The sequence below is a fragment of the Triturus cristatus genome, chromosome 2_1 (assembly GCF_964204655.1).
Source record: "Triturus cristatus chromosome 2_1, aTriCri1.1, whole genome shotgun sequence".
Lineage (NCBI taxonomy): Eukaryota > Metazoa > Chordata > Amphibia > Caudata > Salamandridae > Triturus > Triturus cristatus.
Window position 1 is genome coordinate 287,211,230 of NC_140581.1, and position 576,716 is coordinate 287,787,945.

A 576,716-nucleotide genomic window follows, 5' to 3' on the forward strand; every position below is an offset into this window, starting at 1 on the left:
CATTCTGTCTTGTCAGGTGACATGGTGAGCGCAAATCTCTTTGTAGCTCTCTCCATTAGATTATGGAACCCCCGATGTCTTCCCTTCCGGAGGAGAATCGACAGGTTTCGGTGAAGGAGATGAAGGCGTCGGAATGAGATAATCGTCCCATTCTTTACTAGGGTCTGTTATCTCTCCCTCTTCCTGTTCCTCATCAGAGGTCTCTGGATCTGGTTGTGGTAGTGGTGATATAGGCAAGGACTCTTGTAAAACCTCTTGCCGTCGTACTGGCGTACATGGAATAGAGCGTGGCTGCGGTTTTCTTTGAGAAGTTTGAGGTAAAGGATGCCTCCTTTTTATAATCATCCAACATAAACTGTAAATCCGTTAGCGGTGAAGATGGAACGTTCACCATTTCTTCCTGATAGTGTTGCTGGGGACGATCTTGAAACCCCCCATATTTATCTTCCCAGTCATCTTCTTGGCATTTTACATGCAATTGCGAGGGGTTACTGGCGTAGCCAAAAGGTCCATCATTATCTTCCTCCTGTGACTCTTCCTCCTCTAACAGGTGGGATGGTACTAGAGGTGTCACCTTGCTTGGGGATGTAAGATCTGGGGTAATTCTCCTCTTCCTGGCAAAATCCTGTTTTTCTGGGGTTTTTTGTCTCGTCGACGAGCCCGTCGACGAGATTGCCGTCGAAATCGCCGACGAAACTGTCGTCGCCGATGCTGCCGTCGATGCTGCCGTTACTGTCATTGTTGTGTCGCCATCGACGATCCTGTTGTTACTGTCGACGTAATCGTGGTCGTCATCGTCGAAGCTCTCGTCGCCGACACTGCCATTGATGGCGCCATCGTTGACGAAGGTATAGGTTTAATAGTAATTTTTACCTCACTTTTCTTCGTGAACGACGCTACTTTCTTCGTCGACGGTCCCGTCGACGACGTAGATTTCTCCAATTTCTCTTCAGGATGTGTAGAGGCTGGCTTCTTAAGAGAATGTTTAACCTTAAGGGGTGATTTTGAGGGCTCTGAGCTCGTCCTCTTAGTATGTTTTACCCCTGAAGCATGACCCTTGCTCTCCTTTTCCACACTTAGAGGAGATTTTGAGGGACTGCACTCTGAAGACCCAATAGTGGTCTTTTTAAGAGCCTTCTCAGGTCTTTCCCCTGAGGTATGAGCCTGAGGAGATCTACTTCTTTTCCGAGATCTCCTGGAAGTTGTTGACGCCTCATCACTGTCACTAGACACAACGTCTTGCCTGCTCTTAAGTTTTTGAAGCCATAGTAAAAGCCTTCCTTCACGATCCCTCAACGTTTTATTAGAAAAGGTACGACATACCTTACATTCCTTTGCCTGATGGTGTGGGTAAAGGCAGTATATGCAATCCTTATGAGGGTCGTCTGTATATAACCTTTTCTTTGAACAGGTGGCGCAGGCTCTAAATAAACCTTTCTTGTCCTTGTCAGCCATTCTCCAGAAGTTGTTGAGGAAAAAAGCAGTTGAATAAATTCTTCAATCTAGAACCAAACTGTAGAATTTGAGCAGAGCTCAAAGGAGACTCCCTAGCACAACGTGCGGTAGAAAATCCGAGGGGCAGAAGGTTCTCTCAGGAGTGTTCTAGAGGGTGAGAGGCTCTGATTGGTTCAGAGACAAGTTTAGTCCTTTTTTACATAACAAAGGTTAGGGGTTGCAAAAGTGAAATGAACCTAGGCCTTTTATGAGTTTGCTATACTACTAAGCAATGCTTTTTTATGTACCGGAGACTCCCGTCTCGACGACGGGGAATAATTCAGGCATGTGAATCTATGAAAGCTCCAATACTGGAGTAAGTTGAATAATTTGAAAATATCTTACTTCTACTGTCACAGAATAGTATCTGTGACTTCCTGGTATTGCCGTAGACTGTATTATTAATCATTGCTGGAAACATCACTGTCTTCTGCAAAGGTTCCAACTATAAGGGCTTATTAACAGAAGAAAATGCCACTTATTTATTAGCAGAAATTAGGTACAGCATACATTACTGTGGGGTTTGTAGGGTTAAATATTTGTTAATAATCCAATTAAGTCATAAACATTGGTTTAACGTTGCTTATTCTTTAGAAACACTCGTTGGGGCACTAGATGAACCAAGGCAGAATACAATAGCAAAGACTGCCCATTAATTAAAGAGCTGCATCAATTAAGGAAATTAGGTGATATTTACTTGGTGCCACCTAATTTCCCTTTTATGGATCATAGTTATTACGATAGTCTTCCAGGTAGCCAAATTGCTGCCCGTCTCAATCACAATATTGAATATTTTCTAAAGAAAAGCCTCTTCCTCCTCTAGGAGAGGATCTGAAGAATGGTCCCTAGAACTTTATCATTTTTCCCTTTGCATACTAAGGTCTTTTTACCGTTGTTCATATAAAAATTATCAATCTCCATTAATTTGTATATTAATTGTAATTGTAATTGCTGAGGACTCAAGGTTATTTCGAGTTAACATGGTATTATCAAAATAAAGCTCAGTGAAATCTCTAACCCAAGTTGTTGGTGGTATAACTAACTCCATTCTTGCAGAAGAAATACTTCTTTCAAATTATACAATTCACAAAAAAGCTTGTATCTCTGTACTAAATATACAAGATAGGAGTGCCGGGCTTATCAGATACACAGGTACTCTCCAATAGTCACCAAACACTAACAAGCCATGTGGCATCTACATCATACAGCACATGTCGTAACTTTAATATTCAAAGGCAAATCAACATCCTTGATCAGAAGAAGATCCTAGCATCCTTTCATTCAAAACATAATTTCATGACTCAAAACTTACATGTAAAGGTACTTAAAAAAGAAAGGAAGGAGAAGGTATGTTACGACCTGTCATAAATCACTATCCATACTTCTGGATTGGGTCTGCCAGTGTGTCTTCATGTGTGTCGTACCATATGTTACAAGAAAGTACTTTACATGTGGAATATAATGTAGGTTAGCTTGTAGAAGCAGAACGTAATAAGATAATGTTGCAGTAAGGCAGCAGCAAGAGTGTTCTGAAATTCAGTTGTTGTCTGGTTGGAGAATGCTGGTGAACTACATCTTTGCTCGGGTCGAAGGCTGCTATTAAAGTTACATGCCCCCTCACTTCTGCATGGTGAAGCTGTTGTACCGTACAACAAAATATGGTATCCAGTTAGAGAATGCTGGTGGCCTACATCTGTGCACAAGATTAAAACTGTTGTAAAAACTACATTTTTCTTCACATCTGCACAGTGAAGCTGTGCAATGTGGGAGGTGTCATAACTAAATGAACTGACCCTCAAATTAACTCCTGATAACTCTGTCTCTAAATTGTCAACAGCACTGGTGTTGCCACCTTATGTGAAAAGAGAGATTATTCAGGGTCCTGTTTATGTTACTGCACCCAAACTCCAAACTTAAAATTGTGCAAGGTGCTTAATTGTTCACAACTTTATTTTTAAAAATGGGGTCTGTCATGAGATTAAAAATAAATTGTATAAAGAAAACCTCTTCAGCAAAAGTTTCAATCTGTTTCAACACTTACAATGGTTTCAAGTGGTTTGAATCCCATCAATGGATTAGAAACAGGCAAAGATAAATTAGTTGCAACCTTTCCACTACTTCTAATTTCACAAGGGCAATTTGATATTGTGGGGCCATTTTTTAGAACTCCAACAAAGTCAGAGGTTACAAGCATTAGTTGTTTACCACTCGTGTCCTTTGACCCCGGTACTGGTACACTGCTACTAGATGACCATGTTCACCATGTAGCACTCAACTCTCTCCACGTAGTGGGCCGGGCTGTCCGGGTTTAATTCAACCAATAACATGCACCAACTTTAATGCATCGAGAATTCTTATCTGTCTAAACAAAATTACTTTATATCCAGGAAAGTAAATTGTTGACACTGAAAGTTAGATAGGCAGCAACAAATCTAGCACGTTCTTAGTTAGAGTACCAGCCACAAATGGTTTCAACGCTCCCTAGCCCAAGACACTATTCTTGTAGTTTACACTGGACCCTATGGCCAATGTTAACCAATGGCAGATGGTTTGTTTGTGCTCAGAGTTTATAGCTCCTGCATCTTTAATTCTTCAAATAAATGTTATGATGCAGATCAAAGATCAAAACTAACAGTAGTGTCACTTTGATATGCAAGAGATAGTATTTTGATTCTGACCTTGAAATGTGCCTGTGCACCCAACATTCAACACAAAAACATGCCCAAAGGACCCGCAACCAAAATAATTGAAGAACCTACCCTTCTGGTAAGCTAATATTTCCTTTTAGGGTTCTCCTGTGGTGTCCAAGAATGGGCACCCCTGTGTATGATCCCCAATGCACTGGGCCGATGGGAATTCAAAACCAAACTCCGTGGCCTCTGGGGCTACCTGTTGGGGACAGTGCTTGGCTAGGATGCAGGCTCTAGCTAGGTTCTGATAAGATGGTAGGTGTATAATGCGCTCTAGCAAGACGATCATTTTCATGGAAGCCCCCAACACTTTGCAGACTTTGCCTCAGGCTTTCGAGGCTGCCATGCAATTACAAGAATCAGGGAAACTGCATTTTGTTCCCCATGATTGATAACAGGATAAAAGCGTTCAGATAGGACTTTATTGGCCTTGGGTGTCATTTTTTATGAGGGTACATTTGATGTTTTAAAACCCTGAATGCAAATACCACAAGGTGTCTATATTCCACGTTGTAAGGGATGCGGGGGAACACATGAAAGTACAAGGGACAATGTACAAAAGAAATACTATCAGAGCTTGCTGCCGTGGTTGTGTAGTCCGTCACTGATTAACATGATCGGTGGGGTTAATGTGTCCCCTCTTTCTGTCTCCGCTCTGTTTTGTATGCCCCTGCTACTTGCTGAAGACATCACTGACCCTAAAGTGAACATGGAGTAAATCCATGTTTCTTTTCTTATTTTATAAATAGTTTAGTAATCTAGAATAGTTTACCCTCCCACTTCAGCTTATTAGAGTAACATGACATGTGCACTGTTGCACCAGACACCTCTGTCTTGGTAGGGCTGAGGGCACCGCGTTGGCTCTGACAGGAGATTCAGAGAATTGTCTATCTTCGGTGTATCTAGGCTCCATTCGCGTGCCAGCAGATGAAGGAAGCATCGCTTCATTTTCCAGGGTGCCTGACTCTATGATGGAAGGCTTTTGGACAGAAGTTTGTCATGGAGGCTCGTGTTCAAAACACTGCCCTCTCCTACCGCGGTTTAAAGGTATGTCAATGGCTCTTCATTACAGAAAATCCTCTTCCTATTTCTAATTCTGCTCAGTGGCGTCACTAGGGAGGTGCGGGGGGTGCGGACCGCACCGGGTGACACCCTCACGGGGGTTACACCAAAGGTCCGGTCGGTGTGTCACTCTGTCTGTGGTGCGTGCACTGCAACCGTCCGTGGCGTGCACAATGTTATTGGAACCACCAGCAGTCCAAACGCAACGACGACGTTCGACGCGCGCAACCTAACCTTGTTCTATTGGTGCCTGTGCGCAGCGCGCACTGTCTCCTCCTCCGCCGCGTCGTCACTAGAGGGGTTCCCGCATGCGCATTGCCCCCCCCCCCCCCAAAGTGCGCGTGACTTGGCATCATCACGACGAGGGACGAGGAGGTGAGGAGGTGAGGAGGTCTCAGGTCGCCGTCGGCCCGTCGTCAGCCCCCACTGCCACTATAATTTAATTTTAAAGCAAGGCTGACCGAGGTAGTCCCCCCCGCCCCCCCTGTCTGCAACTCAGCAAGTGAGTGGCCAGTACTACTATTGCCTGCAAGAGACAACTGATAAGCCTGGTGCGATGCTTCTTCTGTCTGGTTTCTGGAAACATAGTGACAGGTAAGAAACTCTACTCCTGCCACCTGCAGTATTGAGGGTAAATATGGACTGACAATGGGGTAACTGTTAGGATCGCGCACAAATTACTTGGCGGGGGGCACCAGGGAAGGTGTCAACAAGGGCCAAAAAGATACCACAGATCGAGATTCATCGATGTCAGGGGTGTGTTAGCGCAGAGATCAAGGGTGTCAGCTGGCACGCGGGGCAAGAGATAGTGCAAGGATAGAAAATGCAATGAGTCCAGTGAAGTTAGTAGATAATGCTGCATTGACCTGCCTTGTACTGTAGGTGCTTTGGAAGTAGGTATTTGATTAATTGATGGTGAAAGAGGATGGGCGATGTGCTGCAGTTTTTGCACCATTTCTGTGTTTTCTACCTTACTGAATAGTGCTTTAGTCTTTCTGCACTATGAGGTCAGTTCCTCCAAGTGATTCCCTCAAAGAGTTCATTCCACACACACATTACCACACATTATTTGGGTTAATGTGTGAGTAAGGGGGCCTAATTTAACACTGATCCAGGTCACTTCTTGACAGAACAGCCATGCTTTGCTTTTTAAGTCTGTCCACCTGTCATTTCAATATTTAGCCTCAGAAAGTAAGACAGAGTGGTAGCAAACTGGCCAGATTGATTTTATTCACACCCAAACACATTAGCGCCACTTTTACAGTTTGCCAGTGAAGCGCTATTTTTGTTGTCTTGGCTTTGTTTTCCCTGGGCTTGGATCTAGTGCACCAATCCTGGAGGTACTGCAATGTGAGGATTAAAAAACAAAATTTGTACTGCTGCTCTGTATCTAGGGATGTTGTCTTTTTTTTACCATACTGCTTTCGTTTTGTAAGGATATAAGCAATGGCCATTGAAATAGGTCCATTCAGGGCCCTGTTGTCATGTCCTTAACTCTTCAGGCAAAAGCACTCACTGATTTCTGAACAGTGAGTGTAAAAGCGTTAAGGTAACCATGTTGTTCCTGCTTACATTTCACATGGTTTGCAAAATTTTGTATTCCCTATGATTGTTTGCTTTTTCCAGGATGCTGTCACTTTTTTTTGTAGGCCACATATTGCTCTTGCCCAGTGCGTAATTTAAATTGAGCCGCATCCAGGTGTTTATTGCTGGCAACAATTGGGTTGTAGTTGAAGGCAGTCTGAGTTTTTCTCAGTGGGGCAGTATGGTGTTCAGTGGGGGAGAGGATGTGGCACTATGGCCAGAGCTGCTGAATTTGGAACTGGGGACCCAGGTTCAGCCTTAATAACCAGTCCACCAGACCACTCTCCTGAGAGAGCACTATCTCATGCTAGACCTTAGAAGGCTTCGCAAGACATTAGAATCCCTGGTGTCGTAGCACCAGCAGGTGGACCCTAGCATGACAAGTGTAGGTTAATCTACAAGGCTTGTCCACCACTATTCATACTGAAGTTCACCTCCAGTCTTGTGAGCAGGCCTATGAAGCAGTACACCCTAGAACAACAGTGACCTTGTCATTGAGATCACAGGACCCTTGAGAAGGGTCAGCTCTAGGGCGGTGCAACCGGTGTGACCACACCAGGCGCTGACTTTAGGTTGAGGCAGCATTTTTGCAAGTATATTATGGTTTTAAAAGCGCTTGCTGCCTCCTTCCTGGCCTCCAGTAATTTACGGTAACAATAAAAATGTCATGATGACTGGTGATTAATGTTCTTCCTATAGAGAGATCGGAATATTGTCTAATGGTAGATTTGACTCATGGAAAGGTAGCTCAGTGGGTTAATGTACCTGCTGCAAAGAACATGTACCATGCAGATCACAAAGTGCACATAATGTAAATAGGCCAGTGGGCTACTTCTTTTGTCAGAGAGACCCTATTGTTACTTGCAATTTATAAGTTAAAATCCTAACATAGAACAGTGAGCTATTAACTGTCATCTACTCCGCAGCAACACAAGTCACATTTTTTATTAACTTTTGATACGTTTGAGCTACAAACAATGTATTAGTTTAAATGGTCAGATCATGCTGCAGATCTTGCATTATGAGGCAAATATGGCAGAGCCATTATTATTTAGAAAACATTTGCAAACTAGGATTTTTAGCCATTCATGTTTGAACTGCTGTTTTGGAAAAGGGAGAAGTGCTGATGACAGAAACTCCATGGCTCGGAGACAAATGGCTTGGGCTTCCACATTTTATCGTATTTGGGGACATTCTGTGATTAGAAGCATATCCCAATTTGTGAATACATTTTACTGTCAATAACTCATTATAACCTTAAATAATCATGTGTATCCATTGGTTGATAAAACTAGGCAGTGAAACCAAACAAATACAAAAAATTGGGATGTTTGCGCATTCTGGCCACGCCTCTGGCTCTGCCCACTGATCCAATCCTTGGGTTATTCCCGCCCTCTGATTCTTCGCCCAAAGTTCCCCTACTTTTTTTCCCCACTTCGACCACTGATATAGTGTGTTTCTGGATAGTGGGAACACCACACCAGTAAAAAGTACCATACCTATGATATTATATAAATTCCAATAAACTGTTGACTAGCAGGTAGCCCACTGTACAACCTGATTAATCAGTCATTATCACACTGTAGTTAACAGGCACATTTTGTAAATATAGGACCTACATTTACAAACGTTACGAAGGATTCTGTATAGTCCCGTTATTTGCCAACTATGTCCACTGGCGGACTCGGAGCGGAGGAGGTCCATGCGGTAAGTCGTGAGGGGGTGACACCATGAGTTACCCGCACCGGGTGACACCAACCCTAGTGACGCCACTGATTCTGCTGTACCAATAATGAAAGTAGAACTTGGCAGAAGACTCCATTATAGTAAAGGAACGAAGTAATAACTACATTCTTTCCGAGGAGATAAAAGAGCCTGTTTTAGCAGAACACATGGGGTTCTTGTTTATAAAAGTGAGTGTTGCCAAAGCATATCCCTCGCCCACTTTTTCATGCTGTTGGGTCTTTATGTGGACTCCGCTTTAGTATTGGTTTAACAATAAGTTATTGTACGAAATATCCCAGGCATCCTTTACAACCTCTGTGATAGTGATATGTAGTCACGTAAATTCTTATGTTACAATATTGTTTCAACGCTGACCTTGCTGTTACATCTCCAAGGGCCTGGAGCACCAGCAGAGCCAGGCTCACTCAATCATACTGAAGCGCATCAGCGATTTATGGTCATTTATTTTTTAATGTTTTGATGGATTAATGTTAAGGACTGAATGATATCACTCACAGTGTGCCCAACATAATATATAGTTCAGTCGTTCCTTTAATAACAAAAAACTAGGGTGAGGTAATAGGGCATCATAATTTCCCAAATCGAAAGGTTAAACGTAATAGTAGACTTAAAATATAGCCCCTTTTTGGCCACACGTTTAAAAATGCTCTTTAGTGTTTTCCCGAAAATCATTACTATGCAAAACTGATAATATATGGAATATGTGATTGATAAGGAACTGGGCACATACACAGCGTCATAAACAGTAATTAAGGAACATATAGCACATAAATAGGCTAAGCCTGAATGATAATCAAAGGGTTTTATAATGGAGTCATCCTTTTATCAAATTACTCCTTCCAAATAGGTGTAAATATGACCTATTTAAGTTTTGCAGGTTGGCAGTAGTTTACAGGTGGTTAGTAATTCACTCTGAGCAAACACAGAAACCTCTTGCATTGGTCAGAAACTGGTGTTATTTAATAACATCTTGTTGGCATAACTGGAATTTGGCCCATGCCCAATTAAACTCTTTAAAGCTTTATCTCTGTTACTTGGTTTTGGACTGTCTAGCATTAGTTTGGCAGCAAAAATCCACTGACTAGGCACCAGAAAGCGCATAAGAAGGCTTGTGATTACTTTCAGCGGGGCTATGTCCTAGCAGTTCAGTTCAGTATTAACTTTATTTCTGTCAGTTTGACCTTAAAAGTACATCTAAAATTGCATATAATTCATTTACTGTAAAAAGATATATTTAAAGCTAAGAGCAAGATTGGGTACATACAATAAAACGATTAAAAGTGCATTGTGCAAGTTAAAAGGAATAAATAACAGGTCAATTTTTCAAAACGTAATCATAGTTGCTAAAAACTGATCTTGGGTACAACTAGCCTATATAAAGTGGATCCAAAATATAGGTAAGGTGCGCAATACAGATATTCTCAATAAAACAGTAATAATAAAGGACCCTTGAAACTACCCCATTCCATTTGTGCAGAACTATGGGCCCTACTTATTAAGGTGATTTTAAGAGTGCTCTATGGGTACACCACATAGAGAATAAAAAGCCTGCTACAGAGTATACTATCGGGATACTAGTATCATGTTTAAGTATCCTAAAAGCCTCGCAGCAGTGACTGGTACCAAGGTTTCTACAGATCTGTGCCAACCATCGTTTTCTTGCTTTATGATAACAAGGGCAACTAAAAAACACATGGAGGGCTGATTCTGTCGGGCAATAGCATGCCGGGCACCTTAGAATTTGCGGCCCCCCCCACGTGTGTGTAAATGAACGAAGTGGCAAGACCCCGTGTCTAAATTGCAAATAAAGCTTTCTTGCAGCTGCTGGCTTGATGTCGTCCAGTGCCGGCTCAAGGCTGTACCTATCCTTGGTTTCTAAAAAGGCTGCAGTCAGCTTACCTGTTAAGGGGTTGCTTTGGAGTTGGGCTAGTTTATACTCCCCATAACAATCCCTTAATGATTTCCTAGAGATTGAGGCACAGGCAACCTCTGAGTCACCCCAGAGTTCGCCCCGTCCCAAACTAGCTGACATGTGTCAGATATACGAGAGCCACGGTAGTTTGCCCGCCCCTGGTAGACTCATCACCTCTCTTAATTCCTCCCTATATTCTACAAGTTCTGGAGTAACCCACAGGCGCCGCCAGTAGAGCGAGGTCTGAGGTTAGATTAGTCGGCAATAGCCCTTACACCCAGGTCTAATCGGAGCAGCGTGAGAGGGGTACTCCGAGGGATGTCAAACAGTGGCCTGAGGAAGCTGTTTTCTGTCTGCGTAAGGCTCTCAGAGTTACGATGTCCCCATAGTTCTGCACCGTACAACGCCCCTCCCCTGGCTTGGACCTTGTATATTTCATTGGCAGGACTCGCAGATTTGTGGCTAGATTTTCGGAAGACCTTCATTGGCCCCCCTGAGGATTGTGCCAATTTCAGGGTTGATTTTTTGATTTGGGCCCTCCAGTCCATGGACTCTGTAATGGTGAAGCCGAGATAGTCGAAAGAGGATACTCTCTCTAGGGGTTTACCATTTAAAGATGGATTTGGTCGGGTACTTTTGGTGGTGTTGAATGCCATGTATTTGGTTTTTTGGAGATTAATTTAGAGTCCTCTTTCCCTACAGAACGGATCAAATCTATTTAGTACCCTCTGTATCCCCATGGGTGATTTAGATACTAGTAGGGTATCATCGGCAAACATCATTGCTGGAATTTTGCGTGATGCCAACTTGGGAACATTTAGGTCTTTTTCTATAAGTAGAAAGTCAACTAAGCCATTTATATAGAGGCTAAAGAGGGTGGGAGCAAGCATGCATCCCTGTCGGACACCTCTGTTTACAGGGATGGGGGCCGTAAGATTTCCTTCCTTGCCGTGTCTAATTTAGGTATAAATTTCCTCATGCAACCGCTCTATAACTTGGCATAGGTACGTTGGAACCCCCATCTCGTGGAGGACTGCCCACAGCTTTTCCCTTGGGACCAGATCGAATGCTGACCTCAGGTCTACAAATATTAGGTAGAGGCTGCCACCCTCCAAACACACGATCTTCCAATGTAATATTTGTAGCCTGAGGATTTTGTCCAATGTGGAAATTTTTTCTCTGAACCCTACCTGTAGGGGAGTGAGTATCTGGTGTTCCTCTATCCAGCTGTGCAGCCGGAACAGCAGCACACAAGCACATTTTTCCTGCGTAATATCTATGAGGCTAATCGGCCTGTAATTTGTTGGCAATAACGGTGAGCCCTTTTTATAAATGGGGATTATTTCGGCTCCAGCCCAACTAGCAGGGATCTTCATACCTTGGAGTATGGCATTAAATAATACCCAAAGGTATGGCGTCCAAACAGTCGGTTCACTGCTAAATAAATCTCCAGGGATCTTATCTTGTCCGGGGGCTTTGCCTGGGGCTATTTTAGAGAGAGCACCAGTTATCTCGTTTAGGGTTATGGTGGGGGTGTTGTCTACGGTTCCATTAGTGTGATGGGTACAATCAAATGGTCTGTCCCCGCAGAACAGCCCTTAGCGGCCGAGTTATCCGGTGTCTCCCCCCTTGACTAGAGGGACTCAAAGTGGTCCCGCCAGACGTCTGCCTCCAAGTTTGGCTCTATCGATGTTTTGACCTCAGAACTGCCTGAGTTGACGACTTTCCAGAAAGTCCTCATGTCACGGGCACCCAGGAAGCTTCGTAGAGTGTCCCACTTATCAGTTTCCCACCCTTTTTTTGCCTCGGTGACAGAGGCCTTGTATCTAGATGTTTTAATTAAGGGGCGGTCATTGGTCTTAATAGATGTTATCAGAATTGTTTTCGCTTTGCGGCAGTGGTCATTATACCAAGGGTGGGGGGGCTTCCAATTTGGCCTGATAGTTTTTGTAGGAAAGAAGAAATCTATTGTGACTTCCGTTAGCTTATTATTTTTCTGGGTGACCATCTGGGGATGGATTCTGGCACCATTGATAGGTACAGAATTGATTGCAGTCAGAAGCACCAGGATGACGGCTTCGTACAGGGAACCTAGTCTATCTTGGGACTGGTTTATATCTGACCATCGCACTCTTCTTCTACAGTTTGAAAGAGTCAGCCTGTCATCAATGGGGGAGTGTATACCTGTGGTACTCCCGGGATAAAACTCCTTAAGTTCTAGTGCAAGGGCGTTGTGGTCACTATCGTGTTGTGGTATGACTTTAAAATCAATTATCCTGTGCCAGGATTTGGAGTCAATTAAAATATAGTCCAATAAGGATCCTCGCCTGCTTCTAGTAAAGGTGTAATTACTGGATGTATCAGACTGTGTTCTACTATTGCAAGCCCTTAAAGAGTGTTTTAGGACAAGGCAGTTCATCTGCATCACCAGGGGGGACCATGTTTTGACTGGTGGGCACCTGGTCTCCGGGATGGCCCAATATTTGTCTTCTTCACAAAGGCTGTCCTGGAGCATGCCATCCAGTGGCTCAAACTGGCAGTTAAAGTCCCCTCCTATAATCACCATGTGATTGTCTGCAATGGTGGCTAGACATGTCATTAGGTCCTCAAGTGTTTTTGACTCCTTTCCCTGGCTGACTGGTCTGGAGTACACGTTTAGAAGGGCAATGGAGGTCTTTGGGGAGAAGTGCAAAAGGCTGCACAATATATCATTAGACGCTGTGTCAATCTGTTTAGCTTTACAGCCTAGAGGAACTCCCACCCATGTGCCTAGTCCTCCCGATGGTCTCCCTTTCCCCCCTGATATTGCAGGAATATTAAACGTGGCAAAGCCCAATTTCGAAACATCCCCTCTTGCCCACATCTCCTGGAACAGGCAGATCTCGTGTTTGTCTATGAAATTGCCCCATTCGGGGTCATCTGTCTTACTGTTCAGGCCTGCTATGTTCCATAATAGGACCCGAGTTCTTGGGTGATCGGGCAGTTGGGTTTGTTAGCCGCTGAGGGGATTAATTGTGGTAAGGCCTCGTAGAGTCCAGAATCTGCATTTGTGCAGGTCCCACTATTCAGTACAATATGTTGACTGCTGGTCAGGGCCTTATTAGGGTCATCTTGAGTGTTTCCTGGGGAGCTGCTCATGCTCCCACAGGATTCTCCTTCCCCGAGTGGCGTGCAGGGGCCTGTATCATTCACACAAATCTTGATTTTATTCAAGGGGGAGCCCAATTGCACATTAGGGTTAGGGGCCTGGACCTAAAGTCAATCTATTCCTTCTAGACTGCTAAATCTGTTTGCTGTAGGAATATTGAAAATGGGTTGCCTGGTCCAGTAATGATCCGAGGCAGCTGTATTATGGTGATTATTATCATGTCTCCAACCCCACCCATGATGCCTTGTGTCTTGGTGGGCCCTATTATGAGGGTAGAAATAGCCCAGTAGGAGAGCTTGGGTAGTACTCGTTTGTCTCCTATCCTCTCTGCTTAAAATTTCTTGGGCAACCCAGGGGTTTCTAAAATTGATCACTATGCAATCTCCTTGCAGGTCCTTGGGCCTCCACCCTATCCATACCACTCTACGTGTGGTTAAAATCTCTCCTGCGTTGTCATACCTGTAGTGCCTATGATTAGCAAGCCATTGTATACATTTGTGTTTAAGTTCCTGATGTGGTTCATGTTGGCCCCTTCCTAGTTCAGGAATGCTCACGAGAATTAAGACGTATGGGGTTGAGGCCGATGGAAGGTTTATAACTGGGGGGGAGAAGTTGTCTGTAATAACTCCAGTGCATGTGAAAGAATCTACCCCTGTCTATTGTTTATTTGGCTGCCATTGTCTACTGGGTAGTTGAAGAAGAGGGGGTCTACTAAGTCGGTTAGTTGGGGCGGTAGGTGGCCTCTCATTATTGTCTCTAGTGGAGACTGTTGGTTGCTGTCTCTCTGCATTTGGGGCTTGGGTTGGGGGGCAGTCGTTGGGTTTGGGGTCTGAGGTAGCCCTTGTGGTATTCACAGTAGCCTGGTCTCGTGTACTGGTTTCAGAGCCAACGTTTCCGTGTGCAGCCCCCCTAATGCTTGTCCAGTCATTAAAAATTAAGGCCAGCTTATCAACCCTTTCTATAAGTGATTTGAGTTCGTCCTTAACTATATCCCTCACTTGGATCTGTAGGTCCACCAATAGCTTAGTGACCCACACTGGCTGTTCACTGATTGTTCCTATGCTATTTGTTGAGTCTCCCATCCCAGGGTTCCTATTGATTATATTCTCTCCTGTGGGTTTCTTCCTTCTTGTCACCGTTTTGGCTTTTGGTTTGGGTTTCTCTTTTTTGCCAGATTGAATAGGTGGATCTGCCCTGGTTTGATCGAGGTTGATTACTTCAGCTATTGGGGTTTGAGCCCTTGGTGAGTCGTTTATCGAAACTCCTGGGGTTTGTTATGTGTTGGGATCTGTCATGGGAATTTCCAAATTTGGGGTCAGAGATAATCGTCTCTCTGTCCGCTCGATTTCAGTGGACACTGCTCCTAGAGCCTTTTACAACATCCTATCTATAGAAGTCGGTTTGGTAATGGGTTTGGGCATGGGGGGGCCAGTTGTTTCTTTTCTATGCAGACACGTCTCCCCATTCTACTGTAGCTCTAGGTAATTTAGTTAGGGCACTGATGATTGTCGTGAACTCGGTTAAAAAATTAGACTGATTGGGGATAACTGGAATGAAAGGCAGGGTGTATCAGTGCTCAGATCTCAAACACAGTATACAAATGTAATGTACCAGGCATGAGAAACATTAGTGCGAATGTGAGAGTACATGCAAATGTTGCCCCACTATGCGTGGAATACGCAGTGCTACCAAATAAGGGTGCCCGTAGTAAAAAATTCTATCTGCAACCTAGGCAGTGGGGGCACCCAGCTGGTATAGACAGATTAATTCAAGTCCAGTATAAAGAACCAATGATGTAAAGATAAAGTCCAACGGAGTGTTAGGTGATTAAAAAGAAGCTAAAACGTATGCAGTCCAATACTTGATCGGTAGCTCCAACTAAGGGGTCGATTCCGATCCTGTATTTTGTTTTTCCGTAGGACTCGTATCCGTAATTTTTCCCGTACGAATCGTACAAGTCCCGTCCCACCCGTGAAGTACGATTCGTACTGGAAAAATACATACGGATCGGCCCGATCCGTACGAATTGGATCGGGAAAAGTTGTACAAGACAGACCCGGACACTTTTCCGTACGAATCCTAAAAATACAGTCCGACCATACAAGTACGATCCGGACCGGCTTTCCGATTTAGGATTCGTACGGAAAACGTCCCGTACACGGGGAATGACTTTACCCGCTACAAAGCAAACTTTGTACAACTCGTATCCCGGGAAAAGTAGTTCCCGGGGTGCGAGTTGTACCAGTGTACGAGTCGGACAGCCCCCCCATGCATATGTACGCACCTTACAACAGCATCGCGTATGTACGGTGCGTACCCAAACATCGCATATGTACGCACCTTACAACAACATCGCGTATGTACGCACTTTACAACAACATCGCGCATGTACGGTGCTACGCCAACATCGTGTATGTACGCACCTTACAACAACATCGCGCATGTACGGTGCATCTGCCAACATCGCGTATGTACGGTGCGTACCCCAACATCGCGCATGTACTGTGCGTACCCCAACATCGCGTATGTACGCACCTTACAACAACATCATCTCGTATGTACCTTGCGTACCCCAACATTGCGTATGTACGCACCTCACAACAACATCGCGTATGTACGCACCGTACATAGGCAATGTAAAACAGCACAAGAAGGGTCTATTCGACTCGCACAACACCACAAAACACGTCTACAGTGCACAAAACATGGAAATGACTGACCTGGCCACATCCAAACAGGCAAACAGCGGGCCAAACTCACAACCACCCCTTATAACACACCCACCAACAATTCAAACTGAGGCCCACCCACAAATGGACCAATAAAAAGGGCCCACACACACAAACCATGAGCCTTTGTAACAGACTCACTGCAGCTAGAGAGCACACACCAACAACTGCACCCATCCACCTTGACATATACACCTTCACACAACCTCCTTCACACATACCCCCTCTTCACATTCAGACCCACAACTTCACATTCAGACCCACACACCCACAACCATCCACACCCTCACCCCACACCATGCCCACAGACAAGAATCCAAAGTTCACAAGGGAGGAGCTGGAGATCCTTGTCAATGAAGTCATCAGAGCCGAGCCACAGCTGTTTGGAGCATTGGTCAGACAGACCAGCATAGCCGAAAAATCACACCTGTGGCAGAGGATTGTCGATAGGATGAATGCTGTTGCACCCATCAGAAGTCCCAGGACTGAATGCCAAGCCAGGTGGTACGATCTGCGGAGGGCAGTCAAGCGAAAAATGAATGACGACTACGCCCAGAGCAACATCACTGGAGGTGGTGGGCCCCGCAGACCAGTACATTTCCATCCCTGGGAGGAGAAGGTGATGGCCCTGCTTCCGCTGGTGGGAGTACATGGACTTCAAGGAGTTCCAGAGCCTGGTGAGTACACAAACAACGTATGTAACATGGGGGTAATGGCATCCACACCCCAACTACACAAAATGCACGCAACTACCCCCAAACACTCACTGGCCAGAACCATAGTCAAGAACAACGCTAATGCCACTAACATGTGTATGCCCCATTGAGAAAGCAAGGCCATGCTATGTCCCATGCTACACGAAGCACTAACCCAAGAATGGATGGGAATGCTGCTGGGAGGGTGGGTGTCACAAAACGCATTGTTGAACTCCAAATCAGACACAATTGCCCTCATCCCATATGGCCCAGATACATACCCATGCACCATGCTCAATGCACAGGGACTGTGAAAGTACTGACAAGATAGCTGACACTGGGCCCTGGTGTAGGCAGCACAAGGCCCTCCTGTGACCAGTGCAAACACAAACACCAAGACAACAAGGTCAGAGATCTAGGACAGGAACTCACACTCACTGTCATGGCAGCATGCTCCATGGGGGGACAGCTACATCACCTGGGAGCCCCAGTGCCAAATCACACTACACCCACCAGCATGCCCTGTCACACACACCCCTTACACAAGCAGACACCCCCGGGACAGGCAATGGATTTACCCACTGTCACAATGGACATATAACACAACAACACCAATACATAGCCGAAGAAGCATCCAAGCCAAAAATCAACAAGTCAAAGACTCAGGAACACATATCAATCTGTCCCCCGCAACATACCCATCCACAAGTGAACATTGAGGAGAATGCTAGGCACATACAACTACCTAGAGGAACAGTGCCAACTAGAATGTGTATGAAACATGGATGTTGCATGAAACAGCATTAAGATTGTCTGTCTCTCACACACAGGGCAACGTTATGAATCTCCCCCCAACAATGGGGGGGAAGAATCACAGTCCCAGGCTTGGGAGGAACCTGATCCTACCGGGAGCGACGCCTCTCAACACTTCGCGGATGACCCCGACCGACCTGGACCCTCTGGTGTCCAAGCCCCTGCAGCACCTGGTTCAGGAACATCTGTGCCAAACACCACCCCCATTCCTGCCACATCCCAGGAGACACCGAGGAGCCCTGCCCGCAGTGAACAACTGAGCCAGTCTGACCAGGAGGGACAAGGTTCGCCGGGCAACCAGGAGGAGGCAGACAACACCACCACTGCCATCCCTCAGGGGTCCCGTAGACCCGATCTGCCCTCAACGGCAGCCCAGGCTCGTGTGGGCAGGGGTGGTGGGAGTGGAGGTAGGCGGAGGCGAGAACCTGACCAGCCAACTGAAGAGACCAGTATGTCACACATACACAACATCATGGAGGCATACCAGCGTGACACCAGGGAGATCAGCCAGGTAGTTGGGACACTCACAGAGATAAAGGGGACCATCACAGAGATGAAGAACCAGCAGGCCAAGCAACATGCCAGTCAACAAGAACACCAAGGACGGATGGAGGCAAGACTGGCTGAGCTCCTGGCGGTGCAAAGGGACATAAGTCATTCACTCTGTCGGATCGCAGACAACATGGGCAACCCTCCCTGTGCCACCAGGCGAAGACCACCACCAGCCACAGGGAGGGAGGAGGAGGAGGATTTGTCCGATGGAGCGTCCCAAGCATCGTCAAGGCCTGCATCTGAGGGTCCCCCGAGGAAGGTGGGTCGTCCACGGAAAAGACTGTGAGAGGCAGCAGCCAATCCACATCTCCTAGGTCACCTGGCCTGGCACCTGGCCTTCATGTGCAACAGCATCACCTCATTGACTGACATTCTCTGCCACATGGATATGCTTTTCACAGTCTGACCAATGATGCAAAACACTGTGGTCTGGACTCTGCTGCTTTCAAATGCCAAGGATCCCATCTCCCCCGGGAACCTTGGATTCTATGGTCCCTGTATTGCACCTTTTTCTTGCACAAATCACGCCCCAGACCTATAAAAAAAAAAAAATTTGATGTTGCAGTCATTTCGCATGAGTCCACAACATAAGTGTGGGGATATGTCAAAGTATGCCTGAGTGTGGAACTAACTCCAGCCATCCATACACTGGGATCTGAGTCCGGTCGAGGACACACATGGGTCACAATGTATCATCAAATACAGACATGGAGCCCAATACTCACCCGTGATGGCCTCAAGCTGCTGAGGGGGGGCTTGCAATACTGCTCGGACAGACCAATTTGGAAGAGTATCATGAAGGCGTAGAGGTCATGGGTCATGTGGAGGTGCCCGGGGAGGGAGTCCCAGGTCTGTTTGGCGAGGTGGGAGAACTATCTCCTTCATGCAGTAGTTCTGTGGATGTGATGAATGGTGGCCAGGGCAGGGTTGTCTGCACGGAGTTGGGCCAACGGGGTGTTGGATGACAGATGTCCAAGGTCGGTTTTGGGTCTGGGGTTGTGGACTGCCTCCTGAGTGTAGGTGAGGAGACTGAAGGTGATCCTGCAGCAGACAGTGAGCCATTGTAGCTATCTCAGGTGGACGGCGATGTGGCTGGGGCGGGGGATTTTGAAGATGAGGTGTGCGGATGCACCCTGGATGTGGACAAGATCTCCTGCAGTTTTGCTTTTGTCCCTCCGTAGAGGGCGTTCCTGTAGTTGACCCGGCTGGTGTCGTGGACCTGGGGGACGGTCTGTCTTGCCTTGGAGTGGATCTATCTGTGGATCATTTGCAGCATGCGGAGGGTGTTGCAGCATGAGGTACAGATGGTGTTGAGTTGCATGGTAATTGTGAGCGATGAGTCCATGATGAACATCAGCTTGCGTACGTGGCCACTTGGTGCTTGTGCGGTGCCCAGGCCGGTGGGACACAAGGAGTTGACCCAGCCATAAGGGGACAATCCTCAGATGATGACCTCAGTCCTGTCCAAGTCCAGCCTCAGGTGGCTGATGTTCAGCCATTCGTCAACGGATCTCATGCCTTCTTGAAGGTTGGATCTGGCAATGGCTGGGTCTTTGGTGAGGGTGAGGAGCAGCTGGGTGTCAATGGCATACGAGATGATGATGAGGACCTGTGCGCATGTGATGGTGGAGAGGGGGGTCATGGAGACAATGAAGATCGTCACGTTGAGAGATGAGCCCTGGGGCATGGGCCAGATGACCCCAGTGTACCACATGCAGAAGGGTGGAGGCCGACTCCCTGGGCCTTGCTGGTGAGCTACTTGTTGATTTAATCCTGGGCCCTCCTCTGGATACCAGTGTTTGAGATGTGTGAGCTGACAGTGTGGTAGCACATGGTGTAGAATGCCGTTGAGAGGTCAAGGGGGGTGGTCTCAAAATTGTTGAGCAGGGCAAAGTTGTCATTGGTGGTGGCAATTATGACGGTTGCAGTGGTGTGATTACTGTGGAAGATGGTCTGGTGCCGGTTGCCTGGAGCTGTTTGCGTGGAGGAAGTTTGTCAGTTGCTCGTTGAGTGTCTTCCTGATGACATTTGCTGGGTAGGGAAGCAGGGTGATGTTCCAGGAGTTCCTGCGGTACTGCCGTCCGTTGTTTAAGAAGGGCCTGGGTCTCTGCATGCCTCCAGCTCCCATGGAATGTGGCAAACTCAAAGGAGACATTCATGATGTGCTGGACGTGGGCTTCAAGGATGGGGAATGATGTGGTTGAGATGTTGTGTGGGAAGGGGCCTGATGGAGAGCCAGAGTGGATGGTGCACATGAGCCAGGTGGTGTATTTGCTGTTGACGGGAGTCCAGAACCTGAGGGGGGTTTGTCCCGTGGATAATAGTGCTGTCTGCCTCTGTGTGCCAAGGCTGTCGTGTATGTCCATGAGCTTGCAGTGGTAGAAAGTTGCAATGGATTTGATCTGCCTTGCAAGGGTGGGGTGTCTTTTGGATGGAGAGCTGCTGTCAGTTCACTCACAATGCTGATGAGCTCCTTTATGTCGTGTGTTTTGGTGCCTCTGCCCTATCTGAAGGATCTCCACTTGTCCTTGCTGATGATATGGTGATGGCTGTGTGTGGCGTTTTCCAGGGCTGTAAGGTAACTGATGGTTCTTTGTGTTGCAAGGTTTGCACAAGAGTCCGGCTAGATCTGTATGAGTCCAGTAGGTCTGCCTTGTCCCAGGTGGCTTAACTGTTGTTGTGCTGCACAGGAAAGTCTGTCAATGTGGCAAGATTGTTGGATCAATTGCTGATCCAGTGTGTGAGGTTGCAGGGTGTGGCGGGGGTGTTGGTTCGAGTGTCCCACACAGCTTGTCTGTGGTGACTTACATCAAGCATCTTTGGGGGATCGGTAGCGGGGTGTTGGGCAGTGTGTTGCTTGTCGGAGACGTGGATGCAAATGTTGATGGACCAGTGATGGATGGTGGTGTCGTTCTCCTCCAGCAAGAAGTTACTGGCCCCCAGCCACATGTAGCCTGTGGAGGTGAAGGCGTGCATGCAGATGTACGTGTTGATGGCTTTGCAGATTTGTGGATGTAGGCTTGGAGATCTGTAGATGAGTGTTACTCTGAGGGTTGCCAGGGGGTTGGTGCGAAACCGGATTTGTGACTCTGAGGGTGTACTTGTGAATAAATTGCAAGTCATCCGCCAGGATTGTTGTTGCCGTCCCTGCGGGTGATCTTGTATCCGTCAGAGATGGCAATGAAGAAGTTGTGTGCTGAGGATGCTTTTATCCAGGTTACTGTCATGAAGGTGATGTGTGGGGCTGTTGTGTTGAGGAGGTAACAGAGTCCAATGGCGTGCTGGTGGACGGAGCGGGTGTGGAGTAGGAGGCACATGACCTATTTGTTCTGACAGGGTCTGGTAGGCGGGGCAGCACTGTGTAGGCAGTTGGAGTTGCACACTCAGCATGCAAAGGTGTTGTGTGTGCGCTTAGGGGTTGCCTGATAGCAGGTGGTTGCTTGTCTGGTGGACATTGCTTGGAGGGTAGCTGCAGCATGAGCCTGTTGTGTGACGTGGGTCATGCAAGGACCAGAGGGTCGTGCACTGTGCACGTTGCAGGCGCAGACGGTCCTGCCTTTGGCACGGCGTTGGCGCAACAGTGGCACAGACAGGCTGCTGGCTGCATTAAGAATGGGTGGAGGGGGGAAGGGAGAAGCATTTTGGAGCCGTGTGGGTTGCAGAATCAGGGCACTGGATGGGGCGGTGCCGCAGGTGAGGCTGCAGCAGGCGGAAGGGGTGAGAAACTAGGCAAAAAGTAGCAGAGGTCAGAAAGGCACAGTGCAACAGGTGTATGTAAAGGAAGGAGTGTCAGGTTACTCAAGGGTCACTCCGAGAAAATGTATGAAGAATCAACAAAAATGACGGCCACAGGATCAGGCAACAAAATGCGGAGCTGCGCACAGGAGACACACCATCAGCAGGCGTTGACGTCCCGTTGTGGGGAGCAACCTGCACAAATACATACACAACCAGGTACTTCATGCACAATAGAGATTATCAGCCATGAAGAACTGCATGCATGTTGCCGAAGTACACATACACTTATATGCTCAATCTTTGACAATTATGCCATAGATGACGCATGCAAACTGGCAAGAGATCTGCAGTGACAGAGATGAGGCACTTTGGATTGTGCTGAACACCTTTATTGCACAAACTCACACAAAGGGAAATGCATCCATATGAACAGACTCACAGGTCAGTTGACAGAACATGTGGGACATACGCTGGACCCCCCCTTCACAACACGGATGTTGTAAATCCCAATGAACTGGCACACAAGTTAAGGGGATGAGCCAAACACATCCTGCTGCACACGGAGAGGCTGCAATTCACCATAGAGCCTGTTGTTGTGATGTCCCACACTATGTCCACCCGGTTGGACCTGGCACTTTGGCGTGAGTCTCCCTTCCACTTTTTGTCGCTGTGCCTCATGTGTTTTGCTAGTGTTAGCTGCTCAGAGCACTATGCCACTGCCAACCAGTGCCACAGTGCAAGTGCTCCCTATTTAAAATGTATATGTTGGTTGGATTCCATGATTGGCTTATTTGGTTTACTGTCAGACCCCAGTAAAGTGCACCAGGAGTGCCCAGGGCTTGTAAATACAAATGCTGCTGGTGGGGTTGCAGCACTGGTAGTGCCAGCCACAGAAGCGGCCTGGTAAAATGTGTCTAAGGTCTGCCATTGCAGAACCTGCGTGCAGTCTGGTTCTGTCATGCTGACTGGGCAAGTGCACCCACTTCCCAGTCCCTAAACCTTCCCATAATTTCATATTAGTCACCCCTATGGTAGGCCTTAGGGCAGGGTGCATTGTAAGCATAAGGTAGGACAAGCCCTGATGTGTGTGGCATGTCCTAATAGTGAATTACAGCCATTTTTGTTTTTCACTATTGCAAGGCTACCTGTTCCCATAGGCCAGAATGGGATGTCAGAATTGTTACATCCTATGATCCTAACAGACCCAGGGAACATGGTAGAAATTCGAGTTTAGTATGCCTGAACTCAGAATAATAAAATAGATCTTTTAGTAAAGTTTATTTTAATATTCTGGGTTTGCAAATACCCCTTTTAGAAAGTTGGTATTTGCTTGCCTAACCATTTCAGCCCGCCTCTGCTATGATGTGTATCTGCCTGTGTGGTTTGTGTGAGTGACAGGGCTGGGGAAACCCAGAGGGGCAGGGCTAGGTAGCCTGGTGGTGAATAGAGAGATTGACATCCAGATGGGTGGGAGGAGTGCACCTGGACTCTGAATAGGGCTGTGCTCTGCCACCACAATGCTGGCTCCACCTCCTGTGGAACGACTGATGTCTCTGCCCTGCACCCTGAATAGAAAGTCAGAGTCATGTCAACAAAGTGCTCAGGAACTGGTTTGGACTGGGCAAAGGCCCCTCTACCCCAGAGGAACAAAGGAATTAGGGGTATAAATATTGGGACCCTGCTCCCAAGAAATTAGATCCTGCTTGACAAGAAGAACCTCTGCCTGAGGAGAAGGAACTGGGAAAGCTGTAAGGAGGAGTACTGTCCCTGACCTGGGGGATTGGCCTGCAGTGGTTGCCTTGCTGCTGAAGGAGAGGAGAAGGACTACAAAATACTTTATTTCAACTTGTGCTTAAAAAGATCTCCAAGGGCTTGGAATAGAGCTTGCCTCCTGCTGAAGTCTCAGGAACAACAGACTTCACCCCCCAGCTCCCCAGAGTTCTTTGGAAGTGCCTGCTGCTGTTGTTGGGCCTTCTGAGGGACTGCGTATCGCAAGGAGCTGGAAGCGCGACTCAAGGAGGAGAAGCGTGCCGCCGTCGGAGCTGCTGTCGTCGCATCTCGTAAAGTGTGTCTCCGCTGCAGCATCGCATCGAGCGGAAGCGTCTCGCATCATCCAAGACGTGTCTTGCAACGCCGAAGAAGCGTGTCGCCATCGCAGCCTTCGTAGCTGACTCATCGCACCGCAGCAAGAGAAGAGTCTCGCATCGAGGAAGAAGCGTGTTGCCATCGCAGCCATCGTAGCTGTCGCATTGCACCGCATCAAGAAAAGTGCCTCGCATCCACGGAGAAGCGTGCCGCCGTCGGAGCTGCTGTCATCGCATCGTGTAAAGGGGTGTCGCCGCTGCAACATCGCATCGAGCGGAAGCGTCTCGCAAACGTCGGAGAAGAGTGCCGCTGCCAAGGCCGCTGTCGTCGCATCGCGTAAAGGGTGACGCCGCTGTAGCTGACGCATCGAGTCGAGTCTTCTCGCAACATCGGAGAAGCGTAACGCATCTGGAAGATCTTCACGTCTTTATTTCTTTGCACCAAAAACTTCATCGCATCAACAACGTTGCAACACTTTCGTTGCCCTGCGTGTCGCATCTAAAAAGTACATTGACTTAATGATTCGCATTTAAGAACTTGAGAACTAAGCAACCTTCTACCATCTAAAGTAACAGTATTGTGTATTTTTGTCGTTTAAGGATCTTGTGGTAACTCTACATAAAGAATCCTTATTTGTAATATAAAACCTGTGTGGTGTCCATTTGTAGTGTTGTCACTTGGTTACTCTATGTGTTCACAAATGCTTAAACTATGATGCTCTGAGATAAGCCTTGTCTGCTTGCAGAGCTAGCACGACACCTGCGCCAAGCTACCTAGAGGGTGAGCAGGGGTTATTTTAGGAGTGTACCCCCTTACCCTGACTAGAGGAAAGGTTCCCTGCTTGACACAAGTACCTACCTGTGCCAGCCAGAGAACCCGGATTCTAACACACCCGTAGCATCCGCAATGTTTCAGAGGCAAGGTTTACGCACATTGATGCCTTCATCAGACTCCACACTCCGCTACAGATGACTGTCAAGAAGGGTGACTATCATGTCATGGGAATGATGCTACATGTTATATGCTCCATGGTGAGAAGACATGTATGCATGGTACCACAACATGCACAGAAGCAGTCCCCACACATTCCCAACCCGTACCACCACCAAAAAGCCTTGCTGCAATCCTTACCCAAACTGACATTTCCACATGTCCGTGCATGGAACGCTGATTCAGCACACGTTGCAATCCTCATGAGGAATAGCAGGAGGACAAAGATGACACGAGCATACAACAGGCTCAAAAACCTGGGAATGACAGACACACAAGAAGTCACCTAAAACAAATCTCGCCGCACACATGAACAATGTTGCACACATGCAAATTTCAAAGAAAGTCTCTCCGCAAAACTGTGTGGAATGACATCATCACTCGAGTGACACATCAGTACACACATCAAAGTCACTATGCATTCAGTCAGCTGGACACACACATTGCAACACATGCCACTCAATGCTACAAGCTTGCACACTCATACCCAGTGACTCACCATTATGAGAAGAAGTTGCGTATGAGCTGACTCCGGATATCATCCTCCTCCTCCTCATCACTTGCCTCGTGACCAAGCCCTGGATCCTCCACGGGTGGATGTTACTGCTCATCAGGATCAAGGATGAGTGGCACTGCCTTCTCAACGGCCATGTTGTGCAGCATGCAGCACACAATGAAGATTTTGCAGACCTTCTCCGGTGCATATGGGAGGGACCCGCCTGTCTTGTCAAGGCACCGGAATCGGCTCTTCAGGAGGCCAAACGTCCTCTCAATCACTCGCCTGGTCTGCCCGTGTGCATTGTTGTACAGGTGATCTGCAGCTGTTCTTGGGTTGCGGTGAGGTGTCATTAGCCATGGCATGTTGGGATATCCAGAGTCCCCTACATGGAAGCATCATGTAAATATGTGGGTCAGGAGATGCCGTAAGAGCCAAAGATACCGCAACACACAGGACAAACAGAGTATACCCACCAACAAGACATGCTCATTCGTTGTGCAGCCGCAGCATCATTTGTGGCATCCTGCTACGCCTCATGATGTAGGCAACGTGTGCTGATCCTGGACAACGTGCACAGACATGGGAAATCAGCATGTTAGCAAGACACACCACAAGGGAATTTATTGAGTGGTAATGTTTATGGTTGAGATGCTTGCTCCTGTGCCTGTGGTGGTACCAAAGCCACATGTGTCCCATCAATGGACCCAATGACATGGGGCATCCCTCCCAGGGCATAGAAATCCCCCTTGACATCTGTCAACTCCTCAGGAGTAGGAAATTTGATGAATTCATCAAGGTGCTCTAACATGGCTGCCAAAACATCACGCAGGACACGGCTGAACATTGTCTGTGACATCCCACCAACATCAGCTATGGTCAATTGAAACGTACCTGTGGCAAAATTTTTTAGGGCTGCCATCACCTTCATCTTGGGGGTCAGCGCAGTAGGATATCTGTGTCGCGGTTGGAGGTGTGGTGCCAGCTTGTCGGTCAAGTCCTCAATCAACTGTCGAGTGAATCTGTAACGTCGGATGCAGGCACGTTCCCTCATGGCAGCCAAGTCTGGCATTGGTCTTGGGACAGGCGGTGCCCTGCAAGACATTGTTAGAATAATGAAGATTGAGAGTCTGCCAACATCAATGTCAATGAACATAGCACATGCTAAACTGCTCCTAAACATCAGTTAACTATGGAGTCTGGTGTGTGCAATACATCCAGGACACATATGCCAGCTTGCTGGCACTCCTACGAAAGGCCAGATACACCTGTTGATTATCAAGTCTACATGACATGCCCTGAAATGAGCTGGGGGCAAGTCTGAGTGAACAGCCAGAGATATCACCGGAGTGACACACATCCACATAGCTGCATTGGAAGGATGTCATCTCATCCAGACAGTTGACTGCAAGGCACACACACAGGTCACATGGAATGTCAAATGTACATATGAAACACATTGCGATGAAGGGGTACACGTGACAACAAATAAACACAGCCATTGAGAAGACGCAGACATGTATGCCTGGGAAAACATGATGTCCAATACACAGACCCTACAGCCGTGGGAATCCACATGTGGCATGGTGTGCGTAGATGTGTGCCATGCCCATCTCCACACAGACCCATGTTGGATGCACCAACAGCAGATGCAGTTGACGGAACACTAACAGCAAGCTCATGGGAACACATGACACACACCTGACATAGTCACATAGGGGCACGCTGATCGTGACATGTCAGTTGATAGAGTGTCCCTGTCCCTAGCATCAGGAGACAGGTGCGGGTGGTGATGACTATGCCATCCCACTGCTGCTGTGCATGACACAGTTGGACTACAGACACACATGTGGCAAGCGTCAAGGTGATGTGTGCCACAAGGTGCCTCATCACACATGACATGTGTACACAGGTCATCACACATCAATTGTGCAACTAGATGAGATGACCTGTGCAATATCACTGGCTGACACACCTAGGGCCTGCACATGAAAGTATGCAATGACAAGTACTTGATGGACATCCTTGTGCGACTCATAGCCCTCCATTCCTGCATGTGTACACCTGTATTACCATTGTAAGTGTGTGAAATGCACTGTACACCCGCATTCATTGCGTGTGTACAGTCCGTATCACTATTCTACTGTTGCCGTAGGGGTACGTGTGAAATGCACCGTACCCACGCATTAATTGCGTGTGTACGGTCCGTATCACTATTGTACTGGTGCCGTACGGGTACGTGTGAAATGCACCGTACCCCCGCATTAATTGCGTGTGTACGGTCCGTATCACTATTCTACTGGTGCCGTACGGTACGTGTGAAATGCACCGTACATGTGTGTGGATTTCAAAATTACATAGGGGACACATAGGGGACAAGTTTTAGGCCCAAAATGCATTCTGGTTGTCATGGATACAGAGTTTTCATTTGCAATGTGTCCATCAGGTGTCCTGGAACAGTCCAAAAAATACAGTGTTGCAAAGTGGTTGTTGACTTGACATGATGCTCAAAATTTGAACAATGCGAATGCGTGTCATTGGTGTATGTTTAAAGGGATTGGAGTAAACATATGATGCGAATGAGTCTGACCAATCACTATGTACTCCTCTAAATGAATGCCCCTCAGCAAGACAGATATAAGGCAGCCAGAAACCATGAGAGGGCACTTGCCTGCACAACTTTCCAGTCGACCACACTGCTGCTGTCTCTGCTTCCTCTGGACCATGTCGCGTACTGTGGAGAGGACCCAGCAATTCACCCTAGAGGAGAATGAGGCGTTGCTGGGCTGCCTCTTCCCACAGTACCCCATGGGTGAGTGTCTATGTGAAGTGTTGCACCACAGCTGCATGGAGGAGGCAACAGCTCTACCCATCTGATGTGACAAGTAAGCCGTGCTGTGTGTCTGACTTGCAGAGCTAGCACGACACCTGTGACACCCCACAGGCAAGTGGCACATGTGCAGAGTGAGGGTTGTATCCGCTGTTGTCACTGACAGGCGAGTGATCTGTGCCTGGGTGTGTCTGTCTAGTCTTCTGAGGGTGCGTCAATGGAGTGGGACATGTGACTGCTTGGCACGTGCTGTCCATCAGCCTGCTGTTGCATGCGCTGCACAGTGTGTGCCATGATCAGTGAGTGTGTCGCACCCCTTATGCCATCTGTTGACTTTCAATGCCATGTAGTGCATTGGGGCTTGCACACAGGCCAATTTCTCATTGAGAATGATGCAATTCCTGTCAACATCCTATGCCCTGTTCAACATATCAAAGATGTTCAAATGTGTGTCGCTGGGACATGGAGCAGGTGTAGTGATGTTGTCTCACTTTGTCATCCTGACAGGTAACTGCCTACGAGAAGATGGTGATCTGGCAGGACATCGTCAGGGCCGTGAGATCGGCGGGGGATCAGAGTAGGCGCCTACCACAGGTCCGAAAACAGTGGCAGGACATCCGGTGCTGGACCCGGCGAATCGCCCGGGTCCAGCTGGGGCTCGACCCTCCTCGCCCCCACGGCGGGCGCCGACGCCTGACCTCCCACATGACCCGTGTCCTGGCGGTGGTCTTCCCTGACCTCGATAGGCAGTTACAGGAGAGACTGCAGCAAGGAGGGGGTAGGTACATGGCTGTTTGTTGTGTTATGTGTCACCAGCTTTTGGAAGTGCTCTGTAGCCTGGATACACTCCCAGAGTTTATATGTGCAGTGCATTTTCTGTTCCCCAATGTCACCTGGTGCTCTTTTTCATCCCTTCCCCTCCTTGACATGTGTCCCCTGGTCTGTGTGTAATCACATTTGCACATGGTCATCTAGGGTGCCAGGAAATCAAAGTGCACATTGCTTTCCGCATCATGTGGGAGGGTGGTTTGTGACATGTGTTGGTACCTTGCCTGTGCCATGACCTGTTCACTATGTTGGGGGTCCATATTTGTTGGCACTGATGAGGAGTCTCAATATAGGAGTGTGAGGTTTCAACTGGACACCCTTGCAGCATGCATGACCAAGGTTGTGGCCTCGAACATGATGTGCATGAGTGGGAGATATGCATAGTGCCATGACGGTTGAACATGGTACAGTCAGCTCATTCCAGGAACACGGAGCAGTGTGGCCACTACAATCCCCTGAGACACCCTGGCCTCCTAATCATGTGTGTCATCCAACACTGTGCACATTCTCTGTGGGTTCAGTATAGGTCTGCCTCTGTGGCATTGCTCCCTGGCCTAGTTTGTATTTTTACAAAGTGTGCTACATGTGTCCACTGGACAGGGATACACCATTTGGCTTGTGCATACTCACACTGGGCAGTGCCTGTGTGGCTATTCACAACAATCTGTTGATGGTTGTTTGTCACAAATATGTGTTGCCAGCGCCACGAGGTGATGTTGTGTCAATTTAGCAATTGTTGCTGCACAGTTTTTGAAACCCTGATTAAGAGGTGTCACTTCTTGATCTGTATCAATCACATTGACTCAGGTATGGGGGGGTTGTGCGGGAGAGGCCTACATGGGTACCCCTGATTTCTCCTTGCCAGGTCTGACCTGTGTGTGAGAATTGGCTGTACAAAGAATCACCGTGCAGTGCCCCTGTGATGGTGGCCAGTGCTTAATGTTCGTGCTTTGCAGCCTGAGTCATTTTTTTAAAAACATGATTACTGCTCATACATTTTTGGCACATGTGTTTGGTTCAGATGCAACGCAGTTTGGTCTTTGTGTGCTGACATCTGTGTGGACATTCTGGCTTGCCATGAGGGTGTCTCCACAGTACAGCTATGTTTTTTTACAACACAATTGCAGGCCCATTAGCTTATGCATTGTCCTGGGTTTGGACATGTGTGCCACTCTACATGACAGGCAGTGGGTCATATGTGTAGCCAACTGTGTCATCAGGTAACGGATGGCCATGTGACAACTGACATAATTCAAGTTGTTAGCAAAAATGTTTGTACCTTGGCACTCACAGCACTTGTCGACAGTTCTTCATGTTTTAAATGTGGTAATTTGATGATTTGTGTTAAGAACACTAATGTGCCTGCATGAAAGATGTCTCCCAAAGAAGTGCACACCAAACAACATTTCTACTTTCATGGTACACGCTGGCACCTTTTCAAAGAAGCCACTGTCTGAATTAAATGGTGTTGCAGATTCTCCGTATACATGTTCCAACAGTGGTCTTGATTTTGTGAAACTCCTTTGTTGTTGGTGATACAAACTAACGTGTGTCAAGACATCAAGACCTCCGTGGGCCCATGTATATGTACTTTCTGCAACACCATTTATTTCTAACAGTGGCTTCTTTGAAAAAGGTGCCAGCTTCTTCAATGACAGTGTAAATGTAGTTTTGTGTGCACTTCCTTGTGAGACATCTTTCATGCAGGCACATGAGTGTTCTTTTCACGAAATGGCGAATTGCCACATTCAATACATGTCGATTGTGTAAAGTATTGTGAGTCCCAAGGTAACAACATTTTTTCGTTTTGTGTTACAAAGTACTTACAGGTCTCTGAGTGTGGTGACACCTTGAGTAGTGAGGTGTGTTAGTTTACCTTGGGTGCACCACTACTGTTTCTTTCAGGGTAAACAAGAGGTGGCATGACTTCATTGTATTGCTGTGCAATACAATGAAGTCACAGATACTAGCTTCTCAGTGTATTTCTCATTCAAGTTGTGGCCTGGTGTGTTCTTTTTTTCCTTGTGTCCAAGTGGCATAGTGGGTCTACCAACTGGGTAGTACAGGGCTTACATATGTGCAGAGTAATCTAGCTGTTACTCATGATGCATTGCCTGATATGCACTGTGACCTATTGTTTTTGTGCTCATGTGTCAGATGTATACATGTGACTGATGCATTTCTGTTTCCTCTCCTTGCCCACAGCATCATCATCCGGACCTGGAGGAGGGACCCAGCGACAGTGCCACCATTGCTGGCGAGTCCGAGGTAGCCAGTGGCACGGAGGGCGAGGGGAGTCAGTCCGAGGACCTGTCTGGAGGCGATACCACCTACAACGCCGATGGGTCCGACGCTGACTTCCTCGAGGAGCCGGAGGCTGCTACACCACCTGGCAGCATCCCCACATCTGTCCCCGCCTCCTCCGTTACTATCTCCGCCCTCCCAGTTGCTCCCGTCCCTTCTGTCCGTGCAGAGGCCCACCATGTCTCCTTCGGCCCAGGCACCGCACCCCCTGTCACCCCTGCTGCCCTCAGTGAAGAGTCTGTGGACATACTGCGGTAGTTGCAGGTTGGGCAGGCATCGGTGCTGAATGTCCTCCATGGCCACACTAAACTGCTCACACAGATGGTGTCGTTCATGGAGGGCATGTCAGCAATGATGTGTGACCAACGCAAGATTTTGCGGTCCATGGACTCTTCCCTGACGGTAGCAGTTACTCTCCTGCAGCGCTCCGTCCCCCCCTACTCTGGACCCATCCACACTTCCCTCTCCCATACCTGTCCAATGCACACCCAGACAGTCACGATCTTGCACCCCACCAGACACAGGCAGCACACCCCCAAGTAAGGCAAAGCGCACACCTCCTGGCACGCACACCCAGGGGGATGTAAGCACACCCACAGGGTCTGGGGACAGCCGACATACACGCAGCCACAGTCGCAATCCGCAGTCCTCACAACCCTGTCCCTCCAAAACCACTCCCCTTGGCTCCCCTGCCAAACGCTTACCCAAGCAGCTCTGTCTGGGTGGGCTGGACCTCGCCCCTGCTGAGCCACCACCCCACAAGCGGGCGAGGAAGTCCCCGGGCACGGGAGTTGAGTCCCCCACCACATCAACCCCCTCCCCCAGGAGCGCTGCACCCCATCCCTCGCCCACCATACCCTCCCTTGACCCTGGGAAATCCTCAGGTGCAGGGGTTCGGATGGACGTACTGGCAGTGGGGTGCAGCGCCGAGCTCGCCTCCACCTTCGGCGCTGCCCCACCCCCTGTGGTGGAGACGTCCACCCCTGCACCCACCACACCTACCCTTCCCCCTCCTGTCCCTGCGGTGCCTGATACTGCCACAGATGATGCCCCACCCCCGTCCGACGAACCTGGAGGTTCATTTGTGCAGGCAAGCTAGGGGTAGACGCGGTCCCCTACGTCCCCCCTTGGACTTTACGTATGGACTGGCCATTGGCCTCTGTAAATAGTCTATTTTTTTATTTTGTTTTTGTGCTGAATAAAGCCTTTATTTTTACTTTCAACACTATTGCATTTCAGGTAGTTGATGTTGGTGATGAGGCTCCTGGAGTTGGTGTTCTGGTAATGTGCTAGGGTTCTGAGAAATGTTTTTGTATGATGGTCATGAGGTGGACCATGGTATCTGTGTGCCATCACAATGTCTCTGCAAAGAATCATTGGTAGTGTGTGTTCATTTTGTTTTGAGACATTTTCCCAAGGAGTGTTCTTTCCTCTGTGGCACCTGACATCTTCCCTGCAAACAGTTGCACAATTGTGCTGACCTGTGAGCATTGTATCTAGGGGAATTCCACACTATTCCTTCCATGAGAGACAACATATTGGTGGCTGAACCAGCACCTGGACATTCCTATCAGTCCTGGGATGTGCATGACAGTGTGTGTTCCCTTTGGCTATCTTAGTTTTGTAGGCAGTTACAGAACTATACAGTCTTTGGCATGATATCAGGGTGTGTTTTGTGCTGCATCCACCATGGGTGTGTATGCATGTGTTAGTTGTCCTCACACCCACATGTGGTGTGTCATGCAGTGGGTGAAAGACATCCATCCTCCTGGGAGTGGGACACTGCTGTCAGTGATGTATTGTTATAGCACTGTCATCATAGTCCAAAGTTAGGGATGCGTACATACCACCATGTAGGTGTGGTCATCTGATAATGATGTACACTCCCCCATATCTCTGTCCACTACTGGGAGTCCTCTGCACCCACCCCCATGTCTCTGTCCACTGCTGAGAGTCCTCTGCACCCACCCCCATGTCTCCGTCTACTGCTGGGAGTCCTCTGCACTCACCCCCATGTCTCTGTCCACTGCTGGGAGTCCTCTGCACCCACCCCCATGTCTCAGTCCACTGCTGGGAGTCCTATGCACTCACCCCCATGTCTCTGTCCACTGCTGGGAGTCCTCTGCACCCACCCCCATGTCTCTGTCCACTGCTGGGAGTCCTCTGCACCCACCCCTCATATTGCAGGCCACTGCTGGTAGTCATATGCACGCACCCCAATGTCTCTGTCCACTGCTGGGAGTCCTCTGCACCCACCCCCATATATCTGGACACTGCTGGGAGTCCTCTGCACCCACCCCTCATATTGCAAGCCACTGCTGGTAGTCATATGCACCCACCCCCATATCTCTGTCCACTGCTGGGAGTCCTCTGCACCCACCCCCATGTCTCTGTCCACTGCTGGGAGTCCTGTGCACCCACCCCCATATGTCTGGACACTGCTGGTATTCATCTGCACACACCCCTCATATTGCAGACCACTGCTGGTAGTCCTCTGCACCCACCCCCATATCTCTGTCCACTGCTGGGAGTCCTCTGCACCCACCTCCATGTCTCTGTCCACTGCTGGGAGTCCTCTGCACCCACCCCCATATGTCTGGACACTGCTGGTATTTATCTGCACCCACCCCTATATGTTTGTCCACTGCTGGTATTCATCTGCAGCCACCCCCATATGGCTGGACACTGCAGGTATTCATCTACAGCCACCCCTATATGGCTGACCACTGCTGGGAGTCCTCTGCACCCACCCCCATGTCTCTGTCCACTGCCGGGAGTCCTCTGCACCCACCCCCATGTCTCCTCTGTCCACTGCTGGGAGTCCTCTGCATCCACCCCTCATATTGCAGGCCACTGCTGGGAGTCCTCTGCACCCACCCCCATGTCTCTGTCCATTGCTGGGAGTCCTCTGCACCAACCCCATATGTCTGGACACTGCTGGTATTGATCTGCAGCCACCCCCATATGGCTGGCCACTGCTGGGAATCCTCTGCACCCACCCACCCACCCCCTTGGAGCAGTACACTGCTGGCCTGGACCTACACACACACCAATATGAAGGTAACATGCAGGGCCAGACCGTAACCCCACATTCGTGGCGTGTGTACGCCTCGTATCCCAAATGTACTGGTGCCGTAGGGGTACGGGTAAAACGCACCGTACCCCCGCATTCATTGCGTGTGTACGCATCGTATCACTATTGCACTGGTGTCCGTAGGGGTACGTGTGAAACGCACCGTACCCACGCATTCATTGCGTGTGTGCGGTCCGTATCACTATTCTACTGGTGCCGTAGGGGTACGTGTGAAATGCACCGTACCCAAGCATTCATTGCGTGTGTACGGTCCGTATCACTATTCTACTGGTGCCGTACGGGTACGTGTGAAACGCACCGTACCCACGCATTCATTGCGTGTGTACGGTCCGTATCACAGTTCTACTGGTGCCATTGGGGTACGTGTGAAACGTACCATACCCACACATTCATTGCGTGTGTACGGTCCGTATCACTATTCTACTGGTGCCATAGGGGTACGTGTGCAACGCACCGTACACGTCCACTTCCGTTGTTGCGGTACGCTGGGGTTGCTGGACACGCCCCCCCAAGTGACCAGACCCTGGTGGTAATGTATGGGCTCCATATTATGAGTTTGGATTTGGGTATGGGGTATGTTTCCTGCCCCTCACCCTGGCCCCTGGGTGTTGTTCTCACCTTCTGCGGCGTGTGCGTCGGGTCCAGTACACCAGGTCGTAGGCTAGGAGGACCGGGATGACACGTAAGATGGGGTTCTTGGTGTGTACGTCGCTTACCGGGGCTCCGTTACATAGCGGTTCGCGAAGGACTCTGCTTTTCCGGCTGTGTTTGGCTCCCGTAATAAAAGAGCCGTACGGAGTGACGTAGGGACGAATCGTACTTGTTGGGCCAGAAACCGCTGCTTGAATACGTCCAGACATCGCGTACAAGCTGTTCCGGATCAGAATCGTTGGTTTTTTTTACCCGTACGGTCTTTTGTACGAAACGTCTTCAGGCTAAACTCTAGAGGGCGTGTTAAGCCAGCTGTTTACCAACACATATACCCCTTGAACACCAAGTGAAAGGACACCACACAAGTTGTTATGAAAATAAAGGATATTTATTTATAACAAGACTACCCTGGCTCTTTGAGTCAGGGAGCTAAGCACAATACAAAACTCTTAGGAAAATACTTCTAGTCGCACAATTTACACAAATGCCCGAAGGGCACGGAACCATTTACACTGCAAGTGGAATGGGAGAGGTTAGAAAGTCTATAGTTACTGATTCCGGAGGAATCCGATCAGTTGGACTAAACGGGAAAGGAGCTGGACACTTGTAGAGTGAACCTACGAAGGAGCACCGAGATGCTCGAGTTACCTAGCCCAGAGGCTGCGGCTGTGTGGGGTTCAGCAAGATGTCGGGAGTCCTCGTTGTAGTCTCGGGAGCCTGAAAGAAGAAGTTGCTGGCAGGCGACCAGTGTCGATGTTCAGCGCGATCCAAGCCTGGATCGGTGATGAAGGAAACCTGAAAGCAGAGGGGACTCAGTTCTCAACCGCTAGCCAGCGATCTGGTGGGCACCAGGAAGGTACCGGATGAAGTCACCTCGACCAGGTGGGTGGATGACGTCGGACTCTGCTGTTCCTCGGACCAAGAGGCGCGGCGGCGACCAGGATGGAGGGCGAGCTGTCCCACGAAGGCGTCTGCTGTCGATGATGCTGGGCCCAGGAGTGGGGCAGCAGGTCTTGGCAGTGGCAAGCCCACGCGGAGGAGTCAAGATGGCGTCTGGAGTGGACCAGGAGGGTCCGAATTACTCCTCTGTTGAAGGGGAGCAAGAGCCAGTCTGGAGCGACCAGACCAGTGATGAAAAACTGTCGTGGTGCGTCGTGAAGAGGGCCACAAGCCGGTTGGCGAGTGGCCGGACAACGCGGTGAGCAGCAAGGAGCAGAAGGGCCCCCACGCAGATCCCGTGGATGCTGGGGAGGCAGGCTTCGGTGCTGGAGCCACTCGGGGTTAGGGCTTCTCAAACCCTATGTGCACTCACTCGAGGGTCCCTCGGTGGTCGTGCTAGATAAGCGTCGTGCAGGTTCTGAAGATGGCCGGCCCCGCAGGTCTCGTCGCACCTACGAATCTCAGCTGGGCTGACGATGTAAGTAGAGGTCAGAGATGGCAGGGAATCCGGGTCTCGTCGAGCTGGGCAGTCTTGTTCCGTAGGAGAGACGTACAGCAAACCGCAAGCGCTTAGGTGGTGCCTGCTGGTGCAGGGTGGCTACTCCTTAGCCACAAGGGAGAGTCTTCGGAAAAAGTCAAGAGTTCCTTTCGTGGAAAGTAGTTCAAGATTCAGAATTATCCAATTTGGGAAGGGGACCCGCTCCCACCTTTATTCTAGGAAAAGGGGCTGGCCCGTGACTAGGTCCTACCTATGGGTGGGACCAGGAGGGGGGTGGTTACACCCCTATCCTTTGTCCGGCTTCGCCCCAGCTCAGGGGCAGGGGTGCCCCCGAAACTGGTTTGAGCCGGGCTATGCACAGTGAGCACCGGGGGGCCACTTGCAATCACCTTCCTTTCAGCCCTGCCTACCTGGGATACACAAACCCTGTCTGGGATGGTGCTAACACCGCCCTCGACAGGAAACCCTTTGTCCAAGCTCCCCTCGCTGGAAGGTCTCTCAGCAGCAGGGGGTCAGACTTGTGTCTGGTGGCAGCATCCATTTTGTGATGCTGAGGCTTGAGTCAACTTTAACCGGGGTTCAAGGTTACTTCCATGTCGTGTCCCTCTAGAAGGGTGGAATGCTAACCCCGTCGCCAGAATTGGCGAGGGGTCCGTATTCCAATTCGTATGACACCTTACTCGACATGTGTGGGTGATGCGATGCGATGCGATGCGATGCCAGAGTTAGCAAATAACCGCGAGGATTATAATGCATTTTAAGGTAGTTGGCACGCGTCACCATGGAACGGCTATTAGGACTTGGTTCCGCAAGCCGTCGACGGGCTCAGCTCGCGCCAGAGCACCATCCCACATGATTCCCAGCACTCTGCCCTCAGGATTGATAAGGCCTGCCATAGGAGTGACCGATAGGAATCCATGCGTCCATTTTAGGGTTAGGTATAGGAATACTACACCTACAGCAACGGGTGATTACACCACCTTGCCCCAGCTGTCGTGCAGCCAGTTGTGTCAGATTTGAGTGGCCATCCAGGGGTGGCATAATACATGCTGCAGCCCCTGGTAGGCCCTGGGTACACCGATGCTCTGGATACCTGTGGTATGCTGATACAGGGACTGATAAGGTGGCCCAGTTCCAATTAGTGGATGCACCTAATGTACATGTGTTTTAATTTTAGAGAGAGAACAGCTAGGCTGTGGGTCTGATTGGCAGGCCCACAGCCAGGGAAAGTCGTAAACCAATGAAGCAAAAGCAAAACATCTGGGTGATCATAGGATTGCAGACCCTACTCTCCTACATGACCCCCCCCCAAACTTTGGGACAATAAGCTAACCTTGACCAGGTGAGTCTTCTTGCTCTAAGTGGAAATACCTGGAGAGCCCATCTGCATTGCCATGATCAGTGCCAGGTCTATGCTCCACCGTGAAGTCCATCCCCTGTAGGGAAATGGACCACCTAAGTAGTTTGGGGTTTTCACCCTTCATTTGATTTAGCCACAAGAGGGGCTTATGGTCGGTCTGAATCTTGAAGTGAGTGCCAAACAAGTATGGCCTCAACTTCTTCAGGGCCCAAACCACAGCAAAGGCCTCCCTCTCAATAGCTGACCAATTCTTCTCTCTGGGGGTCAGCCTCCTGCTAATAAAAGCTATGGGCTGGTCATGACCATCAAAATTCAGCTGAGATAGAACAGCTCCCACACCCAACTCCGAAGCGTCTGTTTGGACAATGAATGTTTTGGAGTAGTCTGGACTCTTTAGGATAGGTGCTGTGCACATGGCCTGCTTTAGGTCATCGAATGCCTTTTGACAGCTTGCTGTCCACTGAACTTTTTTTGGCATCTTTTTACTTGTCAGATCGTTTAGCGGGGTCACAATGGATCCATAATTTCTGACAAATTTCCGGTAATAACCAGTCAGGCCCAAGAAAGCTCGAACCTGAGTCTGGGTGGTTGGAGGAGCCCAGTCCTGGATGGCCTGTATCTTGCTCTCCAATGGCTGAACCTGGCCTCCACCTACAAGGTGGCCCAGGTATACAACCTGTGTCTGCCCTATCTGGCACTTAGTGGCCTTGATAGTGAGGCCTGCCTTTTGCAGAGCCTCCAACACTTTCCTCAGGTGGACCAGGTGATCCTCCCAGGTGGAGCTAAAGACAGCGATATCGTCCAGATACGCCGCACAGAAGTCGTCCAACCCAGTGAGAACTTGATTCACCAGCCTTTGGAAGGTGGCAGGTGCATTTTTCAAACCAAAGGGCATCACCACGAACTGATAATGCCCACCCGGGGTAGAAAATGCTGTTTTGGGCTTGGCCTCCTCAGCTAACCTGATTTGCCAATACCCAGCTGTCAGGTCAAATGTACTTAAGTAGTTGGCCGAAGCCAACCGGTCTATAAGTTCATCTGCTCTTGGTATCGGGTGGGCATCAGTCTTAGTGACTGCATTGAGGCCTCTGTAGTCTACGCAAAACCTCATCTCTTTCTTACCGCCCTGGGTGTGAGGTTTTGGCACGAGAACTACTGGACTAGCCCAGGGGCTGTCCGAGGGCTCAATGACTCCCAGCTCCAACATTTTCTGCACCTCTGTCTTGATGCAGTCTCTGACATGATCAGGCTGTCGATAGATTTTACTCTTTACGGGCAGACTGTCCCCAGTGTCGACCTCATGGGTACACCAATCGGTCTGACTGGGTGTCAGAGAGAACATATGTCGAAAGGATTGAAGAACCTGTTTACAATCCTGTTGTTGATGTCCAGAGAGGCTGCCACAAAAGACAACACCATCTACTGACCCATCGTCAGGGTTTTGAGAGAGCAGGTCCGGGAGAGGGTCACTCTCCTCCTCCTGTCCCTCATCTGTGGCCATGAGCAAGCCCATGCCTTCCCGGTCGACATATGCCTTGAGCCTGTTTACATGGAGCACCCGGTGGGGGCTCCGGGGAGTTCCCAGGTCTACCAAGTAGGTGACCTCTCCCTTTTGCTCAATGATCGTGTGGGGCCCAGACCATTTGTCTTTGAGTGCTGCCGGGGCCACTGGCTCCAGCACCCACACCTTCTGTCCAGGCTGATACACAGTCAGGACAGCCTTTTGGTCGTGCCAAGCTTTTTGTAATTCTTGGCTCGCCTCAAGGTTTTTAGATGCCTTTTCCATGTACTCAGCCATCCGCGAGCGGAGACCGAGCACATAGTCCACAATGTTTGATGCCGGCTTTTTGAGAGGTCTCTCCCATCCTTCCTTTACCAAACAAAGGGGTCCCCTTACAGGATGTCCGAACAGAAGCTCAAAAGGGCTGTAGCCAACCCCCTTCTGCGGGACCTCTCTGTAGGCGAACAAGAGGCAGGGTATCAGGACATCCCATCTCCGCCGAAGCTTTTCAGGTAGTCCATGAATCATCCCTTTTAGGGTCCTGTTGAATCTCTCAACAAGCCCATTGCATTGTGGGTGATAGGGTGTGGTGAACTTGTAGTTGACACCACACTCCTTCCACATAGCAGTCAGATATCCCGACATGAAGTTTGCACCTCTGTCAGAGATAACCTCCTTAGGGAAGCCCACGCTGGAGAACACTCCAACTAGGGCCCGTGCCACAACAGGTGCTGTAGTGGTCCTAAGGGGAATAGCTTCAGGATACCTGGTGGCGTGGTCCACCACCACCAGTATAAACTTGTGCCCTGATGCTGTCTGGGGTTCCATTGGTCCGACAATGTCGATCCCCACTCGTTCAAAGGGTATCCCCACCACCGGCAGTGGTATGAGGGGGGCCTTTGTCGTGCCACCTGACTTACCACTGGCTTGGCAAGTGACACAGGAGCGACAAAACTCCTTCGTATCTTCGGACATGTGGGGCCAGTGAAAGTGTGGAACAATTCTGTCCCAAGTCTTATTCTGGCCTAAGTGACCTGCAAGGGGAATCTCGTGGGCCAAGGTAAGAAGGAAACCTCTCAGAGACAAGGGAATGACCAGCCTCCTGGTCGCCCCAGGCTTGGGGTCTCTTGCCTCGGAGTACAGGAGTCCATCGTCCCAGTACACTTTGTGGGTACCTGTGGCGTTCCCTGCAGCCTCAGCAGCAGCCTGCTGTCTGAGGGGTTCAAGTGAGGGGCAGTCTAACTGTGCCTTCCCCAGGTCTTCCCTAGAGGGTCCCCCTGAGCCCAGGAACTCAACCTGACCAGGTTCAAGCTCTTTTGGCTCAGTTTCCCTCAGTTCTTTAAGGTCAGCCTCCTCAGAGACTTGATCCACGACCTGGGGCAAGGGGGAAGGCGAGGCCTTACCCTTACTGCTCCTTTTCTTGGATGGTGTCTGGTCCGTTCTTCCAGGATCCAGCACCTGTTCAGTGGGGCATCTTTTGGCCTGTGACCTGGTCACAGCAAGGACATGTGCTGGCAAGCCTAACATTTCCATGTGAGTCCTCTGATCCACTTCTGACCATTGTGACGTTTCCAAATCATTGCCCAACAGACATTCTACGGGGAGGTCTGAACTAACCACAACTTTCTTTGGGCCACTTACCCCTCCCCAGGAGAAATCAACAACTGCCATACTGTGATTGGTAGTGACATTGCTGGCATTGGTCACTAGGTAATCGGTACCTAGCATGATCTGTCCAGGGTCCACAAAGTTAGGTGTCACCATGGTGACACTGGCACAAGTGTCCCTGTAGGCCTGAGCCACTTTTCCATTGATCAAAGGCGTCTGTCTGTATTTGCCCAAAGTATTGGGACTGGCATCAGGGGACATATCCATATCCCCTGTACAGACAAGGACGGCCTGAGTGAGCGTGCCAACTAAGTCGTCACACCCCTCAGTTCCCAAGGTTAACCCAACTAATGCCTTGGGAGGCGCACTACCACTGCTGACTGTACTAGGGGGTGCAGGTGCCTTAGGGGCTGCAGTGGCAGGAGTTTGCCCTCCTTTCTTGGTGCACTCACTAAACCAGTGAGTCTTACTTTTACAGTATTGGCACCACCTTTTTGACTGGCCTTCTGGAGTCTTCTTTTTCTGATGTGAAGCCTGACCCCCACCCTCTTTGGTTTGTTGGGGGCCTGTCGAAGACTTCTGGTCATTTTGTTCGTTCTTGTTACTACCCTTTTGGTCTGCTTTCTTCTGACCACCCTGGTTCTGAGTCTGGTTCTGCTTGACCCTTGTTCTGACCCATCTGTCTGCCTTCTTTCCCAATTCTTGGGGAGAGGTCAGCTCCGAGTCGACAAGGTGCTGATGCAACAATTGGTTCTGACAGTTGTTTAAAATCTGTTCTCTCATGATAAGATTGTACAATCCTGTGTAATCAGTAACCTTGCTACCCAGCAACCAACCTTCCAAAGCCTTAGTGGCACAATCGACAAAGTCAGTCCAATCCTGAGACTGAATTTTCTGGGTGTCTCTGAACAGCACCCGGTACTGCTCAGTGGTTAAGCCGAACCCATCAATCAGTGTATTCTTCAAGACTTGGTAGTTGTTAGCATCCTCAGCTCTAGTAGTGAGGAGCTTGTCGCGCCCTTTACCTTCAAAGGAGAGCCACAGTATAGCTGCCCACTGACTTGGGGGGATGCACTGGACAGTGCAGGCCCTCTCCAAAGCAGTTATCCACTTGTGGATGTCGTCCCCTTGCTTAAAGGGGGGCACAATTTTACTCAGGTGTCTAGTGTCTATACCCCTGTCTTTCTCTCTAATGAGAATGCTGCCACCAGTGGGATCTAACCCACTCAATTTCTGCTCTCGGGCCAAGGCCAGTCTTTCTTTGGCGAGGGCAAGTTCTTCCCGCTCGATCCTCAGATTGACTTCCCTCATCTTCGCTTCATGCTCCCTTCTCTGAGGGGATGTCATTCCTCTCTGAGAGGATGCCTGAGAGACATGTGTTCGAACAGATCTGTTAGAGCCTCTCGAGAGAGACCTAGCTCGTCCGTTCCCAAGGTTAAGCCTGCTTGAGCGTGGGCCCGGGGCTCCCCCAGTTCCATTCTCATGCCTGCTTAAGTTGGCCCTTGTGAGCCTACTGACTACTACTGGACCTTTGTCTGCCTCGTCCCCGGCTAACTCCTCTTCCTCTTCCTCCTGGAGGTCAAGGTCAGGGTCACCAAGGGTTCCCTCTAAGGGAGGCATGTTCCCATCAGGATTAGGGGGGCCTGTGTTAGAGGACCTCCTAGCATCGTAAGTCTCTAAGAGACCTATCAGGAATGTGATGGTAGGGTTAGAACCCTGGTTTAGCTTCCTGGAGGCACACAGTTGTCTCATCTCCGTGAAGCTAAGAGCTGCATATCGTGACATGACCTGTGGAGGGTCAATGACCACTAAGGGAGTCTCTACAGACTCTCCGTGGACCGACATGCTTTCTAGTGAGGTGTAAGTGATGCACCTACCTACACTATGTGTTCACCTACTGATCCCTTGCTAAGAGTTGTAGTCAGGGTGTGCTAAGCCCTGTTGCACTACAACAGCTGGTTCAGTAGAACTCAGAGTATTCTAAGTTAAGTTATATGTACCTGGGTATTTATGTGATCTTCCAACTTGATATTCTTAGGATACGTGTGTGGTAAAACAACAGCAAGCTCAAATCCCAACCGCTGCTTACCAATGTGAGAAGTTGGATCGATATATAGTGCTCACTATTCTAGTGATCACTGTGTATCGTACCAAACGACCCTTATTGATGATTGGTTGTAAGTCAACCTTATAGACCAGCTATCCTAGTAGCGTGGACAAGAGCAGTCTTCAGGCTAAACTCTAGAGGGCGTGTTAAGCCAGCTGTTTACCAACACATATACCCCTTGAACACCAAGTGAAAGGACACCACACAAGTTGTTATGAAAATAAAGGATATTTATTTATAACAAGACTACCCTGGCTCTTTATGAGTCAGGGAGCTAAGCACAATACAAAACTCTTAGGAAAATACTTCTAGTCGCACAATTTACACAAATGCCCGAAGGGCACGGAACCATTTACACTGCAAGTGGAATGGGAGAGGTTAGAAAGTCTATAGTTACTGATTCCGGAGGAATCCGATCAGTTGGACTAAACGGGAAAGGAGCTGGACACTTGTAGAGTGAACCTACGAAGGAGCACCGAGATGCTCGAGTTACCTAGCCCAGAGGCTGCGGCTGTGTGGGGTTCAGCAAGATGTCGGGAGTCCTCGTTGTAGTCTCGGGAGCCTGAAAGAAGAAGTTGCTGGCAGGCGACCAGTGTCGATGTTCAGCGCGATCCAAGCCTGGATCGGTGATGAAGGAAACCTGAAAGCAGAGGGGACTCAGTTCTCAACCGCTAGCCAGCGATCGGGTGGGCACCAGGAAGGTACCGGATGAAGTCACCTCGACCAGGTGGGTGGATGACGTCGGACTCGGCTGTTCCTCGGACCAAGAGGCGCGGCGGCGACCAGGATGGAGGGCGAGCTGTCCCACGAAGGCGTCTGCTGTCGATGATGCTGGGCCCAGTAGTGGGGCAGCAGGTCTTGGCAGTGGCAAGCCCACGCGGAGGAGTCAAGATGGTGTCTGGAGTGGACCAGGAGGGTCCGAATTACTCCTCTGTTGAAGGGGAGCAAGAGCCAGTCTGGAGCAACCAGACCAGTGATGAAAAACTGTCGTGGTGCGTCGTGAAGAGGGCCACAAGCCGGTCGGCGAGTGGCCGGACAACGCGGTGAGCAGCAAGGAGCAGAAGGGCCCCCACGCAGATCTCGTGGATGCTGGGGAGGCAGGCTTCGGTGCTGGAGCCACTCGGGGTTAGGGCATCTCAAACCCTATGTGCACTCACTCGAGGGTCCCTCAGTGGTCGTGCTAGATAAGCGTCGTGCAGGTTCTGAAGATGGCCGGCCCCGCAGGTCTCGTCGCACCTACGAATCTCAGCTGGGCTGACGATGTAAGTAGAGGTCAGAGATGGCAGGGAATCCGGGTCTCGTCGAGCTGGGCAGTCTTGTTCCGTAGGAGAGACGTACAGCAAACCGCAAGCGCTTAGGTGGTGCCTGCTGGTGCAGGGTGGCTACTCCTTAGCCACAAGGGAGAGTCTTCGGAAAAAGTCAAGAGTTCCTTTCGTGGAAAGTAGTTCAAGATTCAGAATTATCCAATTTGGGAAGAGGACCCGCTCCCACCTTTATTCTAGGAAAAGGGGCTGGCCCGTGACTAGGTCCTACCTATGGGTGGGACCAGGAGGGGGGTGGTTACACCCCTATCCTTTGTCTGGCTTCGCCCCAGCTCAGGGGCAGGGGTGCCCCCGAAACTAGTTTGAGCCGGGCTATGCACAGTGAGCACCGGGGTGCACTTGCAATCACCTTCCTTTCAGCCCTGCCTACCTGGGATACACAAACCCTGTCTGGGATGGTGCTAACACCGCCCTCGACAGGAAACCCTTTGTCCAAGCTCCCCTCGCTGGAAGGTCTCCCAGCAGCAGGGGGTCAGGCTTGTGTCTGGTGGCAGCATCCATTTTGTGATGCTGAGGCTTGAGTCAACTTTAACCGGGGTTCAAGGTTACTTCCATGTCGTGTCCCTCTAGAAGGGTGGAATGCTAACCCCGTCGCCAGAATTGGCGAGGGGTTCGTATTCCAATTCGTATGACACCTTACTCGACATGTGTGGGTGATGCGATGCCAGAGTTAGCAAATAACCGCGAAGATTATAATGCATTTTAAGGTAGTTGGCACGCGTCACCATGGAACGGCTATTAGGACTTGGTTCCGCAAGCCGTCAACGGGCTCGGCTCGCGCCAGAGCACCATCCCACATGATTCCCAGCACTCTGCCCTCAGGATTGATAAGGCCTGCCATAGGAGTGACTGATAGGAATCCATGCGTCCATTTTAGGGTTAGGTATAGGAATACTACACCTACAGCAACGGGTGATTACACCACCTTGCCCCAGCTGTCGTGCAGCCAGTTGTGTCAGATTTGAGTGGCCATCCAGGGGTGGCATAATACATGCTGCAGCCCCTGGTAGGCCCTGGGTACACCGATGCCCTGGATACCTGTGGTATGCTGATACAGGGACTGATAAGGTGGCCCAGTTCCAATTAGTGGATGCACCTAATGAACATGTGTTTTAATTTTAGAGAGAGAACAGCTAGGCTGTGGGTCTGATTGGCAGGCCCACAGCCAGGGAAAGTCGTAAACCAATGAAGCAAAAGCAAAAATCTGGGTGATCATAGGATTGCAGACCCTACTCTCTTACAAGCCCTACAATGGGTTGCTCCCGTTGGTTAAACAGTCTGTTGGCTGTTGGCAGTTTAACGCAATTGCAGTGCCCCGAGGGGAGCGCGTAGGGTGCGGGAAAAAGGGGGTATAAGAAATAAGTCACACCGCTATGCCCTGGTAGGTGCTTGTGGAGTTGATTCCATTGCTTGGGACTGTGGAGCTTGGATCCCAATGAGGCAACCAAGGGGGGTGGCCCAGCCCAGTCTCCTCCTGTCTCTGACAGGCGCAGACAGGAAGTGGCCCTGGCACGCCCGTGTGCGTACCGCGCTGCGGGAAGCCGCCTCTGTTTTTATTGCACCTCCGGGCGCGGGAAGTAGCTGCAGGGGTGCCTGGGACTTGCAGTCCCCTTTTGCCCTGATTCTGCCGTTTTCCTCACGGCGCCGCGATTGGCTGGGCGTGCTGGTGAGTAAATGGAGGAAAAGCCATTCCCCTCACAGCGTCTCTGGTCCTTGGGCTTCCCGCGCTGCCGGAAGCCGCCGCTGTTTTTATCGCGCCTCCGGGCACGGGAAGTAGCTGCAGGGGTGCCTGGGACTTGCAGTCCCCTTTTGCGCGGATTCGGCCATTCCCCTCACGGCGCTGCGATCGGCTGGGCGTGCTGGTGAGTAAATGGAGGAAAAGCCGTTCCACAACTGATTTGCATATAGTTGTCTATCTGTTTCACAATAAGCTGGAAAATGGTGGTCTGTAATGTAGACCAGAGATACAGTTAAGTATTCTATCACTGACTTTTTGTTGTTCTTCTCAGCGTATTGTTAATGCACCTTCACATATGGACATGGATAGATCCAGTCAGGATTAAATTAGCAGTTGTTTTTCTCTTCTTAAGAATACTGCATTGGATCCGGGCACACTGACTAATTGCATCCTCATTCTACTAGATTTGGCTTTTCACCCACGGGTGCCTGGAATGAGTTCAGTGCACCAGAGCATGAAGAGGATGTCCAGGTTATTGTAGCCCTACACAACCCCACTGGGCATACCTGCCGGTGTGGTATCTGTGCTTTCTGGGTTACTAACAGTCCAGTAAAGGGGTCAGAAATGCAGTGGTAATTCAAAGCCAATTTTGTTCTTTAAAATAGCATACAGAAGTACTAAGAAAAGACACTATATATGTTTAAAACTTTATTTCAACAGTCTCATCTGGTTGCTAGTACATAAGTAATAACCTTAGGAAGCTGGCTCTATATATACTATTTCAAAAAGAGATATAGTGTGCACAGAGTCCAATAAGTCCCCAAAGGAATAGCAGAGGATAAAGTAGATAATACCTTACTTCCAATTTAGAGGTAGCTGGGCTGAGCAGTTAGGCATATCAGAGGGTAGTGTGAATGCATTTGTTGTACACACTCATTCAAGGCAGGAACACACACTCAATGACTAACTCCCGACCAATGTTTGCAAAAATATTACTTCAGTTACTTTTATTTTAGGAACCAAGTGGAATTCAGTTACAGGTAAGTAGCCTTTCAGAAATGTAATACTTTTTGTATGCAGTTGGCAAATGTTTTTATAAGCATTCAAAATACTTTACAGGTGCACACAATACTTTTGAATGTAAAAAGAGATATTTTGGATAGGTCTCTGAATCAACACAGTGCAATACAGAGAAAAAAAACCCAATGCAATCCTATGAGAGGAAATACAGGTAGGCAATTTTCAGGTAAGCACTCAACTTACAAGTTCTGTCTTCGGAGGGTTTGAGCAACACTAAGTAAGGGTCGGACCAAGGTAGGTACTGTACCAGCAGTGGCACTGGGGCGGGCAGGTGCAGAGGTCACCAGGCCCAATGTTAGCATATGGGAGCTCGAAGAGGCACTGGTTGCATGTAAGTACCTGCGGTTCAGGGACGCAGGCCGTAGGGGTTGAGGTCAGCACTGTAGGGGCCACCAAGAAGCGGCAAGGGTTCCACGGGGACGTTAGGTGCCCTGTAGAAATTAATGTAGATCCTCTGTCGGAGACAAAGGCTGCAGGCTCAGTCCAGAAGACTGGCTGAAGGAATCCAATGTCTGGATTGGTGAGTTGCATAGTGGGGGGATGCCAGTACACCATCTGTTGGATACTCTAAGGCCTGGGAGCTGCTGGTGCAGGGGTGTCTTTTGGCATCTGGTTGTCTCACCAGATCTGGTTGCGGTCAGGGGACCCTTCAGGTTGAGGCTGCAGGCATCGAGGGGGAGGTCAGAAGAGGTCGTCCAACAATGAATTCGTGGTAAGGATCACCAGGGAGACCTCATTGTGTCGTTACCACCTGGACACGGGCCATGGGTGCCAGGTACACAGTGGTGCAAGTGTCGTGGATCCACCTAGATCCGAAGGCTTGGAGTTGGGTTTTTTTGCTGGACAAATCCGATGTCCACAAGAGACAAGAGACAAGAGTCTTTATCTAAGACAGCACAGGTCCTCTGGGGTTCTTGGAGGTTGCTGGATGCGGACATGCCGGTTTCTGCAAACAGGGTCCCTGAAGCGGGAGACAGGCTGGTAGGGCTGGGCCCAAGTCAGTTGTCATCTTCCTCCTTCGCTGCTGCACGGCCTTTCGGTCCTTCTTCTTCTCAGGTCATCGAATCCTAGGAACAAGGTTCAGGGAAGCCCTTAAATACAACATGTAAGGGTGTTACTGAGGTCGGGGGCAGTAGCCGATGGCTACTGTCCCCTAGAGTGACTACACCCTTTGGGTGCCCCCTTTCTTTGGGGTGTGGGGCACATCCCTATTCCTATTGGGCCTAATTCTCTGAACCAAGATGGAGAATTATAAAGAGAGGGGTTCACCTCAGCTCCTGGTCACCCTATGCACGTGCCAGGCCAAGTTGTACACTCCTTCTCTGCTTACTAATTTTCTCACCTGTCCTGCTGCCAAACAATGGGGCGAGGACAGGGGGGTGGGCATCTCCACTAGTTGGAGCTGCCTAAATCAGCATAACACAAGTCTTTGAGGCTCATCGCTAAGTGCTGCTGTTCCTGCTAGGGGGAGTTGAAAAGCACCTCCACCAAGAGCAGACTTTGTTTTCGACCCACGAGAGCACAAAGGCTCTCAACCCATGAGGTCAGAAACCTGTCTGGGGCTGGCTGGCTGGCAGGGACTGGTCAGCCAATACTCTAGAAGTTGGTCGTTTTTCAGGAGGCATCTCTAAGATGCCCTCTAAGTACATTTTATAAAAAATCCATCACTGGCATCAATATGTTTTTTCATGCTGAGAAGTTTGATACCACACTTCTCAGTCTTCAGTAAAGCCATCATGGAGCTGGGGAGTTCGTGTTGACAAACTCCCAGCCCATGCACTTAAAATGGCTTCACTGCACTTACAGTGCTCAAGAAAGGACTCAGACACTGTAGGGGCATATTGCTCATGGAGCTATGCCCTCACCTGTGGCATAGTGCACCCTGCCTTAGGGTTGTAAGGTCTGCCAGAGGGGTGACTTACCTATGCCACAGGCAGTGGTGTGTTGGCATGGCACCCAGGAAGATGTGCCATGTCAACTCTTTTAGTTTAGCTACACCACAACACATAGCCTGCAATGACAGGTTGTATGTGTTTGGTGTGGGGTCCTTTAGGTTGGCACAATGCATGCTGCAGCCCTAAGGGAACCTCTCTGGTCACCAGACCCTTGGTACCACTGGCACCTCTTACAAGAGACTTATAAGTGGGTCAAATGTGTGCCAATTGTGGGAGCAATGGTACAGTTTTGGGAAAGATGACAGGCCCTGGGAACCAGATTGGCAGGCACCCAGAGAACACTGAGTCGAAGTGCATCAGAAAACAGGCAAAAAGTTAGGGGTGACCATGCAAACGGGAAACTATCCTTCAATAACCGAACAGAATATAATTATAACAGCACTAATACATGTTGCTAGCTGTGAGAATAGGATGAACAGTTCTAAAATGATTCGAATGTTCCTAGCAGCCTAACACCCTATAAACTACTTCTGTGCTACACTATGAAAGCATGGAGTAGTTAACTTGCCTCTAGAGTTTCTTGTGGCTCAGCGCACTGAATACCTTTTCATAGCAGATCAGCTGTGGTTATCAGACTTCAGCCGCAGAAGAATGTTCCCTCAGAATAAAATACACATCAGCTCAGCTAAGCTCTTTTCCTAGTCTCGGCTCTCAGCATAAGAAAGGATTCTGTGGCAGTCTGGCAGGACCTCTTGAGATAACCTGGGGAAAGACCTCTCTCCTACTGTGGTCAATTCCTGGGGCTTATATTGGGTTAATCACTGGAGACTTCCAATTATTTTGAGACATAACGGGGGTGAATCAGCATGATGAAAATATGTCAACTAGGACTGCATGTTTATTTTACACATCCAAAGTCAAACCTGAAAATGTAGAAATCATATAGATTGTAGAAGACTTATTTTACCATATGTGATGAACTTACACTTTCATGAGTTCTGCAAATGATAGTGACATGCTGAATGTGTGCCATAGGCAGATGGGCAACATAACATGCTTAAAATGGAGCCTGGCTTTGGCAGTATTTGACAGCCTTAGCAAGGACAAAACCATGTTCTTCATACACAGAATTTGGAATTGTATTATTCTGTCGCATGTGAATACCCCCTGCAAAGTGAAATCTCCTTGTGAGCAAATGTTCTCTTAGGGGCAGGTCTGTGGTGAGTCTAGCATGGGTTCGCCTTTAAAGATGGTGGACACCAACACATTTGTCAGTTTGTGGGTATTCACAAACTTTATGCAGTTAGTTTCCCCCTTTTGAAAAATGTTTATAGGTTTACTCTTGTCATGGGCAGGAGTATTGCAGTTTTCAGGGTGGGAATGGAGAGGGATATCACCAAACATTTGGGGATGTAGTGGAAACGGTTTCTCCAAGAAAAATGTGTTTCTCCATGGAGAAACAAAATAAGTTACAGCACATAAATGCACTTAAGCTTCAGGATTTGTAAGATACACATCTGCTGTCTTTTGTGTGTGAATCAATTTGCAGGAGTTGTCCTAGGAGTCTGCAGCAGTCGTTGCTTCCCTAGAGTGCTCCTGGAATTCTTTGATAATTCCTTGAGACCCTGAGTCAATTAGCTTGAAAAGTAGGAGCCCAGATTCTTAAGCGTCCAATGAAGGAGGTTTTGTTTTTGTAGCTAGTATTTGAACTGCTACGTTTCACTTAGATGCGAGCATCACTCTGACAATCTGGAGAAAATGTACTCCGAACCTAGTCTAAAATCTATGGGTCCTAATCACAAATGCATTTTAGAACTCATGTTGGCCCCAAAATATCAAATATGGGAATTAAATGGAAGAATTCAGAGCACATTTATATACAATTAGTACAAATAGAAAGAACTGTGCTCTCTTTGAACTTTTACTGATGGAGAGTTGGCTATTGTGGGCAGATTCACAAAGGCATGTAAGAATACATAAAGAGTACTTGAAGACATAAATAGTACTTCTACATAACTACTTCTAGGCATAAATGCTTTTGTGACTCAATTCCTATGAGAGTAAATTCCTGATTCTTACTAAGTTTTTGGAATCACGCCCAACATTGAATTCATTGTGTTTGCCTCAGAATGCTTGGGAGCTTTACCTAATCCATTTTAGCCGGCCAGCCAGTCAGCTGTGTTGACTGTGTTGCTAAATTCTCATTGCCACATTGCTTAGGTAAATAGTTCTCACAATAAGACAGAAAGCAGCTGCCAGCTATAAACAGTTAAAGCACAGAACGCACTGGTTGAGTCAACAAACACTTGCACACAGTGCAGAGAGCCTAGGTGATGTTTATATACATACTAATAACTCACCAGAGTTCCTGACAGGGGTGACCTGATTTATTCGTGATAACCATGATGTTTGAAGCAATGAGGGACAATCACGGAAAATCACTAAATCGATATCATGTGGCAAACCCAGCTTTTACTCTTAGTCCCTTAATTATCCCTGCATTGTTAGATAGCAGTCGGTGTTTTAAGGAGCTCGCAGCTCTTTGCCTATTCACTAATCCCAGCAGAATAGATGAAATCATATTTTAAGATTTGGTGGCCATTTTCTTGAATTATAAGCAGTCCTTTATGCTCAGTAAACCACAACGTTCAGTACATTGCGTACTGAGGTTTTTACTTTGAAGCGTCAGTGAAGTGTATACATGACTTCTGTAGTGCTGGTAACTGCACTGTGGGGAAAATACAGCCTGTACTTTTATACTTTTAAACTCTGTAGAAAAACTGTACTTGTCAGGTACTGTTTGTAACCCATTTTCCTTATTTTTTGTTTTTGCTTTTATTGACACACTATATATTACTTCAAATGCAAGAGTTCTTATCACTTTTATTTGCCTCATAAAAACAATGTATGATTCTGCATAAGCCACAAATGCATTATTGGTAACCTTGTCTTGCCAGGTTTTGCATGCACACGGGGCAAGTCAACGATCTGGTAGCTGAGTCTGTGTTCTGTGCAGCATTAGTGTCCATATCTGATCCCCAATGGATGCTTGCCAATACTTATCCATAAAACACGTGCACCGTTACCAATAAAAGAACAACTATCCACAACAAATACTTGCATGAGAATTCCCTTATAAAGATATCACCAGAAAATGTAAGCCCTGGTTAAAACTAGAGAGTTCATTCATTTTGAGTGCAAACTCGCATGTGTGCCCCTATATGGATTCAAAGCTGGTGGTATTTGCACATAAAACCAGGTGCGGCCGACACAGGTAAGAGCGGTGGGGAGGCGGGGTGGGGGTTTGGGGCTGGGTTAGGGGGAGTCGACAGATGACGTGATAGGTAAAACAAAAAATGATCAAATAAAACCACTTACCTTGCGCTCACCGCTTTACCGAGTCGGCGATGCCACAAGCGCAAGGTAAAGCAAGGTTTTATTTAATTTAGTTTTATTTAATTTTACCAATCCCATTATCTGTCAATTTAAGCCCTGCCCTGCATGCACCCACACCCCACCCCACCGCCCCTACATGTGGAGCCGCGCCTGCGCGGCTGGTGTCTCGTAGGCAGAGTGTGGGCTATGCAGTTTGTGTATGGACAAAGTGCAAACATGCATTATTAGCACATGGGCAAACTCTGCCCGGCTTGCGATCTCTTTTTGTGGATTTCAAAAACAAAATTAGCCTTATAGTTGTAACCGCGGCCATAAGATAATTAAACATATAGCTATTGTATAACAAAAAGGTCATTTCCATTATGTCCTAATCAGGGGCAAGCATATGATGAAGAATTTGTAGAATATTTTAAGGCCCATCTTTACGACCCCTGTGGCTGAGGAACTACTACACTGATGAGGCCCGAACATGAACAAAGCTATTTACACAACCTCTAATAGTGCATGTGAAAATAAAAAATAAAAAACAGCCAATATTAAGTGAAATAGCCAGGTGAAAACAGTTACATTTTGCACCAAAACATACCACCAGTAAAAGCGTTTGCAAACACGTGTTACAACAAAGCAATAGCCATGTTAAAATATGCAAAAAAGTACAGTACATCACAGCCGAAATATAAAACTAAATACATAAAACATAAAAAAGAAAAAAGTAAATTACAAGCAGCATACATATACACGCATACATATATACACACAACCACACACACACACACACACACACACACACACACACACACACACACACACACATCTTAGCTGAAACCACAAATACATGAAGAGCAATCAACACAATAACCAATAACACCAATCCATGAAAACTCCATGAAGACTGGAATGAGCAACACCTGAATCCAACAATCACACAGTTGGTTCTTATTAAACAAAAAGGCTAATAAATTTAGCCCTCAAAAACACTGACACATACTTGAAGCTACTATCATAGACAGAGCAATGATCCACCACCATATAACACGGTGGCAGATACCATTAAGAATCCTTTTTGTCCTGTTCCTGTAGCAACAGGAGCGTGCAACACAAGTGAGTAGGGTAAGACCAATCCAAAGTAAGAGAGAAGGGCACATATAGAAAGGACTCTGATAAATGCATGAAATAGGTCACTTGATCACATCCTGAAAACATATGACCTGGATGTTGACAGCATAAAGCACATCCTGTATCTCTTTGTAGATTACCTGAAGCCAAACAGTAGAGTTGGCAAGTTACTCCATGTCTTAGCTATTGGCCTAGGCCAACAGATAGTGAATGGTCTCAGTGAAAAGATTGTCAGACCCACTTTTATCAAGTTACTCAACTAAGTACTAAATGGCCTTTTCAGTGTAGTGAACCAGCAAATCATATTTACCACAGAGGCAGGGGCAGTATATGCCGTAAATAACAGGTTTTACATGACTGCATAATTTCCCAATATGCACCGGTCCGCTGGTTGCTGCTGCCAGGGAAGGGAGTAAGATGCAGCATACAAAGAATGGAATGTGTAGATGGCCTGTGGATGCAGCATACAAAGAATGGAATGTGTAGCTGGCCTGTGGATGCAGCATACAAAGCTGGCCTGTGGATGCAGCATACAAAGAATGGAATGTGTAGCTGTCCTGTGGATGCAGCATACAAAGCTGGCCTGTGGATGCAGCATACAAAGAATGGAATGTGTAGCTGGCCTGTTGATGCAGCATACAAATAATGGAATGTGTAGCTGGCCTATGGATGCTGCATACTAAGAATGGAATGTGTAGCTGGCCTGTGGATGCAGCATACAAAGCTGGCCTGTGAATGCAGCATACAAAGAATGGAATGTGTAGCTGGCCTGTTGATGCAGCATACAAAGAATGGAATGTGTAGATGGACTGTGGATGCAGCATACAAAGAATGGAATGTGTAGCTGGCCTGTGGATGCAGCATACAAAGCTGGCCTGTGAATGCAGCATACAAAGAATGGAATGTGTAGATGGACTGTGGATGCAGCATACAAAGAATGGAATGAGTAGATGGACTGTGGATGCAGCATACAAAGAATGGAATGTGTAGCTGGCCTGTGGATGCAGTATACAAAGCTGGCCTGTGAATGCAGCATACAAAGAATGGAATGTGTAGATGGACTGTGGATGCAGCATACAAAGAATGGAATGTGTAGCTGGCCTGTGGATGCAGCATACAAAGAATGGAATGTGTAGATGGACTGTGGATGCAGCATACAAAGAATGGAATGTGTAGCTGTCCCGTGGATGCAGCATACATAGCTGGCCTGTGGATGCAGCATACAAAGAATGGAATGTGTAGCTGGACTGTGGATGCGGCATACAAAGAATGGATTGTGTAGCTGGCCTGTGAATCAGACTTCTGCTTTACACACTGATGTGCAAGATTTCCTGGTTCCACCCAAGACTCCATAATTCTGATGAACAGCTAAATCATAGAAGACCAAGAACACACTGAACCTATTCATGACAATCCAAATATGTGCGTACTCCAAGACCACACCTCTTTAACTGTGTAATATGATGTATGCGATAGCCCAAGGCACAACATGGTTGTGCATCGGTTATACTTGAGCACCAGCATCAAAAAATCAAATATCATTTGCCCTGTAACAGCTACTCAGATGTGTCAATTGAATGCACATGAGCATGGTTGTGTGTGTCTTCAACATTTCGGTTCCCATAAACCCTTCTGTGCTTCCCGTGCGGAAGGTTCTGGACGAGCCCTCAAATGATGGTTTATGGTACCTCTACGAGGATCAGTGACTGCCCAAGAGCAGGCACACGATAGTGCCCTGCTGAGGGAAACTTGTCTTTTTTCACCTTATGCACAGGTCCCCCTCTTGGAATATCAGTTAGCTCTATTGACACAATGCTGCATTGCAGCAGCGCCTGCCCTGCCTTAGGTGGAACAGGGGACATATGCTACCAGTGGCGACGAGGCAGAAGTAGAGGGACATGTCCCAGACAACAGGGTGATGGTGCCACAGGCATCAGAAGACATAGTAGCAAATTATTTTGTCATATGCTTTTGCCACAGATGGCCAATTAAGAGCTGTTTTTGTTGTGCATTTGCTTATCGTCTCATTGTTTCTGAGGACACGCAAGTCATAATTCATTTTCAATCATTGATTACCTCAAGTTCATTTTATTTTATTATATAGCAATGTGTGCTACATTTGTCATATATTCTGATATTTTTTTAATATGTGATGCTTAGAGAAAGCCATAGTATTTTTTACGTGAATATGTAAGTGAATGTTTACTTTACTTCCCACCTTACATCATAAATCACAAGGTTACTTTTTCCCAAAATAAATGGCATAAATAATATATAATTGTTTGCAGCTCTCTCAACAAGAGAGTGTGGAATTCCAAACTCTGGGACGAGCAGAGCAGTTCTACAAGTTAATGTGCCAAGGCAATCATTAAATAACAAATCTGGCTACATACATATAATTCAGGATTGTCTTGGAAACAAGTTGAGCACTGGCAAATAAATGAAATTCAGGTACGTGCATGTGACAAAAATATCAAAATATGGAGCCCTCATAGAACAGCAGACTTTGATGCATACATGTCTATCAGTTATGGTTAGTTAAGTAGCAATCCTTTCAGTGTGCTATGTACTATGTTGGCTGCTTTCTTAATTTTTACATTCTGTAATTAATGTTTGCCATGGCCCGAAATTGCAATCATATTTTTACAGTTAGTGTGCACTAAAATCAGCTTTAAATAAAGCCGTGAATATTAAAGTGTGGATTTAATTTCTTGGTTTGGTGAAAAGGTGCCAATAAGTCACAACAATAAATGAAAATACCCGACAATAAGTTGCGGTTTTTCTTACATGCATAACGTGCTTCCATGACAGGTAAGTTGAGAGAAATGTGTCGGCCAACTTGCCCATTCTTACTGCTGAGGAAGGTAAATTGGCATGCCTGTGCTTGGTATAAGGCAAAGTGGGGTCTAACCGGGCGGAGGTCAGGAAAAGTTCCAGACAATTTCTGAACTGTCAAACATGTAAACAACTGATTTGCAAATAACACTTTGCACATTTTGCAAATAACACAAAAAGGCAAGTGCCAGGTATCGACATGCTGTAGTGAACACCCTCCACCCCTACCTAATAATACTCACCCTACCTTCGAATACACCATCGCATTTCTACTTCGATCTTTTAGCCTTCATAGGTCCAACTATCCCATCCTGTATCTACTATAATATACTACCCACCCAATCAACACCTGCCCCCCTCCATATTTACTATAATCTCCTACCCACTCTAACTTCAACCATTCCACCCCGTCTACAATAATCTATAACCGACCCTAACCCTGACGGTCCAGGTTTCCCTGAATCCTTGACAAAACTATATACAGTAGTCTATTTTTTCTTTTGTGCTAGTGGCTCACTTTGGGCCCCAAATTGTGCCAGCAGGCATGGATTGAGAGCCCTGGTGAGATTGAGAGGCTGATAAGGTAGAAGAGACAGATGCAAGAGGGGGCTGTCAGTGCTCATTGAGTAGGCAGTGGATGGCAGTGTCTAATTATTGCAGTGCAAGATTTGATCTGATAACAGGCAGCCACTTTAACACTTTGGGGCTGATTCCGATTGACGGAAGGACCGTCACCGCCAGCCATGCGGTGGCAGTCAGTTCGCCATTGGACCGCGATTTCCCCCTGTCAAATTAGGATGGCCGGGGGGATCCGATCATGACCGTGGCAGTCGCAAAGACCGTCTGCCACGGAATTGCCACAGGCAATCGATCTGATTGCCTGGCTGACGGTCAACATTGTGTAAAATGGTGGTGGTGCCTAGCAGGCACTGTCCGCCAAATTACAATGCGAACTTCAGCCATCCTTTCCATGGAGGGTAAACTGCCATTGAATGGCTGGCGGAGATCAGTTTTTGGGGCCCGTTGCGGGCCCCCCTTGTGTTGGGGGGAGGTGTGGGTGCACTGGGGGGGTACGATGTGGTGCCTGCCACGTAGTGTAGTGAAATGCACAACATGCACTTTCAGCAGCACCCGCCGCAATGTTAACATGCAAGATGCGACTGCCATGGTGGCGGACGCATCCTAATTTGGTGTGCGGAACCGCCGCATGTATTGCGAACGGTCCCGGTCACCATCAGGATGGCGGACGGACTCCAGTCTGTCCACCAAAGTAATTGGTCCCTATGTGATACTGTCCTTTGTCAAATGACAGTATTTATAGATGCCATCAGGCAGTTTAGAGTACTGGTCATGGCTCTGTGATGCTGACTCTTGCCTTGTCTATGACTCTGTCTCTAGCTTGTCTCCCTCCACAGATTGTTCCAAATGCGACTCATGGCGAATAGCAAAGCTTTGGAATTCCTGGAGATCCTTGGAAGAGAGGCCTGCTTACCTCCATGCTGGCCAAACCTATGGTGATGTTCTAGGAGTGTGGAGGCTGGCCTGATACAGCAGTACCTGCATCTGTGATGTTTTGGGGGGCAGTAGGTGCTGTAAGACTCACCATCAGAAGAGACCTTCAGTAGTGGGACACATTTTCCTGTCTCCACTTCCAGGTAGTGGAGGTACACAATAGGCCTTGGTAGTGAACTCAGCTCTGTTTGTGGGGTTTTACGCAATCAGCGCTCCACGGAGCACGTGTAGTGCTGAAAAACGTAACGCCCTCCGCCACTTACGGAACTCAGCGTAGTTGCAGATTTTTTTTGACACTTCACAGAGTTCTGCTAACTCCGCCCAGGCCTAGTACAAGCAGGTCGTATAGTATGATGTTCATCACCTCATCACAAGAGCAGCTGAGGAAGAGGGTCTGTGGGTGTCTACTATGCTTGTTGTTTGTGATGTAACTGTGGCAGGTGCAGGGAAGGGATCAGAAGCTGCAGCTGGTAGCATGCTTATGGCAGTTGCAAAGGAAGAAGCAGCACTTGATTCTAGTGATCTACCTGTAGCGGTTGTAGAGACGACTGGACCTACTGGTAGTGGCATAGCTCTGGTGGTAGCAGAGAAGGTAGCAGTGCTTGCTGGCGGTGAGTTGCTGTGGCAATAACAAAGGACGCATCGGATACCATAGAAAATAGTCTGGCTGAGGCGTTTGTAGATGAAGCAGATGTGGGTGGTAGTTCCTTTGTTAGCTGAGTTCTCAGAACTGTGGGGGACGTGTCCCACATTGTAAGAAATTAGGTTACTGGTTGAGAGGGGTGAAATCCTAATGAAGCAGAAATCGCAATCATTGTCAGGGTAAAGTCGCAAGCAAACTCTAAATTATCCTGTGCTCAACCCTCGGGTGGTCTGGTACACAGCAGCCAGGCTTAACTTAGAGGAAATGTGTAAACGTTTTGTGCATCCCTTCAGACAGTACCAACTACAGATATATGTTTGTACCGGATTGGGGTAAAGTCACAAATTCAGGCCGACTGCGATTGAGCGTGGGCAGATTACAGGGACCCACTTAAGCCCGCTGAACAAAGTACCTTAGGTCCTGGTTGCGGAGTGTTGCAAAGTTGTACGCTACGGATGCATCGCGCAGTGAGGGGATGCATCAGTTGCAGGATCCTGCAGAGTTGCGATGCTAGGTCCTGCATCATCATCAAGGATACCTTCAATGAGGGCTTGCGTTGCGAAGTCCGGTGTCAAAGATGTGTCGTGTAGTCGGCACGATGCGTCGGTTCTGAGGAGTTGTGAAGCTGTGATGTAAGAAGCTGCAGCGGCATAGAGGCTGCTATTGATGAGAGATGTGAGGGTCTGCATTGGGAAATTATTGCACAGCTGGTGGTTCTGATGCGGATGCAAAGTCAATGTAGTCTTCTTTTAGTTTGGAGAACCCTTGCAGCAGATGAGAATCCTCAGTTCTGCCAGGGGTTGACCTGCGGTGCAGAGGAGATGTGTCAGTTCTGCAAGTTCCACCAATGGAATGGCAGAGAACCTTCAGGCCAACTTCTGAGGGTCCAGGAATGGGGTGGCATCACTTAGCAGGGTTGGGCTCACAGATGGCAGAGTCCAGGAGCTGGGTTCAAGGTATTTGGAGCCTTCTGTCCCTGAGGCTCTAATCAGGAGGTCAGCCAACTAGCCCTTGGAGTCACCTGGGGATCCTGGATTCAACAGATGCTGGTCCAGTCCTTCTCACCCAGGCAATGTGGCAGCAGTCAACAGGTCAGCACGGCAGGGCAGCAGTTCCATTCAGATCTGCAGCCCAGTAGAGTGGCAGTCCTTTCAGCAGCACTGTTGTCTTTTTCCTGCCAGAGTATTCAGAGGTCTAGAAGTGCACTGAAGTGTTGGTGTCTGAAGTCTAATATTTATACCCGATGTGCTTCCTCTGGAAGGAGAGAGAAACTTTAAGAGGTTAACCTTTTAAGTCCCCAGGAATCCTGCCTTCCCTATCCTAGCTCCAGACTAACTACAGGGGGTATGCAGTCCTTTGTATGGAGGTAGGACAGACACAGCCTATTCTCGTATATGTATGGCTGTGCCTAGCTCAGCCCTCCAATCCTGCCAGTGATGGCCCATCCAGGCACGCCTAAGCTCTCTATTGTGTGTGGCTGTCTAGAAGGACTACACAAAGCCCAACTGTCGCTACACCCACTCATGTGACCCAGGGACAGGCTATAGCCAATAAATGGCTAAGGCAGAAAAATACCAACTTTCTAAAAGTGGCATTTTCAAAATTGTAATTTAAAATCTGACTTTACCATGAAAGAGAGTTTTTCATTACAATTCCAAAGACACCAAACACGACCCGATTACCTGCTCCCATTTGGGAATTATAGCTTATTAAATGTAATACTGTAACTCCAATGTTATCCTATGGGAGCGGTAGGCCTTACAATAATGAAAAATAAATTTAAGAGTTTTTCACAACCAGGACATGTAAAACTTAAAATTACATGTCCCACTTTTTAAATACATTGCACCCTGTGAGCTGTTTAAGGCCTACCCTAGGGGTGACTTATATGTATTAAAAAGGAAGGTTTGGGTCTGGCAAACGGTTTATTTTGCCTGTCCTAAATATTAATTTAAAACTTCACACACAGGCTGCAATGCCAGGCATGAGACTTTTTTGAAGGGCTACTTAAGTAGTTTGTACAATAAGTGCTGCAGGTCTTCCAGTTGCCTTACATTTACAGCTTCTGGGTACATGTAGGGCCACTTTACTAGTGACCTAGTAAATGTTTTAAGGAGAGACCACCTAAGCACTGATAGCAACACAATTCCTTAGCACACGTTAGTTCTTAATGTTGATTAACAAAGTACAATTGTACATGAACAGTTGAGACAAATTATAAATCAACAGCACAAAGTATGTATCATGGAATCTTCGATCTTTAATTCTTATGTTGATTCCTTTGGTTATTCAATCTTGTGACTGTTTGTGAGACCAAAGCCCACACGTGTTTCGTCGCTTCACGTTCAATTAACATGCGACTTTCTCAAGGCTAAATGAGAAATAGACCACAGTCACTTATTTAGGTAAAATTTAAGCGAAGTCACAAAAAACTCTATGACATTCCACCACCTGGCCTCCACCGTGACTCAGTGTGCATTAAGAAAACCGGTGTCGATTTCACTGGGAGAGCATAATTATGCCACAGAATAATATTTGTACATAGTTTTGCTCCACCGTGACTAGTTACGCACCTGTGGATAATGTGAGAACTTGAAATAACACATATTTCACAAAGGTCAGCGGTTTTCGACAAGTTTGTCAGACGTGCACGTTTTCATTGTAAAATGAAGCATTAATCAATGACGCGAATCAAACATTAATAAGGTGTGTTATGTGTCTGTTTAAGTCTAATATGTGACTATTCAACCGTAAGTATATTAATGACCCCATAGAACCAACATGTCCAAAGAGACAATAAGTGCACTATCACCCACATAAATCTAGACATATAGTATGAAGTAACACAGATCTTAATCTCTTTTCATAAGGCCACTATATGTAGTCATAAGGGAGGAGAGAGAATGGGAATTAGTATTCGCCCTATAGAAGCATCGTACAGATATTAGATTCACTCATAAGTATGGATGAATGAAGAAGTACCTACTTTCAGTGTGGTGTTAATTCTGACCCACACAAATCTCAGGCGTGGGTATAGATGGGCAAGCGAAATGCCAACAAATCAATTAGTTGGATCCAGAATCTTGCATCCAAGCTGAAATGAATGTAGGAGCAATCGCTAGTATTGATCCAAATAAGAGCTGACAGTACAAGTAATGAACTAGATTTATAATGCTATCTGGTCTCTCTAGTATCAGACTCAATTTATGGGCAAATATCAAGCCCCCTCAACCGGGCTAAGGCGCGTAAATAAGATGCATAATTATATATTAATCCAGCATATTGAATAAAATCCTCTAGAATTATCCCCGCATGAGTTTGTGTACTATGCGAGTATAGAGAGAGAGAGTTACTGACTAAGGTTGCCCCCTTATTTATCTTGAAAGTAGAATTGGAACTGTGTATTCCGGATGAAAAAGAACACGCTACATTTAAGCCTGCATAGCGAATTAGACAGCGTATGTCCGATCGATATGCCGTAGAGTTGATAGACTCTACTTGAGACAACGAATGAGCTTCCTAATGCAATGGATTTCTGTTGCGTAAAACGTAAATAGCGCATACTGTACTCACTGGAATAGTCAAACAAATCTAGTTAATGCCGCCCGTCACGCCGTCTTCCTCGAGTACGAGGTAGCCCAGAAGCCATTTCTGTAATCTTATACATCCACCATTGTCACGTGACCCCTAAAGGATCCAGCGTCACGCAAACTAAGTAAATCATGGGCGCCATCTTGTAAGTTCCTTGAATTCATGTTTCTCTATCAGTAATACGTGAAATTCTCGTACTGTGTCAAATGACAGTCAAAATTTGTAAGGAATTGCTAATAGTGTACCCTGCCCGTTTATTATTAAGAAAATCTTAAACATACATTGACTCTCAAAATGTATCTTGCTCGCAATGTCAAAGTACGTATTTAAGCTGCGAGTAAATTGAACAAGACGCGTAAGAAAAATAATTAATAGATGATCTGTATCCGTCCTCCCTAAATTAGTATGGTTATGAAAAGAAGTATAACCTGTATGTTCTGCCAAGACAATCTCCTATTACACGGTTGCCATTATCCATATAAAACATGAAAGTCAAAATCCTGAACAGATACATCAAGCCCTGCCTACCATTCTCAATCTAAGAACTAACCCCATAAGAGTTTTGAGTCTCACTGACGAAAATCTAAATTCTCCTTAATTAGTCAAGCCTGTAAACGCAAAATGTTATACCAACCATACAGGAACCTACCTATCACTATCCGTAATCACATCTGGTGAAATTATAGGTATGTGTACGTGCTAAGTCCAATTTTTATAGTAAACGCTAAGTCAGTCTAGTGTCCCCACTGTATATAGCATACGTATTTCATAGTATAAACAGTTTTGGCATAGAAAATTATAAACATTAATGTAATCCGTTACATTTGTTGCAGACCCCACATTCTTTATATATTTCCCAAGCCTCAAATGTATAGAACACTTTTTTAAGCTGCACGTGGTCACATTCTTAAGTCTGTTTCTCTTGATAGTTATGCAGAAAATTACTACAGTACACAGTAAACAGTACATAGTAAACGTGGGAAATTGCTTCACGCACCTGTATATCTGTATACAGTTGTGAGGGTTACATGTTACTATCTGAACCCAAGAAAATAATGTAGCTTCTGATCGATATTGAGACCCAACTCAGTTGTCCGCAATCTCAAGATCCAGGTTGCCTCATTTCTCCTCAGCGTAAGTTCTCGATTACCTCCCCGAGGGTGTCTAGGTGTTTCCTCAATTCCATAGAACTGGAAGTCCTTATTTCTACCCTGTGATTCGCATTGGCAGATGTCTGCAGCTATAGGGTATCTTCCGTTGCACTGTTTGACCACCCTGATGTGTTCCCCAATTCCTTCTCTAAGGGTGCGCATTGTACTGCCCACACATTTTCACTCACATCTGCACTCAATTATGTAAACAACATATTTACTGTTGCAGTTGATATTCGATCAAATATTGTACCGTTTATCACCAGGGCCCGCAAACTCCTTTTTGCCATTATATGCCCATTTACATGCTACACAATGCCCACATCCATAACATCCTACAGTCCTAGTAGTTAACCAATCACTTTGTTTTTTGGGGATGCGGTAACATGGACTCAATACATTTCTCAGACTGATGCCTCTTCTGTACGTAACTTCCGGTCTGTTTTTAATGCAGTCATTAAGACAAGTGTCTCCCTGCAGTATGTGCCAGTGTCGGTTGAGGCTTTTCACTAGTACTTTGGATAATGTATTGTGGTTGGTAACTAGTCATTGTGTCATTCTTGTTTTTTTCACGGTGGTTAGGACGTTCAGCTAGTGTGTCACATCTTTTAATTTTACTAATTCGTGCTCTAGCAGAGTCGAGAACTCGATTGTCATATCCTCTCCTTCTGAATCGTTTCACCATATTGTCTGCGCATTCTTCAAATTTAGAGTCCTGGCTACAATTACGCCTGGCTCTGATAATCTCTAAATATGGGATTGCTTTGATTTGATGTGAGGGGTGTGCGCTAGAAGCGTGCAATATGGAATTGCATGCAGTGGCCTTCCTGTAAAGCCGACTCTGTAGCTTGCCATCTTTGGTGTAAATTTCTATAGCTAGAAAGGAAATCTTAGGCCCGATTCACACAACTAACTTAAGACAAAATCCTAAACTTACTACCATTTTGGTATTCACAGAAGGCACTTACTCATTTTGGTATTCACAGAAGGCACTTACTCATTTCGGTATTCACAGAAGTTAGGAGTCCTAACTTTAGGACTCCTAAATGCCTTCTGTGTGAATACAGAAAGTCTTAAAATTAGGATTTTTCTCAGTTTAGTAGTAGTATAGTTAGGACTCCTAACTTTAGGACTCCTAAATGCCTTCTGTGAATACCGAAAGTCTTAAAATTAGGATTTTTCTCAATTTAGTAGTCCTAAGTTTAGGACTCCTAACTTTAGGACTCCTAAATGCCTTCTGTGAATACCGAAAGTCTTAAAATTAGGATTTTTCTCAATTTAGTAGTCCTAAATTTAGATTTAGGACTACTAAATTGAGAATCTCGCATAATGATTTCAGCACTCAGCACCTCATCCTCACAGTCAGTCAATGACATCAACAATCTAGTATACAAAATCTCTTGAATAGTAATCTCACTTATAGCTTGTTATTGAGGCCGTGTGGTAACTTATTCATGTCTTTACAAATCTCAAAGTGTTTTTTTGATTTTTATCCGTCTGATAAACTTAAACAAATCAATTTTCAAATCGCATACATCACCATCATTCTTTGGACAGAATCCTAGTCCCTTGGTTAACAGTGAGAGATCATTACTTGTCAGGTTCTTATTCGACACATTCAAAACATTTACATCATTTACATCCTCTGATTCCAGGAACGCGTTCTCATTCCTGGCCTGTCTTCTCCTGTTGCCCCCTCTTTTTCCCTTCCTTGTTTTCGACTGGAGAGACTACGTAGAAATGAGATGTCAAAATGGTGGGATGGGGCCATTCTGCGCCAATACATCAAGGTACAGAGAATCCCCAGAGGCCTATGCTCCCAAATAATACCCACATACGATGACTTGGATGTTGATTTATTAACTGCTTGGGGATTAGAATTAACCAACAATTCCAATAATTTAATGGGGATACTCATTGAGAATTGTGATCCTAAGGCAGGCAAATTTCAGACTGAAATAGAAGCTTTAGAAGCAGAAATCAAATCCCTGAACCTACCAGAGGCAACAGAGAAAAACTATGTAATTCTAAACGAAGTATTACAACGACATCTAGCAGAGATCAAACTAAGAAGAACTAAAAAACTGAAGAGGGATGAACTGGACTACCTTAATGGTAGAATCTTTACGTTTGCTAAAAAATATGATGAATTTGTCAATAAGGACACACTGATTAAACCCAAGGAAGGAGTGTCACTCAGCTCCAGCTCTACTTCCCTAGACACACCAGCAGCGAGTGGAGGGGAATCATATAGAGTGGAGGATTTGGCCAACAGTGAGAACCTTTTTTTACGGGAGGTACAGCGCATCAAACGGGGAAACAGAGAACAGTACAGGCGCCCGGCCGTAGGCCCAAAACAAGGAGGGGAAAAAGAGGGGGCAACATGAGAAGACAGGCCAGGAAGGAGAACGCACTCCTGGAATCAGAGGAAGTAAATGATGTAAATGTATTGAATCTGTCGAATAAGATCCTGACAAGTAATGATCTCTCACTGTTAACCAAGGGACTAGGATTCTGTCCAAAGAATGATGGTGATGTATGCGATTTGAAAATTGATTTCTTTAAGTTTATCAGACGGATAAAAATCAAAAAACACTTTGAGATTTGTAAAGACATGAATAAATGACCACACCGGCCTCAACGACAAGCTACAAGTAAGATTACTATTCAAGAGATTTTGGATACTAGATTGTTGATGTCATTGACTGAGTGTGAGGATAAGGTGGTGAGTGCCTAAATCGTTATGCGAGATTTGAATGTGATAAGTGACTTGCCTGTGCCCAGTGGCCTTAAGGACAAATCAAAATGGACACCCACCTTACAGATGGGTAATAACATTGACATCTTCCATAGATTGGTTCTAACAGAATTGGACAGATATGAAGAGAAAAATAGGCGACCTGGGAAGGGGGTATGATAATCTTTCCCCAGGGGAGAGGGAATCACTCAAATGTTTGATGAAAGATGAGAGTTTAACAATCAGAGAGGCAGACAAAGGAGGGAATATTGTGGTTATGAGGAGCGCTGACTACGATGCAGAGATTTTGTCACAACTAAATGATTCCACGTGCTATGAGTCACTTGCAGGGAATCCTATTTGGAAACTATCTGAACATATTAATTTATATCTGTGAAAATGGCATGGCATGGGATTACTAGAGGAGGATGAGATTGGTTACCTCAAGATAGATCGACCCAAATACCCGTGCATCTACACACTACCCAAGGTCTACAAAGAGCTTCCGTTCCCACTGGGGAGACCGATTATTTCTGGTAATGATGGACCTACGGAAAGACTGTCAGAATATGTTGACATTTTCTTAAAGCCCTTAGTGAATAATTTACCATCATTTATTAGAGATACCAAACACGTACTAGGCACATTATCTGATCTTTTGTGAGAGGACACCATGACATTGGTGACTTTGGACGTCACTGCTCTGTATACGAGCATTAAAAGAGAGGATGGACTTTGGGCCGTCAGGAAGATGCTTAGCGTTAGATCTGCTAGCACTTGGGAACACACGGAGATGATCATTAGTATGATCGAACTCATCCTTGACAACAATATTTTCATCTTTAAAGACGCATGGTACAGACAAAAACAAGGCGTTGCCATGGGCTCCAGGTTCTCACCTTCGTATGCGAACCTTTTCATGGGTTGGCTTGAGGAGGTGTGGATCTGGGGCAACATGGGCAACCGATGGAATGACTCTATTTTATACTGGGGCGGTACATTGATGATTGCCTAATGGTATGGACGGGTGACAACACTAAACTAGAGGAATTTGTCCTACACCTAAACAGCAACAACTTGAATATCAGATTTACTCGTGAGAAGAGTAAAGACAAGATTTCCTTTCTAGATACAGAAATTTACACCAAAGATGGCAAGCTACAGAGTCGGCTTTACAGGAAGGCCACTGCATGCAATTCCATATTGCAAGCTTCTAGCGCACACCCCTCACATCAAAGCAATACCATATGGAGAGCTTATCAGAGCCAGGTGTAATTGTAGCCAGGACTCTGAATTTGAAGAATGTGCAGACAATATGGTAAAACGATTCAGAAGGAGAGGATATGACAATCGAGTTCTCGACTCTGCTAGAGCACGAATTAGTAAAATTTAAAGATGTGACAAACTAGCTGAACGTTCTAACCAATGTGAAAAAAACAAAAATGACACAATAAGACTATTTACCAAACACAATACATTATGCAAAGTACTAGTAAAAAAAAGCCTCAACCGACACTGGCACATACTGAAGGGAGACACTTGTCTTAACGACTGTATTAAAAACAGACCAGAAGTTACGTACAGTGAGGCATCTGTCTGAGAAATGTTTGAGTCCAAGTTACCGCATCCCCAAAAAACAAAGTGATTGGTTAACTACTAGGACTGTAGGGTTTTATGGATGCGGGCACTGTGTAGCCTGTAAATGGGTATATAATGGCAAAAAGGAGTTTGTGGGCCCTGGTGATAAACGGTACAATATTCGGTTAAATATCAACTGCAATAGTAAATATGTTGTTTACATAATTGAGTGCAGATGTGAGAGAAAATATGTGGACAGTACAATACGCACCCTTGGAGGAAAAAATGGGGGAACACATCAGAGCGGTCAAACAGTGCGACTTAAGGTACCCTATAGCTGCTCACATCTGCCAATGCGAATCAACGGTAGAAATAAGGACTTCCAGTTCTATGGAATTGAAGAAACACTTAGACACCCTCGGGGAGGTAATCGAGAACTTACGCTGAGGAGAAATGAGGCAACCTGGATCTTGAGATTGCGGACTACTGAGTTGGGTCTCAATATCGATCAGGAGCTACATTATTTTCTAGGGTCCACATAGCAACATGTAACCTTCACAACTGTATACAGATATACAGGTGCGTGAAGCAATTTCCCACGTTTACTATGTACTGTTTACTGTGTACTGTAGTAATTTTCTGCATAAGTATCAAGAGAAACAGACTTAGGAATGTGACTACGTGCAGCTTAAAAAATTGTTGTATACATTTGAGGCTTGGGAAATATATCAAGAATGTGGGGTCTGCAACGAATGTAACGGACTACATTAATGTTTATAATTTTCTATGCCAAAACTGTTTATACTATGAAATACGTATGTTATATACAGTGGGGACACTAGACTGACTTAGTGTTTACTATAAAAATTGGACTTAGCACGTACACATACCTATAATTTCATCAGACGTGATTACGGATAGTGATAGGTAGGTTCTGTATGGTTGGTATGACATTTTTCTTTTACAGGTTTGAGTAATTAAAGAGAATTTGATGTATCTGTTCAGGATTTTGACATTCATGTTTTATATGGATAATGGCAACAGTATAATAGGAGATTATCTTGGCAGAACATACAGGTTATACTTCTTTTCATAACAATACTAATTTAGGGAGCACTGATATAGCTCATCTATTAATTACTTTTCTTACGCGTCTTGTTCAGTTTATTTGCAGCTTAAATACGTACTTGGACATTGTGAGCAAGATAAATTTGAGAGTTGATTTTTTTGGGAGATTTTCTTAATAATAAACGGGCAGGGTGCACTATTAGCAATACCTTACAAATTTTGACTGTCATTTGACACAGTACGAGAATTTCACGTATTACTGATAGAGAAACATGAATTCACGGAACTTACAAGATCACGCCCATGATTTACTTAGTTTGTGTGACGCTGGATCCTTCAGCGGTCATGTGACAATGGTGGATGTATAAGATTACCGAAATGGCTTCTGGGCTACCTCGTACTCGAGGAAGACGGCGTGACGGGGCGGCATTAACTAGACTTGTTTGACTATTCCGGTGAGTGCAGTATGCGCTATTTACGTTTTACGCAACAGAAATCCATTGCATTAGGAAGCTTATTCGTTGTCTCAAGTAGAGTCTATCAACTCTACGGCATATCGATCGAACATACTCTGTCTAATTCGCTATGCAGGCTTAAATGAAGCGTGTTCTTTTTAATCTGGACTACACAGTTCCAATTCCACTTTCAAGTTAAATAAGGGGGCAACCTTAGTCAGTAACTAACTCTCTCTATACTTGCATAGTACTCGAACTCATGTGGGGATAATTCTAGAGGATATTATTCAATAATGCTGGATTAATATATAATTATGCATTTTATTTACGCGCCTTAGCCTGGTGGAGGGGGCTTGATATTTGCCTATAAATTGAATCTGATACTAGAGAGACCAGATAGCATTATACATCTAGTTCATTACTTGTACTGTCAGCTCTTATTTGGATCAATACTAGCGATTGCTCCTATATTCATTTCAGCTTGGATGCACGATTCTGGATCCAACTAATTAATTTATTGGCATTTCGCTTGCCCACCTATACCCACGTCTGAGATTTGTTTGGGTCGGAATTAACATCACACTGAAAGTAGGTACTTCTTCATTCATCCATACTTATGAGTGAATCTAATAACTGTACGATGCTTCTATAGGGCTAATACTAATTCCCATTCTCTCTCCTCCCTTATAACTACATATAGCGGCCTTATGAAAAGAGATTAAGGTCTGTGTTACTTCATACTATATGTCTAGATTTATGTGGGTGACAGTGCACTTATTGTCTCTTTGGAGATGTTGGTTCTATGGGGTCATTAATATACTTACGGTTGAATAGTCACATATTAGACTTAAACAGACACATAACACACCTTATTAATGATTGATTTGGGTCATTGATTAATGCTTCATTTTACAATGAAAACGTGCCCGTCTGACAAACTTGTAGAAAGCCGATGACCTTTGTGAAATATGTTTTATTTCAAGTTCTCACATTATCCACAGGTTCGTAACTAGTCACGGTGGAGGCAAAACTATGTACAAATATTATTCTGTGGCACAATTATGCTCTCCCAATGAAATCGACACCGGTTTTCTCAATGGATTCTAAATCACGGTGGAGGCCAGGTGGTGGAATATCATAGAGTTTTTTGTGACTTCGCTTAAATTTTGCCCAAATAAGTGACTGTGGTCTATTTCTCATTAAGCCTTGAGAAAGTCTCATGTTAATTGAATGTGAAGCGATGAAACACGTGTTGGCTTTGGGCTCACAAACAGCCACAAGATTGAGTAACCAAAGGAATCAACTTAAGAATTAAAGATCGAAAATTCCAAGATACATACTTTGTGCTGTTGATTTATAATTTGTCTCAACTGTTCATGTACAATTGTACTTTGTAAATCAACATTAACAACTAACGTGTGCTAAGGAATTGTGTTGGTAACTGTTGCAGCCTAGGCTGCTGATTAGGAGTGGTGGGTGGTTTTCTCCTCCTTATAGCACCCTACTATTTGGTGAAATTCATAATAACTTAAGTGAATATTTCTAGCAGCGCCTCCCCTATTACCCATACCACTTATCTCCCTGTGTAACCACCTAAGCACTGGTTAGTAGTGATAAAGTGCACCGAGTCCTAAAGCTAACAGAAACCAATTGAACAAAAAATGGAATAGTAAAGGCAAAACATTTGAGGGTGACTGAATAGAGGACCAGGTCCAACTCACATGATAAAGTGGCAGTTAGCAGAGGTTCAGATTTGTGGTGCTCTGATAAAACATCTGCATTGGTATCCTTATGTGCAAAACCATCATCAAAGATAGGTCAGCATCACTCTATGGAACATCCCTACTCACCCTCACATATGAACACAATTGCCAATGTGGATTTACGACTACAAGGGACATGACTTCAATGTCCCATCATATTAATGTTCAGTGTAGACATCTATGTAACACTGACCATTTTCAGAAAGATATGATCAGAGATATTCATGTATGTTCCATTTTGAATTCACATGCACAGCCATTCTTTCATATGTTCTTGATTACACTCACATCCAAGTTCCTCACACCGCCTTAACACTCCCATGGTGGATCTACAGTGTCATGGCTGGTTATGGAATAACCTGGCAGTGCACCCCCTACAAATCTGCAGAAATGTCCAAACGTCATCATTTTGCCTTTGAATAGATTATTTCTCACAGCTCTCTTGTAGTTATTTATCTGGTGTGCAATTATGTATTTCCATATCGAATTTTTCATTTCACACCTGTGGTATCACATACCTGATTATGAAATGCCTCTGATATCGAGACCTCCTGCCGCACCTTTTGTTTCTGACATGTTTCTGACCTCCAGAAGTGTCTCCGATTGCTCGCAGCCGGTCCTCCTCTGGTGGCCTGGTCGTCACTGATGTACAATGGTCTGTCGTATCCCTTTGTGGTTGTTTTATTGCTTCCCTGATATCTTCTACATCAGGTGGGTAGATGAGTAAAACCTTCACTGTCTGTGACACAGACTTGCGTCCATCCTCGCAGGATCTTTATTATGAATCAGACACTTTCATTATCTCCTCACATAGGACTCCCAGTTCCCTGTGCATAAATTTCTTCTTTTGCAATCTGCCCCAGTCATTGCTGGTGGTGTATACATTATTTTTGGACCAGGGTTGCACACTGAGAGGGTGGATGACAGCGGGCTATAGTTCAAAAAGCAATGGTGTGTCAAAATGGGAGAACTAATGGTGTACTGTGCAGAACTCTCCAGAACATTATGAGCAGGAGGTGTGTCAGGACAAGATGAGATTAAAAATGGCTGTTATCAGCACTCCTTCATTCTTTGTGCCTGTGAAGATATCACATTAGAATGTAGCGAATGTGGTAATTGCGTATGTGCCAACTTCATATGTGAAAACTTCAATGGCGTTGGGCTCACGAATGCAAATAATCCCTTTTCAGACATGCTGGATGCAGAATAATTCTGGATTTGCTGGTAGCAGTGCCTGAAGCTGTGAGAGGAGGATAGAGGACTATTAACTGAACATTTAAATAAGACATTACATGGGAAATAATAAACCATGGATAGATAGCAAACACCCAATGTTGCTAAACGTACATTAGAGTGTTTATTGAAATTCCTGGAGCTAGGTCTCCATTTTATCACATTGATATAAATATAATTCTGCATCAAATATTATTTGAAGCTTTTAAGGATAGGAAACTTCTGTCTTACTTCCTGAACTGGATAAAAACGTAATGTGGCCCAGACAGGCATCTTTCATTCAAAAAGTTAGCTGTTAGAAATTGAGTTTCTGGTTGGCGGAGGTATGCACCCTTACCAGGCAGGAACCACAATCCTAGTCAGGGTAAGTCAGAAACACACTTCAGATTGACATCTGCTCATATTCTGGTAGCTTGTCACAGACCAGTCAGGCTTAACGTAAGAGGCAATGTGTAAAGTATATGTGCAACGCTTAAAACAGTAAAACAGTAAAACAGTGAAAACACCACACAAAAATAATCCACAACAGGTTAGAATCATAGAGCTTAATTTCATGAACCGAACGACAAAAATCCAATAAGTAGAACCGTAGTTATGAATTTAAGAAAGAATATCTGCAAATACAGTGCTTAAAAGCATAAAGCGCCAACGGGTGACATCTGGTCGCGCGTGACTGGGGAAAATCTGAAAGTTCAGGCTGACCACTATGGAGTGCGGGTCGGATACAGGGACCAACCTTGTGTCGCTGCAAAAGTTCCTTGGGTGGAGGAAATGCATCGACGTTAAAGACCAGATGCGTGGAGCAAGAGAGGTGATGCATTGCGTTGATCCCTTCGGATGCAGGCGAAGCGTGGGTTTCAATCTTTGCAATCAGAGATGTGTGGTCATCGAACTCCTCTCGATGAAGGTGATGTGTCGTCGTTAAGTTGCGCAGCCAGCGATGTTATGCCCTTGTCCACAGCAGCAGTGGCAGTGCGTTGGTGTAGAGGTGAGATGTGTCAGTTCCGACCGACGCAACACCGGTGATGCGTGGATTTGGAAGGAAATCCACCAGAAAACCCACTCCCAAGGACCATGGACTAGATTGGCACCACCTATTAGGACAGTACTCACAGCCGGCAGAGTCTAGAGGCTATAGTGGGCTTGTTGGAATTCTTTGATGTCCCTGAGACTTTAGAACAGGAGGCAAGCCAGAAAACCCTTGGAGTCACTTTAGTTACGGGATTTAGAAATGCCGGTCCAGTCATTCTCGCTCCCAGTCAAGGAGGGCAGCAGACAGCAGGGCAGGCACAGCAAAGTCCATCAGAGTCCAGCAGAGTGACATTCCTTTCAGCAGCACAGCAGTCCTTCTTCCTGGCAGAATGTCCTCAGGTCAAGAAAGTTGCTGAGTTGGTGGTGTCAGGGGTCAATTGCTTATACCCAATTGAGCCTTTGAAATGGCGGAGACTTCAAAGAGAGGCCTTTGAAGTGCCCAAGGTTCATGTCCTTCAAGCCCTGGCTTCAGACTCGCTACAGGGGGGCATGCAGCTCTTTGTGTGGGGACAGGCACATCCCTAGTCAGGTGCAAGCAGGTGTCAGCCTTCTGGCATCAGTTCCTGTCAGCAAGTGTCAGCTTCAGGTTCCTTCAGGTGTCAGCTCCTCCCTTCCATTCTGCCCAGGATGGCAGACAACCTGGTTTTGCCCCAACAGGTTCAGATGGCCCAACAGGCACACCTAAGCTCTCTTTGTGCTTGGCTGTCTAGAGGGAATGCACAAAGCCCAGCTGTCACCCACCCCAGACAAGTATTTAGAGACAGGCAGAGGCACAGAATGTTCAAAGTAAGAAAATTCCAGCTTTCTAAAAGTGGCATTTTCAGGTTTGCAGCTTTTATTTTTTGAATATTTCTTTATCATTTTAAGGAACAACACGTATGGTGACATAGAATATATTAATTAGGTGGAATAATACAGAGACATATCACTTGTCTACTGATGGAAATATGTTTCATACAATGTGCAAAATTCACATTCTACATCACTACACATGTGCGTGCAAGCCTTTATAGCAGTTTTTACACGTATCCCTAAGTGGCGTGACTTGGAGTGAGCTAAAAACTGTTAATAGTGTGGAAAAGTTGTTGAGTGACTAATATAAGTCGTAGAACAGTGCGAAATGCAGGACACAGGGAAGGGGGATGGTAATTGTTCAGTGAGAGTAATCTGCCCCATCATCTCCTCATTCCAGAGGGGAGAAGGGGCAGAAAGGCGTGAGCGCAACTTGTGCTGTGGGCGAGGCAGGATTAGGATTAGCATCTCACCGGGCCTGCATTGTGACTTGCGCCACGCACACATTCATGGGGAGGCTGTGCCGGGACTCCACCACCTCCAAGTGCCTCTGCCAGTTCAGTGAATGAGACGGTGGTGGACAGCCCACTCTCATAACATGTGTTGCTGTTTGTTCTTCCATAATGCAAGCGTGCTGGTCGGAAAGCCATAGTTTAATGGATGGGGGACAAAGACTTTCAGCACATTGTTATTCAGCACTTAGCCTGGACGAAAGCCAAGTCGAGAAATTTGTTGGTAGCTTTACACGTGGCTGAGTGCGAAGTTATCCCCAAGAGATAATGGAGAGCATCTATATGTGGTGTAGTGCCTACCGATTCAGAGAGTACCTCGGACACCGTGGCCCAGTAAGGAGTCAGTTGGGGGCATGACTTTCCCATGTGAATAAAGTCAGATTATCAGCGCGGGCAGTAGTCTGAGGATCCCCTATACATGCGCGCCAGTCTACTGGGTGTGAGATATGTAGTTCTAGCACGGGGGCACTCCGTTGGAGTAACCAGGCGCTTTACAAGCTAGCTAATAATATTAATAATAATAATAATATGTATAGTACAAGTAATTCAAATGGGTGTATTTAAGTCCAGTGTTCATAGATAAACAATTCGGGATCCCTTAACATGGTGACCATTGTTTGTTGGTAAGTTGGGTGGACATTGTCTAATCCCAGTAGGCACATAAGGCATCAAGGGGAGTGCCTCCATCCGCCCACAGGGAATTATATAGTAGTGTGATAGCAAGGCGACCAGTTTCATATGTGAGCATGACTTGGAGGGGTCTAGACGTATCTGGTTGTTATGTATTCTCCGCCATACCTTGTGTAATTGGTGGGTAAGTGAAGCATAAAGGAGAAGAGAACTCGGTGGGATACCGTAGTCGTCAACCAAGCTCTCGAATGTGCAAAGGATTTTGTCTGAGAAGAGATTCCCCCATGTCATAAGACCAAAGTTGATCCAGGCTATAGCCTCCGGTCTGGAGCCCAAATCTATGCAATCCGGCATTGCCTATAATGATAGTTCAGGGGAATACGTGTATGTGTTCAGCTTGCACGGGCTGTTCTCATGAGAATATTTCCGGCCCCTTTAGGGATCACTCTCTCTGATTCCAGCAGCCACGCCAGCACTGTAGGTGAGTGCATCCTGCCTGACCCGTACCCTATTTCGGACATATTTTGGCATGCCAGCCAGCGGGTGGGTCATTGATGATGGGCGGTCGAGTAATAACAGTTGTAGTTTGGTGCCCCTAAGCCTCCCTACGCGAGTGGGGCATAAAATGTATTAAGGGACACTTGCTTCCTGCAGTTACCCCACACCAGTGCAATCAGGAGTGCTCTCAAATCTTTGTAGATTTGTTGAGGTACTAGAATGGGAAGGGCCACAAAGAAATATAATAATCTGTGGAGCACCAGCATTTTATATGGCTATGTGGCCCATAGGAGAGAGCGGCAACGCTGTCCAGAATGAGAGAGATGATCTTGGTCTAGTGATGGCCGTACCCAGCTTGCCATCCAGCAAGTCCTGTACGAAATGATAAACCTGGATCCCCAGGTATTTAAAAGAATTGCAGGCCCAGGGGAGGAAGGTGACCGGAAGATCCCGCCATCGTTCCTGGGAGAGAGTCATCATTGGGAACAGCTGGGATTTATCCCAGTTCACCTTCAATCTGGAGGCGCCTCTGAACTGGTCCAACAATGGCATAATTTTCGAGAGGAATGCAGCATCTTCATGCAGGTATACCAAAGCAACATCTGCATACATAGAAATTATATGCCAATGATTGTCTACCTGTATCCCCCAGTCTGTGGCATGCTGCCGATGTGCACAGACCATTGGCTCCATCTCTAGCATGAAGATAATCGGGGAGAGGGGGCATCCCTGTTGGCTGCTGCGACCTATATTAAAGGAGTCAGAGATTGTGGTGTCTGTTTTAACACAGGTTAAAGGTGAATTGTGCAGGAGAGGGACCCATTTAAGAACTTAAGGACCCATCCAAATCTACCAAGCATGGCCATCAAATAATTCCACCCCATGGTGTCCAAAGTTTTCTCAATGTCTAGGGATGCAACCCAGGGGTGCATTTTCTTCTCCCAAGGCCAGTCCATCAATGTGAAGAGCAGACACCAGTTTAGGAAGGTATTCCTGCCAGGTATGAACCCGTTCTGGTCAGGATGTATTAACTGCTACACTATAGGGATCAATCGGTTTCCAAGAATCTTATAGCCTGAGTTTAATAGGGAGAGGGGGCGATATGACCCCAGGAGCAATGGATCCCAGTTGGGTTCGAGTAAAACTACCAATACTGCCTCCCTGACAGAAGGGGACAGTGGTCCCACTGTGTAAGCCTCTGTGTAAGACTTGAGCACCTGTGGAACAAGTTGCGTTTTATGAGTGGAGTAAAACTCCACTGACCAGCCATCCGTCCGTGTGTCTTTCCTCTAGCCAATTGTTTAAGCGCGTCATAAATCTCAGTGTCAGTGATTGGAGCCCCCAAGTCTGCTTGCTGTTTGTCTAGTATATGGGGGAGAGTAACTCCATCTAGGAAGGCCTGTGTCAATGCCGAGTCCTCCCCATGTGGGGCCGTGCATAAATTAGTGTAGTATGAGTGAAAAGGCTGATGATCGAATTTCTAGGGAAGTCTGAGCGGAGAAGCCACACCAGTAGTCTACCAATTTTATCACCTTCTGGATGCTTCTTGGCCAAGTGCTCCTTGCAGTCTAGGGCACCTAGGGACATATTCATAATGGAAGTGGCGGAGTAAGGCGTTAGCCTTCCTGGCTTAATGCCTCATTCTGCCACTTCAGAAACTCAGGGATGCACCATATTTAAAAGAATATGGTGCAGCCCTGCGTTTCTCCCTGCGCTGGTGCTACACTTAGCAGCCTAGTGCCAACGCAGGCACCCTTGTACCATAGTGCAAGGTTGTCTGTGTGCATGGGAAGATTGTTTATGTGCAGGAAGGTATCCTTCCAGCCATCTGTAATGTAACTAGTAATTCGGCAGTCACTAATGGGTAGTCCGTCAAGTTGGTTCTCTGCCTCCGATCTCATGGGTGAGAGGGCTGCTACACCCCACCCCACATCTGCCACCGCTTGTGCTTGCTCCTTGGCCACTTGTTCTTTGGTTGGACCAAGTGTGCCGCGCCTGTTACGGGACTTACGCTGCGTTTTAGTTTTCCATTTGGGGGGTAGATCCTTATTGGCCCCAGAAGGAGTTGTGATGCCTTAGTGTTCCAACCACGACCAGACATCATCGGGTGTTGCGCAAAAGAAAGTGATGCACTCATGTACAATGCGAAGCCTGGCAGGGAACTGCAAGGTGTATTTGATTCCGGAATCCCAGGGGCATTTCTTAACTGTCATGAAGGATGACCTACAATGTTGGACTTCCTAAGTGTAAGCCAGGTAAATATGCATTTGTGCATTCTTGACAGTCCAGGGGCCCCTGGCCCTTGTCACCTGCAGAATGTGATCTCTGTCTCTGTAATTGAAGAGGTGAGCAACCTCCCAGGACATTGTGGGCGCGTTCAATGGAAATAAAGGGGGATAGCTTTCCCTGCAGGATTTGCACACAAACCAGTCCTTCAAATAAAGCTCGATATTTGAGCCCTCTGCCCATTCTGAAAGGCCCACGATCCTCACATTATTCCGTCTTGATCTTCCCTCCTGGTCATTGACTACCCCCATAAATATTCTATTCCTCTTGCATGGCCAGGAGGCGCTTGTCAGAATCCGCTGCAGTAGGCCTAAAAGGGCAGCCAGTGACAATTCAGCATCTTCTACTCTATCTTTCAATTTCTTGTGGTCTTCACATTGGAGGCACAAATCTATGCACAAGGTTTCTAGTTTAGGCTCCAGAGTTGATTCAATGTCCAGCACTGCTGCCATCAGTTCATCGAAATGGCAAGAGTGATTTGATAGGTTGGTCGCTAGGGTCGTACCCCCTGCATCAGTAGTATTCATTACACATTTTCTAGGACTGCCCGCACTTGGGGGACTATTGGCTGGGGGTGACGGCTACCATGGCGACTGTGACGGAGAGGGAGATAGCCATGACACCAAGAGTTTGCTTGCTGCGTGGATTTCCGCACACTGCTAAGACCAAGGTCACCAGCAAGTTCATTGATCTGGGGTTAGTCCTGGCAAAGAGAGAGCTTACTACCCATTGAAAGGGAAGGCAGGGACCTGCTCTTGTGTGCTGGCAGCGGGAGCTTGTGAAGTGGGCGGAGAGTGAAGGGAACTACAGGCTGGGCATGGCTAGGCGTAATGGGAGATTGAAAAATCAATGGAAATGGCTCGGGCGTGGATGGCGCTGGTGGAACTGACTAAGCACCCCCCTGGCGATGAGGAAGGGGCTCTTGGTGAGATGGAGGGCGCACAGGCCACCTGAAGTGTCTGACTGCGAAGAGGTGTGACGCAGCGGCCAGGGCGACTGACGTTGGACGATGGGGATCACGGTTCGATTCCCGGCACCAGCGGCAGGTCAGCCCAGCACCATGTGACTCTGGGCAATAGCTCGCTTAATCTTCCCGAGGGCCCCCAGCGCCGGGATGCCTACGGGTAGCTGTACGCTTTACAAATACTGGATTTACAAATACTGGATTTTGACTCTTGATGACAGAGGGGCATGGTGAAGATGATGAGGAAAGGACTGTCCCCCGATGTCTCCGGTCTGCCTTAGATTGAGATCTGCGAGGCAAGGACTCTGGTGGGTGGTGCAGGAGAGCTGTGAGATTCCCTGAGTAGTTTTAGTGGCTAGCGGCATGCTTGAGGGGGTGGGTGGGGTGGGGGGGCTTAGTTGGGGTGCTTAAGGAATAGGGGGTGGGTTGGGTGTTGGGAGTTTTCTATTGGACTCAGCATTTTGGACTGTTGCAGACATGGAGATGAACAGAACTATATGTTAGGCTAACTATGGAGAAATGGATCCAGTAGTGTGCTCCTGGGGGACCCTGTCGAGACATTTTGTTTATAGCCAGCTGGGAAGGCAGCAGGAATGCTAATGGTTATAATTGTATTGCTTAGTGCCTCTCCAACTACTTCTCTATGATGCCCATGAGACTTTTTCAGAAAACCAATAAAAGTCTGTTTAAAAAAAAAAGAAATCAGTCGTATTCATATTCGTAGAAGGCAATTCAATCATTTGAAGCCCCATGTGGTCAGAGCTCCTCTTTGCAGTGTGATTTGCGGGGATCTAAGGGGCCACCAGTGTCCAGGGGCCTGCTCATGCCACAATGCGGGGCCCAAAGCCATAACGGCGAATATATCCGGGGCCCTGTCCGGTCCGCAGCTCTGATTTCTCCACTGCCACAGGGTCTGTCCAACTTGGCCTGCAGGTAGCACTACTGTGGTTGTCACCGGCATTCAAAATCTGTACCCCCAGACGGGGAGAGGAATCTTTGCTGTTTGGTCGTGCAGATTGCGCCAGAGTGAGAGAAAGTACACCTGCGGGGGGGGGGGAGGACAGGAGCACCAGTGGGACTATGGTAATGGGCCTCCTCCCACCGCTTGGGGGTCTGCAGTGCTGGGACCCGCAGACCCAATCCCTGCCACCGAGCTCACCTCTGGCAAGGCTGCGTGATCACTCTCGGCGGCCTTAGGAACAATACGCTCCTGGGACCGCAGGCCGTCAGTCGCCCCCGCCCTGAGGAAAGCAGACCCCAGCAGCTACGGCTGCCGCACCCCAGGCTTCCAGTATGGGCCGCGGCAGCCAAATCGTGTTTTGTCGGGCCCCTGATGTCCTCCGCAAACTGCAGGTAGGAGGTGAAGCACACGTCTTGCAGTGAGCATACATCTTGCAGTGGGCACATAGTTTATAGTGCCCGAAGCCTTTAACAGGAGCTGTCACCGCAGGCTCCACCTCACTTTTCTCAGGATATCGCTTCTCTGCCAGTGAAGCATTGTGGCGAGTGATACCTCCGAGTTGTGCTATGTGCCCAGATGGCTTCTCTGGTAAATGCGTTGAAGGAGTAACAAGAAAAATGCAGGATTTTGAACAGGCCAGGCACTAAGCTTTGTTCTACTCGTCTGTTGCAGCCGCCATCTTGATTACGCCTCCCCAGACTTGCAATTTATAATCCAACTTTACCATTAATTGAGATTTTAAATTGGGAGTCCAGAGACCAGAAACTCCAAGTATCTATATTTTCCCAACTGGAAATTATACTGGTAAAATGTAATAAGGTAATCCCAGAGTTAACCTATGGGAGAGAGGCCTTGCAGTAGAGAAAAATTAATTTAAGAGTTCCTCACTACCTGGGAACGTAAACTTTAAAAATAAAGTCCAACTTTTTAAATACACTGCACCCTGCCTTGGGGCTGTCCAGGGCCTTCCTTAAGGGTGACTTATATGCATTAAAAAGGAAGGCATGGACCTGGCAAGAGGGTTAACTTGCGAGGTTGAAATGGCAGTTTAAAACTGCACACAAAGGTTCTGCAATAGCAGGCTTGAGACAGGTTTAAAGGGCTACTTGAGTGGGTGGCATAATCAGTGATGCAGGCCCACTAGTAGCATTCAATGTACAGGCCATGGGTACATGTAGTGCACTTTACTCAGGACTTATAAGTAAATTAAATATGCCAATTGTTGATATGCCAATATTACCATGTTTTAGGGTACACGCATGTGCATTTTAACACTGGTCAGCAGCTGTAAAGTGCTCAGACTACCAAGGCCAGCACAAATGGAGGTCAGAAGGGAAAAAGTCTGGGGAAACCACGCCACAGATGTATTCTCCTTGGCAGGAACTGAAATGCTAAACATAAGAAGAATGTTTCTCCAGCGGGATAGTCATGATTAGCCATAGAATTGTGACTAGCTTAGAAATGCAAAGTTTTTGACACTTTTCATTGGCTATCCAGTAAGGTAGATTTGAAAAGCTGTGGTTTGGCTGTAGTTACCTTGGCGGTGAGTTAAGCTGCTACTTGACAGACCAATAATGATACTATCGCAGGTGATGATTTTTGGACTGTGGGTCCTATTGCTTCAAAAGTAGACACTTTATATTGAACTTTCGATTGCACTATTGTGAATGGTGCCTTGTGGTGTATGAAGGATCAGGTCAGGATGTTTCACTCAATGTTTGAATCAATGGATGAATTTGGGTTGTTTTTGGGTCTAAAAGTGAACTGGATAAAGGTGGAACTTTGACCTTTCCTGGGAGGTGCTCTTTGGGAGTAGGGAAATTAACACATCAGGGTGTTTGATAATAGTTTTCTAATTATTTAAGTATTTAAATATAGGACAATCATTTATTGATATATTATGAAAATATAGATAATGTTCAAATTAAATTGGCTACTGACATGAATATTGGGCTGTGATTCTTGTTGTCCCTAGTGCTAAGGGTGACATTATCAAAAATAATAATTCTTATTAGACTGCTATATTTAGGGGTGACAAAACAGTAGGTACCAATTAATCAAACGTGCAATTACCATATGAGAAGGGTAGTATTAATGTTGCACACATTGTGACATGACCAGGTGGCAACATGTCCTTTCTTAGTATGGTTAAGGCAAAATGGGTCAGATCAGAAAAGATCAGGGTAGTTACAGGCAGTGGCGTAGGAAGAGGGGTGCGGTGGGTGCAGGCCGCCTCAGGTGTCATCACTGAGGGGGGTGACAAAATGGCAAAAATGTTTTTGCCATTTTGTCAAGCCAGGGGTGACAAGAAATTTTCTGCACCGGGTGCCACCTGACCTTACTACGCCACTGGTTACAGGGCAGAAGAACCCACTTCATATACTGCAGTGGTGGACACACCTAAAAGCACTGTGCACTCTCCAGGGTGTTTAGCACAAGGCATCTAGTATGGTCAAGCTCAAAACAATACTTTCCCCCAGAATTTCCTAAAAGGCACACTAGCGCTTTCCCAGGCCTCACTGTGGCCAGACCACATGGTTCAAATAGGTCGTGGATATTAAAGAAAATAGCACAGCTGCATGTAAAAGGGTGGTTGACAGCTTGGTGGTAGAACAGGAGTTGGATGATCAGCTTTGTTGAATTTCACCACCATGGCTGCTCGGGTATATAGATCCTGGATGACTTGTATACTTCCATTGATCACATTTAGGGAGCTACATTTGTCTTTTTCTTCCAGCATTTAGACTACATGTATTTTATTGCTCTCTCCCTCGTCTTTTGCTTCCCCCTCTAATACCTCCCATGTGCTCTCTGTGTTGCTCCGACCTCCTGCAGCACCATCACTGCTCCCCCCACCCCTGCTTGCATTGATTTGCTCATTCAAAATGTGCTCTCTCTCTGCTTCAAACATTTCTGCTTTCCACCCAATCCGACGTCGACCCATCCCCGAAGAAGTCTGCCACTGCTACTCCCACCCCACCCCTCCGAACATGCTGAGTCCGTCAAACAAATCTTTTCCCATTTGTAGTGGGCATGGCAGCTGTCATTCCTTGCCGGGCTGCTCTTCATATTCAAAGCACATTTCCACACTTTTTTTATTTACTTCTCCAATACTGGTGCCCAACGTCTGGTAACGGTAAAAAAAAAAAAAGCCAGCTGCATCATGCTTTAAGCGTGCATTAATGTAGTGATTAATTTGTATGCATACGACGCCGCAACATCTTGATGTATAGGCATGCATGCATGATGACACACACGCGCATATATGTCATCCCGTTTCATTATTATTATTTTTTCTTGATGCTGCAGCATCGGCCAAATGCATTTCTATTTGCCAACGTTCAAGATCATTGGCAAAAAAATTGCCAACACCAATAGGTCGAAAGTTCGAGACCTCCTGACTCTTACATTGTGTAATTGGGGCTGGTGCTGCTGAAAGCAGAGATGTTATACATAGGAACATAGCAGGTCGGGATTGTGTGAAGCAGCAAGAGGAGGTGAGAGGGTCTCTGATAAACAAGCGCTTGGTTGTATGTTATACGTAATAACACGTATTTTCTGTCTGAACAATCTATCAGTTTAAGCTAATTTTTTTAAAGAATTACCTGTTAAATGGGCTTAACAAAAAAATAAAATGAGCGATGACTGCAATTAAAGGTAGGTAGGGGGCGATTTTAAGAGGATGCCATAACATGAAAATAAACTAAGCTCTGATTTGATACAAGAGCCCATCTGGGTCGGACTATGGTTGAATGTGCTGTAGCAGGTATAGGAGATACTGGGACGAGTCACTTCCTTAGTTATCTGCAGAAACATTTGCAATATTTACTGTTTCTTGGTTTCCCACCTAAATTAATAAAAATTATTTTTTAAGTGGTTTATGGAAGCAGAATTAACTCAAAACTGTAGTAGTTGTTGTCAAGGAGGAGGATTAATTCAGGGGTTTGGAAGACATTTGCCGGTTGTAAGATTCCAACGAAAATAGTTTGGCGCAACTGGAAGGCTGGCTTCATTTTTCTTGAAACGGAGTACTGGAGCCAGCCTATCACATGTGAAAGAATGTTGCACTGTTTTACTGGAAAGAAAATATCTCTGGGGAAATTTGGACTGAATTACCGGATTGCTCTGCTCCCAAAGATAAATAGCTGGATAATTTTTGTTGCTCATTTGCAACATATTTTATTTTGCTAAAGTGTTTCTTCTCACTTCCAGCACATTCATTCCTCCTTGCTCTTTTTACATCCATGTTTAGAGCCTCTGCATGATTATTGATTTCAATTGTTATCCACCACTAATCTTTGGTTATTGGTTATTATTTAGATTTCTGAACTCTAGTCGGAGTGGTGGCATTTTAATTCATTCATAAGGGGAAATACTTCATCAATGGCAATGGAGAATTAGTAAAAAAAAAATGGCAAATTACATGTATGTGAATCAGTAAGATGTCATACTCAATGCACATGTGCAAACATGTATTTTTTTACTTTTTAGAATCAATGCTAAATTGGTAAATTCACCTTCGAGTTTTTCACTGCATTCCTCAGATTTCCCTTTTTCTCTGCTTTTTAAATTTTCGGTCTTGTCCACATTTTCACGTAGATCTATTTTCCCTCTTTCACGTTTTCCATCTACCTTATGATTAGAGGCGTGTTCTGCAAATGCATAAGATGCAATGAAAAGAAGCCACTGATTAGAAGGCATGTGTTAATCACGGGTGCAAACAATGCACCGGCTTATTACTGATTCCAATTGGTGCGGAAATAAGCAGGCGCACAATTTAACCCCAAACCGGATTTCTAAACGGGGTCCCGGTGTTAGAAGACCTAAATGGAGTTTCTTTAGGAAAACATGGTGTAATAATTTCAGTGACGGCTCCTCGTCCCACTGCTTTTTGTAGTGTAAAAAAAGGAAAAATAAAATGATGATAACCGAAGGTTATCATCATTTTAGTTTTTCATCTTGCGGTTTCTTTGTGAAGTGGGGCTGCTCTCAATGCACTCCCTATGTGAGCATGACCGCTTGGCCGGCCCTCTCGGGTCCCCCAAAACAGTCATGCGCACATACTGTGTTCTCCATGCAGGCTGCATTACAGCCTGCGTGGAGAACATGCCCGCCCCTCCAGCCCCTGGCTGAGTGCCGTGCCACAGCGCTCAGACCAATCACAACACTGCATTGCAGCATTGTGATTGGCTGCAGGGAGCCTGGAAGCCCTGGTGCTTCCTGCCTCCCTAAGAGGCCAGGAAGAGATCGTAGGAGAGGCGGTGGTCGGCTAGCCGGGCGGCAAGTGTTTTTTTTTAGCTATTTCATCCCGCCCCTCCCCCCACCCTGCCTCACTGCTGCTAACAGGTAGCAGCCGCCGCTGCCTTCTGGTAGATGTAGGTTATAGTGTTTTGAATTGCTCTCAAGTAGAAGAGTGTTTGCCATATGTTTTGAAGGACTTGATTAATTTGCTAAATTGTGAACTTGTGTCTTCAAACTAAAGTTCCTCCTTCTGCTCCTTCCCCGTCTGTCAAGGATGATATTCAGAATTGAGGAGGAGGTACTGAAAATGGAGGGCCTGGGCTGCTGGGTTCAAAAGCCCCTATTTTCAGGAAGGTATAGGCCCCGAACCCCATTCTTCTGCACCAGAGTAAACTTGTGGCGCATGTGGTGGCCCCTGGTTCAGCCTATGGGTTACAATCAATGTTCCCTCTAATTTTTTCCCTTTGTGTGCGGCAGTGTAGGGTCTATGTGCGCTGCAGCCATGGCTATGTGTGCCAGGATCCAGACAGCGCGTGTGGGTGCAGTGCCACATATCTCTCCAAACTTATGTTTAAACAAGTGAATAGACTGTGCATTTCCACACATACAGCGCCACATTAAGAGTCTTAAGACAGGTTTGCAATTTAGATACACAAGCCATGACATGAAATGGTTACACAGGCAAGTGCACTTCGGGTTTAGAACAGCACAAGACTCCAATGCTGGTACCATCATAAGATTTTACTGCTGTAGGTGTAATGTTACTTGTTGTATTATATATCTGGATGCACAGACAGAAAAAAGCAACAAAATACCAGCCAGGCGGCACACTGGGCTAAGCAGGGAGATTTCTAACTGACCTGTTACCGAGAAGAAATGCAGCAAGTCCAAAAGAACGACGTGTGCTTTACACGTCGGGCTTTTGGACTTTGGGCAGCCAACTTCCACTCGGCACAGCCAGGGCCGCCTTTAACACTGGTGGCGGCCTGTGCGACAATGTTGGTTGGCGCCCTCCCAATGGCCACCTCTACCACGGATTCCCTCACTAGCATCGTCTAATAGCGGTCCTCAAGTCTCCAGAACCACTGTCTCTCTGATTCATTTAGTTTTATAGCACCACTCATAGCAGTGCAAGGTGTCAGAGCACTTTACACCACACACACACATTGAACAGAGACAACCATAGGTGTGTAAATCAGTGTATAGGAAGTGTTACATCAGACAGGACTACAAGGTGTAGTATAGGAGTAACATGTCATCGAAACTAGTAGGCAATATAGTTTAAGAGTGCTTATTCTGGAAAAGTACAAATTCAGAATTTAAAATGTAACACCATTGTTAGAGGTTCTCTTAAAAAAAACAAAAACATTGGTTTTTTTACCCAAATGAACCCTTTTGTCAAGATTAGGATAATGAAAGACAGGGCAAAAAATACATATTGCTCTAACATAATACTTGCAGTTAACACGCCGCTGTTTGGTGACAGTTAATAGCTCACTGCTCTATATTAGGATTTTGTCTTACAAACCACAAGTAACAAAATGAGCTCTCTTACAGAAGCAGTAACTCACTGACCTATGTACATTACATGCACTTTGTGATCTGCATGGTACACGTTCTTAGCAGCAGGCATTTTAACCCACTGCGCGACTTTTGGATGAGTCAAAACTTCCACTAGACTAACCTCTCTGTCTCTTTCCAGGAAGACGATTAGTCACCGAAGCTCTCTAGACATTTTAATTGATGCCTGAAAATTGCTGGAGGCCAGGAACACACAGGTGCTTTATAACTGTTAATATACTTGCAAAAATGACGCCTCCACCCCAAGTCAGTGCCCGGTGTGGTGGCACCGATCTGGAGCCGGCCCTGGGCACAGCTTTCAGCCAAAGGGTTTGCCTGCATAGAAAAACGTCTGCCATTCCCTGCATCCAGCTCTTCACACGCGGACAACACCCTCGTTATATGTATAGTCAGCTGCATGCAGCGGCCTTGGCCTATCCCCATGTACAGCTCACAATCTGGCAGAGACCTGTACCGCTGGTGAGGGGCTGGTGACATGATTAAGGTGGCGACAAAATAGAGGCGGGAGACGCGCGCCTATTCACGGCAAGATAGAGGCGGGAGACAACACCTATTCACGTCTTTTCTTTTGCACTTGCTGCATTGTTTTTTAATGGGCCGTGGCTGTGGGCTGTTGGTGGCCCTTTGTGAAAATATTTGTTAATTGAGCACCGTCATGCGCTGCAATTAACAAACTTAGGGGCATATCAACAAGGGCTTTATCTCTGCTTTTTTGGCTTTAAAAGCCAAAAAAGCAGAGATAAAACTAGCGCCCTATCAACAACAGGGTGCTAACACGCAAATTTGCATGTTAGCACCCTTTTACTCTACGCTTCCCCCTGCATCTCTAATGAGATGCAAAGGGGGCGTTCCAGAGTAAAATAATAGGGGAAATGTCGCTAAGCGACATTTCTCCTATTATCAAGAATGTCGCTAACCCTGTTAGAGACAAAAAAAGCAGCGCTAACCGCGGTTAACGCTGCTTTTTTACGTCTGCTAATTTTCAGACTTAGCCATGATATCCTATGGAAGGAGGATATCATGGCTAAGTTTGCCTGTCCCTATCAACAAGGTAACGTGAGATTATCGCTGGGTTTCCAGCGATAATCTCACGTTAGCCTGTTAGCGTGTAGATTTTCATCGCTATTGAGACAAGCGTTGCTAATAGCACGCTATCTCAGCGATAAAAATTCACGCTAGCCGGCGATAATTATCCAAGCGCTAAGTGCGCTTTGCGATGATTATTGCCGGTTGTTGTTGATATGCCCCTTATTTTCACAATGGCTCACAATCAGCGCCAGCCGTGCTCCATTAAGAGAAGAAATGCAGCAAGTCCAAAAGCACGACGTGTAAAGCACACATCGTGCTTTTGGACTTGCTGCATTTCTTCTCTTAATGGAGCGCGGCTGGTGCTGATTGTGAGCCATTGTGTAAATATGAGAACGAAGACTACCAGTAGTTCCTCAAGGAGAGGAAGGAAGTGGAGATGAATCAGTGAATGAAGCCTGGACGGACTACATGTGTACTATGTGTAAAGTGGGTAATCCTTTTGTTGGATTGTAATGCCCTCACACACCCTTTCAGGTGTCATGCTTCATCATCTGGGCTGCTCCTCGTCGGGCCGGCGGTGCAATGCCTAACGGGCTCCCTAAAAAGGGGCACTTTATCGGAGTTCTTTTAATCCAACAGCCGTCAGGTGAAGTGCGGGTGTGTGGGCCTAAGTGTTGTAGATATAAAAGTGAATTAAAACAGGGTCGAAAGTACCAGTGTGAACAAATTATTTATTTTACTGGTCTCCTTCCCTGGTTAAAAAGGTGTATGTAGCACTGACTAGAGTATAATGTCTCTAATTGTAGTGCATGGAATTGGTGGTCAACATGTTTCTCGCAGTGAGCACGTGCGCTCGCGATTCGTCAGGACCTATCAAAAATCTTATATATATATCTACGATGGTAATAGGGGACTATCTAAAGTATAGTGGTCTCCTAATCATGGTTGGTCAAGTGAACAACAAACTTAATCCTAAAATACCTGTTGAGGTCTGGTGCTACCTGCAGAAAAAACAGTACATTGGATTGGTCAGTGTGGGGACACAAAGCCACAGGTATCAGGGATTATAAAACAAACAAAAAGGCTTACAAAGTGATTCATTCTCCAACTTGGTTAAAAATGTAACAGTGGTGACTGCTGGTGATCGAGCGTCAGCAGCTGCTCATAAAAAGTGGTGTACCAACATGGTGAACTAAAGTGGTTAAACACCTATGTGGAACAAAATAAAAACAATCAAGGTTGCAGAAACCAAAGTTGAACTCACCCTAATCAGTAGGACTGCATGCCACAACAGTTCTGGGTGGACTCAGCGTGCGGCGAAGGACCTCTAAAAGTAGGTCTAAACTAAGGAGTAACAATGGCCTTACACAATGCAGAAATCACAGTTGGCACATGTGGGGACATTAAGCGCTTTAAAACTTTAGCAGAAAACAAGAATACGCTGATTGATTAGCCCCATGGATAAACTGCGTTCCCAAGTGATGTGCGGGGATGTCAGAGTGGAGGAAATAACATGATGCTTGAAACTAACTATTAATGAAGATGTTATAGCTACTAGAACAATGAGGTCCCACTTCTATAGCATTGCTGCTCCAGCGCTCATTTAAAGTGAATTGATAGTAAGTGAATATTGGATATTGGCCAGAGCCTAGTGGAAGCACCCGTTGTTGATAGCCAAGTGGCAGCGGTTAGGATAACAAGCTGGTGCGTGCCTCGCTATTCCAATGGAGCCGCTGACAGCCAGGGTAACAAGCTAGTGCGTGCCTCGCTAGTGTAATTGAAGCGCTTAGGGAACTGGACGAGTGGTTGCAAATTTAAAAAGAGGGAAAAGAAACACGGGTTTCGTGTGAGTACTTACATCTGCCCCGCATACGCTCTGCGCTATGACCTACCCGGTCCACCGAGTCTGGGAGGTGGAGACCTAAGCGCCCGCTATCGATTAAATACTTCCGGTCACGTCATGTGACGCGGTCACGTGATCGCGATTCGCGCGAGTGGCTAGAATTCTATAATAACGGACTGGGTAACCGTAAGAGCACTGTGTGTGTAAATATGCTTGTTAATTGCAGCGCATGACGGTGCTGCAATTAACAAATATTTTCACAAAGGGCCACCAACAGTCCACAGCCACGACCTATAAGGAAAGAAGTGCTGGATGTTTCCCCAAACAGAAAAATTACTGTTTTCGCGCCACTCGCGTCTTAAAAGCGGCGGCGCGAAAGCGTTAACAGGATGTGTGAGCGCTTCCCTCGGGACACTGCGCGCTCGGGGGTTAGTGAGCACCTTACAGGGAACACTGGTTACAATACAAGAATCAGCAAATTCTAGGCCCCTGGTTTCAGAGCAAGGATTGGCCCTACCTCCCTCTTACGCTGAATAAAGTGTGGTTGGCTAATTTGCTAAACTCCCCAAGGTCAGCTGTAAATCTAACGATGTGTTGGTGAACAAGATCAGGTATTGACTAATACACTCTAGGAACCATTCAAGTATTAAAATGGAGGGTACTGTGGGAGCTAGGAGTCTCTTCAATTGTGTTGAAGTACTGCTACTTGACCTCTGCGCACTGTATCTAGCATGCTTTTGCTAGCATGTATTCACTGTACATTCAATTTCAAAACTCGCTCTGTCAATATAACACTCTTATTTATACGCAGATCAAACACATTTTTGTCAACAAACCATTGCACTATAACATGAGCTTAATCTGTTATAATCACAGAAATCAAATTCTTCATATATACAAATGTGTAACAGCAATTCCAATTTATGCTTGAGACATATTCTTGCTCTTGCCCAATTCATTTAGGGCCCTACCATATCGCCATATCGCCTGGATCGCATGCTTTGGGGTTCGTAAAAGATTTAAGGATCTGGAATAAGGCTTTTGGGGCATTCCATGCCTGGGTTAACTGCTGAGCGATGGAGGCTTTCCGGGCTATTTTTATGTTTTTGTGATACTGGGCTGGTGAAGTCCTATATTTTTCTTTATCCCTTGTATTTTGGGTCCGTCTCCACCGCCTCTCCAAATGTTTGCAGAGCCCTTTCTCACTGCATAGGTCAGTGGTATACCAAGCTGCTTGAGCCTGCCTTGGCTTGCCCCTTGTAGTTTTTACCGGCACTAGTTGGTCGATTGCAGCTTTAGCCAAGGCATTAAAGTGGGCTAGTTTCTCCTCTACCTTTTCGTGTTTTCCCTCCCATGCCACTGGGAAGGTAGCTGAAAAAGCCTCTGGAGTGATGTTGTGCTACTGTCTAAATGAATGTTTGGAATCAAGGCCATTCTTGTCTCTAGGTGCCTGAATCTGAAAATTAACAAGTGTACAGTCAGACCAGCTCACTGGACGTGGGGTTTCACAATTGATATGGGGCGAATTCGAGAAAATAATATCTAACGTGTGGCCAGCTGTATGAGTTGGGCCTTCATTGATCTTGGTTATGTCTAATGCTGCGAGGTCGATCAGAAGTGCCGCTGTCTCTGTATTCTCCACACTCTCGCTGTGCACATTAAAATCTCCAAGTACGAGAGATCCGCCCTGGATTCCGGTAAATGTCTCCTCCTATTATCTAATTCTCAGCGCTGGATCTGGGTAAACCTTCTCGGTTAATTCTAGGGTTGTTTTTGCTAGTTCTGCTGAATTTTCTCCATCTAATTTACCTCCGGACCTCTTTTCTACCTCTCTGATGGAATTGTTTCTTTCCAAATCTTGGAATTCTGGTTCCGACTTTATGATTTGTACTGTTTCTTTCATTGGGGCACTTGGAGTTAATATTTCTGATTCTGGTCGGTATGGTGGTGGATTCTTATAGAACATATCATCAAGCACATCATCCTCTGATTCATTCATTCCATACCCTCTCGATTCCACATTATGCCTCTTTTCTACACATTTTCTTCCTTCATTCTCTCGTGCAGTTCTTATGGGAAACAAACCCTCAGTCATACTTGCATTCCACCACCTTCTCATTCGATCATCATGCGTCTCATGTCCGTACGATCTGCCAAACAAGTACCTATATCCTCTACCATTTCTCTGTCGTTCTTAGTCATGCATCTCGTCTTCCCACTCCGTCAATGCCTCAAATTGTGTTGGTCCAGGTCTTGGTTCTAAATTCATCATCATTTTCTCTCTCAAATTTCTCAAAACAGCCAAATTAAATGAACCTTGCCCTGGAAAAGCTAACACTCCGTCTTTCTCGGTATACTTAACCCAGTTATCTAACCAAATACAAGTGTGATAACCATATTTTGCAACCATATAGGATGCAGGGGTTTTCGTTGGAGGAAGTAACTGTCCTCTCCTAGTTACAATCGGCTTGTCCATCTTAAACCACTTCCTAATTCTACCAAACCATCACTTTTTCTCCTTTTCTGGTGGATCGTAATACATTTTCCCTTCTTTCGTGTCTCGCTAGTTTCTCTTACAACTGTACCGCTTCTCTGTCCAATCGCAGCGCGACTCACACTAACGCACCAATCCGGAGCGTCTACGTCACTGTCACAATTCTCAAATCCCAGCGCGACTCACACTAACGCACCAATAGGGAACGTTTACGTCACCCTGTATTTCCCAACTCCTAGCGCGGCACACACTAACGCACCAATCCGGAGCGTTTTACAGTTCTGACCGACTGTCCAATCCCAGCGCGGTCGTTCTGACATCAGCAGCCGCTGCGGCAGCTCCTGCTCCTGTCTACCCCTCCTTCACAAAATCCGCTCGGTAAGTTTTGTTTCGAAATTCTACAATTCTGTTAGTAACAACATAAAAACGCCACCATTGTCCGCTTCGCTAACCAAGAAATAGCAATAGACCTTTCTCACGAGAATTCCGTCTTTCCCGAGAGCAGCGCTTACCTCTGCCCTACTACGGAATCGTTACTTCCGTTGATAAAGTAGCACATCCCTCTACTTCACGCTTCTAACAAGCATTAGCTAACCGTTTCTCCAGAATTAAGACACATAGTTGGAGACCCAATGCTCCTGAGAAATAAAACTAGAGTTTCACAATTAACCCGAATGCCTTTACATTCACGCACTTTCACACATGAAAAAGTAGTACATTCACACAGAATCCTGTCTTTCCCGAGAACAGCGAATAGTCTGTCCTACTACAGAATTATGACATACGTTAACAAAGCAGCGCTTCCCTCTCCTTTGTCCTTCTAACAGGCTCAGAGAGTACCTATTACCTTTCCAGTGATAAGCGTTATCGGAATGTCATTTGGATCCCTGGTACCTAAGACCAGAATTTCACAGGTAACCTTTGCTATCATACACACTTCACTCACACAGAAAGTGTCTCTAATGGCAGCACACGGCAATGTCACCGAATCCAACCCAGACAATGCGTCGTGCAACTTCACTCGTCACACGTTTCTCCTGTGTACCTACAGGATAACAACAATTCCGTCTTTCCCGAGAACAGCGCTTACCTCTGCTCTACTACGGAACCGTTACAAACTTCCGACTTCCTACATCCCAGAAGCCGTGCAAACAACATAAAACTCAACACGACTCAACATAGAGTGTTAGTACGTAAACCGATATCAATAACCAATAATCAATAAGCTATTTACAAGCAATAATCACCAAACCAAACAATAAAAACCATCATCTTGCTACCAAAAAAACTGCTGCAGCGTGGAACATCAAATTCCCCCTTCGTCACAGACCAACTTTCTCAACATCAAATTCACTCATATACATTCATTGGTGGGGCCCATAACACCAAACTTACACTCCGTTGATCTGTTTTCCTAGGAAAATAAGCTTCCAAACGCTGACATGAAAGGAATACCTTTACCTTACCCTAAATACATTGACTTCAATTCTAAGATATCCATCTCATAAGGAGATGGATCATTTAGTTGTTATCTATGATTTTAGTGATTAAACTCATATATCCACACATTACTTCTTGTTTCATTATTCTCTTCTTCAAATAATCGACACAACACATTTGTCAATTAATCAAGTATTCTTTATCTAAGAAATATTGCAAGATTCGTTAGAAATCATCATCAGCATTTCAGAACATCATATTTACCTATTCTGGCTAAAGTCGTCCTCTAAGTCAGTCAGTCAAGGAAGAATTTTATTCAGCAATGTTAGGCCGCAATTCAGTCTCTCAAAGATTCAGAATAACAGCTGTCCAGCAGTGTCACCGTCCTCTCCATCAGCATAACGTCAGGAAATCGAGTTCATCAAAAAGAGCTAGCCATAGCGAATAGCAATTTGTTCAATTCCCTACCTACTTTTATAATGAAAATAATGTCAAAAAGTATCAAGATCTGGGTTTAGGAAGTCCTGATTGGTCGACTTGGGGTTAGGAAGTAAAGTTCTCAGGGAGTCCAAACGATGAACTCATCATACTTGCTGGTTCCGGTTTTTAAATCAAGCATTGTCTTTGGTATTGGCTAGGTTCCCGGAGCGTCCTTGAAGGGAACATGTTCTCCCGGGGTTAGGTCCAGGCCACTGCTGCTAGCAGTGACGCATGCGCACTTCACTCAGAACCTCGTGTTGTCGGGGCAGTCACGTTTAACGTCTCGTTCAGCCATCTTGTTTAGGCCGAGATGGTCAACTTAAGCAAAAGAAACACAAAAACATAGAAATGGCTAATAAAATGTTATCCCCTTGCTAATACCCATATGTGTGTGTATTTATCTAGCAGAAGAAACACTCCGAGCGGTTTATACTCACTGAATAAATCACAAATCACAAATACATCACCAAAGCAACATATAACACACAATTTTCTAATTTCCTACTATTAATATGCGTACTTAAATTAGTTTACAATTAGTAAAGCCATGCAAAGTGCAGTTCCCACATGTAATTCTTTTGTTAGTATGATTGGTAAATGCATCACTGCAAACCAATTAATACGATTTCTATTAGTTAATTATTCAAATTAATATAAACATGCAGAATGGGGGGGTATACAATCTTTTTGTACTACCCGCTCCATCAGTGTCATTTTGGAGTGCTTCCCAGGGGTGGCATAATATATGCTGCAGCCCCTGGTAGGCCTCTGAGGTACCTATGCCCTAGGTACATAGTATACCATATACTAGGGGCTTATAAGTCACTCCAGAATCCAATTAGTTATGTACCTAATGTACATGGAAACCATTTTAGAGAGGAAGCAGCTAGGCTGTGGTCCTGATTAGCAGGGCTACAGCCAGACTAAGGTCGTAAGACAGTGCAACACCAGCATAAAGTGGGGGTACCCATGTGAAGCAGATCCTACTCTCCTACAGGAGTCCCACTGGGTTCATCCCTGAGCCCCATCCTCTTTAACATCTACATGGCCCTCCTAACAGCCATCATCTGACAACACGGTCTCAACATCGTATCCTACGCCGACGACACCCAGCTCATTCTCTCCCTCACCAAAGACCCCACCACTGTCAAACTCAACTTCCAGAAAGGAATGCAAGACGTCGCAGTCTGGATGACCAACAGCTGCCTGAAGCTCAACGCCGAGAAGACAGAAGTCCTCGTCCTCTGTACCACCCCTTCTGCATGGAGCAGCACCTGGTGGTCAACCGTCCTCGGAAGCCCAACTACCCCCTCAGACCACGCCAAGAACCTCGGCATCATACTCGACTCATCACTCACCATGAGTCGACAGGTCAACGCCATCACCTCCATCTGCTTCAACACCCTCTGCATCCTCTGCAAGACATTCAAGTGGATCCCCCTGAGCCAAGGAAGACAGTCACCCACGCACTCGTCACCAGCAGAATGGACTATGGAAATGCAATCTACGCCGGCGTCAACAAGTCCCTACTCCGCAAACTCCAGACAATACAGAAGACCGTCGCCAGACTCGTCCTCGGCATCCCCCGATACGAACACATCAGCCAACATCTATAAAGTCTCCACTGGCTCCCCATGGAGAAAAGAGTCACTTTCAAAATCCTCACTCACGCCTCCAAATGCCTACACAACAATGGACACAAATACCTCAATGACAGAATCAACTTCCACGTACCCAAAAGAAACCTCCGATCTTCCAACCTCGCATTGGCCGAAACCCCAAGCATCCACAGAACCTGAGCAGGCGGAAGATCCTTCTCTCACATTGCAGCCAAGACCTGAACCAAGCCACTGGCAAACATCAGACGCGCTCCCTACCTGAACACTTTCAAGAAGACGCTTTGGGCAGCAGACCGGGGGCAGAGGACTCCATCTCCCAGGAGCCCCAGCGGTAGGAAGGGCTGCCAACACACCGCCATCGTGCCTGGAGGTGCATAAAAACAGCGGTGCACTCCCGCAGCGCGGGACGCTTTGGGCAGCACACCTAGGGCAGAGGACTCCATCTCGCAGGAGCCCCAGCGGCAGGAAGGGCAGCCAAAACACTGCCATTCCACCTGGAGGCACATAAAAACAGAGACTCACTCCCGCAGCGCGGGACGCGCGTAGGAGTGCCCGGGATGCACCTGGTGCTAAGCCCGGGCCAAGGGCGGGCCCATCTGCGCCCGTTAGAGACAGACAGAGGCAGGGCAGGGCCACCCCCCTTGGCAGCAACATAGAATTGCATCCACCACAAACTCACGCCTCATTAGAGTAAGAACTATTTCCATTCATCCACTTTTATGGAACTTTGTGAGCCGTGTATGATTTTATCCTCCAACTGACCCACCGGCTTAATTGTGATACTACTCCTCGAACTATAAATTCGGACTTAAGTTGCGCCCATATCAAACCTTTTAGAAGACCTCTTTTGCCTGCAGAACACCGTCTCTACTTTTATAAAGATTCATGTATATGCCTTACTTTGACTAGCATAAATAACTGAACATTTTTCCTCTCATCTATAGGCCTAAGGACGGCAAGGGATGCTGCGAACAATACTCATTAGCTGAATAGTGTACTTCTTCCCTGTTACAACTGACCTGTGGATACTGTGGATACTGTAAAAGCTTTATAGGAAAATGGGGAAAAGGAGGGCACTAGACTCAGTAACAGGCAGGGAGAAGATGGCAAAATTTTGCAAAACAGCGACCTCTGCAGCAGACAACTGCACTTTTGCAGCTATTAACGAGTTGATCGAGGAGATTTAAACTATGCTAGCAAATGGGGATGAAGCGGCACCTAAAGGCCCTAAGAAAATCTATACATACTTTAGCAAGCAAGGCAAAGCAATCTCCACAAAACAAATCTGAAAGCATAAAAGTCATCTAGTAGCTGTACATTGCGCCCCAGAGATCCCCTCAGCTACGCAAGTTATTTCCTCCCAAAAAGACTCCCGTAGATGAGTTACTACAGATTCAGAAGAGGACAGTGCCCCAACTAGGGACTTTATAAACTTAGAATGCTCTAATAGATACTTAATTTGAGCAGATGACCATGAAGACAATACTGAGGGCCAAGTGGAGATGATTGAGAGTATAACGCGGCTTGCAGCCGGCTCGAGAGAAGTAGGGACCCAAACAGAATTAGAGGACACTAATGAGGTACTGAGGGATCTTTGCCAAAAGCAGAACTCTACACAAGAGGAGATTGCAGGACTTAAGAGAATGCTTTTGGACTTGCTAAAGTATATAGCTCCCAAAGAAACAAGTAACTTGATAAATTGCTATTTGCACTCTGGTGAAATACCAGATCTGATCAACAGGGCAAGCAAGCGACCAATACATCCATCTGGTGCACCCACCAAAAATCTTGTAAAGGATCCAACAGACCAGAACATGCACCCAACTAGGACAGCTTCTCATTCATCAAGATCAAATGCACCTAGGACTCACTCGAATGAACCAACTGTGCCACGCAACCATTTGAATAAAGAGGGACACATTATAGCCCCCCGGGCGCCCCATAACATAGACAGGTTGAAATTATTAAGTCACTACGAGGCAGGTTCAAACTCAAACAAGCATTGGCATAGCCAATAGGTCTCGCTTTTGGGACCTTCTAAGTATTTAGTTATGCAGCACAATATCCTTGGTGCAACCACATCAACTGCTGCATGGCTAAACACTTATGAGGTCCCAAAGGCGAGACCTATTGGCTATGCCAATGCTTGGTGTGGTTGTGTGTGTGTGTGGTTGTGTGTGTGTGTGGTTGTGTGGTTGTGTGTGTGTGTGATTGTGTGTGTGGTTGTGTGTGTGTGGTTGTGTGTGTGGGTGTGTGTGTGGTTGTGTGTGGTTGTGTGTGTAGTTGTGTGTGTGGTTGTGTGTGTGGTTGTGTGTGGGTGTGGTCGTGGTTGTGTGTGTGGGTGTGGTTGTGGGTGTGGTTGTGGGTGTGGTTGTGGATGTGTGGTTGGGTATGGTTGTGAGGGTGGTTGTGTGTGTGGTTGTGTGTGTGTGGTTGTGTGTGTGTGTTTGTGGCTGTGTGTGTGGTTATATGTGTGTGGTTGTGTGTGAGGTTGTGTGTGTGTGTGTGTGTGTGGTTGTATGTGTGTGTGGTTGTGTGTGTGGTTGTGTGTAGTTGTGTGTAGTTGTGTGTGGTTGTGTGTGTGGTTGTGTGTGGTTGTTTGTGGTTGTGTGCGTGGTTGTGTGTGTGTGGTTGTGTGTGTGGTTGTGTGTGTGTGGTTGTGTGTGTGGTTGTGTGTGTGGTTGTGTGTGTGGTTGTGTGTGTGGTTGTGTGTGTGGTTTTGTGTGTGGCTGTGTGTGTAGTTGTGTGTTGTTTTGGTTGTGTATGTGGTTGTGGTTGTGTGTGTGTGTATGTGGTTGTGTGTGTGTGGTTGTGTGGTTGTGGTTGTGTGTGTTATGTGTGTGGTTGTGTGTGTGGTTGTGTGTGTGCAGTTGTGTGTGCTTGTGTGTGTGGTTGTGTGTGTGTGTGGTGTTGTGTGTGGTTGTGTGTGTGGTTGTGTGTGTGGTTGTGTGTGTGGTTGTGTGTGTGGTTGTGTGTGTGCAGTTGTGTGTGCTTGTGTGTGTGGTTGTGGTTGTGTGTGCGTGTGGTTGTGGGGGTGGGTGTGGTTGTGGGTGTGTGTGTGGATGTGTTGTGTGTGTGGTTGTGTGTGGTTGTGTGTGGTTGTGTGTGTGGTTGTGGTTGTGTGTGTGTGGTTGTGTGTGTGGTTGTGGGTGTGTGGGTGTGGTTGTGTGTGTGGGCGTGTGTGTGGTTGTGTGTCTATGTGGTTGTTTGTGTGTGTGGTTTGTGTGTGTGGTTTTGTGTGTGTGGTTGGGTGTGTGGTTGTATGTGCGATTGTGTGTGCAGTTGTGTGTGGTTGTGTGTGTGTGTGTGGTTGTGTGTGGTTGTTTGTGTGTGTGTGGTTTTGTGTGTGTGTGTGGTTGTGTGTGTGTGGTTGTGTGTGTGGTTGTGTGTGTGGTTGTGTGTGGTTGTGTGTGTGTGGGTGTGTGTGTGGGTGTGTGTGTGTGGTTGTGGGTGTGGTTGTGTGGTTGTGTGTGGGTGTGGTTGTGTGTGTGTGGTTGTGTGTGTGGTTGTGTGTGTGGTTGTTTTTGTGTGTGTGTGGTTGTGTGTGTGGTTGTGGTTGTGCATGTGTTTGTGTGGTTGTGTGTGGTTGTGTGTGTTGTTGTGGGTGTGTGTGTGATTGTGTGTGTGTGGTTGTGTGTGTGGTTGTGTGTGTGGTTGTGTGTGGTTGTGTGTGTGTGGTTGTGTGTGTGGTTGTGTGTGTGGTTGTGGTTGTGTGTGTGTGTGGTTGTATGTGTGGGTGTGGTTGTATGGTTGTGCATGTGGTCGTGTGTGTGGTTGTGGTTGTGTGTGTGGTTGTTTGTATGGTTGTGGTTGTGTGTGTGGTTGTGTGTGGGGTTGTGTGTGTGGTTGTGTGTGTGGTTGTGTGTGTGGTTGTGTGTGTGGTTGTGTGTGTGGTTGTGTGTGTGGTTATGTGTGTGGTTGTGGTTGTGTGTGTGGTTGTGTGTGTGGTTGTGTGTGGTTGTGTGTGTGTGGTTGTGTGGTTGTGTGTGTGGTTGTGTGTGTAGTTGTGTGTGTGGTTGTGTGTATGTGTGTGGTTGTGTGTGTGTGGTTGTGTGTGTGGTTGTGTGTGGGGTTTTGTGTGTGGTGTTGTGTGGTTGTTGTGTGTGTGGTTGTGTGTGTGGTTGTGTGTATGTGTGTGGTTGTGTGTATGTGGTTGTGTGTGTGGGTGTGGTTGTATGTGTGGTTGTGTGTGTGTGTGTGTTTGTGTGGTTGTGGTTGGGGTTGCGTGTGTGGTTGTGGTTGTGTGTGTGGTTGTGTATGTGGTTGTGGTTGTGTGTGTGACAGTAATACTAAAAGCATATCAAAATAAAGAGAAAGCACATTGTAAGTCAAACGGGCGCAGCAAAGCATTTACACAACAACATGTTCTTTGATGTTTGATGTTCTTTGAACCAGAACATCAAAGGGGCGCCGCAAAAGTGATCGCGGGCGAAAGTGAAAGTGATCGCGGGCGCTTAATGAGCATGATGAGGTTTGCCATATGGTGCCTGTGCTCCTAAGCGCGCGCCCACGCACATGTACTGTAGGTCTTGGCTGGCCATGGTAGCATTTTTTGAGCCCTCACTAAAAGTCTCGCCAGACCAGCGCATGCGCTGGGTCAGGAGAGACCTGAAAATGGCTGGCAGGGGGAGGGCCATCACCACCTACAGAACACCCATCCATCAACCGAGCACTCGACTAAGTATAAGCCCAACACATACAACGTCTTTTTGAAAAAAGTTCCAAGATTAAACCGGGGAGCCAGAGAAGACAAGGATTCTCTGATAAATAAAGCGATCTACTGGATCAGATATAAACGTCAGTGTCTCTCTGTAGTGAGATCTGCTATCGTAAGAGCTGAAAGGTTCCTGCAGAAAGGGGGGAGAATGGATGATATAAAGTTATCGTTCCATTCAAGGTTTATAGCACATAGCTTAATTGACATGAACCTCCGGTCACACACTCTTTGATTCATTGATTAACATCAAACAAAACATTCCTGAGCTAGCCATCTGTACCAACCCATACCAAGATACACAGGAGATAAAGAACTTAAGGCCAGATGTAGGTGGCTAAATACCGGTCGGTAACCCCGAAATTCGGTAAATTTCAGGGTTACCGACTGGTATTTAGCCATTCCTAATGTAGGTGATGATTTGGTAAATACCGAATATGTATTTACCGAATCGGTATTTATCGATTCGGTAAATGCAATGTAGAAAGCACATAAAAGAGTGCTTATGTGCTTTAAGAATTCGTTAATTACCACCAACTTCAAGTTGGTGGTAATTAACGAATTCCTTTAAAAATTCACTTTTGAATTTTCTTTTAAGTGCCATGTGCGCCACATGTGCATACAGGCACATTTCAGGGGTGCAACAGGGTGTCCTTTGGACACCCTGGCACCCTTGAAATACCTCCCGGTATTACCGATTCGGTAATACCGAATTGCTAATACAGAATGGCTTTAGATTCATTCCTATGGGCCTCCAAGCCCATAGGAATGAATGGGTAGGTATTCCTTATTATCGAATCGGCCGGTAAAAAGGAATATTAAGGAATCTGTATTTTTTACCGATTCATTACCGACATAAGAAATACCAATTTCTTAATACTGAATCGGTAAAATTCGGTATTAAGAATTTAGTATTTATGGATTACCTACATCTGGCCCTAAGAGACTGTAGATTGACTGGCAAGACTGCTGCTGGCTTCTCTCTAAAGTACCTTAAAAGTCGCTGGCACCGGGCCGAGCTGTCCGCACGTCATTACGGTTCTTTTTTTGCTTTTAATAATAACAAATCGATATCTGCCATAGATTGGGAATAAGAAGTTTTATAAACCTAGTACCTTTATATGAATTCTGGGGGGAACCTATTTTATATGAGTGTGATTCTGTTGAGCATTTTATTCTGTTACCTGCCACTGGGGTCTCTCCGGTCCACCACGGTCTTGCTCATGACCGATTGAGTGGAGAGAGATAACCCTTGACTAAGTGGGACACAGAGCGGGCGCCATCTTGGAGGGTTAACGCTCTAGTGATCCACCGCTGAGTAATTTAAAACCTCCTCACTTGTGGGCGCGCAGCAGACGAGCGCAACCGGCATGCCGAAGGCGCGCCTAATGCAAGCCCGTCTGCGCCCGTCCGCGCCAGAACGCTGCCAGCTGTCAAAAACCTCTGCCTGTTTCTGCACCCATCACAATGTTGCCCCTAACTTACTCAAGGGAGTCGCTGCTGGAGATGAGGACCAACAGATTTAGCCAGCAGTGTGATGGCAGGTTTTGCCTGGACTCCGGAGCCTTTACAAATTGTTGCCCCTGCTGTAACTTATTGGTCAGTCAGCCCCAAGGAGCAGTAGGCTCTTGGAATTTATATCCACCTTCTGGAAGTCAACCGCTGACTAACATGACCCCTAAGGAAGACCTAATCAAGGATAGGATGGCCAGTGGCATCCTTCAAGGGCTATATATCAATGCAAGGTCCATATCCAAGCATGCCATAGAAGTCTGGGACCTGTTGGATGATCACAAACCCGACATCTGTCTTTTCACGGAGACATGGCTACACACACATTCCTCTCCTTCTCCAGCTATTGCTTTTCCCCAGAGTACTCGGTAGTAAGGCTAGATAGAACGGGGAAAAGAGGCGGAGGGCTAGCCATAGCGACTCGTCCCACCTTAAATCCCAAAGTGTTGCACACAGTATCATCTCCCGGGCTGGAGTTGATGATTCTAGCCATAGAACCGGTCAAAGGCCATAAGGTAGTAGCAGCAGTTTTATATCACCCCCCAGGGGAAAATAAGAAGGCTTTTTGCGCCTCCTTATTAGAAATACTTGCCCCATTTGTTTTACAAACAAAAGATTTTTTCCTGGTAGGAGATTTTAATTTTTATTTTGACATGGAGGCCAATACGGACACTACTGACCTGCTAGCAGCAATGGAGTTGTTAGACTTGCTGCCTAAAGTTGTTTGTCCGCTGTCTCTAGGTCGTTCAAACAACAGTGGCCCCACAATTCTGCCCCATACAAGGCTGATGACACTACTTTAGCCTTGTAAATCTCAACTACTGGGGTGAGTGAACTCCTTGGAGAGGCCCTGAACTCCCTCATAAGGGCACCTCCCACTCTCCTATGGCTGAGGACCATTTTGTCAATATGACTAGCCCAAGACATCCTATCCGTAATCCGAATACCGAGGTAATCGAATTCGGCTACTTTCTCTAGGGGGATCGAGTTTAGAGTCGGTGGGCGGCCCAGTTTCTTAGGAGGATTTAGGACTAGATATTTTGTTTTATCCACATTTATTGTTAATCCTCTTACACCACAAAACTCCTGAAATCGTGTTAATAATTTCTGGAGACCTTGAGGGGTCTTCGAAATCAGGAGCGTGTCGTCTGCAAAAAGCAGGGTGGGGATACGGACTCCTCCGAGACAGGGGGCGTCGGCTGGTTCTTGTTGGAGATGTTTTACCACCCCATTCACATAAAGTGAAAAAAGGGTGGGTGCCAATACACAGCCCTGCCTTACGCCCCTAGAGACTGGAATCTTCTCGGTAAGTTCACCGTTTTTACCCCAACGAACCTGGGCAAAGGTATGGGCATGTAGGCTGATAAGAAGTGACAAGATGTAAGGGGGTAAGCCCAGCTCATGAAGTACCCTCCAAAGATCTTCTCGGGGGACTAGGTCAAAGGCAGTCTTCAGGTCTATAAAGGCCAGATAAAGACTGCCCTTGCCCAGTTCCACCACCTTCCACCCCAATAATACCAGCCTAAACACCTGCTCAATTGTCCCCATTCCTACCCGAAAACCTGCCTGAAAGTCTGAAAGAATTTTGTTCTCCTCCACCCAGTGGAGAATCCTACCAAGGATAGCTTTACCGGCTATCTTTTGAGTGGAGTCAATCAGACTTATGGGTCGGTAGTTCCCCGGTGTTTCCCTGCACCCTTTTTTATAAATCGGGACCACCACCGCCCCTTTCCAGGATTCTGGTACTGCCCCTCCCATCATGATGTCATTAAGTAGCGCTGATATGACCCGTGCCCATTCCGCTGGATATGCCCTCATGAGGTCCCCCGGGAGGCCATCGGGACCCGCAGCCTTGCGTGGGGCTACCCACCTTATAACCCCCTCAAGCTCTTGCGGAGTAAAGAGGTCGTAGGCATGAGGTTCAGTTATTCGAGTGAGATCCATCCCCACATTACAATCCCCATCTGGAGGGAGGTATAGGGTCCCGAAGTGCTTTACCCAGCTTTGTGGCGAGATGTTACAAGGTCTCAAAAGTGCATCAGGGTTTTTCCGTGCACTTATAAGTTGCCAAAATGCCCTTGGGTCCTTACTTTTACTGGCCTGGAGCAGGTCATCCCAATATTTGACTTCCCACTCCCTCCTGGCTAGTTTAAGGGAGTTATTGTAGGCCTTCCTTGCTTCCTGTATCCCCGGACGGGACTTAGCTTTGATCGCCTCAACTAACTTAGCCTTAAAAACCCTACATGATTGGGTATACCAGCCATCGATGGATTTTTTAGAGAGTTTATTACCCAATTTGTTATAGTGTAGAGTAAAGACATTAGTTAAGGCTTCTATCAGGGAGACAAAGAGCCCACTCACTCTACCCGCGCCTTCCGAGGATATTCCAAGGTTTAATACCGTGTGGTTTAGGTGAAATTGTATTTCTTCTACCTTCCCCTCTGATAAAACCAGTTTGGCCCATTTAATTCGCCTACCACAAGGGGAGACTTCCGAGACCTCTGGTGGTGCTGCTACCCGGTTTATAGAATCCTTACTTGAGTGACGCCACCACTGGGCCATACTTAAAGAAAGCAGGTTGTGGTCGCTTTCAAACGAGGGAACCACCTGCATGTCCTTTACATGGGGCCACAGACATACGTCTACTAAAAAATAATCTAACCTAGAGGTATGTCCAGGCCTATTGTACGTGTGGGCGCCCAGCCTATCCGAGGGTGTCCTCCCATTAGCAGCCCTTAGATTGAATTCGAGGCTCAGGGAGTATAACTGAAGCGCCACTTCTGACCACCTTTTAATCGGTGGGATTTCCAGAGTCGGAATCCCCCACCTGGTATCCTCCTCTTCTTGGTCGAGGGAAACGTCCGAGCCCAAGGGCTCGAACGTACAGTTCATATCACCTGCAACCAATATACGAGACTTATATGGGGTGTTGTTTAACAAAGTCTCGAGTAGAGATATTACAGGAGACTTTCTCCCGCCCACGGTTCCCCGGGCATAAACATTATAAACGTTTAAAACAACTCTCCCCCTTTGGTCTATTAGGGTGATGTTTTGTATGTCAGGAGAACCTGTGGGGAATTCCATAATTCTGCAATCAAGAGATGCCGCAACCCAAATAAGGAGGCCACCGGCTGGGCGCCCCCTCCCTGAAGGCGAAACATGCGCAGGGCAGAAGTAAGAGGAAAAACCCACCCTGTGGACCGGAACACAACTCCATGTCTCTTGGAAAAGGCACAGAGAGTGCTCGTCGACCGGAGCAATAAAGTCAGGCAGGGCCAGCTTTCCTGCAATCCCTGCGACATTCCAGCTGAAAACCTTAAGGTCAAGGTCCGTCACAGCTGGTGTGTCGCAGGGCGCCGGAATGCCCCCACCCGTAGAGCTCCTCGGAGGAGCATGAGGAGAGCGAGGGTCATGCAAGGTGGGTATAAGGTCACCTATCCCACTTGTAAGATTTCTTTTACTAAATGGTAATGTTTCCACTGAATCTACTCTATGCCCAACTTCCAGTCAAATGGGTCCTGTTGGCCACCAATGTTTCTCCCTGGTATCCCCTGAAACCCCATCCCGATTCTGGTCAAGAACAGGGGGACTTAAGCTTCCACCGGTAAAATCAACGATTTGCCTGGGGTAAAAGAAGGAAAGATCAACCACTTTAACCCCCGGAACCCCCATATTAGGAATAGGAGTGCAAATCGATGGTACCACTCTTGAATCTTGGAAATTTATAATTATACAGTCCCCCTCCTGTGTTTTTACCCCCTGTCCAACCCAGTCCACTCTACGGACACTCAGTATAATGCCATCCACACCTAGCGGGATTGGCTTATTTGCCTTTAGCCAGTGGATACACTTATTCTTAAGTGATTGATGATTTTCCAACTGGCCGTCCTTTAAAGGGGGCACATTAACCATGACTGCCGCAAAGGGTTGACAGTCTGGTGGAAGGTTTACTGGGGGGATCCGTCGTGCTTGCTTAGTAGAGGCCAGTGAAAAGGTAGATGTAGTGGTAGGATGGGGGACGGGCCTAGGGGTTTTCTCTAGGGCTAACCTGTTAGATTTGGTACATACCCCTTGCTTTTTGGGGATTTCTATTATGCCACACGCTTCCTGTGGCTGCTTTTGTTGGGGAGACTTGGACTTATTTTTATCGGGCTCTATATGGGTTAGGGAACCCTTTTGCTGAGGTCCTGCTTTGGAACTTGGGGTAGATGTGGAAGCTAAAGTAGATGGACTATTGGAATCTCCCTTCTCACAACATATTGGGTGCTTAGGGACTCGCTGAGATGAAGGCACGTTTCCACTTGCAACCAGGTTCTTAGCTTCGGTCACTCTACTTATTTGTTTAACTACTGCTTTAAGTGAGTGAAAGCCGTCGAGAGTTGATTGCTCGAGTTTGTCTATCCTTTCCCCAAGGCCTTTAACTTGAGTTAGCAACGGATTCAAGAGGCTATAGACCTTCTCAAAAATATTTTCTGCCGTTGCTAGGTCAGGAAGCTTTAAAAGTTTCCCACTATTTGCACCAAGGTATAGCTCCTCGGGAGGGTTCGCAACATCCCCAGCTATGTCCGGTTTACTCACTAAAGCTTTACCCCTTGTAGTTCTCGTACCTACTCCAAAAGGCTTTCTCAAACTTTGATAAAGAGCGGCCTGTCTAACTGGGCAGCCCTTTTTACGTTTGCGGGCCTTTTTGCTTAAGGGCCTAATCTCCTGCCTACTAATTGATGTTTGGGAGTTTTTGGGGGACCTAACTGTCTCTCCTTCTGGTAGTGCCAAGGGCGAAGTGGACAATGTTAAGGGCTCCAGATCACTGATGACTTCACTTGGAGTATTGAAGGATGATGAAACAATCAATTTACCAAGACCGTCAGGCTCCACGGTGACTATGGGGAAAAGAGCAGCCAAGCTTTCTAACCTACCTATATTTTGTTCAATACCAACCAACTGGGATGGGTCTTTGGAAGTACTAGACACACTAGGCGGGGTAGCGGGCTGAACCTGGGTACTGGCCGTTATGAACGATGATTGAGCGTCGACCCCCAGGGATGAACGTCTTGAGGGAAGGTAAACCTCTGACAGACGCCGCTCAGACATGGCAATCTCCTTTTCAATCACCGCCGCCACCCTGGTAATAAAGCGGTCCATGGTTCCAATAATGGGGCTTGCCGCATTTGGCCCCCTTGCGCTTTCAGTCCTTAACAACTTGCCGGAACGGGTAGACATAATTTACTGGATACAAAACCGGGATATGTACTCACAGTTCTTGCAAAGGAAAAGGACGTGGCCCAGCCCAGCCTCCTTCAGCCCCTGACGGCCACAGACGGCCCGCCCTCTGCCCGGGCTCAGCCCGGCGACGCCCGCGCGCGTCCCGCGACGCGGGGGATAGCCTCGCTTATGAAGCGCCTCCGGGCGATGATGGTTGGCCGAGAGCTTCCGCCCCAGGTGGTGATGGGAAATGTAGTCCCCCTCGTGACGCTGCCGCGAGAGCAGCGGACACGGCGCCGGGAGGGAGACAAGCAGGGCAGAGAAAGGTTGCTCAGGAGGCCTCAGGTGCAGCGACAATGGCGGTAAGATCCCCCGCTCCACCGGGGATAGCCTCGCTTATGAAGCGCCTCCGGGCGATGATGGTTGGCCGAGAGCTTCCGCCCCAGGTGGTGATGGGAAATGTAGTCCCCCTCGTGACGCTGCCGCGAGAGCAGCGGACACGGCGCCGGGAGGGAGACAAGCAGGGCAGAGAAAGGTTGCTCAGGAGGCCTCAGGTGCAGCGACAATGGCGGTAAGATCCCCCGCTCCACCGGGGATAGCCTCGCTTATGAAGCGCCTCCGGGCGATGATGGTTGGCCGAGAGCTTCCGCCCCAGGTGGTGATGGGAAATGTAGTCCCCCTCGTGACGCTGCCGCGAGAGCAGCGGACACGGCGCCGGGAGGGAGACAAGCAGGGCAGAGAAAGGTTGCTCAGGAGGCCTCAGGTGCAGCGACAATGGCGGTAAGATCCCCCGCTCCACCGGGGATAGCCTCGCTTATGAAGCGCCTCCGGGCGATGATGGTTGGCCGAGAGCTTCCGCCCCAGGTGGTGATGGGAAATGTAGTCCCCCTCGTGACGCTGCCGCGAGAGCAGCGGACACGGCGCCGGGAGGGAGACAAGCAGGGCAGAGAAAGGTTGCTCAGGAGGCCTCAGGTGCAGCGACAATGGCGGTAAGATCCAACCCATTTAGCAGGCCATACGCTGGATAATATTTTTACCAACATTTCCAGTTTGAGCGCAGAACCACCGCAAACAGTAAACTGGTCGGACCATATGGCCCTTAGTTTTTCTTTCTCGGCGCCTAAAGGCAGGGAAAAACCACGAGGGTGGAAAGTCACACGTAGGCAATGGAGGAAAATAACTCCCAAAACGTTTAGCACTGTCTTTTCACCTCCTATGGGTAATGACATCAATGTAGCCCTAGGAAAACTTGAGTCAGAGGTTACAATGGCTTTTGACAAGATCGCCCCTAGTAAAACAACTACAATCTATGAGAGATTGAGGCCGGCACCCTGGTACTCGGTCAGCTTAAAGCTGGAGAAAGCTGCTTGCAGGGTTAAGGAGCGAAAATGGAGAAAAACAAAAACCGAAGTAGACAGACTGACCTATAACTCAGCACATAGGTTGTACCTCAAAAACTGTAATACAGCGAGAAGAACTTTACTAGCCACACGTATCAAGGAGGCAAAGGGCTCATCGAAAGAACTTTTCAGGATTCTTAAGGAATTCACCACCCCCATAGTAGCAGCTCCCACTTGCCCCTCCTCACAGGAATTTTGCGATAATCTAGCCACGCATTTTAAAAATAAAATAGATAACATATATGACTCTTTTGAGCAGGGATCAGTCAACGGGGAAAGAATCTCTATGACAGTAAATCCCTCCATAGTAAAGCTGGAGACTTTCGCACTGACCACTAGGAAGCAGGTGCTACCACTTTTGACATGCGTCAAGTCAGGCTCACCGTCTGACATAGCTCCTTCATATGTGCTCTCGGAGTTAGCAATGGAACTAGCGGATCCCATTACGGAAATATGTAATCTATCCCTAACTACCTGCTCTTTTCCGGCTAGTTGGAAAAAGGCCTTCATTAAACCTCAGCCCAAGAAACCAACGGCAGACGGTGCCGATCTTCAGAACTATAGACCGATTTCGCTCCTCCCAGGCTGCTCTAAAATCATGGAAACTCTGTTTAATCGCCAACTGTCAGATCATTTGGAGCGGCATGACCTCCTGGATCCCTCGCAGACGGGTACAGCACAGAGTCCGCTCTGGTTGAGGTAACTGACACCATCAGAATGCTGCTTGACGAAGGGACCCCGGTGGTGCTGGTCCTTCTTGATCTGTCAGCAGCCTTTGACACACATCTCTCACAGAATTCTGTTGGATAGACTGCGAGAGATTGGTGTCACTGGAAGGGCATTAGAGTGGCTGCAGAGTTTCCTATCGGATAGATCGCAATGTGTTCAACTGGACTCATTTGTCTCGCAGACCTCGGCTGTGGATAATGGGGTTCCTCAGGGCTCTATTTTAAGCCCCACCCTGTTCAACATCTATGTGTCGTCTCTGGCCACCAATATAAAATCTTGTGGGTTCCAAACCATATCCTATGCGGATGACACTCAGGTGATCATTCCCATAGAGATGGACCCCATGGTGACCAGAGACAGATTTAAGAGCTGCATGATGAAAAAATCCACATGGATGAAAAACAACTATCTGCAGCTAAATTCCAACAAATCGGAGATCTTATTGTTTGGCAAAGCAGCAGAGACATGGACAGATGAGTGGTGGCCGGAGGAATTTGGATCGTCTCCCCTCCCCAAAAAAGGGGTAAAAAACCTAGGTATCTTAATGGATAACAATTTATCCATGGAAGAACAGATTAAAACCCTATCGGGTAAATGTTTTGGACTGATGCGTATGTTAAGGAAGGTCTTCCCGTGGGCTCTGATCCAGGCACTTCTGGTAAGTAGACTGGATTATGGGAATGCTCTCCTGGTGGGGTTGAGGGAAGACCTACTTTCTAGGCTACAAGTCGTGCAAAACACGGCCGCCCATTTAGCCTTAAACAAACCCCCGCGGACGGCATCCTTGCCACTACTAAAAGAGCTTCATTGGCTGCCCATTAGAAAAAGGGCACTTTTCAAACTTTTGTGCCTAGCTTTCAAGGCACTCCATGGACAGAGACCTAAATACCTCTTGGAAAAGTTGGAATGGTATATTCCATCGCGACTCTTAAGGTCTAGCAGCCGAAAGCTTCTCCTAGTGCCGAAAATTAAAAAAGTGAAGATAGGGGGCCGTGCCTTTTCCTATCTGGCTCCTAAACATTGGAATTCGCTGCCTCTAGAACTGCGCTGCTGCCCCTCGTTAACTATTTTTAAGAAGCACTTAAAAACCTGGCTATTCAACTGATACATTTTGCTGCAGAAGCCCGCCTCCCAGGCGCCGAGAGATCCCCTTGGGGATGATTCGTGCACCATATAAATAAAAATAATAATAATAAATAATAAAGACAAGACAGGGTGAACAAGATGGCAAAGGGAGCCTCCCTGAACAAGATACGAACCCCGTCAGCTCTATTCCTTGTTCTAGTCCCCAAATGTAAATTGATACTTGTATAGCGCACTACTGACCCGCAAGGGTCTCAAGGCGCTTGTACGAATACTGCTGTGGAACCCATCCTGGCTTTCCCTGTGAGGCGTCCACTCCTGGGCACCCCCAAGGTGGAGGCCAGGCATCCTTAGCGTTGTAGGGGCCGTTGTGGAGATTAAGCAAGCTATTGCCCAGCGTTGCAGAGTGGGACTCCATGATTGGAATGGCACCGAGGCAAGAATTATCAGGTCCGTGGAATTTTTGAGCCCAAGACCCGCCAAGGCGGGGAATTGAACCCTGGTCCCGGGCTAGACCTTTGCATCAGGGTCTGCCACTCTAATCATTGAGCCACACTTCTCCACCACTTCTCAACCAAGTTCTGATGTTATTTTTCATGCTTCACATCTTGAAACCAGGGAAGATAACATCTATCCAATAGGGGAGGGTAATACCCGTCTTGCACCTAGTGAAATGCCAACTACCCATACACTCCCGACCTCCAATTTGATAAAGATAATTTCTTGGAACATAGCTGGGCTCAAGCAAAAAATTAAGGAACAGGATTGGCAGAGCTATGTAGAGGACTTCGATCTTTGTCACTTCCAGGAGACATGGGCCAAGGAATCACAGCACAAACTAGGGTACAGAACCTATAGTATAGAGGTACTACAATCAAAAAAAGGGAGGGCATTGGGAGGGCTGATAATATGGGTAAAAATTAACCTAAATGGAGCTTGTAATGGTCGCTTCCCCTCAGATATTGCTTGTGCAAACACCTTCTCAAGATGAAACTCTAGGTCGAGAATAGATTATATACTTATCAGTACATCACATTGGGCATATGCACAGGATTTCAAAGTCGATAAGAGATCAGAGAGCGACCACTTCCTTCTATGTTTAGCTTTAGATGGGAAATACTTTCCAATCCATGCATCACTAGAATCTGACCCAAGAGTAGAACCAAGGTAGCCTCTGGTAACTAATAATCGAAGGTCAGTCAGATGGCCTGCTGTATTAGACCAAGTTGAACCCCTAACCAACATTTATAACATCTTTAGTGATCTTGTAGGCTTCTATCTGGAACAAGACCGTTAAATCAACAAGATAACAGACATCCACCAAAAACTGATACAGGAAATACAAGTTCACTTAACTAAACCACGTATAAAAATGGGTATTGCAAAGGCAGGGGCTCAGTCATGTAACCCTTGGTATGATGGGGAATGTAGGTTGGCCAAAACCCGGACTATTAGTGCCCTCAAAAATAAAAATGCACTCGAGATTAGAGTAGAAAGAACAATATACAAGAAAACACAAAAAGATAGCCCAAAGATATTGGGAAGATAGTATTTGGGAAGAGCTTATAGTAGCTGCAAACAATGGGGACCAAGCCATGTTTTGGAAATTAATGACCCGTGGAACCAAACATGACGGCCTCTGGCCATCACCTGGCAGAGGCATTTCACAAAGCTCTATGATATCACTGTTGATTTGGATTCAGCTAATCACGCCGCAACCAATTAATGGGTGCTCCTGACTACAAATTAAATACCACCTTTAAAGTTCAGCATGGAGGACACGGCGCTTGTTATAGCAGCCATTAAGCCATCAAAGGCACCAGGCCCTGATAGAATACAGGGAGATTTATTCAACCAGAGCCAGGAAGTGTGGGTCCCGTACATAAATGAACTAATGAATGCAATAGCTAGGGGGCAGCCGGTGCCAGCGTCCTGGAAGGGAGCTGAGATAGTCCCCAATTATAAAAAGGGCAGCAGGGAAGAGCCTGCAAACTATAGGCCTAAAAGCCTGATAGAGGTTCTACAGAAGGTCTATGCTAAACACATTTTAACTAGGCTCACTGATTGAATTAGAGCAGAGAATATACTATCACAGTGCCAGGCTGGCTTTAGACAGAAAACAAGCACAATAGACCAAGTGTTTAGACTCCTGATTTTAGGCTGGAAAATATACAAGATTAAGATCTAGCCATTTATATGTCGCCTTTATTGATTTAGAGGTGGCACTCGATTCCATCCCAAGGGCCCATTTGTGGGAAAACCTACACCAACAGGGTGTACTTGACAAGATGTTAATACAAATTATTAGGCTACATCAAGACAACTACGCTAAGGTACGAAGGGGGAAAGGTGGGGAGCTTACTGATGAGATCCCAGTCAAGAGGGGAGTGCGCCAGGGCTGTTTCCTGGCGCCGACTCTGTTCCTCTTGTATGTAAACGATCTGGTTGAACTTCTCCAAAATTGTGTCCATGACTCGCAAAAATTAGGGGGTAATTATATCTGCGCCTTAACATTTGCGGATGATACTATACAGCTGTCTCAAACACCTAGTGGTCTGAAAATCTGGCTCCACAGCCTTAATAAATATTGCAAAGCAAAAGGCCTCTAGGTGAACCCCACAAAAATAAAATACATGACTATTAGGCCACACAGCAGTTTTAAGAACAAAATATACTTGAATAGCACAGTATTGGAACGTGTATCAAACTTTGTATACTTAGAAGTTACCTTAGAATCTAAACTTTCTTGGGCCAGACAGACAGAGAAGTCGAAGGCTATTTTAATGCAAAACACTATGCTCATTGTAAAAAAACAAGCTGCAACATCCTCAAAAGTCATCACCCCAGCTCTGGAAGTCTACAAGGCCAGAGCCCAAACTGACGCTCTTTATGGTGCGGAGATTTGGGGAAGTGGCGCTCTCAATTCTCTAACCATCGCTGAAAACAAAATCCTGAGAATGCTTGTCGCCCTTCCTCAACATACTTCACTGATCCCCCTGACATATGACTTTGGCATTAAACGCTTGGAGCACCTAGCAATTTGGAGAACCCTGTCATTTTGAATCTGAACTTGGACAACACCGGAATTAGCAGTGTATAGAGAATCACTTATCGAACTGTTGGCACTCGACATCCAAGTTTCCTTTCCTTGGTCAATCCATATTAGAACATGGCTTTTTGATCTAGGTCTGAGCAGAGAATATACTGTAGTGGAGACAGGGTATCACCTGCATACATTGCTATGTTAGCATAAGCGTTTTAGATGTTAACGCCATTTTGCCACTTTGCTGCTTTTGCACACAACCCTACAGGTAGCTGTTATTATAAGTAAAACTGCTTGCTTGCTTTTTCTTCACATGAGAATGGTCTGTTTTTCACATCCCTAGACATGCACCGCGACCTTAGTCTGAACACTGTGGGCCTTATGTAGGTGGGCTTGCATTTACCACTTCATAAATACCGAATCATACCGAATCGGTATTTATGAAGTGGTAAATGCTATGTAGGTAATGAGTCGGTAATTAATACCGATTCGGTAAAATTCGGTAATTACCGAATCGGTATTTACCGATTTGGTAATGAGGCATACCTTCCCATTGATGGGAAGGTATGCCTCATTACCGAATCGGTAAATACCGATTCGGTAATGGGGGGGAACACATGCAAGGGTGGCAGGGTGTCACATTGACACCCTGTTGCACCCCTGAATCGGCCATGTGTGCACATGTGGCACACATACATGCCCTAAGGGCATGTATGTCTGCCACATTGCACACTTGTAGGCGCTATGAAATGCATTTCCACATCCATTCATTATTTACCACCAACTATTAGTTGGTGGTAAATACCGACTCATAACAACACCCACACACTCCCCCTACATCTAATTTCTGTATTCGGAATTTACCGAATCGGTAAAATTACCGATTCGGTAATTTTACCGATTCGGTAAATTCCGAATACAGAAATTGTCCCCCTACATACCAAAAGCCTAAATACCGGTCGGTAACGGTATAATTACCGAAAATCGGCCGTTACCGACCGGTATTTGGCTACCTACATGAGGCCCTTTGTGCAGAAACCGTCAAGGTCAAATAACAATGTATGCTGTTGAATTCAGGTTGATCGGCCCACACTCTAGACACAACAAGCACACATCTGCAAACATCTGAAACTCGGGTGCCTTTAATATTGCATTGCATGCATGATGCTGGCACTCTTGTAGAAAACCTTTCCAGACACAGAGAGCAGTGCTGATCCTGTGATGTGATTCACCTAAGCTGATCTTTGAGGTATGGGGTTCCTTATTCAAACCTAGAGACCTTCTATTATTATTATAAAGCTAGCTTATTAGCCAGGGGAGGGTGGTGCACAAGGTATTATAGGACCTGTTTCCACTATCATTATAATATGATTTCTCCCTTTGTTTTCTATGGAATTGTAACAATGCTGATGGTATTATTTCTAATCATTTGTTTGCTTATGTTAGCCAAAATACTGCATCTTAGAGCACGTAGTTAAAAATAAACATTTTAAACTTTTCCGTGTCTCTGATTACTCACGTTGTGAACTGATATGAGAATAACAACGAAAAGGTGTTCTTGATTCCCACCATTCCTGAGAGCATTCTAAGTCGCTTGTTCTGGGTTGTCTAATCATTGGTAGCTTCGATATAGTACTGAGAACGAATGAGACACTGATGCTAGTCGGATAGTGGTTCTAGGTACTGAGGTGAGTTTTTTGGTACACCACAATTCACTGAGGTCCTGGTTTCCTGCCCATAGTTCTGTGCATGAGCAGAATACCCGAAACAATGCAACTTTACATCGCGGTGTTTACACCGCGATACCTTTACAACGCAAGTCGTTACAAAGACTTGTGCTGGGGGGCGCTGGAGTTAGAAATAGTATGATTTACTATTCCAACTCCAGTCTACGTACAGTAGGAGGAAGCTGTTGGAATTGTAAATCATACTATTCCTTAGGTTAGAGCGCCATCCAGCGGAAGTCATTGTAATGACTTGCGTTGTAATACCCACGTTGTAAAGGTATTGAGGTGTAAACACCGCAATGTAACCGATGTTTCCCCTGAGCAGATACTGGTTGAATCTGAGTCTGCTGACTCCTGAATCAAAATGTGAGATTAAGCTGTTATTTTGGGATTTTATTAGAGATAAGGTGACCTCAAGCAGCACACAGGGCAGGCTCACCGTACAATTCCTCAAGTACAAAATGACTCCTTGTTTTGAGCCATTCTTAGATGAGATAGAAACACAATTGGCATAGTGTCTATACCTGAAATTCAGATACGGTATATTGCAAATAAACAGTTTTGTTACCAAATGGTCAATGTTACAACTTAAGGAGGGGGAGTCCCACTGTACCTTATGCCAGATGGGGGCTGATGAAGACATTCCACACGTCCTGTCTTTCTGCCCAGCATATAAATCAGTGAGAAGGAAGTGGATAAAACCGATAGGCAGGTGCTTTAGTGTCAGGAGAATGAATGATATGTTGAGAATATTAAAAACGGACAACTCTCGCCTAATAGTATTTGGAGTCAGCCGATTCCTATTGGCTATTAACTTTATAAGGAAAAAGAGAGGGCAAATATTGTAATTCTATAATCAGGTCGCCACTCCGAAGTGCCCATCTAGTGGTAATGGTGTACTACTCGGCAAGAGCAGTCATGTTTAAAATCCAAGGGGATTAGATACCTTAACCACACATCGTATTGACACTGAAATACTATTTAGCAAGAATACAACTTTTTATCCTTGAAAAAGGCTGACCTGAAAGGCTCTGAAGATGGTGCTGCAATTAATGGAGTGGGGTAGATATGCGGGGAAGATTATTGGCCAAGACTATATGGTATCGAAAGTGAAATAGCTACTCTTCTGTGTAAATACCAAATGTCTTTTAATTTCCATGTATTTTATAAGCTTTTATGTCTTGATGATCTTATGAACTGACAGTTCCAGTTTTACATAGGCATTTTATTGAACTTTTTTTATGAATATTTAAATCTTATTAGTTTTTGTATCATTCTGGACACAAATTAGTTCATGGTGATGTTCCAGCATAATGGTATATTGTAATAACTGTGCTATTGCACACCCACCGCACATGCACTTTTCCAGAAATCGATATTGGTACAGACCAAATAGTACTTTGCTGCTCATAAATTGCACAGGCACTTTACAGATGAACAAGATAATAGGTCAACCTCTAAATTGTCAAGACCACCTTTTGGGACTCATCCCAACTCAATACGAACTCCAACGAAACAGGTGTAAATTGATGCGATGAAGTGAACAATGGACGAGTGTATCTCAAAAGACCCTTTTATGTATGTACTGAATTTTACTGTTTTCTTACTTTTATGGCCTCATAGTCCGAAGTAAAGTATTTTGAATTGAATTGAATTCAGGAAGACCCTCAAGACCTGGCTTTTCGGCTAAACAGATCTCCGGACTCCCCCCGCTCAGCGCCTTGAGACCCTCACGGGTGAGTAGCGTGCTTACAATTCCCTGATTGATTGAACCATCACAAAAATTGTGTTTCACTATCAATTCACTCGAAAAAATACTGCATTTATCAAGGTTTACTCCGTTTCTTCTTTTCAGAAAATCACGAAGAATCCTTAAACGCTTACTTTGTCCTCTTCATTTGGTGTAAGAGTGCAATCCTCGACAACCCAAGGTACATTAATTTCCATAAATTGTGTATAAGCAGCCCGTTCAAGTAGGTGATGTTGTATTCATGTGGATCCATGTATACTCTTACTAAACTTAACATGGACCTCAATCCAAGTCCTTGTCAGTTTTCATGCCTTCAAGGTAAACTTATGATAATTTTGTTTGACTAAATAAACTAAAGATTGCTGACCATTTAGTTTATAAAACTCTGTCCCTGTACCCTTGCAGAACTCACCAAACCTTTGTCCTGAAGAGAACCCACAATAGACATCGTTCCAAACGCGTAGACCAGGACCACTGGGGGATCCCACCTCAACGAATACCAATATGGATGTTTAAAAATTAATATTTCCAAAAGCAACTTTATGCAAGCCCATATTAAATACATCTGGACCCTCTTAATGGCCTAGGACCAAGAGCGTTCCCTGTGAATATATTGCTCTGGTATCACAAGTTTCATATTGATGAAGACTGTATTTTAGCAAGTTTATGTATTTATTTTGAGTCTAAATATTGTTTGTTTTAGTACCTTTGAAAACACTTTACATATGCTTTTTTCACAAATTATTCACTGTATATCCATTGAATTGAATGTGGATTCTCTTTTCTTTCATCGTGATTTGATTTATAATTTATAATGCACCTGAATCACCCCCCCAAGGGGTATCTCCATGCTGAGGACCTGCTTTCGTCAGTCAGAGAAAGGAACAGATTAGAACAATGCAGTATTCAGAAGCCTACAGAACTGCAGGTGATTGGAGCACTCCTGCAGATGGATAGGTAGTTGGTTCCAATAGGTAGGGGCTAAATGGAAGAAAGCCTTACCAACCAGCCAAGATTTTTTACAACGTGGAACCACAAGTAGAGATTTGGTCCCAGAGTGTAACGCCCTGGGAGGCTGATATTTTGTAATTTTTCTGCCAGATAGCTGGGGCCTTTGCCATTTAGGGATTTGTGTACAATGCAACAGATCTTAAACCAATCAGCTTACGCACTGGGAGCCAATGCGATCTCTGCAAGAGGGGAAGGGAAGAGGTACGGGGAGGAGCATTGGCGACCAGCCGGGCTGCGTGTCAATTGATAAAGTTTGAAATGTTTTTTCAAATACTACGAAAGTAATTTGAGGCCATGTTTTTTGAGTAAGATGTTCCTCATGCATAAGTAAAGATGTATTTGAATTTCAAAACCACCTGACGTTGTATTGTGTTTACAGTTGTCTGAGGCCCAAGGTGGTTTTAGGTAAGGGCCAAACCCCCCAATTTAGACTGGCACTGGCACTGGATACCAGCATCACTCAATCTAAGTAATAGATGATCATGTGAGACAGTGTCAAAAGTAGGCAACAATCCTAGCAAAAACTGCGGTGAAAATAGCCCCGGTAAGCCAGCATTCACAGTTCATCCAAAATAGAGAACAAATCAGTCTATGTACAATGTGCAGAGTGGAAACCCGACTGAGCCTCATCTAAGATATTATTCTTGGCTATAAACTCCAATAGTTGTTAACTGATCTTTCTAGTAGTTTAACTGGACATGGCAGGAGAGATATACGCCTGTAATTGGCAGGGTCATGGGAAGGCTTCTTCAGTATTCAAAGTACTAATGCTTGCTTCTGTGCTAAAGGAAAAGGGAACTCCTGCAGGTATTGTTATGTCTGTGCAGGCACCGCCCTCATGGTAGGGATAGGGGTTTGACCGCCTCCTATGACAGGATCCTTGATCCTGTCGGAGGTGACGGTCTGTCTCCCGGACTGATGCTGTCCAACTGTCCGCATTGTGATGCAGTGGTCAGACTGATAGCCTGGATGTCGGTGGGTCCTAAGATTTGTTGCCATTCCAGAGGGCAAGGAACCTCATGTAGGGGGCGGGGGAACACTCTTTTTGAGACTTTTGTTAAAAAAGCATGTGTTTATCAACCTCCCAATAGGTCCGTTTTCAGCCATCCCTGAATATAAAGCAGCCACAAACAATCTTGGTAAATGTTTGGACCACAGGGTCAAAGAGCAGAACCTGTCTAGGGCCACTCAGTAGAAGGTGTTCATATTGGAAGATGGCTCAAACATGCAGATTTTTTATGACATGTCCGTTGCAGCTGCTGGCCGTAGAACATAATTTAAGGACATGATTGGCCTGTTTAAAGCAGCCAGAGCGCAAGCTATTTTTCATCAGTAGTCTAAACTAAACTTGCTTTGTAAGGATCACTTTTGGGTACTTTCCTCAGCCGCAGAAGCTAATGACGTGCTAAACCAAGTCACCTGAGGGGTTGATAAATGTAGGATGTATGATTTATGGCTAACATATTTGGGTTATATTTGATTTCTGACTTTACCTTTTTCCCCATTTTTTTCCTTTTGGAGGGTGAGGGTTGGTTGGAGTGACGTTCCAGTGGAGTCGATGGTGCCATTCTAGGGCACTCACCAAGTGGGGGGTGAAGGGCGCAAGAGGGAGTTGACCAGGGATCTGGAGGGTTTTGGGGGTGGGGGATGGTTTGGGGCAGGGTCATGGTGAGGGGTTGCATGCACTAGGGAGTATTTACATAAACATGGTGGTACCAGTGAGTTACAGTGTTTAGTCTTCATGATATTACAATGTGAAGTATTCTTTATACATACGGCACAAAGAAGCTATTTTTTTCATTTGTAATGGTATGGTGAGTTAATGTATTTACTTGCAATATAAATAGTCTGGGGAATCAACAAAAGCATTTGGCAAAAGTTAATTGGCTAAGATCATTCAATCCTAGTTTCATTTTTTGGCAGGAGACACATCTAAAGTCCAATAACCCTAGATTAATTATCCCCCTTGTTTATTCCATGCAATGTTTTCATCCACTAGGGTGGCATGCCACGGAGTAGCTATTTTTGTTTGAAAATCCCTCAGTTGGTGTTGGAAAGGCGTTCTCCGGGGGGCTTCGGAATATGTTCCTGACCAACCTTTGACCCACCTCTCCCAGAGTTAGGCCGAGCACGGGCGGGGAGGCCCTTCCTGAAAGGGTCTCGTACCTAGGATCGCACGCGCTGCGCTTGCACTATCTGACAGAGGGACACCACACAGTAGTTCTTCATAAGACAGTATACTTTATCGATGGTTTCAAGGGATCTTTATGATCCGAAATGCAGGTATTGAATCAGTGCCACAAGTGGCGGCGAACTCGTGATGGGGGTACGGGGGTAGCGGGACAGTCTTTGAGTTCAGTGTCTCTGCGGAGTATCCTTCGCACAGCTCTCAATCCTCGAGCTGGGGAATGTTGTTTCCCTCGGCACTCGCTGCCTATTCTCCTGGAGGGGAGTGCCGGGAGTCACTCAGCAGGCACAGGTGGTCTCGGAGTCAGGGAGCCGCGACAGCGTCAGCAGGGCTCAGATGGTTCGGAGTTTGGGGAGCCGCGACAGCGTCAGCAGGGCTCAGATGGTTCAGGGTTCGGGGAGCCACGACAGCGTCAGCAGGGCTCAGATGGTTCAGAGTTCGGGGAGCCGCGACAGCATCAGCAGGGCTCAGATGGTTCAGCGTTCGGGGAGCCGCGACAGCGTCAGCAGGGCTCAGATTGTTCAGAGTTCGGGTAGCGTTCTTCGGTTCAGGGGTCGATGGAGCCGCGACCAGGTCAGCAGGGCTCTCGTAGGTCCAGGTCTTCTCTGCCTCCCGTCCTTTCGGCACCCCTTGTTATACTCCCCCTCCTCTTTGAAGTCCGGAGTCCTCACCGAGAGGGGTCTTGGTGCCTGGGGGCGGTGTGTCGGGATTTCCTGTCGCTCGGCCCTTTGATCTGTTCAGGTGGGTCTGGGAGGGACTTCAGACGCCCAGCAGGCGAGGCGCCCGCTTACCGGGGGCCTGGTTGCCGATCGAAACCCTCCTCGGGGAGGAGACCAGAGGTGTGACAGGGACGGCGTCTCCTGGTCTGGCTTGGGGGTTTCTCGCTCTCTCGGCCGGGCATGCGTGGTAGGGTCTTGGGTGTTGCTGGGGCCCCGGCCGGCCATCGGGTTGTTGGGCCATGGTGGCCGGAAGTCTGTGACATCGGGGTTCAGGTGCGGTTGTAGGGTGGCTTACTGGTCGGGAGGGCCCAAGCCACGAGGCCGGTCTCACACGTGCCACCCCAGCTGAAAGGCGGGGAGAACTACCCATCCACTTGGGGGTTCGCCTCGCTGAAGCGGAAGAATCGGGACAGGCCATCCGCGTTGGCGTGGTCAGTCCCGGGGCGATGCTCCACAGTGAAGTCCATCCCCTGAAGGGAGATTGACCATCGTAGCAGCTTGGGGTTTTCTCCTCTCATTTGCATCAGCCACCGCAAGGGTCGATGATCCGTTTGAACTCGGAAGTGGGTTCCAAACAAGTAGGGCCGTAGCTTTTTGAGGACCCAGACTACTGCGAAGGTCTCTCTTTCAATGGTGCTCCACCGCTGTTCTCGAGGTAGCAACCTTCGGCTGATGAAGGCTATGGGCTGATCTATGCCTTTGTCGTTGAACTGGGAGAGAACTGCCCCGATGCCGTGTTCCGAGGCGTCGGTCTGGACCACAAACTCCTGAGAGTAGTCGGGGGCTTTGAGTACCGGAGCAGTGCATATAGCGGCTTTCAAGGCGTTGAACGCTTTTTGGCACGGGGGAGTCCATTGTATTTTCTTCGGGTGCTTTTTGGAGGTTAACTCTGTGAGGGGGCCTGCGATGCTGCCATAATTCTTAATAAACCTCCGGTAGTAACCGGTGAGGCCCAGGAAGGCCCCGAATTCCGTTTGGGTCGTTGGGGGTTCCCAGGACAAGACGGCGTCGATCTTCGGCTGAAGGGGGTGACCTGCCCGCTTCCCACCTGGTGCCCCAGATAGATCACTGAGCCTTGTCCAATTTGACATTTGCTGGCTTTGATGGTTAGGCCGGCCTGGCGCAGGGCCAGCAGTACTTGCCGGAGGTGCTAGAGGTGTTGGGTCCATTGGGAGCTGAATACTGCTATGTCGTCTAGGTACGCTGCACTGAACCCCTCTAGTCCGGCCAGGACCCTGTTCACCAGCCGCTGGAAGGTGGCCGGGGCATTCTTCATTCCAAACGGCATCACTCTAAAGCGGTAGTGCCCATCCGGGGTGGAGAAGGAGTAGCGCTCCTTGGCTCCCTCAGTGAGCGCAATCTGCCAGTATCTGCAGGTTAGGTCGAAGGTGCTGAGGTAGCGAGCGGCCCCGAGGCGGTCGATGAGCTCGTCTGCGCGGGGGATAGGGTGAGCGTCCGCTCGGGTGACCGCTTTGAGTCCCCGATAGTCCACACAGAATCTCAGCTCGGGGGCGGCACCAGGGGCGGCCGCTTTCGGGACCAGGACTACCGGGCTGGCCCAGGGGCTGTCGGAGGGTTCAATCACCCCGAGGGCCAACATCTTGGTTACTTCGGTCTGGATGCAGGTGCGGACCCGATCAGGGACCCGGTAGGCTCGGTGTCTCACTGGCGGGCTGTCGCCGGTGTCTACGTCGTGGACACACCAGTCGGTGACCGTAGGGGTTAGGGAGAAGAGGTCTGTGAATTGTGTTAGTAGCCGGCGACAGTCGTCGGACTGTTGGGGGGTGAGGGTGGTTGACAGTCTCACCCCCTCTACGGAGCCATCTGTCTCTTTAGCACACAGGGGGTCTGGAAGGGGCTCTGTGTCTTCTTCAGTCCCATCGTCGGTGGCCAGGAGCAAACTCAACTCCATCCTCACAAAGTGGGGTTTGAGGCGGTTCACGTGGAGGACCCGGAGGGGGTTCCGCGGGGACTGCACATAAACTAGATATGTGACTTGACTCTTCCGCTCGACCACCTTGAAGGGACCAGTCCATTTGTCTTGGAGGGCGCAGGGTTTCACCGGGGCCATGACCCAGACCTGTTGGCCCGGCTGAAACTCGACCAGCGTGGCATTCTGGTCATACCAGCGCCTCATCTCTTCTTGGCTAGCCTCGAGGTTCGCCTCGGCGAGTTCTGGGAATTTCCGGGTCTGGTTGCAAAGCGCCAGGATATAGTGGAACACGTCAGGAGGGGTCCCCCGGAGAGTCGTTTCCCAGCTCTCCTTGACCAGGCTCAGGGGCCCCCAGACGGGGTGTCCGTACAGTAATTCGAACGGGCTGAACCCCAGAGATTTTTGGGGAACCTCTCGGTAGGCGAACAGGAGGCAAGGGAGGAGGACGTTCCATCTCCGGCGTAGGGGTTCTTCGAGGCCCATGATCATCCCCTTCAGGGTCCTGTTAAATCGCTCGACTAGGCCATTCCCTTGGGGGTGGTATGGGGTGGTGAACTTGTATGATACCCCGCACTGCTGCCATAGGGACCTCATGTATTTGGAGATAAAGTTTGTGCCACGATCACTCACGACTTCGCGAGGGAACCCCACGCGGGAGAAGATCCCCATCAAGGCCCGGCCTACCACGGGGGCCGTCACGGTGCGGAGGGGAATGGCCTCGGGGTAGCGGGTGGCATGGTCCACCAGGACGAGGATGAATCGGTGGCCCTGGGCGGTCTTGGGATCCAGGGGCCCCACGATGTTGATTCCCACCCGCTCAAAAGGGGTACTGACAGCGGGGAAGGGTTGTAGCGGAGCCTTGCGCTTCCCCCCACTCTTTCCGCTGGCCTGGCACGTGAGGCATGACTTGCAGTGGGTCTCCACATTCGCTCGCATCTTGGGCCAATAGAAGTGGGTAACTAGTCGCTGGTAGGTCTTGTCTTGGCCTAAGTGTCCTGCCAGGGGTACATCATGGGCTTGGCCCAGGAGGAGACTTCGGAAGCGCAGGGGTACCACCAGTACTCGGGCCGATCCCAGCTCGGCCGACTTCTGTTCGCTGTACAGGAGGCCGTTTTCCCAATATATCCAGTGTGTTCCGGACTGGTCGCCTGCTGCCTGGGCTTCGACCTGCTGTCGGGGTCCAATGAGGGAAGGGCAGGTGGCTTGTTCCTGGCAGAATTCTTCTCGGGAGGGACCTCCGTCGCAGTGCCACTGGGCCATCTCGGGCAGGTCCCCGAGCTCGGTCAGGGGCTCGGGATCTAGATGCACTGACCCGTCATCGGGAACGGTTTCTTCTTCCGGAAGAGGGTCGTCGGGCTCGGGTAGCGCGTCCCGGACCTCGGGGACGGCGACTGTGTTCAGCGGCATGGCCTCAACTCCCTCGGAGGAAGGCAATCAGGCAGTCATGGAGCACGTGGTGGCGCATACCCATTCGGGTAGGCCCATCATCTCTAGATGGGCTCTTCGTTCCACTTGTCCCCACGGGGAACTCTTGAGGTTGTTGCCCAGGAGGCAGTCTACGGGTTGGGAGGTTCGGACTGCCACCTTCAATTTACCGGCGACTCCCCCCCATTCGAAGGGTACCAGGGCCATCCGGCATAGGCTCTCGGAATTGTCTGAAGATATGACTGGACAGAAGGCGTCGGGCAGGATCTGGTCTTCGGAGACCAGGTGGCAGTGGACCGCTGTGACACTCGCCCCGGTGTCGCGGAGGCCCTCGACGCGGTGACCATTGACCGTCACCTGCTGTCGGTACTTCTTCGTGTTGGCGGGTAGGGGTGTTCCGGGGACCATCTCTCGGTCCCCTAGGGAGACCAGGGCCATGGCGGCTGGTTCCCACTCTTCGGAGTCTTCCATCTCTTCTCCTAGGGCTACGGAGGCCATTTGTCGAGCCGGAGGGGTTGTCGTTGTGGGTCGTTGGTACATGGGACACTGGGGGTCACTGGCATAGTGTCTGGTCTGTTGGCAGCGGAAACAGGTGATCTTGACTCGGGGTCCCGACCTCCCCGGTGGCCCGGTGCTGGCTGGCAGTGGGGCTGGAAAGTGCGGAGGTTGGCCTCTGGTGGGACTGTGCTGGGAGCCCCCCGGGAATTCTCTCGGTCGGCCTTGGTTCCCTCCGCCCCTCTGGCGGGGGTGTCCCTGACTGTAGTGACCGTAGTCTCCCACAGGACCCCGGGAGGCCCGGGTGTTCACCCATCGGTCAGCTTCTAAGGCCAGTTTTCGCGGGTCAGTGAGCTTGCTGTCCAGGAGGTGCTGGCGTAACTCCACAAAGCAATTGGCGGACAAGTGTTCCCATGCGATCAGGTCGAACAGCTCCTCAAAGGTGGAGACCTTGCTGCCCTTGATCCACCCGTCCAAGGCCCGGCTGTAAAAGTTCACGTACTCTACCCATGTGGTACCGGGTATCTTCTTGCAGTCTCGAAACCGTTGCCGGTACATTTCGGAGGTGAGCCCATATCTGGCTACTAGGGCCTCTTTCATGTGACTGTAGGAGTTCAGCACCGTGGAGGGCAGGTCCAGCAGGGTATCTCTCCCCTCGCTCAGGAACCGGCCCCACAAACCAGCCCCCCAGTCTTTCTGCGGAACTCGGTGGGAGGTCATGGCAACTTCGTAGGCCTTGAACCATTGCTGGATGTCGTCGTTCTTGTAATATTCCTTCACCACATCCTTGGGGATGTGGACCTATGGTTCCACGGTAGAGGAGGGTGGTTGATTTCCCGAGGGTCTGGACTCCTCACTTTTAGCCTTGAGCTCGATCTCCTTCAGGCTGCGTTCGTATTCTAGTTGGAGTTTTCTTTCTTCGTGGTCTCTCTGGCGTTTCTTTTCCTCAAGTTCTCCTTGTAGGCGTAATTGTTCTACCGCCAACTTTTTCTCGGCCAGTTTTAGCTCTCCCTCGATTTTCAGTTTTGCTAGTTCTAGTTCGTGGTTGCGGCCCCTTTCTCGGTCCGCTAGCTCCTCTGGGGATAGGCCCCCTTCTGGGGCGCTGCTCCTTACCGGGATGCTTCGTGGTTCGTTTGGCGGCTCTCCTTCTGTTTGGGCCAGGGAAGCTCCTGCCTCGACCCAGGTCTTCAATGCTCCCTGGAAATCTTCTTTCGTGCTTAATCCGGTGGTAGCGATTCCAAGGTCTTTGCAGAATTGTTTTAATTCTCGGTGCGTATAATATTCCAACTGGTCCTCTCGGAATGTCGGGCTTGTGTTGGTACCTGCGGCACCTAGGGAGGTTTCTCCTTCTATCTCTTGTCGGTAGTGCGTCAGCCGTTTACTGCACGATCTCTAGGTGTCAGCTCGGATTCCGTCGTCTGCCACCAAATGTTGGAAAGGCGTTCTCCGGGGGGCTTCGGAATACGTTCCTGACAACCCTTTGACCCACCTCTCCCAGAGTTAGGCCGAGCACGGGCGGGGAGGCCCTTCCTGAAGGGGTCTCGTACCTAGGATCGCACGCGCTGCGCTTGCACTATCTAACAGAGTGACACCACACAGTAGTTCTTCATAAGACAGTATACTTTATCGATGGTTTCAAGGGATCTTTATGATCCGAAATGCAGGTATTGAATCAGTGCCACAAGCGGCGGCGAACTCGTGATGGGGGTACGGGGGTAGCGGGACAGTCTTTGAGTTCAGTGTCTCTGCGGAGTATCCTTCGCACAGCTCTCAATCCTCAAGCTGGGGGATGTTGTTTCTCTCGGCACTCGCTGCCTATTCTTCTGGAGGGGAGTGCCGGGAGTCACCCAGCAGGCACAGGTGGTCTCGGAGTCAGGGAGCCGCGACAGCGTCAGCAGGGCTCAGATGGTTCAGAGTTCAGGGAGCCGCGACAGCGTCAGCAGGGCTCAGATGGTTCAGAGTTCGGAGAGCCGCGACAGCGTCAGCAGGGCTCAAATGGTTCAGAGTTCGGGGAGCCGCAACAGCGTCAGCAGGGCTCAGATGGTTCAGAGTTCGGGTAGCGTTCTTCGGTTCAGGGGTCAATGGAGCCGCGACCAGGTCAGCAGGGCTCTCGTAGGTCCAGGTCTTCTCTGCCTCCCGTCCTTTCGGCACCCCTTGTTATACTCCCCCTCCTCTTTGAAGTCCGGAGTCCTCGCCGAGAGGGGTCTTGGTGCCTGGGGGCGGTGTGTCGGGATTTCTTGTCGCACGGCCCTTTGATCTGTTCAGGTGGGTCTGGGAGGGACTCCAAACGCCCAGCAGGCGAGGCGCCCGCTCACCGGGGGCCTAGTGGCCGATCAAAACCCTCCTTGGGGATGAGACCAGAGGTGCGACAGGGACGGCGTCTCCTGGTCTGGCTTGGGGGCTTCTCGCTCTCTCGGCCGGGCATGCGTGGTAGGGTCTTGGGTGTTACTGGGGCCCCGGCCGGCCATCGGGTTGTTGGGCCATGGTGGCCGGAAGTCTGTGACATCGGGGATCAGGTGTGGTTGTAGGGTGGCTTGCTGGTCGGGTGGGCCCACGCCACGAGGCCGGTCTCACAGTTGGGAAATAATGATTATGAAAAGAGATAACTGGGGCTATGGCTTTGGGTCGTTGCACGTTTGGATCATAGTTTCTTAACTTTATCAATAAACAAGGCCAAATAGAGGATGATATTTTATCTCTACAACAAATGTATACAGTTTTAATGTAGGCAAGGAGATTGATCATTATTGGGGGTTTAATTTGTTTCAGAGCCCTGCTACGGATGCCTCATGCAAAGAAATAGAGCAGTTAAAAAGTAAATCAGTGGCCTTGGTTGAGAGGATTAAGGAAGACTATGGGTTGCTGGATCCGTGTCCGGACTGCAAATCCCTTCTCCAGAGAGTTTACTTGCCATTGGAAGCGTTTTAAGTCAGCGTCGTGAATTGATTTAAAAAAAAAAAAAAATTCTTCACTTTCTGGGCTGGGTTCACCGATTATGTGAAATGGAGTTTCAGATCATTCTATAAGGAAAACAACCATTACAACGCAGTCTTAACCAAGCAATACATTAGCCACATAGTCTTTACCATGCATTAGTCTTCACCACGCATGTCACTACTACGCATACAAAATATTGACTTATACACTTAACACACAAGCCTTTACCATGCGCTATTGGGTAAGTATAGAGGTAAGTATATAGTTACATGGTATATTAATATGTAGATTAATAACATGTTTTTAATAGATTATCATTAATGCTAATAATTATTTATATATGATTTAGCAAGTGTATATATATATATATATATTTTACATTTATTCTTTTTTTTTAAAAAGCCTTTTGGTTCGGGATGTAAGGGATATAGAGGTATTTGATGGGGAAGTGTTTTAATACTGAGGTATCAATTTTAAGACCTGAGCATTAATGTTAAAATATTACAATGTATGTGATTTAAATATAATAATAATTTGCAGAGCTGTCACATAAACCTTTCGGGATGGGATCAAACGGATGTAGGGGTATTAGGTGGGGACGTGTTTTAATGCCCAGATATTAATTTTAATACCTGTAAATTAATGTTTAAAGATTACAATGTATGCTTTATAAATATATAACATTTTCTTTTTTAAACAATTGCTGATCTGTCATACAAACTTTTAGGGATGGGATGCATAGAGGTATTTGTGGAAAAGTGTATTAATATTCAGGTATTAAGTAAAACACCTGAGTATTAATGTTTGAAGACTAAAATGCATGATATTTAAATATATAATTAATTATTACATTATTTGCAGGACTCTAACACAAACCTTCAGCAATGGGATGGATGGGAAAAAGGAGTACTGGGTGAGGAAGTGTATTACTACTCAGGTATTAATTTTAAAACCTGAGTATTAATGTTCTGAGAAATAAAATTAATGTCATTTAAATATAAAATTAATTATTACATTTTTTGCAGGACTGGCACATAAACCTTTAGAGACAAGATGCAAGGATTACAGCGGTATTGGATGGGGATCTGTATTAATAATACTCAGGTATTGGTTTTAATACCTGAATATTAATGTTAAAATATTAAAATGTATGTAATTTGAATATAATAATTATTTATATTATTTGCAGAACGTTCACACAAACCCTTAGGGGTGGGATGCAATTGATAGATGGGTATTGGGTGGGCAAGTGTATTAATGCTCAGGTATTAATTTTAGTGCCTGGGCATTAATTATTAAAGATAATTCATTACATTTTAATTATGTTAAATATTCAAAACATAGTGAAATAAATGTGTATAATGCCATAATTATTTTTAAATCATAGAACAATATTTTAAATAATTTTTGGAGGAATAAGAACATTTTAAATATTTTGAATGTATGAAATAATCACACCATGTATATTTTGTGAGATGCTATTCTGAGGGTTTCCCGCTCCTGTGACTAATTACTCTGTGACTCCACTCGAGTTATAATATTCTGTGGGTCCAGCAGCACCATTGCTCCTTTCAGGGGGGTGAAACAGAAGCTCCAAGACTTGGGAGTGCAATATATGTTGCACTTCCTGGCGCGCCTGAATGTACTGTTTGGGGGCAAATCCTTGTTTTTCGAGACCCCGAGGCGGCCTGGTAGTGGGGTGAGGAGAGACCTCGAATAGACTGGGGAGATGCCACTTCTAGGGTGGAGGTACCCCTCAAATCAGGACGCTCCTCTGGAGAAAAGATCACTGCGGCCTCGCCACCAGCAGATGCGTTACAGGCGTGACTCCTGCTGCTTTCAGGCAAGGAACGCTCTGAATCACTGAGAGGGGGATGTGGCTGCTGGCCCCGCCTTCCCAGTCCCAGAATCCTATTCCGACTTGGGCCAGTCTGACTCTGTACATTTGACAATTTACATGTCTTCTTGATGTCGCCCGCTGTCGGGCATTGTTGACAGAGTGCTGGCTTTCTTTCTAGGTTGCTACAAAGGCATTTGGCCTAGCCACCTGAATTATGTGTAGAATACTCAGCAATGCATTATCGTTGCTTTCCTTAACAGTCATGTATGCTGGATGCGGGGTGTATACAGGGCGTTATCTGTGAACTACATTCTCACGCTCCATATGGCTGGGGTTTTAGTTGGATTCCGTTGAGTGCAACAGTCAGAGAGGGGTTCACCCTCTAATTCACCCAGTTGGTGACATCCTGACACTCATGCTTCAACAGGCATTTCCAGTTTTCGAAGTATGGGGGTGTAAAGATGGGGGCTTAGTTTGTTGAACTATGTTTTACCTTTAATATGTTTATTTTTCGTTTTGTCTCCTTTTTTTCTTTCATGTTTGGTATCCCTGCAGATACACACACCACTACCCACACTCTGAAGCTGCACTCACTTCCCAGGCCAGATGATGAGTTTCCTTGCTCTTTTCCATGGCAGCTGCCCTCTCTGTAGATGAAAGGCCCTGGTCCTTGCGACTGCTCACCTGGAGTGTTAATGGGCTACTCGACAAGATGATGCGAGGTGCTGTCTTGCGAGCCACTTGGAGGGCTGTCACTGATGTTCTGTGCAAAATCTTTATGGGGTCACAATTTAAAGGACACAGATTACTTTCACACCATTTCTGAAAGCTACCTCACAGCCAGGAATATAATTTTAATGTGGAAGGTCTAAGGGAATTTTGAATTGTATTCGCTAAATGAAGTGGAATGCCTTTCCAATGCAGCCTCTCCCTTTTAAGCTCCAAACCGAAATAAGTAGGTGCCTTGGAAGAGGTGGTAAGAATAGACTGGTCTGGGTAAGGAGTTAGGGTCAGGGTTTACTCAGAGGAAGACTACAAGAAGATCCCACTGCTAGGGATTGAATAACCAGAAACCATGTTCTCTTTGGTCACAATAGAACCACCACAATTACGTTCTAACTAATTTCCCTGATCTTCTCTGACAACCTGGGAATAAATAGGAAATCTATTGAGGCCACACTTATGATAAGGTATTTTTACTCCCCATGAACCGTGAACAAAAATTCTGAAGCTATGAGACCCAGTGCCCTAGTAAGAGTCCCCCTGATGGTTAATGTACATGACTGCTACTGTATTGTCTGATCTTACCAGAACATTTTTCCTCTCAATTATTGTCAGGACTTTTTCAGCATTCTGAAGACTGAAGACTACCCTTGGATGAATGTAGACTCCCTAAAAGAGACCATCTCCCTTGTGTTGACTGATTTGTCATTGTGGCCCACCCAAAATAACTTGTACATGTTATTTTGACCTAAGGGGTCTCTGGATGGAGAGAAATGCTTTTTCCAAATTGTTCACATCCAGCTACCACTTCAAGGACTGTTTCAATTAATTTTATAAAGGAGTCAAAGGTCTAAACTCCTGTGAAGCTGGAGACCAGAATTTGTAAATGTGAAGAACTAATGTGAAGATGTGAAGCAGAGTCCACAGGACCATGAAGAAACATGAGGCCATATGGCCTTGCAGACCCAGACCCATCCTTGTCAAGGTTTGTGATATATTCAACATATTCAAACCTAGATGATGAATGACAGCTATTCTATGCAATGAAGGAAAATCATATCCACATTTGTCCTGAACCTCACACCAGTGTGAAAGCTCTGGGCCGTTTCTTCCAATTTAATGCTGGCCAATAGACTGTGATAGCAGCCTGAGAGGAAAAGGGTTTAACGACAATTTAAATCATAAGGTACAGTGTGATAATTGGGACCACCCAATAAAAGTTTGAGTCAATAACTTGAACTTAAAAGGTTTATTACAAACTCAAAGCTAGACTGATATATATTAATCTCAAGAACATGGTATAGAAATACAAGATTACCAAACGAAGGCCAAAGCATCGTACAATATTGGTCCTCAATAGCAAAGAGCATATAAGGATCTCTTTGGCAGCAATACAGAAAATTGATTTGATGAATAGAGAAATTGTTTTGATTCTTCTCCCTGTACAAGGAAACGATTCACAACTTCTACTAAATCCTTCACTAAACTAAGGATAAGGAAACCCTTTTGAATCATGGAAGCAACAAAAGTGTAAGCATCAGAACCTCTGTAGAAGTTCTAAAAGTAAGGAGTCACTCGCCATTGAATCCGTCCCCAGGATCCGAAATACCAGAACCGGAGGAAGGTCGTTCTCCTACATCGTCGCCAAGACCTGGAACACTCTGCCCTTCCACCTCAGGCAATCCACATTGCAGACCCAATTCAGGAAGGACCGCAAGACCCTGCCCCAGCGCCTTGAGATCCTCACGGGTGAGTAGTCATGCTACACAAGACCGTGATTGATAGAGGCATAGCATGAAGCCACACAATCAAAGATGTCAAGAGAGTTCTGAACCTCTCCAAGTTTAAAGTGAATCTAACCAAACCCAAGGTGGGTTCACTAATTAAAATGCACAAAGAGCATTTGAGAAATACAACCTCATACAAATCACAGTACTTTTCCAGTTCTCAGAAATAAACCTGGTGCCTTGAACACTACTTCTATATTCCAGTCTCTGCATCCATAAAGTCCCTGGTTTCCTCCCTTCAACTGATAGTACCAACCGGTAACACTCCCTTTGTTCTTCATCAATTTTTTTTTACCTTGCCAGTTCTTCCTCACCTCACTATCTCTGAAATGCAATCTGCTTTTCACTAACTAATGAATGCCTTTGGTCTGCACCTGCAGAGCAGAAACCATGCAGAAAAACAACTTTCAAGTTAGCATTATATGTCCCAGCTGTAACCCCAGGGCCCACAATTATGCTAACTTAACAGTTTATTAGTTCTACAACCTACATATAAGCCAATAAATGAAATCTTTATTAAAGGAATTTAGTTATTTTATACTGTACTCTTATATTTGGCACAATAAACTAATACATGTTCTATTAAACCACAACAGGTAACGCGGAAATGGAAAGCACTGAACACACATATAACTTATTCTCACTAATCCCTGGTGAATGCACTGCACTGAATGCATTTTAGCCACCACCTTACAATCTACAACTATAGAAGAATAATATTAGCATTCCAGATGTTTCTGAAAAGGAAAAATGTTAATATGCACACATATATATGTCAAAAACACACAATAAATGCACATTCTATACTTTTGGTGCACCACATCTCACTAATATTATTACTTCACATGGTTATATAAGGCCAAATGTAAATATATATGTGGAATAGCCAAACGTTAAAATGATGGAGCCAAAATTATGCTAATCCACCAATGAATACTCTGCCTTTGAATAGTTCTGTCAGACAATTGCTTTTCGGTTAGTCCGGAATCCATGTGTTTACTTAGACAATCCTTACGTGCCTGTAGGCCTTTCTCACTTTGTAATTGTAACAGCATGAAGGAGCCAGTCGTCTAGATATGGATAGATCCCACATCCCTGAAGGTGAACCGGCTGCCAAAGAAACCACTCTTTTCATAAAAAAGTGTGGTGCCTATCTGAGTCTGAATGAAAGGATGTGAAACTAGAAGTGTTTGTTTAGAATACAAACCCTCAGGTATTTTTGATGCATCTCAGAAATAGGAATATAGCGGTATGCATCCATCAAGTACACAGACACCATAAAACTACTTGCTTGTATCAATGGAATATTTTTCTGAAGTGTCTATATTTTGAAGGGGATCTTCTGTGATTCAGAACCTTCAGGTATATCACAATCCTGAAGCCTCCCAAAACCTTGAGGAGCAAAAATATAATGGAATAGTTGCCTGTCCCTATCTCCTTTTCTGGGACTGGAATTACTGCTCTCTTCCATTGTAGGTTCTAAATGACCTGGTCATGAATGCGGACATCTACTCCACAATATTTGGCTAAAGTGTTATCTTAAGCCCTGAATTGGACGGGAGTAGATAGGAACTCTTGGGCCTTATTTATGAGGTTTTACTGTAGGGCAGCACACTAGGCCTTCCTGCGGCACTGCCCTACGGTAAAAGAAAAGGGCAGGAATGTGCTGAATCTACCAGATACGGCGCATTCCTGTCCTTTTCCCTTCGTGCCGGCGCACAATGGGCTGCTGTGCACCAACGCAGGCACCTTTGCACCATAGTGCAAACAATCAGAAGGGGCTTTTTCCTCTTGTCATGTGTGCTGCAGAAGCAGCACACATAGAAAGAGGAAAAACAAGGAGAAATAAAGAAATTTCTCCTCATTGTGCCTCCCTTACACCTCACCTGGGGAGGCGTAAGTTTTTGGTGCTGCCTTAGATTTATGATGTCTCGTAAATCTGGGGCAGTGTCAAAATGCTATGAATATTTCTGGGAATGCCCCGAGCAACACCCATTGCACACCCCTTTAAGGCAGAAAACTGTGTTAAAGGGAACAATATTTACAAGGCAGCATTAAGCCAAAAAACAGTGTCATAGTGCTGCCTCGTAAGTATTGAGCAGGCTCCTGCGCCACAGAACGTCACACAAAGTGTTGTTCCAATGGCGCAAGTGGCTTCATAAATGAGGCCCACTGCTTAGTAACAATCTTTGACCACGTGCAACACCCATGTGTCTAAGGTAGATTTTTCTCTGTTTTTCCTCACAAAAAAATGAATCCTTCTTCAAACCAGAAAAGTTGGTGGTTCCCAGCACAGTCAGAAGTGAGATCGCTCCGATGGAGAGTCATTAACCTTGGAATGGAAATCTTATCTTGGTCTTTCTACTCTCTTGACTATACATCCATTACATCAGGGAAGAGTGGAACATTCACCTGTGGAGACAGCTGGACTTGTCTTTATTAGGGTTTCCGTGGATGTACACGGGAGCTCTGAGGCTTGAAGCTCCATATTTTCACATACATGGTAAAGGATAAAGGGTAATACATCCTTTCATATATTTGCCTTTTTTTCCCTTTTGCAAGATCTCCTCTTTAGAAGTTTGAGAACTAGAAAACGTATCACCTCCTAGGTTTGTATATTCACCACGCTAACAGTCTTGCTTGGCTTCTTTCAGGTCTGGCCCAAGGGCAGCGCGCATGCGCTGCTTGCTCTAGGAGGCCTGCTGTATTAGGGTATGTTCTTGAAGTGTCTCCCACTCTTCACCCATATTTGTCATTGGCTTATGCCATAGCCCTTCATAAATGCTGGCTTCTGATTCTTAAGTAGGCTTGTTAGTCCCTCCTTGAAACCGCCTGGTCTCTGTTTGTTACCGCCCATAAGGAATGGACTTTTTACTTGGCTTGTCACACGGTCTGCGTTATCTAGTGGGTGAGCACTATTTTCTGGAATTGTCTTTACCTATTCAACCCACACAACACCACAGCCCGCTTTTACAGTTTGATTACGTTTTTGTTTGTAATTTGCAGTGCGGCCGCTTTAGCGGCCACGCTGCTTTATTTATTTAATTGGCAGCACCAGCCCGCTTTTACATTGTTATGTAATTTTCTGTAATTTTGCCCGCTTTCACTTTAGCGGCCATGCAGCTTTATTTATTTAATACCCACCGCAGTCCGCTTTCGCTTAGACGGCTGCGCTTCTTTATTTAATTAATTTACAGTGCGGTAACAGCCTTCTATCTAACGCTGTGGCTAGACCTATTGCATTGCAAATGCTTTTTTACAAACTTGATGGTAAACCTTCCTGCTACAACCTTTTCAATGTCATGTACTAGCACCCCTCTGCCCCCACCCCTTCCGCCGTACTACTTTAATGGGCTTATTACTAAGATCTCAGCTCTTTGCCTGGACGTAAAGTGGGCACCGTTGGGGCATGCTATCTGTATCATATGCTGGTGAGGCTGCCTCCGCGGCATACCTCCTAGCTCCTGTGGGCTATGCTTCTTTCTTCACATGTCCCAGGCTCCGATCCCCTTCCTCAGGCTCGTCGGTTTCTGTTTTAGTTCAGTGTTTGCATAGTGTGCTTGTACTGCCTGTGAGGTTTACGATCTCTTTTAGCTCCTCTAAGTGCTAAGTGCTGTTGTGGTGGTGCCACTTGTAATGTGTGGCGATTGTGAACTGCATTGAAATCTGCCACAGCTATCAGTTTATTTTATTTCAGGCTATGTTGGCTGTTAATAGGTTAAAGTACCTTAGCTTTGCAAGCGGCGTCCTCACTTCTATAAACAGAAAGCTTTAAACGTCCTAATGTTAAAGTAGTAGAGAAGGAGGCGACTCCCTGCAACAACATAGAATCTGGAGAATTCTAAACATGATAAAGGGAGGTGAGGCGGGGAATCCAGCACTTTTTCTTCTGCTTGTAGTACCAGCGACAGGCTGCTCAGCGGACTGTTTACATTTCAGAACAAGCTACAGCTCACGCAGAACTGAAGGACAATCATTTGCAATGCAAAAGGTCTCGCATTTACGCAAGTTTGAGCTATTGGCATTGTAAGTGTCACTTCCTTTCTCTCGCTGGGCTGGCCCTTTAATATATGCAAATCGAGCGGGGGCTGGGGGCCTGAGCAAAAGTGGCCTCACTTGTTTTCAGGTGTGTTTCAACAGTGTAAACTAATCTGTGCCTTTTTTTCACCCCCTACCCCCTTTATTAGAAATAAAATTTCGCCAAAGCAGAGATTTGCATAAAGGCAATATGCAAATGTGGGCCACTTTTTATAGCAGGCCCAGGCCGATTTTTAATCCCAATCCAACCCTGCTTTTATTTATGTTTAGGTTTTTAAAACATAAATAAAAGGCATTGTCATTTACAATGCCAATAGCTTAAACTCTCGTAAATGCTAGACCTATTACATTGCAAATGCTTATTTAAAGCAGCAATTGCTTCCACAATAAGTCTGAAGGTATCCTCTTCCTTCTCCCTTCTGTGTTTGGTTGCTAGTGTAGTCTTAAATTCTTGCCCACCATAACGGAATAATAATGCTATAAACTTTCAAGAACAGAACAAATACTGCAAATATGGCCCACCACCTCTCACTAAGCCACAGAGTGTCTCATGAAACTTACCTTCAATCTCTGATCTTTTTGCGTGAACGTGGAGCTGTGGTCCACAGAAACTGACACACAAATCGGTGTCCATGCTTGAACAGCAAACATTGCGTACAGCCTTCTGATGGTGCAAGATTTCTTGAAAAGGGTTGCGCTAAAAGGTAAGAAAAGCTTAATCGGGCAAGCTCCCATGTATTCTCTTCTTCCTCTCTCTTTCTCTCTACAAATCTAACTCTGGCAGATTCTCATGAGAAATATTTATTACTTGGCAAAACTCACATCCAAAACGTTTCCTGAGAAAAAATTGGTAAAAAAGGTTCAAATTTTTGCCTCAAGGCCACAAGAAGGCAAACGTAACAGTGAAAAAATGTTGTTGGAGGCTTTAGCCCAGGAGGAACCTCCAACATTTCCTATGTCCTTGTTCCTGTCGGAGGCAGGCAAAAAAATAAAAAAAAGGATTGCTGGGTTAGCCAAGTTCTGTATGGGGTCTAGAGAGGGAGATGGGTGATACTTGTTCTGCAGTATTTCCTGTTTTGTTTTCCTGCATTCGAGGTGGATTACTGTTGTAAGTAAAATAAATCCAGATAGTAGTAAGTTCCAAGAAGGTAGTTTATTAATCCAGTTACAGAAGATGTAGTTTGTAGATAAGATGGTAAGTAATATGGTAAATAGCCCCACCAGGAGCAGCCTCTCTGTTGCTCAGCCTGCATTCACCAACTGACAGTCAATCATAGCCCAGGCATCCAAGCATTCCAAGACATCAGCACACATTCCAACACTCATCCTGGCTGAGCACTAGGGAAGAAATGCACAAGAGAAAGGAGAGCCGATAATCAAGTTACAACAATGACCTCACAAGCAATGACTGGAACAAGGAGGTAAGATGTGGTGGTAACGAGAAGGCACTGCTTGCTGGAACGTCCCTCAAAGCGATCCACGAAGAAGGACCCTTGCAAGTGAAGCAGGTCTACCTCTTCCTTCACACGTTCCTCTGACAAGTAAGGCCATGATAACACAGCAGCCTTCTAAGTGTAAATATATCTTAATTAGGATCAGTTGACAATGGTGCCTAGATATTCCACTTGAGGAACCTGAACCCCACAATAGCAATGTTCCTTCAGTCCCAAGCTGAGGGGCATCGATGCAATGTCCCAAGGCTCTTGACCCAGTTGAGCATGAGTTTATCCTGGTGTTAATGAAGAAGGGCAGCATGTGTACAACCATTTTGCTTTGATCGCCACGTTCGGTTTCCACTGAGAGCACCCACTACTCCTCTTAAAAGGGAACAAAAGCAGGAAGAGACGTGCTCACTGTGGGAAATTTCTGTAATCTTCGGCTGAACTGCCTTTATAAATACAATAGCATCCGAATTATTTTTTCATATTTTTTAAATGTCACATTAATGCCTGTTCTGCTCTCTTTGTTTTGTTTTAATGGATTATTGACTTCTGCTAATGGCTGAAGAAGAGCACTAAAATATGTCCTAAATAAGAACACATCTTTAAATGTCACTTTTTCCCAAAACAGCGAAAGTATCCGTTATCAATGTGTACTTCTGTGATTCCATAAAGCTGGGATCCATACAGTACAGCCCAGGGTGCAGGCATGTGGAGTCTTCTATAGATCCATGTATAGGATTCGCACAGCGCAAACATCAAAGTGGGCCCTGGTTCAATAAGCCACAGAATAAATCAGGAAGAAACTATCATGAGATACATGTAAAAATCTATGCGCTAATGTGAGCGGTAAACTGTCCGCTGGCTGGAAGATCATTGCGGCCGCGCGGTTACTGTAAGGACCAGCGAGGCCACGAGATGCCCGGGCTGTCACTCTCCGCATCCGCAGCCAAGACGCCCGGCGGAGGATGCAATCACACGCGGTGATGCGGCGTTCTTATTCGCGGAGATAATTTCTAATTCATTTTAACCTTTCAGAATGATCATTATTTATGAAGACTGTGGGAGCAGCCAGGGCATAATTAGGTATCATTTATCCAGACTCTCCAGCTTCACAAGCTTACAGTAAGCGCCTTGGCCGTCTGAAGGGCTTGCGTTTCTCAAAGGGTCCTTCTGAGGGCACACTCGAACGCACCGAGCACTCTGGTGTATGCTAGCCTGCAATAATAACAACGCTTTATACAATTGTATTGGTGTTGGCAGTAAATTATACAATGAAGCGTCCCAAAACCCCTAAACAGCATGAATACACTCTAAATAACTTTCTTTCATTTGCTAATTGCACACGATGCTAAATGTGACTTGTCTTCCCCTGAGCAGTGTGTCTGGGACCCCAGCGCTCTTCTCTTCTGCAGTGTCTGTGGGTCCTGCCCACCATAGATATGAGCATAAACCGGAATCGGCTGCCATAAAATCAGGAGCGGTCAGAACAGCAAACCCAACAGAAAGATTGATGAACTTTAGAGGTTATGCAATAACCTTGAAAATGAATCAAATAATGACTCAGTGCCTGTCTTAAGGATCTCCCTGGCTGTGAGAAATGTGTTTGCCAGATCAGATGGAGAATTCCGAGATGCTGGGAATCCGAGGGGCGCAACAGCAAGTCACTGTCAAACAGAGCAAGAACCTTCAATGTAAACACAAATGTGAGACACTCAGAGGGTAAACACAAATGAACAGACCCTCACAGCCAGGGAATGACTGATAATTCCACGTTACTCTTCGACACAGAATTACCAATAATCTGTAACTCTTTGGGGCATATTTACAAGCTGGCGATAAAAATTATCGCCGCTTTTGAGACATTTCTCCTATCATCAAGCCCCACGCTATGAAGCAGAGCGGCAGGAAAAGTAGCGATAACCCCTGTTATCGCTACTTTCCTTATGCCTGCTTCAGGAATGACTTAGCCATGATATCCTATGAAAGGTGCATATCATGGCTAAGTTTGTGGGGCCCTATCAACAAGCTAACGCCACACTACGTGAGATTATCGCTGGGTTTCCATCGATAATCTCACCTTAGGCAGTTAGCGCTAGGATTTTTACCGCTTTTGAGATAAGCGTTGCTAATAGCACGCTATCTCAGCGATAAAAATCCAAGCTAGCCGGCGATAATTATCCTAGCGCTAAGTGCGCTTAGCGATAATTATCGCCGGTTGTTGCTGATATGCCCCGTTATTCGTGTCCTGTTGCATTTAGCTTTCATTCTTAGCGCTAAATATATCTTCACATCCATTTTGGGTGCAAGGGTGCATGTTGCGCTTAAGAAAATTGGGCTAAATCCCAGGAGTAAACTGGGGGCAACCCTACTCCAAGTGCTTATTTATTAAAAGTGGGTGGCCGCTTGCATTCGCTATTAATTTTCTCTTGCATTTAGCTCTATTTCTTAGAGCACAGTGCATCCTTGTATTCATTTTGGAGGCAAGGGAGCATATTTGCGCTAAAAAAATAGCGTTAAAAGCAGAATTACTCTTCTTGAATGATTCAGTGTAATCTCGCTGAATTTTTGGGTAATTCCACGTGATTATGCTACACAGAATTATACTGTCACCTAATGGTGAGAAGATGCTCTTAGGGAGCTTGAATGTGAGTCTCAGTCTTCAGAGAGTAGTGGAACTCATTCATACATCTGTCCTGACCAGGTCTGTCACCCTGTGTGGATGCATTCCTGTTTTCTTCAAGCAGGGGTTGCCCCAAGGCATTTTTATATGTGACAAAGGTCACAAAGGTTACCCTGAAAGATTACCATTACCTTATTTAACTTTAAAAACCCAAACACATGTCTAGAGCATGTTGCAAAATCCTCACCCTGTTGCTAGACCTAGGTACTGGGCACATGATGATATAGTTATTTATTGTGGATAACCCAAAATAGTCAAGGAGAGGCAGGAACTCATTTCTGGACCAAAAGTTTGCAATTTAAGGGCCGATTCACAAAAGATCCTGGCACTACTCACATGCCTCACCAGGATTGGTTAAGCCCAGCTGGACGTGACCTGACGTCAGCAGAAGACGACTGGAGCAAGGAGGACATGTCTCATGAAAAACATGGTAAGTACGTTTTATTTCTTTTGTATGCTCAATTGTAGTTATGTACTTTATGTGCTTTATTTTAATAAAAATTAAGCATACTTCAATATTTGATATTGCCACAGGCTCTCTTCTGCTTGCTTTTCGGCAGTGCATTTCTTGGCAACAGGGTGTGAAGTTCTGAGCTGCCGCATGAATGTTGCAAAATCCCAGAGAGTGTTTTCACCATTACACAAGACCTTGGTCTCAGCAAATAAAAATAAAAAATACCAGAGGCTGAAGGGAGCAATCGGTTTCAGATTAAGGAGAACAAATGTAGCACTAAAGACATTTTCTGACAACATGGAGAAATCATGAGAATTGCATCACTAAAGAACTTTCAGATGGTAAATATTTTTCAGTCAGGTCGACCTTGGCGTGTGCTGTTCACTGATCTTGAATGCTTTCCCATTCCTCTAATCAGCAGACTTTCCAGCCACCACTGGCTACCATAAGTGATTGCCAGTGGTTAAACAAATTGAAAGCATTCCTCCTATCATCTTTTGTGTGTTTGGTGTACCACTCTAAGTGGCAAAGGTATGCCCAAAATGTGTCCTGTGCTCACTGTACCACTGGAACCAAGCTACATCATATTGACGAGTGCCACTCGGGGGGGAAACCAGTCTTGGGTTGCTTGTGTTCTGGTTCAGAGAGGACCTGGTATGGTAGTTTGGCTTGGACTGTTCCTATTGGAGTAAGGTCAAGACTGACTGAAATATGGCTTGGTCCAAACTGAGGAGGTATGGTGGGCAAAAGAACGATGGGCTGGAATGCCACCCCAAGCGATTGCCAATCGTTAGACAAATTCCAAGAATTCCTTACATCACACAAAAGCCATAATTCCTAAGTTACTCAAGGGAGTGTCTTCTAGCCCTAAACTCTAAAGAAAAGGACATCGTATGCCCACGCATAACCTTTCAAGCAACTCACAGTAAAATGTCATCAACATGTCCCTGTTGTTACCATAGGTTTTCCCAGATCCTACTACACCCGATAAAACCACCAAAAGCAAAGGAAGAAGCAACAAAAAAGGGAGTAGTGGTTGACCCTCTGTGTTGTCTCCTGCTTAATGCCAGGTCCCTGGTTAAATACAGTACAGAATGTGCACTCCTCATTGAGGAACATAATATTAAAGTTGCATTTATTACCGAGTCCTGGTCAGATAAGGCGGCAGGGCCAGATCTGGCTGAGGCAACACCTCCAGGGTTTTTATGTTACACACAAGACCGACCCTTAAAGAGAGAGGGGGTTTGGCAGTCATATATCATAACTCCCTACAAGCCTCCTTCTTAATAGCTTCCAACCCAACTTGCAAAGCACTCTCCTTTAATTTTTACACCAGCTACCTCAAGTCTTTCAAGGGCATCCTCCTTTATTGTCCTCCAGGCCCCAGAAGTGCCTTTTTAACAGCAGTTGGGACTCTGTTAGAGGATGGGTTTTGTGCAGATTCCCACACGATCCTGGGGGATTTCTACTTCCATCTGGTAGCACTTTTGGATCCAGAAACAACTCGCTTGGGGGAGGTGATGAATGTAGGAGGGCTTAAACAACTCGTAGACCACTCCACGCATGTCGCAGGGCACACCCTAGATGGAATTTTCTCAAACAACCCACTACTATCTTATACCAAGGTGCTGCCCCTTGTTTGGTCAGATCATGCTGCTATCCATTTTGAACTGACTCCCCCCGACTCCACTCACGAGGAAGAAGGAGTCAAACAAAAGGTAGAAACAAGAGCATGGGGGAAAATTAAGCACCCAGCGTTAGAAGTGCTCCTTACGGCCACGACCCCGCCCTTCCTTTAGAAGTAGACGAGGCCACTGCCCGCTACACAGAATGGGTGGACATAGTTTGTCAGAAGCTAGCCCCGATAAAACTTTGGGCCCCTAAACGCTCTCAGCCTTCTGCCCCATGGTTTTCTGATGAACTTAGTAATCAAAAGCTTGCGTGTAAGCTCCTAGAACGCAGCTGGAGGAGAGGCTACAACCTCGTAGATAAAGAATTATATAATCAGAGCCTCATCCAATACAAAAAGCTGCTGTTCAACACCGAGAAGATCTATTTTACAGATCAAATTCTACAGGCAGAACTATCCCCCAAAGAACTCTTTAGTACAGTAGCCAAATTGGCTATCCCTTGCACTCCTCCCATTTAGAGCCACCCTGAACTTTGTGAGGAAATTGCCAAGATTTTTCTACAAAAGGTGGAAGCTATTTTCCTGGCTTTTAGCCTCCCCCAGATTGGCGCCTCAGGCGAATCAGCTTCACTGGCAACCATTACTACCGATTCTCGACCAACTTTTGACCTCGTTTGGCCACTAGAGAAGCTGGACACAATGAGACTCCTTGCTTCCACTACATCGGGATCTCCCTATGATCCCTGCCCAGTTTCAGTATTTAAACCTGCACCCGATATCATAGGGACAGCATTGACCCCCATATTTAACACTTTGTTTGAATCCGGGCAGTCTCCCGCTGCTAAAAAACCCAATCTTGACCCTAAGGACCCAAACAATTTTGACCAATTTCCCGTCTACCCTTGCCTGGAAAACGGGTAGAAAGAGCCATGAACATTCCTCCAAGCTAACAACTTACTAGACCCCACTCAATACGGATTCAGGGCAGGACACAGTACCAAGTCTGCCTTGATAAAAGCCACAGAAGAAAGAAGAGAGGCTTTAGGCCAGGGAGGCAAGACTGCACTAATTATGTTAGCTCTATCAGCGGCCTTTGACATGGTCCATCATGATGTTCTGATGGACCGTTTGTCAAAATATGGGGTCCGAGGAAAACACTTGGAATCTCCTGAAGTCCTTCCTAACAGAGAGAACTCACACAGTGGACCTTGATAAAGCCCAATTTAACCGTTTCTCCCTACCATGTGGAGTGCCACAGGGATCATCTCTTAGTCCTACCCTTTTTAATATTTATGTGGCACCACTGGCAGAGGTGATCAGATCCTTTGGATTTCAGTTGACATCATACGCGGATGACACCCAAATAGTAGTGTCACTACGCCCCGGACAGGAAGCAGAGAAAGGGATCAAGTCATGGATGATGACCAACTGTTTGAAGTTGAATTCCAGGAAAACAGCTCCTCATCTTTGGCAATAACACCAACTTTTGGACCCCAGACTGGTGGCCGGACGAACTAGGGTCTCTTCCAGAGCCAACCAGGAAAGCAAAAAATCTGGGTGTCATAGTTGACAATAAACTCACTCTGGTGGATCAGATAAACGCGGTAACCTCCACTAGTTTCCTTCTCCTTAGAATGATAAGGAAAATAAAATCATTCCTACCAGAGAAATGTCAAAGGATAGTGATATCAGTTCTGATAATGTCACATGTAGACTATTGCAATAGCCTCTACATCAATATCCAAAAGCAACACTTAAACAAGCTCCAATTAGGGCAGAACGCTGCAGCCAGACTGCTGACTGGGACACCTAAGTTTCTTTCAGTGAACAAAAAAAAAAAAGGCTACACTGGCTCCCAGTGAAACAACGAGTACATTTCAAATCCTTGTGCATGGTGTTCAAGGCCCTTCACGGAATCGGCCCAGATTACCTAAAGGGGCGTCTCAAATGGTACATCCCCAGCAGAGTCCTCTACTCCACTGAAGCAAAAAGAGTGGGTATACCCTCAGCAAATAAAGCTAGCTGGGGAGGCAGAAGTTTTGTCACATGCACCGCACAGGCATGGAATAAGCTTTCGTTCCATCTTGGGAACGCGACGGAGCTGCTGTCATTCAATCAATCAATCAATCAAACATTTGTGAAGCGCACTACTTACCAGTGAGGGTCTCAAGGTGCTGGGGGGGGGAGTGCTGCTGCTGCTCGAATAGCTAAGTCTTGTGGAGTCTTCTGAAGGTTAGCAGGTCCTTGGTCTGCCGTAGGAGGATGGGGAGGGTGTTCCAGGTCTTGGCGTCGAGGTGGGAGAATGATCTGTCACCGGAGGTCGCTCTTCGGATGCGGGGGACTGTGGCAAGGGGGAGGTCAGCAGAGCGTAGCGGGCGATTGGGGGTGTAGAAGCTGAGTCGTCTGTTGAGGTATGCCCTTCTGGGAGTTGTGGAGTCCCTTGTGTGCGTGAGGAGCTTGAAGGTGATCCTCTTGTTGACGGGGAGCCAGTGCAAGTCTCTCAGGTGGGGTGTGATGTGCCTGCAGAGAGGGATGTCGAGGATCAGGCGTGCAGAGGCCTTCTGGATGCGTTGAAGGCGTTTCAGGAGTTTGGCCGAGGCTCTTGCGTAGAGGGCGTTTCCATAGTCCAACCTGCTGCTGACGAGGGCCTTGGTGACTGTTCTTCTAGTTTCAATGGGGAGCCACCTGTAGATCTTGCGGAGCATGCGGAGGGTGTTGAAGCAGGAGGATGAGACGGCGTTGACCTGCTTTGTCATGGAGAGGTTGGAGTCGAGGATGAACCCTAGGTTTCGTGCATGGTCGGTGGGTGTTGGAGCTTTTCCCAGTGCGGTCGGCCACCAGGAGTCGTCCCAGGCCAAGGGGGTGGATCCGAGGAGGAGGACTTCCGTCTTGTCCGAGTTTAGCTTCAGTCGGCTGGTCTTCATCCACTCGGCTAGGGCTTTCATTCCTTCGTGGAGGTTGGTTTTGGCGGTGTGGGGGTCCTTGGTGAGGTAGACGGTCAGCTGGGTGTCGTCGGCGTAGGAGATGATGTTGAGGTCGTGCAGTAGGGCGACGTGGGCGAGTGGTGCCATGTAGATGTTGAACAGTGTTGGGCTGAGGGATGAGCCCTGGGATACGCCGCAGATGATCTCGGTGGCTTCAGAGCAGAAAGGGGGGAGGCGGACGATCTGGGTTCTGCCGGAGAGGAAGGAGGTGGTCCAGTCCAGGGTTTTCTCTTGGATCCCAGCTTCATGGAGGCGTGTGCGTAGGGTGCGGTGGCAGACTGTGTCGAAGGCGGCTGACAGGTCCAGGAGGATGAGGGCCGCGGTTTCCCCGTTCTCCATCAGGGCTTTGATGTAATCGGTGGCGGCGATGAGGGCAGTTTCGGTGCTGTGGTTGCTGCGGAACCCGGACTGGGACGGGTCCAGGATGCTGTTTTCCTCGAGGTAGCGGGTCAGTTGTCTGTTGACGGTCTTCTCGATGACCTTCGCCGGGAACGGGAGCAGGGAGATGGGCCGGAAATTCTTGAGGTCCTTGTGGTCAGCCTTGGGTTTTTTGAGTAAGGCGTTGATCTCGGCGTGTTTCCAGCTCTCCGGGAAGGTCGCTGTCTCGAAGGAGATGTTGATGGTTTTTCAGAGATAGGGAGCGATGGTGGTGCTGGCTTTGTTGAAGATGTGATGTGGGCAAGGGTCTGACAGAGATCCGGAGTGGATGGTGTTCATGATTTTGATGGTGTTTTCGTCGTTAATGTTGGTCCAGGAGAGCAGGCGGTCATTGCGGATGGTGGCCATGGGGGCGGAGGTCTCAGTGGTTGTCGGGGCGGTCGTGGTGTTGAAGCTGTCATGGATGTCTGCGATCTTGCAATGGAAGAAGGTGGCAAGTGAGTCGCAAAGGTCTTGCGAGGGTAGTATGTCGTTGGTGTTGGAGCTGGGGTTGGAGAGTTCCTTCACGATGTTGAACAGCTCTTTGCTGTTGTGTGCATTGTTGTCTAGGCGGTCTTTGAAGGAGGCCCTTTTGGCGGATCTGATGAGGTGATAGTGTCTGCGGGTGGCGTTCCTATGGGCTGCGTAGCTGACCGGTGTCCATTCACGGTGCCATTTCTTCTCAAGCTTTTGGCAGGTTTGCTTGGAGGCCTGGAGGTCTTCAGGAAAGGTCTAAAAATTTGAGGCCAGTTGCTGAAGGGAAGAGAAAGGAAAAGGAGAAGGAAAACTTTTTTCGACCTTGTCTGGCTGTTGTTCACCCGCAGCGCTGCCCCCACCACCAGGGAGACGGGATTGGAGTGAGCCACTGGAGTCACTGGAGTTGTTGAGGGATTATCGCATCCAGCACCACAAGCGTTGCATGTTGCAACGTCACCATCCTGCGCCTGGAGGTACCTGTTAGTGTCAGGAGGAGGCAGGGCAGGGCAGGGCTCCCTCTCATACAACTGACGCCACGAACAGGACGAAGGAGCGAGGACCTTTCTTGCCTGGTACCACAGTGCTATTATATCCTTTGTCATAGCTCGATGTTGTTTCCATCTGTGATGAGGTGGTATTGATCATCCTATTGATCCTCCTATTCCCTCGTACAATGAGTAAAGGCAAGGGGTCTGTGGGGGTGAAAGGGACACTGGATGCATTTATTATAAGGGCCGAATCACTGATCAGTCATGAAATTGAACTTACGGAAAGTAGACTATCTTTAGATCCCTCTTCCCTGCAGAGGTGCTCCTCTTTAGGTATTGCTGCTTCAACTACCCCTTTAGCCTGTTTGACAGCTACTCCGCAGGGGACATCCCAGGCTACATATATTTATGAACCACAGACCCCCACTATGGACACTTCCAACGAGCCAAGTATAGCCTTAAAGACCTTACAGTGAAGGGTAAACGGGGCAAAGGCAAGGACATACATAAGAGTAAAGTACAAAAGGATCCACAGCATATTTACCCTGCATTGATCCAAACAAACTCTATAAGCACACAGACCGATGATCTCTTGCCCCTAATATCCGGTATCCCTCTAAATGCGACTATCGAGGTTGGCAAGTCTGCTCTGGACAATGCTCTAAACCAGCTTACAGATCAGATTGACATTAATCTTGCCAAAAGGAACAAACGCCTAGAACATATAGACATGGTCTTGAATAACTTTAAGTTGAACGATCAAAAAGTGCTTCTTATATTGCTGATGCTAATGCTAAAGGGGAGGGTTTGGGTGTTGATAATTTATTTTCACTAGTTAAAGTTTCCATCGAGAAAATACTGGATAGGGTTTCTGCTATTGAGGATGTATTGAGAAGAGACTAAGGGGCACGTTCTGCGAATAATTCAAACACCATTGTAATACCTACTCCTATATCGGATAACGATAGGACAATTCTTGCCCCTCGTGAAGAGATTTCTCATGCCTTAGCAAGGGTACCTGAAGGGCATGAGAATATCATAAATATGAAATACACCGAAACCTCAATAAACAGTAACTCTAGCCGCTCCCAACCACTGCCTAGGCCTCATGTAGCCCACACGCATTGGGAGAATAAGGAAGGGGCGAGATTGCACTTGCCGCCAGAAGCCACACCATACATAATAGTACTGGCAAATGTACCTTCTCTTACTCCCCTAGCCAATGAAACCTGGGAGGCACTAAGGAACAAGGCGCTCTGTTGGCTTGGAACAAAGACTGGGCTAACAGAAGCTCTGTTTGCCGAGTTCAAAATGGTAAGAAGGGTGGGCTGGGTAGGGACAAGGGAGAAAACACTACCTGGCGATTGTGTAGTTCTCACACTTAGATCGCCCAGTTTAATACGGGAGATCTTGCGAAGACTTTGTAGTGTTCATGTGACAACTAGAAGCATAAAAGTAGTTCCTCTAGGGTTTTTCTACCCTCCAACAGTTCATGTCCAGCATCAAGTATTACAGCAGAGACTTACACCCTCAAATATTCATCTTCAATCTAATATCCCACTACACAATAGATTTGACATATTCTCTTCTCTGGAGGAGATAGATTGACTCAATCAGACACCTAGACATGTAGTGCAGAGTAAGCCCATTGTAAGCCACTCACACGAGCCAACTCCAACTTCGAGCTCCGCTCCTCCCAAGCAGATAGATGACCAAAAAACCTGCGATGTCATACAAGATGATGTAAATTTGTGCAGTGCTGGGCCATCGGCTGATATCCTTTTAGATGTGGAGGGTGAAGGTGATAGTAATGAACTCTGTTATAAAAAACACAGCTTACATCAGCTAAATATAATGATTCCCTGTGTACCTTTAATGACACCATATAATAACAGTCCTCCTCTCAATGCCTCTCCCCCCTGCAATAATTATGACGCTTCCAGCAAGAACTGTGAAGATCAGGGTGTCCACATGTGTAGTGCAGAAAAAATCATTCCCGGCAACTTGGCTCACAATACTATTGATCTATGTATGCCAACTGCAAATAATATTGTTGTTTCTGGTGATGACAATAGGACTTTGATAACATCACCAGGGAATAGCTTTAGTATTGTAAGTTGGAACGTGGTGGGGCTACGCAGTAAATGCAGTAATCCGGAATGGTTGGAGTTTATGACAGCCTTTGAGATCTTGATGGTGCAAGAAACCTGGGCTAATAACCCTATACATCTTAATGGGTATAAGACCTTTCACTCCAAAGCAACTCCATCCAGCCACGGAAGATCTTAGGGCAGCCTCTGTGTTTACGTATCTAATAAACTGGCCTCAACTAGTGCTATCATACACCCACCCAAGTTGTTTTATCAAACAGTCCAGGTCGTGTGTACAACCTCCATTTCTTTGATATTAGTTAATTTTTACAATAATACTCGTGACCCTGACATGATAGATTCTCTCTGCCAACTTGATGAGGATTTGGAATCTATTCTGGACAAGGGTCTTAATGAAAAAATCCTGCTTTGGGGGGGTGACTTCAACATTCAACCTTGCCAATCTGTCGCTAATAAAGTTTGTGGTATGATTTCTGGAAAGGGTGACCATGTCACCCACTTTTCTCATTCAGGGTACGGAGAGAAACTCAATGAGTTGCTTTTTAAATATGATCTAGGTTTTAGCAACGAATTTGGAGGCAGCCCGGTCATTGAAATGAAATGAAATGAAAAAGGATTTCTAAAGCGCATGGCTGCCCTCGAGCGTCCCAGTGCTAAACAATACACAAAGCCACTACCCCAGGACACCAAGAGGAACCTACAGAGGGAAAAGGTAAGTCTTCAATCCTTTACGGAATTTTGCCAAATTTGGTTCTTTACGCAGGGCCAGTGGTAAAGCATTCCATAATTGACCCACATTAATGGAAAACCGGCGGCCACCTGTTTTCACCTTTTTTGCCCTGGGTATCACTACCAAGTTCCCATCATCAGAGCGAAGGGCTCGCGCAGGTTTATAGGAGCGGACCAAATCTCTTAGACCTTGTACATTTGATGGCAGCCGAGGAAGGAGTGTCATTGATTTTCTTTTATTTTCCAATCGCTACTCAGCCCTAGTTTTTAACTTTATACTACATAACATGGCATTAAGTGATCACTTTCCACAGAGTTTCTCACTGGAGATCAGTTTTCAAGGTGAGCCTGGCATAGGGCAACCCACCCTTGCAGCGGAAAATTTAGCCCTCTCTCGTCTAAACGGCTTTGCCCTGTGCTGGTCAATGGTTGATCCATCTCGATTTCTACAGAAAATATGTACAAACCAGAGTAGGGCTTTTGAGGTCTGTTTGGACAAAACTGTGGATGCCAACGAGGTTGTGAAGGCCTTTGGTCAGATTAGGGAGGAAATTAGTGCAGGGTTGACTACTAACCAGATTAGTAGGGCCACGAAAAAGCACGGGTGGTTTGATTATGAGTGCACTCTTGCGCACAAGAAGTTAAACCGGGCCTTGAAGGAGGTACCTAGGAATATCTCCGTAGTACAGAACTGCAGGCGGGCTTATAAGCAAGCTTTAAATCATCGCAAAATGATTTTGAAAGAGGAGGCCTGGGATCATCTGCAGGAGGCAAGCCAGAACAAGGACTCTAAACTATTCTGGCGTGTGGTAAATTCACCATTTTTCTGTGACAATGATAAGGCTACTATAGAGGTAGCAATTACAGAACAAGAATGGATGGCCCACTTTGCGAAACTATATATGGGCCCAACTGAAGAAAGACAAGATAACTCTATCATAGGGATGAATGGTGTCCCTACTGGGCTTTTTTTTTCACGCCGATATTTTGATTTTAATTTCACACTGGAGGAGGTGATACGGGCCCTTAGAGCGAGCAAGGGAGGAAAGGCACCCGGCCCTGACGGGATTCTGATTGATATCTTTAAGGACAATATTGATCTCTGGGGTCCCCTTGTGACCCTGGATTTTAAGTCCTTTCGGGAAGTTGGTTTCCCAGCGTCATGGTCGGAATCACATATTGTACCAATATTCAAAAAGGGAGATCGAAACTGCCCTGCACACTACAGACCCATCTCCTTGTTGGATTCTTTGGTTAAGGTGGTGGGCCGTATTGTGTTAGACAGACTACAGGCGTAGGCAGACTGTAAAAATATCTTGACTGACTTCCAATATGGTTTCCGCCAGGGTGCTGGGACCATAGAGCAGGCCATTAACCTGAATCTGTTAGTGAGCAAATACACACAAATAAAAGGAGGTAATTTGTTCTTGCCGTTTGTGGACTTATCCTCCGCATTCGATTGTGTGGTCCATGATAAACTTTGGTCTATTATGACCTCCATGGGCGTTGACTGTGCCATCATTAACTTTCTTAGATATTTATATTCAATGAGTTCTGCCAAGATCAGATATGGTATGAATGGTGAATGTACAAGCCCAGTAGACATCAAAAAGGGGGTCCGCCAGGGGTGTCTGCTCGCACCTTTCTTATTTAATTTATATATCAATGGCCTGGTTGCTACCCTTGTGGTCTCATGTATGGACCTGCCTCAAATTGGCAACAGGCCAGTACCAGTATTACTGTATGCTGATGATGCAGTGCTTATGGCCCGTACACCTAATGCACTTCAATATCTTTTAGATAAATTTGTTAATTTTATGGAAAATCTGGGTCTTTTAACTAACATAGGTAAAACGTTTGTAATGAAAGCTAACGTAACATTTTAATAGGAAACGAGACTTTACCTCAAACACTAGCTTTTTCGTATCTATGAATAATGTTTGATAGTAATGGTAACTGGAAAAGTGCAGTAAAATTAAGAAGAATGCAGTTCCTCAGATCAATTACGGGTCTGAGTAACTTTTCCAGGAAACTGGGTCGTAAACTCCCTAGGGATATGTTGAGTATTTATAACGCAAAATGCCGGTCAATAGCTAAGTACGGTTCTGAATTGTGGGGACATGTAGATGTTGAGTCTCTACAGCTGGTAGAAAACGGGTTCCTTAAAAATCTGTTAGGGCTGCCTAAAAGCTGTTCTAAATTTGTCTGTCATGCAGAATTGGGTTTAACCTACCTGGAGGACCTGATTAGGGTGCAGCCAGTCCTCCTATGGCACAAGTTATGGACATCGGATCACACAAGTTGTAATAGAGCCATTTTACAGGATTGCTGTGGCGCTGATCATGAAATGAAAATAACATGGTTGAAATACGTAAAAAATTTCATGCATGATATTTGTCACCCTGAATACTATGCAAAGCCTGAATCTTTACTGCATATTTCCAGAGAATCATTAAAAAGAGTATGTCTGAACAACCAGGAGGAAAAAAGATTAACATTGGAACTTGTGAAGCCCACCGTACTACAAAATCAAATGATATTGACCTGTTATACGATACAACCATATTTAATCGGTGTTTTAAATGCCCAATATAGATTTGTTTTGACACGCTTCAGACTGGATATTTTTCATCACTTGACTAGTTTCCCTAATAGAAACAATTGGTCTTGTCGATTAATATGTTGTCCTTGCGACCAGATCTCCAGACAATCAACCATTCATGTATTGTTTTTTTGTAAATTTTATTCTGATTTAAGGACTATTTTTATCAAGCCTTTATTGAAATCCTTAAACTTCAGACAATGTAGACCGGCCTATATATTTTTACAACTGCTTACGGATTTGTTTACTTGTGTGGTAGTGGCAAGGTTTTTGAGGTCTTTGATTACCAGAAGGAAGTTTTTAACTGATGCATCTTAAATTTGTAAATGTATTTAATTGAATCGGTTTTTAATGATTTGAATAACTTTCTCTTTTTAAATTTGTATTGAACTGCAAACTTTTATGATTCTTTCTATTAATCGAATAAAGTTAAATTGATTGATTGAACAACAACACTAGGACAGGTAAGTCTCCAAAGGAACAGGGTGCAACAACAGAGGTTTTTCCCTTATGTAAAATTCCAAGGAAATGGACAAGTTACAGCGTACCTGCTACTACCTAGGGCACAGGAGCGGTACAACTTACTTTGGGATTTTCAATTTTGGAATTTCGCTGAAGAGTTACGTTGAGTGTGGAACATTTTAGATTTTATGTGGTTAATATTGCACTCTTTATGAACCACCACTTTTTTTTCCCGACTTCCTAGAGACTTTGGTCATCAAGAAATTGATTTTTAACCAGTTTCAAGTGTTTTTACCCTTCTTCATCTTTTGAACAACTAGCCATTTTGTTTCCCACGCGACCTTGGTAGGAATTTACCTCATTGTCAAGGCCAGGACTGCAGAGACATCCGCGAGATCCTTCTTGTTCATTGCTTTGTTGGGACGACGTGTACAGCGCGCTCCTCTTCGTAGCCACATGACGCTGGATTTCCTATCTCGAAGACGTGGCGACACGGTTGCCTAGACACGGGATCTCGCGGTGACACTGAAGGTGCAGGAAGACGTGAAGACGTTGTTCTTCTACCTTGCAAATGCGACTACGTCATCGCGCTACGTGGCATTTGACATACCTACGCAATTGCGTCACCTTTACGCTACGTGGCGCCATTTTGAATTTCTCCAGTCATTGTCGATGCGCATGACTGTGCACAAATTATTTGGAGAGAGTTTCCTTGTCAGCGCCGATGCGTACGACAGCGCATCAAAGTCATTTTGGCAATAATTACATTGATGCGCACGACATTTGGCAATACTTACAATATTTCAGATTTCAGTAATCTTACTCATGCACACCGCTGATTTCGGATTTCAGTAATATCACCCATGCGCACCACTGACCAAAGGTACTGATGACTTTATTATTATATTACGTTTTCACACCACACTGATGTGCACAGCTTCTCATAATTATTTAACAATTATTCCCTTGATATAGTGATTACAGTGACTATATAGTGCTCCTGTTGTATTGTTGTACTGTGTTTCCTGCACTTGCATAACTAGATTGTTAATATTCATATTTGAACATGCAGTTTTAAGCCCAATCCAAGTTCCTTCAATGTAAAGTGATCCTCCTATTCCTTGGTCCAGATGGAAGGAGGAGTTTTTAACTTATATGAAAGCTTTTGATGGGGATAGAATGGGGAATGAAAGAAAAACAAAATATTCTCCTTCATTGTTTAGGGTCGGAAGGTCAAGCCATTTTCAGACCTCTTCCAGTGGTGCAAGGTGAACTCAGTACTTTTGATGAAGCTCTATTACGTATGGAAACACGATTTAAGCCCACCACCAGCATAGCTTTAAATAGATATACATTTTATACCTGGTCACAAAGGGAAGAGGTGTGGCGCCGCGGCCAGGGCGACTGACTCTGGAATCTGGGGATCACGGTTCAATCCCTGGCGCTGGCGGCAGATTAGCCCAGCACCATGTGACTCTGGGCAATTGCTCGCTTAATCTTCATGACGGCCCCCTAGTGCCTAGAGACCCTTACGGGTGATTGTTCGCGCTTTACAAATGTGGATTATTATTATTTTGATGATTTTATGACAGCTCTTAGAACATTAGTACATTGTTGTAATTTTGGAGTTATAGCAGATGAAATGATTAGAGATCAGATAATTGTGAATGTTAAAAGCAAGAAAACACAAGAGCAATTGTGGGTTTTAGGGAATCCTAACTTACATGACACCATAGCCACTGCGAAATCGTTTGAATAATTCGTAAAATGGATGAAAACCATTGAGGATGTTAATGCTAAAGGTGATAAGAGCAACAAAAGTGTTAATGAAGTTTGTGCCATGAATAACTCTGGTAGTAATTCAGTTAAACATCCCCTGGTAGGAAAGAGCGGTGACAGGAGTGTAACATGTTATGGGTGTGGTAGTACCAACCATGTAGCTTCGTTTAAGTTTTTTCCCGCCATCGCTTAGGAATGCATAAAGTGTGGTAGGCTTGGACATTTTGCCAGAGCCTGTCGGGATGACAAGAAAAGAACCATTAACAAAAGTAGAAGTTTTTCCACTAAGAGTAGTGAAGTTTCCTGTGTAAGATGTACTCAGTCTGTTGATGAAGACCAGATTGTTGAGAGAGGTATTGTAGTTTCTTTACTGAATATATGTCCCCTCGAAGGGGAGAGTTTGAGTTCACCCAAATGTGTTGTTCAATTCTTAAAAGAAGACTTGGAACTTATGGCAGATTCTGGGTCACCTTGGTCGATTATTACAGAAAATGATTTCAATGATATCCACGAAGAGTCTGTGTCCTCCTGACATCGTAGCTCAAGGTTTTGATGGGTCCACTATTGACTTTATGGGGTACATTGCTTCTGACGTTAAGTTTAAGGAAAGATCTGCTTTCATTAAATTGTATGTGGCCAAGAAGATAGTTAAGGTATTGGGCTGTAGGGATCAATGGAGACTAGGGATCATTCTCAATCCCCGCAACAAAGAACCTGTCATGGTGGTAGAAGATAGTGTTGACCCTAGTGTCATTGAAAAAGAATTTCCAGAAGTATTTGCTGAAACCTTAGGAAAGGTAAAGGCTTTTACTCATTTAATTAAGCTTAAGCAAGGAGCGTCCCCTGTTAGACAGGAACTCAGGAATGTTCCTATTAATGTGAGGGAAGAGCTGGGGAAAACCTTAAAGGACATGTTAGATGAGGGAGTTACTGAAGAAGTTGAATCTTCTGAATGGGTTTCCCCGATTGTGTTGGCACGGAAACCTGACAGATCATTGAGGTTATGCATTGACCTCAGAACCTTAAATTCCAATATTCTGATTGATTGCCACCCATTGCCTAATATCAACGAGGTGTTAAGCATGCTTGGACGTGCCACAATATTCTCTACTTTGGACCTCAGGTCTGCATACCACCAAATTGAATTTGCTGAGGAGTTGTTGTATTCCGCTTTAGGTGTCCGTATATAGGTTTTCCTGAAACATGTCCTTATATAGGCACAATTCGCATTGCCCTTATATAGGCATAAGATCCCAATCCTTATTTAGGCATTAGCCATGCTATCCAAATACAGGCATGGTCACCTACATCCGTCCACCCTGTCACAATGAGTTCTTTGAAACCAGACCCTTAAGCTCTTGGGAGTTCCCCTAGCACAGGCTTATTGATTTCTCCAAGAACTCATTTATTATGCATGAACCGCTATTCCTTAAGGGTTCATTCCTGACGTCTTCCTCTGCCAGACTTTACGTCAATGCTAACATTCCAAGGCACCTACCAGGTATAAATATACCTTCCCTTGCCCAAGCAAGTAGGAGGAGACCTCGACTTTAGAGGAGCCTGTGTCCCAGCCTGACGCAATGACAAGCGACGCCGTCATCCCTGCTCGCAGAGAATCCAGCTTCCAGTGTTCTGACTCCCTTCGCGGGGTGTTAGAGATCGAGACCCGGAAAGAGATCCCACCTCTCTCATTCTCAAGGTATGGAGCTGACTAGAACCTAGAGGGACTCTTGGCATACCAGACTTGGCATACCAGACTTGGCATACCAGACTATAGCATACCATACTATAGCCTACCATACTATAGAATACATCACCTACTTCTTACATTGTGCTACACTTAGGTTAGGTACACTGGGGTAGAACTAGTTAGAGAAGCATCTCATGAGTGCTCGCATTTTTAGCTTATGTTATTTATGTATATGAATATATGTGTCATAGCTAAAAGATAATGCTAGCGTAGTATTATTTCTTTTCTACTGCTTACGCTGTACATAATATATCTCACATACTGTCTTATGATTGTAACAGCTCATATCTCTTAGATGAGAAACAAGACTGTTCAATATATCCTTTTATTGAAACGCCCGTCTATTCTTTCTGTGTAACTCTGAAGAAACTAAGCATGCACGATTAGCTGAGTGAAAATGTTATCTGTTGTTTCCACTATTCTGAGAGTGTTCCGATTCAAAAGGGAAACAAAGTTGTCATGTTTATGCGGTTGCCAGAAACTACTCCCTTCTTGTTTACACAGAGTTTCTAGGGGCCTCTGAGTTAGCTGGCTCAAAGTAATTATGTTTAATATACTCGATAGGGGCATACTGACCTCAGTTCTATGCGAAATCTATAGGGTATCTAATTCCAATGTGCAGAGCCTATTAGGGAAATAGGAACTACACTACAGAGTCACGTCATATGACTGCCTTCATCACACCCCAAGGTCTTTTCCAATTCAAAAGGATGCCGTATGGATTGGCATCAGCGGCCTCTGTGTTCCAGAGGTCCATCTGTCATCTTTTTAAGAACATGCACTTGTGTGTGAAGTGCTTCCAAGATGACATCCTTATTTATTCTCCGAACGTGAACACACACATGGAACATCTCAGGAATGTATGCGTTATCCTCAACGAACATGGATTAACTCTTAAGAAGAGTAAATGCAAACTGTTTCAAGAGTCTGTTGAATACCTTGGACATACGCTATCCAAAGAGGGGGTAGTTCCAAAAAAATCCCTTGTTGATGCTATTTTAAAGGCACCGGCTCCAGATTCTAAAGACAAACTTCTTTCTTTTTCAGGTCTCCGTGAATATTACAGCAAATTCATTATGAATTTTGCATCCAAAATGGAGCCCTTAAGAGAACTAATGAGGAACAATGCTAAATTTCTTTGGGGGGAAAGGCAACAGGAAGCTTTTGATAGCATCAACGCAGAAATGATAGCTGCTCCCACTCTGAAACCTTATTGTTTAGGGAAAACTTGTATACTCACTGTTGATGCCAACCTATATGGTATGGGGTGAGTATTATCTCAACGTGCAGGAAGAGATGAGTGGAATGTTGCATTTGCCTCTTGCACGCTTAACCTTACTGAGAGGCGTTACGCTGTAATTGAGAGAGAATTGTTTGCATGTGTCTGGGGTGTGGAACATTTTCGTAATTACATTTGGGGTGCGCAATTTGTTTTAAGGACAGATCACAAGCCTTTAGTTTCCATTCTGTTGGCTGGAGGGCGTCCTAACGCCACTACTCGCATAGTCAGGTTGATGTCCAAATTACAGTTCTGCAGTTTAGTATGTTCCAGGGAAAATTAATTTTACAGCAGACTGTTTATCTAGATTTCCCTACAATAGCAGTGATGTGTGTGGAGATGAAGAAGTTGTTGCTGACATTTCTGAGGTCAAATCCAGTAAATTTAATTCCCTTTCTGAGGAGATGTGGAAAAAAGCCATGAGTAAAGATGACCTTTTACGTGATGTTATTCATTGTACTAGAATAGGAGGGCCCTCGAAAAATGAAGTTTCAGTTGATCTTTTTTCCCTTTGGCAGGTCTCCAATGACTTAGTCATAGAAGGTGACCTGATTTTTAGAGAAGGTAAGTGCATCCCACCCTCGTCGCCAGTGTAAAATTCCAAGGAAATGAGATGCATAAATCCAGTAAAAGGTAGAAGCTGTTTATTAGACAGGGCACAGTACTGCTCAGTCAAAGTCCAGGAGCAGAATGAATGGGGATTTCAGTTCTAACTGAAATCACCACTAACTGCAAGGGCAGGTGCAAGGTTTAAAAGTATACAAGGAGATTAAAGGGGCAGGGACAGTAACACAAAGAGAATACAGTAATGTAGCTGGAAATGTAACACCTTACCTGAACGGAGACCAAGCCAGAGGTCACGCTGTTATGGATATCAACTGCAACAGACAGTGGACCAAATTTGAAATGGAACAAAAACCCAGAATGGAAAGAATAACCACAGTAAAGAATAGTAGTTGTTTATTTGATTATTAGCATGAATATATACATACAAATATATCACATGACATACATTTAATTGAAAATGAAAAAGAACAAGAAAAAGTAAACATGACATTATCTTTGTAATCCTGAACATCATTCGAGAGTAAGGTAATGGAATTATTATCTTATATAAGATGCGTTAACATTTTAAAAACCTAAAAAAGACATTAAAAATGCATCAGCATTGACAAGACAATTCATAACTATCATTATACACTAAAGTCCCTCTGAGTGGCAGTGGTGCATACATTTACAACGAATTCCAGACTCTTGCTCCGTGAAATTATTTTTCCATTTTAGACCTCTGCCACCAGGCATAGAGTAAATATCTTGATAGTGTGAACACAAGCCACCTTGTCATATCTGATCTGAATACACAGACAAGACAGTATGGAGACAAGGAGAAAATCAAGGCTAGCAATTATGAACAGGGTTTCAGAAATCACTGGAACTGGAATACTTTGGATCAAGAGGAGACTGTACCAAACAGGCACTGGGACAAGTAATTTCCTCTTGTTATAGGGAAACAGGAACTAGGATTCAGTGCACGGAATTCAAGAATGTAACACTGTCATGGGAACAAGTAATGCCCTGCTGCTATATGGAATAACACAGGAATTCAGAACAGGGTCAGAAGAGAAAATTAGAACAAGGAAGCAAAGGGAACCATTGCCAACTCAGCAAATACATGGTCAGAAGCTCAGTAGGGAAGACACAGAAATAAGAATAACGGGCTGGAAAGGATAGACAAAAAGAGAGGTGAGACTGAAACAAGGATAACACATAAAGTACAATGCTGCACAAGGCAGCCACAGGAACACAGGACACTGCAAAAAGTAATAGCCGGAATCAGGACTCCTCTCAGAAGTTCAAGGGTTCAACAGTGCAGGCAACTGGAGAGGAAAGCAGGAGCTCCCAGTAAAGGCAGTTGAAGCATACATTCTGAGTGTAGAGGCCAGTATTAAATCCCTCCTCCCAGCTCACAGCCCCACTGGGTGATTGGAACTTAGAATAGTTGTGAGCTAGCTGCAGCACAGTGCAGGTGAGAGCAGTTAAAGTCACTCCTCTAGCCCTCTGCATGAAGGAAGACACTGAAGTTCCATGAAGCAACCAATGAGGAGAATGAAGCTATGGAGTGGAACAAGCAGCAGATCTTCTTTCTGAACGTCGCAGCAATTGCTGCAAGGGATGACATGGGCATGCTGGAAACTGTAAGAGGCTCCTCTCCAGCTCTCACAAATGGGTAAGGCATACAAGTATCATAATGCTTTAGCGATTGATAAGTAAACCCCTGGAATGAAATCTGGAGCGGATCTGATTTCCAACAGGGTTTGTAAAGTCTGTCAATAAACATTGAAGTGCAGCACAAGTTCCAAACAAGTGTGCATGATAGAAGCAGGCTCACAGAGGTCTTGAAGTAGCGCCACCCAATGGCAATATCGAAGGATCCTGACAGTGACATGTTACATACTCCACTGCTGAATCTTCCTCTCTTCTTGAGTTCAGCAAAAAGCTGAAAGCCTGGCTCGTTGTATGAGTACCTTGTAGACCACAAACCTACACACATGCCCAAGCGCCTGGATATCCTCTTGGTTGATTAGTGTGCTATACAAATCAATATAACATAACACAGTAGAAGTAAATGTATTGTGACTTTAGATCCATCATGCTACCTCAATAGAAGGATGAATTTTCTGGGACAAATCATCCTTGCTTACAGGAATGGGAAACTCAGTTTATTAATTTGGCAGAGCCGGTATATGTAATGGATCAGCTACTTTCTGCAGATTAGTGATAAAGATACATAAGGAACCAACGCAGGGGCCGGGTTAGACGCATTGACTGGTTGCTGTGAGGAAATGCTGAAGTGCTGTCCTGATGACAGCTAAGGTATGCGGGGAAAATGTACATGGCTTGGCATGGTAGAGGCATAGTAAAACTAATGCAATCATATGAGTTGGATGGATGGCAACAAAGGGGACTTTGTCAGGGAATAGAATAAAAGGTTTGTGAAGCACCATGAATAAAGATTAAATGTGACTGGGATCTACCTAACATTCAACCTGTTGAGTTGGTTATAATTATAATCATTCTGATGCTCATGATTTGTAGACAAATACAGCAAAATAAATACTCATATGAAAGTAAAATGCCAACTGTGTCTACTGGTTTGCGGCGTGAGGAAATGGGGTGTATTAAATGGTGTGGTGCAACCTCACCGTGTAATACACTTACCAACTCCTTCAAGACCCTAAGGTTTCGTTTTGTCAAACTTTTAGCTCAACTGTGGGTAGCTGTACCTCTGAACAGCAAGGCTTGCACAATGGAACAAGTGTAAAGCATTTAAACAGCACCAAAACAATTGAAGACGAAATCAACAAACACAAATTTATAAAAATAGCCAGTATTTTATGTATTTTTAGACACCACAGTAAAAAAGATCTACCAGAGGGTTTTGGAGATATAGAATTTAAAAGTTATAGTAAATCGAGTTATTTCACTCAACCGTGAAAAAGCATTGGCAAATTAAATGAATTTGACACATTCCTTTTCACTAAAAAGTTTAGCTAGTTGGAATCCGGTCACTTCCATTGCAGGGCTTTCCTATTGAAGTGGTCCTCATACAAAGGATGAAGGATGCTGAAGATGCTAGAAATATGCTGTGAATGCAGAGCTGTCGACGGGGGTCTTACTGCTACTGCTCCTCAGTCCACAAAGGGGGTGAGGCAGTCCTGGTCAAAAGGCTGGCATCCCTTGAAGTCCTCTCAGTGCTGGCAGACAGCAGGTCACCCAGTATCTTAGTCTCAGGAAATCCTTCCTGGTTCTATAACTCTTCCTATGGGGGTCCCACCTGCACCTCGGTGACACTCCCGGGCTCAGCGAACTTGGATGCAACTTTGTGCCTTGGGTCCTGGTCCCTTGTGCACGGTTGTGGTTCACAGTGGTTTGAAGACTTTGGGCTACCAACTTGCCCCTGCAGGCTTTTCAGCTGTTGTGTCCCTGTGCTGTGAATAGGAGGCCAGCTCACTGACATTTGGAGTTTCTTGCTTTTGACTGGGCTCTGGATGTGGCCTCTCATCGAGCAGGACACAGCAGGCAAAGTCCCTCTCCTCTGCCACCACCAGGTTTAGCAGATGCAGTCCATGCCTGTGCAGCCTCTACTTGTTGGCCCTATGATGCTGCAGGACAGTCCTTCGAAGGTTGTTCTTCCAGTCTAGTCAAGATCTGAGTTCAAGGTGCCCTACTTATGCTCAGAAAGTGCCCTCAATGCAGGATGCAGGTGGCAGCAAATGGACTACCAGGTTCCTTCCGACCTGATGACCACTTCCTGCAGAGTGTGGCATCTGGGCATCCCAGGATGCACCGTTCTACCCACTCCCAATTTGGCAGAACCCCTTTTGTGGTGTAAGGAGCTCCCTAGACCAACCCAGAGGTGTGGCTACCAAGCGGGCTACCCGCCCCTGGAAAACTGGTTTGGCAAGTGGTTTACCCTCTCATGTTCAAAGTGCTAGCCTGTCTGCCCAAACAATGAATCCGCCCCTCTCCCAAGTGTTCCCTATTTGCCCTTCAAAGGCGGCTTCTCCTTTGAAGCTCACCTTTTGGGTCAACATTAATGTGGATTCCTGCAGGAGGGAGGTGACAACTCCTTCCAGAGCAGTCCCCGATTGTATCCTTTCCTGGAAGTCATTTGCATGTCGTCCCAAATGGGTAGAAAGCTGTCTCAGCGACAGGACCCTGTGTGCAATAAGTATGAGCACAAGGGACTGAAGGCAACAAACAGGCAACTAAAGCTAAAGTTGCACACTGCAACTTGTTACATTAATTTCGACCCTAGAATCAAGTCGGGCTTAATGTAACAAGCTAGTTGATACCCTGGATGATCCACTTTGTTCACACAGTTTAGCACAGGTGAGGGGTCAGCGTGTAACTCTGCACTTGCAAATATGGGTGACCAAGCTCTCCCATAGTAAAAATTACAATTTTACTATCAGAACACATAAAATACTTGTACTGCCCATGAGATATGTTGCACCATTCCCTAGGACTCGCGAGGCCTGCCAAAGGGGTGACTCACATATATACTGGGAGGAAGTCTGGCCAGCAGTTAAACTGCTGTTCCAGCCTGCAAATGGCAGGCTGGGAATCTCATTTTACTTGTGTCTCACCCAGGGTAGCACAACCAGTGTTGTGTCTAGCTTGCATGACCTGGGTACCATTTACTAGGAACGTACAGGTAAGCTAGCTCAGTCAATTGGGTAGAAGCCAATTCGACATATCAGTTAAAGGGTAAGGGCATAGGCACTGAGGTCTGGTTAAGAGGCCTCAGTGGACTCTAAGAGTCGAAAAACCAGCATCATCAGTCTAAAACCTTGGGGGTGGCAATACAAAAATAGGCATTTCTTTAAATGGGGTTAAAAGGCTCACTTCATTTAACATCACTTGCAGATAATATAATATTTAACAGATTTGTCTGACCCCTAACGCTTAACATCTAGTAAGTCAGTAGAGGAGGAGCGAGAGACACCTGCCAGTTCTCCTTTTTTTTTTTTTTTTTAAAGGGGGTTTTCCTTTGGGGCTAAGAGGATCTACCAGCTGTGAACCCAAAAAATCTGGGGTGAACATGACAGTGCTAGGGCACAACTATGCCAAAGTACACAAGTATGTCAGGAGACCATACTTTCGGGCTTCAAAGCCAGGATGACCTAAAAACATGGGACTACATATGCTACCTTGACAGTTAAGACATTAGAAGGTTCGATACACCCCGCATGGTGTCCATTCCATACCGTATTACTCTTGCTTTGCATCGAGGTTATGCAGACCAGAAGCCTAGAGAATGTGGGGAATAGGCCTGCCGCAGGTGGCCCACCGGAGACCATATGGCTGGAATTCTACGTCTGACCAAGATATTTCTAAAGGAGGGTGATCATATTAATCAGGGGGAGTGTTCTCTCTTTTTTTTTTTTTTTAATTATTTTTTATTGAGCAGAGCAAAAAAGGTACATACAGAATTTTCAAGAGCAACATTCAAAAACACCATAATTAAACCAACCGTAGATGTTGATTTGTTGGTGGGCTACTAGCTAAACAAGCTGCAAAAGTGCAAAGTGCAGTAAGTTATTCATATTTTTTTAGGCAGTCACATGAGAAAAAGAAAAAAAAAAGTGCAGATGCGAAGATATAACAACAAGTTGACTTATAACTCAGCTGAAACACAAGACAGACACAATATTAACTCGAGGCAGAGATTAAATTCCCGATTAAAGTGCCCAGTGCAATTAGCAGCCGGAGTCGACCTAGGTAAATACAGTACTCTTAGCATCACGAATAAAGTGCAAATGCAATAATTGAAACACCAAAATTAAACCCACCATTGACGTTGGTTTGTTGAAAGGCTACTTACAAAATGCTATGCATTTTCCTATTTAGTAAGCAGACAAATATCGTTCCGTTGTCCATAGACAAGTTGGCAAATAAAGTGCAAATGCAGAATATGACTACAAGTTAACATACAACACAACAAAGAAACTCATCTTGAATCACACAGGACAAGATTAAGAATCCAGGATGATATGCCCAGTGCAATAGCGACCGAAGTTAACCTTGACAAATACAGTACACTTGGCATCGAATAAAAATATAGACGCATAAAGTGCAAATGCAAAATAAAACTGCTGAATCCAATATAGCTCCACACATCCTAGAGCTCTAAGGACCTAATTGGGTTCTAAGTTAAAGTGAAAATGCAAAAACAACAAAAATCTGCCTATTAAAATACAATATTATTAACATTATTACAGTTTAAAGTGCAATTGTGCTAGCAGCAAGTTTTGTTGTGAAATACAAGATATCAGCGAACGGGGTAAAGTGCAATTTCAGATGACAGCCATTTAAAAGCTACTAAAAATCACCTAAGGAGGAGAGCGACATTAACAACATTGACCCCAAAAGATTGTACTTGTTAGATAGTGTAAAACTTATACAAGTAGGAAATCGTTGCCCTGGTCCATTTGGGGATCAATAGTTTATTAGTGATTGAAACTGTATTCCTCCTGACCAATTAGAGAATCCACGCCATCTCTAGGGCCTATCCTTGAGTAGAAGTAATTCTTCAAATTTATCCCAATTTTTCTTAAATTTCCTTATACCCCCTACTCTTCTGGCATATGCCTCTTCGAATTTCCAGATCCTTTTCATTTTATTAAACCAATTCAAATGATTAGGAATCTCGTTAGATCTCCAATTTTGAAGTATCAAGGATCGTGCCACCATACAAGATATGGCTATAAAAACCCTATCGGAGCTAGATAAATTGGCCTCATCCCTTGAGTATCCGAATAATGCAGTTTCAACCTGGGGAAAGACACTCATGCCTAAAACTGATCCCATATCATTGAAGATCCCCCCCCCAGAACTGTATCAGTTGCGGGCATGAAAAAAAAATGTGAAGCCATCCACCTTCCTCCTCCTGGTGACAGCGAAAACACCTATTGGGATGATCGGGATATCGTTTCTGAATCATTGATGGAGTCCAATATGCGAGCCATCTTGATAAAAAGGACATTCTTTTAAAATTAGCGGCACGTAGAGACCTATGCCCTAGAAGGCATATTTTTTCCCATTCCCTGAGACTAAATCTGGAGCCCGTATCCTTTGCTATTTTTTCGATATGGGAAACTATCCCCTTTGCGTGTTCATCCTTCCGCAATGCAGAATACCATTTCCCAAGTCCCGAGAGCTTAAGGTCATAAAGTTCTACCATGGTATAGTGTGGAGTATTCAAGATGCCCGCAGTATTGGAAATAAAATGAGCTATCCGCATATATTCAAGAAACGTGGGCTTTCTACAACCTTCTGCCCTACTCATTATTTCTTGCCAAGATATTATTTTATTATGAACAATGAAGTGTTTAAGTTGTGAGAACCCGCAATCACTCCAAATCTCAATATATCTTGGTTGTAAATGTAGGCCCAGACTATTGCATTCTCCCAGACCCAAAAATTGAAAGCCAGAGGAGCTATTTTTTTTAAAGACTGCTTGGAGCCTAAACTGGAATTCTCTTAGGGACTTGTAGCGGGTCCTCTTAGGTAATTTAGCAGTCTTCAAAAAGGCGGGTGTTTGCGTTCCCCCTTCAATTATCATTTTGTCGATAAAAAAACTGTCATAGATGCACTTATAGTAAATTAGATCAACCACTAAATTGAAAAGGGCAGCCTGATAATATGTTCGCATCTGCGGAAGTGCTAAACCTCCTTGATTTATGGGCAGCTGAACTGTGGTTAATTTTACTCTAGGAAACTTTTTTGCCCAAATAAATTCCCTAAACAAAGTATCTAGTTCGTTGAAATAGGTTTGATTAAGGCGAATAGGGACGTTTAAAAACAAAAAAATCAGTAAAGGAAGAATAGACATTTTGATCAAAGAAATTCTTCCTATAATTGTGAGGGGGAGTATGGACCATTGTTCGAAAAGGCAGGGGGAGTGTTCTCAATATACCTTTGTCTGGCAGGGCTTTATTGCTCTCAGCTTTTAGCTCATGTGAGGCTGTCAACTTGCTTTGTGGTCTTGAACCTTTGTTATTTTTCTTCCCTGCCTGGTCCATTTCTGTGTAGCTTGCCTGTCAGTTAGATTTCTTGCTGTTTTTCTCTTTCTTGGTGTGTTATTGTTTCACTCCATGGTAATGGCATATCAAGTCTCTGGGGTTCTCTTGGATTCCAAGCCTACATACTAGTGGGTGTTGAGCTCTTAACAGCATTACTCATCCAGAGGAGGATGAGTTATACTTTCCTGCTAAGTATTATAGTTCACCACCCTGTTTCTTTCCTAAATACTATCATTCTTGTTTTCTGTTTGTGTAAAGAAGGCTTCTCCAACAAATAGCTTGTGAGCTACTGGTAGCTCTCCAGCTAACTGTACGTAGCTCTCCGGGGTAAGCTTAGCCTACTAAATTAGAAGCTTTTTTAAATTGAGAGAGTTTATTCGAGACAAAAATGTGTATATTTTCAGAACTCATTAGCTGATGTGTGGAGAAAGACAGCTGAATTTCCAAATATATATCTTAAACTGATATTTGAGGGATAAATTGTATAATTTGTAAAGACCTATTACTAATATTATAACCTTTGTGCCAGGGGTAGGGCTATTATGAATTACATATGTAGAGGCCTTACACGTCCTCTGTTTTCTGCAGACTTCAGCACTGGACTGTTGCCGTTTCACTCCAAGTAGGATAACAGGACAGCGGGGACTCTCACACATACTAAGCACAGACATTTTTTATCCCATTTTGCTTACCAATCTCAGTCCCGAATTCAATTGTCCTGCTTAATATTTTTTTCTGTTTATGAGAACTTTGAGATCATTTTTATCATTATTCAGAACTTTAGATGGTAATAATGATTTAGTGAATTAAATGTCAAATTTAATTTCTGTAATCCAAACGGATACCCTTTATCAGAATTGAAGTAGAAACTGTTAACTAGGCAAGGCATCATTTGCAGTTTACTCATTTCTTTACTGGTTGATAACCCAAAGGACATAATTGTTCATAGAACTTAGTATTCCTGTCATATTTAGGATTTGTCTTTGAGCCCTTTTTGTGGCACCATTGATTATGGATTCATCAACCTTCAGAACCTCAGACATGACCACCATTTACGGCATACCTCTCAATTCAGCTGCTGTTGAGTAACACATGCTGTAAACCAAACAGTCTACACACAAAGGGGGATTTATTAACTTTTGATGCAATTCAACCCAGCAACCAAAGTTGCTGTGCTGTGTTGATCAAAGGGAAGGTGAAACATAGCTCCATATCCACTAAGATGGCACTGTTTTTCTCTCCCCCTGTGCTGTTGCCCTTTAGGCTACCATGCACATACCTCTGCACCATAGTGCAAGGGAGAGTATGTTCTGTTAAGCATAGGGTTTGTACTTAAAGGAGGGCCTTAAGTACAAAAATTATGCTTTAATACCTTTAATACTTTTCCCACTCTGTATGCATGCTGCAAAATGCAGCAGACATGCAAAGTTTGCAAAGTATGGAAAAGGTAAAGCATTTCTCCTCCTCTACGCCTGCCTTGAGGAAGTGTAAGGTATTGGTATAATTCCCTGTCTACAATTATTAATAGAGCAGGATTTGTGTCCAAGCCCATTGGTGGTTGCATGGCCTGCATGCTTGCTTCCGGTTCAGGTAAGACCTGGCTTGGCAGTTCGGGCTGGACTGTTCCCATGAGTCACAGAGTCAAGACTGATTTGCATATAGCTGGGTCTGAACTGAGGTGGTGAAGTGAGCTAAAGAACGATGATGGATTCAACCCAGATCTGTGACTGGGGGTGAGTGACTGAAAAGCTTCAGCACTCCGTCCATCATCTCCTTGTGTTTGCAATGCCCATGTACCACCCATGGACGCCCCCTTGATGCAAAGTTTCACAAAGTAGTGCATAGCATTACTTGGAATTACTTTTATTTTTAAATATCTGTTTTATTGGCATTTGTAAATTGAACATTGTTACAATTAATACAGTATCATATCTACAGCAAGGGTACCATCCTGAAGCATTAGCAAACAGCTACTTCTCTATCAAACTTGAAATTACTTTGATCAATTTTCCCAAAAAATCTTGATTTGTGTTGCAAAGTAAATACAACATGAAACTTTGCACCGAGTTTGCCGTACAAAAATAATGCAAACCCGACTCAAAGTGTTGGTAAATCTAGGCCTAGATTTCTTAAGACCACATTTATCATTCATATGTTGCACAATATCGCATTGTTTCTAGGAGTTGAAATAATAGGTATAATTACTTCTCAAATGTTATTAGTTTGTTCAAGCATTTAAAATCTGAATGAGAGCAACCTTTCTTTTTTATGATTTCAAAGATCATCTCTAATCGGAAATAAGATTAACCTAATTTTGCAAAAAGTGTTAATTTGGATAGAAATCAATTCTGATATTAAAGAGAACCCCCAACCATGGTTTTACGTTCTAAATTCTGAGTTTGTGCTTCCCCAGACCAATCACTATTAAACTATACTGCCTACTAGTATGCTTCTCATGTGAGTCCTACACCTTGTATTACTTTGTCTTATGTAAAATTTCCTAAACAGTGAATTACACATGTATGATTGATTGTCTCTGTGTAATGTGTGTGATGTAAAGTGCTCTGACACCGTACACTGGTTTGAGTGGCGCTGTAAACCAAATTAAATGCATCTGAGAGAGAGTGTGGTTATGGAGACTTGAGTGGCACTGTTAAATTGTGGTAGTGAGGGAATCCATGGCGGAGGTGGTCATTGGGTGCACTAACAAACATTGTTGCAAAGGGCGCCACAAGCGCTAAGGCTGACCCTGCACTTGAGGCCAGTCTGCCTCACTCACTGGTACCTCCACTGGCCTTGTTTCAGCAGTAGTAGCTGCAACTCACCAGGGATCGGCAATGCTGGATTTGCATGCACGCCAAACTTAGTTCACAAACTTCACAGTTTCTCTGCTTCATGCACGAGCACTTTTAACATGTGCTGCCTGCTTTGGGGCACTGGAATAATGCACCAATGGAGGACACAATTATGCTGCAGTGTTGACTAAATTATGCAGCAAAAAAAGGCTTCGGCGTAATGCAATATATTTTCTGATACTTTATTATTTTGACATATTTAAACATGCTAACAGTCTCTGCAAAGAGTTTGCCTTATTACTACCAGTGTAACATACAAATGCAGCAGTGCGAAAGGTGATCAGTCAACCTTTGCATTGGGGCCGTCCACTTTGCAGCAACACAAGTCAAATTTTTTAGTAACTTTCAATCTGTTTGAGCTACAAGCAATTTATTAGTTAAACTTGTCAGATTATTCAGCAGATGATGGATTATGTAGCAAATATGGCAGAGCCATAATTATATATAAAACACTTGCAAACTAGGATATTTTGCCATTCATGTTTGAACTGCTCTTGTGGAAAAATGGAGGAGAAGTGCTGATGACAGAAACTGCATGGTTCAGAGACAAATAGCTTGTGCTTCCACTTTTAAGCGTATTTGATACATTCTGTGATTGGAAACAAATCCCACTTTTGGAATGTATTTTAAAGTCAATAACTCATATTAAACCTTAAATTATCATGTGTATCTATTGGTTGAATTAAATAACATATTGAGCTATGACTTGCCAGTGAAATGTCAAACAAATACTAAAAATTGGGATGGTTTGCGCATTCTGGCCAACCCTCCGACTCCGCCCACTGATCAAATCCTCAGGTTATTCCCATCCTCTTATTCTCCGCCCACAGTTCCTCTACTTTTTTTTTACCTACTTCGACCACTGGGTAGATCCACATTCAAAGGTGTGTTCCAAACTGAGTCTGGGTGACTTCTCCCAAACGAGTCGGTGTCTGCCTTTGGCCATGGGTGGCATTCGCTCCACCCAGCAGCACCCACCTCGCTCATCATAAATGTTTAGTCTGGCTGCAACAGGTGCAGGCAGTGCTCGAGGGTGCTGGCTAGTTAATCTTGTGGTCGTCAGTGAGTGCGGTGGACCATCGCGAGCCGAAATAAGGAGACACGGCACAAGGGATTGCAGGAATCGCCCAGCTCACGTTGCCGGCATCTCGTTTATTTGTTCGAGCATTCGAGACCTCTTGTATATACTTTAGTATATACTTTAGTATATATACTTTAGTATATACTTTAGTATATACTTATATATGTATGTACTTTGCGAGCTCTGGAGATCAGCCCTAGGACTTGTCTGCTTCCGCTTAGGGACTTTTTTTCTGTTCTACTGCCTCTATTTAACTGTCTTGATAGAAAACGACCAGCAGAGGTCAGTAAAATACCAGAATTGTTTTCTGCTGAGGGACTTTCTTTTTTAAATTTTCTGGCAACTGCTTCTATTTAACTTTCTTGATAGAAAACGATCAGCAGAGGTAAGTAAAATACCAGAATCACTTTAGCATTCTTTAGATTCCTGTCCATAGAAATTGTCTTCCACGAGCACCCATAGACAATAATATTTTTTCAAATCTTGTATTTTCAGTGATATGACCACCGAAGGCCCTGCTTTTATATTAAAAACAGAGCTTTGGACTATACCTTTTCCAGCTGAAAGGCAATATTTCTCTCCATGTGTTCCCATACTGGCGTGTCACGCAGTTTGGTGCTTACTTTCCCTCCATGTAAAAGAGCAGTAGATGTTTCAGCACCCAGGCTAATGTGCTGCGTAGCTACATACATATAAGGTCCCAAAGGCGAGACCGATTGCATTGCAAATGCTTGTTTAGAATACCCCTGCTGACCCTGTGAGAGAGGAGAGGATGCGTGAGCGTGCGTGTAATCTCACCTCAGTCTAAACGGCTCTCCTACAAAGATATGTCTCAGATGTAAAGAGCCTTGTCAATTTTAAACAATGGCTTACACGAATAGAAAATGTTGGAGACATATATATTGCCAGGCAATGGCATGACTTTTGTGTTTAAGTGGTTTTTCATTCCCCATGAAATCTTTTCCAGCGCCCATGTAAACTACCCATCCTGACAGCTCCTTACATTGGCCACAAGGAGGCGCTGCTGTACCCATCTTGTCAGCGATCACTTACCATTGCTGTGGTAGCTTTACCACTTCTACAAACAAAATACACTTTAAAATATGTTCACATCTGTGCCAACGTCTAACTGGGATGTACTGAAAGTCACTGTTAGTATTTTTTAAAAGAAGGGCCTTTATTAACATTTTACAAACCGTCGGGTTTTACCCAGACGTTTGAAACTAAACAGATTTGTATGGGCGTACAATTTTAAATCCAGTAGAAAACAAGTATTATGTGAACGGCTTACCGTCGAATATTAAATGAGTCACTTGTATGTTTCTCCAACCACACGGCTGGCTTAGTTTACATCCGGATAACCATGACGGTTCCCAACAACCGAACATTCCATTGGTTTATAAACCTAACAGACAGTTCACAAAATATTTGTTCTGTTACTGAATACGTGTGTACCACAACGTACTTCGCTCAGTGACGGAAAAGCCATGCCTCCGATGCTGAACATTGCGAAAGACCGGGAACGTAAAGCACACCGGCATGAAAAGCAACCTAGAGGCCCTTACTACGAGTCTGTAAGGCTGTAAAATTCCGAGTCCTGTCCAAGCCCTTGTCTAAGCAGGGTTCACATAATATTGTATGCAGACTTTATTACACACGTCAATTACCGGGTGCATTCCCCGGAGTTAAATTTCACCAGGCCAAAACTGCTGGAATTTAAGATTGGAAACAACCCAGTTATTACTGGAACATGCACATTTTGGTGTGGGAAGCTCCAAAATCTGAATGTTATTCCTCGAAATCCTTCAATGAATGGCCTTTACTATAACTTTTGAATTCTGACACCTGCGGATTTTATCAGTTGCTATTAATATCGTACCACATACCAGGAACATCTTATTAAAGCCTTAAAAGAAAGATAAGATAAACCAAGAACTGAAGAAGGCTCATACGAAAATCATATTTTAACACAGTGTAGGTAACAAGTGGGTTATTGGTTGGCTCTATGTTGTTGAACACTATTGGCCTCATCCAGAAACATTTTTCAAAAACATATTTTGAACACGCGATAATTCAATTCTCAAAGGGAATATAAACACGCAAAACATTGTATGAATAGTCTTAGATTGACTTGCACACATGCCTCTTGCCTCTTTCATCTTTAGACGAATGGTTGGCCAAGAACTTGTAGCTATCATATTTTAGTGGATAGCTCATTCCCCAATGCCTGGGCTGGACAGGTGCTGGGCTGTCAATGGTCAAGTCAAAATGCACTCCAAAATGCACTCCATCGTCCATCGTCCCAGGAGGGGTGTACTGTGCGGGGTACTACCGAGGAGAGAGATCGCCTAACGGGACTCTGACTCCCAGCAGCCCGTGCGGCGCAACACCTGTGCCTCCCCCCGCCCACCTGCTGCAGCGACGGATTTAACGACTCGCGGAACCCGCTGGCGCGGGTCCCGCATCGCAGCCTAAATCACCGTGGACGCTGTCTGTTGCCTGTTGCTCCATCGTCCATCGTCCCAGGAGGGGTGTACTGTGTGGGGTACTACCGAGGAGAGAGATCGCCTAACGGGACTCTGACTCCCAGCAGCCCGTGCGGCGCAACACCTGTGCCTCCCCCCGCCCACCTGCTGCAGCGACGGATTTAACGACTCGCGGAACCCGCTGGCGCGGGTCCCGCATCGCAGCCTAAATCACCGTAGACGCTGTCTGTTGCCTGTTGCTCCATCGTCCATCGTCCCAGGAGGGGTGTACTGTGTGGGGTACTACCGAGGAGAGAGATCGCCTAACGGGACTCTGACTCCCAGCAGCCCGTGCGGCGCAACACCTGTGCCTCCCCCCGCCCACCTGCTGCAGCGACGGATTTAACGACTCGCGGAACCCGCTGGCGCGGGTCCCGCATCGCAGCCTAAATCACCGTGGACGCTGTCTGTTGCCTGTTGCTCCATCGTCCATCGTCCCAGGAGGGGTGTACTGTGTGGGGTACTACCGAGGAGAGAGATCGCCTAACGGGACTCTGACTCCCAGCAGCCCGTGCGGCGCAACACCTGTGCCTCCCCCCGCCCACCTGCTGCAGCGACGGATTTAACGACTCGCGGAACCCGCTGGCGCGGGTCCCGCATCGCAGCCTAAATCACCGTGGACGCTGTCTGTTGCCTGTTGCTCCATCGTCCATCGTCCCAGGAGGGGTGTACTGTGTGGGGTACTACCGAGGAGAGAGATCGCCTAACGGGACTCTGACTCCCAGCAGCCCGTGCGGCGCAACACCTGTGCCTCCCCCCGCCCACCTGCTGCAGCGACGGATTTAACGGCTCGCGGAACCCGCTGGCGCGGGTCCCGCATCGCAGCCTAAATCACCGTGGACGCTGTCTGTTGCCTGTTGCTCCATCGTCCATCGTCCCAGGAGGGGTGTACTGTGTGGGGTACTACCGAGGAGAGAGATCGCCTAACGGGACTCTGACTCCCAGCAGCCCGTGTGGCGCAACACCTGTGCCTCCCCCCGCCCACCTGCTGCAGCGACGGATTTAACGACTCGCGGAACCCGCTGGCGCGGGTCCCGCATCGCAGCCTAAATCACCGTGGACGCTGTCTGTTGCCTGTTGCTCCATCGTCCATCGTCCCAGGAGGGGTGTACTGTGTGGGGTACTACCGAGGAGAGAGATCGCCTAACGGGACTCTGACTCCCAGCAGCCCGTGCGGCGCAACACCTGTGCCTCCCCCCGCCCACCTGCTGCAGCGACGGATTTAACGACTCGCGGAACCCGCTGGCGCGGGTCCCGCATCGCAGCCTAAATCACCGTGGACGCTGTCTGTTGCCTGTTGCTCCATCGTCCATCGTCCCAGGAGGGGTGTACTGTGTGGGGTACTACCGAGGAGAGAGATCGCCTAACGGGACTCTGACTCCCAGCAGCCCGTGCGGCGCAACACCTGTGCCTCCCCCCGCCCACCTGCTGCAGCGACGGATTTAACGACTCGCGGAACCCGCTGGCGCGGGTCCCGCATCGCAGCCTAAATCACCGTGGACGCTGTCTGTTGCCTGTTGCTCCATCGTCCATCGTCCCAGGAGGGGTGTACTGTGTGGGGTACTACCGAGGAGAGAGATCGCCTAACGGGACTCTGACTCCCAGCAGCCCGTGCGGCGCAACACCTGTGCCTCCCCCCGCCCACCTGCTGCAGCGACGGATTTAACGACTCGCGGAACCCGCTGGCGCGGGTCCCGCATCGCAGCCTAAATCACCGTGGACGCTGTCTGTTGCCTGTTGCTCCATCGTCCATCGTCCCAGGAGGGGTGTACTGTGTGGGGTACTACCGAGGAGAGAGATCGCCTAACGGGACTCTGACTCCCAGCAGTCCGTGCGGCGCAACACCTGTGCCTCCCCCCGCCCACTCGCCTTATTAAAGTAGTGACGGCTACCGCTACGCGGAACGCGAGCGGGACGCGCCGGACGAAGCCCGGACAAAGGGCGGACCGTCTGAGGCCGTCAGAGGCAGAAAGAGGCTGGGCTGGGCCACGTCCTTTGCATCTGCAAGTCCTGTGAGTACTTATTTCGGTTTCGTACCCACTAAACTATGTCTACCCGTTCCGGTAAACTATTAAGGAACGAAGGTGTAAGGGGGCCAAATGTAGCAAGCCCCATTATTGGAACTATGGACCGTTTCATTACCAGGGTGGCGGCGGTGATTGATAAGGAGATTGCAATGTCTGAGAGGCGTTTATCTGAGGTCTACCTCCCTTCGAGACGTTCATCCCTGGGGGGCGATGCTCAATCATCACTTATAACTGCCAGCACCCAGTCCCAGGGCGATACTGCGCCTAGTGTTTTTGGTACTTCCTCAAACCCACCTCAGTTGGTTGAAATTGATCAAAATATAGGCAGACTAGAAAGTTTGGCTGCTCTTTTTCCAATAGTCCCCATGGAGCCTGATGGTCTTGGTAAACTGATTGTATCATCTTCTATCAATCTCCCAAGTGAAGCCACTAGTGTTGTGGAACCTTTATTTTCGTCCACCTTGCACTTGGGATTACCAGAAGGGGAGATAGTTAGGTCCCCCGATAATTCCCAAACAACCATCATTAGACAGAAGAATAGGCCCTTAAGCAAAAAGGTTCGTAAACGTAAAAGGGGCTGCCCAGTTAGACAGGCCGCGCTTTATCAAAATTCAAGATTGCCATTTGGAGTGGGTATGAGAACTACAAGGGCCAAAGCTATAGTGAATAAACTGGCCATACCTGGGGATGTTGTAATCTCTCCCGAGGAGCCACACTCTGGCCCAAATAGTGCGGAACTTTTAAATTTTACGGACTTAGCAACGGTAGAAAATATTCTTGAGAAGGTGTATAGTCTCTTGAGTCCGTTGCTAACTCAAGTTAAAGGCCTTGGGGATAGGATTGACAAACTTGAGCAATCAACCCTTGACGGATTTCACTCACTTAAAGTTGCAGTTAAACAAGCAAGTAGAGTGACCGAAGCTAAGAACCTGGTTGCAAGCGGGAACGTGCCTTCATCTCAGCGAGTTTCTAAGCACCCTCTATGTTGTGAGAAGGGAGCTTCTAATAGTCCATCTTCCCTAGCTTCCACATCTATTCCAAGTCCCAAAGCAGGACTTCAGCAAAAGGGTCCTCAAACCCAGTTAGAGCCCGTTAAAAATAAACCTAAGTCTCCCCGACAGAAGCAGCCACAGGTAGTGAGTGGCAAAATGGAAATTCCTAAGAAACAAGGGGCATGTACCACCTCTAGTAGGTTAGCTCTAGAGAAATCCCCTAGGTCCGTCCCCCATCCTACCACTAGTTCAACCCTTTCACTTGCCTCTACTAAACAGGTACGACAAACTCCCCCAGTAAACCTTCCACCAGACTGTCAACCCTTTGCGGCAGTCATGGTTAATGTGCCTCCTTTAAAGGACGGCCAGTTGGAAAACCATCAATCACTTAAGAATAAGTGTATCCACTGGCTAAAGGCAAATAAGCCAATCCCGCTAGGTGTGGATGGCATTATACTGAGTGTCCGTAGAGTGGATTGGGTTGGTTACGGGGAAAAAACACAGGAGGGGGACTGTATAATTGTAAATTTCCAAGATCCAAGAGTGGTACCATCGATTTGTACCCCTGTTCCTAATATGGGGGTCCCGGGGGTTAAAGTGGTAGACCTTTCCTTCTTCTACCCCAGGCTTATCATTGACTCTTCCGGTCGAAGCGTAAGTCCCCCTGTTCTTGACCAGAATAGGAATGGGGCTCCAGGGGACTCCAGGGAGAAACATTTGTGGCCAGCGGGACCCATCTGACTGGATGCTGGGCAGAGAATAGATTCAGTGGAAATATTATCACTTAGCAATAGTAATCCTACAAGTGGGATAGGTGACTTTATACCCTCCTCGCATGACCCTTGCTGTCCTCACGTTTTCCCGAGGAGCTCTACAGGCGGAGACATTCCGGTGCCCTGCAGCACTCCGGCTGTGACGGACCTTGCTTTTAAGGTTTTCAGCTGGAATGTCGCGGGGATTGCAGGAAAGCTGCCCCTGCCTGACTTTTCTACACAGGTTGACGAGCACTCTCTGTGCCTCTTTCAAGAGACATGGAGTTGTGTGCCGGTCCACAGGGTGGGTTTTTCCTCATATTTCTCCCCTGCGCTTGTCTCATCTTCAGGGAGGGGGCGCCCAGCCGGTGGCCTCCTCATCTGGGCGGCGGCATCTCTCGATTGCAGAATCTTGGACTTCCCCACAGGTTCTCCTGACATCCAAAATATAACCTTAGTAGACCAAAGGGGGAGAGTCGTTTTAAACGTTTATAATGTCTATGCCCGGGGAACCGTGGGCGGGAGAAAGTCGCCTGTAATATCTTTACTCGAGACTTTGTTAAACAACACCCCATACAAGTCTCGTACATTGGTTGCAGGTGATATGAATTGCACGTTCGAGCCTTTGGGTGCGGACGTCTCCCTCGACCAAGAGGAGGAGGATACTAGGTGGGGGATTCCGGCTCTGGAAATCCCACCGATCAAGAGGTGGTCAGAAGTGGCGCTTCAGTTATACTCCCTGAGCCTCGAATTCAATCTAAGGGCTGCTAATGGGAGGACACCCTCGGATAGGTGGGGCGCACACACATATAATAGGCCCGGACATACCTCTAGGTTAGATTATCTTTTAGTAGACGTGTGTCTTTGGCCCTATGTTAATGACATGCAGGTGGTCCCTTCGGTTGAAAGCGACCACAACCTGCTTTCTCTAAGTATGTCTCAGTGGTGGCGTCACTCAAGTAAGGACCCTATAAACCAGGTAGCAGTACCACCTGAGGTATCGGAAGTCTCCCCTTGTGGTAGGCGAATCAAATGGACCAAACTGGTTTTATCGGAGAGGAAGGTAGAAGAAATAAAATCTCTCCTAAATCATACAGTACTAAACCTTGGAACATCCTCGGAAGTTGTGGGCAGAGTGAGTGGGCTTTTTGTCTCCCTGACAGATGCCTTGACTAATGTCTTTACTCTTCACCACAATAAATTGAGTAATAAACCCTCTAAAAAAAACCCCGATGGTTGGTATTCCCAACCATGTAGGGCTCTAAAGGCTAAGTTAGTTGAGGCGATTAAAGCTAAGTCCCGTCTTGAGATACAGGATGCAAGGAGGGCCTACAATAACTCCCTTAAATTAGCCAGGAGGGAGTGGGAAGATAAATATTGGGATGACCTACTCCAGGCCAGCAAAAGTAGAGACCCAAGGGCTTTTTGGAAACTTATAAGTGCACGGAAAAACCCCGATGCACTTATGAGACCCTGTAACATCTCGCCACAAAGCTGGGTAAAGCACTTTGGGTCTTTATATCTCCCTCCAGATGGGGATTGTATTGCGGGGATGGCTCTTACGCATATAATTGAACCGCATGCCTACGATCTCTTTACCCCGCTAGAACTTGAGGGGGTTATAGGGTGGGTAGCCCCACTCAAGGCTGCGGGTCCCGATGGCCTCCCAGGAGACCTTATGAGGGCATACCCAGCGGAATGGGCACGAGTCATAGCAGCGCTGCTTAATGACATCATGATGGGAGGGGCAGTACCTGAATCCTGGAAGGGGGCGGTGGTGGTCCCAATTTACAAAAAAGGGTGCAGGGAAGCTCCAGGTAATTACCGACCCATAAGTCTGATCGACTCCACCCAAAAGATAGCAGGTAAAGCTATCCTTGGTAGGATTCTCCATTGGGTGGAGGAGAATAAAATTCTTTCAGACTTTCAGGCAGGTTTTCGGGCTGGAATGGGGACAATTGAGCAGGTTTTTAGGCTGGCACTATTGGGGTGGAAGGTGGTGGAACTGGGCAAGGGCAGCCTTTATCTGGCCTTTATAGACCTGAAGACTGCCTTTGACCTAGTCCCCCGAGAAGATCTTTGGAGGGTACTTCTTGAGTTGGGCTTACCCCCTTACATCTTGTCACTTCTTATCAGCCTTCACGCCCATACCTTTGCCCAGGTCCGTTGGGGTAAAAACGGTGAACTTACTGAGAAAATCCCAGTTTCTAGGGGCGTAAGGCAGGGCTGCGTCTTGGCTCCAACCCTATTTTCACTTTATGTGAATGGGGTGGTAAAACATCTCCAGCAAGAACCAGCCGACGCCCCCTGTCTCGGTGGAGTCCGGATCCCCACCCTGTTATTTGCGGACGACACGCTCCTTATCTCGAAGACCCCTCAAGGTCTCCAGAAATTATTAACACGATTTCAGGAGTTTTGTGATGCAAGAGGATTAACAATAAATGTGGATAAAACAAAATATCTTGTCCTAAATCCTCCTAAGAAACTGGGCCGCCCTCCGACTTTAAATTCGATCCCCCTAGAGAAAGTAGCCGAATTCGACTACCTTGGCATCCGGATTACGGATAGGATGTCCTGGGCTAGTCATATTGATAAAATGGTCCTCAGCCACAGGAGAGTGGGAGGTGCCCTTATGAGGGAGTTTAGGGCCTCCCCAAGAAGATCACTCACCCCAGTAGTTGATATTTACAAGGCTAAAGTAGTGTCATCAGCCTTGTATGGGGCAGAATTGTGGGGCCACTGTTGTACGAAAGACCTAGAGACAGCGGAGAGTAAGGTATTGAAATCCCTTATCTCCGTCCCCCTGAGTACTCCATCCGTACCTGTCCGGCTGGACATGGGCTGCAAAAATATCAAAGACCAGGCCCAGCTTCGCCCGCTGTTGTTATGGACAAGAATCTGGAGGGGAGAAGCATTGAAGTCTTATGCTGATGCCTTGGGAGAAATTATGAGTTCGGGGGGTTGGGCTAAAATAAAGTGGCTTAGAGATACCAAAAAGCTTTTGGAGAATGTCGGTCTAGGAGGCTGCTGGTCATCACGTTCAGCCCCTACAAAAGACGTTGTCAAGGCGCTCTATTGGAACTGGTGTGCGGAGCGGTTAAACACAACCTCTAATCACTGCAAGTCGACTGTCGCCTTTTTGCAAATTAAAGACACGGTGGCTTTTGAACCCTACCTGGACTTGATAACTCTCCCCTATGACCGAGCCCTTTATTTTAAATTTAGAGTAGGATGCCTCCCCCTAGGTGCATTGGTATCGAGTTGGTCACCTGAGCCCCGCATTTCTCCCAACTGTGCGTGTTGCCCTAACAAGGCTGAGACTATTGTACATGTCTTATTTGCTTGCCCGGACTATGCAAGGCCCAGGGGTGTCTGGTTGAAACCCCTCTGTCGCAATCTGGGCACACGTAGTCACCTTGAAGCCCTGCGTATTTTAACTACGGACACTTCCCCCCTCTTTGTGTGCGGAATTGCGAAATTTTTAAAGTGGTCCTGGCTTATTCGCTGCAAGAGATTGTCAGTAGCTGTTTAATTCTTTTTTTAGATAATTTATTATGGGAAATGTATGCCCTTTTTATATTCTTATGAATTTTATACTGGCTTCTTGTAACTGTGATTTTTATGTGTCTATTTGTATTTTTTTACGTGCTTACAAGATATCTTGCATATCGAATAAAAGCTTATGACTGACTAAAATGCAGATGGGGGACGGAATTCCACTTCCTTTATTACAGAAACCATACTTTACCCATGAAGTGCATGGGTATTGGGAGTACAGATTGTTGTATGCACCATGAACTGTAGGATGGACTTGAAAACGAGAGCATTGATCTGGATTGGCCCTTTAAGTCCCATAAATGTCATTATAGTTGCATGAAGGGTGGAAGCTCTCTGACATCTACAGGCCACACCACCTTACCAGTTAAGCTAATAAGACCCAGTGCTTACCAGAAAGCTACCTTATTATGCAAAAGCAGTACCTATTCTTCCTTTCCAATAAGGTTACACCCTCGATTTCTTTACCCCATTTACTAGGGAATGCTCAGGAGTCACCCCCACTCACAGATGGTGGCAGGCATACATGAGGCACCCCACGGCACCATCTTTAAAACATTTTATGGTGAAGAGAAGAGTACTTGCTGTCTATGATCGGATAGGAGCCCTAGAGTACTGGAACTTCTCCCATTTGTAGACATTACAGTAAAGTGCACTCAACATGTCAGGTGGCTGACCTGTGTGGCTAAAGGGACATAACAATCTGCAGGGGGCCTTTCTTCTAATGTGCCCAGCTGACCAGTGGCAAATGAACTTGGATTGGATTTTGCTGTTGACCTCTGCCTGACACCCTGAGCATCTATAAGTACCTTCCTCTGTGGTTGTGGGAGCCATTGAAGTGTACTTATGTGGTTGTTGGAACACCTGAAGAACGTTTGAAAACTTTTGAAAACTTTTAATCCAGAGAGCCAGAGTTTCAGGGGGACCTGCCGTGAAAAAAATACAACCGACAATTTCACAGCATGGAACTTAATTTCAGCTTTGTTCTGCTCAAGGCTGCTGTTACTGCAGAAAAAATCATTAGAGGCTAGATGTACAAAGCATTTTTGCTGTTACAAATGTCTCGATTCGCAGAAATGCTTTTTGTAAAGTACAAACAGCAAATTGCAATTCTGTAAAATGATACTAAATCACAGTTTGGGTTAGTGCACAAAAACAGAATCCCCATTTTTTTTTGTTTTTGTTTAAAAAGCTTTATTTCAAGGTTAGAAAAATGTAAAACATCAATACAAACAATATGAAATAAAATGAAGAAAGTTCAAAAGTCAATATAAAATTATACCTTCAAATTTAGTCCCAAGACTGGGAATTAAAAGAGTACGTAGAAGAAGAGCTTTTGTAAGATTTTTTTGTACAAAGGAGAGAGAAGAAAGAGAGAGAAGAAAGAAAAAAATATATAAAGGCAAAATACTAAAACAATATCAGTAACAACTGTAAGAATTAATGATAAACTAATGATGATGAAAGAAAAGGGTACTTTAAATGTTAGCAAAGATAATCAAGGAACATGTTTAGAAAGATATGCTGTAAGTGGTGACCACAACAAATCTTTTTTAATTAACAGAGGCACGGAGGTAGCAAAAGTACGATCAAGTCGATGATGATGACATAACAAGTTCCACCAAACCCGATATGAGATCTTAGAAGTATCTTTCCAATTAGTGGTGATCATTTGGAGTGAAATGGCTATGAATAGGTCTATGAATCTGTGAGCAATTGCGATGAGCAGCCCATAATGGTGAGGAGCTTCCTAAAAAAATATGTGTGACATCAAAAGCAAAATTTGTGGATAAAACATCATTTAATTTGGACCAAATTCGAGACCATAAGGATTTAACCAGTGGACAATGGAAAAACATATGAAGAAGATCACTATCTTCACATGGACATCACCAACATTTTTTGGAATCAAGTAATTTAAATTTGTATAAATCGGACGGGGTAAAAAAAGGACAATTATAGAAGAAAAAAAGAGTTTGTGTAGTACTAGTTGAACGGGAGGAAGTATGTATCTTGGACCAAACAGATTCCCAGAGCTCAAAAGAAAACCCCTGGGAAAGATCCTTCTCCCATAATAGTTCTATAGGCGACTTCGATCTATCTACTCCCGGACGGGTGAGCAATTTATAGATGGCAGCAGCTCTAAGAGGGATAGAGAAATCAATTAAGGAGGCTGACGCCTGACCAGGAGTGTTAGAAGAGGGTAATTGAGTAAGAAGTTGAGTGATAGAGGCTGTTAGAAGAGGATAATGAAGAGAGTGAGTGTTAGATATATCAAATGATTTTTGAATATCTGAGAAATCCCTCAAAAGGTTGTCTTTCATTAAATGGCCACAAATGATGATGCCTTTATCAATCCATTCCTTCCAAAAAGTGCTCTATTGTTGATCTTCAAAAATGTATTGTACCATATTGGGGTTTTAGAAAAAAAGTCCTTAGGAGAAAGATGAGAACGAAACAGAGAAAGGACAAGGGCTTTGGAGTGGTTAAAAATTGGAGTGGAAAAACGTTTCGGAGGTTGTGATAAACGAGTAGCAGTAAGGAATGTAAAAGGATGGAATTGAGCGAGTTCAAGCGAACTCCAAGCTGTTGCGGGAGGGCAAGAAGAATCAGATAAAAAAGGCCAAATTTGCTTAAGTGTGAAGGCAGAATGATATCGGTTGATGCTCGGAAAATTAACTCCACCTAAATCCTTGGGTTGTTGGAGACGAGAGAGGGAAATCCTAGCTTTGCGATTATTCCATAGAAATTTTGTGAGAGAACGATTAATGGTGCTGAAGAAGTAGAGCGAGAGGGAAACAGGAAGCATAGATAGGTAAAAGTTAATAATTGGAAGAAGCATCATTTTAATAGTGGCTAGTCTACCCCACCAAGATAAAAAAAGAGGGGACCATCTATCAATAAGAGCAGAGAGCTTTTTAAGAATATCAGAATGATTAATCTTGATGGTTTCCCTAATAGTGCTAGCGTAAAGGACACCTAAACATTTGATGCATTTGGGGTTCCACTCGAAACCAGAACCGAGAAACATATGAGATAGACAAAATTTGTTAAGAAACTTCAGATTTGTCAATGTTCAGTTTATAGCCTGAGACTGATGAGTATTCCTGTAACAGAGGGAATAGAGTAGGTAGAGAAGTGGAAGAGTTGGAGATATAAAGCAAAATATCATCAGGAACCCTGTATATAAGGATGAAAGCCTAATTTTTTCAAGAAAATGCTCTAAAGCAAGAATAAAAAGAAGTGAGGAAAGGGGACACCCCTGTCTTGTTCCTCAATGAAGCGAAAAGTATTTAGATTGACAACCGTTAACCCATATAAGAGTAGAAGGGTCAGAATAAAGCATTTGAATATGTCTAATGAATGGGGGGCTAAAACCATGCCATCTCAGTGCTCCAAAAAAAAAAATCCCAGCTCACTCTGTCAAATGCTTTTTCAGCATCAAGCGTAATGGCAGCAACAGGTGAATCCATTTTCGAGGCTAGGTGAATAATATTAAGAAAGGTTCTTGAATTATCTATTATAGATCTGCCCTTAACAAACCCAGATTGATGGATATTGATAAGATCAGGAATCACATTATTGATAAGGATGGCCAAAATTTTAGCGAATATTTTACAATCAGTGTTAATTAAAGAGATGGGTCTGTAATTCTTACAAAAGGAGGGGTCTTTACCCTTTTTAGGGATTAAACAAAGCATTGCTTGAGTGAAGGTACCCTTGAATTCTCCATCAAGAAAGTAATTTATTAGAGAGCATAAATGAGGTATTAGTAATGTTTTAAAATGAAGATAAAATCGAACTGTGTAGCCATCTGGATCAGGGGTTTTGTCCTTGGGTAGAAGACTAAGAGCATTAATAATTTCTTTTTCTAAAATAGGAGCATCCAGTGACTTAAGATCAACAGAGGCAACAGGAGTGTGAGGGAGAGAATGAAAGAACGAATCAATTTGAGTAGAAGAAGGAGTGGACTCTGGAGTGTAAAGGGAAGTATAGTACTGAACAAAACAATCAAGTATACCATCAGTGGTGTGGCGAACACCAGAGTTATCAGTAATCACAGTTATTTTAGATTTCTGTTTTTTAATTTTAAGATAGTTGGCCAAAGATTTACCCGCTTTATTCCTTCCACCATACATTTTAGCATTAAATTTAAGGAGGTTATTACAGGCTGATTTCCCATGTGTGTTTATTGAACAGCATTTTCGCTTTGATAAAAAGAGTGTCGTTAGAATTAGTCGTGAAGTATTGATGTTCAAGGGCTTTGATTTGTTTTGAATAAGAGAGGATTCTGAAAGGGCTTTCTTCTTCTTTTGAGATACAAAATCAATAATAAAGCCTCTGGCTGTGCCTTTAAAAGCATCCCAAATTGAGTGAAATTGAGGAGTAGAAGAAAGATTATTGAGAAAGAAATCTTTAATGAAAAGTGTGAATTGTTCAACAAACTGGGTATCCAAAAGAAGAGAACTATTGAAGCGCCATCAGCGGGAAGTAGGGGTAGGTGTAGGAAAGTCCATATCTAGAATGATAGGGGCATGATCTGAGATTAGGATAGAGCCAATCTCAGAGTTGGTCATAAACTGTAGGGCATGTTGGGTTAGAAAGATGTAGTCAATACGAGAATAAGACTTATGAACGGGAGAAAAAAAAGAGAATTCCAATGTGTCAGGGTGAGAAACTCTCCACGAATCAACAAGGCCTCTAGATGTAATTGCTTTATAAAAAGTTTTTTGCATCTTATTGGGGACATATTTGGTTTGTGAGTTGCGATCCAAAAAAGGATCCATCAATTGATTACAGTCACCACCCAAGATCAAATCATCCACAGCATGTGAAGAGAGAAAAGAGGAAAAAACATTCCAAAATTGAAGATCAACACCATTCGGACCATAGATGTTACAAAAGGAAAGAGGAGTGTTATTAACATTAACATTTAGAAACAACCATCTACCATTATCATCTTGAAACTCATTTTGTACTTGAACATTTAGAGACCTATGAAACAAAATAACCACACCATTTTTGTTATTCACTCCAGGGGAACAAAAAACATCACCCACCCATTGTTTACGTAATGAAGACAAATCTTGTAACTTAAGGTATGTCTCTTGTAACAAAGCAACGTGACATTTTAGTCGTGCTAAATGAGATAAGACACGTTGCTTCTTAACAGGGTTACGAATACCTTTAACATTCCAGGATACTACGCGAAGACCATTCATCTATGAGTTGGCCTGAAAGTAGAAAGCAAGCCAGAGAAAGAAAGAACAGAAGTGATAAATAAAGGAGCGGAAGATAATTTGGAAAAAAAAGGTAAGTAGAGAAGAGAAAGGAGAAACTTGCGTAAATTGACCACAGAGGAAAAAGGGAAGGAAAACAATGAAGTACCATATGATGAGAGTAAAGAGAAGAAATTAGAGGATTAGAAAGGATAAAAGGAAGAAGCAAGAAAAAGAGAAAATATAGAGAAAATAAAATAAAATAGGGAAAGCAGTAAAAGTGGGGAGCAAAATCTCCCGAAAGAATTAGGAAAGAAAGCATGACGGAAAGCCAAAAGGCTTTAGTCATGGTGGTCAGCGAAGAGAGAACAAATAACATTAATGAGGGAGGGGGGACGGCAAAAGAGAAACCAAAACGGCCACACCAATGAGGGAAGCATCGAGAACAAAAATCAACAATTTGACAACAGAAGAAAAGGAAGGGATGAAATACCCCAAAAAGAGAATAATAAACAAATGAGACAAAGAGAAAGGGGGCTTACCAAACAAAAGGGAACAAATCAGCTGAAAACGTCAGACAAAATAGACGAACGGATGATGATGGAAACTGAAGTCCTCACGACAGCACAAGAGAAACCTGAAGACAGATGAAAAAAACAATTAACATGACATAAAACATATGCAGAACCTAAAGGAAAATAGATCAGAAAACATTAACCCAACGATTAGTGTTTGCCAAGATCCATATGTTCTTCTCGATGACTATGAATAAACTTCCAGAGGTCTGCTGGGTCGTCGAATGAAAATGTTCTGTCCTTGTAAGTCACTTTGAAAAAACAGGGGTGTATAAGACCATAGCGAGCGTTCATAGATTTTAAGGCTGGTCTGAGATCTAGGAACTTCTTTCGTCTATTGGCAGTTGGTTTGGAGACATCCTGACTAAAAAAACCTTATGACCTGACCAAAACATCTGCTTGTGTTGTTTGGCAGCAGCGAGGATTGCCATTAGGTCAGAGTATAGCAGAAAATAGGCAATGATGCCTCTTGGTTTGGTAGCAGAAGATGCATTATGAGGCCCCAATCTGTGCACTCTTTGAAAATTGAAATCAACTGACTTTGGAAGGCCAACAATCTGCAAGACCTGGGACTTCAAGAAGGAGATCATGTCAGAACCTTTGGAGCCCTCAGAAATACCATAAATGCGTAGGTTAATACGCGGGGTACAATTTTTCAAGTCCTCGGTAGACTTTTTAAGTAGGTTAACTTCCTTAGAGAGAGTCTCAACTTTAGCAATAACATCCTGAGCATCTCTTACTTTCTGCTCGACATCAGAAAGTCTCATGTCAAGGCCAGACCATTTTCCTTCAGTCCTTTGAAGAGTGGTGGTAGTATCCGACATGAAAGGGCGAAAGAGACGCAATTCGTCCATGATGTCTTCTAACGTGATGGGAAGAGGAGACTTGGTTGGAGAGGATGGATCCTTCTTAAGACGTTTGCTGTTAGTAGCTGTAGAATCCTTACGACTTCCAGAAGAGGACTCTGAAACTCCATGGGGCTTGTGAGATTGCGCTGGATCCATGTTGAGACAACAAGGAGAAAAGTAAGTAAAAGTCAAGAGCGCTAATTATAAAAGGCAAGAACAGGGTACAAAATCTTAAAGTCACAAGGAATAAAGTCGATGAAGAATCCAAAGACAAAGAGCCAGCAAACAAGTAGATGCCGTGTGAGTACAAAACGTTGAAAGACAGCCGAGATATTGGTTGGGTTAGTTCAGTGGCAGAGTGCAACGCTAAAACAAGCGGAATAAAAAAGTTCCAACAGTAATTAGGAGAAAAACTGATGATGAAAAAAGTGCTGTCTTCATGACGAAGATATTGGTTCCAAAATCCAGATGACAAATAGGAGAGCAACTTATTTTGATACTAAATGCCGTGCATAACCCAGCCTAACGCGCATAGGAAAGAGTCACAATCCACAATGCGCAGTCAGAAACGTGAGATACAAAGTGGGTAAATACAGACTAATGCCAGTGTACATACAGTCCAATAATGTTGGGTTTATCCTTTTGCCTTGTAATAAAAAAAAAAATCTGCGCATATATTATACCAGCAAAAAATGATTCTGGAAGCCAATCAAAGTTAGTCATGCCAAAACAAAAGCGTATATATTGATAGCCACAGTGCTGAACAGAGCTGGAATAACTCACTTGCAGTGCACTCTTGATGACAGCAACATTTTCAGGCAAGTGGAAGTGAGATAGAAAGCGCAGTGACAAGAGCCCACATTTCATCAACATTGAGAAAACCAGGGTGAGGCAGAGCAGAACACGATGACTGGAGCCCAAAAAACAACTTCAGCTGCAGTACTGGGCAGAGTAGGCAGGCTTTGGTGTACCAGCATAGCACATACTGGCCGTCACAAAAACAAGGATCCTGAGGTAAACTGTGCAGCGCCGCTCCGAGCGCGCACAAAATTCTGTTGAAGACTATGTTTCTGTGTTGCGGGAACTTGGTTCTACATGTTATTTTGGTGTCAACACTGAAGAAAGACTTTGCGATCAGTTCATGTTAGGGTGTTGTGTAGAGAAAGCTAGAGAGAGCTTTTGGCAAAAAGATGATCCATCTCTCTCTGAGGTTGTTACACTTGCTAAGAACTTTGAACACAGTAAATCTTGTGTTGAAGAAATAAAAAGGAATTGCAGCACACTAAAAGAAGAAACGGCACAAACTGTTTCTGTGCACAAAAATACCTATAATAGCTTTACTTCAGGTCCGCCGCAGAAAGACTTTTTAACAATGCTCCATGTCCTCTGCAGAAAGACTTTGACAATGCTTCACAATCTAACCCTGGAAAATGTTATAGGTGTGGTGATGTTGGAAATTATGCAAATCTTAAGGGTTGTGTAGGTTGGAAAACCACATGCAAGAAATGTGGGAAGAAATGTCACCGGAGTTTTAATACTTCTAATACAAAAAAAAGAATTCAGTAACTTGTGAATTTGTTGATGATTCTTCAGAAGATGAAATCATCAAGCAAGTTCAAGATGGCACAGGAGGTCCCTGGGAATTAGTTCAAATTGATGGTTTCTATGTGTTTTGATTATGGTGCAAAGATAACTTTGATTCCCAGAGTTTTCTTTGAAAAAAACTTAGCATGTAAAGTTAATACCTGACATTTCTCCCAAAGGCTACGGTGGTCAACGCATCAAACTTGTGGGGTATTTTAATGGGTCGATTCAATTCAAAGATAGATTTATTGCAGGAAACATTTTTGTTTCTGTAAGGGGAGACTCCCTCATGAGTTGGATCCACCAGAAAGAATTTGGTGTATATCTAGATCCCAATGAGACTTCCTCAGTCAAATTGAGGCAAACCCTACAAGTGAATAGTGCAGATTCCATTTAGCCCAATTTTGAGGAAGAGTTTTCCCGGAGTGTTTAAAAGACAACTTGGCTGTATAAAGAAATATGTACACAAAATAAGAATCAAAGTGGAGGCCAAACCAGCTGTGAGCAAGGTTAGAGGTGTCCCTTTACTTTTCAAAGAAAAGATGAAAGCTGAATTGGACAAGTTAAAAGACAATGGCATCATAGAAGAAGTGGAAGCTACCCAATGGTTGGCTCCAGTAGTTATGGTGTGGCTGACCGCCTGCGCCGACGACCTCGCACCACTGAAGAACCCTCCCAGCAGACCCGGCAGCAAGAAAGCCCCCTGGTTCACCGACGAACTCAAGGATTCCAAGAAGAACTGCCGCACCCTCGAGAAAGCCTGGCGCCACGACCAGACCACAGACAACATGACCGCCCTCAAGCACGCCACCCGCAAGCACCACCAGCTGATCCGCACCACCAAGAAGACAGCATTCAAAGAAAGACTGGACAACAACGCCCACATCAACAAGGAACTCTTCAGCATCGTCAAAGAGCTCTCCAACCCCAGCGCCGGAAACAACGACATCACTCCTTCACAAGACCTCTGCGACTCACTCGCCTCGTTCTTCCACCGCAAGATCGCCGACATACACAACAGCTTCGGCGCACCAACCACGCACCCAACCAACGCAGCCCACCACCACCCTCTGCGCCTGGACCCCGGTCAGCACCGAAAACACCACCCGCACGATGAACACCATCCACTCCGGATCTCCAACCAACCCCTGCCCCCACCACGTCTTCAACAAGGCCGACTCCATCATCGCACCCCAACTCCGGGACATCATCAACACCTCCTTCCACACGCCACCTTCCCGGAGAGCTGGAAGTACTCCGAGCTCAGCGCCCTCCTGAAGAAACCAACAGCGGACCCCACCGACATCAAGAACTTCCGCCCCATCTCGCTCCTCCCTTTCCCTGCCAAAGTCATCGAGAAGACCGTCAACAGACAGCTCGCCGCCTTCCTCGAGACGAACGGATCCTTCGACCCTTCGCAATCCGGTTTTCGAGCAAACCACAGCACCGAGACCGCACTGATCGCAGCCACCGATGACATCAGATCCCTGCTCGACAACGGAGAAACAGCGGCCCTCATCCTCCTGGACCTCTCTGCAGCGTTCGACACTGTCTGCCACCGCACCCTAGTACAGCGCCTCAGCAACATCGGGATCCAAGAGAAGGCACTGAAGTGGATCATCTCGTTCCTCACCGGAAGAACTCAGAGAGTCCGCCTCCCCCCGTTCAGTTCCGACGCCACCGAAGTCATCAGCGGCGTACCACAAGGATCATCACTCAGCCCAACCCTCTTCAACATCTACATGAGCCCCCTCGCAGCCATCGCACGCCAACACAGCCTCAACATCATCTCCTACGCCGACGATACCCAGCTGATCCTCTCCCTCACCAACGACCCTGCCACCGCCAGAACCAGCCTCCAGGAAGGGATGAAAGACGTCGCCGAATGGATGAAGAACAGCCGCCTGAAACTGAACTCAGACAAGACGGAAGTCCTCATCCTGGGATCATCGCCCTCCGCCTGGGACGACTCCTGGTGGCCCCCTGCCCTGGGCACCACTCCCAAGCCAACGGACCACGCACGCAACCTGGGCTTCATCCTGGACTCCTCCCTCTCGATGACCAGACAAGTCAACGCCGTCTCATCATCATGCTTCAACACCGTGCGCATGCTCCGTAAGATCTTCCGATGGATCCCCACCGAAACCAGGAGGACGGTCACCCAGGCACTCGTCACCAGCCGACTGGACTACAGGAACACCCTCTATGCCGGAACCACAGCCAAACTTCAGAAAAGACTCCAACGCATCCAGAACGCCTCCGCACGTCTCGTCCTGGACATCCCCCGACACAGCCACATCTCCGGCCACCTGAGAGACCTGCACTGGCTCCCCGTCAGCAAGAGGATCACGTTCAGGCTCCTCACCCTCTGTCAGATCTTGGACTTGTGCAGGAGCAGAGATGCTTGTTCCCAATGCCCCGTCCAGGAGAACCTCTGGTGCCAATGTTGCTAGCCCCCAGGGGAATCTCCCAGTGGGGGAAGGGGGAGTGGATAAAATAATAAAGAAGACAAAGAGACTGCCTGAGGTTTTCTGCTTCCAACCTTCTGTTTCTTCTCTGCACTTGTGGTCTTTCTTGATAGTTGGTTCTAGAAACTAAACACATGCATACTTAGTTCTAATATTAATTTAAATCCTAAATACTCTCTCAACTTCCTTCTCTCTGTGTACATACCAGAATAACCTTGGCCTTTGCCTCTCCTCAATGTGTCTTCAGAATCTTTCTGTCATTTAAAGATAGGGTCGTTCTGTAGCAAGATAAATATCTATAAGTGATTCTGTAAATGGACTGTATTCTTTTCTAATCAATTATTATCTTAACTGAACTTATACATACCTAATTTCTTATTACTATCTCATTCTAGTTTTTTCTAATAAGGAGTGTAGAGACAAGGCAACCGGATAACCTTCTCACGTAGCCTCCTCTAGACAACTGGTAGATGGTGTTTATGAGATGTATATCAAGTTCCTCCTCAGAGATAATAATATATATACAGTCTATCGGTCTCCTCAGAACTATCAGGAACTCGAGCAATAAGTAATTACATACACTCAATCGATAACTCGTGGTACTTAGCTGAGGTGTGGAGAGTTCGCTACTAACTCGACGAGTTAGCGTCTAGTTCTGAACAGTCTTCGGTTTGGAACGCTGCTCCCGTGAGGAAGTCGAAATTCTGGAGCTTCAGTGACAGCACTGATTCTGACTGGAACACTGCTCCCTCGGCGAGGTAGTGGTCTTGGAATTGGTTTTCAAAGATTATGGAATAGTGTCTCTGCTGGAGGCTTGCGCAAGCAATCCAACGAAGCTTCTATGACGAGAGTAGAATTTGAATATCTCGGACTCAGCAATATCTCAGGAATAGTTTCACTATGGCAAGAATTGATAACAGACTAGCATCAATGAAACCTAACTAACTAACTAACTGACTGGGATACAAGAATGCGTGCGCTTCTGTCAAAAGTCTCGGTGAAGTGCACCAACGTTCTATTGTGAGCGCCACTAGTAGAGCTCCGTAACGAAGAAAGACTAGACCATCAACTTCAGCACTTCGTCGGCCATCTTGGAGTTATACAATCTCCAAGCTTCCTTCCAAGTAATGGCCTTTACCTTCTGTGTGCTAGAAATCGTGTGTTCTTGATGTGTAAAACAGACTGAATGATTCTGATCCTTTGGAGTTCTGACAGTACCCTCTCGCAAGGTAGGTCCTTCCGGTTGGGGTTTCCTTGGAAATTTTCGGTGGAAGGCCTTTACCAAACGAGGAGCATGAACATCAGAATTTAGTTCCCAGGATCTCTCCTCAGGACCATAACCCTTCCAGTCAACCAAATAATAGATCTTTCCTTTACGTCTAGCAGAATCCAGTATTCTTTTAACCTCAAATTCCTCTCCAGATTCTAATTGTACAGTTTTTGGAGGTAGTGTCACTCTGAGGTGTGGTGAGGTCTTCTTTAACAGGGAGACATGAAACACTGGGTGGATCTTCATCTTTTTTGGTAATTTCAATCGATAAGTTACTGGGTTAACTAGTTTCTTGATCTGATAAGGCCCTATAAATTTTGGTTGAAATTTGCGGGTTCCTTTTAACCTAAGGTTTTTTGAGTTTAACCATACCTGATCTCCAACTTTTAGGTTTGGACCCTCTCTTCTCTTTTTATCTGCATATTTTTTATAACTTTCTTTAGCCCTGATCAAATTTCCTTTTGCTACCTGATGAACGTGTGTTAGATCTTTAATCATGTCTTGGACTGCAGGAACTGAAACTTCTCTAAAATGTGTAGAGGAATTAGGGTGTCTTCCATAATTTAAATAAAAGGGAGTAAAACCTGTGGAGACATTTTTTGCGTTATTATATGCAAATTCTGCTGCCCAAATATACTCTGGCCAGTCCCCTTCTTGATCAAGTAAGTATAGCCTCAAATACTGTTCCAATTCTTGGTTCACCCTCTCCGTTTGCCCATCTGTTTCTAGGTGAAAACTCGTGGAGTATATAGCTTCAACCCCTAAACCTTCCATGAATGTCTTCCAAAAATGGGATAGGAATTGGGAACCCCTGTCTGAGACCACTACCCTTGGGATACCATGAGCTCGCACGACATGAGTGCTGAAGAGTTTGGCTAACTCCTTGGCTGTTGGGATTTTCTTTAGGGCAACAAAATGAGCCATCTTGGTGAAGGCATCAACAAACACCAATATGGTGTTGTAACCTTGATCTGAAGGCAAATCCACTCATAGATCCATAGTGATTGTATGCCATGGATATGGGGGAGTGGGCATGGGTTGGAGTAACCCCTTAGGGGATTGTCTCTCAGATTTTCCCCGAGCACAGACCTCACATGAACCCACATAGGAATCAATGTCCCGAGACATTTGTGGCCACCAAAAGTTTCTCTTAACTAATTCTTTAGTTTTCTGTATTCCCTTGTGTCCAGCCAATCTGTGGTCATGGTTTTCTTCAAGAGCTATTTGTCGTGTGTCCTGGTTTGGTAGAAATAATTTTCCTGCGTGGAATGGTAAACCATGTCGAATTTCTCTTTCAGCTTCTTGTTCTGTCCATTCTCTCATTTCTTCAGATGTCATAGCCTTCATTATCTTTTCCTCTACTGTCTCTACAGTCTCTTGATTCACTACAGCCACAATCTTATTTTGTGGAATGATCTTTTGTTGTTCTTGATGTTTCTCCACACCATCAGTGTCTAATCTGGACAAGGCGTCAGCTTTTCCATTCTTGTTTCCAGGTCTGTACGTGATTACAAAATCATAATCTGCGAAATACAGTGACCATCTAAGTTGGCGTGGAGTAAGAGTCTTTGCTGATTTCAAGAACTTCAGGTTTCGATGATCCGTGAACACCGTCACGACATGTCTTGCTCCCATCAAGTAGTGCCTCCATTCCTTAAAAGCGTCCTTGATGGCTAGTAGCTCCTTTTCGGTAATTGTATAATTGATTTCTGCCGAAGTTAATTTTCTAGACCTATAAACAACCGGATGGAGTTGTCCATTCTTTTTATTCCTTTGGGATAGAATTCCTCCGATTGCCAAATCTGAAGCATCAGTCTCCAGATAAAAAGGTTCTGTGGGGTCGGCATGCAATAAAACTGGTGCGGTGGTGAATTCTAGTTTCAATTGTTGAAAGGCCTTTTCAGCTTCTTCTGTCCAATTAAAAGGAACACCCTTCTTCAGAAGTCGAGTGAGTGGAATGAGTTTATGAGAGAATTAATTTACAAATCTTCGATAGAAATTGGCAAAGCCTATGAAGCTTTGTAACTCCTTAATATTCCTTGGAGATTTCCATTCTAGAACAGCCATCACTTTTTTTGTATCCATGGTTATTCCGGATGGTGTGAGAACGAATCCAAGGAACTCCACTTCTTTTGTATTGTGTGGTAAATAAAATTCCTTTACCGGGACTTAATGTGATATATAAACATAATAAAATAGCTCAGTAAAATGAGAGGCAGAATCCGTGGTATTAGAGGTTCGGAATGGGCTTTATTCCAGTGATCGATTATAATCGGTTGCTCCAAATTCCATCACCACGGAGGTTCAGGAAGTGAAGTACATACTTTATTGACAAGAAATGACTTTTATAGTACATACATTACAATGAAGCGAATGCAGTAGGCGTAACAATTGATAAGGAAAATGACGATTTATCTGCGTAACCAAAAATGGGTGTAATAAGGAGTAAAAAGAAACATAATTGGTTATGATGTCATATATAGGTGGATCTATAAGATAATACTTGGCATAGATGCGCGCGCAGCAGCATGACGTGTGATTGACGTGCAACTAGGGGGTGAAGGGGACTTGACATTTAGCTCTACATGTGGAGACGAAAAGTCTGGGGGGTCAAGTCAATCTAATCCCAAATCATATCTAACATCCTATGTTTAAAGAACTATGTTATCCACAAAAGAAGGACTCTCGGACAGAATCTATTCTATACTGACTGTGCGTGCGTGTACAAGCGTCTAAGTGTCTACACTAAATGTGAGGGCAGGAATTTTCCATAGTAACAGGACTATGAATTACTTGCATAAAGACAGAGAAGCCGGGCCTTTTGCTCGGTAGCTGGAAGAATGTTTACTTAAACTACTAGACAGGAATGCATCGGCTGAGGGGCGAAGCAGATAACTTGAAGGTGAAATACAGTTCTTGGCAGAGAATAGGCTGATGTCAGGCTTCGTGAGCCGCGCAGAGAATGAGACAAAGTTCATGGTCACAGATGCAGGCTCAGACTGGAGCTTTCAGAGGCAGAAGGCAAGAAGAGTTTGATGACAGAATCATGGCCTACTTGCCTGGACTGCAAAATGGAGTAACTGAGCCATATAAAGCCGGTGGCCTTTCATATTTAGGAATGGAATATCCGGCCTATTCATGGCGGATCTGACAGAGGACATGTTGACGGTGGACGCACATGTATTTGCGTCTTCATAACTGGAACTGGAGGGAACATACATGTACTTGTAACATGCACATAGAACCGTTGGGGTCCAAGATAGGGGACATAACTGACCAGAAAAATCCATATTTCCACATTCCCTCCTTGTCCCCTACTTGCCCGTCAAGAGATATCAATCTTCATTAATCCATTGATCTGTTCGTATAGCATCATTTGTTCTTCTTTCTTCTTCCGTGACGAATGAGATCTTGGTGGTGGAATACACGATGTGGCACACAGGCCACAGATCGCTGGTCCACATTGTAGACATAGACAGCAACTGAATAGTATGAGAAGGCCAATACCTAGGAAAGATAGGACCTTCCATCCAAAGGTAGATAATACACTCCAAAACCAACCGGACCAAGTCCAAGTGCCTGGGTTCTGGTGTATCTGGCTTACAATCTTATGAAGGCGAGTTATAGCTTTATATACAGATGGCGAATTTTCTGGTATGAATACGCAGCAGCTTGATCCGATGACCCTACAAGCTCCGCCCCTATCAGCCAGGATGACGTCAAGGACAAGACGATTTTGAAGCACAACAATCCGCATAGCAGACTGCTCTTCTGTTAAATTGCCTAGGGCGGAAATAGTTTCATTCACTACTGCTTCAAGGGTTCTAGTTAATCTACGTATCAGTTTACTATTAGTAACAGTACCTATATAAGGAAAGATGCCTTTATTGAAATCTGTGTATTTTTCCCATGCTGTTTCAGTGTAATCGACAATTGGGAGATCTCTCCGCTCTCTGTTGTGTACTAAATGAATATTTCTATAATAATCAGGAGGAGCTAGGAAAACAGGTGGCAAAAGGAATGCAATGTAGCAGGTACCATCCCAATCTAGAGGTAGACGCATATATGCAGTCTGACCACATATAAAGTAGGAGTGGCGATAAGCTCTAAATGAAGATTTGCCTTGATCACTGAATTCTACTATAGTAGTGCATTTACTATGGCCCATATGTATGGAACCAACCTTTCTTACACACAATTCACCCTTCGCTGGGAATACTGACATGGTGGGTAAGACTAGTTCAACTTCGGATACGACATTTAGAATCATGAGATTAGGTGTAAAATTACCTAATCCATATACTTCATTTTCTAGATCAGTTCCTGTTCTTTTGGGGCGACCCTCCTTGTCAGGGTAGCAGACCTTGAGTAAAACTAGGTTCAGGTTTCCCCATACCCAATGATCTTGGTAAACTGCTGTGTCTGAGTCTACGGAATTGATTAAACTAAACCATGCTCCACAGGAGCCATTATGTGTAAATGGGTGTGGAAAGAATGGCAGGACTCCTTCATAATTCTGATAGGGAGGGAGCCGACCACACACCCAACAATTGGTGGCATTACTAGTCTGATGGGAATGATGTAACATACTAATGAAAGTGTTATTGCGCAGCGCAAGTCTATAAGACAATTCATGCGGCGGTAGGTCACTAAAAGAATGTTCTGCGGTAACATTGTAAACGTTTCTGGCAATAGGGTAATATATGTGCAACAATATACTTGCAGTAATTATTAAAAGACTTAAGGAAAACAAGATTATTAATGTCACTATGCAATGGCTACGCAGTGATTTACAATACGCCTGTCGTTTCAACATTTTCCGCGACTGTCCATGATTCAGGTCTAGAGGATACATGTCAGAGACAAATTCAACCGCTTCACCTTGGAGAGGACTTAAACAATCAAATTGTCTGACGTTCTAGGCCTCAATTTTACTTTATAGAGTTCGGTTTTAGTCTTTTCAACCAAAGGAAGTTTTGAATCAGTCTGTGAGGGAGTGCAGGGCACAATGTCTATATCCGAGGATAGTCCATGAAATTTCTTGATATGACTTGAATGAATCCAGCCCTTGCGGCCCTCGATCTTCACGGCTGTCCTTGTAGTGAGCAGAACCAACTTGGGTGTCTTCCACCTGGGCTCCAGCTGAGTCTTTCGGTCAAAATTTCTCACAAATACGAGATCACCCGGAACTACGTCATGGGGTTTCACCTCAGTGTTGTCGGGAAAGGCTGCAGCTACCTGTGAACGACAAGATTGTAGTGCAGACATCAAGGAAGCCAAGTAATCTGTCAGCATATTACAGTCAACATCAGTTATTTTGCGTGGTATAGGCGTCCCCCACATATTTGGTGGTCTGCCAAAGAGCACCTCATACGGGGATAGCCCTGTTCGAGAGTGTGCTACCATTCTCATGTAAAAGAGTGCAACTGGTAATGCTACTATCCAGTCGACACCTTTCTCTCTGCATATTTTGGACAATCTGATTTTCAGTATCTGATTATGTCTTTCTACGAGACCTGCTGCCTCGGGGTGTCGGACACAGTGGAATTTCCACTGATATCCTAACAGAAGTGAAACATGTTTCATTAATTCGGATGAGAACGGCTGGCCGTTATCTGAGTAGACAACACGTGGTAAACCGTATCGTGGGAAGAATTCTCGAACCAACTGTTTGGCAGTAGTCGGGGCAGTGTAATCTAAAACCGGGTATGCCTCCGTCCAACGGGACAGAGCGCAGACAACTACGAGAACATATTTGAATCCTCGACATCGTTCCATCTGGATATAATCCATCTGGAGGACTTGAAAAGGGTGATTAGGAGGATGAAATCCACCCTGTTCTACGGGAACGCTTTTTCCTGGGTTGAACTGGCAACAGATCATACAGGTACGGACCTTTTGTTTGGCTGCTGCTCGTAAATGTTTATTGAACCAAATGTGTTGAATGCTGTCTAGCATAGCTTTTTCTCCTAGATGCGCTGGACTATGTATAGTGTTAATTATAACTTGGACCATTGAATCAGGAAGGAACCACACAGACTTTTCCTTCATCATCCATCCTTGGTCCGTTTGGATCCCTCCTAATTCAGTCCATTTCTTTATTTCGTCTGGTGTAGCATGTGTCTGTATGTCAATTACGTCAAGAGTAGGATCTTTAACTGTCATACACTGTGTCGGTGTCGGGACTATTGTTTTTATCATGTCGGGGGTTTGAGTTTGAGCAGTCTGTTTAGCTGTTCTGTCGGCTAGATCATTGCCTTGGGAAATGATATCAGTAACCTTCGTATGAGCCTTACATTTCATAATTGATATTGCAGTGGGTCGATGTATTGCATCTAATAAGGCATGAATGAGGGGTCCGTGCTGAATGTGGGCACCGTGGGAAGTTAAATAACCTCTCTCTCGCCACAGCACGCCGAAGTCATGTACAACTCCGAATGCATAACGTGAATCAGTGTATATGTTGACTTTTTTATTCGTGGCTTGAATACAGGCTTGTGTCAGAGCGATGAGCTCTGCGGCTTGAGCTGACAAAGTATTTATACGATTAGTTTCAATGACTTCAGTATCTGTTGTGACTGCGTAAGCAGCCACCAACTCTCCTGTATTTGTTCTCATACATGAACCATCTACATACAATGTCAGGTCTGGGTCTGACAATGGGACATCGGTTAAGTCTTGTCTGGGTTTTGTCGTTATAGTAATAACTTCAATACAGTCATGGGCTAGTGGGTCTGTTCCGGTTACTGGCAAAAGTGTGGCAGGATTTAATGTGTTACAGCGTCTGATTTCTATGTGTGGCTGAAACAATGTAAGCTCGTATCCTGTAAGTCGCGCTATAGTCAAGTGTTGTGTTTGCGTTCTATTTACAAGAACCTCTACTGTATGTGGTACTTGAACTGTCAATGGATGTCCTAACACTATGGCATCGCTTTGTCTGATTGCTAAAGCTGTCGCTGCCACTGATTTTAGGCATGCAGGCAAAGCCTGAGCTACGGGATCTAATGTACTAGAAAAATAAGCACATGGTTTGCGTGCTCCTGCTTGTTCCTGTGTGAGTACTGACAAGGCAGTACCTTCGCGTTCTGTAACAAAGAGTGTAAACTGTTTTCTGTAACATGGTGTTGCTAAGACAGGTGCTTGACATAAAGCTTTCTTTAGGCTTTCAAAAGCTTGTGTATGTTCCTGAGTCCAAGGGAGAACAGTCGATGTGGCTGCCTCCTGTGTTGTCAACTGAATGAGTGGTTTTGCTAGAAATGCGTACTGAGGGATCCACTGCCTGCAATATGACGTGAGGCCTATGAAAGCCCGCACCTCCTTTTGTGTCTTGGGTGTTGGCATGTTAGCTATTAACTGAATGCGGTCGGGTGTAAGCTGCCTTCCCTCCTTGGACAGCGAGTGTCCAAGATAAACAACTCGCTGGACACAGAATTGCAGCTTAGAAGGGGACACCTTGTGCCCCTTTTCGGCTAGAAATTTTAAAACTGTCAGTGATGCTTTTTCACATTCCGGTTCGCTTCTTGCGGTGATCAGCAGATCATCGACGTATTGGAGCAGAGCAGTGTTAACTGGCATGTGGATACTATCTAGTTCTCGTTTCAGTGCTTGGCTATAGATGCTGGGGCTTTCTGTAAATCCTTGAGGTGCGCGTGAGAATTTAAAGCTACGTCCATTTAAACTAAATCCGAACAAATATTGGCTCTCCGGATCTATTGGGACGCTGAAAAAAGCATTCTTGAGATCAATTACAGTAAAGAATGTTGCTTCGGAATCAATGGCTGTCAGTAATGACGAGATATCTGGGACCACAGGGAATTGTGGCACAATGCACTTGTTTAATTCGCGCAGATCAATAACCAATCGATATACTGGCGGGGCCTTTGGATCTGTTCGTTTAAGAATCGGAATTATCGGTGAATTACATACATTGGAGTCTGTTTCCACAACTACTCCTTGGGCAATGAGCTCGTCAATGATTTGTAGTAAAGCCACTACAGCATCTGGTGGTAACTTGTATTGTCGCATTCGTGGTAGCACCACTCCTGCCTTTAATGTGACTCGATATGGTGTAATATTCATGCAACCAACATCAGTAGGGCCTTGTGCCCATAGATGTGTAGGTAAAGTCTGCAGTCGGGGATCCATGTCTCTAGACACATAGTGACCTTTAAAATCACGTAAAAACAATCTTACTCCTTCCGGAGAACAACATATTATGGCTCCTAGAGCTTTCAGTGTTTTTATTCCTAACAGATTTTCTGGACATGATTTAGTAAGCAATAAATCTGTAGTTCGGGTCAGAGGTCCTATCGTAAGTGGAAGAGGCTGTGATACTTCATTAACAATAGGTTTTCCTGAAAAACCAAGGGAAATATTCTGTGAGCCTGAGAGGGGTGCCCCTGGAACTTCACTACGTTTTATAGTTGTTCGACTTGCCCCTGTATCGAGTAAAAATTTTCTATCTTGGCCTAATAATTCACTATGTACATAAGGTCCTTCTTGATCTACAGGTATTTCAATAAGGGGTAAGTCAACTTCCCTCTCTAGGCTAGTTCATGCGTAACGCTGATACTCAGGATATTCATACTGTGCGGTCTGATACATTTGTCGTGTTGTTGTCTGTGTGGCAGCAACAGGCAACGGTGGTGCAGCTGGCACAAACTGTATTGGCTGTTGTGCGGCTGGCATGGCCTGGGCATGCTGCAGAGCTCCTTGTTCATTCTGATCTTGTCTGAGTGGCCGTGATCTTTCTTGTGTTTTACCTATGGCGATATTATGTTTTAAAACTGGACAGTCGTGTACGTAATGACCTGGCTTTTTACAATAATTGCATGTCCCTTTTACAGGTCCTGCTGAATCACCGGAATGTGTCATACCCTTCTTATGTCCTTCAGCTGGAACTGTCTGAGAAACTAGCATTTTCATTTTCGTGTCTTTCATGCGTCTGTGTTCATGTTCTTGTTCCTCTCTAATCCTATTGTGATGGTATTGTAACATTTGTAACATTTGTGATGGAGTGTTACCTTGCCACGTACTCTCGAATTTTAATACTCTATTCTTTACTTGGGGCAGGGCATTTTCTACTAATTTTGTTACGAACAGATGCGGGTATGATTCGCTACTTGCTTTTATGCCACTATTTATACCAAAACATTTTTCAAATCGGGCATAGTAATCACTAGTGTCTTCATCTTGCTTCTGTTTACAGGCTGAAATTGTACCCCAATCTTCCTTTTTCGTAGTTAATAAACGTGGCAGTACCTGTACTAATAAACCTGGTAGTGCTTTAGTTTTATCCCCAAGTCCTGCTCCTGCAGTTCGGGCCTTTTCTTCTGTTTCTAATACTGACCATTCTATCTTTTGGTCTCCTACCTCCCACTCTTTTTCCCTGAGTTTCTCATAAATGCCAGCAGGCATCAATACCTTTAATATTGTCATAATGTCGGGATAGGTATACTCTCCCATGAGTAACATGTCTTTAATTTCTCGGTGAAAACCCGCTGGATCTTTGTCATGACTGGGTACCAATTTCTTCATTTCTAACAATTCTATTTTTGATATGGGCGTATATACAAATACGCGCTTAAACTCGTTGTCCTCTCCCTTTATTGGGTGCACTTCTCGTAAGGGATTCTGTCTATCCATGTAATACGTGGTTCTTTCCTTGATGGGCAATGAGACACGGTCTGAACATACAAAAAGAATATACTGCTTTCTTGATTCTAGAATTTCTTTAATTAATTTAGTACCTGAACCTCTCCATCTATTCATGAGCAATTCAGTCAATATGTCAGGCAAGGGACCAGGGTCCGAATGCTGACTCTGATATAGTATAATGAGTTGTTGAATCATATAAATCCCAACTAACCTCTGTTCATCTGGGGTGAGATTCAAAAATGTGCGTACTACTGTATCATCACTGTATTTTCCGGGACTGTCAACCCAATGGACAGCTGACCTGGCTAATTCTTGTTCATCCATAGAATCGAGAAAATGATAACCCCTTCGTTCTCGGAGTAATTTGTCAGCTGCTTGGAACGAATGCTCGTTAGACCTTATATTAATTATAGGTATTTGGAAATTCCTGTTATTATCTGGACATATCGGACGTATCGGGTCAATAAGACATCTATTACTATTACAAGATCTTCCTCTTCCTACATAGGCTATAGTGTCTGACTGTCCTGTGGGCAGTCCTGATCCTTCTTCCTCGCTTTGTTCGAACTGGTCTACCGCTAATCTTTCTTCGTGTAGGCGTTCTATTTCTTTTCGGATTTTTCGGCACATGGCTATTATACAATTCTGCTTATCATGTCTTCCTTCTGATATATTCTGACTCCATCTGGTAAGAATTTGCATTGCTTCCAGGTCTACCCCCGGTCGGTCTTGATTTCTGATCACACAATTTATGAGGAAACGTAACAGTTCCCCCTGTATCTCTACTTTCTGGTATTCCATAGCTCTGTTAATACATTCTGGATCTCGCCCTGTTTGGACAAAATGATATATTTTATCTAGATGCGCAGTCATTCCTGGTAACTTCCCTAAATACACTGCGGCTCGTCTGATACGCAATGATGCCAGGGTCATTTCGTCCTCTTTGCCGGGCACAGGGTCATATCTACAATCTACAAGAAGTTCCTTAAGCGTGCGGGCATTTATGAGTTTGGGTGTACGTGAATGTGCTGACTCTTGGAAAGTAAGTTTATTCATTCTGGGTGGCGTAGAAAAAATATTGGTAGCACCTCCCGTGGCCCCATCTGGGGTGTCGGGTGTGAAAGGATTCGTTGAACGTGACACAGCAACTATAGGTGTGGACACAGCTATAGAAGCAGCTGTAGGAACAGATGTAGAAACAGATGTGCTTGCCGGAACTTGTGACTCGATTTGTTGCTGTAGGGATACGGGTACTGGATCTTGGCGTTGGATCTCCCTGATAGGCGGTCTATGTGGGGCGGAATTAGCATACTCGGGAGCTGCGTCATCTAAATATGAAGAAAGAAAAACATCTTCTGCGGTTCTAGGATGCCCCTTAGGATGTACCTTTATTGGGAACAATGGGGGTGGCAAGTCTTTCGGTTTTTTCTGGAGTAGCCTTAGGTAATCCTTCGGCCAGGAGGGGATACATACCATTCATAAGGGCATTTCTTTGCCTATCTACTTGTTCTGATTTCACTCGGATACCTTCCTCAATTAATGGATTCTCTCGAACTTTATTTGAACTCTCTTTATTCTTTTCTTCCTGTCTACGTGCTTTTTCTGTGCGTCTATGAGATTCTTTACGCCATAACTCAACGGCGTCTTTCTGTGACTGTCTGACCTTCCTTTTCCATAACTCTTCCTCGACTTTCATGATGCACTCTGCATCCCAGGTTCCCGCTGTGGGCCACCTCTGACTTTCTGGTAATTCCTTGGTGTAGTCTACCCATAAATCAAGAAATAATATAGCGTCTAAGCCATGTTTATGATACATGAAGTACCCTGGAGTGTCCCTAGGAGGAATAGGAACGGCTTCTTCGAGTACCCCTTTTCTTGTAGTGATCTGTCTTAGTTTCGAAAAGAGCGGCATATTGAGAACTGATTTGATACTTAATCTTGAACACACTTAGTACAAAAGCACAATAATGAACAACCATTCATACCACAATATGCAGGACGTTTAACACATTAAACATTAAACATTAAATATTTTTAACCTTTAAAATAACCAACAATGATGATCGTCTGCATAACTAATCACCAAGCATAATTCTTTGACAATAACTAGATACTTCGGAATACTTGATATACTGCTAAACAGTACAGATACACTGCTGAAACAGTGCAGACCGGATTTGTGTACCCAAACCCGTCTTGACCGGCACAACCTATGTGCACGTCAGAAATGCCTCCCCAGTAATGGTACTCACCGGGTAGCTTCGGAAACGGAAGGCCTCGGAAACCGGACTTGGACCGGACTGGACTCGACTCGACTCGTCGGAAACTGGACTCGACTTCGAACTGGTGGGCCTCTGTATACCTCGGATCTTGCTCTCTCAGCTAGGCTCTGGTCGGGATACTTCGCACTTCTCACCGCCTCGTCTGGGTGTTGATCGCAGCCTCAGTCGCCCCCGCTTGACCGGAGGGAGATACAGGAAATCCTGCTGGTACGCGTTATTGTCCGTCCAGCTGTGGCAGGAGACCGGGCCTGCAACTCACCGCCGGCGCGTGAGATGGGAAAGTGTCCCTGTTCGGGCGCCATTCATGTGGTAAATAAAATTCCTTTACCGGGACTTAATTTGATATATAAACATAATAAAATAGCTCAGTAAAATGAGAGGCAGAATCCGTGGTATTAGAGGTTCGGAATGGGCTTTATTCCAGTGATCGATTATAATCGGTTGCTCCAAATTCCATCACCACGGAGGTTCAGGAAGTGAAGTACATACTTTATTGACAAGAAATGACTTTTATAGTACATACATTACAATGAAGCGAATGCAGTAGGCGTAACAATTGATAAGGAAAATGACGATTTATCTGCGTAACCAAAAATGGGTGTAATAAGGAGTAAAAAGAAACATAATTGGTTATGATGTCATATATAGGTGGATCTATAAGATAATACTTGGCATAGATGCGCGCGCAGCAGCATGACGTGTGATTGACGTGCAACTAGGGGGTGAAGGGGACTTGACATTTAGCTCTACATGTGGAGACGAAAAGTCTGGGGGGTCAAGTCAACCTAATCCCAAATCATATCTAACATCCTATGTTTAAAGAACTATGTTATCCACAAAAGAAGGACTCTCGGACAGAATCTATTCTATACTGACTGTGCGTGCGTGTACAAGCGTCTAAGTGTCTACACTAAATGCGAGGGCAGGAATTTTCCATAGTAACAGGACTATGAATTACTTGCATAAAGACAGAGAAGCCGGGCCTTTTGCTCGGTAGCTGGAAGAATGTTTACTTAAACTACTAGACAGGAATGCATCGGCTGAGGGGCGAAGCAGATAACTTGAAGGTGAAATACAGTTCTTGGCAGAGAATAGGCTGATGTCAGGCTTCGTGAGCCGCGCAGAGAATGAGACAAAGTTCATGGTCACAGATGCAGGCTCAGACTGGAGCTTTCAGAGGCAGAAGGCAAGAAGAGTTTGATGACAGAATCATGGCCTACTTGCCTGGACTGCAAAATGGAGTAACTGAGCCATATAAAGCCGGTGGCCTTTCATATTTAGGAATGGAATATCCGGCCTATTCATGGCGGATCTGACAGAGGACATGTTGACGGTGGACGCACATGTATTTGCGTCTTCATAACTGGAACTGGAGGGAACATACATGTACTTGTAACATGCACATAGAACCGTTGGGGTCCAAGATAGGGGACATAACTGACCAGAAAAATCCATATTTCCACAATTGAACTCACATTTTTCTAATTTGACATACAAATTGTTTTCTCTCAACCTTTGCAAAACCTTCCTTACTTGATCTGGGTGTTCTTTTTCTGTCTTTGAGTAGATTAAAATATCGTCGATATATACAATAACGGATTGGTCTATGAATTCTCTCAGCACACTGTTGATGAAGTGCTGAAAGGCAGCTGGGGCATTGCACAATCCGTAAGGCATTACTTGATATTCGTACAGTCCCAAATTCGTCCTGAAGGCCGTCTTCCACTCATCGCCCTCCTTAACCCTAATCAAATGGTAAGCACCACGAAGATCCAGCTTAGTGTATATCTGTGCTTCCTTCACCTGGTCTAAGAGTACTGATATGAGTGGTAAAGGATATCTGTTCTTGATGGTGACCTTATTTATTGCTCGATAATCAATACACGTTCTTAGGTCTCCTTCTTTCTTTGGGACAAAAAAAAGCGGCGAAGAGACGGGGGATTGGGAGGGGCGTATGAACCCATTTGCCAGATATTTCTCTATATACTTCTTCAGATGCTCGTTCTCCTTTTCTGTCAAGGCATAGACTCTGCTACACGGTAGATTCGCACCTGGCTCCAATTCTATCCGACAATCGAATGGTCGATGGGGGGCAGTTTCTCCGCTTCAACTTCATCAAATACATCTTGAAACTCTTTGTACTCCGATGGTATCTCACTTGTGTGGATCACACAAACTGATACATCTTGTTCGCTCAAATGCGTGGCCGGCCCAGGTTCTCTAACTCTGTCTGTAATGTTAAAACAATTTTCTGTGCAAAAGTCAGAGTTCATTTTCACAGTTCTAGTTTCCCAATTTATACTCGGGTTGTGCTTAGTGAGCAATGGCAAGCCCAGTATAATCTGGAATTGAGGAGCATCAATTAAATTAAATTGTATAACTTCTCGATGACCCTCCTGAAAGCTCATTTCCACTTGTTCCGTATGACTGGTGATGGGTCCGGAAGAAAGATTGGTCCCATCCACCGCCCTCACTGGTTCACTTTTCGCCTTTTGAATTGCTCTCAAACCAATCTTCCTGGCATATTTTATATCACAGAAGTTTCCAGTCGCTCCTGAGTCCAACATGACTGAAACTTCTGTCAGGGTAATGTCTCTGAATTTCAATGTCATAGAAATCACTAGGTGAGGATTCGATGACTGTAAGGTATTTGCCAAATAATGCTCTTCTGGAGTTGTTTTATTCTCTGCAACCACCAGCCCAACTCCCTTTACTGGTGGTGCTTGAAGTTTTCCTTCTCCTTGGAAAACATTTTTGGTTTCTTTGGGCACATTCTCACAAAATGTCCACTATTTCCGCAATACATACATAAATTATTCTGTCGTCTTTTCTCCTTCTCTTCCTTAGTTAAAGGCCCACGGACAGTTCCGATCTGCATTGGCTCCACCCCAGATTGACCTTCTGTATTTCTCGTTGATTCTACCTTAACTCTGTCAAATCTTGGAGTGTTGAATCTGAATTCTTTCTTCTTTTCACATCTCCTCTCGCTTTGTCTAAAGTCGATTTCCAAAACTAAGTCTATCAAGGCCGATACATCAGTGGGTCGATTTGGAATTTGGGCTAAAACGTCTTTCAACTCGTCCTTAAGCCCTCTATAGAAGACAGCAGCTCTTTTACTCTCTGGCCAGTCTGTTTCTACTACCAACTTGTTGAATTGGGCCAGATATGCCACAAGTTCCTTATTACCTTGTTTTAGTTCTAATAATTCATTATCTGTGGCCTGCGATATCTTTCGTCGATCAAAAATTCGAAGAAATTCTTTTTTAAAGTTCTCAAAATCATATAGCAGAGCATCATCTCTGGAGATCAATGGCATGGACCAATTGGCGGCGTCACCACTGAGATAGGACAAAATGAAGGCCACGCGGGTCTGTGCATCCGGAAAAATCGTAGGACGACACATGAAATGCAAAGAGCATTGTGTCAAAAACACTTGGGCCTTTTGTGGATCCCCACTAAATCTTTCTGGAGGTGCTAATGGTATCACTGGGGACAGGGAGTGCACCACATGAGTTGCTAATCGGGAAGTGGAACCCAAGCTTTCTCTTTCTGTGTCTGGAAATCTAGACGTTTCAGTTAATCTAGCTGCCAACTCCACAGTTTCCCTTCTAGCGTCCATTATTTCTTGTCTCAATCCCTTATTCTCGTCTCTAACTGCTGTAAGCTCTTTTTGGATTAGACCTAAAACTTCTCCCAAGTCTTTTAACTCTAAACCTTCAGCCATTTCTGCTCAGGCGCAAGTTTCAACACTTGGGCACTTCACTCTGTCAGATCTTGGACTTGTGCAGGAGCAGAGATGCTTGTTCCCAATGCCCCGTCCAGGAGAACCTCTGGTGCCAATGTTGCTAGCCCCCAGGGGAATCTCCCAGTGGGGGAAGGGGGAGTGGATAAAATAATAAAGAAGACAAAGAGACTGCCTGAGGTTTTCTGCTTCCAACCTTCTGTTTCTTCTCTGCACTTGTGGTCTTTCTTGATAGTTGGTTCTAGAAACTAAACACATGCATACTTAGTTCTAATATTAATTTAAATCCTAAATACTCTCTCAACTTCCTTCTCTCTGTGTACATACCAGAATAACCTTGGCCTTTGCCTCTCCTCAATGTGTCTTCAGAATCTTTCTGTCATTTAAAGATAGGGTCGTTCTGTAGCAAGATAAATATCTATAAGTGATTCTGTAAATGGACTGTATTCTTTTCTAATCAATTATTATCTTAACTGAACTTATACATACCTAATTTCTTATTACTATCTCATTCTAGTTTTTTCTAATAAGGAGTGTAGAGACAAGGCAACCGGATAACCTTCTCACGTAGCCTCCTCTATGCAACTGGTAGATGGTGTTTATGAGATGTATATCAAGTTCCTCCTCAGAGATAATAATATATATACAGTCTATCGGTCTCCTCAGAACTATCAGGAACTCGAGCAATAAGTAATTACATACACTCAATCGATAACTCGTGGTACTTAGCTGAGGTGTGGAGAGTTCGCTACTAACTCGACGAGTTAGCGTCTAGTTCTGAACAGTCTTCGGTTTGGAACGCTGCTCCCGTGAGGAAGTCGAAATTCTGGAGCTTCAGTGACAGCACTGATTCTGACTGGAACACTGCTCCCTCGGCGAGGTAGTGGTCTTGGAATTGGTTTTCAAAGATTATGGAATAGTGTCTCTGCTGGAGGCTTGCGCAAGCAATCCAACGAAGCTTCTATGACGAGAGTAGAATTTGAATATCTCGGACTCGGCAATATCTCAGGAATAGTTTCACTATGGCAAGAATTGATAACAGACTAGCATCAACGAAACCTAACTAACTAACTAACTGACTGGGATACAAGAATGCGTGCGCTTCTGTCAAAAGTCTCGGTGAAGTGCACCAACGTTCTATTGTGAGCGCCACTAGTAGAGCTCCGTAACGAAGAAAGACTAGACCATCAACTTCAGCACTTCGTCGGCCATCTTGGAGTTATACAATCTCCAAGCTTCCTTCCAAGTAATGGCCTTTACCTTCTGTGTGCTAGAAATCGTGTGTTCTTGATGTGTAAAACAGACTGAATGATTCTGATCCTTTGGAGTTCTGACAGTACCCTCTCGCAAGGTAGGTCCTTCCGGTTGGGGTTTCCTTGGAAATTTTCGGTGGAAGGCCTTTACCAAACGAGGAGCATGAACATCAGAATTTAGTTCCCAGGATCTCTCCTCAGGACCATAACCCTTCCAGTCAACCAAATAATAGATCTTTCCTTTACGTCTAGCAGAATCCAGTATTCTTTTAACCTCAAATTCCTCTCCAGATTCTAATTGTACAGTTTTTGGAGGTAGTGTCACTCTGAGGTGTGGTGAGGTCTTCTTTAACAGGGAGACATGAAACACTGGGTGGATCTTCATCTTTTTTGGTAATTTCAATCGATAAGTTACTGGGTTAACTAGTTTCTTGATCTGATAAGGCCCTATAAATTTTGGTTGAAATTTGCGGGTTCCTTTTAACCTAAGGTTTTTTGAGTTTAACCATACCTGATCTCCAACTTTTAGGTTTGGACCCTCTCTTCTCTTTTTATCTGCATATTTTTTATAACTTTTTTTAGCCCTGATCAAATTTCCTTTTGCTACCTGATGAACGTGTGTTAGATCTTTAATCTGGTCTGGCTCTGGACATCATGAAGCTTACATCCAGGTACATAATTATAAGCGTAGCCGTTTTCTTTATCATTTTGGGCTGTTTTTAACTTCGCATTCTGCTATACAGTCCATCACCCCACCCTTGTTTACCGTGTATAAGTCTTTCCCGTTAGCGAGGTTCTTTTCAATTATGTTTCTTTGATATCTTTTTCTTGTTATTTTCTGTGACAGCTTCATCGTTCTTGATAACTAACATCATCCGCTATTGAGTGGCCGTCTCCCGGTTTTTCCTATGTATCAATTCCACTGTGATCCGAACACGTTTATCATTGTCCGTCGTACGTCCTCCCACAAGGTACTACGAAACTGCTTAATTATTCTATTTAGCGTTTTGGCAATCCATCTTCTCTGTTCAGTTAACTCTTATCTGTAACTCTTCTGTTTTTCTCGACTTTAATTAATTAAGTAATCATTTCTTGTTTATGCATTTTCTCCAGCTATCTCCGGATTTCACGGAGCCGACCTCTAAACACGAGGGGACATTCCCCTCAGGATTCAAGAGTTTTTATCATTGAGCACACAGCCGCCTCTCAATTATTGTTATATTTACCTCCTGGTAAGACTAATTGGTCTCATTATTATCATTTTCAAACCATCAGTACTCAACGAATGTCCTAGTCTAGCATCTCTTCCCACTTAGCCACACTTCATTTAGTTAACGCTTTTCATTTACAACTGTGAATTGATTCTCTGCACTTGTTCTACTTGAGCCGACATCATCGTTAGCACTATTTAGCTTGTATTCTTAACCTTGCAGGTATCTACTTAGCCAATTACCGCTTTCAACTTACCTTGTGGAATCTCTACAGCTTCATCGTTCTTGATAACTAACATCATCCGCTATTGAGTGGAATCTCTATGAACTCCGAAGATTTATCCTATGATAAACTCGGCCGCCTAAATTGAAAGGCAAGCATAATTTCTCATTTGTCCTATGACTCTGGCTTCAAGATCGGACATCTAGCAAGTTCTACAACGACTTATTTTGTCCCACTTTTGAATTGTTTTTACCATTTAGGATACCCATCTCAAGTGGAACTATCCCTCGCATCTGTTGCTACCGATTCCTACCATCCTTGAGGTTTCGTTCTAACTCGAGTTGGGTGAGACTTCTAAACACACTTCAAACACTTTTATTTGTATTAAATCATTACATTCCTCTCTAGTAGGGATTGTTACCCTCATGTATGTTTTCTGATGTATCTTGTGTTCAGTTTCTTAGATCTGTCTTTGGTTTACTCATGGGCGACCCATCCCATGAGAGATGACCAACGTGGTGCATTTTCTACTCTAGATTTAAACTGTCTATCTAATTTTGGTCGAAATGCTTAGTATCCATATATTCTACATCGCACCAAATGTAAGTGTCTGTATGCCACCTAAATTGTGGTCTATCGGTGACCTGTGAACTTATTTGCTCCATTAAGTAATATGATTCACCCTAACATTGCCCTACTATTAAGTAGAAACTTAGAGTTCTGACTATGTGAGCCTGAATAGTAATTTATCCTGATTTATATATCTCCCTTTTTTATTGTTCTTTTTTTTACTTTTTTTATTGTTACTTATTTGCAGGCCCCCTGAAATCAAAGAAAATGCCCTGAAGAAGGTGGCACCCTATTAAGTGGGTGATTGCACCGAAACGCGCGTCGGCGTGTCCTGCTGTTTTTGATTTGGCGCATCCCCCTTAAATTAGCCAGCGGTGTCTAACTCTGAGACACCCTTACACTACGAGGAGTTATTCCCTCTGCTCACCTTTTTTCTCTTATCTTTTAAGAAGAGTAAATGTATGTTTTACCCTTTAAGATTGACTGTGTATGAATGTATAGTATGCCTGATTATATGATTGTTATTTAATTGTACATATACTCTTTTCAATCCCTGACGGGGGCCCATTTTTGATTATTTTGTGTATATTTCACTATCAACCATCATACTTTTTGTATTGTTTATTTCCAACCTATGAGTTATTTGTAAACTCACTAATCGAACTTTTGTATCAAAAAAAATAAAAATATAATAATATTATCATCAATCCCTTATTGCCATTCATGTGTTTGTGTTCTTCTCCCAATGGTGGCTGATTTGGCTGTTTAATCAGAGAGATCTCTTTGATCCATTCATATACGTTAAGGTAGAGCTTTTTCACTTGAGTTGTTGATAGACCATCAACTTCAGCACTTCGTCGGCCATCTTGGAGTTATACAATCTCCAAGCTTCCTTCCAAGTAATGGCCTTTACCTTCTGTGTGCTAGAAATCGTGTGTTCTTGATGTGTAAAACAGACTGAATGATTCTGATCCTTTGGAGTTCTGACACCCACGCACACAAGGCTCTCCACGACCTGGGCCCCATGTACCTCAACAACCGCCTGACCTTCTACACGCCCACCCGCCAGCTACGATCGACCAGCCTCGCCCTCGCCGCCGTACCACGCATCGGCAGAGCCACCGCCGGAGGAAGATCCTTCTCCTACCTGGCAGCCAAGACTTGGAACTCCCTCCCCATCCACCTTCGGCTGACCCAGGGCCATCTCTCCTTCAGGAAGCAACTCAAGACCTAGCTCTTCGAGCAGTAACGGACCCCTCTCCCCCAGCGCCTTGAGACCCTTCCGGGTGAGTAGCGCGCTATACAAATGCTATGATTGATTGATTGATTGATGGTGAAGAAGGCTAACGGTGAAGTTCACCTTTGTGTGGATTTGCGCAAATTAAATAAGAATGTAATTGTAGACCACTATTCCCTCCCAAATATTAATGAAATGCTTGCCATGTTAAAAGGGGCAAAATGTTTTACAACTGTGGATCTTGCCTCGGCATATCACCAAGTTAGACTTCACCACGAGTCTCAAGACCTAACAGCTTTTGTTACTCCGTTTGGCACGTTCAAATTTGTACGTATGCCTTTTGGATTAATATCTGCTGCTGCTGTTTTTCAGCGTGTAATAGAAAAAATATTGGAAGGTTTCTCAGGAATTAAGATATATCAAGATGATGTTCTTATATATGGTGAAGATGCTACTGTACACAACCAAAGGGTACGTCAGGTGTTACAGAGGTTCAAAGAAAATGGTGTTACTTTGAAAGCCAGTAAATGCAAATTCAATTTGGAGGAAATAGATTATCTTGGTCACAAGATAACTCCAGATGGAATTGAACCAAAAAAGGATCTGGTTGAAACCATTAACAATTTAGTCAGTCCATCGTCCAAAGAAGAGGTGATAAAATGTTTGGGAATGACCGAGTATTACAATAAGTTAATTCCCAATTTTTCAGAGAAGACTAAAAACTAGAGGGTCCTTCTCAAGAAGGGCATTCCCTTTGTTTGGAATGGTGAGTGTGAGTTGGAATTTTGCACAATTAAGAAAATGCTCAGAGGGGCATCCAGTCTTCAGAGCTTTGAGCCGGGGCATGAGTCCATAGTCATGTCCGATGCCAGTTTAAAGGGCCTTGGGGCAGTCTTGTTAGTGTTTTTGATCCAACTTAATAAAGTATCCTGGCTTCCAACCTACTGCTGCCTCCTACCTCATTTTAACAAGCAATTCAAATTTAAAAAACTGTGCAAGGCATACTGGACACCAGCTTAAGTGGAAGCAGCAGATTGTGAGTTACAAATGATGAATATTAGGAAGGGTAGAAGGAGCTCTGACTCTCATGTTGAGATCCTTTAAATCAACAAATAATTATCCTTTTTATTAGTCATAAAGAGAATAAACTTTGAAATTTATTTATTCCAGCATCGTAAACGGTCGTTCGAAAACGCCGCCCGTAGAGACTTATGAGTCTGCTCCATACGGCTCTGTCATTCCGAATGCCGTCAGTTTCGGATTAGAATATTCTTTATGCCTAACTCGCATCGTAATCAGTCGGTCAGAAACCTTTCCGATTCGGGACCCGATACCAAACTCGCTAGGAAAGCCGAGTATGACCCAAATCCAGAAGGCTTTCCGAACGAGCCAGTACGATGCAGCCGTATGCTTACGGTCTCGGTTAGCTTGGACTCCCATTGAACTCTATGGGAACCTGTGTACAGACATGTACACAGGCTACCATAGCGAAAAGGGGTGGGTGGGGAAAAGCGCACACCCTGTGGTGCCCGCCACACTGTGCATGCCTGGATGGGGGGCCCATGGGCACACCCCCATGACAGATTCAGAGGGCCCCGGGTGAAGGAGGGCCTGCTACGCCCCCGAATTTTGATTCTGAAAGCCGTTTCGTCTTGCTGAGATCATGGCGAAGCACCTGTCCGAAATGTGCTTCGTACTCGCTCGGTATTCGGCTCTATTGCTTGGCACGATTCGGCTACGAACGAATCGTACGGACAGGTTCGGGTCCCGGAAACAATTTAGACGACACGTATACGATCTTCGCATCCCACATAATACTAGATCCCATATTTATTAATAGTACATAATTAGCCCAGTGCCAATACAATAAATAGAGTGCGAACCCCCATTTCACTTCAATTAACTTGTCATTTTCTGAATACAGAGTATTTGAAGCACAAAATGCCAATTAAAAAATTTTAGTAGCTAAACTCTCTTTATAAATATCAACTAGTCAAAAATGAAAAACGGGGTAGTAATGATTGGATGCTGGAGCTGAATGACTGCTTCTAAGTTAAGCTCCTACACACAGAGAGATTTGTTCTGACGTGAGAAGGAAAGCAGATACACAGGTTTCCACCTCGAACAAAGATTGCCTAACTGATTGGTTCACACAGCCTGGTCATTGTGCTTTCAGCAGTGGCCTCTCCCGCTCCTCAGAGAGTTGCCAAGGGCCCATGGGGATTCCTGGGGCCTCTTTGTTGTCAAAGGCTCCCCTAGGCTATAGAGCATTCTCGATGTAGAGGTTACAGCCTAAGGGGCTGATTACAGTGCCAGTTGGACCAGCATCTGCTGTCCTTTTGGAAGAGGTTGGACTGTTGAAGAGCTCTTAGAAAGCGGTCTGCCGTATTACGATGAATGTATTGTGTACTCCGACCAACCAATGAAAGACCGCTGACTACGACAGCTATTCTCCGACTGCCGAGAGCGAGTTCAGAGACAAACTGCACCCATAGATCTGTACAGCAATCTCTGACCACTGTCCGAATTACCATGTGGGTTTCTGACAACCTGAACCTGGTGGTCCGACGAAGGAGAAGAGGTGTATACTCAGCCAATTCCCCTTCTCCCCAGCAGACTCTGGCATGGATCCCTTACTTCAGGTCTACCTGCACCTCAGCAGCTGCCCCCTGAAGTGGATGGCCCTAGGGGCGGCAGAATCCAGGTAAGTCCTAATGTGGCATATATACCGATTGACTGGACTGTGCACATATCACCACACTCCAGCAGTGGGGTACATATTACATAAGGCATGTCTCCAAATGTGTCATACATGTGTGTGAAACTGCACATGTTTCTTGTGCATTTGTACCCATTTGCAGTGACATGTCTGGGGAGCAGGGCACCACCGCCAATGAGATCTCCGCGTGGCAGCAGTTGCACCGTAATACTTTTGGTGGAGCTTTCCTGGCCTCAGCAATTGGAATGGGACTGCAGTTGCAGCAGTCGGACGGGCAGTCCGACCGGCATCATAATTAGGCCCTAAGTGGGAGTTTCTCTTGCGTATGGAAAAAGAATAAAGGAAAGTCCTTTTCCCTGATTCTAGAACATTAATTTTAAGTAGTCAGAAGAACCACTTGCTAGAGATAGAATGAGCTGCAGTAGTTAATGGGGGCCTTTGTGGACTTGGTCACAAACATATGACATTGCAACGCACACAATTACAATGCCTGCTTTTACTATGCATTTTTTACAACTTGACTACCATTACATCGCAAGTTTTTACAACGTATGCATTTACAACGCATTTATATAGCGTTTCATTGAAAGTACCATTACAACGCATGTTTTTACTACCAAAGTGGATAGTAATTTAAAATATTATACCCCTTTTTTTCTTTTTCCACCCATTCTCTGGGACGTGATGCTGGGGAAACAGGGGTTTTGGGTGGGGTAGTGTATTAATACCTTGGAATTCAATTGAATACCTGGGTAATAATTTAAATACTCGAGCAATATTTTAAGAGAAGATTAATACACAATGCATATATTATTTTTAAGTAAAAGGAGTTAACCCAAAAGAAAAATACACATTGATGAAAATATGACATACAAGGCATTGACGGCATACAAAGCAAGAGAAAACATGTGTCCTACCACTATTTCTACATCAGGCAAGCCATCCTGTACACAAAATGGATGTCATTCTAAGACGGAACGTAATAATCAAACCTTCACACACAAAATTTAAAAAATACCTTCAGTCAGCTTCTGAAGCACGTGAAAAAATCGTTTGAGAAACATATATTTTTTTAAATATTCGTTTACCTATTCTAAACGTATAAATGAAGCCGACCACCAATTTGTCCTCAGTGTTGCTCAGACTTTCTTGTTAACCACACGCATCTGGAGTAGGAGGGAAAAATTGCCATTTTCTACCTGAAAACACTGCCATCTATTGACTAAAGTAAGAGTACACCAAACATGAAGCACAAATAGTTAGAAAATATTAAAATGCTAAAAGTAAAATTAAATTTTCAAAGATTTGGGATTTTGTTCTAATTTTTTCTTTTTTCTTTTACTTAATTGATTTTTAATATAGAATATTTTATCAAAAACTTAAAATCCAAGAAAAAATAGAGAGGCAGCTGGTCAGTGATGGGGGCAAAATTAGAATTCCAACTTCACAGGGTGCTTGCCATTTGGAAGGTGATGGTCAGTGGTGAGGGACAAAATAATATTCTAACACCAAAGGGTGCTATCCTCAGAGAAGGTATTGGTCAGTGGTGGGGGGCAAAATTACTAATCTAGCACCACAGCCTGCTTGCCTCGGGGAAGGTGCTTGTCAGTGGGGGGGGGGCAAAATTACTATTCTAACACCACAGGGTGCTTGGCTCGGGGAAGGTGCTGGTCGGTGGTGGGGGGCAAAATTACTATTCTAACACCACAGGGTGCTTGGCTCGGGGAAGGTGCTGGTCGGTGGTGGGGGGCAAAATTACTCTTATAACACCACAGGGTGCTGGTCAGTGGTGGGGAGCAGAATTACTATTCTAAGACCATAGGGTGCTTGCCCCAGGGAAGGTGCTTGTCAGTGGTGGAGGGGCAAAATTACAATTTTTTTTCACAACTCAATTTTATTGTTGAAAGCTGATACTGATTCAACGTCATATGAAACGCCAGTAAAAGATAATGACAAGCAGCATTGATTTCAACATTTTCCATAATAATGTATCTGTGGTGATGTAAAAAACACATTAAAGAGAAAAGAGAAAATAGGATTTTAACAACAAACAATAGTGCCATAACAATATCGCTGGAGGCATTCAATGATCTAAGACATGTAGGTCGGAGCAATTTAATACACATATAGATTAGATCTTCATCCATAGCGTAGCACAATACAATTAACCCAACAATTCTTTGACAGCAGAGACAGAGCGGGGAGGTTCTAAGTCTAGTCCCCTGTAGTCCGCCCACCGCTTCCATATCTTATAATGTTTCTGGGGGCACCCTCTCGCTGTAAAGACCGGGATCTCTAGACCCATACAAAAGTTAAGTCTTTTCTTCCAGATCGCAACCAACTGCGGAGACTCACTCTTCCACACCCTAGCCACATTGAGCTTAACCAACGTGAGGCCTAGAAACAGCAAGTGGCGCTTATATCTATTGCCACCTAGTCCTTCAGTTATATGAAGCATAAACAATCGATGCATGGGTTGAATATCCAACCCAGGACCTCTGAAAGGCACGCAGCAACCTCCCTCCAAGACCAGGATATGGACGTACACTGCCATATTGTTTGGAAGAAGTTACCCTCGGCCGCCCCACATCGCAAGCATCCAGGGGACGCAATCAGCCCGACCGCCACAGTTTATATCTGGTGAAGTATACCCAATGCAGGTATTTGAATTGGATCAGCCACAAGCAGGCAGCTATCGCCGCGCCACGTGGGGTTTGAGCGCCTCCTACCAATCATCCTCGTCAAGGGGCCCCAGGTCTTGCTGCCTGGCCTCCTGTGTTTTATGCAGTGTGGTGGGAGTGTATTATTTATGAGCGTATGGTAGATCTTAGTCATTTTGTGATCCCCCAGATCTCCTCTTAAGACTTTGGCCTCGATGGGGTTAAATTCAGGTATAGTATCTTTTTGCACCAAATATGGGAAGAGAGCTTGTCTCAATTGTAAGTACTTGTAAAATTGTGTGTGAGGCATATTACATTCTGTCTGTAGTTCTTGAAAAGACTTAAGGCTACCTCCATGCATAACTGCCCCTACTGTATCAATGCTAATGACCTCCCAACCCCGAAACCCAAATATCTGCATCATTTGGGAAAGCTGACCATTGCACCATAAGGGGGTTTTCCTCGTCAGTTTACCCCACCAGCCTATCCCACTCAGCGTTCGTTTCCACACCTCAAAGACTGTCATGGTCGCCGGCGGTAACGCCTTAAGCTGCGGACTGGAATATAAGATCTGGCGTATCGAAATGGCCCCCATTCGCCAACACTCCACTGCATATGCTGGGTCCCTACCATCTCCTTACCACCAGTCGTAGAGGACCAATATGTGTGAGGCTAAATGATAGGCCTGAACATCTGGAGTGGCAATCCCTACACAATAAGTAGATTGACAACAAGTTCTCAGAGCGACATGCACCGCTCCCCCTCCCAAAAAAAGCAAGCGAGGATCTGGTTAAGCTGCCGAAAACAGGTTGGCTGTATGTAATAAGGGTGGTTCTGGAGCTGATAAAGTAGGAGGGGCAGGGATACCATTTTGAATATGGCAAATCTGCCAAGTAAGGAGAGCGGCAAGTGAGACCACACGCAGAAATGTTCCGTCGCCTGCACCCACAGGGAGGCCAAATTCCTGTCCCACGAAATCAATAAATCAATCATTTGTAGAGCGCACTACATACCCTCGAGGTTCTCAATGCGCTGGGAGGTGGGGCGCTACTGGTCGAACAGCCAGGTCTTGAGTAGCCTCCTGAAGGTCAGCAGGTCTTGGGTCTGTCGTAGCCTCAGTGGGAGAGTGTTCCAGGTCTTGGCGACGAGGTGGGAGAAGGATCTTCTGCTGGTGGTTGTTCTACGGATGCGAGGGACGGTGGCGAGTGCGAGGTCGGCGGAGCGGAGCTGGCGGTTGGGGGATGTAGAAGGAGAGTCGTCCATTGAGGTAGGCTGGGCTGGTCTTGTGGAGTGCCTTGTGTGCGTGGACGAGGAGCTTGAAGGATATCCTCTTGTTGATGGGGAGCCAGTGCAGGTTTCTCAGGTGGGGGTGATGTGGCTGTGGCGTGGTATGTCGAGGATCAGTCATGCAGAGGTGTTTTGGATGCTTCAACACCCTTTGCATGCTCCGCGTGGGGTTATTGTTCTCTTTAAATGTACTTTTTGTATATACATTATATATATTTATTGTTATCATACAATTGATTTTGTTTTTTGAGATGGACAAGAAAATTATTGTGTGAATATAAAAAAACGAAAAAAGGAAAAAAAATAGAATGAAAATATGAAATAATAATATGAAATTTTTATGAGATACATTGAGAAATGAAAAATAAAAATTAATGAGAATTATATGGCCGAGTGTCACTGTTGTATATGGCCCAGTAGAGATTGAGTCTCTGAATAAATTGAATAGGCAGGCCATGGGGGAGTTTTCTTATTATTGGTTTTCTTTCCCCTCTTCTCCCTGGTCTCAAAGTATACTTCTTAGAGGGGGTCCCTTTTTTCATGCAGTAGCATTCACGGTTGTTTAACTGTGGGATTGTGTGTATTATTCCTAATTGAGAATAATTCCCATAAACTATATTGATTGGACCATTTTTGTTAATATAAGTTTTGTTTTCTGATGAATTTGTTGGGAGTGGTTTCACTTGGTGTTGTCTATGTGATTGGTCTTTCCTCTGTCCATAAAATTACTAGTGTAGCAGCTGATTTCCTTTCAATTAAAATAATAACAGTATCCTACCCCCTTATCTCATTTATAATGGAGGGCTTGAAAACCTTTGGTTTTTCTGACGAGGAATTTTCCTCATTAATAGGTCAAGTAATGAATATCAATACTTCCACTGGGGTTCCTCAGGGAGTTAGTGGTGAGTGGCAAAATGTGTTGAATTTAAAGAAAAAATTCAAACGCATGGTGTCACATGCGCACTATATGCTGGAGTATCTAAAAGTAGGAGTAATTCCGTCTGGCTTGAGGGTTCGTAATGCACCAGCATTATTTGTAGAGGTCCGTAAATTCTTGGAGCGGTGGTCACTCATAGCAAACAGCTGCTCCAGGGATTGGATGATTTTAATAATTGAAACCGCAAAAGAAATCATGGTGGTATCAAGTCAGGAGATACTCGCATTAGAAGATAAGTTGAACGCGTCCACAGCCTTAGAGGAGGCAAAGACTAGACTAGATAAAATTCACACTGATATGAAAGACTTTGAAATATACCTGACTAATAAGAAATCTGAGAAACTGAGGAAGGATACCAGGTGGTACACACAGGAAAAGGCATATCCGTACCTCAATTCATCTTACTATCAGGATTGGAATCAAGGGAATTATATCCCTGGTCCAAGTTATAACCATAGGAGAAGAGTTGTCAATTTCTCTGACACTGGGTCCTCTGATTCGGACAACGATAACATCCAAGAGACAGATGGACCTCAATTCAACCCCAGGCCTTATAGAGGTAGACAGACTCAGCGCCCTTTTTATGGTCAGGGTTCTTTTTTACCGAGAGGCCAGTACAGGGGGAGGAATCGATGGCCAGAGGACAGGGGGGCACACCAGCAGATGAGCCCTCAACCTCAACAAATGTACATGAAGACCCGAAACCAACAGTATTGATGGTGAATGACTCTGATACCAACTATGGGTCCAAAATTAGTGATTCACTGCCCATTTACAATCTTTCCACAGTTGATCTTAGTTTGGAAGAAAAGTCTTTACTCAGTCATGGCCTGTCATTTGTCCCTAGTACTTGTTTGGATGCGTTCAAGCTCCATGAGGATTTATATGCCTTTTTTAGAAAGGTTAGATTGAAAAAATTCTTCATGGATAGATCAGTCACTCAACAGGAAGTAAATCTATCACAGTGTAAACCCCCCTCTACATTCACTCCAACTTTGGAGATGGTAGGAGCAGAAGTGAATATCTTTGAGCAGAATTTCTTGAAAGACATTGCACGTATTGTCAAAAACCCGCGTAAGCCACAACTTAATCTGTCACAGAAGGACAACACAGCTCTTAATAAAATTAAACTCAAAAATGATCTTGTTGTTAAACCCTGTGATAAGGGTGGAGGAATCACCATCATGAATAAAATTGACTATGATAATAAGATCTTAGAAATGCTAGCAGTTGCGGAGCACTATCAGAAGTCGCATTTGTGAGAACTTACAAGACTAAACACACATATTCAAGAGGTAACTCATGCAGCATTGGATGAAGGACTCATCTGTAAAGAAGAGTGTAGCTTTTTGAATAAGACATGCCCTATAATTCCAGCCCTGCACGGCTTGCCTAAAACACATAAAAATGAGTAGAATCCACCTTTGCGTCCTATTATTTCAACAATTGGCTCAAGTCCGGAGCCTTTATCTAAGTATGTGGACTCCTTTTTGTGTCCGTTAACACAAGGCTATGCTTCATTTATTCGCGACACAGGGGACATTATTAGGAAGATAGAGGGTTTACCATTCAACCCAAATACAGACATCTTAGTAACGCTTGACATTGAGGCATTAAACACCAATATTCCTCACTGTCAAGCGTTACAGGCAGTTGCATCCTTACTTCAGAGAGTGCCAGGAGAGAGACCGGATGGTTTCATACTTCAATTCTTAGAAATAGTGCTTTGGAATAACTACTTTGATTTTAATGGGTCCTTATATAAACAGATCAAAGGTACCAGTATAGGTGCTTCCTGCGCGCCGAGCGTAGCGAACACCTATATGGAAGAATGGGAGCTGAAAAATGTTTTTAATGAAGCAGCACCATTTTTTGAGAAGGTTTTTGTTTGGAAACGCTTCATTGATGATATTTTTTTTATTTGGAGAGGTAATGTTGAGACAGGAATATATTCTCTGGCTTAATGCCAGTGATAAGAATTTGAAATTCACTGTCAAATTTAGTTATGAGCAGGTTGAATTTTTGGATATTTTAATCTCCGGATCAGAGGGTACTCTGAAATTAAGCCTATTCAGGAAATAAATTGACAGCTAAAAATACGATACTCCAGTATGGGAGTTTTCATCCCACTTGTCAGAAGGATTCAATCCCTTTTGGGGAATTCCTTTGTGTCCGTTGCAGCTGTACGAATATGGAGGACTTCCACAAACATGGAGATGCCCTTAAGAAACGCCTATTAGCTCGGGGGTATCCACATCGCCTTGTTAGACATTCATACAAGAGAGCTAAATATTATGACCGAGACGCCCTATTGCAAGGGAGTAGACGTGTACAACGAGATCAGATCACATGTGTAATTAATCACTCTTCTTTGAATTATAAGATAAAAATTGTGATTAATAAGAACTGGAGAATCCTTAATACAGATGAGAATGGGATTCAACTTCAGCAGCCATTAGTGACATACAGGAGAAATCGTAATTTGCAAGATCTTTTAGTTCACACGAGAGACAAGGCCCCTAGCATTCAACATCAAACTTCCATCACCGGACTTCCGTTGATACTAGATAATCACAAATGTGGGGCATGTCATGTATGTGATGCAGCATTAGTAACTGAATTTTTTACTTACAATGATAAAAATGTTAAACTTAGGTATCTCACGAATTGTAGGAGCAGTAATATCATGTATATTTTGTTCTGCCCGTGTGGGTTGGCCTATATCGGTGAGACTGGACGAGAATTCCGTCTCAGATTCAGTGAACACAAATCAGCGATAAGAACAGGAAGAACTAATGCCCCTTTAGTGCAGCACTTTGTGGATAGTCAACATTCAGAAAAAGATGTGAGATGGTGTATTCTACAGAAGGTGCAAAGTAAAGCAGGTTTACCAACAGAACTAACACGTAGGAAACGTGAAACTTTTTGGATTTTCCATTTGAATAGCGTCAAGAAGGGCCTGAATGAAGATATACTGTGGCGTGTTACGTAATTTGGATGCTGTACATAGCTGTAGGCCATCAAGTATAAGTGTATCTGAATTTTGCCTGGCCCGGAGATATAGGTATCACTCAGGGCTCTGAGTGACGATGTTATACCGGGATAAGAAGGTGTTAGGATTATAACGGATTTGATAATATCAGACTGGTATCCCGTGGGAGAGGTTGTATATCTACCTCGAAATGGAATTAAAAATACATTTAAATTTTTTTTTGTCACAAATGTAATGCTATGGTGAGACATCTGTGACTATAAAACATGTAGATCATTAATTGTGAGCTGGTTGATACTTGGGGTAGAGATACATATATTGAGTGTTCCATGCATAATAGACAAATAGAATCTTAGGGCACCCATGATATTAATTGACCTGTTCATGCTTCTCCTTCTTGGCATTAATGGTACATTATATTGTTGTTTGCCCCTTTTTTATATATTTTCGTCGTCTTTATTGGAAAAATACAACTCGAGAGGGCATCCTACAACCTGGCATTATTATAGTCCTATTTCTATGATGATGACTGCCACTCTATGTTATCTGGATACAGTGCCAGGTTTTACGTAATTTACTTTGTCGGGCATTAATTACTCAAATCTTGCATTTTTACTTAGTTGGCCCAAACTAGAATGTGATATATTAGATTAATGCGGCAAGTATGATTTACTTTTAAAAAAAAGCTGGCGCTTGCTGTTTGGGACGAGTGTAGTCCCATCTCTATGGCTATAACTGTAACGCTGTGTTGTTTTAACACAGCGTCAATTTGCGCGCACTTCTCCAATCAGGCAGCAGCTACTTAAACTTCGCGTTTCGGTGTGTCAAGGATACACGGGATTTCATAACGTGGAGTGTTTTGTGAAAGAAGTGGGAACGCATGGTAACGGGTGAGTACATAGTGTGCAGTCGGTGTTAAGACAGCATGGACAAATAGTTATGATATATGTAGCTTGGTTGAATGAATGTTATCTGTGTTTAGGCTAGCTTTTGTTCACGTTTACAGCTGAATAGAACGTCGGCGTATGTCTATACTAACACATTTGTAAGGTGGAGGCCTGCTCTCCGTCTGACACGCGTACTTGTAACTAGTTTTGAGTTTAGGACTCGAAGATATCACAAGGATCTACTATGCTTTGGTAGTCCAGGGTTGGCGAATTATGTATTTATGGGCCAGTTTAGTGTTGAGTGAGGGGCGATGTAGTGAGCGTTAGGGGGATTGAGATGTAATTTATTTACATAGTGTAAATCTCTCTTGCATTAGAAATTTGGATATCGAGGAATTATAGAAACACAGGGTAATTACTTAGAAATTGTCACATGCATATCTTCTCTCTTCCCTTTTTTTTCTTTGTAGCTATCACGTTTGTGATGCACCGCACTGATGCCAGTTGAAAATATATGATAGAATTAGTACCTGGCGTGATGGTCTAAATGGAATTATGAGAAAAATCTTGGATTTGTTTCAAAAACATTCTTGAGGTGTGTAATTTTTGGGATTTTTTTGTTTGGAGTACTGGGGTTCCCTGTACTTAGTATGTCATTGCCCCAGACCTTATCTGAATATCCTTCCTTGTTTAGCACCATCCGGTCTATACTATGCTTGGGTCCTTATGAATAAATACCCTAAAGTGGATTATAGCATCCCGAATAAAGATACATTACTTCGGGTAAGGCCCTCCTTTTTGGAGTCACTATGAGTTATAATCTAAAGAGTTTTTCTTTTAAACCTAAGAATTGATTACGGTATCAAATCTTTTGTTTGTGCAGATAAAATCGCCAGTATTTTAGTAGAAAACAGAAAGGCACTTTGCTTACCAAGTGGAATTTATAGATGCCATTTTGAACCATGAATTTCAGTACACTCGTAAGTAATAGAAAGGATTTGGGTCTAGAATGTACTGACTGGACTTTGCATGTCTCTGAGCATTTTTATGAAGGGGAAAGCCTTTTGAAATATAAACCTTTCTGTTTATATGTTTTTATGGGGTGTACACTTTGGTGTGGGGGTGCTTTTAATAAGTTCACATTGGTGGAAGATGAGTTGTTTGTTTTTTCTCCTTTTTCTTCAGTTATTTTATGTTGTAATCGTGGTTGTTACACTATCTTGGACTCTACATTAAATGTTGATACCTATGACCTCGTTGTGCCCATTGGATTTGTGGGAACGAGAAGAATTGGTGGTTTGGTTTCTATGCTCCGATGTCTTGGTCCAATCAATGGAATGATTAAAGTAAAACATGGGCATAAAACAGTGACTTTTTTTTATTGTCATTTTTAGGACTCCTGGGCGCTGTGATATTTATATAGATATCTGGATAGGTCCTGATGAAGGTGGTCTAATTATCTTATATACACCACCGAAACGCGCGTAGACCTTATGTTCAGCCTTGTGCTTTGAGCAGAAAATTCAATCTGGTCATGAAAGTTCTCTGTTACCTACAACCTCCCTTGTTCAGATATAGTTGTATCAAGATTGTGTGAGTGTGGATGTGTTTGAATGGTTTGGTGATTTAGAGGTGCTTATGGGTTTGTCCAGGGGTCATTGTTCTCTTTAAATGTACTTTTTGTATGTATATTATACATATTTATTGTTATCATATAATTGATTTTGTTTTTGAGATGGACAAGAACATTATTGTGTGTATATAAAAAAACGAAAAAAATGGAAAGAAAATAGAATGAAAATATGAAATAATAATATGAAATTTTTATGAGATACATTAAGAAATGAAAAATAAAAAGTAATGAGAATTATATGGCTGAGTGTCACTGTTGTATATGGCCCCGTAGAGATTGAGTCTCTGAATAAATTGAATAGGCAGGCCATGAGGGAGTTTTCTTAGTATTGGTTTTCTTTCCCCTCTTCTCCCTGGTCTCAAAGTATACTTCTTAGAGGGGGTCCCTTTTTTCATGCTGTAAATCTACACCCCATCCATTCTACCAAATTTACGCTATTCATGCCTACAGTAATAACACTGTAGTTCCCTAAGCATACTGTTCACTCCCTGATAAACAATCCTCAACATACACTGAACTTGTATTAGTGGTAAAATCTAAAACTCAAAACAAAAAACCTAGAAAAGTGAACACTTCTGAAAACACACCTATTCCCCTGATCCCCGTTTTTTTTTTTTTTTTCTCTCTTCTCTCCCTCACACTTCACCCTCTCGACTGTCCTGGTCTTAGCGCTGGGATACTTACGGGTTACTATGCGCTCTACAAAACCCTATTAATATTATTATTATTATTAATTATCAATGATTAACACCATTACCAAAATCTACCCAACTTCAAGAATGTTTTTGTCACTTTTCATAGGCATTTTGGCAAAAAAATCAAAAACCATCCTTAGTTGAGGATGACCTATCGACAGGAAATTGCAATTTGAATTAAAAAAACTAACAGCTTTGCTCCCCCTGACAGTGTGGATGAATACTACACGTCAATTACTGAATCAGAGTATTTACAGTATATGTAGAAAAATTGGGCACCCTACTAAAGTACTTTGAGGACACATGGATTGTTCATCAAAGCAGGTCAGCCCACAGAAGGAATCCGAGGTTTCCTGTCAAGTGGTGGAACTGTTACACGACCTGCTAAGAGGGAGGAGCAAAGACCAATAATGCCATAGAGGGATGGCACAACTGCTTCAATAAATCGATTAACAAACCTCACCCTAACTTTTATCATTTTTTAGAAATTTTGAAGAAGGAGCAAAGTTTCCAAGAAATGAGAATAGCGCAATCATTGACTTGTAGTCGGAACCCACAAATTACAAAAAAAACAAAGGGACTGTCTGAGAGACTATTGGGGCAAATTCAGCAGTTTGCGTTGATGGTAGCTTCAGACTACCTATTAATATTGCTCACATACTACATTTCTAAATATGACTAACACATATTCAATCTTGCTTGCCTGTTTTGCGTTTTCTTTAATAAACTGTAAATGGATTTCATTTTTTTTTTGTTTAGTAAGCTTTATTGAAGTAATAAACATAGTAAAACATAAATACAAAATATATGATATGGGGTGGCAGTACTATAATAATTGTAACAATAAGGTATAAAAGAAACAAATCACACCTCAGTTAAAACTAAAACTACACCAAGTCAAATGCATTTTTAAGATTATAAGAAGGAGGAGAAGGAAGGAAAGAAGGGGAGAAAAAGAGGAGAAGAGAGAAGAAGAAAAGGGGGTCAAATAAAGAAGAAAAAACAAGAATATGTAACAATAAAAAGATACTAAAAAATATAAAAATCACTAAAGAGTGCATGTACTAGCTTAACTATTCGACCTACAAAGAAAATAGGTTAAAGGCAACCATACCAAATCCTTTTTGATCAAAAGTGCAGTAGAGTTAGCAAAAGCACGGTCAAGTCTGTGATGATGGCATAGTAAATTCCACCAAGCTTGGAAGGAGATTTTTGAAGAGTCCTTCCAATTAGTGGTTATAATTTGAAGAGATATAGCAAAAAATAAATCAATACATTTACCCACCATACCGTGAACATTCCAAACAGAAGAACAACTGCCCAAAAAAAATGTGAGATGTCAAAAATAACATTAGTCGATAAAATATCATTCAATTTTGACCAAACTTGAGACCAAAAAGCTTTAACAAAAGGGCAAAGGAAAAACATGTGAAGGAAGTCACTATGATTGTTAGGACAGGACCAACACTTCGGGGAATCTATTAACTTAAATTTGTACATATCACAGGGGGTGAGAAAAAGTCTATTGTAAAAATAATATAAGGTCTGTGTAGTGCTAGCGGAACGTGAGGAGGTGTGAATTTATTTCCAAAGCGTATCCCATGTGTATAAAGGGAGCGTTAGGGCAAGATCCTTTTCCCATAAAAGCTCTGACTTGGATTTGGTCCTGATTTTCGGAGAGTGGGATAATATTTTGTATATGGTAGAAGCTTTGAATTGAGTAGAGAAGTCAAAGAAGGAAAGGGAAGTTTGATCAGGAGTGCTCGTGGGAGAGTCCTGAAGAGAAAGGCGAATGAGAGATTCCTTGAGTGATGGATAATGAAGGGCATGAGAAGAGGAAACATTATAGAAGGATTGGAGATCTGAAAAATCCATAAAAGGTCCATCTTTCATTAGATGTTGAGGTGTTATAATGCCCTTGTCAATCCATTCTTTCCAGAATAAAGCGCGCTTGTTAATCTTAATGGATATGTAATACCAAATTGGGGTGCACAAAAAAGGATCAGCAGAAGGTAAGTGAGAGTGAAGCAGAGAGGTAGCTAATGCTTTTGAGTGGATAAAAATAGGAGATGAGAAGCGTTTAGGAGGATGGGACAAGCAGACCGCAGCGATAAAAGAAAAAGGAGAGTATTGAGCTTGTTCCAACGAGCTCCATGCTGTTAGAGATGGTTCCGAGGTCTCAGATAAAGAAGTCCAGATTTGTTTTAAGGTGAAAGCAGGGTGATAACGGCGAAGATTAGGAAAATTGACACCACCCCATTCCTTAGGCAATTGAAGGCGAGCCGATGATATCCTAGGTTTGCGATTGTTCCAAAGAAACTTTGAGAGAGAACTATTGATAACACGAAAAAAGGAATTGGGAAGAGAAATAGATATCATGGATGAGTAGAAATTAATAATAGGAAGAAGCATCATCTTCATGGTAACTAATCTACCCCACCATGAAAGAAATAGTGGTGACCAACCATCAATCAGAGAGGACATTTTCTTAAGAATATCTGCAAGATTAATTTTAATAGTTTCCTTGATGGTGTTAGCATAAAAGATACCAAGACATTTGATGTGTTTAGTCCATTCAAAACCCGTATTAGAAAACAAGGAAGACAAAATTTATTTAGAGGTAAGATCTCGGATTCATCTACATTTAGTTTATATCCAGAGACACTTTAGTGTTCCTGTAAAAGTGAGAAAAAAGCTGGCAAGGAAGTGGAAGGGTTAGAAATGTACAAAAGAATGTCATCTGCATATGCATTAAACTTAATATCAAGTGATTTGAATTGAAGGGCCGTATAGTGAGAGGAGTGTCTGATTGATTCTAAAAAGGGTTCCAATGCAAGGATAAAAAGAAGGGGAGAAAGGGGACCTCCCTGTCTAGTCCCTCTAAGAAGAGGGAAATAACGGGACTGACAACCATTAACCCAAACGGAAGTAGACAGAGCTGAATAGAGAAGTTGAATGTATTGGAGAATAGGAGGGCCGAAACCATGCCATTTGAGGGCACCGAAAACGAACTTCCAATTAACCCTATCAAACGCCTTTTCAGCATCCAAGGTTATAGCGGCTAAAGGAGAATCTAATTTAGAAGCTAGATGAATCATCAGAAAACTGTCCCAGCAACTGGCGGCAGTCATTCTGTTGCTCAGGGGTCAGGGTGGAAGAGAGGTTGACATCATCCACTGACCCATCTTGCTCTGTCGCCGATAGGAGGTCTGGAAGAGGCTCGGTCTCCTCCTCCATTCCACCATCTGTCACTAAGTGTATGCCCACTTGGGACCTCTCCAAGTGGGGCTTCAGGCGGTTGACATGCAGGACCCTCAAGGAGTTCCTGGGAGACCGCAAGTCCACCAAGTAGGTAACCGGACTTTTGCGCTCCACAACCTCAAATGGTCTGGTCCACTTATCCTGGAGCGTGCAGGGCTCCACTGGGGCCATGACCCACACCTTCTGACCAGGCTGAAGCTCTACCAGAGTGACATTCTGGTCGTACCACCGCTTCATCTCCTCCTGGCTGGCTTCCAGATTCACCTCAGCGAGTTGCCTGAAACGCCTAGTTTGGTTCCTAAAGGCCAGCATGTAGCTATATACATCCTGGGGAGGTTTCCTGGGAGATGGCTCCAAGCCTTCTTTAACCAAACTTAGAGGTCCTCTCACTGGGTATCCATAGAGAAGCTCAAAGGGGCTGAACCCTAGAGATTTCTGTGGCACCTCACGGTACGCAAAGAGCAGACATGGTAAGAGGACGTCCCACTTACGCCTCATGGGTTCCTCTAGACCCATAATCATGCCTTTTAGGGTTTGGTTGAATCTCTCAACCAACCCATTTCCTTGGGGATGGTAAGGAGTGGTAAACTTATAGGTTACACCACACTCCTGCCACATGGACTTCATATACTTGGAAATTAAGTTGGTTCCCCGGTCAGACACTACCTCACGAGGAAAGTCCACTCTGGAGAAAATTCCCATCAGTGCTCGTCCCACCACTGGGGCTGTCACTGTCCTCAGAGGTATGGCTTCCGGGTACTGGGTGGCATGGTCCACCAATACCAGATGAACCTGTTGCCCATCGCTGTCTTGGGGTCCAGTGGCCCCACAATGTCAATACCCACCCATTCAAAGGGGGTGCTGACTACAGGGAATGGCTGGAGAGGAGCCTTGCGCTTCCACCCACTCTTTCCACTTGCCTGGCAAGTCTGACATGTCCTGCAGTGAGTGTCTGAACTCCTATGCATTTGGGGCCAATAAAAATGGGTGACAAGCCTTTCAAAGGTCTTGTCCTGCCCCAAATGTCCTGCCAATAGAACATCATGAGCCAGCCCCAGTAGGAAGGCTCTGAAGCGCTGGGGTACTACCAGCACACGGGCTGACCCAGGCTCAGCAACCTTAGGCTCTGTATACAGGAGTTCATTCTCCCAGTAGATCCAATGTGAACCAGACTGATCACCTGCTGCCTGGTATGCAGCCTGTTGCCGCTGACCCACAAGAGAAGGGCATTCTTTCTGCTCCTTGCAGAATTCCTCCCTGGAGGGTCGTCTTTCTTGCTGCCAATGGGTCAGCTCAGGCAGGTCCCCCAGTTCGGCTACCTGTTCCCCTGTAGGTTCCAGGGCATCCCCCTCAGGGTCTGCTCTCTCCTGGACCGTGGGAACTTCGGGGCCGGTTTCCCGCACCCCCTGCCTCTACTCTTGATGGCAGGTACCTGGGCCTCCCTCTCAGGCTCCAGGTCCTCTTGAGTACCTTTACTCGCTGCCGTGAACCGGGTGGTCACACACGCCCAGTCAGGCAAACTCAACATTTCTAAATGAGCACCCCGCTCCACCTTCGCCCAAGGGGAGCTCTCCAAGTCATTCCCTAACAAACAGTCAACAGGCATGGCGGGCCTCACAGCTACATGAAGAGTACCAGAGAACCCCCCCACTCAAAGGGAACCTGAGCCACCTCGCAGTGACTCTCTGTGTTGTCAGCGGCAACTACAGGGTAGAATGCTCCAGGGACAGCCTGCTCTTGAGACACCAGGTGACACTGGACAGCTGTCACACTGGCTCCTGTATCTCTAAGAGCCTCCACTCTATGGCCATTGATGGTCACCCGCTGCCTGTATTTTTTAGTGTTATCAGGCAGCTGGGTCCTGGGGACCAACTCTCAGTCTCCTAATGAGACAAGAGACATCTCTGCTGGACCCTACCCACCTTGGTCACCCATCTCCACACCCAGGGTTACACTAGCTATCTGCCGGGGGGCTGCACCAGGGGGTGCTGGTTTTTCAAACAGGCGACACTTTGGATCATTGGCACAATGACCCAGCTCTCCACATTTTTAGCATTTTGGGGGCCCTCATTGAACAGGTGGACCTGTCGGGCCCCTGACGGTTTCTGGGGGGAGGCTGAGAACCTTTCCCTTGGTTCCCTTGGGGATTACTTTGGGGCCTCCGATGGAACTCCCTCTGTTTACCCTTGTCCCCACCACTCTTCTGCTGGGGACCCTGCCCACTCTTGGCTGAGTCTCCCCACGTGAGCCTTGTGGACCCTGGTACTGACCCAGCGGTCCTCCTCCTCAGCAAACTTCCTAGGATTAGTAAGCCTACTATCAATCAGGTGCTGGCGTAGCTCAGGAAAACAGTTACTTGACAAGTGCTACCATGCAATTAAATCAAGAAGTCCCTGAAAATCATCAACTTTGCTACCCTTCACCCAACCATCCAGTGCTCTGCAGAAAAAAGTGACATATTCAACATAGGTACTGTTTGCTATCTTTGTGCAACCCCTGAACCTCTGTCTGTACATCTCAGGAGTTAAACCATATCTAGACATTAATGCATCTTTCATGTGGGGATAGGAATTATAGACATCAGAAGGGAAGTCTAGCAGTGTGTCCCGCCCCTCACTAAGGAACCGCCCCACAACCCCGCTCCCCAATCCTCAGGGACCCGGTCGGAAGACATGGCTACCTCATAGGCCTTGAACCACTGCCCAATATCATAATTTTTTTAAAATTCCTTCACCACATCTTTAGGGATGAACACTCTAGATTCCACAGGCATTGACGGTGTGCTGCCACCAAAGGGAGCAATTTCTAAGCTCTTGACTTTCAACTCCAACTCCCTCAAAACCTTTTCATGTTCAAACTGCATTTTCTTTTCTCTTCTAGGGCTAACTTTCTAGTTTGCATTTCAAATTCTAACTGCCCACTTAACTTGAGCTTGGTCAGCTCCATTTCGTGCATCCTACACTCTTTTCTATCTGCCAACTCCTCTGGAGCTAGACCCTTAACAGAAACACTGCTACCGTTAGGGGAAGGGGTTTTCCTTCCTCTTGGACCACTGGCCCTTCCAGCTGCTCCTCTGCATTATCATCATCAGTGGCATTCCTTGTTTCTACCCAGGCCCTCAACGCCTTGTAGAACTCTGCCTTATTTCTACATCCAGTAGTGTAAACATTACATTTCTTGCAGAAGAACTTCAGCTGTTTTGCAGTGTAGCTTTCCAGTTTCTCTTCTTCCCACTCCCACTCATTATCAACAGACACTACAGAATCTGCTCTCTCCACCATGGTTAAGCTTGGCAGTACTCAAAAATAGAAAGTCCCAAAAAGAAATCTACCAACAAGTATGTGGTTGCGTTTTGGTCTGCACTCGCTAGTAGTGTTCGCCAATCAAAGTCACAAATGCAAGTCCAAAATCCTCACCGCTGACCACCAATATTAGACTTGGGGGTCTCTAGTTGGCACAGGTATGCACTTGTGTTAAATAGGGACCCTCGCCTCTAGTCAGGGTAAGGGGGTACGCTCCCAAAATAACACCTGCTCACCCCCTTGGTAGCTTGGCACGAGCAGACAGGCTTATCTCAGAGGCAGTGTGTAAAGTATTTGTGAACACATACAGTAATCAAGTGACACACTACAGATGGACACCACACAGGTTTTATATAAAAAATAAGTATTCTTTATATATATTTACCACAAGACCATTAAACCACAATGCTGTTACTTTAAGATGGTAGAATTTAGCTTAGTTCTCTTTAGTTCTTAAATGAGACACTTTAAGTCAATGTACCTTTTAGATGCGACACGCAGGGCAACGAAAGAGTTGCAACAATATTGATGCGATGAAAGTTTGGTGCAAAGAAATAAAGACGTGAAGATCTTCCAGATGCGGCACGCTTCTCCAATGTTGCGAGAAGACTCGATTCGATGCGTCAGCTGCAGCGGCAACACTCTTCTCCGACGTTGCTAAATGCTTCAGCTCGATGCGATTGCTTGTAGCGGCGACACACTTTACGCGATGCGACTACAACAGCTCAGACGGCGACACGCTTCTCCGTGGATGCGAGGTCCTTTTCTTAATGCGGTGCAATGCGTCAGCTACGATGGCTGCGATGGCGACACGCTTCTTCCTCGATGCGAAACTCTTCTCTTGATGCGGTGCAATGCGTCAGCTACAATGGCTGCGATGGCGACACGCTTCTACGGCATTGCGAGACACTTCTTCGATGATGTGAGAAGCTTCCGCTCGATGCGACAACTGCAGCGGCAACACACTTTATGCGATGCGACGACAACTGCTCTGACGGCGGCACGCTTCTCCTTCTTGAGTCGCGCTTCCAGCTCCTTGCGACACGCAGTCCCTCAGAAGGCCCAAAACAGCAGCAGGCACTTCCAAAGAGCTCTGGGGAGCTGGGGGTTGAAGTCTGTTGTTCCTGAAACTTCAGCAGGAGGCAAGCTCTTTTCCACGCCCTGGGAGATCCTTCACAAGTTGAGCAAAAGTACACACAAAGTTCCTTTCTCCTCTCTTTGGCAGTAGCCAACCTCTGCAGGCCAATCCCTCATTTTCAGGGATAGTCTCTCCTCAGTTTCTTCTTGGTTCCTCTCCTCAGCAGGGGTTTCTTCTTGTTTTCCCAAAGTGATCCAAATTCTTGGGATCAGGGTCCCAATACTTATACCCCAAAATCCTTTGTCCTCTGAGGGCAGAGGGGCCTTTGCCTTGTTCAAACCGGTTCTGGTCAGTCCTGGAGCACTTTGTTTACCTGACTCCTTCTTTTCTTTCAGAGTGCAGGGCAGAGACATCAGACGCACCACAGTGGGTGGAGCCAGCATTGTGGAGGGAAGGCACAGCCCTATTCAGGTCCCAGGTGCAACTCCTCCCTCCCATCTAGATGCAGATCTCTCGATTCACCACTGGGCTACCTCACCCTGTCTCCTGGAATTCCCCAGCCCTGTCACTCAAACTGCAGACAAGGAATACACAGCCTAGCAGAGGCAGGTTTGAATGGTTAGACAAGAAAATACCTACTTTCTAAAAGTGGTATTTTCAAACACAGAATGTTAAAACCAACTTCACTAAAAGATGTATTTTATCATTCTGAGTTCAGGCATACTAAATTTGATTTTCTACCATGTTCCCTGAGTCAGTTTGGATTATAATATGTAATAATCAAACTGCCCATTCTGGCCTATGGAGAACAGGTAGCCTTGCAATAGTGAAAAACGAAAATGGCTGTAATTCCCTATTAGAACATGCCACACACACCAGGGCACGTCCTACCTTATACTTACAATGCACCCTGCCCTTGGGCCTACCATAGGGGTGTGAAAAGGGAAGGTTTAGGGACAGGGAAGTGGGTGCACTTGCCCAGTCAGCATGACAGTACCAGACTGCACGTAGGCTCTGCAATGGCAGACCTTAGACACACTTTTACAGGTTGCTTCTGTGGGTGGCACAACCAGTGCTGCAAACCCACCAGCAGCATTTGGATTTACAAGCCCTGGGCACTCCTAATGCACTGTACTAGGGTCTGACAGGTAAACCAAACCAATCAATCATGGAATCACAAATTCATACATCAATAGGGAGCAGTTTCACTGTGGCACTGGACAGCAGTGGCACAGTGCCCTGAGCATCTAATACCAGCAAAAACCTATGAGGCAACAGCAAAAAATGGAAGGGAAACCCACGCCAAGGTGCCAGGTCTAACATGAGTCCCCTCCAGCTGAAATGTGGGGAGAACTACCCTACCTCCTGGGAGTTCACATCACTATAGCGGAAAAATCTGGACAGACCATCAGCATTGGCGTATTCTGTACCAGGGCGATGTTCCACCGTGAAATCCATCCCCTGTAGGCAAATGGACCACCTCAACAGCTTTGGATTCTCACCCCTCATCTGCATCAACCATCTGAGGGGCCTGTGGTCTGTCTGAACTCGGAAGTGAGTCCCAAACAGGTATGGTCTCAGCTTCTTCAGTGCCCAGACCACAGCAAATGCCTCGCGCTCAAGAGCACTCCACCTCTGTTCCCGTGGCAGTAACCTCCTACTGATGAATGCTACGGGTTGATCTAGGCCCTCCTCATTCATCTGGGATAGAACAGCCCCCACACCATGCTCTGAAGCATCTGTTTGTACTATGAACTCTTTGGAGAAGTTGGGGGCCGGGAGCACGGGCGCCGTGCACATAGCAGTTTTCAGGGCCTCAAAAGCTTTCTGACAGGTGTCAGTCCAAATCACTCTCTTTGGCTGCTTCCTGAAAGTCAGCTTTGTCAAGGGTGCAACAATGTTGCCATACCCCTTGACAAACCTCCTGTAGTAACCCGTGAGTCCTAAAAAGGCTCTCACCTCTGTCTGGGTTTTGGGCGGCTCCCAAGCCAGGATGGTTTCAATCTTGGGCTGTAGGGGCGCCACCTGGCCACTTCCAACCTGGTGTCCCAAGTACACCACGGAACCCTGCCCGATCTGGCACTTACTCGCCTTGATCGTGAGGCCTGCCCTCCGCAGCGCCATCAACACTTCCCAGAGGTGGCACAGATGTTCTTCCCAACTTGCGCTGAACACTGCATTGTCATCCAGGTAGGCGGCACTGAACAAGTCCAGTCCAGCCAACACCTGGTTGACCAACCTCTGAAAGGTGGCAGGGGCATTCTTCATCCTAAATGGCATCACCCAGAACTGGTAGTGCCCATCTGGTGTGGAGAATATTGACCTCTCCTTTGCCCCATCGGTCAAGGGGATCTGCCAGTACCCAGACGTCAAGTCAAACGTGCTGAGGTACCGTGCAGCCCCTAGCAGATCTATGAGCTCATCAGCTCTGGGGATGGGGTGCGCGTCAGTCCTGGTGACTGAATTGAGCCCTCTGTAGTCTACACAGAACCGGAGTTCGGGTGTGGCACCCGGTGCGGCAGCCTTTGGGACCAAGACCACTGGGCTGGCCAAAGAACTGCTAGGGGACTCAATCACCCCTAACGCAAACATCCTGGAGACCTCCTCCTTGATGCAAGTTCTCACCCTGTCAGTCACCCTGTAGGATTTGTGCCTCACAGGTGTTCTATCCCCAGTGTCCACATCATGGACGATCCAATCCGTGACACTAGGAACCAGGGAGAACAGATCAGAAAACTGTCCCAGCAACTAGCGGCAGTCATTCTGTTGCTCAGGGGTCAGGGTAGAAGAGAGGTTGACACCATCCACTGACGCATTTTGCTCTGTCGCCGACAGGAGGTCTGGAAGAGGCTCGGTCTCCTCCTCCATTCCACCATCTGTCGCTAAGAGCATGCCCACTTGGGACCTCTCCAAGTGGGGCTTCAGGTGGTTGACATGCAGGTGGTTGACATGCAGGTGGTTGACATGCAGGTTCCTGGGAGACCGCAAGTCCACCAAGTAGGTAACCGGACTTTTGGGCTCCACAACCTCAAATGGTCCGGTCCACTTATCCTGGAGCGCACAGGACTCCACTGGGGCCATGACCCACACCTTCTGACCAGGCTGAAGCTCTACCAGAGTGGCATTCTGGTCGTACCACCGCTTCATCTCCTCCTGGCTGGCTTCCAAATGCGCCTCAGCGAGTTGCCTGAAACGCTTAGTTTGGTTCCTAAAGGCCAGCATGTAGTTATATACATCCTGGGGAGGTTTCCTGGGAAATTGCTCCCAGCCTTCTTTAACCAAATTTAGAGGTCCTCTCACTAGGTGTCCATAGAGAATCTCAAAGGGGCTGAACCCTAGAGATTTCTGTGGCACCTCACGGTACGCAAAGAGCAGGCATGGTAAGAGGACGTCCCACTTACACCTCATGGATTCCTCGAGACCCATAATCGCGCCTTTTAGGGTTCGGTTGAATCTCTCAACCAACCCATTTCATTGGGGGTGGTAAGGAGTGGTAAACTTATAGGTTACACCACACTCCTGCCACAGGGACTTCATATACTTGGAAATGAAGTTGGTTCCCCAGTCAGGCACTACCTCACGAGGGAATCCCACTCTGGAGAAAATTCCCATCAGTGCTCGTCCCACCACGGGGGCCGTCACTGTCCTCAGAGGTATGGCTTCCGGGTACCCGGTGGCATGGTCCACCAAGACCAGGACGAACCTGTTGCCCATGGCTGTCTTGGGGTCCAGTGGTCCCACAATGTCAATACCCACCCGTTCAAAGGGGTGCTGACTACAGGGAATGGCTGATGCCCAGGTGTTCCCGTTCCACTATTTCACATGTGTCACTTGGGTTGTGTGTATTCCTGTTGACCAAGAGAATGTTGACACCAACATCAGCAAAGTGTTCATTGACTTGAGCTACATGGGTGAGGCTAATCTGGGACTTGTGTAAGGTCATTTATCGATTATTAACATGTGCACTGTATTTGATCAACATCCCTGCAGTAACTGCTGTTGCGGGTCAGCATAGGAGTGTGAGATATTGACCAAACACCCATGCAGCAGGCATGCACAATCGTGACACCTCAGACTTTTGATGTGTATGAGTTCCAGCACAATGCATGGTCACCTGTATTGTACTCCTGATTATCCCATGTTGCACATGGCCCATGGACAGGTCTGCCTCTCAGGTCCCATGAGACACTGTGGCCTCCTATTCTTGTGTGTCAGCCAACCCTTCCACCATTGTGAACAGTTAATAACATGTGTCTGACTCTGTGACAAGCTGGCCTGCCATAGCTTTTTGTATTTCAGAAGTTTGCTATGTGTTTGACATGGACAGACATCTGACATGTAACTATTGGTTCCACGCACAGGGCAATACATATGTGTGTAGTAACTATGATGTGCATTTTGGTGTACTCAACAACAGATTTGTGTCATCTGCTTTACTAAGTACTTGTGATGTCCTCTATGATTAGGTATACAGAGTTTTAGTCCCACAAACTGTGATGTCTCATGTTGCTTCTGTGCCTTTATCATATTCTATCACATGTATGTATAATGTGGTGACGATGTATACATGACCACTACCGGAGTTCCATTCACAGTGCAAACATTGGTGTGACAAGTTGCTGAATGTGGACTAGCCATGCACTGAGCCTGTGACAGTAGTCAGTACTGACTAATGGGCCAGACTGGCCGGTGGAATCATGTTAGACACTAATATCTGGGGCATGCTGTATTGTGACATGTGTCTTGTACTGCAGCCACAGTGTGCTAACTCTACATTTCAAGTTATGGGCCGTATTGGTGTCTGCTAATGGAAGTATGTTCATCATATCAGCAATGGGATCATGCCATCACAAATGCTGTTCCAAGACCTGAGTCAGTGGCCAGGAATGTGACATGTGTGTCACAACACATGAAAATTACGTTCAGAGCAGATCAGAGTCCTGGGTAGTCTGGCAATGCCTGCCCATGTGCTGTCCGACATACTATGGACTGACGGGTCCATTGTCATCATGGGTACTGGGGCATGCTTCCCTGGCAGACTCATTGGTGCCAGGTTCACCTATGTGTGTTAGATTGTGATTTGGTGTTTATATGATGCCAGGGCTTGCTCAGTGATGTGTTGCATTTAAGGTCATTTGGCCAGTAAATGCAGGTGAATCTGTTTCTCCTCCTTGTTGATCAGCATCATCAGCAGACACTGGAGGGGACAGCTCCATGGACCGTGAGGAGGGCCACAGCGAGACTGGATCCGCTGTGGAGGAGTCTGAGGGAGCAAGTGGCACGGAGGGTGAGAGAAGCCACACTGAGGGCAAGTCAACAGCCACTACATCGGCTGCGGACGACGAAGGTTCAAGTGATGATTCCCAGGAGGGTGCGGGTGTTTCAACACCAGACAACACTGACAGCGAATCTGTCCCCGCAACCTCCACCATCTCCACCCTCCCAGTTGCTCCCATCCCAGATGTCCATGGAGCCCCCCATATTAGGGCAAGAGTCTCCTTCAGTCCAGGCACCGCACCCCCTGCATCTGTCTCCCCTGCTGCCCTGAGTGTTGAGTCTGTGGACCTGCTGAAGCAGATCCATGTGGAGCAGACATCAATGGGACAGCCTTTGGAGTAAGTCGCATCTTTGTTTTCCACTGTTACACATGTTTAGTGCTGACATGTGTGCACATTTACCTTCTTACTGACTCAGCCCGTCAGCACCGGACATGCATTTTCATGCATGGGTGATGAACAAGTCATCTGTGTCATCAGTGCAACTTGGCAAAAAATATGTTTGGAGTATGTGCTGGTGACTTAAGGGACACTGCAGAACACAGGCTGATGTGACCCGAACCTTCAGTTAGAATTAATAGGTGGCTCACTGGCAGACTCCTACTCTGACATGACTTGGCCCTACACAGACGACTGTTGGCACAGCGGAGGTTACACATGAGTGCAGTCACCTCATGGCAGTGTGTAACCCCGTGTCATTAACTGGGCCCATCTGTTGTGTTCTATGTGCATGTCTCAGTGGGTTACCGTGCTTTTTTACACACAGCCTACACTCCCTGCAGTTGTACCTGACTGTGATGCTTGCTGAGTTGCCCTGTGTTTGCCAAAGGTGTTAGGACTGGGGTTCCTGGGATGTGGGTACATGGTAAATACTGGTTATAGGGGAGTCATCGGTGTGTGTGTGTGATGTAATGGCCCTGGTATGTGTGCAAACTCACATGGTACATAACCAGGATTCAGCCCTGCACTTTGGTGTTGCAAAAATCAGGTTGTTTTCACATTGTGGTGTCTTCATGTGCCTGGGTAACTTGTATGTGTGTGTCAGTGCTTACACTCATCAGAACCTAGCCTTCAATGTCTGCTGCTGTGAAAATGTGTTCTTTGTGGGTATCCATGTGCTCTCTATTGTTCGGGGACTGTTCCAAGTATCCCAATGTGTCAGATAAGTGTCACGTCATACACATGTACCTCATAATATATGGTGTGTGGTTCATTCTCAAAGGATGTTGCCTGGTCATGTGTGATGTGTTTGTACACCTTAGATCCCCCTCCACCCCAGTGATTTTCATCGGTGCATGTGCAATGTCAGAAGTACCTGTGGGAATGGCAGCTGCTCATTGGTGCAGATCATGGTGTGTGGCATCTGGAGTGGGCATGTGTGAATGTTCTCATGTCTAGGACACTACATACATGGAGGGCTGACATCACAGCCCATGGCCATTTATTTTTCGGAGTGACTGTGATTGCAGTTTGTCTGTCACTACCTGCCACAGTGCGCACACCGCACATTTGACTGTGCTCAACAGTAACATCGGTCTAGGGGGGACGGTGCTCAACTGGTTTCGTTCCTTTCTGGCCAACCGCCGGCAGACGGTCTGGGTCCCACCCGGGTCCGCCGAGATGCCGCCATTGGGAGTCGGAGTGCCTCAGGGCTCTGTACTGAGCCCCACTCTATTTAACATCCTTATGACCCCTCTGGCGACACTGGCGGAGTCCTACGGGGCCCGGATCGTCTCTTATGCTGACGACACCCAGCTTCTATTCACCTGTCGTAAGAGCGAAGAGTTCGATGGAGAAAGGATCTGCGAGTGCCTTGGGGCTGTCTTTAGCTGGTTTTCACACAACAGCCTCAAATGCAACTCGGACAAATCCGAAATACTATTCTTCGGATGCCCATCAGAACCAGATTGGCAGGGATGGTGGCCTGCTGACATGTTCCCTCCCACTCAGTCCTCTAAGTGGGCTAAGAACCTGGGGGTTAAAATTGACAACGAGCTCTCGCTCAAATCCCAGGTTTCCACTCTTACGGGAACATGCTTTGGGATACTCAGAATGTTGCGCAAGTTCTTTCCCCTTCTCTCGGAGGAACATCGGAGGATCACTGTTCAGGCACTCATAGGGTCCAGATTGGACTATGCAAATGTCCTATATCTGGGTCTGCCTGAATACCTCCTCCAGCGTTTGCAGGTTACTCAGAACGCTGCTGCTCGTGCAATTTTGGGCCTGCACCGCCGCACCAGTGCCTCCAATCTCCTCGTATCCCTTCACTGGCTTCCGGTGCGGAAGAGGATACTTTTCAAGGCCATGACTCTCGCCCATAAGGCCTTGCATGGCAATGGTGCCAAATATCTTCAGAGGAGGCTGGACTTCTATCGACCTGTACGATCCCTCAGGTCAGAAGCTTTGGCTTTGGCTCGGGTGCCACGTATCAAAAGGGCTCGGCTAGGCGGCCGGTCCTTTAGCTTTCTTGCTCCGCAGCTATGGAATTCCTTACCGGTGTCCTTGCGAAACACCGCTAACCTGCTTGCCTTCAGAAAAGACTTAAAAACCTGGCTGTTCACTGGATAATCTGCCCCCTCTTTAGGCCCCTGCTCTTTTTACTATTATGTTTTCCAGCTCTTTCTTTGGTTTGGAGCACAAAAGCGCCGGGACACTCCTTTGGAGTAGCCGTTGCGCTATAAAAGTCCCATTTAACATAACATAACATAACATAACAGTGTACATCCAAATTGTTAAACACAGAGGGCTCATCATACAGGCTACTGTTGCAACAATGTGGGCTCCTTGTGGGTATTGATAGAGTGGGTCTGTCTCTTGCTGTTGGTTAGTGTGCAACAAAGCTTATGTCACATGACCGTGTTGTGTGACCATTAATGTCACAATGGCTGATTGCCCACATGTATGTAGCCAGTTCCTGTGTGACTTCTGAATGGCAGTGTGTACACATAGATCTGTTTTGATTTAAACACCACAGGATGTGTGTCGTACTAGCCTGGGTACACTGAGACACACACACATGTGGCTGGTTGTGTTTGGGCACCTGCACTCATGCGTTGATATGGCTTTTCTGGACAATGCCTGCAAGTCGGGTGTAGGTTTTGCCGTACTGTCCCTGGCACTCCTACCTCATCATTCGGCGCATTCTTCATGGTTATTATGTTCCATTGCTGCCATGGTATGGGACTTGATTACCTGATGGCTGCAATCTACACAGGATTCCTTGGTATGTGTGTCTGTTTGTGTGCATATGTGTGTATGCATTCTGTTGGGCACTACTTACATTGTGTAATTGTACATTGGAGGCATTGTCAGCTTCCATGTGGACTGCTACTCTGCACATGTCAGAGGGATGTTAGTCGACGCAAGTCACTTCCACTCCACAGATGTGTGTTTGTTTGCAACACACCCACTACTTAGCCACTACACTGCTTGTGGTGTTACAACCAGGAATCTGACATGCAGAGCAGCATTTTCTGTCAAATTTGGACAGGCACTCATATTTGGATCCCTGCGGTGGGGTGGGGTTTGGCACCATTGATGCTATGTTCACGATGTGCATGGATTTATGATGCCAGAATCAGCTTTTGGTCACAGTTGCAGGGACTTCACACACAATACACAATCTTGGCATGATGATAGGGTGAGGGGTGCTGGGACTACAAGACATATGGGTGGGACTGCTGATAGTGATAGGCATCCACCCCCAAGTAGATTGGGGATGCTGGGGGTGATAGGCAACCCCCCCCCCTAAGGCTCAAGGACTGGCCGTCCACCCCCTATGTGCTGGAGAATGCTGGTGGTGATAGGCACTCACCCCCATGCAGGTGGCGTATGCTGATAGTGATAGGTATATACTGCTGGGGGTTATTGGCACCCCCCCTAAGGCTTAAGGACTGGGCATCCACCCCCTATGTGCTGGAGAATGCTGGTGGTGAGAGGCACTCACCTCCATGCAGGTGGAGTATGCTGATAGTGATAGGCATCCACCCCAAGTAGATTGGGACTGCTGGGGCTGATAGGCAAACCCCCCCCAAGGCTCAAGGACTAGACATCCACCCCCTATGTGCTGGAGAATGCTGGTGGTGAGAGGGACTCACCCCCATGCAGGAGGAGTATGCTGATAGTGATAGGCATCCACCCCCAAGTAGATTGGGACTGCTGGGGGTGATAGGCATCCCCCCTAAGGCTCAAGGACTGGGCATCCACCCCTATGTGCTGGAGACTGCTGATGGTGATAGGCATTCACCCCATATGGGCTAGACACTACTGGTAATGATGGGCACCCCTCCCCTCACCCCCTCCATTGGTTGTTCCTGCTGGTAGTTATGGCTATCTACCCCCTATGGGTGTTGTACTTGCTGTCTGCATGGTACGCGTCGATTCCTGTTGTTGATTCGTCATAGACGTACAGTGCAGGGATGACATGCGCGATCGGATACATGCTTGATTCGTCTCGTACCCGCTGTCCGTGTTGTGGCGGGAAATGACGTGAAGAGACTCCAGTTCCGGATGATGAGTCAGTGGCGAACCGTTCGGCGCGTAGGAAGTGCGCATCGTACTTGCCCGGCCGGCTGATTTCAGAGCCTACTGCTCGGTCGGTAATCGAACACATTTGGGCATCGTACTTCCATGAACGGACGGGTCGGCTCCTGGACTGAGACAGTTGTAAGGTATGGCAATGGACGGCTCTCGGAGGGCTGTCCGACCCTGATCGGAATCGGGCCCTTAGTGTTAATACCAAGGTAATGGAGACAGGGAAGTGGGAAGACCAGAATATCCTCCCAACATCTATGTATCTAAGCATTATGACGTTTCTGCATCATTTTCTGGTAAATCACCTTTATGCCTGGAGATTTCAAAAACTATAGTTAGTTGGAGATAATGGAGTAGCATGTCTCATTTATGTAAACGCTGGGATGGATCTACAACTCTTTCTGTAGAAGGTCCTAACAACCAAAGCTTGAAATCCTGTACAGGTACATATTTCCCACCTCTGTAGTCTGCCACTGTAAGACTGTGATGAGACAGGAGAGATGGTGAGAACTTTATTGAGGAGGCATGTGTTGTATTGTGGTACTTTATTGTTTTCTTTTGATCTTGTTATAGCATGACATTCTGTTCTGCCTGAGGTTTCACTGTTGTCCAGTAGGTCATTCCGCTTGGGATCTCTCGCTGGACAGCAGTGTCTCCTCAGACTGGGATTTGTGTTCTGATAGAAATTTGCCTAAAACATCTGATAATAAGTTGCAAGCTCCACATCAGAATGTAATATCAAGTAATGTCAATGAGAATGTGCATGATGAAGTTGTCAACTCTTTTAATACCATGCCACCGATGTTGTTGCCCGTGGGGCAGACGTGGAAGTTTCTTCAAAACAGTCATGCCTGTTAAATTGCAAGATTATTTACTGTATTTATTTGGAAAACTTGTGCGATCTCTGTTAAATACTAAGTCAGGCTGGTGCCACTTAGGGGTCCATTATGAGTCTGTCTGTTCATGGATCGCCAGACTTGTGGTGGCGGTAGTGGTCTCCCGACTGCCCTATTAGGATTAGGGCAGTCAGACCACCATTTCACCTATCACAGCTGTTAGGTAACCGCTGTTCCCTGGTGGTGTTGCGGTGTGGAGGAGGCTGTAATATGCTTAGCGGGAACGCCGCAGCCCAGCCAAGCATATAACGAGTTTCCTCTCTGCCGCGGTGTCATGAAGGTTCCTACTCCATGACAACCGTGGCGGAGAGAAAACCACTTCTGCATGGGAATGCATGCAGGGGGGTCACAACATGTGCCCCCCTGTATTCAACGCATCCCTGTTCCTGCACGGCATGGACTTTGCAGTCCATGCCGTGCGGGAATTGTTTTTGGCATTCCCATTTTTGTGACCATTTTCGGAGGCACTGCTGTGGGAACGTTAAAAACCAGCCTTCCAGACAGGAGGAAACTCCTAATGTGGCGGGCGTTCTGACCACAGCTTTGGCGGTGCTGTGTCAGGGCGAACCTGGCGCCGCATTTCCAGTCGTAATCAGGCCCTTAGTGTTTAAGGTGAGTGAAAAAATTGTCAGATGATATGTGTAAGGATGGCATCATTCAACCCACTGATTCTTTTGAATGGGTCACTGCAATAGTTTTGTCAGAAAAGAAGTCTGGTAGTTTTATGTTCTTTAAAAAGGAACATTGTAGTTGACTGCCATCCTTTGTCGAGAATAAAAGAAATGTTAATGACTGTTGTAGGGTCCTTAGTTTTCTATTATAGACCACAAATCTGGCTACCATCAAGTTTCATTGTCAAAAAGGTCACAAGAGTTTACAACCTTTGTAACACATTTTGGCGCTTGCACCAAAAAGCAAAGGGGTTGAGGCAATAGAAAACCGCACCTGCCAAATTCATATTATGGATAGAGGGAAGATATTATCAATGGTGCAACGAACCCTTGAGTACATATTTGAGACTACTTTTTGGTTTGGCAAAACATTATGGACACTTTATTTAAAGGCATCAAAGGGGTTCATACGTTTCAGGACGACATTTTAATTTTTGGAAAGAGTGTTGAAGAACATAACTAGATTTTGAAACGCATACTTGGTATTCTTTGTGGAAGAGGTATGGTGGTGTTGAAAGAAAATGTACCTTTTAGTGAAATAATTTGAATACTTGGGCCACACTACTAGTGCTAACGACCTTAAACTGAAAAAAAGTCCTTCTTCGACAGATAAAGTTCATTGTGGTCATTTTAGGGTTCAAGCAAATATTACAAGAGATTTGTCAAAAGGAACCATTGAGATGCCTTGGGCCTAAAAAGTACAAGTTTGTGTGGTTAACGGAACAGAACAATGCTTTTCAGACAATACAAAACATCATTACAACTGCTCCTGCATCACAGCAGCACCATTGAAAAAGAAGCTTTGGCGTGTTCAAGGGCTGTCAAAAAATAAAAAATTACCTTTGGGCATACTGTTTTGATATCATAACTGATCATAAACCACTTATATTTCTCATGAGTGGCAATGGTACTGGTTTAGCTTTTTCCAGACTTGTACCTTTGTTATCCAAATTATAAGAATATAACTTGGATATAAAGTACAATCCAGGTGGGAAGAACGTTTAGGCGGATTGCCTAACTTGCATGCCTGTAAAAGAATGGTTCAGATCTCAATGTCCATCAAGAGGATGAGTGTATTGTTTCAACAGTAGATGCCTCTGCTTTACATGTAGGGTATATTAGCGATTAGGAGTGGATGAAAGTGTGTGCAAAGGATACTGTGTTGTGTGAATTAAATTTTTATGTTACTGATGGTTGGCATCTAATTAAGAATTTGCCAGGGTGTATTGTTCCAATTCAGCAAATGTCAGAAGTATTGCCCCTGGAAAATTGAATTTTCACTGGCAAGTTCTATTTGTACCACCTATTGAGGGTGCACCTCAGATTCTTGTTTCTGATAACAGAAGTCAAAGAAAAGTTGGCCTTTTTGTGTAGCCATGGCAGAAGGCTTGAAAGGACACCTCTTTATTTTCCAGCTGCTAATAGTTTATTGGAAAGGTCAAACACGTTTATTAAAGAAGGCATATAAACTGCTTTGGCATCTAAGATGGATGTACGGAAATATTTGAGAGAGAAGGTGTGAAGTTATTTAAATTGTCCTCTCTCTGTTACAGGCTTTTCACCTTTTTTCCTTCTGATGGGTAGAAACATGGCGGGACTGGCCAGCTGGGCAAGCGGGCAATCCCCTGGGAGGCTGGAGCCTCAGAAGTGGTGGTGCACGTTACTCGAGCCCGGCGGCAACTTGAAAGAGTGTGTCGGGCTCTAGCGTGCATTAGCACATCTGCACATGGGGGCTGAAGTTATCATTTTTGCCAGGGCCACTTTAAGCTCCCAGTGCTGCCCTGGGTAGACACGGCAGAACTAGTCTTACACCGTAGTGGGATAATAAAATGGTTCATGAACATCTTATTGATAATTCAATGATGGCTCATTCCAATGTAGATGAATGTGTAAGAGAACATGTTGAAACAGGTACAAATACAATGGTCAGGATTCAAATGACTTATGTAGATGGAAAACTAAACAGTTTGATGTTGGTGACTGGGTATTACTGAGGAAACTACAGAAAGTTTGTAAAGGTGAATTCAGCTTTTATGAACCTGTCAAAATTGTATGAGTTTCCTACACTATTGTTTTGTTGAAAGACTGGGGATGGTCGAGCAAAGGAGCAGTGGTGCAGATAAAACCTTTTCAAAGAAAGTTGAGTGAGAGCAAAATGGGTATCCCTAGTAAAAAAGACTTTGGCCCTTATTATGGTGTCGGGCAGACCGGACATAGTGCAGTCAGAAACTTCCATTTTTCAATGGGAACTTCTGAGGTGGGCTGAAAACGCCTGCAGCACAAGCTCCCATTGAAAGATGGAAGATTGTAAACATCCCTGCACCATGTGGCTGGCACCTCACTGTGACTGCCATGTGATGCAGATATATTGAGGGGGGCACCATAGGTGCTCCCAAAGGCAGTATGCAGAAGGCCAGGGGGGCCCTGCGAGGGGCCCCCAATGTCACTTTCTGAAAGCCTTTCGATGTCAGAATGGCCAACAAGGAATGGCTGTTGGAAACAGCTGTCCTTAAGGGAGTTTTCTGCCTTTCCAACTGACCGACTGGCTCCTTGAACCCATCAGAACCACGTCAGATTCCCCCACAGTTTTCAACTCCGACAACGTCATCCTTATATGGTGGTCAAACTTTAAATCTATCATGTCGGGCAGAAAGCCTCCGACCAGCGGTCAGAGGCTTTCCGCCCGACATCATAATCGGGCCCTATGTTGATTGGGATTTGTGTTCTGGTAAAAATGTACCTAATACATTTGACAATATGTGCAAACTCCCCATCCAAATGTAATTTCAAGTAATGTCAATGAGAATGTGCATGATGAAGTTGCCATGTCTTTTCACACCATGCCCACTGATGTTGTTGCCAGTGGGGCTGATGTGGAAATGTCTTCGGGTGTTATTTCCAAGAGAAAAATGGTCATGTCAGTTAAATTTCAAGATTATGTACTTTATTATTTATTTTATGTTTGTTGTTTTTTATTTCTCTTCATTTTTGTGGGAAGGGAGTTGCTGTATTGTAGTACTGTATTATTTTCTTTTGATCTTGTAATGTCATGACATTCTGTTTTGCCTGAGGTTCCACTGCTGTCTAGTAGGTCATTCTCCTCAGGATCTCTTGCTAAACAGCAATGTCTCCTTAGGCTCTTCACCTGCTTCCATTTTGGGGATTGTTGTGCTTATACCAGTCTACCAATCAACCCTCATACCAGTATTACTTTTCTGTCTTTGCCTTCCTTGTATTTTGACCTGGATTACTACAGTGTGTCATTGCTTTTTTGCCCCTCTGGATCTCTATTAGGAGACAGCTGGGAAATGGGTTACAGAAGTCCATATAGTCAAGCCAAAAAAACAATTTTGAAGAGATGTTATAGGCACAAGAGGGAGAGAGCAGTGGATGTGTTAAAATGTGATTTATTATCCTTTATGAAAGAAGCATGTGTTAACAATAGAGCAGATTTGTAGTGCTAGCAGTGTCAATGCTTCAGGGTGAATGTCCCTGTCCTATTGTGTCGGATGGTAAAAGCCAAGGACCTAAAGCATCATGCCACAGTTCACTGACGTGGAGAGGAAAGTAATCACTAAAGATCACTACCTGCATCTTAGAAAGTTTCAGCTTGGGACACCTACGTGTCACCCAAAAAAGTATAGCTAATAAATTGCACATGTAATCAAGTTTACAAATCACACCCATGGTAAAATGAACATATGGTATGTTACCGCAAGGGCTAATTGTATAAACTTCAACTGCTGAGTATTGTTTTATGGATGTGAGACCCATGGTGCAGGTTGTCATTGTACACAGGGTTAGCAGATTAATGAACTATTGAAGTAGCTCACAATCGCCCTCTAAAGAAGTTGTTTTTCTCACACAGTATCAAATTATGAGGGCAAAGTCACATATAACATCTGGGCTACATCGGCCATCACTGACCGACAGCAGTTGGATTTTAACATTCCAGATGGAATAAAATACACTCTTTTCAACCATTCAAATTGAAACCACAAGAGTAGAATCTATGCAAACTCTCCATGTATGTAGGGAGGAAAGTACAATATATTGTTACAGTTTCGCTTCATCTAGTATGCGAAACTTGTTCATCATCATAATCTTGAGATCTGCCCCTATTCTAAAGATCATTGTGGTCAGTATCAACACAGAACCCACAGTGATTATGAACATAAAAGGAAGCAGACTGAGTTATGTTTCGGCTAAACCTGCTTCCAGAAATAGCTCAACTGGATTTTCAAACCGGTGACCATACGTTACATCTGGGATGGCCAAAAATATTGTGACATATTTAGAACTAAGAGTCCTTTTGCTTCCTAGCTCAGTTAAAGGGTCCTAGCTGAGTCTGGATACACCTATCTAACATACCATACAAGCGCATAAACAAGCAAAGTAGGATATGTTAACAAATACATAAAGATGTTCGTAGATGACATCAGTTTACCCCCATAATGAAAGGAAGAATTTACTTCATCTTACATTGGAGTTGACCTTCAGTTCACATCGGTTCCTTTCGCCATATAGCGTTTTAAAAGTATGATGTGTACTGAATGGTAGAAAGAGAATGGTTACCATGTTATGTTATGTTATGTTATGTTATTAAAATTTATAAAGCGCACGATTACCATTTCGGTGTCCTGGCGCTAAGCATTAACTACCAAGCAGATAACATAACTAAAACTGAGAAAACAACCATGTTTTAAGACCCTTCCTGAACACACAAACGTCAGGGGTGTTTCTTAGCGAGACAGGAAGTTCATTCCAGATTCTGGATGCACTGTTTAAAAAGCTTCTGCCTCCCCAATTAACTTTTTTGAAGCGGGGAGTTTTCACTAGTTTAGCGACCGTTGATCTAAGGGTTCTGGACGGGATGTACCAGGAAAACTTATTTCTTAAAAACTGTGGACCAGTCCCGTTCAGGGCTATGAAAACTATACATAGTGCCTTGAATCGGGATCTCAAATGAGTGGGAAGCCAATGTAACATTTTTAGTTCTCCTTTAACTGAAACCGTCCTGGGGGTCCTGGTCAGCAGTCTGGCAGCTGCATTCTGAATAGTTTGAAGCCTATTTTGATGTTGCTCTTGTATATTGACGTAAAGGCTATTACAATAGTCGAGTCGTGACAATATCAGTGCAGTCACCACCGTTCTTAGGTTCCCCTCAAAAAGAAAGAACCTAATTTTCCTAATCATTCTCAATATCAGAGAACATCCAGATATCACCTTGCTGACCTGGTCTCCCATATTGAGTTTTTCGTCTATCACAACGCCAAGGTTTCTAACTTTCTTGCAAGGTGTGGGACAGAGGCCATGATCAGCAGGCCACCAGTCTGGTGTCCACATTAAGGGGTTGTTGCCAAATCTCAGAACCTCTGTTTTAGCTGAGTTCAGCTTGAGGCAATTGGCCGACATCCACCTAGAGATAGCACCCATACAGTTTGAAAAGCAAACTCCTGTTTCCTTTTCAGCTCCCTCCCTCACTGACAGTACAATTTGAGTGTCATCCGCGTAGAAGGTGAGCTGAAATCCAAAAGTTCTGATAATGCCAGCCAGGGGTGCCATATAGATATTAGAAAGAGTGGGACTAAGGGATGATCCCTGCGGCACCCCACAAGGCAAAGAAAAGGGTTCGGAGGAGTTGCCGTTGAGTTCAACGGTTTGTAATCTGTCTTTCAGAAAGGAGTTGAGCAGGTTCCATGCTTGACCTCTAATCCCAATCTCTGATAGCCGATTGAGTAATACCATGTGATGCACGGTATCAAAGGCCGCAGATAGATCTAAGAAAATCAGCATCGCGTTGCCTCCCTTATCCATCACCTCTCTGATCTCCTGTGTTGATTTAAGGAGCGCCAGCTCAGTGCTGTGAAGAGCTCTGAAGCCGTATTGTGAGGGATCCAACAAGTTATTATGCTGGAGGAAGTCACTAAGTTGCCTATTTATGGCCTTTTCCAGTATTTTGGCTGGTAATGGAAGTCTAGAGATGGGACGATAATTTGATGGGTCCTTGGGATAAAGAGTCTGTTTTTTCAGTAGCGGAAGTACTGAAGCTTTTTTCCAAATATTTGGGAAAAATCCTAATAGAATTATGTCATTGAATAAGGGTGTCAAGACCCTACACGTGGTATCTGCTAACTGTTTTATGATAGATGTGGGGCAAGGATCACTCGGGGCACCTGATTTTATGCTGTCCATAAGTTTCACGGTGTCCTCGATTTGCAAAGGAGAGAAACAGTCCAAGGTGCTGCCAGGGGGATAAGAGACTTCCGCTTTGACATCATTTAGATTTATGTCAATCGATTCTGACAAAGACTTAAAAATTGACTCGACTTTTAATTGAAAGTACGCCCCAATGGTGTTGCAGAAGTCAGGAGCAGCAGAGTCCTTCGGCGTTCTGGGGTTTGACAGTTTGATAACTGTTTTAAACAGCTCCTTAGAGTCAGATTTAGCTATCATGATTTGGGTGCAGAAGTATTCTTTTTTAGCTGACATAAGAGCTTGTTTATAGTTAGAAATAGTAAGTTTATAGTCTAATTTATTCGACCTGGCATAATTCTTCTGCCATATCCTTTCAGCCTGTTTACATAAGAGTTTTTTCTCCCTAAGCTCTCCTGTATACCAAGGAGCGGTAGGAGAGGCCCTTTTCGGTATCCATTTTTTTGGAGGTGCCAATTTAAGGCACGCACCCATTATCCAACTGTTGTAGGAGCAAGTGGCCTCTTCAATGTCCAGTGGGGCTGTGTACAAAGTGTCAATAAGAGAAGATTCAAGTAGTTTGGCATCTAATTTTCCCCATGATCTAATAATAACTTCCTTTTTTGATTTGGAGCCAGTAGGATACCTCGTAGCACATTTTAATTCAAAATTAACTATAAAATGATCAGACCAGGTAATCGGAAGAATGGAGATATTTACTAGATCACAATTATTGGAAAAAATCCCATCTAAGGTGTGACCTTTAGTATGAGTCGGAAAAGAAACCAATTGTTCGAGACCTCCTATGGCCATGATATTATGAAGCCTGACGGTATCTGGGTCGTCTAACTTTTCCAAGTGAAAATTAAAATCGCCAAGCATTACACATGATTTTTGACTCAGACCATCCTCTAGTATCCCATTTAGGGAATCCATAAATCCCTTCCTCTCTCCTGGTGGGCGATAGATTAGGATCCCAGAGAAAGGCTTGTGAAGCGCTGAGAAGATTTTAAAAGACAGTGCTTCACATCCCTGGACACAGGCAGGTGAAAAATGTGGGGTGAGTGATTCATGATATATCACCGCGAGCCCACCACCCCTTTTCTGGGTGCGATCCAGAGAGTGACAGTGAAAACCCAATGGAATGGCTTTCACCAGATCCGGACCTGAGGTGCTGCCTTACCAAGTTTCTGTAATAAAGGCCAGCTTGATATTGTTGTCCTCCAGAAGCAGGGCACATTCCGAAGAGTGTTTCACCAATGACCTAGCATTAAATAAAGCACATTTCAGTTTAACGTCTCTTTCAATGCCCCCATCTAAAACGGATTTGACAGGTACGTTAAGTAACTTAGGAAGCGCGGTGAAACACTCCCTACACACTGAACTCCCTCTAGCTATATCAGCAGCAGTGTTCTTGTCATAGAGGAGACACGGGGACAATTTGTGACAATAAAAGGCTTTGTCCGCCTTATTTAGCATGTGCAGTTCCTCACCTGAACAGCATATTCTGTCCGGTGCCGGAAGGCCAGGGGGACAGGCCTTCTGAGCAAACAGAGTGAAAATAGAGCGAATACAACAATATGGTAAGTCCTACAAATCGTTAAAATCACTAAAATCCCTAAAATGTAAATGTGCAAAAAACGAGTTTTAAACCAGTGCTGCAAACCCACCAGCAGCATTTGGATTTACAAGCCCTGGGCACTCCTAATGCACTGTACTAGGGTCTGACAGGTAAACCAAACCAATCAATCATGGAATCACAAATTCATACATCAATAGGGAGCACTTTCACTGTGGCACTGGACAGCAGTGGCACAGTGCCCTGAGCATCTAATACCAGCAAAAACCTATGAGGCAACAGCAAAAAATGGAAGGGAAACCCACGCCAAGGTGCCAGGTCTAACATGAGTCCCCTCCAGCTGAAATGTGGGGAGAACTACCCTACCTCCTGGGAGTTCACATCACTATAGCGGAAAAATCTGGACAGACCATCAGCATTGGCGTATTCTGTACCAGGGCGATGTTCCACCGTGAAATCCATCCCCTGTAGGCAAATGGACCACCTCAACAGCTTTGGATTCTCACCCCTCATCTGCATCAACCATCTGAGGGGCCTGTGGTCTGTCTGAACTCGGAAGTGAGTCCCAAACAGGTATGGTCTCAGCTTCTTCAGTGCCCAGACCACAGCAAATGCCTCGCGCTCAAGAGCACTCCACCTCTGTTCCCGTGGCAGTAACCTCCTACTGATGAATGCTACGGGTTGATCTAGGCCCTCCTCATTCATCTGGGATAGAACAGCCCCCACACCATGCTCTGAATCATCTGTTTGTACTATGAACTCTTTGGAGAAGTTGGGGGCCGGGAGCACGGGCGCCGTGCACATAGCAGTTTTCAGGGCCTCAAAAGCTTTCTGACAGGTGTCAGTCCAAATCACTCTCTTTGGCTGCTTCCTGAAAGTCAGCTTTGTCAAGGGTGCAACAATGTTGCCATACCCCTTGACAAACCTCCTGTAGTAACCCGTGAGTCCTAAAAAGGCTATCACCTCTGTCTGGGTTTTGGGCGGCTCCCAAGCCAGGATGGTTTCAATCTTGGGCTGTAGGGGCGCCACCTGGCCACTTCCAACCTGGTGTCCCAAGTACACCACGGAACCCTGCCCGATCTGGCACTTACTCGCCTTGATCGTGAGGCCTGCCCTCCGCAGCGCCATCAACACTTCCCAGAGGTGGCACAGATGTTCTTCCCAACTTGCGCTGAACACTGCATTGTCATCCAGGTAGGCGGCACTGAACAAGTCCAGTCCAGCCAACACCTGGTTGACCAACCTCTGAAAGGTGGCAGGGGCATTCTTCATCCTAAATGGCATCACCCAGAACTGGTAGTGCCCATCTGGTGTGGAGAATATTGACCTCTCCTTTGCCCCATCGGTCAAGGGGATCTGCCAGTACCCAGACGTCAAGTCAAACGTGCTGAGGTACCGTGCAGCCCCTAGCAGATCTATGAGCTCATCAGCTCTGGGGATGGGGTGCGCGTCAGTCCTGGTGACCGAATTGAGCCCTCTGTAGTCTACACAGAACCGGAGTTCGGGTGTGGCACCCGGTGCGGCAGCCTTTGGGACCAAGACCACTGGGCTGGCCAAAGAACTGCTAGGGGACTCAATCACCCCTAACGCAAACATCCTGGAGACCTCCTCCTTGATGCAAGTTCTCACCCTGTCAGTCACCCTGTAGGATTTGTGCCTCACAGGTGTTCTATCCCCAGTGTCCACATCATGGACGATCCAATCCGTGACACTAGGAACCAGGGAGAACAGATCAGAAAACTGTCCCAGCAACTAGCGGCAGTCATTCTGTTGCTCAGGGGTCAGGGTAGAAGAGAGGTTGACACCATCCACTGACGCATTTTGCTCTGTCGCCGACAGGAGGTCTGGAAGAGGCTCGGTCTCCTCCTCCATTCCACCATCTGTCGCTAAGAGCATGCCCACTTGGGACCTCTCCAAGTGGGGCTTCAGGTGGTTGACATGCAGGTGGTTGACATGCAGGTGGTTGACATGCAGGTTCCTGGGAGACCGCAAGTCCACCAAGTAGGTAACCGGACTTTTGGGCTCCACAACCTCAAATGGTCCGGTCCACTTCTCCTGGAGCGCACAGGACTCCACTGGGGCCATGACCCACACCTTCTGACCAGGCTGAAGCTCTACCAGAGTGGCATTCTGGTCGTACCACCGCTTCATCTCCTCCTGGCTGGCTTCCAAATGCGCCTCAGCGAGTTGCCTGAAACGCTTAGTTTGGTTCCTAAAGGCCAGCATGTAGTTATATACATCCTGGGGAGGTTTCCTGGGAAATTGCTCCCAGCCTTCTTTAACCAAATTTAGAGGTCCTCTCACTAGGTGTCCATAGAGAATCTCAAAGGGGCTGAACCCTAGAGATTTCTGTGGCACCTCACGGTACGCAAAGAGCAGGCATGGTAAGAGGACGTCCCACTTACACCTCATGGATTCCTCGAGACCCATAATCGCGCCTTTTAGGGTTCGGTTGAATCTCTCAACCAACCCATTTCATTGGGGGTGGTAAGGAGTGGTAAACTTATAGGTTACACCACACTCCTGCCACAGGGACTTCATATACTTGGAAATGAAGTTGGTTCCCCAGTCAGGCACTACCTCACGAGGGAATCCCACTCTGGAGAAAATTCCCATCAGTGCTCGTCCCACCACGGGGGCCGTCACTGTCCTCAGAGGTATGGCTTCCGGGTACCCGGTGGCATGGTCCACCAAGACCAGGACGAACCTGTTGCCCATGGCTGTCTTGGGGTGCAGTGGTCCCACAATGTCAATACCCACCCGTTCAAAGGGGTGCTGACTACAGGGAATGGCTGATGCCCAGGTGTTCCCGTTCCACTATTTCACATGTGTCACTTGGGTTGTGTGTATTCCTGTTGACCAAGAGAATGTTGACACCAACATCAGCAAAGTGTTCATTGACTTGAGCTACATGGGTGAGGCTAATCTGGGACTTGTGTAAGGTCATTTATCGATTATTAACATGTGCACTGTATTTGATCAACATCCCTGCAGTAACTGCTGTTGCGGGTCAGCATAGGAGTGTGAGATATTGACCAAACACCCATGCAGCAGGCATGCACAATCGTGACACCTCAGACTTTTGATGTGTATGAGTTCCAGCACAATGCATGGTCACCTGTATTGTACTCCTGATTATCCCATGTTGCACATGGCCCATGGACAGGTCTGCCTCTCAGGTCCCATGAGACACTGTGGCCTCCTATTCTTGTGTGTCAGCCAACCCTTCCACCATTGTGAACAGTTAATAACATGTGTCTGACTCTGTGACAAGCTGGCCTGCCATAGCTTTTTGTATTTCAGAAGTTTGCTATGTGTTTGACATGGACAGACATCTGACATGTAACTATTGGTTCCACGCACAGGGCAATACATATGTGTGTAGTAACTATGATGTGCATTTTGGTGTACTCAACAACAGATTTGTGTCATCTGCTTTACTAAGTACTTGTGATGTCCTCTATGATTAGGTATACAGAGTTTTAGTCCCACAAACTGTGATGTCTCATGTTGCTTCTGTGCCTTTATCATATTCTATCACATGTATGTATAATGTGGTGACGATGTATACATGACCACTACCGGAGTTCCATTCACAGTGCAAACATTGGTGTGACAAGTTGCTGAATGTGGACTAGCCATGCACTGAGCCTGTGACAGTAGTCAGTACTGACTAATGGGCCAGACTGGCCGGTGGAATCATGTTAGACACTAATATCTGGGGCATGCTGTATTGTGACATGTGTCTTGTACTGCAGCCACAGTGTGCTAACTCTACATTTCAAGTTATGGGCCGTATTGGTGTCTGCTAATGGAAGTATGTTCATCATATCAGCAATGGGATCATGCCATCACAAATGCTGTTCCAAGACCTGAGTCAGTGGCCAGGAATGTGACATGTGTGTCACAACACATGAAAATTACGTTCAGAGCAGATCAGAGTCCTGGGTAGTCTGGCAATGCCTGCCCATGTGCTGTCCGACATACTATGGACTGACGGGTCCATTGTCATCATGGGTACTGGGGCATGCTTCCCTGGCAGACTCATTGGTGCCAGGTTCACCTATGTGTGTTAGATTGTGATTTGGTGTTTATATGATGCCAGGGCTTGCTCAGTGATGTGTTGCATTTAAGGTCATTTGGCCAGTAAATGCAGGTGAATCTGTTTCTCCTCCTTGTTGATCAGCATCATCAGCAGACACTGGAGGGGACAGCTCCATGGACCGTGAGGAGGGCCACAGCGAGACTGGATCCGCTGTGGAGGAGTCTGAGGGAGCAAGTGGCACGGAGGGTGAGAGAAGCCACACTGAGGGCAAGTCAACAGCCACTACATCGGCTGCGGACGACGAAGGTTCAAGTGATGATTCCCAGGAGGGTGCGGGTGTTTCAACACCAGACAACACTGACAGCGAATCTGTCCCCGCAACCTCCACCATCTCCACCCTCCCAGTTGCTCCCATCCCAGATGTCCATGGAGCCCCCCATATTAGGGCAAGAGTCTCCTTCAGTCCAGGCACCGCACCCCCTGCATCTGTCTCCCCTGCTGCCCTGAGTGTTGAGTCTGTGGACCTGCTGAAGCAGATCCATGTGGAGCAGACATCAATGGGACAGCCTTTGGAGTAAGTCGCATCTTTGTTTTCCACTGTTACACATGTTTAGTGCTGACATGTGTGCACATTTACCTTCTTACTGACTCAGCCCGTCAGCACCGGACATGCATTTTCATGCATGGGTGATGAACAAGTCATCTGTGTCATCAGTGCAACTTGGCAAAAAATATGTTTGGAGTATGTGCTGGTGACTTAAGGGACACTGCAGAACACAGGCTGATGTGACCCGAACCTTCAGTTAGAATTAATAGGTGGCTCACTGGCAGACTCCTACTCTGACATGACTTGGCCCTACACAGACGACTGTTGGCACAGCGGAGGTTACACATGAGTGCAGTCACCTCATGGCAGTGTGTAACCCCGTGTCATTAACTGGGCCCATCTGTTGTGTTCTATGTGCATGTCTCAGTGGGTTACCGTGCTTTTTTACACACAGCCTACACTCCCTGCAGTTGTACCTGACTGTGATGCTTGCTGAGTTGCCCTGTGTTTGCCAAAGGTGTTAGGACTGGGGTTCCTGGGATGTGGGTACATGGTAAATACTGGTTATAGGGGAGTCATCGGTGTGTGTGTGTGATGTAATGGCCCTGGTATGTGTGCAAACTCACATGGTACATAACCAGGATTCAGCCCTGCACTTTGGTGTTGCAAAAATCAGGTTGTTTTCACATTGTGGTGTCTTCATGTGCCTGGGTAACTTGTATGTGTGTGTCAGTGCTTACACTCATCAGAACCTAGCCTTCAATGTCTGCTGCTGTGAAAATGTGTTCTTTGTGGGTATCCATGTGCTCTCTATTGTTCGGGGACTGTTCCAAGTATCCCAATGTGTCAGATAAGTGTCACGTCATACACATGTACCTCATAATATATGGTGTGTGGTTCATTCTCAAAGGATGTTGCCTGGTCATGTGTGATGTGTTTGTACACCTTAGATCCCCCTCCACCCCAGTGATTTTCATCGGTGCATGTGCAATGTCAGAAGTACCTGTGGGAATGGCAGCTGCTCATTGGTGCAGATCATGGTGTGTGGCATCTGGAGTGGGCATGTGTGAATGTTCTCATGTCTAGGACACTACATACATGGAGGGCTGACATCACAGCCCATGGCCATTTATTTTTCGGAGTGACTGTGATTGCAGTTTGTCTGTCACTACCTGCCACAGTGCGCACACCGCACATTTGACTGTGCTCAACAGTAACATCGGTCTAGGGGGGACGGTGCTCAACTGGTTTCGTTCCTTTCTGGCCAACCGCCGGCAGACGGTCTGGGTCCCACCCGGGTCCGCCGAGATGCCGCCATTGGGAGTCGGAGTGCCTCAGGGCTCTGTACTGAGCCCCACTCTATTTAACATCCTTATGACCCCTCTGGCGACACTGGCGGAGTCCTACGGGGCCCGGATCGTCTCTTATGCTGACGACACCCAGCTTCTATTCACCTGTCGTAAGAGCGAAGAGTTCGATGGAGAAAGGATCTGCGAGTGCCTTGGGGCTGTCTTTAGCTGGTTTTCACACAACAGCCTCAAATGCAACTCGGACAAATCCGAAATACTATTCTTCGGATGCCCATCAGAACCAGATTGGCAGGGATGGTGGCCTGCTGACATGTTCCCTCCCACTCAGTCCTCTAAGTGGGCTAAGAACCTGGGGGTTAAAATTGACAACGAGCTCTCGCTCAAATCCCAGGTTTCCACTCTTACGGGAACATGCTTTGGGATACTCAGAATGTTGCGCAAGTTCTTTCCCCTTCTCTCGGAGGAACATCGGAGGATCACTGTTCAGGCACTCATAGGGTCCAGATTGGACTATGCAAATGTCCTATATCTGGGTCTGCCTGAATACCTCCTCCAGCGTTTGCAGGTTACTCAGAACGCTGCTGCTCGTGCAATTTTGGGCCTGCACCGCCGCACCAGTGCCTCCAATCTCCTCGTATCCCTTCACTGGCTTCCGGTGCGGAAGAGGATACTTTTCAAGGCCATGACTCTCGCCCATAAGGCCTTGCATGGCAATGGTGCCAAATATCTTCAGAGGAGGCTGGACTTCTATCGACCTGTACGATCCCTCAGGTCAGAAGCTTTGGCTTTGGCTCGGGTGCCACGTATCAAAAGGGCTCGGCTAGGCGGCCGGTCCTTTAGCTTTCTTGCTCCGCAGCTATGGAATTCCTTACCGGTGTCCTTGCGAAACACCGCTAACCTGCTTGCCTTCAGAAAAGACTTAAAAACCTGGCTGTTCACTGGATAATCTGCCCCCTCTTTAGGCCCCTGCTCTTTTTACTATTATGTTTTCCAGCTCTTTCTTTGGTTTGGAGCACAAAAGCGCCGGGACACTCCTTTGGAGTAGCCGTTGCGCTATAAAAGTCCCATTTAACATAACATAACATAACATAACATAACATAACAGTGTACATCCAAATTGTTAAACACAGAGGGCTCATCATACAGGCTACTGTTGCAACAATGTGGGCTCCTTGTGGGTATTGATAGAGTGGGTCTGTCTCTTGCTGTTGGTTAGTGTGCAACAAAGCTTATGTCACATGACCGTGTTGTGTGACCATTAATGTCACAATGGCTGATTGCCCACATGTATGTAGCCAGTTCCTGTGTGACTTCTGAATGGCAGTGTGTACACATAGATCTGTTTTGATTTAAACACCACAGGATGTGTGTCGTACTAGCCTGGGTACACTGAGACACACACACATGTGGCTGGTTGTGTTTGGGCACCTGCACTCATGCGTTGATATGGCTTTTCTGGACAATGCCTGCAAGTCGGGTGTAGGTTTTGCCGTACTGTCCCTGGCACTCCTACCTCATCATTCGGCGCATTCTTCATGGTTATTATGTTCCATTGCTGCCATGGTATGGGACTTGATTACCTGATGGCTGCAATCTACACAGGATTCCTTGGTATGTGTGTCTGTTTGTGTGCATATGTGTGTATGCATTCTGTTGGGCACTACTTACATTGTGTAATTGTACATTGGAGGCATTGTCAGCTTCCATGTGGACTGCTACTCTGCACATGTCAGAGGGATGTTAGTCGACGCAGGTCACTTCCACTCCACAGATGTGTGTTTGTTTGCAACACACCCACTACTTAGCCACTACACTGCTTGTGGTGTTACAACCAGGAATCTGACATGCAGAGCAGCATTTTCTGTCAAATTTGGACAGGCACTCATATTTGGATCCCTGCGGTGGGGTGGGGTTTGGCACCATTGATGCTATGTTCACGATGTGCATGGATTTATGATGCCAGAATCAGCTTTTGGTCACAGTTGCAGGGACTTCACACACAATACACAATCTTGGCATGATGATAGGGTGAGGGGTGCTGGGACTACAAGACATATGGGTGGGACTGCTGATAGTGATAGGCATCCACCCCCAAGTAGATTGGGGCTGCTGGGGGTGATAGGCAACCCCCCCCCCTAAGGCTCAAGGACTGGCCGTCCACCCCCTATGTGCTGGAGAATGCTGGTGGTGATAGGCACTCACCCCCATGCAGGTGGCGTATGCTGATAGTGATAGGTATATACTGCTGGGGGTTATTGGCACCCCCCCTAAGGCTTAAGGACTGGGCATCCACCCCCTATGTGCTGGAGAATGCTGGTGGTGAGAGGCACTCACCTCCATGCAGGTGGAGTATGCTGATAGTGATAGGCATCCACCCCAAGTAGATTGGGACTGCTGGGGCTGATAGGCAAACCCCCCCCCAAGGCTCAAGGACTAGACATCCACCCCCTATGTGCTGGAGAATGCTGGTGGTGAGAGGGACTCACCCCCATGCAGGAGGAGTATGCTGATAGTGATAGGCATCCACCCCCAAGTAGATTGGGACTGCTGGGGGTGATAGGCATCCCCCCTAAGGCTCAAGGACTGGGCATCCACCCCTATGTGCTGGAGACTGCTGATGGTGATAGGCATTCACCCCATATGGGCTAGACACTACTGGTAATGATGGGCACCCCTCCCCTCACCCCCTCCATTGGTTGTTCCTGCTGGTAGTTATGGCTATCTACCCCCTATGGGTGTTGTACTTGCTGTCTGCATGGTACGCGTCGATTCCTGTTGTTGATTCGGTCATAGACGTACAGTGCAGGGATGACATGCGCGATCGGATACATGCTTGATTCGTCTCGTACCCGCTGTCCGTGTTGTGGCGGGAAATGACGTGAAGAGACTCCAGTTCCGGATGATGAGTCAGTGGCGAACCGTTCGGCGCGTAGGAAGTGCGCATCGTACTTGCCCGGCCGGCTGATTTCAGAGCCTACTGCTCGGTCGGTAATCGAACACATTTGGGCATCGTACTTCCATGAACGGACGGGTCGGCTCCTGGACTGAGACAGTTGTAAGGTATGGCAATGGACGGCTCTCGGAGGGCTGTCCGACCCTGATCGGAATCGGGCCCTTAGTGTTAATACCAAGGTAATGGAGACAGGGAAGTGGGAAGACCAGAATATCCTCCCAACATCTATGTATCTAAGCATTATGACGTTTCTGCATCATTTTCTGGTAAATCACCTTTATGCCTGGAGATTTCAAAAACTATAGTTAGTTGGAGATAATGGAGTAGCATGTCTCATTTATGTAAACGCTGGGATGGATCTACAACTCTTTCTGTAGAAGGTCCTAACAACCAAAGCTTGAAATCCTGTACAGGTACATATTTCCCACCTCTGTAGTCTGCCACTGTAAGACTGTGATGAGACAGGAGAGATGGTGAGAACTTTATTGAGGAGGCATGTGTTGTATTGTGGTACTTTATTGTTTTCTTTTGATCTTGTTATAGCATGACATTCTGTTCTGCCTGAGGTTTCACTGTTGTCCAGTAGGTCATTCCGCTTGGGATCTCTCGCTGGACAGCAGTGTCTCCTCAGACTGGGATTTGTGTTCTGATAGAAATTTGCCTAAAACATCTGATAATAAGTTGCAAGCTCCACATCAGAATGTAATATCAAGTAATGTCAATGAGAATGTGCATGATGAAGTTGTCAACTCTTTTAATACCATGCCACCGATGTTGTTGCCCGTGGGGCAGACGTGGAAGTTTCTTCAAAACAGTCATGCCTGTTAAATTGCAAGATTATTTACTGTATTTATTTGGAAAACTTGTGCGATCTCTGTTAAATACTAAGTCAGGCTGGTGCCACTTAGGGGTCCATTATGAGTCTGTCTGTTCATGGATCGCCAGACTTGTGGTGGCGGTAGTGGTCTCCCGACTGCCCTATTAGGATTAGGGCAGTCAGACCACCATTTCACCTATCACAGCTGTTAGGTAACCGCTGTTCCCTGGTGGTGTTGCGGTGTGGAGGAGGCTGTAATATGCTTAGCGGGAACGCCGCAGCCCAGCCAAGCATATAACGAGTTTCCTCTCTGCCGCGGTGTCATGAAGGTTCCTACTCCATGACAACCGTGGCGGAGAGAAAACCACTTCTGCATGGGAATGCATGCAGGGGGGTCACAACATGTGCCCCCCTGTATTCAACGCATCCCTGTTCCTGCACGGCATGGACTTTGCAGTCCATGCCGTGCGGGAATTGTTTTTGGCATTCCCATTTTTGTGACCATTTTCGGAGGCACTGCTGTGGGAACGTTAAAAACCAGCCTTCCAGACAGGAGGAAACTCCTAATGTGGCGGGCGTTCTGACCACAGCTTTGGCGGTGCTGTGTCAGGGCGAACCTGGCGCCGCATTTCCAGTCGTAATCAGGCCCTTAGTGTTTAAGGTGAGTGAAAAAATTGTCAGATGATATGTGTAAGGATGGCATCATTCAACCCACTGATTCTTTTGAATGGGTCACTGCAATAGTTTTGTCAGAAAAGAAGTCTGGTAGTTTTATGTTCTTTAAAAAGGAACATTGTAGTTGACTGCCATCCTTTGTCGAGAATAAAAGAAATGTTAATGACTGTTGTAGGGTCCTTAGTTTTCTATTATAGACCACAAATCTGGCTACCATCAAGTTTCATTGTCAAAAAGGTCACAAGAGTTTACAACCTTTGTAACACATTTTGGCGCTTGCACCAAAAAGCAAAGGGGTTGAGGCAATAGAAAACCGCACCTGCCAAATTCATATTATGGATAGAGGGAAGATATTATCAATGGTGCAACGAACCCTTGAGTACATATTTGAGACTACTTTTTGGTTTGGCAAAACATTATGGACACTTTATTTAAAGGCATCAAAGGGGTTCATACGTTTCAGGACGACATTTTAATTTTTGGAAAGAGTGTTGAAGAACATAACTAGATTTTGAAACGCATACTTGGTATTCTTTGTGGAAGAGGTATGGTGGTGTTGAAAGAAAATGTACCTTTTAGTGAAATAATTTGAATACTTGGGCCACACTACTAGTGCTAACGACCTTAAACTGAAAAAAAGTCCTTCTTCGACAGATAAAGTTCATTGTGGTCATTTTAGGGTTCAAGCAAATATTACAAGAGATTTGTCAAAAGGAACCATTGAGATGCCTTGGGCCTAAAAAGTACAAGTTTGTGTGGTTAACGGAACAGAACAATGCTTTTCAGACAATACAAAACATCATTACAACTGCTCCTGCATCACAGCAGCACCATTGAAAAAGAAGCTTTGGCGTGTTCAAGGGCTGTCAAAAAATAAAAAATTACCTTTGGGCATACTGTTTTGATATCATAACTGATCATAAACCACTTATATTTCTCATGAGTGGCAATGGTACTGGTTTAGCTTTTTCCAGACTTGTACCTTTGTTATCCAAATTATAAGAATATAACTTGGATATAAAGTACAATCCAGGTGGGAAGATCGTTTAGGCGGATTGCCTAACTTGCATGCCTGTAAAAGAATGGTTCAGATCTCAATGTCCATCAAGAGGATGAGTGTATTGTTTCAACAGTAGATGCCTCTGCTTTACATGTAGGGTATATTAGCGATTAGGAGTGGATGAAAGTGTGTGCAAAGGATACTGTGTTGTGTGAATTAAATTTTTATGTTACTGATGGTTGGCATCTAATTAAGAATTTGCCAGGGTGTATTGTTCCAATTCAGCAAATGTCAGAAGTATTGCCCCTGGAAAATTGAATTTTCACTGGCAAGTTCTATTTGTACCACCTATTGAGGGTGCACCTCAGATTCTTGTTTCTGATAACAGAAGTCAAAGAAAAGTTGGCCTTTTTGTGTAGCCATGGCAGAAGGCTTGAAAGGACACCTCTTTATTTTCCAGCTGCTAATAGTTTATTGGAAAGGTCAAACACGTTTATTAAAGAAGGCATATAAACTGCTTTGGCATCTAAGATGGATGTACGGAAATATTTGAGAGAGAAGGTGTGAAGTTATTTAAATTGTCCTCTCTCTGTTACAGGCTTTTCACCTTTTTTCCTTCTGATGGGTAGAAACATGGCGGGACTGGCCAGCTGGGCAAGCGGGCAATCCCCTGGGAGGCTGGAGCCTCAGAAGTGGTGGTGCACGTTACTCGAGCCCGGCGGCAACTTGAAAGAGTGTGTCGGGCTCTAGCGTGCATTAGCACATCTGCACATGGGGGCTGAAGTTATCATTTTTGCCAGGGCCACTTTAAGCTCCCAGTGCTGCCCTGGGTAGACACGGCAGAACTAGTCTTACACCGTAGTGGGATAATAAAATGGTTCATGAACATCTTATTGATAATTCAATGATGGCTCATTCCAATGTAGATGAATGTGTAAGAGAACATGTTGAAACAGGTACAAATACAATGGTCAGGATTCAAATGACTTATGTAGATGGAAAACTAAACAGTTTGATGTTGGTGACTGGGTATTACTGAGGAAACTACAGAAAGTTTGTAAAGGTGAATTCAGCTTTTATGAACCTGTCAAAATTGTATGAGTTTCCTACACTATTGTTTTGTTGAAAGACTGGGGATGGTCGAGCAAAGGAGCAGTGGTGCAGATAAAACCTTTTCAAAGAAAGTTGAGTGAGAGCAAAATGGGTATCCCTAGTAAAAAAGACTTTGGCCCTTATTATGGTGTCGGGCAGACCGGACATAGTGCAGTCAGAAACTTCCATTTTTCAATGGGAACTTCTGAGGTGGGCTGAAAACGCCTGCAGCACAAGCTCCCATTGAAAGATGGAAGATTGTAAACATCCCTGCACCATGTGGCTGGCACCTCACTGTGACTGCCATGTGATGCAGATATATTGAGGGGGGCACCATAGGTGCTCCCAAAGGCAGTATGCAGAAGGCCAGGGGGGCCCTGCGAGGGGCCCCCAATGTCACTTTCTGAAAGCCTTTCGATGTCAGAATGGCCAACAAGGAATGGCTGTTGGAAACAGCTGTCCTTAAGGGAGTTTTCTGCCTTTCCAACTGACCGACTGGCTCCTTGAACCCATCAGAACCACGTCAGATTCCCCCACAGTTTTCAACTCCGACAACGTCATCCTTATATGGTGGTCAAACTTTAAATCTATCATGTCGGGCAGAAAGCCTCCGACCAGCGGTCAGAGGCTTTCCGCCCGACATCATAATCGGGCCCTATGTTGATTGGGATTTGTGTTCTGGTAAAAATGTACCTAATACATTTGACAATATGTGCAAACTCCCCATCCAAATGTAATTTCAAGTAATGTCAATGAGAATGTGCATGATGAAGTTGCCATGTCTTTTCACACCATGCCCACTGATGTTGTTGCCAGTGGGGCTGATGTGGAAATGTCTTCGGGTGTTATTTCCAAGAGAAAAATGGTCATGTCAGTTAAATTTCAAGATTATGTACTTTATTATTTATTTTATGTTTGTTGTTTTTTATTTCTCTTCATTTTTGTGGGAAGGGAGTTGCTGTATTGTAGTACTGTATTATTTTCTTTTGATCTTGTAATGTCATGACATTCTGTTTTGCCTGAGGTTCCACTGCTGTCTAGTAGGTCATTCTCCTCAGGATCTCTTGCTAAACAGCAATGTCTCCTTAGGCTCTTCACCTGCTTCCATTTTGGGGATTGTTGTGCTTATACCTGTCTACCAATCAACCCTCATACCAGTATTACTTTTCTGTCTTTGCCTTCCTTGTATTTTGACCTGGATTACTACAGTGTGTCATTGCTTTTTTGCCCCTCTGGATCTCTATTAGGAGACAGCTGGGAAATGGGTTACAGAAGTCCATATAGTCAAGCCAAAAAAACAATTTTGAAGAGATGTTATAGGCACAAGAGGGAGAGAGCAGTGGATGTGTTAAAATGTGATTTATTATCCTTTATGAAAGAAGCATGTGTTAACAATAGAGCAGATTTGTAGTGCTAGCAGTGTCAATGCTTCAGGGTGAATGTCCCTGTCCTATTGTGTCGGATGGTAAAAGCCAAGGACCTAAAGCATCATGCCACAGTTCACTGACGTGGAGAGGAAAGTAATCACTAAAGATCACTACCTGCATCTTAGAAAGTTTCAGCTTGGGACACCTACGTGTCACCCAAAAAAGTATAGCTAATAAATTGCACATGTAATCAAGTTTACAAATCACACCCATGGTAAAATGAACATATGGTATGTTACCGCAAGGGCTAATTGTATAAACTTCAACTGCTGAGTATTGTTTTATGGATGTGAGACCCATGGTGCAGGTTGTCATTGTACACAGGGTTAGCAGATTAATGAACTATTGAAGTAGCTCACAATCGCCCTCTAAAGAAGTTGTTTTTCTCACACAGTATCAAATTATGAGGGCAAAGTCACATATAACATCTGGGCTACATCGGCCATCACTGACCGACAGCAGTTGGATTTTAACATTCCAGATGGAATAAAATACACTCTTTTCAACCATTCAAATTGAAACCACAAGAGTAGAATCTATGCAAACTCTCCATGTATGTAGGGAGGAAAGTACAATATATTGTTACAGTTTCGCTTCATCTAGTATGCGAAACTTGTTCATCATCATAATCTTGAGATCTGCCCCTATTCTAAAGATCATTGTGGTCAGTATCAACACAGAACCCACAGTGATTATGAACATAAAAGGAAGCAGACTGAGTTATGTTTCGGCTAAACCTGCTTCCACAAATAGCTCAACTGGATTTTCAAACCGGTGACCATACGTTACATCTGGGATGGCCAAAAATATTGTGACATATTTAGAACTAAGAGTCCTTTTACTTCCTAGCTCAGTTAAAGGGTCCTAGCTGAGTCTGGATACACCTATCTAACATACCATACAAGCGCATAAACAAGCAAAGTAGGATATGTTAACAAATACATAAAGATGTTCGTAGATGACATCAGTTTACCCCCATAATGAAAGGAAGAATTTACTTCATCTTACATTGGAGTTGACCTTCAGTTCACATCGGTTCCTTTCGCCATATAGCGTTTTAAAAGTATGATGTGTACTGAATGGTAGAAAGAGAATGGTTACCATGTTATGTTATGTTATGTTATGTTATTAAAATTTATAAAGCGCACGATTACCATTTCGGTGTCCTGGCGCTAAGCATTAACTACCAAGCAGATAACATAACTAAAACTGAGAAAACAACCATGTTTTAAGACCCTTCCTGAACACACAAACGTCAGGGGTGTTTCTTAGCGAGACAGGAAGTTCATTCCAGATTCTGGATGCACTGTTTAAAAAGCTTCTGCCTCCCCAATTAACTTTTTTGAAGCGGGGAGTTTTCACTAGTTTAGCGACCGTTGATCTAAGGGTTCTGGACGGGATGTACCAGGAAAACTTATTTCTTAAAAACTGTGGACCAGTCCCGTTCAGGGCTATGAAAACTATACATAGTGCCTTGAATCGGGATCTCAAATGAGTGGGAAGCCAATGTAACATTTTTAGTTCTCCTTTAACTGAAACCGTCCTGGGGGTCCTGGTCAGCAGTCTGGCAGCTGCATTCTGAATAGTTTGAAGCCTATTTTGATGTTGCTCTTGTATATTGACGTAAAGGCTATTACAATAGTCGAGTCGTGACAATATCAGTGCAGTCACCACCGTTCTTAGGTTCCCCTCAAAAAGAAAGAACCTAATTTTCCTAATCATTCTCAATATCAGAGAACATCCAGATATCACCTTGCTGACCTGGTCTCCCATATTGAGTTTTTCGTCTATCACAACGCCAAGGTTTCTAACTTTCTTGCAAGGTGTGGGACAGAGGCCATGATCAGCAGGCCACCAGTCTGGTGTCCACATTAAGGGGTTGTTGCCAAATCTCAGAACCTCTGTTTTAGCTGAGTTCAGCTTGAGGCAATTGGCCGACATCCACCTAGAGATAGCACCCATACAGTTTGAAAAGCAAACTCCTGTTTCCTTTTCAGCTCCCTCCCTCACTGACAGTACAATTTGAGTGTCATCCGCGTAGAAGGTGAGCTGAAATCCAAAAGTTCTGATAATGCCAGCCAGGGGTGCCATATAGATATTAGAAAGAGTGGGACTAAGGGATGATCCCTGCGGCACCCCACAAGGCAAAGAAAAGGGTTCGGAGGAGTTGCCGTTGAGTTCAACGGTTTGTAATCTGTCTTTCAGAAAGGAGTTGAGCAGGTTCCATGCTTGACCTCTAATCCCAATCTCTGATAGCCGATTGAGTAATACCATGTGATGCACGGTATCAAAGGCCGCAGATAGATCTAAGAAAATCAGCATCGCGTTGCCTCCCTTATCCATCACCTCTCTGATCTCCTGTGTTGATTTAAGGAGCGCCAGCTCAGTGCTGTGAAGAGCTCTGAAGCCGTATTGTGAGGGATCCAACAAGTTATTATGCTGGAGGAAGTCACTAAGTTGCCTATTTATGGCCTTTTCCAGTATTTTGGCTGGTAATGGAAGTCTAGAGATGGGACGATAATTTGATGGGTCCTTGGGATAAAGAGTCTGTTTTTTCAGTAGCGGAAGTACTGAAGCTTTTTTCCAAATATTTGGGAAAAATCCTAATAGAATTATGTCATTGAATAAGGGTGTCAAGACCCTACACGTGGTATCTGCTAACTGTTTTATGATAGATGTGGGGCAAGGATCACTCGGGGCACCTGATTTTATGCTGTCCATAAGTTTCACGGTGTCCTCGATTTGCAAAGGAGAGAAACAGTCCAAGGTGCTGCCAGGGGGATAAGAGACTTCCGCTTTGACATCATTTAGATTTATGTCAATCGATTCTGACAAAGACTTAAAAATTGACTCGACTTTTAATTGAAAGTACGCCCCAATGGTGTTGCAGAAGTCAGGAGCAGCAGAGTCCTTCGGCGTTCTGGGGTTTGACAGTTTGATAACTGTTTTAAACAGCTCCTTAGAGTCAGATTTAGCTATCATGATTTGGGTGCAGAAGTATTCTTTTTTAGCTGACATAAGAGCTTGTTTATAGTTAGAAATAGTAAGTTTATAGTCTAATTTATTCGACCTGGCATAATTCTTCTGCCATATCCTTTCAGCCTGTTTACATAAGAGTTTTTTCTCCCTAAGCTCTCCTGTATACCAAGGAGCGGTAGGAGAGGCCCTTTTCGGTATCCATTTTTTTGGAGGTGCCAATTTAAGGCACGCACCCATTATCCAACTGTTGTAGGAGCAAGTGGCCTCTTCAATGTCCAGTGGGGCTGTGTACAAAGTGTCAATAAGAGAAGATTCAAGTAGTTTGGCATCTAATTTTCCCCATGATCTAATAATAACTTCCTTTTTTGATTTGGAGCCAGTAGGATACCTCGTAGCACATTTTAATTCAAAATTAACTATAAAATGATCAGACCAGGTAATCGGAAGAATGGAGATATTTACTAGATCACAATTATTGGAAAAAATCCCATCTAAGGTGTGACCTTTAGTATGAGTCGGAAAAGAAACCAATTGTTCGAGACCTCCTATGGCCATGATATTATGAAGCCTGACGGTATCTGGGTCGTCTAACTTTTCCAAGTGAAAATTAAAATCGCCAAGCATTACACATGATTTTTGACTCAGACCATCCTCTAGTATCCCATTTAGGGAATCCATAAATCCCTTCCTCTCTCCTGGTGGGCGATAGATTAGGATCCCAGAGAAAGGCTTGTGAAGCGCTGAGAAGATTTTAAAAGACAGTGCTTCACAGCCCTGGACACAGGCAGGTGAAAAATGTGGGGTGAGTGATTCATGATATATCACCGCGAGCCCACCACCCCTTTTCTGGGTGCGATCCAGAGAGTGACAGTGAAAACCCAATGGAATGGCTTTCACCAGATCCGGACCTGAGGTGCTGCCTAACCAAGTTTCTGTAATAAAGGCCAGCTTGATATTGTTGTCCTCCAGAAGCAGGGCACATTCCGAAGAGTGTTTCACCAATGACCTAGCATTAAATAAAGCACATTTCAGTTTAACGTCTCTTTCAATGCCCCCATCTAAAACGGATTTGACAGGTACGTTAAGTAACTTAGGAAGCGCGGTGAAACACTCCCTACACACTGAACTCCCTCTAGCTATATCAGCAGCAGTGTTCTTGTCATAGAGGAGACACGGGGACAATTTGTGACAATAAAAGGCTTTGTCCGCCTTATTTAGCATGTGCAGTTCCTCACCTGAACAGCATATTCTGTCCGGTGCCGGAAGGCCAGGGGGACAGGCCTTCTGAGCAAACAGAGTGAAAATAGAGCGAATACAACAATATGGTAAGTCCTACAAATCGTTAAAATCACTAAAATCCCTAAAATGTAAATGTGCAAAAAACGAGTTTTAAACCAGTGCTGCAAACCCACCAGCAGCATTTGGATTTACAAGCCCTGGGCACTCCTAATGCACTGTACTAGGGTCTGACAGGTAAACCAAACCAATCAATCATGGAATCACAAATTCATACATCAATAGGGAGCACTTTCACTGTGGCACTGGACAGCAGTGGCACAGTGCCCTGAGCATCTAATACCAGCAAAAACCTATGAGGCAACAGCAAAAAATGGAAGGGAAACCCACGCCAAGGTGCCAGGTCTAACATGAGTCCCCTCCAGCTGAAATGTGGGGAGAACTACCCTACCTCCTGGGAGTTCACATCACTATAGCGGAAAAATCTGGACAGACCATCAGCATTGGCGTATTCTGTACCAGGGCGATGTTCCACCGTGAAATCCATCCCCTGTAGGCAAATGGACCACCTCAACAGCTTTGGATTCTCACCCCTCATCTGCATCAACCATCTGAGGGGCCTGTGGTCTGTCTGAACTCGGAAGTGAGTCCCAAACAGGTATGGTCTCAGCTTCTTCAGTGCCCAGACCACAGCAAATGCCTCGCGCTCAAGAGCACTCCACCTCTGTTCCCGTGGCAGTAACCTCCTACTGATGAATGCTACGGGTTGATCTAGGCCCTCCTCATTCATCTGGGATAGAACAGCCCCCACACCATGCTCTGAAGCATCTGTTTGTACTATGAACTCTTTGGAGAAGTTGGGGGCCGGGAGCACGGGCGCCGTGCACATAGCAGTTTTCAGGGCCTCAAAAGCTTTCTGACAGGTGTCAGTCCAAATCACTCTCTTTGGCTGCTTCCTGAAAGTCAGCTTTGTCAAGGGTGCAACAATGTTGCCATACCCCTTGACAAACCTCCTGTAGTAACCCGTGAGTCCTAAAAAGGCTATCACCTCTGTCTGGGTTTTGGGCGGCTCCCAAGCCAGGATGGTTTCAATCTTGGGCTGTAGGGGCGCCACCTGGCCACTTCCAACCTGGTGTCCCAAGTACACCACGGAACCCTGCCCGATCTGGCACTTACTCGCCTTGATCGTGAGGCCTGCCCTCCGCAGCGCCATCAACACTTCCCAGAGGTGGCACAGATGTTCTTCCCAACTTGCGCTGAACACTGCATTGTCATCCAGGTAGGCGGCACTGAACAAGTCCAGTCCAGCCAACACCTGGTTGACCAACCTCTGAAAGGTGGCAGGGGCATTCTTCATCCTAAATGGCATCACCCAGAACTGGTAGTGCCCATCTGGTGTGGAGAATATTGACCTCTCCTTTGCCCCATCGGTCAAGGGGATCTGCCAGTACCCAGACGTCAAGTCAAACGTGCTGAGGTACCGTGCAGCCCCTAGCAGATCTATGAGCTCATCAGCTCTGGGGATGGGGTGCGCGTCAGTCCTGGTGACCGAATTGAGCCCTCTGTAGTCTACACAGAACCGGAGTTCGGGTGTGGCACCCGGTGCGGCAGCCTTTGGGACCAAGACCACTGGGCTGGCCAAAGAACTGCTAGGGGACTCAATCACCCCTAACGCAAACATCCTGGAGACCTCCTCCTTGATGCAAGTTCTCACCCTGTCAGTCACCCTGTAGGATTTGTGCCTCACAGGTGTTCTATCCCCAGTGTCCACATCATGGACGATCCAATCCGTGACACTAGGAACCAGGGAGAACAGATCAGAAAACTGTCCCAGCAACTAGCGGCAGTCATTCTGTTGCTCAGGGGTCAGGGTAGAAGAGAGGTTGACACCATCCACTGACGCATTTTGCTCTGTCGCCGACAGGAGGTCTGGAAGAGGCTCGGTCTCCTCCTCCATTCCACCATCTGTCGCTAAGAGCATGCCCACTTGGGACCTCTCCAAGTGGGGCTTCAGGTGGTTGACATGCAGGTGGTTGACATGCAGGTGGTTGACATGCAGGTTCCTGGGAGACCGCAAGTCCACCAAGTAGGTAACCGGACTTTTGGGCTCCACAACCTCAAATGGTCCGGTCCACTTCTCCTGGAGCGCACAGGACTCCACTGGGGCCATGACCCACACCTTCTGACCAGGCTGAAGCTCTACCAGAGTGGCATTCTGGTCGTACCACCGCTTCATCTCCTCCTGGCTGGCTTCCAAATGCGCCTCAGCGAGTTGCCTGAAACGCTTAGTTTGGTTCCTAAAGGCCAGCATGTAGTTATATACATCCTGGGGAGGTTTCCTGGGAAATTGCTCCCAGCCTTCTTTAACCAAATTTAGAGGTCCTCTCACTAGGTGTCCATAGAGAATCTCAAAGGGGCTGAACCCTAGAGATTTCTGTGGCACCTCACGGTACGCAAAGAGCAGGCATGGTAAGAGGACGTCCCACTTACACCTCATGGATTCCTCGAGACCCATAATCGCGCCTTTTAGGGTTCGGTTGAATCTCTCAACCAACCCATTTCATTGGGGGTGGTAAGGAGTGGTAAACTTATAGGTTACACCACACTCCTGCCACAGGGACTTCATATACTTGGAAATGAAGTTGGTTCCCCAGTCAGGCACTACCTCACGAGGGAATCCCACTCTGGAGAAAATTCCCATCAGTGCTCGTCCCACCACGGGGGCCGTCACTGTCCTCAGAGGTATGGCTTCCGGGTACCCGGTGGCATGGTCCACCAAGACCAGGACGAACCTGTTGCCCATGGCTGTCTTGGGGTGCAGTGGTCCCACAATGTCAATACCCACCCGTTCAAAGGGGTGCTGACTACAGGGAATGGCTGATGCCCAGGTGTTCCCGTTCCACTATTTCACATGTGTCACTTGGGTTGTGTGTATTCCTGTTGACCAAGAGAATGTTGACACCAACATCAGCAAAGTGTTCATTGACTTGAGCTACATGGGTGAGGCTAATCTGGGACTTGTGTAAGGTCATTTATCGATTATTAACATGTGCACTGTATTTGATCAACATCCCTGCAGTAACTGCTGTTGCGGGTCAGCATAGGAGTGTGAGATATTGACCAAACACCCATGCAGCAGGCATGCACAATCGTGACACCTCAGACTTTTGATGTGTATGAGTTCCAGCACAATGCATGGTCACCTGTATTGTACTCCTGATTATCCCATGTTGCACATGGCCCATGGACAGGTCTGCCTCTCAGGTCCCATGAGACACTGTGGCCTCCTATTCTTGTGTGTCAGCCAACCCTTCCACCATTGTGAACAGTTAATAACATGTGTCTGACTCTGTGACAAGCTGGCCTGCCATAGCTTTTTGTATTTCAGAAGTTTGCTATGTGTTTGACTTGGACAGACATCTGACATGTAACTATTGGTTCCACGCACAGGGCAATACATATGTGTGTAGTAACTATGATGTGCATTTTGGTGTACTCAACAAAAGATTTGTGTCATCTGCTTTACTAAGTACTTGTGATGTCCTCTATGATTAGGTATACAGAGTTTTAGTCCCACAAACTGTGATGTCTCATGTTGCTTCTGTGCCTTTATCATATTCTATCACATGTATGTATAATGTGGTGACGATGTATACATGACCACTACCGGAGTTCCATTCACAGTGCAAACATTGGTGTGACAAGTTGCTGAATGTGGACTAGCCATGCACTGAGCCTGTGACAGTAGTCAGTACTGACTAATGGGCCAGACTGGCCGGTGGAATCATGTTAGACACTAATATCTGGGGCATGCTGTATTGTGACATGTGTCTTGTACTGCAGCCACAGTGTGCTAACTCTACATTTCAAGTTATGGGCCGTATTGGTGTCTGCTAATGGAAGTATGTTCATCATATCAGCAATGGGATCATGCCATCACAAATGCTGTTCCAAGACCTGAGTCAGTGGCCAGGAATGTGACATGTGTGTCACAACACATGAAAATTACGTTCAGAGCAGATCAGAGTCCTGGGTAGTCTGGCAATGCCTGCCCATGTGCTGTCCGACATACTATGGACTGACGGGTCCATTGTCATCATGGGTACTGGGGCATGCTTCCCTGGCAGACTCATTGGTGCCAGGTTCACCTATGTGTGTTAGATTGTGATTTGGTGTTTATATGATGCCAGGGCTTGCTCAGTGATGTGTTGCATTTAAGGTCATTTGGCCAGTAAATGCAGGTGAATCTGTTTCTCCTCCTTGTTGATCAGCATCATCAGCAGACACTGGAGGGGACAGCTCCATGGACCGTGAGGAGGGCCACAGCGAGACTGGATCCGCTGTGGAGGAGTCTGAGGGAGCAAGTGGCACGGAGGGTGAGAGAAGCCACACTGAGGGCAAGTCAACAGCCACTACATCGGCTGCGGACGACGAAGGTTCAAGTGATGATTCCCAGGAGGGTGCGGGTGTTTCAACACCAGACAACACTGACAGCGAATCTGTCCCCGCAACCTCCACCATCTCCACCCTCCCAGTTGCTCCCATCCCAGATGTCCATGGAGCCCCCCATATTAGGGCAAGAGTCTCCTTCAGTCCAGGCACCGCACCCCCTGCATCTGTCTCCCCTGCTGCCCTGAGTGTTGAGTCTGTGGACCTGCTGAAGCAGATCCATGTGGAGCAGACATCAATGGGACAGCCTTTGGAGTAAGTCGCATCTTTGTTTTCCACTGTTACACATGTTTAGTGCTGACATGTGTGCACATTTACCTTCTTACTGACTCAGCCCGTCAGCACCGGACATGCATTTTCATGCATGGGTGATGAACAAGTCATCTGTGTCATCAGTGCAACTTGGCAAAAAATATGTTTGGAGTATGTGCTGGTGACTTAAGGGACACTGCAGAACACAGGCTGATGTGACCCGAACCTTCAGTTAGAATTAATAGGTGGCTCACTGGCAGACTCCTACTCTGACATGACTTGGCCCTACACAGACGACTGTTGGCACAGCGGAGGTTACACATGAGTGCAGTCACCTCATGGCAGTGTGTAACCCCGTGTCATTAACTGGGCCCATCTGTTGTGTTCTATGTGCATGTCTCAGTGGGTTACCGTGCTTTTTTACACACAGCCTACACTCCCTGCAGTTGTACCTGACTGTGATGCTTGCTGAGTTGCCCTGTGTTTGCCAAAGGTGTTAGGACTGGGGTTCCTGGGATGTGGGTACATGGTAAATACTGGTTATAGGGGAGTCATCGGTGTGTGTGTGTGATGTAATGGCCCTGGTATGTGTGCAAACTCACATGGTACATAACCAGGATTCAGCCCTGCACTTTGGTGTTGCAAAAATCAGGTTGTTTTCACATTGTGGTGTCTTCATGTGCCTGGGTAACTTGTATGTGTGTGTCAGTGCTTACACTCATCAGAACCTAGCCTTCAATGTCTGCTGCTGTGAAAATGTGTTCTTTGTGGGTATCCATGTGCTCTCTATTGTTCGGGGACTGTTCCAAGTATCCCAATGTGTCAGATAAGTGTCACGTCATACACATGTACCTCATAATATATGGTGTGTGGTTCATTCTCAAAGGATGTTGCCTGGTCATGTGTGATGTGTTTGTACACCTTAGATCCCCCTCCACCCCAGTGATTTTCATCGGTGCATGTGCAATGTCAGAAGTACCTGTGGGAATGGCAGCTGCTCATTGGTGCAGATCATGGTGTGTGGCATCTGGAGTGGGCATGTGTGAATGTTCTCATGTCTAGGACACTACATACATGGAGGGCTGACATCACAGCCCATGGCCATTTATTTTTCGGAGTGACTGTGATTGCAGTTTGTCTGTCACTACCTGCCACAGTGCGCACACCGCACATTTGACTGTGCTCAACAGTAACATCGGTCTAGGGGGGACGGTGCTCAACTGGTTTCGTTCCTTTCTGGCCAACCGCCGGCAGACGGTCTGGGTCCCACCCGGGTCCGCCGAGATGCCGCCATTGGGAGTCGGAGTGCCTCAGGGCTCTGTACTGAGCCCCACTCTATTTAACATCCTTATGACCCCTCTGGCGACACTGGCGGAGTCCTACGGGGCCCGGATCGTCTCTTATGCTGACGACACCCAGCTTCTATTCACCTGTCGTAAGAGCGAAGAGTTCGATGGAGAAAGGATCTGCGAGTGCCTTGGGGCTGTCTTTAGCTGGTTTTCACACAACAGCCTCAAATGCAACTCGGACAAATCCGAAATACTATTCTTCGGATGCCCATCAGAACCAGATTGGCAGGGATGGTGGCCTGCTGACATGTTCCCTCCCACTCAGTCCTCTAAGTGGGCTAAGAACCTGGGGGTTAAAATTGACAACGAGCTCTCGCTCAAATCCCAGGTTTCCACTCTTACGGGAACATGCTTTGGGATACTCAGAATGTTGCGCAAGTTCTTTCCCCTTCTCTCGGAGGAACATCGGAGGATCACTGTTCAGGCACTCATAGGGTCCAGATTGGACTATGCAAATGTCCTATATCTGGGTCTGCCTGAATACCTCCTCCAGCGTTTGCAGGTTACTCAGAACGCTGCTGCTCGTGCAATTTTGGGCCTGCACCGCCGCACCAGTGCCTCCAATCTCCTCGTATCCCTTCACTGGCTTCCGGTGCGGAAGAGGATACTTTTCAAGGCCATGACTCTCGCCCATAAGGCCTTGCATGGCAATGGTGCCAAATATCTTCAGAGGAGGCTGGACTTCTATCGACCTGTACGATCCCTCAGGTCAGAAGCTTTGGCTTTGGCTCGGGTGCCACGTATCAAAAGGGCTCGGCTAGGCGGCCGGTCCTTTAGCTTTCTTGCTCCGCAGCTATGGAATTCCTTACCGGTGTCCTTGCGAAACACCGCTAACCTGCTTGCCTTCAGAAAAGACTTAAAAACCTGGCTGTTCACTGGATAATCTGCCCCCTCTTTAGGCCCCTGCTCTTTTTACTATTATGTTTTCCAGCTCTTTCTTTGGTTTGGAGCACAAAAGCGCCGGGACACTCCTTTGGAGTAGCCGTTGCGCTATAAAAGTCCCATTTAACATAACATAACATAACATAACATAACAGTGTACATCCAAATTGTTAAACACAGAGGGCTCATCATACAGGCTACTGTTGCAACAATGTGGGCTCCTTGTGGGTATTGATAGAGTGGGTCTGTCTCTTGCTGTTGGTTAGTGTGCAACAAAGCTTATGTCACATGACCGTGTTGTGTGACCATTAATGTCACAATGGCTGATTGCCCACATGTATGTAGCCAGTTCCTGTGTGACTTCTGAATGGCAGTGTGTACACATAGATCTGTTTTGATTTAAACACCACAGGATGTGTGTCGTACTAGCCTGGGTACACTGAGACACACACACATGTGGCTGGTTGTGTTTGGGCACCTGCACTCATGCGTTGATATGGCTTTTCTGGACAATGCCTGCAAGTCGGGTGTAGGTTTTGCCGTACTGTCCCTGGCACTCCTACCTCATCATTCGGCGCATTCTTCATGGTTATTATGTTCCATTGCTGCCATGGTATGGGACTTGATTACCTGATGGCTGCAATCTACACAGGATTCCTTGGTATGTGTGTCTGTTTGTGTGCATATGTGTGTATGCATTCTGTTGGGCACTACTTACATTGTGTAATTGTACATTGGAGGCATTGTCAGCTTCCATGTGGACTGCTACTCTGCACATGTCAGAGGGATGTTAGTCGACGCAGGTCACTTCCACTCCACAGATGTGTGTTTGTTTGCAACACACCCACTACTTAGCCACTACACTGCTTGTGGTGTTACAACCAGGAATCTGACATGCAGAGCAGCATTTTCTGTCAAATTTGGACAGGCACTCATATTTGGATCCCTGCGGTGGGGTGGGGTTTGGCACCATTGATGCTATGTTCACGATGTGCATGGATTTATGATGCCAGAATCAGCTTTTGGTCACAGTTGCAGGGACTTCACACACAATACACAATCTTGGCATGATGATAGGGTGAGGGGTGCTGGGACTACAAGACATATGGGTGGGACTGCTGATAGTGATAGGCATCCACCCCCAAGTAGATTGGGGCTGCTGGGGGTGATAGGCAACCCCCCCCCCTAAGGCTCAAGGACTGGCCGTCCACCCCCTATGTGCTGGAGAATGCTGGTGGTGATAGGCACTCACCCCCATGCAGGTGGCGTATGCTGATAGTGATAGGTATATACTGCTGGGGGTTATTGGCACCCCCCCTAAGGCTTAAGGACTGGGCATCCACCCCCTATGTGCTGGAGAATGCTGGTGGTGAGAGGCACTCACCTCCATGCAGGTGGAGTATGCTGATAGTGATAGGCATCCACCCCAAGTAGATTGGGACTGCTGGGGCTGATAGGCAAACCCCCCCCCAAGGCTCAAGGACTAGACATCCACCCCCTATGTGCTGGAGAATGCTGGTGGTGAGAGGGACTCACCCCCATGCAGGAGGAGTATGCTGATAGTGATAGGCATCCACCCCCAAGTAGATTGGGACTGCTGGGGGTGATAGGCATCCCCCCTAAGGCTCAAGGACTGGGCATCCACCCCTATGTGCTGGAGACTGCTGATGGTGATAGGCATTCACCCCATATGGGCTAGACACTACTGGTAATGATGGGCACCCCTCCCCTCACCCCCTCCATTGGTTGTTCCTGCTGGTAGTTATGGCTATCTACCCCCTATGGGTGTTGTACTTGCTGTCTGCATGGTACGCGTTGATTCCTGTTGTTGAGTCGGTCATAGACGTACAGTGCAGGGATGACATGCGCGATCGGATACATGCTTGATTCGTCTCGTACCCGCTGTCCGTGTTGTGGCGGGAAATGACGTGAAGAGACTCCAGTTCCGGATGATGAGTCAGTGGCGAACCGTTCGGCGCGTAGGAAGTGCGCATCGTACTTGCCCGGCCGGCTGATTTCAGAGCCTACTGCTCGGTCGGTAATCGAACACATTTGGGCATCGTACTTCCATGAACGGACGGGTCGGCTCCTGGACTGAGACAGTTGTAAGGTATGGCAATGGACGGCTCTCGGAGGGCTGTCCGACCCTGATCGGAATCGGGCCCTTAGTGTTAATACCAAGGTAATGGAGACAGGGAAGTGGGAAGACCAGAATATCCTCCCAACATCTATGTATCTAAGCATTATGACGTTTCTGCATCATTTTCTGGTAAATCACCTTTATGCCTGGAGATTTCAAAAACTATAGTTAGTTGGAGATAATGGAGTAGCATGTCTCATTTATGTAAACGCTGGGATGGATCTACAACTCTTTCTGTAGAAGGTCCTAACAACCAAAGCTTGAAATCCTGTACAGGTACATATTTCCCACCTCTGTAGTCTGCCACTGTAAGACTGTGATGAGACAGGAGAGATGGTGAGAACTTTATTGAGGAGGCATGTGTTGTATTGTGGTACTTTATTGTTTTCTTTTGATCTTGTTATAGCATGACATTCTGTTCTGCCTGAGGTTTCACTGTTGTCCAGTAGGTCATTCCGCTTGGGATCTCTCGCTGGACAGCAGTGTCTCCTCAGACTGGGATTTGTGTTCTGATAGAAATTTGCCTAAAACATCTGATAATAAGTTGCAAGCTCCACATCAGAATGTAATATCAAGTAATGTCAATGAGAATGTGCATGATGAAGTTGTCAACTCTTTTAATACCATGCCACCGATGTTGTTGCCCGTGGGGCAGACGTGGAAGTTTCTTCAAAACAGTCATGCCTGTTAAATTGCAAGATTATTTACTGTATTTATTTGGAAAACTTGTGCGATCTCTGTTAAATACTAAGTCAGGCTGGTGCCACTTAGGGGTCCATTATGAGTCTGTCTGTTCATGGATCGCCAGACTTGTGGTGGCGGTAGTGGTCTCCCGACTGCCCTATTAGGATTAGAATGTAATAGTGGAAGGCCAACAAGGGATTTTGTTTTAGCAAGGTTCAATTCAGTTATACAGTACAGAGTAACCATTACATAAGTACTAGATAAAGATTTGATCAAACGTAATCCAAATGAATGCAGTAAATGATATAACACACACGGGGTATTTTTTTCAGTGAAAGAATCACTAATTTTTATCTAGAAACAGTTCATAAAAAGGAGTACACAAAACAAATGGATGTATAATGTAACATGAAGGGAAAGGCAGCTCAATGTTATCCACAAATCATGACATTACAAAAAAATCCAATCCAATAATTTTAACAGAGATCTGTCTCGTTTATAGAGAACAATCAGCTGTGCAGTTGTACTGTGGAAATGGAAAATATAGTCGACGTTTCGGTCTGTTGAGGCGTCAGTCGGTCAGACCATCTTCAGGACAGATGAACAATACAAAAAGACTCCTGCATAAATATGATATCAATTAATTACATAGAAAAAACCATAAAATTCTCTTTGTAGTCAATAGAGAAATTGAAGGGATAGCCCGTGTGTGAAAGAGCAATCTTCTCTTAGAGGAATTGTGGAAAAAACACCTTAAACCCAAGAAGAATAGCGGTGTTATGTTACTATATCATTCAATGGAAAAGGGGGTGTTGAAATACATGGATAATGGTGTCTACTCAATTGAGACTGTGAAAACGAGATGCGCTTACTCGTAGTTTGTTGTAGGACTTTTAGAGGAGTAATCACTTCCTCGTTAGGGATAGATTGTGCTTCATCTAGAAAGCGAAAAACAATGGTCACGGAGTGCCTTCAAGTAAATTGCAAGATAATCCATTTATCTATCTATTGAAGTATCGCGTACCCGTTTTTATTTGGATGGGTGTATACCATGCGAGGCCCGTGGCAGGACAACGGTGGGCTTCAGAATGTTGACTATTCTGGTATTTGTATGATTCAGAAGGCCAGATGGTCCTTCGTTGATAGATTTTTCACTCAATGCAATCTAAAAAATTAAGGTTGATCATATTGAAAATTAAGTGATTAATGGGCCTAGAACTCACACGATATGTATATAGCCATTCATTCTAGAAGGTGCAATAGCCAGGGTTCTAGGGAATTGGTAAGCACCAGGACTGGGCGGGATAAGGCACATATAGCGACCTCTCCACATTCAAAGTTAAAAAAATAAATTTTTGTTTGTAAAGGAAAGCAAATTATACAGAGACTAACGTGGTGGTAACTTAGAACAGCCTACTTAGAAATAGCGTGTAATGTGGTCAGTCAGCCGCACAACAGGTGTATAAAGCCGTTGACAATAGGGGTGTGCTGTCAAAGGTTAAGATAAATTCCATGATTTCTAAGAATGGTCAGTTGGTAAATATACCAAGTAAAATAGGACAAAACATTCAAAGACCTAACCACATATAGGGGATGCGAGCTAGGTAAGGTGATGTATCTAAAGGTTGACATGCTAGTAATTTACAACAACCTACTGGGAAACGTGGCTAGACCTAACCCTACGATATGAAATGATCAGGGCCGTTACTTACGATTTTGGTCTCACAGAACCGGGGAAAGGTCAGAGTACCATCCGTCGATTGGAGCTCGATCGATTTGTAAAGTTCGGCGTCGTGTTTTTAAAGGTGGTTCAATGGCCACAGCTGTTCACAATTAAGGTGCGAGTTAGACTGATTAAAGACTAATGGAACTATGGCAGACATCTTGGAATGTGTGAATCGATAGTTGCATCAATAGCCATGTCTAAAAAACAGTACCTAAATCAAAAATAGCGTACACAATGATTTAAAAAATTGTAAATTTACGCTATCAGTGACGGTCCGAACGTAAAATTTTTGGTTTTTGTGATTACCGAAATAAGGTAGACATTTTGGAAAGGTCTGACCCTACGATTTAGAATAACTGAAGAAAGGCGCCTTACGGGGCAGACATCATGTAACAGTGACAATGTTTGCCGATAGAGTTTAGATCTACAATTTGGATTAATTCAAGAAACGCCCTAAACGGCAGACATCTTGGAGCGGTAGCAGTATTGCGGGAATCTGATTATTTAAATCAATACACGTATGGATTTAACTTTTAAATGACAATGTAAACCAGCGAGACTAGTCAGTATCACATTTGGGTCATCACTTGCATATTGTTAAGTTTACAGTCATATGTTTAAGGTCACAGTAAAAATCAGCGAAACTTATTCGTGGGGAAGAATCGCAGAAGACATGTTAACAACTCAGACACAATTATCTTGACGTTTCACAAGATCGACCTATCAACTAATAATGCATGATACATCGAAATGCTAAAAATTAGACATCTTGTGGCAAGTCGACACATTGTTATACATAGATCAACAGTATTTACAAAAAATACAGAGAGTGCAAGAGAATTGTTTACAAAAAATACATACAAAAAATGAAAGAGCTACATGCATTTGACGGATACTTTTAAAGATAGTCTGTAATAATAATATCACATGTCAAAAAGTAATTTATCATATTATGCAGCGTTATTGAACACTAAAATATTGCATATATATGTGAATATACAATTTAAATTTTATTTCTTACAGAAATAGAATCTGAATGGAAATTCTGGGAAGTAGATCTAGGTGAGACATGCCAGAGTATGCCACTCTGTTGCTGTATTCAGACCTCTCTTTATATTATCGCTCTTGCAAATCCATTGATTCTCTTTGATCGTCAATGTGCGATCAACATTGGCTTGTCTAATGGTGGGTTTCACCACTTCAATGATTAGCCATAACATCTCTTTTTCAGTGTGTTGGAAACGTGTATAATGTTCCACGAGTGGAGCATTCTCCACTTTACATCTAATCCTAGATTGATGTTGGAGGATGCGTGTTTTCACCATTTGGGTTGTCTTGCCTATGTAGTTTAATCCACACGGGCATTGGATGCAATAAACCACGTTTCTAGTATTGCAGTTGGAAAAAGATTTGAGTATTATCAGAGATCCATTAAGATCAAAGGATTTTCGTTTCTTGGTGCTAGGACATGCTGCACAGTTACCACATTTATGGTGTCCAACTAGAGGTATTATTTGTTGCATACCATCAACAAGATGGTGTTGCGATGTGGTGTATGTGTGAACTAGTCGATCTTTGATATTAGGTCCTCTTTTAAACAAAAAGAGTGGTTGCTCTGACAGCTCAGGTAGGGATAACAAAAGTGTCCAGTGTTTCTTTACAATTTTCTTTATTTTGTTTGTGGCAGTTCCAAACGTGGTCACACAGACTAACATTGGGTCCGATGTCTTTTGTTTAACTTCAAGAAGGGCATTACGGTCATTGTACCATGCTCTCTTCAAGGATTTCTTAAGCAGCTTGTTTGGATACCCTCTTGAGTGCAGCTTTTCTTTAAGCTTCTTGGCCTCAAGGAAGTAGTCTTCCCTTTTGGAACAATTTCTCCGTAACCGGAGAAACTGTCCAAAAGGGAGTCCATCCTTCAATGACTGCGGGTGGTGACTGTCATATTTTAAAAGCGTATTACGTGCTGTGGGCTTCGTAAAGAGAGTGGTATAGAGCATATTATCTTCGCCGGCCTTAATCGAGATGTCAAGGAAATTCATGCTTTGATTACTGGAATCAATCGTGAATTGCAGATTAACATTTCTGGAGTTTAACCAGTCGTGGAATTCGGTGAGTAGTTCTTTACTACCTCTCCAGATGAGAAAGACATCATCTATGTATCGCAGCCAACTGGTGATGTTGGCTGCAAAGGGATTGAGTGGATCATAGATGTGTCTTCGTTCAAACTCAGAGACATAGATGTTGGCTATGTCAGGGGCAAAAACTGCCCCCATCGCGACACCTTTGAGTTGTTGGTAGAATGTACGTTCGTACAAGAAGAAATTCTCACATAATGAAATCCTAATACATTCAATGATAAACTCAGTTGGAACAGCATGTGGCCTGGGTCTGTTGTTGAGTAGAGCTTCAATAATTTCTAAGATCTCTATCTGTGGAATGTTAGTGTACAAGCTCTCGATATCCATGGATACCAGGAGCTCGCATTTGGGATCAAAGCTGTGTTTATCCACCACATTAATGACCGCCGTGGTGTCCCTGATATATGTATTTGTTTCTGTAGCAAAGGGTCGGATGAAAAAATCCGCATACTGGGCCAAAGGTTTTAAAATTGAGTTGCAGCCCGATACAATGGGCCTACCTGGAGGCCGTGTGGTGTTCTTGTGTATCTTCGGTAATATATATATTACCGGAACCGTAGGAGATTTGTTTATTAAAAATGCTGCTTCCTTTTCACTGAGCCAACCTCCTTCAAAACCCACTTTGCTGAGTTCTAAGATAATTTTTTCAAGGCGGGGAGTAGGGTTACCAGGCAGTTTTTTGTAGTTGGACTCAACCAAGAGTTGTTTGGTTATTTCGATGTTATACGCTTGTGAGTCCCAAAGTACAATGCCTCCGCCTTTATCAGCAGGTTTTATGATAGTGTCAGGTAATGTCTGGAGATTCCTCAATGCCAGATGCTCGTCCTTGGTGAGGTTGTATTTCACCCGAGTTGGTGTGTTAAAGAGGTTATCAATTTCTGTCAAGATGGCATTTTCGAAAGTGATAATCTCTTTGGCTATCGATGTGTTTGGTGGGAAAAAAATGGACCGATTGTGCAGTCCAGTTGTATCTGAATCACGTGATATAGTTTTGTTTGCAAAAAAGTTCTTAAGTCTAACTGAGCGAAAAAATTTGAATAGCTCAAGTTTGGTTTGGAACAAATTATTTTTGTTGGTTGGAACAAAGGAAAGTCCTGCTGAGAGTACTGATATTTGTACCTCAGATAGTTGGTGTTTGGATAAATTGAAAATGGGTATCGTTTGAGTGGGGTTTACCACTCGTAAAATTGGTTCCGGGTCTGACGGTAGCCTGGTGTATACTGGTTCCGAAACCATCCTCTCCTGGTTGCTCGCGATCTCCGTGGGTAAGGAGATCCTCTCCGATCCTGTCCTAAAAAAGGCTGTCGTGATACGGAGGGTTGTTGATCATGAGAGTACCTATGGGTGTTCTCTGATGCCTGATCGCTATCAGTATCGGAAGTAGTATCGGAAAAAGTAACTTTTTTCCGTTGTTGATTTTTTGGTCCTTGATTGGACCCCTGTGATTGATAGAAATCTTTGTTTAAGTATGGGTAAGTTTTTTCCTTGCTGTATTTCCTTATATCCTTCTGTAGTTTATCTGTTTTCTTGTGGGAATTAAATTCTTCAAAGTCTTTTATGGTGGAAGCAACCTTGTCTAGTAATGCTTTCGCATTAGTAATAGAAGAGTCGGTGTTAATCTTATTCTCTAGGTTCTCTATTTCCTTGGTTAATGATTTAATATGTTTTATTGCCGTCTCTATGCTAAGGACCATCCAAGTACGGGAGCATTTATTGGATGCAAAACTAAACCCTATTTTGAAATCTTCATCATCAATGAAGATAATAGGGATGTTTTTGATCTGTAGTCCTGTTGGAATTATGTTTGCGTTTAGGCAATCAGTAAGAAACTTCGCATGTAGTTCAGTACGAACTAGTTTCTTTTTCAAGCGTTCTAGGTGATTGAGATCAGTTTCAAATGGTGAAGATGTAAGAGGTCCTCGGGTTCCTAACAACGAAGGACCCGCAGCTATCTTTAACATATACTCATCAGTATATGATAAGGTTTCAGCTTCAGACATGGATAAGGCTGAGAAACACTTTTATTTAAGGATAGGTGATCTGAAACACTATTTTGAAAAACCACTTAAGAAAGTGACCCAAAACAGACAGTTGTCTGCGCTTAAAGTATTTAAATTAAGGGGTAACACCCAATATACCCTTAAGGGCTCGGGCAGATAGAATGTAATAGTGGAAGGCCAACAAGGGATTTTGTTTTAGCAAGGTTCAATTCAGTTATACAGTACAGAGTAACCATTACATAAGTACTAGATAAAGATTTGATCAAACGTAATCCAAATGAATGCAGTAAATGATATAAAGCAACACACACGGGGTATTTTTTTCAGTGAAAGAATCACTAATTTTTATCTAGAAACAGTTCATAAAAAGGAGTACACAAAACAAATGGATGTATAATGTAACATGAAGGGAAAGGCAGCTCAATGTTATCCACAAATCATGACATTACAAAAAAATCCAATCCAATAATTTTAACAGAGATCTGTCTCGTTTATAGAGAACAATCAGCTGTGCAGTTGTACTGTGGAAATGGAAAATATAGTCGACGTTTCGGTCTGTTGAGGCGTCAGTCGGTCAGACCATCTTCAGGACAGATGAACAATACAAAAAGACTCCTGCATAAATATGATATCAATTAATTACATAGAAAAAACCATAAAATTCTCTTTGTAGTCAATAGAGAAATTGAAGGGATAGCCCGTGTGTGAAAGAGCAATCTTCTCTTAGAGGAATTGTGGAAAAAACACCTTAAACCCAAGAAGAATAGCGGTGTTATGTTACTATATCATTCAATGGAAAAGGGGGTGTTGAAATACATGGATAATGGTGTCTACTCAATTGAGACTGTGAAAACGAGATGCGCTTACTCGTAGTTTGTTGTAGGACTTTTAGAGGAGTAATCACTTCCTCGTTAGGGATAGATTGTGCTTCATCTAGAAAGCGAAAAACAATGGTCACGGAGTGCCTTCAAGTAAATTGCAAGATAATCCATTTATCTATCTATTAAAGTATCGCGTACCCGTTTTTATTTGGATGGGTGTATACCATGCGAGGCCCGTGGCAGGACAACGGTGGGCTTCAGAATGTTGACTATTCTGGTATTTGTATGATTCAGAAGGCCAGATGGTCCTTCGTTGATAGATTTTTCACTCAATGCAATCTAAAAAATTAAGGTTGATCATATTGAAAATTAAGTGATTAATGGGCCTAGAACTCACACGATATGTATATAGCCATTCATTCTAGAAGGTGCAATAGCCAGGGTTCTAGGGAATTGGTAAGCACCAGGACTGGGCGGGATAAGGCACATATAGCGACCTCTCCACATTCAAAGTTAAAAAAATAAATTTTTGTTTGTAAAGGAAAGCAAATTATACAGAGACTAACGTGGTGGTAACTTAGAACAGCCTACTTAGAAATAGCGTGTAATGTGGTCAGTCAGCCGCACAACAGGTGTATAAAGCCGTTGACAATAGGGGTGTGCTGTCAAAGGTTAAGATAAATTCCATGATTTCTAAGAATGGTCAGTTGGTAAATATACCAAGTAAAATAGGACAAAACATTCAAAGACCTAACCACATATAGGGGATGCGAGCTAGGTAAGGTGATGTATCTAAAGGTTGACATGCTAGTAATTTACAACAACCTACTGGGAAACGTGGCTAGACCTAACCCTACGATATGAAATGATCAGGGCCGTTACTTACGATTTTGGTCTCACAGAACCGGGGAAAGGTCAGAGTACCATCCGTCGATTGGAGCTCGATCGATTTGTAAAGTTCGGCGTCGTGTTTTTAAAGGTGGTTCAATGGCCACAGCTGTTCACAATTAAGGTGCGAGTTAGACTGATTAAAGACTAATGGAACTATGGCAGACATCTTGGAATGTGTGAATCGATAGTTGCATCAATAGCCATGTCTAAAAAACAGTACCTAAATCAAAAATAGCGTACACAATGATTTAAAAAATTGTAAATTTACGCTATCAGTGACGGTCCGAACGTAAAATTTTTGGTTTTTGTGATTACCGAAATAAGGTAGACATTTTGGAAAGGTCTGACCCTACGATTTAGAATAACTGAAGAAAGGCGCCTTACGGGGCAGACATCATGTAACAGTGACAATGTTTGCCGATAGAGTTTAGATCTACAATTTGGATTAATTCAAGAAACGCCCTAAACGGCAGACATCTTGGAGCGGTAGCAGTATTGCGGGAATCTGATTATTTAAATCAATACACGTATGGATTTAACTTTTAAATGACAATGTAAACCAGCGAGACTAGTCAGTATCACATTTGGGTCATCACTTGCATATTGTTAAGTTTACAGTCATATGTTTAAGGTCACAGTAAAAATCAGCAAAACTTATTCGTGGGGAAGAATCGCAGAAGACATGTTAACAACTCAGACACAATTATCTTGACGTTTCACAAGATCGACCTATCAACTAATAATGCATGATACATCGAAATGCTAAAAATTAGACATCTTGTGGCAAGTCGACACATTGTTATACATAGATCAACAGTATTTACAAAAAATACAGAGAGTGCAAGAGAATTGTTTACAAAAAATACATACAAAAAATGAAAGAGCTACATGCATTTGACGGATACTTTTAAAGATAGTCTGTAATAATAATATCACATGTCAAAAAGTAATTTATCATATTATGCAGCGTTATTGAACACTAAAATATTGCATATATATGTGAATATACAATTTAAATTTTATTTCTTACAGAAATAGAATCTGAATGGAAATTCTGGGAAGTAGATCTAGGTGAGACATGCCAGAGTATGCCACTCTGTTGCTGTATTCAGACCTCTCTTTATATTATCGCTCTTGCAAATCCATTGATTCTCTTTGATCGTCAATGTGCGATCAACATTGGCTTGTCTAATGGTGGGTTTCACCACTTCAATGATTAGCCATAACATCTCTTTTTCAGTGTGTTGGAAACGTGTATAATGTTCCACGAGTGGAGCATTCTCCACTTTACATCTAATCCTAGATTGATGTTGGAGGATGCGTGTTTTCACCATTTGGGTTGTCTTGCCTATGTAGTTTAATCCACACGGGCATTGGATGCAATAAACCACGTTTCTAGTATTGCAGTTGGAAAAAGATTTGAGTATTATCAGAGATCCATTAAGATCAAAGGATTTTAGTTTCTTGGTGCTAGGACATGCTGCACAGTTACCACATTTATGGTGTCCAACTAGAGGTATTATTTGTTGCATACCATCAACAAGATGGTGTTGCGATGTGGTGTATGTGTGAACTAGTCGATCTTTGATATTAGGTCCTCTTTTAAACGAAAAGAGTGGTTGCTCTGACAGCTCAGGTAGGGATGACAAAAGTGTCCAGTGTTTCTTTACAATTTTCTTTATTTTGTTTGTGGCAGTTCCAAACGTGGTCACACAGACTAACATTGGGTCCGATGTCTTTTGTTTAACTTCAAGAAGGGCATTACGGTCATTGTACCATGCTCTCTTCAAGGATTTCTTAAGCAGCTTGTTTGGATACCCTCTTGAGTGCAGCTTTTCTTTAAGCTTCTTGGCCTCAAGGAAGTAGTCTTCCCTTTTGGAACAATTTCTCCGTAACCGGAGAAACTGTCCAAAAGGGAGTCCATCCTTCAATGACTGCGGGTGGTGACTGTCATATTTTAAAAGCGTATTACGTGCTGTGGGCTTCGTAAAGAGAGTGGTATAGAGCATATTATCTTCGCCGGCCTTAATCGAGATGTCAAGGAAATTCATGCTTTGATTACTGGAATCAATCGTGAATTGCAGATTAACATTTCTGGAGTTTAACCAGTCGTGGAATTCGGTGAGTAGTTCTTTACTACCTCTCCAGATGAGAAAGACATCATCTATGTATCGCAGCCAACTGGTGATGTTGGCTGCAAAGGGATTGAGTGGATCATAGATGTGTCTTCGTTCAAACTCAGAGACATAGATGTTGGCTATGTCAGGGGCAAAAACTGCCCCCATCGCGACACCTTTGAGTTGTTGGTAGAATGTACGTTCGTACAAGAAGAAATTCTCACATAATGAAATCCTAATACATTCAATGATAAACTCAGTTGGAACAGCATGTGGCCTGGGTCTGTTGTTGAGTAGAGCTTCAATAATTTCTAAGATCTCTATCTGTGGAATGTTAGTGTACAAGCTCTCGATATCCATGGATACCAGGAGCTCGCATTTGGGATCAAAGCTGTGTTTATCCACCACATTAATGACCGCCATGGTGTCCCTGATATATGTATTTGTTTCTGTAGCAAAGGGTCGGATGAAAAAATCCGCATACTGGGCCAAAGGTTTTAAAATTGAGTTGCAGCCCGATACAATGGGCCTACCTGGAGGCCGTGTGGTGTTCTTGTGTATCTTCGGTAATATATATATTACCGGAACCGTAGGAGATTTGTTTATTAAAAATGCTGCTTCCTTTTCACTGAGCCAACCTCCTTCAAAACCCACTTTGCTGAGTTCTAAGATAATTTTTTCAAGGCGGGGAGTAGGGTTACCAGGCAGTTTTTTGTAGTTGGACTCAACCAAGAGTTGTTTGGTTATTTCGATGTTATACGCTTGTGAGTCCCAAAGTACAATGCCTCCGCCCTTATCAGCAGGTTTTATGATAGTGTCAGGTAATGTCTGGAGATTCCTCAATGCCAGATGCTCGTCCTTGGTGAGGTTGTATTTCACCCGAGTTGGTGTGTTAAAGAGGTTATCAATTTCTGTCAAGATGGCATTTTCGAAAGTGATAATCTCTTTGGCTATCGATGTGTTTGGTGGGAAAAAAATGGACCGATTGTGCAGTCCAGTTGTATCTGAATCACGTGATATAGTTTTGTTTGCAAAAAAGTTCTTAAGTCTAACTGAGCGAAAAAATTTGAATAGCTCAAGTTTGGTTTGGAACAAATTATTTTTGTTGGTTGGAACAAAGGAAAGTCCTGCTGAGAGTACTGATATTTGTACCTCAGATAGTTGGTGTTTGGATAAATTGAAAATGGGTATCGTTTGAGTGGGGTTTACCACTCGTAAAATTGGTTCCGGGTCTGACGGTAGCCTGGTGTATACTGGTTCCGAAACCATCCTCTCCTGGTTGCTCGCGATCTCCGTGGGTAAGGAGATCCTCTCCGATCCTGTCCTAAAAAAGGCTGTCGTGATACGGAGGGTTGTTGATCATGAGAGTACCTATGGGTGTTCTCTGATGCCTGATCGCTATCAGTATCGGAAGTAGTATCGGAAAAAGTAACTTTTTTCCGTTGTTGATTTTTTGGTCCTTGATTGGACCCCTGTGATTGATAGAAATCTTTGTTTAAGTATGGGTAAGTTTTTTCCTTGCTGTATTTCCTTATATCCTTCTGTAGTTTATCTGTTTTCTTGTGGGAATTAAATTCTTCAAAGTCTTTTATGGTGGAAGCAACCTTGTCTAGTAATGCTTTCGCATTAGTAATAGAAGAGTCGGTGTTAATCTTATTCTCTAGGTTCTCTATTTCCTTGGTTAATGATTTAATATGTTTTATTGCCGTCTCTATGCTAAGGACCATCCAAGTACGGGAGCATTTATTGGATGCAAAACTAAACCCTATTTTGAAATCTTCATCATCAATGAAGATAATAGGGATGTTTTTGATCTGTAGTCCTGTTGGAATTATGTTTGCGTTTAGGCAATCAGTAAGAAACTTCGCATGTAGTTCAGTACGAACTAGTTTCTTTTTCAAGCGTTCTAGGTGATTGAGATCAGTTTCAAATGGTGAAGATGTAAGAGGTCCTCGGGTTCCTAACAACGAAGGACCCGCAGCTATCTTTAACATATACTCATCAGTATATGATAAGGTTTCAGCTTCAGACATGGATAAGGCTGAGAAACACTTTTATTTAAGGATAGGTGATCTGAAACACTATTTTGAAAAACCACTTAAGAAAGTGACCCAAAACAGACAGTTGTCTGCGCTTAAAGTATTTAAATTAAGGGGTAACACCCAATATACCCTTGAGGGCTCGGGCAGATAGAATGTAATAGTGGAAGGCCAACAAGGGATTTTGTTTTAGCAAGGTTCAATTCAGTTATACAGTACAGAGTAACCATTACATAAGTACTAGATAAAGATTTGATCAAACGTAATCCAAATGAATGCAGTAAATGATATAAAGCAACACACACGGGGTATTTTTTTCAGTGAAAGAATCACTAATTTTTATCTAGAAACAGTTCATAAAAAGGAGTACACAAAACAAATGGATGTATAATGTAACATGAAGGGAAAGGCAGCTCAATGTTATCCACAAATCATGACATTACAAAAAAATCCAATCCAATAATTTTAACAGAGATCTGTCTCGTTTATAGAGAACAATCAGCTGTGCAGTTGTACTGTGGAAATGGAAAATATAGTCGACGTTTCGGTCTGTTGAGGCGTCAGTCGGTCAGACCATCTTCAGGACAGATGAACAATACAAAAAGACTCCTGCATAAATATGATATCAATTAATTACATAGAAAAAACCATAAAATTCTCTTTGTAGTCAATAGAGAAATTGAAGGGATAGCCCGTGTGTGAAAGAGCAATCTTCTCTTAGAGGAATTGTGGAAAAAACACCTTAAACCCAAGAAGAATAGCGGTGTTATGTTACTATATCATTCAATGGAAAAGGGGGTGTTGAAATACATGGATAATGGTGTCTACTCAATTGAGACTGTGAAAACGAGATGCGCTTACTCGTAGTTTGTTGTAGGACTTTTAGAGGAGTAATCACTTCCTCGTTAGGGATAGATTGTGCTTCATCTAGAAAGCGAAAAACAATGGTCACGGAGTGCCTTCAAGTAAATTGCAAGATAATCCATTTATCTATCTATTAAAGTATCGCGTACCCGTTTTTATTTGGATGGGTGTATACCATGCGAGGCCCGTGGCAGGACAACGGTGGGCTTCAGAATGTTGACTATTCTGGTATTTGTATGATTCAGAAGGCCAGATGGTCCTTCGTTGATAGATTTTTCACTCAATGCAATCTAAAAAATTAAGGTTGATCATATTGAAAATTAAGTGATTAATGGGCCTAGAACTCACACGATATGTATATAGCCATTCATTCTAGAAGGTGCAATAGCCAGGGTTCTAGGGAATTGGTAAGCACCAGGACTGGGCGGGATAAGGCACATATAGCGACCTCTCCACATTCAAAGTTAAAAAAATAAATTTTTGTTTGTAAAGGAAAGCAAATTATACAGAGACTAACGTGGTGGTAACTTAGAACAGCCTACTTAGAAATAGCGTGTAATGTGGTCAGTCAGCCGCACAACAGGTGTATAAAGCCGTTGACAATAGGGGTGTGCTGTCAAAGGTTAAGATAAATTCCATGATTTCTAAGAATGGTCAGTTGGTAAATATACCAAGTAAAATAGGACAAAACATTCAAAGACCTAACCACATATAGGGGATGCGAGCTAGGTAAGGTGATGTATCTAAAGGTTGACATGCTAGTAATTTACAACAACCTACTGGGAAACGTGGCTAGACCTAACCCTACGATATGAAATGATCAGGGCCGTTACTTACGATTTTGGTCTCACAGAACCGGGGAAAGGTCAGAGTACCATCCGTCGATTGGAGCTCGATCGATTTGTAAAGTTCGGCGTCGTGTTTTTAAAGGTGGTTCAATGGCCACAGCTGTTCACAATTAAGGTGCGAGTTAGACTGATTAAAGACTAATGGAACTATGGCAGACATCTTGGAATGTGTGAATCGATAGTTGCATCAATAGCCATGTCTAAAAAACAGTACCTAAATCAAAAATAGCGTACACAATGATTTAAAAAATTGTAAATTTACGCTATCAGTGACGGTCCGAACGTAAAATTTTTGGTTTTTGTGATTACCGAAATAAGGTAGACATTTTGGAAAGGTCTGACCCTACGATTTAGAATAACTGAAGAAAGGCGCCTTACGGGGCAGACATCATGTAACAGTGACAATGTTTGCCGATAGAGTTTAGATCTACAATTTGGATTAATTCAAGAAACGCCCTAAACGGCAGACATCTTGGAGCGGTAGCAGTATTGCGGGAATCTGATTATTTAAATCAATACACGTATGGATTTAACTTTTAAATGACAATGTAAACCAGCGAGACTAGTCAGTATCACATTTGGGTCATCACTTGCATATTGTTAAGTTTACAGTCATATGTTTAAGGTCACAGTAAAAATCAGCGAAACTTATTCGTGGGGAAGAATCGCAGAAGACATGTTAACAACTCAGACACAATTATCTTGACGTTTCACAAGATCGACCTATCAACTAATAATGCATGATACATCGAAATGCTAAAAATTAGACATCTTGTGGCAAGTCGACACATTGTTATACATAGATCAACAGTATTTACAAAAAATACAGAGAGTGCAAGAGAATTGTTTACAAAAAATACATACAAAAAATGAAAGAGCTACATGCATTTGACGGATACTTTTAAAGATAGTCTGTAATAATAATATCACATGTCAAAAAGTAATTTATCATATTATGCAGCGTTATTGAACACTAAAATATTGCATATATATGTGAATATACAATTTAAATTTTATTTCTTACAGAAATAGAATCTGAATGGAAATTCTGGGAAGTAGATCTAGGTGAGACATGCCAGAGTATGCCACTCTGTTGCTGTATTCAGACCTCTCTTTATATTATCGCTCTTGCAAATCCATTGATTCTCTTTGATCGTCAATGTGCGATCAACATTGGCTTGTCTAATGGTGGGTTTCACCACTTCAATGATTAGCCATAACATCTCTTTTTCAGTGTGTTGGAAACGTGTATAATGTTCCACGAGTGGAGCATTCTCCACTTTACATCTAATCCTAGATTGATGTTGGAGGATGCGTGTTTTCACCATTTGGGTTGTCTTGCCTATGTAGTTTAATCCACACGGGCATTGGATGCAATAAACCACGTTTCTAGTATTGCAGTTGGAAAAAGATTTGAGTATTATCAGAGATCCATTAAGATCAAAGGATTTTAGTTTCTTGGTGCTAGGACATGCTGCACAGTTACCACATTTATGGTGTCCAACTAGAGGTATTATTTGTTGCATACCATCAACAAGATGGTGTTGCGATGTGGTGTATGTGTGAACTAGTCGATCTTTGATATTAGGTCCTCTTTTAAACGAAAAGAGTGGTTGCTCTGACAGCTCAGGTAGGGATGACAAAAGTGTCCAGTGTTTCTTTACAATTTTCTTTATTTTGTTTGTGGCAGTTCCAAACGTGGTCACACAGACTAACATTGGGTCCGATGTCTTTTGTTTAACTTCAAGAAGGGCATTACGGTCATTGTACCATGCTCTCTTCAAGGATTTCTTAAGCAGCTTGTTTGGATACCCTCTTGAGTGCAGCTTTTCTTTAAGCTTCTTGGCCTCAAGGAAGTAGTCTTCCCTTTTGGAACAATTTCTCCGTAACCGGAGAAACTGTCCAAAAGGGAGTCCATCCTTCAATGACTGCGGGTGGTGACTGTCATATTTTAAAAGCGTATTACGTGCTGTGGGCTTCGTAAAGAGAGTGGTATAGAGCATATTATCTTCGCCGGCCTTAATCGAGATGTCAAGGAAATTCATGCTTTGATTACTGGAATCAATCGTGAATTGCAGATTAACATTTCTGGAGTTTAACCAGTCGTGGAATTCGGTGAGTAGTTCTTTACTACCTCTCCAGATGAGAAAGACATCATCTATGTATCGCAGCCAACTGGTGATGTTGGCTGCAAAGGGATTGAGTGGATCATAGATGTGTCTTCGTTCAAACTCAGAGACATAGATGTTGGCTATGTCAGGGGCAAAAACTGCCCCCATCGCGACACCTTTGAGTTGTTGGTAGAATGTACGTTCGTACAAGAAGAAATTCTCACATAATGAAATCCTAATACATTCAATGATAAACTCAGTTGGAACAGCATGTGGCCTGGGTCTGTTGTTGAGTAGAGCTTCAATAATTTCTAAGATCTCTATCTGTGGAATGTTAGTGTACAAGCTCTCGATATCCATGGATACCAGGAGCTCGCATTTGGGATCAAAGCTGTGTTTATCCACCACATTAATGACCGCCGTGGTGTCCCTGATATATGTATTTGTTTCTGTAGCAAAGGGTCGGATGAAAAAATCCGCATACTGGGCCAAAGGTTTCATTCTGAAGCCCACCGTTGTCCTGCCACGGGCCTCGCATGGTATACACCCATCCAAATAAAAACGGGTACGCGATACTTTAATAGATAGATAAATGGATTATCTTGCAATTTACTTGAAGGCACTCCGTGACCATTGTTTTTCGCTTTCTAGATGAAGCACAATCTATCCCTAACGAGGAAGTGATTACTCCTCTAAAAGTCCTACAACAAACTACGAGTAAGCGCATCTCGTTTTCACAGTCTCAATTGAGTAGACACCATTATCCATGTATTTCAACACCCCCTTTTCCATTGAATGATATAGTAACATAACACCGCTATTCTTCTTGGGTTTAAGGTGTTTTTTCCACAATTCCTCTAAGAGAAGATTGCTCTTTCACACACGGGCTATCCCTTCAATTTCTCTATTGACTACAAAGAGAATTTTATGGTTTTTTCTATGTAATTAATTGATATCATATTTATGCAGGAGTCTTTTTGTATTGTTCATCTGTCCTGAAGATGGTCTGACCGACTGACGCCTCAACAGACCGAAACGTCGACTATATTTTCCATTTCCACAGTACAACTGCACAGCTGATTGTTCTCTATAAACGAGACAGATCTCTGTTAAAATTATTGGATTGGATTTTTTTGTAATGTCATGATTTGTGGATAACATTGAGCTGCCTTTCCCTTCATGTTACATTATACATCCATTTGTTTTGTGTACTCCTTTTTATGAACTGTTTCTAGATAAAAATTAGTGATTCTTTCACTGAAAAAAATACCCCGTGTGTGTTGCTTTATATCATTTACTGCATTCATTTGGATTACGTTTGATCAAATCTTTATCTAGTACTTATGTAATGGTTACTCTGTACTGTATAACTGAATTGAACCTTGCTAAAACAAAATCCCTTGTTGGCCTTCCACTATTACATTCTATCTGCCCGAGCCCTCAAGGGTATATTGGGTGTTACCCCTTAATTTAAATACTATTAGGATTAGGGCAGTCAGACCACCATTTCACCTATCACAGCTGTTAGGTAACCGCTGTTCCCTGGTGGTGTTGCGGTGTGGAGGAGGCTGTAATATGCTTAGCGGGAACGCCGCAGCCCAGCCAAGCATATAACGAGTTTCCTCTCTGCCGCGGTGTCATGAAGGTTCCTACTCCATGACAACCGTGGCGGAGAGAAAACCACTTCTGCATGGGAATGCATGCAGGGGGGTCACAACATGTGCCCCGCTGTATTCAACGCATCCCTGTTCCTGCACGGCATGGACTTTGCAGTCCATGCCGTGCGGGAATTGTTTTTGGCATTCCCATTTTTGTGACCATTTTCGGAGGCACTGCTGTGGGAACGTTAAAAACCAGCCTTCCAGACAGGAGGAAACTCCTAATGTGGCGGGCGTTCTGACCACAGCTTTGGCGGTGCTGTGTCAGGGCGAACCTGGCGCCGCATTTCCAGTCGTAATCAGGCCCTTAGTGTTTAAGGTGAGTGAAAAAATTGTCAGATGATATGTGTAAGGATGGCATCATTCAACCCACTGATTCTTTTGAATGGGTCACTGCAATAGTTTTGTCAGAAAAGAAGTCTGGTAGTTTTATGTTCTTTAAAAAGGAACATTGTAGTTGACTGCCATCCTTTGTCGAGAATAAAAGAAATGTTAATGACTGTTGTAGGGTCCTTAGTTTTCTATTATAGACCACAAATCTGGCTACCATCAAGTTTCATTGTCAAAAAGGTCACAAGAGTTTACAACCTTTGTAACACATTTTGGCGCTTGCACCAAAAAGCAAAGGGGTTGAGGCAATAGAAAACCGCACCTGCCAAATTCATATTATGGATAGAGGGAAGATATTATCAATGGTGCAACGAACCCTTGAGTACATATTTGAGACTACTTTTTGGTTTGGCAAAACATTATGGACACTTTATTTAAAGGCATCAAAGGGGTTCATACGTTTCAGGACGACATTTTAATTTTTGGAAAGAGTGTTGAAGAACATAACTAGATTTTGAAACGCATACTTGGTATTCTTTGTGGAAGAGGTATGGTGGTGTTGAAAGAAAATGTACCTTTTAGTGAAATAATTTGAATACTTGGGCCACACTACTAGTGCTAACGACCTTAAACTGAAAAAAAGTCCTTCTTCGACAGATAAAGTTCATTGTGGTCATTTTAGGGTTCAAGCAAATATTACAAGAGATTTGTCAAAAGGAACCATTGAGATGCCTTGGGCCTAAAAAGTACAAGTTTGTGTGGTTAACGGAACAGAACAATGCTTTTCAGACAATACAAAACATCATTACAACTGCTCCTGCATCACAGCAGCACCATTGAAAAAGAAGCTTTGGCGTGTTCAAGGGCTGTCAAAAAATAAAAAATTACCTTTGGGCATACTGTTTTGATATCATAACTGATCATAAACCACTTATATTTCTCATGAGTGGCAATGGTACTGGTTTAGCTTTTTCCAGACTTGTACCTTTGTTATCCAAATTATAAGAATATAACTTGGATATAAAGTACAATCCAGGTGGGAAGAACGTTTAGGCGGATTGCCTAACTTGCATGCCTGTAAAAGAATGGTTCAGATCTCAATGTCCATCAAGAGGATGAGTGTATTGTTTCAACAGTAGATGCCTCTGCTTTACATGTAGGGTATATTAGCGATTAGGAGTGGATGAAAGTGTGTGCAAAGGATACTGTGTTGTGTGAATTAAATTTTTATGTTACTGATGGTTGGCATCTAATTAAGAATTTGCCAGGGTGTATTGTTCCAATTCAGCAAATGTCAGAAGAATTGCCCCTGGAAAATTGAATTTTCACTGGCAAGTTCTATTTGTACCACCTATTGAGGGTGCACCTCAGATTCTTGTTTCTGATAACAGAAGTCAAAGAAAAGTTGGCCTTTTTGTGTAGCCATGGCAGAAGGCTTGAAAGGACACCTCTTTATTTTCCAGCTGCTAATAGTTTATTGGAAAGGTCAAACACGTTTATTAAAGAAGGCATATAAACTGCTTTGGCATCTAAGATGGATGTACGGAAATATTTGAGAGAGAAGGTGTGAAGTTATTTAAATTGTCCTCTCTCTGTTACAGGCTTTTCACCTTTTTTCCTTCTGATGGGTAGAAACATGGCGGGACTGGCCAGCTGGGCAAGCGGGCAATCCCCTGGGAGGCTGGAGCCTCAGAAGTGGTGGTGCACGTTACTCGAGCCCGGCGGCAACTTGAAAGAGTGTGTCGGGCTCTAGCGTGCATTAGCACATCTGCACATGGGGGCTGAAGTTATCATTTTTGCCAGGGCCACTTTAAGCTCCCAGTGCTGCCCTGGGTAGACACGGCAGAACTAGTCTTACACCGTAGTGGGATAATAAAATGGTTCATGAACATCTTATTGATAATTCAATGATGGCTCATTCCAATGTAGATGAATGTGTAAGAGAACATGTTGAAACAGGTACAAATACAATGGTCAGGATTCAAATGACTTATGTAGATGGAAAACTAAACAGTTTGATGTTGGTGACTGGGTATTACTGAGGAAACTACAGAAAGTTTGTAAAGGTGAATTCAGCTTTTATGAACCTGTCAAAATTGTATGAGTTTCCTACACTATTGTTTTGTTGAAAGACTGGGGATGGTCGAGCAAAGGAGCAGTGGTGCAGATAAAACCTTTTCAAAGAAAGTTGAGTGAGAGCAAAATGGGTATCCCTAGTAAAAAAGACTTTGGCCCTTATTATGGTGTCGGGCAGACCGGACATAGTGCAGTCAGAAACTTCCATTTTTCAATGGGAACTTCTGAGGTGGGCTGAAAACGCCTGCAGCACAAGCTCCCATTGAAAGATGGAAGATTGTAAACATCCCTGCACCATGTGGCTGGCACCTCACTGTGACTGCCATGTGATGCAGATATATTGAGGGGGGCACCATAGGTGCCCCCAAAGGCAGTATGCAGAAGGCCAGGGGGGCCCTGCGAGGGGCCCCCAATGTCACTTTCTGAAAGCCTTTCGATGTCAGAATGGCCAACAAGGAATGGCTGTTGGAAACAGCTGTCCTTAAGGGAGTTTTCTGCCTTTCCAACTGACCGACTGGCTCCTTGAACCCATCAGAACCACGTCAGATTCCCCCACAGTTTTCAACTCCGACAACGTCATCCTTATATGGTGGTCAAACTTTAAATCTATCATGTCGGGCAGAAAGCCTCCGACCAGCGGTCAGAGGCTTTCCGCCCGACATCATAATCGGGCCCTATGTTGATTGGGATTTGTGTTCTGGTAAAAATGTACCTAATACATTTGACAATATGTGCAAACTCCCCATCCAAATGTAATTTCAAGTAATGTCAATGAGAATGTGCATGATGAAGTTGCCATGTCTTTTCACACCATGCCCACTGATGTTGTTGCCAGTGGGGCTGATGTGGAAATGTCTTCGGGTGTTATTTCCAAGAGAAAAATGGTCATGTCAGTTAAATTTCAAGATTATGTACTTTATTATTTATTTTATGTTTGTTGTTTTTTATTTCTCTTCATTTTTGTGGGAAGGGAGTTGCTGTATTGTAGTACTGTATTATTTTCTTTTGATCTTGTAATGTCATGACATTCTGTTTTGCCTGAGGTTCCACTGCTGTCTAGTAGGTCATTCTCCTCAGGATCTCTTGCTAAACAGCAATGTCTCCTTAGGCTCTTCACCTGCTTCCATTTTGGGGATTGTTGTGCTTATACCAGTCTACCAATCAACCCTCATACCAGTATTACTTTTCTGTCTTTGCCTTCCTTGTATTTTGACCTGGATTACTACAGTGTGTCATTGCTTTTTTGCCCCTCTGGATCTCTATTAGGAGACAGCTGGGAAATGGGTTACAGAAGTCCATATAGTCAAGCCAAAAAAACAATTTTGAAGAGATGTTATAGGCACAAGAGGGAGAGAGCAGTGGATGTGTTAAAATGTGATTTATTATCCTTTATGAAAGAAGCATGTGTTAACAATAGAGCAGATTTGTAGTGCTAGCAGTGTCAATGCTTCAGGGTGAATGTCCCTGTCCTATTGTGTCGGATGGTAAAAGCCAAGGACCTAAAGCATCATGCCACAGTTCACTGACGTGGAGAGGAAAGTAATCACTAAAGATCACTACCTGCATCTTAGAAAGTTTCAGCTTGGGACACCTACGTGTCACCCAAAAAAGTATAGCTAATAAATTGCACATGTAATCAAGTTTACAAATCACACCCATGGTAAAATGAACATATGGTATGTTACCGCAAGGGCTAATTGTATAAACTTCAACTGCTGAGTATTGTTTTATGGATGTGAGACCCATGGTGCAGGTTGTCATTGTACACAGGGTTAGCAGATTAATGAACTATTGAAGTAGCTCACAATCTCCCTCTAAAGAACTTGTTTTTCTCACACAGTATCAAATTATGAGGGCAAAGTCACATATAACATCTGGGCTACATCGGCCATCACTGACCGACAGCAGTTGGATTTTAACATTCCAGATGGAATAAAATACACTCTTTTCAACCATTCAAATTGAAACCACAAGAGTAGAATCTATGCAAACTCTCCATGTATGTAGGGAGGAAAGTACAATATATTGTTACAGTTTCGCTTCATCTAGTATGCGAAACTTGTTCATCATCATAATCTTGAGATCTGCCCCTATTCTAAAGATCATTGTGGTCAGTATCAACACAGAACCCACAGTGATTATGAACATAAAAGGAAGCAGACTGAGTTATGTTTCGGCTAAACCTGCTTCCACAAATAGCTCAACTGGATTTTCAAACCGGTGACCATACGTTACATCTGGGATGGCCAAAAATATTGTGACATATTTAGAACTAAGAGTCCTTTTGCTTCCTAGCTCAGTTAAAGGGTCCTAGCTGAGTCTGGATACACCTATCTAACATACCATACAAGCGCATAAACAAGCAAAGTAGGATATGTTAACAAATACATAAAGATGTTCGTAGATGACATCAGTTTACCCCCATAATGAAAGGAAGAATTTACTTCATCTTACATTGGAGTTGACCTTCAGTTCACATCGGTTCCTTTCGCCATATAGCGTTTTAAAAGTATGATGTGTACTGAATGGTAGAAAGAGAATGGTTACCATGTTATGTTATGTTATGTTATGTTATTAAAATTTATAAAGCGCACGATTACCATTTCGGTGTCCTGGCGCTAAGCATTAACTACCAAGCAGATAACATAACTAAAACTGAGAAAACAACCATGTTTTAAGACCCTTCCTGAACACACAAACGTCAGGGGTGTTTCTTAGCGAGACAGGAAGTTCATTCCAGATTCTGGATGCACTGTTTAAAAAGCTTCTGCCTCCCCAATTAACTTTTTTGAAGCGGGGAGTTTTCACTAGTTTAGCGACCGTTGATCTAAGGGTTCTGGACGGGATGTACCAGGAAAACTTATTTCTTAAAAACTGTGGACCAGTCCCGTTCAGGGCTATGAAAACTATACATAGTGCCTTGAATCGGGATCTCAAATGAGTGGGAAGCCAATGTAACATTTTTAGTTCTCCTTTAACTGAAACCGTCCTGGGGGTCCTGGTCAGCAGTCTGGCAGCTGCATTCTGAATAGTTTGAAGCCTATTTTGATGTTGCTCTTGTATATTGACGTAAAGGCTATTACAATAGTCGAGTCGTGACAATATCAGTGCAGTCACCACCGTTCTTAGGTTCCCCTCAAAAAGAAAGAACCTAATTTTCCTAATCATTCTCAATATCAGAGAACATCCAGATATCACCTTGCTGACCCGGTCTCCCATATTGAGTTTTTCGTCTATCACAACGCCAAGGTTTCTAACTTTCTTGCAAGGTGTGGGACAGAGGCCATGATCAGCAGGCCACCAGTCTGGTGTCCACATTAAGGGGTTGTTGCCAAATCTCAGAACCTCTGTTTTAGCTGAGTTCAGCTTGAGGCAATTGGCCGACATCCACCTAGAGATAGCACCCATACAGTTTGAAAAGCAAACTCCTGTTTCCTTTTCAGCTCCCTCCCTCACTGACAGTACAATTTGAGTGTCATCCGCGTAGAAGGTGAGCTGAAATCCAAAAGTTCTGATAATGCCAGCCAGGGGTGCCATATAGATATTAGAAAGAGTGGGACTAAGGGATGATCCCTGCGGCACCCCACAAGGCAAAGAAAAGGGTTCGGAGGAGTTGCCGTTGAGTTCAACGGTTTGTAATCTGTCTTTCAGAAAGGAGTTGAGCAGGTTCCATGCTTGACCTCTAATCCCAATCTCTGATAGCCGATTGAGTAATACCATGTGATGCACGGTATCAAAGGCCGCAGATAGATCTAAGAAAATCAGCATCGCGTTGCCTCCCTTATCCATCACCTCTCTGATCTCCTGTGTTGATTTAAGGAGCGCCAGCTCAGTGCTGTGAAGAGCTCTGAAGCCGTATTGTGAGGGATCCAACAAGTTATTATGCTGGAGGAAGTCACTAAGTTGCCTATTTATGGCCTTTTCCAGTATTTTGGCTGGTAATGGAAGTCTAGAGATGGGACGATAATTTGATGGGTCCTTGGGATAAAGAGTCTGTTTTTTCAGTAGCGGAAGTACTGAAGCTTTTTTCCAAATATTTGGGAAAAATCCTAATAGAATTATGTCATTGAATAAGGGTGTCAAGACCCTACACGTGGTATCTGCTAACTGTTTTATGATACATGTGGGGCAAGGATCACTCGGGGCACCTGATTTTATGCTGTCCATAAGATTCACGGTGTCCTCGATTTGCAAAGGAGAGAAACAGTCCAAGGTGCTGCCAGGGGGATAAGAGACTTCCGCTTTGACATCATTTAGATTTATGTCAATCGATTCTGACAAAGACATAAAAATTGACTCGACTTTTAATTGAAAGTACGCCCCAATGGTGTTGCAGAAGTCAGGAGCAGCAGAGTCCTTCGGCGTTCTGGGGTTTGACAGTTTGATAACTGTTTTAAACAGCTCCTTAGAGTCAGATTTAGCTATCATGATTTGGGTGCAGAAGTATTCTTTTTTAGCTGACATAAGAGCTTGTTTATAGTTAGAAATAGTAAGTTTATAGTCTAATTTATTCGACCTGGCATAATTCTTCTGCCATATCCTTTCAGCCTGTTTACATAAGAGTTTTTTCTCCCTAAGCTCTCCTGTATACCAAGGAGCGGTAGGAGAGGCCCTTTTCGGTATCCATTTTTTTGGAGGTGCCAATTTAAGGCACGCACCCATTATCCAACTGTTGTAGGAGCAAGTGGCCTCTTCAATGTCCAGTGGGGCTGTGTACAAAGTGTCAATAAGAGAAGATTCAAGTAGTTTGGCATCTAATTTTCCCCATGATCTAATAATAACTTCCTTTTTTGATTTGGAGCCAGTAGGATACCTCGTAGCACATTTTAATTCAAAATTAACTATAAAATGATCAGACCAGGTAATCGGAAGAATGGAGATATTTACTAGATCACAATTATTGGAAAAAATCCCATCTAAGGTGTGACCTTTAGTATGAGTCGGAAAAGAAACCAATTGTTCGAGACCTCCTATGGCCATGATATTATGAAGCCTGACGGTATCTGGGTCGTCTAACTTTTCCAAGTGAAAATTAAAATCGCCAAGCATTACACATGATTTTTGACTCAGACCATCCTCTAGTATCCCATTTAGGGAATCCATAAATCCCTTCCTCTCTCCTGGTGGGCGATAGATTAGGATCCCAGAGAAAGGCTTGTGAAGCGCTGAGAAGATTTTAAAAGACAGTGCTTCACAGCCCTGGACACAGGCAGGTGAAAAATGTGGGGTGAGTGATTCATGATATATCACCGCGAGCCCACCACCCCTTTTCTGGGTGCGATCCAGAGAGTGACAGTGAAAACCCAATGGAATGGCTTTCACCAGATCCGGACCTGAGGTGCTGCCTAACCAAGTTTCTGTAATAAAGGCCAGCTTGATATTGTTGTCCTCCAGAAGCAGGGCACATTCCGAAGAGTGTTTCACCAATGACCTAGCATTAAATAAAGCACATTTCAGTTTAACGTCTCTTTCAATGCCCCCATCTAAAACGGATTTGACAGGTACGTTAAGTAACTTAGGAAGCGCGGTGAAACACTCCCTACACACTGAACTCCCTCTAGCTATATCAGCAGCAGTGTTCTTGTCATAGAGGAGACACGGGGACAATTTGTGACAATAAAAGGCTTTGTCCGCCTTATTTAGCATGTGCAGTTCCTCACCTGAACAGCATATTCTGTCCGGTGCTGGAAGGCCAGGGGGACAGGCCTTCTGAGCAAACAGAGTGAAAATAGAGCGAATACAACAATATGGTAAGTCCTACAAATCGTTAAAATCACTAAAATCCCTAAAATGTAAATGTGCAAAAAACGAGTTTTAAACCAGTGCTGCAAACCCACCAGCAGCATTTGGATTTACAAGCCCTGGGCACTCCTAATGCACTGTACTAGGGTCTGACAGGTAAACCAAACCAATCAATCATGGAATCACAAATTCATACATCAATAGGGAGCACTTTCACTGTGGCACTGGACAGCAGTGGCACAGTGCCCTGAGCATCTAATACCAGCAAAAACCTATGAGGCAACAGCAAAAAATGGAAGGGAAACCCACGCCAAGGTGCCAGGTCTAACATGAGTCCCCTCCAGCTGAAATGTGGGGAGAACTACCCTACCTCCTGGGAGTTCACATCACTATAGCGGAAAAATCTGGACAGACCATCAGCATTGGCGTATTCTGTACCAGGGCGATGTTGCACCGTGAAATCCATCCCCTGTAGGCAAATGGACCACCTCAACAGCTTTGGATTCTCACCCCTCATCTGCATCAACCATCTGAGGGGCCTGTGGTCTGTCTGAACTCGGAAGTGAGTCCCAAACAGGTATGGTCTCAGCTTCTTCAGTGCCCAGACCACAGCAAATGCCTCGCGCTCAAGAGCACTCCACCTCTGTTCCCGTGGCAGTAACCTCCTACTGATGAATGCTACGGGTTGATCTAGGCCCTCCTCATTCATCTGGGATAGAACAGCCCCCACACCATGCTCTGAAGCATCTGTTTGTACTATGAACTCTTTGGAGAAGTTGGGGGCCGGGAGCACGGGCGCCGTGCACATAGCAGTTTTCAGGGCCTCAAAAGCTTTCTGACAGGTGTCAGTCCAAATCACTCTCTTTGGCTGCTTCCTGAAAGTCAGCTTTGTCAAGGGTGCAACAATGTTGCCATACCCCTTGACAAACCTCCTGTAGTAACCCGTGAGTCCTAAAAAGGCTCTCACCTCTGTCTGGGTTTTGGGCGGCTCCCAAGCCAGGATGGTTTCAATCTTGGGCTGTAGGGGCGCCACCTGGCCACTTCCAACCTGGTGTCCCAAGTACACCACGGAACCCTGCCCGATCTGGCACTTACTCGCCTTGATCGTGAGGCCTGCCCTCCGCAGCGCCATCAACACTTCCCAGAGGTGGCACAGATGTTCTTCCCAACTTGCGCTGAACACTGCATTGTCATCCAGGTAGGCGGCACTGAACAAGTCCAGTCCAGCCAACACCTGGTTGACCAACCTCTGAAAGGTGGCAGGGGCATTCTTCATCCTAAATGGCATCACCCAGAACTGGTAGTGCCCATCTGGTGTGGAGAATATTGACCTCTCCTTTGCCCCATCGGTCAAGGGGATCTGCCAGTACCCAGACGTCAAGTCAAACGTGCTGAGGTACCGTGCAGCCCCTAGCAGATCTATGAGCTCATCAGCTCTGGGGATGGGGTGCGCGTCAGTCCTGGTGACTGAATTGAGCCCTCTGTAGTCTACACAGAACCGGAGTTCGGGTGTGGCACCCGGTGCGGCAGCCTTTGGGACCAAGACCACTGGGCTGGCCAAAGAACTGCTAGGGGACTCAATCACCCCTAACGCAAACATCCTGGAGACCTCCTCCTTGATGCAAGTTCTCACCCTGTCAGTCACCCTGTAGGATTTGTGCCTCACAGGTGTTCTATCCCCAGTGTCCACATCATGGACGATCCAATCCGTGACACTAGGAACCAGGGAGAACAGATCAGAAAACTGTCCCAGCAACTAGCGGCAGTCATTCTGTTGCTCAGGGGTCAGGGTAGAAGAGAGGTTGACACCATCCACTGACGCATTTTGCTCTGTCGCCGACAGGAGGTCTGGAAGAGGCTCGGTCTCCTCCTCCATTCCACCATCTGTCGCTAAGAGCATGCCCACTTGGGACCTCTCCAAGTGGGGCTTCAGGTGGTTGACATGCAGGTGGTTGACATGCAGGTGGTTGACATGCAGGTTCCTGGGAGACCGCAAGTCCACCAAGTAGGTAACCGGACTTTTGGGCTCCACAACCTCAAATGGTCCGGTCCACTTATCCTGGAGCGCACAGGACTCCACTGGGGCCATGACCCACACCTTCTGACCAGGCTGAAGCTCTACCAGAGTGGCATTCTGGTCGTACCACCGCTTCATCTCCTCCTGGCTGGCTTCCAAATGCGCCTCAGCGAGTTGCCTGAAACGCTTAGTTTGGTTCCTAAAGGCCAGCATGTAGTTATATACATCCTGGGGAGGTTTCCTGGGAAATTGCTCCCAGCCTTCTTTAACCAAATTTAGAGGTCCTCTCACTAGGTGTCCATAGAGAATCTCAAAGGGGCTGAACCCTAGAGATTTCTGTGGCACCTCACGGTACGCAAAGAGCAGGCATGGTAAGAGGACGTCCCACTTACACCTCATGGATTCCTCGAGACCCATAATCGCGCCTTTTAGGGTTCGGTTGAATCTCTCAACCAACCCATTTCATTGGGGGTGGTAAGGAGTGGTAAACTTATAGGTTACACCACACTCCTGCCACAGGGACTTCATATACTTGGAAATGAAGTTGGTTCCCCAGTCAGGCACTACCTCACGAGGGAATCCCACTCTGGAGAAAATTCCCATCAGTGCTCGTCCCACCACGGGGGCCGTCACTGTCCTCAGAGGTATGGCTTCCGGGTACCCGGTGGCATGGTCCACCAAGACCAGGACGAACCTGTTGCCCATGGCTGTCTTGGGGTCCAGTGGTCCCACAATGTCAATACCCACCCGTTCAAAGGGGTGCTGACTACAGGGAATGGCTGATGCCCAGGTGTTCCCGTTCCACTATTTCACATGTGTCACTTGGGTTGTGTGTATTCCTGTTGACCAAGAGAATGTTGACACCAACATCAGCAAAGTGTTCATTGACTTGAGCTACATGGGTGAGGCTAATCTGGGACTTGTGTAAGGTCATTTATCGATTATTAACATGTGCACTGTATTTGATCAACATCCCTGCAGTAACTGCTGTTGCGGGTCAGCATAGGAGTGTGAGATATTGACCAAACACCCATGCAGCAGGCATGCACAATCGTGACACCTCAGACTTTTGATGTGTATGAGTTCCAGCACAATGCATGGTCACCTGTATTGTACTCCTGATTATCCCATGTTGCACATGGCCCATGGACAGGTCTGCCTCTCAGGTCCCATGAGACACTGTGGCCTCCTATTCTTGTGTGTCAGCCAACCCTTCCACCATTGTGAACAGTTAATAACATGTGTCTGACTCTGTGACAAGCTGGCCTGCCATAGCTTTTTGTATTTCAGAAGTTTGCTATGTGTTTGACATGGACAGACATCTGACATGTAACTATTGGTTCCACGCACAGGGCAATACATATGTGTGTAGTAACTATGATGTGCATTTTGGTGTACTCAACAACAGATTTGTGTCATCTGCTTTACTAAGTACTTGTGATGTCCTCTATGATTAGGTATACAGAGTTTTAGTCCCACAAACTGTGATGTCTCATGTTGCTTCTGTGCCTTTATCATATTCTATCACATGTATGTATAATGTGGTGACGATGTATACATGACCACTACCGGAGTTCCATTCACAGTGCAAACATTGGTGTGACAAGTTGCTGAATGTGGACTAGCCATGCACTGAGCCTGTGACAGTAGTCAGTACTGACTAATGGGCCAGACTGGCCGGTGGAATCATGTTAGACACTAATATCTGGGGCATGCTGTATTGTGACATGTGTCTTGTACTGCAGCCACAGTGTGCTAACTCTACATTTAAAGTTATGGGCCGTATTGGTGTCTGCTAATGGAAGTATGTTCATCATATCAGCAATGGGATCATGCCATCACAAATGCTGTTCCAAGACCTGAGTCAGTGGCCAGGAATGTGACATGTGTGTCACAACACATGAAAATTACGTTCAGAGCAGATCAGAGTCCTGGGTAGTCTGGCAATGCCTGCCCATGTGCTGTCCGACATACTATGGACTGACGGGTCCATTGTCATCATGGGTACTGGGGCATGCTTCCCTGGCAGACTCATTGGTGCCAGGTTCACCTATGTGTGTTAGATTGTGATTTGGTGTTTATATGATGCCAGGGCTTGCTCAGTGATGTGTTGCATTTAAGGTCATTTGGCCAGTAAATGCAGGTGAATCTGTTTCTCCTCCTTGTTGATCAGCATCATCAGCAGACACTGGAGGGGACAGCTCCATGGACCGTGAGGAGGGCCACAGCGAGACTGGATCCGCTGTGGAGGAGTCTGAGGGAGCAAGTGGCACGGAGGGTGAGAGAAGCCACACTGAGGGCAAGTCAACAGCCACTACATCGGCTGCGGACGACGAAGGTTCAAGTGATGATTCCCAGGAGGGTGCGGGTGTTTCAACACCAGACAACACTGACAGCGAATCTGTCCCCGCAACCTCCACCATCTCCACCCTCCCAGTTGCTCCCATCCCAGATGTCCATGGAGCCCCCCATATTAGGGCAAGAGTCTCCTTCAGTCCAGGCACCGCACCCCCTGCATCTGTCTCCCCTGCTGCCCTGAGTGTTGAGTCTGTGGACCTGCTGAAGCAGATCCATGTGGAGCAGACATCAATGGGACAGCCTTTGGAGTAAGTCGCATCTTTGTTTTCCACTGTTACACATGTTTAGTGCTGACATGTGTGCACATTTACCTTCTTACTGACTCAGCCCGTCAGCACCGGACATGCATTTTCATGCATGGGTGATGAACAAGTCATCTGTGTCATCAGTGCAACTTGGCAAAAAATATGTTTGGAGTATGTGCTGGTGACTTAAGGGACACTGCAGAACACAGGCTGATGTGACCCGAACCTTCAGTTAGAATTAATAGGTGGCTCACTGGCAGACTCCTACTCTGACATGACTTGGCCCTACACAGACGACTGTTGGCACAGCGGAGGTTACACATGAGTGCAGTCACCTCATGGCAGTGTGTAACCCCGTGTCATTAACTGGGCCCATCTGTTGTGTTCTATGTGCATGTCTCAGTGGGTTACCGTGCTTTTTTACACACAGCCTACACTCCCTGCAGTTGTACCTGACTGTGATGCTTGCTGAGTTGCCCTGTGTTTGCCAAAGGTGTTAGGACTGGGGTTCCTGGGATGTGGGTACATGGTAAATACTGGTTATAGGGGAGTCATCGGTGTGTGTGTGTGATGTAATGGCCCTGGTATGTGTGCAAACTCACATGGTACATAACCAGGATTCAGCCCTGCACTTTGGTGTTGCAAAAATCAGGTTGTTTTCACATTGTGGTGTCTTCATGTGCCTGGGTAACTTGTATGTGTGTGTCAGTGCTTACACTCATCAGAACCTAGCCTTCAATGTCTGCTGCTGTGAAAATGTGTTCTTTGTGGGTATCCATGTGCTCTCTATTGTTCGGGGACTGTTCCAAGTATCCCAATGTGTCAGATAAGTGTCACGTCATACACATGTACCTCATAATATATGGTGTGTGGTTCATTCTCAAAGGATGTTGCCTGGTCATGTGTGATGTGTTTGTACACCTTAGATCCCCCTCCACCCCAGTGATTTTCATCGGTGCATGTGCAATGTCAGAAGTACCTGTGGGAATGGCAGCTGCTCATTGGTGCAGATCATGGTGTGTGGCATCTGGAGTGGGCATGTGTGAATGTTCTCATGTCTAGGACACTACATACATGGAGGGCTGACATCACAGCCCATGGCCATTTATTTTTCGGAGTGACTGTGATTGCAGTTTGTCTGTCACTACCTGCCACAGTGCGCACACCGCACATTTGACTGTGCTCAACAGTAACATCGGTCTAGGGGGGACGGTGCTCAACTGGTTTCGTTCCTTTCTGGCCAACCGCCGGCAGACGGTCTGGGTCCCACCCGGGTCCGCCGAGATGCCGCCATTGGGAGTCGGAGTGCCTCAGGGCTCTGTACTGAGCCCCACTCTATTTAACATCCTTATGACCCCTCTGGCGACACTGGCGGAGTCCTACGGGGCCCGGATCGTCTCTTATGCTGACGACACCCAGCTTCTATTCACCTGTCGTAAGAGCGAAGAGTTCGATGGAGAAAGGATCTGCGAGTGCCTTGGGGCTGTCTTTAGCTGGTTTTCACACAACAGCCTCAAATGCAACTCGGACAAATCCGAAATACTATTCTTCGGATGCCCATCAGAACCAGATTGGCAGGGATGGTGGCCTGCTGACATGTTCCCTCCCACTCAGTCCTCTAAGTGGGCTAAGAACCTGGGGGTTAAAATTGACAACGAGCTCTCGCTCAAATCCCAGGTTTCCACTCTTACGGGAACATGCTTTGGGATACTCAGAATGTTGCGCAAGTTCTTTCCCCTTCTCTCGGAGGAACATCGGAGGATCACTGTTCAGGCACTCATAGGGTCCAGATTGGACTATGCAAATGTCCTATATCTGGGTCTGCCTGAATACCTCCTCCAGCGTTTGCAGGTTACTCAGAACGCTGCTGCTCGTGCAATTTTTGGCCTGCACCGGCGCACCAGTGCCTCCAATCTCCTCGTATCCCTTCACTGGCTTCCGGTGCGGAAGAGGATACTTTTCAAGGCCATGACTCTCGCCCATAAGGCCTTGCATGGCAATGGTGCCAAATATCTTCAGAGGAGGCTGGACTTCTATCGACCTGTACGATCCCTCAGGTCAGAAGCTTTGGCTTTGGCTCGGGTGCCACGTATCAAAAGGGCTCGGCTAGGCGGCCGGTCCTTTAGCTTTCTTGCTCCGCAGCTATGGAATTCCTTACCGGTGTCCTTGCGAAACACCGCTAACCTGCTTGCCTTCAGAAAAGACTTAAAAACCTGGCTGTTCACTGGATAATCTGCCCCCTCTTTAGGCCCCTGCTCTTTTTACTATTATGTTTTCCAGCTCTTTCTTTGGTTTGGAGCACAAAAGCGCCGGGACACTCCTTTGGAGTAGCCGTTGCGCTATAAAAGTCCCATTTAACATAACATAACATAACATAACATAACATAACATAACAGTGTACATCCAAATTGTTAAACACAGAGGGCTCATCATACAGGCTACTGTTGCAACAATGTGGGCTCCTTGTGGGTATTGATAGAGTGGGTCTGTCTCTTGCTGTTGGTTAGTGTGCAACAAAGCTTATGTCACATGACCGTGTTGTGTGACCATTAATGTCACAATGGCTGATTGCCCACATGTATGTAGCCAGTTCCTGTGTGACTTCTGAATGGCAGTGTGTACACATAGATCTGTTTTGATTTAAACACCACAGGATGTGTGTCGTACTAGCCTGGGTACACTGAGACACACACACATGTGGCTGGTTGTGTTTGGGCACCTGCACTCATGCGTTGATATGGCTTTTCTGGACAATGCCTGCAAGTCGGGTGTAGGTTTTGCCGTACTGTCCCTGGCACTCCTACCTCATCATTCGGCGCATTCTTCATGGTTATTATGTTCCATTGCTGCCATGGTATGGGACTTGATTACCTGATGGCTGCAATCTACACAGGATTCCTTGGTATGTGTGTCTGTTTGTGTGCATATGTGTGTATGCATTCTGTTGGGCACTACTTACATTGTGTAATTGTACATTGGAGGCATTGTCAGCTTCCATGTGGACTGCTACTCTGCACATGTCAGAGGGATGTTAGTCGACGCAGGTCACTTCCACTCCACAGATGTGTGTTTGTTTGCAACACACCCACTACTTAGCCACTACACTGCTTGTTGTGTTACAACCAGGAATCTGACATGCAGAGCAGCATTTTCTGTCAAATTTGGACAGGCACTCATATTTGGATCCCTGCGGTGGGGTGGGGTTTGGCACCATTGATGCTATGTTCACGATGTGCATGGATTTATGATGCCAGAATCAGCTTTTGGTCACAGTTGCAGGGACTTCACACACAATACACAATCTTGGCATGATGATAGGGTGAGGGGTGCTGGGACTACAAGACATATGGGTGGGACTGCTGATAGTGATAGGCATCCACCCCCAAGTAGATTGGGGCTGCTGGGGGTGATAGGCAACCCCCCCCTAAGGCTCAAGGACTGGCCGTCCACCCCCTATGTGCTGGAGAATGCTGGTGGTGATAGGCACTCACCCCCATGCAGGTGGCGTATGCTGATAGTGATAGGTATATACTGCTGGGGGTTATTGGCACCCCCCCTAAGGCTTAAGGACTGGGCATCCACCCCCTATGTGCTGGAGAATGCTGGTGGTGAGAGGCACTCACCTCCATGCAGGTGGAGTATGCTGATAGTGATAGGCATCCACCCCAAGTAGATTGGGACTGCTGGGGCTGATAGGCAAACCCCCCCCAAGGCTCAAGGACTAGACATCCACCCCCTATGTGCTGGAGAATGCTGGTGGTGAGAGGGACTCACCCCCATGCAGGAGGAGTATGCTGATAGTGATAGGCATCCACCCCCAAGTAGATTGGGACTGCTGGGGGTGATAGGCATCCCCCCTAAGGCTCAAGGACTGGGCATCCACCCCTATGTGCTGGAGACTGCTGATGGTGATAGGCATTCACCCCATATGGGCTAGACACTACTGGTAATGATGGGCACCCCTCCCCTCACCCCCTCCATTGGTTGTTCCTGCTGGTAGTTATGGCTATCTACCCCCTATGGGCGTTGTACTTGCTGTCTGCATGGTACGCGTCGATTCCTGTTGTTGATTCGGTCATAGACGTACAGTGCAGGGATGACATGCGCGATCGAATACATGCTTGATTCGTCTCGTACCCACTGTCCGTGTTGTGGCGGGAAATGACGTGAAGAGACTCCAGTTCCGGATGATGAGTCAGTGGCGAACCGTTCGGCGCGTAGGAAGTGCGCATCGTACTTGGCCGGCCGGCTGATTTCAGAGCCTACTGCTCGGTCGGTAATCGAACACATTTGGGCATCGTACTTCCATGAACGGACGGGTCGGCTCCTGGACTGAGACAGTTGTAAGGTATGGCAATGGACGGCTCTCGGAGGGCTGTCCGACCCTGATCGGAATCGGGCCCTTAGTGTTAATACCAAGGTAATGGAGACAGGGAAGTGGGAAGACCAGAATATCCTCCCAACATCTATGTATCTAAGCATTATGACGTTTCTGCATCATTTTCTGGTAAATCACCTTTATGCCTGGAGATTTCAAAAACTATAGTTAGTTGGAGATAATGGAGTAGCATGTCTCATTTATGTAAACGCTGGGATGGATCTACAACTCTTTCTGTAGAAGGTCCTAACAACCAAAGCTTGAAATCCTGTACAGGTACATATTTCCCACCTCTGTAGTCTGCCACTGTAAGACTGTGATGAGACAGGAGAGATGGTGAGAACTTTATTGAGGAGGCATGTGTTGTATTGTGGTACTTTATTGTTTTCTTTTGATCTTGTTATAGCATGACATTCTGTTCTGCCTGAGGTTTCACTGTTGTCCAGTAGGTCATTCCGCTTGGGATCTCTCGCTGGACAGCAGTGTCTCCTCAGACTGGGATTTGTGTTCTGATAGAAATTTGCCTAAAACATCTGATAATAAGTTGCAAGCTCCACATCAGAATGTAATATCAAGTAATGTCAATGAGAATGTGCATGATGAAGTTGTCAACTCTTTTAATACCATGCCACCGATGTTGTTGCCCGTGGGGCAGACGTGGAAGTTTCTTCAAAACAGTCATGCCTGTTAAATTGCAAGATTATTTACTGTATTTATTTGGAAAACTTGTGCGATCTCTGTTAAATACTAAGTCAGGCTGGTGCCACTTAGGGGTCCATTATGAGTCTGTCTGTTCATGGATCGCCAGACTTGTGGTGGCGGTAGTGGTCTCCCGACTGCCCTATTAGGATTAGGGCAGTCAGACCACCATTTCACCTATCACAGCTGTTAGGTAACCGCTGTTCCCTGGTGGTGTTGCGGTGTGGAGGAGGCTGTAATATGCTTAGCGGGAACGCCGCAGCCCAGCCAAGCATATAACGAGTTTCCTCTCTGCCGCGGTGTCATGAAGGTTCCTACTCCATGACAACCGTGGCGGAGAGAAAACCACTTCTGCATGGGAATGCATGCAGGGGGGTCACAACATGTGCCCCCCTGTATTCAACGCATCCCTGTTCCTGCACGGCATGGACTTTGCAGTCCATGCCGTGCGGGAATTGTTTTTGGCATTCCCATTTTTGTGACCATTTTCGGAGGCACTGCTGTGGGAACGTTAAAAACCAGCATTCCAGACAGGAGGAATCTCCTAATGTGGCGGGCGTTCTGACCACAGCTTTGGCGGTGCTGTGTCAGGGCGAACCTGGCGCCGCATTTCCAGTCGTAATCAGGCCCTTAGTGTTTAAGGTGAGTGAAAAAATTGTCAGATGATATGTGTAAGGATGGCATCATTCAACCCACTGATTCTTTTGAATGGGTCACTGCAATAGTTTTGTCAGAAAAGAAGTCTGGTAGTTTTATGTTCTTTAAAAAGGAACATTGTAGTTGACTGCCATCCTTTGTCGAGAATAAAAGAAATGTTAATGACTGTTGTAGGGTCCTTAGTTTTCTATTATAGACCACAAATCTGGCTACCATCAAGTTTCATTGTCAAAAAGGTCACAAGAGTTTACAACCTTTGTAACACATTTTGGCGCTTGCACCAAAAAGCAAAGGGGTTGAGGCAATAGAAAACCGCACCTGCCAAATTCATATTATGGATAGAGGGAAGATATTATCAATGGTGCAACGAACCCTTGAGTACATATTTGAGACTACTTTTTGGTTTGGCAAAACATTATGGACACTTTATTTAAAGGCATCAAAGGGGTTCATACGTTTCAGGACGACATTTTAATTTTTGGAAAGAGTGTTGAAGAACATAACTAGATTTTGAAACGCATACTTGGTATTCTTTGTGGAAGAGGTATGGTGGTGTTGAAAGAAAATGTACCTTTTAGTGAAATAATTTGAATACTTGGGCCACACTACTAGTGCTAACGACCTTAAACTGAAAAAAAGTCCTTCTTCGACAGATAAAGTTCATTGTGGTCATTTTAGGGTTCAAGCAAATATTACAAGAGATTTGTCAAAAGGAACCATTGAGATGCCTTGGGCCTAAAAAGTACAAGTTTGTGTGGTTAACGGAACAGAACAATGCTTTTCAGACAATACAAAACATCATTACAACTGCTCCTGCATCACAGCAGCACCATTGAAAAAGAAGCTTTGGCGTGTTCAAGGGCTGTCAAAAAATAAAAAATTACCTTTGGGCATACTGTTTTGATATCATAACTGATCATAAACCACTTATATTTCTCATGAGTGGCAATGGTACTGGTTTAGCTTTTTCCAGACTTGTACCTTTGTTATCCAAATTATAAGAATATAACTTGGATATAAAGTACAATCCAGGTGGGAAGAACGTTTAGGCGGATTGCCTAACTTGCATGCCTGTAAAAGAATGGTTCAGATCTCAATGTCCATCAAGAGGATGAGTGTATTGTTTCAACAGTAGATGCCTCTGCTTTACATGTAGGGTATATTAGCGATTAGGAGTGGATGAAAGTGTGTGCAAAGGATACTGTGTTGTGTGAATTAAATTTTTATGTTACTGATGGTTGGCATCTAATTAAGAATTTGCCAGGGTGTATTGTTCCAATTCAGCAAATGTCAGAAGAATTGCCCCTGGAAAATTGAATTTTCACTGGCAAGTTCTATTTGTACCACCTATTGAGGGTGCACCTCAGATTCTTGTTTCTGATAACAGAAGTCAAAGAAAAGTTGGCCTTTTTGTGTAGCCATGGCAGAAGGCTTGAAAGGACACCTCTTTATTTTCCAGCAGCTAATAGTTTATTGGAAAGGTCAAACACGTTTATTAAAGAAGGCATATAAACTGCTTTGGCATCTAAGATGGATGTACGGAAATATTTGAGAGAGAAGGTGTGAAGTTATTTAAATTGTCCTCTCTCTGTTACAGGCTTTTCACCTTTTTTCCTTCTGATGGGTAGAAACATGGCGGGACTGGCCAGCTGGGCAAGCGGGCAATCCCCTGGGAGGCTGGAGCCTCAGAAGTGGTGGTGCACGTTACTCGAGCCCGGCGGCAACTTGAAAGAGTGTGTCGGGCTCTAGCGTGCATTAGCACATCTGCACATGGGGGCTGAAGTTATCATTTTTGCCAGGGCCACTTTAAGCTCCCAGTGCTGCCCTGGGTAGACACGGCAGAACTAGTCTTACACCGTAGTGGGATAATAAAATGGTTCATGAACATCTTATTGATAATTCAATGATGGCTCATTCCAATGTAGATGAATGTGTAAGAGAACATGTTGAAACAGGTACAAATACAATGGTCAGGATTCAAATGACTTATGTAGATGGAAAACTAAACAGTTTGATGTTGGTGACTGGGTATTACTGAGGAAACTACAGAAAGTTTGTAAAGGTGAATTCAGCTTTTATGAACCTGTCAAAATTGTATGAGTTTCCTACACTATTGTTTTGTTGAAAGACTGGGGATGGTCGAGCAAAGGAGCAGTGGTGCAGATAAAACCTTTTCAAAGAAAGTTGAGTGAGAGCAAAATGGGTATCCCTAGTAAAAAAGACTTTGGCCCTTATTATGGTGTCGGGCAGACCGGACATAGTGCAGTCAGAAACTTCCATTTTTCAATGGGAACTTCTGAGGTGGGCTGAAAACGCCTGCAGCACAAGCTCCCATTGAAAGATGGAAGATTGTAAACATCCCTGCACCATGTGGCTGGCACCTCACTGTGACTGCCATGTGATGCAGATATATTGAGGGGGGCACCATAGGTGCCCCCAAAGGCAGTATGCAGAAGGCCAGGGGGGCCCTGCGAGGGGCCCCCAATGTCACTTTCTGAAAGCCTTTCGATGTCAGAATGGCCAACAAGGAATGGCTGTTGGAAACAGCTGTCCTTAAGGGAGTTTTCTGCCTTTCCAACTGACCGACTGGCTCCTTGAACCCATCAGAACCACGTCAGATTCCCCCACAGTTTTCAACTCCGACAACGTCATCCTTATATGGTGGTCAAACTTTAAATCTATCATGTCGGGCAGAAAGCCTCCGACCAGCGGTCAGAGGCTTTCCGCCCGACATCATAATCGGGCCCTATGTTGATTGGGATTTGTGTTCTGGTAAAAATGTACCTAATACATTTGACAATATGTGCAAACTCCCCATCCAAATGTAATTTCAAGTAATGTCAATGAGAATGTGCATGATGAAGTTGCCATGTCTTTTCACACCATGCCCACTGATGTTGTTGCCAGTGGGGCTGATGTGGAAATGTCTTCGGGTGTTATTTCCAAGAGAAAAATGGTCATGTCAGTTAAATTTCAAGATTATGTACTTTATTATTTATTTTCTGTTTGTTGTTTTTTATTTCTCTTCATTTTTGTGGGAAGGGAGTTGCTGTATTGTAGTACTGTATTATTTTCTTTTGATCTTGTAATGTCATGACATTCTGTTTTGCCTGAGGTTCCACTGCTGTCTAGTAGGTCATTCTCCTCAGGATCTCTTGCTAAACAGCAATGTCTCCTTAGGCTCTTCACCTGCTTCCATTTTGGGGATTGTTGTGCTTATACCAGTCTACCAATCAACCCTCATACCAGTATTACTTTTCTGTCTTTGCCTTCCTTGTATTTTGACCTGGATTACTACAGTGTGTCATTGCTTTTTTGCCCCTCTGGATCTCTATTAGGAGACAGCTGGGAAATGGGTTACAGAAGTCCATATAGTCAAGCCAAAAAAACAATTTTGAAGAGATGTTATAGGCACAAGAGGGAGAGAGCAGTGGATGTGTTAAAATGTGATTTATTATCCTTTATGAAAGAAGCATGTGTTAACAATAGAGCAGATTTGTAGTGCTAGCAGTGTCAATGCTTCAGGGTGAATGTCCCTGTCCTATTGTGTCGGATGGTAAAAGCCAAGGACCTAAAGCATCATGCCACAGTTCACTGACGTGGAGAGGAAAGTAATCACTAAAGATCACTACCTGCATCTTAGAAAGTTTCAGCTTGGGACACCTATGTGTCACCCAAAAAAGTATAGCTAATAAATTGCACATGTAATCAAGTTTACAAATCACACCCATGGTAAAATGAACATATGGTATGTTACCGCAAGGGCTAATTGTATAAACTTCAACTGCTGAGTATTGTTTTATGGATGTGAGACCCATGGTGCAGGTTGTCATTGTACACAGGGTTAGCAGATTAATGAACTATTGAAGTAGCTCACAATCTCCCTCTAAAGAACTTGTTTTTCTCACACAGTATCAAATTATGAGGGCAAAGTCACATATAACATCTGGGCTACATCGGCCATCACTGACCGACAGCAGTTGGATTTTAACATTCCAGATGGAATAAAATACACTCTTTTCAACCATTCAAATTGAAACCACAAGAGTAGAATCTATGCAAACTCTCCATGTATGTAGGGAGGAAAGTACAATATATTGTTACAGTTTCGCTTCATCTAGTATGCGAAACTTGTTCATCATCATAATCTTGAGATCTGCCCCTATTCTAAAGATCATTGTGGTCAGTATCAACACAGAACCCACAGTGATTATGAACATAAAAGGAAGCAGACTGAGTTATGTTTCGGCTAAACCTGCTTCCACAAATAGCTCAACTGGATTTTCAAACCGGTGACCATACGTTACATCTGGGATGGCCAAAAATATTGTGACATATTTAGAACTAAGAGTCCTTTTGCTTCCTAGCTCAGTTAAAGGGTCCTAGCTGAGTCTGGATACACCTATCTAACATACCATACAAGTGCATAAACAAGCAAAGTAGGATATGTTAACAAATACATAAAGATGTTCGTAGATGACATTAGTTTACCCCCATAATGAAAGGAAGAATTTACTTCATCTTACATTGGAGTTGACCTTCAGTTCACATCGGTTCCTTTCGCCATATAGCGTTTTAAAAGTATGATGTGTACTGAATGGTAGAAAGAGAATGGTTACCATGTTATGTTATGTTATGTTATGTTATTAAAATTTATAAAGCGCACGATTACCATTTCGGTGTCCTGGCGCTAAGCATTAACTACCAAGCAGATAACATAACTAAAACTGAGAAAACAACCATGTTTTAAGACCCTTCCTGAACACACAAACGTCAGGGGTGTTTCTTAGCGAGACAGGAAGTTCATTCCAGATTCTGGATGCACTGTTTAAAAAGCTTCTGCCTCCCCAATTAACTTTTTTGAAGTGGGGAGTTTTCACTAGTTTAGCGACCGTTGATCTAAGGGTTCTGGACGGGATGTACCAGGAAAACTTATTTCTTAAAAACTGTGGACCAGTCCCGTTCAGGGCTATGAAAACTATACATAGTGCCTTGAATCGGGATCTCAAATGAGTGGGAAGCCAATGTAACATTTTTAGTTCTCCTTTAACTGAAACCGTCCTGGGGGTCCTGGTCAGCAGTCTGGCAGCTGCATTCTGAATAGTTTGAAGCCTATTTTGATGTTGCTCTTGTATATTGACGTAAAGGCTATTACAATAGTCGAGTCGTGACAATATCAGTGCAGTCACCACCGTTCTTAGGTTCCCCTCAAAAAGAAAGAACCTAATTTTCCTAATCATTCTCAATATCAGAGAACATCCAGATATCACCTTGCTGACCTGGTCTCCCATATTGAGTTTTTCGTCTATCACAACGCCAAGGTTTCTAACTTTCTTGCAAGGTGTGGGACAGAGGCCATGATCAGCAGGCCACCAGTCTGGTGTCCACATTAAGGGGTTGTTGCCAAATCTCAGAACCTCTGTTTTAGCTGAGTTCAGCTTGAGGCAATTGGCCGACATCCACCTAGAGATAGCACCCATACAGTTTGAAAAGCAAACTCCTGTTTCCTTTTCAGCTCCCTCCCTCACTGACAGTACAATTTGAGTGTCATCCGCGTAGAAGGTGAGCTGAAATCCAAAAGTTCTGATAATGCCAGCCAGGGGTGCCATATAGATATTAGAAAGAGTGGGACTAAGGGATGATCCCTGCGGCACCCCACAAGGCAAAGAAAAGGGTTCGGAGGAGTTGCCGTTGAGTTCAACGGTTTGTAATCTGTCTTTCAGAAAGGAGTTGAGCAGGTTCCATGCTTGACCTCTAATCCCAATCTCTGATAGCCGATTGAGTAATACCATGTGATGCACGGTATCAAAGGCCGCAGATAGATCTAAGAAAATCAGCATCGCGTTGCCTCCCTTATCCATCACCTCTCTGATCTCCTGTGTTGATTTAAGGAGCGCCAGCTCAGTGCTGTGAAGAGCTCTGAAGCCGTATTGTGAGGGATCCAACAAGTTATTATGCTGGAGGAAGTCACTAAGTTGCCTATTTATGGCCTTTTCCAGTATTTTGGCTGGTAATGGAAGTCTAGAGATGGGACGATAATTTGATGGGTCCTTGGGATAAAGAGTCTGTTTTTTCAGTAGCGGAAGTACTGAAGCTTTTTTCCAAATATTTGGGAAAAATCCTAATAGAATTATGTCATTGAATAAGGGTGTCAAGACCCTACACGTGGTATCTGCTAACTGTTTTATGATACATGTGGGGCAAGGATCACTCGGGGCACCTGATTTTATGCTGTCCATAAGTTTCACGGTGTCCTCGATTTGCAAAGGAGAGAAACAGTCCAAGGTGCTGCCAGGGGGATAAGAGACTTCCGCTTTGACATCATTTAGATTTATGTCAATCGATTCTGACAAAGACATAAAAATTGACTCGACTTTTAATTGAAAGTACGCCCCAATGGTGTTGCAGAAGTCAGGAGCAGCAGAGTCCTTCGGCGTTCTGGGGTTTGACAGTTTGATAACTGTTTTAAACAGCTCCTTAGAGTCAGATTTAGCTATCATGATTTGGGTGCAGAAGTATTCTTTTTTAGCTGACATAAGAGCTTGTTTATAGTTAGAAATAGTAAGTTTATAGTCTAATTTATTCGACCTGGCATAATTCTTCTGCCATATCCTTTCAGCCTGTTTACATAAGAGTTTTTTCTCCCTAAGCTCTCCTGTATACCAAGGAGCGGTAGGAGAGGCCCTTTTCGGTATCCATTTTTTTGGAGGTGCCAATTTAAGGCACGCACCCATTATCCAACTGTTGTAGGAGCAAGTGGCCTCTTCAATGTCCAGTGGGGCTGTGTACAAAGTGTCAATAAGAGAAGATTCAAGTAGTTTGGCATCTAATTTTCCCCATGATCTAATAATAACTTCCTTTTTTGATTTGGAGCCAGTAGGATACCTCGTAGCACATTTTAATTCAAAATTAACTATAAAATGATCAGACCAGGTAATCGGAAGAATGGAGATATTTACTAGATCACAATTATTGGAAAAAATCCCATCTAAGGTGTGACCTTTAGTATGAGTCGGAAAAGAAACCAATTGTTCGAGACCTCCTATGGCCATGATATTATGAAGCCTGACGGTATCTGGGTCGTCTAACTTTTCCAAGTGAAAATTAAAATCGCCAAGCATTACACATGATTTTTGACTCAGACCATCCTCTAGTATCCCATTTAGGGAATCCATAAATCCCTTCCTCTCTCCTGGTGGGCGATAGATTAGGATCCCAGAGAAAGGCTTGTGAAGCGCTGAGAAGATTTTAAAAGACAGTGCTTCACAGCCCTGGACACAGGCAGGTGAAAAATGTGGGGTGAGTGATTCATGATATATCACCGCGAGCCCACCACCCCTTTTCTGGGTGCGATCCAGAGAGTGACAGTGAAAACCCAATGGAATGGCTTTCACCAGATCCGGACCTGAGGTGCTGCCTAACCAAGTTTCTGTAATAAAGGCCAGCTTGATATTGTTGTCCTCCAGAAGCAGGGCACATTCCGAAGAGTGTTTCACCAATGACCTAGCATTAAATAAAGCACATTTCAGTTTAACGTCTCTTTCAATGCCCCCATCTAAAACGGATTTGACAGGTACGTTAAGTAACTTAGGAAGCGCGGTGAAACACTCCCTACACACTGAACTCCCTCTAGCTATATCAGCAGCAGTGTTCTTGTCATAGAGGAGACACGGGGACAATTTGTGACAATAAAAGGCTTTGTCCGCCTTATTTAGCATGTGCAGTTCCTCACCTGAACAGCATATTCTGTCCGGTGCCGGAAGGCCAGGGGGACAGGCCTTCTGAGCAAACAGAGTGAAAATAGAGCGAATACAACAATATGGTAAGTCCTACAAATCGTTAAAATCACTAAAATCCCTAAAATGTAAATGTGCAAAAAACGAGTTTTAAACCAGTGCTGCAAACCCACCAGCAGCATTTGGATTTACAAGCCCTGGGCACTCCTAATGCACTGTACTAGGGTCTGACAGGTAAACCAAACCAATCAATCATGGAATCACAAATTCATACATCAATAGGGAGCACTTTCACTGTGGCACTGGACAGCAGTGGCACAGTGCCCTGAGCATCTAATACCAGCAAAAACCTATGAGGCAACAGCAAAAAATGGAAGGGAAACCCACGCCAAGGTGCCAGGTCTAACATGAGTCCCCTCCAGCTGAAATGTGGGGAGAACTACCCTACCTCCTGGGAGTTCACATCACTATAGCGGAAAAATCTGGACAGACCATCAGCATTGGCGTATTCTGTACCAGGGCGATGTTCCACCGTGAAATCCATCCCCTGTAGGCAAATGGACCACCTCAACAGCTTTGGATTCTCACCCCTCATCTGCATCAACCATCTGAGGGGCCTGTGGTCTGTCTGAACTCGGAAGTGAGTCCCAAACAGGTATGGTCTCAGCTTCTTCAGTGCCCAGACCACAGCAAATGCCTCGCGCTCAAGAGCACTCCACCTCTGTTCCCGTGGCAGTAACCTCCTACTGATGAATGCTACGGGTTGATCTAGGCCCTCCTCATTCATCTGGGATAGAACAGCCCCCACACCATGCTCTGAAGCATCTGTTTGTACTATGAACTCTTTGGAGAAGTTGGGGGCCGGGAGCACGGGCGCCGTGCACATAGCAGTTTTCAGGGCCTCAAAAGCTTTCTGACAGGTGTCAGTCCAAATCACTCTCTTTGGCTGCTTCCTGAAAGTCAGCTTTGTCAAGGGTGCAACAATGTTGCCATACCCCTTGACAAACCTCCTGTAGTAACCCGTGAGTCCTAAAAAGGCTCTCACCTCTGTCTGGGTTTTGGGCGGCTCCCAAGCCAGGATGGTTTCAATCTTGGGCTGTAGGGGCGCCACCTGGCCACTTCCAACCTGGTGTCCCAAGTACACCACGGAACCCTGCCCGATCTGGCACTTACTCGCCTTGATCGTGAGGCCTGCCCTCCGCAGCGCCATCAACACTTCCCAGAGGTGGCACAGATGTTCTTCCCAACTTGCGCTGAACACTGCATTGTCATCCAGGTAGGCGGCACTGAACAAGTCCAGTCCAGCCAACACCTGGTTGACCAACCTCTGAAAGGTGGCAGGGGCATTCTTCATCCTAAATGGCATCACCCAGAACTGGTAGTGCCCATCTGGTGTGGAGAATATTGACCTCTCCTTTGCCCCATCGGTCAAGGGGATCTGCCAGTACCCAGACGTCAAGTCAAACGTGCTGAGGTACCGTGCAGCCCCTAGCAGATCTATGAGCTCATCAGCTCTGGGGATGGGGTGCGCGTCAGTCCTGGTGACTGAATTGAGCCCTCTGTAGTCTACACAGAACCGGAGTTCGGGTGTGGCACCCGGTGCGGCAGCCTTTGGGACCAAGACCACTGGGCTGGCCAAAGAACTGCTAGGGGACTCAATCACCCCTAACGCAAACATCCTGGAGACCTCCTCCTTGATGCAAGTTCTCACCCTGTCAGTCACCCTGTAGGATTTGTGCCTCACAGGTGTTCTATCCCCAGTGTCCACATCATGGACGATCCAATCCGTGACACTAGGAACCAGGGAGAACAGATCAGAAAACTGTCCCAGCAACTAGCGGCAGTCATTCTGTTGCTCAGGGGTCAGGGTAGAAGAGAGGTTGACACCATCCACTGACGCATTTTGCTCTGTCGCCGACAGGAGGTCTGGAAGAGGCTCGGTCTCCTCCTCCATTCCACCATCTGTCGCTAAGAGCATGCCCACTTGGGACCTCTCCAAGTGGGGCTTCAGGTGGTTGACATGCAGGTGGTTGACATGCAGGTTCCTGGGAGACCGCAAGTCCACCAAGTAGGTAACCGGACTTTTGGGCTCCACAACCTCAAATGGTCCGGTCCACTTATCCTGGAGCGCACAGGACTCCACTGGGGCCATGACCCACACCTTCTGACCAGGCTGAAGCTCTACCAGAGTGGCATTCTGGTCGTACCACCGCTTCATCTCCTCCTGGCTGGCTTCCAAATGCGCCTCAGCGAGTTGCCTGAAACGCTTAGTTTGGTTCCTAAAGGCCAGCATGTAGTTATATACATCCTGGGGAGGTTTCCTGGGAAATTGCTCCCAGCCTTCTTTAACCAAATTTAGAGGTCCTCTCACTAGGTGTCCATAGAGAATCTCAAAGGGGCTGAACCCTAGAGATTTCTGTGGCACCTCACGGTACGCAAAGAGCAGGCATGGTAAGAGGACGTCCCACTTACACCTCATGGATTCCTCGAGACCCATAATCGCGCCTTTTAGGGTTCGGTTGAATCTCTCAACCAACCCATTTCATTGGGGGTGGTAAGGAGTGGTAAACTTATAGGTTACACCACACTCCTGCCACAGGGACTTCATATACTTGGAAATGAAGTTGGTTCCCCAGTCAGGCACTACCTCACGAGGGAATCCCACTCTGGAGAAAATTCCCATCAGTGCTCGTCCCACCACGGGGGCCGTCACTGTCCTCAGAGGTATGGCTTCCGGGTACCCGGTGGCATGGTCCACCAAGACCAGGACGAACCTGTTGCCCATGGCTGTCTTGGGGTCCAGTGGTCCCACAATGTCAATACCCACCCGTTCAAAGGGGTGCTGACTACAGGGAATGGCTGATGCCCAGGTGTTCCCGTTCCACTATTTCACATGTGTCACTTGGGTTGTGTGTATTCCTGTTGACCAAGAGAATGTTGACACCAACATCAGCAAAGTGTTCATTGACTTAGGCTACATGGGTGAGGCTAATCTGGGACTTGTGTAAGGTCATTTATCGATTATTAACATGTGCACTGTATTTGATCAACATCCCTGCAGTAACTGCTGTTGCGGGTCAGCATAGGAGTGTGAGATATTGACCAAACACCCATGCAGCAGGCATGCACAATCGTGACACCTCAGACTTTTGATGTGTATGAGTTCCAGCACAATGCATGGTCACCTGTATTGTACTCCTGATTATCCCATGTTGCACATGGCCCATGGACAGGTCTGCCTCTCAGGTCCCATGAGACACTGTGGCCTCCTATTCTTGTGTGTCAGCCAACCCTTCCACCATTGTGAACAGTTAATAACATGTGTCTGACTCTGTGACAAGCTGGCCTGCCATAGCTTTTTGTATTTCAGAAGTTTGCTATGTGTTTGACATGGACAGACATCTGACATGTAACTATTGGTTCCACGCACAGGGCAATACATATGTGTGTAGTAACTATGATGTGCATTTTGGTGTACTCAACAACAGATTTGTGTCATCTGCTTTACTAAGTACTTGTGATGTCCTCTATGATTAGGTATACAGAGTTTTAGTCCCACAAACTGTGATGTCTCATGTTGCTTCTGTGCCTTTATCATATTCTATCACATGTATGTATAATGTGGTGACGATGTATACATGACCACTACCGGAGTTCCATTCACAGTGCAAACATTGGTGTGACAAGTTGCTGAATGTGGACTAGCCATGCACTGAGCCTGTGACAGTAGTCAGTACTGACTAATGGGCCAGACTGGCCGGTGGAATCATGTTAGACACTAATATCTGGGGCATGCTGTATTGTGACATGTGTCTTGTACTGCAGCCACAGTGTGCTAACTCTACATTTCAAGTTATGGGCCGTATTGGTGTCTGCTAATGGAAGTATGTTCATCATATCAGCAATGGGATCATGCCATCACAAATGCTGTTCCAAGACCTGAGTCAGTGGCCAGGAATGTGACATGTGTGTCACAACACATGAAAATTACGTTCAGAGCAGATCAGAGTCCTGGGTAGTCTGGCAATGCCTGCCCATGTGCTGTCCGACATACTATGGACTGACGGGTCCATTGTCATCATGGGTACTGGGGCATGCTTCCCTGGCAGACTCATTGGTGCCAGGTTCACCTATGTGTGTTAGATTGTGATTTGGTGTTTATATGATGCCAGGGCTTGCTCAGTGATGTGTTGCATTTAAGGTCATTTGGCCAGTAAATGCAGGTGAATCTGTTTCTCCTCCTTGTTGATCAGCATCATCAGCAGACACTGGAGGGGACAGCTCCATGGACCGTGAGGAGGGCCACAGCGAGACTGGATCCGCTGTGGAGGAGTCTGAGGGAGCAAGTGGCACGGAGGGTGAGAGAAGCCACACTGAGGGCAAGTCAACAGCCACTACATCGGCTGCGGACGACGAAGGTTCAAGTGATGATTCCCAGGAGGGTGCGGGTGTTTCAACACCAGACAACACTGACAGCGAATCTGTCCCCGCAACCTCCACCATCTCCACCCTCCCAGTTGCTCCCATCCCAGATGTCCATGGAGCCCCCCATATTAGGGCAAGAGTCTCCTTCAGTCCAGGCACCGCACCCCCTGCATCTGTCTCCCCTGCTGCCCTGAGTGTTGAGTCTGTGGACCTGCTGAAGCAGATCCATGTGGAGCAGACATCAATGGGACAGCCTTTGGAGTAAGTCGCATCTTTGTTTTCCACTGTTACACATGTTTAGTGCTGACATGTGTGCACATTTACCTTCTTACTGACTCAGCCCGTCAGCACCGGACATGCATTTTCATGCATGGGTGATGAACAAGTCATCTGTGTCATCAGTGCAACTTGGCAAAAAATATGTTTGGAGTATGTGCTGGTGACTTAAGGGACACTGCAGAACACAGGCTGATGTGACCCGAACCTTCAGTTAGAATTAATAGGTGGCTCACTGGCAGACTCCTACTCTGACATGACTTGGCCCTACACAGACGACTGTTGGCACAGCGGAGGTTACACATGAGTGCAGTCACCTCATGGCAGTGTGTAATCCCGTGTCATTAACTGGGCCCATCTGTTGTGTTCTATGTGCATGTCTCAGTGGGTTACCGTGCTTTTTTACACACAGCCTACACTCCCTGCAGTTGTACCTGACTGTGATGCTTGCTGAGTTGCCCTGTGTTTGCCAAAGGTGTTAGGACTGGGGTTCCTGGGATGTGGGTACATGGTAAATACTGGTTATAGGGGAGTCATCGGTGTGTGTGTGTGATGTAATGGCCCTGGTATGTGTGCAAACTCACATGGTACATAACCAGGATTCAGCCCTGCACTTTGGTGTTGCAAAAATCAGGTTGTTTTCACATTGTGGTGTCTTCATGTGCCTGGGTAACTTGTATGTGTGTGTCAGTGCTTACACTCATCAGAACCTAGCCTTCAATGTCTGCTGCTGTGAAAATGTGTTCTTTGTGGGTATCCATGTGCTCTCTATTGTTCGGGGACTGTTCCAAGTATCCCAATGTGTCAGATAAGTGTCACGTCATACACATGTACCTCATAATATATGGTGTGTGGTTCATTCTCAAAGGATGTTGCCTGGTCATGTGTGATGTGTTTGTACACCTTAGATCCCCCTCCACCCCAGTGATTTTCATCGGTGCATGTGCAATGTCAGAAGTACCTGTGGGAATGGCAGCTGCTCATTGGTGCAGATCATGGTGTGTGGCATCTGGAGTGGGCATGTGTGAATGTTCTCATGTCTAGGACACTACATACATGGAGGGCTGACATCACAGCCCATGGCCATTTATTTTTCGGAGTGACTGTGATTGCAGTTTGTCTCTCACTACCTGCCACAGTGCGCACACCGCACATTTGACTGTGCTCAACAGTAACATCGGTCTAGGGGGGACGGTGCTCAACTGGTTTCGTTCCTTTCTGGCCAACCGCCGGCAGACGGTCTGGGTCCCACCCGGGTCCGCCGAGATGCCGCCATTGGGAGTCGGAGTGCCTCAGGGCTCTGTACTGAGCCCCACTCTATTTAACATCCTTATGACCCCTCTGGCGACACTGGCGGAGTCCTACGGGGCCCGGATCGTCTCTTATGCTGACGACACCCAGCTTCTATTCACCTGTCGTAAGAGCGAAGAGTTCGATGGAGAAAGGATCTGCGAGTGCCTTGGGGCTGTCTTTAGCTGGTTTTCACACAACAGCCTCAAATGCAACTCGGACAAATCCGAAATACTATTCTTCGGATGCCCATCAGAACCAGATTGGCAGGGATGGTGGCCTGCTGACATGTTCCCTCCCACTCAGTCCTCTAAGTGGGCTAAGAACCTGGGGGTTAAAATTGACAACGAGCTCTCGCTCAAATCCCAGGTTTCCACTCTTACGGGAACATGCTTTGGGATACTCAGAATGTTGCGCAAGTTCTTTCCCCTTCTCTCGGAGGAACATCGGAGGATCACTGTTCAGGCACTCATAGGGTCCAGATTGGACTATGCAAATGTCCTATATCTGGGTCTGCCTGAATACCTCCTCCAGCGTTTGCAGGTTACTCAGAACGCTGCTGCTCGTGCAATTTTGGGCCTGCACCGCCGCACCAGTGCCTCCAATCTCCTCGTATCCCTTCACTGGCTTCCGGTGCGGAAGAGGATACTTTTCAAGGCCATGACTCTCGCCCATAAGGCCTTGCATGGCAATGGTGCCAAATATCTTCAGAGGAGGCTGGACTTCTATCGACCTGTACGATCCCTCAGGTCAGAAGCTTTGGCTTTGGCTCGGGTGCCACGTATCAAAAGGGCTCGGCTAGGCGGCCGGTCCTTTAGCTTTCTTGCTCCGCAGCTATGGAATTCCTTACCGGTGTCCTTGCGAAACACCGCTAACCTGCTTGCCTTCAGAAAAGACTTAAAAACCTGGCTGTTCACTGGATAATCTGCCCCCTCTTTAGGCCCCTGCTCTTTTTACTATTATGTTTTCCAGCTCTTTCTTTGGTTTGGAGCACAAAAGCGCCGGGACACTCCTTTGGAGTAGCCGTTGCGCTATAAAAGTCCCATTTAACATAACATAACATAACATAACATAACAGTGTACATCCAAATTGTTAAACACAGAGGGCTCATCATACAGGCTACTGTTGCAACAATGTGGGCTCCTTGTGGGTATTGATAGAGTGGGTCTGTCTCTTGCTGTTGGTTAGTGTGCAACAAAGCTTATGTCACATGACCGTGTTGTGTGACCATTAATGTCACAATGGCTGATTGCCCACATGTATGTAGCCAGTTCCTGTGTGACTTCTGAATGGCAGTGTGTACACATAGATCTGTTTTGATTTAAACACCACAGGATGTGTGTCGTACTAGCCTGGGTACACTGAGACACACACACATGTGGCTGGTTGTGTTTGGGCACCTGCACTCATGCGTTGATATGGCTTTTCTGGATAATGCCTGCAAGTCGGGTGTAGGTTTTGCCGTACTGTCCCTGGCACTCCTACCTCATCATTCGGCGCATTCTTCATGGTTATTATGTTCCATTGCTGCCATGGTATGGGACTTGATTACCTGATGGCTGCAATCTACACAGGATTCCTTGGTATGTGTGTCTGTTTGTGTGCATATGTGTGTATGCATTCTGTTGGGCACTACTTACATTGTGTAATTGTACATTGGAGGCATTGTCAGCTTCCATGTGGACTGCTACTCTGCACATGTCAGAGGGATGTTAGTCGACGCAGGTCACTTCCACTCCACAGATGTGTGTTTGTTTGCAACACACCCACTACTTAGCCACTACACTGCTTGTGGTGTTACAACCAGGAATCTGACATGCAGAGCAGCATTTTCTGTCAAATTTGGACAGGCACTCATATTTGGATCCCTGCGGTGGGGTGGGGTTTGGCACCATTGATGCTATGTTCACGATGTGCATGGATTTATGATGCCAGAATCAGCTTTTGGTCACAGTTGCAGGGACTTCACACACAATACACAATCTTGGCATGATGATAGGGTGAGGGGTGCTGGGACTACAAGACATATGGGTGGGACTGCTGATAGTGATAGGCATCCACCCCCAAGTAGATTGGGGCTGCTGGGGGTGATAGGCAACCCCCCCCCCCCTAAGGCTCAAGGACTGGCCGTCCACCCCCTATGTGCTGGAGAATGCTGGTGGTGATAGGCACTCACCCCCATGCAGGTGGCGTATGCTGATAGTGATAGGTATATACTGCTGGGGGTTATTGGCACCCCCCCTAAGGCTTAAGGACTGGGCATCCACCCCCTATGTGCTGGAGAATGCTGGTGGTGAGAGGCACTCACCTCCATGCACGTGGAGTATGCTGATAGTGATAGGCATCCACCCCAAGTAGATTGGGACTGCTGGGGCTGATAGGCAAACCCCCCCCCAAGGCTCAAGGACTAGACATCCACCCCCTATGTGCTGGAGAATGCTGGTGGTGAGAGGGACTCACCCCCATGCAGGAGGAGTATGCTGATAGTGATAGGCATCCACCCCCAAGTAGATTGGGACTGCTGGGGGTGATAGGCATCCCCCCTAAGGCTCAAGGACTGGGCATCCACCCCTATGTGCTGGAGACTGCTGATGGTGATAGGCATTCACCCCATATGGGCTAGACACTACTGGTAATGATGGGCACCCCTCCCCTCACCCCCTCCATTGGTTGTTCCTGCTGGTAGTTATGGCTATCTACCCCCTATGGGTGTTGTACTTGCTGTCTGCATGGTACGCGTCGATTCCTGTTGTTGATTCGGTCATAGACGTACAGTGCAGGGATGACATGCGCGATCGGATACATGCTTGATTCGTCTCGTACCCGCTGTCCGTGTTGTGGCGGGAAATGACGTGAAGAGACTCCAGTTCCGGATGATGAGTCAGTGGCGAACCGTTCGGCGCGTAGGAAGTGCGCATCGTACTTGCCCGGCCGGCTGATTTCAGAGCCTACTGCTCGGTCGGTAATCGAACACATTTGGGCATCGTACTTCCATGAACGGACGGGTCGGCTCCTGGACTGAGACAGTTGTAAGGTATGGCAATGGACGGCTCTCGGAGGGCTGTCCGACCCTGATCGGAATCGGGCCCTTAGTGTTAATACCAAGGTAATGGAGACAGGGAAGTGGGAAGACCAGAATATCCTCCCAACATCTATGTATCTAAGCATTATGACGTTTCTGCATCATTTTCTGGTAAATCACCTTTATGCCTGGAGATTTCAAAAACTATAGTTAGTTGGAGATAATGGAGTAGCATGTCTCATTTATGTAAACGCTGGGATGGATCTACAACTCTTTCTGTAGAAGGTCCTAACAATCAAAGCTTGAAATCCTGTACAGGTACATATTTCCCACCTCTGTAGTCTGCCACTGTAAGACTGTGATGAGACAGGAGAGATGGTGAGAACTTTATTGAGGAGGCATGTGTTGTATTGTGGTACTTTATTGTTTTCTTTTGATCTTGTTATAGCATGACATTCTGTTCTGCCTGAGGTTTCACTGTTGTCCAGTAGGTCATTCCGCTTGGGATCTCTCGCTGGACAGCAGTGTCTCCTCAGACTGGGATTTGTGTTCTGATAGAAATTTGCCTAAAACATCTGATAATAAGTTGCAAGCTCCACATCAGAATGTAATATCAAGTAATGTCAATGAGAATGTGCATGATGAAGTTGTCAACTCTTTTAATACCATGCCACCGATGTTGTTGCCCGTGGGGCAGACGTGGAAGTTTCTTCAAAACAGTCATGCCTGTTAAATTGCAAGATTATTTACTGTATTTATTTGGAAAACTTGTGCGATCTCTGTTAAATACTAAGTCAGGCTGGTGCCACTTAGGGGTCCATTATGAGTCTGTCTGTTCATGGATCGCCAGACTTGTGGTGGCGGTAGTGGTCTCCCGACTGCCCTATTAGGATTAGGGCAGTCAGACCACCATTTCACCTATCACAGCTGTTAGGTAACCGCTGTTCCCTGGTGGTGTTGCGGTGTGGAGGAGGCTGTAATATGCTTAGCGGGAACGCCGCAGCCCAGCCAAGCATATAACGAGTTTCCTCTCTGCCGCGGTGTCATGAAGGTTCCTACTCCATGACAACCGTGGCGGAGAGAAAACCACTTCTGCATGGGAATGCATGCAGGGGGGTCACAACATGTGCCCCCCTGTATTCAACGCATCCCTGTTCCTGCACGGCATGGACTTTGCAGTCCATGCCGTGCGGGAATTGTTTTTGGCATTCCCATTTTTGTGACCATTTTCGGAGGCACTGCTGTGGGAACGTTAAAAACCAGCCTTCCAGACAGGAGGAAACTCCTAATGTGGCGGGCGTTCTGACCACAGCTTTGGCGGTGCTGTGTCAGGGCGAACCTGGCGCCGCATTTCCAGTTGTAATCAGGCCCTTAGTGTTTAAGGTGAGTGAAAAAATTGTCAGATGATATGTGTAAGGATGGCATCATTCAACCCACTGATTCTTTTGAATGGGTCACTGCAATAGTTTTGTCAGAAAAGAAGTCTGGTAGTTTTATGTTCTTTAAAAAGGAACATTGTAGTTGACTGCCATCCTTTGTCGAGAATAAAAGAAATGTTAATGACTGTTGTAGGGTCCTTAGTTTTCTATTATAGACCACAAATCTGGCTACCATCAAGTTTCATTGTCAAAAAGGTCACAAGAGTTTACAACCTTTGTAACACATTTTGGCGCTTGCACCAAAAAGCAAAGGGGTTGAGGCAATAGAAAACCGCACCTGCCAAATTCATATTATGGATAGAGGGAAGATATTATCAATGGTGCAACGAACCCTTGAGTACATATTTGAGACTACTTTTTGGTTTGGCAAAACATTATGGACACTTTATTTAAAGGCATCAAAGGGGTTCATACGTTTCAGGACGACATTTTAATTTTTGGAAAGAGTGTTGAAGAACATAACTAGATTTTGAAACGCATACTTGGTATTCTTTGTGGAAGAGGTATGGTGGTGTTGAAAGAAAATGTACCTTTTAGTGAAATAATTTGAATACTTGGGCCACACTACTAGTGCTAACGACCTTAAACTGAAAAAAAGTCCTTCTTCGACAGATAAAGTTCATTGTGGTCATTTTAGGGTTCAAGCAAATATTACAAGAGATTTGTCAAAAGGAACCATTGAGATGCCTTGGGCCTAAAAAGTACAAGTTTGTGTGGTTAACGGAACAGAACAATGCTTTTCAGACAATACAAAACATCATTACAACTGCTCCTGCATCACAGCAGCACCATTGAAAAAGAAGCTTTGGCGTGTTCAAGGGCTGTCAAAAAATAAAAAATTACCTTTGGGCATACTGTTTTGATATCATAACTGATCATAAACCACTTATATTTCTCATGAGTGGCAATGGTACTGGTTTAGCTTTTTCCAGACTTGTACCTTTGTTATCCAAATTATAAGAATATAACTTGGATATAAAGTACAATCCAGGTGGGAAGAACGTTTAGGCGGATTGCCTAACTTGCATGCCTGTAAAAGAATGGTTCAGATCTCAATGTCCATCAAGAGGATGAGTGTATTGTTTCAACAGTAGATGCCTCTGCTTTACATGTAGGGTATATTAGCGATTAGGAGTGGATGAAAGTGTGTGCAAAGGATACTGTGTTGTGTGAATTAAATTTTTATGTTACTGATGGTTGGCATCTAATTAAGAATTTGCCAGGGTGTATTGTTCCAATTCAGCAAATGTCAGAAGAATTGCCCCTGGAAAATTGAATTTTCACTGGCAAGTTCTATTTGTACCACCTATTGAGGGTGCACCTCAGATTCTTGTTTCTGATAACAGAAGTCAAAGAAAAGTTGGCCTTTTTGTGTAGCCATGGCAGAAGGCTTGAAAGGACACCTCTTTATTTTCCAGCTGCTAATAGTTTATTGGAAAGGTCAAACACGTTTATTAAAGAAGGCATATAAACTGCTTTGGCATCTAAGATGGATGTACGGAAATATTTGAGAGAGAAGGTGTGAAGTTATTTAAATTGTCCTCTCTCTGTTACAGGCTTTTCACCTTTTTTCCTTCTGATGGCTAGAAACATGGCGGGACTGGCCAGCTGGGCAAGCGGGCAATCCCCTGGGAGGCTGGAGCCTCAGAAGTGGTGGTGCACGTTACTCGAGCCCGGCGGCAACTTGAAAGAGTGTGTCGGGCTCTAGCGTGCATTAGCACATCTGCACATGGGGGCTGAAGTTATCATTTTTGCCAGGGCCACTTTAAGCTCCCAGTGCTGCCCTGGGTAGACACGGCAGAACTAGTCTTACACCGTAGTGGGATAATAAAATGGTTCATGAACATCTTATTGATAATTCAATGATGGCTCATTCCAATGTAGATGAATGTGTAAGAGAACATGTTGAAACAGGTACAAATACAATGGTCAGGATTCAAATGACTTATGTAGATGGAAAACTAAACAGTTTGATGTTGGTGACTGGGTATTACTGAGGAAACTACAGAAAGTTTGTAAAGGTGAATTCAGCTTTTATGAACCTGTCAAAATTGTATGAGTTTCCTACACTATTGTTTTGTTGAAAGACTGGGGATGGTCGAGCAAAGGAGCAGTGGTGCAGATAAAACCTTTTCAAAGAAAGTTGAGTGAGAGCAAAATGGGTATCCCTAGTAAAAAAGACTTTGGCCCTTATTATGGTGTCGGGCAGACCGGACATAGTGCAGTCAGAAACTTCCATTTTTCAATGGGAACTTCTGAGGTGGGCTGAAAACGCCTGCAGCACAAGCTCCCATTGAAAGATGGAAGATTGTAAACATCCCTGCACCATGTGGCTGGCACCTCACTGTGACTGCCATGTGATGCAGATATATTGAGGGGGGCACCATAGGTGCCCCCAAAGGCAGTATGCAGAAGGCCAGGGGGGCCCTGCGAGGGGCCCCCAATGTCACTTTCTGAAAGCCTTTCGATGTCAGAATGGCCAACAAGGAATGGCTGTTGGAAACAGCTGTCCTTAAGGGAGTTTTCTGCCTTTCCAACTGACCGACTGGCTCCTTGAACCCATCAGAACCACGTCAGATTCCCCCACAGTTTTCAACTCCGACAACGTCATCCTTATATGGTGGTCAAACTTTAAATCTATCATGTCGGGCAGAAAGCCTCCGACCAGCGGTCAGAGGCTTTCCGCCCGACATCATAATCGGGCCCTATGTTGATTGGGATTTGTGTTCTGGTAAAAATGTACCTAATACATTTGACAATATGTGCAAACTCCCCATCCAAATGTAATTTCAAGTAATGTCAATGAGAATGTGCATGATGAAGTTGCCATGTCTTTTCACACCATGCCCACTGATGTTGTTGCCAGTGGGGCTGATGTGGAAATGTCTTCGGGTGTTATTTCCAAGAGAAAAATGGTCATGTCAGTTAAATTTCAAGATTATGTACTTTATTATTTATTTTATGTTTGTTGTTTTTTATTTCTCTTCATTTTTGTGGGAAGGGAGTTGCTGTATTGTAGTACTGTATTATTTTCTTTTGATCTTGTAATGTCATGACATTCTGTTTTGCCTGAGGTTCCACTGCTGTCTAGTAGGTCATTCTCCTCAGGATCTCTTGCTAAACAGCAATGTCTCCTTAGGCTCTTCACCTGCTTCCATTTTGGGGATTGTTGTGCTTATACCAGTCTACCAATCAACCCTCATACCAGTATTACTTTTCTGTCTTTGCCTTCCTTGTATTTTGACCTGGATTACTACAGTGTGTCATTGCTTTTTTGCCCCTCTGGATCTCTATTAGGAGACAGCTGGGAAATGGGTTACAGAAGTCCATATAGTCAAGCCAAAAAAACAATTTTGAAGAGATGTTATAGGCACAAGAGGGAGAGAGCAGTGGATGTGTTAAAATGTGATTTATTATCCTTTATGAAAGAAGCATGTGTTAACAATAGAGCAGATTTGTAGTGCTAGCAGTGTCAATGCTTCAGGGTGAATGTCCCTGTCCTATTGTGTCGGATGGTAAAAGCCAAGGACCTAAAGCATCATGCCACAGTTCACTGACGTGGAGAGGAAAGTAATCACTAAAGATCACTACCTGCATCTTAGAAAGTTTCAGCTTGGGACACCTACGTGTCACCCAAAAAAGTATAGCTAATAAATTGCACATGTAATCAAGTTTACAAATCACACCCATGGTAAAATGAACATATGGTATGTTACCGCAAGGGCTAATTGTATAAACTTCAACTGCTGAGTATTGTTTTATGGATGTGAGACCCATGGTGCAGGTTGTCATTGTACACAGGGTTAGCAGATTAATGAACTATTGAAGTAGCTCACAATCTCCCTCTAAAGAACTTGTTTTTCTCACACAGTATCAAATTATGAGGGCAAAGTCACATATAACATCTGGGCTACATCGGCCATCACTGACCGACAGCAGTTGGATTTTAACATTCCAGATGGAATAAAATACACTCTTTTCAACCATTCAAATTGAAACCACAAGAGTAGAATCTATGCAAACTCTCCATGTATGTAGGGAGGAAAGTACAATATATTGTTACAGTTTCGCTTCATCTAGTATGCGAAACTTGTTCATCATCATAATCTTGAGATCTGCCCCTATTCTAAAGATCATTGTGGTCAGTATCAACACAGAACCCACAGTGATTATGAACATAAAAGGAAGCAGACTGAGTTATGTTTCGGCTAAACCTGCTTCCACAAATAGCTCAACTGGATTTTCAAACCGGTGACCATACGTTACATCTGGGATGGCCAAAAATATTGTGACATATTTAGAACTAAGAGTCCTTTTGCTTCCTAGCTCAGTTAAAGGGTCCTAGCTGAGTCTGGATACACCTATCTAACATACCATACAAGCGCATAAACAAGCAAAGTAGGATATGTTAACAAATACATAAAGATGTTCGTAGATGACATCAGTTTACCCCCATAATGAAAGGAAGAATTTACTTCATCTTACATTGGAGTTGACCTTCAGTTCACATCGGTTCCTTTCGCCATATAGCGTTTTAAAAGTATGATGTGTACTGAATGGTAGAAAGAGAATGGTTACCATGTTATGTTATGTTATGTTATGTTATGTTATGTTATTAAAATTTATAAAGCGCACGATTACCATTTCGGTGTCCTGGCGCTAAGCATTAACTACCAAGCAGATAACATAACTAAAACTGAGAAAACAACCATGTTTTAAGACCCTTCCTGAACACACAAACGTCAGGGGTGTTTCTTAGCGAGACAGGAAGTTCATTCCAGATTCTGGATGCACTGTTTAAAAAGCTTCTGCCTCCCCAATTAACTTTTTTGAAGCGGGGAGTTTTCACTAGTTTAGCGACCGTTGATCTAAGGGTTCTGGACGGGATGTACCAGGAAAACTTATTTCTTAAAAACTGTGGACCAGTCCCGTTCAGGGCTATGAAAACTATACATAGTGCCTTGAATCGGGATCTCAAATGAGTGGGAAGCCAATGTAACATTTTTAGTTCTCCTTTAACTGAAACCGTCCTGGGGGTCCTGGTCAGCAGTCTGGCAGCTGCATTCTGAATAGTTTGAAGCCTATTTTGATGTTGCTCTTGTATATTGACGTAAAGGCTATTACAATAGTCGAGTCGTGACAATATCAGTGCAGTCACCACCGTTCTTAGGTTCCCCTCAAAAAGAAAGAACCTAATTTTCCTAATCATTCTCAATATCAGAGAACATCCAGATATCACCTTGCTGACCTGGTCTCCCATATTGAGTTTTTCGTCTATCACAACGCCAAGGTTTCTAACTTTCTTGCAAGGTGTGGGACAGAGGCCATGATCAGCAGGCCACCAGTCTGGTGTCCACATTAAGGGGTTGTTGCCAAATCTCAGAACCTCTGTTTTAGCTGAGTTCAGCTTGAGGCAATTGGCCGACATCCACCTAGAGATAGCACCCATACAGTTTGAAAAGCAAACTCCTGTTTCCTTTTCAGCTCCCTCCCTCACTGACAGTACAATTTGAGTGTCATCCGCGTAGAAGGTGAGCTGAAATCCAAAAGTTCTGATAATGCCAGCCAGGGGTGCCATATAGATATTAGAAAGAGTGGGACTAAGGGATGATCCCTGCGGCACCCCACAAGGCAAAGAAAAGGGTTCGGAGGAGTTGCCGTTGAGTTCAACGGTTTGTAATCTGTCTTTCAGAAAGGAGTTGAGCAGGTTCCATGCTTGACCTCTAATCCCAATCTCTGATAGCCGATTGAGTAATACCATGTGATGCACGGTATCAAAGGCCGCAGATAGATCTAAGAAAATCAGCATCGCGTTGCCTCCCTTATCCATCACCTCTCTGATCTCCTGTGTTGATTTAAGGAGCGCCAGCTCAGTGCTGTGAAGAGCTCTGAAGCCGTATTGTGAGGGATCCAACAAGTTATTATGCTGGAGGAAGTCACTAAGTTGCCTATTTATGGCCTTTTCCAGTATTTTGGCTGGTAATGGAAGTCTAGAGATGGGACGATAATTTGATGGGTCCTTGGGATAAAGAGTCTGTTTTTTCAGTAGCGGAAGTACTGAAGCTTTTTTCCAAATATTTGGGAAAAATCCTAATAGAATTATGTCATTGAATAAGGGTGTCAAGACCCTACACGTGGTATCTGCTAACTGTTTTATGATACATGTGGGGCAAGGATCACTCTGGGCACCTGATTTTATGCTGTCCATAAGTTTCACGGTGTCCTCGATTTGCAAAGGAGAGAAACAGTCCAAGGTGCTGCCAGGGGGATAAGAGACTTCCGCTTTGACATCATTTAGATTTATGTCAATCGATTCTGACAAAGACATAAAAATTGACTCGACTTTTAATTGAAAGTACGCCCCAATGGTGTTGCAGAAGTCAGGAGCAGCAGAGTCCTTCGGCGTTCTGGGGTTTGACAGTTTGATAACTGTTTTAAACAGCTCCTTAGAGTCAGATTTAGCTATCATGATTTGGGTGCAGAAGTATTCTTTTTTAGCTGACATAAGAGCTTGTTTATAGTTAGAAATAGTAAGTTTATAGTCTAATTTATTCGACCTGGCATAATTCTTCTGCCATATCCTTTCAGCCTGTTTACATAAGAGTTTTTTCTCCCTAAGCTCTCCTGTATACCAAGGAGCGGTAGGAGAGGCCCTTTTCGGTATCCATTTTTTTGGAGGTGCCAATTTAAGGCACGCACCCATTATCCAACTGTTGTAGGAGCAAGTGGCCTCTTCAATGTCCAGTGGGGCTGTGTACAAAGTGTCAATAAGAGAAGATTCAAGTAGTTTGGCATCTAATTTTCCCCATGATCTAATAATAACTTCCTTTTTTGATTTGGAGCCAGTAGGATACCTCGTAGCACATTTTAATTCAAAATTAACTATAAAATGATCAGACCAGGTAATCGGAAGAATGGAGATATTTACTAGATCACAATTATTGGAAAAAATCCCATCTAAGGTGTGACCTTTAGTATGAGTCGGAAAAGAAACCAATTGTTCGAGACCTCCTATGGCCATGATATTATGAAGCCTGACGGTATCTGGGTCGTCTAACTTTTCCAAGTGAAAATTAAAATCGCCAAGCATTACAAATGATTTTTGACTCAGACCATCCTCTAGTATCCCATTTAGGGAATCCATAAATCCCTTCCTCTCTCCTGGTGGGCGATAGATTAGGATCCCAGAGAAAGGCTTGTGAAGCGCTGAGAAGATTTTAAAAGACAGTGCTTCACAGCCCTGGACACAGGCAGGTGAAAAATGTGGGGTGAGTGATTCATGATATATCACCGCGAGCCCACCACCCCTTTTCTGGGTGCGATCCAGAGAGTGACAGTGAAAACCCAATGGAATGGCTTTCACCAGATCCGGACCTGAGGTGCTGCCTAACCAAGTTTCTGTAATAAAGGCCAGCTTGATATTGTTGTCCTCCAGAAGCAGGGCACATTCCGAAGAGTGTTTCACCAATGATCTAGCATTAAATAAAGCACATTTCAGTTTAACGTCTCTTTCAATGCCCCCATCTAAAACGGATTTGACAGGTACGTTAAGTAACTTAGGAAGCGCGGTGAAACACTCCCTACACACTGAACTCCGTCTAGCTATATCAGCAGCAGTGTTCTTGTCATAGAGGAGACACGGGGACAATTTGTGACAATAAAAGGCTTTGTCCGCCTTATTTAGCATGTGCAGTTCCTCACCTGAACAGCATATTCTGTCCGGTGCCGAAAGGCCAGGGGGACAGGCCTTCTGAGCAAACAGAGTGAAAATAGAGCGAATACAACAATATGGTAAGTCCTACAAATCGTTAAAATCACTAAAATCCCTAAAATGTAAATGTGCAAAAAACGAGTTTTAAAAACAGCGTGGTCAACACAGAAATAGTATTACCAGGTTTTGGGTAGCGTCACCAGCGAGCATTTAAACACAGCTTCGCTCGGAGACAATGCTGCGCGGGCGCGTCAGCATGACGATTAAATAAGCCCCACCTGAGCCACTGGACCGCTAACCGGCGGAAGTGGTGTTAAGTACCGGAAGAAGTAAATCAACCAAAGTGCGTAGTGCAGCTGAGCAAACAGAGTGAAAATAGAGCGAATATTTATTTATTTATTATTTATTTATTTACGCAACTTTTATAGCGCGACAAATACCCGAAGGTGTCTCGGCGCTGTAGAGCAACTGGAATCTATCATCAAGTCATCCTCTTACTGATTAAACAGCCATGTTTTCAAGAGCCTGCGGAAGCTCATCAGATTCGGGGCAGTTTTGATGGCTAGTGGCAAGAGGTTCCAAAGTTTTGGAGTGGCCACAAGAAAGCGCCTGTCTCCCCAGGTGACCGATCTTGTGCGTGGCACCGGGAGGAGACTGTTATTGGCCGATCTTAATTGCCTCCTAGGAGTGTACAGCTGGAAAGCTTCAACCAGGAACCTAGGTCCAATGCCATGTACAGCCTTATAAGCAATACAGAGGGCCTTAAACTTGACGCGGCTCTCCACTCTCAGCCAATGAAGCTGACGAATACCAGGAGTGGTAGATTTGCGACGAGGGATGTTGAGAAGAATCCTAGCAGCCGCATTCTGAATAGATTGCAGCTTCGTTGTGACACGCTTCTGGGTGTGAAGGAAAAGTGCATTCCCATAATCTATCCTGGAGAAGACTAGGGTAGAGACCAGGGTCTTCCCAGCTGACGGCGGGAGATAAGGCAGCAGCTTCTTGATTTTTTTCAAGATGAAAAAAGACGACGACACAACCTTGTTGGTGTGGAGGTCGAAAACCAACTTATTATCAAAGATCACTCCCAGGTTTCTGGTTTTTTCTACTGGGACAGGTGGAGGGCCAAGCTTTTCTGGCCACCAACCAAAGGACCATTCAGGGGAGAGTCTTCCAAAGGTCATGATCTCGGTCTTATCCGAATTGAGGCGAAGGCAGTTCAAAGCCATCCAGCTACTAACCTCAAGCATAGCTTTCTGAAAGTTGGCTGCTACCGTGAGACCATCCTTATGGATGCCCAGCACCAGCTGGGTATCGTCTGCATACGATGTAAGCTGTATCCCATAGGCCTTTATTATCCTCGCCAAGTCCGCTACATAGATATTAAAAAGCATGGGACTTAGCGAGGAGCCTTGTGGGACTCCACAAGGGAGTGCAGAGATAGGGGAATAGAAATCTCCCAACTTTACTGTCTGGGTACGGTTTGCCAGGAACGATGAGATAAGATCCCTGGCGCAACCGTTAATCCCCAAAGCAGTGACACGGTCGACCAAGGTGGCATGGTCGACCGTGTCGAAAGCTGCTGACAGATCCAGAAGGATAAGAACAGCCGCCCCTCCCTGGTCCATGATCACCCTGATCTCGTCAGAGGCCTTTATCAAGGCAGTCTCTGTTCCATGCCCTTTCCTAAACCCAAACTGCGTATCGTCGAGAAGCTGGTGAGTCTCGACGAACTCTGAGAGCTGTCTATTCATCAGGTATTCACATACAACAATATGGTAAGTCCTACAAATCGTTAAAATCACTAAAATCCCTAAAATGTAAATGTGCAAAAAACGAGTTTTAAAAACAGCGTGGTCAACACAGAAATAGTATTACCAGGTTTTGGGTAGCGTCACCAGCGAGCATTTAAACACAGCTTCGCTCGGAGACAATCAGTGAACCATGATGTGAAAATGTTATCTGTTTAAAAAAGTAAACTCATTGTATTGTATAGTTAACTCACTTAGGCAGTCTGGAGCAAATCAGAGAAGAGATTATGTCACCTATTATTCCTCAGTACTACCAGGTTGGTGTGTATGGCTATCCATCTTCACCACCAGCGACAACATCAAGTACAACTCATGGCATGAACTGACCATTCCATCATCCACTTCCAAATCAACACACCACAAACCAATGCACCTACCCAGCTGCAGCTGTGGCAAAATATTAGAAGCAGACTGGCTTAATGCCCTCAACACGTATCAGCCCAACCCCATGGACAACCTCAATGAGGACATCATCAATTTCAACAATTGGATCAAGAACTGTGCAGACTCTATCACATGCATTATACCCAGCAAGCAAAGAAGAGCCAACAAGCAGGCCAGCTGGTACACAAAGGACTTTTGAGACTCCAAACAACACAGCAAACAGCTAGAAAGAAAATGGAGAGCCAGCAGCAAAACCACTAACAGAACCACCTCCAAAGCTGCACTCAGACGCTACTACCAGCAACTGAGAGACGCCATGAAAAGAGTGCTAGCTTATTGCATTGAAGAGAGCTCCAAAAGCTGCAAGGAACTCTTCTTGATCATCAAGAACTTCACCACACTGACTGCCTCCGTCAACAGCATCACCGCTTGCCAATAACTCTGCAATGACTTATGTAACTTCTTCCACAGCAAAATCCCAAATATCTACAGAAAGTTCACACACCAGCCAGACCCTATCGATCTTATTGCCAACCTGCCCACCATTAATCAAGATGACCACCTGACTGGATGAAAAACTCTCACCAGTGAAGAAAGAGAAACTGTCATTCAGACCATCCACTCAGGGGTCCCACCAGATCCAGACCACCACCATGTATACAAACGTGCTGCATCGCTAATCAGCACTGTCCTCACTCACATCATCAACACCTTAATCCCCTCTGCCACCTTCTTGGATGATTGAAAGCAGGCATCAGTTAACGCCCGCCTCGAGAAACCTTCATCCAACCCAAGCCAACTGAGCAACATCTGTCCCATCTCCCTGCTCCCTATCGAGCTAAAGTGATAAAGAAGTCCATCAACAAGCAACTCAAAAGCCACCTGGAGCTACACCACCTACTGCACAACACTGAGTCAGGAATCAAAGAACCACTGCACCGAAACCACACTCATCACAGCCACGGACAACATCAGGACCAATCTGTACTGAGGAGAAACAGTGACCCTCATCCTGCTCGACCTCTCCGTGGCATTCAAAACACTCTCCTAAAACACACTAATCAGAAGACTTAACTTCATGGCATTAAAGAACCGACATTCAACTGGCTCTACTCCTTCCTCACAGGAAGAACCCCAAAGAGACAGACTGACATCCTTCACATTGGAGACCAAGAACCTGGTCTGTGGGGCCTCTCAGGGATCGTCCTTAAGCCTGACCCTGTTCATTGTCTATATCAACCACTCACCAACATCATCCAATCCCAAGGCATCAACACCATCTACTACACCGACAGCACCCAACTCATCTTCTCCCTGACAGACAAGATAACAACCACCAGAACCAACTTCACCAACTGTACAACCATGGTACCAGAATGGATGAGATCTAACTGCCTGAAGGTCAACTATGACAAGACTGAAGTTCTGGTCTTCGGAAACTAAACCTCCCATAGGACACAACCTGGTGGCCGACAGAACTTGGAGCAACACCAACACCTACTGAACACACCAGAGATCTAGGGCTCTTCTTGGATGACAAGCTCTCCATGACAGCCCAAGTCAACGCAGAAAGCTATGCCTGCTTCCACATCCTACGAATGCAATGAAAGATCTTCAAGTGAATGCTACAGAGCACCAGACGAACTGTCACACAAACACACATCAAAAGCAGACTCAATTGCAGAAATGCACTCTATGCTATAATATCAAGTAGCTGCCGCAAAACTCCTACTGAACCTCCCACATTGCACCCACATCTCACCTCACTTCAGAGAGCTCCAATGGCTCCCACTTACATAGGCAGCCAATTCAAACTCAACTCAAGCACACCTGCAAAGCCTTTCACAACACTGGACCAGCATACCTGAACAGCCACATACACTTTCACCAGCCTGCCAGACGTCTATGCTGAGCCTCTCTCTCACTTGGGCACACTACCCACATTCACAAAAGCAGAACAGGTGGTCGTTCATTCTCCCACATCACACCCAAAACATGGAACAACCTCCCACAATACATCTGAGCCTCCTCCTCATTTCTCGAGTTCTGCAAAAAGGTGAAGATCTGGCTCTTCTAATAACTCTCCGGGGACCACGCACCCACACACCTGCTCAAGTGCCTAGATACACTCATGGGGGTTTAAGATGCTCTACAAATCAACATAACATAACAGAGACTTACACTTTCAAGCTCAGGCTTATGATCTTAATGTGGGACTTACATCCTACACAATACTTGGTCCTCTTTGGCTGCCCATATCCATCATTCTTTACAATAATGGATAGTGGTGGTAACTTTCGTCGTAACTGTACCAAAATCTTACGTGCACTACAGATTAGTCTTCAAGACGTTCTAAATGTCTTGAAACTCTGGATTGCAGTAGAGATATCCTAGAGCGGATACAAAACGCTATCCTAGTTCTGTTAAGTTTTTCAGAGATACCTGTGAGATAACAGAAAAATCACCAGCAAAGTTAATAGCTCGTGCATACATTTTTAGTCATGACTGAAACATAAAAAAACCTGCTGCAGTGAAGAAAAAAAATCCCAAAAGAATTGCTTTTGGCAGAAATTGCATCCATGAGATAAATAATTGCTTTTTTTGATGGTTAGATTTACATGTGAGATGCAAAATAATCTCTCATACAATACATAGCAAGCACTCCAAAGTAGGTGGAATTGTACACCAAACAGCCAAGAGCATGCGTAGAGACAGAAATACTCCTCTGGGTGTAAACAAAGGCCAATCTTTGTATGAAAATTGTTAACAATAGGTCTATCAGACTGCTGCGCTGTCAAGCCAGATCTAAGAAAAATGGAAGCTTGTCTTTGTCTCACAGGTCATTGATGGGCAAAAATGTTCCTACTTCTATTCCTGCAGGTATGAAGAGAAAAGAGGTGGCAGCACCATATATTTGGGCACCTGGTGTACAGAAGAGGTCTTTGTGCGCACATTGAGGGGCCTACTTTCAAAGACTTCACACAATGCAGTGCAGGTAGTGAAGTAGCTGTGCTGCATTGCATTAATGTGAGAGAGCAGAACTGCACCATATCTTGAAAGAAATGGTGCAGATATGTGCTCTCCATGCGCTGACACACTTGTGGCTGCCTATCGCCAACGCAGGTGCCCTTGCACTGTAGGGCAAGGGTATCTATGTGAAGGTCAGGATTGTTTTTGTGCAGGAAAGGCTACCTTCCTGGGCAAAACTGCCCTTTGAGGTTATTGGGAATGCAGCACACATGCACAGAGGAAATCAAGAGGAGAAACTGAGATATTTCTCCTCATTACACCAGTCTCAGGGTGATGCAGGATTTTGGCACAAATCCATGTCTACAAGTGTTGGTAGATATAGGTTTGCATCAAATCTATGGGTGGATGCATGGGCTGCCCTTGCACCGCCCATGGAACGCCTCCCTCATGCAAAGTTTGAGCTTCTTTTCTTTTCTGTGACAAAAAAAAAGCAAAAAGCCATTAGCGTTGCTTTGTAAATACCAAAAAAGATTTTACATTAGGACTGTGTTAAATAAAAAAAAAGTAACACAAACCCAAACCATTGTAAATCTGGGCTTTAGTGTTTGTTAATTACTTGCAACTAAATTATGCTCACAGCCTACACCAGCAGCCTGTATATTTTTTTTTAAAACATAGAAAATGTACTTAACAGAATTTCTGAACTCAAACCAAGTTAGTAGTGCAGGGAATTCAGTAAATCAAACATGATATGGCTTGATTTTCTGTAAATTGCTCTATATTGGCTTCTTTTTGGTTGGTGAGTCCCTGTTCCTGAATGTTCCACTCCACCGTTTTGAGGAAGCTGTGCCGGGAAATACTGGAAAATGGTTACTGCGGCGCAACCAATGAAGTGGGTTGCGTTTCCATATTGACATTTCACATAACATGAAACCCAAAGATCTTGAATCTGGCTTCGTTTGTAAATCCTGGGAAAAAAAGTAGAGACAACGGCCTTCAATTTGTAAAAACAACATATCCGGCTTCCTGAACTAACCCAGAGTTTTCACTCAAAAATAACACGATTAACCGTATACAGAGTGAAACATCGAGGCGACAGTGGCTTGGGTATGCTTCAGGCACGGCTTGACTCATTTTTGGGCTAGGAAGAGTTACTGGTAGCATAGATTTATGAGTGGAAGAGACAGCACTGTGATCTGTGGGGTTTGGAAGTATGGACCAAGGGCCTGCGGAATTTGTGAACCATCATTGTGGTGTTCTTCCAGTGCCCACTGCCCACATTAGAGAACGGCTTACAGGAATAGCAACTATTTTGGATGGAAAAGTGAAAACTCTCTTGCAATGTTCAAGAATGAAAAACGAGTTCCTCCTCGTCAAAGCAGGTTTTCATGAATGCAATAATTTGGACATGTTTCACTTTTGAATGTTTATTAGGCTGGGGCATCAAACAGGTTTATTGTCAATGAACAAGACACAACAAGCAGTTACTGTACCGTGAGACCACATTTAACAGAGATTCCTGGGGTACAGGTTGTTTAAGATCTTTGCATCGGAAGAAAGAATGATTCTAGATTACAAAAATGGGAACCTGCCACACAGAAATGCCTTTCGCTCATTAAGATTAGAACTAAAGTGCGTGAGTTGATGCCCAAGTCAGCACAAGTGATATCACTGTAACACAGAATCAAACATAGCTTAGGGACAACCTTTGCTCCTGGTTTAGCAGATATGTTTATACCCTAATCAGTCAATGATTCTTATAGTGGGCAGTGGTAGTCACACAAAACCTGCTGGGTGGTACCCTGCACAAAAGGGAAATTATATCACTGGAATTGGTAAGAAAATGGACCACCATAGAACAGGACGTTATTGTTGCTCTGCCAAAGAGTTCCTCCACTAATGCCCAGGTATGGGTTGGTGTGCACAGTATAAATACAACGATTCTCTTTTATGCACATCCATGTGTCACCATCTTGTAATGAGAGGCAGCAATGACTGGCAACCTGATTTGAAGAAAATTGTTTTATTGTAGATCATTTTTCTGTGTCACGAATTTTGGAGTGTGCAGTGTCAGTGAGGCACTACGTATGTAGGAATGGAAGCATTCTGCTTGATGATGCTGATGTCCAGGAGTTTTGAGGATCACTATGTAATACATAATTTATACCTGTAGGAAACTGGCTCTATATATACTACACCAACATGAGGTATAGTGTGTATAGAGTCCAGGTGACCCCAGAGGTAGGCAGAGGTTAAAGTTAGATGGAACCATACTCTCTATTTGTGGTAGAGTGGTCGAGCAGTAAGGCAGTATCAGAGGACAGTGTAAAGCATTTGATGTACGCACTCAGTCAGCAAATGAATTCACACACTCAAGAACTGAACTCTAGGCCAATTGTTCTTGTATAAAAAATATACTGTTGTTTTATTTTTAGAACCAAGCAAGCCTGGCACAGGTAAGCATTAAATACTTTACAGTAATAAGTTGCTGATTGTAGGACAGTTTGAAAATGCAATAGAAATTGTGCTTTGTTTGATTTACAGGGGATGCAGTAGGTTGCAATACTTAGCAAATACGGTACATTGAAATGAATAGGCTTTTTCAGTAAATTACAGGGTAGTTACTTTTTACGTTACTTTTCTAGCTCAGTGCTGGATACCTAGATTTAGCACTGGGACATTTCCTGCAAACAGGTAAGTAAATACATTTTGGTTATTTGTGCGATTTATAAAGAATATGTTTAGATTTCAAAACTCCACACAAAAACTTTTTGGAAGAAAATTGTCAATGTTATCCTATGGAGGAAAAACAGGTTATCGGTTCACAGGTAACTTATCGACTGAGGAAGTTAAGGTTCTGGGGTAGACTCAGGAGTCCCCCAGGGTCAGTGATGCACTCTTGTTGCACCCTCAGTGGCACTAGGGCGGCCGGCTGCAGAGTGTTGAGGCCCAATGTTATCCAATGGGGGGTATGGGGCCTCAGGTTGGTGGCTGCTGGCAAGCAGGCCACTGGGTTGTAGGAGCATAGCTCCTAGGGTTTAGGTCAGGACAAATGGAGAAACAAAGTAGCACAAAAGGTGCACCCTCAGCGGAACTGGGGCGGCCGGGTGCAGGGTGATGTTTCGAGGTCGGGTGCCCTATTGTTTTCAATGGAGAACCTCCGGTTTGCAAAAGCACGGCAGGCAGGGAGACGAAGGACTTCTGGGTGCGACCACCACTTCGAGAGGTAAGTTGGGAAGTTAGGGATTGGTTAGGCACCGTTGGTTCGGGCACACAAGGCCGTGGGGCGTCGGGTGCAGGGGTGCCTTTTGGGGTCGGATCTTCTTACCAGCTCCGGGTCGCGGTTAGGGCGGGCCTTCTGGATTTAGGCTGCAGGCGTCGGCTGGAGGTTTGAGGCAGGCCAGGGGTCGCCAGATCTCGGGTCAGGATTGCCGGTGGTGTTTTTCCACTCGAGCTCGGGCCGGGTTCGGCGGGTGCAGAGTGGGCTGGATTCACGGTCTCTGGCTGCTGCCAGAGGTTGCAGTTGAACAAATCCGGTATTCTCGGGAGAAGCAGTCTTTGGAAGTGAAGGCAGGCAGGTCCTCAGAGGTTTTTGAGGTTGCTGGCTGCAGGACACACCAGGATTTCGCAGGAGCAGGTTCAAGGGGAGACAGGCCTGTAGGGCTGGGGCCACGTCAGTGGGCTTCTTCCTCTTGTTAGCTGGCTGCACGGCTGTTCGGTCCTTCTTCTTTTCTTCTTGTTGTTTCTGGATCTGAGGAAGCAAGATTCAGGGTGCCCCCTAAATACTAGATTTAGGGGCATTACAGGTAGGTAAAGGTCAGGGACCAATGGGTACCTTCCCTGGGGTGGGCACACCCCCTATCGTGCCACCCTCCAGTGGGAGGGGGGCAGGAGCCTGTCCCTGGTTGGTTGGGTCCCCCAACCTCAAGATGGCGGGGCCTCTGAGTTTTGCTTCACCTCGCCTCCCCCACCTGAGGGGTGGAGTTGGCAGAGGTGGGCACACCTCTTCCCCTCACTTGTTTTTCCCGCCGTTTTTCCCGTCCAAAGTGGGGGGTAGAACCAGTGGGGACGAGTTGCTTAAAGCAGCAAATGGTCTGGGGAGGCTCACAAAGGTGGCATGCCTTTGAAGCTTCCCCTTCGTGAACCCTGCCCATCCTGGGGGAGGAGGCTTGGCACCTCATCCCAGGATATGCATTGTTTCAGGCCCCCGAGAGCAGCAGGCTCTTGACTCAGGGGTCCAGAAACATGTCTGTTGGTGGCAGCCTAAGCAGCCACTCAGTCGGGACACTAGAAGTTGGTCAAATTTCAGGGGGTATCTCTAAGATGCCCTCTGTCGTGCATTTTACATTAAATCCCACAATGGCATCAGCGTGGGTTTAACGTGCTGAGAAGTTTGATACCAAACTTCCCAGTCTTCAGTGTAGCCATTATGGTGCTGTGGAGTTCGTAATGACAATCTCCCAGCAACATATACTGTTAATGGCAGCACTGCACTTACAATGCCCAAGAATGGACTTGGGCACTGTAGGGGTACAGGGCTCATGAACCTGTACCCACACCACTGGCATAGTGCACCCAGCTAGAGGGGTGACTGGTCTAGGCCAGGGCAGTGGGTTGTGGGCATGGCACACAGGGATGTGTGCCATGTAGACTCTTCGCTTTGTTCTGCACCAAGACACGCAGCCTGCAAAGGCAGTGTGTGAATGAAAAGGTGCAGAGCATCTAAGGGTGGCACAATAAGTGCTGCAGCCCTTAGGGGCCTTCCCTGGTTACTGGGCCCTGGGTACCTGTGGTACCATTTACCAGGGGCCTACCTGTGGCCAGGGATGCCAATAGGGTTTAGGCTTCAATGCAATTTTAGGGAAGGAACATAGGCCCTGGGTACCTGAATAGCAAAAAGTGGGGGCATACCATGCAGAAAGAGGGCACTTTCTCACAATACCCGAGACTCCTTTACCTCCTTAAAATGTTGATGAGCATGTAGGAGGTATACAGAAGGCAGCAGCAGCTCATCCCTGTAGCTCAGCTCGGTACCCAGCTGTTTTCTTTCTAGGATTCCCCAGCAATTATTGGTGCAGTGAAGCATGCCGAAGGGCAGTAATGAGCTGCCAAGGCCGTCCAATGTGGCACCACTCTTGAAGTCTTTGGGAACCTAGCGGGAGATTGGCCTTTCCAAAGTGATGTCCGGCTATATCAGGGAAGTCTCAGTTTGTGGAGCCAGGACTTGTGTTCTAGTTTGGATGTCTGTGTGAAGGGGTCTGTGTGGGACTGTTGAGTGAGCAGCACGTGCAAAGGAGACAAAAAGATTAAAAAAGGAGTGAAACAAGCTGCAGGATTTGAGAAAGTTGGGGTTTACTTGAGCGCAGAGATTGAAAATAGGTCAATTGGTACTTCAGTCATGGGATTTCCCCACTGTGTCCACTTGTCATTTCACCTGCCCTATTCTGCAGAACATACTGCCCAACACATGCTCTTAAACCCAACACCTACAGTCCTACCGTACCAATGCATTTGACAACAGGTCGACAAGAATAAGTGCCCGTGCCCAAGAAGCCCTCCGCTGGCACTACGACTATCACAGCACTACAAATATCAGGGGTGCTAAAAACCAGGGCAGTATAATCTTGATTCCACCTCATGTCTCTTTAATCCACCTCCGGGCACTCCTGGCCTCTGACTCCTTCAGGTTCATTTCCATCCCTGCTTTCTCCCTTTGACTCTGCTTTTCTGTCCCTCTCTTACTCCTTCTTTCCCCTTTGTGTTTTATTCTCTCTTGCTCTGGCTCATAATGTGATGAGGAAAAATAAGTGCTGGTTCAAAAAGAGCCCCACCTGCAACCACCAGCTCAAATTAAGCACTGAGCGGCAAAGTATAGGTGGTATTGCCAGAAGGATGTTTGCTAGGTCGGAACCTTCCCCTGCCACCCATGCTGCCCCTGTAATATGTATGCGAGAGCAGCTTGCACAAGTACACTTACTTCTACAACTTTTCTGTGTAGGTTAAGGAAGCTTGTATCTCTGCTGCAGTCTATGTTCGTGTGTGTGCGCCCGTGTGCGTGTATGTTTGTGCTTGCGTGTGAGTGAGATAGAGAGAGTGAGAGAGAGAGAGAAAGACAGAGAGAGCGAGAGAGAGAAAGAGGGAAGCAAAAACTGATATACGACGATATTGTCATACACAAGTTGATATAAGACGGTAAACAGGCAAACTCTGGAACTTTGTACAAAATCAAAAACAAATCTTGTATTAGATTGGTACATTCAGAAAGTCAGAAGCATTTATTAAAAATGAAATTATGAAGTTCACAAAAAAGATGTCAGAAAGAGTTGGGAAGTAGGGGAGGCAGAAATAGGGGGGTGAGGGAGGGTTCTTCAACAGGTATGGCTAGTCCCCGTGCACACATGCAGCAGCCGCATGCCTGCGCTGCAGGCCAAAACTGTACGCAGCAGAGGGTGTGTGGGGAAAAAAGGTTGACCAGAGCAGCATTTCTATATGGCTTGTTGACAATGGCGAGGGGAGAGGAAAGTGGAGCTTGGCAATGAGGAGGGAGCATCAGCCAGAGTTCCCAGGGAGGGGAGAGGGGACAGGAAGAGATGTCAAGGCAGAGAGGAGAGGGCAAAAGCTGGAACTCTTGGTGAGTGGCGAGGAGGAGAAAGGTGCATCTGGAGGTCCCAGTGAGGGGAGAAGAGATGAAGCGGGCACAGAGGTGACAGATTTTAAGTTAGTGGAGAATAGCAAGAAGGGGCTTGAGGAGAGGAGAAGGGAGCAGTAATCACATGATTATGTTTTTGGTCTTTCACAAGTTTGGGAGGCAGCCATCTTGGAGTTAGCCCATCATTTAAAAGAAAGTAGGTGGCATCTTAGGGCTAAGCTGGTATTCAAGTGTGGACAAGAATATATTTAAAATAATGATTGTTCAAAATAATGAAAAATAAAACGTTTGTGTATAACATGCATGCATGATATAGTGAATGTAATGTGTGATGGCTTAGCACACTTTATTGATGTAAGTCCCTTCGGCACTGCAATGGAAAAATCAGTAGGGCTAGTGATACTCTAAACCGCCAATAGCATTTGGGGAGAGAGGACTGCTACACTAGGCAAGACCAGAAGTTACCGATAAAGCATAGATACAAATTGGTAAAAAGAGGTTTGGCTGTTTGCCTCACTTAAAAATGGGGACGAATCATATGAAATGCAAAATGTTGCCATCTCTATTGAAATGTTTGGTATGTTCAATGTTTACATTATCTGGGGAAAATTTCGAATGCGCTTTTGGTGCGTGCATTACACTATTAACTGCTCAACAGACAAGTGGAGAACGAAATGATGTGAGGAATCAAGGGCCACGTGTGTTTAGCATGAAAAAAGTGGAGAATGGGCCACCTTTTACCCATAATAAACATTAAAAATTATGATGTATCATAAAAAATGTTAAGAGACACAAACATACATTCCAATTTTTTTATTACACAGTACCTCACAGCCCCCAAAACGGTTAGATGCTGCCAATGTATAAAAAATATAAAGTGCCCAGTGCCTGAAAGCAGAGTGATGTAAATAACGACTATGAACACATGGCAAAGAGTACAATAGATAGAGTAACAGTCTCATCACAAGGATCAAATACCAGGGTGGATGTGGATTACAAATTGAGCAAAAATACAACATATGTTTACAATGGTTAAAAGACATGTAGCATATATTCCATTTACTTAAATCAATAAAGCATCGCAACCCCCAAGTGGTCAGGTCATACTAGTGTATACGGTGACCTGGGCCTTAAAAGCAGTGCAGTTATAGGTAACGACTATCATCACCTTGCCAAAGATGCAATAAATAGAATAAAAGTCTCATCACATAAATCAGACGGAAAGGTAAATATAGAGTGCTTATTCAATGTTTAAAAATACTAAAATAGCTCCATAAAACATTGGATAGCAGCTTACAAAATTGTCCTTCGCTTTTACCAGATTACCTCTAAAAATTTACCTACAGCTAATACAGTTTTAAACGAGGTGTCAGTTTTTAAAATCCTGAGAGCTACCTGGTATAGAGTTATTCCCCTGTCATGGCATGAGTGCATTGAGTTGTTTTCTGGGTCAGTTCTCTACGGGGTTTGTGGTCACCTGTGCATTTGTAGGCCTCTTCCAATGCCTGCATTTGTCACTCCAGCGCTGTACCATTATCTTTTCTAATTTTATTGAGACGGGAGGAGATGGCAATATTTCCCCTGACCACTGCTCTTAGTTTTTCCCACAGTAATAAGACAGGAGTGCCCACTATGTTGCTTGTCTGAAGATACTGTTGTATGGTTTCTAAGTTAAAATCTCTTGCTTTGTCCTGCCGTATGTGACTAGTTTGTCTTTAAGACTCAATGGGCGGTTGGTGAAGGGTGGTCTGGGTGCTGTAAAGGTTAATGTGATAGGGAAGTGGTCCAATACTCCAGCACCTCCAATGTCAATTAGTGAAGTTGTTGCCAGTGTTTGGGCTAATATGATGAATTAGTATAACCTGGTGTATGATTGTTGAGAGTCAGAGAAGAAGATGTAGGTCCACGATGTGGGGTTGCGTGTTCGCCAAGCATCAATCAGACCAATGTCTCCAAACCATTGTAAGCAGCTAGTTGAGAATACCCTTCATGCCCAGTTAATTGTGTCGACCTATTGAGAAGTGGGTGTTGTACTAAGTCAAAATCGCCACCTTTAAGGAAGTCTTTGTCTGTGGTGGAAAGTATTCAACCAAGGGCTGCAAGTATAAATTGCTCCTGGTGTTCTTTGGTGGGAGTGAGAGTTGACAAGATGAATGAGAGCCCTCCCGTGGAAATCTATAGGGAGATGAGTCTGTTTGGGATTTCCACCTGTGTCCATAAAACCTGTCTGCGGAATTTATGAGAAAAGACAATGGCGAAACTCGCTTTCCTGCTGCTCCCTATGAAAAGTATTGGGCAGTGAACCACTTTGACTGCAGTCGTTTCCAATCTTTCTTGAGCAGGTGGGTTTCTGGCTGGAGGCAGACATCGCAGTTTAAGTCCCTCAGGAGGAAGAGTACAGCAAGTCATTTTGTTGGGGGGGGGGGATTCAGGCCTCATATTAAGTCTCAGGATCCAAACATGTGGGTGTGGGCAGGGGTGATCTATCTGTCAGCCTTGGTGTGTTTTGGCCTGATGGCGTTTCTCACATGTGTGAACAAGGCCGTCAGGCCGAAATGCATCATGGTTACTCTGGATTGGTAACAAATTAAAATTTTGCACTCATCACTGCCTTGGGTGAACGGCTTCACATTGGTGTCTTTGGAAAAAACTAGATATATATAGGCTCAGATTTCACTCGTAGTACACAAGCAGTGAAATTCAGCAGTCATAGTTATCTGAGCTAACTATAACTTACGCCCTGTAACGCACTACTTATGACCTCAGATATTCCATCACCCATGACATGGTCAGTGACTTCACTGATGACATCATCCAGTGAGTGAAAGTGTTTCGTAAATGTTTCTGAGATTTAAAAATATATCGTAAGCTACTGCATAAGTTAAATGAATATCCTTTCTTAATTAGTAATGAATGATACTGTTTCTAACATGTCATCTGAGTGAGTGTGTGATAGTCTGTATCAGTGTGGGAGTGGGTATCTGAGAGCTGCTTGTGTGTGAGTGGGTGTGTGAGTGGATGTAGAGGTGAATAAGGGAGTGTGTGAGTAGCTGTATGGGTGTGTGAGTGACTATGTGAGTGGCTGTTTTGGTGATTGAGTTTGATTGGCTCTATGGGTGAGTAAGTGGTTGCCTTAGTGGCTGTATGGGTGGGGGAGTGTGTGAGTGGTTGTACTGGTGACTGAGGTGCTGTGTGAGTAGCTCTATGGGTGGGTGTGTGGGTGTGTTAGTGGCTGCATGGGTAAGATACTGGCTGTTTGAATGGATGTATGGGTAAGTAAGTGTGTGTGAGTTGCTGTTTTACACAGTGGGGGGAGATTTACTAAGATTTTATGCCTTATTTGCATCGCAAAATCTTCATTTTCCAATATACTTTCCAGGGCTAAACTTTTTCAGCACTGGAAAAAACGTGAAGGTAATGCGAAGCAGCACATAGCGCTGCTTTGCATTACTTAGCACCAAGGGTGTAGCATCAGAAAACTGCGCCCTTTTGAATTAGGTGCAAGGAAGGAGAAATGTCTTCATTTCTCATTCCCTTTCTGACTTTGTACGTGTGCTGCACTTTACAGCACACTTACAAAGAGGGGAAAGGGCTAAAGTCAGTCTATGCACAGGACCCTTCCAGTACAAAACCTTTGCTAGACTCACGGAGACACCCTTGCACTATGGCACAAAGGTGTCGATGTGGCGCACAGCAGCTGATTTCAGCACCGGCGCTAGGGAAAGGGGAGGAGAGTGCCATATTTCTGTAAATATGGCGCTCACCTCCTTTCTCCTTTTCACACAGTGCAGGATAGCATTTGCAGCTGCTACACTGCGCTGTGTGAATAAGTGTTAAATCTGGCCCTGACTGTCTGTGTGACTGGCTGTATAGGGGAGTGAGTGGATGTGTGACTGCTTGTGTGGATGTGTGTGAATGGGTATGTAAGTGGTTAATTGGATTAGTGAATGGATGTGTAAGCAGCTGTTTGGGTAAGTGAGTGGCTGTGTGAGTAGCTATATGGGTGAGTGAGTGCTAGTGTGAGCAGCTGTGTGGGTGAGTGAGTGGTTGTTTGAGTGGCTGTATTAGTGAGTGAATTGGTATGTAAGTTGCTGTGACTTGCCTGTGTTTGTGGCTGTATGAGTGAGTGAGTGTACGTGTGTGAGTCATTTAATGGGTTTCTAAATGGGTTTTGGAGTGTTTTTGTGAGTGTGTGAGCGGACATATGGGAGGTTGCATGGGTGTGTGAATGGGTGTGCGAGTGGTTCTGTGGATGATGTCATCAGTGATGTCATTTGAGATGTCATCGGTGTCATCAGGCCTCCCTCCCACTGTTTAAAGTTATTTGGCCCAGAAGAGGTGGTGGTCCCCGAGGCCCACAGGGGTCTGCATGGCTCCCCATTACTTTTTATTTAGCCACAGGGAGGCGGTGGTACCTGGACCTTCAAACAGCCCCAGGAGGGGGCTCCCTATGGCCCCCTCCATTTAATAAATTAAGGCCTGGGAGGTGGTGATCCCCAGGGCTCAAGGAGCCCAATGGGGGGGGGGGGTCCGTGCGACTGCATAAATTATGTAAAAAAAAAGCAGAGAACTCTGGGTAGTTCCCAAATTTAGGTAGAGAGCAGCTCCTGTATAGAGCACTCTACTATACCAGAGACACTGTTAATTTTAGGCATAAGATGACCATGAGTGATGTCATCAGTGATGTCATTTGAGATGTCATCAGCGATGTCATCAGTGATGTTACTGACCATGTCATGAGTAATGTTATATGTGAGGTCATAAGAAGGGTATTGCGGGGGCTAACTATAACTGTTGAACTTCTCTGGTTTTGTATGAGTGAAATGCCAGCCTAACTATAACATCCCTGTAACCTTTGATTTTTCTTCAGTGAATTTCTAAGGTTATTTTAATAACTTTTCCTAACTGTAACATCCCTGAAGCCTTTCTTTTTTTGCCGTGAATTTCGAAGGTTTTCTAAATGTTAATTCCTAACTATAACGTCCCTGTAACCTTTGTTTTTTTCAGTGAATTTCTAACATTTTTTAAATTCTATTTCATAATTATAACGTCCCTGTATTTTTTAATATAATTAGATATTGAACATTACATTTGCATGGTGCACCACTTGTTATTGTATTTGTCATCTATTCATTTAAAAAGTAAATTAATCATCTTATTTCAAGATATTTTTGATTTTTATAATGATGACGTGATTGCCAAGGACAGACCGTGAATACTGCTTGTTTTTCAGAAAGTCTAAAACACATATATAGACATATTTTAGATAAAGTTTCAATGTAACTGTCTAGTAAGATACTAATAACTTTGCCTTTTGTATTCATTCGTCAAAAAAAGTACATAAAAAATGCATTTACTTCCTTCACAACAACATCGGAGGTCATGATGATGTCAGTACTCACAAATAGAAAGAACAAAGTGTAAAATAGATAATTAGACATATTGTACACAAAGTTTGAGTCTAGCTGTTTAGTAACATTTTGTTTTGACTTTATTTTAACACATTTGTAAGAAACAGTAGTTTCAAAAAATAACTTTCAACATCGGAACTCACGAATTGAACATAACTACCAAACAAAGACATTTCATTGGTTTACACAGCTTTACAGCTAAATTGGTGAAGTGTAGCTTATGTGAGAAGACATTTTCTCAGGGCAGAGAAAAAAAATTCAAGTGGGACAACAAGCATGCTGTACTACTTGAAAACATACCACAAGAAGCAACTTAAAATTCCACAGAGAAAAAAAGGAGAGGGATCATCAGCCTCCAGCCCCTACTTCTGACAACAAAGTTCCAGCTTAGGTGGAGAGACGATGCAGTGAAATGTCACTAGAACTAAAAACGTTTCGCTACCTTCTGTATGGACTGTAACACCATTGTAACAGTCAGGGAGCAATCTATGGCTGTAATTTTGCTGAATGTGAAAAACCAAACTTGTTAATTTCTATTCTTAATATATTGAAGCAGTTCAAGCAATGTGAAAACATGTAAACAAATAAAATGTATTAGGATTTAATTTTGAACATTAGGCAACCAAAACAAGATACAATGGTGAAGTGCACAAGAGACTTCTTATTCGATGCAACTTAACGCTTCTGGAATTATAGTACCTCTGTTTAGTTTTTATCTGTAGTAACAGAATGTAGTCCTATAATGTTTTATAAATTCCTTTCCTCCAGTTACAAAGTCTTTAATTTCTAACAACCTACAGTGGTCAATACCACTAATAGGCCGAATAATAACTCAGAAACTCATAATTCATATACACTTCAACACAATACCACATTTTGTTATCCTAAATTGTGCTTAGAACCTCAGTTCCAGAAACAGCAGATATAAGACTGTTAACGTTTTATGTAGTCTTGATTTGAATGACATTTCTATGTCATTGCACTCTGTCCATCCTCCTTCACTTCTTTACTATATTGTGAAGTGTGTAGAGGTTATATTAACTGCTTCATGAAATATGTTTGCTTAAGTTGTGAAACTTCAATTTGAAATGGAAATGTGTCCATCTACAAAGTTTGTAATTTCAGTTTCTAATTTAGTACCATCCACTCTGCATCATTGTAGCATGACTATGACATATTTCATACACTTGTACTAATAACGTACACCTCAGTTCTAATCTGCAGTTTGGACAGGTCATATCTTGATGGGCGTTTCTGGTTACATTTTCAAAGGCCTGAGCTTTACAATCTGGTAACATCAAGTAGAGGAATCATTCTGAAACAAGCGATATACACAACTGTTCTGTCCCACTACTGGATGTATACTCTGCTATGTCTATCTGATGGTTGTGTATGATGGTCAATGTCTGAAATATGAAAATGGCAATAAAAATAAGTTTAAAAAAAAAAAAGTAGAGGAATCATTCTGAATTAATTTCAGAGCTAGAGGTGAATTCACAATGTTTACAATTATGATTCCATTTATAACTCAAATAATTCATCGATATTCACATCCTCTTCCTTTAATAACACTACTATTAAAAATTCTTGAGCATCCTGTTGAACATTTTGATAGAACACTAGTAATCCAGTGCACTACTCTACCATTTAGACCTTTCTTCACCTCTGTTGTTGGTAACGTGCCTGTCTTTGGCTCCATATGCACTATATCCTGAAATGGAAGTATACTTTGGATAAGAATTCACCCATAAACATTTAAACATTGAAGTGGTTCAGGAATGGCAATCAGTACTAACGTTTTATGGACAACTCTAGCAGGCATTTTATGATCAACTATTTTATTGTAAGATTAATTACATATAATTTACAGTGTGCACAAGACAAAGTGTTCCTCTACAAATAAGTACACAGCAAACCTTTCTCCATTATCATTATTTTCTTTTTCACATTTTCCTTGTTTGAATCTTGTAGTGAGTGTGTCGACAACATATACAAATATACTCTGTTTTTTTAGAGCACACTGTATTAAATTTGTAATCTCTTCTTCAAAGCTCTCAACTATAATACTTGTGTCCTGTTCTGCAACTCCTCCTGTTATCAACTCTTCATTTTCCGTAGAGTACTGTCCTGGACAAAAGAAACAAAACTGCAAATCATCACAAACCTTTTCTACCTCTGTCACAGTACCATACAAAAGTGCTTTATTCATTTCTCCTAAACATAAAGCAGGAATTTTCACATAGTACAACCTCCTAACTAAAGTTTGCAGTGTTGAGAGATGTACAGCTTACATTTGATAAACAAGGTTGTGAGTATCCCTCATAATGTGTATGCTTTCTAACCTTGCAAGGATCCAATCATTGTAAAGTACTTATTTTGTGTTTTACACTTCTCCTTTGAAAGATATTTAGAAATTGTCTTAGTATATCAATGGATTCCAGTTGAATACTACAAACACTATTACAATTCCATTTGTATAAAGGGCCTGACTATGCCTTCCCTGTACCTCTTCTGCAATAACTTGTTCTACATTTCTATTTACCATCATCTCTTTTGCTTTAGGACTGCCATTTTCCATTTAATAAAATTGCCCTCTTTCATCAATACCATAAGCTAATTTGTTATCCTGGAGATAGCTTTCTTCATTAAAGAAAGGCTCTGTAGTAGAAGTATGTATCCATTCTCTACTAAAAACTGTAATAAAGTTATGTCTATAGACTCATTTTTTCTTCTGATTTTGCAAGAGTCTTCATTCTATTGATAATCAAAATGAAAAGTTTCACCTTCAAACACAGGCCTTATCGACTACTCCCTCAACTTGTTATTTCAGTTTCAGCACCTTTGTCCTTTTTCTATACTTTTTCATATTTCTCAGGAGATTTATAGTCACTCTACTACGAAACATCCTGGCTCTGATTTTCCTTAACTGCTTCTGTCTCCTGGTTAAGGTGTGTCCATCTTTGTTACATTGTTTTCTGTTCTTGTAATATAGATTTTGTCCACTCTTCTTCTTTCTCATAGTTTGGTTTTTATTTTCATTATTTTGTCATCTTTATATGTCAGACGGACGATACTTTGTGCTCGACTTCATATGATACCGGCATGGATAGAAGGCAAAAATCCTTAGAGAATCCAAAAGACTTCGATGCGATTGGAACATCGATGCATATTTATATAGATCACTAAATTTGTTTGGTGATTTACATGAGCTATTTCCAACTTGGATATATATTATCAACAAGACGTCATGGGATTCTTGGCTTTCAAGATTTCACATTCGTAGATTGCTTTGCTGATCTTCGTGATTTGATTCACAACCCTGATGAAGTCCATCTATTGGACAAAATGCGTTGGCTGAGCTTTATGCTTCTGATTGGAAATGAAAATAAAGATTATATGAAAAAAAGACATTTCAAGACTCTCTGCACTTTAATTTTGTTTCAAATCACATGAATTTGATATTGTTTATAATCTATAAATGTACTATATTTGATTATATGCTCCTTTTCATTTTTTCTTTTTTCATCTTTACTTATGTCCACATACATTTTTAAGAAATGACTTTGTCCTCTTACCAGTTGCTCTATTTTCTTTCATCACTCTTTTTCCCCTTTTGTGTCTCAGTTCTGCGGAGGTACTGTAGTTGCTTCTGTTGCTTTTTCCTTCAAACCTTTGTAGGCATTCTAACTGTCTGTAGTTATGGAGAGATGGTTCTGTAAAAAAAATACGTATATTTTAATTTTTGCTCTAGCCAGTGAACCAACTACTTTACTACTGACTTACACATAATACAAAAACAGTTTTTATGTTAAGTTACAGTTTTTAATTTACAGATGAAATTAACTATATAACTACATACACTTAATTCAATATACCAAACCAAAAGGGAAACACAAAACATTATTTATGATGTATCTTTTAACATTAAAGCACCCTTGGTTACAACACAGCTGTACCATATGTCAGATCTCACTTATACATGGTGAGACACCAGTTTATACCTTCTGTAGTAAATTTTAAAATAAACATCAACCATAGTGTAGAAGTACATACAGTGTCTCAACACTGTAAATCTAAAAAGACAACATAGGAGCTACTTGTGCACCTCTCTACCACTGTGTCAGTGGTGTACTCAGTGTCTCGGTACTTTTCTACTTAAATGTATCTCATTTAAATGTTGGGGAACAGTGCATATACAAATCTGCACATTAATCTCTATCAGAGCATATAGCTCACTAACTCTTTCAAGTACATACAAAGAGTGTGTCACAGCTTGCATATATAATTCACCAGATGGTTCTAAAAGACTACATATTCCTCACTAAATCTTGGAAATACATGTCTGTGATTGAATACATTAATACTCCCTGGATGATTGAATGATTGAATGAGTGCCTCGGGGATTGCCTGAGGATACAAGTAGTGCCTGGATTATTCCCTAAGTATATGAGATCTCCATGGGTCGTTCCATAGCTGCATAGTTACTGCCTGCATGTTTGCATGATTCTATAACTACTATCGGGTGTTTGGATGAGTGCATGAGTAGTACCTGAATGATTAGATAAGTGCATGACTAATGGCTCAATAATTCAATACATGCATATATAGAGGTTGGATAATTAAATCAGTGCAACACTAGTGCCTGGATGATTGCAGCAGGAGTGCATAGATAGAACATAGGTGATTTATAGAGTGCATGGATAGTGCATACATGATTGTTTAATTACATGCAGAGCACATAGCAGATTGGACGAGTGCATGAGAAGTGTTTCACTGATTCTATGAATACATAGCTGCTATCCATTTGTTTTTGGTTCATTGAACAGGTAGTGCCTGGGTGTTTAGATAAGTACATAGATAATGCCTGGGTAATTGAATGGGTGCAACAGTAGTGCCTGGCAGATTAGATGAGTGCAAGAATAGTGTCTGAGTGATTTCAGGAGTCCATTGTGAAAGTTTGAGTGATTGGATGATACAAAGTGTACTGCTAGGGTGATTGTATTATTGCAACAGTTTTGCCTCAGTAATTGAAAGAGTGCATAGGTACTGGATTGGCCGATAAGTTGATTGCAATAGTACTCTCTCTGTAATTGGATGTGTGTGAGTGTGCCTGAGTGTTTGGATGAGTGCATGGGTTGTGCCTCAATATTTCGTGTTTAAATGGCAGCATAGGTACAGCCTTGGTAATTGTATAAATGAATGGTTAGTGCCTGTGTGATTGGATGAATGCATGGGTAGTGCCTGCATAGTTCAATGACTACATAAGTAGTTACTGTGTGATTGCAAGAGTGCATGTGTAGTGCCTGTGTGATTGAATAAGTGCATGGATATTGTGTGAGTGATTTGATGACTGCCTAAGTAGTGCCTGGCTAACTGTGAAAGTATCTCCATTGCTGTTATCGACATAACAGTTGTGACTATATCTGTGACTCGTTATTTAAGTCATTCTGTCAGTGTCAAACTAACTATTTTAGTGAATCTATCCTTCTCTACTGAGCTACATGTGAGTGAAGTTTACATATTACACTTGATATATAATTGGATACACAGCATTCTAGGAGCATACATTGCCCTGTTACTCAGCGTGCACATGCATTACTAACTTTATAACACTGAAAACAACAATTTTCACTGTTTCAAAGCACAAAACGTTTTCTTAATAGCATACCTTCAATTTCGCAAATATTTATTCTGCCTTTAAAACATATATTCAGCATTTTTCAAAGAAAGGTTACACACCAAGTGAAGCTAGCATAAGAACTCTCAAGAGAAATTCTGCACTATTAACCCTCCTCAATTTTAAACACAGCATGTTTAAAGAAATGCACCACCCTCACCATGAACATGAAATTTTTAACAGCCTTAAGGAACGTAGATCACCATGTAAGCGTATATGTGATTTCATAATATATAGATTTATAACTGCATTTACAGTCTTTTCACTATGTTTATGTTTAAGTGAACCGGAACTAAATTATGTGAACCGGATATAATACTGCTCACGTAAACTGCACGTTGTAACTCAGTCGAAAAAGGCGCGAACGCCGAAACGCGTCCTGCTGTTACTGCTGCTATCTCAAAATAATGCAATAAATTATCGCATCGAGAAACCTTGCTGAGTGCGGTCTCCTTCATTCTTCGAGTGGAGTCCTTGGAGCTTTATATCTACGTGGAACCACCGCCACGATTTGGACCTGCACCCGCTCCTTGAGTGCCGAACAAAGCGGATTTTGGTGGATTTCCTGAGCGTTCTTCACCGCTACGAGCACCGCTGCCTATGGACCCGGTCGGTGAGTTTGTACCCACCGGTATATTTGTTTAGATTAGAGGTCCATGCTTGCAACTAATTTACGGCAGTACGAGCGATAAAGCAAGAATCATATTTGAATGCGTGCAGCTTTAAGAGCCCGAAGTTAAACATGTTTTCGAATGAATCGAGACAGGCGGAGGCAGCACAAGTCTTCAAATGTGCCCCGACATCTCGTGTCGAAAAGGATCATGCAAGTAAAGAACCCAGTTCACTCGAGAATCAATTCGTCAAACTTGAAAGACTTTTGGAACGAGAAACACGGAAATGGTGGGAGGCCACCTCGTTCCAACATTATATTGATGTACAACGTATACCTCGAGGTTTACGTATTTATACGATTCCTTCCTATGAAAACCCGGACCCAGCGCTGCTAGTGGAATGGGCTGCATATACAACGGAATCTTCAGTTGGCATGCTCAAAATATTGATAAAGTTTGCATGGAGCGACCGTGATAAATGTCTTAAAGAAATCGAGGAATTGGAGGCCATTATTGCGACTAACCCGGATATAAAAACCAAAGATGAACTCAGACAAGCAATGAAGGACCGATTGATAAACTACCAAGAAAAAATCAAGACACGTAAGCATACGAAATTCAATAGAGATGCAAGGGACTACGAACAAGGAAGAGTACTCACTTTTGCACGACAATTTGATGGGCCAAGGAAAGCGCTCAGAAGGATTGTTCCTCAAGATCAGGAAATCCGAGATACCTCTGAATCAAATGTGAGCACAGATGCAGAGCAATCTGGGGAGGAAATTAGTGAAACAACCATGCCCTCCTCAATACAAAGTCGTTTTTTAGAGGAGTTCCAACTAATGCGCAACTCACGACAAAGAGGGGGACGCGGCAGGTTCCAAACACCAAGGAGAAGAAATGTGGCCGGAAAACAAGACGGGGCGGCCACACAAAGCCAAAATCAAGGAATCGCCTGGCAAACCCGCAGCAAGAGAGGATCCAAAAACTAGAGAGCTCTGACAATCTCACTATTGTTAACTTGACTCAAAAACAACTAACGGAGGAACAAGAATCTGTTCTCAAAAAAGGCCTAACTTTCTGTCCAGCAAAAAGATGTGAATATACTCAAACACGGATCGACCTATATATTTTTTCCAGGAAGTTAAAATTGATGACATTTTTCAAATCCAAGAACGTGCAAGGAAATATCAGTGATGCACCTCATCAGATTTCCGCCCCTGATACAATAACAACCCTTACAGGGGATGACCTTGAAACATTATGTGTACTATCCAGTCAAGAAACAATGGGACTAGGTGCAACTAAAGATGTTTCCTGTATCCAAAGCTTTGGTATTGAACAAGTTGCTCCAAAAACTCATTTCAAGCAAACATCAACCTTTGTTCCAGTTACTCCTTACGACTCTATAGATATCTTCGAGGAATCAGTGAAGAAAGACCTCATGGAATTGAGACTCTCAGAATCCACGAACTTATCTAATAACCTTACTGCGAAAGAAAGGACTGCTCTTTCACAATTAATGGATGACCCAAATGTAATCTGTAAACCCTCCGACAAAGGAGGGAACGTGGTATTAATGACAAGAAAGTTCTATGTGGAGGAGGCAATGAGATTACTCTCAGACAGATCATGTTACTCTCCAATTGTTAAATCTGAGTATATTGCAAGTATCAATGAATATCATATACTGATTCAGAAATGGTTTGATCGACATATGCTCAATTTTGATGAATTTAAATATTTAACATGCCCATATCCCACTACAGCTACTTTCTACCATCTACCCAAAATCCATAAAAACTTGGACAGACCGCCAGGCCGCCCTATCATGTCATCCATTGGGTCATTAACAGAACACATGTCTCAGTACATTGATTTTTTCTTGAGGGAGTTTGTGGTAACATTATCTTCATACATCAAAGATACGACGCATTTCATTTGCAATATTGCTAATACACCTTGGGAGCCTGACATGCTCATGATTGTCTTGGACATCACAAGCCTCTACACAATCATTAAACATGAGCATGGTGTGAAGGCAGTAGAATACTTCTTAAAAGAGAGATCTCTCCAATTCGCCGAGCACAATATCATGCTCACTGAATTTATTCTGTTCTGCCTCAATAATAACATCTTTTTGTTTGACAAACAACATTATCGTCAGATCCAGGGTACAGCCATGGGCACCTGCTTCGCCCCCAGTTACGCGAATCTATTCGTAGGCTGGTGGGAGAGGCAGGTGGCCTGGGCTGATACATATGAACATTGGACTAAAAATATTATTTTATGGTATAGGTACATAGATGACCTGTTTATTTTGTGGAAGGGACCTAAGGATAAAGCTGAAAAATATATTTCAGCACTCAACACAAATACCCTGAATCTTCATTTATCTGGACAAATCAGCACGCAACAAGTCCCCTTCTTGGATCTTAAAGTCTTTGTCCAAGACGGGAGTATATGTACTACTCTCTTCAGAAAAGAGACTGCAGGGAATTCAGTACTAGAAGCACAGAGTAGCCATCAAAAATCTTTAAAAAACAGCATCCCTTACGGTGAATTATTACGTTTAAAAAGAAACTGTACCCGTGAGGTGGACTTCCAATGCGAAGCATCAACTGCCATTGAAAGATTTCGATCGCGTGGCTACTGTCCTAACCTACTAATGAAAACTTTAAGTAAGGTTAACAAAATCTCTAGACAATCCCTATTAGACACAAATCGTGCTAATGTCAGAACAAAAACAGATATTTGTAGATTTATTACAACTTTCTCTAATGAGACAAATACCTTGAGAAAGATCCTTTGCCGGAATTGGCACATTCTGAAAACAGATGTAATAATATGTGACATCTTACCACCCTATCCACAAATAACCTTCAGAAGATGTAGATCCTTAAAAGACAAATTGGTGAACAGCCACTATGAACCTATTCCTTTTGTCCAACCTATCAGCAAAGTTTCCGGTTTCTTTCCCTGTCTGAAATGTAAGGCGTGTAGGAACAGTAAAAAGGTATCTTCATACAATGTCCCTGGTATGAAAAAACCGAGATCAATTAACAAACTGTTGACTTGTAATACGCCATTCTGCGTTTACTGTCTTACATGTCCCTGCCCAAAACAGTATATTGGCAGCACGATCCACCCCACAAAAAAGCGCATCCTAGAACATGCCAGAGCAATTGAAAAGCAAGACTCCGCATACCCTGTAGCGAGGCATTTCGCACAATACCACAATAGTGACAGAAATCTATTGTCGTTTTTCTGCCTTGATCATGTCCCAGTCAGTGACCGAATGGGAAATCGGGAATTGAGGTTGAGGAGATTAGAATCTCGCTTTATTATTGACCTCCAAACCACTACTCCTTATGGTTTGAATACAGAGGAGGAACTGTCATGTCATCTAGGTAAATGCTGAAATAATATTTTTTTGATATTTGGGGACCGAGATGGTAGAGTGTTTTTTCTGCTTCACTGCGATGAACAAATTACTGTCACTTTATGCCCATACAGGGCTCAATTATGTTTAGAATGTTTGAAATGAATTATATGTAATTACTTACTTTTTGTTGGATGCAGAATTTTGAATTGTCAATCACTGAAGGCTGATTTGACTCATTTAGGGTAACAATTCGCCTAAAATTGACCGCCTATCGATGTATTTACTTTATTGGTTCCAAAGTGCTTTTTTCACTTGTATTAATGAACTTCAGAACTGTAATTAATTCATAATGCAATATATATATTATTTTCTTCAAGTGAACAAAAGTCCGATTTATAACTGCATTTACAGTCTTTTCACTATGTTTATGTTTAAGTGAACCGGAACTAGATTATGTGAACCGGATATAATACTGCTCACGTAAACTGCACGTTGTAACTCAGTCGAAAAAGGCACGAACGCCGAAACGCGTCCTGCTGTTACTGCTGCTATCTCGAAATAATGCAATAAATTATCGCATCGAGAAACCTTGCTGAGTGCGGTCTCCTTCATTCTTCGAGTGGAGTCCTCGGAGCTTTATATATATATATATATATATATATGACGAGGATTCCGCCTGAAGCACTCCTGCACACCAGCTGTCTTGAAGGAGAGCGGGAACAAACGGAAACCGACCCAGATTGCGAGTGAGTAGATTGTTTTATTTAATTCACAGCACTGCCTGCATGACACGTTTCAGCCTCCCAGAGGACTTGATCACATGACGCCATGGGAGTTGTGATCCCGCTTTTTAAAGTGCAAAATGCTAATTAATAAGATGACACAATTGGCTGATTCGAACCCTGCATAGATAGATATAGAAAAGTTTCTTAAACATTGGATAACATCAGAACAGGGCAGTAATATAAAAAGCATCTGCGTCAAACAGTTAAAATACTGAAAAACAAATTTCATATGATAAAATTATTTCATTATTACTGGCAAGTAACTCATGTTAAAATAACTCGAAACAACATTTTTTGTTGTTTTTTGATTTCGTGCAAGTGTAACAGAAAGCAATAAAGTTATTTGTTACAGAATTGAATATTAATGCTTTCCTAAATGTGCAAAGCGAGCAAACAATGTGCAAAATTAGGCGGATTACATCAGACCCAAGTGGGTATAATCTAACAAACTTGAGTTAGAAGTGCGCTGGCAACTTGAACATTAATTTGTCAGCCAGGACATATTACACAATTACTCCTACTTGCCTTGTGGACGCAGTGCAACCTACAAGCCCTAAAGTAACATGGAAGGTTACTGTAAAGTGCATATATAGGAGCCCTTGTTCTGATCCATGTTTTAGCCAATATTCTGACAAGTGTTGAAATATGTCTAGATGCAGAGAAGACATATAAAATACAAAGTATATCAAAAGATGTGTCATCTGAAATTATTAAAACCAACAGTTGGTGGAGGAGGTGTGACCATCACACAATGCAGCTTAACATATAGGGAGTCAAAATAGATACAACCCAATTTAAATTAAAGGTAAGTGAAGAGGTCCTCACTAGAATTAAGGCCCTGCGGTGTCTTCGTGTCTAGTTCAAGGACGTACCTCGTTTCTAGGGCTCGAAGCAATGCTTCTCTGTTGCCACCACGTCTTAAAGGGAGCACTGCATCAATGACAAAGAACTTCAATAGTTCACTTTTGTTGTTGTGTAGTTCTTTGAAATGGCGTGCCACAGGATAAGAGGCATCACTACCATTAATTGCCCGTATATGCTGGAGTATCCGTTTGTGAACCTGCAACTTGGTACTACCCACATATTGCAGGCCACACGGACACTCCAGCACATACACGGCGTACTCGGTCTTGCAAGTGAGTGGTTTTGTGATGGGACGAGGAATCTCGCAGAACGGGATCGAGAACTGCGTCTTGTTAACTCCTTGTCTACACGCTTTGCAGCTGGGGCATCTTTTGAAGCCTTTACAAGACTGCAACCAGGTTGTATTGGAACCTATCTCAGGACTAGATTTGACTAAAGCATCGCTCATAGAGCGAGCTTTCCTGAAGGTGATGTTTGGACTAGCTGCCATTAGATCCCCAATGACAGGGTCATTACAAACCAAGCTCCAATTTTTCTTCAGAATTTTTCTGAGTGCTTGGTGTTGACGATTGTATGTCCAGATCAATCTAACTGGTTCCCTGGTGTGGATAGGTGTAACAATTGATCCCTTGTTGATCAGGGCCTCCTCTCTAGACAAGCAGTTAGCCTTGCGTATGGCGTTGGCAATTGTTGAAGCAGAGTAGCCTCTAGCTAGGAAACGTAAACTACTCAAATTCTGTGCCGCTAGGCAGTCGGACTCTGTGCTACAGATGCGCCTGATACGCAGCATCTCCCCGTAGGGAATGCTGCGAATAAGATGCACAAGATGGTGACTTGTGGCATGGAGAACCGTATTACCCGCGGTGGGTTTCCTAAAGAGGCGTGTATTGAGTTTACCATAGTTAATAAAGATTTCAACATCCAAGAAGAACACTCTATCTTGACTAATATCTGAGGTAAAACTGAGATTAAGGGTGTTAAAATTGATAACATCGATAAAGTCAAGGATCTGCTGTTTTGTGCCTTGCCAAACCATGAAAATATCATCTATAAAACGATACCAATGGATTACATGTTTTGACAGGATATCATGGTGTTGACCATAGAGGACCTGCTCCTCCCAGTAGCCCATATGGAGACAGGCATAACTGGGAGAAAAGCTGGCCCCCATGGCAACACCTCTAACCTGCTGGAAGAACTGATTGCCAAACATAAAGAAGTTATTGTGCAGGCAGAAGGAAATCATAGCTAACAACATTTTGTTGTGATTGACCATGTGTAGAGGTTGGGTCCCCAGATAATGCTGGACAGCTTGTACACCATCAGAATGATGGATGCTGGTGTAGAGGGAGGTTACATCCAGTGTAACCAACCAAAATGTGGGGTCCCAATTTAACCCAGCTATTTTCCTTAAAAAATCGCTTGTATCCTGCACATATGATAGCAAAGTCTTAACATGTTCCTGCAGAAAGGCATCAATATATATAGAGGTATTCTCACAAAGTCCACCTCGTGCCGAGATGATTGGCCTGCCTGGTGGCTTCTCAGAGTTCTTATGTATTTTAGGAATAAATTACATGACAGGAATTACTGGAAAGTCATTTTTAAGAAATTTCAGTTCATCTTGACTTAGTAATCCTGTACTCCTCCAGGCAACAAGATGGGAATAGAATTCAGTTCTGGCTACCTTCACTGAAGCTGCATCACAGCGTCTGTAACAAAGGGAATCATTAAGTTGACTATGGGCTTTCTACAGATAAAGGTCCCTAGGCCAAAGCACTGCATTACCCCCCTTGTCAGATTGACGTATGATGATGTTATTATTGGCTTGCAATTTGCTGACAAGTTGGAAATAGCAATTGTTCCGTGCTGTGTATTTCAATTTTTCACGCAGGGTAGATGAATATAGTTTTTTGATCCCTGAGACAGAAAGTTCGTGAAAAATATCGATGTTATCATGCAGCATCAAAGGGGTGAAGGTAGATTTAGGTTTGAATTTGGTGTGTCCAGGCACATTCAGAGTTAAGTGTTCTTCCGTGAAATCAGAACTAGAGCCCTCATACCTCAACTGCTGAAGGTCTTGCATTAGATCCAAATCGTTAGCAATCAATCCTTGTTGCACATCCAACATAGGTGTAAGACTTGGTCTCTGAATGTTAGGATTGAGTAGAAAGTGCTTCTGCAGCTTTAACTTACGGATACATTTGTATAAATCGATCCGGGTTTTAGAGTAGTTGAAGTTGCTACCCGGGCTAAACGAGAGACCAAGATGTAAAATGTTGATCTCAGCTGGACTAAGTTGCGTGCTAGTAAGGTTGACAACAGATGATGATTCCATGGACTCTGTAACTTGATGTGGTACTGTAGTTACTTGTTCCATCTCTTGTTGTTTTTCCTTTTTGGCCTGGTGTTTGCGGCATGCTTGTCGACGCAATCTGCGCTTTTGGTTGAGTCTTTGGCGCTGTTGGGATTTTGCCTTCTGGGTCTCAAGGTTTCGCGGCGGTCTTGCCGCAAACAGTCCACCTCTTGTGCCAAGGAGAACCGGGTAAACCCAAATAGCGCCGCATTCCTATTGCGCTCCGTGTCAGAATCGCTGTCGGGTATCGAACTGAGGTCGGAAACTGACGATGCTAGTTGAGAGGTTTGCGTAGCACCCTGGGCATGACCAGAGGAGGGATGTAAAACAGGCGCTTGGGAGGCTTTAATGGCATCAAATTTCCTTGCGAAGGTGAAGATGCGACCTTGCTGGTAATCAATCTTGTCGCGCTGAAACTTGAATGCCTTGCGCTATTTTATTATCTCTTCCTCTTTACGGAGACGCAAAATCATGTCCTCCCTGAGTTTAGTGCAATCTGCCGTATTAGTCAGTTCCTGAATTTCCTTGTTGACCTCATTGATTCTGATTTGCAGCGCTGCGCGATCGCTCTCAGCATATTTAACTAAAATAGTTACTAGCTTTCGTGACGAGTCCAAATTACATTCGGCCCACTCTTTGAGCATATTAGGGTCTGGTTGCTCATAGCTGGGAGCAAGCATTATTCTGAGCCCACGAGGTATGCGACCCACCTCAAGATAACGACTTAAGGAGTGGTGCTCCCACCATTTGGACTGTTCAGCTTTCATTAGCTTTTCCAAACACTTGAAAAGCTCACGTGGGTTGGGTATCCCGGTAACTGTGTTAGCTGCTTGCGTGGTCATCGAAGATTCACCGGCCGGTGAATCGTCAAACAGGTCAATAGCCGCCTCCTCCCTGCTCCTCATGGCATCAGCAGACATGGCGCTGTTGTAATTGAACCACTAATGTGGACTCACAAAGTCAAAGGGCAAACAAAGGATAAATCCCGCTGTCCGAAAACTTGGCACAACTCCTCTTCCGTACAGTATGCTACACCTCCCCACAACAGCGCGTACCTTGGAGCTTCCCGAGTCGTCCGACTCTCAGCGCCGGTCTTCGCTGCCGTTACTTGGAGTGGTGTACGTAGTCCGGGGGCTGGCGCGGTCAGTCCTGACAAGGACGGAGGGACTTCCGGATCACCAAAAGGGCTGCTTCCTTCCGCAAAGCCCAATTTGAGAGGAGGGGTCAGTTTGAAGTACCGGAGAAGCAATCCCGGTAAAGTAAATGACGAGGATTCCGCCTGAAGCACTCCTGCACACCAGCTGTCTTGAAGGAGAGCGGGAACAAACGGAAACCGACCCAGATTGCGAGTGAGTAGATTGTTTCATTTAATTCACAGCACTGCCTGCATGACGCGTTTCAGCCTCCCAGAGGCCTTGATCACATGACGCCATGGGAGTTGTGATCCCGCTTTTTAAAGTGCAAAATGCTAATTAATAAGATGACACAATTGGCTGATTCGAACCCTGCATAGATAGATATAGAAAAGTTTCTTAAACATTGGATAACATCAGAACAGGGCAGTAATATAAAAAGCATCTGCGTCAAACAGTTAAAATACTGAAAAACAAATTTCATATGATAAAATTATTTCATTATTACTGGCAAGTAACTCATGTTAAAATAACTCGAAACAACATTTTTTGTTGTTTTTTGATTTCGTGCAAGTGTAACAGAAAGCAATAAAGCTATTTGTTACAGAATTGAATATTAATGCATTCCTAAATGTGCAAAGCGAGCAAACAATGTGCAAAATTAGGCAGATTACATCATATATATACACCTTCAGGCCATCTTTCCAAAATGATATCCTTCTCTACATTTTTAAGTAAACTCAAGGGTCTCATTGTAGATATAACTATCAGCAACCAGAAAAAACATATCTCACTATCTAAACATATGCAGACCAGTCATATAAGTTAAAAACGACATTGACAAGCACTTCCTAAGACATACCTAGCAAGTATTACTACTTTATAATTCATATACAGGCACAGCACATTTTCTCATCTTTTATTCATGACTACACGACTTCTGTTTAATAATGTGACTAAAAGTACTAAAATTCACAGAATGCACGTAAAATAGATCTGTCTGTTCTGGACATGATGCTTAGACATTAAAAGCATGGTCATTTTTAAAGGCATTGCTCATGGTCACTTTCAACATTACTAACATCTTAAACACATACCCTCTGCTAGATACGGTTCATCTGATATTTTTTTTTTCATATCACTGTGATACTGTTTTTGTCAAACTCCCATGTACATCTTCACTTCTAATCTACATTTTGTAAATAATTAAAAAGTTATATACATACTAGTGAATTCAGTTCATAGATTATATTGCTGTTTTAGCTCTTCTGGATAGTTTTGACACTGTTCAGATTTGTAAAATCTAAGCACAAGAATTGCACACCACTCTCTTACAAAGCAACTGTAAAATGGCAACCTCTTCATCTTTCCGCTCTATGATCATGAGGAAACAACAAATGAAATCACGTCTTTCATTTTATGCTACTCTATTTCCACTTGTGAATGGTTAGCATCTGTTAACCCTTTCCCTCTCTTTCAAAACGAGGTCCCTGTCTCTACATGTTTGCAATCTTTTCACGATAATTGTGGAGTAATTGCGGAAAAGAACAGGAATCCAAAACTATATTTAGCTTCAGTTTTTCAAAATCTAAATACTGCACAGTTTATTACATAGTCCTCAATTGGAATTTAAAGTTTACGATTACTTAAATTATGTCATAACTCCGCAACATTTAAAAAAAAATTCTGTCTCTTTAACACCCTTTCCCAAAAAGACTCTTAGCTCAGTGTCTATAGCAACCCAGCGGAACCAATAGGTCACAAGTCCTAGGCACATTTTAGAATGAACATGCTACTTCCAAATGAGATACAGCAGCTGTGGTTCATTTATACTGTTTCAAAAACATATCCATGTATTACATTGCTTTTTTAAAACAACAACCGATAATAAGACTTCTTCCTAATGCATCCAACACACTTCCTAATGTTATTGACTTACATACTGTCAGCATCCAATGAAATATATATATATTTTGTAAAACAGAGAAAACATTTCCATTTTAACTGCTTTTCAGTTGGAAAACTACCTCATTCAGCCCCAGCCATCTCCTGACTGCTACTGCTCCTTCACTTCATATTGCGTGTGCATTCTTGGCCACAGTTATGTCTATTGGGCTAAAGAGCCTGCCAAACAAGAGGTATTGACATTGAGTTGGGTTTGCCAAATGTGGAGATTACTTGGTTTGGCCAGAGAGGCTTGAAGTTTCATCAGTTGCTGCCTTTGGTTAAAACAATTGTGGATATTTGAGCTCCTCACCTGATGATTGCACACAGTGGCGACAATGACCTGGGTAAATTGACTGGGGTAGGGCTGGAAATCCTAAGAAAGGATAGCTTTGCAGAATTGATGTTGCTTTTTCCTCACACTGTCTTTGTGTACTCTAATATATGCCAAAGACAGAATTAGAAGTGGTCAAATCAATTCTGTCCACAGATTGACAAATCCAGGAAACATGTTATTAAAAGTGTTTCTGATTTCTACAGAGACTATAACATGGGCTCTATATACAACAATCTGTGTTTTGACATGTAGGGAATATATAAAGGTGATGGGGTTCACTGTACAGACGAAGGGAAAAGGGGGTTTCTAAGCAAACTGAAACTCTGCATACAGTCAAATATGTAGCTGTTTTATACACTCTCTCAAAGCACAGGCTCTTGTCAGAGCCACCCAAGAGCCAAAAATTGTGTTCATTTTCTTGTCGAATAATTTTAGGGGGAATTTTTGAACTCGAACGAGGACGTCGCGATCACGCCAAGAAATCGCAAAACAAAAGCAGGAATTCAACGACCACCACCATTTAAAAAAAATGGAACTTACAAAATGTATTCCAACGATTGCAATACACACATTACTAACTTAAAGAACATGTTTGTACACATATCTTTGAAGTAACTTTTTCAAAAACTGTGTTTGTACCCTACTTCCTGTTTTCGCAACTACGCCCTGAGTCGCGATGCCTTCAGTTACCGCGACAATCGCGTCTTTTTTAACAGTTGTAAACACATATATGCACATGTTTTACAGTATTGTAGACACTAGGGGGTTGTTTCTGCACTGTTTAAAGTAATATTTTTATAGGGAGTTTGTGTAAAACAATCTTTTAAACCAATTTTCCATATGCACGAGTACTCCGAGAATTGCTAAGAAGTTGGTAACAGCGGTGATCATGTCATTTTTTATAAAGTGTAAAACACATATATGCACCCATTTTACAGTACTTTAGATACTAGGGGTTTATTAGTGCACTGTTTAAAATCATATATTTCTAGGTAAGTTGTATAAAATTAATCTTTAAAATCAATCTTACGTTTTCATGACCCTGGGCATCGTGAATACGTTGATACTATCAATGGTACATGGGAGCCGCTAGGCAGGTGCAGCAACGAAGCGAATATCACACGTGATTAAAAAAAAATTTGAACACATAATTTGTTTCACTAATACCACCATTTGTCAAGCATGGGTCAGAGTCAGAGTACTTCTACCCTGACACCTTATGTCACTTTGAAAAAAAGAATTCAGCACCGGGAACGGTCCCCGATACATAAAAAGGCAGCCACAACTTTCTGTTCAGGTCCAACTAGCCAGTCAGACCATTCGCGAGTTCCCGCAAAAACATCGCAATTTAACCATGATCACTGTGAAACCACTTCGAAATATCCGCAGCCAGAGATATAACTATACTGTTCGGATTTAATTTCACAAAAACTACTGAACGGATTTGCACCAAATAACAAAAAGCACAACCTGCGTAACAACATCTACCTTTCTGCCAATTTGGTGTAATTCCGTCCAGCTGTTTGGGCTGTAGGTCCGACAATGTGTTCCTATGGGAATTAACATTACAAACGCACCCTTTGTTTGCTCCCCTATTTCTCCGCCCCCACTGCTCGGCTCCCACTGCACGGATCACCCCCAAACTTACCACGGCACACAGAAACTTTTTGACACTTATTGGGGGGAAATTTCATGAAGATTCGAGAAATTACGTCAAAGTTATGAGCAAGTCAAAAAGTGCTTTTCCTATGGAAACTAGTTACACACACACGCAAACGCACACACACACACACACACACACACACACACACACACACACACACACACCCCTGCCATCTTTTTGCATCTTACCTCCTGTTTTGTTTTTGCTAACTTTAAGACTCTAGGCACTTTACCACTGCTGACCAGTGGTAAAGTGCAAGTGATCTCTATCTAACTTGTAATGGTATTTGGTTTCTCCATGATTGACCTATTTGGATTACTAGTAAGTCCCTAGTACAGTGCACCAGGTGTGTCCTGGGCCTGTAAGTCAAATGCTACTAGTGGGTCTGCAGCACTGGTTGTGCCCCCCACGTGAGTAGCCCTGCAAACATGTCTCAGGTCTACCACTGCCTGAGACTGCCTGTGTGTGCAGTTTTAATCTCCCATTTTGACCTGGCAAGTGCATCCACTTGCCAGGCCCAAACTTTCTTTTTTATTACATGTAAGGCACCCCTAAGGTAGGCCCTAGGTAACCCCTTAGGCAGGGTGCAGCGTATTTAAAAGGTAAGACATGTACTGGTGAGTTTAGCATATCCTGGTAGTATGTGTTGGTGTAAGTTTATTAGCCAATTAAAATCATAAACAAGATCATACAATTCATATAATTTAAAAAATGGATGCAAAAGCAATTTAAATGATTTATCATACATCTATATATCGACCCCAGAACATGTTGTCACTAGATCTTCACTTTCCTTAGCTTTCCTTCCTAAGTATGTAAGTCCTTCCTAAGTATGTGTCAGGTTTAAATAATAAATGGGCAGAAATGGCTGATCAGAGACTGGGCATATACCTAATGTGCAAAGTGCGAAATTGCCATACGAGCAACTTGGATGCACATACGTAAGTCGCTATAGATAATTAAAAGCATTGTGCAGGACGAGGTTTACCTTAAAACCTATGAATTTATCAGTCCTATAGTAAGAATTGGGAACCCCGCCAGATTGCCCATCGTCCACCCTCTATGCTGATCATTTAAAAAAAAATATTCAACAACTGGATTAGTCTAATGTTCAGCATTGTATTGCACGGGACCATGGACTCCACCAGTGCAGGCCGACAAGACCTAATTTCCCGGACGAGGAGCTCCCGTCTTAATAGAGATCTTCGTTGGGCCATCAGCATTGGACAAATACATACAATATGGAGAAAAGTCTCGATCTCCTGGTAGCATAGTCAGCAGGACCGATCTTCGCTAAGGCCAACCATCCTCCATTTTGGCATAAGGTCCAGGGCGGGTATCTCTCCAAATCTTAAGGCAAGAAATCTTTCGGTGGAAGGGTGCAGCCAGCAACAGTGATTCTTTTAGAATGGAATATGATTTCAGCACCAGCCACCCATGACGACATCTAGACAGGCTTTCCCTATTGGCAGTCCAGCTTTTCAGTCTGGTTAATTTGTTTACCAGTTTCTTGAAGGTTTGGCCAGAGATATTAGAAGCTCCCAGTTCAAGCTTCCTAATGTTATTTTCTGGATGTTTCATCTGACAGCCGTTACCCCGTTGTAAGTTAATTTCAAACTAGACTAAATTAGCCAGTGTGTTTTCAGCTGCTGCACAGAGATTATGACAAAGCTTTACGAGCGCTGCTGGCCTAGTGAATGTCTGTTTTGTGAGTAGAAATTCTAGCCAAAGCTGTGCCGGCGAAGCCGACCTAGGGAGCCTAAAGGTTTGTTTATAGGCTCTTCAAAAAGACATGTGCAGGAATGTTACATAATGTTTGGAATCAATACAGAAGGAACCTGAAATAAATCACAAGGGCCATTAAAAATAATCGTTTTTGGTCCTTTATGTTTGAATTTGTCTTCAAGAACTTGGCAACTAGACACTTTGTTTGTCACACTTTTAGAAAGTTGCCATTTTCTTGCCTAACCATTCTATGCCTCTGCCTGTCTCTGAATACACATCTGCGTCACTGTGACAGTTGGGCTCTTGTACATTCACTCTAGACAGTCGCACACAAAGGGAGCAGAGGTGTGCCCTGCATATCCTGATTGCCCATCACCAGGCTGATGGGTCTTCCAAGAACTAGAGTGGTGGGAGGAGTTGGCACTTGTACCTGAATAGGGCTGTGCCTGTCTCAACACAAAGAGCAGCCTACCCCCTGCATGGTGTTTGGAGCCAGGGCCAGGAAAGGCAGGATTGTGTGCACTGCAAATACTTTTCTTTGAAGCTTGCCTACTTCAAAAGGCTTATTTGGGTATAAGTACTGGACCTCTGAAACCATATACTCAGAACACTTCTGAATTGAGGATATTCTGCTAGGAAGAAGAGCTGTGTTGCTGTCAGGAGGGACTGCCACTTTGCTGTTTGCTTTGTTGTGCTGGCCTGCTGCTTCATGCTTCTGTCCTGGGAATTAAAGGACTGGAATTTGCTTTTTACACCCTGCTTTCTAAGGTTATCCAAGGGTTTGCGTTGACCTCCAGTTGGAAGTCTAAGGCCCATTAAATACTTCATCTGCAGCACCTGGGGTTTCTACTGAGAGCCCTACTCTGCCAAGTGGTACCAAATCAAGGGCCTGGGCAATTGAAAGTGGGTTATTCTGTGCTAAACAAAAGAAACCAGTATATCAACTTCAAGTGGGACTTTAGATCTGATGCCACTCTTCAACACCATGCCACTGCCTGCACCTGAGCCATGGTCCCTGCTCAACGCAACGATCGCCACTTGCAGCACAGACCCAATGCCACCGCAGCATCTCCGAAGAATCTTGAGCACTACATCACCGAAGTCCTTGACGTCCGTCTCCACCGAGGCACCTGTAGCTCCATGGGGTGACATAGACACTTTAAAGCTGTGTGGCTTGACTTTCGATGCCCCATTGACCCTGCACCGCCAGCGGAACTGACGCCTTGCTGCCAATGCCACTTCACCTCCCTTGTGCCTTGCAACCTCCCGGGCACATGCTCCAGGAACAAATGTCATACTTGCTTCAGTGATGCCTCACCTCCGTTGTGCAATGCACCATCCGAAGCACTGATGTGCCAATGACCTATACCTATACTGCCCATGAGGAACCGACACAAAACCAGCCTCAGTGAACCCTCACCTCCCCTGTGGATCAAAATGGTTTTTGTCATCATTTACAGGGTACTGTAACCAGGGTCTGTACAACTCCAGAGCTGGTCTGTGCTCTATCGCAGTCGGTCCCAAACTGTAGCGATTCAACTTCATCAAGCACATTGGTATAGCCTCAGCGGGAGCTATTGTGTATTTAAGCACTATAACTGCATCTAATCTTTAAAAATGTGTATCTTGAGTTGAGTATGCTGCATTGTGGTTGTTTTGGTCCTGTTGTTTTCAGATTAATATTTGTTATTTTTCTAAACTGGTGTAGAGTACTTTTGTGGTGTTTTTATTGTGTTACTGTGTGTGTTTACAAATACTTTACACATTGCCTCTGTGGATAAGCCGGACTGCTCTTGTCAAGTTACCAAGGGGGTGAGCACGGATTATTCTCAGGGTACAACTTACCTTGAATAAGGGTCCCTACTTGGACAGGGTGCAAATCACTGACAACTAGAGACCCCATTTCTAACTATGAATCAGAAAACTAAATAGAATTACATGCACCAAATAATCACATATTCTTCATTTTTTAAAGGGGATTAGCTCTTTTTTTCCTCACTTTAGTGTGTGTTACTTCTAAGTACTCACAGAAAAGCTTTAAGAATCAAACTATCAATTCAGAGAAAAATGAATCTACCGAGCAATTAGTGGCCGAAGCCCACTACTGGCTGACGAAGTATACCAGAACTGGTTCACTCATTCAGGGATATCTTATTATGGCCATAAGAGTACTATGGGTGGACCCAACCACAAAAACAGTTCCAAGGGATTATATAGTACTCAATTTTGATAACCCACGTCTAGTAGCTGACCTGTTAATCCAACTCCCTATGGCACCTTCCATAGGTACCCAGATATATGCTGTACTATTGGGGTATTTGTATAGACCTCATTAAATTAGGAGAGTCCAGAAGACATAGATAGGGACATGTCCGTTTCTTATGCTATCCTCCCTTTACAGAGAGTCCTCCATAAAATACAAACTAGGAATAGCTTTGCTCCTTTGGCAAACCTAGAGGAGTGTGATCGACTGACCAGATAGCCTAGAGATGAAGGGAGAACTAGGATCCCTATTAATCAATTAGAGACAATAGGGAAGGGGGAAAGGAATGAGTTAAAAATCACAGTGGAAGGTGGTATCATGGAATATTGTAGGTTATGCGAGTTAGAAAGATAATAAGGTGTGGGTGGACGACATCAAGCAATCTGATATTATATGCCTCCAGGAAACATGGGAGGTGGGGCTCATTTTCTTGGATGGCTATTGAGTTTTTCAAACACCGACACTGCTATCTAGAGCAGGAAGGGCTAAGGGAGGGACACTAACCCTTGTAGCAAATAATGCTAACTTTCCTGTTTTAAAATTTATTATCTGCTGTCCAAATTTTCATATTGTGATCTGCAACGTCCAAGGCAACTGGGACCAAGTAATTATAATTTTTTATAATAATGGCTTCATCAATATGGCACTAGTGGCTGAAGACCTTAAATGGGTGATGACTGAAACCAGTCAGCAGCACTGTAAACTATTAAAAATCATCCGAATGGGTGAATTTAATATTACAATCCGTCAGATACTAGAAATCCCAGTTTGTGGGGTTACAGATAGTGTAGGTGAACCTATCTCACACTTTATCCACAATCCTTACGGGAATGCCCTAAATAGATCATTGGTAACCTGGACATTGGCAATTGGTAACAAAATAAATCCCCAGACAGTCACAATTGATAAATGATTTGAAAGGTCAGGTAGGGGCTCCACTATTGATTATATTATCATACCAGAAAACATGTTACATAGTATCAAAAACATGCAAGAGCGAACCACAGAGTTTAGTGACCATGCCCCACTGACCTGTGATCTATGTTGGGAATGGAATACCAAACAGGGTAAGCAGATTTTTCCAAAGCCTAATCTAGCCAGGAAAAATGGTTATATCTTAAAATGGAATAGAGTTAACAAGAGTGATCAAATAACTACAATTGGATTATCAAAAAATGCGGAAATCATGTTGTGCTTGGATGACCTCACTAACTCGCCCCAGGTATTGGGGACTTTTGTAAAAATTCTAAGCAATATTAAGCAATACCTAACTGTATTGGCAAGAGAGCGCTGGATAATACCCTGGTTTGATAAAACATGCACAAATTTACTAGGAAGACTGAACAAAGCTCTGAAGGAAGCCCCACGTGATAAACGATTGATACAGACCTTACGCTATCAGTATAAAGAAGCCAGGAAAAATAGGCTGAAACAGCTAAAAGATAAAACATGGGAGGACCTAAGGCAACCATCTGTCAGAAATAACAGTAAAGAGTTTTGTAAAGTAGTTAATGCCCAATTTTTGAATGGTGCAGGGGTCCCTTCCTTAGATGTGTGCATTGAGGAGGATGGTTGTATAACACATTATGGTAAGACCTTCCAATCGAACGAGGGCGTTTGTGGACTGGAGACTAGTCAGGCACTCACTGTTCATTCCCACCTTGCCCTTAAACAGACAGGCATCTTCCCTGGAGGCCCCTGAGCCGGAGGGGGTGCCTATTGATATTTCCTATCTAATAAGAAATTGTGGGCTTTGCTTCTAACATATGTTTTCAATTGTACAGTCAGAGTTGGACCCCCAGCTTCCTGGACGCACTCCATAATTATTCCAGTTTTTAAAAAGGGGAATGTCTCAAATCCAAACAACTACAGACCCATCTCCTTAATTGATTCAATGGCTAAGCTAATAGTTTGCCTGTTACTGAATAGGCTTGAAGAGTGGGCAGAAGAAAATAAGACCCTCTCGGATGTACAGTATGGTTTTAGTCGGGGCAAAGAAACAATTGACCAATGTCTTAATTTATTGGTAATTGCAGCAAAATATTCTTTAGTCAAGAAAGGCAAACTGTGTATGGCCTATATGGACATATTGTCAGCCTTTGACTGCGTGTCACACAGTACGCTGTGCGCCATAATGGAGATTATGGGAGTAGAACCTGCGATAGTAGTTTTTATAAGGCAATTATATAGCAGGCAAGAGCAAGTGTGCAATATGGAAACCAAGAAGAATGTTCCAAGGCCTTTAACATTGAAAAGGGGGTGAGACAAGGCTGTGGGCTGGCCACTTTTTTATTTGCCCTCTACTCGAACCAATTAGTGAATGTATTGACTGAAAATGTAAAAGACAAACCGTATGTCAATTCATGCCCCCTTCCAATCCTTCTTTATGCAGATGATGCAGTCCTATTGGCCAGAACGCCTTTGGCTCTGCAGAGTCTCATTTATGGCCAGCTTAGATTTATGTGTCAATGAAACTAAAACATTTGCACTTATCATAGGGGCAGATAAGAAAAAATGAAAATATTTACAAAAAAAAAGAAGGATAGAAGTAGTGGAGACATTTGTATATCTAGGGCGTACTTTTTAACAATAAATTAAACTGGAAGGCCATGGTTGTTAACATAGCCAATCATTTCATTTCATTTCATAAGGCTTTATTCGGAGCAAAAAATAATGTCCATATAAGCACATACGTGATAAAAATTGATAGCAATACAAAACATCACAATTGGCGGCATATAACTAAATATAATATAATACAGACATATAACTAACTAAATATAATATAATACAGACGAGGGGAGAATAAATACTTAAAAACTCATACTTTTCCTGACATTAATGGCTTTTAGTAAGAATGTTGCAGTAAAAAAACAAATATCAGGATGATGCAGATTAAAAAGCAGTTTAAAAGAATCATGTACTGTCCTAACACCAAATTTTACAAAAATAGGTTTTAAAAAAGCTACACGAAAGTTCCCATACAATGGACACAACAAAAGAAAGTGCATCGTGCTTTGTGCTGACAAATTGTCACACGGACAGGGACCAACGGGCTGCTTGTTCACAGAAGGGAATGCGACCAATTTATGCACAATCCCCATTCTGAATCTAGTTAAAACAAACTTGTGGGAGACTCTGGTCACCTGGGTTAAATACGTTGATAACCCTTCAATTCGTTCATAGTGCTATATTGCACACAGGTAGATAGAATGCCATTATTACAAATCTGACTCTCAGTTTTACACAGCAGAAAGATATGCTTCATTTCTGACTTGGAAATTGCTGTGGCCCCATATCTATCAGTTTTAATATCAATGCCATAGATCTCCTGAAAACTGTTGATAATATATTTAATCCATGGGATCTTTAAATGATTATCAGCAGTGAGACAATCGTTAATGATGGCTCTGTTTAATGACGTCTCTTCTTTCAGCCAGATTGACCGCCACAACAATAATGGCATTAGGAGGATCAAATCATTTAGAAATGGGATACCAAGTTCACTGTGAACTAGGTCGTTTGAAGCAGATTTGGGTAGGTTCAACAGTTTTTTCAGAAAGACATTCTCCTCCACCTGTAAACACCCAGCCGGGGCGAAGCCCCAAATCCCCGCCCCATAAAGGGCGGTGGAAAGGCATCGTGACTTAAAGACCTTAAGCATATCACTTATCCGTTTGTACCCTAGTTTAGTGGCAAAAGTAAAAACCCCATTGGAGCTTCTGGCCATCTTAGCTCTGACACTAGTATGCTCACTGGCCCAATTACAGTTCTTGGAGAAGATGATTCGAAGATAACTAAAATTATCAACTAGTTTGACCCTGTGTTGATCAATATAATAAGAGTGAGGCTTACTCTTCCCCGGGCCACACTCCATGGTATAAGTTTTGGTTTTGTTAGTCACTAGTTTTCTAGAAGTAATAAACTGTGAAAACCTATCCATTAAGCGTTGAAGACCTATCGGGGTCCTAGACAATAAAACGGCATCATCCGCATAGAGTAATACCGGGACATTAATGTTATTAACTCTAGGGGCGTCTGGCACTACTGACTGTAGGACAGAGTCCACTTCATTAATAAAAAGGGTGAAAAGCAGGGGGGCAAGAACACATCCCTGTCTTATGCCCCGCCCGATCCGAAATTTAGTGGTACACTCCCCATTAGAACCATACCGTACACTGGTTCGAAGTTTTGCATAAAGACGGGCCAAGAAAAAAATTATGCCCTCAGGGGCCCCCATTTCAATCAACTTGGCCCAGAGAATAGCATGATCCACCAAATCAAAGGCGCTACTTAAATCTGCAAAGCAGAGATAAATAGAGCCCTTCCTAGCCTGGGTGTATTTCCCAATCAAGAGTTCAAGATTCAGGCATTGCTCGATCGTCCCGCGACCCTTTCTGAACCCATACTGGCAGTTTGCCAGAATGCCATTGGTTTCTGCCCATTCTTCCAGCCTAACCAAGAGTACCCTACTTTTACAGAGGAATCCAACAGGGAAATGGGGTGGTAGTTCTTCACATCCCCCGATCACCTTTCTTAAAGATAGGTATGATAATTGATTCCTCCAAAGTTGGGGGTACCCCAAAGCAGACTGCGGCATTAAAAACTTTAACCAGCATAGGACCCCATACCTCCGGGACTAACTTATAGACATCTATGGGCACCCCGTCGGGGCCCTGAGCCTTTCCACCTTTGCTAGCACCAATGCTACCTAAAACCTCTGTGATACTAATATCCAAGGGCACTATGAGCCAGCAGTCATTTTGATTGGCCAAAACATTATCCGAGTCAAAAATAATAGAAAAATGGGAAATCCATGTATCCATACTAACCGTAGAGGTTAATTCCGGAACCTTCTCATCTTTTAAAAAAGGGCAATTAACCGTGGCCCAGAATAATGTACAATCTTTCCGTTCGGCGGCCTGTGTCAATTTATCCCAGGCCTCATGTTGTAGTTCTATCTTCCTGCGCTTAACTGTTTTCTTATAGTTTCATCTAAGCTGAGACACCTGGTCCCTAACTCTAGGTTTGGTTGCCAGTGCGTCTTTAAGCTCTTTAAGAGCGCGAGTGCAAGCACAATCAAACCAACCCCTTTGTTGTTTAGACTTACACTCAGTTGATTTAGTAAATTTTCGATCTATAATGGAATTAATTCGGATAAAATGTTGAACAAAATCGGCAGTGACGTCAGCCTGCTCAAGAATCTCAGTGATTTCAAATAAGCAGCAATTGATAATAGAATCGGACGTCATAACCGCTTTGTCACCATTCCATCTTAACCTTATACCATTGGGTCTATGTGGTTCAATATTATCTATGATCTCCAGTATAAGTACAGGTTTTTTATTCCACAAAACAACCTCTACAACAATACAGTTATGATCGCTAAGCACAATATCCACGACCTTAGGTGCCAAACTCCATGGGACAAGACTTGAGGACATGCTAATAAAATCAATGACAGTATTTGCCCCCCTCCCTGTAAATGTCGGAATACTCTCACCTTGATCATTCTTTTCAGTAACCAGTATTTCCATATCAAGGGCCGCTAAGAGATGGTTCAGAGAATCCCCATACTTATTATGAGGAAAATGAAGATCCACATTCCCAAAGCGGTTGGTAATCCCACACAAACAATGGTTAGAGAGGGGTCAAACTACAGTATTAAAATCCCCCGCCAAAATAAATTCAAAACCAACATTAGAACCCTCGATAATGTCATCTAGTGCGCTTCTCAGTGCATCTACCACCAAGTGCCTAGTGCTATCAAATATATTATTATAAAAAATAATTAAAAGAATATTTCTTCCATCCTTCTCAGATAGCCATAAAATCTGCAAATGGGCCCCCACTAGAACATGTTTTTTAACAATAATGGGGATTTTGATGGAAATCAGAACCAAAAGCCCTCCCTTAGCTCTACCAGAGATGGATGCAATAGCAGGTAACTGATAGGAAACAAAGCCATTATAACCTAAAAAATGTTTGCACCATGTTTCGTGAAAACAACAAATATCAAAAAGATTGATAAACTCTGACCACCCCAGGCTATCTTCTTTGGATGCTAGGCCAGCAACATTCCAGCTGACAAAAAAGCTACTCATAGACCCAGAGGATGTTTCAATGCCTTCAACCTGGGAAAATAAGCTTGGACTCAAGCTGTGGTTGTCAGCTGCAGGAACTGCTGCTTTAGCCCCCTCAACATCGCCCACAAGGCCAATTAACGGGCAAAAGTCAAGAGGGATACTAACATTACCTAGCGGCCCGGAAGTAATTCCTTCAGACATTGCACCACAAGATACTGTTCCATCTTCACAGGGCGCCACATCAGAAACCAGTCAATCGTTACAATCTAAACCACTCAGGGATAGAAACCGATTGGATGTAACCACCTCAAACCTGCTGGGCACACTAGAGGCACTGCCACTACCCGTTTTAAAGACATTAGATGGTTTATTAATTACATGTTGATAAAAAAAAACCAGCGGTCTGAGTGAAATTCCCTGATCATTCAAGGGTCGAGAGGTGGCTCTGAGCAGAGTAGTAGTAGCTAGTTGGGGATTGTTAAAATTGACAATCACACAATCGCCACTAATACTTTTGGGGGAGTTCCCTATCCAGTTAGCTCTGGTAGTGGTTAAAATCTGATCAGACAGTGCTACTGGGTAACCACACTCTCGATTGAGCCAAGCCACCGTTTTCTTCTTAAGGGACTCATGGGTTTCTAGATTACTACGAGACCCGGTGTCCAGAAGTGGTGGAACATTTGTTAAAACCACCACATATGGTGCACATTCCGGGGGTAAATTAGGCCTAGAGTAACCATAACTTTTAGACTTAACGGCGATGTTCCCTGGCTTATCCACTGCCGTAGATTTAGGTGATGTGCTTTGGCCCACCGTTGAGTTCGATACGACTACAATATTTGGGCATAAACCCCAAATGGGTATCTTAGAAATTTTCGATTCAGAAGCCTTAACCGTTAACGAATCCTCTGAGTTAACCTTTGTCCCTGTATGCGAATTCAAAAGACCACCCAGCCTCTTAATTTCCTCTGAAAGAGTATCAAGTCTATCCATTAGGGGCATAATAATTTTATCAAGCTTCGTATCTATTATGCTAATCAAGAGCTCTAACTGCTTGGGATCTAGTTTTACTTGGGTGTTATTGGTTTCTATACCTAGATCACTAACGACATACTTAGAAGGGGGGTCTGATCTTTTTTTGTTATGATTCCCCCCCCGTTTTGGGATAGTTGACCTAGCAACACCCTTCCCTGATCTTAATACTCTCTGCACTCTCGGAGTCGGGGAGCATAAAGCTAGTAATACTTGCGGCGACTCTGGCGCGGTCAGGGTAGAGTCTGGTTCTTCATCTGTAACCATTGTTGAAAGTACAGGACATTCTAGATTGCCACTACCATCCCCTAATAAGGTAGGCAATGAAGTGGGTGAGTTGGGAGTACTAAGTAAAGGATCCGAAGTACTCCCCCTACCCAAAGAAAGTCGACGCTCTTTGTTAATTTTGTCGACTACTTTCACAAGGTAATTATCAAGGGTGGCTATATTAGAACGTACAATCTCCTTGTTAGCTGTAGACATGGTTGGCTCGCTAAATATACAAACAAATGTATGATTAAAATGTACACCAGAAAAAGCCTTAGTCTGGATCTACCAGAATCCCTTAATCAATGTTTAAAATTCAAATAAGCAACAATAAGCAACAATAAACAATCCTTGTTTGCAAATACAACCTGGTGGAAAAATGCACTATATCCCAGGTGTGTATAATCGGTAACTGAGAAAATCACTGGAACAAGATGTAGCCCAGCCCAGCCTCGGCCAGCCCCGGACGGCCACATACGGCCCGCCCTTTGCCCGGGCTTAGCCCGGCGACGCCCGCGCGCGACATGCGACGCGGGGGCCGAGTCTGCAGATATAGCGCCTCCAGGCGCGAGAAAGTCACCGACGGCTTCCGGCTTCCGGGTCCCGGTGCGGGGATGGCTAGGAGTTGATGTTCCCTCCCCTCCACTCAGTGGCCACACAGGCGACAAAAAAGCGGCAGCGGGAGGCTACGGGAAGCAACGTGGCAGGTAGGCTGGCTCCCCAACTGGCTCCTCCGGACTGACTCGGGCACCCGCTCCACCGGGGCCGAGTCTGCAGATATAGCGCCCCCAGGCGCGAGAAAGTCACTGCCGGCTTTCGGCTTCCGGGTCCCGGTGCGGGGATGGCTGGGAGTTGATGTTCCCTCCCCTCCACTCAGTGGCCACACAGGTGACAAAAAAGCGGCAGCGGGAGGCTACGGGAAGCAACGTGGCAGGTAGGCTGGCTCCCCAACTGGCTCCTCCGGACTGACTCGTGCACCCGCTCCACCGGGGCCGAGTCTGCAGATATAGCGCCTCCAGGCGCGAGAAAGTCACCGCCGGCTTCCGGCTTCCGGGTCCCGGTGCGGGGATGGCTGGGAGTTGATGTTCCCTCCCCTCCACTCAGTGGCCACACAGGCGACAAAAAAGCAGCAGCGGGAGGCTACGGGAAGCAACGTGGCAGGTAGGCTGACTCCCCAACTGGCTCCTCCGGACTGACTCGTGCACCCCATAGCCAATCAATTAGCAAAGACCATAAGAGCCTTATTTAGATTTACTAACAAATTAGGCTCCAAACCGATTCAGGAAATGGTGAAGATTTATCTAGCCAAGGCCAAATCAATCAGTACATATCGGGCTGCAGTTTGAGGTATGGCAGACATTGGGGCGTTACAGCGTATTGAGGACTTGCTCTACAAAAGATTATTAGCAGTATCTGAAACCTGCTCAAACTACATTAGTCATGAGGAATTGGGTTTACCGTACATTGGTGATTTTATTGAATGGCTCCCATATTGTTAGATTTTGTAATCCTCATTCACCACCAACCTCACTTCAAATCACATCCTAGATGTCTGTACCCACACTCAACTGACTGAGGAACGTAGGCAAATGGAAGTGGAGACCCGCCTACAGGTACCAGACCTACTGGGGGATCAATGAAGAACCAACTAAGATAACTCTTCCGCCAAGATCCAAGAGCTAGATGGCTCTCGTCGTAACACTGCCAGGAGAGCTGGAGGTAACCGCCTTAGCCCGAAGAGTATTAAGGTGTGATATTCATAGGACTCAGTGGAGAAAAACAAAAAAACACTCAGTCGATCGCCTCTGAACCCCATCTAAGTTGCTCTCTTTTTCTTACTGCCTGATCTGGCAAGATCTGGCTTAGAAGCTGACAAAACTGAAGTCTGCCAATCCAGGAAGGAGGGGGAAGTTGATTCTGTCCATCTTATGCAGATTTGCCTCCTGGCTAGGAGGATAGCATAGAAAAGCAGAACTCCAACAGGGCCGGTGACTTTATCTACAGAACCAAATATAATTAAGGGTAAATCAATGTTACTAGGACATCCCAGGGTGCTTGCCAAGAAGTTTCCAAAACTATCCCAAAAGGAAGCAAGGGCTGGACATTCTTTGAACATGTGGATGTCAGAGACAGAGACCTGCCCACATTTCCTGTAACTCACCGGTGGCCCTTTAATCATTTTTGACAGTTTATAAGGAGAAAAATAGGCCCTATGAATAGTGAACAGGTGGTTCCTTTTTAACCAGGCGGGTTTCACTACTTCATTTAAGGTTTTACAAGAGTTCTGCCACAATTGAACGCAGTCCCATGTAGGTAAGGAGCCCCCCCACAATTCCTCAGCAAGATTGAATTCACCATCCACAGCTTCAGCATAGCCTGATACCAAAAAGAAATGTTCTTCTTCCCAGGGGGCTTGGTCACAAGCTGGCGTTCTAGGAAGCTCCCACAACCTGCTGCGTTCTTACAATTTAGTTGTGGGTGAGATTGGGCCCAACTTTCCAGTTGAAGATATTTAAATCTGGAGAGACCTGTACCAACCTTGTCCTCTAGTTGTTCCCATGAAACAAGGGTCCCACCAGGGAGCAGGTCCCCCCAGACCGCTAACCCAGCTTCTCTCAAAGGTATTGCCAGCCTGTCCTTCAAACACTCTGGAGCCCCCGGGGAGTCCCAGAGGGGAGCCAAGCTGGAAAAATAACCAAGCGCCACTGAGCCCCCCAATTTAGCCCAGGTTTTGGCTAGTTCCCGCAGAACCTTCAACTTGACCTTTTTAAAAAACTTTGGGTCTCCGAATTTGAACAGGAAACCCTCCTCCGATATTTTGGCGCCTCTAAGCATAGCCAGAAACATTCCCCCCTCACCAGTGTTGTCATGTATTCTCAACAACATTTGTGAATGCGAAAGTTGGAAAGCCCAGGCATAAAGCTGGATATCTGGTAAAGCAAGGCCTCCCTTTTCTCTCCTTCACCTCAACTTTTTCCAGGCAATCCTGGGTGATTTATACGCCCAAAAAATGAGTTGATTTCCCTCTGTAACTTGCAGATAGTGGATTTTTCAAAGTGAAGGGGAATACAGTTAAAGAGGAAAGTGATCTTAGGGAGTATTGACATCTTGATCAGGTTGACCTTGCCTATAATAGATAGGGGGAGTAGGGCCCAAGATTTCATTAGCCTCTGACATTCCCTTGCCAGCATAGCCATGTTAGTCTCAGCGATCTTAATGATGTCTTGGAGAACATTAACTCCCAAGTATCTCATTTTGGAACTAATCTGGTGCTGGTGTCCCTCCAAGATTCCAAGTCATGATTTCCGTCTTCGAGGCATTGATTTCATAGCCTGAGACCAAACCAAACTCCTGGGCAAGACTAATGACGGCTGGAAAAGCTGATTGGAAATTAGCAGAAAAAAACAAGATATCATCAGCGTACAGGGCAACCTTCCTCTCCCACTCCCCATACGTAAAAGGCTGGAAATTAGGATCATCTCTAAGCCGTTGAGCAAATGGCTCAATATATAGACTGAAAAGGAGAGGGGAGAGTGGGCAGCTCTGTCTAGTCCTCCTTGAGATCTTAAAGGAGTCAGTAATGTTGTCATTAGCAAGGAGTCTGGCAGTTGGATTCTGATAAATCAACTGAACCATACGACAGAAATTTTCCCCTAGGTTAAATTTCCTCAAGATCTCCGACAGGTAGATCCAATTCACTCTGTTGAAGGACTTTTGTGGCATCTAAAGTCATGGCTACTTATGGAAGGGAGTATGCAGAAGCCAGATCAATTGCGCCGAAAAAATCATAGGTGAGGTCCGAGAGCTGCCGACCCCTGACAAAACCCTTCTGATCTAAGTGAAGGATATCTCCCACCACGAGACCCAATCTTGCTGCCAATATTGAGTTAAAGATTTTATAATCGGCATTCAAGAGTGATATGGGCCTATATGACCCACAGCTTGATGGAACTTTCCCTGGTTTCAAAATCAGAATTATTGTGGCATCATTCCACGAAGGTGGGAGCCTTAGGCCCTCCTCTAATACCTGATTGAGAAGCAACGTCAGAGTGGGGACGATCTTTCCCCCCAACATCTTATAGATCTCGGCTGGGAGTCCATCAAGGCCAGCTGCTTTCCCGTTCTTACAAAGTTGAATGGCTTCCCTGACCTCAGTCTGGGTGAAAGCCCGGTCTAAGTGTTGTCGTTGATCAGACTTCAGGGAGGAAAGAGGGATGCCTCCCAGCCAGCTTTGGGCACTGAGAGTATCCAGCCATTTATCTTCGATGTAGATGTCCTGAAAATAAGTCTGGAAAGCCTGACTAATTTCCCCATCTGAAGAAAAGGTTTCATTACCACTAATAATTTCCTTAATATGGTTCCTCGCCAGATCTGCTTTAGCCTTCCACGCAAGGAGTTTCCCTGCCCCTTCTCCATATTCAAAGTGGGTAATTTTACTTGCCTCCCATCTTCCAGTAAGCCTAGAGCGCAAGATGTCCTCTAACTGTCCCTTTAGACCGTCCAACTTAGCCTTACATTCTTGCTGGATTTCAGGGGAGGTTTGACAAATTAGGTCGGCCTTCGCAGCCTTCAGCTTTTCTTCGATAGATGAGATCTATTCTTTGTATCTTTTGTTTCTGTAGCAAGACCTACTGGTAATTTGCTCTTGCAGAAAAGCTTTGAGAGAGTCCCATACATTTGTTATAGGAGTCGACCCTAAATTTGTTTTCAGAAACCATTCTGTTTCTTGTAAAAAGAAAGAAACCTCCTCTTCCTCCAGAAGTAAAGAGCGGTCGAACGGACATGTCCTAGTAGGGCCAGGTAGTGGACATTCTAGACCTAAAAAAATACCTGAGTGATCTGAGAGATGGTTAGCCAGGTAGGAGATTTTTTTGACTCTGCCCCTTAGGAAATTACTTATCAGCACATAATCTATCCTAGATTGGTGCCAATATTTGTAATTTTGAAACAAGATGCCTAGATGCTGACCTGATCTTTCCCTCCAAATATCTGAAAAGGCGAATTGCTTCATTGCCTCTAACAAGAAGTCCTGAGATTTGGAAGGGACTATGACTCTATTGTTTGGAGTGTTATCCAATACTGGGTTCAAGATGATATTAAAGTCCCCAGCTAGGATTATCGGTTATAGAAAGTCCAACAAATGAGAGAAGATAGTCTTAAAACAGGAGGGGTCATCTTGATTGGGTCCATAATATCCAACCAAGGTGAATAAAGTCCCCATTATCGTAACTTTAATGATAGCCCATCTGCCACCTGGGTAAACTAGCTGCAGTAAAATATGCGCCTTAACTGACTTCTGAAATAGAATTAAAACCCCTCTAATATTTGCTGACTGACTAGTGCAGACGTATGAACCCAACCATCCGTTATTTTTAAAAAGAGAGACTATCTCTTCTTTAAGGAGATGCGTTTCCTGAAGAACGATGACCTGAGCTGGTGAATCCTGGAGATACTGTATGATCTTATCTCTCCGCGTTCTAGTTCCCAGACCATTAGCTTTCCAGGACAAGATCTGTATAAGACTCATGGTGGGTCAACCCAGAAACCTAACATTAAAAAAGGAATTTAGAACGTCCAACACCAGCACTTAAACCAACATAGCTCCAAAGCCATTACTTTAAAAATGAGATAGGTACAGTCAAAAAAGGGAGAATGAGGATTTTGTTTTGGTTTTTTACTCTGCTGTGTCCCCCTATCCCTCCCCCCACCCCCATGAGAACCCTTACCCCAATTATCTGGACAAATGGAGTCCAGGCAATTGCATCCCGGAAATGCCCCCCAACCACTTACAATAAAATGGAAAAAAAAAAAACATTCAGAGAAAGGGAAAAAATTCACGGAAGGACCTTTTCGACCTTACGAGGCAGTCGGGACCAATTTAGAGGGAGGAAAAAAAATAAGGTATACGCTTTTATTCCTCCATTTAATATTATTGTTTACTTTTAATATGGGCCCCTTCCACCTATAATCACTTATTATGCTAACTCTTCAGCACATAAAAAGAAAGAGAAGGCTGAACCCTCACTTAATAATACCTCTACTACCCGGCCAAACACTAAAACTATCCCTTATGATCCCCCTTTGCTGATACTGTCTAGCAGCTCATCCGCCTCCCGAACTGTTCTTAAATTGTGCATCTTATTATTGTGCATCAACTTTAGGAAGGCCAGAAATTTTAGTTGGGCCACTGCACCTAGTTTTTTTAAATCCTCCACCCTCCTACCCAACTCCCACTGCCTGTCCAAAGTGGACCTCGAGAAGTCAGACCAGATTGCAAACTCATTTGCCCTGACTGTTTTCAATTTCAATGCTGCGTTAAGGATTTTCTCTTTTAAAGCAAAGGTAAGAAAATTAATAAGAATTTTCCTAGGTTTGGATCTATTGGGATTTCTTCGAAAGGGATCCCTATGCACCCTCTACATATCCTGACTTAGTGCTTCTTCTGAATCCTCGAGCTGTAGGGAGGCCTTGAGTAAAGAAACAATGAAAGGTCTAATGTCGGATCCTTCACTGCCTTCCGGAACATTTAGTAAGCGTAAGTTGTTCCTACATGCGCTATTCTCTAATTTTTCCAGTCTGTTGCTAAGATCTATACGTTCTGCCTTTAGCAATTGAATGTCCCACTCTGCTCGCCCAGCATCTTCTTTTAGTTCACCAACACTACTCTCGAGAGCTATAGTCCTGGAGTTTAAGAGGTCCACTTTTTTTTCCAAGGTTTCACAGAAATTTCTGATTTCTCCTTGGTTAGCTGCGGATACTGCAAATCCCTTTTTTATATCTTCAGATAATGTGGTAAAAAGAGCTTCCAAGCCTGAGGGTGAAGATATTGGTAGAGATACCAAATCATCCTCTTGTTCCCCCCTAGATTCATTGTTAGGGACTGCAAGTGGCTGTGGAAGTTGCTGTGGCTGTAACTAAGTCAGGATCTGTGAGCAAGCTAAGGGGTCTATGTTCATGCCGCTCATGGGCTCCTGCGGGTCCAAAGGTACCCCTGTATCACCCTGGTGAGAGACCAGATCCAATGCTGACTCCATGTTGCTATCAAATATCGCTGTAGATGATAATGCCGATGTTATGGAGGTATTTAAGCTTGCTGAGCACTGCCTGAGGGATCCGGCTTGAGCAGTAATATCAAGAACCTCTGGTTGGACCCTAAAATAGGAACGCAGCAATGGAGTGACCCTAACTAAGATATTTGCGGAATTAATTTTTTGCCTCTTGGGTTTTATAGATCTCCCCTTGCTGGGGGCCGTCGGGAAGATTAAGCAAGCTATTGCCCAGAGTCACATGGTGCTGGGCTAACCTGCCACCGGCGCCGGGGAGCAAACTGTGATTCCCAGATTCCGGAGTCAGTCGCCCTGGCCGCGGTGCCACACCTCTTCCTTTGCTAACGGGATTATTTTTTGTAATTGCCTTAACCCGTCCGCAGCTCCCCGCAGCACCTTTCCTCTGCTTCTTATAGCCCCTTCTATCAATAGTGGCTAATTGCAGTGTTGTCTCTGAGGGAAGAGAGGATTCCTGCGTGGATTTAAGGGTCTGAAGGGTTTGACCCTCAGGGGCCAAAACCTCCTGAAAATGCTGCAGAAATTGATGAGCTGGACCCCCTGTCACGGTCTCTCCCCAGGCGCCTGGCTCCGGTATAATGGCAGAGTCTTCCAAAATCTTACCGCGACCTTCCCGCTGGGTTCTCTGTTCAGCTGTTCGAAAGAAGTAGCTGATACTGACTCTGCCGTCATTCCCCCGGAGAGGGGAACAACCTTTACAACGCAACTTTTACAACGCACTACACTTACAACACATTTTTTACAACGCAACATCCACTACAACGCATTCCATTACATAGCATGACACTACAACGCATTTTTAAAAACTACCTTTACAACGCAATCCATTACATCGCATACTACCTTTACAACGCATACCATTACAACGCATAATATTACACTACACTATCCAACACTTACCCTACTGTTGCACCCCCTGGAGTTAGAATAGTAATTTTTACCCTATACTATCCAACAATTACCCTACTGTTGCACCCCCTGGAGTTAGAATAGTAATTTTTACCCCTATACTATCTAATACTTACCTTAAATGCAATTTAATATTATGCGTTGTAATGGTATGCGTTGTAAAGGTAGTATGCGATGTAATGGAATGCGTTGTAAAGGTAGTTTTTAAAAATGTGTTGTAGTGTCATGCGATGTAATGGAATGCGTTGTAGTGGATGTTGCGTTGTAAAAAATGCCTTGTAAGTGCATGCGTTGTAAAAGTGTGCTTTGTAACGACATACATCCCCCCGGAGATGGCCTTGCGCAGCCGCCTTGCGTCTCCTACGGAGCTCCAGGGCGGCTTCCGACCAGCTGGGTGGCGCGGATAGGCGTCGACCCGCCCCACCTCTGCACATCCCAGGCCACACCAGGTCAGCAAAGCCGACAATGCCAACACTCACGCCGCAGAGAGAAAACAAAACAGCCTCGGGAAAGGACGAGGAAGAAACAACAAAAGAAAGGCAGGGAAAGCAGAAAGGCACACGCCGAAAGGTAATGCTGGTCTCCGGTTAAGTTAACTCATGTCTCGATTGGTGCGTTTAGTGGCTGGAGCAGGAGCTGACTACTGACGTGTAGCCACCATGTTCCCCCAAACGTCCCTATGGAAGGACATGGTTTTTAACATAGTCAATCAATTAGCAAAGAACATAAGAGCCTCATTTAGATTTACTAACAAATTAGGCTCTAAACCGATTCAGGAAATGGTGAAGATTTATCTAGCCAAGGCCAAATCAATCACTACATATCGGGCTGCAGTTTGAGGTATGGCAGACATCGGGGCGTTACAGCGTATTGAGGACTTGTTCTACAAAAGATTATTAGCAGTATCCGAAACCTGCTCAAACACATTAGTCATGAGGAATTGGGTTTACCGTACATTGGTGATTTTATTGAATGGTTCCCATATTGTTATGGTACTCGATATGGAAGAGGGAGACAGGCAAATTGAATCAGTTAATATTGAGTGATAGTATGAAGGTAGACTATGCACCCAGAATCCCTTAATTATCTTATGTAAAGACTACTCTTACATCTCTAGGTGTAAATGAGATTTATGACCATCCCCAATTGTTTGCCAGTTTTTCGAAGGCCAAGCTTAAGGATATTTTTATGGCTAAAGCAAAAAGAGATAGATGGATTTTAAACAAGGATAAAAAACCAGTTCCTACCTCATATGACGCACGTTGCTTTATCTTATTGGTTTTTTTTGTAGAGAACTCCCAGTCCCAGCACAGATGTATGTTGACAAGGTTTTGGGTAAACTACATTCCACTAATGATGCACACTCAGGGAAGCATTTATCCCCTTGCCCATGTGATAGAAAGTCCACCCTGTCCATTTCACACATTTTGGGCCTCATTACAATGTAGTTCGGAAAGCATTCCAACTGACTCCTTGTCGCAATGGTTTCTAACCAACTCGGGTTCGGGGAGTCCGACCGAATGATTATGATGGTCCTGAACACCGATCAGGTGGACTCCCATTGACTTCAATGGGATCCTGTGTTCCTACCGACACCAAAGGTTTCAATAAAAAAAAGAGGTGGTTGCAGAAAACCATGCACCCTGTGGCGGGTACCCCATTGAGCCTGCCACACTGTGCATGGTTGGAAAGAGGGGACCCATGGGTACCCCCCACGGACCCCAACCGGAAGCCTCTGAGTGAAGGGGGACCTGCTACAGGCCCCCAAATTCAGTTTTCAACAACTTTTTTGTGTGGGACAGACCGAGTTGGAACGGCTGTTGGAATCCGACATCATAATCAGTCGGAAACTTGGCCCATAGAGCTCTACAATTCGGCTCTGACTGACTTGGACTCTCCGAATGCCGGTCGGAACCGATTCGGAATGACCGACCGACTACCTTGTATCATAATCAGTTGGTTGGAAATGTTTCCAAGTCCGAAACTTGGCTTCCGACACAGGTTTGGTCAAACCAAATGCCATTCAGAGCCTTTCTGACTGACATCGTAACCAGCCCCAATTTTTGTTCCTTATACATTAGTCCAAGGAAAAGGTTTTTGATTCCATTATTATGGAAACATAATTTTAGGCAGTATCTTATTGCTTTGTCATTTTTACAGTGACTGGGTAATCCCTTCAGTTGAAATACACTTGCATCTTTTCTGTGGGCAGCATTTAGAATCCGTCGCACCACATGAATTATACTGGCCCATGGTTTCTTGTAAGAGCAAAGAGAGGATGAAGAGTAATACCTAATGTAATACCTAATAAACCCATGTCTTACTGATTTAGATTGTTCATTCTTTAATAGCCCAAGCACATGTACATAAACTGCACAGAGACACAGATTTGATACACAATTATAGCTGCAAATTGGATTTTAGAGGTTAGGTGTAGCTATTTATTTGCATCCTTGGAATTACAAATGATCTATTTGGTAATAAGATCCCTGAGTGTAGCGATTCTAAATAATCAACTAGAGTGTAGCTATGGAAAAATTGTGAAAGACTGAGCTCATGTTAGATTAATTTTATCAGGGGAGGTAGGGGGGCAATTGTGAAACTATTTATAGATTTGCACTAAGGATGAGATAAATTATTGATTTTTATTGAAGATCATGTATTTTATTAGTTTTACTGATTATTCTAATTGTTTTTATGTAATTTTATGCATTTTAATTAATACGAAATAAAGTTTGATTTGACTTGACTTGACTTGGCTACCATTTTGCCAACCGTCACTATCTCCCGGTAGAAAAGGAGGACTTGGGGGGGCATATTTACTACTATTTCATGTAAAGCGGTGCATCAAGGGAGCTTGCTGCACTGCGCTGCATTGTGGGAAAGAAAGAAAGCAGAACTATTCCATATTTACAAAGATATGGAGCATTTCAGCTCTCTCCTTGCGCTGGCACCCTGTGTGCGACCAGGCAACACAGGCATCCTTGCAGCATAGTGCGAGGCTGACTGAGTTATGTGAAGGATTGTTTTTGTGCAGGAAGGGACATCTTCCTTTATAAATAAAATTCCTTTGAGGCATAAGGCAAGCATAGTCAAAGCTTTTTTGCGGTCACAAATATCCTGATTTGCAGAATGTGTCATTTTTCATTTTGGAATGCATCCTGGTTTCCTTTAAGGAAAACAGACTGCATTAAAAAAAAAAAATTGCTTTGGTTAAAAGCAATCACAGACATGGTGGTCTGCCGACCCCCGCAAGCCATCATCCCTGTGAGTTTTGTGATTCCCAATGGGTTGCAAACGGAGACCTTCCTCATGAATATTAATGAGGTAGGTCTATTTGCAACCCACTGGGACTCGCTAAATGTGTCAAACACACATTTGTACATTGTTGTTTGTGAGTACCAAATAGCGAATCACAAAGATTTGCTATTAGGTAATCATAAACCCAAAGCTACATACATCTGGCTCTGGGTTTGCATCAAAAGATATGAGTGGATGCATGGGATCGCTCATGCAACTCCATGTAACACCTACCTGATGCAAAATAAGGCAAGGTAGCGCTAAGCGCTGCGTTACTTTATATTTACTAAAGCATGCAAAGTCATGCAAAGTGACTGCGTGGCCTAGTAAAAGCCAACAGTGATTTAGCGTCAGGACTGTGCCACAAAGCCTTCTCAATCCTGACACAGGATCATAATAAATCTGGGCCCCGGTGTTTCATTTGGAGAGGGTATTATGGGCCAGTCACCAAAATTCCAACAGATGCCCCTTTCACCCACCTGTGCAATCCTCCAGCTCATTTATAGTGAGGGAAAGGCGGTGTTGCCTATCCACATCAAACCGTATCTGAGGCTGCAAGTGACTTTGCACACTTACAGCTCTCCAGCCTCTCTTGCACATAGTTGTATGATTGTTAATCCCACCATTTTGGAGTAATATTACAAAAATAACGATTCTCGCAGTAGAAAAACTTCCTAATTAATACCCGTTTATATTATCATCACTGGTAGTAATGCCTCCTGGTCCAGAAAGAAGCTTTATATTTATTTACTCAGACATTTCCATTACTCATGAAGTTTCTTGAACTTTTATGTTTATGTTGGGCTCTTGGAAGCAAGAAGCACATAACAGGATGTGGCTGAAAGAATGCTATCAGATTTGTAACATCAACACAACAGGAAGGTTCAAGGATCAAGAACAAAATGTTACATTTCATGAGTAATGAGCTGCAAGAAGAGATACAGAAATTCTAAGCAGTGACAGATTCCAGAGCCAAATTAGTGTATATGGAAGTCATTTATACAGGTATTCTGTAGAAAACAGTCAGGTAGTAAGGAATTGTAGGAGGTTCTGGGAAGGTGTAAGGCTGCGGAGGATAGGTATGCTTCTGAATGTTGACATTTATTTGTGATACAAAACAAACAAGGTTGACTCTCCCCATGCCTAACAGAAATGAATGTGTCCGTCTGTAATGCAACTGGTGCTCATGTAAAGCGCGCTGGTTCCTGATACCTTCTGGTCGAGTTTGCGCTATATAAAACTCAGAAAAAAGAGAATCTGTGCAGAGGATGGATCCTGGTGTCTGTCGTGGTATAACTGATGTTTGGTTGTCTTTCTTTTCCTTTAGATCTCCTCCCTCAGGATGGTGCCGGCCAGTCTCGAGAAAGAGACAGCGGTAAGTATATAGGTGGTGATTTGGAGTTAATCTGTACTATACCAACACCACATAATTTTAGGGAGCAAATGAGGGGAATACTAATCCTCTTGGATATATATTCAGACTGCACCTAGTTTGTGCTTGAGAGACTCCAACCTCAGTCACTGCCCTCCGGCAACCTAGGAATGCACTACTTAATTAAGGTTCCCGTCCTTTCATTAGATTATGATGTACTGGTTTTACCCAGCCCCGGTTTGCACCACAGGGGTCAGGTTAACATCACCTGTTTCAAGTAACCGGTCCTGTCTAAAACGGACCCTTGTCTCAGTGCCTTGTAACTGAGGTACTGTGAAGGTTGAACAAATGCAGATTGTCATGCCTTGTTACATTATGCTTTACCAATGCTTTTAAGAAAAACCCAAAGTGCATCACGATGGAAAAACCCTTCATCATGACAAATGATCCCACACCCTCTCCCTCGTTACTCACCTGCTGCGCCGCAACAATCCCGAATTATTGGCTTGCATGATTTTAGTCCACCAAAATTTCTCTCAGAAGCTTCGGTCTAGCAGTAATAACCCTTTACTTATATAGTCTGATGTTGAGTCACATACATGAATTTAATTACAAATTTAGGAATCGGTTATCTAACTCCTAATCCTCATTAGATATCCGAATGTTAGATCTCCTATATCCAGCCCTTCAGTGGCACAATACAAGATCCAATGGCGGATCAAGTGAGTGTCAGTCAGCTAAATCATATGGAAGAAACAATAGTAATAAGAAACCAAATCCATCAAAAGGGGTCCAGTAAGAGCTGCAACAATCTGAACAGTGCCAACTGTATGAAGTGAAAATTGATTTATTGTCAGGATTGCAAGGTCTTTCTGAGATTCTTTCCATAAGCATCATCTTTCCCTCTGTCTCCCTCCAAAGACTCCCCTCAGGCCATGTTTCCATAGGCTGTGTTATTCCCTCCCCATTTTTGTTGGTTTATTGACCCTTGGTGTATTAACCTGATGACTGATCATTTCTTATGTGTGTATGATTTTCTTGGGTCACCAAATCACCGTGTCAATTCCTATGGTTTCTGTCCTTAGCTGTTTATATCCAATGGTTGGTAGTATAATGCTCGTTGTTATGGATTGATCTCTGCCACACTTAGTGAAATTCTCAAGGTATCTCTTATGAATAATTGTGCTCTTCTGTTCACTACATAATGAACCCTTGACAGTGTGTGCTTTGGTTGGCTGCATACTTTTCATTCCTGTTGGTTGTTTCTTGCTGCTCCTGTGCTAAAATCATACAGAATATACCACGGCTAATTATATAATGTCAATTCCTACCGGGAAACTACCATTACAACGCAGGCATTACAAAGCATATGCCATTACAACGCATGCCATTACAACGCATATGCTATTACAACGAGTATTAAGATAAGAGCTTTAGTTAAGTATTTTTGTTAAGGTATCTTTTTTATTTTTTGGATCAGTATTGATTTTCATATAATTTTTTTAAGATTTTGAAATAATTAAATGTAATGCTTTAGGGGGTGTCACCCACCCTCTGGCAGGGGATGCAAGGGAATTAAGGGGGTTGGGTGTGGGGCTGTATTAATACTTAGGTATTCATTTTAATGCCTAGGTATTAATCACTATTGATTTTATTATTAGTTTTTAGAAATTTAAAAATATTTAAAATTAACACCTATGAGGATGTCAACCCCATCCACTGGCACAGGTTGCAAGGGTATTAGGGTTTTTGGGTGGGGAAGGGTATTAATACCCATGTATTAATTTAAATATATGGGTATTAATCAGTATTGATTTAAATATAAATGTTTAGTTATATTAAAATAATAATAATTCATGCATATGAGGGTGTAACACCCACCCTCAGGCATCGGATGCAATCGAATTAGGGGCTTTGGGTGGGAAAGTGTATTACTACCCAGGTATCAATTTGAATATATTGGTACTAATCAGTATTGATTTCAATATTCATTGTTACTTAAATTAAAATAATTAAAATTAATGCTTATGTGGGTGTTTGGGTAAGTGTTTTTGTTAAGGTATATATTTTAAATTTATTTTGGGATCAGTATTGATTTTAATATAAATGTTTTGTTATTTTGAAATAATTAAATGTAATACTTATGGGGGTGTCACCCACCCTCTGGCATAGGATGCAAGGGAATTAGGGGTTTTGGGTAGGGGGTGTAATAATACTCCGGTATTACCTTTAATGTCTGAATGTTAATTTGGTTTGAATTAAAAAAATAGGCAGTGACTTTTTAAAGTATAAAAATGAAAAGAGAAGAGGATATAACACCCACCCTCTGGCACACGATGTGAGGAAAGTAGGGGTTTTGGGTGGAGAAGTGTATTAATATTAAGGTATTAATTTTAATACCATAATAATAATTAAATGTTATTCATAATATTGATTAAATAGGTATTCTAATATTTAAAAACAATAGCTGTGAGGGTTTATCACTTATAATCTGGCATGGAGTGGTAGAGAAATAGGGATTTTGAGTTGGGCTTATGCACTATTTTTTAAACCACAACTATAAATATTTGTAAATATAAAATAAATTATTGAAACATAAAAGAATTTGTAAACATGGATATATGTACAGTCCTAAAAAACTATAAAAATACAGTAAATAATATAATAACAATTAAAAATGTATGTATATATTATTTATTGAAATGATTAAATAGGACACATGAAAGATAATGTTAAAAAGATTTAGGGTCTGATCACAATGGTCTTACCTCTCTCATGTTTTCCACCCGTCATATAACAAAGGGGAGCGGATTGTTGGCGGTTCGAAAGACTGACCGCCATGCATTTGATGGGCTCCTTGAGCTTTCCGGTGCATCGGAGAGAAATGTATTCCCTACAATGGTGACGGTGCCTGCCAGGCACTGCCGTAGGGATTACAATGTTACCTTTCCGCCCGCCATTTCATGGTGGTTAACCCACCACGAAAAAGGAGGTGAAAAGGGACTTTGGGGGCATGTAGCGGGCCCCAGTTCCCCCTGGCCCTCAGCTATGGGTTGTGGGGGGGCACCTATGTTGCCCTCTTACATATCCCTACATCATGTGGCAGGCACTGCATGGTGCCTGTCACATAGTGCAGGGAGACGTGAAGTGTCCCCTTTTTGCATTGCGGCACGTGCTGCAGCCAGCAGCACCAGCCGCTATACAAAACATGGGCATTGCGACCGTCGGCGTGGTGGTCACATCCTAATGCCTATAGCGGGACCACCGACATCCTGTCAGGCGGTCCCATCTCCAAAAGTCCAGCCACCATCCTAATAAGCCCCTTATTTATTTAAAAAAAAGATGTAATAATGGATAAAAAAAAATTAAAAATTATTATACATAAGTTTAAATAAATATACATTTTTGTAAATTTTAGCTTTTCAAAAGTAGTTCATTTACTTTTTTTACAATGTTTTTTGTGCTTTCCCATGTTTTTACATAGAACTCAATGGAAAAAATTGTTATTTTTTCCTTTTTACTTTTAGATATGACATTCTCGGTTGTGCGTCTGTATCAACATTTAATGGAGCGTTGCAGTAAAGATAAGAAGCAAGGAGAAGTTGCGGTCAGGTTAGACAAATTCTATATGTTTAAGAGAGAATGTGGGTGGCATAGTTTATTGTAAGGAGAGAGGAGGGAGTTAGTTAGCTATATGTTAGTATTTAGATGCATATTTTGAATGTTTTAACCACCATTTTCATTTCTATGCAGGTAGCGGTTGTAGGCCCACCTCGGGTTGATTGCTCTTTTAACATTTTTGGTTTAAAAAAATATTTACTGCTGCTATGGTTTACAGTGAGTAAATGTGGGTAATCAATAGCAGAAACTGCCAATGGGGTATATTTTAAGAACTGTGAAATTTGTCTAATTTGTCTCTCCTAATATATCACTTTTCTATGGGTATTGAACTAAAGCTTGTTTTTGTTTAATAAAAAGACAATATATTTACAGAGAAAGATTAAGATTTTTTTTAAACCAAAGTGTAAGGGGTTCATTATGATGGCGTGTGGGCATGAGTCCGCCCAACATCATAGTGGTGATGGGACCGACCGCCAGACATGCGGTGATCCCACCAGTGCAATTAGGATGGGCCTGCCATACTGGCAGGCGCATCCTGGCCTTTTAACATTGCAGACAGTGCTGCTGGCTGAAGCACCGTCCACAATGTTAAAAGAGCATGCGTAGCATTTCCCTTCACCACGTGGCATGCACCACGCGGTGCCTGCCACTTGGTGCATGGAACTGCGGGGGATACTCCCAGTGCAACCCCCACAGAGGGGACCCACAATGGGCCCCCAAAGGCAGTCTCTGCCTGTCTTTTTGCAGCGTTATATCTGCCGCAAAAAGACAGGCGCAAGGGCATATCATAATCACTACAGCGGTGCCTGCACGGCACCACTGCAATATTGCCCTGGTTCCGGGTTCCGCAAGATAGGCGAAAAAGGAACGCCTTGCAGAACCATGGCGGACGGACTTTCTGTCCACCACTGAACCATTGTGATGCCCACCGCCATCCTAATTTGGCGGTGGGTAAATCTCATTATGATGGCTGGAGGGTCCTCCTGCCATCATAATGAGCCCCTAAGACAGCAATATTTTTGTTATTGTTTTTGTAGCGTCACGTTTTTTAACCATAATATAGTATATTCATGGCTGTTCGACCACGTGGAAGTTTGGAGAACACAGATGACATGGATGGCAGAATGGATGTTTTTGACAATTAGGAAGTTTTTGTAAAGGATTGTAAATTTATGCCGGTTTTTTACTGCATGGTAAAGTTTGGATTTTTCTGCTTTTCAAAATCTGTTGGCAGATTATGGATGGATTAAAAACGTATGGACGATGGATTTCTTGTTGTGCTTTTTGCTGACAATACTTCATTTTTTAGGGTTTATTATAGGAGATGCATTTTTTTAAGTTTACACAGTATTATTTGCAGCACTATGTTTGCTCTAAAATATGTCTATGCCAAGCTGTGTCTCTTTTGATAGTTTTGCATGGGATTTGGACTCCATCGTGAATTATGGCTAATTTGGATATTTGGAGTGGGCCAGACTCTTGATGAACTGTGGAATTTTACAAAAGTCCAAGAGTCGAAGAAAGAAGACAACTGAAGGTAGGAAACTCGAAAAAAAAATCAAATGTGATTTTTTTGTGGAAAATTGCCAATTTAATTTCAAAAAATGAATTGCAAAACTTGGAATGAATTTACACCTTTTTGGGCAAGATGGCGGCCGCATCAGTGGCCGGGTAAGCCGGTGCTCTTCACCTCGGCAGCTTACCTGTGTATCCGATGACATTTTGGTTACTTAACTAATTCTTAGTTTATGCTGTTGGGGGAGCAGTGCTTCAAGTGCTGGAGGTCGCCGGTGAGGGATTCTCTCGACGGTCTCCTCAGGATATCGCTGCTTAAGCTTTGGCGTTTTGCGAGTGCCGCGGCTGCCTGGGGTGACTTGCGGAACCTGCTACGGTTACGGCGGCTCCTGTCAGGCTCTACCGGCCATCACGTTTCTGGAAAAGTCATGGCAGGAAAGAACGCGCTCCAGCGGATCGCTCGCAATAGAGCTAACACTCAGCCCGCGGGTACTCCGGTAAAGACGCGGCAGATGGCCGTAGGAGAGAAGTCGGGGGAGAAAGTCCCAGATAAGCCCGATAAGGCGGCTTGTAAACGGCAAGAGGCAAGTACTGTGTCCGAGGCTTCTCAGACAGCTATTATAGAGCCTATGACGGCTGCTGAGATGGGGGCAAGCGCAGCTTAGTCAGCACAGCAGATTCCGGCAATGTTTAGGATTGAAAGTAAAGTAAGAAAAAATCAAGATCTACCTGGTGAGCAGGCCCCGGGTGAAGGAGGAGTGCAGCAGACTACAGGTGGCCAGGAAGGTCAACAAGCTATGGAAGTTACTCCGGCTCTCCTGATCCCCTTGCAGGGCACTGGCAGGGGGGCTCTGGGAGATGTAGTCCAGGCAGGATTAGACCAAACACATACGGAGTTGGAAGAGGCGGTGCAACAGCAGCAGCAGTCTGATGAGGAAAGGCTCCCCATTGCTGGCTCCAGGGGATTGGTTATTCTATCCACGGTGGAAAACTTAAAAGCTGGAACTACAGAAATGCTGAGAGAATTATCTGACCGGATAAAGCTCCAGTAACGGAGGACTTTTTTTCTCTGTCTGATATGTCCTCGGTGGATAGTGTAGTGCAGGACTGGCTGGACAGGGCCAGCACAGGGGGAGAGGAGGAAAATCTGGATGACTCCGTGGATCTCCCGGGGGTACGTGATCAGACTACCGGTGGAGTGACTGGGATAGGGTCAGAAGCCTCTTCTACCTGGGACAAACAGAGCTCACCTAACTTTGACGGGATTATTGCACCGAGTGAGGCTGTATCATCTGCACAAGGTCAACTACTAGAAAGAAAATCGGCCCCTGGAGAAATCACACTAAACACAATTTATGATTTAATTATGACTCATAGGGCAGAAACACAGGCCGGTCTAACCCGTACTCAGAATGCTTGTAAACGATTACAGAACGCTGTTAGAAGAATTGCTAAGACCTGCTCGGATGTGGCCGGAAGGATGAGCGAGGCCGAGACAAGGATATCTACACTGGAGGATGAACTGGGAGCTCAGAAGGAAGCAGCTGAGTCCCTCAAAGCATATAGGGACGATATACATTGGAAAGTAATTGACTTTGAAAATAGGTCTAGGCGTAATAACCTGAGAGTGCTTGGTGTGCTGGAGGGAAAGGAGGGATCTGATCCGTTAAAATTTGTGGCAGAGTTATTTACGGAGGCCTTTCCAGAGCTGGGACATTGGGAGTGGCAAAAGGAAGTTCAAAGGGCACACCGATTTCCATTTGCTCAGGAGAAAGGGCAAGGGGAAGCCTTTCCTAGGGCTATTCTGATCTCATTGAATAACTTCCGGGCGAGAGAAGAACTTTATGACCTAGCACGACCAAATAAACGGAGAAATGCCAAAGGCTGCAAATTTTTTGTCCGCCCGGACTTTTGTCAGTCTACAGTTGAGCAGCGGTGGAAGTTCAGACAGCTCATTCCAATGTTCCAAGCTAAGGGTGCTCAGGTGTTCCTTCAAAACCCGGCTAAACTGAAGGTGGTTAAAGGTGGCCGCAGTCAGTTTTTTACATCTGAAGGCAAGGCGAAGGAATATTATATCTTCAGTCAATGTAAAGTACTTTTCAAAGGCCTTATGTGTATGTGTATGTGAATTGATGTTGGGTGGTGCTAGGGTATCTAGGGGGGTCGATTGGGCTCTGTCTCTTGGGATTTGGGTTTTGTCATTTATATGAAGGAGCAAGAAACAATATGGCAGCAAATATGCACTATTATGGTTAGCTGTGGACTAATAGGTACGGACATTCATGTTCTATTGGGTCCATTGGGCTTTGTTTTTTGGTTTTTGGGTTTTGGGTTTAGTCATTTATATGAAGGAGCAAGAAACAATATGGCAGCAAATATGCATTATTATGGCTAGCTGTGGACTATTAGGTATGGATAATCAGGGATAATTATGGATTTATTATTGAATTTACAGGGTGCTATTTGCTGAATTATGATTTGTTCTTTTTATTTTTATTTTTACTATGTCTGTAAGGTTGCCGAGGTGGAGGTGAGGGCACTGAGCTTAACCATCACTAGGGAAGATTTTCCCAATGCTCTATGAGGGGGATGAGGGGGGCAAGGGCAAGGGGGGGTGGAGGGTAGGAAGTGCAGGGGGGTGTTTGGGGTGGCTTGGGAGGGTTGGGGTGGGGGGGGTAGTGGTGGAGGGTGTGAAAGATTCAGCGAGGAGTAAAGATTCCATGGCTTATTTCAATATGTTCCAGCCAAAGCGAGTAGGTATACGGAGTAAGAGTAAAAAAAACGAGCTAGTTTCTAAAAGATATCAGCTTTATAGTGGTTTAGTAAGTTGTTAGTCTTAAGTTATTTGGCGTGAGGAACTTTACTGTCCAAAGTCTTTGAGACAAAATCTGGAAACTGATAAGGACTTCGGATGAGGAAATTAATATGTTGTACTTTGAATATTTGTGGGCTGAACGATTTTAGGAAAAGACGGGTATTAGCTGGAATTATACTTTCATGCTCCTGGGATTTGCTATTTTTGCCATAAACGCATATAGCATGGTCTAATAGGGCCTGGCTTAACTCTCTTGGTTTGGAATTATTAGCTTGTACATCCCAGTCGGTTAATATTAAAGGAGTTGCGATACTTGCCAAGAAGGGATTGATGGAGGTTAGGAAGTATAAAACAGATAAGCTGGGACGCTGGGTCATTATGGAGGTAGCGGTTTCCCAGCAAGTTATTACACTGTGTTCAATATATGGGCCAAATTTAGATGATCCGGAGGTTTTTCAAGTGATAAATACAGAACTGTCATTGTATTCACAACCTATGATAATATGTGGTGATCTAAATACTCATCTTCATTCAGGGTTTAACTTCAGAACGGGTGAATCTTATATGGGAAGGAAGCCACGAGGGTTTAGGGGCCTGCAAGCGCTGGTTCAAGATCAAGGGCTGTATGATGCTTGGGCGGAACTTAATTCAGGCCAAGATGGATATACATATTGTTCTGCCCCCCATGGAAAGATGGTACGGTTAGATTATTTTTTAGTCTCTGATGCTATTTTATCGATTGCATCTATCAAGATCCTTCATAAAATTATATCGGATCATAATCCGGTGGTGTTGGAGTTTGAATGTACTGATTTAAGGCCTAGGATCACAAAATGGTCCTTCGATAGAAGGCTTCTTTTCAATGAAGACTATCGTAACTGGATGAAGGAATGGATTCCTGAATTTATCAAGCTGAATATGGGGTCAGCCAGGAAAGATATTGTCTGGGATGCACTGAAGGCCGGGGTGAGAGGTGAGATAGTGAGATTTGTCGCCAGGAAGCGCAAAACCGAGCGCTTAAAGACTATAAACGATTTAGCATCCCTCTCTCAGCTGGAGCAAAAATTAGTCCAAGAAATAAACAGTGGGGGTAGGGTTAAGGAGGTCCAGGCACAAATTGCAGTTTGCCGAGCGAAAATATATCAGGGTTATGCAGACGAGGCAGCGGCTAAGTGTCAAGTATATAGGAATGAATGTTATGAAATGGAGAGAGGGTCGGGAGTGTCCTTGCTCATAGGTTACGGCAAAAAGAGGCTCACTCTAGGATCATTAAGATAAAAGACATCGAGGGGAAACTTGTAGAGACCCCTTCCTTGGTTCAAGACTCTTTTAAAAAGTATTACGAAAGATTATACACGGCAGAGCCAGTTGCAAGACCCGAGAGCTATCTTGAGGAAATTGAGGTTTTGGGGTTAGATGAGAGGGATAAAGAGGTATTGTCTGAAGCGGTTTCATGGGAGGAGTTTGAAACTGCTATGCTGTCGTTAGCATCAGGGAAGGCGATGGGCCCAGATATGATCCCCTTAGAGTTTCATATTAAGTTTAAAAAGGTCTTAGAGGGGATAATGACCTCAGTTTTTCAAGGGGCGTTTGATCGGGTTCCCCCAGTTTCTTGGTCTCAGACAGTAATAGTAGTCTTTAAAAAAAAAGGAAAGGATCCCCATGAGCTCTCCTCATACCGACCAATCTCTTTAATTAACACCGATAGTAAAATTTCCTCGAAATGCCTTGCAAAGAGATGTTAGACGGACCGGGAGGGTCGGCCGAGGTCAGGGGGAGAGGTCTCCGGAGAGAGCCGTCTCCAGCGATCGTACAGACAAGTGACTTCCCCCCACAGACAGACACCACACAAGGATAAGATTTAGTGTACTTCTTAAGGTACGATTAAATAGTACAAGGAGGTCTGGACTCAGGGGTCCCCTCGATTTAGGTCTCTTAGGATAGGGAAGGGGAAGCGGGACAGTCTGTTTACCAGTCAGGTAGTTCGGATGAGATGATGGTTAGCCCACAATCCTCGGGCTTGGTGGTGTAGCTGGTACGGGCCGCGGCAGCGCCAGCAGGTCCCGGTAGAGATGGTCGGTACACGGTCCGCGGCAGCGCCAGCAGGTCCCAGTGAAGATGGTCGAGGTACGGGCCGCGGCAGCGCCAGCAGGTCCCGGTGAAGATGGTTGGTACACGGTCCGCGGCAGCGCCAGCAGGTCCCAGTGAAGATGGTCGAGGTACGGTCCGCGGCAGCGCCAGCAGGTCCCGGTGAAGATGGTCGTTACAACGGGCCGCGGCAGCGCCAGCAGGTCCCGACGAGGATGGATGTTGCAGAAGGCCGCGGCAGCGCCAGCAGGCAGGACGATAGTTCGCAAGATAGGGCTACGGCAGCGCCAGTAGTCCGTCAAGGCTGAGTTCTCTCGGTGTCTCTCGACTCCAGGATACAACTGCTTTCCTGCTCCGGAGTTGCCCCAGTTATAGGGCAGGCGCTCTTTGATGTCCGAACCCTCGCACTTGGAGGTCGGAGGGCCCGGGATGAAGGTGTCCAGACACCCTGCAGGGGGTGGAGCCAGCGCCTGGGGGAGCTGGAGGCGATCGGCACCTGGCGGGGGAAGAGCTCTTGACACTTCGTCCTCCCATTGACCTGCCAAGTGGTCCGCTCACCTCCCGGGTGGATGGTGGTGCCGGGATGTCGGGGCCGGTCAGGCCCGGGGTTAGGGTCGGGGCGAGGCCACGCGGCCTCGTGGTGCAGGGCCCAAGATGGCGGCTTGAACCGGCCGGGGGAGCCGGTGGGGCTGGGCCCCGTGATGAATAGAGGTCCGAGGGCAGAAGATCCGTCGGGGGACGGAGTACAGGTGCTTTTCGTGGGTTATGCCTGGTGGGCCGGAGCTCGGGCCCTGTCGTGCGGGGAGGGAGCAAGCCCTTCGTGTGGCCTGTCCAAAAAGAGATTAAGGGGAGTTATTACTCCATTACTCTCATTACAGCAACATGGGTTTTTTGCTGGGAGGGGGACTATGGATCATGTTAGACGACTTATCTCTGTTTTTGATTGGGCTCAGGCGACGGGGGTGCCAGTAGGGGTGGCCCTGTTGGATGCCAAAAAGGCATTCGACAGGGTCTCCTGGGAGTTCCTATGGGCAGTGATGAGGTGGAAGTCCTTTCCTAATGATTTTATACGGGCAATACAGTCAATGTATATCACCCCGGGCGCAATAGTACGGCTGGGGGGAGAGAAATCACAGAGATTTATGGTTAATAGGGGCACCCGGCAGGGTTGCCCCTGCTCCCCACTTCTTTTCGCTTTGTTTATAGACCCTCTCATTTCTAGATTAGAGACTGACATGGAAATCAGACCAGCAACGGCGCAGTTACATTCAGTCAAAGTTTTAGCATATGTCGATGACCTTGCGGTTGTGTCTACTGATATGAATAAGGCGCTGCAGAGAATCGAGGTTATTACTAGACAGTTTGGAGCAGTGTCCGGCTACAAACTAAATTTAGGGAAGACACAAGTGTTGCATACGGAGGTCGGATTACCTCCGGAGGTAGAGGTAGTCACAGAGGCAACGTATCTGGGTATAATTATCTCATCCCAAATTCAAAATATCCCAAGGATTAATGTGGAACCGATGCTTGCATCCTCGAATAAGACTTTGGAGCGATTAAATCGGCTGCATCTCTCTCTATATGGAAGGGGCAACGTACTGAAGATGACGATTTTTCCGAAGTTCCTCTATCTGTTTCGGGCCATCCCAATTTTTTTTCCTAATTCTATTTTCACTAAAATAGAACAAATGTGTTCAAGATTTCTTTGGGGCTATCGCCGATCCAGGAGAGCAATTAAATGGCTTTATCTGCCAAGGGAACGTGGAGGCCTGGCACTTTCAAATTTTTATTTATACTATTGTGCCTCGTTACTTCAATTTATGGGAGTCCTGGTCTGTGGGGAGAAGGCGGTTCTGGACCCCGCTTTCTCGCCCTCAATATATGAATGGTCTCTGGGGAAACTGTCGCAAGGGTTACTTTTGAAGGTATTGGAGCCAAGTTATTACAAAAAGACTAGATTCAAAATTATACAGGCAGCATACTTAGTTTGGAAGAGGCTACGTAAGCAGCTCCATATCCCTAGTATTACATGGTATACCCCATTGGATTCGATTGCCCTATTACCTGCGGTATTCCAGGACTCGATTACGCGGAGGTGGGCACAGTACGGCATTAAACTAATTGGGGACCTGTTGGAGCAGGGGGAAATGGTTTCTTTTTCAGTACTGCAAGAGAGATTCAGGGTTAGAAAGTCTGATATTTTTAAATACTTACAGCTGAGAAGTTTCTTGCAAGGTGCGATCACGGGGGGAGATCTATTGAAAGGGAAATGTAAAATAGGGCCAATATATATTGAACTTATGTTAACACAATCTGATGATATGGCTAGACAGGAAGCAATATGGGAGGAGAAATTGCTGGTAACTAATATTGATTTACAGCTGGTAACGCAAACTGCTAATTCTATTTTACTTTCTGGTAGCCTTAAAAGTCAATCGTATATGGCAATGCTCAATCTGTATTATACCCCTGCAAAGATCGCAAAATGGAAGGCGGGGAGGGGGGATAAATGCTCAAGATGTGGACTCCAAGCGGCAGATTCGGTACACATGTTTTTTTCATGTCCTGCACTTCAGCCACTTTTGTTAGATATCGAGCGTTTTATGTTGCAATCCTTGGGTATCTCGATATCTTTAACAGCAACTTTGGTCTTGTTTGGTATTGAATTTGGTACAGAGGTGGGTAGGCGAGTGGTATCCCACAGAGGCCTTAAGTTTATTTGTATGTCGGTTCTGAGGCTTTGTATAACTTCTCAGTGGCTGGATTCGGAGCCCCCGTCTTTCGCTAACTGGAGGGCCCTGGTTATCTCAATATATAATATGGAATCGGCATTGTATAAACTGAAAGGTATGTCAAAGAAAAAACTGGGGGCCTCAATATGGGAGCCGATAAGAAACTGGTTACAATAATGTTATCAAGTTTATTTGTATAATTGCTATACTGATGAGGCATCTCAGATGTTTATATTCTTGTTTTTTGACCTTTTTCTCTTCTTCTTTTTGGCAAAGATGGAATGTAACCTCGCTGAATCAATAAAATGTATTATTAAAAAAATAATATAAAAAAAGCAAAACAGGCAAGTAAAATAGAATAGGTGTTGGTTTTCGTTAGAAATGTAGTATGTGTATAATATTGTCGGAGCAGTCTGAAGCCACCATCAACAAAAATTGAATTTGTCCCAATAGTCGCTCTGACATTTCTTTTGTTCTTTTGGAAAATCCGTGGGTTCAGACTACCAGTCAATAATTGCGCTATTCTCATTTCTTGGAAACTTTGCTCCTTCTTCAAAATTTGCCGAAAATGATCAAAGTTTGAGTGAGGTTTTCCGATTGATTTGTTGAAGGAGTTTTGCCATCCCTCTATGGCAATATTTGGCGTTGCCCCTCCCTCAAAATAGGTCGTGTAACAGTTCGACCACTTTACTAGAAACCTTGGATTCCTCCTACGACCCGACCTGTTGAGACGGCCAATCTATGTGTCCTCAAAGTAATTTAGTAGTGCGACCACTTTGTCTTTGTTTGTAGTAAAAGAATTCTGATTCAGTAATTGATGTGTAGTACTCATCCACACAATCTGGAGGAACAAAGCATAGGGCATTTAGTTTTTTTTAACTTGAATAGCATTTTACTGTCTGATATGTAAACCTCATCTAAGGATATTTTTTAAATTTTCTCCAATATGCCTGTGAAAAATTAAAAAAACATCCTTGAATTTGGGTATCTGGATACATTTTGGTGATGGTGTTAATATTGGGTAATTCAAAATCAATCATGCTTTTTCTAGGACTTTTATTTTATGATTTAGATTTTACCACTATTAAAATTCAGTGTATGTTGAGGTTTGCTTATCAGGGAGTAAACTGTACACTAAGGGGACTACAGTGTTATTAATGTAGGCATGAATAGTGTATATTTGGGTATATTTAGGGTGTGGATTTAAACGTCCCCTCCATCATCCAAATATCACTAGTCTTCAATTTTGCAAGGTTATGGGGTGTGGTAAAGATCAGTATCGTGTTCTGAGGGTTTTTGTTATCATGCAAAAGAAAGGTTTCATAAGTAACCGTAACAGTTAGTTCAGGAGAAATGTTAATATCAGAGAATGTTTGGGGTGTTATACATTTGGGGTTACTGACTAGACTAGAAGTCGGCGGTCCCGCTGCCCGTCTTACAATGCAACTGACTTTGCGGCAGTCGCAATGTGTAAACTTTGCATTATGGTGTGTGCTGCGGGCTGCATCACACGTTCAGTACAAAATATACACATTTCAAACATTTCTGCACTATGTGGCAGGCACCATGCACTGCCTGCCACTTGGTACAAGGATGTTTAGGTGGGGCATAGGTTCCCCGAGGGCCCATAGCGGAGGGCTAAGGAGGAAGGGGGACCCATAGTCACTTTCCACCTGCCTTTTCGGCGGAAAGTGACATCCTAATCCCTACGGCAGTGTCTGAGCACACACCGCCCATTTGTAGGGAATAGGAGTCTGACCGCCATACTGACAGGATGCTTGATCCTGTCGGACGTGGCAGTCTTTACCCCCGCCCGCAGATATCTGAATGCCTGCAGCCTAATGTGGCAGTCAGATTTAATAGGCTGGATAGCGGTGGGACAGCCATCGACGGCCTGACGGTGGCAGTCCCACCGCTATCGTAATCAGGGCCTTAGTTCTTAATTGAGTTTTTCAAGAACATGTTCTTTCTTATATTGTTTGATTTGGATTTTGCGAGCTGACATTTTCTAGTATGGTTTGTAGTTGATTCCTGTTAGAAGAAAAAGAGACATTTCATATAGTTAAAGTTTTTTGACTCACCTTAGTAAGATTCCTTTGGTTGCTTGTTTGTCTTTTTGCTGGTATAGAATTGTTTCTTGGGGTGCTTTTATGGATTTCAGTTTTCCCCCTTCTGGGTGATGTTGGGAAGGTCTAAAAGGAATCGTGGGTTTGCTTAGCTTTTGGCTTTCTAAAAACAAATGTTTTTGTTGCAATATTTGGTTTTTCAACTATTTTAGCTGTGAAAGTATTTCTGGTGGAGATGATGTTTTGCAGTCCAGATGATGGTTTCCTGTTTATTTAAGCTGCGCAAAAAAGGATAATGACTGTATGATTCATTATTTATGGTTTACATTTATTAAAGCAAGAACTGGTCAACACCTTCCCTGATGCAAGCAACTGGTGGAGTTAGATTAGTAATTTAGCAAACCACTAGTGACCACCACCTTCCCTGGGGCAAGCACCCAGCGGAGTTAGAATAGTAATTTTGCCCCCACCACTGACCAGCACCTTCCCTGAGGTAAGCAACCTGCGGAGTTAGAATAGAAATGTTGGCCCCCACCACTGACCAGCACCTTCCCTGAGGTAAGCAACCTGCGGAGTTAGAATAGAAATGTTGGCCCCCAACATTGACCAGCACCTTTCCTGAGGTAAGCACCTGGGAGAGTTAGAATAGTAATTTGGCCCACACCAGTGACCAGCACCTTCCCTGAGGCAAGCAGCCTGCGGAGTTAGATTAGTATTTTTGACCCCCACCACTGATCGGCACCTTCCCTGAGGTAAGCACCCAGCAGAGATAGAATGTTAATTTTGCCCCCAACACTGACCAGCACCATCACTTTGGCAAGCACCCGGTGGAGTTAGAATAGTAATTTAGCCCTACAACAGTGACCAGCACCTTCCCTGAGGCAAGCACCCTGCAGACTTAGAGTAGTAATTTTGCCCCCCCACCACTGACCAGCACTTTCCCTGAGGCAAGCACCCTGTGAAAAGTAATTTTGGCTCATAGTACTGACCGGCACGTTTCCCAAGATTATTTATTTATTTAAAACTGGAATATAATTTTCTTTGTAATACAAACACTTTACAGTATACTTACAGATGAATTTCCTCTGCAATTTGTTTGAATTTTGATTGTATGTCTATGGTCAAACTGTCTGAATGTTTTAAGAATTAAAATTCAATTTATGACTTTGGCTATTTCACTTAATGTTAAATCAAAATTATTTTAAACATACAGTTTTGATATAATATGGGTATTATATTACAGGATTTTTTGTTAATATATTAAAATTGTAAAAATATTTTTAAGTATGTCAATTCATTGTTTTCTATCTAAATGTGTTTCGTTTTTAACTTACACTTACTTCTGTCAATAGCTGGTTGTTATCTCCTCTTACTCAAGATGCGTGTGGTTATCAGGGAAGTCAGTGCACCACTAAGCACAAAATGGTGGTCGGCTTAATTTGTTGGGGATAAACGAAAACTTAAAAGAAAATATGTTTCGGAAACGATTTTTCCACGTGATTTAGGACCTGACAGAATTTAGATTTATCATGTTGTGTGTGGAATCTTGGTTTATATATATGTTCCATTTCAGAATTACAGCCATTTTGAGTAGATGATGGGTCGGCTGCTGCAGTGGAAATAGTGGAAGGATACCTGTTTCTTCTGCTTTGTCTAAGGATGCTGCTTTTGCCACTGATTGTACAGTTTTTTGTGTAAAATGTGGTGTTTATTCAAGAAAACTTCTATATAAACATTTTTATTTTTTATTTTGAGATAAAATAATTTTTCAATTCTTAAATTTTTTTTGTATATTTTTTTCAATAACATTACTTATACTTTAAGATAGGAGAATTAATATGTGTTTTGATGGTATGCATTGTATTACTTTATCTAGCAATGGCATGTGTTGTAATGGCAGTTTCAATGTATCCCTATGAACATGCGTTGTAATGGCTTGCATTGTAAAATCTGCATTGTAAAAATATGCGTTGTAATGGTATGTGTTGTAACATCATATAGTCATTCCTACCGGTTGCTCCTTCATCATTTCGGTGTGGACTCCAGGGAATATAATACTGTTAATCCAATAGTGAACACCCAGATGTGCCATGTTTCTCCACTTGGAGCTTCGCTAGATGCTGCGGGTAACTGGATATACACTGTATGGCACAGACTACTCCACAGGTGGTAGGAAACGATATGCATGACCGCATCTCCTCTCATATTTTTTACTACAGTCATGTGGAACAGCTTCTCAGTCAAAGCAGACTCTGCCTTGTACACAGCACACCAAAATACTTCCCACATAGTCCATGATTAAAGTCCATAATGCACTCACACACTTTCCCAGCCATATATACACTAATATCTAATGAGTTCGAACTTGAATCTTTTTCAGCTCAATTTTATGCATAAGTGCAGTGGCAAAACATGATAAGAGCAAAACTGTGGTCCTCATGCACAATATCATACACCACCTATATAGAAGCATGAGAGTTACACAGTCTTCAATCCATGGCATTATCATAGAGTTGCAATGCTTCTGGCCGAGAATCACCTTCGCCCCCCCCCCCCCCCCCAGAAGTGTAAGGCACTATATTAATGCACCTACAGTACAGCACAATACAGGATTTGTCTTTCCACCCACATTAGATCTATAAAATGACCTAAACAGTTCTGTGAAGAGCAGTACAAGCAAGAAAAGCCAACAACTCATAGTTTCTCCTGAAGGATGGTATGTTTCACATAAGTATTATCTATAATGATAATTACCAAATCAAACTTGAAGATGTGTCAAATATATATATAATAAGCAAGACATTTTTCTATTCCTCCACGATCTTGCACAAGAGGTTCAAGCAATGAGTTTGTTGGTCAAGGTGCAGATAATTTGTAACCACGGAGTTGGTATGAATGTAATCTACATGATTTGCGTATTTCTCTGTTTAAATGATATCTGCGAAACCAGTCTTATTAGCAGACACTATGTGACATTTTGGCAACTTAACCCCTTCGGTGCTCATGACGGAACGGTTCCGTCATGAGCCACGGTTGAGCTGTGCTCATGACGGAACCGTTCCGTCATGACCCCGCCCGCGCAAGATTCCGTCAGCACAGCGGCGGAATCTGCGCAGCATGGAAGGGGTTAACAAGCAGTTATCTTCAGCCTGATCTTTAACTGGCCAAGACAACAAATATCATGACAGTGTCTTTACTGTTTAAACAAGATACTAATGTGGAATCTCGCAAAGTACAACTGTTCGACCAAGTTTCATAAGGACGACGATTCTTTAAAATAAATCTATGTCAAATACCAATAGCACTCCAAATGCCTGAAATCAACTTGACTCCCAATACCTAGTAGACATTCCATGGCCTGTTCCTCATACATTGCACAGATGTTGATCATTAGTAGGTGTTAGACCTGGCACCATTGGCGTGGGCCTCCCTTCCATTTGTGCCTTTACCTTCTGTGTTTTGCTGTGTGTTGGACTCAATTTTTTCTGTTCTAGATGCTTTGGGCAGTTTGCCACTGCTGCTCAGTGCCAAAGTGCAAGTGCTCCCTTTGTAAACTATTGTTATGGATTAGTGATTCCATGATTGGCTGATATGATTTACTTGTCAGACTCTAGTACAGTGCACTATGTGAGCCCAGGGCCTGTAAATCAAATGCTGGTGGGCTTGCAGCACTGATTGTGCCACCCACAGAAGCAGCTTGTAAAATGTGACTCAGGCCTGCCATTGCAGAGCCTGTGTGCAGTCTGGGACTGCCATGTCAGCTTGGCGAGTACACACACTTGCAAGTCCATAAACCTTCCATTTTCTACATATTAGTCACCCCTAAGGTAGTCCCAAGGTACTCCAGTGGGCAGGGTGTATTGTATGTGAAAGGCAGGAAATGCCCTGATGTGTGTGGCATGTCCTGATAGTGAAATACTGCCAATTTTGTTTTTCACTATTGCAAGGCTATCTGTTCCCGTAGGACAGAATGGGGAGTTTGTTTATAACATCTTATAAGCTTAACTGACCCTGGGAACAAGATAGAAAAGTAAAATTTAGTAGGCCTGAACTCATAATGTTAAAGTGCATCTTCGAGTGAGGATGATTTTTACATTCTGTGTTTGAAAAGACCACTTTTAGAAAGTAGGTATTTTCTTCCCTAACCATCCAGTGTGCCTCTGCTAGGTTTTTGTATTACATGTCTGGCTTTTGGATGACAGGGCTGGAGGGGGGCAGTGGCTCCAGAAGTCTGATGAGTCAGGGCTGGGCTGAATAGACCTGGGCTGTATTTAGAGTAGGGGGAGGAGATTTCCTTTCCACCTGAATGGGCCTGGTCTGCCTGCACCAGTAAAGACAGAACTGGTTTTGGCTGGCTACAGACACTCTCTGTCTTCAGAGGACAAAGGAGATTGTGGTATAAATATTGGGGCCCAGACCCCAGAACTTTAGATCACTTCTGGGAAATCAAGAGAAACCATTGCCAAGGAGAAGAGCCGGATAAGCTGAGGAGGAATACTGCCCCAGTGCTGTTTGCAGGCTGGGGTTGGCCTGCAGTGGCTGCTTGCTGCCAAGGTAAGGAGAAAAAGGACTTTGCTGGTTGCTGTGTCACCTGCTTGAAGAAAAGTTCTCCAAAGGCTTGAAACTGAGCTTGTCTCCTGTTCTGAAGTCTCAGGGACACAAAGACGTCATCCCCTTTGTCTCTCTGCATCTGGAACTGCTGTTTCAGCTGCTACAGAAGGAAATTGCAACACCAACGCCGGCGAGCTACGCCGTAGTCTGCACCGAAGCCGTGGGCACCGCTCTTGAAGGGCACGACACGCCGCCCCGACTTGCACCATAGTACCAATGCCTGCTGACTCCATGCTGCATCGACTACGAAGCCGTCATTGAGGCCGCTGCCTGCACCGGAGCCAAGGACACCACTCGTGACGTCCGCGACGCACTGTACCGACTCGCACCACAACCCTGACTTCATCGACGCCAGTACCTAAACGTGGGTGACTCGCTAATCCATCGACATTGCACCGTCCTAAGGAACCGCCGCCTCGCCGCCATTCGTGACATCACCTCCCCGGCACAGTAAGGAACTGACGATCTCACCTCCGCCGCCCTGCAGTAAGGAACAGAGGCATCACCTCCCCTGAGGTCGTAAGGAACCAACGCCGCAAGCACCAACGAAGCATAACCTCCCTGACGCCGTGCACCGTCTTTGCTTTCATCAATTCCAAGGTACTGTTCTTTGTGGGTCTGCTTGACTCCAGACCCGACGCTGCACACATCGCGGTCAGCGCCGTACTTTGGGATTTTCATCTGTCACAACGTCGTTATGCCTCCAAGTGAAGTTATTTGTTGCTAGAAGCTTGATTTGAGTGAATAACCTATTTTTAATAATATTTTTGATGCTGTATTGTGGATTTTTGTCGTTTGGTCTTGTTTTGGTTTAGACAAAGATTACTTATTTTTCTAAACTGGTGTGGTGTCCATTTGTAGTGTTTTCACTGTATTACTGTATGTGTTCACAAATCCAGCTTGAATGTCAATATTTCTTCAGAATTAATTTGCCTGTGGTGCTCACAGAATTATTTGTCTTTACAGTCATACATTCCACCGATGCAAACAATACGCCTGACTACAGCCCCCCTGAGATTGGGCGGGATTTTTCTTGTTTCACTAGTAGTCCAAGATTTACAATCATAATATCTGCTAAGCATGTAATACGGCTAATTTATGGCCTGTTCGCTCCTTCCCGTCTCTACTTGGTAATGCTTCCCAACATAGCCATTTAGAATTTCCTTAAAATGGCATTCAGACTTCATACTGTACAAGACTTCATGTCACAATGCTAATTCCAAAAGTATCTAAAATTAAATTGGCTGCCTGTCAACTTCATGTGTCTGGTTCTCCCTTTTATGCTCCTACTCTTCCCAGCTCTTTCTCCATTCTTCCCTTTTCCATGCCATTCCTTGTCCCGTTCCACCATCCCCCGCGCCTCACTGTCCCTCACTGTCTCACTCAACGCTGGACTGTAGGTTGAATGTTGAAGTGCCCACCTGCATGCCCACCTTTCAAACGCGTGGGCAATGGCCATCTGCATGACAGTTTCCATAACCTCTCCAGAACTTCTGGCCTGGTCGTGTGTGACAGCTTTATACAACAGATTGCATGACAAATTCTTTGCAGACGCTTTGACCACTGCATGATAAACAGCAAGGAAATCATAGGTTAGTAAGCATAACAAGTGCAAGATAAACAGCAAGGCAATCATAGGTTAGTAAGCATAAGAAGTGCATGATACACAGCAAGGCAATCATAGGTTAGTTTGTATAACAAGTGCATGATAAACAACAAGGCAATCATAGGTTAGTATGTATAACAAGTGCATGATAGACATCAGGACAATCACAGGTTAGTATGCATAACACATGCAAGATAAACAGCAAGGCAATCATAGGTTAGTATGCATAACAAGTGCATGATAAACAGCAAGGCAATCATAGGTTAGTATGCATAACAAGTGCATGATAAACAACAAGGCAATCATAGGTTAGTATGTATAACAAGTGCATGATAAACATCAGGACAATCACAGGTTAGTATGCATAACACGTGCAAGATAAACAGCAAGGCAATCATAGGTTAGTATGCATAACAAGTGCATGATAAACAGCAAGGCAATCATAGGTTAGTAAGCATAACAAGTGCATCATAAACAGCAAGGCAATCATAGGTTAGTATGCATAACAAGTGTATGATAAATAAACAGCATGGCAATTATAGGATAGTAAGCATAACAAGTGCATGATAAACAGCATGGCAATCATAGGTTAGTATGTATAACAAATGCATGATAAACATCAGGACAATCACAGGTTAGTATGCATAACACATTCAAGATAAACAGCATGGCAATCATAGGTTAGTATGCATAGCATGTGCAAGAAAAACAGCAAGGCAATCTAAGGTTAGTGTGCATAACACGTGCATGATAAACAGCAAGGCAATCCTAGGTTACAATGCATAACACGTGCATGATAAACAGCACACCAATCATAGGTTAGTATGCATAACACGTGCATGATAAACAGCAAGCCAATCATAGGTTAGTATGCATAACAAGTGCATGATAAGCAGCATAAGAACTGTAACAAGGTATGCATGACAACAGTGTGATAAACAGCATAAGTGTAACAAAGTATACATGGTAAACAGCGTGACAACTTTAATTCAGAATGCATGACAAGTGTGTGATATAATTCTGACTAGAAATGCATGACACTGCGTTATAAACAACTCGGCAATTGTAACTCAATATGCATGACAACTGTGTGATAAACAGTATAATTGTAACTCAAAATGCATGACAACTGCAGGATAAGCAGCATTACAAATGTGTAAAAATAGCTTGGGAAATGCGCGATAAACAGCTTGACAATAGTAACTAAATGTGCGGGACAACTGCTTCATAAACAGCATGACAATTGCTTACTATAAACATGACAGTTGTAACACAAAATACATACCAGCTGTTAGATAAAAAGCATGAAAACTGTACCCCAATATGCACTGTAAATTATCCCATGGCGTAGTGTGCTACCCTACCTCAAAGCGCCAAAGCGCCTCGCCAGGGCTATTAAGCACTATATAAATACTAATACTGTACTATAGAGCACGTGCCACAATATACTTCATACATACCCGTTGGTTCTATAACATGAGCTGCTTGGACAAAAGATTTATAAACAATCATCAGTGCCGGCTGAAGAGAACACAGGTATTACCCCCAGGTCCCTACGTCCTCGACACCTTCATTACAAATGAGATTTACTATCTCACCGACAGAAAAAAAGGACGAAGGAATGCTGGACCTACCCTCCCCCTCCCACTGGGAGTACATAAGGCGTACCGGTCCCAGCATTCCTCCTGTTCTGTCATACTGACAGTGGTATGGACGTGGCAGGAGCGGGGGCGCTCCTGCCTTTTGCTGGTTACTTACGCGGAGGCTGCTGGTCGGTCCTTCATCAGAGGCCTCTCCCTCCCTGCCGGGACTGGGGGGAGTGGCGCTGGCTTCTCTTTGGTTGTTTCTGCCACGCGGTGGTGGTGATACCGCGTTGGCTTTCCTCTGGCCCGATGGCCACCCCTCCTGGCCTGCCGGGCTTGCTAGGGGGCGCGGCCGGTTTGCTGCTCCCGGATTGGCTGCAGCTTCCTTCCCCTTCCGGTTTTCGGCCTGCCTGACTTCCGGTTTTGACGGCGGGACGGGAGTCTGGCACCTCGATGTTCCCGGCTGTGGGCTGCTCGTTATGAACGGGCCGGTGGGGTGAGTACCGCATAGCGGTTTTGTGCTGTGGGGTTTCTTTGTTTTTGGCTGTGCTTCTTGTATCTGCTGCCATGGGGAAACGTTCGAGGAAGAGGCATCATCGGGAGACGTCTTCCTCTTCTTCTTCTTCGTCTACTGCTTCCAGGTCTCCTTCCCCTTCCAGGTTTCGACGCCGTGATGGTGGTGGAGATGCGTGTATTAAGCGCTTAATACGTGAGGTTTTTACTGAGATGGGTGATGTTGGGACCCGTCGCAGGTGCCCTGCTCCGGTTTCTTCCGACTCTTCTGGCGATGAGTTTGCTTGGTTGGGGGACGGTGATTTAAAGGGCAAATATGTGGACGAGGATGCTTTGCCGGGTATTCTGTAGCATGATGAGAACGCTCAGAGTACCTCTAGGGGGCCTTTGTTGCGTCAATTTCAGAGTGCTGCCACCCTGGCTGAGGGCGCCGTGCTGTAGGATCCTGTGGATAAGAAGGCGGATGTTGCGCTCAGGAAGGTTTATTCTAGTTCCCACCTGGCCTTGTGGGCTGGCGTCTAGGGGACATATGTTTCTCAGTCTCTGCTGTCTGACCTGAAGACGCTCTGTCAATCGCTGGACAATGCCACAGACTGTTCCGGTTTCCTTGAGCAGATCGAGCGTCCAGTGAAGCTCCTGTCCGATGTCTCCTTTGACGTGGTGCGTGCTTCTGCACTGTCCGGCGGGGCTTGTGTGGCGGCTCGTCGCAGTCTTGTCCTTCAAGACTGGAAGACTGACTCTGCGCAGGAGGCATGCGCTTTGCGTTTGCCTTTCCAGGGTACTATGTTGTTTGGGGGGGAATTGGAGGCCAAGTTGCATATACTGTTTAAGGAGAAGACGCATTCTTCTTCGTTTTAGGTCTCCTCTTCTGCTCCTGTGCCTTCTACGTCCAAGTCTTTCTTTCGTCCTGCCTCTTGTAGACAGTTTGTGAGAGGCCGGGGAAGGTTTGCTTCTGGCCGGGGTTGGGATCGTAAGTCTAAGTCCCCTCCGCTTGCCTAGCCGCGTTTCTGACTCTGTGGCGGTGGTTCCTGGGTTGTTGGTTGGAGGCCGGCTGCGCTTCTTACTGACGGCCTGGGTTCAGTCTTGTTCCGACGCCTGGGTGTTGGAGATCATTCGCCTGGGTTATACTCTGGAGTTTTCGGTTCCTCCTCCAGAATTCGGGGTTCGGCCGACTCCCTGGCCTTCATGCCGTTTGAAGCGGGCTCATCTCTCTAAGGGGATTGTGGATCTTCTTCGGAAGGGTGCCGTTCAGGAGGTTCCTACTTTGGCGATGAGGGAGGGCTTTTATTCCCTGATCTTTCTGGTTACCAAAAATACGGGGGGGTTCCGCTTGGTTTTGGACCTGAGGGTGTTGAACAAGTGGGTGACCAGGGTTCCTTTTCACATGGAGACTTTGCAAAGGGTGATTCCTTTGGTGCTTCCGGGTCACTTCATGTGTTCCCTGGATCTTCAGGATGCTTATTGCCATGTTCCGATCCATCAGCGGTCTGCGGTTTTGTGTTCTGGGGCGTCATTATCAGTTCATGGTGTTGCCCTTCGGTCTTCGGTCGGCACCGAGAGTCTTTACGAAGGTGGTGGCTCCTTTGGTCGCGTGGCTTCATCTCCGAGGGGTGATGGTGTACCCGTACTTGGCCGACTGGTTGGTCCATGCTCCCTCTCGGGTCCTGTTGTTGGAGGCCCGGGAGGTGGTGTGTTCGGCGTTGCGGGCCCATGGTTTCCTTATCAACTTCCCCTAGTGTCAGCTGACGCCGTCTCAGGACGTGGTTTTCATTGGGGCCCACTTCCGTTTGGATCTGAACCGGGTGTTCCTCCCCGAACCTCGGGTTGTGTCATTGGTATCCCTTGCTCGGCGTTTCAGGGTGGGGGGTGCCTTTCCGGTGAGCCTTTGGGTGCGTCTTATGGGTCTGATGGCGGCGACTGTTTTTACGGTGGCCTGGGCACGTTTTCATCTGCGTCCCCTCTGGGTGTACCTCCTGTCTCTCTGGAATCCCCTGTCCCGCGATTTGGGAGTTCTTCTTCCCGTGTCTCCTGTGGTCCTCCCGGTTCTTCTGCGGTGGTCGGTGAGGGGCCCTCTGTCGCTGGGTCTGCCTCTGCAGTCTTCCCCTTCTCTAGTCTTGATGACGGATGCCAGCTCCTTGGGGTAGGGTGCGACCTTGGGGTCTCGATCCCTTCAGGGTCGGTGGTCCCTCCTGGAGAGCCGCCGGTCGTCCAACTGACGAGAGCTGACGACTGTGTCCCGGGCTGTGATGGGTTTTCGGGGTGTGTTGCTCGGTCGGAACGTGTTGGTTCAGTCCGACAATATGGTGCCGGTGGCTTATCTCAATCATCAAGGGGGGGTTCGTTCGGCCTCTTTGAATGCGGTGGTTGTTCCCCAGTTTTGTTGGGTGGAGGGCCATCTGCTGTCTCTGACAGCGGTTCATGTTCGGGGAGTGGACAACTGTGTGGCGGATGTCCTGAGTCGTTGCTTTCCGGATTCTCTGGAATTGTCTTTCACCCCGGTTGTGTTTCGGCTTGTGTGCGGGAGGTTTAGTCTTCCCTTTCTGGACCTCTTTGCCTCCCGGCACAATGCACAGCTTCCTCGCTTCTGCTCCCAGTTTCTGCAAGAGGGTTGGCGGGGGGGTCAACGCCCTGTTGATTCCTTGGCCATCCCGTCTCCTCTATGCCTTTCCTCCTCTGGCTCTGGTTCCCCGATTTCTGGCCCGTTTGTGTCAGGAGGATCGGTAGGTGGTGGTGGTCCTGCCGTTTTGGCCTCGGAGGTCCTGGTTTCCGACGGTTCGTCTTTTGGCAGTGAGGGTTCCCTGGTTTCTTCCCCTGTCCCCGTCTCCTCTGAGGTCTTCCCCGTCCCTGTCTTTTCTCCGGTTGCGGCTGTCGGTATGGAGGTTGAGAGGCAGGGTTGGAGGCGGCGCGGTTTCCCGGAACATTTAGCGGTGGCCCTTCAGCGTTCCCGGCGGCCTTCTACCCTCAAATCTTATGATCGGCATTGGTGTAATTTCGGTCGTTGGTGTTCGGCGTTGTGCCTGTCCCCTTTGTATTGTTCCTTGCAAGTTGTGCTTCAGTTTTTGTGGGAGGGTTTCGAGAAGGGTTTGGCTGTGTCCACTCTACGTGCCCAGTGGGCCGCGGTTAGGGCTTTTCGTTCCCCGTGGGGGAATCTTTCGGATGTTGAGGACTAGGTTTCTCGTCTGCTATGCAGTTTTTCTATTTCTCATCCTGTGCCTCGCCCTTCCTTTCCCCTGTGGGATTTACCCTTAGTTCTTCGGGTTTTGATCGGTCCGCCTTTTGAGCCTTTAGCTGCGATGGATTTGAAGTTTCTTACTCTCAGAGTGGTTTTTCTGGTGGCCGTCACCTCTGCTCGTCGTCTTGGGGAGTTGGGGGCCTTGGTGGCGCGTTAACCCTTCTTGTCCTTCACGGAGAGTGGGGTGGTGCTTTGCCTTGATTTTTCTTTTGTGCCGTAGGTTTCTTCACAATTTCACTGGTGCCAGGAGTTGGTCTTGCCTGCCTTGGGCTCTGTTTTGGATTCTCCTGGTGGTCCCCGGTGGTCCTTGTTGGATGTGTGCCGGGCTTTCGCGTTTATCTTGATCGCACGGCAGTGTTTCGCGAGTCGGACTCCATTTTTGTCTCCTTTGGGGCTGCTTCACGTGGGGGTAAGGCTTCTTCTGTGTCGATCGGGCGTTGGCTGAAGCACATCATTTCCTTGGCCTACTCTCTGTCTGGGTCGCCTCCTCCTTTGAGGGTTCAGGGTCGTTCTACAAGGCGGGTGGCTGCCTCTTGGGCGGAGGTTCAGGGTGTTCCTCTCTCTGAGACTTGTAGAGCTGCCACCTGGGCCTCTTCTGATACTTTCATCAGGCATTATCGGCTCCTCAATCTGTTGGGGGATGATGGAAGTTTTGCGTTGGGGGTGTTGAGCTCTGTTCGCTCCTGATGTTTTTTTCTTTTTGTCTCCAATAAATCTCTGGGTTTGTTTTGCTGTCCTGGAGGTTTGTTGTGTTTTCTGGAATGAATGCCGGTGTCTGCTTTGGTATTTCTCATTTGTAATGAAGGTGTCGAGGACGTAGGGACCTGGGGGTAATGTCCTATTACTTACCGGTAATCTTCATTACTCCGGGTCCCGTAGTCCTCGACACCTTCATGACTTCCCTCCTTCCCTGTCTGCCGGCCTTCATTGTGGCTTGGTATTTCAGGAGGAATGCTGGGACCGGTACGCCTTATGTACTCCCAGTGGGAGGGGGAGGGTAGGTCCAACATTCCTTCGTCCTTTTTTTCTGTCGGTGAGATAGTAAATTTCATTTGTAATGAAGGTGTCGAGGACTACGGGACCCGGAGGAATGAAGATTACCGGTAAGTAATAGGACATTTTCCAGGTATGGTGTAAAGTGCAGCCATTTTGACACGCAGAAAGCCGGCATGTAGAATGTCTGACTTCCGCCATACTACTGCTGACTCAAAAAGAACACATACAGAGGCAAAGACCTGAGCCCTCCCAACAGGAGATATTTCTATTCTCCGTCTATCACACTGGCGCATGGCAGCAAGGCAGGCGGTCTAAAGTGATTATTATTTACCTGGGCCTCCTAACTGCAGGGCCACAAGATGAGTATCGATTTGATGTCATGCTTGGCCCTCCACAGGTACTGAATTATAAAGAAGAAAGAGGTACAGCTATCCTATACACTAAGAGGTAGTAGGAGAGGGGTATAGTAATATAAACAGTATAAAGAAGCAGAAGCTGTCCTCAGGATATTGTATGTTAGACTAAAGTACCCTCTAGAGCTGGTAACATAGGGCAGTTGTATGACGGCAGTGACACCCTTAATCTCAGCAGAAAACCCATGCTCCCAGAACGACACTATTCTGTCCATAGTACATGCTGTTTGAGGTGCCCAGCTACAATTCTTATATAACAAGCATTGGCAAAGCCAACAGGTCTCGTTTCGGTAAACTAGACCAATGGATCCTTTTAGATCTGGCTTGACAGTGCAGTTGTCTGCAATGTCCATTGTTACCCATTCCTTAAAATATACACACCGTGGGCTTTGGCTCTGCCCAGAGGGGTATTTATCTTTCACCTAATGCTTTGTTAGTTCGGTGTATCACTCTACTACTTTTGGAGTGCTTGCATTGGAACGCAAGAGGTACTTCTTTACATTCCAAAAGTGCAGTTAATCATCACAGATTAAATTCATTATCTCGTAGATACACTGCATACAAAAATCTAACTTTTTTTTACCACTGCAGCAGGCTTTTTTAAGCATTATAATAGGACTCAATATGCAACTCATGCTTATAGGCCTTGCCAAGGCTTATGATTTTTTTATTACAAGCATATGTTAAAAAACATATAAAATCAGTAAAAAAAGGAAAATATGCAGTCTCTTCAAAGTGGCAGCCATACACTTGAAATAATTTAACATTTGGAAAAAATAGGGGGAGGAGCCTAGCCTGCAGCCGAGATGGCCGCCTAGCTCTTCGGCTCCGCCGACCCTTGCGCCCTTCGTCGATATCCTGGCAAGAATCCTGTGCCTCCGAGCCCTACGCTTACCTGCGCCACGTTCCTGACCACGTTACTGTGACTCCGGTCGAGAACGGAGCTGCCCCGGCGGAGTTGAGCCCCGGTTTCCATTCCGGCCTTCCAAGCGGTCACAGCCGGGCCATTGTTTAGTGGGGACGGCCGGCGGCGACAACGATAGCAGCGGCCGCTGTGGAGAGGGAGGAGCCGGTGCACCGGACCTGGAGCGCGGCGCTGGGATTCTCACAGCCGCCTTTTCCATGCTCGGCTGCCCAGCGCGCCCCGCTCGCAACGTTGTATCCGGCTCTCGTATATTGTATCCCGGCCCAGCTGGGAGAGGGCCGGGATCGTTTCTTTGTTGCAGCCTACAGCAGCGGACGCCATCTTCCGCATCGGAAGCCCTGGTCTTGCCGGTGGGTTTCCCTGCGCCACAGATTCCCCTGTCCTTGAGGCCTCTCCACGACCGGCTGCCTCCACGTTTCCGGCACCACCGGGGCCCCGCAGAGAGCTCATCACTTTCCAGATACCGATGGTTGGTGAAGGGGGCTTGCTTCCCGGGGCGCTCGATGGTTGCTTGCCTAAGATGGCGGACGCAACAGCACCCTCCATCCTTGATCCACCGCTGGGGCTTCGCGACATCCTGGCAGCACTGGAGGACCTGCGGTTGGCCTTCCACGACTCTGCCACTGATTTGGAGGACCGGTTTGATTGTACTTTTTCAGCTGGCCATGATGATTCTCCAGTGCGGCATGTTAAGCCACATCTTCAGTCGATTGTCGGTGGATCACCCGAGTTGAGGTATGTGTCAGTGACGGGGGGACGTGTCACAGTGCCCGCTGCGGTACTCTTCGGCTCTGCCCTGGAGGAGTCTGACAATACTGCTCCCTTGGTATGGCCGGAGCTTGTGTCTCAGACGCCGTTTTGCCCATCTCTTTTGTCCTTTGGTGCCACGTTTTTGAGCGTCTTCCTGGACTTGCTTCCTGTACATCGGCCGGCCGCTACTCTGGAACTTATGCATCGTCCTGCTCCCTGTTGTACTAGCCACGGCATAGCAGTGGCGCATTCTGTGGTCCTTTACTATCGAGCTTCACTCCAGTTTGACTTGCCTCTTACACCTCGACTTCTGCAACGGACTCCATGGTGGCCCATCCCGTCCAGGTTGGCTGTACTGCAATTGGATTCTGTTGGACTGCAGATTCGAAGGGGCCAAGGCTGAGGAAGGGGGTTTTTCTTGTTGCACATTGATACGTATATGGCTGGGACTGGGACTTGTGACTGTTGGAGGTACATGTAGCATGGGTGTTGGGTCGGGGCCTGGGGTTGGGTGACCGCGGATAACGATTTTGCTTGCATTGAATAGATCCTTGGCCCTCCTCCGCTCAACCGCGACATTCTTTTTCTTTTTCTTCTCTTTCTCTTCTCCTACATTTCGGGTACTCTTTTGGGGCGACAGACACACTGCTAGGGGGGGTAGGCCGTAGCCTCTGCATGCGTGTAGGGTGGGGGGTATATTTCCTTGTTGGTTTTTTTTTTTCTATGGGCCTCCTTTTTCTTTCTTTCTCTTCTCTTTTTCTCTTCTCCCTTTCTACTCTTTACCTTTCTCGCTTGCTCTTCCCTTTCTTCTTTCTTGGGTCGATGGGAGGATTGGGAACTCGTGGGTAGTGCTTGGGGATCGTCATGTGATATGTTTCTTTTCTATCCTGATTTCATCGAGTGCGATTGATTACCTTACGGATAATGCTTGCTGACTCTTCTGATGATCGTTGCCCACTATAGTCCTAACTGCATTGCTTTGATTCGGATCCTTCCAGACCTGTTGCAATGGACTTATTTCAAAACTTTATAAAAATTAAACCTCATCATCCTGGCGCTCGGCGGCACAATTGTCTATAACGTGACCTGGTCTATTCGTGCTGGTACTGATATGCTGCTGAGTTGTATAATTGCTTGCTGATGTGCCCTTTATTGTCGAGGCCGGCCTGAGGGTTGTAGGCCCGTATTTGTCTGCACATACCGTTAAATAAAGGTTTTCCAAAAAAAAAAAAAAAAAAAAAAAAACATTTGGAAAAAATGCATGTCATTTTAATAGAACAGCATAGGTGCTTCCTATCAGGCAGGAGAACATAGAACAGAAATAGAAATCCTTTTTACTTTTAATGTATATCACAGGAATATATAATTTGTATTTTCCTAAGGAAAAGGCGCTATTGATTTTGAATTACTGTAACCCGCAGAAATAGTTTAAACTCACATGGGTGACCAAAAATATAAAAGGCTAAAAAATAGTAAAATAAGGTACTTACACATGGAACTGGGTGACATGGGAGGTCGGATCATCCCACACTTTAGAGCATTCAATGTTTGCATCTGAAAGCCCTCCTCCTGTTTGTTCCCAGATGTTGACCTATATGATGTGTTTTCTAATTCTTTTCATTATTATTTGTGCTACATAAAAAAATCCACATTTCTAAAGCTCACCATCACTTGGCAATTGTTACGATCTTTGCAATAGTATTTACCCTTACATGCAAAATATCCGCAAAAACTTCACTGGGAACACCCCTTTTCAAATCTACATCATGGCCAGCATACTACACCATGTAGGGTGTATGGTTGGGAAGAAGTTATTTTTGTTTAAATTCAATGTGGGAAGTGTCATGAGTTAGGAACACTAATGAGCAGTTACCATGTTAAGGAGTGAAGTGTTTAAAAGTGTGAGGTATGAAGAAGTGTGAGAAACAGGCGTGCAGTTTATAGTTTCCAGTAAGCCCGCAGCTCAGCAGGTCCCTTTATGATATTTCTTATGACCATCGTCCCCTTAGCCGGTTAACGCACTGGGTTGTCCATTCTAACATATTTTGTTTAAAGTTTATGGTCTAAGCAGGCAGTTTATAGCCAGAGTAAGCATAGATTGGAGGGAGAAATGGGTGGAGAGATCTGCTGTGATGGACTTTGTTAATACCATCCCATTCCTGATTGTCATTGTGAGATGTCATGAAGTGATCATCATATGTAGCTTGTTGGCACCTATAGTGGTGGACCAAATTAAAGTCCTCTGATGGCCAGCGGCATGTGTCAGATCTCTTTAGTGTTTCCATGCACATTCAGTGGTGATGTGTGGTATATTATTGTAGACTGGTGCAGTACTGTGTGATGGACATGACATGTATCAGTTTTGTTTATGTAGAGGTAAGAGTATCAAGCAGTATGTAGAAACTATTATGCAGCCTGTATGAACTACAAACAATTATTCTAATACTAAGTGTTATGTATAGTTTTAGCATGTGCTATGAAGGTTATATATTATATATTATATTGTATGTAATTGCAATTATATAGTGCTAGATCTTTCAGCCTTAGGATAGTACTTCCCCAAACGTTTTGTCTCTCCTCCTCCATTATGCTGAACTTATTTTTGTTGGGCTTAGGACTCTGTGCACTTGAACACTGGTAATCAGTGCTAAGGTGCTTATAATCTCTCCCTTTAAACCTGTTTAAATTGGCTTGTACTCAGGACATGTAAATTAAATGCTACCAGTGGACCTGCAGCATGTATTGTGCCACCCACTTAAATGGCATCTTAAAACATGTCCCAGGCCTGCCACTGCAGCCCGAATGCAATTTTAAACTGCAATGTTGACTTGGCAATAAAATCCGATAGCCAAGCCCAAAACTCCCCTTTTATTACATATACATCCCTCCTAAGGTAGGCCCTAGATAGCCACAAGGGCAGGGTGCCTTGTAATTGGACTGTTGGACATGTACCTCTTAGTTTTACATGTCCTGGTTGTGAAAAAACCTTAAATTAATTTTTCACTACTGTGAGGCCTACCTCTCCCATAGGATAACAATGGAGATTCCTTATTACATTTAATAAGCTGTCATTTCCAATTGAGAGCAGGTGCTATATAATGTTTGGTGTCTTTAGGATTGTAATGAAAAACCTTATTTAATGGTAAAGTTGGGTTTTTGATTACAATTTTGAAAATGCCACTTTCAGAAAGTTGGCATTCTTCAGCCCTTAGTCCTTTTGTGCCTGCAGCCAGTCTTGTGTCATATGACTAGGTATAACTGTCAGTTAGACTTTGCGAATTCCTCCCAGACAGTCACACAATAGAGGAATTATGTATGCCTGAATGGGCCATGTGCTGGCAGGATGGGGGCAGAGCGGAGCACAGCCACACTTACAACTGAATAGGGAGTACTCTGCCATCACACAAAGGACCTGTCACCCCCACATTGTCACTGCAGCCACCTTGGAGCCGGGGCAGGGGAGTCAGGAAATTCCAGGCACTTCAAAGCCACTGTCTAGAAGCTTCTCCCACTTTACAGAAGGAGGGTATCAGGGTATAGCAATAGGACCTTACACACCAACTCTTCAGTTCATCATTGGACCAGCAGAAGACCTCTCAGACGAGTGCCTGCTGCTGTGACTTGTTTTGCATTCTGCTCAAGAGTGTTCTGCTTTACCTGGAAGGACTGCTTTGTTGCCTGGAGCTTCCCCTGAACCCTCAGAGGCTTCTCGCCTATCCGGCTGAGGTGCATATTGACTTTAGAGACTTCTTCTGCTACGTTCTTCTCCATGGCAGCAAATCCTGTTCAGCAGTCCCCTGCCAGGTCTTGTGGAACTGTCTTCGACTTAAGCCACCTGCCTTGTCCAGCCGGAGATTTTCAACTTCCATAAAAGAGACTAAGCCTGAACATCGAAATCTTTAGAAAGGCTTTGACCCAAGACTCCCTGATGACAACCCTCACTCCTCAGACATCGCCTGCAGCCTTGCCCCACTGAGCTTCACCTTCTCCGAATTTTTTTGTAAAGACAATCTTCTAAGTCTAAAGTTAAGTGCTGACCAGGCCCACTCCACTTCTTGTATCCGAACCGTGTCCAATCACCGTTGGCCATATTTTCTGACTTCGACCTGATATTGCGTGACTAGATGTCCGCAGTTGGCGCTTTGATGTTTTAGGTGCTAGTTTTCACTAAAAACTTTAAAAATTCATAATTCTGGGTTAACTGATTTGCTTTTTGTAATTTTGGTGTCAAATAAATGATTAAAATGTACTCTATGGGGTATATTCACAATAACGTGTGATAACTACCACAAGAGTAGCGTAACGCAACTTTTAATATCGCAGCCCATCGCGGGTAAATAACCCTGTGACAACGTGGAATTCACAACAAGGCGGTAGCATGTGATAGTCACCAGATAACGCGCCAAATGTCCGCGTCAAAATCAACGCCACGCCGCAGAAATGCGATACGTGAACGCAAAAAAACATGCGATGAGGACAACCGCGGCACAAAAAGGAGCAAAAACCAGCCACAGGCCTGCAAATCCCTTGCGTCTGGTGGAACAATGCACTATAAAAACCCATGAAAAAATACACCAAAAACAATCCAAAGTGCGTAGCACCATGGATGCACCCTGACACAGCGCAGGGGACAACTCGAACCCCACAACCCCCACAGACTACCAGCAAGGAACAACAGGGTTGGGGAAGGCCAAGGAGAAGAGGGAGAGGAAGACTGGGTGCAGACCGTAGGAAAACAAGACCAGCGACAGAACACCACCAGCAACTGACCCACTAGCAGACCACCTGGATTGCAGTCGGAGTGCCCAGGAGGCCAATCCAGGAGGCCAAGAGGTGCCGGCATGACGTGACTAACCAGGCACAAACCCGCTGCCAACAGGAAGGCAGCAACGGCAATAGGAGGTGGGAGTCCAGCGCCACCGGAGGAGCTGAAGGAAACCCCGGCTACAGTCATCAGTGTGGAGACGGTGCAAGGAGTAGGGAGTACGGACACAGCTCGAGAGGACCTGACACAACATCAACAGGGACTGGGGGGACGGGGTAGTGGGCAGAATGGCACACATGCACAACGAGGTGTAGCACACTGCACACCCACAATCACCCTGGTCCATGGGCCCGATCCCCATGGCACCCTGCAGCACACCCACATTGACGACAACGAAGAACAACGCGCATAGTCGACACTGCAGAACAGAGGACACAACTGGCTCCGCACATGCACAGAAACATGCCTACTACATCTAATGGAGCCGGAAACTGTGAAATGGAAATGTACGCGTACAACATCACATCCGTCATGTAGACCAAATATACACTGTCCCGCAGAAGAATCCAGCACCCCACAAACAGTCAGAATGTACATTGCCATACAGTCGGCATGCAAACCTGCACAATGCACCAACATATATGTCAACGCAAAGTCTATACGCACCTCCCCTTCACATCGTAGAGGGGCACACAACACCTTCGCCAGAGCACAGAAAACAATACATCAGTGATGCCGGAGAGGACCACCACACCATCGACACCGACGCCCTACAACAGTACATGGATATCCTACACAACACCCCACCAGGACCGGGACAGGCAAGCTTCTCAGAGGAGAACACCCAGCCTGCAACAGACCACACAGCAGGAAGCACCCGCAAGCACAGCTGGCCCACGACACTTCACCCACCCACACATCACACCCCAATGCCATGTTCCTACACGCCAAAAGGAGGTGGCCCAACAGGTGTGGCTGGATGCCGATCCCATGGAATGCGAATCAGGACACATACATAGGTGTCCATCACCTTTCAGGGGCCACCAACACCCCACTAAGGAGACCCACACTGTCCTCTAGACACTTGCAATTGCACATTCACAGTACAGAAGCACGGGCAGGAGTGCTCAAATTCCAGTCACACACCCATGTTGGCTCTGCGTACGACGGCACTGGCCACTCCCCTTATGAATTGAGTGGGTGACAACAAAGCTACATGTCCAGGCTCCAACCAGCTGCCTGCGGTGACACGTCTGCATCCGATGTACACAGCACAATGCAATGGTGTCGGGCCCAGGGCCCTCATGCATACAACAAGAACACAGGGACACAAGCAGATACCATGTTGAACTGGCTACAGGGTCACTGTCCACTGTACTCCATACCCTGGAGGTGTGTGCCGCCATGTATATGGGTGTGTTCTGCATACTGCGGTCTGTTCAGCATATCACCGCCACTCTTGGCATTGTGTACTTTCCCAATCATGGTTCTACTGCATCCTTCACACATGTCTGGTTGCCACCTCTCCCCACATTCGGATGTTGTGTGGCTGAGGTGCCATGCCGTTGATGGCTCATGTTCACGGCTTGGCCAGGTAACCATTGTGAGTTGTTCTGTCGTGTCTGGTGGGTGGTCATGTTGTTGTGCATGTTGGTAGTGATTTTGTGACGTGTGCATTTTCAGGTTGTGAGTTGCATGGTTGTGGAGATGAGGTGAGTAGGGTGTCCATTTGAAACTTGCTATGGGGCTGTGCATTTCCCTTGTTTCCATCCTGGGTACACTGGTTGCTGATGGACTGTCGGAGGATGGAGGACTCATGCACATTGGCTGTGTATTTGCAGGCAACATTGTTGGAGGTTCCACGGTGTTCTGTTGTTGCCTGCACATTGATGTGAGACGTGTGCTTCCTGTTGCGGTGTTGTGTGCTGTGTCACCAGGGGGTACAGGTGGGACATGTGTGCTGTGGATTGCCCCATCCTGCTATGGCATATGGTCCTTGATTTGTCTCCAGAAGATCCTGCGCATTGTGTTGGACGTATGGGGACTGTGGTACCATGGTTATGGTGATGTCCAGGACAGGTGTGGGGGACTTGGTTGTGGCTGGCTGCTGTGAAACTCCTCCTACTCTGGCGGGTGTTGTTGGGGCGGTGCCAGAGGCCAACAGGTGCAGCCAATCCAGCAGCTTGGTGTAGGGTGGGATGTTCGTTGTCCGCTGTGTTGGTGCCGTAGGCCTGTTAGGCGATGATGATCAGGATGCGTAGGATGGTTGTCTCTTTCAGCCTGTAGTGGACGGTGACATTATCAGATGTTGGTCTGTGAGGCTGGTGCATTTCCTGGAGGTCCGCTGTCTTTGTCTGCGCTGCCTCTGTGGTTGTCGGGGGGGGGGGTTGTTACGGGTGTGGGGGCCGCATGATGAGTGGCTCCTTGACGTCTGTTGCACTTCTGGTGTGGCCCTGGGCTTGGCTCCCTTTTGTGGTGCTGGCTGCTGTCTGACTTAACACCAGGTCAGAGCAGGTGTAGATTTCCTGGTGCTAACGCGCCTTATTGCCTGTTTTGTGTTTTTATCGCCGATCTGTCTGGTTGTGGAGAATGTTGAGGAGTAGTCGTGGCTTTTGGCACGGGAACGCCCACTCTGCATCTCATTAGCGATAGTTGCGGGATCCTCTGTGGCGATGTTTTTTGCGGCTGCTATCGCGGGTAAACTGGTGCTGTGGGCTGTTAGCACCAGCTTGTGAATGGGGAGGTAAATTTATCACGACTTTGGCTGCGATAAAGTGCCGTTAATTCGGCGATAGCTCCTTGTGAATATGGCCCTATGTTTCTAAATTGGTGTGGGAGTTTTTCTGTGTTGTGTTGTCACTCTAGTGATGTTTGTGTGTTGCATAAATTCTTTACACATTGTCTTTAAGTAAAGCCTGACTGCTTTTTGCGCCAAGCTTCCCAGGGTTAAGCACAGGTTCATTTAGTGACTTTTGTGGTTCATCCTGCAAGGGATTGTGGCTGTTGCTTGACCAGTTCTCACACCCCAGTCAACCAACAGCCTAATTTCCCACATATAGTACTTACTACCCCTGATGAGGCATTAAAGAGCTTTACGCTGGGTAGAACGTGGCTCCAGAATCCAAGGTTAGTGTTTTTTGGGTGGTTATTGTTGGTTATTTGTTTTTCGTCTTGTGCTCTTAAGGAAACTATTCCATGCATTTACTTTAGATTCTATTTGGTAGATAAAATTAATGAAGGTTAGATGTGATCTTCAGTGAGTGGGTATGTGAATTCATGCAAATTGTTGGCTGTATCAATAGATGAGCTACAAGAGATTACGCATTGTTAGGTTCTAGGGTCTGATTTTCAAAGGAGTAGTTGTGCTCTTTCAAATAAATCGTGGGCAATTTGCAGAAATACAATAATAGAGATTAAGGCAAACATGAATGTGACTCAGTTTGGAATCTAAGAGGAGGTTAATTTGAAAAAAAAAGGAGAGGCAATAATGTAAAAATTTAAAGTTTCGCGTAAGGTACATTTTCATGGAAATACAGAGGAGGCTTCTTTGAGATTGCATTGACTTTAATGATGCAAAATAACATTATTTATTATTTACATCTGAGATAGCGTTCTGCCTAGTACTTTTGGTAAGAACTGGAATGAGGCCAGCAGTCTATCCCTTGAAAGGCTACAGCTCGACCACCAAAAGCGTAACGTAACGGCTAGATTGATATAGGAAATATCGTAGGGTTAAGGTTGCACTCAGAAGCAGCAGCAACTTCATGAACATAGCTCTGAGAGAGGCAAATATGGGGTAAATAAGGCAATCATTGAAAAGGAGATTCTGCAAATAATGCAATGAATGTACCCTTAAAGTATAGCTCACAGTTTTCTATTGATGTTTTCTATTGATGTATACATGGAAAGGTGAGGGTTTCTAATAACACTTGTATGGATCTTAAAGAATGTTAATACCTCACTTGGGGGCATGCAAACAAAATCTTTCCACCTCAGAGAAAACCTTCTGGTTTATTTTAGTTGTAAATATTTGTAGTTCTCTTTTTTACCATAGGTTCCCTCAAAATATGCATGAAAAATTCACTCTCTTTTCATTCTCTGCCTTTCCCTCCATCCCTTACTGCAGAACCACATTGCCCTGGCTTCTTGCCTGTTTGTTCATCCATGATCTCAGCAGTCTAGTGGTTTGCTCTGTAGCATTTTATTGTGCTGTTCATTCCAGTGGGGTTTCCTGTCTGCATGTGCTGGTGTTTCTTCCCAGTAGGGATGCTTGTGGAATAAAATATTCCAGGCTGCTCTCCAAACACAGCTTTTCCGTAGTGAACCACCGACAGCAGGAGCATCTCTGGCTTGAAGCACCTACAACAGAGGTACAAAAAGGCGTGAACGTTCTGCACCTGGTCTGTGACCAGGCCTATTAAAAGTGTGATCAACAAATACAAAAATACCTCTCCTAAATTCCCTGCATTTTGCACAATAGACCCATCAGTTCCACATCTCACCCCTGCCATCCACAAAAGGCCTGTGCTTTAGGAAGTCTAATCAGCAGCCCCTTACTAACAGAGTCTTCAGTGAATTCGTAAGGGAGTCCAATCACCATCTTTCTCACCTCAGTATCTGGATTCCACCCTCCAGCAACAGGAGTGCAGACCACACATTTTTGCTGTATGGAGAGGCTCTCATTGCCCTCTGCCGTATGCAGTGTCAAACCAGAAGCAGTCAAAATGAATCCCAATTTACCTTGTAATAAATACTGTGAATCAAACTCAATGATGAACATCAGAAGACTTCCACGTCTTGATTTTAGCATGTCACCATTGCTGTGATCGTGACATTACTGTCTCCTTTGAGCAAAACCTAAATCTCTCAAGAGTTCCTGATGTATCCTTCCAGAAATTACCTTACACTTCCCAACCCTGCCACCTAGCAATGGGCAGACTGTTATCCGTGAGATACATGACATGGTTGAAAACTACTTTCTGAAGCATTATCCTACTAACATATTTTTTTTTTTTTTTTTTTTTTTTATTGAAATTTTGCAAAACGGCCAGTACAGCCAACAAACATAGTAGTCCACATCAGCATGATAACGTGATACAGGGAACTGTCAGTTTGTATAGAAAGACGACAGAGTGCAATGGCCAACATGTCTACATTTGAAGACATCAGTGGGTCAGGGAGTTACATGCAATGGCCTGGGGGTCCCACCATCCCACTTCACCACGCAGGGCATTCCAGACAGAGAAAAGGAAAATATGGGACTCGCGGCTGGGTGTCCCGGCTCGGCACGAATCATCAACATGTTCTGAGACATCCGGGCTTCAAGCTGCTCTCTCTACTCCCTAGCACTCCGCACTCACACATTCACAGCCTCGCTCGCCACTGCCCCCTCCTGATGTGTCCGGGTCCAGCTCACAAACGGTTCCCAGATGTCCCGGGGTCGGGATGCAACAGGCAGCAGCTCCCCAAATGTGGTTAGTTGCGTATGACCATACGTGACGTCAGCCAGCCAACCCTTTACTGTGGGTATCCCACTTCTCCCCCAGTGGACCGCCACCCGCCTCTTAGCAAACAACAAAAGCAACGCGTGCAACCGGCGCGCCTGCGGTGGAGTACGTTGAACATAACCCAAGAGCCCGACAAGGGGGGAAGGAGCATCGGAGCGACCCACAATCTGATTGATTAGGAGAAAAACCTGAGTCCAGTACCCCACCAGTTTTGGGCACGACCATGCTATGTGCAGAAAAGAGGCCAAGGCGGCTCCACAGCGCCAGCAGTCGTCGGTTTCCCTCAACCCCATCCTTTTTAGGCTGATGGGGGTTCTGTACACGCGATGAAGGTATTTGAAATGTATGAGACGTAGCCTGTAGTTCGGCGAGAGCTCTGTGAGCTGCCTACAGCAAAACTCCCACTGGTCTTCAGTTATCTCAGGCTGGAGTTCACCATTCCAACATTGCATGGATTTAGGCGACCCCACCAGATCCGTGTGCTGCATGTGGCGATAAATACGGGTCACCAATTTCCGGGGAGACGGGGAGCCCACCACAGCCTCCAAGGCCGTAAATACCGGCGGAGCATCAGGGAATTCTCTGGAGAGTGCCCGGCACGCCGCTTTCAGTTTGTGGTACAAAAACAGCTCAGAAAAGGGCACCGCGCCCCCATCCTCCAGCTCCGGAGGAGGCATGAACCGGCCCTCAGGAAACAAGTCCGCGAACGTGCGTAGACGCCGCCCGACATCGAGGCGGCCGGCTAGGCCATCCGCCACACATGGCAGTAACGGATTGTGCCTCAAAGGAAGCGACGGTGCATACAACAACGGCACTCCGGCCCTTTTGCGCAACTCCTCCCACACCCATTGCAGCATCCCCGCCGTGTCCACATCCGCTCCCGGGCGTCGTGCCTTGGCACAGACCGCCACACTCAATGGCAGGGGCGCAACCGCGTCCCGCTCCACAGCAACGTGGGGTTGGTAGGGGGTAGGGTGGGCCCAAAAATGCACGAACTGAGCCTGCGCACAGAGGGCATACAGCTTCATGTCTGGAGCACCCAGGCCTCCCTGTCTCAGCGGCAGCACCAGGGTATCCCACGCCACCCTGGCCTGTCCGCCCGACCATACCAGCGCCACCAAATGTGACCGCAGAGTAGCAAAAAAATGCGAGGTCAACGGAATAGGTATATTGGCGAATAAGTAAAGAAATTTGGGTAGTACTACCATTTTTGTCAGTGCAATCCGCCCAACAAGCGACAGGGGCAGGGAGGACCAGGATTTTACTTTCTCACTCAACCACATCATAGCCCTGCCAAAGTTGAGGCTCCATATTGCCTGTAGATCTCGGCTAAGCCAGATCCCCAAGTATTTAACCTCTTCCGCCTCCCAGCGCAGGGGGTAGTCAGAGTGCACCTCAGCAGTACCGTCCGTAAGGGGAAAGATGACCGATTTGGACCAATTGATGGAAATGCCCGCAAGGCCCTCAAAGCGGACAAATTCCCGCAAGACAGGATCCAGATTATCGGCAGGATTGATAAGATAAAGAGTCACGTCGTCGGCGTAAAGTGAAATGAGTAGGCTTCTGGAGCTGAAGCCTATACCTCTCGCTGTGTGGTGCTGTCTGATCCGGGCTGCGAGCGGCTCCATAGCTATGGCAAACAGCAGCGGAGACAGAGGACAGCCCTGCCGAGTGCCGCGGAGGATAGGGAACGGCGCCGACACCAGCCCGTTGACTCTCACCCTTGCCCTTGGCATGGTGTAGAGCAGCCGGATTCTTTTGAGCAGTAGCGCACTGAACCCCATCCGCTCCAATATCCGGAAGAGGTAAGGCCATTCCAGAGTGTCAAAGGCCTTAGTGGCATCCAAAAAGACCACTGCAGCTCTGACATCAGGATGTAAGTAGTGCAACGCGGCAAAGACGGTGCGCAGATTATGGGAGGTCGCTCTCCCCGGTATAAATCCAGACTGGTCTGGGAGGGCGATCAGCGGCAACATGGGCTGCACCCTGTTCGCGAGCAGCTTGGCTAGGATTTTCATGTCAACATTAATCAATGATAAGGGCCGATAAGAATTAAGATCGTCCGCCTGCTTGTCCGGCTTCAACAGTGTGATTATCAGCGCCTCCCTCATGGTGGCCGGTAGTACCCCCTTCTCCAGGGCCTCCTCGTACACCGACAACAGCCTCGGCGCCAGCTCGTCGGCGTACGCCTTATAGAAAGCAGTTGTCAGGCCATCTGGCCCTGGCGCCTTGTCAGGCGGCAGGCTTCTAATAACTTGCGCCACGTCCGTGGCGTCGAAAGGAAGGTCCATGTATTCCCTGTGTCTATTGTTGAACCACACCAGTGCGATGGAGTCAAGGAAGGATGCGAGACCTTCAGGGCAGGCATCCTGGGTGTTAGTGTATAGTTGGGCGTAAAATTCCGAGAACGCCCCCAAAATATCTTTTTTATCGTGTAGGTGCCCTCCGTCCAAGGTACTCAGCTCGTGAATATAGGTCGCGGATCGAGGCGGTTTAAGCATATTGGCTAAGGACTTCCCGGGACGCCCTCCCTCGCCATACCGCCTAGCCTCCGCGTATTTCCCCAAGAACTTGACCTCCCTCATTGCCTCTTCATCATAGTTCAGCAATTTAGTTTTTAGCTGCCCCGCCACCGCAGCTCCACCATCAGCGAAGAAGGTGCTTTGAAGCTTTTTGATGTCAGCCTCCAGCGCCGCCAGAGTGCCTCGTATCGCTCGCAACACTCCTGCCTGCCGGGCAATACATTGGCCCCTAATAACGGCCTTAAAGGCCTCCCACAAGGTCGATTCCTCCGCCACTGAGCCTGCATTCTGCTCAAAGTAATCCGCGATATCAGTCCGTATCTCTTCCCTGAACGCGTCATCGAGCAGAGCGTGAGGCGGGAGTCTCCACGAAAACGCCGGAAAGGGGTCGCCCGGGAGTAGCAGACGCAGCATGCAGGGGGCATGGTCAGACAGCGAGCGGGGCATGTGCTCCACCTGTGTCGTCCACAGCGCGACGTCTCGCGACACCAGCCAGAAATCTAGGCGGGACCACGCTCCGCTATGTGCCGATATACAGGTGCCCTCCCGCTGGGCCGCATGTCTCCCCCGCCAGACATCAACCAGTGCCCCATCAGTCAAAATGTCTCCTAGTGCAGCACTTGCCAGCGGGTTTAACGTACGAGCCGCTCCCCTTCTATCCATCTTATCGTCTAGAATCGCATTGAAATCCCCTCCCCAGATAATCGTCTCACACCCAGTGGCCTTCACCTGTCCCCACAACTTATGATAGAAGCCCGGGGAGTCAACATTCGGTCCATACACCGCCACAAACACCACCGACACACCGCATACAATACCCTGGACCACCACAAACCTGCCCTCCGGATCACACCAAACCGGGCCCTCCCTCCAGTCCAAACCCCGACGTATGAGGATAGCCACCCCGCGTGCATAGTTGGAATATATGGCTGAATATACATGCCCCCATCTAGTGTGTCGCAGGCCGCGGGCGGGGACGGTGTTCAGGTGCGTTTCTTGCAACATGCAGACATCCACCCCATGGCGCACCAAATACGCATGCATCAACCGAGTCTTCCTGTGGTCGTTGAGCCCCCAAACGTTCCATGTCAAGCAGTTTAGAGTTTTATCTACTCCCGGCATTTTACATATCTATTCATTAAAGTGCAGTAGGACATGTTGACAGTTGGCAATTTCAGCGCTACAGAACCCATAGTGACAGCTAACAGTGTAAGCACGCAGTGGACTACAACCCAACAAAGAACAAACCATATCTCCCACCCCCCACCCACACCAACCCCCCAATCAGGTCGTGAAGTACCCATCCCAGAGTCAAAAACCACCAACAGATTTGGGAATCTTCCCATGGGGGCGTGCCGGAACCACCGTCTTGCCCTGACTGTAAACAGGGCGGCCAGAAGGTCTGCAGGCTACACGGCCCGCAAAAGGTCAAAGTGTAAAAAAGGAGTAGCAGGGCGTCTCGGCAAAGCCATACAAGAGGAAAAAAGAAAAAAGGAAGCCTACACCTCCCACCCTCCAAAAGACAGCGGTTCACGTGTACATGCGGCAAAAGAGGCCGTCAGATATACAATACCCCTCAGTCATTGTCACTCAGGGCGTCAGTTCCATTCTCCGCCATTTTCGCCGGCCGCTGGGACCTCTTGCCGCCGGCATGTTTTGCGAATTTCAGCGCTTCCTTGGCAGACGCAAAGAAGTGTGTTGTGCCTTCAAACGATACCTTGAGCCTCGCCGGGTACAGTAATGAGTATGGGATCTGTGCCTGAAGGAGGAGCCGCTTGGCAGGCACGAACTCCCTGCGCGCCGCCTGTACCGCTGGAGTAAAGTCAGGGTAAAAGGAGATGGCATTCCCTTGATGTGTGATCTTGCCTTTCTCTCGGGCAAGCCGAAGGATCACGTCTCTGTCTTGGTAGTTGAGTAGTTTAGCAATGATGGGTCTTGGAGGCGCCCCCACCGGTGGTCTCTGTCCAAGTGACCTATGCGCCCTTTCCACCACAAAGACCGCGGAGAGATGCGGGTCAAACAGTTCGTGTAGAAGATTGGTGATGTAGGACTCCATTTTGGAAATGGCAGTCGTCTCCGGAATGCCGGTGACGCGGAGGTTGCTGCGGCGCGATCGGGCCTCTAAATCGTCATTCTTGGCCCTAATAACATTTAACAGTCTGTCCATATGCAGGAGCTGCTCCTTAGTTTCGACTTGAAATTCGTGGAACTCAGCAGCGCGGCCATCCAGCGTGTCCAAGCGCGTTTCGTGCACATTCACCTGCGTCTTGACCGTCTCGAGCTGGGAAGTGAGGGTGTCCAGTTTCGTATCGATGTTCCGGAGGCTGGACCTCATCTCCAACATCAAGGTTCTCAAGTCTTCTCCGCGATCTTCCACCCCTGGGTCCGATCCGCCCTCGGCCCCTGCATCTGGGCATGTTTCTACCTGTCTAGTCGCCCGCTTGCTTTCGAAGGTCAGCTTCGGCTGCTTCGTGTCATGTTTCCCCATCTCCGCCGCCACAGATACACCACCACCAGGTAGGGGTCAACCGGGGCCTATGTCGCAGCAGGAGAAATCGGCGCCCGTTTTCGGCTTGCGGCGCAAACCTCACCATCAAAGTCTGTACTGTCGGTCGCTCCCCTCCGCAGCTTCACCAGGTCGGCGCAACGCCAGCAGCCTCACCTCCAGGCAGAGCGCCGCAGGTTACCAGCCCCTCACGCTTGTCCCAGTCTCCACCACATCAGCCAGTCGCGTCGTCACAGGTCCGGGACAAGGCCGCAAGGATCCTCACTTCCGCCGATCCCCCACAGCCCGGTCGTGTTCTCAGCCACCCGACGGTCGTCTGCAGCGGTCAGCGCCCCTTTCATCCACCGGCTCCCAGGTCGCAGGGTCACGCTAAAGTGGGCGCCCCACCCTATGGCGACAGAGTGGTAGCGAGGTGACGTTCCTCCACCGTTCCTCGGAGTGTCTCGCAGCGCGAGTGCTCAGGCTTTTACCTCCTCGCGGCACCTCAGGATCACCAGCAGCCACTAAACCGCCCTCGCCGCTGCGCTCCACGCCGATGGTCCGGGCAAACGGCCGCGCCAGGCCCTCGGCCGCGTCCGCGCCTCGGTCCCGATTTTCGCGGCGCCGACTCCAGGCACCGGCCGCCACAGCTCCTCTCCACGCCCGAGCACGCCGATCGCCGCAGCTCCGTCGATCTATCAGCTCGGCTCACCAGCCGTCTCCCAAGGGCGCCGGACGCCCCACGCTTGCCAAGCAGTGGACCTCAGCGGCACAGGTCGCCCAAATGTGCAGGATTGTGTAAGGATTTAATTCCGGCCGGCGGAGCTCGCTTAGGCAGCAGCCATTCCGCAGCTCGGCTAGCCACGCCCCATCCTACTAACATATTTAAGAATAAACACAGCATTAAGTTACGTTTCTTGGGATGGTGTGTAGCAGGACATTTAAGTGCACACTAGGGCTCAAGTGACTATAAAACAAACCTAATATATCACTATCTTCACATGCAAATAATGGTGCTTCTTTCTACAATCTTGCACCTTCAAATTGAATGCTATCTCAAAATGCATACTCTATATTTCTAAAATCCAGCATGAAACTGACTTTTTCTTAAAATCTCTGATTGTTGCCTTTTCCTTTTTCTTTCAAATGGCCCTCCACTTTCCTTCCATCCTTCCCATGCAGCTTCTCTCTAAGCATGACCTTCTCTGAGTCACATGCATGTTTGGTTTAATCTGTATTAATGTAATTTGAAAATTGCTCAAAACTCAATTCAAACATCACTACCTGTCCTTCCTTGAAAGTTATACGTGAAACCTAACAATACCTAATCATTCCTCTTGCATCTGTTAAATTATAGGGAAACCTGCAGTCTGAGCTGGAGTACATTTATGGTTGTTTTTAGTTCGTTTTGGCTGTAGTAGCTATAGAAGGGCAGTCTGTGTAAAGGAATGGGCTTACTTTTTTGTAGGTAGGTGTTTGTGCCTCTCTAAACCCCTTCCAAGCCCTCTTTAAACCCCACCTACTCCTCCCTTTACTCATCCCTTTAGTTTTAAGTATTCCCCATCTAGCCGCTCCCCTGTGTCTATCCCACATTTACTACTAAAAGTAATATTTACGTTTGTGGAGATCTCCGCAGTCAGGGAGAAGATCTCTGCACAGAAAAGATAGGAAATGCAGAGGTGAAGACTTCCGCATGTATGTGAATAGCATTTTGTAGTACCTTAGTAGTTCTATTGCATTACCACTAAACCTACTAAAAAATGTAGTTTGTGACTAGCCCCACAGTACCCATCCATATACTACTTCACGTTGCCGGTCGCAATTAAAAATCTACAACAAGAATTTAAACATCGGCAAACTACGGTGGAATGGTCCCAAACTTGAAAGACAGCCCACCAAACCATTCCCTGAAGGTGGTGGGGGCAAACAAGCCAATGGGTGAAAAGGGCTGTTTGAAAGCCTTTTTTTGTATGTTTATGTGTTTGCTGTTTGGTATGTACTTTGCGTAATAGTGACATGAGCTCAAGTCCACAAACTAAAGCTTTCTAGCCAGATCCAATAATAAAGCAGGGAGTCCCTGAGCCCTGTATATCCACTTGATGACATTGCAGCACTCCACTAATCAATTTCCCCCTACACAATCTATGTCAAAGCTGTACACAAACATCAGATGGTAATATTGAAACATATAAACAGGTGGCTTTAAAAGGACAGTCATAATTGTTTTGACTGAGTACAGTAAAGGTATGGCACATACTTGCGTGCTAAAAATATTTCCAGCTAACACTTACATTTGTGCAAATTTTAAATATGTAGACATTGTTTGCATCACTGCACCTACACAGAAGGCAGAGGGTGACAATTCCATGTGCACAGCAACTTTAAGGTATATCAGAAGGGAAATAGAGTCTTATATGGGCTACATTATTCTGCTATATAATATCAGGGTATTGCAAGCCACTGAGAACTTCGAGGACCATATAGAGGAACAATGCCCACAGTCAAGTTCCTTTATAAGGTCACAGAACTTTGTTCCACTGTACATTGAAGTCATCAATGAAAAGATTAGCATGGTGGGAAGGATTTGGTCAGGCACTACTTAAATAATATCGTATTATAGCCTTTTAACTCACTGGCGAGGGCTATATTGGTTGTTAAAGACTCTGAACCCGAGTTATGTGAGTTTAGCGAGGGTGAGGGCATTTAACAATAGGTATATCCTGGGGGGGAAGGGCTAAAAATCAACTTAGAACATTCCTCCCAAGAAGGGCAGGGCAACGGCATTTAGCTGTTGAACATTCACAGTAATAGCTGTGAAATGGGCCTGAAGTCAATCCCTGATTCTTTACAGCTTGGCTAAACGGCTCTTTTCTCATTCAACCGAGCCAGGGAAATCTAGGAGTTGAACAGGATTCCCCCTTCCTCCTTCCGAGGCTCAGTGACTCAGTGAGCTGCGGGAGAAGAGGGGGAGAAGATTCCATTGGGCCTCTGCCTTTCTCCCACCCACTCCAAGTATTTTGGAGATGCAGGGGAAAGAGAAAGGTAGAGGCTGTTTATTAGAACATTGGAATGTTGGGAGGTCCATTGAAAACAATTGAGTCCTCCAAGCTTCTAATGGCCAGTAGAATGTTGTCTTTCATAGCTGTTGCTGTGAAGAAAGGCTTCATGGAGCCTGAGAGGATTTCAATCTGTGACACCTTTGTTTTATTTGTTAGAACATTCTTACCCCTAGTAGCAGAATGTTCTAATAGCCTAATAGCACTTCGTAGCAGGCCTATATCAGCATTAAAGTCCTGCTCCCTTGTTATAGGCCCTTTCTTTTGGCTCGGGCCCTTAACGCTGGAGCGGACCTTTAATGGCCGTTAGAGCCGGCTACAGCAGGCTATAAGGCTATATTAGAACTTGAAATGCCGAGAGCAGCGGGCCTATACCAATTTACATAGGCCTCTGCTGCTCCATTGTCTTCAATGGAGCTCTCAAGATTCCAATATTCTAATATAGCCTTGGAGCCCGCTATAGCAGGCTCTACTGCCCATTAAAGGCCCACTCCAGCGTTAAAGGACCAAGCCCTAGAGGGCAGAATGTTCTAATTTGTAAAACAAAGGCTTCACGGAGCCCGAGGAAGTTGAAATCCCCTTGGGCTCAGTGAAGCCTTTGTTAAACATTGGAATGTTGATGCTCCAGGCTTCTACCGGCCATTAGAAGCCCAGAGCACTCCACTGTTTTCAAGGGAGCGCTCAACATTCCAATGTTCGGTGGAAGGTTGCTATCTTTCTCAGGAGGGTAGTGGATGATGTTCATTCTGACCCGTGTTGCCTTGTTAAGAGGATGTCAATGGTGTGGCATTCAATTGAGGAGAAAAAGTGTATTTTGATGGTGGAACAGTTTGAATGTTATTTATAGATTAGTTCAAATCCTTCTCTAACTTTTTAAGATCTGTCGTTACATAGATTTGCCTCTGGCAATAGTATGCCAGTTATACGTTGAGATGCTGAGTTGAACCACATTTTGATGAGCGTAAACAGACCGAAGACACTGTAATGTAGCTGGGCTGAGATCAAATAATTAATGTTGATTGCAGATCTGTTATTTAGCTGAGCGTGAGAACATATCTTCGTAGTTATGGGGTCATTGGTGCTGGCGGTGTGGGCACTGTGGCAGTTTAATTTTGAACTGACCTTCTATGTGTCTTTTGGATTTTTGTATATATTCAATATTTACGATTCCTTATGGAGGGTTGGGGTGTTGTTGAGTTCACCCTTGTGGAAATGAAAAGTTGTTTGGAGCAATGTCAATACCCATGACAGTATAGATAACTTTGGTGGGTGTCGTCTTGGGCGAGGTGGATGGAAGGTATGCAGCTGATGTGTTCAGGAGGTTATCGGTTAAGTTGCTTGAGTGGTGTGTCTTTGCTGGTGATAACAGAGTCTGTGTCATTAAGAGGGCCTCTGGAGGCATATTATGTGCTGCATGTTGAGATAACTACGGGTACTTTCTGGTGGAGTTTACTGTCATCTCAAGGTGAATAATTTGGCTGATAAAGATTATTATATTGACTTAAAGCGTTTTTCTTTCATCTGCATAAAAACCCATAAATGTTTTCATGATTACTGCGATCGGTGCTGATGGTCTGCCTAGTTGGCGATTCCAAAAAGGCCACAGACACAGAGAAACACTTATGGGCTTATTTAAGAGAGGCTTCAACCACCGGAGTGTCACATGTTTTGGCGCTCCGGCAGTGCAAACCGTTCAATCATATCTATGAGGTGACGCAAAGCCACTCTGCATGGCTTTGCATGGCCTGGTAGATATGGAGTAAGGCAAAGCAGCACAAGTTGCACCCTTGTCTTACTTTGCATCAAGGAGGCTTTCCATGGGCTTTGAGGTGGGTTTTCCCATGCAGCACCCATGAATTTTGGCGTAATGGCCAGATGTACAACCATTTTTAGCAGTCGCAAACAGCTAATTGGGCTGTTTGAGACCACTAAATAGGTCTGTGGCATGCACAAGCCCTATTTTGTGAGTCGGTAACCTATCACTGACTCGCAAAATAGGATTTGCCACTTCTCTATTAGGAAAGGGCATGCCAAAGACGTTCCTTCGTAATAGCAATTCGCAGTGACATGGACACATTTTTTGCTACCAAAATATGGTTTCAAAACATTTGTATTTTACCGCCAATAGAAAGGTGGTGGTAGACCAGTTGCAAATGGGAAGGGGTCGTCAAGGGACCCCTTCCCATTTGCGAATGTGGGTGCAAATATTCTTTAAGAGCAGGCAATGGTCCAACGGACCACTGCTTGCTCTTAAAAAATGAAACTGAAATGTTTAATTTCATTTTTTAAACGCATCACGTTTTCCTTCAAGGAAAACGGGCTGCAATAAAAAAAATACTGCTTTATTTAAAGAGCAGTCACATACATGGTGGTCCGCTGACCTCAGGAGGCCACCATCCCTGCGAATGCTGGCCTTTCACAATGGGTATTACATTGCGACCTGCCTCATGAATATTAATGAGGCAGGTCCCTTGCGACCCATTTGGGAATCACAAACAGTGTCTCAGACACTGTTTTACATTGCATTTTGTGAGTCTCAAATTGCGAGTCGCAAAAAATCGCAATTTGTGACACATAAAATGGAATGGTTGTTCATCTGGCCCTAAGTATGTATGTTTGTCCATGCATGTGTGTAGGTGTGTGTGTGTATGTGTGTGTGTTTGCATGTGTGGGTGTGTTTGCGTGTGGGTTTGTGAGAGTGTTGAATCACCCATGTATTTCCCATGCCTACTTACATTTCCCTCACATAAGAAGCATGGCACAAAAACTGCAAAGTTTGTGCTCATTCATAGAGTTCCCTGGTAATGCAATTTCTGGACAGAAAGATATCCCAGTACAGGCACTAGAAATATACTATAGACAGAAAAGCACACAGCAGCTGACCAAGGTAAAGTACTTGAATTCCACCAGTTTCACATATCACATACGAGTGCAGCTACACCCAGCATCCGCTGCTGAAGGATGTCAGGCATTAGATAAAGTCCACAAAAAAGGAAGGTGCACTCAGATGGAAGTCAGTCAGGAGACATACGTTATCCAAAATATCTTCTTTTTATTAACGTAGTTTGTTTTTAAAACCGGCACACAGCCAACGCGTTACGTTCCCTAGTGCCACAGCAACTTCGTCAGGGCTTACTCAAAAATTCAAAAACACAGGTGTAACCGAATTGACTCCAAGGTCCGTTAATATGCGACGTCACATATAGTGGTTTAAATTTTTTTTTTTCTTTTTTTTTCATATAGTGGTAGTCCAATACAGATAGTCCCAATATATCTTTAAGAAAAATCAATAGGATTGCCACAAAGTGAGGCTCCAAGGTAAACAGAAGTCCTCAGGTACGGAACAAATAAATATCAGCAAAAAACAAACTCCATATGTTTCTGGAATAGATAAATAGAACTTCCAAATTATAAGGCCCCAAGGCACGTAGATGTACTCCGATGTGGAACAGGGGACTGTCAACAGAAGACGGTAAATATCTCTCAAAGAAAAGCAAGGGGCATCCTATGTCTGATGCCCCAGGGCGCGTAGTGCTCCTCAAAATTAGGAACCACCAGCTCAAAGTAATACGCCAGTCCTATCCGGCGTAGTAACCGGCAGCAGCATGGCACGAACACGTATATATAAAGATAAAGATATATTTGGACTATCTGTATTGGACGACCACTATATGTGACGTCGCATACTAACGGACCTTGGAGTCAATTCGGTAACACCTGTGTTTTTGAATTTTTGAGTAAGCCCTGACGAAGTACCTGTGGCACTAGGAAACGGAACGCGTTGGCTGTGTACCGGTTTTAAAAACAAACTACGCTAATAAAAAGAAGATATTTTGGATAATGTATGTCTCCTGACTGACTTCAATCTGAGTGCACCTTCCTTTCTTGTGGACTAGAAATATACCATATTTGACTTACCGAATGTTGTCATTACTCACCATTGGGCACAGGCACTCACTTATGCCATGTCAGGTTGCACCACATTTTGTAACAACCAATAAGTTATATACAACTACGTCCAGCCTGCCGGCGCTATTTCACTCAGGACTAGAACCACCAGGGTTGTAGAGGGCTCAAAATGTTCTCAAGTGTCAAAAATATAGCATATCTGTGAACATAAACGTGTTGTTTGACAGAGGTTACATTGCGAAAACTAAGGGCCCGATTCACAGAACTAACTTAAGACAAAATCCTAAACTTACTACCATTTTCGTATTCACAGAAGGCACTTACTCATTTTGGTATTCACAGAAGACACTTACTCACTTCGGTATTCACAGAAGTTAGGAGTCCTAACTTTAGGACTCCTAAATGCCTTCTGTGAATACCGAAAGTCTTAAAATTAGGATTTTTCTAAGTTTAGGAGTCCAAAAGTTAGGACTCCGAACTTTACTACTACTAAACTGAGAAAAATCCTAATTTTAAGGCTTTCGGTATTCACAGAAGGCATTTAGGAGTCCTAAACTTAGGAGTCCTAACTTTACTACTACTAAATTGAGAAAAATGCTTATTTTAAGACTTTCGGTATTCACAGAAGGCATTTAGGAGTCCTAAAGTTAGGAGTCCTAACTATACTACTACTAAACTGAGAAAAATCCTAATTTTAAGGCTTTCGGTATTCACAGAAGGCATTTAGGAGTCCTAAACTTAGGACTCCTAACTTCTGTAAATACCGAAATGAGTAAGTGCCTTCTGTGAATACCAAAATGAGTAAGTGCCTTCTGTGAATACCAAAATGGTAGTAAGTTTAGGATTTTGTCTTAAGTTAGTTCTGTGAATCAGGCCCTAAGACTATATATTCGTTTCCAGGTTCTGTAACTAATGAAAGATGCATCCATTTAGATTTGATGCCCACTAGCAAAAAAGATATTTTGCAATAAGGAAATCTCATGCAGTTTAACAAAGACGGTTTAATGAATGATTAATTATTTGTTCCTTCAGTATTTTCTATTGTTATTGCGACACAAACATTAACGTGTTTTCTGGAGAAATGTTTGAGGGTGTAAGGGTATGTATTTCCCAGAAAGAGCAATTCTTTACTCTAAACCCTCCGTCCGCTCTGAGGCTTTCAAGGAATCCTGTAATGCAACCTCAGTTTACATGAAGAGAGTGGGGTGGGAATACAAGAATGCTTTTATATCTTGAGTGAGTCCAGCTGTTGCAGTGGTCGCAAGAAGCCCTCCATCAACAGCTGTGCTTGTCTGACCCCTGTCTCTGAGCACAGACGGCCTCCTTCAGAGCTCTGCCGTAGTCCGGATGTATAGGGGAGGTTACAGTAAAGCGTTTACTGTACTTCCTGTGTGAGCACATGCTAAGCATGGGGGTAACTTCTATATTGGAAGATGGAGCAGAAAGCTTTTCCGGATTTTAGACCCTGAGGGTGGCCTGTTATTGTTGATGGAAAACAAGCTGTGGCTGTCTCCCGCATCTCAAGGTGAGCTCGACAAAGGAGATTCACTATGGCACATTCCTTGGTGGTACACATCCCATAACAAAGTATTGTTCCCTGTGTTATTATTATTTTTCATTTCCAAATAATAATAACACAGGGAACAATACTTTGTTATTGATTGTTTTAACCCAGTTCTCTTGGTGTCTGAAGGGTTGCTCTCAAATTAGTTTTTTTTGGTAAACATCCCATGCCAATTCACATTGAAATGTAGGGGTATATTCACAAGCTTCTAACGTCATCGGAGCGTTACTTATTTTGACACTCTGGTGGCGCAGCCTTATTCCAAATATTTAGAAGGTGGTGTTAAGCCACTTAATGCGGCTTATTGCCACCTTGTAAATATGCCTATTTCCGCAGCAGTCCACTGCGGCAAAGGGGAGGGCAATGGGTGTTGCTGTGGGCATGCCACTGCTACACCCATTGATTTTTGATGCTGCCCCAGATTTACAAGGCTATATCTGGTCTTAGGATGGCGAAATGAAGAGAAATTATGAATTTCTCCTCATTTTTTGCTTTTTCTATGATGTATGCTGCAATCTGCAGTACATATAACAAAGGGCACATCGCCATTAGTGGTTGTTTAAGTGAAGGTGTCCCTTCCTGCACATAACCAATCGCCCCTACAGCACAGGCACCCATCCAAGATGGCAGCAGGGTGCCTGCACTGGCACTTGGCAGCTTGTTTTAGCGCCAGCATTAGGGGAAACGCAGGGGTGCGCCGTATTTTTGTAAATATAGCGCATCTCTGCGTTTTGAAAATGCCGGAGCGCGGCAATGTCAAATTTGACGTAACACAGCGCTCTGGCATTTTCTTGTAACTATTCCCTGCAGTTTTTTGTAAGTTTCTGTGCCATTTGGCAAGAAAGTACACTGCCTAGTCACACCATGGCCCCCATCTGGCTCCTGGGGCTCAATTCCTTTTTTTAGGTCTCATCAACAGACAACCACAGTTGTTTTAACTAAATTCATTGCCACTTAAAAGTCTGCAAAATAAAATTATATCTGTGAATCACAGAGTTAGGTGACAAGAGACTCTCCCAGCACCCCGAATTATCATAAGATGCTCATGCAAAAACAAGGCACAAAAGTATACATTTTCTTATTCAGGCCTCCAGTGGAGGTCATGTGGTGAGACTGAAACAAAGGAGCTACACAAGTGCAGAAGTCATGAGAAAGTAGGTAAACAACCTTCAGAGGGGCATGGCCAAGATGGCGGCGTGGTAGGGCACACTTTTCTTGGCTTCTGCCCGACGTCTGCCCGGAGCGGCATAGCCTGGCCCGCATAGGGCACATAAAGCTTGAGGTGACCCCGGGTCCTGGCCCGAAACGTACCGAACCTGACTCGAGTCTGAAATCCTGGCGGAAGAGGCAGGAACGGGAGCCCTGTTGGGGCCGCGGAGAGTCAACTCCGGCCTACCCGGGGCGGGGAGGCTCCGACAACGCGGTGGCCTACGCCTGGGACCACCGAGGCCAGATACCCCGCTCTCTGTTGCCCTGGCACCAGTGACTCACCAGGTGACCCTCCCTCGGAACCGGGACTACCTCCTGGAGGGTGGCGATACAGTGGGGCCGCGACCGGGGCTGTGAGCGAGGCCTGCTCTGCCCCACGAGCTACAGAGGTCTGGAGCTGCCTGAGGGGCCCCTGGTCAGTGGAATTTGCCTGGAGAGCAGTGAGATACACCGACAGGCACGGGTGGAGTGCCGCTGCGGCCTGGTGGCTTTGCTGGTGCGCCGGGCCGCATTGATCCCCAGTCTAGAGTGAGAGGAGCGCCCACCACGGCCACACGGAACACGGCTGCGGCCCAGGCGAGTCTGCGGCTTTAGGGGTGGCGCCCTGACGCCGGCCCTGACCGCCGGAGTTTGGAGACCGGACTGGCGCGGCCCCCCCTCCTGGTCATTGTGTCTTTCATCCCCTGTACCCCTGTAGTGAGCCGGCATGATGAAGGGCCTGGTGGTCTCAGAACAGCAGACTGTGGTTCCCTGACGGAGGCCAATCCTCGGAGAAGCAGGCAGTGTGGACGTCCCTGGCGGAGGACCCGGAGCATACGGTGAGCGCGGCATATGCCTTACCCCAGGACCGGTGTAGCGGTATTTACCTCACCTGCGGGACTTGGTGCATGAGCGGCGGGGGAGGCCCACCACTGGGGAAGGAATCCGAGCTGCACTCCATCACCCTCAAGCCAATTACTACTTGAGCATTGTGTGGGACTGGAGGCGCACTGAGACGGCAGGGGGGCCTTAACAAACACGCCTGCACTATCCCTCTTCAATCCACAGCGGGGTGTGTTGGACCTCCCCCCGCATCGGACCACAGCTCCAGTCTGACTTCTAGGGCCCCCACGGAAGCAGCGATCCCGGCAACGCCACTACTGGCCGCCGCAGACTCCCCCTAGCAGACCCACAATGAGACCTCACGCAGGACTTTAACGCAGTAGCGCAGCCATAAAGGTGGGAGAGCCGGCAGTCCCGGGGGACCGAAGCCGCACGTGCTCAACGCTGTAGGGGGAAGGCAGTGGCGGGTCCACACCTACTCGGCGGAACTTAGCACCCCCAGCCACAGACCCCAATCTGTAGACACTTATGCCCTTTGGGGCTGCTCGCTTACTCCCTGATTGTACACCGGAGGACGCCTGAAGGTGGAGGGAGAGCACATCCAAATAAAGAAATACCAAGGTGAAACCCCTGAAGGACATCTTTGGCCGTTCACAGTCAATTTCCAGCATGGCTACCGCGGCGTCCGAAGCCGAGGCCTCTAGACACCCTGCGAATGCTGGAGATGAACCCATCACAAAGGCTTTCCTGGAGTCGTTGTTCCTCACTCTTAGGGAAGACATCCAATCAGTGAAAACCAAATTTGCCGCGGAGATCAAAGAAATTCGCAGAGATGTTGACGGTGTTGGAGAAAGAGTGGCCACCCTCTCAGAGAAAAGCGATACCACAGCAACTGAATTGACGAGGCTCCAACAGGAGGTAATCCGGTTGCAGGACCAGAACATGGACATTCAGACACACCTAGAGGACCTTGAAAACCGGTCCCGAAGGCACAATATCCAGATCAAAGGCATAAAAACTTCAGACGACACTCGGGACCTGTTCACCTTCACTAAAAACCTCTTTAGGCATATATTGGGGGATTCTCACGAGGCCGACATTGTTCTGGACAGAGCACACAGAGTGGGGCCGCCCAGAGGCCCCAACGCTCCACCGGCAGACATCCTGGTGTGCGTCCAAGACTTCAAAACCAAGGAGTCCATCCTCACCAAAGCAAGAGCTCTCCACCCCATTTCATTCCAGGGACACTCCCCCGTGCTATACCAAGACCTGGCCCTGATCACGCTACAGCGGCACCGGCAGTTCCACCCCGTGACTGAACATCTCCGGCAGCAGGGGAACTCGTCCTCCTGAGGGCACCCATTTCGCATTATCTTTCTATACAACGGCAAACTTAACCAACTCCGCTCTTTAGTGGACACTTGCCGACTGCTGGGCCTGGCAACACCGAGCGAAGAAGATGACAACCGTAGCACCGCCTCAGAGCCCGAGATATCCCCATCGGGATGGCAAAGACAGGACAGAAGACGACGTCCTCGGAGGCTGCCCCAATCGGAGATTGCTAGGGGTCAGCAGGCAGCGTTGATGGCAGCCACGGAGGCCATTGCTGGAGAGAACCCCACCACCAAGTGAAGCTCGGGAGTTTCTTCCTTTCCTGGACCCTCTTATTGCATCCCTGCTGACTTTGGGTGGGCGGTGGGGGGAGGTTCCCCTTCTCTTGGCCACGCTATGGACCCCAACAACTAGATTGACCAGTTGTCCTGGGACGACGGACTATCTTTACTGACTACACCTGTTCGAACTGTTCTTGGGTTGGGGAGGGTGGGGAATCTTCTTTTTCTGGGGTTTTGGGTTGTTTTGGGGCTGGTTCCTCTTGTCCACCTGCCCTACTGACAGCGGTTTGAGACCTACTTTCCCCAGTTCCGTACATCAGAAGGGTGGCTGCGGGACACAGTCTAGCCGGTTCTTCCTATACACGCTAGATGCCACACAAGCTACTTAGGTTCCTAACACTCAATGTCCGGGGCCTCAGCCACCCGGTCAGACGCAGGGCGGTTCTCCACTACCTGGAATAATCTGCCGCAGACATATGCCTCCTACAGGAGACACATCTCATTCCCAAGGACCAAAATAGGATGAAGTCCCGTGCTTTCCCCACGCAACTGTTCTCTTCTAACGCCACTAAGTCAGCCGGGGTTGCTATCCTGGTCTCCCGCTCCTTTCGGGGCAGAATACTCCAAAAGGAGGCTGAGATTAAGGGCCGTTTGCTTACATACCAGTTTCTAGTAGCAGGGGTCTCCCTTATAGTGGGTTCCGTTTACGCCCCGAATGAAGGCCAGGATAAATTCTTCCACACAGCACTCACTGAGGCAACAGCTAACACAGAGCGCCGCCTACTGCTGGGGGGGGAATCTGAATCTGGTGTTTGACAATCTCACCGACCGTTCTTGCCAGCGCACAACTCAGGTTGGGGCTCTTTCTCAGGCTGGGCTGGCCCGTCTCCGGGATCTGGGACTCACTGATCTGTGGTGCCACTTCCATCCCCACAGCCGAGCTTATACTCACTACTCAGGGGCCCATAAAACGTACGCCAGATTAGATTACTTCCTCAGTTCCATCCCACTGCAGGTACTTGCGACTGACACCGAGATCATTACCGCATCACTGTCAGACCACTCTCCAGTCATGGCATCCTTTCAGTTCCCGCACGTCAAGCAACCACTGCGACACTGGCGCTTGCGTGACACTACTACATCATCAGGCCTCCACAGTTGACCAAATCAAGGCGGCCATCTCAAACTATATTGCCCTCAACGCTAACTCCGATACATCTCTTGTGACGCAATGGACTGCTCTTAAAGCCGTCCTACGGGGAGAATTCATTGCCATCTCGGTGGCCAGTAACCTAGAACGCAGCCGCAAGCGAGCTGAGCTCACTAAAAGGGTGGCAGAATTGGAACAGATGCACCAGCGCACTGGGGCGGCCAGAGCCTGGCGCCAACTGTGTACGGAGCGGAAGCAACTCACAGCATTAGATCAAGACAAGGTTGAATATGCGGCTCTCCGGTTACGCCATTCCTACTACACTGGGGCCGATAGATGCGGCCGTCTTTTAGCCCACAAACTGCGGGAAGCACGGCAGCATCAAGAGGTGCAGACTATTCGACGTTCCGGGGGTGAGCTTACTTCGGACGACACAGCCATCGCGGAAACCTTCCGTGACTTCTACGCGGCACTTTATTCGAGCGACCCCCTAGACACACTCCATTGCTCCGACTATTTAGAGACTGCACAGATACCTCCTCTCAATCAAGCGCAAGCGGACCATCTTGATAGGGACATAGGGACCCGAAGAAGTTATTGCGGCTATCTCGCGCCTCCGGCTCGGTATATCACCTGGGCCAGATGGTTATTCGGCCGCCTTTTATAAAACTTTCTGTGCTCAAGTGGCCCCTTTATTATGGGACCTTTTTAACACCTTTGCACAATCTGGAGCCATCCCCGAGGAAATGCTGGAAGTGTCTGTGGTGGTCATCCCAAAGCTTGGGAAGGACACAACTCTTTGCAGCGCATATAGACCAATTTCCCTCCTAAATGTAGATCTTAAGCTATTCACGAGCATACTTGCAACTCGCTTAGGGCCCTATATGCCTCAACTGGTGGAACCAGACCAGGCGGGTTTCATACCACAAAGACAGACAAGTGATAATACAAAAAGGGTCCTCCACCTCATTGAAAAGGCTTCTCGCACACAGGGGGAATATATGTTACTGGCCATCGACGCAGAGAAGGCCTTTGACAGGGTGCACTGGCCCTATTTAGAAGAGGTTCTGCTGAGATTCGGTTTCGGTGAGAAACTGCGCGCGCGAATATTGAACTGCTATCGCTCGCTCAAGGCCACAGTTCGGGTGAACGGTCAGACATCTTCCCGGTTCCCCATAAGTAGGGGCACGAGGCAGGGTTGCCCTCTCTCCCCCCTCCTCTATGTGCTTTATATGGAACCGCTCACGCTACGGGTCAGACACCACCCCCTCATAACTGGTATCAAATTCGGCAGGGATGTCCATACCATTAGCCTCTATGCGGACGACATCCTGCTCTCCCTCACTAACCCGATCCAGTCGCTGAGGGCACTCTTCATCGAACTACACGGTTTTGCGCAGGCCTCTGGGTTTAAAATTAACATGGATAAATCGGCCGCTCTTAACATCGCTCTCACTCCGCACACGTTGACTCATATACGAGAAGAACATCCCATACAGTGGGCTGCCTCCATGATCCCGTACTTGGGGGTGCACTTAGGCTCTACCATTCAAGCTACTGTCACCGCTAACTACGATAGGCTTCGCACCCATATCCACAAAGAATTAGGCCAATGGAAACATCACACCTCTCCTGGTTGGGTAGAATTGAGGCTACTAAGATGACTGTCCTGCCCCAGATCCTATACCTCTTCCAGACGCTCCCTCTCCATCCCCCTGTTGGCTGGATTCAGCAAACTCAGTCGGACTTAGCACAATTCATATGGCAGTGCCGCAAACCCAGGTTCAAGCACGCGATAGCGATTCTGCCGCCGGAGTGGGGGGGGGGTGGATCCCTGACTTACAGCTCTATTTTTATGCCTCGCAGCTCCGCTACCTAGTGGAGTGGAGCCGCCTAGAGTCCGAGAAGCATTGGTTGTTTCAAGACCAGGCAGTTGCAGCTACGCCCTTGCAGGGTGTCCCCTTCCTCCGCAAGGCGCCCATAGGCCACCTAACCTCTACGCATCCTACATCACAAGCACGACTATGGAGGCCTGGGACCGCACTGCCACCACCCACGAAATGACATCCTTTCCCTCCCCCTAACACCACTATTTAATAATCCAGAATTCCAACCGGGCATGTATGCTAAGATTTTACACGCTGGCGGCCCTCTCCATGCAGACGCTTAGGTCACCTGTTTGACATGGATGGTATCATTCCATTCCCCAGTACAGACTATGGTATCCCGGAAACAGAGAGACTACCCTACCTACAGCTCAGACATTGGGCTCTGCAGCCACAAGTTGAACCTGGTGCCCAACGACTCCTAACCACATTCGAGAAATGGCTTATTACCTGAACCTCTGATAAGAAGCTCATTTCTGATCTCTACAAACACCTATTAGCTACCACTACACTCACATATAACGTGGGTCGGGCACGATGGGAACATGAGCTAGGCCGGTCTCTCACACATAAGGAATGGGAAAATATTTACTATAGGGCTCGACCCTCAGCATACCACACAGGCCTTACTGAGACACTGGCCAAGGTGGTTACTTATTGGTATTACACACCAGAGCGCCTCCATCACTTCGACCCTCGTCAGAGTGCTCTGTGTTGGAGAGGCTGCGGGGAGGTGGGTACCCTAGAACACCTTTTGTGGAGCTGTGACCGCATTCAGCCGTATTGGTCCCAAATCCTTGACGAAATAGACTCTCATCTGGACACGCAACTCCCACGCTTGCCAGCCTACATCCTTTTGGGCCTTCCAAATCCGTTGATGTATCCTCTAAGATCCGAAGGGGCCGACTGATCGCAATCGCCCTGGGGGCAGCCACTCAGAATATACTGGTGCAATCGCGCTCCCCCCAGCCCCCACCTCATTCTGGATGGCTACAGAGACTCTGGCTAATACAGGGGATGGAGAAGATAACTCTCACTCTGGCTGGCAGGGGGTCTGAGTTCCCGGAGTTGTGGCGCCCCTTCCTCACACTGCTTATAACTGAATTTAGGGAACTGACTTGCCCCCGCTACCTCAGACTTCTACGCCTTGCTGACACACAAATCCCACAGAAGGGCTCTTCGCGTAAAGTTACCAGGCCAAGATAATTCTCTGCACGTTTCATGATCCCTTTCTTCCTTTCCCGTGGTGCTTTATTTGGTGCACGAGGGGGGGGGGAGGAGGGTGTAGGGTGGTAATGTTGGGGTTCTCTTTTGTTGCCCTGCCTTTTGTTGCTCTTTTTACATGCTCCTTTTTGCAGACCTGCTTCATGCTTATTACCTTGGTAATGCCTCTAATCCCGACACTTAGTGTCTGTAATACATTGTATCTGGGAGCCGGGGGTCTTGTTCTTCCTCCCCTTATCTGTTTTGAAAATCAATAAAAGATTTAAACCATAAACAACCTTCAGAGAGACACAGATGGGAAAACTTGTTCTGCTGAATAAGCTAACCAGAAATCCTTGCAGGCCGTGGAATAGAATCGTGTCATTACACGTCATAGATGGGCATATCTTGAATGCATAGTTAGCATGTTAAATGGATGGCTGCAGCAGTTACTGTTATGCTAAGCCAAATGTTATAGTTTCCAAATCCCTCCCTTTTTCATGGTTTTATTGTGTAGCCTCTAAAGCAGATTGATTATCATCGACACATTTACTTCCTGAGACATATCATTGTTCCATACCTGCCAACTTGAAGAATAATCTCACAGTTTGAGGAGGGGGCGTGATCTAAGGGGGGTGGGGCCTCCTGCTCAGAAGTGCTTATGAGGCACTTTTGAACCCCACCCCGTCCCAAGCTCCCTTCCCCGAAAAGAAAAAAAGCTTGCTGAGGCTGGTACTGATGTCCTGGGGTGTTTTCACACCCCTTAATGGATGTCGTCGAAAGTTCAAAGCCTCTGAAAATGAGCAAGAAAACCACTATTTACCGTGATTTTCAGCTTGTTTTCCCTGCCACCGTATGATATTGACTACTCCCTGGGAGGCTACCTAGATTCATCACAGTCTGGTTTCATACCAAAGAATTCCACTGAATCTACTCTAGGTGGCACAGACTATATCAAACTTTCTCTTGACAACAATAAGGCTGTGCTGTTAGTGCTGCTGGTCTTATCTGCAGCTTTTGACATGGTGTCTTACCAGGGCCGGCTTTAGTGATGGTTGCACCTGGTGCGACAATCATTTTTGGCGCCACCGCACCCTATGACCACCTCTTCAGATTCTCTCAGTACCACAGGGCAAAAGTGCCCCTCATCCATCCAATGATAAGTTATTGCTAAAAGCAGCGCCCCACTTGAGGTCGGCGCCCCTCCACAGGTCGGCGCCCAGTGCTGCTGCACCAGTCGCACTGCCCTACAGCCGGCCCTGTGTCTTACCATAAGTTACTCCATAGATTGAATGAGATTGGAATCCATGGACTTGCTTTAAAATGGCTTTCAAGGTTTTTAGACCAGTGCACCCAAACTGTTAACCTGGGACCTTTGCACTCGTGCATCATGGAGCTCATGAAGGGAGTACCACAGGGCTCCTGTCTTAGCCCTAACCTGTTTAATGTGTGTGTGGCCCCTCTTGCTAAGATCATTAGAGAGCATGGATTCACCCTCTTTTCTTATGCGGATGATACCCAACTTCTTTTATCATTTGATAATAGTACAGCTTCAACCAAATCTCTCTTCGCAGATGGTGTGCAAGCAATTTCTGGCTGGATGACGGAAAACTTTCTCCAGCTTAATGCTGATAAAACAGAAATTTTACTATTTGGTAGCGATCAAACTTTGTGGTTTGAGATTGGTGCCCCTCGAGCTGGGCTTAGCCCTAACCCCTAAATTGGTGGCAAAAACCTTGGACATCTGTTTGGATCACTCTGTTACTATGAGAGATCAAGTAGCAGCCATTTCAGGTATTTGTTTCCACACACTGAATCTTCTATGTAGAGTGTTCCATCTTCTTCCTCTATCTGTACGCAGGACTCTGATTCAAGCCTTGGTAATTAGTCGCCTCAATTATTGTAATGCCCTTCTAGCAGCCGCAAATTAATCCTTGCTGAGTAGGCTGCAGGTGGTTCAGAACACGGCAGCCTGTTTGGCTCTCAATATGCCCCCCTGAACAGCCTCCCTTCCATTGCTGCTTCATCTTCATTGGCTCCCAATCCGCCAAATGATTAAGTTCAAAATCTGTTGTTTTGTTCATAAAGCACTTAATGGGAGAGGTTATAGCTATCTTATGGAAAAACGTATCTGTTATCAACCTGGCAGAGCTCTTCGTTCATGGGGAGAAAGCTCTTCTTGTTATCCCCTGTTACAGGAAACTCTGTGTGGGGGAAAGGTTTTTCTTACCTTGCCCCACAGTACTGGAACTCACTACCTGTACACCTACATAAGTGCTCAGATCTCCTCCTTTTCAGGAAACTCCTAAAAACAGAACTCTTCAGTGACTGATCTTACTGGCCATACATTCCTTCTCCTCTAGCGCGGAGATACCACTTCAGGGGCAATTACAGCGCTTTACAGATTCTGTAAATTCATTCATTATCAGGTTTCTCGTCTGTGTCCAAGTCGTCATCAGCCTCTTGCAATTTGAGGGGAAAAGAGAGAGAGGAGTTTCTATTTCTAGTGATAAGATTAATAGTACACATACAGACTTCGACAAGGTGATAGAACACTTTGAGACAGAAGAGCAGGTCCAGTTCTGTTGAAAGCTGGTGTGAAAGACAAAGAGCACTTGAACTAGAACATGTGGCTTACTGGAAGCACTGGAAAGAGTGGTGAGCTTAGGAGACAGTATTCTAAAAATTCCAAAGGCAGGCCTTGCTGGTTATTCTGAGGACAGTTGAGTTTGGATATCCAATAGTTTGGAAGACGAAGCAATAGCATTGCAGTAGTTCAAATAAGAAAACATACAAGCCCGGCCTATGGAGGCTAACATCTGTCTTCCAGAGTAAGAGAACACTTAAAGCTTCTGTAACTGTACCCGTATTAAAATGATACTACTACAAGAAGCAAGTACATGGGTAAGTGATGCCTCAGGAGCTAAATGTTTTGCTCTAGATTTCACTTGACCATCCTTCTCAGTCAGCGAATCAGGAGAGAAATAAATGCGATTGACAACAAAATAATGATATATCTTAAATTTGCAGGTCTGTCCACTTTACATAGGAAGAAGTGTGATTTTAATCAATGCTCTTCTTCCAAAGGGAATCCTAATTCTGCCTCCCACTCAGCTCTCATTTTCAAAGTCTGATTCATTCACCTCAAGAAGAGCAGCACATACAGTGCATCCGACCCTCGCCCTAGGTACCCGTTTGTATTGTCAAGCTTTCTTTCAACTATTTTCAATGGCATACTTAGTAAATTTAAGAGTCCACCTGCACCTAATTGAACCAATGCAGGGCAGAGGTTGGTTTTCCAGCAATAGATCTTGGATCACTTTAAGATCCAAGGGCCCGGCCAAAGCCCAAGAGGAGTGCACTCTTGATGAGCTCTGCGTAAAGGCCTTATTTCTTCAACCCGCATTACTTCATGATGGTGAGAATGTTCTAGGGACTGTACTAATGTTACATTATGATAGCAACATGTTATTAAGGGGCATATTATCAACGGCCAGCGATAATTATCGCTGGCCGTTCATAGCGATAGAAAAATTATCGCCAGCTATCGCTGAATATTATCGCCATGATAACGCTATATTTACAACGCATAGCGCTATGGCGATAATATTTCAGCGATAGCGGTGTTTACAATGGAACATCGCTGGTTTTCCAGCGATGTCCCATTGAAAACAGCGATAACATTGCTGATAGGACCCTGTGGTCCTATCAGCATAATCCATATCCCATTAAAAGTATGCCTTAGTCAGGAATTTAACAGGTGTTAAATTCCTGAGTTAAGGCTGAGGTAGCGCAATTTTTTTTATCGCTGCACCTCCTTGTTAATATCGCGAAGCTGCCTTCACGATATTAACATGTGTTGTTTTCACAGCCACGCCTCTTTTGCATCTCATTAGCGATGCGAGGCTGTGAAAAAACAGGCTCTACATCATGGAAACATGCGCTAGCGTGTCCTTGATGATATTGCGATATAATTATCGCCGCTTTTCGCCCAAAAACGGACGCTAAAGCGGCGATAATTATATTGCCAGCCCTTGCTAATATGCTCCTTAGTCTCTCTGGCCTTCTTTATTGTTTGCCGGCCTGGCTGGGCTGTAGGAGGTTGTATGATATGTTCACTTTTAAAAAACAGTTAAGCCTCAAGATCTACTTCAAATAAAAGCATATTAAATGCAGCTTTTCTGATGTAGTCCATGTAGCTCTGTATCCCATAGACAACCTTGTTTAGAAAGGCAAGGAATCTTGAAGTAATCTTGCAGTTCTGGTTACACAGTACCACTACCACCACAAATCAGTTTTCATGATAGGTGGTAAAAGGTATTTAGAGGTGTTAGAAGAAAATCTGATAGCAACAACTAAAAAATGTTTTGTGATCGGGCCCATTGTCCAAGACGAAGAACCGTCATTCTAGTGACACTGTACTGCAATCAACAGCAACATAGTATTACCATTGCATCGCAAAGTATATACAATAGTGTAAAATACCTTTACACTGAAACCACAGCAATCTAGTGTTGGAAAAATGTTGAAAATGAAAAAACTGTTCCAGCAACTCTAAAATAAAGTTCTGAAATTAAGGCTCTACTATTTTCCCTCTACCATCTTCTGTCACTTGAGCAATGCCTACAAAAAAACGGAAGGCATAAACAGCTCACTCAATCATCCAACACTAACCCAATTATTAACAATCACGACTCTTAAAAACTACATTTACACTTACATTTATTTTAAATACTTTTAAAAAACCCAAAACACAAAAGAACCAGCTTAACTCCATTCTGCAGCTTCAATCTCCTACCCAATGAATATTGAAGAAAGACTTTACATAGAAATGCAGACCAAAGGAAATAGTCAATTAATGCAAATGAAATATGCTTTTCTTCCAATTTAAAAATACAATACTATTTCATTAAAATGGCAAAAAAATATTTGTTATAATCTGATATTTATGCTTTTACTATTTTTATTTACCTGTAATATCTGCTTATTTTAAAACACATTTATCAATTTTGCTGCAGGTTTTTTAATAAAAATATATTTAATTGTAACAAACATTACTATATTCTTTACAGCCCTAACAAATATGTACAAAAAAATTATACCATGCAATAGCAGTTCTCAACCTTTTGACTGAATTATTACTGGAATCCGGGGACCCCCACTGAGTCAGTATTGAGAGACTGAGACCCAAGCTAAGCAATTTCTACATCAAACAATTACACAAACCAGCTTGACTCACTTCCCGGTAGAAACGCCTACCTGAGCGCCATTCAGAGAAGAGGGAGAGGAGCTAAGGCTGACTACGGCTACTAATGCCGGTAGCAATGCGAGAGCAGTCACTCTAACTAAGGCGCCGCTGCCTGTTGTAACTGTTACTGACACTTTTTTAAAAATATGATCGAATTCTATGTCATTCACTAAAATATTATGTTGGACTGTTTTTAAAACTGAATCAGGAAACTTACCGCGCCGTAGCTTGCCGCGATACCAGCTCGACTCACTTCCTGGTAGAAAAGCCTACCTGAGCACCAATCAGAGAAGAGGGGGAGGAGCTAAGGCTGACTATGGCTACTAATGCTGGTAGCAGCGCGAGAGCGGGCACTCTAAGAAAGGTGCTGCTGTTACTGCCGCTTTTTAAAAAATATTATTGAATTCTGTGTCACTCACTAAAATAATTTGTTGCACTGTTTTTAAAACTGAATCAGGAAACTTACCGCACCATAGCTTGCCGCGATACAAGCTCAACTCACTTCCTGGTAGAAACGACTACCTGAGCGCCAATCAGAGAAGAGGGGGAGGAGCTAAGGCTGACTACGGCTACTAATGCCAGTAGCAGCGAGGGAGCGCAGCGGACACGCCAGCGCCGTGCTTAAGGCAAACCCGACTCCGCTGTCCGCTGCCGACCAGGGCAAGGGGCAAGTCCCTATGCCCAAATCACAACCTATTCTGCTACAGAACTAAAAATGCTCCACTCAAACGAGCTAGCAGTCAACTGCCTCATGCATGCTAGTATAGCCAGGAACGGGATAATGGAAAAAAGATCCTCCTTTCCCGAAATCTGTCACCCTACACACCCTGTAAAATGCACTGATCTCCAGGTTATAAACAAAAAAAGGCCTTATCGTTTATCTATCTTTACACCCGCTCCATAATTAAACACCAACTAGATATACACAACCTGGTGGTGACCGCGAAACCAGATATCTACTGCTAACAGAAACCTGGTTATCTCAGGATTCCTTCCCTGACATTCTAGCAGCTCTACCTAGTGACTTTTACATCCTCCAAGCCAACGGCCCTCAGGACAAAATTGGGGGGGTGGGGGGCTAGCAGCTATAGCACACCAGGATTTTAAATTCTCAGCACTAACTTCCCTCGACTTACCACAAGTAGACAACCTAGTGATTAAACTAGAATCTGACTTTGGTCTGCGTCCTACTCTATAAACCACCACAGGGCATGCCACAATTCCCACAGTCTCTGAGTGAACAGATGTCACATCTTATAAAAAATCATGCAAAAGTACTGCTGATTGGTGATTTCAAATACTGGGCCAATGATTCACCAGGTGGACCTCACTCAGCTGAATTAACAGACTTACTCACGGGGCTTAACCTCAGTCAGCATATCACCACCGCCACACACATTAAAGGGCACACACTAGACCAGGCATGGTCAGCCAACCTGGTTATGATCAATACAGCTGTCACTCCCTGTATATGTTCCGATCACTATCTCATCAAATTCTCCATAAATAGTCTCACCAGACCTAAAACATCATTACCTGAGGTTGGATCGGCTAGGAGTTGGAACACTATTGACAAATGCCAATTTCTTAGAGACATTGACTAACACAATTCCCATCACCCAATCCTCCATCAATCAGAGTGAGAAAAACCTATCGGACTGGCTCCTGACAGCTAGCAATAAACATGCCCCACTTAGAAGAGTGCATCGAGCATGTCGCCATGAAGCCCAGAGATGGTTTTCCTTTGATTTAAAGAAATTAAAACTTGCTCTGCGTCAAGCTGAAAGGAAGTGGAGAAGTAAATACTTGCCTGATGACAAAAGCACCTATTTAGCAGCACTTAGAAATTACAAAATAACTATCATGGCTACAAAAGCAGAATATTTCTCATCAAAAATTGTCACCTCCACAAACCGATCAAAAAAAAAAAAAATTCTCGATAGTTAACAAACTATCCAACCACGACAGTGTGACACCAAAATCCACACGTTCGCAAACCCTATGCAATTCCTTGTTCTTAAAGCCATTAAAGCAAGTATCCCTATATGCTCGAGCCCTGCATGTGCAACAATACCCAAGAACTCATACAGGTTGGAACAGATTCCAGTAATAAGTCAAGAAATATTCACAGACTTATTGATAAAAGTAAAATCCGGCTCTCCTAGGTATTGCTGCCCCCCTTGGATCCTAAGGGAAGCCTTTACTGCTTGCCCGAGCCCAGCTATGACCCTTTTAAACGAGTCCCTGTCCCATGGCTATGTACCTGACACCTTTAAGGAGGCTTCTGTTATCCCCCTCCTAAAGAAGCCAGGAGCAGACCCTAAAATCCTAACCAACTACCGCTGTATCTCATTGCTTCCTTACTTGGCCAAACTATTCGAAGCCCCTGTAGCCAAAAGCCTATCTGCTTTTCTAGAGCAGTCTGATTCTCTGGACGCACATCAAGCAGGTTTCCGCCCAGCTCACTCTATGGAGTCAGTTATACTGTCAGTATTGGACACCCTTCGAGAGAAGGCAGACAGAGGCTCTCCGCAAGCCCTGATGTTGCTGGACCTTTTGCGCAGCATTTGACACGGTCGACCATAACATCCTGGTTGATCGTGTCATGGATGCAGGAATTCAAGGAACAGCCCTTGAATGGATTGGCTCCTTCTTAACAAACCGATCTCAGGCGGTCCGCCTAGGCCAATTTACAACCCCCAAGATAAGAACTACAAGCGGTGTTCCCCAGGGATCCGCACTTTCCCCTCATCTATCAATTTATACCTTCTCCCTCTGATCCACACCCTGAAAGAAAGGAAAGTTCAAACTTTCAACTACGTGGACGACTTCCAACTAGTGTTCCCTATCAATAACTCCCCTACAACCGTTCATGAATTCCAGACTACGATGCTGTTCATCTGTGACTAGAAGAACAGCAACCATTTGAAGTTAAATCCAGATAAGACGGAAGTGATTCTAACGGGAGGCTCCTTAAACCCCTGGAGTTCCCGCTTTTGGTCTACAGAGCTGGGACAGCCTCCCACTCCTTCCATATCTGCCAAAACCCTGAGAGTCATAATTAATAATGAGCTTACAATGAAAACTCAAATAGGATCCGTAATCTCAACATGCTTCTTCCAACTAAGAAAAATAAAGAAAATCAGCAGGTTCCTTACACAGGAAGCAAAAATACAGGCAGTACTTGCTATGGTGATATCCCATATAGATTACGCCAACTCATTATACTTCGGTATCCCGGCCTATCTCACCCACCGTCTTCAACTAATACAGAATCAGGCAGCCAGATTGATTCTTCAGGAAAACAGGTGCCAACATGTCACTCCTCTTCTAATGAAGCTGCACTGGCTACCTATAACCCAGAGATGCGCCTTCAAGGTGGGATGTATTATCTTTAAATCTCTGAATGGCAGAAATCCTAAATTCATCAACAGCCTGATCGATAGATACACTCCGACTGGCAACCTGCGATCTGCCCATATGCATCTCCTGACTATACCTCCCTTCAAACTGAAACGCTTTGGTGGAACAAGGTTCTCCACACTAGGTCCCAGATACTGGAACTCCCTGCCTCTAGAGATCAGACCCTGCACAGACCTCATGATTTTTCATAAACTCCTGAAAACATGGTTATTTAGACAGTCATACGAGTAACATCTCAGTTCAACACCGTTAGAGTAGTGCCAAGAAACCAATCTGGTGTACATGCACTCTACAAATTAAGTATAACATAACATAACATAACAAATGCTGAAATACATTATTCAATTCACAAACAAATATAGGAAATTCGAAATTTCTATTTTTATGGAAAGATTGGAGCTTTTCATTTTAAAATTCAAAGTGATATGCTTGGCTCTAACATGTCACTTAGGGCCTGATTCTGAGGCAGTTTGGAAAGCTTCCCAACCAAATAGGATTGGGAAAGGTTTCCAAGCGACTCAATCAGGAGAGTCCAACCGACTGAGTACGATGAATCCGGATGCTTCCAGATACGATTTGGGTGGTCTCCTATTGACTTCAATGGAAGCGTTTGGTCCGATCGAATGCATAGGCTCCCATTGAGGAAAGGGGTGGCTGGGGAAAATCGGGCACCTGTGGCGGGCACCCCCTGATGCCTGCCACACGGTGTATGGCTGGTAAGGGAAGACTCATTGGTACCCCACGGGCCAGATTGGGAAGGCTCCAGGTACAGGAGGGCCTACTACGGGCCCCCAAAGTCTGATTCCGATTGCCGATTCGAGTCGGACGGCACGATTCGGAAAGCCTGTCCCAATCCAGCATCGTACACTGTCATGTGGAAACGCGACCCGTAGAGACGTACAATTCTACTCCATATGGCTTGGTCATTCCAAATGCCGTTGGGTTTGGATTGGGATATTCCTAACGCCTAACTCGCATCATACTCGGTCGGTTGGAAACCTTTCCAAGTTGGTTGGAAAGACACATTCCTGATCCGATTTGGACTGAGCAAATGCTATTAGAAGACCTTCCTAACGGCATCTGAATCAGGCCCTTAGTATTTTTTGCTCCTAATGCATGCTGTCATTTTGTTGGTGCTTCAGTGGAAGCCACTCGTTGTTCATGCTCTTTTCTGTTTGCTGTACTGGTGCTGATCCCACAAATCAAGCTAAGTGTACTAACTTAATTTTTAGCAACCAATTTCAAATACCTCACATTTATAGAACATTAAAAAAAAAGTTTTGCTATTTGCATTTTTATTTGCATATGCTTTATTAGTCTGCGAATATTATTTAATATTCTAAAATGTTGCAGATCTCTGAGCAGGCATCGCAGACACCCAGGGATCCGCAGACCACAGGTTAAGAAGCACTTACATGCAATCAATTGTTTTTAACAAAACTGTCTAGCAAAAATGCTAAAATTATACAGTGTCTTTTTTCCACAGACATAATCATTGACTACAATAATTCTAAATGCAAAAACAATATCAAACACAGTAATTAATTCTCAGTTTTCTTTACAGGACTAACTATACCTTTAAATACTTCTACAAAAACTAAAAACTAAATATTACTCTTCTTAACTTTCTTTACAGTACCATAGACGAAATTAAGCATCAATAAGATGCAAAAATTACATTTACAGAATATAAATTGCCATAAATCAATTATGTACTATTCATTGTTATTTCAGTACAAAAAAGCAAGAACAATAATGGAAAACACCAATGAAAATCAATATTTGCTTTTGTTCTATTTGATCCGTGTCTTTTAAATAGTTAATAAAAAAATGTTAAAGTATTATTATAAAACTATGTTTAAATTTATTTAAAATAATAACAACTAATATTTGCAACTCAATTAATGTCAAATAATGTTCTAAAACTGTGAAAGTATATATGTGTAAGAATTAAGACGTTACTACCAAAAACTCATATTTAAACTACTATCATTTTGTTCACTATATTAATCTTATAATAGAGGAGTAAATACCCTCAAATTCCAATCCAAAATTTATAATGAACTCTGTATGTTTGAAATACTTCAATAATATTGAGGGAGGAGGTAGAACTCCTCTCTCCCACACCCAATTCCCCATCCTTATTAATAAATTAGACCAATATGTTTTACATATTTATATAAACTTTGTTGGGAGGACCCTCCATCCTAATTTATCATTAAAATTCTTACACTATTTGTATCCTTTTATTAGATATGGGGGTCTCCAAACCCATCCATATTTAAAATGATTGCAGTATTTTCTTTTTCTTTTTAAATATGGAGGTAAACCTTCAACCCCATCCATAAATAAAATGTATATACTTGTTGTGTGTGTTCCTGCACGGCCCATTGTAGATTTCCCTATGTTGGCCTAGAAGTGCAAGTTGTAGGCCTCATTCTCTTTTGCACACGCTACTATATAAACATGCTGCTTTGTGTCAAAGTAAAACCCATGGCACATGCAACACTTCAGCACCCAATTTGGCTTATCATTTAAAAATAATTCCAGTTCGACACAATTTTCCCTTTTATTACAGTGCTCTCTAACAGGAGTTATTGCATGCTTATTGATCAAGACTGTTGCAAAATGGGGGCTGGAGTCCTGTATATTTTGTCCGTTTTCCATTTAGTCACTTGTTGCAACAATGTCTTGTTTCCCCACCACATGGGATTGTAGATAGCTTGTTATGGCCTTCCATTCCAATTTTATGTTTAAATTTGTTTTATTTTTGTCGCAACCAGAGCAAAAGATACTTGGTAAGCAGGAGCATTTGGAGAGTCAACATTCGGCCCCTACCAGCAATCATAGCGACTTTTTAGAAATTTAAAAAGAAAATGTCCCCACCCCCCCACATGTCTTGTCATATAGATAAGCCCAAGAGCGAAAAAACAACACATGGAATGAGAGATCTGAGAAAAGAACCCTGCGTCTGCTAAGATGTAGAATGTTAATCTGTGTATGCTAAGGTGCGGGGTCTGCCACTAATCCCAGAGATCTCTGATATATAATTATTTAGCTTCAGCAGCAGAGAATGGGGGTTTAGGCTACTCTCTCCTATACAATGAAAGGGCTTTTCATGGTATACGGTTTATTACCCATTCTAACAGTATTTTTGGTATGCATTTGTTTTCTAATTGTGGCATGGATTCTGCCTTTCAGAGCACAATAGTTAAATCTTTTATTCACATGTATCAAGAGCATAAAAGTACATCAAATATATACGACTTTGCTTACTGCTCGCTATATGCATGCAAATCAAGGTGATTCAGTAAGTCGGAGGATACTTAAGTATTTAGGGCATGTTAGTTCTCTAAATTCTGTGGATAATAGAGTGAGAAATGGGCACCACGCTTTGTGGAAAGAGGTCTTAGAGGTTGTAAGAGTGGCAGACATCTGTTCCATCCCCAGGATGTACCATAATCTGTGGAGCCACTCCAGGTGTGTAGGAGTGATAGGGGTCCCCCATTGAGCTAGGATATTATGGAGCACAGCTCCTAATGCCAGTCCCATCTATCCCCCTTTGCAGGATTTGAGTGGGTATGTTAATGGGTTGGGTAAGCCCAGGACCGTGTACGCAGGGAACCGTAGTTTCTGCATGTCAAAATGTATATCGACTGTCTAAGATCTAGTTCCAGTATGTTGCGAGTTTTGGACACTTCAGAGCAGTTGTAGAAGCATGCCTGTTGAACCACATCCGCGCCAGCAATCCGGACTCCGTTCCGGATTTCCTCTATTGAGATGCTCTGGGGTCAAATACCGATAGCTGGCTATCTTAATTGTCGTCGCTGTACTAGAGGTGTTCCGGGCTGTGTGTTTGGCTCTATAATAAATCTCGCCTACTCTTTAGTAGATAACTCTCTCCCAAGCTCTATTGCCCAGTGCTTTTTGCTGAGTGTGGGCTGCGAAGGAGCTAACTTGTGCAATAATGCACAGAGTTCAGAAATCAATTGTTTGTCTGTAAATTTTGTGACCAACCACTTCTCATAATGAGTAAGCCGTCTACTGACAGAGGGAAGATTAGAAGGGTGTAGAAGCCAGTGCCGCCCCTGAAGATAGCGTAACCTCTCAGTCTCTTTCAGATTATATTGTTGATGCAACTGTGTTAAGGAGATGATTTCCTCTTCTTCAAACATATGGCCAGATGCACGGGACGGTGTCCGATGCCAAGCAGTGTACACCTCCCTCTGTAGACCCGGGGTGAAATCTCCGTTCTCAAACAGAGGTGCCATGGGCGAAGGGAATGAGGTGAGCCCTCTCTGGGAGGACACGTAATCCCACACCATCATAACCATATTTGTGATGGGAGATTTTGGAGGCTTCTGGGCCTATCGGGCCTCTTAAGGAATGGTACTTTCCATAGGGGAGCCTCGCAATCACCCTGTCCTGGAATAACCAGTGCTTTTCAGAGTCTCCACTAGATCTGTGTCGCGTGAAAGTAATTCTGCAGATTGGGAATTCCCATTCCCCCCTCGCCTGGACCCAAGTAGCTCAATTCCATACTCATGCGTGGCTGGGCCCCCGACCAGATGAACCAGTGTATCTCCCTCTGCATTGTGGTAAGCATCTCTCTCTCGGAGGGGAGACTGGTAATGTCTGAAAAAGATATAACATCTTCGGTAGGTTGGACATTTTGATGGCCGCAATGCATCCAAGCAGCAAGAGATGTTGTTGTTTCCAACTATTTAGTTTGTCTCTAATTTGGCAAGGTAGATGATTGCAATTTATCATGGTGGTTTGTGAGATCGAACGGGCGAGAAGGATCCCCAAGTAGGGCAGCACCTCTGCCACCCACTGCACTGGGAAATGATCTTTTAACATGGGTGAGCCCTCACGCATGGTGAGCAATGCGAGGGCCTGGGATTTACAGACGTTTATTCGGAACCCAGAGGCTAAACCAAATGTGGAGAGCTACTCAAGAAAAGCTGGCAATGAGGTGTACGGGTTGTCCAGTGAGGCCAGGACATCATCTGCATAAAGGTTAACTGTGTGCCTCTCCCCACCTAAGAGGATACCAGTGATTTTAGGATTGACCCTAATCCACTGGGCCAGAGGCTACACATTCAGAGTGAAAAGGAGAGGAGACAGGGGGCATCCCTGCCTGGTGCCTCTTCTTATTGGGAAGTAAGATGACGAGATGCCATTAACCCTAACAGTGGCTATGGGGGAGCTATAGCAGCTCACTACCAAGGCCCGAAAATGATCGCCTAGTCCAAAATGGGAAAGGGCATTTTCCATGTACTGCAAATGCACACAGTCAAATACCTTTTCAGCATCGACTGTAAGGAGGAAAGCCTCCAAATCTGTGGTGTTAACCTTGTCAATTAAATGTAAGATTAAGTTTGAATTATCGCTACTCTGCCTGTTCTGTATGAATCCTGCCTGATCAGAGTCAATGATGCCCACCATCATGGGGCCCAGCCATGTCGCGAGAATACTCGTGAAGATTTTGACGTCCACATTTAGCAGTGATACGGGGCGATAGGAACTGCATACCTGCCTATCTTTCCCTGGTTTAGGAATGACTACGATGGATGCAGCTGACATGTTTGGAGGGATTGGCTTCGGACACACAAAGGAATTAAACAGTCTAGTTATAATGGGGGCCAGGATCTTGCTAAATGATTTATAGCACCTTACAGGATATCCATCAGGGCCTGGGGATTTAAATAGCTTAAGGCGGCAGATCGCCGAGATGACTACTTCAACTCTGATGGGAGTGTCTAGGGAGGCTGTCAGGGCTGCAGTGAGTGTGGGAAAAACAGAGAGAGAGACCCCCTGTTACTATCCAGGGAAATGAGGTACTTTAAGCACGTAAATAAAGATAATCCCTAGACAAAACAATGTGTATCCACTGATCAATTACTACCATGTACTTATTACAAGTTTGAGGCACCACAACCATTCATCCTAACACTGATTGTAAATTTCCACATTCAATATATATAGTCAAATTTTTTTTATTAAAAATATATTTTCAAGTTAAAAATATCAAATATCACACTTGTAATCACAGGCAATTGGTTAAAAAACAGTTAATACAGTACAAAAAATAATAATTACTCAATCTGAATTGTTAATACCGTTATGAACCAGCATAACAGAGAAAACAACATGTATACGACAACACAATTTGTCATACACTATTGCACATCATATAGAACAATATCTTCAAAAACATGGCTTGGGATACATTCACCAATTCTGCATCTACAGATCTATGTTAGTTCTTAGATTGTGCCTACAGATGCGTTGACGCGTTTCGATGGAGTAACTTATATTTCCATCTTTATCAAGAAAAGTATTTGAGTTTTCTCAGATGGCATTTCTGGTTTCACTTGCCTCTATTATATGTCCTTCACTTTTGTGTCGTTATGTCGGTCCTAACGGCTTTGGTCTTGTGTCTTTAGCCTTCTCACTCGATCGATGGTTAAATCGCTATCGTAGTTCTAGTTCTAAGGCTGCATGCCCTTCTGGTCTTATTTCCCGATTTTCTTAAACCGCAGTGTTTAATTATCCCCTTTTCCTTACTGCGGCGGACAGAAGAGGTTCGCACAATCCTCGTATTACTTGCAGCGCCTTGATTATGTAGCGTTCTGCCGTGAATTCGATTTATCTACTTGGCAGTATATTACTGCAGTGAGACAGGAGGTATTCGCCCCCTCCAAGTATGAGGTGAAATTCTGACGTTCCAAATCTCGCCTCGTGTACAGCTCCACATAGAAGTCCCTGGATTCCTGTGCTATCTGTTCTGCATCCCTCAGGTCTTTGACCCCCTGGGACCTAAGAAAGTTGACCTTCATCTGCTGTCTTTGAGCCCTTAATTTGTTACCTAATAACCGCCCTGGTATATTCCTGCCAATATAAAAGGAGTGTTTCAACCGAAAAGCGGCATATTCGGCTCTGTCTAAATCGAGGCACGCCAACTGTGCTCGCTCTACTTGGAGCTGGCTCCACACTTTTTGGGACCCCGTGCAGCTATGCATCCATTCATGAGCCCTGACCTGGGCTGTCAATTGTTCTCTCTTCTCTTTAGAGCTTTGTTGTCGGCAGCGGATATTGCTACCAATTCCTCTCTCACTAAAGCTTTCAGTGCCTCCCAGAGTCAGAAGTATCATTAAGGCCGAGACATGTACGCATTATTGTTGTAAGCTATTGTATCACTGCAAGTCAATGCAGCAAGGTCTCACTGAGTCACCAGTTCCCAAAGTGTTTTCTCTGAGGTTGGAAATGTAGTGTGAGTGTCACTTCGTCGTGGTCTGACAGTGCCACTGGCTCTATCTCTACTTTTTATGAATATGGGAGAAAAAGGTGGGTGAGTCTCCCACCAGAGATCAATTAGCCCCACTTCGTGTAGCCACCTGCCCCCATCCTGTGACAGGGCTCACAATTGGTCGGAACGGTGGCCGGGCCTATCTTTGTCGGCATCAAATAAAAGATTCAAGTCTCCCCCTAGTTGTGTCTTAACTGACTGTGTGGCCAACACTTCTGAAACCGATGCCTGTAGAAATTGTTCCTGTCCTATTTTGGGAGTGTATACTGATCCCACAACCAGGGAGTGTCCCCCGATGTGTATAGTGTGGGCCAGAAGCCTGTCTTTCACCTCCGCAAACTTAGGACCCACCTCCCCCTTGAATTGTCTAGCTACAAGGATTGCTACTCCCGCTTTTTTAGCAGACTTAGAAGGAAAAAGCTGATGAGGGAATGCTTGGGAACGGAGACGGTGCCAATCTTTACTCAGGAAATGGGTTTCCTGGTGGAGGCAGATATCGGCCTATGAGTCTTCGAGGTAGGGGAGTATCGCTCGCCTCTTGGTGGGATGATTGAGGCTCTTTGCGTTAAGCAATAGGACCTTAATTATATCTGATTCCATGTCTGAGGTGTTGAGATATATCTAGCTGTAGCTCCTAGTCTCTGTTGCCCATGGACCCTCTCAGCTCCGCCATTTCTCAGTCACCCCCATGGATGTTATCACTCCCTTGCCCGCAACCCGCTATAGTGAGTACTAGCCCCCCAAAAAACTAGAAACAAGTCAAACTTGGAACTTAATACTTTCAATTTGAGTCCGGGAACAGCAGACTGAGACCGTAAGTCCTCAGAAAATTGAATATTGGGTGCATTTTGTGGCCCGTGTGTCCCCTCCCCACTCCCAGAGACTCCCGCCCGCCACCTGCCCGGCCTTGTAATGGACTCTAATGTCTGCCCAGAGATCTCAAGTGATGTTTCCCTCTTGTCTTTCACCAGACAGCGACTCCAGGACCGACTGATGCTCCATCGATATCTTGGCGGGATCGGGTTTCACACTGCTCTCCAGTGGGCGACACCTCTACATTCGCTAACGCTTCCCACTTGAGGCTTCAAGTTATCCTCTCTCTGATTCCTCGCTCAAGGCATCCTCTATACTGAGGATGCGGCATGTCATCTGGAGCGATCGAAGCTGGTGCAGTTTGCCCTCCTATCTGAAAATCTTGCAAAAGGATTGGACCCATGAGTATGCAACTCCCAGATTCCGCAAGTGAGTGGTGGTGGGCCAGAATTCCTTCCTTTTAAGCAAGCTAATCATAACTAGGTCTTGATACAAAGAGGGAGTGTGACCCCGGAACGTCAGCAGGTGTCTTTCTCTGGGTTTACTTAGAATTAGCTCCTTTAATTGGAAGTCAGGGAGATAGGTCATGATGACTAGCGGAGGAGCTGTAGGATGCCGTGGGAGGCTCACTCTATGTGCACGGTCATCTCAGTTTCTAGGGAGCCTCCAGAATATAGCTGAAGAGGTCTTTCAAGTAGAGTCTTATATCTGAGCCCTCTGCCTGGGGTGGCATGCCCTTGATATGGATGTTATTTCACCATGAATGGTTCTCGAGGTCCTCTGCATGGGCTTGGAGATCTATCTGCTGTTTACGTAGTCAAATCACCTCCTGCTGTAGCTGCTCCACTTCTTCATCGCAAGTGTGTTCTTGATCCTCCAAATTCAGCACGCACATCATGTCGGATCTCCTTAATATTGTTGTACAAGTGTCCCCAAAGTGTTTGAAAATCCTCATTCAACATGGAAAACAGTGCCTCCAAGAAAGAGCGAGTAACTGGCTCCTTTGGTCTCTCAGTGTCTTGACCAGGGTGGATTTTGGTCGCAACCCGTTCATCCCCTCCTGTCAAGGAAGGGAGTTTAGTCAGCATGTCTTTTAAGGATTGATCTTTTTTCCCCCTAGCGGTTGACATAGTTGGGAGATTGAGCTGCTCTGTCTTTCGGGTTGTTCCTCTGTCGTAGTGAGGGAAGACGATCTCCAGTCCTTAAGCCTAGTAGATGAGCATGGAGGACCCACCTGTGCGCTGGCATTGAGTAGCTTGTAGACCGAGGCCTAAATCCTCTGCTCCTGCGGGAATCGTTGAGGGTGGATCTATACACAGTGTGCGATCTTCATGTGCCCACTCCGCGCACCAGGTCTCCAACCGAGTGCAACCACTCAAGCACTGAGTGCTCTCACCGCAATCTGCTTATTGGTCCTCCACATTCCTCCTGCTCAGGTGCATCTGGGGGGCCCCCACTCCTCTGTTGGACCCTGTTAGCTAGTTCAGGGTGCTCCGGCTCAAGTGTGAGGCTCGGGATGGCTCTTAAAGCGTGCTAGACCGCCAAGTGATGCTAATGGTGGTGCGGCCCATCCTATTTCAACCCATCTACGGTCCTGTCTCCTGGGGGCCGCCACCGGGTGCAGTAGCTGATATCCATGGAATTCCCCCTGTGCTCACCTAATGTCAGGGATCCTTTGCAGTGAGCAGGGACCTTGAGCACCCCCGTTGATTTAGCAACCTTCTCCCAGTGGGGTTAGCGTAGCCCTCCGGCAGGTCTCCTCTGTCTCCTCGAAGCTGAGAGGCAGCTAATGCAAAGTCAGTTAATGTGCGCTTCAGCATTCGCGAGTGGCCCGTTGCATGGCCGCAATCTCCCATGCGCTCTGTCCCACTCTTCACAATGGCCATCTCCTGGTGGCTGCCGCAACTCCCCCAGGGGCACAGCATGTGGTCCCGAGTCTCGCCTTCTGACCTATGTGGAAGGGGGAGCTGCTGGACACCCTATTGGTTTGGTGCAGCTTTAGGGAGCACAATTTTGGGGCCCTCTCTGGACCAGGCACATCCCTCACGCTGGTTCATTGGACTACGATGGCCGTGTGGCTCAGGCTGGGCCAGGTGCTCAGGATCTCTCCTCCCCACCACTCGCAGGGGGTCTTCACAGTCTCTCCCTGTGCCCAGCCTTCATCATACTCCTCCTCCACACCGTAGAGGCTGGGGCACCCTGGACATGCCACTCAGCTCTCACGCAGCTTCCAGGCCCTCGCTCACCCCTCACCTCATTCCCCCAGATATGAGCCTTGCAGGTCCCCAGCCGTCTTTGCTGGATTTGGCGGTAGTGACCACGGGCAATGTCTTGACACCCTTATCTCCTCAGGGCCCGGATGGGCAATTCGGCATGCAGGCAGAATTTCCTAGGCCGCAGCCTTCGTTACATGGAGCCAGTCCTACCTCTTTCGGCAAACTTCCGGATCCATAGCTCATTCTGGGCCAGGTGCTCGGGATCTCTCTACCACTTGTGAGCAATCTTTGCTGTCTCTCCCCTGGCCCAGGCGTTACAACAAACAAATGATGGACGGAATGCTGACAATGCAGACATTCAACCCCAGTCAAGAGATCTGGGTTAAATCCATTGTTCTTTTGCCCACTACGCCACCCCAGTTCAGACATGGCCATATGCAAATCAGTCTTGACCCTGTGCCTCATGGGAACAGTCCAGCCCGAACTGCCAAGCCATGTCTTCCCTGGACCGGAATCAAGCATCCTAGGACCGGTTTCTGGCTATCAGCCTTCATCAGCCAGGATAGCTTGACTCCAGTGGCGTAGTGAGCACGGGTCCCACGTCTGGGAATACCCATCCCACTGAGGGCGAAAAGCGTTACAACAAACAAATGATGGACGGAATGCTGACAATGCAGACATTCTCCCCCAGTAAAGAGATCTGGGTTAAATCCATCGTTCTTTTGCCCACTACGCCACCCCAGTTCAGACATGGCCATATGCAAATCAGTCATGACCCTGTGCCTCATGGGAACAGTCCAGCCCGAACTGCCAAGCCATGTCTTCCCTGGACGGAATCAAGCATCCTAGGACCGGTTTCTGGCTATCAGCCTTCATCAGCCAGGATAGCTTGACTCCAGTGGCGTAGTGAGCACGGGTCCCACGTCTGGGAATACCCATCCCACTTAGGGCGAAAAGCGTTACAACAAACAAATGATGGACGGAATGCTGACAATGCAGACATTCTCCCCCAGTCAAGAGATCTGGGTTAAATCCATCGTTCTTTTGCCCATTACGCCACCCCAGTTCAGACATGGCCATATGCAAATCAGTATTGACCCTGTGCCTCATGGGAACAGTCCAGCCCGAACTGCCAAGCCATGTCTTCCCTGGACCGGAATCAAGCATCCTAAGACCGGTTTCTGGCTATCAGCCTTCATCAGCCAGGATAGCTTGACTCCAGTGGCGTAGTGAGCACGGGTCCCACGTCTGGGAATACCCATCCCACTTAGGGCGGCAAGCGTTACAACAAACAAATGATGGACGGAATGCTGACAATGCAGACATTCTCCCCCAGTCAAGAGATCTAGGTTAAATCCATCGTTCTTTTGCCCACTACGCCACCCCAGTTCAGACATGGCCATATGCAAATCAGTCTTGACCCTGTGCCTCATGGGAACAGTCCAGCCCGAACTGCCAAGCCATGTCTTCCCTGGACCGGAATCAAGCATCCTAGGACCGGTTTCTGGCTATCAGCCTTCATCAACCAGGATAGCTTGACTCCAGTGGCGTAGTGAGCACGGGTCCCACGTCTGGGAATACCCATCCCACTTAGGGCGAAAAGCGTTACAACAAACAAATGATGGACGGAATGCTGACAATGCAGACATTCTCCCCCAGTCAAGAGATCTGAGTTAAATCCATCGTTCTTTTGCCCACTACGCCACCCCAGTTCAGACATGGCCATATGCAAATCAGTCTTGACCCTGTGCCTCATGGGAACAGTCCAGCCCGAAATGCCAAGCCATGTCTTCCCTGGACCGGAATCAAGCATCCTAGGACCGGTTTCTGGCTATCAGCCTTCATCAGCCAGGATAGCTTGACTCCAGTGGCGTAGTGAGCACGGGTCCCACGTCTGGGAATACCCATCCCACTTAGGGCGAAAAGCGTTACAACAAACAAATGATGGACGGAATGCTGACAATGCAGACATCCTCCCCCAACAAGAGATCTGGGTTAAATCCATCGTTCTTTTGCCCACTACGCCACCCCAGTTCAGACATGGCCATATGCAAATCAGTCTTGACCCTGTGCCTCATGGGAACAGTCCAGCCCGAACTGCCAAGCCATGTCTTCCCTGGACCGGAATCAAGCATCCTAGGACCGGTTTCTGGCTATCAGCCTTCATCAGCCAGGATAGCTTGACTCCAGTGGCGTAGTGAGCACGGGTCCCACGTCTGGGAATACCCATCCCACTTAGGGCGAAAAGCGTTACAACAAACAAATGATGGACGGAATGCTGACAATGCAGATATTCTCCCCCAGTCAAGAGATCTGGGTTAAATCCATCGTTCTTTTGCCCACTACGCCACCCCAGTTCAGACATGGCCATATGCAAATCAGTCTTGACCCTGTGCCTCATGGGAACAGTCCAGCCCGAACTGCCAAGCCATGTCTTCCCTGGACCGGAATCAAGCATCCTAGGACCGGTTTCTGGCTATCAGCCTTCATCAGCCAGGATAGCTTGACTCCAGTGGCGTAGTGAGCATGGGTCCCACGTCTGGGAATACCCATCCCACTTAGGGCGAAAAGCGTTACAACAAACAAATGATGGACGGAATGCTGTCAATGCAGACATTCTCCCCCAGTCAAGAGATCGGGGTTAAATCCATCGTTCTTTTGCCCACTACGCCACCCCAGTTCAGACATAACCATATGCAAATCAGTCTTGACCCTGTGCCTCATGGGAACAGTCCAGCCCGAACTGCCAAGCCATGTCTTCCCTGGACCGGAATCAAGCATCCTAGGATCGGTTTCTGGCTCTCAGCCTTCATCAGCCAGGATAGCTTGACTCCAGTGGCGTAGTGAGCACGGGTCCCACGTCTGGGAATACCCATCCCACTTAGGGCGAAAAGCGTTACAACAAACAAATGATGGACGGAATGCTGACAATGCAGACATTTTCCCCCAGTCAAGAGATCTGGGTTAAATCCATCGTTCTTTTGCCCACTACGCCACCCCAGTTCAGACATGGCCATATGCAAATCAGTCTTGACCCTGTGCCTCATGGGAACAGTCCAGCCCGAACTGCCAAGCCATGTCTTCCCTGGACCGGAATCAAGCATCCTAGGACCGGTTTCTGGCTATCAGCCTTCATCAGTCAGGATAGCTTGACTCCAGTGGCGTAGTGAGCACGGGTCCCACGTCTGGGAATACCCATCCCACTTAGGGCGAAAAGCGTTACAACAAACAAAAGCCTGGCCCAGGCTTCAGCACACTCCTCCGCCGCACAGTAGAGGTTGAAGCATCCCGGGGATGCTGCTCAGTTCTCACGCAGCTCCCGGCCTTAGCTCACCACCCACTTCGTTCTTCCAGGTAGGATCCTCTGCAGTTCCCAGGCGTCTTTGCTGGACTGGGTGGCAATGTCCACAGGTAAGGTCTTGGTGCCCGTATCTCTCCAGGCTGAGTTTCCCAGGCTGCAGCCGTCATTACATGGAGCAGGGGCTACTTCTTTCGAGTGGCTGCTGAATGCGTCAGATGGCGAGGAATGGATCCCAACCAATGCCAGAGGAGAGAAAGCAGCAGCAGACACGCATAAATCAACACCCTAACAATATTATTATGAAGTTATGAATTGACAAATCTAATAAATAATATAAAACCTCCTTCTCAGAAAGGATCACATTGGGTCCAAGGTGCAGAAATAAGCTGTTGAGTGCAACTTGCCAAATACCAGCAGGTATCAGGCATTCGTACCCAAGACTATTGGTGACTGATTGGAGAGAAAACTACAGCAATAAAGCAACACCTGTACTCCCATGGAAGTGCCCTAGTGTATTCTCAAGACTATGAAAAGAGGGGATCCAGAAAAGAGACCACCCTAGAAAGTAGGGCAAAGAGATGGAGAACAAAAGTTCAAGAGATGTCACTTTATTCCCTAAATTTCTAATAAAATATCTGTAACACTAAGGTCGAGAATTCATCAGGACACCTGATAAAATGTTTGTAATCTGAAAAACATGCCACAGAATGCAATTTTCAGAAGTGTTAAATTCTGCTTTATGACAGGTGCAATGTCTTATAGGCTAAGAACTCCAAGACTTGATCTGATACTGCAAACCTGCCCGCACATCAAGAACTTTTCAACTTTAACTTGAACACATATTCACAATAACATGAACTTCAGGTAAGTGAAATTCGTTCATTAAAGAGTAACAACAAAATTCAGGACAACTGCATATAAAAACCCAGTAAAGAGAGGGCTAAGCCACATAATATGAGTTATTTATACCCACGGCATTAGTAAAGCAAGAGCAATGCTTTGAAGTTAGTTTCAACTGTGCTGGTACAGCCAGGCCATAGTGCCTATGAAAAACTACACATTCAGGAGAACAAGGGGCACCCTACTCACAAGGACCCAGGGTATCTGTTATATATCAAGGAAGAATGGTACCTGTGGACACAACATGGAACAGTTAAGCACAATGGCGGTAATCATGGGTAAAGATGTACCGAAAGAGAAGAAGAATCACAGAGCCCAAAGAATATAATGTAATACTGTTTTTGTCAAGATTGATTCAAAATCAGGAAAGAAGTGTTTGGTGTTCCAAGTGAAATTAGAACCTATATATCAAAGTGACAAGTTGTGACATACATTAAGGTTTCAAAATATACAAAAACAACCATTTGGTAAGTACACAATAATTGCTCACAGCCTTCTGAAAAATTGGTGAAAGCTGGGAACAATGGTTTGTTTTCAGTGCGTGTCGGTGGTGTTTCGACCCCACAATCAATAGGGAGTCTCATCAGGACCTAACAATGAGGGACATCTGAATCTATACCAATATCCTGTTAGAGTGGTAAAGTGCACACAATATAGTAAGTGTCTCAAAAAGGAGTATTAGAAGGGGGTAATTACTCAAAGGGGGCCCAGCAGGTAAGTGGGTCTGACAGTCTTTCCGGTGTGTATCATCACACACGCTCGTAATTAGTAAGGAAATAGGACACAACAATCTGTGTTGACAAGTTTCTTCCAAGGTGAAGGATGACCATCAGACAGACGGAGGCAGACTGGAACGGTCCTCTGCAAAGCGGCATGCTTAATAGCACGCTGCACGGCTGACTACTGCGGCCCACTTCCTCTGATGAAAACTAAATGAGTCATTCTTCATCTTGGAAGAAACTTGCCAGCACTGATTGTCGTGTCATATTTCCTTACTAATTCTAGGCGTGTGTAATGAATCCAACTGGCAGCTTTTTTAATTTGAAAATAGTTAGCAAATATACAACCAGCTTTATTAGCATTAAATTGGAAATTAACTTTCCTCACTTACTAAGCAGAGTATTGTATTCAAAAGATTTTATAATTTTATTTTAGATTGTATACCTGAGGAAGTTATAATTTTTTTTTTTAGCAATGGCAATTTGTTGGTCCAATGACATTAAATGTATTATTCCTAGGTGCCAATATTGAAATAGTGATGCCTCTTATGTATGTTTAAAAGCATCCCAGTAAATAATTTTGGAGGTATCTTTAATTTTATTGTTACGGAAATAGTCATTGGTATCAGATGATAATTTGTGTTGAATTGAGTCAGAAAGTGCAATATCAGTGTGTATTCTCCATCTGTGTGTAGGTTGAGGAATGTCAGTTAAAATACAAATAAAAAACAGGAATTTAAAGCATGGTCTGATATAGCGATAGATTCTATTCTGGATTTAGACATCAAATGACTTACATTTTGGGAAGATAATAGATAGCCTAAATGAGAGTATGCAGAGTGAGTGTTGAAAAAAAAGATAAAATCTTTATCAATCGAGTGAATAGGTATCCAATGATCCACTAAGTTTGTGTTTGATAAACTGTGAGTCAGAATTATGGTTTAAAATGGTCAATTGCAGTTGGCAATTCTGTCCTTCAGTATTCTCTGGTAGATTGAAAATGTGTAAATTATATTGAGAATTTCTATTTTCGAGGTCTAAAAGCTGTTTCTCCACAGGTGCTATGAGGATGAATTGAGGTGTTAATTGGTGAATTGCAGCCTAATTAACACTTCTTTTGATTGCATTATCAAATATCTTCATAGTGGGTTCTGCAATGTCCCTCTGAAATATACTTAATGTCACAACATATAGCGTCTGTATTATTGTGTAAGGCATGAATTTCTTCCAATATTTTTGCCATTGGCTCTACATGTGAATCTACCATTTTAGTTTTTGCTGGAGGTGGGAAAGACGCTTGTATACGTTTATTAGGAAGACTGTAGATTAAGGGCTGTATTGCGATGTCAGGCATACAGTGTACCGGTCTGGAACCGCCCGACCCTAGGTTGGTAGTTCCAACCTCGTTATTACAATACGACTGCCCATAGGGCACTCGCAAACATCCATTGTTCAATGGAAGCTTGTGCGGAGGTTGGAAAAGGCCCGCAGCACAAGCTTCCTTTGAAGAATGGATGTTTTTGAACATCTCTACACTGTGTGGCAGACAAAATGCAGGGATGTTTAGGGGGGCACCATACATAGTCATAAGATTTAGTCATAGTCATAGGATTTTGTTGAGCGTGCATATCACGTCTCACAGGGCTGCTATGCCCCACAGGCCCCATTGAGGAGGACCAGTGGGGAAAGGTGTCCTGCTAGGGGCCCCCAAAGACACTTTTCGACAGCCTTATCATGTCGGAAAGGCCGACATGAAATGGTTGTCTGAAAGTGCCATCATAATCCCAACAGTGGAGCCGAGCCTGGCTCCCCCATCATTCAAGAGATTATGTTGGCTTTCGAGCTCTCCGATGGGCTCCTTGAGCCCATCGGAACCACGTTGGGATACCTCCTGCTGTTTTCATTCCAACCGTTGTCATACTAATTCGGTGGTCAGAATGAAAACTACGTTGTTGGGCGGAAAGCCTCCGACCGCTGGTCAGAGGCTTTCCACCCGACAACGTAATCGGGCCATTGAAATCCATCCTCGACATTATAGAGAGGACCTTCCTGGTTTTAACACAGTGCAGTTAGATAAGCAAACGTGGAGTTAAAACCATAGACTCCAAGTAGTAGTGGCTGAAAGGAATAGACAGTTGTTAAATAGTAAACATAAGGTGAACAGAGTTTTTTTGGTAAATGCCAGAAACCAAAATCAGCAAAAAGGAGAGTAAAATACTGGAAACAGTACCTTTAAGCATGGAGGCTGATGGGATGGCCCTTTTTTATGTTTTGATTTCCTCAGTCAGTCTTCAGATGTGCAGTCTCCTCACTGGCCTGACAGGTTTTTCCTGAATGTGAATTTTTCTTGTTTTAACCGAATATTGCACATGATTGTACTGTATTGGTTTCTTAGCATTGTAAACTTATGCTGCTGCTACTGCTTCTTTTAAAATCAATTTCCTGCTAATTTGCACAGTTCTTCTTATATCCTGCTCGCTAACACGCTAATTCTTACGAGCGGCGGCCATTTTTAGAGTGCCACGCGTTTTTTCAGTCAGCGCACTAGTCATTGCACGCCGCACTGCCTCATTTCTCTATTTAAATGAGCAGTAAGCGGACGCGCAGCACCTGACAGGTTTTTCCTGAATGTGAATTTTTCTTGTTTTAACCGAATATTGCACATGATTGCACTGTATTGTTGTCTTAGCATTGTAAACTTATGCTGTTGCTACTGCTTCTTTTAAAATCAATTTCCTACTAATTTGCACAGTTCTTCTTATAGCCTACTGGCTAACACGCTAATTCTTACGAGCGGCGGCCATTTTTAGAGTGCCACGCGTATTTTCAGTCAGCGCACTAGTCATTGCACGCCGCACTGCCTCATTTCTCTATTTAAATGAGCAGTAAGCGGACGCGCAGCGCCTGACAGGTTTTTCCTGAATGTGAATTTTTCTTGTTTTAACCGAATTTTGCACATGATTGTACTGTATTGTTGTCTTAGCATTGTAAACTTATGCTGCTGTTACTGCTTCTTTTAAAATCAATTTCCTGCTAATATGCACAGTTCTTCTTATATCCTGCTCGCTAACATGCTAATTCTTACGAGCGGCGGCCATTTTTAGAGTGCCATGCGTTTTTTCAGTCAGCGCACTAGTCATTGCACACCGCACTGCCTCATTTCTCTATTTAAATGAGCAGTAAGCGGACGCGCAGCGCCTGACAGGTTTTTCCTGAATGTGAATTTTTCTTGTTTTAACCGAATATTGCACATGATTGTACTGTATTGTTGTCTTAGCATTGTAAACTTATGCTGCTGCTACTGCTTGTTTTAAAATCAATTTCCTGCTGATTTGCACAGTTCTTCTTATATCCTGCTCGCTAACACTCTAATTCTTACGAGCGGCGGCCATTTTTTGAGTGCCACGCATTTTTTTAGTCAGCGCACTAGTCATTGCACGCCGCACTGCCTCATTTCTCTATTTAAATGAGCAGTAAGCGGACGCGCAGCGCCTGACAGGTTTTTCCTGAATGTGAATTTTTCTTGTTTTAACCGAATTTTGCACATGATTGTACTGTATTGTTGTCTTAGCATTGTAAACTTATGCTGCTGTTACTGCTTCTTTTAAAATCAATTTCCTGCTAATTTGCACAGTTCTTCTTATATCCTGCTCGCTAACATGCTAATTCTTACGAGCGGCGGCCATTTTTAGAGTGCCATGCGTTTTTTCAGTCAGCGCACTAGTCATTGCACACCGCACTGCCTCATTTCTCTATTTAAATGAGCAGTAAGCGGACGCGCAGCGCCTGACAGGTTTTTCCTGAATGTGAATTTTTCTTGTTTTAACCGAATATTGCACATAATTGTACTATATTGTTGTCTTAGCATTGTAAACTTCTGCTGCTGCTACTGCTTCGTTTAAAATGAATTTCCTGCTAATTTGCACAGTTCTTCTTATATCCTGCTCGCTAACACGCTAATTCTTATGAGCGGCGGCCATTTTTAGAGTGCCATGCGTTTTTTCAGTCAGCGCACTAGTCATTGCACGCCGCACTGCCTCATTTCTCTATTTAAATGAGCAGTAAGCGGACGCGCAGCGCCTGACAGATTTTTCCTGAATGTGACTTTTTCTTGTTTCAACCGAATATTGCACATGATTGTACTGTATTGTTGTCTTAGCATTGTAAACTTATGCTGCTGCTACTGCTTCTTTTAAAATCAATTTCCTGCTAATTTTCACAGTTCTTCTTATATCCTGCTCGCTAACACGCTAATTCTTACGAGCGGCGGCCATTTTTAGAGTGCCACGCGTTTTTTCAGTCAGCGCACTAGTCATTGCACGCCGCACTGCCTCATTTCTCTATTTAAATGAGCGATAAGCGGACGAGCAGCACCTGACAGGTTTTTCCTGAATGTGAATTTTTCTTGTTTTAACCGAATATTGCACATGATTGTACTGTATTGTTGACTTAGCATTGTAAACTTATGCTGCTGCTACTGCTTCTTTTAAAATCAATTTCCTGCTAATTTGCACAGTTCTTCTTATAGCCTGCTCGCTAACACGCTAATTCTTACGAGCGGCGGCCATTTTTAGAGTGCCACGCGTTTTTTCAGTCAGCGCACTAGTCATTGCACGCCGCACTGCCTCATTTCTCTATTTAAATGAGCAGTAAGCGGACGCGCAGCGCCTGACAGGTTTTTCCTGAATGTGAATTTTTCTTGTTTTAACCGAATATTGCACATGATTGTACTGTATTGTTGTCTTAGCATTGTAAACTTATGCTGCTGTTACTGCTTCTTTTAAAATCAATTTCCTGCTAATTTGCACAGTTCTTCTTATATCCTGCTCGCTAACACGCTACTTCTTACGAGCGGCGGCCATTTTTAGAGTGCCACGCATTTTTTCAGTCAGCGCACTAGTCATTGCACGCCGCACTGCCTCATTTCTCTATTTAAATGAGCAGTAAGCGGACGCGCAGCGCCTGACAGGTTTTTCCTGAATGTGAACGTTTTATTGTTTTAACCGAATATTGCACATGATTGTACTGTATTGTTGTCTTAGCATTGTAAACTTATGCTGCTGCTACTGCTTCTTTTAAAATCAATTTCCTGCTAATTTGCACAGTTCTTCTTATATCCTGCTCGCTAACACGCTAATTCTCACGAGCGGCGGCCATTTTTAGAGTGCCACGCATTTTTTCAGTCAGCGCACTAGTCATTGCATGCCGCACTGCCTCATTTCTCTATTTAAATGAGCAGTAAGCGGACGCGCAGCGCCTGACAGGTTTTTCCTGAATGTGAATTTTTCTTGTTTTAACCGAATATTGCACATGATTGTACTATATTGTTGTCTTAGCATTGTAAACTTATGCTGCTGCTACTGCTTCTTTTAAAATCAATTTCCTGCTAATTTGCACAGTTCTTCTTATAGCCTGCTCGCTAACACGATAATTCTTACGAGCGGCGGCCATTTTTAGAATGCCACGCGTTTTTTCAGTCAGCGCACTAGTCATTGCACGCCGCACTGCCTCATTTCTCTATTTAAATGAGCAGTAAGCAGACGCGCAGCGCCTGACAGGTTTTTCCTGAATGTGAATTTTTCTTGTTTTAACCGAATATTGCACATGATTGTACTGTATTGTTGTCTTAGCACTGTAAACTTATGCTGCTGCTACTGCTTCTTTTAAAATCAATTTCCTGCTAATTTGCACAGTTCTTCTTATATCCTGCTCACTAACACGCTAATTCTTACGAGCGGCGGCCATTTTTAGAGTGCCACGCGTTTTTTCAGTCAGCGCACTAGTCATTGCACGCCGCACTGCCTCATTTCTCTATTTTAATGAGCAGTAAGCGGACGCGCAGCGCCTGACAGGTTTTTCCTGAATGTGAATTTTTCTTGTTTTAACTGAATATTGCACATGATTGTACTGTATTGTTGTCTTAGCATTGTAAACTTATGCTGCTGCTACTGCTTCTTTTAAAATCCATTTTCTGCTAATTTGCACAGTTATTCTTATAACCTGCTCGCTAACACGCTAATTCTTACGAGCGGCGGCCATTTTTAGAGTGCCACGCATTTTCTCAGTCAGCGCACTAGTCATTGCACGCCGCACTGCCTCATTTCTCTATTTAAATGAGCAGTAAGCGGACGCGCAGCGCCTGACAGGTTTTTCCTGAATGTGAATTTTTCTTGTTTTAACCGAATATTGCACATGATTGTACTGTATTGTTGTCTTAGCATTGTAAACTTATGCTGCTGCTACTGCTTGTTTTAAAATCCATTTTCTGCTAATTTGCACAGTTCTTCTTATATCCTGCTCGCTAACACGCTAATTCTTACGAGCGGCGGCCATTTTTTGAGTGCCACGCATTTTTTCAGTCAGCGCACTAGTCATTGCACGCCGCACTGCCTCATTTTTCTATTTCAATGAGCAGTAAGCGGACGCGCAGCGGACGCGTGCAGTGAGCGTGCCAATGGCAAGCCCGTCTGCGCCCGTCCGCGCCAGTCCGGGGCCTGGGGCCATGATTCCTGGTCGATGTATCCCTAATCTCCTGACCTCCTTGAGGTACTCATCTGAACAGTTGTTAAAATATCGCCCATGCATTGACTCAAATTGCACTATTCACTCTGCTTTTAATGATGCCTTCTGTTGTCGCTATTGTAATTTTTCTTTTTGCACGTCGCTTCCTATAGATAGAAGCTGTGCCACTCCATTCAGTTCTCCCCCTCCCCCTTATTTAAGAAAGACTGCTCGGCTGTCTGGTAGGAACCCTGCCACCAAAGTTTTTGTATTCTGGCATGTGAACTGTCGTTCACTACCTAAACATAAGATGGACATATTTGACCTCTTAAATAGTGAACATCCTGATGCACTCTTTCTTACTGAAACCTGGCTACACTCCAGCTCGGGCCCTGACGTGGCCGTGGCTTTACCGTCTAATTACGCCATAGCTAGAAGGGACAGGATCAGTGGAAAGGGTGGAGGAATTGCGATAATTTATGATAAGTCATATCATTGTAAATTAGAAGACTTAGTCATTTTAAATTCTGAGGCAGCTTTATTCAAAATCACGTTGACACCTCAATTACCTTGTCAGGGATTCTTGTTTATCGCCCCCCTGGGCCTGCTAATGCTTGGGCTTTGTCCTTACCTGAGCTAGTGGCACCATATCTTCTTAACACGTCAAATTTCATCTTATTGGGTGATTTTAACTTACACCTCGAAAATATGAACTGTACGACTAGCCGCACACTGATCACGGATCTTGCTTTAAATCTTTCACTTAGTAAAAGTGGCCCCACGCATGTTGCTGGTCATTTGCTGGATCCTCTTTTTTCTAATTTGGCCTGCATTCAATGTGATTCCGCTCTTCCTTTATGCTGGTCTGATCATTTCGCTACCAAATTTCAGTGTTCCTTTTATTGGTTTCCTATCAGAGCTCCGGTGAGTAATCCTCAAGGAATTCGAAATTGGAGCAAAATGGATTTTACATTGTTTAACAGGACCCTTATTAATAATATTCCTACTGTTGAACATATATCAACGGATTCAGCTGGCGTGATTCATGAATGGATTTCTACTGCTGTTGATTGTTGTCTTCCTTTAGGTACAAAAAAGAAATATAAGCATCTTCCCCCAGCTCCTTGGTTTACGGAACAATTAAGGACTGAGAAAACAAAGTGTAAAAATTTGGAAAGGAGCTGGAGAAGGAGCTATTCACAAGAATAAAAATCCAATTATAAATTAGCTTTAAAACAATATCAATCTCTCTGTAAATTGGCCAGAAAGGAATATGTATCCTCTACTATTTCCAACGCCTCAAATTGCCCACGTACACTTTTCAGTATGGTTAAAAAACTTGCTGGGTCAGATACACACTCAAAGCCTCCTGTCCTTAATGAACAACAGTGTGACAACCTTGCTAGTTACTTCGTGAATAAAGTTGAACAAATATATTTTGCAATGCAAACTGCTCAGACAGTGGCATCTGTTACATCCTCTCTTAAATTTGGGTTCGAGCATAGAGCTACTGACCCCAATATACTTGCGACCTGGACATTGCAAGATTTTAACTCTTTAAAAAAAATTCTTAACAGTATTAAATCTGGTTCCCCTTTCGATTCTATTCCTGCATCTGTATTTCAGCAATTGGATCAACCCTCTCTGATGCTCATTATGCAGCTGTTAAATGCCTCTATTCTAGAAGCAATTGTCCCCTCAGATTGGAAGCATGCGATGGTCCTCCCTTTGTTTGAAAAGGCAAATGCTGACCCCGCCCAGCTGTCTAATTTCAGACCCATTTCCCTGCTTCCTATTTACTCTAAAATTTTGGAGAAACATGTTAATCAACAACTTAATCTGTTTATGGATGCTACTAACCTTCTACATCCATCTCAGTCTGGATTTAGGGCAGGTTTCTCCACTGAGACAACTCTGCTTGGAGTATCAGAGGTACTACGTCAGCGGTTGGATACTGGTGACACCGTAGCCCTGATATTGCTCGATTTGAGCGTGGCATTTGATACGGTGTCCCACTCTGCATTATTAAATTCCTTGCAATCTTTTGGCATTACGGGCACTGCGTTCAATTGGATTACATCTTTTCTTACTAAGCGGACGTTTCAAGTTTTTTCAGCTAGGGCCTCCTCTAAAATCTACCCTGCTGCCCATGGGGTGCCTCAGGGCTCCATCCTGAGTCCCCTTTTGTTTAACTTGTATGTTAAACCTTTGGCAACGATAGCTGAGGAATCTGGGTTGTCTCTGTTTTCTTATGCAGACGACACCCAGATATTTTTTTCCCTTTCTTCGGGCTAGATTGGCGGCTCTTCAGTCCTTCAGACCGGTCTAAGAAACATTGCATCATGGATGCATGACAATCTTCTTAAGCTGAACGGCGAAAAGACCGAGGTCCTCATTTTTGGGAAAAATAAAAATCTCTGGGGTCCTCGGCACTGGCCATGTGAGATGGGTGCTCTTCCTCAGCCCTCTGCTTTTGTCCGCAATTTGGAAGTTTTGATTGATGATAATCTCTCTATAAAACATCAGGCTGTGAGGGTGGCGGCCACTTGTTTCACTATTTTAAAATGGTTGAGGAAAATCATTTGGATGCTTCCGGTTTCCGTCCAGAAAACCGTAGTCCAGGCTCTCGTGACTTCAAGAATGGACTATGGAAACATTCTTTATCTGGGATCAAATAAAGATGTTACTTCAAGTGATTAAAAATTCTGCAGCTAGGCTTCTATGCCACCTCCCCAAAAACTCTTCTACCTCTAGTGCTCTTCACAAACTTCACTGGCTTACGATTGCTAACCGTGTGAAGTTTAAAGCGCTGAGTTTTATGCATAAAATTAAAAGTGGCTCGTCGCCTAAATACTTACAATCTTTGGTCCATCCTTACATACCCTCTCGGGCAATGCGCTCGTCCTCCAAGGGCAAATTTATGGTGCCCAGAGTCAAATTGACTAGAGTGGGTGGCCGCTCCTTTGCCTACTTAGGTCCAGTACTCTGGAATTCTCTTCCAATTGCCATTCGCAAGGAACCCTCTTTCTTGAACTTTCGTAGATCTGTAAAAACTTGGCTATTTAATCAATAATTACTCTTCTTTACTTTCAGGGTCCTCTGTCTGGTTTTTAGCGCTGGGAAACCCTAGGTGGGTAGCTGTGCGCTCTATAAAACTAACCAAATAAATAAATAAATAAACTGGATCAACATGAGTGAAAAACAGAGGACTCCAAAACTGTAGAAACTGTGTAGAAGGGGAAACAGCCATTACAACATGGTCATAGCCACGAATGACCATTACCACGCATCCTTTACAATGAACATGTCTTTACCATGCATGTCCGTTACTATGAATCATTTACCAAAAATATGTCTTTACCATGCATGCCTTTACTACAAATTCAGGCATGCCTGGTAAGGGCATGTTCGTTGCACAAGATGCGTGGTAATGGTAATGGACTGCTTTGTACACCTAGGGGGTGCGGCGGTTTTAGGGCTCAGGGCTAGGTGAAGGGTTTTAGAGTTCAGAGTTGGGCAGGGGGCTGCCGCAATGGGCGGTTTAAGTGCTGAAGTCCAAGAAAAAGGGCAGTTTTAAAGTTCAGATCTGGGCAAGTGGCTGCGGCAGAGGGGGGACAGTTTTAGGGTTCAGGGCCAGGTAAAGGCATATGAAAGGCAGCACACAACATTCTACACACCCTTGCCCCTTTGGTACCTTTCTGGCTCTCTCTTGAAACCCCTCTCTGTTTAAGTTCTGGACGGTTTTGGTTTTCTCTGTGCCGGTTCTGGTTCAGTCTCACTGGCTCACTTTCTCCCGTTCTGGCCTCTCTGTCTCTCGATTCCATCAGTAGATGGAAGTCCGTTCATACTGTCTATTCACCTCTGTGAGCGTATAACGAGGGATAAATTATTTAAAACTGGAAAGCTCATACAAATCCGTAGAACAGAGTCCGCAGAGCAGAAACTTAACTTGCCAGTGTGCCCCAATTGCACGCATGCAAAAACAACAGTTGATGGACAGAATGCAGAACAATGTCATACATTCACCCCAGTGCAGAGATCTGGACCTAAATCGATCGTTTTTTTTGCTCACCATGCCACCCCAGTTTAGACCTGGCCATATGCAAATCAGTCTTGACCCTGTGCCTCATGGGAACAGTCCAGCCCGAATTGCCAAGCCAGGTCCTCCCTGGACCAGAAACAAGCATCCTAGGACCGGTTTTGGGGTGTCACCCCTCTTAAGCCATGATAGCTTGATTCCAGTGGCATGGAGAGCACGGGACTCACGTCTGAGCATACCTGTCCCACTCGGGGTGACAAATGCAAAAACAACAGTTGATGGACAGAATGCAGAACAATGTCATACATTCACCCCAGTACAGAGATCTGGGCCTAAATCCATCGTTTTTTTGCTCACCTTGCCACCCCAGTTTAGACCCGGCCATATGCAAATCAGTCTTGACCCTGTGCCTCATGGGAACAGTCCAGCCCGAATTGCCAAGCCAGGTCGTCCCTGGACCGGAAACAAGCATCCTAGGACCGGTTTCGGGGTTTCACCCCTCTTCAGCCAGGATAGCTTGATTCCAGTGGCATGGAGAGCACGGGACTCACGTCTGAGCATACCCGTCCCACTCGGGGTGACAAATGCAAAAACAACAGTTGATGGACAGAATGCAGAACAATGTCATACATTCACCCCAGTACAGAGATCTGGGCCTAAATCCATCGTTTTTTTGCTCACCATGCCACCCCAGTTTAGACCTGGCCATATGCAAATCAGTCTTGACCCTGTGCCTCATGGGAACAGTCCAGCCCGAATTGCCAAGCCAGGTCCTCCCTGGACCAGAAACAAGCATCCTAGGACCGGTTTTGGGGTGTCACCCCTCTTAAGCCAGGATAGCTTGATTCCAGTGGCATGGAGAGCACGGGACTCACGTCTGAGCATACCTGTCCCACTCGGGGTGACAAATGCAAAAACAACAGTTGATGGACAGAATGCAGAACAATGTCATACATTCACCCCAGTACAGAGATCTGGGCCTAAATCCATCGTTTTTTTGCTCACCTTGCCACCCCAGTTTAGACCCGGCCATATGCAAATCAGTCTTGACCCTGTGCCTCATGGGAACAGTCCAGCCCGAATTGCCAAGCCAGGTCCTCCATGGACCGGAAACAAGCATCCTAGGACCGGTTTCGGGGTTTCACCTCTCTTCAGCCAGGATAGCTTGATTCCAGTGGCATGGAGAGCACGGGACTCACGTCTGAGTGTGCCCGTCCCACTTGGGATGACAAATGCAAAACAACAGTTGATGGACAGAATGCAGAACAATGTCATACTGTGCTGGTCCTGGTTTAGTCTCACTGGTTCACTTTCTCCCGTTCTGGCCTCTCTGTCCCTCGTACCATCAGTAGATGGAAGTCCGTTCACACTGTCTATTTACCTCTGTGAGCGTATCACGAGGGATACATAATTTAAAACTGGAAAGCTCATACAAATCCGTAGAACAGAGTCCTCAGAGCAGAAACTTAACTTGCCAGTGTGCCCTAATTGCACGCATGTCATTACCAAGCATGTGCCTTTACCACGCATTCCAAATTTTGACCATCTAAATGCCCTTACCAACCAGGCCTTTACAACAAAACTTTTGTGGTTAAGGCATTAGTAGTAAAGACATATACGTAGAAAAACATTTTTTTTACAAAATGAATGTGTGGTAATGATGCATGCCTTGTATTGACTGTATTGTAAAGGCATGAGTGGTATTCGCGTGCGTGGTTCCATCATACAACCCAAACGGACATTAAAAATCAACGTTAATAGCAGCCTAAAAGCGTGTCCATCATCTTGAATTGTGTGCTCTCCCGCAGTCCTTGACAACAATATGTATCATCATGATTTTTTTTTCATGATATTCTTTTCCCGATATATCTGTATCCCAATATTCACGACTCAATATTTTGTCCAAATGCCATTTAGAGGGATATTTATTGCACTCAATAAAACCTGACTATGCAGGGGCTGGAATTTATAGGGGACCTTGGCCAAGACATGCTTTGGGGGCCCCACGCAAGACATACTTTAGGGGCCTTGTTCAGAAATCCTTTGTATTTTATTGCCCATTTTCTGTTAACTCAATCCCATGTTTCGAAACAATGTTAAATAATACATTAAAGATTGAGATGGAAAAAAGCCAGGTAGGAGAAAGAGAGAACGTTCACTTTCCCAGGGGCGCCTTGGAAGGTTGGGGCCCTGGGCAATTTTGGCCCGGTCTTAAAACGTCTTTGAATCTTTAGAGTTCAGAATGTGGTCAGCTAGAAATGAGGGCCTGGAGAGAAAACGCTAAAATGATGTAATCGATCTAGATTTGGAGCAGCATGCAGTATGCAGGAGTTTAAATCAAGGAATCATGCTAGCATGAGGTCTTCATGAAAAGTTAGGTATTTATGCCATGAGAGTAAGGGAATAGGCTACCAAGTGGCTCTTTTACAGTTTAAAGTGGAAAGACTAAAAGTTCTCCATTCAATTTAAAGTGGAGACTGAATTATCTCTTGTTTTATCATGACTTGCTGGCATTCGCTTGTGATAAAAGTGTTATCAAGCAGTGATTGCCAGCATGTGAGTAGGACTGGACATCACTTTGTTCTCAGTCAGGTCCTTCCTTCGAGAAAGTTGATATTGTTATAAATACACATGAAAATAGTCAGCTGGGCTTATGATACATTAATAACAAGACACATTGTTTACATCCACAATTCCATATCAGCACTATTACTGCATTGGCTCATCTGATAAAAAAAATCATTAGCCACATGACGCTCCTCGATGCTCAATATTGAGCGATTATTTGCATTCTATAATTTTCAATTATGTGCATACAACTTTGCTATTTGAAAAAGGGAACTTTTCAGGACTATTTGCTAATTATAAGTACCGATTTTTTCATTTCCCCGTTCTGAAGTAATCATTTTGTACTCTCTGCTTTGACTTATTTCGCTTCGTGGTCCATTGCTACTCAATAAAATAAACTGTTGCCTTATTTTAAAACGATTTCTGTTCAAATATGTGAAAGTCACTTATTATATCAAAATGCGTATTTACCGAAATGTTCCTAAATTCCTTTTTGTTCATAGTATCATGTGAACTTTCATTTTGTAGAGCCACTTGTCTTCATTTACTGAAGTACGAAAGGGTGAACCGCTGAGAGCGCTGCAAAATAAATGCACGCTCCTCTCCGATAAAAGCATTAGTGCCTCTCACAGGCTGCGGGAAGAAAGCAATCTATGGTAAATGGGATTATTATTGCTGGGAAAAGGCTTCACCCGTGCCAGGTTTTTTCATTTTAGGATCAACCAACCCCGAACAAGGGCAGCCTGCAAAGGGGACTCCAAGTCACAAAATGGAAAACACTCAAGGTCAGTATTCTACCAAAGGACACAGAGGCGGCAGCAACTAGCACCGCCCAATTAGTCATTTTAAATCGAATAGCTTTTTAAAAAGCCCCACAAACCCTTATTTTTTTTTTTATTTTTTTGCAGTTTTATATAGCGCAAACTCGACCCGGTGGTATCAGAGTGCTTTGCATGAGCAGTTGCGTTACCGAGGGACACATTCATTTTTAGACACAGGGAGATGAAGTGATCCGCCCAGAATCACGGGATGCTTGAGTCTCCCGCTAGATTCGAAAGTTGGTCACTCTAGCCCTTAAGCCACATACTCTCCCTCCATCATCTAAATAACCGTAGAACCGGCATTTCTGCTTAACAGCTCTCCTCTTTTGGCACCAACCCCAGCATGTCACTGACACAGCCCAGCATTTTATAGACCATTGAAGCAAAGGGCTTCAATGGAAAACAAGCCACAGTTATCTGTGGAAAAGCCCAGATTACTTAGCAGCATTCTTCATTTGACTGCACTTTACCCTCGCTCATCACATGCGTAGTAATGAAGACTACCTGTAAGAAGTCTGAGCATCACTCCCATGCCCACTCATCCTTGTCACAGTAATTAGTTGTGAGGATGTGAGAGCCCGACTGACTGAACACGTCACCATATCAAACGATACATGTGAATCATGACAGCCTTTAATGGCGGGGGCAACGTCAGGAGTTTACATGTATCTTCCAAAGAAAACATGACATTAAACAGAGATAGGAATGGACTCCATACTGCTTTCCCAACTGGAACTGCTGAAACATCCAAGCGAAAATGTTAAATAAAAGATTGAGGTGCAGCCCAAGTCGCACCTTCGGGTAGGACAGCCGGGGAGAGTGCTTTGCATCCTGCCCAAGAGGAAGCCATCGATCTTGTCTACAGCTCCTGAACAGAAAAGGGAAGAGGAAATCCTGCAAGAGAAGAGGGAAAAACAAAATATCTGGACAAACCCACCCACTGATAGTGGGCCCTGAAGGGTTTTCACTTAAAGGTTCTGTGGCAAAAGACACGACTAGAGACTCAGGACCCGATTTAGAGTTTGGCGGATGGGAAATGCATTCATGTACATTGAATGTTTCTGCCAGTCACAAACGTGATGGGCATCCATCTACCGCAAGTGAATTTTGCCTATGGCACTTGTAATACAGTGAACCGGATGTTTGTCATGTTTTTAGCGTCTATCCCAACCCCCAAACTCTAGATAAGGCCCTCGGTCTTTCTGAAGGATTTTGTATAATATATGACATTTGAGTCCTTCCCTGACATCAAGAGAGTGAGACGTCAGTGCCTATTGACGATAGGTATGATGTCTTGTAGGAAAATCAGACAGAAGCAGATGGACTGAAGAAACAAATGCATCTCTTTTAGAATGATATTAGGTCGAAAGACTCCCGGTGGCTTCGGACTAGAAAAAACTTGAATAGATGCCCTGCCCCCATTATAGAGGGGAATAATAAATATAATAATAATAGTAATAATAATACATAATAAAAAGTATAATTGATTTTTTAAGAATGAGACTGTCCACACCCTTTTGAAGAACTGCTTGTCTGATTAGGACAGCAATGAACAAGCTGATGGAAGCAATGCTTGAATTCACCTCACCACTGGCAGTCGCGCTGTACCACTTTCCAGGATTTGCTTGTCTGATTGGGTCAGAAGATCAGGGAGTTAAATGTCACTCCCTAGGATGGAGAAATGCTGGATTGGACCTGCACATAACCTCCCAACACCCAATCATCTAAAACATTGTCCTTCAAAATTTCAATGAATTCAGACAGGCTTCCTCCCACAGGCAAGATTGCCTGAGGGACCGCCTGACAGGGATTGGCAACAAGCTTTCCTGCATCCTTCAGACCCAGAGCGAAAACATTCCCCAGAAAAGAAATTAGAGACCACTGGGCCCTCTGAGCTGGACACCTCCATGCCATTGCTGGAGGCTTAGGCTGAAAGGACACTGCCACTTTAGCATCTTTGGCTGCTTGTTCCATTAAATCTGCGTGCTTCTAACCCAAAAAAGTCAATTTAAGCAGAAAATGATTTTGAGCAGTGTCTCCTTCCCAAGAGTGAGACTAATATTAACAGCAGAGTCACCACAGCCTGCTGTTTCGAGATGCTGCTTAACAATCACAATAAGGGCCTAATTATGACTACGGCTGAGCCAGTTCAGACACTTCCGCACCGGCGGTCCGACTGTCCTGTTACAAGTTGGGCTGTCAGACCACAATGGGACCGCGACAACTACCGGGGATCAGAGATCACTGGCAGTGTTGCAGCGGTCTTGAGGCCGCAATATGCTTGGTCGTGCCACTGCAGCATCAGCAAGCATATTATGAGTTTCCTCTCTGCCACAGTTTTCCTCGTGGTGAGCCTGTCAATAAAACTGTGGCAGAGAAGAAACAAATGGGGCCCTAAAGGGCCCTCTGTTGCCTCTGGGCCATGGGGTGCATGCAGGGGGCACATGTTGTGCCCCCAGTGTGCATTCACCCCAGTTCCTGCACGGAATGGATTGCAGCAGTCCATGCCATGCAGGAACTGCCTTTGATGCTCCAGTTGCAGTGCCTTTTCATAGACACCGAGGAGGTGGGACCCCAAAGAACCGCCCGCCGGAGACTAAAAAAGTTGTAATCTGGTGGGCGGTGTCAGTAGGGCTTTGATGGTCTTTAAGCGAAGCAACAGCGTGGTGGCCTCGCTCCATGACCACCAAAGTTGTAATTAGGCCCTTAGCAATGTCAGAAAAAAAATGCTGTTTGTTTTTCCGTGACCTGCAAGGTAGGCCCACAATTTTCTCCAGTTTCTAGAGCACTTATAAGGAGTCAAAGTTATGTAACAGAGATTGGATGATCTTTCCTAAGTTACATCTGGCTTCATTACTATTTAAGAGGAATCCATTTTGAGTATCAGTGCTATGCAATTGTGCTTTGTCTGGTTCTCACTTTCTGGATTCATCTGGAATTTCTGTTTTCCTCGTGTTTTCTTGCTTTCTCTTCCAGCTCTTCATTTATCTGCTTAGCCTGGGCAGTAGGAAGATTCTTATCTGGACTCCAGCTTTTTTTCCCTTCCTGCTGCATTTTGTTTCTGGGGCAAACCCGGACTATCAGTGTAAACCTGGTACTCTGGCGCTGTTGCTTGGAGTATTAGGCCATACCTGCATACCAAAACTGTCCTACATCTTTGCCAAGCAGACGTGCACTTAAGAGGTTGCAATGCCACTGAAAGCTAAAGATGGACCACGTCCAGGAGCTTTTAACAGCCTTTAAGAACTTAAATCTTCATGTCCAAAACGTGACAACTGAAAATGCATCTTTGTGCCAATCTGTTGCAGTTCTGCAGCAAGGCTCCTTGAATCCTCTTTGTCTCCTTGGAACGTGTGACTCCACGCTTCGCAGGTGCCGCTCGTGCTGTGCTGTTTGAAAACCGGCGGAGTGCTGCCCCATCTTTCTACTGGTTTCAGGATTTCAGGATTTCATCTTTCTACCGGAACATTACACAGAGGCCCGTAGCGGGACTGCGAGGACCAGCGTGCTGTGCGGCCTGACCTGCCGCAGCTGGTCCTCTTCCCGCCTCTATCGCTAATCTTCAAAAAGTGGGCTGGTCAATTATCACCTGTGTTGCTTGCAAAGGGGCGTGTTCGCTCCAACTATATAGATCGACTCATCCCCGGCCCGTGGGATGCGCGCGGGCCAAGGGCGGGCCCGTTTGTGCCCGTTAGTGACCGATAGAGATTGGACTGGGCCCTTTATCGAACCTCTGAACCCTTCTAACTTGTAAGTTACTGTTCGAGTGTTTTGACTTGTTCTCCACCATCTACTACTATAGGCGTTCATTTTTACTCACACCCCGGGTCTATCTACTACGATGTCTACCCGAGGCACACGGAGCAAAACTGCAGCGGGGGGGGGGGGGGGGGGGGGAAACTCATAGGCCCAATAGACAATTTTATAACAAGGGCAAATTCCTTTATCGATCAAGAGATAACACAGTTGGAACGAAGAGTCTCACAGGATCTTGCCCTCACAAGAAGATCGTCCCTGGTTCTTATCTCAGCCGTAAAGACTCCTGATAAGGCTAAGGACAGAGCCCTTGTGCTCGCTGAAATTTATAGCGTACCGACCGAGGTAGACTTATCGGTATCACAGTTTCTAACTGACTCACAGCTAAGCCTTGCCCTGGAAAAAACCCCGGACCTCAGCCTGAACCTATCTACTGAAAGTAACGTCACTAGACAGTCCAGGGGAAGGCGGGAGGGCGCTATACCAAAGAAAAAAACAAAAAAAAGAAGAATATAGAAAAAGTTGGTGTTACACACAAAATGTTAGATAACACTAGAGAGGAACCTGATCACATAGCACCTTCAGGTCAGTCACACCCTGAAATTAATCCGACAAACGGGGGTGTAAGGCCAATGAGCCCCGAGGCTTCTGCTATCCTTGTGGCCGACAGTGATACTGATGAAGTTGAGGGGCGACTTTTAATTAAAATAGATAATTTATTTATTTAAATTCCATCTTTCCCCATTGGAGGTTAGATTGTCCCGTGTAGAGAATTTGCTATTTGAATTATCAGCTCTTATTAAAAATGGAACATCTAATACTGTATCTAAAAGAATGGTCGCTAAAGTAAATCAACCTCCCAAACCACTGAGTAAAAATACGGGGGGGACCCCTGCTAACACTAAAATTATACCTACTACTGAGTCGCAGCCAAAACCTAAGACCTCTGCGACTACAGATAACAATAAGGGAACTAGCTCCAAGAATACTACCAATCACCCCATCCAGGAAGTGAAAACAAATGGGCCTTTGCCTCCACTTCCTAATAAAGCTTGGTTTGGGGGAGGAGGTTTTGGTAGACCCATTGTAAACTTACCACCCAAGTCAGCCCCTTATATGGTAGTGATGACAGGGGTCCCTGAGTTAAATGACCACAAGGAAGAACTGAATTGGTCATTGAAAAATAAGGTCATACATTGGTTAAACATCAACAGACCACCACCCCCAAATCACCCTAGTAGGATCTTAACGGTCCGTAGGGTACATTGGATAGGGAAGGAAATGAAAACAACCCAGGGTGATTGTATTGTGATAAATTTTGAGGATCCCTATATGGTCGATCACATATGTTCCTGGAATTTGCATGGAGGAAATTACGGGATTCAGACTAAACGTCTCTCTTTCTTCTACCCCCCCAGTTTGCGCCCTGGTTTTGACTATGATGCTTATGAGGGAAATTGGCGCAGAGTAGGCAGACGTGACTGGGGGAGCGATTGGGGGGATTGGAATGGTAACTTTGGTTATAATGGAGAACGAGCCTTTAGAGAACCTTGGAGAGGCATACAGACCACCAATAGATATGAGTGTTTGGAGATGGTGGACTGACTGGACCTGATCCCCGTGGGAAAGCTTACGGAACAAGTAGTACCCTCCAACCCTCTTTGCCCCATAGTAGACGAAAACCCATGGTTAAGCTTACAAGTTAAAACCTCAACCGAGCCGCCCAGGATAGATAGTCCAGCATGTAGTATGTCTCCTGTTGAGATCATAAGGGATGATGAGATGACTTTGGCTCCTTTATTAAGCCCAGGTTATACTTCGAATCCCACCACGCTAGACATAGGATCATCACGACGTGCCCAAAAGACTAGGATGGGGTTATTATCATGGAACATAGCGGGCCTTTCAAACAAAATTAGGGATCCTATCTTTGTGGAACTTCTAGATAGGTTTGAAGTAATTTGCCTGCAGGAATGTTGGGTGAAGGATGAGATACATATGGTGGGGTTTTGCACACATTTCCTTGCAGCGCAAACTAACTATAGAGGGAGGTGTTCTGGGGGGCTATGTACCTACATATCGAATAAAAGTAATATAACCAGAAAATGCTTACCCAACGGGGGATCTCAATACTATCAACTTTTCTCCCTAAGGTCAGGCGAAAACCACCCTATCCTCCTGATTAATTTTTACAATAATATCCCAAAGGCCGCTTTACAAAGGACCTTAGAGGAACTAAATGATGCTATCCGTAAGGGATTGGGATCTGACCAAAAAGAACACTTTATCATTTTAACGGGGGATTTTAATTGCCATTTATGTATGCACAGTGATACGGAGATATGTGGCATGGTGAATCTTAGGGGTGATCCCTGTATTCATTTTGAGCATTCTGTACTCGGAAATTTACTAAACCATTTTCTATTTGAGTGGGACCTGGGCTATGTAAATGAACTTTGTGTTCCTCCGATCCATTTCGAACCCACCTTTTGTGGCTGGGGGTCCCGGACTATTATAGACTTTACATTGGTCTCTAACAATTATCATCGCAGTGTACTCTCGTTTAACTTAGAGCACATTGCACTTAGTGACCACTATCCAATTGGCTCTAGTTTTGAAATAGGGCAGAGAGGCAGTAAAGCCACCAATGTGGTGGAAAATATCTATTTACATGGGATTTCCTTGGCTAGAACCAATGGATACGTTATTAAATGGAGTAAGGTAAATCCGACTAATTTCTTAGAGAACCTGGTAGTAGAACAGAAAAATGATTTTATGACCTGTTTAGAGGAGAACCCTAACCCCACCAAGGTCATTGCAGCTTTTGACAAGATTTCAGTCCACATTAGCAACAAATTAACTGCTACAGCACGAAAAGGGGGTCACAGTAGAATAGAGAGATGGTTTAATCAAGAGTGCACCAAAGCACATTCTCATTTGATCCAGACCCTAAAAAAACCCCAAAGAAACCAGTTAGATATTAGAGTAGCCAGAGCTTCCTATAAGGATGCCTTAAAAAAACGGAGGAAGGATTTGAAGCACTCTGCCTGGGAAGCCCTATTAAAAGTGAGTGCATTAAAAGATACGACTGCATTTTGGAATGCAGACAATGCCCCATTTTTTGTGGGGAGAAACTCTGACCAGGTAGAGATTGTCATTGAAGAAACGCTTGGGGTTAAACATTTCACCGAGTTATACAAACAAGAGATTCGTACTGGACTAATGAGTTCATTGGTGGGAGTTACGAGCACCACAGAACCTGATGCATTAGTCCTATTTCCCCTTAATGTAGTCTTCTCTTTAGACGAGGTGGAATTAGCATTGGCAGATAGTTCAAATAGTAAAGCCCCGGGACCAGACGGTATTCCACTTGACACCTATAAGGATAACGTCGCCCTGTGGGCATCGCTCCTGACCAACGTTTTAAACAGTTGTAACATCAAGGGCTTTCCAACTACCTGGCAGGAAGCTATTGTAGTCCCCATCTTTAAGAAGGGGGACAGAAACGATCCTAAATGCTATAGGCCAATCTCCCTCCTTGACTCGCTAATGAAGGTAGTGGGCAGAATTCTTTTAAATCGCCTCCAATTATGGGCTGAGGAGAAAACCGTTCTTTCGAAATTCCAGTACGGCTTTAGGTCAGGTCTTGGCACTGTCGAACAAGGCCTAAACTTGGCCTTAGTAATAGGTAAATATTCGGCAGCAAAGAGGGGAAATTTATTTATGACCTTTGTAGACCTCAGCTCGGCCTTCGACTGCTTGAATCATGATATTTTGTGGGCTACCTTAGCAGATCTTGGTATTGATTTTAATATTCTTTATTTATTTATTTATTTTTAATATTTATAAAGCGCAGCATATACCCTAGGGCGTCTTGGCGCTAAGAGAACAGTTACTTGTGGTGAAAAACGTGGGGATGGAGGATTCGTTGATCGAACATCCAAGTTTTTAGGAGCTTACGGAAGTGAAGGAGGGAGGGGCTCAGCCTGATGTTTAGGGGTAAAGTGTTCCAGAGCTTTGGGGCTGCCACCAGGAAGCGTCGGTCACCCCAGGATACCGTCTTTGTACGAGGAATAACCAGTTGGCCGAGGGAAGCTGAACGTAACGCTCTGCTAGGTTTGTACGATTGCAGCTGCTCTTTCAAAAAGTGAGGTCCTTGATTATTGAGTGCTTTGAACACGATACAAAGGGACTTGAAATGGATTCTGTTTCGAATGGGGAGCCAGTGGTAATCCTTTATGCTTCTTGATATTGATTCATATTTTGTTTTTCCTGAAAGCAGGCGTGCTGCTGCGTTCTGGATAGTTTGTAGTTTGGTTATTACTCTGGATTGAGCGTTAAGAAAGAGGCCGTTGCAGTAATCCAGAGCAGAAAAAACTAGGGAGGTGACCAGAGTTTTGATGGCAGACTCCGGGAGAAAAGGACAAATTTTTCTGATCATCTTTAGTTTTAGATGTGCTATGGAGACTGTTTTATTGGCGTGATCCATGAAGTGTAAACCTTCATCGAAAACGATACCGAGGTTCCTAACCTTGGCGGTTGGAGTGGGAGGGGTACCGAAGGCATCTGGCCACCAGCTTGATGGCCAGGCTGGGAGAAGAGGTCCAAATATGACCACCTCAGTTTTATCTGAGTTTAATTTGAGGCAATTAGTGGCCATCCATTCTCCTATGTCGGTAAGTCCCTTCTTAAATTTTTCAGCCATTTGATCTCCGTCACCTTTGATTGCCAGTACCAACTGGGTATCATCGGCATAGGAGGTTAGGCTCATCCCGTGTGCTTTGATGGTTTTAGCAAGGTCCGACACATAAATGTTAAAAAGTGTCGGACTAAGGGATGAGCCTTGAGGAACTCCGCAAGGAGATGACAGTTGTGCCGATTGAAATGGGCCTAAGATGACAGCCTGCGTTCTTTTGGCTAGGAAGGAGGCAATTAGATTTTTTGCGGAGTGGCAGATCCCAAATCCCTCGACACGATCGACCAAAATTGTGTGGTCGACCGTGTCGAAGGCCGCTGATAAATCCAGCATTACCAGGATGGCTGTTCCCCCCTGATCCCGGATTACCCTGATATAATCGGCAGCCTTAATCAAGGCTGTCTCTGTCCCATGGTATTTCCGGAATCCAAATTACGTGTCATCCAGGAGATGGTGTTTCTCAATAAATTCAGAGATCTGAATGTTCATGGCTTTTTCAATCACCTTAGCCACAAATGGGAGACTCGCAATGGGCCTGTAGTTTTTTAGCTCATTTTTATCCAGAGAAGGTTTTTTTAACAAAGGTTTTAGTAGGGTGTTTTTTAAGGGGTCTGGATAAGTGCCTGCAAGTAGAGTTGAGTTGCATACTTGGGTAAGTAAAGGAATGATGGAGTCCATTATCGGCAGGAGCACTGAGAGTGGACAAGGGTCCAGGGCCGATCCTGATTTAATGGTGGACACTATGATTTTGATTTGGTCCGTTGTAATTGGTTGAAAGCTGGGGAACGTGTTGGCAGGGGGTAAAGTAAGGGAATTGACTGTCCTGGGCAGTGAGTTTGCCGAGAACGCCTGATAAATATCGTCAACTTTGGTAAAGAAAAAAGAGGCTAAAGAGTCACATAGAGATTGTGACGGGGGGAGTGAGATCCGGGCAATTACCTGACAGTGATTTTGTGATTTGGTACAATCGTCTACTGGAATTTTTGGATTTTTGGATTTGGTCCGTATAGTAGTCTTTTTTTGCTTTTGTAATCATGGCTTTGTAGAGTGCCAGAGATTCCTTATAGGTTGCTTTACTTGCTATATCATAGGTTTTCCTCCATTGTCTCTCCTTATTCCGGTTGATTTGCTTTTGTGCCCTTAGTTCTTCGTTATACCAAGGGGCAGTGGGTTTAAATCTATTTTTAGATAATTCTTTAGTCGGGGCTGATTGATTCGTGGCCAAACCCAACCAGGAGTGGAATTGAAGTAGTGCTGAATTGGGGTCAGCAGATAGTACTGGGCAAGTATGATCCAGTTTTGACCTAAGATCGTCCAGATTGATGTTTTTCCAATCTTTAAAAGGCTTTTGAGGGATGGGAGTAGGTTTGTTATCGTAAGGAGTTTTAATGGTGATAGTAGCAAAAATAGCATGATGGTCAGTCCATGGCAGGGGTAATATATTGGTTATTTGTAGGCCTTCTAAATTGGAAAATATGGGATCCAAGATGTGGCCGGCTAGGTGAGTGGGGGAAGTGACCCGTTGTTTCAACCCTAGTGTTTCCAGATCGGAAGTTAGGGTGATCGTGTCAGTTAGATGGAATTGGTCCAAGTGAAAATTCAGGTCACCTAGGACCGTAAATGCACTTTCAGAGGCAACTGATTCCATCATTATGTTGATGCTGTTGAGAAAGGCTGTTTTGGTTCCAGGGGGGCGATATATCAGTATTCCTTTGAAATTAAACAAAGGTGATAACTTGATGGCAAACTGCATGGCTTCACAGGATATGGATGGGATGGGAATCGTTCTGACAGGATATGAGTCTCTGACTATTATAGCTAGCCCACCCCCTCTTTGTCCAAATCTGTCCTGGCGGTATGCTTTGTAACCATCCGGTACTGCTATAGCTAAGTCTGGCTCTGAAGATTCGTCGGTCCATGTCTCAGTGACAAACAGAACATCCAATTTAAAGTCGATGATGAGGTCTGAGATCTCTTGCCTATGCTTAACGAGTGAACGCGCATTGACAAGGGCAATTGTTCTGACAGCTGTTTTTCCATTCCTTGCAGATACCGTATTTACGACAGGTAATCGTAAAGGTATTGAGTGGTTACAATGGGGGCAGTGGGTAACAGACTGGCTATGTAATCCGGAAGGTTCTATTTTTATACAGCGAGTGTTAGGCGCTGGCTGAAGTGCCAGTAGGTCATGGCTAGTGTACGTCCTGTCGGTATCTGGCGACGGTCGGGCAGGGGTCGTGGCCCTGGGCCCGGTCCCGGCGCGGACGGGCGCAGACGGGCTTGCCTTAGGCGCGCCCGCTACGCTCGTCCGCTGCGCTTCCGCCATAGGCACATATCTAGCGGTAGGGGGAGGGCGCTAGTTAGGGGAGGGGTGTGGCCTCGAGGGGGCGTGACCTCAGTTCACGCCGCCAATGGCGTCCGTTCTAATGCCTTCTCGACAGAGACCGCAGTCAGCGAAGGGAACCGCTGTGCGGGATGCCAAGTGGGGTGCTGGTCCTGGTAGGAGCCCCGTGTGAGGTACAGTTAAAATACAGGTAATGGTGACACACAAAGATTTAAAAAACACAGCAACACAGTTCAGCTCCCGGCTTCCGCCTCAGGAGTAAAAGTTCTGCAGGCGCGCTAAATCTCTGAGCTTTTAAGCACTGGGGGGGGCGTGGCCTCGAGGGGGCGTGACCTCAGTGCACGCCGCCAATGGCGTCCGTTCTAATGCCTTCTCGACAGAGACCGCAGTCAGCGTAGGGAACCGCTGTGCGGGATGCCAAGTGGGGTGCTGGTCCTGGTAGGAGCCCCGTGTGAGGTACAGTTAAAATACAGGTAATGGTGACACACAAAGATTTAAAAAACACAGCAACACAGTTCAGCTCCCGGCTTCCGCCTCAGGAGTAAAAGTTCTGCAGGCGCGCTAAATCTCTGAGCTTTTAAGCACTGGGGGGGCGTGGCCTCGAGGGGGCGTGACCTCAGTGCACGCCGCCAATGGCGTCCGTTCTAATGCCTTCTCGACAGAGACCGCAGTCAGCGAAGGGAACCGCTGTGCGGGATGCCAAGTGGGGTGCTGGTCCTGGCAGGAGCCCCGTGTGAGGTACAGTTAAAATACAGGTAATGGTGACACACAAAGATTTAAAAAACACAGCAACACAGTTCAGCTCCCGGCTTCCGCCTCAGGAGTAAAAGTTCTTAATTTTTTGAAAGAGCTATATAGAGGAGCAGGGGCTAAAGTCCGCTATGGAAAACTGGGAGAATGCACGCCCAAATTCTCAATTGAGAAAGGTGTCCGCCAGGGATGTATCCTGGCTCCTTTTCTTGTTAATATATATAAATATAAATGGGGTGGCAGACCATTTATTAAAAACAGAGGTGGACTACCCGCAAATAGATGGTGAACGTGTCCCTATCTTTCTGTATGCCGATGACGCGGTCATTATGGCCCGAACACAAACCGGCCTCCAGAAGGCCATAACCAGCTTCTCGGCATACATGGGAGATAGGGGCCTTAGGATTAATATTGGAAAGACCTTCACTATGTGCTCCTCGAACAAGGTAAATATTACCTGTAATATTCACTTAGAAAAATCAAAGATAGGCTTAATCGATACCTTTTCCTATTTAGGAATTGTTTTTAACAAGAGGGGTACCTGGAGATCAGCGATCACTACTAGGAATTTAGCGTTTTCACGGGCTATTGGCGCTCTGAAGCAATTCGCAAATAAGCTAGGGGTTAGGCCAGTACGCATCCTGATTGACATATATAAGGCAAAATGTGTATCGACGGCTATGTACGGAGCTGGTATATGGGGGGTTGCAGATTGCCATGAAATTCAAATAAAGGAAAATGGTTTTCTCTGCTACCTGCTCGCTGTTCCCCGCTCCACCTCTTCCTATGTTTGTCACAAAAAACTAGCCTTGTCTTTTAACTCGGATCTAATTAAAATCAGTCCTATCTTGTTGTGGCATAAGATTTGGACTACAGCAGAAACTGCTCTTAATAGGGCGATTATTGCTGATTGTATCAAACTTGAAGGCTCTAAAAAGATCCAGTGGCTCTCTTATGTTCAGGAATTTTTTAAGAATATCGGACGCCTTGAATTTTATGATTCGCCCGAGACAATGTCTTCGATCTCCAGACAGGCTCTGAAAGAAGTTTGCCTTGCCCATCTGCAAGATCGACGCTGGTGTCTCGAGGGAAAAAAGGCCTCTGTTGTTTATCATCAATTCCTGCTGCAAAATCCTGGGCTACCGCTTTATTTGTCACCTGATCAGACAAGTTATAGCAGAATGCTCTTAGCTCGTTTGAGAACTGGAAGTTTTTTCAGGATGTTAACTTTTCCCACCCAAAATGATTGGTCATCGCAATAAACGACTTGTCCGTGTGATGATTCTTCCACCCGATTAATCATTCACTCCGTTTTGTTCTGTAGATTTTACGAGTGGGGGCGGAAAAGATATTTACTATCTCTCCTTAAACTTTGGAACCTGAGACAATGCAGACCAGCATTATTTAAATTATTGACCTTATCTGATGAAATGACAATTACCGCTGTGTCTAGGTACCTGAAATATGTGATTAGATGCAGATCCACCATGGTTTGATTGAACTCCTCATGAGTTTGTATGACTGTTGTTTTATCCTTGCACCCTTGGAGCAAGGGGTTTTGGTATTTACAAACTATGTATTGTATATAGATTTTTAAACATTAATTGTTACTGTTTTACTGGTTGTAATTACTCTATCTGCTTTTATGATTTTAATGTAAAATCGAATAAAGCTATCTTTGATTTGATTTGATTTGAATCCTCTTTTGGCCAGCTTTGTTTTGAATGCTTGTCAAAGGCATTTTACTTTCTAACCCCACTTCTATGCCAGCAGTAGTCTAGCATCCTTGCAAGAAATTATTCAATTGACTAACCAAATTGACAGCTGAATTCAGGAAAGATGAATGGAAGGTTGGAAACAATCACAGGTACGGTTCTTCACAAACCTGTTTTAAAACCACACTCAAATCTCCTGATTTTGAGTAAGAACCCATGCAGGCTGGCTTTACAATGTGTCTCCTGAATAAAAATATAAATTCAAGGTGACAAAAATAGTTTTACATATAGTGGTCAAAATGGACACCTTTTGGATTCTCGCTCCACACATCGTTGTCATCAATTTAATGACTACAAAAACTCATGGGCTCATCCCTAACGCAGGCAATAGAGAGGAGCCTCAATGGGAAGACCCTGCTCCAGGCTTTGTACTCCTTCACAGGGAACTTCAAGTTCAGGCGCATCATTACTCAGTACCAGTTCTTGTTGACTACACAGCATCCGATGTGTACATGGATATTCAATGGGTGTCGGACCACCAGAGTCCAGTCAAAAAGAAAAAAGTACCAGTAGCAGTGGCAGTGGACAGAACAATAATGACTTCTGGATTAGTTACTGAGGAAACCGAAATTTTGTTAGTCTGCATTTAAATTATTACCTTTGACTTAATTTTTCTTCCCCCATTATCGTCTTAGGCATTAGTTGGCTAGCCCCACACAATGTGTATGTTCACAGGTTGAAAATAATCCTGTTCCTTGTAGGTTCAGCAGTTTGTATCACACATTATTATGCCAATCAATCTTCATTTATCAAGAAATCTGCTACTTTACTGAACCAGTCCATACACCCACAGCTTTCAGCAATTCTGGAATGTTATCAAGAGTATCTTGATGTTATGTGATGGTATCAGTATTTTTATAGCAGCTAATAACCAGAAAGGGTATCCAGGCGCTTGTAGCTGGCATGTGAGGGCAGGCCTGGAGGGTTTACTCGAAGAATCGGGTCTTCATCTTCTTGCGGAAGTCAAGAAGAGAAGAAGATGCTCTGATATGTTGTAGGAGTTTCTTCCAGGCTTTAGGAGCCAGGTATGAGAAGGAACGGTCCTCTGCTCTGCTTTTATGTATGCTTTTTCAGGAATATAATTCTAGGAAGTTACCTCCCCATTGACCCTTTGATTGCAATATTGAACTTCTTTCTGGGGCCATAGTTCCTTCTGGGTGAATTTTTTCTATCTCTTTAGAGGAAGCAAAAAGGTATGCCTCCTTACCTCTTTTCTGCTATGAGTCGAGACAGAGACCACAGCCGCACCAACCTCTCCAGACTGTGCCCAGCATGAGGCATTTTCTACTGTTGGCATGCAACAGGGCCTATGCAAATGCAGGTGAGGACCACTGCACTGTCCTTCTGTCCTGCACTATTTTCTTTCCCTGTGCATCTCAATGTTTGGCTGAGCCACACACTTGGCATTCTATGGGATTTCCCAAGATGGAGATTCTACTTCCTGGTTCTTTCCAAGGTCACATCACATTCCAGTACTATTTAAGGGGAATCCATTGTGAGTCTAGTTGAACTCATATGGAATTTCGGCGTTCCTTGTGTGCCTGCATTCTCGTCCAGGTTTTTTACATTGCTGCTTGGACTGGGCCGTAGGAAGATTTTTTCTGGAGTACAGTTTTTTTCACGTCCTGCTGTGTATTGTTTCAGGGGCAATCCCAGAATGTAAACCTTGTCCTAGCCTTGCTGCTGGGAATAATAGGCTGTACCCATGTGCTAAAAAGTTCCTTCATCCATCGCCAAGAAGGCCTTCTGTTCCCATCTACTGTTAGACACACCTTGTCAATAGAGAGTCTAACCGAGACGATTGCAAAATATACTGACGCTAATTGTGCAGAAGAGACATCATTTGGGTAGCCAAAAATAAGTAACTTAGGTGAGGGAGATTTCTGCGAATACTTGTTATTATAATCCATCGAATGCTCCATCCAAAGAATTATGTGAAGGGTTTAATATCTTCTTTACCGACACAGGTGGTGCCTGATACACAGCTAGGTGTGTCATATTTGGTCACACAAACGTCAGCTCACAAAGTCATTAAACTTCAAGTTAACTAACTGGAAGAAGTTAACGCGTGTCTTAAAATGTAAACTATGTGAATTCTTTAAGAGGCCCTGCTCCTTCCTGGCTCAGCTTCTAAAGCAATATCCCAATCTCTTTTCACCTATCATGCACCATAATCTATCATTTCAGAAGTCAGTTTTCCTTACCTCATTAACGGTTGGACTCCCTTATTAAGAAGCTTGGGGCCATATTATCAAGCAGGGAGTTAAAATTATCGCCGCTTTAGCGGCAGAAAACTGCAGCTAAAGCGGCGATAAAGGGCTTGATAATATGCCGCAGAGAATTCCAATAGAAGCCCATGTTGACACCAGAACATGGGCTTCTATGGGAATTCTCAAGGACATATTATCAAGCCCATTATCGCCTCTTTAGCGGCAGTTTTCTGCCACTAAAGCAGCGATAATTTTAATGCCGTTTCTTGATATTATGCCCCTTAATCTTTCCCCTTCCGATCCAGACAATTTTCTAAGTCACCACACCGCCAGTTCGCTCAGCGTTTTCTTGAATCTCATTGCATCTTCTCGCCAATCCAGTCTGATTTTAGACTGTAACATGAGACAGAAAATGGCCTTGTTTTTGTAGGACAAAACACTTCACTTTATGAATGTGTTAATAGATGTCAGAGACCAAGCTTCTGTGACCCCCAACCCTCCTTTAACTGTCATAAGTGTAGCTGATTCATGTCTCCCACACAGTGGTCAGCAGGGGAGAATAGAAAGAGAGAGAGAGGGAGAGCACACAGCTGCTCCAGTGTCACTTCAAGTCTCAACTAAGGGAGTGATGGTATTTGAGACTTTCTTCAAGGTGGTGCGTAAATGTGTCAACTGGATGTCAGGAGGCTTCCATTGTCATAGATGGTATTCAAAAGGTGAATGCATACTGGATAGAAATCCATACCTGTACTTCCACCATTGAGGCTAAGATGATCACTACAGAAAACCAGGAGACATACTCAATAACCAAGCGAAAGCAGCAGCTACAAGAGCCTTTGCATGCCTTTGCATGCAGAGAGAAAGGAGGAAGCAGAGACAGCACAAGGCCACAACAACCTGTCTAACTAAGCAGGAGTATGGAACCAAGAACTAGCAAAACAAAGCAAATGTGTGTAACAGGATGGCCAGGTGGCAAACTTGAAGCTATTGCGGAAAAACACAGTTAAGCGTACAGTTGCCAGGGAGTGAGCAAATAAATTTTGCTCTTCTCATGCAGATGAACCAGCGAAGAACTTAGCCACTTTAAGCAATGCTGCTGCTATGAGATCAGGAAACACCTAAATTATTGTTTAAGTGTTTGATTTAACCTCTCGGTATGTCCATCCATCTATATATAAAACCTTGTAGACCAATGACAAAGGGTACTGTACAATATTGGGGCATTAGCTGATGCACTTGGTACCCACCTCAGATAATACCCATAGACCTTGTTAAGGTGAATCATCAAAGTCATCAAATTAACCTGAGCTCAACCCCTGGTAGCTATGGCAAGAGCGTGCAGGCTTAACTTAGAGGCAATATGCAAGGTATTTATGCAGTACTAAAATAGTAATCATACTGAAATGCTAAACAATAAAAATCCCATAATAAATAAGAAAAATATAGTAAAATGCAATACACAAAATGCCAATCAAAATTAAAAAAACCATAATTGTAACCTGAGAGATGATTTTTTAAAGTATTAGGTAGAAATAGCAACATGAAGCGCAAAGTTCAAATGATAGTCAATGGTCGTGGTAGAACAAGATCTAGGCGCATTTTAATGCTGAAAGCAATTAAACACAGGTCAGATAGAGTAGGTTTGTCCTGGACAAATATATAACCTTCTAACTTTAATCATTTAGGTCCCAATCCACCACAGGAGTAAACTTCTAAAGCCTCCAAAAAGTTCCGCCAATGGACAGAAATATGCACGTAACACTGCTTCGCTGTGATTTAGTGCACAAAACGAACAGTGGTTCTGCCACAACAAACTTATCAAAGTTCAATTTCTTCAAAATAAATATATTCTTTTCACATTTAGGTGCCGATTCCGATCCGGTAAAAATATTTCCCGTACGACTCGTATCCGTATTTTTTTACGTACGAGTTGTACAAGTCCCGTACAAACAGCCAAGTACGATTCGAACAGTCAAATTACATACGAATTGCCTCGGGAAAAGTCTACAAGACGTCCCCGGACAGATTTACGTACGAGTCGTAAATCTGAAGTCCAAGCACACAAGTACGATCCGTACCGGCGTTCCGAATCCCCAAGCGTATGGAAAACGTCCCGTACGGAGCGAACTTTGTATGACCACTACCCCGGTAAACTTAGGCATGGGGTACGAGTCGTACGGACCCCCCACCACACCCGCGCATGTACGCGCCGTACCCACGCCCTCAGAGCGTGGGTATGGCCCGTACCACCATTGGAGTGGCGCTGTAGGGGTACGCGTGGTACGGGCCGTACACACGCTCTGAGGGCGTGGGTACGGCCCGTACCACCATTGTAGTGGTGATGTAGGGTTACGCGCCGTACCCACGCCCTCAGAGCGTGTGTATGGCCCGTACCACGCGTACCCCTACAGCGCCACTCCAATGGTGGTACGGGCCGTACCCACGCTCTGAGGGCGTGGGTACGGCACGTACCACGCGTACCCCTACATCACCACTCCAATGGTGGTACGGGCCGTACCCACGCTCTGAGGGTGTGGGTACGGCACGTACCCCTACATCACCACTACAATGGTGGTACGGGCCGTACCCACGCCCTCAGAGCGTGGGTACGGCCCATACCACCGTTGTAGTGGTGATGTAGGGGTACGCGTGGTACGAGCCGTACACACGCTCTGGGGGCGTGGTTACGGCCCGTACCACCATTGTAGTGGTGGCGGGTACGCGTACGCGGGGATTGGTGGACACGCCCCCCCGAAGTGACCAGACCCTGGAAGTAATGTAAGTACAGTATATGGTATTTTACACATTTTGTAGAGGTTATGTTTCCTGCCCCTCGCCCCTCCTTTGCCCCTGGGTGTTGTGCTGACCTTCTGCGGCGTGCGTGGCGGTTTCGGTGTACCAGGTCGTAGGCTAGGAAGGCCGGGATGACACGTAGGATGGGGTCCATGGCTGTCCGTCACGTCCCGCTGCTCCTTCTTCGCTTCATCCTCAATTTCCCGGGAGTTTTTGGCTGCCGTAAAAAATAATCCGTGCGGAGTGACGTAGGCACGAATCGTACTTGCTGGTCCATAGAACGCTGCCTGACTCCGTCCGGACATCACGTACGCGATGTCCCGGATCGGAATTGTGGGTATTTTTTCATCGCACGTAGTTTTGTACGATTCGTACGGAAATGGTGTTTCTGTACGAATTGTACTTGTTGCTTTGTAAGGTGCTTTTCCCGGGTATGAGTCGTACGGAGAATACGCTCCGTACGACCATTCGTACCCGGGTTTTACAGGATCGGAATCGGCACCTAAATGTCTAAACACATGATTAAATGAGAAAGCACAAACTAATCGTGTTGTTGTTTAAGCATACTCAAAATTTATTTGAAAAAATAATACATAATTATGGAACAGGGCATATACACAGTGTTATCAAGTGTCAGATTGAAATAGAGGAAAGTGAGGTGTGTAGTACATAAATCAGAACAAAGTACAATAAGTACAGAGGAGTATTTACAAAGACAGAAATTCAGATACAAAATAAAAACATTTGTAAATCTCAAGGTGACCAATAACTATTTCTTCTAGTGGTCAGGTTGGATTGTAGTGCTTCTAATTATGCGTCGACGTTTCGACCCTTGTAAAATTGTGCTAATTGAGAGCATCAACAACGGGTCTTCCTCATGACAAGAAAAGGATAGCTTGCGTATAGCCGGTATAGAAAAAGAAAAGTCAATGTGTTTAGACCATCTATTCAAAGATTAGGTGAGACACCTTTTACTCTGTTCGCCTTATAAGAAGATTATATAGAGGGCTAGTGAATGTCTTCCTCCTGGAGCTTGAGGATAGCTCATAGGTGCTTTGAAGAACAAATCATCAAGAGCGAGCACCGCGTGCTCTCATACCATCTAAAGAAATACATATACCCATAGTTAGACACGAGCAAGATCAATACGATATAGTATGATTTACACTTTCTCAAGCAGTATGAATTGTTAATTTGCCTACATCACACGCAACCTCTGATGCTAATCACAATTTCTCCAAATGTATGTATGAACTGTGACATTCTGTATTTTAAATATATGTTATGCACCTGGAGTGTGAATATTGCACTGTACATTGGTATATACAGCAAACATTTTGTGGTTAGTATTAGCACACACGCATCCGTTCCCAAATTCAAAATCTCTTGTATTGACTGTGACACTTGGTATATGTCACATGTGGAATATGTCCAATGCATAAATTATGAGGTAGTATGGTTCTCACCTTCCCACACCATTGCTGACTGTCAAGGCATCCATTTCCTAGTTAGTATATAACCCACAATTGGATACAATTCAGTAACCATCTAGAAAGAGGTTTCATTTGTCTAGGCTCACACAAGCCAAAGAATTTTGTCACTGGAGACGGTTTTTACCTAATCCCTGATGAGAAAATCGAGTTGCACTTTTGAGTACAACCTTTGAATTTTTTGCCCATGACATGGACGTAGGAATCCACATTCTTAACGTGCCAGCCGTCCACGAGGACGCCAGCTGCATGTTGACGTGCCTCCTTTTAATCGCTTAATTCTCAAGCGGTCTTCCTCCTCAAGAAGACGCGCTGTCTGCTACGCTGCGAGCGAGCAGAATCCAAGGTAATTGTTATTTCTAAGAGGTGAAAATTGTCTTCTTCAGCATTTTTTAACTACGTAGAAAGGCTGTGGTTTTAATACCCTCACTGTCCCCTTTTTTTTGCACAGAGTCCACGGAAGCGAATCTATTCTGGGACAAAGGAGTTTTGACACACAGGGAGATTTAAGTACCCCGACCGAAACCCTCTACTTGTGACTACTCTGAGCGCTCTACGCCGGAGGTTAGTACCACTTTTTTCATGTTTATGAATCAGTAACACCGTTTCATGTTGATGTATCAATCAATGTTAATGTTCATAACACCACCATTAACAGCATTTTCAATTATTTCACGCTAAAGGGACCAATCTATTACTTACGAGGCTGACTGCCCCTAGCTTTTTTGCCATTACCTGGAAACCTCTGAGTGCATGACGCCAGAGGTTAGTGAATTACTTTCTCATCCTAAGTTATGTGGTTTTGAACAATACATGAGCCTCACAAGTAACTAGGGATATATATGTTTATTTATTTAGATGGTATGAGAGCATGCGATGCTCGCTCGTGATGATTTGTGCTGCAAAGCACGTATGAGCTATCCACAAGCTCCAGGAGGATGCCATTCACAAGCCCTCTATATAATTCTCTTATAAGGTGAGCAGAGTAAAAGGTGTCTCACCTAATCTTTAAATGCTTGGTCTAAACACATGAATCCTAGATAGACATTTCTTTTTCTATACAGGATATACACAAGCGATCCTTTTCTTGGCCTGAGGAAGACCCGTTGTTGGTGCTCTCAATTAGCACAATATTACAAGGGTCGAAACGTCGACGCATAATTAGAAGCACTACAATCCAACCTGACCACTAAAAGAAATAGTTATTGGTCACCTTGAGATTTACAACATGTTTTCACTCTGTATCTGAATTTTTGTCTGTGTAAATACTCCTCTGTACTTATTGTAATATGTTCTGATTTATCTACTACACATCTCAATACCTAATTTGTCTAAAACAAAAATCGGGATGTTTGGATGGTCTACACAACCAAAAATGTGGACTTTAGGAGAAAATCCTATCGAGGTAGTGGACCGATATAACCACCTTGGAGTAACATTTGACAAAAAGTTATCATGGTTAAATCATATGGCTAGTAAAAGTGTTAAATCTACAACTATTACAAAATCAATTGCGAGATTCATGAAACTGTGCGGAGGGAATGCAATTATTCCATCACTTAAGGCTTTACAAATGAAAATGATTCCGTTTTTATTGTATGCATCTCCTGCCATGAACAAGAAAGTCATCTTCGAGCTCGAAAAATGTTTTATGAAATGTGTACGCACCATACTCCATCTACGACAGGCTACTCCACATTGTATGATACGGTTGGAATTTGGCCTAAAATCTCTGGAAATGCTGCATAAGAACAGCTGTGTTAACTATATTATTATTATTTTTTTTTTTGAAACCGTTTATTACAGGTCTTAAAAGTATACAAGTATGGGCCCACAACCTTCCGGCCGGCCGCTAGCAATGGTAGGAACATACGACATACATTTATGGGACACGTGGTATTACAGGAGGAGCATTTCTCAGTAGGTAACAATGTCAAAAGCCACATCATCCAGGCCCCATTATGCGGTTTCATTTTAAATTAAGAACAACAAAACTTAAAACCACACCCACAAGGCAACCCACAATCAGAAATAGCAGCACGTGCTCCCCGAGAGGGGGGATCCCAACTATACACAGAAGTGTGAGGAGGGGGAAGAGAACAAAGCGAGGACTGGGGGAACCCAATGCCCGGCAACGGGGGAATGAGTCGGCTAAGGGGATGGGGCTGGCGAGGCATCGGGCAGCAGCGGTGGTGCGCAGATACCCCCTCGGTAGGCGTTCCAGGGGCCCCATACTTTCACCCATGTCCCAGGCTTACCCCTCGCCACATACACCACCTTTTCGCGAAACATGCACCAGTCCATGTGTTCTTTCCAGGCCGAGACCGTCGGGGGCCTCTGGGATCCCCACAGTTGAGCAATATCACGCTTGGCTATCATATATCCCAGAGTCACCCACCACGTCTGCGGCGCCGAGTAATCAGTCGGTTCCCACACATTCAACAGGCATCTCCTCGCTTCAGGCAACAGCGCCACATGCGTAACCAGTCGCAGCACCTCATGTACACCACGCCAGAACCCCTCTACCTCCGGGCATTCCCACAAAATATGCATAAAGGTCCCCAAAGCACCACACCCACGCTTACACAACCCATCTCCAGCATAGCCCATACCCAGAAGCTTTGGCCCCGTCATGTAGACCCGGTGGAGTATCTTGAGCTGGACGAAGCGAAGGCGAGCCGGTATGGCCACCTCCTTCGGGGAGGCCACCGCGGAGGTCCAGTCCTCGTCGTCCAACTCCAGCCCGTCGGCAACCCAAGCCGCACGAAGGGCAGTCAACAGGCCCGAGCGGTCGTTTATGAGCTTTTTGTATATAAGTGAGATCGTGCTGTCCGGGACGTGCCCATCCAGCATTCTATCCTCCAGGGGGGAACATTCCGGGATGGAGGCAACGTCCGAGAAGACGGAGCTCAGCGCATGACGGACCTGCAAATACCGAAAGTATTCACTGCCCTGCAACTGAAATTCCGTCTGCAGCATATCGAACGTTTTAAATCCTCCCCTCGTCCAAAGATCCCCCACTTTACTGATACCTATTATGTCCCACTTCTCGAAGCCCTTAGAGGTCCACAGGGAACCTAACCGCTCAGACGCGTATAGTGGTGATGCCCGGGTCAAACGGTCCTTCCACCCCATAGCTGCATTGGCCGCGTGCCAGACTTGCACCATGACACGCGTGGGGCCCGTCAGACGAGCGTCGGGCGCGCTAGAGTAGAGCGCTCGATTGTAGTCGCCACCTGGCAGGAGCATCTTGTCCATTTCAAATGCCGGGTTTAAGGCGGGCCCGTAGAGGCCATGGTTAATGGCAGCGAGCTGGGAGGCCCAATAGTACCGTTTAATATCCGGGAGGGCAATCCCCCCGTCAAACCATGGGAGCGTCAGCTTAGCCAGAGCAATGCGCGGCCTCCCGTCCCAGAACAGGCGGCGTTGCAGACTCTCCACCTCACGGAAGTAGCGCGCCGGGACCAAGTCCATAGTGTTCTGCAAAGCGTACAGAAAACGCGGCAGAGACATCATCTTGAACAATGCCGCCCAGCCGAGCGGCGAAAGTGGCAGGCGCCGCCAGCGTGCGACATCTACCCGAAAACGCTGGAGGGGGGGAAGCAGATTCCGTTCATACCGGGCCTCCAGGTCCAGGGTAATGAAGACACCCAGGTACCGAAATCCCTGCGGGGCGATCTGGATCGGACAGCCCCGCGGGAGAATAGGAGCCTCCCCAGAGAGAACATACACACACGATTTAGCCCAGTTGATGACGAGACCGGAGTTACGACCAAACGAGTGTAAAACATCAACTAGCACTATAAGTGATTTACGTGGGGAGGCTAGGTACAGAAGGATGTCATCAGCGTATAGGGATACGCGGTCCTCATACTCGGGGGTCCAACGGAGACCACGGATGGAAGGCTCCCACCGCAGCCACTCCGCCAGGGGCTCCAAGGCAAGCGCAAAAAGAAGCGGCGACAAGGGACAGCCCTGTCGCGTGCCCCGGCCCAGCTCAAACGGGGCCGATACTCTTCCGTTCACGACAACCTGCGCCAATGGGCCTGCATACAACAATTTGACCCAACTGATGAATCCTGGGCCAAATCCGAACTTCGCAAGCATCGCCCAGATGTATGGCCACTCAAGCGTGTCAAACGCCATGGTGGCGTCTAAGGACGCCAAAATGGCCGGTTCCCGTATGAATGGGACGCGCGCAAGCACCCCATGCAAACGCCGCAGATTAAGGGCTGTATTGCGATGGGGAATAAAGCCAGACTGGTCCTGATGAACCAGATCTCCCACCACACCGACCAGCCGATTGGCGAGTACCTTAGCGAGAATTTTGGGCTCCGCATTCAGTAGTGAGATAGGCCGATAAGAAGTAACCCGATCCCGAGGTCTCCCTTCCTTGTGGATCACCACGATTATAGCCAGACGCTGGTCAAGCGGGAGGGAGCCCAGCGAGTGGGCCGCGAGGAACATTGCGCGGAGGTGAGGCGCCAATGTATCCGGTCGCAGCTTATACAGCTCGATAGGGATACCGTTCGGGCCCATGGCCTTGCCAGAAGCGACCGAGCGTATGGCGAGGGCGATTTCGTCGGAGGTGGGAGCGGCGTCCAGCGACACCCTGTCCTCCCCGGACAGGGAAGGCAGCGCGATATCCATGAGCAGGGCACGGGAATCCTCTTCCGAGCAAGAAGAGACCGGGGAATACACCTCGCGGAAATACTCCGCGAAACAGGAGACAATTTCTTCTGGCTCAGTTACACACACACCATTCGTTTTCTCAATCAGCGGGACCACACGATTCGCTCTCTCCTTTTTATCCAACCACGCTATCAGTTTACCAGCCTTATCACCCACATCATACAGTCGCCCCTGTTGCTCTCTACTAAGGCCCCTGGCCGCCTCCGTAACGAGGGCCCTATAAGCCGCCTGTTTGAGCTGGAGGACATGTAGTGCAGCATCCGTCACCCCATCTTCTAGATTACCCTCCAGCTCAGCTATTTCAGCCTCCACCCGGGTCACCTCCTCCCGCTCGCGCCTCCGGGCGTGGGAAATAAGGGATAGGGCCTCCCCTCTAAGTACTGTTTTGAAGGCCTCCCACAGGGAGATAGCTGAAGGCACTGACCCCACATTCTCCTCAAAATAGCGCTGGAGGGATTTAATCAAGTCAGCGCGAATGGTGGGGTCGCGCAGGTACCAGGAATTGATTGGGACCACCCTGCTCTCAGCCCTCGGAAAGACATCAAAATGCAACAATAGCGGGGAGTGGTCCGAGATACCCCGTGCCAAATGGCGCACCTCCCCCACCCTCCCGACATGGGCCGCCGGGACAAGGATATAATCAAGCCGTGAGAGACTACCATGGGCCCCCGAGTGGAAAGTGTATTGCAGCTGCGTGGGATGTTTTAAGCGCCAGCAGTCCACCAATCCCAGTGTATCCAAGAGGCCGGATAGCCACGCCTGTGCCCGGGGGAGGTCCCTAGGGGGGTGACGATCCACAGTCCCAGAAACCACCGCGTTGAAATCCCCCCCCACCACCAGAAGCCCCCCCGGAAGGCCAAGGAGGAGGCGCCCCAGATCTGCAAAGGTGGTCGACTGCAACCCCGGTGGGACGTACACTGACACAAAGACAACCACTTTGCCCTCCATTCTCCCCACCAAGACAGTGTAACGTCCCCTGTCATCGTGGAGCACCTCATCAATTTCTAACGGGAGCGAGTTCTTTACCATGATACCCACACCCCTCGAGCCTGACGTGAAGCCCGAGTGGGCCACGAGGCGGTAGCCACGCCGATTCATGGCGCAGAAGGAATTGCCAATAAGGTGTGTCTCCTGCAGGAAGACCACATCAGGCGATAGTCGCTTCAGATACTGTAGGACCACACCTCGTTTGATCCTGTCCCCCAGTCCATTGACGTTCCAAGACAACAAAGTTAATTCCCTACCCCCCATCATACACAGAAACCATCATTCGTCCCCCCGAGAGCACAGTAGAACCAACACAAAAAAAGGGTTGCCTTGTGATAATAACGAACAACACCCCATCCCTGCCCACCCACCCCAACAAATCTACCCCCTCCCTGCACCCCTGCATGAGCCCAGACAGCCCCCCCAACGTGCAGTGTGCCTGTCGCCCCATAGATAGTTAAACTAACTAGACCCCCAGAGGAGGAGGGAGAACCCCCAAGAGACCCCACACAACCTCCATAGGAGGGGAACTTAAGCAATCCGACATATAGTCAAAAGTGACATCATTTTTGTCCCGAGAGAGGCCTAATATTAGTCCCTCAGTCTTGATCCGGCGAGCCCTCTCCCCCGGCCGCTCCCCCCCCGCCACCCTGATCCCGATCTCCAGACAGAGTATCCAGCCAGTCCCCGGCCGCTTCGGGACGATCAAAAAAGTGTGTGCGACCTTCCACCTCCACTCGCAGCTTAGCTGGGAAAAGCATGGCGTATTTGAGATTTAGGTCCCGAAGACGGCGCTTGACACCAAGGAAGCTCAGTCTCTGCTTCTGGACCGCAGGGGTGAAATCAGGATAGAAATTAATGTCCATATTGTCAAGTCTAATCGGTCCCTGTAGTCTGGAGGATTGCAGGATAGCGTCTCTGTCCCGAAAATTAAAAATCCGGGCGATGAGAGGTCTCGGAGCGGCTCCGACCTTAGGCCTTCCCCCGGGAACCCTGTGGGCCCTCTCCACAGCAAAGAATTTACTCAGCCCCCGTGGCTGGAGATGGGTAACAATCAGGTCTTCCACGAAAAGGTCCGCCGCCGCTTCCTCACGTCCCTCAGGCACCACGATGATACGGATGTTGTTCCTCCGGGCCCGACTCTCGGAGTCCTCCAGGCGACGATTCATCAGCGCACTCGCCCGGGCAAGCCGGCGCACCTCCGTTTGCAGGGCCGCCACATCTGTCGTAAGGCCCGATGCGGTGTGGGCCAAAGAATCGACTCGGTCGTTGGTCTTGGAGAGATCGGCCCTTATCAGGCCAACATCTACGAGGACCGAGTCGATCTTCTGCGCCAGTGTGTCAAAACGCTGGCCCACAGAGGCCTTCATCTCGGCGATGGCGCCCATGACATCCCGCAGAGTCAGATCCGTGGGCAGATCGGGGGCATCAGTAGGGCCCTCAGGGGACCTGCGTGGCACCTCAGGAGATCCCTTCTGGAGGGTATAGCGATCCATGCTGTTGGACTGATGGGCTGCGCCACGCCGGGCCGATTTTACCTTTGCCCGATCGCCATCTTGTTTCGTGGTCATGGTCCCAGTCTCCCGATCGCACCAGCCACGTCGTGAAGGGCGGGCAAGCCGGTCCACGGGCTCCGGGGGGGTGCCACCCCAGATCTGCGGGGAGGATCACAGCCGGCGGGCAGGCAGGGCCCCCCAGCGAGGCCACACCAACACACAAAGCCCCGCGACCCAACCTCGCATATACGGCAAGGAGGGTGCGAAAGCGAAAGTGAAAGTGCGGGTTACGCGAGCCACCAAGCCCTGTCCGCCGCTGTTATTCACTTCGTCACTGGATCGCCCCACAACGCAAATCCGGGGTTCGGCTAGGAGAAGGCCGCAAACCTCAATCGGTGCTAAAGTCGGTGTCCGGGGTCCGATTTGGAAGCGGAAAACGGGCGCCACCTCAGCTCGGGCTCACCAACACAGTCCCCTCATCTGGGACAGGATATGTTCAGGATAGTCATAGGAGGTCGCGGAGGTCCTCGGGAGCCTCGCACCTACGCGGCCATCTTGGTTGCGCGCTAGGCTCCTCCCCCGTTAACTATATTATTGACGGTGCTAAGGTCGAATCATGCACATTGAAACATCTAATAATGGAGGAACTCCAGAGTAAAAAAGTAAGAGATCTGCAACTTTCTAGCATAATGATGGAAATAGATTCTTATGATCTGCCTGATTTACAGGAGATGGGGCGAATGACCAGGGATGTGCGGAAAAATTTAATATGTAGAACATTAAAGTTAATTCAGTGGAACTTAGATCTTCTACAAGCCGGGAAATATAAACACACAGGCTTAATAATTGACACATATACCTTGCAGGCTCAAGAATACTTGGGATGGAATCTGTCCAGTTATATTAATTGGAAATACCAAAGTTCATACAATTCTATATTCCGATAGGGAAGTTCGAAGGGACTTGGAATCAGGCTCTCAAAGATACACAGGTATGTCAGCTTTGCAGAATCGGCAACATTTAATATGCATTTGCCCGAGGCTGTTGTCTACACGGAGGTTATATTTACGCCCCATGTTCAATCATGCCAAAATAAGAACAACTACAGAGGCTATACGTTATTGTTTTAGGCTCACAGGGGAAAGTGCAATTAGAAGGATGGTTCCGTTTTTAGAACATGCCTATAAAATTTTAAACGACTAGATGGTTTTATTATTGGACATGTATATAGATGCAAAACAGGTATCACGATCTATGTATGTTTTCTTTTATATGATACCACACATGGAGAATATGTGATTTTTTATTCTATTTTTATGCTTACTTATTCTCTATTTCTTGTAATCCAATGATTAATGCAATAAAGTATTTTACTACCACTACACATCTCACTTTCCTTTATTTCAATCTGACACATGATAACATTGTGTATATGTCCTGTTCCATAATTATATATGATTTTTTCATATACAATATTGAGTATGCTTAAACAACAGCTCGATTAGATTGTGCTTTCTCATTTAATCATGTGTTTAGACAGATGTGTATATAACATTTAATGTGAAAAGAATATATTTCTTTTGAAGAAATTGAACTTTGATAAGTTCATTGTGGCAGGACCACTGTTCACTTAATGCATTAGTCCCCAGGTTCTGCACGTTACTGGGTATCCTTATTGATGAATAGTGATTTAGCGCACAGCACCACATGATGCGTAACAGCGTGAGGACATTCGAGTTGATTGTGCTGCCACTCAAGTAGAAACTGTACTCGAGAAGCAGCTCTCTGACTGCGACCGCTCACGACCGCCCACGTTAGAAAATCTTGCCAGAAGTCCTCCTAGTGACCAGAAATCATGCTCGGGGATGCCAAATCTAGCTTGTATTTCTTGAGTCTGGTAGGAGAGAAAATTCCAACATGCAGCGATTTTCGGAATATGGCCAGAACTCCACTTTACAAGAGAAACATGGAGTCACCAAATCCCACCAATTCCACAGGCAGGATGCAATGTTCTGCTTGAGCCTACAGGGTAGGCACTTACAGACTCACCAGTTGGAAGACAGAGGCCAACAGGTGAGTCCAGTCCAGGTCCCATTGCCACTGGCCAGCTGGGCAGTAACAGGAAAAGGCCTCTTGCAGCTATTTGTGTTCCTATAGCTTTAACAGGACTTCAGCCTTATGACCCTTGGAGTCCACTTCTTTGCTTTGTACTGGGCACAAGAATGAGAGCTAGTGCAGTCTTCTAGGCTCTTCTCAGGTCTCATAGAGCAGGTTCAGTCCTCTTCTAACTTTCCACAGGTCCAGGAGGAGCCACAATTATGCTAGAGGTTGGCGTAACTTGTGTAATTTGCTGAAAAGTAATTAAGCGAAATTATAGCAGAATTCAGCAAGTATGCCCAAAATTACACTAGGATAATAGCTCAGTATTTAGTGCTACTTTCTTAGTGCAAAATGCACCCTTGCATCCAAAATGGACAGAACACGGACAGAATCAGACAGCAGTCGCTTGCACTCACTGAAGTTAATTTTTCCTGTGCTCGTGCTGTACTATTTTTATGCCAAATTACTCATCATTACGCAGGCGTAGTAACTCAAATTTACTGAGATTACTCCGATTACTCTGACATAATTAAAATTTTGCCAAGGCTTAATTTATGTCTGTCATGAGCTAGTGGGTGGGAATGACCCTTGGGGCCACCCTAACCAATGGGGTAAAGGTTCCTTGGGCTAACCCTACTCACTTTAGGCATTTTCATGATGGCCGAAGTTTTGGGCCTCACTACACTTGGTTTCTGAGGGCAGGGGGTGTGTGTGGGGAATGTACTGTGGTAATACTAACGGCCTTCCACATCTAACACCAAAATCCAAACTGATACGCACGACAACCTCAGAGACAGAAGACTGGTATAACTAAGCTGAACTTTCAGCAACCAGACAGTGGATACAGGCAAATATTTTTGCATTCTGTTTCCCTCCTTTGAAGTGAGCCCCAAATGTTATATGTAAACCTAGCAGACCTGTCAAAAAGACTTTGACACATGTCAAAAGAGGCCCACTGTGATTGGGGCGTGACTGGCTGGGAAAACAACAGAAGGGCCATGCCCAGGTGTCAGCTAATAATTACCTGGGACAGGGGAGGAATCTTTGAAGTGCGCACCAAATGTCATATTAAAATCCCCAGCAGACCTGTTAAGCATGATGGGACATTCAAACAGTATTTGTCGCTTTAATGTCAAAATTGATCCTCCCAGCCCCCCTTCCACATTATGTCAGGTTCAGAAGCCCATTCAAGTTAGCCTATTGTTGCTCCTGGGAGCAAGTTCACACCTCATTCACACTTATTTCACTTTTAATTACTGGCTGGGTAAAGGGGAGAACAACATGCAGATTTAGTTTTAGGGGACTTCAGGCAGGTCAAAGATATTTTTTAAAGCCACTTTTCTGTAATATTCAGGACAAATCCCACATCACCATTGAATTGGATTCTTAAGAACTATTCAAATAGTTGCTTAATTATTTTGTTAGCTAGTCAAATTCCCAAGACACAGGATTAGTATTTAATACTGCATCCAAACGTTTTCCTATGGAACAGCCAAACCTACTTCAGTGAAAATAGCTTTGAAGGTATTTTCACTGAAAGGACATGTTTAACATTTAACTTCTCCATGTTCTACTTTTAAATACCATGCACTCTGTCTTCATGGGCGATAAGGCCTACGTAGGGTGACTTATACATGTTTAAACTGAAGGTTTAGGCCTATCAAAAGGGGTTATTTTGATAGTTCTAATTTGTAATTAAAACCTGCACAGCAAAACTACGGTTTGCAGGCACACAGTCATGTTTACATTGTTACTGTAGAGGATAGCACAATGAGTGCTTCAGTCCATTTGTGACATTCAACTTACAGGCCCTGTGCAAACTGGGGAACCATATACCAGGGGCTTAACGGTGACTTAAATATGCCAATCAGACATTGACAACTTTACCATGCTGAAAGGAAGAGCACAAGCACTTCACCACTGGTTAGCAGTGCTCAGAATTCCATAGCCAGTAAAAATAGGGTTCACCAAAAAAGCAAAAATCAGGGAAAACGATGTCTTCTTTGTTGATTGATTTCTACATTTCCCCCAGAGTGTGACAAAAGAGGGTCTCCTCCTCTAAACTCGCCAGTTTAAGAATGGCTCATTTGTAAACTCGGTAAGTTATACATTTTCTGTTCCTCGGTTGGAGGAGGGAGAGGAGAGCGTGATGGGCAATGGCCCTAGCAAAGTACGGTTCGCATGACCTGTGTGTATATGTATATATGTATATATTCTCACTAATAAGCAGACGAGCAAGGTCCGACTATGGATATAAGCTAGGCACCATATTGTGAGGTGGCCTTAACTGCATACAGAGGTGGCAGCACCTCCATAGAGGTATGAATCACGGTATAAAAAAGAGAGTTAGTTGGTTGAATGGAGTAAGATTGGTTGTATTTGACAACCACAAATCCAGGTATGACTGACCCTACCCTTTTATTCACCGTTTTCTCTGCCCACAGATTCTCTCGAGTAAGTTACTATTTGAACCCCTCATTCTGCAAACAATTGGTTTCAGAGACCCAACAATGAGGGGTCGTAGGGGATCCATAAATTTCAGAGTTCTGGGATCTGAAAGGTCCTGATGAAGGCTGTGATGACCTGAAAATGTAGACGTTTAAAAAGCAGCCGAAACATGTCGATAATTTAGCAGTAAGGAGGGGTGTAGGAACTCCTAATACTGTCCTATCACCACCATCCTTTTTGGTTTTTAATCCTAGTCGGTGAATCTAGGAATAAAATTACTTCTGAAAGATACCACTGAACTAGTTTTAATTCTCACTGCACATTTTTCTTTCGGTGATTCCAGGATCCCTCATGTATATTATTATTTATATGTGTTTGTATTGTCTTCCCCTCCCTTTTGCTCCACCCCAGGCTTTGGTCTGCGCAGGGATGTACTGAAGCAAGCCCGATGATGAAGCATGTCAAAATTATGTGAGTTAGGGCAGTATTTTTTCACAGAGCACGTGCTACCTCTAATCTAGAGACCCGGACACACTACTTCCCTTGTGTGTTCAAAATCAGGGAAACCCTGCAGAATGGGCAACATTACCCACACCTTTCAGAAGTTCTGTTCAGAATTTCAAAATAAACTGAGCTCTCCCATCAGTCATTGTCTGTCCAGCAGACCATGAAGGCAACAAATGTCTCCAATGAAGTTTGACAGGGTCATTGCCAAATTATTTAGGGGAATAAAGTGGGCAAAGCTTCTGAATAGTCTATCACCACAAAAAGTTTATTTTGCCCTTTTGAAACTGGTAGTTTAACAATGAAATTAATAGAGATAATGAAACATGGGGATCCAGAAGTGGAGAAGTTTGGCAAAAGCTCCAAAGGCCTTTGATTAGACAATTTCACGTGGGCACATATGACACTCTTCTATACATAGGACTTGACAGTTCTAGCCATAGAGGGCCACCACATTGTCTAGCAAAAAGGTCAGTAGTCTTTCTTTGTCCTGGATGCCTTGGCATTGGGGAGCCATAACACCATTGAATGGCTTTAGTGTGAAGTTCTTCTGTGGGTAAATTCCACCTGCTCTAATGAAAGAACAAAACATTTTGATATTTTTTGACATTGGTATTCCAGCTAGTATTGTGTGTCTATAGTTCATGTACACCTATTAACTTGGTTCAATAATTTTATTTCTACCTCTAAACCATAGGATGGCATTGTCAAAATTGAAGGAGCTTCTTGTTTCTCTATTAGCTTGTCTACTTGCTGAAAGATTGGTTTCCAGAATGCTGGAAACAAGGAGGGTCATTAGGATAGCGGGTGGATCGCCACCGCAAGTATGGTGGTGGCGATCCGCCTGCCAAAAACCACTGCCCGCATAGCAATTTCCCCCCGCCACATTACCATGGCGGGGGGGACCCCTGGGGACGGAAAGACAATCCGCACGATTGCCTACCGGGCAGAAAAGCTGTTAATATGGTGGCGGTGTCTGGTAGACACCGCCATCCATATTAGAATGCAGGCGGGGACATGGCGCCACGGAAAGGCAGGTGGTTCTCACCATTGGGGGACTGCAGCGGGCATCCAGGGATTCTGGGGGGTGCACATGGGGGGGTACCTATGGTACCCCCCCCCTGCAGTTTCATGCACAACATGGAACAGCACGACATGCCTTCTTGGCATTACGGCGGGCTGTGCTGAGAGCACCGCCAGCCATAATGTCAAGTATGCAGGATGCGCCCGCCAGTGTGGCGGGCGCATCCTAATGTCACCAACGGGACCCCAGCACCAATGGCGGGCGGTCCCATTCTACAATAGGATTTGTCCTCCCACCATCCTAATGATGCCCAAAGTATTGAACGTGAGAATTGACAAATTTGAAGGATTTATTGCAAATCCTTATGAGCCATCCAAATAAGAACTGGAAGCAGTGCTCCTTCCATGTAATGCCTCCAATGAGCAAAGGCTTCTTTACTGGCGAGGAGCTCTTCCCTGCATTTGTGTGATTCTTGGAATAAAAAGCTATTACTGCTGTCTCTGGATGTTTTTTAGAAATAATTGCCCCTATGTTGAATGAAGATGCATTTGTTTCCACTGTAATCTGTACATCTGTGTTTGGATGTCATACAATGGTGGCTGTTTTAAAGGCGGTATTAGCCTACAAAACCATTGTCTTGTTCTGACCCTCGTATGAACGGAGTTCCTTTCAGAATGAGTTTACAATTGGTTTAATAATACCAGAATGTTTTGCTATGAAATACTAGGAATCTTTCTTTCTCTTCACAATTTTCATTTGAGGCGCCTCTTATACTGATGTGACTTTGTTAAGATCCATGCTGCTGCCTTTTTCAGAGATAAAAACCCAAAAATATTACTTCAGAGGCTTTAAAAATGCATTTCCCTAATTTAGTGTAGAGACAATGTTTTCTTTGATGTAATAATACTTTGCAGAGATTATTCCGATATTGTTCTGAGAAAACTAGTCTACCATCCAGGTAGATGATGGCATAAACCTCTATGTCTCTAAAAATGTAATTTGCAAGATGCAATAGGTTGCTAAAGCGTTGCATAAACCAAAGGGCATGACCAGGAATTTAAAATTGTTGTTGGGTTAAATGCAGTTCTCCTCTAATCTGTCTGTGATATTTACAAATTATAGGTGCCTCTGAAATCCAATTTGGTGAGTATTTTAGCAGTCTTGATTTGATCAAGTAAAGCAGGCATTAATAGTAAAGAATAATTGTTGCGAATGGTGATTGCATTTAATTCCCTATAGTTTATAGGCCTATATCTTCTCCAAGTTCGAGTTTAGAGAAGATTGGCGCTCCACAAGGAGACGTGGAGTGTTGAATGAAATCTTTAACTTAATTCTCCTTCCAATATTGTTTCAAAATGTTATCTTCTTTAGTGTGTGTGTAGTTATTCGGCCATGTGATATCTTTTCCCTGGAAATTAAGTCAATCATATAATCATATTCTGGGTAGGGGGAAGTGTCTACCCTCTTTACACTAAACACATCCAGAAAATATTGATAGGCAGTGGGGAATCCTAATTCATAAGGTTTTTGTACTGAAAGCACATTAAAGTTTGTTTCATCGGAGGAGAAAAACACATGTAACATTATTTCTGACAATACAGAGAATTCAGGCTGATCTTGCACCCGATGGTTGGATCAAGACATTGAAACCAGGGAATCCCCAAATTCATGGCGAACCCTGGAGCATTCACAGTATCAGACTGTACTTGTTCCAAATCTTCTGATTGGTTTACTATGATTAAAGTTTCTGTTTCATAGTTTAAGTCACCGGAGGTTAAAGTAGTTCCATTCTCCTCAGGGTCAGATCTCCTAGTTTTGGTATGTTATACATTTGTTGTAAAGTCTAATCCATAAATATGCCAGAAGAACCAGGAACTACTAATTCTACCAAGGCAGGAGGACCTTATTTAGTGGCCACAAAAACTAGAAATTAAAAATATGCTTTCTTTGAGACAGATCTTCTCAAAAGATAAACGCTCGGTCCTATTCTGCCTTTCATGACCGAGCAACCTTGTTTCCCTCTAATGAAGAGCAATGCTATATAAAATAACCCGATTGTGCACAATATAACTTATAACTTCCCGTCTTCTCCTCTCTTTTTCAGTTTGAGTCAAAACTTGCCATGTTTCCCATTTCAAATTATAGTTCCTAGATCTCTTCCACTCGGATTTCTAGGCCTTGAACAATACAGAAGGTTTATGTACTGTCCTTGATGTTCTCAACTTCTTTTTTGTGTGTCTATCTGTAAAGTGAGGTCGATCATAGATGTGAATGCAGTGTGTCGGTTCACCACAAACGATACAGCATCCTTGAGATCTTTCCTCAACCTTAATAAAAGGTGGCGGCAGTCCATGCTGCTTCAAAGGTGAATTGCTGGATTTGAATTTAATGACTCACAGGATTTCTGGACCCTAGCACTGATGTAGTGTTTACAGCCCGGTGTGATCTGATTGGAGTATTTCGAGTTTATGAAATATAATGCATAATTGTTGGATAAAAAGATTAGCATTTTCCAATTTTACTCAATATTAAAGGTTTAGCCAACAACATGGTGTCTTTGTTCAACTAGGACGGAATAAAGGCAGCCTATTTTTGTCAGTTTTGCAAATATTTTGGTTGAACCTGAAAACGAAGAGCATATTGCACAAGGAAAGCCTGGAAAGTATGTGGGCCACTTCCATATTTCTCAGGAGAGGCTAGCAGAGCACTACCCACATGTAACACTGTAAAAATTCCTCCATAATGAATATCCAAGTCAAGAGTAGCAATAACCCTAGGCTGTGGAGTAGTACGTGCACTGCTTTATTAATACCAACGTATTAATCTTGTCTAAAAGAAAGGTCCTTCCTTGTTGAGCAATTTCTAAGTCATCTTAAATTTTAGATATGGCATGTACCATCATTTATAAATGATTCATGTCTACATTCATTTTTGTGACTAACATATTGTCAAGGACCATTGTACTGTGAACTCGACATGAACCCGTCTCCTTTCACTGTTCTGTTGCTGACATACAGCTAAAACACAGAGTGCAGCAAGGGGAAAAGTGGGAAGAGGTAGAGAGAAAGAAAGCACAGTTGCTTCCGTGCCTCTTCAGGTCTTGACCAATGGCGTTATGGAATCTGGATACCTCCCTCAAGATAGGTTGTGTTTCAAAGGAAAGAATTTACTGGATAGAAATCTGTACCAGTACTTTTATCAACAAGGCTGTGATGATCATTGTGGGAGAGACCAGGAGACATTACTAAATGTATTTTTCTCCTTGTTACGCTGTCCATGGGGAAGTGTAGAGATTTCCCGCAATTTCAATTCCATAAAGGTTTGTAAATCTGGGATTGCAGGAAATCTCTGTACTTCCCTGCAGAACTCTATGGTTGAATGCATGTGAACACCCATGTTCAACCCATGGAATGCCTCCCAGAATGAAATGAATGCAATGCAGAGCATTATTTTACAAAGCCACGCAAGGCAGCGCAAATCGCACCTTGCATGACTTTGTGAATATTTACTAGCATTTTGCGTCATGAAAGCACAACAAAAGTGGTGCAACCATGACACAAAATGTTAGCAGATCTGGCCCATAGTTGCTAGGCATCGAGCTAATGAATTTGGTGCCTTCTTCTAGTGGTGATGAGCCAGAACTGAACTGGAAGTCAGAAGCACAGAGATAGGAGCTTCTACTAAGGTCTTGCAACACTAAACTGCAAACAGTTATTGGTATCTGAAATCTACCTATTCCTCATAATCTCTAGCCTCTTTCTCTGTGACATAATCCTTGACCCTTTACATTCCTCACAGCAACATCACTTTTGGTGACATATGACCTATCCAGATTATGACACCATGTTGTTGGCTAAACCTTTAATATTGAGCAAAATTGGAAAATGCTAATCTTTTTATCATGGTGGATTATACCATACTGGCCACTGTGTTAGGATTCTCAGATGACACAGATAAACTGTGTCAACCCTTCCTGGGGAAAAGATTGCAAAAAGTTGAATTTAGTGCATTCGAATGAGATATTACACCTTACTATCAACCTAGTTCAACCACCTACCCCCTTCCCATGTGTAATATATATTAATGCCCACTGGTCTGTGCAATCTTGTGCAGCCAATAGCTACTTAGATCTACATCAGGTTTGCCCATGATTCATGGCCTGATATTGTTCTGGAACAGATGCTATAGAACATTCATAAATGGATTAACTCTGACTATCTGCAAGTCAATTGGTCTAAAAGAGAGTTAATAATTAATTGGACCAAATATATGTTTTCTCTCTACTCCCTTAAGATATCTAGCATCTTAGTTCTCGATCTATAATCCGCTGAAAAAGCAGAGAATATGTAAATATTGTGTGGTATCAAGGTCTTGATAAAGCCTCGGGATATTTTGTAAATAGACCAAGATATTTATGTTGGATGATATTTTTGTCATAGCTATTGACAGCCTATAGAATGAGCTTCTTTGCACTGTGTTTTTCTTGTATTGTGGCCTGATATCAAAGTTCCACCTATGTTCCAGTTAAGACTTTTCTTACAGTTAGTGTACCCAAATTGGAATTTCCTTAGAGTACATAACATATGAAGAATGAGCAGAATTCCAGATTGTTGGTGTGTTTCGGGTTCAGTATTGATTTAGAACTTTTTGGGAAATAGGGTGGGAAGTAAATTATTATAATACATTAATTATTAATTTTTATTTTTGGTATTGATAATTAATTTATTCTTTATTAATTATTAATTTTTATTCGTTGATTAATATATTAATTGTGTTAATTTAGTTTAGGAGCGGGTCGTGTGTTTATAGGGGAATAGGGTGTGTAGTAATTTATTATTATTAGGTAATTATAATTTTCTATTTATTGGTATTGATAATTAATTTATTGTTAATTATTTATAATTGGTAATTCAGTTTTATTAATTGATTAATTGTTTATTATATTAATTGTGTTAATTTATTTTAAGAGCGGACTGTGGGTTCATAGGGGAATAGGGTGGGAAGTAATTTAAAGTTATTAAAATAATTATTAATTTTAATTTATTGGTATTCATAATTAATGTATTGTTAATTAATTATGAATTCGTTATTTAATTAAAAAAATATTCAATTGATAAGCATGTTAATTTTAACCCTCTGCTATCCAACACTTTCCCTTCAGTTATACTCTCTGGAGTGGGAATAGTAATTTTTACCCCTACAGTATCCAACACTTTCCCTACTGTTGCACTCTCTGGAGTTGGAATGGTAATTTTTACCGCTACGCTATCCAACACTTTAACTACTAGTGCACTCTCTGGAGTGGGAATAGTAAATTTTACCCCTACGCTATCCAACACCTTTCCTACTTCTGCACTCTCTGTAGTGGGAATAGTAATTGTTTCCACTTCGCTATCCAACACTTTTCCTACTGTTGCACTCTCTGGAGTTGGAATAGTAATTTAAACCCATACGCTATCCAACACTTTCCCTACTGTTGCACTCTCTAGAGCGGGAATAATAATTTTTACCCCTACGCTATCCAACACTTTCCCTACTGTTGCACTCACTGGAGTGGGAATGGTAATTTATACCGCTACGCTATCCAACACTTTAACTACTGTTTCACTCTCTGGAGTGGGAATAGTAAATTTTACCCTTACGCTATCCAACACTTTCCCTACTTCTGCACTCTCTGGAGTGGGAATAGTAATTTTTACCACTTCGCTATCCAACACTTTTCCTACTGTTGCACTCTCTGGAGTTGGAATAGTAATTTAAACCCATACGCTATCCAACACTTTCCCTACTGTTGCACTCTCTGGAGCAGGAATAGTAATTTTGACCCCTACGCTATCCAACACTTTCCCTACTGTTTCACTCACTGGAGTGGGAATAGTAATTTTTACCCCTACTCTATCCAACACTTTCCCTTCTGTTGCACTCTCTGGAGTGGGAATAGTAATTTTAACCCCTACGCTATCCAACACTTTCCCTACTGTTGCACTGATTGGATTGGGAATAGTAATTTTTACCTCTTCGCTATCCAACATTTTCCCTACTGTTGCACTCACTGGAGTGGGAATAGTAATTTTTACCACTACGCTATCCAGCAATTTCCCTACTGTTGCACTCACTGGAGTGGGAATAGTAATTTTTACCCCTATGCTATCCAACACTCTCCCAACTGTTGCACACTCTGGAGTTGGAATAGTAATTCAATGCCCCCCGCTATTCAATATTTTCTCTACTGTTTTAGGTAATGTAGTGTATAATTTATTTTAAAAAGATTAAAAATATTGTAATTTTTTAATTTGTTATAAATATTTTTTATATTTTTATTGATATTATTATTGTATATGTATATTTGTATTTATAATTTATAAAAGGTTTTAACAATGTAGAAGTTAATAAAATAATTATTTATGAATATTATTAAGTAAGTATATATATTATATTTTATATGTATACGTTTAATTTATTTTTACATTATGGTGCCGATTCCAATCCTGTAAAACCCGGGTACGAATCGTCGTACGGAGTGTATTCTCCGTACAACTCGTACCTGGGAAATCCACCGTACAATCCAGCAATTACGATTCGTACAGAAATACCATTTCCGTACGAAACGTTCAAAACACGTACGGCTAAAAAATACATATACGAGTCTGACCCTGGACAGCGCGTACATGACGTCCGTAAGGCAGCGTTTTATGGACCAGCAAGTACGAATCGTCCCTACGTCACCCCGCACAGCTATTTTTTCACGGCAGACAAAAAATGCCGGAAAACTGAGTCCGACGCGAAAACGGAGCCCGTGTACGCGACGGACAGCCATGGACCCCATCCTACGTGTCATCCCGGCCCTCTTAGCCTACGACCTGGTGCACCGAACCCGACGCACACGCCGCAGAAGGTGAGAACAACACCCAGGGGCCAAGGGGGGATGAGGGGCAGGAAACATACCCCCTACCCAAATTAAAATCTACAATATTGAGGACATACATTACCTCCAGGGTCTGGTCACTCCGGGGGGCGTGTCCACCAATCCCTGCATCCCGCAACAACGGAAGTGGACGTGTACTCCTACGGCAACACTACAATAGTGATACGCACCGTACTCACACATCCATAACGTGGGTACGGTCCGTATCACTATTGTAGTGGGGCCGTAGGAGTACGCGTAGTACGGACCGTACACACGCTCTCAGAGCGTGTGTACAACCCGTATCACTATAGTAGTGGTGCCGTAGGGGTACGCGTGGTACGGCCCGTACACACGTTCTCAGAGCGTGTGTACGGTCCGTATCACTATTGTAGTGGTGCCGTAGGGGTACGCGTGGTACCGCCGGTACACACGCTCTCAGAGCGTGTGTACGGTCCGTATCACTATTGTAGTGGTGCCATAGGGGTACGCGTGGTACGGACCGTACACACGCTCTCAGAGCGTGTGTACGGGCCGTACCAAGCGTACACACCCTATGAATGCGGGGGTACGGTCCGTATCACATGTACCCCTACGACACCAGTACATTTGGGATACAAGGCGTACACACGCCACGAATGTTGGCCTACGGCCTGGTGCAGCATATTACCTTTATATTGGTGTGTGTGTGTAGGCCCAGGACAGCAGTGTACTGCACCAAAGAGGTGGGTGGGTGGGTGATTGGCTGCATAAGATTCCCAGCAGTGGACAGAAATGTGAGGGGTGGGTGCAGAGGACTCCCAGCAGTGGACAGACATATGTGGGTGGGTGCAGAGGACTCCCAGCAGTGGACAGAGACATGGGGGTGGGTGCATATCACTACCAGCAGTGGACAGACATGTGAGGGGTGGGTGCATATGACTACCAGCAGTGGCCTGCAATATGAGCGGTGGGTGCAGAGGACTCCCAGCAGTGGACAGAGACATGGGGGTGGGTGCATATCACTACCAGCTGTGGACAGACATGTGAGGGGTGGGTGTATATGACTCCCAGCAGTGGCCTGCAATATGAGCGGTGGGTGCAGAGGACTCCCAGCAGTGGACAGAGACATGGGAGTGGGTGCATATCACTACCAGCAGTGGACAGAGACATGGGGGTGAGTGCATATCACTCCCAGCAGTGGACAGACATGTGAGGGGTGGGTGTAAATGACTACCAGCAGTGGCCTGCAATATGAGGGGTGGGTGCATATCACTCCCAGTAGTGGACAGACATGTGAGGGGTGGGTGCAGAGGTTTCCCAGCAGTGGACAGAGACATGGGGGTGGGTGTATATGACTCCCAGCAGTGGACAGACATGTGAGGGGTGGGTGCAGAGGACTCCCAGCAGTGAACAGAGACATGGGGGTGGATGCATATCACTCCCAGCAGTGGACAGACATGTGAGGGGTGGGTGCAGTGGACACCCAGCAGTGGATAGACATATATGGGTGGGTGCAGAGGACTCGCAGCAGTGGACAGAGACATGGGGGGTGTACATCATTATCAGATGACCACAACTCCATGGGTGTATGTACGCATCCCTAACTTTGGACAATGATGATAGTGCCATAACAACACATCACTGACAGCAGTGTCCCACTCCCAGGAGGATGGATGTCTTTCCCCCACTGCATGACACACCACATGTGGGTGTGAGGACAAATGACACATGCATACCCACCCCTGGCGGATGCAGCACAATACACACACTGAGATCATGCCACAAGACTGTATAGTCATGTCACTGCCTACTAAACTAAGAGAGACAAAGGGAACACACACTGTCACGCACATCCCAGGACTGATAGGAATGTACAGGTGCTGGGCCAGCCACCAAGATGTTGTCTCTCATGGAAGGAATAGGGTGGAGTTCCCACAGATACAATGCCCACATTTGTGAGTCAGGTGCCCAAATACCCTGCAGAACAAGTACCATATGTGTGCTAGGCCGGGAGTACACACATGCATAGTGCTGAAAAGGGAGACTTTCTCCATGAAGGCATTTCAACATACTCAATACACAAGTACAGTGACTAGCAAGGATGGCACAGACGATGCAGCCGGAGACATTGCTGAGCAGGCATGGCCATAGTGTAAGGGATCCGTCACCAACAAAGGAAATGTAGACACAGGTCAGCACAACAATTGTGCAACTCTTTGCAGGGAAGATGTCAGGTGCCACAGAGGAAGGAACACTCCTTGGGACAATGTCTCAAAACGAAAATAACGCACACTACCAATGATTCTTTGCAGAGACCTTGTGATGGCACGCAGATACCATGGTCCACCTCATGACCATCAGACTAGAACATTTCTCAGAACCATAACACATTACCACAACACCAACTCCTGGAGCCTCAGCACCAACATCAATACCTAAAATGCAATAGTGTTCAAAGTAAAAATAAAATGCTTTATTCAGCATAAAAAACAAATTATGAAATCACACTATATACAAAGGCCATTGGCCAGTCCATAATAGAAGTCCTTGGGGGGACACATGGGCACGCGTCTCCCCTAGCTTGCCTGCACAGTGGAACCCTCAGGTTCGTCGACCGGGGGGGGCATCATGTGGGGAAGGACCAGGCACCGCAGGGACAGGAGGGGGAAGGGTAGGTGTGGTGGGTGCAGGGGTGGACGTCTCCACCACAGGGGGTGGGGCAGCGCCAAAGGTGGAGGTGAGCTCGGCGCTGCACACTGCTGCCAGGGCGTCCAGAATAACCCCTGCACCAGAAGAAACCCCAGGGCCAACGGAGGGGGGTGGCTGAGGGATGGGGTGCAGCGCTTTTGGGGGAGGGGGTGGACATGGGGGGACTCAACTACCCTGCCCGGAGACTTCCTCGCATGCTTGCGGGGTGGTGTCACAGTGGGTGTGCGGGCCAGCTCACCGATGCCGACCTCTTTGGGTGACAGTTTGGCAGGGGAGCCAAGTGGAGTGCTTTTGGAGGGACTGGGTTGTGAGACCTGCGGACTCCGACTGTGGCTGGGTGTATGTCTTTTTGCCCCAGACCCAGTGGGTGTGCCTACATCCCCCTGAGTGTGCGTGCCAGGAGGTGTGCGCTTGCCCTTACTTGGTGGTGTGCTGCCTGTGTCTGGTGGGGTGCGTGCTTGGGAATGTCTGGGTGTGCATGGGACAGGTATGGGAGAGGGAACTGTGATGGGGCTGGGGTAGGGCGGGACGCTGCAGGAGAGTCACTGCTGCCATCAGGGAAGAGTCCATGGAAGAGTCCATGGACCGCAGAAACCTGCGTTGTTCAGACATCGTTGCTGACATGCCCTCCTTGAACGACACCATCTGTGTCAGCAGGGTGGTGTGGCCATGGAGGACATTCAGCACCGATGCCTGCCCAACCTGCAACTGCCGCAGTATGTCCACAGACTCGGCACTGAGGGCAGCAGGGGTGACAGGGGCAGGGGGTGCGGTGCCTGTCCCGAAGGAGACATGGTGGGGCTCTGCACGGACAGAAGGGACCGGAGCAACTGGGAGGGCGGTGATGGGAATGGAGGAGGCGGGGACAGATGTTGGGCTGCTGCCAGGTATTGTAGCAGCTTCCGCCCCCTCGATGAGGTCAGCCTCGGACCCGTCTGTGTCATAGTTGGGCTTGCCACCAGACAGGTCCTCCGACAGACTCCCCTCGCCCTCCGCGCCACTGGCTCCCGCAGACTCGCCAGCACTGGTGGCACTCCAGGTCCGTGCAGGTGTCTCCCTCGGTTTCCAATGATGATGCTGTGGGCAAGGTGAAGATACAGAAAAACATCAGTCACCTGTACACATCTGACACATGAGTACAAAACCAATAGGTCACAGTGCATATCAGGCAATGCATCATGAGTAACAGCTAGATAACTCCGCACATATGTAAGCCCTGTACTCCCCAGTTGGTAGACCCACCATGCCACTTGGACACAAGGAAAAATAGGACACACCAGCCCAAAACTTGAATGAGAAGTACACTGAGAAGCTAGTGTCTGGGAACAGGTGAGCACAGCAATACAATGAAGTCATGCCACCTCTTGTTTACCCTGAAAGAAACAGTAGTGGTGCACCCAAGGCAAACTAACACACCTCAATACTAAAGGTGTCCCCACACTCAGAGACCTGTAAGTACTTTGGAACACAAAACGAAAAATATTTGGTCCCTTGGGAATCACAATAATTTACACAATTGACATGTTCAGAATGTGGGAATGTGCCATTTTGTGAACAGAACACACATGTGCCTTCATAAAAGATGGCTCCCAAGGAGGTCCACACAAAACTACATTTACCCAGTCATTGAAGAAGCTGGCAGCCTTATTTAAAGAAGCCACTGTTAGAAAGAAATGGTGTTGCAGAAAGTACATATACATGGGCCCACGGAGGTCTTGATGACTTGACACTCGTAAGTTGGTATCACCAACAACCAAGGACTTACCCAAATTCCACAACACTGTGGGAACATGTATATGTATAATCTGAAAAACAGTCTTATTAGAACAGTGCCTTCTTTTAAAATGTGCCAGCGTGTTCCCTGAAAGTGTAAAGGTGGTTTGTTGTGCACTTCCTTGGGAGACATCTGTCATGCAGGCACATTATTGTTCTCAACAACAAAACATCAAACTAAAGCATTTAAAACATGAAGACCTGTTGACAAGTGTTGTGAGTGCCAAGGTACAATAATTTTTGACTACCAACTTGAATTATTTCAGTTGTCACATGGCCATCCGTTACCTGATGACACAGTTGGCAACACATCTGACCCACTGCCTGTCATGTGGAGTGGCACACATGTCCAAACCCAGGACAATGCATAAGCTAATGGGCCTGCAATTGTGTTGTAAAAAGGCATACCTGCACTGAGGAGACACCCTCATGGCAAGCCAGAATGTCCACACAGATGTCAGCACACAACGTAGCATCTGGACCACACACTGGTGCAAAATATGTATGAGCAGGAATCATGTATTTAAACAATTGACACATGCTGCAAAGCACAAACATTAAACCCTGCAAAACATCACTGGGTCACTGCACTGTTGAGTCTCTGTCCAGCCAATTATCACACACAGGTCAGACCTGGCAAGGAGACATAAGGTTTGGCCATGTAGGCCTCGCCTGCACAAATCCCCCATACCTGAGACAATGTGATTGAGACAGATCAAGAAGTGACACCTCTTAATCAGGGTTTACAAAAATGTGCTGCAAGAATTCCCAAATGTACTCCACATCACCTCGTGAGGCTGGCAACACATATTTGTGACAAACCACCATCAACAGATAGTTGTGAATAGACACACAGGCACTGCCCAGTGTGAGTATGCACAAGCCAAATGGGGTCTCCCTATCCAGTGGACACATGTAGCACACTTTGGATAAATACAAATGAAGCCAGGGAACAATGCCAAAGAGGCAAACCTATGCTGAACACACTGAGAATGGGCACAGTGTTGGATAACACACATGATTACGAGGCAAGGGTGTCTCAGGGGACTGTAGTGGGCACACTGCTCCTTGTTTCTGGAATGATCTGACTGTAACATGAGCAACTGTCCTGGCACTATGCATATCTCCCACTCATGCACATCATGTCTGAGGCCACAACATTGGTCATGCATGCTGCAAGTGTGTTCATTTGAAACCTAACACTCCTATCTTGAGACTCATCATCAGTGCCAAGAAATATGGACCCCCAACAGAGTGAACAGGACAGGGGACAGGCAAGGTACCAACACATGTCAGAGACCACCCTCCCACATGATGCAGAAAGCAATGTGCACTTGGATTAACTGGCAGCCTAGATGACCATGTGCAATTGTGAGTACACACAGACCAGGGGACACATGTCAAGGAGGGGAAGGGATGAATAAGAGCACCGGTTGACTTTGGGGAACAGAATATGCACTGCACATATAAACCCTGGCAGTGTATCCAGGCTACAGAGCACTTCCAAAAGCTGGTGACACACAACACAACAAACAGACATGTACCTACCCTTTCCTTGCTGCTGTCTCTCCTGTAACTGCCTATCCAGGTCAGGGAAGACCACCGCCAGGACACGCATCATGTGGGTGGTCAGGCGTCAGCGCCGGTCGTGGTGGCGTGGAGGTGAGAGCCCCAGCTGGACCCGGGCGATCCGCCGGGTCCAGCACCGGATGTCCTGCCACCGTTTTCAGACTTGGGTATAGGCGCCGACTACGACCCCCCGCCGATCTCACGGCCCTGACGATCTCTTTCCAGATCCCCCCCTTTTCGTAGGCAGTTACCTGTGATCATGACAAAGTGAGACAACATCACTACACCTGCTCCATGTGACAGAGACACACATTTGAACATATTTGATATGTTGAACAGGGCATAGGATGCTGCCAAGGAATTGCATCTTTCTCATATAGACATTGGCCTGTGTGGAAGCCCCAATGCACTACATGGCATTGAAAGTACACAGCTGGCAGGAGGGGTGCGACACACTCCCTGATCATGGCACACACTGTGCATCACATGCAACACCAGGCTGATGGACAGCACCTCAAAGCAGTTACATGCCCCAGGCCACTGAAGCAACCTCAGCAGAGTACACAGACACAGGCACAGATCAATCACCTGCCATTGGCAACAGCGGATACAAACCTCACTCTGCACATGTGCCACTTGCCTGTGGGGTGTCACAGGTGTCGGGCTAGCTCAGCAAGTCAGACACACAGCACGGCTTACTTCTCACATCAGATGGGTAGAGCTGTTGCCTCCTCCATGCAGCTGTGGTGCAACACTTCACATAGACACTCACCCACATGACAAGGAACATTCACACACATCAATGTCCAGGAGGGCGTACACATCACTTGGACACTCTCACCACAGGTCCACTCAACTCATACACATCTGTGGGTACAGTCACCTGTCACACCGGGAGGACCACTGAATCACCTCAGGACAATAGCCAAAAAATGCCACCAAGGATTTGCCAGGCTGAATGTGTCATGAACTATGCAGTGAATGCCACAGTAAGCACAATGCAAGTGAGGAGTGCACACAGGAACTACATCATGAGACATAAGCTTCCCACCCCCCCGGAGACCCACTCTAAACAACATTGCATGTCTGTCACACCTGGACACAATGCCAGAAGTGACAGTCACAAAAAAGGTGCACAGTCAAAGGTAGTGGAGTCAGCACTCACCTGCTCCCCTGGTCTCCCATACAGCTTGAGGTACTGTGGGAGGAGGACATCCAGCAATGCCTCATTCTCCTCAAGTGTGAATGGCTGGGCCCTCTCCACAGTACGTGACATGGTGCCAGAGGAAGCACAGACAGCAGCAGTGTGGTCGACATGAAAGTTGTGCAGGCAAGTGCCCTTTCATGGGTGCTGGCTGACTTATATCTGTCTTGCTGGGGGCTTTCATTTACAGGAGTACAGAGTGATTGGTCAGACTCATTTGCATCCTACGTTTCCTCCAATCCCTTTAAACATACACCAATGACACAGATTTGCATGGTTCAAATTTTGAGCATCATAGCAAGGCAAACACCACTTTGCAACATTCTAATTTTTGGGCCAACTGACTTTTCAAGCACACATGATGGCCACATTGCAGCTGAAATCTCTGTATCCATGACAACCAGCATGCATTTTGTGCCTAATACTTGTCCCCTATGTAATTTTTGATTCCAAAAAACATGTACGGTGCGTTTCACACGTACCCGTACACGTACGGCACCACTACAATAGTGATACGCACTGTACTTACACATCCATAGCGTGGGTACGGTGCGTATCACTATTGTAGTGGTGCCGTAGGAGTACACGTAGAGCGTGTGTACGGTCCGTACCACGCGTACTCCTACGGCACCACTACTATAGTGATAAATACGGGCCGTACACACGCTCTGAGAGTACACACGCTCTCAGAGCATGTGTACGGTCCGTACCACACGTACTCCTACAGCACCACTACTATAGTGATACGGGCCGTACACACGCTCTGAGAGCATGTGTATGGTCCGTATCACGCGTACTCCTACGGCACCACTACTATAGTGATACGGGCCGTACACACGCTGGAAGAGAGCCCCCAGCTCGTTTCAGGGCATGTCATGTAGACTTGCCAATCAATGGGTTTATCTGGCTTTTCGTAGGAGTATCACCAAGCTGGCATACGTGTCCTGGATGTATTGCACAGACCAGACAATATACTACACATATTAAGCTGATGTGTAGTAGCAGTTTAGCATGTGCTCTGTTCATTGACATTGATGTTGTTATGCTCTCAATCTTCGTTATTCAATACAATTTTCTGCAGGGCACCGCCTGTCCCCTGACCAATGCCAGACTTGGGTGCCATGAGGGAACGTGCCTGCATCCGACATTACAGATTCACTCTACAGTTGATTGAGGACTTGACCGACAAGCTGGCACCACACCTCCAACCGCGAAACAGGTATCCTACTGCGCTGACCCCCAAGATGAAGGTGATGGCAGACCTACATTTTTTTGCCACAGGTACGTTTCAATTCACCATAGCTGATGTTGGTGGCATGTCACAGACAATGTTCAGCCGTGTCCTGCGTGATGTTTTGGCAGCCATGTTGGAGCACCTTGATGAATTCATCCATTTTCCTACTCCTGAGGAGTTGACAGGTGTCAAGGGTGATTTCTATGCCCTGGGAGGGATGCCCCATGTCATTGGGTCCATTGATGGGACACATGTGGCTTTGGTACCACCACAGGCACAGGAGGTAGCCTATCGCAACCGTAAACATTACCACTCCATAAATGCCCTTGTGGTGTGTCTTGCTAGCATGCTGATTTCGCATGTCTGTGCACGTTATCCAGGGTCAGCACACGATGCCTACATCATGAGGCATAGCAGGCTGCCACAAATGATGCTGCGGGTGCACAACGAACGAGCATGTCTTGTTGGTGGGTATACTCTGTTTGTCCTGTGTGTTGCGGTATCTTTGGCTCTTATGGCATCTCCTGACCCACTTATTTACATGATGTTTCCATGTAGGGGACTCTGGCTATTCCAACATGCCATGGCTGATGACACCTCTCCGCAACCCAAGATCAGCTGCAGATCACCGGTACAACAATGCACATGGGCAGACCAGGCGAGTGATTTAGAGGACGTTTGGCCTCCTGAAGAGCCGATTCCGGTGCCTTCACAAGACAGGCGGGTCCCTCCCATATGCACCGGAGAAGGTCTGCAAAATCTTCCTTGTGTGCTGCATGCTGCACAACATGGCAGTGGAGAAGGCAGCGCCACTCATCCTGGAGCAGGATGAGCTGGAACATCCACCCGTGGAGGATAAAGGGCTTGGTCACGAGGCAAGTGAGGAGGAGGAGGAGGAGGAGGAGGATATCCGGAGTCAGTTCATACGCAACTTCTTCTCATAATGGTGAGTCACTGGGTCTGAGTGTGCACGCTTGTAGCCTTGGGTGGCATGTGTTGCAATGTGTGTGTCCAGCTGACTGTATGCTAAGTGACATAGATGTGTGTTCTTCTGATGTGTCACTCGAGTGATGATGTCATTCCACACATTTTTGCCGAGACACTTACTTTTAAATTAGCATGGGGACAACATTGCTCATGTTTAGTAAATGAGCATGTATGCAGAGAAAAATATTTCAGCTGACTTCTTGTGTGTCTGTCATTCCCAGGTTCTTGTGCATGTTGTCTGCTCGTGTCATCGTTGTCCTCCTGCTATTCCTCATGAGTATTGCAACGTGTGCTGAATCAGCATTCCATGCACAGACATGGGGAAATGTCATTTTGGATAAGGATTGCAGCAAGGCATTTTGGGGGTGGTACGTGTATGGAATGTGTGGGGACTGCTTCTGTGCATGTTGTGTTACCATGCATACATGTCTACTCACCATGGGGCACATAACATGTAGCATGACTCCCATGTATTGATAGTCACCCTTCGTGACAGTCATCTGTAAAGGATTTTGGATTCTGATGAAGGCATCAATGTGTGTAAAACTTCCCTCTGAAACATACGGGATGCTACGGGTGGACATAGTGTGGGACATCCCCATAACAGGCTCAATGGGGAATTGCAGCCTCTCCGTGTGCAGCAGGAGGTGTTTGGCTCGTCCCCTTAACTTGTGTGCCAGTTCATTTGGATTTACAACATCCGTGTTGTGAAGGGGGTGTCCAGAGTAGGTCCCACATGTTCAGTCAAATGACCTGTGAGTCTGTTCATATTGATGCATTTCCCTTAGTGTGAGTTTGAGTAATAAAGGTGTTCCTCACCCTCCAAAGTGCCTCATCTCTGTCAATGCAGGTCTCTTGCCACTTTGCATGCATCATCTCTGGCATAGTTGTCAAAGATTGTGCATATGAGTGTATGTGTAGTTCGGCAACATGCATGCAGTTCTTCATGGCTAATAATCTCTATTGTGCATGAAGTCCATGGTTGTGTATGTATTTGGGCAGTTTGCTCCCCCCAACGGGCCGTCAACGCCTGCTAAGGGTGTGTCTCCTGTGCGCAGCTCGGCCTTCTGTTTCCTGATCCTGTGTCAGTCATCTTTGGTGATTGTTCATCCATTTTCTCTGGGTGAGCCATGAGTAACCTGACACTCCTTCCTTTACGTACACCTGTTGCAGTTGTCCTTTCTGACATCCTTGTCTTTGTGTGCTACTTTCGGCCTAGTTTCCAGTACATGCCGCCTGCTGCTGCGGCCCCTGCGGCAAGGGCCCACCAAGTTCCCGGATTCTGCAACCCACATGCATCCAAGATGCTCCTCCCTTCCTCCCTCCACCTATTCATTAGGCTGTCATCAGCTTGTCTGTGCCACTGCTGCAGCCACGCCGTGCTAAAGGCAGGACCGTCAGCGCATGAAACGTGCACATTGCACGACCCTCATGTCCTTGCATGACCCACATCACACAACAGTCTCATGTTGCAGCCACCCTCCAAGCAATGTCCAACCGAAAACCAACCGCCTGCTCTCAGGCATACCCTAAGCGCACACACGACACCTTCGCATGCTGAGTGTGCAACTCCAACTGCCTACACAGCGCTGCCCCGCCTTCCAGGCCCTGTCACACCAACCAGGTCATGTCCCTCCTACTCCACACCGGCTCCGCCCAACAGCACGCCATTGGACTCTGTTAGCTCCTCAACACAACAGGCCCACACATCACCTTCATGACAGTGACCAGGATAAAAGCATCCTCAGCACACAACTTCTTCATTGCCATCTCAGACGGATACAAGAGCTCCCGCAGGGACGGCACTAACAATCCCGGAGGATGAATTGATATCTATTCACAAGTACGCACTCAGGGTCACAAATCCGGTTTGGCACAAACCCCCTGCAAACCCTCAGAGTAACACTCATCTACAGATCTCCAGGCCTACATCCACAATTCCGCAAAGCCATCAACACGTCCATCTTCACGCACGCCCTCACATCCACAGGATACATGTGGCTGTGGGCCAGGAACTTCTGGCTGGATGAGAACCACACCAGCATCCATCATTGGTCCATCCACATTAGCATCCACGTCTCCGACAAGCAACACACTGCCACACACCCTGCTACCAATCCCCCAAAGATGCTTGATGTAAGTCAACACAGACATGCTGTGTGGGACACTGGAACCAACACCACCGCCACACCCTGCAACCTCACACACTGGATCAGCAACTGATCCAACAATCTAGCCACATTGACGGACTTTCCTGTGACGCACAACAACAATTAAGCCACCTGGGACAAGGCAGACCTACTGGACTCATACACGTCTAGCAGGACTCTTGTGCACAGCTTGCAACACAAATAACCATCAGTGGCCTTACAACCCTGGAAAACGGCACACACAACCATCACCATATCATCAGCAAGGACAATTGGAGATCCTTCAGATGGGGCCGAGGCAAAAAAACGCACGACATCAAGGAGCTCATCAGCATTGTAAGTGCACTGACATCAGCTCTCCATCCAAAAGACACCCCACCCTTGCAAGGCTGAGCCAATCCCTTGCAACTTTCTACCACTTCAAGCTCATGGACATACATGCAAGCCTTGGCACACAGAGGCAGAACGCACTATTATACGCGGGACCAACCCCCCTCAGGTTTTGGACTTCCATCATCAGGAAATACAACACACGGCTCATGTGCAACATCCCCTGGGGATCTCCATCAGGCCCCTTCCAACACAACATCTCAACCACATCATTCCCCATCCTTGTAGCCCCCGTCCAGCACGTTATGTATGTATCATCACCGTGCTTCCCTAGCCAGCAAATGTCATCAGGAAGACAGTCAACGAGCAACTGACAAACTTCCTCCACGCAAAGAGCTCCAGGCAACCTGCACCAGACCATCTTCCACAGTAATCACCCCACTGCAACCGTCATCATTGCCACCAACACCGACAACTTTGCCCTGCTCAACAATAGTGAGGCCACCCCCCTTGACCTCTCCACAGCATTATACACGATGTGCTCTCACACTGTCAGCTCACACATCTCCAACACTGGCATCCAGAGGATGGACCAGGATGAAATCACCAAGTAGCTCACCAGCAATGTCATGGGAGTGGGACTCAAGCCTTAAGCATGTAGTACAGTCGCGTCATCTGGCACATGGCCCAGGGCTCATCTCGCAGCGTGTCAATCTTCAATGTGTCCATGACACCCTCTCCACCATCACATGCGCACACAACCTCATCATCATCTCGTATGCCATTGACAGCCAGCTGCTCCTCACCCTCACCAAAGACACAGCCATTGCCAGTTCCAACCTTCAAGAAGGCATGAGGTCCGTTGATGAATGGCTGAACATCAGCCACCTGAGGCTGGTCTTGGCCAGGACTGAGGTAATCATCTGAGGATTGTCCCCTTACAGCTGGGTCAACTCCTTGTGTCCCACCCACCAGGGCACTGCACCAGCACCCAGTGGCCACGCACGCAAGATGGTGTGCATCATGGACTCGTCGCTCACAATTGCCATGCAACTCACCAGCATCTGTACCTCATGCTGCAACACCCTCTGCATGATGCACATGATCCACAGATAAATCCACTCCAAGGCAAGACAGACCGTCCCCCAGATCCATGACACCAGCCGTGTCAACTACAGCCCTGCCCTCTACGGAGCAAGAACAGCCAAACTCCCGGAGAACTTGTCCACATCCAGGGTGAATCTGCACACCTCAGCTTCAACATCCCGCGCCCCAGCCACATCACCGTCCACCTGAGATAGCTGCAATGGATCACTGTCTGCTGCAGGATGACCTTCACACTCCTCACCCACTCTCAGGAGGCAGTCCACAACCCCAGACCCCAAACCAACCTTGGACGTCTGTCATCCAAGACCCCGTTGGGCCAACTCCGTTCATCCAACCTTGCCCTGGCCACCATTCTTCACATCCACTGAACTCCAGCATGCAGGAGATAGTTCTCCCACCTGGCCAAACATACCTGGGACTCCCACCCCGGGACCCTCCACATGAGCCATGACCTCTACGCCATAATGATACTCTTCCAAATAGGTCTGTCCGCACAGTATTGCAAGCCCCCCCTCAGCAGCTTGAGGCCATTACGGGTGAGTATTGTGCTCCATGTCTGTATTGGATGATACATTGTGACCCATGTGTGTCCTGTACCGGACTCAGATCCCAGGGTATGGATGGCTGGAGTTAATTCAACAGTCAGGCATAGTTTGACATTTCCCCACACGTATGTTGTGGACTCATGCAAAATTACTGCAACATCTAATTAAAGAAATGTAGTTTTATTCTCGGTGGGGGGCGTGTTTTGTGGGAAAAAATAGGTGCTATACAGTGTGCCTAGAATCCAAAGTTCACAGGGGGAGATGGGATCCTTGGCATTTGAAGTCATCAGAGTCCAGAACACAGTGTTTGTCATCATTGGTCAGACTGTGACCAGCAAGTCCATGTGGCAGAGAATGTCAGTGAATGAGGTGATGCTGTTGCGCATGAAGGCCAGGTGCCAGGCCAGTTGACCTGGGAGATGTGGATGGTCCGCTGCCTCTCACGGTCTTTTCCGTGGACGACCCACCTTCCTTGCGGGACCCGCAGATGCAGGCTTTGCCGATGCTTGGGACGCTCTGTCGGACGAATCCTCCTCCTCCCTCCCTGTGGCTGGTGGTGGTCTTCGCCTGGTGGCACAGGGAGGGTTGCCCATGTTGTCGGCGATCCGACGGAGTGAACGGCTTATGTCCATTTGCACCGCCAGAAGCTCAGCCAGTCTTGCCTCCATCCGTCCTTGGTGTTCTTGTTGACTGGCGTGTTGCTTGGCCTGCTGGTTCTTAATCTCTGTGAGGGTCTCCACTACCTGGCTGATGGCCCTGGTGTCACGCCGGTATGCGTCCATGATGTTGCGTATGTGTGACATACCGGTCCCTTCAGCTGACTGGTCAGGTTCTCGCCTCCGCCTGCCTCCACTCCCACCACCCCTGCCCACACGAGCCTGGCCTGCCGTTGTGGGCACATCGGGTCTACGGGACCCCTGAGGGATGGCAGTTGCAGGGTTGTCTGCCTCCTCCTGGGTGCCTGGCAAACCTTGTCCCTCCAGGTCAGACTGGCTCAGTTGTTCAGTGCGGGCAGGGCTCCTGGGTGTCTCCTGGGATGTGGCAGGCATGGGGGTGGTGGTTGGCACAGATGTTCCTGAAGCAGGTGCTGCAGGGGCTTGGACACCAGAGGGTCCAGGTGGGTTGGGGTCATCCTCGGAGTGTTGAGAGACGTCGAGGCCGGTGGGCTCAGGTTCCTCCCGAGCCTGGGACTATGATTCTTCACCCCCATTGTTGGGGGGAGATCCATCAGGTTGCCCTGTGTGTGAGAGAGAGACAATGTTAATGCTGTTTCATGCGACATCCATGTTTCATACATATTCAAGTTGGCACAGTTCCTCCAGGTAGTTGTATGTGCCTAGCATTCTCCTCAATGTTCACTTGTGGATGGGTATGTTGCGGGGGACAGATTGATATGTTCTCCTGAGTGTTTGACATGTAGATTTTTGGCTTGGATGCTTCTTTGGCTATGGATTGATCTTGTTGTGTCACATGTCCATTGTGAGAGTGGGTAAATCCATTGCCTGCCCCGGGGATGTGTGCTTGTGTAAGGGGTGTGTGTGACAGGGCCTGCTGGTGGGTGTAGTGTGATTTGGCAGTGGGTCTCCCAGGTGATGTATCTGTCCCCCCATGGAGCATGCTGCCATGACAGTGAGTGTGAGTTCCTGTCCTAGATATCTGAGCTTGTTGTGTTGGTGTTTGAGTTTGCAGTGGTCACAGGAGGGCCTTGTGCTGCCTACAGCAGGGCCAAGTGTCAGCTGCCTTGTCAGTACTTTGCCAGTCCCTGTGCATTGAGCATGGTGCATGGGTATGTACCTGGGCCATATGGGCTGAGGGCAATGGTGTCTGATTCAGAGTTGAACAATGTGTCTTGTGAGCCCCACCCTCCCAGCATCCCGGACATCCAGTCTTGGGTTAGTACTTTGTGTAGCCTGGGACATGGCATGGCCCGCTTTGTGAATGGGGCATACACATGTTAGTGGCATGAGCGTTGTTTTTGAGTGTGGTTGTGTCCGGTGAGGGCTTGGGGGTAGTTTCGTGCATTTTGTGTAGTTGGGGTGTGGATGCCATTCCTCCCATGTTCCATGAGTTATTTGTGTACTCACCAGGCTCTGGAAGTCCTTGAAGTCCGTGTACTCCCACTGGCGGAAGCAGGGCCATCACCTTCTCCTCCCAGGGATGGTAATGTACCGGTCTGCGGGGCAGCCCACCTCCAGTGATGTTGCTCTGGGCGTAGTCCTCGTTCATTTTCCGCTTGACTGCCCTCCGCAGATAGTACCACCTGGCTTGGCATTCATTCCTGGTCCTTCTGATGGGTGCAACAGCATTCACCCTATCGACGATCCTCTGCCACAGGCGTGATTTTTCGGCTATGCTGGTCTGTCTGACCAATGTTCCAAAGAGCTGTGGCTCGACTCTGATGACTTCGTTGACAAGGATGTCCAGCTCCTCCCTTGTGAACTTTGGATTCTTGTCTGTGGGCATGGTGTGGGGTGAGGGTGTGGATGGGTGTGGGTGTGTGGGTGTGAATGTGAAGGTGTGTGTGGGAATGTGAGGAGGGGGTATGTGTGAAGGAGTTTGTGTGAAGGTGTATATGTTAAGGTGTATGGGTGCAGTTGTTGGGGTGTGCTCTGTAGCTGCAGAGAGTCTGTTGCAAAGGCTCATGGTTTGTGTGTGTGTGCCCTTTTTATTGGTCCATTTGATTGTGTGCCTGAGTTTGAAATTTTGGTGGGTGTGTTATAAGAGGTGGTTGTGAGTTTGGGCCTCTGATTGCCTGTTTGGATGTGCCAGGTCAGTCATTTTGATGTTTATTCTACTGTAGACGTGTTTTGTGGTGTTGTGCGAGTCGAATTGACCCTCCTTGTGCTGTTTTACAGTGTCCTGGTTCAGTACGAGTCGTTTTCGCGTACGTAAGGTGCGTACATACGCGATGTTGTTGTACCGTGCTCGCATACGCAATGTTGTTGTAAGGTCCGTACATACGCGATGCTGCGGGACGGGGCTGGGGTATGGTGCGTCCAAGTACGGGGCTGGGGTACGGTGCTGGGGTATGGTGCGTATGAGTACAGGGCTGGGATATGGTGCGTACGAGTACGGGGCTGGGGTACGGTGCGTCCAAGTATGGTGCTGGGGTACGGTGCGTACAAGTGCAGGGCTGGGGTACGGTGCGTACCAGTACAGGGTTGGGGTACGGTGCGTACAGGTACGGGCAGGAGAAGGGTGCTGGGGTATGGTGCGTCCAAGTACGGGGCTGGGGTAGGGTGCTGGGGTACGGTGCGTCCAAGTACGGGGCTGGGGTACGGTGCGTCCAAGTACGGGGCTGGGGTACGGTGCGGACGTGGGGGGGTACGGTGCTGACATACGGGGGTACGGTGCTGACATACGGGGGTACATGCAGACATACGCGGGGGCAGGGGGGAGCTGTACGACTCGTATCCCGGGCACAAGTTTACCTGGGAGACGAGTGGTACAGAGTTTGCTACATACAGGACGTTTTACATACGCTTGTGTATTCGGAAGGGCGGTACGGATCGTACTTGTGCGCTCGGACTTCAGTTTTACGATTTGTACGTAAAACTGTCCGGGTACGTCTCGTAGACCTTTTCCCGATATGAATCTTATGTATTTTTCACGTACGAATCGTACTTCACCGGTAGGACGGGACTTGTACGATTCGTACGTAAAAATATACGGATACGAGTCGTATGGGAATTTTTTTTACCCGATCGAATCGGCACCTATAAGTATCAGTTATCATTTTTAAACATTTAAAAATATTTTTAACTATGTTTCTTTTAATTAAATATATTAATTACTTTATTTTACATTATTTTTTTAACATTAAAAACAAACAATATTTATAACAACGATATTTTTGACAACAATTTTTTGCACTTACCATGAAGTAGATAGGATGTTGATATTCTTGACACGATATTTTTGTACCTCGATATTGTGGTAGTCGGTATTTTGTCAGTGATTCATCATTTTGCGTAGGCAATGTGACCAATCGGTGGACAACGTTGCACCTTTATCTAGTTAGTACATACCATTGTTGCCTATTGGTCACAATTTCAAGATATGGTTGGAAAATGTTCCTTGCTAACAAAGACAAGTGTAAAATTACTCTTTCTTTACAGGATTCTGCTTTAAGCCTCTTCATCTCGAACATCTTCAGGAAGAGGGACTTAAACTCTGCTTTCCTAAAATCAGACACAGTCTGGATCATTGAAAAATGTAACTTTGTTTATCCTGACACATTGTGTACTGATGAATTTTAACCAGGTAATATCCAGCACTCGGGTCATAGTCAGACAATCTTTCAGAATGATTCTATTAAATGCAGCTTCATTGTTCGTCCACATCCTATGCCATAATAAAAGCAGCCTTATTGTGATTAGATCAGCCAGATGGCTCAAACCTAGTTCTTAATGGCAGATATATGTTGCATGGGATGATTTAACTCCCAGCATTTTTTGGAAGCATTCATATTCTACTAACTCCAGAGACTTGACATTGTCCTAACCCTAAACATCCATCCCAAAAGTGGTCATCGAGATACACTTGGAGCAATATATTATGCTCATTTTCCTCAGAAGCTTCATCCGTAACTTTGTTGAGAAACAAAATAGGGCTGCTATAGCTTTCTCAAATTGAAGCTTTCTGGCAATGACCAGCTGTTTCCAAGATCCTCATACATCAAACAGAATCCCCGAGTACATAAAAGAGGTGGTCTCAACTATGCTTACTTCTCCAAAGCTTGAATTGTCTACCTTTGTTGTGCCTAGGTCCAAATGTCATAACAAAAGCTTTTCCAACATTATTATTGAAGTTCAAATTAGACCTAATGGCCACAAAGTCATTTATCAAGGACTGCAAGCCATCTGTGGCATGGCCATTGATATTGCGTGGTCATCAGCATAGAGGAGCACTGGAACTGGGTTCTGACCAATCCGTGGTCTGCCCCTGCACTGGTCCACTGGCGCTCCTTCCATGTTAAATAATGTAGAGTGTAAATAGGAAAGGTGAAGGACGCAGTCATGTCTCACGCCCCTCTCAATGCTGAACTCAGTTGAACAGACGCCATCCATATCATATCTCACCATCGCCATAGTTCCTGTGTGAATTTGTTTGAGAAAACTGATAATGCTGGACTCAAACCCCATGCCCCCCATCAAGCTCCACAACTTTGTTTGATTTATCAAATTAAAGATGCGTGTGAGACCCATAATGGGCAGATACAGGTGTCCCTTTTTCGCCTGTGTAAATATATTTACCAATTAATATTTGGAGGCTCACGCACTATTCAATTGTCCTGATTGCCTTGAGGAACCCATATTGAATATTGAAGAGTAGGTGACAGTCCTCAACCCATGTTTCAAGCCTAGCCAGGATTATTCTACCAGGAACCTTGACCTGTAAGTCCAACAGGGTAATCGGACGGTAGCACTTGGCATCTTCATGATCACCTCTTTTATATATATGAACAATCAGTGATTTGGAGTAAGTGTCTAGCTTGCCAGACCTACAGGCTGCTCTCAGGATATTGCTGAGAAGTATATCTCATAAATGTATATTGACTTGAATAAATCAAATGGGATCCCATCGGGTCCTGATGCTTTCCCGCTGCAGCTATTATTGATAGCAGCAGTCACCCTATCTACTGTAAAGGCAGGTGTCAAGCTGTTATCTACAACTAATGGGCAAGTACCTTGCCCATATTCTGCAGCCTGCACTTCTGATGTGGCAATATACTCATAGTAAATGTAACTAAAATTAAGAACCCAGTCCTCAGGAGGGGTAGCAATCTTGATTTTTTGGGCATTTGAGTCCCTGAAGTATGGTTTGCTTACCACTTTCCCGAAGGTGGCACTATCTCTCAATTGACTAACTTCAATTAGAGCAGCCTAGACCTGTTCTTTGATTACTCTATTGCCATTATTTAATATTTATTATTATTTATATATTTAAAAAGTTCTGCCTTAAAAAGGACACATTGTCTTTGTCTCTCATGGACCGACTAGTGCCTTCCTGAAGGCTCTCTTTGGCCTAGTACAATTGCCGTCAATCCAGCCTTGCAGTACTGATTTGCCCCCCCCCCACCCGATTGGATTCTTGTCAGTTTTACCTTGCCATACCTGGATATTTCTGTGAATGCCTTAATTATACTTGAATGAGTCGTATCCCCATCCAAGCAAATCTCAAAGCGTCTATTGTTGTCCGTAATCAGTTTAGCTAAAAAACCCTCAGGACCCTGTTCTATTTTATTGCCACCCCATTTGATGTAATAACCTCAAGATCCTTTAGGTAATCAGTGGGTGGTTCTCTGAAACCCTCACTATCAAAAATAAGGTCTACGCTAAGGGGGATACTGTCACTGATGCACTTTATATGTGCTCTGAAGTTTTAAACAAAACTGCCTAAACTTTGTGTTATCAAGATGAAATCTATAACAAACTCAGTGCCCCTCAATAAAGGTATTTAAAAACTTGACAAGAATTGAACAGGATCCATTTGCAATAATGAGGCCATTCTTCATAAAGGTAGAATTCAAGGCCTTGCCATATGCATTATGTGGGGAATCTGTTTGGTCTAACCCTTCCAAGGTGTCGAATATGGTGCCGTCTGAAAAGGCTCCGAATGAGATTCGGATTCGGTGAGTCTGATTTTGAACCTATGTTTAAGACCGAATCGGACACATTTCCGAGTGACAGATTAGGATGCAAGGAAAACGTTTGAGCTGTCTAAATCAATTCCGACCTGCATTCGGACGGTCCGAGTCGTTTGGAGCTGAATCGTACAGCTCTATGGACAGGGTTTCCGAACGCGCGATTAGGGTGACCGATTCGGGCAGCCGTTCCAAATTGGTTTGTCCAACTCAAAATGCCAGAATCTGACTTTAGGGGCCCGTAGCAGGCTCCCTTTCTTCCATAGGCCTTTGGATGTGGCCCTGGGTGGGGGGGGTGTACCCATGGGAGCCTCTTTACAACCATGCACAGTGTGGCAGGCGCCATGGGGTGCCAGCCACAGGGGGCAAGGCTTTCTCCATCCGCCCCTTTTTTTAATGCGGACTTGCAGAATCTGATTCGGTCGGAAACGATTCCGAAACAGATTCAGTTGGAAGAGTTTCCGAACAACATAGTAATCGGCCCCCAGTTCTAAAAATACCCAGATTTCGCTTGCAGTCAAGAAGCATAAATGAGCATTGAAGCCCACTTTCCCTCTCTTTACTGAGTGAAAACATTTCCTCAATTCTCTCCTCACCAGATAGATTATTATAAAAATGAATGATGGAGAAGCAGAAAACGTTTGCCATCCTAAAACTAAAGACTTGAAAGTATGGTAAAAGTAAACTACCCTCAACCATGGTCCCATAATGTTGAAACACAGATAGACATGCCGCCTTTGGCTCTACCTGAAAAGAACAGAACCACAGGTGTATGATATTTGATAGAACCATTAGTATGTAGGCTTTCAACTGCCCAGGTCTCCTTTAGGCACACAATGGTGTCATCAGCTATAAAACTAAGCCAGTCTAGATTTTGAAGATTGGGTTTCAAGCTCACCACAATCCAGAATAAAATATTAATTTTGAGGGCCATGGGAGCAGAAATCAAGAGTGTATCATTATCAGCAATATGGGTAGTCCCAACGATTGTATCCCTCCTCGATGGATCATTATCGGCAATATAAACAGTCCCAACATCTTTGCCTCTTTCCAAGTTGTGATGTTTGTTTGTCACTGCAGCTGCCTTTCTGTCTACTGTGAGGCTGATATGCCCTTTATAATAGCATCCAGGCTGCTGTTCATTTCAGTCCCTGTTACATGTTCAGTGGGATCCGGTGAGTCAAAAATAAAGTTAAAATATTGGCCATAGCGTGATTTTGTGCAATAGATTAAATTAATTGTGTTGATTTCAACCTGCGTTTTCTTTCAATCAAAACCATTAGGAAAATGAATAATGTGAAAGCAATGCTGTCCTTCCACTCCTACTCTACCTATACTTTAGAATTTTCTCCCAATAACTCCTGCCCATATTGTCCTTTTCTTCCTGTTTTTGACTTAAAGGAGTAATCTGGAAGATCATGAACTCTACCTATCCTCTTTCTAATATTCCTAAATTGTTTTGAGTTACTTTATTTTCAAAGATGTTTTCTTTTGCATCATTCTGCTGTTGATCAGTACCTTACTGAAGCAGGAACTATTTTCCAAGTGTGAAAAAGGCTGTAATTCACAGAAGCATTTCAGCTCAGAAACCTTAATGGTGCTAAGTGTTTTTATTGCTGCACACGATCCTTGTTAAGCTCAATAAAATCTCAACACAATAACCATTAGGTTTTTTAAATAATTGATATGAGTATGAAGGCTAATGGACGGAGGCAAGCTTAGAATTATTCAAAATCATTTTCTGTGCACTTTATACACAACACGTGGTTTAAAGATATTACATACATAATACGACCCAAGCCGTAGTGTTTCTTCATGAAACGTGGAATCTTTTAGTAAATTTAAAATTCACTTGATAATTCGGAGGTTTCCAAAAATCTTTATGAATGAACGTGGAGTCCTGGTTTCTATAGATTGTGATGCCCACCCCTTTCCTGTTGCATATGTGAGTTTGGTTCTGACCTGTAGAGCTGCAGCTGCAAAGGTGACATCTAAATTGACTGTATATCAGTGTCAGGAGTATGGCCCTCGTATGGGCTGTGGAGTTGGGGCACACGTGGCGCCCTATACCCAGGTTTGAACACCCTATCAGTGGTGATCTGCAATGCATCGCCCACATGCTGCTCGACTAGACGTTACCTGGGCTGGGCTTGGCGGACTCCTTTCCTTCTTCTGCACTTTGTCCATTGTGAAGATGGGCTCTGGGATCTGAATGGGCTCTGGGAACTTGCTTTGCTGTGACTTGGAACTAGCCTAATGCCATACTGTCCATTCCTGGATCAGCATAGTGTGGTTCATTCTTCAGAAAGGGGCACAGTTGCTCTCAAATGAACATCTTCATTCATTCAGCGGTGGTTCTTCTATTGGGGTGCCGGGCGTGGCCCCCTATACTTATTCCCCTTGTAGTTGTCTTCCTTAACCCCGTATTAAATAAATACATTTAATTTCAAGTTGTTTTATTTCAAGCTGCCAGAGCGGCATTGCTTTCTTCACAGCCGCAGGATGGGTTGGTAGAGTGAGGTGCAGGGGTGGGGTTTACAATTAATTGACAGCACCAGTCACTCGGACACACTTCGAAGTGCGTATGTCGAGATGGTCGGCTGCCTTTCCATGACCAGCCCGACATGCGCACTGGAGGCCTCTCACTACCTGTGCAATTAGTTAGCCTGGGAGGTTCACTGTCGCAGCCACCCATACTCCTAATGAGCGCACAACTCAGCGGCCGAGCCAATCTGGCATTGCTCACATGCTGTGTTTTGGCATGAAGCAGTTTCTGGATTGGCTCAGAAACGTAGGTATGCCTCTAGCTTAGTGGATCTGTACATGAGGCAGCGCGAGGGTGGGAGGTTCAGGACCATGGAACAATGGCCAATCACTGCATGGCTTTATTATTAAACCATGCAGTGATTGTCCATTTCTGTTCCCTGTTCTCTTCCTCCCTCTATGTGTGCAGTACCAGTAATGGCATTGTGCATGATGGAGGGGTGGAGATGAGGCATAAAGCTTCTAATCCCCTGACCTAACCTGGAAGGGTGAAAGGTAGTGTTTGACACTCTGAGTCAGAGGCATACGGAATAAAGAAAGCAATCACTGAGGTAATCACTGAGGTAAAATGACTGCGCCACTGTGGAATACTGTTAACTGTGGCCAGATCTGAAATATGTGGCTGTCCTAATTACATAACTGAATGCATTTAAAGCACCTCCCTTGGGAGATTGCGAACAATTCTGTGTGACAAATCCAATAGAAGGCATGGGGGCAGCACAGGGTGCAGTCTTACTCAGAGTTCCAAAGGCAGGCCCCTCTCCTCACCACTCACTGCCCACAACACTGATTAATGCTGCCTAAAAACCTCTAAGCACTGAAAAAACACATCATACGTAATCACTCAGAGCTACAGAGGGCCGGTGAGGGAATGCGCTGTAGAGGCAAATTCCACACTTAAGATGGGCACATGGCAAGGAACTGAAGCAATGAGGATAGTGAGCGAGCGTAATTTAAGTTGAGCCACTGAGGGGGATGGAAAGTGAGGCTGGGGTAGTATAAGTAAGAAAACAAAGAGCAAATGAGAGATTAAAAGAATGAATGATAAGGTTCTATGTTTATCGGGTGGTTCCATGACACTGATTAGGCAGCTATTGTTTAACTGCTGTATATTGTAAGCTCCACTTGAAGTGATCACTTCTTAAAATCTTAAATGAAATGCTTCTGTGGCTGAAAAAATGCAGACAAAAATGTCAAGCAAGACATTTATTTTGATACTCTAATGCCTCCTCACAGCATGTGAAATCCTTATTTTTTTTGAAAATACGGCAAAAATCCTGATTGGGTGCAAACCAATGCTGTCAACTGTTAGTTTTCTATTGCTCAGTTCACGCAGGAGATTCCAGGGTGGGCAATGTAGCTCTCAGCCTTCAGTTTATTTTTAAATAAGCAGTGACACATTTTTCTTTTAGAGAAGGCTGTGTTTGCTTTACATTATCATCAGGCTGCAGATAGCAGAGCCTGATAAGGAGGAGTATTTAGTCAGATTAATAAGCCAGTCTGGGTCACAGAGGTGAAGAACTGAAGCACTGAAGTATTTAACTCTTAAGTAAAAGTCCAAACAACTCTTCATTTTAATTTTCTACCATTTCAAAGTGTTGTATTTACAAACAGGAAGCCTCTCGCTCTTAGTGTCCAGTAGACCCTGTGCCATATTTATTAATGAGAATTAGTAATTTTTTTCAAATGGGATAAATTTGAACTCAAAGTATTAATGTCTATCTTCACTTTCAATTAGGATAAATACTTCTTAATGTTTTATTAAGCATATTTATTCACTGAAAATCCCTCCTATTTAAATAAATGTATTTTTCTGTCATAAATATGGCACCATGTCTACAGGCCACTGGGAGCAAGATGCTCGGTGTTTGTAAATGAGGCACCTGTAAATGGGAGAACATTTAAATGATGAGCTTTATTGAATCCACATAAACAAAAGTAACTCTTCAGTTTAATTTTCTTGATAACGTGCCATATTTATAAGTGAAAAATACAGCCATTAGTTTAAGTTGGAGAAATTTAAATTGCAGAAAAATGTTCCATACTCTGAACATTTTTATAGAACATTTTTCTACACTTTAAATTTCTTCCATTTTAAAAATGTTTGCATGTTTGTGTTATACATGTAATGGTGCCATGTATGGTGAAGTGTATGTCCTGTGCCACAAGTACACATGACAGTCTCTCAGTCACCAATATACATACATCCTATTCATACACACACATGTTCATACATACCCAAAGATCATGCATTCAGTGACACACATGGCAGCCCTGTCATAGTATATGCTTTCAGTGACACACATGGCAGCCATGTCATAGTGCCCTATAGACAAAAACATGGCAGTACTACATTTTGTAGACACAGGATCATTCGAATCAACTGTTCCAGTATCGGGTGGAATGTCACAACCATGCTTCAGTGGTGTGCCACAAGAAGTGTGTCCTAGAATGATGAGACACATCAACAGCTTTATACACTTTACACACGATCAGGATTTTGCCAATACGAAGGGAGATTAGCATGATTTGACTCAGCTACCACATGTGGTTTGAGCTAATGATGCCACACATATTGCCTTAGTGCCAACACACGACAGAGAATACGTCCAATGTAATGTTCAACTCTTCAATTCAATCACAGTGCAAGTTGCCTTGATAAAAGATTTGTACACCCAAAGTCTGTGTCTGCCTTTCCCAGGATCAATCCATGTTCCCTTTTGTTGGAACTGGGGTTGCCAATTCACAAGGGTAGCCTGGCTCGTGGCAGGAAGGCTCCCAAAGGCATTCTGTATAAAGTAGCCGTGCAGCACACGCATCCAACTTAGCAGAGTAACGCACACAATAATACGACGCCACACCACTTGTGTTTAAAAACAGGACTTTTTATGTCGTGTTCATTAATAACTGGGAATAACAAATGCAGTGCATTAGTATGTATTCATTAACAACTGAATAATCTTGGCAGTATTTAGCGTAAATTCATCAACGACTGTATGACTTACACAGTATAATAGCTTATACTCATCAATGACTGTATGACATAAGCAGGGTAAAAGCCTATACTCATCAATGACTGTATAACAAAAGCATTGTAAAGGCCTATCCCCATCAAACTACCAGTACTCCCACCCGCTCTAACGGTGTCACGGTAGCTTGGGAACTTTACCCCTGGTAGTGGGAGCAAGCGAGTAGGACTTCCAGTCACCACAATCAAAAGGGGTACATTAACGGGGGCTTTGGCGCTGGCCACGTGGCTTTCTTCCGCCTCACACGCTCATGCTACGATATCGTCTTTAATGTCCCGAGCCTCCCAAGGACCCACCAGGCTCACAAGACCCAGTCCTAGTCTCTCCCGGGGAGGAGCGGATGCGGGGCTGCCTTCCTGAAGGGTGAATACTACTGGGCAGCCCCCCTTGCTTTCCTCGGGTCTCCGCGCCCCTCCCCCGGGAAAGTTACCTGCAGTCTTCAGCCCTACGGGGCCCTTGCGCTGGTCTCTCCAGGCCGTCGACTCCGGGAAAGACGCGCCCACTCCTGCTGGGAGCAGCGTCGCTGGCTTGAGGCGATGACGGAGTTCTCTGGAGGCTGGTCGAGGGCGGGGGCGAGGCCTAAAACACGGCAGTCACCTCGTCACGTGATGTGGGAGAGCCTCTTGGGATCGGCAGAAGCCGCCGGTGTCTCCGCAACGTTGGATCTCCTCAGCTGCTGCGCAGGGTCACGAAAGGGTCGGCCGGGCCCCGACGCTTGCAGCGGCAACCACCCCAGGCAGCGGCGGTGATTTCGGTGTCATCTAGCGCTTCGCCTACCACAGCGCTTCAGGACTCGGGCAGCGGCGGTGAGTTTAGGATCAAATAGCGCTTCGCCACTACAGCGCTTCAGGACTCGGGCAGCGGCGGTGAGTTTGGTGTCAAATAGCGCTTTGCCACCACAGCGCTTCAGGGCCAGGATAGCGACGGTGATTTTGGGATTAGATAGCGCTTCGCCACCACAGCGCTTCAGGGCCAGGATAGCGCACTACCAGATTAGTGCTGACAGAACCCGTGGGGGCTCTGGGGAGGATACTCGACTGAGTCTTTAGCAGTTCTTCCCTCAGATGGTGATCCCTTGTGGCGCTGATGGTACGCGGCCCTTCCTCCTGACAAGGGGTTAGTTAGACAGTTCGGGGGATGGGGGTTTGAGTTGGAGGCTGCTGCCAGTTAGGCCTCTCCTGATGGTCCCTAGGGGATTCCCTCACACTGGGCCAGGTCAGTGGGTTTGGTCAGGAATCCTCACGCAGCTTAGCGGGCAAGGCCTAGACCTAGTCACCCCTAGTGGTATAGGTGCCCCCTCCCCCTTCCGCCTAAACTCCAGCACAGGGTCCCCCCCAGGTCAGTGGTACCTCAACAACTGACTAGAAAGTTTCCCGCCCTTTCTATTTATACCCCCAGGTCAGGTGACCTCTCTCTATTCCGGAAGGTTCCAGGGCCTTCTACATTCTAGGGATGGTCAGGGGACCCAGGCTAGTGATGTCACAATACCTAAGGGTTCTAGACAGCTCCTGACAACTAGGGCGCTACATGAAAGACCGCTCCGCAGTAGCAGGGGTCTGTGGCAGCCATCTTGATGGTAGAGAGCACCTGCACCTTAGCATTGACTAGCAATGGTAAGGTGCCCGGAGACCTAGAGCCAACCAAAAAGAGGGTGGAAAAAATGAGGCAAGGGCGAAAAAAAAAAACCCCAGGAAAGATCACCCTAGGGCGGACAGGTCTAACAGGCGTCCCCCCCAGCCGAAAGTGGGGAGACCTACCCAACCTCTAGGGAGCTCTCCTCGCTAAGGCGGAAAAACCGGGAGAGACCGTCCGCGTTGGCGTGGTCAACCCCGGGCCGATGTTCCACCCGAAAGTCCATCCCCTGTAGGGAAATGGACCACCTTAGTAACTTTGGGTTCTCGCCTCTCATTTGCATGAGCCAGCGAAGGGGGCGGTGGTCGGTCTGTATGAGGAAGTGAGAACCAAAGAGATATGGTCTCAACTTTTTCAGAGCCCAGACCACCGCAAAGGCTTCACGTTCAATGGTGCTCCACCGTTGTTCCCTGGGAAGGAGCCTTCTTGATATAAAGGCCACCGGTTGGTCTTGGCCATCCTGGTTCAGTTGCGAGAGCACAGCGCCTATGCCATGCTCAGAGGCGTCTGTCTGCACGATGAATTCCTTGGTGTAATCAGGAGTCCTAAGCACCGGGGCGGTGCACATCGCATGCTTCAAGGTGTCAAATGCCTCCTGGCAAGCAGCTGTCCAGTTGACTTTCCGTGGTTGCTTTTTAGATGTCAATTCAGTCAGGGGGGCAACGATGGTTCCATACCCCCTGACAAACCGGCGGTAATATCCAGTGAGGCCGAGAAAGGCCCGGACCTCAGTCTGAGTCTTGGGGGGCTCCCAGGCCAATATGGCCTCAATCTTGGCCTGGAGGGGCTGCACCTTACCCCCGCCCACCAGGTGTCCCAGGTAAACGACAGATCCCTGTCCAATCTGGCACTTGCTGGCCTTGATGGTTAGACCAGCCCGTTGCAGAGCCCGCAGCACCTCCTGGAGATGCTGCAGATGGTCCTCCCAGCCGCTACTGAAGACAGCTATGTCATCCAGGTAGGCCGCTGAGAAAGACTCCATGCCAGATAGCACCTGGTTCACCAACCGCTGGAACGTGGCCGGAGCATTCTTGAGCCCAAAGGGCATCACTTTAAATTGAAAGTGGCCCTCGGGGGTGGAGAACGCCGTTTTCTCCCGTGCTCCGTCTGCCATGGCAATCTGCCAGTACCCTGACGTCAAGTCAATGGTACTAAGGTACCGGGCTGCTCCCAGCCGGTCAATCAGCTCATCCGCCCGAGGGATCGGATGAGCGTCCGTCTTGGTGACGGAATTCAAACCCCGATAATCCACACAGAACCGAAGTTCTGGTGTGGTGCCCGGTGGGGCCGCTTTCGGCACCAACACTACCGGACTTGCCCAAGGGCTGCTGGAGGGCTCAATAACTCCTAGCTCCAGCATCTTGGTCACCTCACCCTGGATACTATTCTTCACTTTGTCGGACAGCCGATAAGACTTGGCTTTAACCGGTGGGCTGTCCCCTGTGTCCACATCATGGGTACACAGTTGCGTGAGTCCAGGCGTGAGGGAGAACAATGAGGCATACTGCTCCAGTACCTGGCGGCAGTCCCTCCGTTGTTCCGGGGTCAAGGATGGGGAGAGGACCACTCCCTCTACCGAACCATCCTTCTCTTGAGCCGCCAGAAGGTCAGGAAGAGGCTCGCTCTCTTCCTCCTCGCTCCCATCCGTCACCATAAGGAGGGTCATCTCCGATCTCTCATGGTGCGGCTTCAGGCGGTTGGCGTGGAACACCCGATGGGGCTGCCGGGGGGTCTTCAAGTCTACTATATAGGTGTTCTGGCCTCGTCGCTCCACAATCTCGAACGGACCAGTCCACCGGTCCTGGAGGGCGCTAAGCTCCCCAGGCTCCATGACCCACACCTTCTGTCCAGCATCCAACTCCACCGTCCGAGCGTTGCGGTCATACCATTCCTTCATGACGGCTTGACTGGCCTCCAAATTGGCTGAGGCCTCCTTCCACAGCTTGGCCATCTGGCTGCGGAATGCCAGCATATAGCTGACAACATCCCGGGGAAGCTTCATTGAAGTCTTCTCCCATCCCTCTTTGACAAGGCTGAGGGGCCCCCTAACGGGATGGCCGTAGAGCAACTCAAAAGGGCTGAACCCGACTCCCTTCTGCGGCACCTCGCGGTACGAAAATAGCAAGCAAGGGAGGAGGATGTCCCATTTCCGCCTCAAGTCCTCTGGCAGGCTCCGGATCATCCCCTTTAAGGTCTTGTTAAAACGCTCTACGAGTCCGTTAGTCTGGGGGTGATAAGGAGTGGAGAACCGATAGGTCACCCCGTACTCCTTCCACATGGCCTGCATATAGGCTGACATAAAATTTGTGCCCCTATCCGACACCACGACCTTGGGGAATCCCACTCGGGTAAAAATTCCCATTAGGGCCCGCGCCACCACGGGTGCAGTGATGGTCCTCAGAGGAATGGCCTCAGGGTACCGGGTGGCGTGGTCCACTAACACCAGGATGAACCGGTGTCCCGAAGAGGTCGGAGGGTCCAATGGTCCCACAATGTCGATCCCGACCCGCTCAAAAGGGGTCCCGACCACCGGAAGCGGTTCCAAGGGGACCTTCACCTTGGTTCCTGTCTTGCCACTTGCCTGGCATGTCTTGAAGGTCTTGCAATAGGTGTCAGAGGCAACTCTCATCCTGGGCCAATAAAAATGCGGGACTAACCGCGCGAAAGTCTTGTCCTGGCCCAGGTGTCCAGCTAGAGGTATCTCATGGGCTAACTCCAGCAAAAAGGTCCGGTAGCATTGGGGCACGACTAAGGCCCTTGAAGATCCATGCACCGGAACCTTCGGCTCGCTATACAGGAGGCCATCCTCCCAGTAAACGTGGTAATTACCGGATTCCTTATTGGTCGCTTGAGCTGTGGCCTGTCGCCGCATGCCTTCAAGCGTGGGGCACTCTCTCTGGCCCCGGCGAAATTCCTCCCGGGTAGGCCCTCCTTCCACGCACCAACCGGCCGGGATAGGCAGGTCCCCCACAGGAACAACATCCACCTCCGCGGATTCTGGAGCCACAACCGCCGGCTCCTCTTCCATCCCACGGGGGGTATCCACCTCCTCTACTGGTCCAACTTCGGGTTGGGCTGTTATTTCCGGCTCTAACTCGGTGTGAGTTCTTGGCCAGGCAGCCATGGACCTTGTAACCACACAGGCCCATCCTGGTAACCCCAGCATTTCGGTGTGGGCTCGTAGCTCCACTTCCTTCCAGATGTTGGTCTCCAAATCGTTCCCGAGCAGACAGTCCACTGGCAAGGCGGGGCTCACGGCAACTTTCAAGGGGCCTTTAACTCCTTCCCACTCAAATGGAACCCGAGCCACTGGGTAATGACTCAGGCTACCATCAGCCAATACGGCCGGATGGAACACGTCAGGGATCAACTGCTCCGGGGACACCAGCCGCCTTACTACGGTGGTCATGCTGGCACCTGTGTCCCTCAAAGCCTCCACCTCCTGTCCATTCACCTGCACCCTCTGCCGGTATTTGGCAGTATTCGATGGTAAGGAAATCACTGGAACCTCTTCCCTATCTCCCAGTGAGACGAGGGTCAGGCCTGTCCACTCCCCCTCCCGATCTAGGGGCAACTCCACCCCAAGCGCTATACTAGCCACCCCGGGGGGCTTACCTCCTGCGGGGGCAGGAGTTCTTTTGCGGCACTGGACATCCCCTTTATAGTGTCCCACCTCCCCACATTCATAACACTTGACTGTTCTTGGCGGTTGACCCTTGTCAGGGTGAGTGGACCTTGGGAAACTGGACTGAGAGGGAGTCCCTACACTTTTCCCAAACTGCCTGTTTGGTGGGCCTCGGAAGAGCTCCTTCTTTTTATCTCCCCCCTCTTTCTTCTGGGGGGCGCTCTGTCCACCCTTCGGGCCATCTCCCCCGGGTCCCTTGAGGATCACTCGGGTGCTAACCCAAGTGTCCGCCTCTTCCGCAAGTGTCCGGGGGTCGGTCAACTTGCGGTCCACCAAGTGTTGGCGCAGCTCCGGAAAACATCTATCCAAGAGGTGCTCTCTCAGAAATAAGTTGTACAAACCCTCAAAATCCTGCACCTCGCTGCCACGCACCCATCCATCTAAAGCCTTCCGGGCATAATCATAGAAATCCACCCAGTTCTGCGTGGTCAACTTGTGACTGCTACGGAATCTCTGACGGTATCTCTCAGGGGTGAGGCCAAACTTTTTAAGCAGGGCCTCCTTCATCACCGGATAGTTGGTTTGGTCTACCTTCTCTAGATACAAGAGGGTGTCCCTCACTACGGGAGGTATATATCGGTACAGGCCACCCCCCCAGTAGCTTGTGGGCACCCCATGGACCTTCAGGGATACTTCGTACGCCTCCAACCACCGGTTGATGTCATCCCCCACCCCGTAACTAGCAATCACATCTTTTGGGAGGTAGAATTTAGGCTCCCGTGGAACCTCTGGTACGCTGCCACCATTTACATTCCCTTGCGCACTGATCTGTAATGCTCTCAACTCCAATTCTTTGAGCTGGAGCTCATGTGCAAGCTTCCTTTCTTCCATTGCTAGCCTCTTATCTTCCTTTTCTTTTTCCAATTTTGCAAGCTCCCATCTCAGTAACCTCTCCTCCCTCCTGTCCTTATACTCCTCCGGCGAGGCACTCCTTCTAGACACACTACTGCCTGCCCCAGAACGTCTCCCTGGCGACAAGTTTTCACTGACATCAACGTGCAGCAGGTCTAGTTCTCCTGACGTGCCCGCCTCCCCTAATGCCCCTTGCTCCTCTGGCTCCTCGTCCCCTTTCCTCTCTGGGTGGGCTAATACCCATGCTTGTAAGGCTTTACGGAGCTCTTCTCCTTTGGCTCTCTTCCCAACTGCCACCCCCATCCCCTGACAGAAACTCCTCAGCTGAACCACCGAGTATTCCTCTATGTTGGCTAGCTGGAACTCCATTCTGACAGGTGGGGACCCAGACAATATGAGTGAATATCAGGACGTAGGTAACAACTAGGGCAATCCTCTGGGCACACCGTTAGACAGTAGAGGCCACCTGGCTATGCTTGCTTAAACACTAGGTGTCCAATTGGGGCGTACTCTGCTTCACTGAAGGGTGCTGCACAACTACAGGACCGGATCCCACCGCTGAGCACCAAATTATGTTGGAACTGGGGTTGCCAATTCACAAGGGTAGCCTGGCTCGTGGCAGGAAGGCTCCCAAAGGCATTCTGTATAAAGTAGCCGTGCAGCACACGCATCCAACTTAGCAGAGTAACGCACACAATAATACGACGCCACACCACTTGTGTTTAAAAACAGGACTTTTTATGTCGTGTTCATTAATAACTGGGAATAACATATGCAGTGCATTAGTATGTATTCATTAACAACTGAATAATCTTGGCAGTATTTAGCGTAAATTCATCAACGACTGTATGACTTACACAGTATAATAGCTTATACTCATCAATGACTGTATGACATAAGCAGGGTAAAAGCCTATACTCATCAATGACTGTATAACAAAAGCATTATAAAGGCCTATCCCCATCAAACTACCAGTACTCCCACCCGCTCTAACGGTGTCACGGTAGCTTGGGAACTTTACCCCTGGTAGTGGGAGCAAGCGAGTAGGACTTCCAGTCACCACAATCAAAAGGGGTACATTAACGGGGGCTTTGGCGCTGGCCACGTGGCTTTCTTCCGCCTCACACGCTCATGCTACGATATCGTCTTTAATGTCCCGAGCCTCCCAGGGACCCACCAGGCTCACAAGACCCAGTCCTAGTCTCTCCCGGGGAGGAGCGGATGCGGGGCTGCCTTCCTGAAGGGTGAATACTACTGGGCAGCCCCCCTTGCTTTCCTCGGGTCTCCGCGCCCCTCCCCCGGGAAAGTTACCTGCAGTCTTCAGCCCTACGGGGCCCTTGCGCTGGTCTCTCCAGGCCGTCGACTCCGGGAAAGACGCGCCCACTCCTGCTGGGAGCAGCGTCGCTGGCTTGAGGCGATGACGGAGTTCTCTGGAGGCTGGTCGAGGGCGGGGGCGAGGCCTAAAACACGGCCGTCACCTCGTCACGTGATGTGGGAGAGCCTCTTGGGATCGGCAGAAGCCGCCGGTGTCTCCGCAACGTTGGATCTCCTCAGCTGCTGCGCAGGGTCACGAAAGGGTCGGCCGGGCCCCGACGCTTGCAGCGGCAACCACCCCAGGCAGCGGCGGTGATTTCGGTGTCATCTAGCGCTTCGCCTACCACAGCGCTTCAGGACTCGGGCAGCGGCGGTGAGTTTAGGATCAAATAGCGCTTCGCCACTACAGCGCTTCAGGACTCGGGCAGCGGCGGTGAGTTTGGTGTCAAATAGCGCTTCGCCACCACAGCGCTTCAGGGCCAGGATAGCGACGGTGATTTTGGGATTAGATAGCGCTTCGCCACCACAGCGCTTCAGAGCCAGGATAGCGCACTACCAGATTAGTGCTGACAGAACCCGTGGGGGCTCTGGGGAGGATACTCGACTGAGTCTTTAGCAGTTCTTCCCTCAGATCCCTTGTGGCGCTGATGGTACGCGGCCCTTCCTCCTGACAAGGGGTTAGTTAGACAGTTCGGGGGATGGGGGTTTGAGTTGGAGGCTGCTGCCAGTTAGGCCTCTCCTGATGGTCCCTAGGGGATTCCCTCACACTGGGCCAGGTCAGTGGGTTTGGTCAGGAATCCTCACGCAGCTTAGCGGGCAAGGCCTAGACCTAGTCACCCCTAGTGGTATAGGTGCCCCCTCCCCCTTCCGCCTAAACTCCAGCACAGGGTCCCCCCCAGGTCAGTGGTACCTCAACAACTGACTAGAAAGTTTCCCGCCCTTTCTATTTATACCCACAGGTCAGGTGACCTCTCTCTATTCCGGAAGGTTCCAGGGCCTTCTACATTCTAGGGATGGTCAGGGGACCCAGGCTAGTGATGTCACAATACCTAAGGGTTCTAGACAGCTCCTGACAACTAGGGCGCTACATGAAAGACCGCTCCGCAGTAGCAGGGGTCTGTGGCAGCCATCTTGATGGTAGAGAGCACCTGCACCTTAGCATTGACTAGCAATGGTAAGGTGCCCGGAGACCTAGAGCCAACCAAAAAGAGGGTGGAAAAAATGAGGCAAGGGCGAAAAAAAAAAAACCACAGGAAAGATCACCCTAGGGCGGACAGGTCTAACACCTTTGTACTTCAAAACTGTACCATATACCTGCAAATATCACATCTCTGAAATATCCAAATTAAGATGACATGGTGAAGGTACCTAAAAGTGATCAAAACAAAAAGATTACCAATCAAACATAACATAATAGACGCATTACAAATTCAACTTTTAGAGGACACAGTTTCACAAAACAATCAGAGTTAAACAATGTAACTGAACACGGTAGTCAATGTGTCAAAACTTTTATCAACATAACACCTTTTGCCTGAATCTCCCTGAACTTGCCTTTCCTAACAAATCCCCAGCACACACTTCTCTCATCATCATATCAATAGCTGGTGTAACAATGGAATGAGAAGGGATGTTATGTCACATGGAGATGCTCTGGAGCATGCAGCATCCCACGGTGATTTGGCACACCGGTGAGTAGAGGAGGGCTCCACCACCTTTGTCCAAACAATGAAATCCTGCCTTTAGGAGCCCATAAGCCCACTCCACTGGCCTCCAAGTTCTTCCATGGGCCTCATTGAAGCGGACTTCCCCTGGCATTGTTGGATTCCTCTGCAGTGCCAACAACCATGGTTGGTTGGGATAAGCTGAGCCTCCTAGACGGTAGACAAAAAAAGTGTTAAAATGTGTGACATAATTTCTGATTATTCAACTATAAATCCCCTAAATAATATTATGAAATATTGTTCTGGCCAACAAGCCAGCCTCTCTCAGGTCAAAGTTATGGCATTTGCAGTGGTATGGAGCTGTTCAGTAGTACAAAGGAATCATGCATGAGCAGAGCCGGGGAAAAGCGCACAGACACTTGTGATGTACAAATCGGGTAAGCAGACAACTTGCACGTTGATTGAATGGAAGTGTTTCCCATTCCAATAGACCTGTTCTCTGGCGTGTGGTGGCGCTAAGGCAATATGTGTGCCAACCACATGTAGTACGCGACCCAAACCGTAAAAGTCCCCCTTCACATTGGCTAAATCCTGTTGCGGTGGAAACTGGATGAAGCTGTTGCTGTGTTTCATCAATAAAAATATAACTTCTTGTAGCACACCACTTACAGTAAGTTGTGACATTCCACCAGATACTGCCACAGTGTATTAGAAGGATCCTGTGTCCATAAACTGAAGTGCTGCCATGAGTTTGA

The 576,716-nt window shown here is 45.5% G+C and overlaps 1 long non-coding RNA gene across 1 annotated transcript; it reads left to right on the forward strand.

Annotated features, from left to right (window-relative positions):
• The first annotated feature begins 5,587 nt into the window (after positions 1–5,587).
• On the forward strand, positions 5,588–407,178 carry LOC146864109 (uncharacterized). The gene is made up of 6 exons (XR_014976611.1): positions 5,588–5,840; positions 116,944–117,056; positions 117,176–117,251; positions 401,974–402,021; positions 405,546–405,630; positions 407,052–407,178. It is a non-coding gene; the product is annotated as an uncharacterized LOC146864109 (long non-coding RNA).
• The last annotated feature ends 169,538 nt before the right edge of the window (positions 407,179–576,716 follow it).